This window comes from Pneumocystis jirovecii, assembly GCF_001477535.1.
Source record: "Pneumocystis jirovecii RU7 chromosome Unknown supercont1.2, whole genome shotgun sequence".
Lineage (NCBI taxonomy): Eukaryota > Fungi > Ascomycota > Pneumocystomycetes > Pneumocystales > Pneumocystaceae > Pneumocystis > Pneumocystis jirovecii.
The window spans coordinates 3,935-537,028 of NW_017264776.1; the positions used below are offsets into that span (position 1 = coordinate 3,935).

The following is a 533,094-nucleotide window of genomic DNA, read 5'->3' on the forward strand; positions in this document are numbered from 1 at the left end:
ATAAGTATAAGATGAGCTGTTTTCTAAACAAAAGTTCGTGAGATAATGAAAACAAACAGATTGACTTTGTAAAAAAACAGTATTATCTTTTAGTATTTCTAGTTTCAGATTATCAAGTTCATCCATATTTCTGCAATATGTTTCGAGGTTTTGACATAAACTTATAGTATTTCCTGAACATAATTTCAAATTACTGCATTCTTTCCTTTGCTCTCTACAAGAAGCAAGTGTAAACGTATTCATCTTTTTTAGAGTCTCTCTTAATTTATTACATTTCTCATCAACAAGGGATGTTAATTTTAGACACGTTTCTTGTAGATGTAGACATCTATATAGTACATAATAATTGCGATACATAGCTTTTTTACATACTAGAGAAAGACGCGTTTTGCAATTCTTAGTCACGTTAAAAGTTGAAGACCAAGGATCCATTGGATTTATTTTTTCATTTAATTTCCTTATTAAAGTCATATAAGCTTCTGCTTCTAAATCTATTTGATAACAGGTAAGCTGTATTTTTTCACATAAACCACTTCGAACTTGATCAAAGTATTTATTAAAAAAATAACATAGTGATAAGTATTTTGCACATTTTTCTTTTGAAAAAAAATTTTGCGAAATCGACAAAATATTATTATCAATAAAGTCTAATGTATAGGATTCAAAATGCTGTTTATTTTTATTATATATGTTTATGCAAGCACCATGTTCATTATTTTTAGATCCTTTACTGCATATAGATTTAAAAATATCTAAATAATCTGCTAAAGGGCATTTTTTATTTAATTTTTCTTCGCATTCACTGGTTTGTGCATTAACATTTTGAATCAAAATGTTAGTAATTACTTCATTCGGAAATGATGGCATTTTATCAACATAGATACCTAATTGATTTAAATGTTCATAGCTATATTGAATTGTATCTTCGTCAATATTAATAGATAATTCAAGAAAATTATGATTATAATTGCGGTTAAAATCAGAAAAAAAACCTTTTTCTGCACAACTTGTTTGAAATAAACGACATCCGGAATAAAGAGGTTGACAGTCCAAAATATTTTTATGACATTTTTTTAACCAATTTAGACAGTTATGTTCTGATATTTTTTTTTGTTCTGACGAAAATTGAGTTTGAAGACTTTGACAGTTTTTTTTAATTTCTGAAATAAATTTTTCACAAACATTAAGACCATCAATACATAAAGTGAGTAATTCTGGGCTTTTTTGACTAAATGATACACATTTGTTTCTAAGTCTTTTTAGACAAGCTGTTTTATTATGTGTCCCTTTCAAAAATCTATGTATAATTGTTTCTGCTATTTCCATACGGGCCTTATTATAACAATATTCTTTTAGCTCATTGCATTTTGTAGAAAGATCAGTCGAATCATATTGTTCTAAGAAAAAACAATCCGTTTGTAGTTTGCTACACTGATCATGATAATTTCTTTCTTTATTCAAATAATCTTTAATTTTTTTTATCGCACTAGGCATTTGAGTACTTAAAGTACATATTGATTGAGGATTACTACAAATATGAGGAATATCACTATTCAGTATTTTTACTTCACTAATGCAGAGTTCTCCTAGTTTTTTTATGCAATTGTCATTGTTATAAAAATCATTCGAAGTTAAAAAAGTTGCAAGATAATATAAATATTTATTACTTTTTAGTTCAAGTTCTAAATTATGTATCTTTTTGCTTAATTGATGATGATATTCTTCAGTAGTAACTTTGTATGAAAGTAATGGATCCCCATCATGCAGAGGAGAAAATGTTTGAACAAGATCTAGTAATTGGAATTAAATTAAAAAAAAAAAAAGAATACCTAAAAGTTCTTTATCCTCTGAAAAAACCCTTTTTATGCTAATGAAAACTAAAAGAATGCATGTTTTGGTAAATAACAACATATGAGGGAAGGGGGAATATAAGTCCCCCTTCAAATTAGTGATTCAAAATAGACAAAAAGGCTACGATATTATAAAAAATGATTTGTAAAAATGATTTGCAGATATATTAAGATAATTGACGTTTAATAATTAAATGAGTATTTTTATAGCATAATAATTTAGTATAATATAATTTATTTTGGTTATTTTTGAACTATTTATTAGATTAAACTTATTCTAAAACGCTGATTTTTAAATTATTTATAGCTTAAAAATATAATCATAAAATCCACAATAATTTGTTTTATTGAAGATATGATGATTAATAAAAGTATTTTATTTTTTTAATTATATTTTCTTTCGTTTTGAATTATCTCTTTTATACATTGAGAACTTACTTCTATACTTTAATTCTAAGAAATTGTAAGGTACACTAAATTTAGATTACTGAAATTTGAGATTTTTCTCCGATCTCTGTGATTTTCTGATTACTAATTTTAGTATTTTTATATTAAACTTATTGGGTTTAAACTGTATTTATAGTTTTAGATTTTTCCTAAATTTGTACATTTAATTTTACGTTTTTCTGAATTTATACTTTTATTTATTTGGATTCGTTTGTTTTTGAAATTTAAATTATTTTTATTAGTTTTTATTAATTTTGAATTTTAGTTTATTTTTTAGATATTTAGATTATAATAAGTTTTTTTGTATTGTTTATTTTATTTTATATATAAAAGTATTATTAATGATTAAAATTTTTTATTAAATTACTTTTTTATGTAACACTTCTAATAAAGGTTAATATTTTATGTATAGTCACTATTAAGAATATATTGAATTATCCAACTTCAAATTTGAACTTTTTATATTAACACTAATTTTAAAGTTAATGATGATAATTTTATCACTAAGCGTTTCAAAATGTTTTATCAAAGCTGTAAAAACTATTGATAGTATATTTTATGATTAAAAATAAGTTATGATTTTTTTTTGAAAATTTAAGTTTTTAGAAAAGGGTATTTTGAAGAATATGACACAAAATCTATTTTTAAATTTAGATGAATTAATATAGTTAAAATTTATACTTATTAGTGAAATTAATATAATACAGAATCTAATTCTAAATTTTAAATTGGTTTATATGTAAAATATTTATATTTTAAAATAAGCAATAAAATTTTTTTAGTTGTTTAGAGGAATATTTGTCAAGAGTTTTTAAGTTTTATTTGAATATTTTTTGTGGTTTAAATAAAGTAAATAATAATCTTATATCCATATTTATCTCTGAATTATTTATATATTTAAATATTTTAATTAAATATTTATTCATTTCCTCTTTTAATTTTTCCTTATAAGATATAAATTTTAAATTTTTGAAAACTATATTATATAGAAATTAAAAAATTATTCAAGAACATTCTAATTTATAAATTTGTATATTCATTTGAGAGGTTGAGGGAATACTTAATTGGCAGAATAATTACGAAAGGTGTTGTATTTCTTTTCATTTTTATATTTATTATATTCATTAATGAGTTTTTTTATTTTTTTCGAACTCTATTAAGATAATTTTTTTTGCTAGTATAAGTATAGATTTTGTTAGATCAGAAGAAAAGCTTAAATGTGTGTGATAGCTTGTCTTTTTTTTTGAATTTATTATAGTTTAATATAGTATGTAATCTAAATTGCAATATTTCTAAAAATATTTCTAAGAGCAAAAAAGTGCTTTATTTTTAGGGCTTTTGAATAAGTATTTAAGATTTGTTTTTAGAATTTTACAATTTTTTTTTTGAATATTTTAATAAGTTCTTAAATATTTTATTTATGTAAATGTATCTCTTTAGAATTTTACTTCTTTTTATATTCTATTTTAAATGCTTTTTTGAAGAATGTTTCTACATTTATCTTTCTGAATTTACGTTATTCATTGGAAAATAGTTTTATTGGTGAAATCGTTATGTTTTTTTGATACGTATTAGAGAATTGTAATCCTTTTTGAAATCAAAGCATGATTTTTTTAAACTGAAATTTTTGTTTTTTTTTTTGTTAAATTTGATTTTTAAATCCATTCGTATGTCTTCTGTATTTTTTGTTAAAATTTTTTTACGTGATTTAAGTTAAAAGAGTTTATAATTTAGAAAATCTTTGTATATTAATTAAAAATTTTTCAAAAAGTTAATAAAGACAAAAATAATAAGTAAATATTATTCCTTGTTTTTGTTATTATGTTTTAATATTTTACAAAAAATATAGTTTTTTTATTATAATATTTTATGATAAAGTGAATGTTAAAAATAACTATTATTTTTTATAAATTTTATATTCTTTAAAAAAAAGCATTAATTCTTAATACTTTTTATATATTTGTATATTTTTGGTATTAGTAGTTTTGTTTTATTTAAAATAATATGTATTTGACATTTATTTATCTTGTATATTATTAATTTCTTTTTTAAATATGTTTAAATATGATAATGTAAATAACTATATTAATCGAAACAATTTTGTTCTTTTAATAGTTTTTGTTTTTAATTTTTTTTTAAAATAATTTTTTTATTACTATTATTTTTTGTCTTTATTTTTTTGTTAATATTTATTCTAGAAAGTGTAATAATTTATTTTTAAATACTTTCATAATTTAATTGGTTTCTAATTTTTGAATATAATTTTATTTTGTTCATGTTTTTTATACATTTTCATTGGTGAATATTTTTTTAAAAAAATGTAATTATTTAAATGCTTTAAATTATATTTGAATTACATTAACAAAACGTATATAAAATATTCTTTAATATTAAATTATAAAGAAAATTGGAATTGTAATTTAAATAAAAATATATACATTAATTATAATGATAATTATGCTATTAAAAAGTAGATAGTTTTATTCGTTTTCATCGAATTTGGTTCTTGTTTTTATCTTTTATTTTATATTATATACTGATTTAAATTTTTGTTTTGTAATGGTCAATACATTTGGGATATATATTATCTGTATTGTCATTTTTTAAATATAAATGTATTTTTATTAACATAGAATTTTTCATTGTTTTTCTTTATCATGTTATTAATATCATTCCTTAACTGAGTACTAATATGATTTTTATTAGAATTTATCGAGACTTGTTAAAATGCTATTTATTATAATTCTTACTTTTATATAACTAAAAGTTTGTTATCAATATATTTAATATTTGATTCTTCGTAGTTTTATTTCAATCTAATATATTTGATTATTATGTCTTATGATTTTTTTGTAAAAATATCATTTTTCTTATAACGAATGGTATTTCGTTATTTTTGCTATTTTAATTATTATTTTATTTTGGTATGTATTTTTCATTTTATTTTTGACATTTTCTTTGAGTTTTGATTTTAAGATATGTCTTTGTTTACTTTTTATTATTAGAGTTCAAATCTTTATATTTTTCCAATTATTTTTTTTTAATTTAGTTTTGTATAGTATTTTTTAATTCAAAGAAATGTTTTTTGAATTTATTTTGTAGTTGGCTTTATTATTTATTTTTTAGAATTATAGTTAAAATATAGTTTTAAATAAGATCAAAGTATGATGTATTAAACTCTAAAAGATATATTTACGAAATTAAAAATATAGATAAGAGATAGGAATTATATTTTTTACTAAATTTATTTTTTTATAAAATTAAGTTTTTATATAAAACATTTTTTAAAAAAGTATTTAAATAGCATAATTTTATTTAGTAATAATTTTTTTATTTTTCAATAGCAATTTGTTTTATAATTTTTTCTTTTTATAATTTTTAATTTTTATTTTAGAATTTAGATTAAGAATATAGAAATATAAGAATTGTGTTATATTATAATAAAGACTGATTCCGTTTAGATTTGACATAAATGTATATATTATAAATCATAAGTAACATAATTAGAATATTTTTAAGTTTAATATTACTATTTTAAATTTAAAAATTATTTAGATTATTTTGAAATTTTAGATTTTTTGAATGAAATTTTATAATTAATTAGTAATAGATTTCCATATAGATATGGATATATTTAAATAATTTATTTTTAAAATAAATTCATATTTTTAAATTAATATGATATATTATGAATACTTTCATCTTTTATATTTTTAGACTTTATTTTTTGATTTTGGAAATTATTATATTTTTAAATTTTAAGTCATAATTATAAAATATTAGTATCTTAATAACTACAATCCACTAATTAATTTGACATTTATAATTTAACAGTTTATATTTATTTTCCAAAAATATTTAAAAGAATTTATTTTTACAATCGATTATCAGTTATATAACAATTATCCATAACCCTAATAGTATTTCTATGATTGTCCAAATTAATTTTATCATTTGTAGTTCTATTTTAATTCCATAACCTTTTTCGTGACTATCAGATGATGTTGTTGATATAAACTTTGATGAATATATAGATGTCAAACGTGTAGATGTTAAATATGTAATTAATGAGCTTGTTAATATAGTTGAATTTGTTAATATAGAGATATCTGATGTAATTGGTAAACTCGATGTAATTGAACTTGATGTAGATGATGAATTATATGTAACAGATGAATCTAACACAATCGATGATTCTGATGTAGTTGAAGTTGCAGTTAAACTTGATGTAATTGATGAATTTGAAAAAGTTGATGAACTTGATGTAGTTGATGATTCTGTTGGTCTTAAGACAGATTGTGACGATGATGGCAATGGAACTGGCTTTGACGGTGGTAGCGATGTAGGTGGTGTTGATGGTTCTGATGGTGCTGGTGGTATTGGTTTTGGTGGTACTGGTTCTGATGGCGGTTCTGATGGTGGTTCCGATGGTGGTTCCGATGGTGGTACTGGTGGTGGCAGTGGTGGTGCTGGCGGTATTGGTTTTGGTGGTACTGGTTCTGATGGCGGTTCCGATGGTGGTTCCGATGGTGGTACTGGTGGTGGCAGTGGTGGTGCTGGCGGTATTGGTTTTGGTGGTACTGGTTCTGATGGCGGTTCTGATGGCGGTTCCGATGGTGGTTCCGATGGTGGTACTGGTGGTGGTGGCGGTGGTGATACTGGTGGTGGTGGTGGCGGTAGCATTGACTCTAATAACTTACATTTAATAGTAAAGTTACTACATATAGTAGCAAGTTTATCGTTAATTTTACCGCAAGAATATCCTATAGATGAACATATAGATGCTAAATTTTTACATTCCGTAGTAGAATTAGAATTTGTAAATAAAAACTTATAGATTTTTAATGCAAGTTGATCACATATTTTTTCCAAGTGTTTTACTAAATGTTTGCATGTGTTGTCCGTATTAGTGCATGATATATTTATTGTCTGTCTTATAGTAGAATTCTCGCATTCCTCAAGCAACCCTTTTTTACATGTATCATAATCAATTATTTTTCCATTATATTTTTTAAAAAAATCATTAAACTTCTTATTTTGACTTGAAATATTGCTACATCTTATTTCAACTTCTAAACATGCCTTATTTAAAGAACTATGACAACTTTCTTTGAGCATTTCACAATGACGAATGAAATAAGAACAACGATTGTAATTTATATAAGTTGAAGAATTATCAGAAAATTGATAATATGATAAATAACGTGACAATTGTCTACATTGCTTCGAAACTTGATCTAATATGTGTTGACATGCTTCCTCCTTATCAGCACAAGCGTTATTACGGGGATTTTGTAAACAGTATTTATTAAGATATTTAAGACAATTGACTTTATCATGCAGATTTGAGTTCTTTTCTTTAAGTATACTTAATATCACTTCCATTAGTTTATCTATATCCTCACAAACTTTATTAAGGAATTCACATAAGTATAATGTATGCTCGCAATATAACCCAAATTTAGTACATTCTTTTCTCAATTCCTTACAAGTGTCATCAGTAGGTTTTATGATTGTTAATTTTAGAAGATAATCCAATCTTTGACATTCTTGATGAATATGAGTTGTTAAATTTTTACATGTTGCTTCTGGATATAAACATTTATATAATACATGATAACTGTGATACATAAAGCTACCGCATTCCTTTAAAAGAACTTTTTTACAGTCATTTACAGCTTGAGGATATATTAAAAAATCGTAATGAGTTTTTTGTACTTTGAACATCCCATTTAATTTCTTTATTAGAGCCATATCGGCAGCTGTTTCTAAATCTAACTGATAACAAACAAGCCGTATATTTATACAGATATCATAACTTAGCCAATATTTAATGTATTCATCGATAAAATAACATTCTAGCAAATATTCTTGACATTTTTTTTTCGTAAGAGGACGATATGGATACGACCAAAACTCATTGCTTTTTTTAAATTTTTCTAAAAGACCATTACAATAATTTCGAGTTCTGTGATTTAAGTTCAAACAAGAATATCGTTTACCATTATAGAGTTTATCGTTACATACTCTTTCAACAAGTTTTAAATAACTTGTTGAAGGACACCTTCTATCTAATGCTTTTTCGCAATCAACACGTGATGCAGTCGGTTTTTTAACTAAAAAGTTAGCAATTGGTATATCTGAAAGGTTAGGTACTTCAGTAACATAGATACCTGAAGTACGTAACTTTTCATAGGCGTACTGGACACCATTTTCATTTGTAGAAATAGACGATATCTTAAAAAGATCAAAATTATATTCTTGTGGATCATAAAAAAAACCACTTTCTGCACATTTCATTCGAAATAAACGGCAATTAAAATGGAAAGTTAAACAAGCCGGAACATCGTAATAGCATTTTTTTAACCAATTTATACAATTTTTTTCTGATATTATATTTTGTTCAGATACAAACAGATTTTGAAGACTCTGACATTCCTTTTTGGAATTTAAAACAAGCATTTCACAAACACTAGTGCCATTAGCGCACAAATCAAATAATTCCGAGCTTTGTTGATTAAGTAATTGACATTCTTCTTGCAATTTTTTCAGGCAAACATTTAAATCACTTGAAACTCTTTTCAAAAGATCATTAAGAATTATTTTTGCTACTCCCATACGAATATTCTTATAGCAACGTTCTTTTAATTTAGTGCATTTTGAGCCAATATAGCTTAAACCATGATGTTCTAAAATATAACACCTCATTTGTAACATATTACATTGATTCTGCTCAGTTATTGCCCTATCTGAAAGTTCTCTATCAGTTTTCTTAACTGTATCCATTATGTTATTAAATGCATGATTACATGATGCGATAGGGTTTAAACAAATTCCACGAAGTCTTTGATTAATGGCCCCAACTAAAGCACATTTCTTTTTCAAATCTTTTTTACATGTATATAGTTCATTTGGTGTCAACATAACAGAAATATAATAGAAATCATGTTTGTAATTATACCATAAATTTTCAAGTTTTACTTTTTCTAATTCTTTATATAAATTAATATAATACGTATCAGTCCTTATTAGACGCAAATACAACGGATCTTCATTATATAGTGGAGAATAAGAATTAATAAGATCTAAAAAATTAAAATTAAATGAAAAAAAAACCAATTACCTAAAAGAATATCATTTTCAGAAAAAACATTTTTTATAATAACGAAAATTAGGAAAATGCATATCTTTAAAAATATTAACATAAACAAAAAGAAAGAAAGAATTTGTTTTTAAATTTCATTAGTGATTTAAAAATATGAGCAAAAAAGTCCGATATCGAAAAAAAAAAGCGGATAATATATCAATAAAATAATACTATATATAAAGTATAGTTAGTTATTCTAGTGATTTTCAGGATATATATCTCCTTATGAGCATATTTTAGAATATCTATTTTTAAATTATTTAGTATAAAAATTTTATTTTTTGATTATTTTTTATTCATTAAAACTTTAGTGTTTATATCTAATTCTCTTAAAAATTATTAGAAATAATAATCTTATATTAATGAAATCTATAGTTTTTCTTTAATTTTTATGATTTTCGTAAATTCTGGGTATTTTTTATTGATTTTTACTTTTTAAATATTTAGATTGTTATCAAATTTGTATTTTTATATTTACTTTATTCTAAGTAAATTTAAAAGGATTGCTAATAATCAAAAATTTTTGTTAAATTATTTATTTATAATATTTTTAATAAAAATTAATATTTCATATATAGTTGATGGTAAAAATATGTTAATGAATTATTTAAATTTAATTTTTAATCTGTATTTTTTGATATCAATTCTAGTTCTAAAATTTAATAATGATGAGTTTTTTTCTTTTTTTAAGTATTTCCAGAGTGTTTTACTAAATTATAAAAATCGTTAAAAATAAATTTTAAAACCGGAAATAAAATTTATAATTTTTATTTAATGTATAAAAATTTTAAAAAAATATTTGAAATATGTAATTAAAAATTTATGTTTAAATTTAGATTTAAATTAGTACCATTAAGTTTAAAATTATTGTTAAAATTAAGAATAGAACTTAATTTTAAATTTTAAACTAATTTATATTAAAAATAATTAAATTTTTAAATAAAAAAACTAAATTTTTTATTTAATTGTTTAAAAAAATATTTATTTAAAATTTTAAAATGTTTTGTAAATTTTACTTAAAAATGATATTTTAATTTTATCAAAATATTTTTTAAAATTATAAGCATATAATTAATGAAAAGTATAGATTAATTTATATATATTTATCGAATTTGATAAAATAAGAAATAATCTTTTAAGGAATTTAGAATTATAAGTTAGGTTTTAAAAAATAATTCAAATTATTAAAAAATATTTTTTTAAAATATATTAACTTTATAATTGATATCTTATTCTTACAGTTTCTTTTATTGCTATTTTAATTGTTATATTTAAATTGTGACGTAAACATAATTTTACAATTGATAAAAAATTAATAAGTCAGACCAATTATTTTAACTTAATTTTACAAAATAATTTTATTAAAATTTTAATAAAAAGAAAACCAGTTCACTTCAAAGAAATAGTAACAATATTATTGATATCCAATTAAAGATCACATATAAATTTCTAAGAACTTTCTTATTTTTAATTCAATAATCTTGAAAATATAAGACTAATAAAACTATTATATTAATAAACAAACTCAGTAAAATATTAAAATTAAAAAATACTTAATCCATTATAATAATAAGATTTAAACATCAAACTTTAAAAATAATACTAACAAGAATATTCCTATTGAATTAATATCTCTATTGACAATTTTTTATAAATATCATTACACTGTCTATAAGTATATAATTAGTATTTATATATCATTAACTTTACATCTATAAAACCATAAAATTGCTTATGGATATTATTAAATATTTAAAGAATCTACAAAAAAACGGATTTAAAAACTTTTTTATTAATGGACTTGTATATTAAATGTTTTTTTATTAAAATTTTTTGTATTTTTTAATATAAAATTTAAACATAAAAATTAGAAATTGACTTACAATTTTCTAATCATTAGTTTTAATCTGATTTGCTTACAACTTATAATAATACTTTAATATTTTCATTATTTTTGATAGAATGTATAAAAAAAATATTGAAAAAATGCAAATAAAAATAAGTATTTAAATTTTATAGAACCCTTTAAAATTAAATTTAAACATTAATTTCAAATTATATTAATCTAAATAAATAAAAATATATAATAATTTATTTATAAGTAAATATTATATAAAAATAATAAAATAGATTGAAAAAAAATAAATCTTTTTTGTTACCAATAATTGCTATATTCCTAAATATCCCAAAGGTTAATAAAGTAAAAAATCAAACAAAAAAACAAATTACTAAAAAATAAAATAAATACAAATGAATATAAATTAATGGAACAAAAAATATAAAATAACTTTACTCAAAATACATAATAAATTGATATAAAAACACTTTTTTTAGTCTACTTGTCTCTAATTATTTTATTTATTCATTTAAATATAGATATCTTTCACTAAATTTTTTCCATTTTTTAAACTATAAATAAAATAATTAATAGTACTATTTTTTTCATAACACAGCAGCTAGTCATTCTTAAATTTTAATTTAATGTATATCCCGTTTATTTTTTTAGAAATTTTTAAATTTTTTTATAAATTTATAATCCTCTTTCAAATGAAACCTTTTTCCTTTTAGTATTAGATTGGATACTCTTACTAATGAATCAAATATTTTTAGTTTCTTTACCTATACTCTTAAATATTTTCTTACAAACTTTGTATTGTCTTTCCTTATATTGAGTGCATATGAACAATCCTATCCATTAATTTATTATTTTTTATATTGACAGATTTTATTTTTTCACTATTTTTCTACTTATTTAATGTTTTCATATTCAAATTTTCTCTAACTTTTACAATTTCACTCTAAAACAGTAAATATTTTTCTTGTTTAATTAGTCTCTTGAAGAATTCCAAAATCTTTATTTTCTTATTTTTATACTGAATTTCAAGTCCATTAATTAAATTTATTCATTATATGAAATATTTTTTAAGAATATCATTATATTCTTTGTTTATTGTTATATAATAATCTAGTCTATCGAGAACTTTATCCTTCAATTCTTTTTTTTAATAAATTTAGATTCTTTTGAGTTTTTTAGAGTTTTTAGTTCACATAGTATTCACTAAATTTTTTTAGTCCAAAACATAATTGTCATAATAAATTCAAAGTATAGAAGATTAATTTTCTTGTATCTCCCAGTTATATATTCTTTATAACATTATTTGGTTTTATGTGTTCTCTAAATGTATTACATTTAGACCTAAAACTTGTAATAATTTGGAAAATAGCGTTATATCTTACAGATACAAAAGCAGACTAATTTTTCCTTTTTTTAAGTTAAGTATAGAATTATTTGTTTAGAATTTCTGTAAACAATATAAATTATACAATTTTTTATTTTTTTAATAATTTTTTCGAAATCCTTAATTAACCATAACAATATTTCAACATGAAATATGGTCATATATTTTCTTTTGAATCTTAAAATTTAACACTTCTCGTAATTTTCTTTTATTAAAAAACCTTTTTTATTCAAATATTCTTAGAGAAGTATTTACTCTTTATAAATCTACTAAAAATAGAAAAACTACGTTTATTGAATTCAAATACAATACAAATAATTCATCATTCTTAGTTTTTCTCAAACTCCTATTAATTTTTTAATTTTTTTTAAATTAATCTTTTTCTAAATCATGCTAAACCTCTTGTTCTGTTTTATAATTCTTCATTTATCTATATTTTAAACTCTTTCTTAATGACACAATATTTTCAAATCTTTATAAAATAAATTAACAGATGTTCCAAAACAAAATAATCTAATTGCAACCATGTATATTTTTATTTAACAGAAAATAAATATAACTTATGTTACCCAATAATTTTATTTAGATTAATTATGAAATGTCTATGTATTTTTAAGAAAGAACTCAAACACAATTACCTAATTCCTTTTTCAATTCATTATTCTTTCCTTGTTTATCGACCATGTTTTTATTATAAAAATCTTTTAGAGTTTTATGTTTCCCAGAATCCTTGTATTTTTCTTTAAAGATATCTTTATTTTTAAAGACAAAATATTGTTTTAACTTAATATCTGTAAAACAGGAGTATTTCTTATAAATAACATTTCAATACAAACATCATCAGCAGCTTCTTTGTAAAATCCTCCTAGTTTTATTTTTTCTGTTAATGTGGTCTTCAGTTTTACAGAATTAAAACATCAGTTCAATAGTATATAAAGTAACATCTTTTTAAAGTTTTTATGGGGTTCTCATATTTATATTTATCAATATTACATATAGAGATGTAAAAATAATACTAGTTGAAACACAATCTGATTAACTTGTTATTTTTTTAACTTAATTTTATGTAAATTTTTTTAAACTTTCTTTTGTATATATTTTGGCTTTTTAGACTTTCGCTAAATATTCAAAAAAATTCCCATTGTATGATTATATCTCTAATAATATTTATTTCTTGACTTATTATACTTAGTTTTAAGTTTTATTAGATATATATCCTCCAAAAATATGTATTCTATTTATTTTTTGTATAGATAATTATTTCCTAATTTTAAAATTTCTTTAATCACTATTTTAACTTTTTTTTAAATTTAATATATTTTTTCTACCATTCTTATCAATTCTTTTCATTTTACTTGTGTTTTTTATTTTCAAAAAAGTCCTAAATTCTTTATATACTTTTTTATATTTAATTTTATATTTTTTAAAATATTTTTCTTGATTTTTCAACATTCTTATAATTTTTTTTATAAAACAAAAAGATGAATTTTCTAAATAATAATACATGTTATTGTTATATGTTTCTTAATTATTTATATTATATTTCATTCTAAATTACAAATAGCCTTTTTGAAATGTATTATTTTAATATTTTATACTAAATTTATAATATTGAAATATTTCTTAACTAATTTGTAATTATTTTTCTGATCTATGAAATACAAGTAAAAATTATATTTTAAGTAGAAACAAATACAAAGTATTTTTTCGATTTCATTTTAAAAATTTAAATTAAAAAATATTTTTTAATATAAGATATATTATTGTTAAATCCTAATGATGATTCAAAATGTCTTTTATGATTTTAATTATATTTAAAAATAAGAATATATTTTCTTTTAAAGTATATATTATTAAATAATTTTTTTTTTAAATATAACATAATTCTATTCCTTTAAAAGTAATTTTTTTTTTTTATATTTAAGCATACAATCTTATTTTATAAATATTTATTGCAAATATTTTCATTAACTCAGAAATTTATTTGAAAATATCAATAGATTTCAAAATACCTTGTAAATATTAAAAAGCTTAACATTAACAAAAATCAAGATAAAGCATATTAAAATATCTTAGATCTTCAAGTGGAATATAAATAGCTTAATAAAATAAAACAACCTGTAAATACAAATAGATTTAGAACAAATATACAATGAATTTATAATAAATCATAAATAAACATATGTAAGATGTATTGATAAAAAATAAATATGATTTTTCCGTTTTCATTATTTCATTATTTTTATGTTTGTTATTTTTTATTCATACGTATTCCTTTCATTATTTTTTATTCTTTATGCTTAACTTTTAAAAATAAATATAAATCATTAATAAAATAACCATCATTATTGATACTTTCTTCATTGAATTAATGTCATTTATTCTTATCCCTTCATTGGGCCTAAATTTCTTTGTTTTATCTATAGTAACTGTCATAAACTTTGTATATTCATATATGCTTGTAGATATTATTGTTGAATTTAATATGGACGTTTGTGTAAATGTTTTTATACATTCTGATTTGTTTTCTAGCCGTTTGTCTGTAGTACATGTGAACGTTAACATTTCTCCTTTTGTCATCATTATTATAGTATCTTTCTTTGTTATTGTATTTGTTACAATTGTTTTCTCTGTAATTGTAGTTGTAGTTATCATTGATACTGTTGTTGTATTGTTTAATATCGTACATGGTTTTTGCATTAGTGGTTTTATCATACTACATATATTTTGTATGTTTTTACATACTTCTTTTAAATCTGAACACTTTTCTTTAAAACCACAATTTAACAAAAGATTATCACATTTTTTTCTCAAATTTATGTACAATTCTAAACTTTCAGCGGCCATAGTAAATGCTAATATTTCATCTTGAGTTGTTTTCATGTTCAGTAGATTTTGTTTCTGTATTAATTTATTATATGTTGTAATATTCTGCTCATTATTTATATATTTATTATTTTTTAAGACTAGAAAAAGTGAATTGAAATTTTTTATAGCTTTTTCTGCAAATTCTTTAATTTCTTGAAACCTTTTTTCTTCCTTTTTTAAATTATCAAAATTATGTATTAATTTTTTCCTAAGTTCAAGACATTGATTTTGAAGACGAATAATAAGTTTCCTACAAAGCTTTAATCTTGCATCTAGATCAGTCTGAGCATCATCATCAGGATATTTTTTGCAAAGACTAATAAACGTATCGTTTCCTGATTCTTCCCAATCAGCACAAAGCTTATTAAGAGTCAAGTTACATTTGTTTTTATCTTTTAGATTGTCTTTTAATACATAAGTTAATCTATCTTCTAAATTCTTTCTCTCTCGAAATGGTTTACATTTATTATGAAGATCTTCACATAATTCAGTTTGAAGAGGACTATTTTTTATTAAAAAGCCACACTTAGGACTCAATTTATAACAAAACGGTTGCCAAAAAGTACATATATTTTCAGCATTCGCCCTATTTTTTGCTTTTTTAACAATTTCTAAATCGCGCAAATAAGTTCTAAATGATAGACAATATGAGTTAAAATTATCAAGCATTTCTTGACAAGAAATATTTGGGTGAGAACATAAAGGAGTAAATCGCAAGTCTATCCTTTTAAACCATTTTTTGCATTTATTTTTTAAATAAATTGTGCAGTTATTAATGTTACTTAAAACATCAAAGCTTTCCTCCATTAAAACATTTGTAAAATTATTTATAGCTCTTTGATATTTACACGAATCTTCCAATATCTGACATGGTCTAAAAAGTTCAAAAAAGTCAATCAACAACTTATTACATCTTGTCTCCAAATCGACACAATCATGTTCTTCCAGAAAACCCAGTTTGTTGTTCAATGTATTATTAAGATAACGTACTTTAGCTATAACATCATCAATAAGAAATAAACACGTTTTCCTTGGGAATAAGCAGTAAGAAAATAATTCATCAGTCATGTTTTTAAATGTTAGACATGCTTTTATTAATATTTCTTGGCATTCATTATTATTTATTAACAAATCATGGAATTTCCCAGATAACTTATCTTCCAAGAGCTGGTTCGCAATCGAAAAACGCCCATGTTTATAACATGCTACTTTGGCATTCATACATCCTTTATCAAACCCTACTTTATATGCTCCAAAATAAAAACAATCTGACAAAAGATCTGGACAAATAAAGCTAAGATAATTTGGTAAATTTTTCCAAGAGATAAGATCAAAATTTTTATTTAAAAATTTTAAATTCCTAAGTTTTGTTTCAAGATTTAAGATTCTTATTTTTAGCCGAGCTCCTAGTTCTTTACACACCTTAACAAAACTACGGCCATCTAAACAAATCTTTTCTAATAGTGGGCTTATATATTTGATATAATAGCATTTATATTTCAATTCATGTTTGCATGTTTCCTCAAACATACTATCAGGTACAGCATGAAACAAAAGTGCCAATATATCATTGAGATCTTTTTTTTCTGTCTTCCAAATAACAATACCATCTACTTCAATTTCTTTATAAGCTTGAAACAAATTAACTTTTTTTATAAACTCTGTTTTTTGTGTTAATGGGTTAAAAGGGGAAGTAGGTTGTATATATTTGAAACCTTTATTTTCGCATTCAAGCTTAAACTCATCACAGTACATCGTTACTTCATGATGACAATTTGATCCATAAAAATAACATTGATTAAGCACTTTACGACACATATCAATAGTGATCTGATGTACATTAAATAGAATTTTTGAAATATTTTCAAGTTCGGAACATTTTTCATATGCAAGTTGAAGAAGTTCATTGCATGTTGGTTCAGAAAAAAAACATTTTTGCATTAATTCATCACTTTCGACCTTCAATTCATCACACACTTCAATTAATCTAGGTAAACAACTAACGAAATCAGACAAGTGACCTTCAAGCCCCCTAAGAAGAAGATCCTTTGCTAATTCATAACGCTTATTTTGATAACACTTACTTATTAACGTAATGCACTGAAAAGTAATAGAAGAACTGCTGCATACCCCATCTAATATTATACAATGATGTTCATAGTTGCTGCAATTATGGGCTGAAATGTCTGAAATTTTAAGTAAAGCAATATCTTTCTCGAAATCATCACATTTTTTTTTAATCTTGATTTTCAGTTCTTCGCAATCTTCATTAATTTTCTTGCTACTACATATTTCTTTCAGCAATAAATTTGCTTTTTCTACGTTTAAAGCAAGAATGGTCGAACTATTACAAAATCTTTTTATACGTGCTTCACATTCTTTTTCTATATTTCTTTCTAAGATCAAAACATATAAATATTCTTTACTGTAAAGATGAATTAATATATTTAACCTTATATGATTTAAAAAATAGCATACCTCAATGATCCTAAAATTGAGTTTTTATAAAAAATTTCTAAAAAAAATTAAAAATAAAAAAAAACTATATAAAATACCAATATCTTTCGAAAAAACATTTAAAATATTAATAATCACAATAAACATTAAAAAAATCATTTATTAAAAAATAATAATGATAAAATCTGTTTTCATAGTATTTTTAACATCTAAAATATGAAAATAATCCCTGCAAAATTAAATAGTAAATCGTAAATTGCAATAATTTTTTATTTCGCTATTTCAATAATTTTTGAAAATATATCGTTTTCTGTACATGATTTTAAAACAAATTTTTATAAAGATAATTTAAAATTTCTTGCATATTATATTTTTATTGAAAAACTTATTTTACTAGGTATATATATCTATATTAATTTATACTTGGTTTTATAGTTAGTATTTTTATATATTTTAATATTTTATATTTCAATTTAAAATTAAAATTCTAACAATTTAAAAAATTTTTAAAATTTAAAATTTAATTTAGATTCCCTAATTTAATTTTAAGCTTAACTTTAGAATTTTTAATTATTATTTTTGGTTTTTGGATATTTAATTATTTTATAAATGACATCTATAAAAATACTAATATTTTATATAATCTAATTATAAAACCATATCAATTAATTTAATTTTTATATTTGATTTTTATTTTTTTTTAATACGTTTGTAAACTAAAAATCATCTTTTACTAATTGTTTTAAAAAATAAAAGGTAAGGATTCATCTTAAAAATACCTTTATATGACTAGAAAAATATAAAATATTTTGTCAAAAAAATTAATATTTAAATTTTTAATTTTATTTTTAAATTAAAAAATAAATTCTATATATTCCTCATCTAAAAATACAAATGTAATTAGAATGCTAAATTTTATTTAGAGTATTTAAAATTTAATCATAAAAATAATTTAGATTTTTATTTTTCTAAAAACTTCAAAAACCCTAACCCTCTTATAGTTGTCAGGATTAAGTTTTCCAAAAAATAAAATGAATGATTTTATAGATAAAGTTGATAATGAACCTTATTTGAAATATACCCGTATTTCAGGAGTTGCATCTGAAATATTTTCTAAAGAATTTATAAGTACATTTGAAATATCATCAAATATATTAGTATTTTAAAGAATAATTTTTATATCATACCAATAATTAAAAGGTTCTTGGATCACATAACGGTTATCTATATATTATCAATATAAACAACGATGAACTCTCTCAGCATCATATTCATTCAGCATCTATTAGTGATTTGTCAATTGATGATAGTGGTGAATATATTGCTACTGCATCTATAGATGGTTTAATATGCGTATAATGTATTTCTTATTTAATAAAACAAAGGAAGTGTAGCTTTGTATACAAGATCAAATAACAATATTACTCTTTATAATTATCGTCGTCCTGTAAAATCTGTAGCTATTGATCCAAACTATTCTCAGAATTTTCGAATTATATCAGGTGGAATGGCAGAACAACTTATAATGAATGAAAAAGGCATAATTTAGGAATTCATAGCTGTAATAAATAACATATAATAGGTTGGTTAGGTAATAAAGATACAGTGTTGCATTATGGTGAAGGTCCTATTTATGAAATTCAATGGTATGGAAACATGATTGCATGGGCAAATGATATGGTATCTAGTGTTATATTATTTTTAATTTTAATATTTTAAAGGGTGTAAAGATATATAGTACTTTATTTTCTCAAAGGATATCTTTTATTCAAAAAATACCAGATAGCCCTAGACCAGATCTTTTTCGATGTAGATTAGTATGGTCTTCATTTGATAATTTACTTATAGGTTGGGCTAACTATGTAACTGTTGTTACAATAAAGGTTTTTCGCTTTTAATTTTAATTTTTACTTATTATAACAGTCTCCTGATTTCAATCATCGATTACCTTACAGTGAAATATCGTTAATGTAAATATTTACGAATTATATTTTTAAAATTAAATTGGTTTAGAATAAAACTTGATTACATAGTATCAGGAATTGCAAAATTTGAAGACAAATTACTAGTTCTTGCTTTTATTTCAGATATAAACAGTCTTATAGATACAGAAATTACAACTAGACCAGTATTAGTTAAAAAAATGTCTTGTATATTTTAATTTGTATAGGCTGTTGAATGTCCAGAATTAAGGCTTATAAATTCTAAAAATGAAGAAATATCCGGAGAAGCATTGAATCTTCAGGAATATTCTAAATTTCAGGCTAACGATTTCAATTTGCGCTTATGTCCTAAAAAAAAAAGTATTTATGTAATAGGGCCTAATGATGGAATAATAGCTAAAGAACGGGAACTAAAAGACCATCTTTTATGGCTAATTAAACATAAATATTATGAAAAAGCTATTAACATTGTAGAAAAACTACAAGAACCAATTGAAGGTATTACTTTAAAAAATATTAACCTTCTTTATTTGGAATACTTAGCTAAAAACGGTTTTTTTTTTTTTTTATTTTTTATTAATTTATTCCTTATTTTAATTCTAGATGAATATGATAAAATATCTTCTATATCACAAAGCATTTTTGGGCATGATGTAGATTTATGGGAAAAATGGATTCTTAATTTCATAGAAAATGGTCATTTGCAGGTAAATACTTTTTATTAAAAAGCTTTATTAAATATTAAGTCTATAACTCCATATATTCCAACAAATAGTCCCCAGTTAAGTTCTTTTGTTTATGAAACGATTATTTCTTATTATCTTGTTTCTAATCAAGAATTATTATTTGATATATTAAAAAACTGGCCTTTTGAAATATATAATATAGATAATATTATTTCAGTAATTAAGGATAGATGGGAACAAAAAGGAGAAAAAATTTTAATGGAATGTCTTGCAGATTTGTTAAGATTTTCTTATTACCGGATATGTTTAACATTTTATAGATATATAAAAAAAGGTTCTCCAAAAGATGCATTATATTTTTATCTTCATCTTAAAAGTCCCAAGACGATCAATTTAATTAAACAATACCGGCTTTTTGATAATATTCAAGATAATATACTTTTATTGTTTCAGTTAGATACTTTTTCTAATAAAATCGAAGATTTTTCAGAAAAAACATTAAATGATAAAGTAATAGAATTTTTAGCTCAATATTCTCATTTAATTCATGTAAGATTTTATATACCATGTAATTTTTGTTAATTATTTAAGGTACATAAAGTTATAGATCAATTAGAAGGATATCATATGCTTCAGTACCGTTATTTGCGAGCTATTTTTCTTTATAATAACTATTTTGCTCCTAATTTTGGAGATTTACAAGTCGAATTATATGCAGAATATGATCGCAACACTTTAATGGAATTTCTTCGAACAAGTTATACATATTCTTTAGAAAAAGTTTTTGATATTGAAGCAATTTATTTATCTGATCTTTCATTTAGGCTTATAAAGTTTGCGAATTGCGTGATTATATTCCTGAACAAGTTTTTATACTTGGAAGAATGGGCAATAATAAAAAAGCATTAATTTTAATTATCGAAAAATTAAATGATGTTGATCAGGTATAAATTTTATTGAAAAGAAATAACAATCTAAGAATATTTCTATAGGCTATAGAATTTGCAAAAATTCAAAAAGATGATGATTTATGGGAGGATTTAATTATTTATTCATTAAATAATCCAAGTATAGAAACATATATTTTATTAAAATATTAATTAGCTAGTATTTATATGTCGATTATTAGAGAATGCTGGGTCTGCCATCGATCCTATTAAATTTATTAAACGCATTCCTGAAGGGCTTGTTATTCCTTGTTTTAAAGAGTCCTTATCGAAAATTTTGAAAGAATATGAGTTACAGGTTAAAGAAAATAATATGTAGGTTATTTTTTTTATTATAATTTAGACTACTTTGGTTAACTCTGCATATAAAATCAATTCTATGGAAGTGTCTAGTTTGTATAAGGATTTTTTGCGTAATCAAAAACGAGGAATTTTAATAAATGGTATTTTAAAAATAGTTTTTCAATTTATATTAATTTTTAGTTAAATTCCAAAAATGCAATATATGTAATGAACATATAATTAAAGATGGGATATATATATATATATTTGTAAATAAACTAATGTTTTTAGGGATTATTATATTCTTTTGTAGACATTTATATCATATAGATTGTATATTAGAAAAAAATCAAGCATTATCAGCTGTTAACGTTTTTAAAGAAAATAATATCAGCGTTGGAATAAGGAACACAACAGCTCCGATTATTCAAACCTATTTAAAAGAATGTCCGTTATGTTATAAGTAAAAACGTTATATTAAAGTATTTTGCATTCATATTTTTTAATGTATATTTATTAATGAAAGTTTCTATATTTTGAAATGATAATTCATAATTGAATATCATAATTTTTATAAAAAACATTATTTTTTCCCTACTTTCCAATATATTATATCATTATGTTCTACTATATAATCTTTCCCTATTATGCCATTTAAATGAAATAATATTCTTTACTTTCTTATTACCTTTAGTCATGTATTTTCCTGCTGATTTAACAGCAGCTTCAGATCCTAGACTTTTTAAATCTTCAAATTTCATTATTTCTCCAACTACAAAATTTTTTTCAAAATCTTTAAGAATTAATCATCAAACAAAATGAAAGAAAAAAACCTGTATGGATAACACCTGCTGCAGCAGGCGCCTTTGTGCCTTTTCTAATAGTCTAAATTCTATTTTTAAAAAATAATTTTGTATAAATAATTTACTAACCCATGCACGTACTTCATCTGGGCCACATGTAAAATAGTATATTAAATTCAAACTAGAATAACTAGAAATAATCGTTAAGAAATTATTACTGATTACAAAAAATTATACCCAATTGTAATAATTTTTGGAAGCATTGATTTAGTTTTAAGTCTTTTACATTCTTCTTGAGCTTCTTGATCAGTCATTCGTGAAAGACGTTCCTCAAATGCAACTGAAATAGGAATCTTTTTTATTTTAGCTCAAAGAAAATTTATAGAAACAAATACGATAATATCACCAGGATTATTATCTTTTACCCATGTAGCTATTTTAGGAAGCCATTTATTTTTTTGCCGAAGATAATCTTTTTCACTTAAATTAACAAGATATATAACGGGTTTTGCTGTTAATAAAAATAATGAATTTATTATTTGAATCTAAAAGAAATTATCATTAAGTAATAAAGACATGAATAAATTCATGGATTGTTATTTTATAGCTTAATAACTTTAAATATCAATCATTTGAATAACCATTTTCTTAAATATTTCCCATAATATTATTTATTAATTTTAAATACTAACCTCTTTATTGGTCCAATCCCCTTTCCGTATTTCTTTTTTCTCTACTTCAAGATAACAAAGAAGCTTTTCTATAACTACCAATTTTTCTTTATTTGCTTTAATTTCAAGAGACTGACCACCTCTACTTGTTACTCTTTTTAAAGCTTCTAATTGTTTATTTAGAAATTCCATGTCTTTAATTAATAATTCATCTTGCACTATTTGAAGATCACGGCAGGGATCAACATCACCTTCAACATGAATAATTTCCGCATCATCAAAAGCACCTTAAACAATTAGTAAAAAACAAATTACATTATAAAACTTACGAACTAATTGAAAAATAGCATCTACTGCTCTAATATGACTCAAAAACGCATTTCCAAGCCCTGCACCTGTACTTGCACCTTTAGTTAACCCAGCAATGTCAAATATTGTCAAAAAAGCTGGTATTTTAGATAAAGGTTTATATAAATTACAAAGCCAATCAAAGCGTTCATCAGGAACAGCAACTCGTGCTTCTTCAGGATCAATAGTTGCGTATGGAACTAAAAAAAAGTAAGAATTTATATATATATTTTATGAAACTAAACAATTTGCTGGATTCCCAAAAGTTGATTTGGTTATGACTAAAATAAATTAGTAATTTTCTTTAAAACTAAAATTATATAGTAGCCTTGAAATAATGTGCTTTTTCCTAAGAAAGTATTATAAAAACAATTTTAATTTAAAAGTAACTTACCGACATTAGCTAATCCAACAATACCAGTTTTAAGATTATTGCCGGGATGTCCTAAAAGTATTTTAACTTCTTCTGTTGTTTGCCTAGTTTAAATATTAATATTTTATAATAAAATTAAAAGACGATTTGCTTTTTAGGAGGCATTTTCTGAAGAAAGTGATTTAAAATGTAATTTTTAAAATTAGTATTTTTAAATTAAAAAATAATTTTAGAAAATTTAAATTTAATGTATAATAATTTAAAGAAATTATAAAAAACTATATTGTAAATATACTTAATAAATATATTGCCTTTTTATTTATAAATTGATGTTTTTTTCTAAATATATAGTTTTGCCTGACGACAAATTATAAAAAGAAAGCGACTTAGAATCATCACTTATATAAATTATTTTATCTAAGTCATTTAAATATGATACTTTAAATCCAAATGGATCAATTTCAAAAAATTTTGCACAAAAAGACTTAAAAGACCGAATATTCATTGACGAAATAAATTTCTTTTTAACTACTTTTCTTTCAAATGTAATAGATAATTCTATTTTATAAGTTAAATTTTAAAATTGTTACTTCTTACCAATGAGCTTTGTTTCTATATTTTTTTCTATTAAGTTTTCTTTAGAGTTAAATACAGGATTTCTTTCACCATATTCTATAGTATGTTAGCTAAAAATCATTATTTAAAATTAAAAACTTTTTTGCAATTCTATCCACCGAGGATGCATTTTAATTAAATCTGAGTAATCAGATATTCTTCCAGATTTAATTTCTTTTTCAATTACATTCAAATAATGTAACTCTAAATCTTGTCTTTCTTCTTGAGTAATCTAATAATAGTTGTAAATAAACTTTTTATAAAAAAATAAACTAATTACTTTAGTACCGTTTATTACTACAATATTTTTTAGTCTTGGAATTATAAAATTACTAGAATTGTCCTTGAATTCTAAAATATAAGTTTCTAAAATATAAAATAATAAAAAAAAGAACCTTCAAGTAAAGGATTATCATCAAATCTTAAAGATACTAAAGTATTTAATAGATTTAAATTATCAAGAGAAGACCATTTAGATATATTGTTTTTGGATATGTCAAGATATTTTAAAGATATAAATGAATCTTTATTTACACTAATATTATCTATTTGATTTGATGCCAATGATAAAAATTCAAGTCTATTTATATTAGTAAACGAATTATATTATATAACAATAAAAACTTTTTTAATTGTCCAAAAATCTTGATGACTGTTTCAAAACATGATATTTTATTATTATCTAAAAATATTTTTTTAAGATGAGGAAAATAATCAGAAAATTGAAAACTTTGGTTTGCTTCCAATGTTAAAAGATTATGACTTAATTGAAGTTCTTCTAAATTTTGGAAAAAACTGCATATTTTTTTTACCTTAATTTTAGTTTATATAAAAATTAAATATATATCATACTTCTTCGATTTTCAAATATGTCTTATTAAGAGCAAGTGTTTTTAAATTAGTAAATCTAAAATTATTGTCTGATATAATTTCTGGAACATTAAATTGATTGTAACTATAAAATCAATAAAAATTAAATAAAAAAATAGTTTACTTGAGTTTTAATGTATTTAGATTTGGAAGCTCTTTAATAATCAAGATAACCGTTTCCCAATCTAGAAGATTTCCTGAAAGATCTATTTCTAATAGATCTTATAATTTTTAGAATATTCAATTATTTGAATTTTACTTTACCTATACATTTTTCTTTTATTTCTTCTATATTCCCTAGTTTTGATATAGACATATGATCTAAAGTAGCAAAATAAAGTTTTTGAAACTTTCTAAATAATTTAATAAAATAAATAACTTTATATTAGACAATACTTCATGCTTTTTGGGTAATAGATTTCACATATTTTAATTTCATTGTCAGTACTTTTTGATTTTGCGTTTTCAAAATTATTATACTCTTTAGTGTTTATATATTTATACTTATCATTAAAGGCTTCAACAAATGTTTTTTTAATATCTCTAGTTTTATTTTGTCTAATAAAAGATCCTGATTTTTTTTTTCTTATTATCAATATTATCTAAATCCATAAAAGTCAAACACTGTACCTACACTCAAAATATGTATATCCAAGATATGTTCCATCATGTTTTCCACAAGATGGATCATCCCATTCAACTCCGAGCCATTTTCCCTTTGTACCTTCTACAGGGCCAATATATTTTATTGTACAACAATTGCCCTTAAAAGAAATTCTATCTCCAATTCTATCTTGCATATAATTAAATTGTAAGTAATTATGAAAAATTGATTAAATTGTTTTAAACTATTTAATAATCTTTTTTTTAATTATTTTTAAAATAATTTGATTAAAAGACATTATTAATTTAATAATTTTTAAATTTTATAAATATTACTAATTTTTAGTATATGAACATTTTTTATTGTTAATATATATATTAAACTTAACATATGATAATTTTAAAAATATAAAAGTCTATTACATTTTTGAATTATAAAGAATACAATGTATTTTGATATTTTAAGTTAAAATATTTTTATTATTGCAAGTTCAATAAAAAATATAATAAAATTAAAATATTTAATAAAACATTTTAAGTACAAAAATAATATTATATTTTATTGTAAATAAAATGTTTATTATATTTATCTTATTTAGATTTTAGTTTAAAAGTCTTACAATTTGATTTTTATAAATTTTATCTAAATAATGTAGTAATTCCTTAAGAAAATAATTAACATTAAAATAAAAGATAATAATAATAAAAACATTTTAATAAATTAAATATTAAGAAATTAATATTTAATTTTTTTAACTTCAATAATCTTTTATTTAATAATGCTATCTAAAAAATATAAATTTTTTGATATAGATAATTTTTTCAATATACTTTATATTCACTATTAAATTTTTAGAATTTATTTTTATTGAGAAATTATTAAGTATATTTAATAATTCCAAAATATTTTTGCTTGCATATTTATAACAATTTAAAAATTATCAAATTTACCTTTTTTCATTTATAAAAATAAATTACTATGTAATTTTTTAAACTTTTATTAATATTGATTTATACCAAAAACCATATGGAAAAAAAATAATAAAATTCTTGTTTACCATAAAACCTATTTATTAAATTATAAATCCAAGAATAGTGTTTATATATTAATTTAATTACTTTGAAGAAAGTAATTTGAAAAACACTAATAATTACATAAAATTAAACAAATTTTCTTATTCTAATAATCGAAAAAATGTATTAAATTATTTTATAATTTTATAATAAAAAAATTAAACATTTTATGCTTGAAAATATATAAATAAAATCTATCCAAATAACCACCCTCTACAATTAGATGCTCCACAATAACAAGGCTGTTTATTTTTAAGATTTATGTACTTAGAATTTGAACAACTTCCAACAAATCCTAACTCATCTTCATTATTTCTACCACTATAATCAAAACAAAGTTCTTCCAAGGGAGGAATATCTTTAATAGCAAATAAAGCTATATCATATATTTTAGAATCACTTTTGTCCCTTAAAACAGTATAAATAGCAAGATTAGGATCACATGAATGATTTATAAATCGTGTTACATCCCCACAATATTGTGCATCAATAGTATAATAGTCATCAACCTGATCTTCAAAAAGATCAAGGTCAAACAAATAAGTAATACCAACATGATCATATTTTTTACCACGAGCTTCTGCTTCAGATTGACATATTAATTCCCCTAAATATACACCTATAAATGTTCCTGCTTTAATGAACCGCGGACAGCGTAAACCTCAAATATTTAGTAAAAATAAATACATAAAAACAATATTACCCCAGCCTTTATATTTAGTTTTAAAAATATCTAAAGGAATCTTACGTCCTCTTTGAACTACTCTATTAGGACATTTTATTCCACAATCACAATTTTCATTACATTCATAGATTATTGAAGTATGAGAACGAATTCTTCCATATTCATCATAAGAAAAATCTTTATTATTGGAATCTTCAAGACATTGACAAGAACCGGGATTATTAAGATCGCATCCATCTTTTGAACAACTACAACCAGAAATAAACATAGGATTTCGCGGTTCTACTCCCAATCCATATTTATAAGAAGTTATAAACTCAAAATCTGAAGGAGATGGATCAGAATCAACTTCATTAATAAGAAAAACTGGAGGCCCTAACAACATATCCAATTTTTCTATAAATATATTTCTATCATTCTTTGGAGAAAAAGGTAATATAGGATTTAATTTTGGTTTATTTATAAATTTAGGAAATTTGAAATCTTTTTTGTAAAGATCAGATATGGATTCATTAACTTTAATAATAGCATTAGAAGAGTTTAAATTATCAGATTTAGTTATTGTCTTGTAAACCATTAGTCTTAAAAACAAAAAACTTTAATATTTACCTGGTTTTGTATATGAGGAAAATTTCTAGTATGTTCAGAATCCGAATTCGCTGAAAAAGTATCTAATGCATTAGATTCCTGTGGTAAAGAAAAATCTATAAATGAGCTACAAAAAAGCTTTTTTTGATTTCCTTTAATTTTAGTAAATAGTGTTTTCTAAATAAAAATTAAAAAAAGAAATAAAATTTAAAAAAACTAGTTACATTTTCAGAAATAAATTGCGATTCTTTATTAATAGAATCAACTGAACAATTTTCTGTAGAAAATATTTCTGATGAATTATTTTTAAAGGAATTTATTTTAAAGGAATTTAAAATATCAAGAGATAAATCATTTTTTAATTTGAATTCAGATGCGTTATTTTCTTTAGTATTTAAATCTTCGTCACTAAGAATTTTTATATTATTTATTTGATTTTCTTTAAATATATTCTTTATATTATCCGATTTTGAAATGTTTTTCAAAGAAAAAGGTTTTTTTAAAGATAATTCACTGATTTTATCGTCTTCAGGTGAATTGTTTTTATATACATTTCTTTTTTTCCTATATTTATTTAAAACAAGAGTCTTTCGTTTTTTTTTTAATGTTGTAGAGTTTTTAAACCGATTCCAATCTTCAAGAGCATGCTTGCAGTCAATTAAATTTTCAATAGGTTCCCATGTATCAAAATCTTTTGAATAACCTTTCCATGATATCCTATATAGAATATTCCCCTAAGTATAAATTATTTGTATCTTTAAAAAACAAGAACCTACATTTTCTTGCACAAACTCTTCACAAATTTTTTCTACCTTTAAATTTAAGAAAATATCATTTATATTTATAAAACTTTACCTCGTATATTTCTCCATCCAAAGAGTCGATATTTTTTTCTGTGTTTTCTTTCTTTTTTTTCATCACAAGTTTACGTTATAATTTTGTTTTTCAAAAAATAGATTTATTAAAAATATGCATTATTCTAGCAACATTAGAAATATTTTAAAATCTTTTATAATTAAACATTTTTTATAAATCGACTCCATTGTATGAAAATTAAGTTTTAAATATTAACAGAAAATTATAGATAATTATTTTTTAAAACTTAAAAAGTTAATTTATATTAAAATTCTAATTTTTTTAATTATTAATTATTATTGATAAATACTCTAATAAATTTTTAAAAATATTCAAAAAATTATAAAAATACACTTTTAAATAGGCCTTATTTTAAAATGTAAAGATATAAGACTGAAACTAAAAGCCTTAAGATCTATATAGTTTAAAATCATATTTACAAAAATCGAATAATCAAAATACCCTGAACAAGATAATAAAATACACGCAAGCCTTCAGGATCTTCACTTTCCTGAACATCCACTAATGATCCTATTTTTGCTGTCTAAAAAAATAAGAATTCCCACATTCCAAATAGGAATATACTTCAAATGATATATGCTTATTTCCTAGACGTATTTCTAATTCTTGCCGCCCATCCTTATCTTTTTTTGGCCATCTTGAATCATCTTCTCTTTTTATTTTATTTAGAAAAAAAAAATATATATGTATATATACTTCATAATCTCACTATCTTCAATAATCCTCTTAAGTTCTGTTATAATTGGCTGACTCACACGCACTATAAAAAAAAGAAAATATTAACTTTTATTCTTGAAAAAGTATTATCATACTTTCTTTACGGATTAACGAATCATTCCTGTAGTTCGAATTATTAGCATAACGTGATGTCCCATCCGCACGGAAGTCAAATTCTGTTACAATGTTTAGTATTCTATATAGATTTTATAATTTATAATCTTTACCTAAAAATTCATGGCCAAAACGCCCAGTATGTCCTGAACTATAGATTTTATTAGTTAAGAGAATAGTAATAATCCTTTCAACTTACTAGTATCTTAAGTAAAAAGCTTCTTTTTTTAATACCATTGTATTTTTTAAATTTTAATGAAATTTCATCGAAACGAGATTGAAAAGTATAAAAAAAGAGGTCATTAAAAGATATTAAAATCTATAATTAAAGGATATTCTTTGTTTATTAATTTAAAATGATATTCTATACTTTGATTTATCAAGATAGTCCTTATGATACACCTACTATAGAACAATTAAAAATGGCACTTGAATCAAAGGATGATGAAATAAAAATAGATGCAATGAAAACAATTCTTATTATTATGTGTAACGGCAATGATATGCCACAACTTCTTATGCATGTTATTCGGTTTGTTATTCCATCACGTAATAAAACTTTAAAGAAATTGTTATATTATTATTGGGAAATTTGTTTAAAACATAATCCAGGTTTATCTGTTTTTTTATATTTCTTTAAATTAACCTGGGGATTAGGTGAAAAAATGAAGCAAGAAATGATTCTTGCATGGTAAATTTCTTTTTTTATTTTTTATTACTTGAACATGTTTATTTAGTAATGCTATTCGTGGAGATCTTCAACATCCAAATGAATATATTCGTGGTACTACATTACGATTTGTTTCTAAACTTAAAGAACCTGAAATTCTTGAGCCTTTACTTCCTGCTACCAGATCTTGTCTGGTATTTTTATATTAATATAAGTTTTATTTACTTATAAATATAGGAGCATAGGCATTCGTATGTCAGAAAAAATGCTGTTATGGCTGTTTTTTCTATTTACAACAACTTTCCGGATCTTATTCCAGATGCTCCGGATCTTATTCTCAGTTTTCTCGCTATTGTATATTTAATATTATAATTATTCATTTTTAATATGCCTTTAGGAAACTGATCAGATATGTAAACGTAATGCTTTTATTAGTTTATCTGGAATGGATCATAAAATGGCAGCAAAATATCTTTCACAACAATTAAATACTGTAACTTCTATGGACGAATTAATGCAGCTTGCTATTATCGAGTTTATTAGAAAAGATTCATCAATAAATCCTAGTAACAAAGTAATATTTTTTTGTTCCATAGCAATTTCTAATTTTTGCAGATACAACATCTTCCTCTTATATATGATCTTCTTGAATCTGGAACAAATACTATTGTGTTCGAAGCTGCTACAACTTTGACTTTTCTTAGTGCTAATTCTGATACCATTATAAGTTTGCAAATAATATTTTTCTAATAAAATAATCTAAAATAAAACTTAGTTGCTGCTCGAAAATTTATTGATCTCATAATGAAAGAAGCTGATAATAATGCAAAACTTATAATGTTGGATAAGATTGAGAATCTCAGAAAAAAAAACAATAATATTTTAGATGATCTTATAATGGAAGTTCTTTCTATTCTATCAAGGTTTATTTTTTTACATTTATGATTTCGATACTTATTTAAATAGTTCTGATATTAGCGTCCGAAAAAAAGCTTTAGATACATCTATAGAAATGTTATCTAGTAGAAATGTTGAAGATGTAGTATTATTATTGAAGAAGGAATTAGTTAAAACCATTAAACAAGATCATGAAGAAGTATAATTAAAACCATAATTATTTATACTAATTAAAACAGAGTGAATATTTACAATTATTAACACATTCTTTACATCTTTGTGCAACTAAATATCCCAAGACTTTAGGGATCGTTATAGATATTTTAATGGAATTTATTAGTAATTTTAACACCATCTCTGCAATAGATGTAATATTATTTGCTAAGTAAAGTTTTTAAAAAATATATTATCTTTTTAATAAAAGTGATAGAAAAGTAGCTGAAAAGTTCATTGTTTTTCGTAAATCAATTATAAAAAAGCTATTATTAAAATTAGGGGAAATAAAATCAGGAAGAATATCTCGTGGTATTTTGTGGATTATTGGAGAATATTGTATAGATGAAGAAGGTTAGTAATGTTATTATATTTTTTTTACTCATATAAAAAGATATCCAAAATGTTTGGGAACATATTCGGAATAATATTGGAGAAATGCCTATTCTTACAATTGAACAAAAACTTGCTGAAAAAATTCAAGATGATATCAATAAGGGTATCCATGATAGTAGCGAATCAAATCTTTTATCTAGCTCACGAAAAATTTTACCAGATGGTACCTATGCAACAGAGTCGGCTCTAATATCTGAAACACAAATGATTGATAATCTCGAATCGGAAAAAGTTTCCGAAAAACCTTTATTAAGATGTATATTATGGTTATTCTTTAATAGTATTTTTTCTAACATCAATACAGCTTTAATATTAGATGGAGATTATTATCTTGGATCTGTTTTATCATCAACTCTTGTTAAACTTATTATGCGTTATTCAGAAATCTCAAAGAATACATCTAAACTTAATTTTATGTGTGCAGAAGGTATGCTTATAATGACTGGAATCATTAGAGTAGGTCAATCGAAGTATGTTAAAATGCATATTGATGAAGATTCTATCGATCGTATTTTGATTTGTTTAAGAAGTCTAATTGAATACCAAAATAATCCTTCTATAAAAGATATTTTTCTTAAAGATACAAAAAATGCTTTTATTAACATGCTATCAATTGAGGAAAATAAAGAAAAAACTTCTAATTCATTAAAGAAAAAAGATATATTGCAGCCTGATGATGCCATCATTCCTAGTCTTTTAGCTAGTAAATCAAATATAGAAGAAATGGATCTAGTAAGAATATATTAATTACCTTTGTTATCAATCTAACTAAATAAGGTTCAGCTAGAAATATCTAAAGCTATAAATGGTGAAGCAAATTCTGATTTTTTTTCACTAAATTTTAAAAAAATTGTTCAGCTTACTGGATTTTCTGATCCTATATATGTAGAAGCATATATAAAAGTTCATCAATTTGATATTATATTAGATATTCTTTTAGTAAACCAATTATCTGTGACTTTACAAAACCTTTCTATAGAATTTGCAACATTAGGCAATCTAAAAATCGTCGAACGTCCACCTATGTATAATCTTGCTCCATACGATTTTTTAAAAGTTCAAGTAGTCATAAAAGTTTTATCTACTGATACAGGTATTATATTTGGGAATTGTGCATATGAAGGTGTAGGATCTCAAGATTCTAATATTATTATATTCAACGATGTTCACGTTGATGTTGTAGATTATATTCGACCATCATACTGCTCAGAAAATCAATTTAGAAGTATGTGGACTGAATTTGAATGGGAAAATAAAGTAAACGTGTCATCTTTAACTAATCAAAATTTAAAAGAATTTTTAAATGAGCTCATGACTAGAACAAATATGGCATGTCTTTCTTCAGAAACATTAAAAGAAGATTGTGGTTTTCTTAGTGCAAATTTATATGCTAAGAGTATTTTTGGCGAAGATGCTTTAATGAATGTTAGTATTCAGAAGCAAAGTAATAATTGCATTATAGGGCATATTAGAATACGATCAAAGACACAAGGGATTGCTCTATCTATTGGTGAACTTATTAATAAAAAATGATAATATAAAAAATAAAAAATATTAAATTATAATAACCTTAATTCATTATATATAGTCGATTTATATTTATTACCATTTTGATTTGTTCAGTCAATTTGTACATAAAGTATTGATTTTTATTCTAAAAAAATAAATCTATAAATGTTTTTCATTATATTAAGATCGATATATTAATTTTAAAATAGACATAAAATAGAAATTTATAAATTCCTTTTATTGATATTTCTATTGAAATCAAAATTTAATGGTTTAGTAAGTACTTAAAAGATTAAGTTTAATTTTTTTCTAAAAATAAAGATAACTTTTTTTAAAAACATTATAAAAAAGTCAATGTATCTATATATATTCTTATTAATATTTGCAATAGAGCCAAATAACATCAAAAATTTCAAATTTATTCAAAAAACTTATACAATTGATAATAAAATATTTTAAATAAACTGTAAACATTAATTCTATATTTATTATTACTGTTCATTATTCATTAAGTCATAATTTTCATTGATATAATTTATTTTAAAACTATTATTAATAACTAAACCCATATTATTCCTTTATAATAGTATCTGTTTAAATATTTTCATTATTTACATTTAACATTTTAAGATCAGAACTATAATGATCACCTTTTTTATTTAACCACAACTCAATACGTTTATCTTGAAATATATTTTCTGATATTCGTTTCCGTACATATTTATCTGGAGTTTTTTTAAATAGATATACAAATGGCTCTAAAAGTATTTGAATAGGAAAATTCTGAGTTTGAGTTTTTTCAGAAAAAACTTTATCAAGCTCATCTAAATAAACATCTGAAACATGATAACGAATACTATTTGGAATTTTAGGGTTTAAAGGACTATAAAATTATTAACAATAATCACATTATTTCAATAAAATACTTCAAAGGGATAGATTTTAATAAAAATATATATTTTTTTAATACTTCTTCTGACCATGACGACATCATACAAATACGGAACCCCTGTTCAATATATTTACGTATTAAAAGATAAAACTTATTTAATCTGGAGAAATTTTAGAGTATATCTTTAATGAATATTTAAAACCTTAAAATATCTATTGAAATCCACTCACGGCATATAGTCTCCCAAAAAGCTTTCAAAAACAATAAAGCATTATCTGTAGAACATTTAGAAACCAAATTTGCTAAATCATTTGCCAGTTTTTGTTGAGTAAATGAACGATCACTCATCCACATGCCTTAAAAGAAATCATCAGAAAAAATATAAAAAAAACATAAAATATAACAATAAAATAACCCCTTCCAAAGTTTCAAAAGCTCAGAATAGCTTAAATGACTTCTTGAAGAAAGAAAATGAGACAAAGACATAACAGCAGAATCCCGAGTTTTTTTATCTAAAAAATATTAAATCAATAAATTCAAAATACTTTATTACCATTAGATACAAACTTCTTAGTAAGCTGCTTAAGTTCAGATATTTTTGGAGATTTCTCAATAATCATTATAAAACTTGTTTTTAAAAATAATTCTGTAACGTTGGACAAAAAAATATAAAAAAATAAAATTATTAATGCAAAAACACGAGAATAGATTTAGTTAATATACATTTTCTTTAAAAATTAATTTGTAATTTCATTAATCTGTTTAAATGTTCCCTTAAGCGTTTCCTTATATAAATATATACGGTTATCACCACAACTAACAGCAAGAATATTGCCTAGAAGGGACCAGCTAACGCGCCACACAACATCTGGAAAAGGTTTATCTGATAAATAAACTTTTTTCCATGGAGCATTACCCTCTTGAACCCAAATGATAACCGTTTTATCCTTTAAAGATTAATAATGACTTTCATAAATATTTTTATACCTGAGAAGCAGATGCAATGTAAGACTTTGGTAATCCAATATTAGGAGCCCAATCTACATCTCTGACCCAATCAGTATGCCCTTCTAATGTCTCCTCAATCACCCAGTTATTTTGTTCAATACTGCTTATTAAAATTGTATCTAAAATACCAAAATTGTAACACACCTATAAGTCCATATTTTTAATAAATTATCTGAACCACCTGTAACTATTTTTTTAAAAAAATTTAAATCTTGGCTTTTTCCTGTTCGTATAAGAGATGCTGGTGGTGTTGATGGTGACCATGAAACTGCATTACATCCTACTGAATGTGCAGGGAACGTTCTTGTATCCCACGTTCCATCATCTTTAAAATCTATAATAGAAACTTTTCTATCTGAAGACCCACATGCAAGAATGGCACCTAGTTCATGTGGTGCCCAGCTAATAGAATTCACTATAATATAAGAATAGAGTATAAAAACAGCAAAAAGTATCTACCTGATGCCTGATGAGAATTATGTTCAACAAGTTTGGCCCATGTATTATTTGTTTCTTTCCAAATAATAACACGAGCATCATATCCACAGGAAGCCAATATTGTGCCAAATTTAGGATGTGCCCATAAAACTCTCCATACAGGTCCATCATGACTAATAAAATATTGATATATTTCAGTAAAAACAGTACAACATTATTACCCTTTCAAAGTTTCTATTAGTCGTTGTTGATCACCATCAATTTCAAAAATTTTAATTGATTTATCAGATGAACATGTAGCCAGACGTCTTCCATAATAATCCATAGCTGCATCATGCTAGTTCAAAAGGTTAAATAATCTTTAAGAGTAAAATAACTGTTAAATAATCATCTTACAATCATATCTTCATGTTGAGTTTCTAACGTATGCTGATTTGTTACTGTTGAAAACTAAGAAAATATTAGCATTTTTCATTAAAAAAAGTAACATATACCATTAATTTGAATATATTTTTTATATATTTTTTCTAAAAACTTATGTTTTCAATTTTTAAACTTAAATAACGTTTAAATATTTTTAAAAATAAACTACAAATATAAACTTCTATCATTTTTATATCAAAATAAAAAAACAAAAGCAAAAAGAATTTATGATTTTAAAAGGTGAAAAATGATTAATAAATCTATTGCTTTAAAAATTAAACAACAGATTAAACAATTGATAAAGGATACGTTTAAATGTTAATTACCCAAATAAAATACAAAATCTATAATATAGTTTATTGAAAAACACAAATAAGTATTTTTAAACATCCTGATGAGTAATATTAGAAAAAGTGTGAACAAGGTCGACAATTCCTTGACATTTTTCTTTTAACAAACTTGCATAATTAACAAACCCTGACAAGTTATCTGGACTTAAACCGATTGGTTCATCAGTAGGAAACTGTTTCCCTATAGCTCTCATAATAACTTCTCTAAACATATCTTGTTTTTCATCAACAGATGAATTATTTAGGGAATCATGTTCATGCATATCCGAAACATCATTTTCCAAAGTTCCTAATGCAATAATTGCTTCTACTTCTGGCCATATTTCATCATTATCTCCCTCTTTCTGTGCAATTTTTCTTAAATCTTTCAAATCTAAATATTATTATAAACATCGATAAAAATAAACATAAATAACCTTCAATTAATGATGCAAATTTTCGTATACTACCAAGATGACTCCTAATAGCATCTTGTCGTTTAGCAATATCTATCGGTATAATAAGATCCGTATCGAAATCTTCATCCCATGCTTCATTCGACTCTAAATAAAAGCTAAGGAAAAAAAAGAAAAAAGCAAATAGTATACCTTCTTTTATATACTCTTTATTCCATTCAAATTCCTTATGTTGTGAATAAAAACTCGGTACTCTTTCATTCATTAAAAACATGTTTGTAGATGCAAAAGACTCAAATGTTTTTTTCTGATCAGTATGCTCAATTTCGTTGAAATTATCCCATAAAATATCGTTTGATGTATTATCAAGGTTTTTACGAGTATTGTGATGCAACGATTCCGTTTTATTAAAAAGATTTTCATCTGAAAAACTATAAACAGGGCAAAATAATTGTTTATTCGATAATTGTGAACACTCATAAACCTCTTTATCATTAATCGCAAGCTTATTTAATGGATTAATGATCTCGAAAATTTGATCAACCCGAACGTTGCACTTTTCATCCATATAGACATCCTTATTAAACACAGATTTTTCATTTTTGCGCATAGCGTAAACATTCAACGGTATATCCTTCATAATTAACGAAGGTATTAGAGACGATGATGCAGAATATTTATACGAAACAAATTCAGGATCCGAAAAAACCATACTATCGTTTGAAAACTCACAAACACTATCCATGCTAAAAATGGAACAAGGACGTTGATTATCCACATCAGAAATCGGCACCAAACAGGGTACCGGGCGCTTTGATTTGAACGGGTACAACTGACGAATCATTGTTTTCGACGATCTAGAAAAAGACTTCTTCCTCCCCTCAGAAGAACCAAAATATGGCTTCCATGATGTTATATGTTTAACATCATATCCCTGAGACATATTCAGCGCCAATTCTCGGTGCTGAAGAGCATGTTCCTTGCCCCATTTCCGTAACGACACACTTGGCACCACATGTACCCCCGATGTCATTGTAGATAATGACGTTAGAGACACTGTCCCCCATCTTCCCCCATGCAAACCTATACATCGGCGCTGCATCTTCATTTTTTCTTCTTCTTGTCCTTCCTGCATCCCCATTGGCATCTGTGCCACTGTTTTACTTCCATTCATAGGTTTTCTCTCCGGACGTGCCAATACACGTCCTGTAGTTGCTGCTATTGTCGCCAAACTTGTATATGCAAGCTATATCTCTTGATAAACCAAAATATCTTGTGATTATCAACTTACCGTGCTTACACTCCGCCATGGCAGCCTTGATCCATCTTTTACAGGTTCTAAAAAGGTGTAATTATGTTCTGCACGGCTGCGCATTCCTTTTATTTGGGCTTTTAAGAAAAACACGATATTTGTGTCGTTGGATGCAGAGAGTCTGTCGACGAGCGTGCAAAGTAGGCGTTGCCATAGGAACGACTATCACCACGGCAACATATGTTGCCAGGCAACGGATGTCTAGATTGAACTGGGGAATCAGGAATTATTAAGCTTTGAGAAACAAATGAGAGGCAAAAATATAGCAGTTGCATGAAAAAAGCAAATAGTTTAAAATATATGTATTGTAGTTTTGAATATGTAAAAAGAGGTTAGACCGAGATGGATTTAGAGATAAGCGATATCGAAAGAAATTGATAAGGAAAAAGCTTGTATTTGGGTATGATGATTAAAAAAGAACTGATAAATAGTCAGTGAGAGATAGATTGTTTCTAAGTTGTTTCTTTTATTTCAGGAAAAATAATTTCAATAATTTCATCAAAAATACTGAATACTAAATGCGAATTTAACAAAGAATTTTGCAATATATTGAATAATTTTTTGTGTGCAACATCAGGCAGATAACCTTGTATGATTAGTAAATGATATTAAATAGAACAAAACGAACTAGGAAATATAGCAGAAAATAAAAAACCAGCTTCTAGCCTTGTTTTTATTTTTTCTTCATAAGATCTTAAAGGACGATTCTTTATTAATACTCCGTTTGGCCACAAGGTATTCCTTAATACTTCAAGTATGTTTAAAATAGATTGCTCTTCAAAGGCTTGTCGCAAAGTTTCACGAAGTTTTCTGATTATTAACAAATGAAAAAATATTTTAATAAGGAAAAATACCTCTCAATAGCACCTCCTAACAATTGTTGTAATATTATAATAATTGCACGGCCTTTTAACCAATTATTTGACTTCTTAAGATCAAAGATTTCCAAAAACAAATCGCATACTGGTTTTGTAAATGCTGTTGCATCGTTTTCTAAAACTTTTAAATTCTGAGTTTGTTGGTTAACAGGAGGCTTGTTATTTTCTTTTATTGTTATTGCGTCCAATATATTAAGATTAGTTTCGGAAAAATTATCTATAAAAGAAGAATTAAGTGGCAAATCATCTACTCCTTCTGAAAAATATTTAAAAATATATCCAATAATTTCTCGTGGATCTGAATAAGATGTAGAGTCAGGGTCTTTCTGTAATGACGGTAATGTAGAATTTTGTTGAGATAAGAATATACGCAACTCTTTTGATGCACAGACTTCTGGAATTTGTAATAAAGTCTATCAAATTTAATATTTTTTAATAAAAAACATTCTTCACCTGAAGATATTTTTCAAGCATAACTCTTCTTCCTTCAATAAAAGATTTTTGCATTTTTAAAACAACACTTTTTTTTGGAAGCTCAATATTTCGCACCTTTGGAAAATGTGCTTTTAATCTTTGATGAAGATGAAAAAATTCACTATAGCGGCGCCCAAGAATCCATCCTGCTGTTACCACTTTAGAAGAATCAAACTTTTGTATTTCTATTATATACAAAGTGTATTCAGATCCATCCATTTCTAATCCTATTGTTACAGTTGGTATAGATATTTTTGATCTTCCCTATAAAAATCAAAAATAAAATTCTAAAAATATAATTAAACTAACATAGAGCAAGTTATCATTTTCCTGAATTATATATTGCTGCCTTTGATATTTTTTACGATGAATTTCTGATTGAATGGTTTTAATTGATTTTTTAAAAATTTTAAGCTCAGAGACACTATTAGTAAGTTCTGCTTTTTTTATAAGAGAACTAAGAACCGATTCTTCAGAAATCAAACTATCAATTTCAAGAGAAATATTATCAATAGCTTCAGAAAGAGTTAGATCACCAGGTGATGCATGATGAATATCTGCGTCAGTTAAGTCATCAATGTTTTGATTATCATAAGATAAATCTATGTCAAGCTGCTCGGATTCTTCGAACAATGGAGCACGAACTTTTTTATCTGTAGAATATAAATAGTTATCGAAAGAATTAGAATCAGAAGATTCTGTCGTTAAAGATTTTTTCAAACAATCAAGAGATATTTTTGAAGAATTTCCAGACAAATCTGCATTTTTTGTATTCGTATCTGTTTTACATTTTCTCTGATTATCATCATCACTATCTATAATATCATTCAATACAGTTTCAACTTCTTGTAAAATATCAAAATCAATATCATTATTAGTACATGTTCCTTTCTTAGAATTTTGAGTAGAAGGAATGCTTAATGTAGAATTAGAATTGTATTCAGAATTAAAATCTGGTGTCATATAAGTTTTTGTCGATGTATTATCATATATATGATTTTGAGAAGTATCTTTGAAATTTTTTGAAGTTTCTTCTGTTATTGTGGTCAAATATTTTAAAAAGATTTCACTCTTTATGAAACCGGGAAGATCCTTTTCTTGCATAATCTCAAAAACTTCATTCTGTATTTTAGATAAAACAATTTTAGCATTATGATATTTTTCAGGCATATCAGGTAATTCAATAAATTCCTTAACAATATTTTTATTTTCTTCAGATATATTTAAAAGATTTTCTGAAAAATATGTTTCAAAAACAGTAGAAACATCTTCCTTATATGATAATCTAACATTAATATTTTCAGGAAAAATAGAAATTGCACCTAATGGATCATTTTTTGAAGAAATATCGTGATCGAAGGGATTATTAAGACCATTCACAACAAGCCAAAATTGAACTAGGACTATTCTATTTTTCTGATCCATAAATTCCTTAAAAATTAACAAATTATTAATTTATGGTAAAATATATTTACCATAAAATATGATAAACCTGAAACATTATGCAATATTTCTATTAATTTGACATCTTTTTGAGCAAACAAAACTTCTGGAGTTTGCAAAACAAAACCCGAATACTATCAAAGGTTAAAAATAAAAAAATATTTTATATAAATTAAACATCACTGTTTATATTTCCTGTCAACATCCCTATTTGTTTTTCTAAATAATATTTACTTTTTTGAAACTTAGCTAAAGCACCTTCTATAGAGTAATTATTATGGGAATCATGTTTATTAGAATCTAATATACTAATTAATTTTGTCATTTTTTTTCTTTAATATACTTATGTTTGATTGAAACTTATGGTTTTCTAAAGCAAGAGCATTCCTCATTCTTCTTAAATTAGATAAATTATTACAATGTTTTATAAAACGTATATATCTTTCAAACATTTTATCATTTAATGAAAACTTTGGTGTATATTTTTGTTTCTCAATTTTTTCATATATTGAATGTTTTTTAAGAACATCTCTAATATGTTTAATCTTTTTTCGTTCTCGTATTATAGAACTACTCTAATATATACTATTATTAAACAAAAAATATTTTATATAAGACTTACAATAGTCTCTATTAGTTGATTCAATATATCAGGATCTATTAATAATTCTATTATGGGAGATAAAACACCACACGAAATAATCTCTCTAACTAAAGTAAAAACGATTTTACTGTTCAATTCAGAGTCAGGTAATATAAAACCAATAATTCGGCCAACCAGTTTTCTGAGATGATCTTTCTGATAAATCACACTTCCTGAATGAAAAAATGTAACAGCTGGATGAAGCTTTCCATTGTTGTACTTTTTTGCTACAGCAAGATTCAATTCTGTTAAATCAGTAAGGTTTTGTTTAAGGCCAAGATGTTGCACTTTCGCATCTGCAACTGAAAATTCTGCAATATGAGAGGTAATTATTGGTATAATCTTTCTAACAATAACATCTCCTATATCTATATTTTTCATACGATTTCCAAGCTGTATTAAAGAATATCGAATAGTTTTTTCAACAACAATAGGAAAAGTACCATGAGGAGCGATTTCTTTATACCATCTCATCACAAAATCACGAATAATAAGTGTAATAATCTTATCAAATGCCTCAGATATAAGTTGAGAGTCATGAATTGGTAAACGTAAGTTATCTGTAGACATTTCTTTTTCATAAGCTTCAACTGCTTTTATCCATTCTGATGGTTTTGTAAACGCTAAAGGTTTTATTACTTCTGTGTAGTCCCTAACTCTGGATCTCTTAAGGTATTTGGAAGCTACATAAAGAAAAGATATTAGAAATAAAGCACAGTAAATAGTAATTATAATAAGAATTTGATAAAAAGTGAAAAAACGAAAAATAAGCCCAATTAGAATAGAAACTATGACATATAAAAACACAAATTTCAATGATACGTCTTTCATTAATGACGTAACATAATATTAGATAACTGTTTTATTAGTTTTTTACATTTAAATCGATTTATCGACAAACGAAATCCAGTTTTATAGAAATATTTTTTAAAATATTGTAAAATATTATACAATAAAAATTAATAAATATCATCTAATCTTCTATAACATGCTATGATTTTTTTCCCATTGTTTCTAGATACTTTTTTTCCTTCTTCTGTTTGAGATGCCATTATAGCAACACAAGGATCATGATCAAGTTCTTGTTGAGAAAGACGTTGAAACAAAGGATGATGATCCAAATGAGCAACCATCCAATTATGTAAGTCCTCTACATCAGTGATTGTATAAATAATTCCTTGAGGACGAAGAATAAAAGCATATTCAGTAAGGAGTGTAAATCTATAATAATTATTATATGAATCAATGGAAAAAATAATACGTAATGATCCGTGCTTTATGTTTAGATTTTTTAAAATGAGGATCAGGAAAACAGAAAAACATTTTTGAAAGCTTTCAGCCAATAATTAGAAGGATATGTAAAAAAAATTAAAATACTTGATGTCGACAGAAAAAGTTTGGCAAAAACTTCATAGCATTCATACGTATAACAGAAATGTTTCTATATGCCTTATTTTCAGAAAATTGATGTCTCAGAGCAACAATTTTATTCTGAACATATTGTGTCACTTGCATACGGATTTCCATACCTGTCTAAAATAAGACAGAAAACCAAGCCAATAAAGCACACCTAATATCAATAAATCCGGATAGACTGTTGAAAGAGCAATAAGTAATCCACCAAATCCACAGCCAACATCCAAAATCTCAACTTTTTTGCCTGTCTTCTTAAAATCTACATCTGGAAAATGAACTGACCAGTCCATGACATAAGGACTAACTGGACTTTAAAATTACTAACAATCCCACATCCTCATTGTGTATACTCACTAATCTAGAAGATGATCTGAAAATACATTCGAGTGTGCTCTTTGCCTATAAAACTTTTTCTAATTTTACTAATTATATATACTTTCTTATACGAAAAAAACCAGAATTACTCTAGGAATCTCGTCATAGACATGTTCTTGTCTTTTTTTACGCTTTTTTCCCTCTTCAAAAGTCATTTCAAGTACTTTTTTTCAAAAATCTGACGTTAATAAAGCAAAACGATATATATTATGTTCAACGTATAAATTATAAAATGGAGACAAATAAGCAGGATATTGACAATAAAGACAATAGTTTATCGCCAAATAATAACGAAATATACAAAGAAAATCCTTTAATCAATGAAGCAATTGAATTTGATTTACGTAAAAACAGATGGACGTATGAGGACAAAGACAGAAATGAATATGAATACGATGATAAGCGTGGGATTTGGATATTATCTGTGAGTAAAATAGAGTTTAGAAGTATTGAAATTTATTTAAAAATGTGTTTTAGACAGATGAAGAATTAATCCGACGTCAGCAGGAAGCATACGCTGTAGAAGGTGTTGATGAATCGGCTCCTGTAAATAAGCAGCGGAAACGCAAAAAAAGGGTATGCAGTGTTATAAGGTGGCATATTTTAGATGTTTATCATCAAGTATATAGGCAGAAGAGGGAGAAAAAGAGAATCAAACATTCAACAAGAAATTAAACACAGCTCCAAAGAATACAGCAGTCTATATTTCTAATCTTCCACCGGATGTAACAGAAGATGAAATACGAGAAAGATTTTCTAAATGTGGTGTGATAAGTGAAAATATTGATACAGGCAAACCTAGAATCAAAATCTATATGAATGAACGAGGAGAACCAAAGGGAGACGCAATGGTTGTATTTTTTCGAGAAGAAAGTGTTAAGCTTGCTATTCAGTTACTTGATGATACGTGTCTGCGTGTAGATGACAAGAATGGGCAAAAAATGAGAGTGCAGCAGGTAGAACACCACTTTGTAGTTTCACCGCTGATTGTTTAAGGCGGATGTGTCTTATAAAAAATCTCAATACAATGTGGTTAAACGATCTATGAATGAAAAACGAAAGTTACAACAGAAATTGAAAAAATTAAGTGAGTATGTATTTATATTTTTTCTTAAAAATAAATCACTACTTTATTAACATATTTAAGCAAAGTATCAGAATGGGATGATAATAGTTCTGCTGCTTCTTCAGGAAGGTGGTCAAAAGTTATTATTTTGAAACATATGTTTACTCTGAAGGAACTTGAAGTATAAAAAAAATATGTTAAGTATTGCTTAATACACTTAGGATGATATTACACTTATAATGGATCTTAAAGAGGATATTTGGGAAGAGTGTTCAAAAATAGGAAATGTCACAAATGTTGTTTTATTTGATTTGGAGCCTGAGGGAGTTGTAAGCGTGCGATTTTCTGATGAGGAAAGTGCATTAGCTTGTGTTAAGGTATAGCATTAATTCTAATAATTTATGTTTTATATAAGTATTTACAAAAAAAAGATGATGAATGGACGTTATTTTGGAGGAAAAGTAGTAGAAGCTCAAATCTATGATGGTAAAGTTCGATATCGTAAAAGTAGCAATAAAACAATAGATGAAAATGATATAGATGAACAAGCTAGACTTGAAAAATTCGGAAATTGGCTTGAATCTGGAGAATAAACTTTTAATATATATAAAATAGAGAAATTTATAAGTAGATATGTTTCAAGTTTATTTTGAAATAGATAATTGACAATACGAATTATTCTGAAAAAAATTATCAGATTGAAACAAAGTGATATTTAAGATTATTATTGGTCAAAAATACTTTGGATTTTTAAACTTATTTAGTATCTGACCATGTTTAAAAATTTGATAGATATTTTTCATTTAAATTATATTAAGTTTTAGTAGAGAAATAGTCATTAAGATTCCATGGAGAGATTTTTATCTTTTTATATAGAGGATATAGAATTTATACTTGTTTCATATACTTATAAAACTATTGAGTTTTATTTTTTTAAAAAAAATAAACCATTTTAATAGTATGACTACAAATATATGTCTTTTCTATATAAATGCATAAAACTCCATTCTATTTGTTAAATAATTTTTATTTTTGCATTATCCATTTACTATACAATTATCAAATTTCAAAATACATAAAACTTTGCACTCAATATCTCTTGTTATTTTCTATTTTTAATGTTAGGTAATATATAAAATTTCATATTTGTATTCCCTTAATTTTTTTTAGAATTTTATACATTTTATCTTTACTCGTAAGACACTATATTTTTAGGCTTATCAAGTGTACTTTAGACGGAGTGATAACGATAACGTTTATTTAAAAAAAGATCTGCTTAAAAACCTTATTATAAGGTTTGTTTTAAAAGTTTAAATACTTTGTTCATAATAAAACATCAGTAAGAGTAAGAATAGAGTTGTTTGTTTTTGTTTGGATTTGTCAGAGGTTGAGTATTAAATATTTTCAAAAATACAAAGAAAAAATATATGGGAAACAAACTAAAAAAAAAGATATAAGAGAAAAACAAAGAGAAGAAGTGTTTCAAAAATAAAAAAAAACTATACAAAAGTTAATTTTTTGCAGATAAAACAGTTTGATAGAAGAACAGTCTAAAGTATTTAAAATAAACATATCAATAAATCAACAGGAAATAATGGAAGCATTTGTAAGTGATACATATGAAATTAATGAAAAAGAAAATCTATGGTTTTTTCCGTCTTTAAACGGTGAAGAGCCAGAGTTTGTTTATAATGAGTTGTTGAGTCATGCACATGGACATTCTACAATACCTTATATTCATCCTTTATCATCTTTAAATGATCAACCTATGGTCAGATCAATGCAAGAAATAGATAATATTATAGATTATGGAGTTAATCCTACAAACTTTTTCGAAGTATATATGAATCCTAATGGATATAAAAAATCTACATTCAATGAGATGATTTTTGAATACAACCAAAAATTACTTTTAAGTTCACTGGAAAAGCCAGAAAATGACTTTCTTCATTCACCTTTTAGTGAATCAGAAGAAAATATGCCACTTTCTGGAAAAAAGCTTAATACATTTACTGCATATGATAATAAACATGTCTTAGAGACAGAAAAACAAGTCAATTCTATCAACGATATTGATATTTTTAACAGTACTACAAATATTAATAACCTTAATGATAATTTTACATCAACATGGGAAGAATCTCATGATGCAATGTTATCATCTCAAACATTGTCTAATGCATATGATCAGTCTCAACAGCATATTCACAAACGCTTACCAACTATTAATACAAACTCTAGTCTTTATGATCAGTCTCAACATCAATCCCCTGAAACATTATCTACTATTGATACAAATATCGACAATACTTTCTCTTCGTATTTTCCTAATTTAAGAGTAAATACAGAATGCGCTTTTGATTCTAACATGATGTTAAAACCTTCTGATTTTCATATGACTTCTAAAGAATTTCAAAAAAACTTTTGTGACCTTTTAAATAATCATGATTTACAAAATGGTTGGAAACCTTTATTTATAGAATCCAATACAATATGTCCTGCATCTTTATCTTCACCAACTTATCCTTATGAGTACAGAGACAATTCTAATGATCCTTCAATAGAAATTCAAAATTGTTTATGGAAAACAGCGAATAATCTAGCATCAGTCACACCTACAACTATCCCTACTTCAATACCATTATCACCTCAAAATATATGTCAAGATAATTCAATTCTTGCATCTTTTATTCGTTCATATAATACACTAAAAACTCAATACTCTATGAAACAAGTACATTCAATACTTACTATTCATAGGGTTATATTTAAACTTAACCACTATGCACAAGGATTGAATTGGAAACATTTTCTTACCGCATGTCTTCAACCATTATCAAACTATACACCACCAATTGCCCTTCCATGGAAACCTGCTTACATGCATTGTCTAAAAGGCTATCAAGAATGCTGGAATTGGGAATGGGCTCCTAAAAATCAAAATTCCAAGCCAAAAGAGGAAAACAATGAAAAAAAAAAATTATTATTTCTTCCACCAGATCTCCCTTTTGGTTCTAAGGATGTTCCTTTGTTCCTTAATTCTAAAAAGAGGATCAATCCATCTATGTTAACAAAAGCTTTAGAGAATTGTCCTCCAGAATTTAAAGAATTAATAACTTACAAAGAAGAAGACTTTGTTATGCAGTGTCCTGCTATCTATTTAAGGCTGAGTACTGAAATGAAAGCACCAAATCTAGCACCACAATTAAGAAACAAAGGACTTAAGCCAATACATACAGATGACCGATTTTACTATCGATCAAGTTTATTTGATCCAATAGTACCTCTGGACCATTATACAATATCAAGTGAACTTCTTGTTCACTCAGATCCTAATGAGAGGCCATACCAAAACACTAAGTTTGAGTTTATTGACCGCTACAATCCTGAGTATTATCGGTATAAAGGTAACAAAAAGCAAGCACATTGTTCTCTATGTCCACCTGGAGGATACGATTCTGGAGAAGATAAAAACGATCCTTGTTTACTTGGAAATTGGTATGTCACAAAGTGTTCTGCTTTTTGGTACCACAAAAGATACAAACATGGAATACGCAAATATGGATATCCTTATCCTTATCCAGAAAATGTAGAAGTCATCAAAGACAAATCTATACAAGCACAATGTCCAATGTGTCATAAATGGATGAAAGCTGGAATGGTAGATGACCTTGTTCCCCGTGCTTTTTGGACCCATTATGACCAGGTATAGCATTTATCATCTTCCTTCCAATTACACACTAATATGACCTAGTGTTGGAACATGGTTGAAGCCATCCTCAGCCCAAAGAAAAAGAAAAAAGAAGATGACTATTGTGAGAGTAGCCAAGCTTATGGGACCACTTCAAAACCTCTTTCTCATCTAAATGGATACGAAAAACACATCTTCAAAACAAAATCTGACCCAAAAACCCTCGGAAAAGAAAAAGATGACGACGATGACGACGAAATAGACGAGCCCTTTTCACTCCCCACTGTCCTCCCTCCCCTAGAGCTTGATGACGGCGACGAGTACTTCCCTGAAGAAGACGAATTCAGTTTTGTGATCCTAAAAAAAACTGTATAGTTAATATCCACTTGTTTTAATCTGTACCCCTCTTCAAACCTTTTTTTTATGTATTTTCTTCTCTTTTTTTCTTCTCTCATTGTTCGCACTATATAGTCTACTTCCTCGTACCTTAGACTTTATATATTCAACTTCGTATGCTCAGCCAAACGTACAAAATACAATGGCAGAAATGATTGCACAATTTCTGCAGCAAAGTACCAAATCATCAGTTCAAGAGGACCAAGAAGAAGCAGGAAGCCTCATTACATTAGATCTACGCGGAGAAAAAATTGTATTAGAACGAGAAGAACTGATCAGTCTTCCAGAAAGTATTTTACTGTGTTTATTTCCAAATGGATGGATGATTAATGAAGGAATGAACGGTGAACCAGTTTTTGTAGATGTATGTATCTCTAAGTAATGTATATTTGCAACAATTGCATGAAATTTGTAATATGAGAGCATTTCTGACTGAAATGTTAGTATGACTCGTCAATTCTATCCTATGTGATTCAATTCTTTTGTGAGTCGGTTTCAACATCACGTATAGAACAAGAAGCATTGAATGAACAGAGAGCACCGTTTCCAGGAAAAGTGGCTATTATTGTTTTAAAAGAAGATCTTGATTTCTATGTGATTGCACCGTCACCGGATGATACAAAGGAAGAAACACAGGGAGAAAGGATATGCAACAGACACATGCTGAAACGTGAAGTTGGGAAGCGGCTTGTTGATATTGATGGGGTATTTGATGGGCTTTGGAGGACAAAGAATGTTGAATCAAATGGAGGTATTGGTACATCGGAGCAGTACTTAATTGATATGTTATGTTCAAGGTGGAATTATTCCGCAATATTATGCAAATAACTAAGCAGGAAAGCGGATTTAAGAAGGAAGATAAATGGCCACGGCGGGTACTGGAGCCATCACGTGCATGCATTTCTAGTTTAGCCTTAACAGAAGTAAAAAATAACGATAAACCGTCAACGTCTATTAATACCAGTCAAAAACTTCTTTTATTCTGGAGAAAACCTGCTGTATATTGGCCATTGTTAATCACAGACATGAAAGGCTAATTCTTTATAGAGAAAATGTTGGTGGGACTGTATGGAGTTTACGAATATCGAAGGGAGCATGGGAAAGGTAAAGGTATGGGCACGAAGGGTTTGGACATTGGAATTAAGCATTCTTTCTGTGAAGTAAAATCTGGGTTTTTATAAAAACATCTAATTATATATATATATATACTTTATGATTGCAAGTTTACACATGTATAAACATAGATCATCACTGAATATTAGATATTATGTGATGTAAGACACAAAATTTTATGTATAGAGTTGATTATAGGCATAATAAGCATAACTAATAGGATAATATTATTATTTTAAAAATCTATTCTACTCATTTTTGATTTCTTTAAGATACGATTCTTGTAGTTTCCAACATCGAGAAATTTAACTTTAGAAAAAGTTCATGTTATGCAAAATATTATAAAAAATACTAAGTATTTAAACGTTATATTTGTTATTTTATTAGAATACTTATAGATTTTTTTGTTTTTCTAGACTTTATTCTAATTAAAAAAGGTAAAAAAAGACCCATTCTGAATATCCCATTCAATGGAATACTTAAGGTATTACCAATGGATTTATCAAGAAAAAAACCTCGTATAGAAGAAGATAAACAAGATTATATATTTTTTGGTACTAGTATTGTAGGAAGTGAGGGTATAGAAGAAGGAAAATACGAGCCCATCTGGAAACAAGAAGTTCGGGATGAACGAGGAAGAAGGAGACTTCATGGTGCATTTACTGGTGGTTTTAGTGCAGGATACTATAATACAGTTGGATCAAAAGAGGGTTAACTTTTAATGGAAGCATGATTTAATATTAAAATAAAGATAGGATGGACACCACAGTCGTTTAGATCTTCACGTAAAGAAAGAGCTGTATTGAAAGTAGGCCGAGTTGAAGATTATATGGATTCAGAAGATTTTGCAGAAAGAGAAGAAGAAAGACGTCTTAAAACAAGAGATGATTTTATTGGGATTGGAAGTGAAAATATAAATCAAGAAATAAAAAGAAGTATATTAGATGATTTAATTATAAAAAAAGAATCAATTGGTGTTCGTTTGCTGAAAAAAATGGGTTGGAAAGAAGGACAAGGTGTTGGTCCTCTTATAAAAAAAACAAAAGTCCAAGGAGATGATGGAGAAGTAGAGGATGAATATGCATCAAAATTTCTTTTTGCATGTAAAGATTTTGTACTGGAACCTTTAAAGAATAAAACGGACCTTTATGGCTTAGGATATGTCCCTTCTCCAGGAATTGAACGTCCACAGAATATTAAAAATACCTCCACTCCTAAATTTGGTATTTCAGGAATAAGTTTTGGATATGGAGTATTAAATGAAGATGACAATGAATATGATCATGAAGTTTACGACTTTGGGCCCTCAAAAATTAAATATGATACCGTATTAGATCACGAAGAAAAAAGTACATCTACTAGTACGAAATTTAAACCTGTTACAAAACATTTGTTTGTTCCTCGAAAAAAAAATAGCACTAGCGTTGAAGTAAAGCGTTGCCAAGATGGAACATTACCTTTAAACGGATTCATAATTGCTGAAGTTTATCGTCTGGAGAAAAAAACATGGTTTGAACCACCAGTAGTTCCGCCTGATTATGTTCCTTCTGCTCCTCATTCTAAAAAAACAAAAACTTTTGGAGGAGCTTTACAGCCTAGGGATAGGGGTGCTATACTTGGCGAAACACCTCTTCTTGGAAAATCAGTATTTGATTTCCTTTCTCCGTCTGCTCGAGAACGTGTAGTTCAAGCAACAGGAAAAACGGATCTTCCACCCGCACGAAATGAAGGGTCGATTCTATGTAGTACATTAAAGGCTGATTCTCCACTAATAGACAAGAAAACAGCTCTTGATGCTTTAAATAATAAATTTATGCCTTATGAGGATAATGAGGAAAAAAGAAAAAGATATATTATATTTCTTCAAGAACATGCTGGCATTATCCAGCGTGGTTCATATGAAGTAATTTAAATCTATCAAAAAATTTTTAAAAGCTGAATAATTTTTAGAATATAGCTGCATCTCGTGACTATCAAAAAGAAGTAGATGAGTTTGTTAAGTCAGCGCGTATTTTCAAACCAATGACTGGTATGATGAAAAGTAGATTTACAACATCATCAACATCTTCTCCTGTCTCAGTTGTTGATAATTCTTTAGAGGGTGGAATTATAGATCTTCCTATAAAAGAGGTATATTTTTTTGTTAAAAAAGTTATTTTTCTAATTAAATAAAGGTTAATGCAGCAGAAGAAGCTGCAAAAATGAACATGTTTGGAAGCCTTACGCGAATAATTATCCCATTCTATCCTGCACGATTATTATGTAAACGATTTAATGTTCGAAATCCATATCCAGACAAGCCAACTACATCTGATATTAATGATAAACCAAAAAATGAATTAGTAGATAAGTCTATTATTGAAGGAATTATGCGGGAAGTTAAAGGGGATCAAACATATGTTCTTCCAGAAAAAAGACAGGAGAACTTAAATATAGATGACACAACGAACGAAGCATTAGAAAAGGAAAGACCTAATATGGATGTATTTACATCAATTTTTGGAGATGATGATGATTTATAAGTTATTTACAAGAACAGCATTACAATGTTTAAATAAAATACCATACTTATGTATTTATTTTAAATCGTTTTTACTCTTATTTTTAATCGAAATGAGTCAAATATGCTTGGAAAAAATACAATTTATATATTAAGATAAAATACGTATAAAACTAAAAAAGTACTCGTTTACAGTTCATTTTGTTTAAATATTTCTTTAAAACATACAAAAATATTGTTTTTAACGAATTTATTTTTTTCAAAGAAGAAATAAACTTTATCAAGAAATTTATGATTCATTAAAAAAACAGAATTTTGATAACAAAACTTAATATTATATATATAGATCCTATATTTTTTAAGATGATCTATAGAAAAAATAAGGAAACTGACTCTGTTATTCATGCACTTCGAAATATGCCAGAATTTGCAATATTAAGTCAGTTTTTATTTCTTTTCCATAAAATCTTAAAACTGGATGATTTTGACATTGAAGTAAGTATAAATATCTATATATAATGACTTATACATTTACTTCCGTTAAGTTTTTTGAGCAAGAGCTTCTCGGATTTCATGAACCTCATACATTGACTATTATAAGATATGGTCTCGTACGATATTTATCTTCTAACAGACATATTAAGTATTTTTATTCTTTCATATGGTGTATTTCTTTTTTGATGGATTTAGTGCGGAAAATGTGGACTTTTATACAAGAAAACAATTCCTTCTTCGTAAACCAGAAAATAATCCTTATGGAGATAAAGAAATCCCTTATTCATGGGATTCTTTTGATATCTTTACAAAGGCAAGCAAGTATTATTTAGTATTCTATTTTTTCTAAAGAAAAGATGAAGGTTCAAGTTTTATTGCAACTTTGTGAATGGCAGTTACTTAATCCTGAAAAATTTAGAGAACGTGTTGGTGCAAAAGAGTCGGATGAAGTTACATGGGTATGGATGGAAATTAATCTATTTATTCGATATATTTTAATATATAATTAAGAGAATAGATCCAATAGGATATGATTCTCTCGGCTATACATATTATTTATTAGATGATAATCGATTATATAGACATTTAGATACTTTTCGTCGTCTTCCAAATGAAAAGTCGCGCAAAAATGATACTAAATATAAAAAAAGGAAAAGAAGACGAATTGTTGATGATGATGATCTTGATTTAATTGATATCTCAACCACTGATGATAAGAAAATACAAAGTCCTCAAATAGGGCACTGGGAAAATGTAAAATTATATCTTTTGTGGTTTTAGAACTTATTTTTTTCTTAGGTTTGTGTAACTTTTAATGATTGGAAAAATTTTGTAAATTCTATTTCTCATTCAAAAAATAAAAATGAACATACATTATATAATTATCTTCAAAAAAACATTTTACCATATCTTCAAGAAAATGAAGAGGTATGTTAATTTAAGTATATGGTACAAGCTTATGTGTTTTATAGAAGAAAGAAAAAGAACGGCTACTCAAAGAACGTGAAAGACTTAAAGCAGAAGCAATAGTCCATCGTAAAAAATCAACTCGTATAGAGCAAAGAAAACTTATGAAACTTCAAGAAGAAGAAAAAAGATTAGAACAAGAACAATTAGCCATGTTAATAGAGATAAAAAAAAGAGAAGAAAACCAATTAATTGAATATGTATTTTATTTCCTTTTTAATTCCATATATTAATAATTAATAGGATCGAAAATTGCGTATGGAAACAAGGGATAGAAAACAAAAAGAAAAATTATTAAAAGAATTATTACAAAAAGAAAACAGTGAAAAAATTGATATTTCTAATTTCAATAATTCTTCAAATACATTAAAGACTAATCCAATTAAACGAAAAAGTACTAAAAAAGTTAAACGGAAAAATATAAAAAATAAAAAAATAAAAAATACTGATTGGATTTTTAATTGTGTATGTGGTATATCTGGTAAAAATTATGTAAGTTTTTATCTTTAGACTTTTTTATTAATTATATAAGTTGGATAATGAATTAATGATTGCTTGTGATCAATGTATGGTGTGGGAACATGTAAAATGTCAGCATAATGCTGATGAAATATTTTTAAAATTACAAGAGCAACCTAATGAAAATAATGGAATTCCTTTTATTTGTACAAAATGTAGTCAAAGTTCAAAAGAAACACATGAATATCCTATAGATGTCATAAATGAAAACAAATCAAAAACATCAGAAAATACCTTATACGAAAGCTTCGATAAAATGATTATTCCTAACCCAGCAGAAAAAATAGTTCCAAATAATAATGTTAATATGATAAATAAATATACATCTAAAATATGTTCTAATGTTCATTCTATTTCTGGATCTTTTGGTACTAATACTTGTCATCAATCTCAAATATCATATTCTCAAATTGCAAATTTTCCTGCATTTCAGCAAAATAACATGCAAGCTTTTAAACCGTTTTATCCTCTTGAATCCTCTTTGCATATTCAGAACATTTCATCGTCTTTTGAGGAATATTCACAACAAAATTTTCAAGTAATATAATTCATTAAAATACTTAGTTACAATATCTTATCAAATAGATATTAATACAGTTTTTTCACATAACTTATAACATTATGAACTGATATCAACTTGTATAATATAGAATATAAAATTATTCATCATTTTTTAATTTATAAATATTTTTATTTTTATGAATTCACTTGTAATCTGTATAATTATAGAAGTTTGGAATATAAGATTTTAATAGAGATTACCAAATACTAAAAACGTTTATATATAATATAATATTTTTTATAATTTAAATATGAATTTTATAGTATTAAATGAATAATTTTTTGAACAAAAAATCGTATTTTAAAATTCAAATTATATAAGTAATTATACGTATCAATATTATGTATTGTATACATTTATGTCATATTAATATATATTTTAACGGATACAATTATATTTATATGAACAAGATAAGCTAATAAATATATAAACAATAGTAACAATATGTTTAAAAAAGGTCATTAAAGTAATAAAAATATTTTAATTATAAATCAACATTTATTATCATTAAAATAATCAAACTATGCAATACAATAAAAATTCAAGTAAAAAACAGCTTTTGGATAGCTCTACAACGAATTAAGATATGAAAAAAAGATATTCTAATCTAATGAACCAGATATTTTGATTAAATATAAATACACCAAGTATGATTAATTCAAATTTAATTCACCTGTGAATGCTTCTTTTCGAGTATTAATTTTCCGTTTCAAAATAATTTCATTAAGAATTGTTCCTTTGGGTATTAGCCATGGTTCATACCAGCGTCCCTGAATATCAAACAAAGAACAAGTAAATTCAATATCTTTTGTATTACTACATCCCAAGCATATATTTAGAACTTCAGTAACTTTTGCTAATTTTTGAGGTATATGAAGTAAAGGATCAATTTGACATGGAGTCGATGTAAAATACCATGCATTTCCTGAAACTAAAATATTACCTGATTTATTTTCTTTATATATTGAATTGATAACAAGGACATTATCAAAAATAGAAAACAACTGCTGAGGATCCGACTTTTTCTTAAAACGAACAATATCTCCTCTCCATATTTTTTCTGGCCCTATCCAGCAACCACTGTAACAATGAATCTTAGGAGAAACACCAGACATGTAAGAACCAAACAAAGACCAAGTTTCACAAAGATCCTCTAGATCTTTCATACCATTCAAAGACCTCGAAAGCAAAGGTCGAAGCATCCACTGAGGCACTTGCATCGTTTTTTTTTCTGCTTTAACAGTTCTAACACGATAACTATAACTTTTCGATGAAACTCCATCCAAATGAACACATGGCAATACTGTTCGATCAATAACAATACAAACCACCCACTCGTCATTTGGATTATCCTGAATCATCCAAACAACTTCTCCTGGACGATACAATGCCCCTTCTTGGCAAAGGTCCGCCTCTCTTTCTAATTTATCATGAGTAGACTCAATTTGCATCTGATCCGAGCCGTTTTTTCTCCGGTTCCATGATTTTGGGTCACCTCCACAGTATTTGCATGGACATTCTCCACGCTCATGTGTTTTGCTCTGTGCAATCCATAAAAGATGAGGACTAAACTCAGCAGGGCTTCGAAAACGAATTCCCTTAGGATGTCCAAAAAGAAATGTATCTCTACGTTCTTGACGTGCATCATTATAGCGTTTACAATGCTCATAAAGCTTGTAGTTCTTTGGAAATGCATCTAGAACAAAATCCATGCCTAATGCAGAAAATTAGCCTATTTTTTTCGTTTTTTTTCGCCAAAAAACCCTGAAATGCCTGGATTTTTGCCTGTTCCCTTAAATATTCCGCACATTTCCTACGCCAATGTAAATCTTTACTTTCTCCTGTTGCTATTTTTCGGAAAAAATCAAATGTTCCATCTTCATTAACTGTTGGATTACAACTCGATGCTGGAGGATATCCAGTTGTTACTCCATCACTCCAGTGAATTTGGATCCTAAGTAAAGTTAATTAGTCTTATTTATACCCAAAAATGCTTCTTTAAAACCTCTTTAAATGTGTTTCTGGATATGCTGGTGGAATAGGCATTTTGCAAATTTCATGAGATTGCGGTTATCTGAAGTGGTTGTCTTGACGACTATTGCTCTGGAAACAACGATAAAGCTCCACGCGAATATTTAAAGATTAAGAAAAATGATTAAAAAAACAAGCGTTATGCAGTGCAGAAGAAGAGGTAAATACGTGTAGAAATACGTGCAAAACGGAGATTTATGTTACTTTATGTTAGGATTTCTAAAAACAAGGAATAATTGGAAGTATATAAGTTTTTTAAATAAAGTTTTTGAAAAGATCTTTTTTAATGTTTTTAGGATTTTTATAAATACATTTTTTGTCAAAAATTGACGTGTATTAACTTTGAAAGGAGTATATTATTAATTCAGGAAGCACCAGACCTGTGATATCCAACAAAAACATAATATATAGTATTAAACTCTGTTTTAAGCAAGGATTTCTTTTTAAAAAAAATATTAGTTTCCAATACAGATTTTGAAAGATCAAATGTTCTAAACAATTTATTAAAAATAAAAAGCTAAATTAAAAATAGTTTAAAAAGGACCTAGTTTATTATATTTTATAGGAATGGCGGATACAAAGTAGTAAAAAATAGTAAAATGTAGTTTTTTTTTGATATATACAGTAATAAATCATCTCATATCCAAACAAAACAATATACACTTGTGTTTCCTTACAATGCAAAGAATACACATGTTTTACTAGGTCTAAAGAAGCGAGGATTTGGTGTTGGAAAGTACTAAAATACATGTAACATCTAAACTCATTTTAATATGAAACAGATGGAATGGATTTGGTGGAAAAGTAAAAGAAAATGAATCTATTAATGCATGTGCTGCAAGAGAGTTAAAGGTATTAATTCAATAACAATCTATATAAGTATGAGATAACAAATATTCAGGAAGAGTGCGGGATTGAAGATGCAGTACTTAAAAAAAAGGCTATTCTTTTTCTAACATGGGAAGAATCAACTTCTATTATTGAAATTCACGTCTATAAAGCTACACAGTTCCATAGTGAACCCATAGAGTATACTATTGATACCTAATATACTTCTAATTTTAAATAATAGATCAGAAGAAATGAAGCCTCAATGGTTTTCTGTTGATCCTTTTGCACAGAATCACATCCCATATGATAAAATGTGGGAAGAGGCACGTATATGGTATCAAGAATTTCAGAAAGGACAAAAATTCATTTTATATGTTCTGTTTAAAGGGAATATCGATACCCCAAAGGATGGATCATCAATTATAAATTTCCGTCTTATACATGTCGAAGATATATACAACTACACGTATGCTGATTATATATCCTAAACACTTCCTAGTAATAAACAATCCATATCGTCTACTAATTTAGACTATATATTATATTAACGTCATCTTTCAAAGTATTGCAATAGATATATTTTCGAGACTCTGTTTCAAGACAAGCATCTAAGACTCGCATTAGAGTAGATAAATACCAGTTGTTATTATACAAATATTAAGTGTAGGAGCACTAAACACCAGATACCATGAGGCAAAATACAGATGTTACCATTCAAATTCTCCCTAAAAATAATGAACATTATTTTAAATCGTATCTATTCTTACATTTGCTCTCATAAAAAGGTAGTCTTTGCCACCCATTCCAATAATGCCGTCTTTTAGAACACATTTCCATTTGTTTTTCGTGCGTTGCACCTTATCATACAAACATAAAACAAGTTGTCCGTTATCATCGTTTTCTGGACCATCCTCTGGATTTGAATTCGGTTCAGAATCTAAATCAGAATTAATAGAATCAGAGTCCATCCCATCCGTTTGAGTCAAAGAAACAGATGGCTGTACCAAATGTAAAGACATGTCTACTGGATGTTCTGCTGATTGAGATACTGTGCATTCGTGTACCCGAAGAAGTGCTTCATTAAGCGATGCATCAATTTGCTATAGAAATTATTATAATTATAGATATCACCACACAACACACCTTTGTTGTTAAAAGTGTTGATGAATTATCAAATAAAACATTTGAAGATTCTTTAGAAAAACAAGTAGCAGAACCCTCTGTTGATGTATTCTCAGATTTATTTATTGATACAGGTGGTGTGTTTAAAGAGATAGAGACAGATTCTTTTAAAAAACTATTCTCTTTGTTTAACTGGTCTATTCCATTGATTATTTTGTCTTGAAAATCAACAAGCCCATCAGTCTGAGGAAGATATTTGCGACCATCATGAATAGCACCAAATGTCTCGGTATAAAAACGTCTTTGTTGAACCTCTGCAAGCTGCTGAATCTGCTGTGCTGCCCGCATAGCAGACATAGCTGGATTACTTAGTAACGGGGGCTCCATCTTAGGTTTTGGCTCTATATCTGCCATTAGAGGCTGTGTCCAGGGAAAACGCGCGACATTTGTCGTTGCTAATCTCGCCTGCCAAATCTACACAGTCAAAATCTGTCATACAAAACAAAATATTAAGAAAGCATTCAAAAAACTTTGTTACAATGTTTTCCATAAGGTAACCCATATTTACACTACTAACCTGCTTAAGTTCGGCAAGAACTGAAGGATCAATACCATATTCTTCAAAATCATGCTGAGATGCTTGAATAACGTCACTAATAATATCTTGGTAGATCTCTCCCTAAAGAATCAACAATACTATTTGAAAATAGAACACTTACCACAATAGAATTTGACATTTGTTAATATTTTAAAACAAGAAAGTCGTGAACGAAGTACAAATATGCTTAGGGTTTACTAAAGGATATTAGAAATAAGTTTTATTCTTAGGGCTAGGTTAGGATAAGGATTAAACAATGATTAATCTTGATATTAAATACATCAAAGTTTCAATCTTCAAAATGAATAAGGATTAAGTTACCTGTGTTTTCAGAAATGTCAAAAAACAGAAATATAATGAGTGAAAATGATGTATAAAACCAAAATAAAAAATAGAACTGAAATGAAAATGTAAAAAACCAGAAAAAAACAAAGAAAAATGAGCTATGAGGAGCACGTTGAAGTTAAAGAAGGAGAAAAAAGATTCAGAAAGCTATACAAATGTTGCCGCAAAAAATCTGTAAAGATAAAACTTAAGTGCCTAAGATTCACGCATTGAACGCTCAAGAGCTAAAAAAAAGTTAGAAAAAACTATAAATAAGATAAAGAAAATACGGTTATAGTGTAAAAGTTTCTCAATTACTGAAAAAAAGATTAGCAAAGGAAAAAAAAAAAGAAACGTACAATCAACATGAGTAAGAATCATACGGCGACAGCAGTAGCGTTTTAGACCAAGTTTATCAAGGGCTTCCCCTTCAGAAATATCTTCTTGAAGATAAATTAAATAAGCATCCCACTTGTCTCCAATAACCTATGATTAAATGAATATTAAGCAATAAAAAAGCAAAAACAAGGATACTTTTCCGCAAGAAAAACAACGCACAGGTATAATCATGAGAGAAATATAAATATTAAGAAGACTAATTGAATAAAATTTCCTTTCATATACCTTTTTTTCAGATTTTTAGAAGATACCTTTTTTTTAATATTTGACGTCGATGATTTAACCTAAAATTTTTAGAGAAAGAATATTCAAAAAAAATAAACAATAAAAGGGTACACAAATGCATCAAATAGATACAGATGAACCAATGGAAGATGTTCTTGAGGATTGCTCAAAAAAGAGCAAATTTACAGAGTAATTTTTGGAGAAATTAATGAGAAAATAAATGTTAATAAGAATAGGCAAGAAAATTCAGAGAAGAAGGTGCAAAATAGTGAAAAAGAGGATATAGAAGAATGTGAAATGCAAGATGGTGACTTTTTTTTCGAAAAAAAAGAAAAAAAACAGAAAAAAAATGCATTATTAGGAGCAAAAACTGAAAATAAAAAATTAAACACTATAAATACATCTATTTGTTTATCAGAGAAATTTAAATCTATGGAAATGAATATCCTTGATGAAGAAGATAAAAAAAAGAAAAAAAAAAGACTTTTAAGCTGGAAGATACAAAGTGTTAGTGGAGGATATTTTTCTGATCTTGCACCTATTTTTACAAAAGATGAAAAGTATTCTATATTGATTTTGTGTTTTTATTAATACATTTAGGTCAATATTTGTTGCAATTGGTTCATTTGTTAAAGTTTATAATATTAAAACAAGAATTTGTACACAAACAATTGGTAATTTAGATCAAAGGGACTGTCTAAATCTACCGAAAATTACAGCTATGGAACTAGATCCTTCTAATGAGTATAGAATTTATGTCGCAGATGAAGAAGGTACTATAAAACTATGGGATTGGATGGACAATAATTTACTTAATGTACTTTTTCTTTTTTTTAAGCAATATATTCATTCCATTTAGTCTCGACATACTCGCAAGAAAATTCACTACATTTCAATACCATCATCAAATCCATCATGTGTTTATGTAGTTCTTGAACATAATTCATTGCATCCATCTAATTCACACGACTCTTCGGTTTCTAAAAAATCTTCCTTTAAAAAATTTTATGAGGTTTATTCTTATACATTTCCGTCTTCTGTATCAACTTCTACAAAAGTAATACGTTCTCAAAGAATCTTGAAATGTAAAACATGTGTCGGCATGAGTATTTCGGATGATGAAAAAACATTAGTTATTGGTAGTACTCATTCTATTTATGTTTGTAAAAAAAAGGAATTAAACCCTGAAACTCACCAAAAATTATGGGAAACACATAAATTTGATACACGTGACCCAATAAGCACTTTATTAATGTACGACAATTATGTCGCAGTAGGAGATCATGAAGGAAAATTACTTATATACTATAATATCTTAAATTTAGAAGAACCAATTATTAGAATATTTCATTGGCATCCTCAGACTTTTTCTGCTCTTAATTTTGCACTAGAAGGTATAAGCTTAAACACTTTATTCTTTTAATTTCATATAGGGTCATATATTTTAACAGGTGGGAGAGAAGGTGTTCTTGTCTTTTGGCAAATTAAGACAGGAAATAAACAATTTCTTCCAAGATTAGGTTCTCCTATTAGTAAAATAGGTATTAGTCGAACAAATTCTCTTTATGCCGTACTATTAGAAAATAATTCTATAAAAATTATTGATGCAATAGATTTGAAAACAAAATCTGAAATATCAGGAGTTCAAATTGGAAAAGATGTTGCTCATCGTATTCCTTCTATTGTACATCCTATCACTAAAAATATTTTATTTGCTTCTCAATCTTTATTTTCATCAACTTTTTTGCAGTCTTATGATATTATAAGAGATTACCAGACATATAAAACGGAAGTAATACGTGTATCTCACCTTGAAACATTAGAAAAAGATGGTTTAGAAATACCAAAGCCCAAAATAACACACATCTCATTATCAATGGATTGTCTTTGGATGGCAACAGTTGATGAATGGGAATTATTAAATGAATATTATGATTTTCATAAAGAAAATAGAGAAATTTTTCTTAAATTCTGGAAATGGGATTCACCAAATAAGAAATGGGATCTTAGTACACGCATAGATTCTCCTCATGGACTTGGGAAAAAAGTAAATGGGTTAAACGCTTCTCCAAATGAAAAAAAATTTTGTACCATTGGTAATGATGGTTCATTAAAACTTTGGAAATCGAAAATAAAAGACAAAAGCAGGACGATTAAAACAGAAATGTGGATATGTTACAAGGTTATTCGCTATATTCAAATTTCGAATGATCCTTTTAATAAAAATGAAGTATTTTGTACAACATGGACACTAGATGGAAGTATGATCATTGTTGGATACAATAAAATTTTATTAATCGTGGATGAACGACTTGGAACTATTCGCCATACAATAAACAATCTATACATAGAAAGAATCCTATTTGTTCAAGCACTAGGAACTTTTATTATTGTTATTGCTAAAAAATGTATTTTAGTATGGGACATATTAAGAGCCACAACTAAATGGTATTTAAATATACCGAAAATCCACCATTCACTAAAAGATTTTCACCTTGCAGCTGACCACACAAATCTATTGTTTGCTGTCTCATTTAACAATTCAAAAGAACATAATTCAAAGCTTTATATTTTTAACGTAACATCACCAATACCTATTTTTTTGCAACAACATCCACATAAAATCATCGCACTGAATCATATACCATCAATTTCATTCTCTTCATTTACATTTCTGGATCTTTCTGGTTATTTCTTCACTTTAACAACAAAAGATAGTACTTTTATAAAGAATATAGAAAATGATCAAACACTAGCTCAAGAAAAAGAATTTAAACTTTCAAACATATATGGAGCAATTTCGAATGAAAAAACAACCATATCACTGCCAGAAGATGACTTACGATCCAAAGTCATATCCATTGAAGCACTAAGTCTTCTTTATGACAAACCAACGTATACAATGCCGTCGTTAGAATTTTTGTTAGAAGAAACTATGAAACTAATCGGCGAACCTCCATTAGAACGTTTTTCAAAAACACTTGATTTCAAAGCTTAAAAAATACGAACAAATACATCTCTTTATCCATTTTTTATAATTAATCTTAAAGAAAAAAATAAATAATTTTTTCAATCCAACAAACCAGGTTTTATCCAACACATCTATAATTAAATATTAAAAAAGTATAGGTTTAATTAGCTAAATAGATAAAATAACTTGTTCCTTCATTCATTTAAGAATTCATCATTGATAGATTTTCAATCATTTTTTTTAAAGAAAACAAAAAGCTACTATTTAAAATGCTAAAAGTCGACAAATAATTTTTGATAATACAGAACAATCATCTCACGGCATTTTTGAAGTAATATTTAAACTATTTTTAGGAAACCTTCTCATCAACCTGGAAAATAACGGTACAGAAAATGAAAATTCTTCTAATAAACGTAAAACAGCATCTTGTCACTGTTCATCCCCATTCCGTTCTATTTTCATCTTATTTCTGCCCATTAACATAAACATCCTCTTCGCCACTCTGGCTCAACTGATGTACTGTCTTCACATCCTGTAACATCATACAACCAATCTAACCAACGTCCTGGCCCACGTCGCCGCATAAATGTTCCCTTAAAACTCCCAAATCCCGAGCGATCACAGACACCATCACTTCCATATTGAATCCCAAATTGCGGCAAATTTGGATCAATCTGTCCAAGCTCAATTTTACTTAAAATCTGCCGAGCAACGAGCAAAAACGCATCATCAATAAGATGCGGTGTCAATGCTGAAACTTCTAACAAAGAAATCCCTGCTTTTTAATCATCCTGTTTTTTCTATACACCCTAGTATCTTACCTTCTCTGTTTGCATAACACATAGCTTCACTTACTGTTACGTCTCGCTCTTTATTGCGATCACATTTGTTACCAATCAATACTATAACTACATCTGGTGATGCCAGTGCTCGTGCATCTTCTAACCAAGACGGTAGACTTGTAAAAGACTCATGGCTACTTATATTAGTGATTTATTTTTGAAAAACAAACATGCTGTACTTGGTAATGTCATACACAAGCAGTGCTCCTGCTGCTGCACGGTAATATGAACGACTGACAGCGCGGAAACGCTCTTGACCCGCAGTATCCCATAACTATTGCTGTTAGATGAAGAACACAGACAGCCCATGAAAAGTAATATAATATGTACACAACGTATACGATGCAGACATAACATGTATATTGTGCACATATGTATATAATGTATATATAACATGCACATAATACACTTGTTGACATATACAGTGTGTATAAAGAATATATATACTATATAGACAACCCATCTAACAGTATACACTATACATACAACGCGGATATGCACTGTATATATATTGAATCATCGTGTATACACTCTGATATAGTGTCTGATGTGTATATGTAGAATTTAAGAAAAAATTAACACTTTTGCACATTCTTTGACAACTTTTATGTATAAATCCAAAACTTTGCAAAATCTTTATACCTGTAACTTAATACGTTTTCTGCGTGCACCAATGCCCAGTTTTACTACTTTACTTGAAAATTCAACGCCAATTGTATGAGAAGAAAGAGCCTTAAATTCATTTTTAACAAATCTATGCAGCATTGAAGTTCTATTCAAGTGATTAGCTATATCCGCAGCTTGCTGTGCCTTACTTGCCCGTTCCGCTTGGACCGATAACTACCAGTTTGATCAGATAGTCATACATGTTTTCTAGCTCCTGTTCATTGTCAAGATCATATGTTAATGAAGAAATAGATGAAGGAATCGACTGGATGCGTTTCCAGCGCATTTTTGCAAGTAATTAGAAGATTTAGAGATAACGTAAGATCAACATAAATCGATACGGTAAAAAAGAAAAATAAGAGGAAAATATATGAAATAAGATAGGAAAAGAAAAAAGGGTAAAAAGGGATTTAAAAAAGACAAAGAAAATTCTAAATAAAAGGAAATATACAGTATAGTGTATAATGTAATGTATAATGTGTAATGTATACAATGTATGTAATATATGATATAATCTATGTAATGTATAATAGATAGTATGGTGTATATATAATACAATAAATAAGGGTATAGAATATATACAAGATGCAATATAAAATATATATTACAGCGCAGTTATAACTTAGGTAAAAAAGCAGGACAAATATCTTTTAAGCTATGTTATACGAAAATCCTGCATCTTTTAAAGTGATAGCAAGTATAGCAATAAATGTAGAGTAAATATAGCAACAGATGTAATATAGAATATACCATTATGTATAAACCGGGCGTAAAGAAAGTGAAGTCTGTATATCCGAAACAAACCAGCATTAGTTGATAGCAAAGCAGAAATATATATGTAATGAAAGTATAGCTTAGAAACATGCTGGTCAAGTAGAAAAGTGTTTATGGTTTAAAAAGAGACACAAGCATTTTTTCTACAGTGTCATTATCGAGCGCACTGCCCCACGTATTGCACCCCAAAATGAGTGCCCAAATATCACGCACACCACAGATATCGTCCCCAACCTCAAGACCAATTTCATCAAGAACAAACAGACCAATTTCTGTAGTCTGAATATAAGAAAGACCTGGACATAGGATTTGATTGTAGACGGCTATTTCACCAGATAAGCAAACGCTTTCCACAGAATACTTTTGTTCTAGATCAAGAAGAAGATTTGGATTTAGACTGAAAGAAAAAGGACGTGACTCGTATAATCCAGATATACTATATTCGATAACATGTGATAAAACAAACCTTTTTGCTAAAGAAAAACGTAAAGGGTCTTTTATATTCTTATGAATGCCACGAGGATATAAACTAGTATCACCATGATAAAAAACATTGTTGAATAAGTCAGTTGGTAAGTTACTATTAATTATTTTAGAAATATAAGTTTTCCAATCAAGACGCAGATCTTTCCATGTAATATTTTCTATGTTAATCATATTGGAAGAACATGGAGAAGAATCCCATCCAATAGCTTCACTAATTAAGATTATTAAAAGTCATAAATGTCTGATAAGTACCCTGATTGGCCAGAAATGTACCATACTTTATTATTTGAAGACTCTATTCGCCAAATATCACTATTTCCAATTCTTTTAGCTATAACGATCATATCTCTATATACTTCATCAAAAAAAAAGGGCCATGATTTCCACGATTCTCCACTCATCATTCTTAAAACAAAACGAGACATCCAAAAACGAACGGAAACTTCCCATTGACCTTTTTGATCAGGATCGGATAATAAGTTGTAGCAAATACCAAAAAACCAGAGTTCTCTTTGTGATGTTGGATAGTTACAAGAAAACGTTTGTCCATATATTCTAAATAACCTTTCTATCCAACCTTGTTTAAAAACCTTAAGAACACGTTGTTTTTCTTTTTGTCTATGAATATACCATAAACGAAGATTATGTATAGTAGGATCGACAGAAGATATCCATGTTTCAGTACGTTTCCCAGGAAATTCCAATAATATAAGTTGATGCCATGCAAATTTAACAGAGAAATTCCAAAGTTTAGAGACAAGTGCTAAGTTACAAAAAAATGCATATCTTTCAGAAGAAGGTAAGTAAAAAGCAAGCCGAGCAAATAAACGAGAATATATATTTATTTTACTACGAAGAGCAAGTGATGGAGACTTTCCAATACTTAAAGCAGAAATACTAGAGTCTGGAACAGCGTTTGTTATTTGATGAATAACTGGTTTCGGTTGATCAGTTATAGGAGCAGACTCTTTTTTAACAAATTTTATGGAAACTTTTTTTAACTTTCGAGAAACATTAGAATTAACATGCGACGAATATTCCTTTTCTTTATTAATATCTATTGTATTTGTCGAGAATTTGGTTTCTTCGCTATCTGGTTTTCTTTTGAAATTTTTATAAATAATTTTTGATTCATCTTTTTTTGCCTGATCCATTTTTAAAGTTTCGAAATTATTCTTTAAAGTCAAATCCAATTTGTTCAATATTTCTTTCAACCGTTTAAACACAGACTAACAATTCTAAATTTGTTTAGCTTACCTGGTTTATCTTTTTGGATATTCAGGACATTTGTTTTAAGCATTGTTAATTTTGGATCTTCCTTTTGAATATTCTCAAGATTTGTTTTAAGCATTGTTAACTCTTGTCCGTTTTTTTGAATGTTCTGAAGATTTGCTTCAAGCATTGCTAATTCCGATTCGTCTTTTTGAATATTTAAAAGAGTTTCTTTAATCATTGCTAATTCTGGCCTGTCTTTCTGAATATTCTGAAGATTTGTCTCAAACATTGTCAATTCTGATTTGTCTTTTTGAATATTCTGAAGATTTGCTTTAAACATTGGTAATTCTGACCCACTTTTTTGAATATTCAGGACATTTGTTCTAAGCATTGTAAATTCAGAATCTTTAACAATATTTCCCCTATTTTTATCCTGTATTCTCTTTTATTATTAGAAAAATAGAACTATTAACAAATTCTTATAAAATTCAATTAATTACCTGTATTAATTCAGATTTTCTTCCTTTAACACGAAGACCCAACGCCCGGCATATTACCTAATTTCGAAACATTAATTATCATAATATTTAACCCTTTTAGATATTATCTACCTTTAGTTCTGGAACAGTCATACTAAAATAATCCTTTTCTTCCATTTTAACATAATAAACTTAATCCTAAAATATAATATGTACTTTTTAGAAACAATTTTAATAATCCAATTCCTATTACAATAATAGTATCAAAAACAGATAATAAGATCTTAAAAATATGAAATATACAAGTCCTAATCTCGTTAAAACACCCGATCTAGAAATAAATAACAATAATTGTATTGTAATCAGTAATTTTATAAAAACAGTTATGTTAACACTGTCAATATACAAAATTAGTGTACAAAAATATTAGTAAAAATGTAAAATAATCAAGTCTTCTTTAAAAGAAAAAAATAAAGTCTCCTTACAATATAAAATTTTAATTTCCGCAAAAAATCTACAGAAACTAATATATTTCATTAGATAAATACTTTTAAGTAAAACACCCAATATTAACCGTTTATCCGTGTTTCATGTACTATTCCAATCTCGTTTTTAAGTACAGAAATTCAAATACAGAAAATATACGTTTTTAACCCTTATTTTTAAATATTCTTCAATAAGTATTCAATAAATGCCACTTAAAAAGTTAATTTTCGGAGTTCTCAAGATAAACTTAAGAAAATAATGTTTTATTCTTTATTTTCTAATTCTCAATTATATGTATTATATTATATGTATTAGAAACTATTTTTTTAATTTATATGTGCCTCAGTGCAACCCTATCGCTCATCATCGAAGAATAGTTTTTAAAATTTGCTCCACCTTTTCATATCCGATTAACAGATAGACAATTAACGTTCATTATTTTCTCTAAAAAAACTAATAAAAGCATGTCAAAAGAATCCCATCAAATAGATACACAAGAACAAGCAAAAATAGCGTCTTCCGGCAAGTATTTCATGTTAATTAACGTGTGTATATTGTATATCTAATATAACGTAGAAATTGAGAACATTTTAGATGAAAAAGTACAAAATTTGACGGATGATAAGGAAATAGTTACTAGAGATAGTTTGAATCGTATATATAGGTATATCTACTGTTTTTCTTATATTTTATTTAATATATATGATAGAAAAGTAGATAAAAGGCTAATTCCATGTCTTTGGAGTGTTTACTTTTTTGCCTTTTCAGCTAAATCTATCATTGGAATTGCTTTGACTATGAATGTTTCTGAAGGGCATTCTTTAAAACAAACACTAAATCTCTTACCACAACAAGTTAGTACTGGTATTACGCTCTTTTATATAGCCTATGTGATTTTTGAAATTCCATGCAATTTGATGAGTAAAAATGGCCTTTTTATAAGTTACTTTATTAATATGCGGTTAAAGCTATATATATTAGTCCTCGATTTTGGATTTCAAAGACTCTGTTAGTAGTTGGCATTGTTTTATTTTTTTATACATATATGAAAGATCTTGTAGCATTTTATATCCTCCGTTTTTTGTTAGGAGTAGCAGAAGCAGGGTTATGGCCTGGAATGGCGTATTATTTAATGAACTATTACCCACCATATATAATGGGTAAACGTATTGGGTGGTATTTTACTGCTTCACAGATATCAACTATGACAATTGGCTTTCTTAGTATTGGGTTTCAGAAAATGGATGGTATTGCAAATCTAGAAGGCTATAAATGGTAAATTGGCTATTTTTTATATTTTTAATATTAAAATGAATGAACAAGGATGTTTCTATTATATAGTATTGCAACAATAATAGTTGGAGTCGTTACGATGTGGTTGTTGCCCCAAACACTAACAGAAGCATCTGTAACTGAAGAAGAATTGCATTCACCATCATTCATAGTAAGAATGTATAAAAGAATAAAAAAAACAACAGAAAGACCTTTTCTTACAGAAGACGAAAAACAACTTCTTTTATCAAATATATCTCTTAAAAATCGTTGGAAAGTTTATGATCTTGTAGTAGCATTTATTGATCCAAGAATATGGCTTTTAATTTTTATGTATTTTGGAGGAATGGCATTTGGCATTGGTATTAAAAATTATGGAAGTTTAATTATTCGATCTCTCGACACAGAAATGTCTAGTCTTAAGATAAGTCTTCTCTACGCTATCGTTTGGATTGTATTTTTTCCTTGTGAATACTAAACTTGAAATTAATCTGCACTAGGTCAATCTTATTGGTGTTTTGGTCATTCTACCTGCTTCTGATCATTATCGTTCACGTATGTCTTTCTATATTTCTTGTTCTATAGTTATTATAATCGGTATACTTATTTTAACATATGCACACAACAAATGGTTGCAATATTCAGGTTTATTAATTTCCATATTTGCAACAGGGCCTCTTATTCCTATTTGTATGGCGTGGTGTAAGAAAACTGTAATTTATATTTAATATATATTAAAACTATATAGGTGCTCAGATATTCAGTAAGGAAACAAAGCTTAATGTAGCAGCAACCTCTGCTTTACTTACTGGTATGGGTAATTTAGGATCTATTTTCACATCATATACTTTATACGAAGGAATGCCTGGAAGAGATGGATACAAGAAAAGTAATATTGTTCTTTGTGTTGTCATGGGTATGAGTATTATAGCTTCTTTGAGTCAAAAAGCACTGTTGATGTATTATTCTAAAGAAACAAACTAAATGCTTAAAAAACCGATTAAAATATCATTTTAGTTTTTTTTGGAAAAAATAATAATTTATATTTGTACATATGTAGCATCTATCTATATATATTATATATTAATATGTAGCTCAATGTACATAATTAAATTACCTGTTTAATCCAAGGAAGAATAAGTCTTATTTTATTTCGATATGTTGATTCGTTCATTTTTTGTAAAGGGTTTCCTTCAAGATATATTGTCACTAATCTTTTCATACTTTTACACTCTTTTTCAATATTCCCAAAATCAGAAAGCTGGTTATAACTCGCCCAGAGTTCTTGTAGATCTTCGTTTTGATTAATATGTTCTAAATTCTCAATCTTATTGTTCGAAATATCAAGTACCCGGAGCCGTCTCAACATCCGAAGCCCTTCAATTGATGTTATACCATTGTGTGACAGATATAACTCCTCTAACACATTGGCTAACGCCTCAAGCCCGCTTATTGACGTTAACCGGTTCGATTGGAGACTCAAAATACGAAGATTCTGAAGTGTTTCCAAGCCCTATCCATTTCATCAGCATTTCATCTCCTAATCCCCTTCCAATAAACCTTCAATTTTGTAATCTTGTTCTTTCCAAGCCATAACTCCTCTAAATGCACCAATTTTTCCAAATTCTCAATCGTCTTCCAAATAATACATTAATTCTTGCCATATCATGCCTTACCACACCTACACGGATACGATTTGCTCCCAGTTCGAGGTTAACCAGCCCTTCAAGCTCTTCTAATCCTGTAATTTGAGATATCTTGTTCTGTACGAAATATAAATTCTTTAACTTTTTACAGCGTTCAAGGTTCCGGATGTGTTTAATACAATTAAAACTAAGATCAAGCGTATGTAATTCTCCAAATGTTGTATATTCTGGAATTTCTGTTATATTGTTATCGTATAAATCAAGCTCCTCGAGCCCGCGCGGCAGAGTCCTTGGCTCTGGAAATTCTTCAAGTTGATTCTGCCGCAAACATAGAACCTATTTTCCATTAATCGTTTCTATTAGTTATTTCTTTTGTTTTTTCAGTCAATTTCCTGTATATATCTTCATATTATCTGCCATCATCTAAACTTACTTTAAGCTCTAAAAACCGTTCAAGATGTAGAGAAACAACTTCTTTCAGCTTCAAATGAATCAAATCAAGTGTCTATACATTAGAAAACATATTTCATGCAAGAAACTTACCTCAGTGTCTGCTGGATAGTCAGCAAGCGGCCATTCGTCCTCGTCCGTTGCTTCAAGCGGGTCTTCGTGTGCGTCGTGCATTCGAAAGTGTAAAGCTCCAGAGCGTAGACACATGTAATGTGCATAAAGTACATACAGTGTACAAAGTATGCAGATAAACGTAGATAAATGCAAATAAGCATATATAATTGAGATAAAATACATATAACATGTATATAACACACAACATGTACACAATGCAAAATAAACGTATAATATGTGTATATATACACTACTGATATAATGTACATATAAGATATAAAGAGTAGATATAATGTATATTAAACGTATATATTATAGTATATATTATATATTGTATGTATAATGCATATTAAATGTAGAACGTACATTACATGTATAATATGTATAGAATGCATATAAATGTCTATAACGTGGATATATAGTCTACATATGTATCAACAGTGCATATGCAGTGTATATATAAGTGCATACAATATACAAACACACATGTACGTATGAATATACATGTATAGAAATATACAGGCATGTATAAGTGCACATAGCCGTGCATTTGCGTATATAAACATACATATATGTCTATGAGTGTATATAGGTCTATATAGGTGTATATAATGTATATATGAAGCATATACAGGACTGGAGCGGTGCATATGTATTCAGTACGTATGAATAGTATGTGTTATATAGATAATATATGTGTTATATAGATAATATATGGGTTATATACGTATTATATGAGTTGTATCTGTAGCATACAGATATTGTATGCATATAGTGCATATGTCATGTATGTACCAGTAGTTTATTTATATTTTGCATATTATATGTTGATTATATATATTGTATGAACTACATACGTGTTATGTACATTGTATACGCATATATGTATAATATATACACCCTTTTTGTACATTATATGCGTATATACATGCACTGTAGAGATATATTGCGTATATGTTTCTATATGTCTAATGTATGTGTATTGTATACATGAATATGTATATTATATGTGTATTACATTATTTTATAATAGATAATAAATATATAAAAATCAGATTTATGCGCATACAGCTAGATTGCTAACGTATATAGTTAGATATAAAGACTTGGAATACAGTGGCACAAAGTAAAGCAGATACACATTGATATTTGAAGGTTTATATAAATTTAAATAGCTTTAAGGAGCCCTTAAAACGCTTTTAAAGAGCTTTTGAAAATATCTTTGGAAAATATATTTGAAAAAAATTGGAATGAAAGGTATTTGCGGAGAATTTAATAGAAAATTTAGTAAAAAATCAGCAATAAAAAGAGTTTTATTAAAGTATTTTAGCAAAATATTTCTAACTATATATTTAGTAGAATATTTGATAAAAAATTGACTTTAAAAATATTGGTGTAAAAACGAATTATCATAAATTATCATAAGAAAAATGAATAAAATGAATAATAAAAACTCGAGAAAAATAACAAAACACAAGCAAAAGAAGTTTTAAAATTACGGGGTAATCATAAGATTTAATAAACTTTTGAAAGAATTTCGAGGACGATTTCAAGTTGGCAACGCAATATCTTAAAAATTAAATGTTTTAGAAGTTATATATGGTTTTTGATGGAAAACGAAATAAGTCAAGGAAATTTTCAAGAAATAGTAGTAGTAGGGAGCTCAAAGGAAAAATCAGAAGAAAATGGCATAATATGTGTCTATGATCTCCATACGGGATCACAAATAATGAAATTTAAAGAGAACAACAGTTCTTTAAAAGGAATATCGGTTACAGAAAACTATATTTTTTCAAATCAGGAAGAAAGACCCACTATTCATGTATATTCATGGCAGAAGGTTGATATAAGGTGAAAAAGTGAAGAGAAATGACAGAAAACTAGGAAAGTATTTGCCAAAAAATGTATATTCCAGAAGCATTATCTGTATTTGTAGTATCTCATGATGCTTTCTGGGCCATTGGTGGCACAATAGAAGGAAGAATGTATATTTGGCAGGTCATAATAACTCTTTTATGTGTTAAATCTAAAAGTATAAAAGATTTTATCTGGAAATTTAGTATTTGTTCATAATGCACATTATCAAAGGATAACTGCAATTACGTTTACTATGGATGATATGTTTTTTTTAACAGGATCTGAAGATAGTAGTTTATGTTTATGGAGATTATCAGATATTGTCGATTTACAAGCTCAAAAAGATAAAGTCCAAGCAGTAAAAACATGGAATGTTCATCGTTTATCAGTAACAGACATTGTTTGTGGGTTTGGAAGTGGTAGCATGGCAAGATTTTTTACATCTTCTCTCGACAATACAGTCAATGTTAGTTTTATTTCTATTTTTTCCTAGTTAAGCTAAAATTCTAAAGGTATGGGACTTGGGAACACAAAGTCTTCTTACAACATTTTTACTTGAAAATCCAATAACATGTATTGCAGTAGATCCTGCAGAAAGAGCATTTTATGCAGGCAGCAATCAAGGTAATGTCTATCTTGTTGATTTATATGGTTCTTCAGAAGAAAAATTTCTAGAATCTTTTTATAAAGCAATAGGAGGATCAGAAAAAACTGTTCAAGGCATTAAAGACGAATCATATACATTTAAAGGGCATGAAAGCGCCATTTTATGTATAGCATTATCTTTTGATGGATCTCTTTTAATAACAGGATCAAAAGATAAGAATATATTTATATGGGATATCGCAGCTCGCCAAATGATTCAAACATTCAAAAAATACGATGGTCAGAGCATGTTTCAATATCGTATTAAACCATTAATTTATCTCAGGATCAATAACGTCTATTTGTTGTAAAGTTGTTAACCAAGGTTTCTTTGCGCATAAAATGGCTCTAGAAAATATTCCATCTTTTAAGAAAGTGAAAAAGATCAATGATATGGATGATTATTATATTTTAAAAAAGTTAGAAGGTTTTACTAAATCAAAAGACGAATTATGGTACGAAGATGATTTGACATCAATGAAAAATGATTTAAATGAATTTATGGTAAATAAAACAATTATTCTTTGCATATATTAACCTAGTTAAGTCTATTACATCTGAACCAGCATTGCAACTACAAATCAAAAATTTACAGGATGAATTACAAAAATTATATGGGTATTATTCTGAATTAAAAGACGTTCATCAAGAGTTATGGACAGCATATACAGAAAGCAAAAAAATCAATGAAAATCAAAATTAATTTTTTATAAAAGAAATACAAATGATATATTTAGGTCAGAAAAAAGTTATATTTCCAAAATACCATTATTACAACTATCGGATACTTGTTTAAATATGTTATTACTTTTTATTTAATCATTTTATTTATTTATACGAAGATATAATTTTCAAATTTTAGATATTTAATCGCTCCTTTTTAATAAAATTATATCGATTAAAAAAACGTTAAAATCTTGTTTTCATGACAATAAACAATTATTTATTAAGAATTGATAGATGGAAATGGCCAGCATCGGAACTCTTTCGAATATTTGATTATCAAGAACTCTTAAATTATTTAGAAACTTTAAAATCTGTATCTATTTATCAAATAGATAACAAAAATGATTTATTTCATGAGAATTTTAAGAAAAAAATGTATTCTTTGACAGAGAAAAGCGCAGAATTCTTTGAGAAGCTTGAACAAAGACTTATTAAGTCACATTTTTTTTGTTTAAATGCTATTATATTAATTCAAAAGAAAATAAAAGAAGAAGCACTTTCTGATTTCTTTAATCTTGAAAATTGTATATGTTTTTTAAAAGAATGCATTTTCGAGCTTTTAAATGTATATTGAGCATTCTAAGTCATTTTTTTAATTGCTATTAGAAGTATGATCAAATATCAGGCCTTAACATGTCTAGTGTTTTTCTTGCAAATACGCCTCTGTTTTTAATGCTGCATTATCCTGAGCCTGTTGACTTGGAAGACTATTTAAAGATTTATATACGATCTCAAATCAAACATAAGATTCAAACAGGTTAATTATATGGAATACATTAATTCTTTAAAATTTAGCATTTTAGATGATTTGCTCTATAAAAAAGAACTAAAACGAATTATAATCCTTACGTTATATAATGCTCATTATGAAAAGATGAAATCTTTATTGAATATATTATCTTTACAAAAAATGATTATCAATAATATCTTTTATCAGTCTGAAAGGGATAGACCTATTTTAAATATAAAAGTATCTATGAATATTGGGAATCCAGATTTTTTAAAAAATTTGTTAAAGATGTGTTTACAAAAAGAAATTTTTTTATTAGTTTCGATGGAGAAATTTCAATATTTCATCCCTGACTTTGAGATTAATCTTATCGAAACAAATATCTGGGTAGCAACTATTATAAAATCTGAACGTATACCGATAGAAATGTTGTTAGAATGGTTTAAACTATTAGAATCTTATAGTATCAAAGCTCTGATTATTTCTGATTTAACAGATATATCATTTAAGTGTATAGAATGTAAATTGAAAGTCCCTAAACTGTTAAAAAAGAAAGAAATTAAAGAAAAGGCTTTTTTTTTGACACAAAAATATTCATTAGATGTTTTATTGCAAAGTGATAGTGTATATAAAAAAAAGAAGCGTCTGATTGCTTTCGATATGGATTCTACACTGATTGAGCAGGAAATGATTGATGAAATTGCTCGTTTTTGTGGTATTTTTGAAAAAGTCTCTGTAAGTTATATTACTTTTACTTAAATATTACTAATAAAAGGCTATAACACAAGCTTCTATGAATGGAAAGATAGATTTTTCTGAATCATTAAAACAAAGAGTTTCTTTATTAAAAGGTGTTCATCTAAAGGTTTTTGAAGATTTAAAAAAAAAGATTGTTTTTACTGAAGGCGCTCATTCGTTATGTAAAATTTTAAAAAAAAATGGTTTTAAAACAGCAGTAATTAGTGGAGGATTTATGCCAATTGCTAATTACATAAAAGAAGTGTTAAATTTAGATTACGCATATGCAAATAATGTATACAGATTGTATTTCTTTTTTTGAAAAATTTAATTTTTATAGATAGAAATAAGTGAAAACGGTTTATACTTAACAGGAAATATTGATGGTCCTATTATAGATGGGCAAAAAAAAGCCGAAATATTAAAATCAATAGCAAACATAGAAAACATAGATATAAATGAGGTATTTATGTCATCTATTTTGGATATATTTAAAAAAAACTAGACAATTGCAGTTGGAGATGGCTTTAATGATTTATGGATGCTTAATACAGCAGGTCTAGGGATAGCATTTAACGCCAAACCTAAATTACAAGAAAAAGTATATATATAGATAAATATATCGATGCTTTTTTCTAATATTATAGGCCCCAAACACACTTAATGCGAAATCCCTAATGAATATATTATATGTTCTTGGATACTCTGAAAAAGAACAAATAGAAATGTTGAAAACATAGAATAGTCAAACATATATTACAAACTATTGCCTAATTGCATATATCAAATCATTCTACGTTTCTGCTTATTCCTAATTGCTTTAAAATTTTCAAAACACCAATATCTTTAACCATGTTTGATTCTTCTTCCGATTTCACTAAAAACATTCCGATCATACCTGTGCTATTGACACTTATATAATTCCAAGACTCCATGATACGAGGAGCTATAAACATCCATTCTTTCGTCATTACAAAGTTGTAGCTAATTTCTGTCATTTCAAGGGCTTGACCTGTTTCCATAATGAGTGACAACAACTTGGAAAACATGTTAATAAGATCTATAGGTAAACATGAAGTAATTCTAAAGATATAATGAATAAAAGGAATCTTTGGATGAGACCATGGCGTGCTTACTATTATATTTGTGTTAGCAAGCCGAAAACTTCAAATAGTTTCATACCATTTGTAGCATTTATAGGCACTTCATCTGGATACAATGTTGAAATATTGCTCTCTTTAAGTGATATAAACTGAACATGTTTATGAGGCTGACTAAAAAAAGATAAATTATAAATAATATACATTTATATATGTAAATAGATACCTTGCACCCGATTGAGCCCCACAATTATAAAATGCTATATATTTATCCTTCATAGAATCTAAACATTCCCAAGTTACAGTAATGTCGTTTGGAGTTAAACCGTCTTTTTGTTCTTTAAATTCTAGATTAAACTAAGCTTAGTAAAAGCTAAAAAATATAATAACTTACCTTTTGTTATGAGTAAATAATGTTTAGGAACAATAGAATACTTATTCAAAATAATAGAATAATCACTACCAATATCTTGAACATAAAGTGATGCTTCTGGAGGATCAAATGGATTGACAGGTAAATTTTGATCAAGTATCTTAACATTTTTTTTCTTTTCAAGAAGTGGTGCACAACGTAGTTGAAACTAATATAAATAAGTGTTATCAATTTAAATAATAGGTATATACGCCAATATTACCATCCTGTACTTCTTCAAAAGTTGATTCTATAAAGATCAAAGTCCCAAGATCTAAAGTTTATTAAAAACATATATATGTAATAAATTCATAAAACTTTTTGCATAATGATATTGTTTTTCAATATTTTTTTCCAAATCTTGAATCATTCCTTAAGAATAATGAAAAATTTTACTTATAAAATAAAAGCTAAAAATACTAATTTTAAATAATAAGTGATCAAAACGTCTCCAAGTGTATATGTAGTAAATGAGAATATGAGAAAATAATGAATTTTAGAACGATGTTGTTATGACAACAACAGATAAACAATCCGCCTTGAAAGTATATATTATTTGATATATATATTATTTTTATTTTAATAACTTTAAAGATCTTATCCTTTTTATTTGTGTTTTTGAAATATTAGTAGAAGATTTTTTCCCTATAAAACCACGACAATTAGAAGATGCACAATAACAAACTTGTGGTTTTGCTCCTTCGAACCAACTATTAATATTTAAATAAAATTGTGAAATATGTTTTAGCTTTCCTGAAGTTGTAATCATATGTTATGTTTTCACCAGCAAATAATCCGGATTCTCCAACAAAAACCCCAATACGTGGAATACCGTGTACATACCACTTTTCAATTTTGCAATTAGGTTGACAAGAATGATTAATAAAACGTGCTTCATTCCCTTTTAACCCTGCATCAAGGACCAGCCCTGCGTTGAAATTTAAAAAATAATAATTCTGAAAATATCTAAATAAATATTTTACGTAATTTGGGAAATTTACTTGAACATCTTTATAAATAGTATTCATTCTGCAAAAAAGCTCATTTTTTTCTATTACTTCTCCACAGTATTCAAAAATAAGAGAACCAGGGTTAAAGTCGCGAAGAGAACGAAGGCCATATCCACATTTCCCCATCTACCTCATTTTAGATGAATTGTTTTTTCTTACAAAATAAGACATACCCAAACAACCTCTGCATTCAAGGAAGATAGCCTTCCTTCTAACTTTCTTTGTGTATAACGTTGGAAAGCACGATTCGTACATTCCTTAGGATCGTCAAGAGCACATGTAGCATCGTCGCACTCATAAAAAAGCTCTCTTTAAAATTTTAAAAATACACTATTTTACACTTATTTCCGAACCTATTTAAACAACCATCTCTACAGCCCGAGTCTGGTTTACAATTACATTTGGGACGAAACATAGGCTTAAATTTCTCTTTATCATAAATATCTAAAAAAGTTACAAGATTTTTAAGCCTGAACACACACATACTTTTTCTAATATATCTCCATCCGCCTGGTTTACATGAGTTGTTTGATGTAGCAAACAAATTCCAGGGCAATTTGAAATCCCTTAAATTTTCCATCAACCCAATACCATAATACATAGGTAAAGGAAATATTTCCTTTACTTTTGAATCACCAGGGCGCTAGTCATTGTTAGAAATCACACACACTCCCCATTTATCCAGTAATTACTGGTTTATTAGTATGACTCTGTGAAAAAGTATAAAGACCCTGATTCAAATACTTTTTTCGGCCTTTCAAAGATATTTCCCTTGCTTTTTTGGCCAAAGATGCATCAAATTCTTCTTCCTGTATCCTATTTCCGTGCAAAAAGTAGTATGCTGCCTCAACTGCCCGAAATAAAATTGCATATCCTTTCTGCTCGCCTGGGACTTGAGATTTCAAAAAAAACGCCCTTATATACAGACATGTCTTTTCATCTGATCCATGCTCATTTTTCACACACAAATTATCCTCTTTAGACAAACGCCTTGAGCACCTCTCTGACGACGCAGATGCAAGTGTATTTAGACACTGATGCTCCAACGGCAAAGCAGGCGCCGCACCACTGCTGTGGCCTGGCATGTGAAGGTGCATTTTATGCCCATCCGAGTGCAATTGGTCGCGTTTTTTAGGGCAATGCTGCTGCGCCTCCTCTAAAGAGTTCTCTGCTAAAACAGATGTTTTCAGTAAAACGAAAACTGCCACTTAAACCCACTGAAGCATGTGTCAAGTTCTCTTTTCCCCCTAAACTCTCCCTTAAACTCTTCCTTAAACTCTCCCTTAAACTCTCCCCTGAAATCTCCCCCAAAAACCATTCTCCAAATCAGTGTTTATCAGCGTTTTACAACTGTCTGGTGCTGATTGAAACGACACTGGACACTGTGAAATAAAAACTCGGGCAAAAGCATGAATAAAAGGCATGAATAAGCAAAGATATAAGTAAAAATATAAGCAAAGACTGAAATTCACAAAACACACATTTTTATTTCTAGCACTCCCCGTCCCCCCGTCCCCGTCCTCCCCCCTCCCATCCCCTCCCTGCTCCCTGTATAGCTCCCTGTATAGATAGCCAACCAGACCGAGAACAGTCTCTTTGAACTAAACCCGTGTGCCTACAGGTCAAGCCCAGGCATCCGCTAAAGCACTTACTGCGCCCGCTGTGCCCACTGCAGGCAGCAAAGACCGCTCCGCGCTCCGTGCAAGCTTGGCATGTTTAGCACACACCGTGCATCTCTTGCTTGGAGGTAGCATGCTGCGCCGAGACCGTGTCACGCATTGCCCCACGCACTACTCCACCAGGCACCCCACGCGCCGCCCAACGCCGCCTAACGCGCCCGACAACCCTGGGCACCCGACCGCCGTGTGCAGCTCTGCATGCACTGCCTAGCTGCCCGCTGCCTGCGCCGCAGCGGGCGCTGCTGCGCTGCCGCCCTACCAGCTTGCCTGCCATAAGCTCTGGTCCCCCACCTGGCTACCCACCTTCTTTACCCCCGGCAGCCGCCCCGCCAGAGCATTCACCCGGAATTGGTACCGACACATCCCAAAGTCCCTCAGCACTCCCCGTCCTCGCCCCGTCTCGATACACCGGTTCTTAACCCGCCCCATCCTCGTTTGCCCCTCCATGGCTGCAAGCTGCGCCTGTGCCCGTACCCGTTCCTCTGCCGCGCGCCCCGTGTTCCTCACTATGTGCCGCAGCGCTTGCCGCTCCGCTTCGGCCGCGGCAGCCGCCACCCGCCGCCCCATGTCTCGCAGCACTCTCCACTTGCTGTCAGCACTGCCGCCGGGCTCTGCACCCTACCTTCATCTGCCTTCTCTGCCTTCGTGTGTCTGCACCCCGTCTGTCCGCTCTTCCTCCGGTCTGTCCCTCCTGCCCGCATGCACCGGCCTCGTCTCCGCTTTTCCGGCCCTTCTCTTCACGACTTTATCCGCCAGTCGCCGCATCCGCAGCCACAGACGCCGCAGCGTCTGCCTTCCTGGCTCCAACGCCCTGCTCCACAGGGCGACAACTACCAGCGCATCCGCCGCGACCTCCGCGGCCTCCGACTCCACACGGTCTGTGAGGAAGCACGCTGTAACTCGCCTCCCTACGCCCTAAGCCGTAGCTTACTTTGCAGGCCCGAATATTGGCGAGTGCTGGGGCGGCACACGGGCAGCCGCCACAGCGACGATCATGCTGATGGGCGATACGTGTACGCGCGGCTGCCGGTTCTGCTCGGTGCGCACCGGCACACCGGCGCCGCTAGACCCGGACGAGCCGCGGCACACGGCAGAGGCAATTGCGCGGTGGGGAGTCGGGTACATTGTCCTAACGAGCGTTGACCGGGACGACCTTGCGGACAGCGGAGCGGCACACTTTGCAGCAACGATCCGGGCGGTAAAGGAGAGGTCGCCGGGGATCCTAGTGGAGGCACTAACGGGAGACTTTGGGGGAGAGCTGTGCGACGTGGCGACGGTGGCGCAGGCGGGGCTCGACGTGTTTGCACATAACGTCGAGACGGTGGAGGCGCTAACGCCGTATGTGCGGGACCGGCGGGCGACGTTTAGGCAGAGTATACGTGTTCTGGAGCATGCAAAGGCATCGGGAGGAGTGCTTACAAAGACAAGCTTTATGCTTGGGCTCGGGGAGGCGGCGGAGGAGGTGGAGGCGGCGCTGAGGGCGCTGCGGGCAGTGGGAGTGGATGTAGTGACGTTTGGACAGTATATGAGGTATGTATTACGGCGTCTGCACAGTGTGTACGCAGTGTCACAGTGTTATGGCTGCGGTGAGCTGCGGTGTGCAGACGCAGGGTGCTGGTGGCGCTAACGCGGCAGGCCGACGAAGAAACATATGAAGGTGTGTGCATCGCGCCGCAGTGCACGCGCACGCACACGCATATATAGCATATATAGCATACATAGCATACATATATAGCATGTGTGCTAGTGTACGCAGTGTATGCGCTATGCTGTGTGTGCGGTGACGCAGTGTAGTGAGCGGCGGGCAGCGGGTGCTTAGGCTGACGGGGAAGGTGCATGAGTATGTGCACCCGCAGGTGTTTGAGCGGTATAGGGAGATGGCAGAGGGGTTAGGGTTCCTGTATGTGGCGTCGGGGCCACTCGTACGCTCGAGCTACCGAGCGGGCGAGGCGTATCTCGAGCACGTGCTCAAGAGGGGCAGGGGGGCGGCTGCCGCGGAAGGGAGCGAGGCCGAGTGAGGCGCCGGGTGCTGCGGAGGCTGCGGGCCCAGGGCGAGTGGCGCACAGTACGCACGTATGGACGTGTGGTGCGTACAGCATAGATGTACAGTATAGGTGTATAGTATAGGGTGTATAGTATGGTTATATGGTTAGATGTACAGGTTAGATGTACAGGTGTGGGGTAGAAGGTGTGCTGGAGGTGGGGGGGGAGGGAGGGAGGATCAGAGTCTCCCCTTGGCCATGACGACAGGCTTCATCTGGGCAAGTGTGATGAGCAGTGCCTCCTCCGTGCGGATGGTCCTGCTTCCCTGTGCAGGACATACATTGACCCATGCATCAAAGAGCGTACTTGCAGAATCGCCTCCGGCCTCGAGATCCTGGTCAGCGTCAACCGCTGCTTCCAGGCCACCTAGTCCTCCCAGGACAATAAGAATATGGTCGAAAGCCGGAAGATGGTCTTTGACATCATCAAAAGCAGTGCCTCTTTCCGATGTCCCAATGGTCAGGTCATAGCCATTACCGTATGGAGCCTCTGTTAACACAGCCGATAAAGAGGGTGCAAAACGGACATTATAACCCCAGTAGTACCCCATCGTTTCCCGTGGCGCAGAGGGGCTGACGACTTCTGCCTTGATATATTGGTTTTTATGAATACTTGTCTCGCTCATGGAAAGCGTTACTCGTACACCTGGTTTGATTTTTTGTGAAACAAGAACTTTCCGCCTTAGACCCGCCTCCACCAACGTAGAATGCTTGGGGACCTTGGGATGCTGTGTGGGATCCAGTGTAACGCCCTCTCTGTAAGGAAAACCTTCATCAATGCGCAAGTGGTGGGGGCAGTCCAGGGGATTCAAAAGCCCGGCAAACCGAAGGTCTCTATGTATCGGGAATAATATTTTTCTCAAATATCTGTAAATAGTTATTACCTGAACATAGAAAAAAAACAAAAACATACTGTGGCGTCTCCATGTACCGCAGCAGGTGGACAAGAAAAGTGTTTGGGTCGCTTACTCCACTGTGTTTTTCAAAAACACTCTGTTCTTTCGGTATTCCAGAGTCATCAAAAACTACAATTTCATCTATACAAAAAATAGCCAGTGCTCTAGCAATCTTCGACCTTTAAACATCTCAAAAGATTCATGTATATACTGACTTGTCCAGCAAGAAATGTTTTCAGCTCCAACCCCTGTGCATTCGCAATAATGCTCCCTGGAAGAGCAACAGAAACTGCACATAAGAAAAATACGCCAATTCTTGGAAAAAAGAACCTGTGTATTTCCTTGGACCCGTAGAAAAAGGGTAAGCCGTATTATTAAGCGGATTTGCTGGTATCTTGTCTTTTTTCAACTTTAAAACGCTTGTCTCACTTGATTCTCGTTTTCTCTGTTTTTTCCAAAAATTAAAAAAGTACGGGCAATAAACAGACACATTATACCTTGTTAGTGTTTTTTCTATCCATAAATACTATTTTTCAGCACCTTAAATGCTTTTTTATTCTTTACAAGACAGAATATTCTCAATGCAAAAATTACGATAAAAACACCAAAAACACCGTTTAAGCCCGCAGAAAAAAGCGTCCTACTCACAAACACCCATTCTCCTACAAAATCCCATTGTTTTCTGGCAAAATACGTCTTCTTTCTCCCCTAAAACATTTTTCCCCCAAAATCATTTTTATCTGTTCACTTCGATATGCACTGGTTTTTGCAAACATCTTGTAAAAAAAGTATATTTAATAAAAAGCGAGTTTTTAATTTTTTCCATACAAAGCCTCAAATCACTCATTCTATGCACATATATAACGCATACACTATGCATATACCGCATACACTGCATACATTATGCATACATTATGCATACAACACGCATACAACACGCGTATACCCTGCTTTTCTCTTCCTAAATCCCCCCACAGCAGCTCCCACAGGGAGGCGGCCGAATATCATCTACACTGCCTATTTTTCTCCCGCACGACGGTCCTCCTGATGAATAACCGTTCCATCCTGAGTGACCTCCACTACGCCTCTCTGACCCTTTATTTGTATTTTTTGTTCTTCCACAATACTTGTCCACCGCTTGCTGCGGATCAAACTGTATATTATCAGTCTTTTCACTATATTTAATAAAACTGTTAACGTACACTAAAAAGCGTCGACAAGTAAAGAATAATAATCATATAAAGATTTTTTGAAAAATCGAATAATCTAAAATATTACAGCTTTTTGGTAATAAAACACGCTAAATACCTATTAAAAAAGGGTTTTCTTGTAGAAAGCGTCCCATTTGGCCATACAAAAAGAGACGGCATATTGGTTGTGCGGGTGAGGTCGCTCGAGCAACGACAGATACAAATCGGGAGAATCGAGAAGTATGTGTGCGCATAAATGCTGAAAACGCGAGCCGCAGCAGAAAGACTTAGGCTGTATAAAGCAGTGATACACTTGAATACTTGGTATCTGTAGACAAGAGAAGCCCCATATATGCGTGTTGTATGCATTGTATATGCACGTTGTATGTGTACTATATGCGTAATATATGCGTCTTGTATACATAATATATGTGCTTTGTATATCTGGTATGCCTAGTATATCTGGTATATGTATGTAGTTGTGTTGTATGTACCTGTATATCCCGTTTGTGCTTGTACATGTACTGCATGTACTGTCTATGTATGTTATACAGAACATGGCTTTGTAATCAGCCATAAGACGGTTATTTTTGCATTTATGTTTTATATATGATATTGAGTTTCTTCTTTTTCTGCCTTTGCAATGCAACGTTTTATACACTGTATTCTCTTGTCCGTATGCAACGGATGCTTTATTTGCCGCTGCGTGGGCCATGCAAATATACAACAGCAGCGGCTATCCAAGAGTCATGGGTTAGTCTATTTCTTGCACATAAACAGTGGCCTGAAACATATACAAAGCCACCTGCACTACTTATTGTCAGCCAGTTTGAGCCGACATACACCTGTGGTCGGCGGGAGAGCAACCGCCTTAGTGAAGAAGATGTAGTTTATCTCAGGACAAACCCTTCTGCAATGGTTGTTAATACATTGCGTGGAGGGCAAATCACTTTTCACGGACCAGGCCAGATAGTGGGATATCCTATCCTTGACCTTGTGGATTTTCAGGTATGTTTGTGTACCTAAATAAAGACCAGACAAAGGTGATATACAACAATGCAATAAATATCGTTTGAAGCAGCCTTATGCCTGTACTGCCTTTGCTTTATAATGAGAATGTATTTGGTATACATTTTCTCCCAGTTTGATCTGCGATATTTCTTGTTCCAAATCATATTTTATGTTTATTATTTATTTTTCAATATCTTATTGGCACAGATGACATTAAAAGAATATGTGAATAGACTCGAGTTATCAATGCTTAGAACGTGTAATGCATTTGGTTTGACAACAATCCTCACTGAACACAGAGGTTCTGAGAAATAAGGTTCCCGATGCAGTATATTAATGTAATAGGTGTATGGGTATCACCTACGAGAAAAATTGCATCAATTGGTCTGCATTTGCGGAGACATATTACGTCTCATGGAATTGCATTAAATGTTTCGACGAATCTAAGCTATTTCAATAAAATCACTGCATGTGGCCTTAAAAACAAGGAAATGACGAGTTTTGAACGCGAAGGCATAAAAATCCCGCTTGAAACAGTCCAATCCCATTGGGTTAAGCAATTAATCAATGTGTTACAATGCACAGTTCAAGAAATTAATATCCAAGAAGTGAAAACCTTCCTTTCGAATCAATGGGGATCGTTAGATGATATAAATACGATATTGTTTAAATAAAGCATCATACTAATACCTACAAATACGCAACATGTAGGTAAAAACAATACCCATGGATCAAGACCTATGGGAGCATTATTTGTAAAATCTGGAGATGGTATCTGGATTTCTGATGTTTTTAAAAGTGCTGCTATATGGTATGTTGATTGTTCAACAACTTTTTCTGTTATTTTAGTACGATATTTCCATATTTCAAGTTCTTTTTTCGTTGCTTCTAATGTTTGTTGTAACATCTTCAATTCAGAATCCGGGTTTTCTTTTTCCTCAACTTCTGTGTTTTTCTTCACCTCATTTTCACTAATGACATATTCTGTTTCGGCCTTTTTTCCACTCTTTACAACATCATTTTGTTGTTCTTTGAACAACGATTCAACCACTTGCTTGTATGTTTGCTCACACGCTTGTTTATATTGCCGTTCAGCTTCAAGTTGTTTGATTTTCATCGTCTTTTCATCAATCTCACGTTGTTTCATTGCCAAAACTTCCAAATTAACCAATGAAGGTGATGAACAATGTGCACTCTTATCTGCGGTTATAGATGTATCCACCTCTATAGATGAAGTCGGAATTGTCGATACATGAGTTTCTCGCTAATACTTGTTAGTTTTTCATGATGAAATAACGAAAAAAACGCCTGTTACATCTACAAAAAACGCTTCCTGGATAGAATTAAGCATACTTGTCACATTAGCAAGTTCCTTGGCTTGCATTTCCGTCATCTTAATACTTTTCTATCACCCTAAGTAATAATCATCGTAAATGCATTGTTTTTACATTTAAAATCTGAAGTATACCATTAATTGCTAGAGAATTATACCCTTCATATACCGATTCTAAAGGCGCTACTGTTGATGGTATACAAGACGCTTCTAATGCAGGTGATTTCGCACATAATGCCTCCGACGTACCCTCATATGTATTTGTACCGTATAAACACGGTGTAGTTGCCCGATACGTACCAACCCAGGTCATATATGCTGAATCTGACGAATCTATGTTATTCCATGTATTTTTAGGCGTTTCTGAATGTTCAGATGGCTGCATCTCTGCAAGTCCTGCATACTCAATACGTGCTGCTACTCCCCGGTGAACAATTGACCGATCATCTTCATTCAGAATATCAATCCCAAGCTCCTACAGTGTGTTACTCTGTATATATGCAAAATCTATGCGTTGTATATGCGCATACCAAAACATCTCCTGTCTGCAATACCACTGGTTCACTCACTTGACCTTCTGCACTCAACCGCCGCCCGTTCAAAAACGTCCCGTTACTACTCTGAATATCACGGATAAAAACATTCCCTGCTGTATCCGTCCATACTTCTGCATGTGCACGACTTAGTACTTTAGAATCAAAAAACCCATTAGACGGTGACGGCATCGTACGTGAACTCGTTTGACGCCCCATTCGTAAAGTCTGTGGCCATACAGGTAGCCATAGACATTTACGTTCAAATGTTTCATTTAAAGGTGCTAATACGAGGCATCCTGATGAGTTTATCTGCTTTATTCCTCCGTCATGCATGTCATAATATTCCATTATTATGCTGTATATATGCGTTAAATAAGAAACAATATATACTAAATCACTGGATTATATGCATTCAACAAGTATATCCACTGAATATATATATATTGTTGCTCTGAACTGTAGATAATACTTTAGACTGTATATGCTTCAAAGTCCTATTGTATCCAATGATATATGGTATATGATATATATACGATATATATACGATATATATATACGTTGTATGTGTTGTATGTGTTGTATGTGTTGTATACGTTGTATATATGGTGTGTATACGTTATATGTGCGTGTATGCGGAGTATATACTTATATACGTGTTTGTACGCTTATATACGTGTATATGCGTGTATATGTATTATATGCGTTATATATGCGTCTTAATCCCCATATACTACCCAATTCTATTCTTTGCTCGCCTTCTGTGTTCACATATAGACTTCTCGAACACCGGCTGCCCACGTAAATCCCATGGCTGGACGACCGACGACTCTCGATAAGCGTAAGCTGTTCCTGCTTACTGTGTCACTAATCCACCAGTCAAAATGGGTGCCCTTATGGGTAGCTCTGTAGGCCTCTGCGTACTTGTGTTTTCTGCATCCAACAATGCCTAACTTTCTTAGGTCGGCCTTCTCTTTGTATATGCGTTCCCGGTCTTTCAATGCTGCTGATTTCACAGGGAGGTGTCCATCTGCTCCGTCACGGTCCTGGACGCTATGGAGTTATCCGTACTCTTGGTACAACTATGCTTTCTAGTGCAGCAACTTTTGGGCCCGTTTTTGTGCTTTATTGCAGCTTTATTGACCCATATTAGCTTTTTTATGGCCATTGGCACTGTTATTCGAACCGAAACTCACTCAGATGCATCTCGGCATGCTATTTTGCACTAAGAGAGTTACAAGATGTATACAGTAAAGACCGGATATATGCGCCGATATGTTGGTTGTATGCATACTATTTTAATATGTATATACTCTGCATTGCACCCTTTTTACAATGTCTTGGGGACTGTATATCGCCTATAGACATTTGTGTATTATATGCATATAACATGCGTATTATACATGTATTATGTGTGTTATATGCATATTATATATGTATTATATATGTATTGTATATGTGTTATATGTGTGCTATATCTGTATTATATGCATATTATATAGATTATATAGTATTGTACGTGTATATAATAGTATGTAATGTATACACAATGTGCATATACGTTCTTTATCTTCTAGAATCCAATGTTTTGTACACTTTATATACATTATCTATATCTACGTCTACGTGTATGTGGTAAATACATGTTGCCTTGTTTATCCATTTCTTTATACCTGTATTCACAGTGTATATGTGTTATACACTGTATCTGTACTATATACACAATGTATATATGCAGAATATATACATTGTATTTGTTGTACATATATAATATATATATTATATAGCTAATATATGTGTTATAAAGACACACACTATACATATTTATATGTACAATATATATCCATCAACAATTTCTAATGTATTTTACATGTTACATATATACATGTACAGACAACTATATACGTCTTATATGCATATCTAAAGACAACCCAAACCCATCTACAAATATATTTATAAACCGGACCAACCTGCACTTCCATCTACAAATAACCACAATTATCGTGCATCAGTGCCGTATATTACCTATGGACGGACTTATCAGAGAATCAGAGCTGTTGGTAGCAAAATTAGAGACAGCGCCAACACTTAATGCTCTTGAAGCATATGTGCAACAGCTGAAGCAGGCAAAACAGCAGCTCTGTGAATGTACAGACAGTACATCGGCCTTATCGACATGGACGGCGATACGGCCTACTCTACAACATACAATAACACAGATATCAGAGGCACAGCGTAAAGTGCAAACAGCAATACAGCGTTATGGACGGGTTCTTGATAAAGTATGCGGTTATTAACAGCAAATCAAAGTGTTATCTAAGCAGAACAGCAATTCCGTACAGATTTAACGGGAATTCACGTTCATGAAAACTTTCCGGGAGAACCAGAATGGCTACACTATACAATTGGGATGCATCTAGTTCGGGAGGCAGCGTTTGGAATGGCAGAAACATTTATGGAGGTGGGTATTATGCAAATATGAATGGAGAGGAGCAGAAAAGAGTAAAATAGCGTGAAATAAGGGATATAGAAGATAAATACAGAATTCTTTAAGTTCTGAGGGACTTTCCAAAGTCTACAGGAGCTTTTAAGCTGTTATTTCTATGATTAAGAATTTATGCTATAAATTTATCAAGGGTTTTTAAGCTTTATCACAAATTATAAATGTTATTTTAAAAAAAAGATTTTGAGAACTAAAAAGAATTGAAAACACTGAATAATATTCTAATGGATATTATGTTTTAGCAGTATGAATTGAATCTAATATTTGTTAAAACAAAAATTTACTTAAAATGATTAACAAATATTTAAATTTGTTTTAATCATTAAACATGTTTTAGTGAGTCATAAGTTGATTTCGATAAACATAAATATTGATAGTTAAAAGTATTTTAGCCGATTGATCGAATGTACTGTGTTGATTTAAAATTTATCTCTAGAACTTAAAATTTATTTTTAAACCTCTAGAATTATAATTCAAGCAAGATATTATATTTAGTTCTGTTTTGATTGTACTGATGCTTAGCTTTATTTTACTGTTCTGAAAAATTCAATATTAATATTTAACAAAAATCTTCAATTACAAGATTGCTTAGGACTTTCTGTACTTTAATGTTACTGATTCATAATTTAAAGTTTAATTCAATGTTTAAAATGCTAATCTAGTGTTATATATCTCTTCTCAGACATTCTAAATGCTCTAATTCTTAATATTAATAATCTAATTAAAAACAGGAAACAAATCTCAACCTGCCGACAGATCTACTACAAGCTTTTCAACAACTTTATTGTATCCTAGATGCATTGCGTAACGAAAATTTCCAAACAGCAATTGAGTAAGCTATACATGTTATATGGTTATATATAACAAGCTAGATGGTCATTTTCGAAACGTGCGTTACTTGAACAGCGTGGCAGTAACCTTGAATTTGATCTGCATAAACTTCAATTTATCTCGATATTTGTAAGATGTACCCAAGACAATTATACGGAAGCAATTGAATATGCACGAACACATTTCCCACCCTTTGCCAACAAATATTTAAAAGGTCTGTTTTTAATTAAAGTTCTATTAGAATTTGCAATATTTTGCCAAACTTTGATTTTATAAAACTCTTTTTAATAGTTCTAATACTAATAACTACTTTATAGAAATCAAACAACTTATGTGTCTTTTTTGCTATACATCAAATATACAACTTTTTCCTTATAAAGAATTATATATACATGATAACCTTTGGTCATCGGTTCAGGCATTATTTAGTCGTGAATATTGCTCTTTAATTGGATTTGCACCCGACTCTCCCTTGCAAACAGTTTCTATTGCAGGTTCTTTAGCAATTCCAACATTACTCAAAATGTCAAGTATTATGAAAGAAAAAAAGACAGAATGGACAAGTCAAAATGAGCTTCCAGTTGAAATTCCACTGCCAAGCAAATATCAATTCCATAGTGTTTTCACTTGTCCTATCAGCAAAGAACAAACAACAGATTCGAATCCTCCGCTTATGATTCCTTGTACTTTCCACATACTATATTGATTTTCTTTAATAATTTTTATAGGTGGACATGTTATTTCAAAAAATTCAATCGAACGACTCTCTAAAGATAACCCTACTAGTAAATTTAAATGCCCTTACTGTCCAAGGAATGCTTTTTTTTCTTATAAACTAATTATTAATACTTATTAGGGAAACTACGCCACAGGAAGCTATCCTGCTTTATCTTTGAAAAAATAAATAATCAAAAATACAATGGATACACAGAAATGTATTATTTGACATATACAAAGCTACCACTTCCAACCCTATTTTTTTCTTTCAAGTTTCCATTTGTAAATAGGGACCCCGTCTTGTGAAGTGCCTACTTTTTTCCTTTCGCCTTTTGTTTGTAGGTTTCGATGAAGATCAATATGTTTTGCTAAGACTGATAGTTGTGCCGCTCGCGCTTTCCGTGACTCTAATTCGTGCACCAGTTTAGAATCAATTGGCAATGCACTTTTTGTAAACGTTTGAATAAACTGAACATCATTTTGATCAAGAGCTGTTTCCGTTTGGCTATCAAACTTAAAAAGCTCATTTGTGGATTTTTCTAACATTTGGTGACATGTATCCTGGTTTTTCTGTTCTTTATCATGCTTTTCTTGAAGATCTTTTTTCCCTGTTAATAATAGGTTAAGTCAAATGTATTACTTACCTACTTCATCCATAAAATAATAATGTTTTCCTACACGGTCGGATGTTGTATGAATATTCATTTGTATACGTTCCTCAAGTTTTTTTATCCTCTTAGTCATTAGTTAGAACGATAATTTAAATTTATTGAAAAGGTCTATAATAATAGCAAAAATTAACATATAAGCAGAATAAAATCACACTAAAGAATAAAAACAAAATAAACATACAAACGTACCTCATTTTCAATGCGTTGCATTGTTTTAATATATGCTGAATCTTGAGTTTTTAACAATCGTACATTTTCTTCAGATAATACAGGATTCCCTCGGCTAACATAAACAATACCATCTTTTGTTTTTTCTCGCATCATTCCAAAGTAAAATTCACTAAAAACATAACCATTACATAATACAATTGCTGTAAAATTGCAAACGCTTACTCAGGATTCCTTTCTGCTGCTTTTTCACGAAGCCGTTTGAGCCGAAGCTGCTTTGAGCGATAATCCAGAGCCCTTAGGCGGTAATCCTTTGGTTTTTCTAGAAGACCCCATTTCTGACGTTCTACTGGCTGCGCCCGCTCCCGATGGTTGCGGCGCTGCAATGAATGTTTCAATGTACGCATTTTTTAAAAATAAACGCAAAACAGTGTATTCAAAACTACTCCACAATGGGTATGATCAAAGTTCTTGTTGGAAAAATATAAGTTAATAAAAACGTGTTATTTTAAAACAAACTCCGAAAAAATTAGTGAAAAGATAAGTCTAAAAAATCTGACAAAAAACCAATAAAAACTAAAAAGAAACATATAAGTAACCTATTAAAACACTTACTATAATACCTTTTAATACTCTAGCCTGTCTGCACTTTGTTTAATACTTTATATAATATTAGAAATAAAAACGTTTTTTTTTGAGGTTAAAGTCGATATGTATTGTTTGTAAAAAAGAATTAAAAATGTACAAATAAACAATTAAAAAACATAGAATACATCCATTGTTCTAATGGGATGCATCTACCTCCATATTAAGCGGCTCAGAATCCTAAAAATATTAGTATCTTTAGTAAAAACAAAAAATATAAAAAATTATTTAAAACAAAAATTATATAAACATTGAAAACCGTACCTCATTTTTCTCTGCTTCAGAGGACTCAAAATCCCAATTCGGTGCAGTTAAGAGATATCTATTAAAATAAGTGGCAATCTTTTTTTTTACTAAAAAAAACTTTTTTGGAGGAAGATGCAAGCCATATGTAGGATTAATCGGAGGAAGAGGCTTTCTATTACGTTCTGTTGCTAACTCAAGCAGAAACTCCTTGGGTGGAGGCCCTCGGAACGAATTATTCACTTGAGATGCAATTGCCAGTCGAATATCGTCAATCGTCAGCTCTGTTGCACTATCTGGCCGTGCATAGTCAGAATATGCCACTGCATCTTGCAAAACTTGGTATATATATCCTAAAACTTTGTTAATTATATGGTATTTTTCAAAATCTTATACGATGTGCAAATGTCATTAATTGTAAAGGTACATTCTGCTGATATGCTTCAACTCCAAGAGATGTCAGAATAAGATGGACAAGACGTGCATCTCGTGGAACATATTTTCGTGTATTTGCTGATTCTTCTGTCATTATTTAGAGTTAATAGTTGGTATTTATAAACGACTGACGTCTAAATCATCTCGGCAAATGGAAACACGTGATAATCACGTGACCAAGTAATAGTTTTAAGCAAAAGATGTATTGAAGAAAGGTTTTTATGGGTAACTATGAAAGAATAGATTGCTTTTATGAAAGCTATTCAGTAATAGTTTTAAGAAAAATGATTGATGTTATTTCAACAATGATGGACGCTCATCCCAAAAAGGATCGCCTATTATATCTACATGAAGCACAGCTATTTGTTTTGTATTTTTACTGGAAGTTTTTTCTAAGTTGTTAGCAGAAGAGTTTCTTAGAAGAACACTCCCCTTTTTGAACATCTCATGTTCATTGTTATAATTAATACCAAATTTACTGAAAAGAAGCTCATTTTTATCCTTTGCTAATGTCCCCTATCTCAGTAAGGGTGTATTGTTCAAAAGTCCTGTATAATATTTTACCATGAGTGTTTTTTCAGCATCTGTTGTGGACATTCCACCTTTCTGAACAAGAGCCCAAAAAGCTGTATTATACAGATTGTTAATGTGACAATCTACTTGTCTCCAGCTAAGATAGTCACGAATATTTTCTTTAGATGGATAAAGTATAGATCGAGCATCAAAAGAAGGCGGATACATTAACATTTTATCTTTAAAATACCGAGGCCATAGAAATACATAATTCGATGTAAAAAGAGAAACAACTATACTTGTAAGTTTGCTATACCTTTTGTTAATATTCTATTGTACCCAATCAACTATTTATTAATACCTAGAACGGCGTTCATACAAGTGACAGGTTTTTTGAAAAACAAAGCTATATTCATCACTGTTCCCATATGCAAGGATAATATCTGGAAATGCTTTCATAGTAACCGATGCTGCTTCATTCATAAGGTTAAGAGCTCGAACATCATTTGGCTTTTCAAACTCATGAATCGATGAAAACTTATGAAACCCACATCCATCCAATCTTATCACAATCCAGGTATTTGGTAAAAGTTTATCTGATGTTTCAAATTTACGTACATATTCATATTTAGAATTCACCATATTTACACTTTAATAATCACAATTCTTTGATATTCGTATCAATCTTTTACTAACTTTTTATTATGTCGTTAGATATCGTTACCCCGCACGGTAATGTGGGGTAATCGTGGGGTAATGTGGGGTACCGCTGAACAGCAAAAGAAAAGTAAAAATGAATGAATTTAGAACAATCTATACAGCAGCATATCCAGAGGAAGATACATATATATACAATTTAGCATTTGAAGATAATCTACTTGTTTCTTCAGGATCAGACGGAGCTCTTCGTTTATGGGACTCAGAAACGTTAAAAATGAGCTCTACAGCTCTCCAAGCGCACAAGGAGATTTCAGACGTAAAAATATCAGAAAAACATATAATTATGAGCTGTGGAAATGATGGAGTAGTAAAACTTTGGGACAGTAGGACGTTAGGAGCATGTGGAGAATTCAAAACAGGTTTTCAGGATCCATCTATGTATATTGATATTAAAAATGCCAGGGAAGAAAATAGCTCTTCTTTCGGTCTCTGAAAACGCAGATAAGACAAAGATATCATCTGGAAGTGTATTATCTGGGCAGGAAGCATATATTTTTTTATGGTAGTGTTATATCCAAAAAACACTCAAATAACCTAATCGTTTCAGGGACAAACGTAAATTATCTCTTCTTTTCTCTTATACTGAGTCACAAAATGATGATGTTACTGATGTAAGTTTTGTTTTATTCTTTTAATTTTTAATTCAACAAAGGTACGATTTCATCCAGAGAAACAGCATCTTTTATGTAGTGGTAGTTGTGATGGTCTTATCAATATCTTTGATACCAGAATATCTGATGAAGATGAAGCTGTAATTCAAGTTCTGAATCACCAGTCATCAATTCATCGTGCGGATTTTATTGGATCAAATACTATATTTGGTTTAAGTCATATGGAAACATTTAGCCTCTACGATATTCAAGACATAGAAAAAGATATAGACAATGAAAATGCTAGTACGGCCTATAATTTTATTTCTTTAGGAGATATCAGATACAAACTCAATTGCAACTATGTAATTGATGTAATTCCACATAATACAGACGATGCAGCATATTTATGTTGTGGTACTCATAAGTATTAATTAATAAAAAAAATTAATCAGTTTTTAATAACATTTTTAAGTGAAAAAACATCTCTTTGGCTAGTACATTCTGATGGTACTATTGATCAACAGGCACATATACGCTTAGATAATCATAACGATGCACTCACACGCTGTCTCGTTTTTGATGAACAAAGACAGGTAATTTATACTGGTGGGGAAGATGGTCAAATACGTGGGCATAGAGCAATAGATAATGAAAACAAAACACCTCCTACTAAGAAAGTAAGTTCTATATTTTTGAATAAAAAATATACCAACACTACTATTCTTACAGATCAAAATATATTCTTGATTCTATATCAAAGTAATAAATAATAGTAACTAAAAAATAATTATTTTTTGTAATTACTATCTATGTATATGTTCCATTCTTAAACCTGGCCTTTCGAACAAGCGATCAACAAGAAAATTTGTAGCAAAAAAATGACTATAAATAGACCTAGCATATGATAAATAATGATATTTTTACGTATCAGAATAGTCCCTATGAAGGGCTTTCTTATGTTTATTATCTTTTCTCTTCTAAGTTATTCATATAATCTTTTTTGTGTACGTTTTTACCTATATTTAGGCTTGTTTGTAGTAAGATGTAACACAAAAGATCAAGAAAAGAATGAAAAAAACAAGAAAACACAGGTAAACTATGCTGAAGACTTGAAACAGGCATTTATACCTGATGTTATGTTTGATTTTTTCGACAAAAAAAACATAACAGGTATTTTTAAACAACGATACATTTCACTTAATTAATGGAAATAGCGGATGATTTATATAATGAATCTCTTAAAATATTAAATGATATGTCGTCAAAAACATTTACAACTTATTCAATACCACAGCAGAAATTTTCGTGGTTTTTTAATACTTTAAAGCATACTATATCTAAATTTATATTAATTCGAGTAACATCTCAACAAGAAGATATAGAAATAGGAAAATACGGGAAGGGGAGCCAAATTATAAGAGTTTCTTCTATGCTTAAGAAGGCTGCAGAACTAGGAAATAATGATGCTTTATATTTATTAGGAGATATGCATTTTGTATGTATTATATAACTGAAATATTAGAACCTAACAGTTAAAAGTATGGAAATTTTAGCCATCCATTAAATATGTATAAAGCATTTTTGTTTTATAAAGAGCTTGCTGAACGAACAGGAAATGCAACAGCACAATTAAATTTGGGACTTTTTTATGCAGTAGGTATTGTTGATGAAGTTCCTCGAGACCAAGCAAAGGCTTTACTATATTTTGTTTTTTCTGCATCTCAAGGAAATATCAGGGCTGAAATGATCCTTGGATATAGATATTATTTAGGTATTGGAGCTCCACAATCATGCCAAACAGCAGCCGAGTATTATAAAAAGGTAGCAGATAAGTTAATGGATTATTATGATTCTGGACCACCCGGAGGCATTACTCTTCCTCGTATTCCAAGAAAGTTTGCTGATGATAAGGGAGGCATTTATGGAGAAGGTGCTAGTGTTGTTTCAAGTGGGGCAGAATATAGAAAGAAAAAGAAGTTAGTTGGCAAAATTATTAGAATTGAAAAAAAAGAGATGGATAATTATATAGATTATTATTCATATATAGCAGAAAAAGGGGACGTTGAGGCACAATTGCTTCTTGGTAAACTTTTTTATCTTGGAACATCTAGTATGGAGAGAAATTTTAAAAAATCATTTAGTTATTTTAAAAGGATCGCAAGATTATATTGGAAAAAAAATGGTGACCCATATGATGAAAAATATGGAATAGGAGCGGCAGAAGCAGCAAGATATTTGGGTTTAATGTATTTTAGAGGAGAAGGTGTTGTACAGAATTTTCGAATTGCTAAAATATGGTTTCAACGTGGTATAAATATTGGTGATGCCGTTTGTCAAAACAGTATGGGAATGATCTATTTGAAAGGATATGGTGATACCAATATAGATACAAAAAAAGCAACAGAGCTTTTCAAAGCTGCTTCTGATCAAGGCCTTTCTTCCGCTAAAGTTAATCTTGCTAAAATATATTTAGCACAAAAAGATTATACAAAAGCATATCTACTTTTTGAGTTAGCATGGGATAAAAATCCTGTTGAAGCAGCGTATTATTTAGCAACAATGAGCTATAATGAACTTTCGAAAGAATCTTCCTGTCAAAGAACAGTTACGGTATTTTTAATTAATACTTATATCTATATATTCACTTTTACCAGTATTACAAATATGTTTCTGAAAGAATTGGGACAGTTTATTCAACACTTGAGGAAGCAGAAAAAGCATATGAAAATAATAACATACATATGACACTGATTGGCAGTTTAATTGCTGCAGAGCAGGGTTATGAAGCAGGACAATTTAACTTTGCATGGCTTCTTGATAAAGGCTAGTTGATATCCTTTATAATTTTTATTCTGATTTGATTTAGCAAAATCTTATGTTTCTCGTTACAAAAAAGACTATTTTCCAATGTCAGATCAACTTTCTTTAATCTATTATACACGAGCAGCAAAACAAAATAATGTTGATGCAATGGTTAGGATGGGTGATTATTATTTAGAAGGCATAGGAACAAAGGCAGATCCATCTAAAGCTATTAAGTGTTTTATGTCAGCAGCTGATACTGGAATATCTGCTCTTGCAATCTGGAATTTAGGATGGATGTATGAGAATGGAATTGGTATACAGCAGGATTTTCTTTTGGCAAAACGACATTATGTTAATGCACTTTTAACTAGTTCTGAAGCATGGCTGCCTGTCACACTTTCTTTGATCAAACTTCGGATAAGAAGTGTATATAAATCTATTGTGAACGGAAGTACGATAACTACATCTAATAAACTAGGTTAGCTTTAAAATATATTACATTAATTCTAAATGATGTATAGGACAAAAAGAAAATACAAGTATCATTACTAAATCAAAAAACTTTATTAGAAAAATACAAGATTCATTAAGAATTGATGATATTGATGAAAGTGAAAATGTTTTAGAACTAGATTATGATGACCAAGAATACTATCAAAGTAAAGACGATTTTTTTGAAACAATTGTTATTTTACTTTTATGTTTATTTATAGCATTTATGGTAATTTATATGATTACTTTTTACACAGCTAATATAACTAAGATTTACTATCGACAAGCAAGATTACATGCTGGACTCAGACGAAACACAAATACACAATACCTTCATAATGAATAAGATATGACCATTAAAACATTAAACAATATTTTTAATATTCATGCAATTGCCTATATTATATGTACCATGCAATTAAGAAAGATATTCACGTTTTATTCTACATTCTGTGTTAAGGTAGTTCACCCTTAGGTTATAGAATCTTTTAGTTTTATAACCAGGTTTCCGTCTTAATATCCCATCCAATCAGATTAGGGGAAATATTCAACTTTTCAAGCATCATTGTCATTGTAAATTCTTCTGATTTCGATGTATCTTCAACATTTGGTAAATATTCTTTATCTTGCTCTAGATTTTCAGAGTCAATATTTGGAGTAGTATCCCATTCAGAAAAAATATTTCTAGAAATTTCAAACTGTTTATACCATGCTACAATACCTCCTGCAGCTTCAATTCTTTCAGAAACAATAGTAAAAAGTTGTGCTGCAGCTTGTTGTGCTGCAAGACGCCATTTATCGATCAACATCTCCAATTTATTATCATCCTTCAAGTATTAAGATAACATAAGAATTCATAAATTTTAAAATACCTTATTTTCATAAATCTTTGCTGTTTCTATTGTTTTTATACGCTCATCTGCTTCCCATATTTTCCGTTCAAGTTCCAATCGCCTTTTATGTAATGCATTTATTTCTGGATCTACTGTATTCTTGCTAGGAAACAAAGGAGAGCGAAAAACAGCCTTTTTAACAGATTTTTTTGGAGTAGATATACTATGTGTATCCGTGGTATCAGATATAATTTTAGATTTATTATTTTCATTTTCTTTGGAAGAAATATTCCTTTCAGGAGAATCTGAAGACTTTTCGTCTTTTTTTACAGTTCCCAAAAGTTTATTAGTATGATTGTTTGCTTTTAAAGGAGATCGAAATGGCTGTCTTAATTTCTTGTTTATAAGACATTTTTTTTTCGACAAAATAGAATTGGAAGACTTTAAAACATCATTCTAAATTTTTCATAAGCATTCTGATATAATTTGTTTTAAAAACTGGGATTCACCTCATTTATAATTTCAGTAAATGTTCTTTTAACACCAAATTCTTCAGAAAGGGAATAATCGTGATTATAATTGGTATCATTTAAGTCATTTTTTTCAGGAGAATTTAATGGTTCTATTTCTGTTTCCATTAAGTAAACTTTTTATATTTTTTTTAAATTCTCAATTTTTTTGATGTTAATACGTACTGTAAAAATATCTAAAAATTAATCAATTTTTTTTAAAAAAAGTGCTAATTTATTTATTTTAAAACTAAAAGCATAATTTTATTAATAGGATGGCTAAGATTCAAAAATCTACAAAAAAATTTAAAAAAAAATTGCTTCAAAAGACCCTTGAACACAGAAGATCTATTAAAAAAATAAAAAATAGAAATAAGTTTTCTAGGAAGAAAAATATTAAAGAAATTCCAAAAGAAAACAAAGATTATGAAGGGTTTAATGACAAAAATACAGGTTCTTTTTTGAACGGGGCGTTAGATGCTTTTCCTGCGATTACAACATCAGAGGAGAGTGATAATAGTTCATTAGATACAGATAGAGGCCATAAAACACAGCTTGATTCATTAAAAGACAGTGATCCTAAATTTTATAAGTATCTCCAAGAAGAAGAAGCAGAATTACTTGCATTTGAGGATTCAGATGCTTCAGATGATGCAAAAACAGAAGATGCTTTTCAAGGTGTTGATACAAACAACAAATCATTAACAGTTGATGTAATTCGTAACTGGGGGGAAATTATTTCTAAAGAAAAATCATTAAAGATGCTGAAAAAAGCGGTTGTAACGCTTCATACTGCAGCATTATTTGATGAGAAATCTGTTTCTGAAGCCCATCCATTTATAATCAATTCAGATGGTATATTTAATATATTTTTATGTTTTAAATAACTTCTATGTTTAGTCTTCAATGCGCTTGCTACTTTGATATTTAAACAGGTTCCTAACATATTACGTGATCATCTTTCAACAAAAACTTTAGCACATGAAAAAAAGTATAATCAATTAATTCATTTTTTATCTTTTTTATTTAACTAAAAATATTCATAGTGAAAAAAAAACAAAAAAGCTATTATTTATCCTTAAAGTTCAATTTTCAAATATATTACGTCTTTTACATAACTTGACTGATCCAAATATGCTGCATATGATACTGGAAGAAACAGAGAAACTTATACCGCATGCTCTTACTCATAGAAAATTCATGAAACATTTAATAAAACTTTTAGTTCAATTATGGAGCATACAATCTTCAGATAAAGTAAAGAATTCTGCATATGTTATAATTAAAAAAATTCTCCTTATAGGCGATAAAAGTTACATAGAATACTCTCTTAGTGTGCGTAAATTATTTGTATTTATACTGAATATTTACTTTTATAGACTATTTATTCTGCGTTTAATCAACAATCACCTCATACGAATGCCATCACACTGCCTATTATTCGTTTTATGAAAAATACAGCTTCTGAACTCTTTGGAATTAATCAAGCGGTTTCCTATCAAGTTTCCTTTAAATATATTCGCCAATTAGCCATCCATTTGCGTAATGCGATTATTAAACATGATCAGGTAGACTCTTTTTTTTATATCTTATGTTTTATATGATAAAGGAATCCTACAAAGCAGTTTATAGTTGGAAGTATGTCCATTCTATTGATTTTTGGTCCTGTGTTTTATCTAATCACTGTGATAAGACTAAAAAAAGTATTCATCCTTTTCCAATGCAAGATTTAATTTATCCTTTGGTACAAATAACTTTAGGAACAATTAAGCATGTATCCTCTTCTCAATTTTTTCCTTTAAAATTTCATCTCATACGAAGTTTAATTAATGTTTCTTATTATACAGGAGTGTATATTCCTTTAGCATCTTATATTTTCGAAATATTGGAATCTAAGGAAATAAAAAATAAACCAGCACCATCTACTGCAAAACCTATTGATTTTGAATTATGTATACGTGCACCAAAATCTTATCTTAAAGGAAAAATTTATCAAGATGGATTAATAGAACAAGTAATTGAGTTGTTATTAGAAATTTATTCATTGCAATGTAAATCAATATCTTTTCCAGAGCTTTCAATGCCTATGATTATTCAAATTAAACGATATATTAAAAAGTCAAAAAATTCTAAATTAAATAAATTGCTGGTAATCTTTATAGAAAAACTCAAAGAAAATTCTGAATTTATTGAATCACGAAGGAAATCTATAGAATTCTCACCAAATAAAATAGGTCAGATGGAGGCATTTTTAGAAGATTATAGTTGGGATATGACACCCCTTGGAAAATATGTCAATTCACAAAGGAAAATAAAGAAAGAACGAAAGAAAATAGAAAATGAGACACAGGAACAAAATATAGACAAAATATTATCTGAAGAATCAGAAAACTGGACGGATATGGATGACTATGAGGACAGTTTGAATTAATATAAATTATGTAGTTTTACAGCTCTAGGAAAAGGATCTTTTAGTGATAAAATAATCATCTGCCGTTCTTGATGTATGTAACCTTTCATAAATCCCTGTACAAAATTACTATTTGAAGTGCAAAATATAAACATTGTTACCTTGTATATCATATTAGCCAAAAAGCATTCTGTTTCAGCAATATCATTATCTAGTCCTGAATGCTTTAAGGCAATATGAAATTGTTCAATTGGTATCCTAGTATTTCCCCCATTTAAAAGAAATCTAAAAAACAATAAATATATAAAATTGAAGTCAAAGATTAATTATACACACGACGAAAAAGATTTCTCATACATGTATCACGAATTCTTTCAATAATTAAATATATTCTACGAGTAACTAGTTCTTTCTCTTTTTTCAACAATAGTTTGTCATATCCCCGTAAATTGCCTTTGCGAATATACTTTTTAAGGGGTTCATAAAGATCCTTCAAACGTGAAAATTTTGATAATAAAGCACTAGACGGCATTTTCTGTGAAGTCAATAAAAGTGTTGGTATAAGATAAGTGAGTATTAATCTAATATTTTTTAGAATAAATTTTCTATGTTAAAAAAATACTCTAAATTTTTAAGAGAATTTTTTTGACAAAGCTCCAAAGAAGTCATTAGTTCTGTTTCTGCCTAAAAATGTATTATTTATTAATATACATAAGTAGAGGTAACAATACTACTAGATATTCCTCATTTAAAAATGCTGATACACCAAGATAATATTTATACGTAACCACATGAGATTTTGGAAAACATTCAAGAGGAGGCATCTCAGATACCTCAATTGCACGTAAAACATTTTTCGAAAGCGAAAACTTGTTGATCTAAATGCATTTTTAAAATATAAACGAGCCATTTTCAAAAAAGAGACCTTAAAATAAATCTTAAAAAGAACCCCAATAATATAATAAGTTCCCCATTTTCGAGACATTTCAATAGGTGCTCTAAAAGTTAAGCATATTTCACATTTCTTCAAATATCATACCTATCTGTAATACAAATGGTAAAAGCTTTATTAATCATTCTTGCAGCTTCCTCTGATTTCTCTGCTTTTTCATTTTTTGATCGCAGGAATAAGTCTGCCTAAAATAATTTATAAAAATGTCCAAATATAAAGTATTTGTTTTAAAAATTACCCTAAATGCAAGAAATTCAAGATCACGACAAACTGCAAAAAGAACAGGAAGAACCCACGCTTCCCAAGTTAACAAACCTTTTAAAACAGCCCTGAGACTTAATAATAGATATTTAAACAACAAAAACGTACTGAACTAACGCAGACTGTTCGTTCGTTGCCTCTACAATATCGCGTTTGTTTTCAAGAGCCAAAGATGTTTTCCAAAAGCAAGAAACAACATCTACCCATAAAGGATCAAAGAGGATACGAGAAATCTCATGATCTGGGTTAATAAAACGTCCAGATAATACTAATTCTCGAAGACTTTTGGCATCTTTTCTTATTGACAATAAATTGCCTAGAAAAGGGCCATTTCGTTGAAAAATCGACTGATTAATAGCTTGAAGAATCCCAGTAAGTGTATTATCCATGAGAAATACTAATTTTTAATTAAAATAGATTTTTATTTTAAAAACCAGTTTCAAAAAAAATCATAACTATTTTTTTTCGAGGTTAGATGTTTAAACAATTTTTTAAAAGCAAAAGCTTATTAAATTTACCTGAAAAAAGCTCAAAATAAGAAGAATTGCAAAGTATTTCGTATCTGTATTTTTTGTTGAGAACCGTGATTTTATTTTCTCGACAAACTTTTAAAAAGGTTTTATCCGAAAAACCAATTTAAAAAGATTATTTTATAGATTTTAACAACATTTTCCTATATTTTGAATCATTTGGTATTTTTTCGGTTTTGAAACATCTTTTTTTGAAAAAAATTGCATCAAAATTTTTTTGAAGGATGAAATTCAGCATTTTTTAAAAATTGAACTAAAAATACCTCGTTTAATAGATATTGATTTTATGGCATCTAGGATGAATTTTAGCCTATTCTTAATACTTTTATGCCAAAAAAATGGAATTTGATTGGTCAAAATTGGACAAAGAATTTGCACATAAAGTTAAAGATTTTCTCAATCAACAGTTCCAAAAAATTTCTCTTCCTTCTTTTTTAAAAAGTGTAAATATTGTTTCCTTTGATTTTGGGACAATTCCTCCAATAGTTGATATTGAAAATATAGAAGATCCATATCCACACTTTTATGAGGATAGTGATCTAGGTCAAAATGAATCAGATGAAGAGCTAATAGAACACGATGAAAATTTGCAACAAAATGATAAAGACGAAAGGGATATAGATGCTTTAGGTGATGATTTTGAAGTTGCATCAACATCCTCACAACCTCCTCCATATGCTGAAGCAGGGCTTCCTCAGTTTCATATGCACAATGAGCTCACTGATTTATTGACACGTCATTTTTCAATGGCATCTCATAAGATTGGAAGGTCAAATGCGGCCTCTAGCTGTCCTCCTTTTTTCCAGTCAACATTTTCTAGTTCCTTAGGAAATATTGTCTCTGCATCAGGACTATCAACACCTCATTGGATTAGTCCTCATTTATTAAATACACATTGTCATACTTTACCTAAAAATGAAGAACGATTAAGCCCATTTAATCAAAATATAGACATAGCACCGTCAAATATATCTTCAACTTTGCCTCATATTAAAAATAGCTTTACAGGAGAAAGTAATAAAGAACCCAGAAATAAAAACTCTAATGAAGATTTCCAAGTAAAACTACGAATTACATATGAAGGTAATATAAAGATAGAAATCGCAGCGGAACTTCATTTAAATTATCATTCATCTTTATTTATCGGTCTCCCTGTTAAGATTACGTTGACAGGATTATCATTCGAAGCTATCGCTATTTTAGCTTATATTAATAAATGTTTTCATTTCTGTTTTATTAATGAAGAACAAAAGGAAAGGCTACTAAAAAATATCAAAATCGAATCAGAAATAGGAGATAAAAACAAACAAATACTTAAAAATGTTGGAAAAATTGAAACATTTCTATTAGAACAATTTAGGAAAATTATAGAAAGAGAATTAGTATTTCCAAGCTGGTTAACCATTATTACATGAATTGTATATTAATGTATTTAAAATTTAAATTTCCATTCTTTAATATCTATTATGAAAGCAACCCCACAAAGAATTATGCCATAAATAATCATAATTAGGAATCCTGCTACATTGCCAACTTCAAGTGTGTTTATTGATGAGTTTATTAATCCTGTTATTAGGTTTCCCTATAATTATATTAAAAAATAACAATAAAGGGAAAAGATACAATCAAAAAAATGATTAATCCGTTTTTATTAACATAGTGAAGCATTAAAGGTACAATATCAATGTATTTTGCAGATGATCCAAAAAATAAAATTTCAATAAGCATTTGACATACTAAACAACCTAATGAGCATGCTGATATTAAGTATACATATGGTAAATTAGTCTATTGTGATAAATAATATAATTAACTTTTTTAAAATCTACTTACTAATCTTCTTGAAATAGGATGTTTCCCATAAAAAGTAAAATAATAAGATATAACAGAATAAAAAACAAATAGTGAAAATATTTTTAAAATTACTTTATATTGATTAATTGAATTATTTTTTTTGGAAGATTTATTTTCATAAAACAGATATTTACCAGTGTCTATTCCGGACAAATATATAATCAAATAACCTTTTTCAAATAAGCCATTTATAAATTATAGAGCTTTTTTTTAAAAAAACCTATTAATGAAAATATACCTTCTCTATTTGCTGAAATTAAATTTGTCCTAGGTGCATTTAAAATATATGCAAGAACATGCGGTAAACGTATTAATAACTCATTACAAATCGATAATAATATTATAATAAAGATATAAGATTTTAAATATTGATGTAAAAACTCTATAAATACGAGAGACAGAGAGAGAACCCCTAGTGTAAAAAAAAAGTTCCAGTGAACACCATATTCTGAAACATGCTCCTAACTTCATAAATTCTATTTTTAAAAAATTATAGACTCATACAGGATAATCACAAATTTTGATTATTAATATTCTGATAAAACCAATAACAAAAAACATGTATGATTGTTTTAAAGATATTTTCATTTTCTTAATAAAAGATACCTTACTTGAATACTTATTTTTAATATTTTTAATTGTTACAACACCAAATGAGAAAACAAAAAAACCTACTCCAAGATCCATCTATACCACAATAAATACAAAAAAAAATGAATCTTCAGAATATGTACCAAAGAAATTCCCCACGTTTCTACTTTTGCATGTTTCCGAGGAAATATCTTGAAATCTACAGCAAGAATAGATAAACATGATATTAACATGATTGTTCCACGAAGAGTACTAACATATGATTTCATTCCAGTGTCTTTGGTATCTCGAATGCCCTTTAAAGTGTATCTAAATGACTTTTTCGTATTGTCATTTGAATTTTTGTTTTTTTTACAAAATAATGTACAAAACCATAAAATTGGTACTGAAAATAGAAATCCCAGTATCATATGCTCCAAATAAGACGAAAGAATTGTAGAAAAAAGCAACGGAATCACATAATAAAGCCCATATTCAATCAAAAAATGAAAAAAACCATAATTTTGACCAAAATGCCAAGATTGAAGAGCTGCTGCAAAAAAGTGCGATGACTTCTCATCCTTAGCAACAAACATAAAACTTAATATACATACAAAAATAACTGCAACCAACTTAATTACTTCTTTCACTGGCTGACCCGTATGCCCAGTAACAAATGCTTCTTTTTGTTGCTTATAATTTATTCTTGTATCCTTTAAAGCATGCATATTTTGCTACTTTAACAATATTTTCTTATTTATTCTCTTACATACAGTAGTTTATCAATATATTCCTCTATATTCAATCTATTAAGATGTATTTATATTTTACACTTTATATCTCTCCAATTCTACTCAGTTGATCTATAAATACTTCATTAGAAAAGAAATTATGTATTTAATGCGTTTACTGGACTATATACACTTTATATGCGCTTTATATGCGTTATATATGCGCTTTTCTTTGAAAATTATTTTTTTTGTTTTCGGTACGCTCTTACGAAACAATTAACCTTTATATATGTCGTGTACTCTCAATTCTAATTTATCACAGCAAATTCAATTAGATGAAACACCATCAGAACGTAATCTATGGGAGTCTCTATCAGACATATATGCTATTATTAGATGTCTTGAATTTGTTGAAAAAGCATATTTGCGAGATATTCTTAAACCAGAACAGTGAGTTTTAGGCAAAACAGTGTTTTAAAGGCTTTTGTAGCGGATTTCTTACAGATAGATAGATATACGCCTATATGTGCACGTTTGATTACACAGTTTAAAACAATACTTAAATCACCGTTTGTTGCAGAAGCATTTGATTCACTTGATGCATTCTGTGCTACTTATAAGGTATGAATGGGCATAAGAATGGCTTTTTATGCGTTATATGCGCTAAAAAATGAATATATCAGTTGAAAATATGAATTATATGCGTCGAAAATAAAATAAATGTGTTAAAAATATGAATATATTCATCAAAAATAGAATATATGCATGGTTATAAGAGTTTATATTAGAAAAAAAAGTAAAATTTATGCATTATAAATGCTGTGGCTTCTTTAAAGTTTTATTTTATAGCAATTTTAACTGTTTTTGGCGCAGATTTCCTGTTTTCATGCTGTTTACAGACTTAAACTTGGAATTCCAGTAACAATGGAGCATAGTACACGGGATATTACACAACTTCATGTCCAGTCTCAGCAAACAGTGCCAGGAAAACAAGTAGCAGAAGTGGTTCATAATTTTATTACATTTATGGATGCCTTACGGCTTAAGTATACAGCAAAAGATCAACTACATCCTCTTTTGTCTGAGCTAGCGGTGTCTTTAAATGCAGCAACACATGAAACATTTGAAGGACGCGGTATAATTCTCCGTTGGTTAATTCTTTTAAACAATATGGGAGTTACAGACGAGATTACTGCACAACAAAGTCGTGAAATGCTTTTTGATATCGAGAGTGTGTATAATGAGTTTTACAAAAGCTTGAGTATGTGAAAATTGGAGCTTATTTTAAAATGAATGTTTTGGTACTGTTTTTTGGCCATATAAATATACGGTTAGATGTTCTGATAATATTTTTTTGATAAAAATATCAATTTTCTAACGTTGATTTATCGCATCTGGAATGATCAATGCATCCAACATTAGCTTCATTTCCTAGTTTTAACAACACTATGCAACTATTTACAATTAAAAGAATGCCAAAATATCAAAAACAAAAGATCTTAAGATAATTGGGAACAATATATAATAAAAAAATAAAATATTTAAAGACTTGAGAAGATATGCTGTAAATGTCTAAAGATATACAATAGAAATTCTACAAACATGTAATGGACACCCGATAATATATACAATATATATAAAAAGAATCGGATGAGATGCTTGGCGAAAATCTAATGAAATGCCTAGCAAAAAATACTTGGCAAATACATATACAGTAATAATCTCTCAAACATTTAATAAAAAACTAAAAAAATAAATATACAGCTCTCACTATTTCTTCATCTTATTGTCATTGTTTTTGTCATTTCTTGCAAGCCATTCTTACTTCCGGAAATGCTAGCTACATAACATGACGCCTTCTTAGTACTTTCGAATACACGCCAGAATTTGAGATTCTCGTCACTTGCTGCTGTTGCAAGAACTTGTCCATCTGGGCTAAGGCAACTATGCAACACACGGCTTTCGTGTGCTGGGATGTCAATTGATTTGACAAGCGATGGATATTGCCATATAGACAAATGATTATTGGGAAACCCATGTGACGAAATAAGTTCACGGTATACTTGTGACCACCGAACAGACGTAACTTGTGATCCTGTATCAACTGAGTGCGTTCGAGCGCCTGTTGTTGCATTCCAAAAATGAAGAGCTCGATCTTGTGATCCTCCTCCAGTGCATAAAAGATTAAGCTGCCATGGACACCATGAGAGAGCCTAAAAGGACCATTAGCTATTATTTTCAAAACTATCATATCCTTCCTACTTTTACAGCTGCTAAATGATTTGTTTTAGTAAATTTTGGGACAGATGATCTTGCATCCCATATATTTACAAGATTATCATTGCCCCCACTTGCTAACTGCGATCCATCGGCTCTCCACTCTAAACCGCATACTTCAGATCCATGGCCATGCCATTCACTAATTTTATGTTGTGCAACTCGTACATCATGGTTCCAGATACTACCATCTCGACAACCACTGCTAAGGAGATGTTTATCCCAAGCAAGAACACCTACTCGTGCTTCATGCCCAGACATAGTCCTTAACTTGGCTCCTGTTTCAACGTCCCAAATTTGCACATCACCGTTACCTAGGCCAACCGATAGATAACAACCATCTACTGACCATTTAATTCCAGAGATATACGTATTCTGTTTAGCTTCCATCATACAGGAAACATCACCATTATCAGCATCCCAGATATAGACATTGCGCTCAAGACCAATAGCAACCTTATTAAGATGGCTCCAATCAAGCAAATTAAGATAATAATCATCAATTAAACCGGGTGCATCAAGTACACGTTCAGGTGCAGTAGCAATACGTCGGCGGCACTGTGAATTTAACGCTGCTGGCTTCAGTGGCCGATTATACTGAGACCGGAGATCAACTGGTCGACTGGACTCAGGTGCTGTTGGTTTAAAGGCAAGAATACGTGTATTGAGAGCAAGACCACATGCTTCAGCAACAGATGCTGTATACGCCATTGTCTCTGAAGGATTTGTTGTTGTATCATGTGTTGCAGCCTGATCAACGGCTGGATAAGCTATTTTAGATGTAGCTGTGGATGCTGGATGAGTACGTTGTGGGATGAACCGATCACACTGTGCACGAGATGCTGGCCTCTTAGGATTTTTCTGAGGGCTCTGTAGAGGCCCAGTGCCAACTAGTGTCCAGTCAGAAGCAACAATATCAAGCCGAAGCGGTGTCTGGCGGTATATTGACGACTTGGGCGAATAAACACGTTTTGCTGAGTGCAAATGAGAAAGAACTGCTGCTGTTTGGCGTGGAGTAAGTGGTGATTTCTGCCCCTTTATACTCGATGTTGGTGTGCAAGAAACCGGATATTTGTCAAGATGTTTCATAGGTGTTGAAAGCATTTTATAAAAAACTACAAAAAAAACCAAAAAAAACGTGACCTGCACTGAAAAAACAAAAAACAAGGGACGTCCTGCGTCTAAATGATTAATATGATCGGCTTATTGAAGCTTTAATGTCGTATTAAAGTTTGTAGTTGGAAAGTGTGCCGACGAGGTTTTTTCGATGTTGCTTGTTTGTTTATTTGGTTCGTTGCCATAGCAACACCGAGTGTTCATTGCCATGGAAACATGTAAACTCTTGAGTGATAAGATTCTTGTATTTTTTATAGTGAATATAGAGGCGACAAAAGATATGTAGAAAACAGCGTCTGTTTTTTCGGGAAACTTCAAAGAATAGAAATCAAATTGAATCTGTATTAGATCTACATTTGGCTGTTTTATATTTACTTTTGGCTTTTATATACAATTTTATCCTGAAGGTGAAGAATAAGCTTAGGGCTTTATGTTAGTTTTATACCAGAATGAGAGCTATGGATGATATATCAAAGGGCTAAGGCTAGGACTGGACAGTGTTGAGCTCGATATATATAGAAAAATGTATTCAATGAAAGATTGAGTATCATATTTGACAGGATATCGAATGTCTACATGGTTTTTTGAGTATTTCTCTTTTTTTGAAAATGAAGTGTGCAATTTAAAGATATTTAATCAACTGGCAAACTTATGCATGATTTTTGCAAGAATATGAAGCGCAAAGACACTACCAATAAAGCCAAGACTCAAAACGAGTACAAATACAGGGTCCCTTAGCGGTCAGTATGTATTAAAAGAGATAGAGAAGTACACTGTCAATCCCGGTGCATCATCTGTATACAGTCGAAGCATTGTTGAACTTGAGCCACCAGCACCGGCAGCTGAGGTGCTGTTAGGGCGTTGTGGTGAGCTTGCATTTGAGGATCGATGACTATACATATATTAAGTGCAAATTCATTGCAGCTCTATATTGTTTTACCGGACTTGCACTCTGGTATTATAAACGGCTGCAGGCGACGAAGGTTGTGACTATAGACATGTCAGTATATATTTAGTGAAAAACAACTAATTGGCATTGGGTTTATAGAGACATTCACTCTGTATTACGTATATAGTATTAGTTAATCATCAGAGTGGCAATCAAATCAAACGGTATTTGAAGTGTGTATTGTTTTGCAGATAAACTAAATAATTTGGATATATTTATATATATTTTTTGTGAGATTTTGTGTATTTAATTTCTGTATCTTTTGATTGCTTATTACCCTGCCAGTGCAACATACCATTTATTAATATAATTGAAAAGTCTTCGAGTGTCGTCAGTGACAACGGCAGTAGGGTATCACGTGACCAAGGGTAAAAGAAAGAGATAAAAGATACAAAAAAGTTTTTTTGAAGGCATAACTATGGCTTGATAACATCTAAATATCATGGGTTTAGAGACATGTATTTGATTGAGTAGTTTTTCCATTAGTATTGATTGCTTTATTTTTTAGGGTATTAAGTTGTCAAGAGCAAAAATACAACGTTAAATATATGATCAATATAAAATTGCTAAAAACATTATATTATTCCCTATACATTTTTGGGTATTTCTTAATGATTTTAATACCTCTGGTATCACTTTATAAAATGTTTATGTTTTAAAAAATATAAATTGCTGCAGTATAAGTCATTATATGATATTTTAAAAACGCCATTTATGTTCTTGAAGAAAAAAGTGCCGAAAATTTATGCTAATGCTAAATCAAGTACAGTAGTTACATCAGAAACAGTCGTTAAATCCTCTAAAAAAGGTATAAGATCAAGCAATTCTGTGTCATGTATATCATTAAACCTATTTGCTTGTTAAAATCTAAGAAACAATTCTATAGAGAATTTACCAGCTTGAAACCGGTATTGCGTTCGATGAATGAAATATATAGCTTGCTGGGGAATTGTCAATGATTAAAACATTTTTTAACTCACGTCCAAGTTGTGATAAATTCTTTAAAATTTATTGACGTATTTAAAGAAAAAAATCTTACCTTTACATAATTTCCTTGGTGGTTGAAACAAGATTCTCTAAAAAGACGATGTTTAACAACATGATGAATATCAAGCATATCTAGCACAGGATCTGCATACTATATGGGTTAGCTAGTGCATTTATATCCATATTATTATACCTTAGCAAGAGATGCAGTAAAAACAACGATTTCAAAAAGTTCTCCCATTCGTTTCATAAAACAGTCTACTCCAGGACGCTTAATAACATATACATTATGATAAATCGAATCGATTTTTATAGGGATAATAAAGTCTGCCTGATGAATAATCTTTGGTTTTTTAATAAGAAAATTAAAAATAATCGTATATAGCTTATACCTTAAACGAAGAATGGACAAGTGTTTCATCCAAATCTAAAACAAGACATTTTTTTCCTTTATCAGCATCAAGAATGGGACTCAAGAGCCATTGCTGATTCTCCTATAGTAATGAGCCTGTTTATAATAAATATTTTAATTTACCGTATGAGGCATGGATAACGGTGAATTTATCAAAGAAAGTGATAAATCAATCTCGGTTGAAATATTTGGAGATAATGGATGTTGAATTGCTTCACCATTTTCTATACCATCTATCTGTGAAAAAATTAAAGAAATATCAACTTTTCTCTCTCTATATATAGGATCCTGATCAGTGAGAGGAAATATTTCTGTCGTGTTAAAGTCAGTCTCTTCATTCAGATTTCCTTTTAAATTCTGCAATATTCCAATATTTTCTTCTTCAAGCAGAATATCTTTTTGTGTATCTTGTATTAAAGAATCATTTTCAGTCCCTTCTGGTAATAAATTAACATCTATCGTAACAGTCTTTGGACTTTCTCCATTTTCTGCTTCATTTTCCTTTGAAATACATTTATTTGGTGATATACAACACATAAAAAAATGAAAAAACGTTCTAGAAAGCTTTTTCCTCTGTAATTTCAATATAAATATACGTTTCTTTTTATGTGGAGGGCATGTAAATGTCTGTTTAATTGACTCTGTAGACATACTTCTAGGGGGAATTTCCTGCAGTACAATATGTTCATCACTCTCCTGAATTATTTCTATTTGTTCTGTCATTTTTAAGACAAAACTTAATGTAAAAACGTTGAAAAAAGCTTCAAAACTCTTCGAATTTTAACGTCTTTTTTTATTAATAAATATATAGTCATATAGCTCCTTTTTATGCCCTTCAGTGCCTTTGATTGTCTTTTTCTGGGCTTTTACTTGTAATATTTTCTTATAGACTAAATCCTTTTCTCACATTTATCGATGTTAACCTTCGACAGAGAATCTAAGATAAGAAAAAAGACAATTTTATTCATTCAATATATTTAATGTAACAAATATAATACAGAACACTTTTTGTTTCTATTTTTTGTATATTTTTTCATTTTAAAACATATTAATTTATTAACTGATTGATACTTCTCGTAATGTGGGCAGCTTGCACGTCCACGTGCCAACGCGCAACGCCCGCCATACACCATTTCCCTCAACCCATCCTACTTCACCAGATGCATCTGCACGTAATCCTGGTTGTATTTGCTCCCAAAGCTTCTTCTTAGGCGGTAAAAGCGTCAATGGAGCTCCTACATGCCCATCAAATACTGCTGGAGTACCTGGCGTGCTTTCTGCCGGTGGTTCCACCAGCTCAAGTTTACTATGTATAGCATCGCTTCCTGCTAAAACCATTGCCTTTCTATTAGCTTAATTGACACAAAAAACGCGTTTTACGCGAATTCTAACATTATTTTATCATATTCTGCCTTTGACACGTCTGCACAGAGCAGAAGAGGTCACGTGACTCGAGATACCTACTTGTGAAGTAATACCGCGAAACTTGATTGGTTTAAGATTGCAAAGTAATACAACAAGTCGGTGTTGTAAGGCTTCAATAGGAATATACTTGGCAAGTCCTGAAACGACAGTACGTGGTTCTGCATCTCCACAATGAATGGTTAATAAATATAAATTATCAGCATCGGGATGCTGAATAGCCTTATCAATCAAGCCAACACGGAGATCTAAAACACTAGGAGTAACTGTTGCATCTGCAGACATATTGTATTATTTTGTTGTTTTTGTTAATATATGTATTTATATGTATTAACAAGTGTTTTCTATGTCGGAAACGGATGTCCGAAAATTTCGAAAGCTTATTGTGTTGTCTGTAAGTGTAGGTAGTTGAGGGAATATAGTTGGACGTATATGTATGTAATTTATTTATGTTATGTGTAAAATGTATATAGTATATTTGTATTATATACGCAATATATATACGCAATATATATAATATAGAAATACATAAATAAGATTTTTGAGTAAATACATGCAAGGCAGAAACAAATATAGTTAAAAGCATGCTATTATTTGTAAATATTGTATATAGTATAGTGTTTTTTACAGTGCTTCAAGTATGGCTTATTGTATTTGTTAAAAGATACATATAATATATCCATTATTTTCCTTTTAACATTTTCTACTTAAGCTTAGTTTTTAGTATACATCTAATACATGTATAATATATATAAATATATTATAATATACACTATTTAGTATTTTAGGGTTTAATTGTCAAAAGTACAAGAATTTAAAGCACTTCGATAAGGTTTTTTACTATTTAAAAGATATATTTAAGTTTTTGCTTATATATTCAAGCTTTTTATCTATATAACTTAGAACTAAAGTACATATATTAAGGTCTGAGACTTTATATAGTCAATTTTTTCATACATACTTGGTTTTTTTATGTATATATCTCGTTTAAGACTATATTTAACTTGAATTCTAACACATATACAGTGCAATTCTTAGCTGTACTTGCTCTGTAACTTAAACAGATATAGTGGAGTTCTTACAATCATAATTAGATATTTAGGAGTAAATTTGATATTAATATTTAACGGATTTCTAAGAATATAAATAGTATTGAACATATATAATCACGTTTTACCCATATAATTTAGTATTAAGGAATATATATACAGTTTTTGACTTCTATGCGGAATTTTGAGTCTATACATGTAACTTAACACAGATATAATTCCATTGTAAAGCACATATACCTTAGTTTTAAGGTATATACTAGTCGGTGTATAGTATTCAGGGTTCAGGATTTTGTTTTTAGTTCATTATTACACGTGTTTTATATTTTGGTATACATACACTATATTTTTGCAGATATACTTGATATTTTTACTTGGTATTTGTGTTTAGTGTTTTTTTCTTATGCTTCATGAACTGCTGCTACACTTAGCAGCACATACGTCTGGCTTATTTGGAGGTGAAAATGAAAGTGGTCCTATTTCTATTGCCGATTTTCATCCTGCAGAACAACAGTTATTAATTCGGCTAAATAATCTTGCACAACAACATGCATTTATTCGTCGAATGTGCAGTACTGTTTGCTGTAGTAAACTTTCTATTGTTAACAAGAATTCATTTATAATTCCTTATAACAATACTTGCAATTTTAGTTTGGATTGTGTTGTAAGAAATTCTATCGTAAGCGCAATTGAACAGCAATTGCAGATATTTAGTGATGTTCTTTGTGAACTTGAGAAACGTCTTCTTCTTTATGATTCTTTTTTTATTGGAGTTTGTTCAGAAATTAAGTTAGAACATGATTATAAGCAACATCATGAAGCAGAAAAGCAACAAGAACAACAAACATCTCAAACACAAACTCAGGATCAGTCATCGCATTATCAATCATCTTTGCCTCCTGTTTCTCTTACGTTATTGATACAGACATTGCGACCATGGTTTCGGAAAATGGATTATCTTGAACAAGTTGCTTTTAGATTTGATGAATCATTAAATGAAGTGCTTAATGATGTTTCGGATCTTGCTTTGAACGATGTTTCAAACAATACTTCTGATTGTGTTTTAAGTGATACCTCAGATAATACGGTTGATTCTTTAAATAATGTTTCCAATGTTTCGGATCAACATTCACGTACTCCTTCTACAAGCACCGTTGTTTGCAGAGATGATGTTGAGCGTTCTTTTTTTAATGAATTTGATGTCAAATTAATAAATCAGCTTTCAGAAGATGTACAATGTTGTGCAGGTGAAATTCAAACAGTTGCTTCTACGTTACTTTGTACAGCACAGAAAGCTTGGATTACTACTATTCTTCCATCAATGATTGGTGTTAATTTAAGTTCCAATCCTAAATTCGATTCTTATTTTGATTTAAACTCAAATGATATATCAATACAGTTGCCGAATTTTGTATCTGCTCGTGCTGCAAATGACATCTGGATGATAGGCCGTGCAATGCGGAGATTACGTAGTCATTGGGGAGTAGTAGAAAGAACGAATACTTCGAATGAACTTTCTACTACTGGTAATATTATCTTTACTTCTACAACAATTTCCGGAGCTTCTTCCAATGATATTTGTGATGTATTGGACCTTTCTTTAATGATACACGAACAAACAATGATTTTATCATCCTTAGAATATCCTTTGTCCACTCCATCTCTAGAAACAGCAGTTCGACAAGTCAAGGAAATGTGTGCTCGACGAATATTTAAGCATATCTTGTCTTTGCCAATGATCGATGCTTGGGCACAGTTTCTGAGCAATTATTATTTGCTTCAATACTCTGAATTTGTGTTTTGTTTTCTTCAAGAGGTATTAAATAAACAAAAAATTGTAAAAATGTCAAAACAAACTCAAGTTTCAGTATTGCTTGTTAGAACATTTAAAGAACTAAGTCGAATTGAGGAAAATTTTGACATGAATGGAGATGTGGATGAGACGTCTATAATACTTCATCGGAGAATGCTCTCTCTTTTGATTTCAAAAGATGTTGCGCATAATACTTCATTTTCAGATTTATTGATCGGTATACCAGTTATTTTATCATTCTCTATACCGTGGCCACTTACATTATTTTTTTCTGAACAAGATGTTAAAGATTATAGTAATATTTTTTCTTATTTAATTGCAATTAAACAAGCAAAAACATGTTTATCTGAATTATGGAAGAAAAGACGATGTATTATTGCCACTCCAAATAGAATTATTCGATCGCATTGGGCTATTGCTAGTTATGTTTTGTATTTCTTAGATAGCCTTTGGGAATATTTTCAGGTTTATTATTTTATTTCTTCACTTAAAACTAATGATAAATACAGATAATGGTCATTCAACCAGAATATCAAAAATTTGTTATCTTTTTTTCCAAAGATTTCAATTATGATCCAGAATTTCTTCAAACTTCGCATCAACAGTTTTTAACTAGTTTAATGAAAAAATTGTTTTTGAAAAATGACTATTTTTTAATAACACTAAAAAAAATCCTATTATCTGTTAACCTAATTGTTTCTGTAATCGATTCTTTTCTTATAAATGATCATGCAGTATCACAGACAATCGATGAAAAACTTATTAAAGGGTTCATTAAGCAAATACTTTGTACCATAGAAGAAATAGGACATACTGATGTTGATTCAAAATTAACTAACCATTTGCTTTTGAAAATGGAATTCTAAATATGTATATTTAAAAAAATTTCATTTTGACATGATAAAACATTTTTAAATTATTGACATTTATATTAATCATTTAAATATTAAAGAGACAACCTATTCTACCACACAGTTCCTAATCGCCTAATTTTTTGCAAAGTTCTTTTCGTTCATTTATTAGGTCAAATAAATAACTTAATAGATTATTTACCATTAATAATGTCTAAAATAGCTTTAGATGCCAATGAATCCGGATATTCTTCAATGAAATTTAAACCTTTATCACAGACTTCTCGTATTCGAGGATCAAGTGGAATAGTACCAAGAAAAACTGTATTTGTTTCTTCTGAAAGAGCGCGGGCACCACCTGTAGTTGCTTTAAAGATTTGTGAGGTATGCTAAATTAATTCTGTTTAATTATTAAAGAAAAAAAGAGAAGTCTTACATGGCAATGTGGACAAACAAATACACTCATGTTTTCAACAATTCCTAATATAGGTACTCCAATTTTTCTACAAAAATCTATTTCTTTACGAACATCCAATAAAGAAATTTCTTGTGGAGTAGTAATAAGTATAGCTCCATCAATCCCTGTTTCTTTAAGAAATTTCACTGTACTAAGATGTTCATCAGACGTTCCAGGAGGCGTATCAATTAACAAATAATCTAAATCAGACCATTCAACGTCTTTTAAAAATTGTTTAATCAATCCGTTTTTCTTGGTTCCACGCCAAATTACTGCTTCTTCTGGACTAGGAAGCATAAATCCTATTGACATAACACCAATATTTTCTGAAACATAAATAGGTGTCCAACCAGAACCTGATGTATGGATTCGTTCACCATCACAACCCATTAATAGTGGAATCGAAGGACCACAAAAATCAACATCCAAAACACCAATCTATAGCTTTTAGATTAAGAATAATATTACTTAATTAGTATAATATATCATTCACATACTTGTTTTTCATTAATAGAAAGACACCATGCTAATTGAGCAGTAAAAGTACTTTTTCCAACTCCACCTTTACCACTTAAAATAAAAATCTTTCTACGGACTGTTGCCATTCGTTGTTTAATCCATTCAATATCAGGATCTACTTCTGAACGTGTTGTTAGACAAGCTTCTTGGTTTGGACAATTTTCACAGGCAGCTGCTTGGCCTGCTGTTTGTGAAGATGTTCCTGGACTATAAAAAGGTTTATTTAGATAATAAGAAGAAAAAAGAGAAAGTATACCATTCAGAAGGAGCATTTTCTGGTTTATCTGAAGCAGACAATGTACTAAGCATGTTGTAAAAAAATTATGAGGTCGTATCGAACTTACGAAGTTGATGAAAAAATGATATAAAGTGAGATGAAGAATATACAAAATATTAAACCAAATAGACGAAAGGATCTGCTAAAAATGATAGAAAGATATTAGGGGGTTAAACTTGAAAAATGAATAATTGTAGAAAGACATGTCATACCTACTGAACACAGATATAGGGAACTTCTACATCTTCTCCATGTTCATCATCCGCACATATTTCCAAAAGAATTGTTTTTTTGTGTTCTGGAACTGGTTTTTTTGAGACAAGTTCTATAAGCTGTGTTATCCTATATAGAAAATTGTTAAAATACATTTTAATATAACGATTTATTAATACTAACTTCATTGATTGACGCTCTTGTCGCTTTTTTTCTGGAAAAAAGGATGCGTAAAGAAGGCTTACTCCACTAGATAACATAGTAATTGTAAGATTCTCATTATTCTTGAAGTGAAGAAGAAGTTTTTCAAGAGTAATATCACCATAAATATCAAATCTATACATAATTATGTTTTCTTTTTCTTTAATAAAGTTTTTACCTTTCCCATATCTGAGATACTTCTTTATTATTATATTTGAGTTTGGGAGATGCAATTGGTTCAGAAAACGCAATAAATGGTAATGCTAGATTTAAAAAAGAGTTTCTGTAGTCTTCTAATTTATTTTTCCCATCAATAATTTTATATAATTCTAAACAAACAAGCCCAGAAACAAGAGCAGTTGTAGTGGCAATAGCTGGACTATAAATGAATTAAAATGTTGTTTTTAATCATATAAAAATTACATAATTTTTCCTGCAATGAGTTTCGTATTATGGCGAGTTGTTGGTTCTATTCCATAGTTTAACGCTCTGAGATTAGATGCAGCTGTAATAAAATCTATATGATAATTCGTCTATAATAATTAGAAAAGTAATCTATAAAAAATAAGTTACATCATCATCTTTTTCAAAACTACTTTTATTAATGTAAATAATTAAAAGCAATTTAACCTACTTAACAGGATTAAGTCGATAGCCTGCCAATGTCGATGGATAGGGTAAATTACTAATAAGACAATTTAGCTCATTTGGATCTGTTCGAATTCCTGCATCTGTATTAGGTTCAGAATCTGTTTCTTTTATTTTTATGCCAGTCTTTGGTGTGAATTCTGGAATTATTACATTTTCTAAAGTCCTTTTATAAATTCCTTTATCCGTTTCACCTTTAAGCCCATAATTAAAAGCATGTAAATTTGCACCTGAAATAATAAAAGCCATATGTTTCTCATCATTTATATCAAATACAAGTGGAGTAGGGATTCTTTTAGAACCAGACCAAAACGGTGTACCACTTGAAGTAATTGAATCTTTTGGAAAATTGAACAGAAGTTGTTGTATATCATTATTGAATTTTTTTTCAAACTCTAAACGTGCCCAAACAATGCATTCTTCAAATGTTAAAGGTTTAGATGTTACGAGATAATGATATATTATTTCTAAAATTTCTTTTTGGTTTTCATTTTGTTTTAATAATTCCTGAATAAAATTGGGTTGGCTAAGATATAAATTAACATTTTCTGCTGGATGTTTAAAATAACCCTCAAAAAGATTTCTAGACCACTAAAAATATTTAGATTAATTTAAAACAAAGAATTATTTACAGCAATAGTATGTTCAATTTGATTCGGAAAATTTTTTATAGTGCATATAGGAAATGATTTTTCTGAAGGATCTCTAGATGAACTGTATGACTCTGTTAAATAAGGATAAATAACTTGAGTGTTTCCTTTGGTCCCTAATGTTCCTGATTCTAATAAAGGTTTTCTGTGAAAAATACACATTTGATCTACATATATCCTAGTATTAACATTATCTAATGCATTAGTGACACCATCTAAAGAGTTAAAAAACTCTGCATTAAAAAGATTTTCGGTTTCTGGACCAATTCTTTCTCTATAGGTTATAATTTTTCCTAACATTTCGGGGTTCATTCGAATTGTTGCACTAGTTGCACATTCTGATTTAAGTTTTCCAACATCTTCTGATCTAAAAAGAAACTGTCTATTAAGATTGCTTTTTTCAATAGTATCCATATCAGTAATAAATATTTTTCCTTTAGGACCAGTTGCAAGGCCTAACATAGCCCAATTTTTTAACATTTCACAACCAATAGCTCCTGTTCCTATAAGGAACTCTCGAACATTTGATATTTTCTCTTGAAAATTTTTACCAAACACTGCAATTTGACCATCATATCGAGATTTAATCTAAAAAAACATGTAAGTAAACGAAAGTAAAAATAATAAAATATACAGGAGCACATGATTCTTCAGTTAAATTACAAGATGTTGTAAGGCTCTCCAATGAATCAAAGTACATATATTGCTGGATAGGAGTAAATTTTCCACTAATAGCTTTTAATGCTTCTTGAGCTGCTAATCCTCCAAAAACAGCTGCCATGGGACTTAGATCTCCACGAGCTTGGTATGCTAATTCTTTAATCACTTTTTCATTTAAATTCAAATTTTCCGAGTATTGGGAAGATATAGATTTGGCGATAGAATATACCTTTTCTGCATCTGCTTCGTTACGTGGTCTAGGAAGAGTGTTAAATTTTTCTACATATGAATGCAATGCTTGAAATGCTATATGAAGTAATAATGCTCTGTCTAATTTAGAATAGTCATTAATCAAGAAATCAGGAGAATGAATCGATTCTCTAAGTGATTTAAATTGAATTTTTTTTGGCATTTTTACTTGAGTAAATATTCCACCTCCTGCATATTCTCCCATGCTTTCAACATTTCCTATAGAAAACGTATATGGCCCTAAATTATTAAGATTTTATTAATTTTAAAAGAAAAAAAATTACCTTTGACTTGAATTTTTCTTGGCGGCGAAATATTTAATGCAGATAACCCTTTTACTTCTTTAAAAGTTACATAATCTCCATCCTCAAGTCCATGGAGTGTTTCATCAAGAATAGTAACTATACCATCTTGAGAAATTGAAGAAATAATGCCAGAAATTGGAGGTTCTCCATTAATATCAAAAATATCAAAATCTTTCCCAAAGTCACAAAATATGTTTCCAAAGAGTCCGCGTATATCTGTTGAAATAAAATATATTCCATGTTCATGTGTATAATCGTTTATTTCTAGCTGTCTTTTTAATGAAGTTTCAGTTAAAACAATAATCTTTATATTTATTAGTTTGAAAATATGTTATTGTTATTTTATTTACTTGGAATTGATTCAAAACATTATAAGTTAATTCTTCTTTTAAAAATGAAATTAAAACATAACGATTTAATTCTGCAAGATATGGAACTGAAACTTGATCTCGAGGTTTCCCTATGTCTGAATGCTTAAAAAAAAACTTCCATAGGTAAAAAATAGCTCTTTTTAACTCATAGTTTCATACCTGTGATGACAAATCTTCTATTTGTATAGGATGAGGATCATGAAGTGTAATACTTTTTACACCTGCAAGACATATATTTTTTGCTAATAAAATTTATAAATGATAAATAGAAAACTCTTAAATCCAACCTATTTCACATCCTAAACCTTTTAACCCAACAATTAAAACATTTGATACACTCATTCTTTTCATTGCCTCATGTCCCAAAACATATCTAAGAGCTTATTAGATAAAAGTAAAAAGAAATAGATATATATTTACAATTGTCTTGAATATAATCCTTCGTCAATGTTATGTTCTATTGTCTCCATAGGTTTTAGCTGATCAATTTGCATTTTAGACTATATAAATTTGTTAGCAAGTTTTTTTCAAAAAAAAAAATATTTTAAAGCATTCATGTAATAAATTGATATCAAGTTTATTGAATTTTTAGGTTTAAAATGAAAAATCTTACCATTTCTATATTTTTTTCTTAAAATCTTTTTTTACAATAAAAGAATGTCAAAAACGATTGATATGAAAAGTTACAGGTTTTAAGATAAATAATAAAAGGCAAAAAATTGTAGTGTAAGATAATTATGTCTGATTGGAAAAAGAATGATTTTCCAATTGTTTCTGATATTCCAGTTTTTTTGACGGATTTAAATGAAAAACAACCAAATAATCCACGTGTAAGACCTTCATATGAATCTAGGAAAATATGTATATTTAATAGTGATAAAGTTGAAGAAAACTAATGGATATAAAGATATGAAAACAGGATTGATTACAAAAGCAGATGGTTCTGCTTATCTTGAACAAGAACGAATTAAAATGGTGTCTGCAGTGTAAAGATATTTTTTGGAAAAAATCAAGTAGTTTAACTTATGAGTTTATAGTTATGGGCCTCAGCAACTAAAAAATGCACCGTTTAGTTCCAGTGCATCTCTTGTTTGTGAAGTAAAATATGCACCTTTTGCATTAAAACAGAAGTATGGTTGTAACCGAGAAATAATTGAAAAAGATATGTCTTTACATCTTGAAGCGGCTATATCTCCATCAATTCAATTAGATATTCTTCCTAAGTCCGTTATCCATATCTACGTTTTTGTTCTTGAAGCTGATGGAGAACTTTCTACGTTTGCAGCGGCAATTACATGTGCATCTGCAGCGATTGCAGATGCAAATATAGAATGTGTAGATTTAGTTACAGGAGCTGCTGCAATAATAAATAAAGACAATTGTGTGATTATGGATCCTACAGATGAAGATGAAAATGATAAAATATTTTCGTTAGTCATTGGATATATGGCAGTAAAAGATGAGCTAACAGAGTTATGGTCTTTTGGCTTAAAATTATTTAATTCAACAGATCAACATGAGTCTGATGATATCCTTTCTAAATGTATTTCTATGGCATCTGATTACCGATTTGTACTAAATAACGTTATTATGCAAAAAATGGAGGAACAGTTGAGTTTAAACGCACTTATTCAAAAATGAAACAATCTTTTTAACATTTTGAATAATTTATTCTTTGTATAGATTATAATAATTATTTTTTAAAGATTTCTTTGAAGGTTTATGTCTTTTTATGAAAACTAGCAATGTCTTTATATTGATTTTGTATTATACATTTCACTAAAGGCTAAATAGAAATATTTAATTTGTATCATAAAATAGAAAAAGGTTTGGACTTATATAAGATTTTAGAATGTTTTGTTAAAAAGCTGGAAAATTCATTTTGGGAAATTCACGTTTTGAATTTAAAATAAAAAGAAATTATTTTGTACAGTTTTATATATTTAAAATATTTCTATTACATATATTATTTTATAAAGTATCTTTAGGTATTTTTATATAAATTTAAATGTTTAAAATTTAATATTTGGAAAATTTTAAAAGTAATATATAAAATTATAGAAGCTTAAAAGTATTTATTCAAAAAATAAAACAAAAAAGTTCTTTTTTATTACAAAAATATTAAAGATTTTCTTTATATTTTAATTTCTAACACAATTTATTTATAAATAATTATACAGATTTAAGACTTCTTAAAATATATCTTTTGTATCTTAAGTTCAAATATAAAATTCATAATATTAGTTTAATATAGATATACTTAGGCATTATATATTTTCACTTAAAAATTTTAAAAATTTTGAATTCTTATCGGTCAACATCCAATATTTGAGATTATTTAAATTGACTTAAAGAAACTTAAATAAATATAGAATTATCTTGATTATAATAAAAGTTTTAATTAAGCATCAAAAAAGGATTATAAATTTAATGTCTTCGGTTTTGTCTTTTGAAACTCAAAATACACAAAAAAATGGATGGAAAAAAATAGTCGAAAAAGTCAAAAAAGAACCTTTAGTGCCTGTAGTTAAGAGTTTTTGTTGAAATAAACACATGTTTCTAATTATAAAAGGCGTGTTAGCTACTTGTCTTGCTTTTTTAGGCGCAACAATTGCTATTCAACGGAAAAATAAACTACTTGCAAATAGGATGTTTCGATACCGAGTTTATGCCCAAGGCTTTACATTGGCCATTATGGTTGCTGGAAACATTTACTACAGATCTATGATGCAGCAAAATACCCAATCATAGACCTTAATTTTACTTATTATCTATATTTTTGTTTATCAGTAACAAAATATCTATTCTTACACTTCAATCAGCCTATATCATTGATCTATATCATTAATTAAACACTAAAATAGATTTAATCTCTAGGAATCATGTATCTTTTAAATATCTTATATTTACATTTTACAGATATTATACTTCAGTTTTTAAACACTTTCTTTTTTACTCATATTCTTTTCCTTTTTTCTTTATTTAATTTAGTCTTTAAAATCCTTTTTGTATATTTTTCTTATTTATACTTATTCCTTTTCACTAATATCCCTATGTAACGATATCTTTTAAATCTCATTTTCAAATCAATCTCTAATTTCAACTAAGCTTTAACCGCAATGTCAGGTGCAATTCTTACATTGTGGGTACATGATACGTCATTTTCTAATCATGATGTCATTATTAATGATGATCTTGTACCTGGGTTGAGTGCAGGAGATGCAATTGAAATTCGACAAACGAATCAAGAATTATCTCCACGTATGGTAGAAACAGGCGGAAAATATGGAATAAATAGGAATCAAAGGCGTATTTTTGTGATTCCAACATTTCTAGAAGGTGATTTGAAGAAGAAACAATCAAATTTACAGGTTTTCTGCAAAAAGTAGGAAAAAAAATATACTGATAAAGAAGATTTCAATTTCAACAACGGTTTCAACAACATTTGGATTAAGAAATAGAATATATGTAAGAGTTACAGTAGTTAAAGAAAAAGAATCTATTTCTGCAGATCATATTGTTATTTATTTCAAAGATCAATACATTTCACGTTCTGATATGTGGAATTTGTCTCGAGACTTGCAAGGAAAATGTATATGGAAAGGAGAAAAAATACTCTTTGCTGGAAGTTTACGTGCAGAAATTAGAGAAATTTGGATAAATGGGAAAAAAGTGTGTCTAAATTGCTATCTGGATATTTATTAATGATAAAAGAAATGCTCGGCATACGTTTCGACTAAAACAAAACCAATTTTTCGATCAGAGAGTGCAAGGTATTTTTTATTTCTTCAAATGAGTAAAGAAATGTGGGAATTTGAAGAAGATGGAGAACTTTTTTTTGACAAAGCAGTTGATGGATTTTTACCTGAACTTTTTAAAAGATGGAAAAACATGGGTACACACCATAGTGTTACAATAATTCTATTTACTAGAATCTATTATGAGAATACGGGGTCTTTTAATCTTCCTCAATCTCAAGAATATCATTGTTCATCTCGAATTCAAAAAATCACAAGAAATTATAAAGATTATTATGAAACATGCCCAGAATATTCTCTGGATTTTTTTAAAATTGTAGTAAATAATTTATCCTCAAATGAATGCATGTCAACTATATCAGAATTAAAACAAGAACTTCAAAAATTTAAAAGAGACATTATGACGCATAAAAAAGTCAATGAATTATATCAAGAAAATACTGATTTAGCTTTCGCCAGTATGTCATATGCATTACAAGGAAATGTCCTTGAAGCAATCAACATTGTAACTAAACAATTGTGCAATGATTATATTGACTATGATCTTTTGAAAACTGGTACAAGTATTATCATTGTAACTCCAGGGACAGGTCATTTTGAAGTAGATGAAAAAATGCTCGAAATTACAGCAGAAAATCTTATTAATAATGGCATAGGAATCGATTTTATATGTTTAAGTAAACCTCCACTTCATATAGTTCCTTTATTCAAATATAAAAAAAAATCTAATAAAACAAATAATTCTCAGGACAAAGAAGATTTAATGATACAATCATCACAAAATTTAAACTCCAATTCTAGCTCTTATAATAAAAACTTTTTCAATTGTTTAAAACAATATGATTCGTGGATATATGCAATTCCATATTTTTGTCAAATTAATTATTGGAATTATAAAACAAAAAAACAAAATACTTTTGTACCAAGTTGTAAAATGCATGAATTACAAATGATGGGGATAATGGAAAATGAAGTTAGTAAAATTGCTATTGAATATTTACCTGAAGTTAATTCTTTCGATAATGAAAATGAAATATCTTTTTATTGTGAAAAATATGATGAAAATGTTTTTAAAATTAATAAAAAGGTTGATTCTTTTTTAAACATAGGAAATTTAGATCAACATAATGAAAAATTAATAAAGAATCAAGGTTTTATTCAAAAAAATGGATCAGAAAACATTGCGTTTCTAAATAAAAACATAAAAAATAAAGAGAAAAATTTTAAAGAATCCAATCAATCATATACTGAACATAAAAAAACATCCAACTTTGTATCTAAAGCTCATACTCTCTCAAAAAAATACTTGATACAAAACCTTTCAAATATGGGAGATTTATTTAATAACCAATATCTAAAAAGTGTTCCAAGCACTACTTCTATTTCTTCTTTATCGGCGTTAGTGAGGCTTTCTAGTAAGAAAACTACAATAAAAAATAAAGAATTGGAGCGCAATGAAGCTGATTCACATGTAGCTCAAAATAGCTCTCTATGTTTTCATACTTCTGAACCTAGGTTTTTAGATTCTAAAAAGGATTTTACAAAAAACAAATCTAGTACTAATATATTAAAACAGTCGGAAAAAAACTCAACTATTAGAATGCCTTTTTCCTCTGAAAAGTTTCAGAAATTTAAACTTAAAAAAAATCCTCCATGGCACATTATTCAATATCCTTCTAATCCTTTATGTAATCATCCTCCTTCAGACGTCTATTATAGAAGATGGAAAGATGTTCATACAAAACAAATAAATATGAAAAAAATCAACTGGCCCTCAATTTGTAGTCCAGCATCATTACCTCTTTCAACAGAATACTTTCCTAGTGCTGAAGAATTGCAGGAATTTTATCAAGATTATACATATACAATCACTATTGATCCTGAAAAAGTTAATTTTGATCAAAAATCTCTTTTAATAGAACTTGTGAACTTGCGCCTTGATCAAGGATTTCAAATAGTTATTGGTAATTCTGTATTAGCTGATGATCCTAACCAAATTGTGTTATCTCAAAAAAACTCTGTAGTGTCTAAATTAAATAAGAAAAATATTCTTGATGGACCTTTAGATATTTTTAACAAAACGATATATTTAACTCTTGGTGATTGTCAATTTCATAAAATAACTTGCGACTTTTCTGGACATAATATTGAAGTAAAAAGATATGTTAAAAAATATAATCCTATTGAAACATTAGATTATAAATATCATAGTTGGCTATCATTCGATAACGGTTATGAACTTAGAAATATTTCTTTCTTTTCTCATTCATATGAAAGTCAAAATTGGAATTATGCCGATCAATTAATAGCTGGACAAGAAGATAACTTAAATGATTCGATAAAATATTGGAGATATCGTTATATTTTTGTTCCTATGGATATTAAACCAACTCCTGTTCAGCAAATTCTGACTTATTCCAATACTAATACTTTAGATCTCTTAAATGATGAAGAGATTAGGATCCTTGGTATACTTAAAATTTACGAGTTAATAAAAAAAGGAGATTATTTTAATTTAACTGAAAAAGACAAAGTTAAACATGTACCCGGGAAAGACTCTAACCATTTGGACTTAATTTTTACTACATTAAATACTTCTGCTTTTATTATACAAGAATTGGAAAACTTTGATTCTGATTATAATTTTCAGAGCAAAGAAAATTCAATAACAAATGAAAAACTGAAAATGTCTGATGCAAAATTGAGCAATATTGCACAAGAAATACAAGGTCCTAAAGGCATTAAATTCCAAGATCGTCGATGGCATTTAAAATTGCATGAGAATTGTTTTATTGGTATGGATTTGGTTACATGGTTAGTAGACAATTTTTCAGATATTTCAACAAGAGAAGAAGCTGTTTATTATGGTAATGAGCTACTTTCTAAAGGGTTATTCGAACATGTTAATAAAATCCATCAGTTTTTGGATGGATATTTTTTTTATCGATTGAAGCCTGAATACTCACCATCAAAAACTTCAAAAAGTTGGTTTGGAACACGGAAAGTTACACCTGTTAATGCTGTTTCTGAAAATTCTTCAAGATCGGATTCTATTATTATATCAAATAATTTAACTCCAGTAGTTACTGGGAAATTGCCACGAATAGAATTAAGTAAGTATTTGATATACGATGTTGATCCACAAAAACAAAGCTATAGACCTGAATGTATAAGACTACATTATGATAAAATTTATAATCCAAAAACATGTTATCATATTCATGTAGAATGGGTTAATACAACATCTCGTCTCGTTGAGAATACGATACAATTTTGGAGAAGAGTTGCAGAAAAATATGGTCTTAAACTCGTTGAAGTACCTATAGATGAAGCGTATAAAAATAGTGACAATAATCCGCTTCAATCAGCTATTTCAATTAAATTAGCATTATCGCCACCTCCTATTCCTCAATCTATGAAGTCAGATCAAGATTTAGCAAGCGACCCAAATTTTTGGTGTATTCTTCTATTAAAAAAATTTGATTTTATACTAGATTTTGAGTCAATTGATAGATTTCCAAAATCCATTGATGTAATATATTCATGGGGAAAACTTTATAAATATTCCCAGTATATTCATAAATCGGGTGCAGCTCTTGCCCAAATTAAAAATGATAATACTATTTTATGGCTAACAAATCAGTTATATTTATCAAGAATTGGATCTATGACATCTGTTTCAAACCAATTCAATATGGAATCACAAAGGACTTTTAAAGATTTAACTCTAGAGCTAAATAAACTCTGTATTGATTTTATAAAGTTTTGTTCAGATAAAGCATCTTTAGGAAGTTTTTATGAAGAAATTTTAACTAAATATACCCCAAAACAAATAATAAAAGATTTTGAATAATATTTTTATTAGTAATTTAAATAATCTTATGAAAATATTGTTATCTATATTTAATATCTTTATGTTATAAGGTTTATATAAAAATATGTATTCTGAAAATATTTTAAAAGTGTTTCATGAATTTAATATAATATTCCGAAGAATTTCTATATATTCCTTATTCTCTTCTATTGATTTTTCCCTAATCTAATTAAATCATTATTTTATATAAATATTATAAATACCAATTAGTTTTTATAAGAATATCTATTATTTTTGAATACAAATTTTCATTTGAAATATATGAATCTTTCTCAGTAAATACCATATATAATCCTTCTGCTGCTTGAGTTCTAATCTAAAAGCATAACTTTAGATAATTAATAGAAAATAAACTCAATTTTACCACAGGATAAGAATGTTGCAATAATAATAAAAGTTCATATAAAGATTTTGATGCAACATCTGTAGATAGTTTTGAAATACCAGTATAACTTTAAAAGTCAGTATTTAATTTTATTTTAAAAAACTTACATTTTAATTGACAAGGATATTTTTTGAATGGATTTACTCTTATAGGAACTTTTTCGAATACAATCAAAAAAAAGTTTAAAACTATAATTATTTAAATAAAATATAAATAACAGTATTTAATTTACTCAAATTTTCCAACAAGATATTCAAATATTAGCGTTTCGAATAAGATATTGCAAAACTCCATAAAACATATCATAAAATGATTATTATTAACATTTGATATACAAAGTTTCAACAAACAATTTCCAATGTCTAATAATTTCAAAGAACCTTTATCATCTTCTTTAATCGGAAGTTTTGATAAATAAAATATTACGTGCTTTTCAATTTGTTTTACCTATTATGTTAAAAATATAGTGAATAAATCTTTAGAATTACCAATGATTCATTCCCTCTAATACTATTTATCAATCCTATTAAGATGTAATCTTGATATCTTTTAATACAAAGTAATTGAATAATATTTGGTATTATATCTTCAAGAACTTTCCAGTTATGAATTCTAAATATAATTAGTCACCTTTTTCAATACAATTATGATCCACTTTTTAAGAACATCTTCAATAAATTCAATAGATTCAGAAAGATATGATATTTTTTTATTCCGACATAAGGAAACAATATTTGTGAGCTGAACACCTGCTATCTCCCTTATACTATCAAGTTTTTCTACTGTTTGTTTTAATAAACTTCCAATAATAGAATGAAATATGGTATCCGTAAGAAAATAATCATTATAATTAAAAGCTATTTCTAAAATATGGAAAATAGAAATCATAGACTCTTTTCTAACCCATGATCCAACATCACCAGTAAGATTTGTAGAATAATCATTTAAACCGTTTAAAAACAATTGAATTAATTTGTCTAAATATAAATACCGAAAATCTAAGTATAATTTATTATAAAAAATAGATTTTTGACAACTTACCAAATAATGATAGTGATAAATATTTCTTTGATGAATGTAATATTTTTCCTAAAGTTTTAATTGAATTTTTTCTAAAAACAGTGTCCGATAAAGGTGTTATCTATAATTGTACAATTATTGAATATTTTTTTTAAAAAATCAACAACACTTACTTCTATTAAAACACTTATAAAACACTCCAACGTATCCTGATACTTTTCAAAGTATTCAATTTCTCCTAATGCACTAACTAATCCATTTACAAGCGTATCAGATTTATCAAAATTGGATTTTATATATAGAATAAAATTATTTAATTGAGGATGAATATCATTTTTTTTAGCGATAGAACTAATTGCACGGCTAGCTTGATATTGAATACTATCAACTTCTATATTCAAAGAATATTTTATGTAATCTATCCAGTCTGACAAATATATTTCTTTTGCATATTTTGTATTGGATATTTCTGCAATATATAGACAAATTGATTCACAAATATCGGGATAAGTATGAAGACTATTTTTTGGTAATTTCTCTTCACAAATTAATTCAAGTTCCTACGGTAGTTAAAATTTATAAAACATTTAAATATATAATATATATAATTATACTTGAACTATATCAAAAGAAAATTCTTGGAATTGTATTTTAGGAAGTATTTTTGCTAATACTCCAAGGATTCCATGTTGCATAATAATATCTTTTTTTTTAAAGTTCATTAACTATAAAATTTAAGTAAATAGTTAAAAAATATATAAAACTAACTAAAGTTGGAAGATTTTTTGAAATAATTGATGGTTTTATTTCTGTCATTTTTCCTAAAACACAAGCTGTTAAATTTCGTATTTCTTTATCATAATGAATAGACATTTTTTCAATTAAGTAAGAAACTATTAAATTTTGATATTCTTTATATCTAAAAATTATTAAAATTAAAAATTTAAAAAATAATCATATTACTTAAATAAATAGAAAGAAACATTAAGATATGAATTCTTTTTTGTACCTAATGCATAAAAATTCATTTCTTTAATAATTTCGATTCCATGAGGAAATATAGATTCACCGTATCTTCCAACGCCTTCTTGATATGCAGAACTTGCTGCTCGTCTAATATTCGTTTCTTTATCAAATAAAGCAACAGTTAATAAAGATTCTGCAAGAAAGGGAAATAAATGTGTTACATCCGTTATTGAATATCGACGAAATATAGACCATGATATATAACACGCCGCATCTCTTACATTGCTTCCTAAATATTGGGTCCCTCTTCTTTGTTCAAATATTAATGCCTACAAATATATTAATGATTTAAGTTAATATATTTTAATATAACTTTTAAAAGTATAGGTAAAATTTCTTTTAATCTATGAGGTAATAATAAACCTCTTTTACAAAATTCTGCAATTGCTATAGTTGTACCATGCCATATTATATCACTAGATGCTTCTATAGAATAAGACCCGTCTAAATTCCTAATTAATGAAATTACAGCAGATATTACTTCATTTGCGTGAGACTTTGACATATAAGAAATAATTCTACTTATCCCTTTAGCTGATGAGTATCTAACAATTGTAGAAGCATCTGAAATATTCTCAAGTAAGAAATATAAAGATTTTTCGACTGAAGAGTGTACAATTACTTCTTCAACAAATTCTGATGATTTTTCAATATCTGAATTTTTTATGGATAAATTTTCAACTAGAATTTTTTCCTCTATAGACAATAAATGAGTGTCAATTATTATGCATGTATTTAACCTGTTTTATGAATCCAAGATGCTTTATATGGTTTAAGAAAACACAAACATACTCTTTGTAATAACTTTGTTATCAAGTGTCTTATTTTATCATTAGAATGTTCATTTTGCATTATTAACTCAAGCAATGAAAACACATTATTTGCAATTGTAAGCAAAAAGGCTCTATCCTTAAATTTAAAAATATTACATAATGAAGATAATAATCCAATTTTCTATAAAACTGAGGAAAATATCTCATAACATAAAATATTTTTACCATAAAAATAGACGTAGTTTCTAATATCCATTTATTTCGTATCCATAATATAAATGAGGGCAAATGTGATTTATATGTATCATTTCTTGTAACCAGTCTTGAAACAAGAATAGATGCTGCATCACGTTCTTTTCCAGATACAGAGAGATACTGTTTAGATATAAATAACAAAGAATCAACAATAGTTATATTCTGAGACAAATTAGAATCAATTGCTGATAAATCAAATGGTGTCATAGATAATAATGATAACCATAGAAGAAAAATATATCTTGTAACCCATAATTCAGTATCATTTGGAGGTATATTTTGCAAATAATGAAGAACTGGTTCAAGTAAATGAAAATCGTTAAAGAAGAAATTTACTAGATTTTTAAAATAAATTGTTATAGTAAACGGATACTTACTAACAATTTTATAGCCTATAATCTTACAATAAGTGTATAATATGTAGCATAATTTATTCACAAATACAAAACTTTGTGTTGTATTATTTTTAATTTCTTTTATAATTATTTTAATAACAGGATAAATAAAATCTTCTAATTCTGGATCTAATAACTCAGGTTGCTCTTGAAATATTTCCAGCTTTTAAATACGTTAATAAGAGTGTAAATAATGTAAAGAAGTTGATACAGGATATACAAGTTTCTCAACATTTAAATTTATTTCTGAAAAGCTCGTCAAAAAATTTAAGAGTTTTTCTTTGAATTCTTTAATAATTTTAGGACCATTTTTAAGTACTTCAATGTCTGTATCATTGTTCGTGTCCATTTTAATATCCTATATAAGTAATATAATATTTACAAATTTATTAGTATTATAGAATGTTCACAGATAAAAAACTGTTTAACATACTTAAACTTTCAAAAAATGTTAAAGGATGATACTAATAAGGAAATCCTTTTATTTAATTTTAAAAAATCAAATGTTAAAAGATATTTGGTAGAATATTTTAAGACAGTGTTGGTAATATGTTATTTTCAGAATAAGACAATTACTCTATAAAGAAGACTGTAGTAATTCCTAAATTTTAATATTTAAGTTTTTTTATAATTTGCATATACTTATATATGTTAATTTAGAAAAAATAATTTAAAATGTTGAAAAATATAATTAAGAAATATTAAATTATAAATTGAAAATTGTAAAAAAATTGTAAAAAAACGAATTACTTGCTTTTAATGTTTTTATAACTTTATTTTTTTTAATTTTTTTTAGAAAAAAAATGAAATTGTCGGACAAAGTACTTTAAGATTGTGAATATTAAATGATAAAAATAACACTTTTTGAAGAGTTATTAGTTCTTTAGGAAATATAATAAATTTTTTATATTTAACTTAAACTTTTTTTAAAGAAAAAAACATTTTTCAAATGAATAAAAATAATAAGTATTTTAATTATTATATTTATTTCTATAAAATATATATATTATCTATGATTTTTTTCAAAAAGTTATTTTTAAAAAATGTTTTTATACAAAAATTAAAAATAATGTTTATAACAATTTAAAAATAAAAATTACGTTTTTTTTTTAATATTAACAATTATTAAAACATTTTAAATAGTAAAATTAATTTACTAAACAGTTGATTTTATATAGTTTCAAAAAAAATTGAAAGATATCAAATATTGAACTTAAAAATTTGAACTTTTTAAACGAATTTTTTAAATTAAAAAAAGAATATTTTATTAAAATAACAAAAATCTAAAAATATGCAAAATAATTAGTGTACGTTTACTATAATGTAATTATAATTTTCTATAAATCCTTAATTTTTATTTAGTAGATTAAAAATATTAGTTCAAGAAAAAATATTAAAAAACTAAATATTATTAATTAAAATCAATAAAAGAATAAATTTAAATAACATTCATAAAAATTCAGATACTAAATTTCTTTGGTAATAAAATATCTTCATGAATATTCAGAAGCAGAACTGTTAAAAAGTATGTATCATCATTATTTATGAAATAAAAATACAATATTACCTTGAAAATATAACATATAAAATACATCGTGATTAAACACTTAAAGATGTTAGCAAAAGTATTATATATTTTTATAATTCTTTTTAGAAAAATCAGATGGTAGTGCATGTATTTTTAATTCATATAGAATCATTGTTATTATTAAGCTTTCTTCATTTATTTATTTCTTCATAAATAACTTACCTTTAAATATTTACAAATATATTTTAAAAAAATCTAAAAGTAACCATACTATAATCTTTAAAAAAATCTATAGAAGTAAATAAATATTTATATACTAATAAAAGTATCCACATAAAATAACAGATTTATAATTTCTTGGTTTTAGTAAAATATAATATATTCAAACATATTTAAGTATATTTAAGATTATTAAAATGTTTTTTTTAAAAAAATAAATTTACGATTTATTTTATGAAATTTAACTTTCAAAACAAAAATCTTTTTATATATAAATATATAGAAATATTCTATTTTAATAATTAAAAAAAAATAATATTTTTTAAAATTTTTTAAATAATATTCGTTATTTGATTAAAATTATTTATCTAAATTAATACATAATTTCATATATTTCTCTAAATTAATTAAATACTCAAAATACATTTATTATATCTTTTTAATATTTCTGAAATGATTTTTTAAAAGCATTCTTAATTGTATAAATATTTTAATTTGAATATACAAACTATCGTCTCGACAACATATAAAATTAATCTTATCAGCCGCAAAAAACATTCAAAATAATTTCAATAACCAACGGAGGATACACTTAAAGTACTTTTAGTCCTCTATGAGTGCATTATATGATTCTTTCAAAGAATCGATCTCTGGAAATCATGCAGCATTTTTAATCATCAATGAATTATCTATGATTGTTTCGGTTATTCGAAAAAACATTCGAGATGTAACATCTGGATCATCAATTATTCTTGGGGTAGTTTTTGGAAGTGCCTATGATGAGAATATGGATGTAAATGGTCCTCAAAACGGGAAAAAAGGTGACTCTAAATCAGTGGTATGTTTTTTTAATATATTTTTAATTATTTAATGAATTTTTCTATCATTTATTCTACAAAGAACACTATATATGCTGAATTTTAGATATATATTATTATTTTATAACGAAAAGCTAATATAAATAAAGGAAAATATACTTTTACACAAGTTTTCACAGTTAAAATCTAAGTTAGTCCACTGTACAGGTAATATAGTAATAGAAAGAATATTTAGTAATTTGATAGTGACGTTTTTTAGATATATCTTCACTTGATACATTAGTGATTTTGAATCCATTTATATATATTATTGAATCTCCATTAATAGCAGCACCAATTAAATCACTTGCGTTTAATTCTTTAATAAAATTTTTTTCCTACAGAATTATTAATCCAGATTCCTTACAATTTTCTTTAGCAATTAAACAACTTTTATCAGCTGTTACATGTTGTAAATTTGAGACACATGATTCATTACAAGATGAAACTGTCTTGCTTAGAATATTTAAACTAATAGAAGAAATAACAATTGGAATTGGGGAAAAAGTCATTTGTGACTCGAGTATTTGTGAAATTATCCAAATATGTTTAAATATATGCTGTCGATTACGTTTAAGCAAGATTCTTAGAAAAAGTGTTGAAATTACAATGCTATCCATAGTCCAAAGTGTTTTTCGAAGGTAAGAATCTCTATTTTTATTTATTTTTTCTAAAAACATTTACAGATTAAAAGAGATAAGCCCTGAAAATGAAGAATTATCCAATGAAACGACTAATGGTCAAACTTTTTTTTTAAAAAACGAAGAATTCTACTCTAATAATAAAAGTACTGATACATTACTATTAAAAAAAAATGATGATCATAAAAATTTCTCAGATAATGAAGATACTAAAGATTCAGAAGATAATAAACAAATTGATCAAGGTTAAACTATTTATTTATATATTTGTCATTGTTTATATTTATTTAGAAATTTTTCCTTATGGAATTTTGTCAATTAAAGAAATTTTTTATACTTTGATATTATTATTAGATCCACATAATAAGCATAATACAGATATTATGCGTATCATAGCATTACGAATGATTAATGCTGCTATTGAAGTTTCAGGACTAGTAATAGGATATCATTTTAATTTGCGCCATTTAGTTACTGATAAGTTGTGCCGATATTTATTTCAGCTTGTTCAGTTTGATAATTTTTCTATTATATTCCATTCTTTGAAAGTAATTTCGTTACTTTTACATGTTATGAAACCTTTTCTTAAATTTCAACAAGAGGTTTTTCTTAGATATGCTATTTCTTATGTTTATATACATAATGATGCCCTTAAATACTCTTCAATTGATTCTATATTCTATGAAGGGATTTTGGATTTACCGAAATTTAGGTATTTTATATCTGGAAAGGATATTTCTACTTCAACAAAAGAAAAAAGTAATTCGGGAACAGGAGAAGGATCTAAGGAAATAAATGTAAAAGAAGTTATTATGGAATGCATTTTTGGCTTAGTTCAAACACCTAGTTTTATGGTTGATTTGTTTGTAAATTATGACTGCGAAATAAATATGTGTAATTTATGTGAAGACATTGTTTATTTTTTTAGTCGTGTAGGTCTATATTAGAATTCCAAAAATACTTAACGCTTTTAGAATATATTTTCGGATTCCATAATTTGGTCAACAACAAATATACCATTGTTATCATTAGAAGCAATATTATTACAAGTACAATATATATCAGAAAGGTTAAATATAGAAGAAGTACTTAGATTCTTTAGTTTATGCACTATCTTTAAAACTTTTTAGAATAAAGAGTCATTTACTCATAAGTTTTTATCTCCTAAACTTCTTTTGGAAAAAAAAGACAAAAAAACAATAATAATTCAAGGATCAGTAAAATTTAATGAAAAACCAAGAGAAGGGATAAAATATTTACAAAATAATGGAATTTTGGATAAAGATGCTACTCCAGAATCAGTTGCATCATTTTTAAAAAATACAAATTATGTTAACAAAAAATTATTGGGTATATATCTTTCAAAACAGGAAAATACACATATTTTGGATTGTTTTGTTAATACATTTGATTTTCATGGAGTATTTAAAATATTAATATATTTATATTATATTAAATTAGTTTTTAGAAACGTATTGAAGAGGCCCTTCGTGAACTTTTAACTTTCTTTAGATTACCTGGGGAATCGCAGCAAATAGAAAGAATACTAGAAAAATTTGCAAATAAATACTATGAAACTAATTCTAGTAATATATATATATATATATATTATTTTTAACGACAAATATAGTTGAAATAGAAACAGCAGATGCTGCATTTGTTTTGGCATATTCAATAACAATGTTAAATGTCGATTTACATAATACTCAAGTTAAGGTATAGCTTATTTATACATATATATATTATTAAGTTTTATTTTTAGAAACGGATGACTATTGAAGAATATACAAAAAATATGAGAAATCTTAATAATAATAAAGATTTCAATCCTGAATACCTAGTAATAAGTAATAATTAAACGATCTTTTTCTAAATAAATATAGAAAGCAATATATGAAGCTATTCGTACGAATGAAATAATTGCTCCTGATGAGCATAATAGCCAATTAGGTTTTGAATATACATGGAGGAAACTTACAAAATTATCTGTTAATGACGAATTTCGGATATATAATACGAATATTTATGATCAATATATCTTTAAAGCAATTTGGAAACCTATCATTGGTTCTCTTTCCTATGCTTTTATTTCAACAACAGGTGATATTTTTTATCGTGTAATTAATGGGTTGAATCAATGTACCAACATTGCTTCACAATATAAAATGAGTGAAGTTATTGACTATATGATATTATGCCTTGTGAAAATAATCCTTATTGATGATAATGAATTGAAAAATACAAGCACTACTTTTTTAATAAATGTAGATGGCAAAGATGTCTATATAAATCCTTTTTCGATTAAATTCGGTGAAAATACTAAAACTCAACTTGCGACTATTGTTTTATTTAAAATATGTATTGGCAATGAATCAATAATCGTAGAAGGATGGAAAGAAGTATTATTATTATTATTATTATTATTATTAATTTTCTTAAGATATTTAAACTCCTCTTTATACTTTTTGTTAATCATCTTCTTTCACCATCTTTTACTCAGATACAGAATTATATTTCTATTCCTCCTATTTCTATCAATTCTAAAGTTAAAAATAGTAAAAAAATAGATGAAAACAAATCTACTGGATTATTGTCAGCATTATCATCATATCTTTCAGGTTATGGAACTAATGATGGATTTTTTATGTCTGAAATTGAAATTGAACATGCGATTTGCGCAGCTAATTGTATTAAGACATCACAAATAGATGTTTTTTATGAAAATATAATGTTTTTACTTTTTTTCAAGGTTAATTAACTAATAATTTTAGGTTACTTGATTTAGATTCTGTAAAGCCTTTGTTAGATTTTTTATTACAACCATTTTCTCAGGATATATTTGTAATATTGAAATTAAAAAATTCGTCCCAGGATAGTTTAAAAAGTAATTATTCAATAAATAATGACAATAATTATTTGAAGTATGACGAAATTATTTTACTAAGGATGGAAATAGCTACATGCTTCGTTTTACATAATATTACTTATTTGAAAGAATTTTCTAAAAAAGTGTCACAATGTCTTTTAAATTTTATTAATAATTCTGAAAAAATTTCTCATATAATGACAGAAAGATTTATAATATATTTATTACGTATAGCTAAAGAAGATATTGATAAGGCTGAAAATCAGCTAGATATATGTTCTATATTTCATTCAATTGCATCATTAACGGATAGTTTTATAATTAAGCATGGATTTTCTATTTCTAATGGAATATTGGAAATCATTAAATTGCCCGTGGATCAATCATATATCAATTCTTCAGATTTATTTAAACTTATTTCATTGGTCCAAGAAAATGAGTCAGTTATTCCTATTTCTTTCGAAATAATTCAACATTTATTATCTCAGAAACTTTTAAAAGAAAATTTTCACTTAATTATTTTTTTATTAAATCGAATTATCAATTATACTTCAGTAATTAAAAAAAATGAGCACGAAAGAATTAGGTCGTCTCCTAATGAGTTATTTACGTATGAAAATTTATTTATTTCTGCAATATTAATTTATTTTAGATCAAATTATTTTATAGATTACGCAATTCGGTCAATTACTCTTCTTTATCAACTTCATTTAAAAGCACCTTCATTTTTTTCTGATTCCAAATTAGAATTTAATGAAGGTATCTTTTGTTAATTTTTTAAATATATTTTGATTTTTTTAGTGTGGAGAATGTTTTGGGCACCTATTTTTGATATATTTCAAGAACAATGTACAAATATCTTTTTTGAAATACGACAACAGGCTTTTACATGTCTCCAAAAATCTTTTTTATCTTCCCACCTTTCTAATAATGAAGATTTACAATGGACTTTAATATTTAAAGAGGTTTTATTTCCATTAATATTTCGTCTTTTAAAACCTGAAATCTATCAACTTGATCTTCAAGGAATGGCACAAGCACGGATACAAGCAGTAACTCTTTTATGCAAAGTTTATCTTAATTATTTAGTTAAATTATCAAAATATGATGGGATGCTTGATTTGTGGACTAGTTTGTTGGATGTTATTGATAGATTGATTAATAGTGGACAGCCAGATCATCTTGTAAATCTACTTTAATTTTTCAATTTTTATTAATATTATATAGACAGAAGCTATTCTTGAATCTCTTAAAAATGTTTTATTGGTTATGAATACATCAGGTTATTTAGTGCCACCATTAGATTCCGACTTAATACTTTCTAAAAATTCGGATGATAATCAGTTCCGTTATATATTATGGAAGGAAACGTGGATCCGTATTGATCGCTTTTTACCAAATCTTAAAGAAGAATTATTTCCTGCATCAGTTCATTCTAATTAATGGCATTTTTATAAAAATTAGATGGAAATTGTTTTTATAAATAATATTTAGGATTTTTGGAGCATTAAAAATGTTTTATATTTATATTTATTAAAGGATAAAAAACTTCATTTTTTATATTTTTTGATCATATTTTACAAACATGATTTTTTTAAGAGATTAGAAATATAATATTCAAATATTTATTGATATATAATATTAATAGTGCTATTATCCCTGAAATCCGGACTGGTGTAACGGTTAACATCTGTCGCTTTCACCGACAAGCTCGGGGTTCGATTCCCCGGTCCGGAACATTCTGAAATTTACATTTTAAAATCTTGGTTTTATTTGTTAGATTTTATATTTTATACTTATTTATAAATTTTAGTCTTCTAAATATTAGATTGTAAAGATTTTTCATGATATGGTTATTTTCATTATTTTATTTAATATAAAATAATTTATTATTCATGTATAAAAATCGTTAAGGATTACAAATAATGCATTAATCAATTTTGGCTTTATAGAGAATATAAAATTACTTATAATTATATGTTTTATAATTATCTTTTAAATTTTTAATTATTTAATTATTCGAGAATTTTACATATACTATTATTAGATATTTTAATATATTATTTTTATGTTTTTATATAATTCTAATTATAGCTAAGTATTTAAATTTTTTAGTTTTATTATGAGAATATTTATAAAAAAACACTATCTTTTGGAATTTAGGTTTTTAATTTTGTTCATGTAATTAATTTATTTGAAAATTTAAAGTCTAAAAATTTTAACTTCAAGAAATATATTAATATATAAACATTTTTATTTTAAAAGTTTTTTTTTTTTGAAAATATAAATATTTTATATTGTTTAAAATATTTTTTTTATGTAATTATTTTATAATTTTTAAAAATTAATATTAAATAATATAAACTTTAGTCTTTATAAATTAGTTAAAAAATAACTAAAAAAGTATTAATTTCGTATTTATCAAAATTTGAAACTGAATTATTTGTACATTTTTATCTCAATAAATTTAATTATTTACATAATATATTTTATTTATGAATTAATCAAATAATAGTTATTTTAAGATCTGTCATTAGTCAATATTAAAAATATAACCTTCAAAACTTAAATTAAAAAAACATCTATCCATTACATTTTTTATCACAAATTAAGATAAATTAGCAATTCAAATTTAGAAAATTTAAACTTGTATAATTCTAGAATTCATACATCTAAATATTATATTTTTCAAATACTAAAATTTTGAATTTATTCATATTTTCAAAAACCTAATGTTCTATAATTTATATTTAATATAAAGATATAGAATAGAATATTTAAATTTTTACAAGTTATCTTTTCAAGATTCATCAAACATTTTTTATAAAAAATAGAAATATAAACATATAATATAATTATGATTCTCCATAATAAATTTCTTAATTTCAGTATATATCATGTAGTAGATGTAGATAATGAATCTAAAAAATCAATCTCTGCGTTAGGATGTATCACATAAACTTTTTTAGCAGTTTTTTCCTGTTCATTTTCTATAGTTTCATCATATAATTCCATAATATAATGATCCTATGTATTATTTAACATTTAAAAGAATAAAAAAAATTGTTAATACTTTAACTAATTTCTTTAAAACTTTCTTTACCAAACTATTTTCAGCAACCAAAGCGTCTTCTGTTAAAATTTCATTTTCTTTTTGTTCTAAATACCATTGAATCAAATCTTCTTCTTCTACTCCTTCCGTATCCTTTAACTCTTCTTCTTTTAGTCGTTTAATAACCATATTTAAAATAGAAACATATTTATCATATGTAATTTTAGTTTTTTCTTTCTTGGGAGGAAGATTTAAATCAGGCATTGTTATATCATTCGTACTCGTTCCAGACGGGTATTTTGTGTCATCATCTAAACCTACATCATCTCTTTCAATATATATTATACTTTGTCGTAAAAGATTATATGCTTCAGTTACAAACTCAGGAGTTATATCTTCTAGACAATTTGCTCTTGCAATGGCTTCACTAAGTCGTATTAAGCTTTCTAGTTGGCGCACAGTAATACGATATGAATTTTTCCCCATGCCTTGTGCATCATCAATTCTAAGTTCTTTATATCTTTTAACAAGCTCTATCTGAGCTTCTGGAGTCAACTTTGGTTTAAACGTTCGTGCATATCGAATATATCTTTGCAATTGCTCAGTGGAAAACTCAGGTTTTATAGCTTTATCTCGTAATCTATGTGTTTCGACAATATGTCGGGCTAAATTAAAATCTATTGCCTCATTACACTCGTCAAGAATAACAAAAAATAAATCGAATCTCGACATAATAGGAGGTGACATTTGAATATTGGCACGAAGCGTTGCTTTGCGATTATAACGACCACCCACAGGATTTGCAGCTGCTAAAATAGACGTACGTGCATTCAAAGTAACATGAATCCCTGCTTTAGCAATAGAAATTGTTTGTTGCTCCATGGCTTCATGAATAGCAACTTGATCAGAAATATCCATTTTATCGAATTCATCAATTGCACAAATACCATCATCAGCAAGCATCAATGCACCTGCCTCTATCGTAAATTCACCTGTTTCTTCGTCTTTTACAACAGCTGCTGTTAATCCAGCAGCAGATGATGCTTTTCCTGAGGTATAAACCGTGCGAGGGAAAAATCCACAAACATATCTAACTAGTATTATAAAATCTTCATAGCTTAAGAAAAAAAATTACCTTAAAAATTGAGATTTTGATGTAGAAGGATCCCCTACAATACATATATTAATATCTCCTCTCAAATTAATACCTTCTGGCGTAACTTTATGCACGCCTCCCATAAGCTGCAAAAGAATACCCTTTTTAATGATTTCATGGCCATAAATCGCAGGTGCTATGCTATTAACCAATCTAGAATATATACGATCCGTATGAACCATTTTTTTTAACTCATCAATCTCTGTCTGTGAAAGAGAATTCAAAAATGCATTCTGTTCTTTTTCCTGACCATTATCACCACGTACATCTAGATATGTACCATCCCGTTGATCAATTGACTGTGCCATGCAAGCAAGAAATGCAAGACGGTATGTCAAATCTCTCACTCCCAGAGCCTTAAGGCCTGTTACACCCTCAATAGCAAACCCATCACGAACTCTACCCGATCCTCTTGTATTACGCATCGCTTCTGGACGTATACCAGGAAGACCCAATTGAGATATATCAGGAATAACAATTAAAGACCCTGTAAAAAGACATTTGTCTCCTGCTTTAACTCTTTCAACTATTTCCCCACGTAGAATAACATCCAGACTAACATCTATACTTAACTATGCAAATTTCTGTATCTTTATACACTTACGTCCGAGGCATACTGCCTGTTGGTATTTCCGAGTTATTTTCTTGAATTCTGACTTTTTGCCAATCTACAAAGCTTGATTGAGAAATATTTAGCCTCCAACTCTTTTGATTCCTGCAAATTTCATTTGGACATTGTGATGGCTGCAAAAACTTATCAAAAAACAAAAAAATACTTCTTGGTCCTCTTTTACCTCTGTATACCGAAAAACTTGCTCTACTTCTGTCACCACTGCACGACATGCCTCACAAACAAATGTTGCACGGCTTAGTTCAGGTCTTACTTCACTTGTCCGCGTCACTGTACCCGAAACACTGCTAAGTTTGCCAATACGGTCCGCGCGGAGATCCCTGATTTTTGAAACAAGTGGAAACCCATAAAATGCCAAATGAAACGTCTTATCTGTAGAAACTTTTGACTTATTTGTTGTTTGAGAAATAGTCGAGCGATAATAAGCTGGCTCATAGCGCTCTACAAGACGATGCAGCCCGCGCATCAGAAAAGGAAAAAACCTGCCACAAACCATTAACCCTGTATTACTAAACATTATTCCAACGCCAATTAACTGTCAGCAGACCATTCCATACATTAAAAATACTAACATTGTTAAAATTCCAATATAGCGGTCAGCACTGGTTAATAAAATACAATAAACCATTAATAAAGCGCTGTAAACTCCTATCATGCTTTTAAGCCTTACAAGACCCTATATCTCAAATCCCGTCTGCTGCTTCTACTGATGCACTGTATATACAATATACACTGTATATATTGTATATACTGCATATATACAACACATACTATACATATACAATGTATACAGTGTATACATTGTATTATATGTGGATATGCTATACATGTAGTGCATATATACCGCATATATAACGCATATACAACGCATATACAGCGCATACAGCGTGCATATACTCTCTGTTTTAACATACCGATAATACTGGTCCACAAGTGCCTCTGCTAACGCACTATTTTCAAATCCAAGAATATGCATATAGTCCACATATAGCGTCGTCACCTCATATAGACGCATTCCGTGGATCTGCTCAATATAATACCGATGTCCTTTATTTTCTGTGTCTCCATCTATTGTCTCAATATAGCTATCTCTGTAAGCCCTTATTCTGCTGCTTATATGTATACTTTTCAATGAAGCTTTCAAAACTCTCCCGGACTTTTTCACCTGTTATATCAATAACCTTTGGTATTGCTGTCTGTGGCCGTCGTGGCAAATGATTTGTTATATCAGCTTCTGATTGCTGTGTGTCAAGTGTTGCCTGTGCAAGCTGGCTTGACAGATCATATCCCTGTATACCGTCTGTCATATTTACATTTTATGTATTATGCCGCTATATAGTGTATTATTATGTTCTTATTATGTATATATTAAAGATTCTATATGTATATTCATTAGACCTGTGCATGTGCCAATAAGCTCATATATACGCTGTTTAAGCCTGTATGTATATTTTTTAAGCTTATATATACGCTGATTAAATCTGTAGACCTATATATGCAGCAATTAAACCTATATATGGGTAATTAAGGCTATATATACTAGTTGAAGCGTTATATGCAGTAATTAAGCCTATGTGTGCAGCTGTTAATACGGTGTGTGCAGTTTGAAAACACCTGTGTGCACCGTAACATATACTCTTACACATATATACGGTGCAGTACATATAAGTGTGTATCAAAAACAGCAGTATTATACATGCATATTGGTATATTAGTACAAATTAGATGCTCTGTATATGTTATATACATTAGTATGCATCACATATGTACGGTGGATACATTATATATGCTGCAAATGTATGTGTGGTACAACATACAGTATATGCACAATATATAACATACAACACATAGCACAGCATATAGCATAATGCACTGTGCATATATTGTGCACTGTGCACATACAATGCATACACTTGCATAGTACACTATATGCACTGTATACACTATATATGCCATATCTGAATTGTATATACGCTATACAGAGCATATACACACTATATACACACTCATGCAATGTATGCAGTGCAAACGGTTTATATCCGTCCCACACCTGCACCCATCACTCTGCTGTGCAGAAACCGTATACAGAGTGCATACATGCTTTATGTGCTGTATACGCTATATACGCTGTATATACAGAGCATATCTGTACTGTATGCGCAGTATATACGTTTTGCACTCTGCTATATACCGTATGCACGTTGCATACATTATACATACACTTATACACCTTATGCGCCCTATACGCCTTATAACCGCGCTATTTCCCTATATACACACTGTACATATATATACTATATATACAATACACGTTATATACACATATACACGGCAACATGGCCTATCTAGGGCATGTGTGGTATATATTATACATGCACAGTATGTATATAGTGTGCACGTTATATCTACTCTGAGTGCTATATAGGCTGTATATACACTCTATACGCCGCCCCCTCTCCCATGCACTGTATACACTATATACACTATATACACTATATACAGTATACATACACGCATCTACGCAGGCATATACAGTACACTGGTGTGCTGCTGGTAACTATGGTTACATGGTAGCTATAGTTACCCGTCCACTGCCCAACCTCATGAAACTGAAGTATACTACAATACAACTACACTGCACTTATACTGCGTACTAAACAGCAATCTGTTGCTGTATACACCTTTCCATATGACCCATTTACATATTATACATTGCCACGATATATTTCATACTATACACTGTACATACTAGTAGCCTTTTAACCTTCACTGCCATCTCCCGCCCAAACGCCCTCATGGTCTAGCTGGTTATGATACGGGTCTCATACACTGCGGGCCCACCTGCAGCCATCCCGGGGTCGTGAGTTCGAGCCTCACTGAGGGCACTTTTTTTCTATGAACTCTAGATTGCCCTCTCAGCAAGCGCTGAGTGCTCTTGAGGCGCTTGAAGACGCTTTGCGGTGCCAGATCTGCAAAGATCTTATGACTGCGCCAGTTATTACTGGCTGCAGCCATACATTTTGCTCACTATGTATCCGACGGGTCCTCGTAGACGATGGACGATGCCCGGTATGTCGGCATACAGAGGATGAGCAGCGGTTGCGTAAAAATACAGCAGTTGAGGATGCAATTGAGGCGTATATACGTGGAAGGTGTGTTATGAGTGCCTGTGGCTCTGCTGACTGTGCAGACCTGCTTTTGACAGCGTCTGCTCTGTGCAGACGGGTTTCTGCTGTCCCCGTGTCGAGTGTCCCGTGTGTGGACGGGCTGTCGACGAGGCAGACGCACAGGTACACGTCAATGCCTGCCTGGCAGGCAGTGTCCCGCGGCCTGCCAAGCTGCCACGTGTTAATTACGCCCTTTGGACGGAAACACGGCTGCGTGCAGAGCTGCGGGCACTTGGCCTGCGGACAGCCGGCGACAAAGCAATGCTTCAGCGGCGACATGCAGAATGGATCAATTTATGGAACGCAAATACTGATGCAAAACACCCGTTAACCCGTACGGATCTTATACGACGTCTCGAGCGTTGGGAGCGCACTGCACGTACTCTGCAGCCAAGTATTCGCGAGGTTGCACGTGACTCGTGGCTGCGGACACACCGCGACGCGTTCGCGCAGCTCGCGTCGAGTGCGCGTCAATCTATTAAGGATACATGTGTGTCCTCAAGTAGCGACTGCAAGCACACAGAGAGAGAGACGGAACAAAGCACAGAAAACACAAAGACAGAGCCAAACATATAGTGCAAAAGCAGCAGTTACCAATGTGCTTATACTATACGTATTGTATGTATATAGGTATAGTTATACTCACTTGTGTTTATGTCTATATTTATGCTATGAGATATGCTTGAGGTGTGGGGTTAGCTTGCTTTAATGGAGGCCAAGTACAGTTTTGTAACCAAGGTAACAGTTGCTAGGCAACAGTGCCTGGGCGAAACAGTGGTACAATGAGTGCAGTGCAGTAATGCAGTATATACAATGTGTATATGTATGTATATACACGCAGAAGAGTGCATTGACGTGCTTTTGTGTATACAGTGTGTATACAGTGTGTATAGTGTATGTATAGTGTGTATCGATAAAGGTGGGCAGGGCAATCTATAGCGACGATAGAGCAATAGTATACAGCAGAAATCTATGGTAATAATATACAACAAAATTATGAAGCAGCTAAGCACAGATTGAAACAAGGTTAATGAAAGGCCAAACTGAGGTTCAAAGGCCCAATGAATGCCTGCAGAGCTAAGAGAGTCCTTGACAGGGTTAAAAACATGATTAAAAGAGGGTTAAGAAAAAATATATGTGAGACAAGTAGGATTGCTTAATAATTACTCAATTACCTTGATAGGTTTTCTGGAAGGAGAGCAGGAGACAGAGGGATCGATAGAGGACGGAGGGAGATGATCGATCTGAGAAAGAAGAGAAGAAACGGCATCAGAGGCCGTGTCTTTGATATTGGAGCTATCAAAGGCACGGAGAAGAGCCTCGAACTCCTGTTCGATCTGTGCATCAGAGATCTCGGAGAGATCGACCTCGCCAAGAACTTTTCCTATATCTTTAAGCTCACAAGAAAGCATTCTGGCTCTCTCAATGACGACATTGACATTTTCGAAGCCGCCAATGTTCTTGAGAAAGACATCGAGAACATCGGACCCAGATTTCATTGAATTAAGGACATCGAGATTGAAAGCAGCCTCGTCGATTTTGGAAAGCATTTCTTTGATCTGTTCAAGGGCTTGGAGCCTTTTTTCCAAGGTGGATTCAGAAGATTTTCTGGAACGAAGGTGGAAGAGGGCCAAAGCCTTGTTTTTAGTTTTGACGGCAGCCTTGACGGTCTCGTCTAGCTTAGAAACGTTATCGGTGAGCATGGTGACAAGGAGTTGGAGCTGGTTGCGGACGGTTTTGAGATTTGAAACCAGTATATCGGTTTGATTGACATCATCAGCGACAGGTTTAGTTTTACTCTTTAATTTAATGACCTATGAGAGGTTAAGAGAGGTGACAAGAGAAAGAAAAGGACTTGGCCGTTTGAACAGGTGCAAATTTCCTTTTTGTAAGCTGAAAGATAATAAACAATAATTTGAATGTCTAGTTTAGAAAGGGTGCGAGAAGGAAGTATTTTATCGGAAAAACAGGAAAGAAGTTCGTCGAAAGTATAAATATGGTCACTGTACATTGTTCTATCTTGAACTAAAGCAAGAAAGGCATTAGAAGCACACTCAACGTGCTGCATGATCACACAGACAGTGTTGAAACGGTGGTTTTTGCGGCCCAAGATGCCGATTCCTCGCAAAGTCCAGGTGATCATGCCAGACAAAAACGAAACAAGATAAGCGTAAATAGGCTTTTTCTTCTTCAAAAAACAATCCAGACGCACCCAGTCACCACTAGACAATGCCTCCTCCTGTTCAATTAGTTAGCCAAGTGCTTATTTTGGTCTTAAAAAACAAAAAACCATTGTTTCTACTATGCCTAAAGGAGTGCCATATTTTGCTGTATAAAGCGAAGCAAAAAGCTTGTTATCACAGTAAATAACAAGATAATCGTCTCTCCAAGTGATTCTACCGGCCCAAACAGCCTCCTGAAGTGCATATTTCCATGCACAAACATTTGCTTTGTATCCATCAGGATTTGATTCTTTTAAGACAGAAAAGTCGGAATAAAGTGATGGAAGACGAGATACTGTAAATTCACAACGGTTAAGGATAAATTCTATTAAAAGACATCCTTTTTCAAATGGTTTTTGTTCTGTTTTCTGATTTTGAGATAATTCCTCTGCCATATCAATTGTTGATAATGATCGATGAAGTGGAAAGTAAATTGTGCTAAACAAACAAGCAAAAAAACATATTAAAAAAAATACATAAAAATAGCTATAAATATAAGTAAATCTAGTGTTAATAGTTTTTGTTTGAATACCTGAAAATGTATGAAAAAATAGACAACATTGTTAAGAAAACAAAATGCAAAGAAATAAACGATTTTAAGTATGTGCCGCCTGCAGCAAGGTATCCATGAATGCCTTTATTCCAGGCCACTGTGTATTTTGATATACTATCATTGCGTCCTCGAGTGATTGCTGAGCAAGATATTTTTTTCCAATACGTAGCCAGGCTTCGGCAGCGAGTACCTTCCAGAAAGCGGCTTTTTTGTAACGAGAACCATATTTAAGGGCTCCATGTGTTTCTACTGACGCAAAATATGTTGCAATCCGTTCTGTCAAGAGTGTACCGACGACATTTCCAACAATACCAGATTCAAGAATCTTTATAAGCCACCTAGCAGCGTCATTTTTTGCTTTATTAGATCGCAAAGCCATGAGTTCTGAAGCAAATATAATACAACGTAAGGCAAAAAAAGGTGAAGAGCATTGTGAAAGATATGAGTATAGAGAAGTATCCAACATAGAATCAATCGTTTCAATTTTAATTTTTGTTGAATGCATAGGAAGTAAGAGTAAACAAAATGTCGACATTTCATGTGCACCTGCATAGTATTTCCACGCATTATCGTCAAAAAAGTCTTTCTTAAGAAGTTCATAAATAGATTGTGCGAATTTCCAATCATGAAGCATAAAAGCATAGTCAGCAAGCTTTCTTAATTGTGCTTCAGGAGAAGATGGGGGATAGGACGACGTAGTAATATCGTAATTACCATTCTGATGTAAAGATGCTGTGTTACGAGCTATTCCTGCACCAAAATAACGTTTAGAGATATTAAAAAATCTTCCAGAGAATCCTTTACGAGGAACAACAAGCTACATAGAGTTAATATAAATTTACGTCTAATTTACGAATTTACTTGCTCATTCCAAATATCAACTGAGCATTTCATGACAGGAAGGATGCTTCGAGAAATTAATTCTTTTACAAATGCACGAATAGAAGACATGTCTTCGTTCGACAAACCATGATATTGATTAGAAAAGTTAATATAATCACGAAATAAATATTGAGTATCTTCAGGTATATTAAAAGGCATATTCCAAAAACTTTTTTGTTCCAAAATTTGCATATATTGTGGTTCTTTCAATACTTTCTCTACTGAAGACAATTTAATAAGATAAGCATGTGCTCCAAAAGTCCGTTGAATAGTTTGAAAAACCTGTAATGACCTAAAAAATGAGAAAAAGTTTCTAAAACATAAAAGTATACTTTTCAAAATCATGAGCATCGTCATGTATAAAAAGATATATCTGTAAATAACTAAGATCAATGTACGATGGAAGAGACATATGCGATCGTTGTTCTAAAAGCAACTCAAGTGCCTTAAGTGGTGCTGGACTATAAGATGAGACTGCAAAAATACAGGCAACAGGATGACTAAAAGATTCATGTGCAGAAGGAGGAAGAAAGGTCAACAACCGGAAATAAAGATCAAAAGCAGATGATAAATCAAGAGACGAGTCTCTAAGTGATGTTTTTAGTGGAACATCTCCCCAAAAAGCGGCTTTTTTCGACTTTAAATCACTTTCAAGTGTCTTTTTCAACTCAAGATCCTCCAATGATATATTCGGTGAAGACGTCTCTTCAGCAAGGATATCTAATTGTGCTAAGCATTCAGTAAAGTTTTCATCTAATACTAAGCCTTTAATCAATTCTTCCAGTCTTTCTCACCTTTATTTAGAAGTCCTGATGAATCAGATGCCTTAAACAATATTTTATCTTCTAATTTCTTGACTGATGCATCTATTGAAATATCTTTTTTAATCTCTACATCTAATGGCTTCAAACTTGCAACTGTTTCTACTAAATCTCCTTTTACTGTATCAGATCCATGGAAAGACTCTTCTCCTTTATTTTGCATATTTTGCTCTAAAAAATTCATATGATAAGCAATACACTCCTCTATCCACCCAAGCTGGCCTTCAAAAGAACTTGCCGGTCTTTCCAGAGGCATAAAACGGATACCCATCAATGAATTCTCAACCAATTCATCTGATTCATCTTCTCCAAACAATGATAGCATCTCTGTCAGACATTTATATCCTTTTGCTATCGCAACTCCATCTGCATCTTCTGAAGAAAGGACTGCAATATGTGGCAAAAAACTACGTAAAAACAAATGTGCAACGCTTGATGATGCAAAATGTGGCTTTTCTTGCTCAGATTTCTCATAAAAACACTGAATTTGCCCACTTAAACTGTCTCTTTTTTTCATCACAAATTTTAAAGTTGTGATCTCGACGATGACGTTGCCATAGGGATTGTTGGTAAGGCAACATGTTGTCATGGCAAGCTTAGCAAGGCGCAGTGCTAAAGACATGATTTATATATGAAATTATATGAAATAGGAGTATAAAAGTTTTTGTATATTTGTGCTTTTAAAGTAGTGCCGGTTAATGGGATAATTCTAGTTATTTGTAAATGGACAACTTTTGTTGTATCAAAGACCTCTTAAAGATCCAGCTACTTAGTTATCAGCAACACTTGGAAGCTTATTGCTCTTAGAAATCTTAGTATGGGCAGACTGCATCAGTAAGATTGTAACCATGGAAACAGTTAAAATATTCTAACCTCATCTCAACGTCGATATTAATGAATGTATTTATATTCTCTGAGGTGGGCTCTTTTGCAAAGAAAAAAAGCCTTTGACAGTGTAAAAATATATGAAAAATATTTAAGATTCATTTCCAAAAAAAACGGTGTCAAAATGTGCAACCAATCGCCCAAAACAGGCGTTTCTTTAGATGATTTTTCAGAGGAAATAATTCTTAATAAAAACGAAAATTCTATTAAAAGCCTACTTCTTCAGGTAGCGGAAGAGTGCAAACGCTTGGGAAAACCTGTAACACTCAGATTTGCGGGAGGATGGGTACGGGATAAGGTTTTTTTAGCATTTTGGGGGATAAACAAAGAAGCTTATGTTTTTTAGCTTCTTGGAATAGAAAGCCATGATCTTGATGTTGTTGTTGATACTATGTCAGGATATGACTTTGCTATGCACTTAAGTGCTTATCTTCGCAAGGATATGGGCTCTTTGACAAAATTTCCTCATATTGCAAAAATTGAACGTAATCCTGAAAAATCAAAGCATTTGGAAACAGCAACGACTCGTATCATGGATTTTGGAATAGATTTTGTTAATTTGAGGTCTGAAAAGTACTCTTCTGACAGCCGTATTCCTATTATAGTAAGCACTATATAATAGAATAAAAAAAGAATTAACAATATGCATAAGGAATTTGGGACTCCTGAAGAGGATGCGTTGAGAAGAGATTGTACAATAAACGCATTATTTTATAATTTGCATACATCTCAAATTGAGGATTTTACAAAACGAGGCCTTAAGGATATAAAATTAAAAAAAATAGTTACTCCTCTGAAGCCTTATTCTACATTCGAAGATGACCCATTAAGAATTTTGCGATGTATTAGATTTGCTAGTCGTTTTGGGTTTAAAATTGATTCAGAAGTAAAGCTTGCTATGATGCATCCAGAAATTAAAGTAAAAAATTATATATTTAACTTTTTTATGTTTTTAACTAATGCTAGAAATCATTATTAATAAAAATAAGTAAAGAGCGTATAGGTGTAGAATTAGAAAAAATGCTGAAAGGTTTGATTTTCTATAGTTATAATTTATTGTTGAAAAAATATAGGTCCAGACCCATATAGCTCTCTTATTTTAATCCATGAGCTTGGACTATATGAAAATATATTTGCAACAGAAATTCTTGGAAAACCGAAAAATAATATGAAAATGATTTTACCAGTACTTGAACTTGTGAAGTGGATAATGTATGATCAATCAAAAGACAAATTAACGAATACAATAAATAATAATTCAAAAAATGAATTAGAAAATGAATCACAAAATAAATTAAATCAAAATTTAAATATAACGTATTTATCAAAATATTCTCTAACTGAAATTTTAAAACACATTCAGACTCATCCTTTTAAAGCATATATGAGTCTTTTAGGAGAAACAAAAAATAATATAATTCCATGGCTTCTATGCATTCTTATACCCTGGAAAAATCAAACTATTAAAATTAAGAAAGTAGATACTCAATGTTCAGCTATCATAGTTCGAGATGCACTAAAAATGAGCAACATAATTACTCATGTTGTTGAAGATAGTTTTACTTATTTTCAGGATGCACAAAAAATATCACATGAATGTATGAACGGAAATGTAAATAGATTATCTTTAGGTATTAATTTTGTTTAAAAAATTCTATCTTATTTTAATTCACTTAGGACTTTTCATTCGTCTTGTGAAAAAAAATTGGCCATTTGCTATTTTCCTTGGACTAATAGACGATATAATAACTCTATATTTATCAAATATAGATACATTAATGTCCAATCAAAATGAAATAGAAATTATGTCAATTATTAATACTTTAGTTAGTAAAAAACAATCTATTTTCTTTAGATATAAAAATCTTCTTGATCAGATCCATCAAGAAAATTTACAGAACGTATACTCTATACAACCTCTTATAAATGTATTATTCTTTATATTTTTTTATATCAATTAACACATATAGGGACACGTTCTTTCAGAAACATTAGGATTAAAAGGTCCACAAATAGGTATTGCAATTGAACAAATCATTCGATGGCAATTAGAAAACCCAAAAGGTACAAAAGAGCAATGTCTTAAACAAATTACTTTATAATAAAATTTTCATTAATTACTTTTAATTATATCATAAACTTTGTTTTTTACAGTTCTTGTAAATTATTAGCATTTGGTCGAGATAAAAGATTATTCGTAATCTGATAAGTAGTTTTCCAAATTATAAATTTTGTAATAATAAAAATAATGTTAAATCAAGAGAAAATAGATTCTTTTCAATGAAAACATTGCTTTATGAATTTTTTTTTTAAATATGGACCTAAAATCTGAAGAAAATGACTTAGTAAAGTCTATAGAATCAATTATTATATTAGAAGAAATTGACTGCACAAAATTAGCAGAAAAAATGCCGAAAGATGAAGATTTATTAGAAAAGGTACTTCTTTTTATGCATATAATTGTGTATCTTTTTTTTTAAAAAATAATATATAAGTAGAAAATTCATAAAATGGAACATATTCTTTGTATTTTAAAAAAAAGTTGTCTTAAGGACGAAGAATCTCATAATAAAGATAAAGTGATAAACATAATGATGTTATTATGTAAATTGATGCGACCATTAGAAGAAGAAATACAATATGACGCCTTAGGTAAATAATATTTGGAAAACAATATGATCTGAATTAATTCATATAGAAAATGTATCTAAAGAACTCAGAAAGACACGCAATTATTTTATAAATATTTGTCTACAATGTGTAGAAATTTTAATGTCATTTTTTACTTTTTTAGCAACAAATTCTCAGATTAATGACAAAATAACTCAAGTATTAGCAACATATCAAATTAAAACAGATCCTTGGACATCAGAAGATAACTATATTATTTCTTCACGAATACTAGAGACTTGGAAAAGCAATTTAATCACCAAAGAAGTTCTTATACGGATTTTAATGGATGGTATTCGCCCATATTTCTCATTTCATAAAAATAAATATTCTTTTGCTCGTTATAAAAAACCAGAAAGTGAAAAAACTATATACACAAGATATGAAAATATATATTCAGCGTTGGAAGACTCTAAAATAGAACCTTGGAAAACAGAAAAAGTAGAATGTGCATCTATTCTTGAATGGACACTTTCAGTGTGTCAGGTAAAAAATTAAAAAAAAAAAATATACTTATTGAATTTAAATATAGAAAGAAATAATTGAAAATAACTTTTTCCTTATAATTCCACCTCTAGTAATACTTTTAGAAGATGCAAATCCTAATTTTAAACTTAAAAGTACACGTTGTCTTCACCATTTGTTATCAAAATGTGATAATGTATTTGTTGAAAAGACAGGGATTGGAAATCTTTTTTGGGAACAACTTATTCAATGTCTTTCATATCATCCACCTTCAATTCATGTCACTATTTCTATTCCTTTATTAAAAACATCACTGAATAATCTTATAATGCTTGCACTTTTAATACAACCAGAGTCAAAAAGTCAAAGAGTGAAACTTTACGATAAAATTATTTATGCTGGCGTGTTCAATGGTATGCTTTATTCAGGAGAACAGCCTGATATGGTTATATTATTTATGGAATATACGAGAAAACTCGTAAATATGATGGGAATCTATGCAACGAAACATATTAAGGTGATAAAATTTCTTTTCTATTATTTTTAACTTTTGAAAAGATGTTAATCCCTCTTGTTTCCTCTGTTTTAGAAAATTCTTTTCAACTGAATCATCTTCAACAACTTGTTGAAGCATCAAAGGCATTAAAAACAATAATATGCGTTTGTTGGCCAAGAATAGGTCCTTATCATCCAACAATCTTAAAAGGTATATGTTTCTGTTGGCTAAATATACAATCACAAAAAGGTAGTCTTATAGATGAAATAAAAAAAGAATTAAATTACTGTATAAAAGCATTGAAAAAGATAATGGGAACTGAATTAGATAAAGATTTTCAAGCACTGATGAATGCTGATCCTAACATGATTTCTTTTTTCAAAGACATATAACAAAAATACAAAAGCTCTTAACAAAATATCAAAATAATCATATTTTAATATTTTAAGTAAGCTACAATTCTTATCTTTTATATAGATAACAACTTATTTATAAATAAATTATATTTCACGATTTAACATAAACGATAAGCTGATAAAAATAAATGAAAGATGAATACGAAAATTATAGTATTTTTAAAAGAATTTATTTCATGAGGTTATGAAGAATAAAGGGAAAAATAAATCAGATGTTCTTTTTTTAGTGAAATTTACACTTTATCAAACAAAAACTGTAAAATCAAATAAACAAATATTTTTATAAAAAAAGTAACAAAATAAATAGAAATTTTTTATTGTCGGAGAAAATAATGATAGTACATGTTTTCAGGTTCTTAAAATTGATCGAACAGTAGAAGATGATTTAGATTTAATTGAAGATGAAACAATTTATTCAAAAACGGAAATTTCAAAATTACTTGCAGCACTAGGCGATGGAAACAAGAATTGTGGTGGTATATCAAAAGTATTAGTTGCATGGGGAATATGTGGTATTTTTTTCCTTTATAGAAAAAAAGTAACATGTTTAATACAGGGTTTATTCGATTCACTTGTGGATATTATATTTCATTTATTACAAAAAGAAGTACAGTTGCTTTACTTGGAGGGCATTATATATATCATATTAATGATACAAAACTGATTCCAATAATTCATGAGTCGATTTTAGCTAAAAAATCGCGTTCTGTTCTAGCTGAAGAGTCAAGACACTTAAATATATTTCAAACACTTGATTTGAATAAAACATTTTACTTCAGCTATTCGTATGATATTACACATACACTTCAACATAATCTTACTGTTCATTTATCTCTAAGAACAAGAACATTAAAAGATTATAATGAAATGTTTGTTTGGAATTATAATCTTTTAAATACTGCGGTAAAATGCCTTAAAAATGAATCTAAATGGTGTATTCCAATTATGCACGGATTTATAGATCAAGCAAGTATGAATATATTATTATTCGAATCCAATCATTTACTTATTTAAGATATTTCAGTCTATGGAAGATCAATATATATTACATTAATTGCTCGAAGGTCTAGACATTTTGCAGGAGCGCGTTTTTTTAAGAGAGGCGTGAATAGTAAAGTATATTTTTTATTCTTTAGTACTATAAGAATAATTATATTATAGGGTTATGTTGCAAATGATGTTGAATCTGAACAAATTGTAAGTGAAATGCTTACTACTTCATTTTACACCAAAGATATGAAACTTAATCCAAAATATACATCGTATGTTCAAAATCGTGGAAGTATACCTTTATTTTGGAGCCAGGATCCTAATAATATGAGTCCTAAACCACCAATAAAACGTAAATATATATTTTCAAAAAAAAAAAACTAAAAATTCTAGTTGATATTATAGATCCATTTTTTAGTGCAACTGCCTTACATTTCGATAATATGTTTGAACGCTATAGAACACCCTGCATTGTTGTAAATCTTATCAAGGTAGTTTGCTTAAATAAATAAATATTAATTAAATTTTATAGTCAAGAGAAAGAGTTAAAAGGGAATCCATTTTGCTAGAAGAATATACACAAGCTATTTCTTATTTAAACCAATTTCTTCCGGAAGACAAAAAGATTAAATACATCGCTTGGGATATGTCTCGAGCTTCTAAGACGTATCAATACCTATATTTTTTACTTATCTTTTAAAAATATAATAGGAGAGGTCAAGATGTAATTTTAACGCTTGAAAATATTGCAGATGATGTTTTAAAAGCTACTGGATTTTTTCATAGTAAAATTTCAGATATTTTAACAAAAAATGATACTGAAAAGAAATTGAAATTGCAAGAAGGAATATGTCGTACTAATTGTATTGATTGTTTAGATAGAACAAATGCTGCGCAATTTGTTATTGCAAAAAAGGCTTTAGGTTATCAGGTTTTAAATAAAGACTTTATTTAAATATTTTTATAATGTTTTAAGCTTTTTGCATTAGGGGTTATAAGAGAACCTGTTTTAAATTATGATACTGATGCAATTAATCTTTTAACGGAAATGTACCATGATCACGGAGATACAATTGCATTACAATACGGAGGATCTCATTTAGTAAAATATTTGAAATATTTTAGCATAATTATAACATTATTAAGGTAAATACGATGTCAACATACAGAAAAATCAATCATGTAAATACACATCAACATTAAATAAATTATAAATTAATTTTTTCAGTGGTCAAGTCATTCGAGAGACATAATTGAAAGTATTCGAAGGTTTTATACTAACTCGTTCGTTGGTATATTAGAATTTAATTTTAAATTTTTTAAAATATTCTTAGATGCTCAACGCCAAAATGCTATAAATTTGTTTTTAGGCAATTTTAATATACCTAAAAATAAACATATATTATGGGATTCTGTAGATTGTTGTTTACACAATACTCCTCAATTATATAATAAAAGAAGAAGGTTGATAATATTCTGGCTTTTTGATTTTAATCATTCTTTAGTTATAAATATTGGTATATACCGTTGAATATAAACCATTCTTTAATTAAAAACGACCCCTGTGAGAGTATGAAATACGATAAATCCATAGATTTTGATCAATATTGGTCTGAATATTATAAACCACAATTATTATCAACATTGGACAAGATTTTTGCCTATAAAATCAATTCTACATTAAGATATATTTCTGTAAAGTAAATGTGTAAGTAATTTCCAGATTTTTTTATAACACTTTTAGATATACTTCTGATAAATATTTTGAATTTAGTCCATTTGTAATTCGTACATTACATGGAGATATGTTAGAAGAAAAAAAGATTACTAGGAAGAAACCTTCAAGTAGAGTTACATCTTCTTATAAGTTGTTTTTCCTTGTTCAATAATTTATGAGAAATTAAAATTTGAAATAGAAAACACAAACGTCGATTTACTATTCAAAAGATCCTTAAAAAAGAAGGGAGTACAGATATAAATAAAAGCATCCATGAACACAATAAAACTCAAAAAGTAGAACGATTTCAAGGGTTAAATACAAAAAATGGGCCATTTTTGTTTCCACCTCCTTCAGAGTATCGAGAAACTATTGATTTCTTAACAAGCTCGATGCTATATAAAAAAGAAGAATATAATAAGTATCTATATTATTACCTTTGTTCCAAAAACTAAATACATTCAGTTATTTGTTTCGTTCATATCATATTGAATCTCTTCAAATTGAACTTTCCTTAAAGAAATCAGAATATAGTCTCTGGGTTAACCTTGAGAACATTTCTGACATGGACAAGATAAAAACGGCCGATAAAGATCTTAATCTTTATATACAGTATTGCAGTTTTCCTGAAACACTATATGATATGAAAGGTATCGACTCATAAAAACACAAAAAATAAAATACTAACAATAGCTTAAACAAACTCAATAAATATTATCATATGAAAATAGTTTTTAGTAATATCATCATGCAAAGTATATTTATAACACATAATCGCCAATAATACAAGTCATATATAATATTTAAACCAATATTATAAGTTAACAATATTGTTTTTCCACAAGCAAAATAATAAGAGTCTGTAAAGTATTTAAAGTTCAACAAAGCTTTATTCTTTTTCTTATATTTTTATTTTCATTTTTTTTTAATCGTCTTTTAATTTACATCTTTTAAGAGAAAAAAATTAAAAAAAATGGTGGCTTCTATTTATCATTTAATTGAAAATTCTCCTCCAGGAGAAGTTAATGATGTACTTAATGGTAAAGCTCTTTTTTACTTATATTTTTTTATTTATAAATGATAAAGATATTCGTATTCTTACCAACAATGATAAAACTTTTTTTGAAGAAATTCTTCCATCTCTTACAAAATATAATATGGAACAATTTACAAATGTCAGAATTCCAGGTTCAGATAGTGAAGTTGTGTTTTTTTATTTTCTTGAGCAAAAAGTTGAATATTTTAGACTATTGTTAGTAAATTTAATTCAAATGAAGATGGATGGTTTTTTGATCCTATCTTAAAAAAATCTTTTCAGTTTGATCATATAAATCTTGTATTTTTGTTTTTTATAGAAATCTATTCTTTTAACTGAGTGTTAGAAAGTATTAGATGTCAAGTCGTATGAAACAGATATGAAAGTGATAGAAAAAATGTATGGTTTTTATGCTTTTCGACTAGATTTAGTATTTTGCTTATATAGGATACAGAACTGGTCTTCAAAAGCCACTTTTGGCATATTTGTCTGAACATTTTCCATCTAATGTCAACTATGGTATTTTTCCTTGCAAAAATGACATATATAATATTATTATTGTTGGAAATAAGTACAATCCTGTTAACTTTTGGTAAAAATATCATAGAATGCTAGAATTATGTATTTAATTTTGCATAGGAATGGACGCTGGCGTTCTTTCTATCAGTTTTCAGAATCTTCTCTTACTATTACAGGAACATTGTTAATTGATGTTCATTATTATGAAGATGGCAATGTGTGTCTAACAACAAGGCAAACGCTTTCTTTTGAGGCTAAAAGCTTAGATTGCTATGATATTATAACAGCAATTGCAGCAGAAGAAAAAAAGTATCAAGAAGAACTTAATACAGCGTTTAGCGGATTGAATGACTATGATTTTAAAAGTCTTAGGCGTCAACTGCCAATGACAAAACAAAAAATGAACTGGGAAAACATAAACACTTTGAAAATAGGACAAGATGTGACTGGAAGAAGTCAGACATATTAATTTTGCTATAATACAAATTTTTTAAACAGAATAACAGGAGCTGCCTTTAACATTAAAAGTATCTACTAAGCATCCATAATATTGTAAAAATTAATATAAAAAAACAAACACCTTTAAAAATACTCGTTTTTACTAAAAGAAGACGATTTAAACGTAACACAGAAGCCTGAACACTTTGTGAAAGACTAGTTATGGCTTGTTTCTATATTCCTATTAGTCATATACGCTTTGCTTGTACTTCTTACGCCCTGATCAATCATCGTTGTATCTGATGCATGTTTATAAATATCCGTGGTAATCTAGAAAAGAAGAACGTTAAGCAATTAAATCAGATTCTAAAGCGAAAAATACAGACATCTTTAAGCATAGAAATTTTTGATTCCTTTAAAAAATAATAAATCTTGGTTAAATTGGTTGATCCGCACCTACCAATTCTTCAAGACGGTTGTCATTTTGCTGTTCATAAATCCGAGAGAAAGAAACTACCATTCTAATAGAAAATTAAACTTAAAAAGCATTTGAGGGAATGCTTAAAAGCCTTGAAAAAACTATAAAAACAATATTGCTATTAGTGGTTTGTTAATGCTGGATTATGTTAACCGATGCACGTGAAGTAAAAAAAGACGTATAAAAAAAAATATATATAATGTTTGTTTTATGCTAAAGAATGTGTAGATTAGATGAAAAAGGCAGCTAAGCATCACTGAAATGTTTAAGAAACAAGAAAGTGCATAAGTCGTTCATAGATAAAGAAGGAAGAAGATATCTTTTAAAGAAGAAAAGTCAGATAATTGTTTTAATAGGTATTTTACATACCATAGGAATGGCCTATTAGAGTATATTAGTATTTTTTTTAAAAAATTATAGATTTTTACTTTGACATAACTTATAGTTAATCCAACAAAAAAACCTCTATAGCCTGATGTTTTCCATATTTCAAGAGCAGTTGCACATATCCCCCTCCTTGTATTAATATCAATAGCGTCAGAAACCTGCATTTTTCGGCGAATAACTTCTAGTGGGTATGCAACAGTTTGAGAAAATAAACCAGCCAATCCACCAGCAGTAAGCTCTGCCCACACTTTAAGAGGTGCTCGTTTATGGCGTGAACTACCATGCCCACTATTCGAACCTCTTGACATATATTCTGTATTTGAAAGAACCTTGTTTGGATTTTGATCAACTACTGTATACTTTTCAAACTTTTTCTTTCGAAATAAATCGGTAATAAAGTCATGTGTACAAAAAGAAACGCCTGCATAAGGAAGAATCCCCAAAAGCGTTGGCATAAAACCTCTATAAAAGTTAAGAAATCCAACAACAGTGTTAAATGAATCCCAAATGAATTTTTGTGGTATTATAGGCAGCAAGTAGGGTGCCTGTATAACCATAGTAGGAGGATTTGACCCGCTAAAAATACGCTTACATATCCCTCTAAATGATGAACGTTCTTTGGGGTTAATTTCAAATGCTAAACGAACCCGTATGACCTCTAAAGGATACGTAAACAAAACAGAAGTCACTCCTGCACAAATTTGATTCTTTTTGAAAAATAAACCGATTTTCCTTACCAGCAAGAGATCCAGAAACAAACCGACGCACATTTGTGTCCTTTTTTGAATTAGGAATTAACATATTTCGGTATTTTTCATAGCTGAGAAATTTGATTGCAGCATACGGAAAAACACGAATCAAAGTGACCGAATGACCCTGAAACAGACCTCTGATCCCCTCTTCCTTCCATATACTTTTCCCTGCAAGAAGAAATCCAAATCTCATCCTTGAATATTCCAAATAATGCGGATTTGCCGTCTGAAACAAAATTTTTACTCGATCAAGTGGTGCAATAACAGTTTTTGCCTGAAAACTAATAAAAATATGTTTAAAATGTTCAAAAACAACTTACCATGCATCCTGAAATACCCCCTGCAATACTTGTTTTCATCAAAAACCGAATATTTTCATCTGCCTCGATGGCCCTTTGGTGGGCTATTTTCTGCCGAAAAAAAGAGGGCCTTCTATCTGATGCATCAATATGAACAAGTGCTGCTGAGGACATATTCAATCATAATAAAAAATGCATATTTTAAACCATTTTTGCATAAAATCAAATCTCTGTCGTTCTGAATATTCTTGCCGCTGAGATCAGAGTTGCTATGGAGATTGTCACAGTAACACCAATACTTTGTCAATAATCTAGATAAATTATGCCAAATAAAACAATAATGTAAAGAAAGAATAAAATAGAAAAACAAATGTTTTGTATGTAATAGAATTTTTTAAATAAGTAGTGTTTCTTTTTTAAGCCATTCATAAGCTCGAGTATCATCTTTTAAAAATGGAGAAAGTGTTTGTAAAACAAGTGCATGATAATCATTCAACCATTGTTTCTCTGATTCATCTAATAGCGTTGTGTCTATTAGATTTAATCCAATTGGACACTAAATATTAGATAAGTCCCAAAATAAAAAACTAGCAATTTTATACCATTGTTAAATATTCAAAACCGTAAAACTGCTTGTCAGCAAAATTATTGGGAGTAGAAACCTCTTTAACAGCAATGATGCTTTCAATACGCTGCCCATAAGACCCGTTTTCATAATACCCTGGCTCTGATTTACAATTAGTATACTAGAAACAAAAAGTATAAAAATAAGAAAACAGGAATACAAAGAGTAGAGAGGTAAAGGATAGTAAATATAAAAACATAGAAAAACGCTCCAAGAGTGTTGAACGCTCGATAATTATAATTAATTACTCTGAAATTCAAACCCTGTTTCCTTTTTTTACCAAAACTAACCATCTGAAACGACCATTCCAGGTAAAAAAGGTAATTCAATATATTCTTGCCGGAGAGCAATACCAATTGGAGGTTCATGAACATTCAAAAAACTACCCACACCATGTCCTGTGCCATGCAGATAATCAAGACCAATATTCCATAAATATTGACGAGCAAGAATATCTAAAGTATATCCATTTGTACCCTTAGGAAAAATTGCTTTAGCAATAGCGATATGTCCTTTAAGAACAAGTGTAAATGTTAACTTTTCTCTTAATGTTGGAACTCCAAAGTGATAAGTACGTGTAACATCTGTTGTTCCATCGCTAATAGTTATATTAATAAAAATAATTTACTGTAGTATTATAAAAACCTATATTGAGCGCCAGAATCGCATAAATAAATCTGATTAATATTGATACTAGAACATGATAGTTTTTCTGGCTTATAGTGAATAATAGCGCCATTTTTTCCACTAGAAGAAATAGTAGGAAAAGATAAACCCATAAAGTAAGCTTGTTCCCTGAACTCGTGTAAGAAAAAAAAAGACTTGTATAACTTACTTTCGATATATTTCTAATTGATCAGCAGCATCCACTTCATCTAATATCCCTTGATTTTTCAAAAATTCTTCTAACCAGGCAAAAAATTTTACTAAAGCAACACCGTCACGTATATGACAATTCCTCATACCATCAATCTCTGTCTTGTTTTTAACAGCTTTTGCATCACAAATAGGACTTCTCATTACTTCAATATTTGTTTCTCCTAAAGCTATTGCTAAAGCCCAGCTTGCAGTATCTGATATAATAACTTTTTTTCCTTCAAGTTTATCTCTTAAACTTTCCAGATCACTGAAAATGCTTTCATAAGGTTTAATTTTTACATCTTTTAAGTGTTTTTTTACATGACAATCCAATTTCCTATTGTCAATATACAATATAACATCATTATACATGACAAGTGCATAAGCAAAAAAAACAGGATTATATGGAATATCAGTTCCACGAAGATTAAATAACCCTATTCATGTTACTCAGTGATCCATAGAAAAAGAAAAAAATATACATGCAATCTCATCCAACATAGTTACTAAAAATGCATAAGCCTTTTTTTCCTTCAAAACCTTAGAGACTTTTGAAATTTTACTGCATGGTTCTTCACCTAATTAAACGTTAAAATAATAACAATGTAAATATTGTTACTGTACCTGCAAATTCAACTGGATGAACTATTACTGGATTGAGAGGTCTTTCAGGTCTTTCATTTCCCCACACTTCATCTATCAAATTGCTGTTGCTCCCAAGAAGCTTGGCATCTGACTGTTCTAGCTTTTTTGAAAGTGTTTTAGCCTCATCTAGAGAAAATTGTTAATTTTGCAATAGCCACCAAACATCCAGTGCATTACTAAAAGAAATCAAAGATGAATCCACTCCCACAACCTTTCCTTTGCTTGCATTTTGTACTATCCATTCTTGCCATGTCGGAACACCAGAAAGTCCCAATTTCATTAGTGTCCAATTCTTATCAAGCTGCTGACTTGCTTGAAGAAAGTACCGTCCATCAGTAAACATGCATGCTTCTGTCTCTGAAATCACTGCACAGCCTGCTGATCCATTAAATCCTGAAAAAGTCATTTTTTTTCATAGAATCTTAAAACAAACCACTAATAAAAGCACGCCGTGCATCTGAATCTGCAATATATTCAGAAGAATGAACATCCCTTGACGGAACAACTTGTTTCATTAATGTCTTAATCTAAGAATAAAATAACTATAAACTAACTATAGAAATTTATCCCATTTTCCTTCATCAAACAACGAAGTTGCTCTAAAAGATGTCCTGTAGGTACAGTAGATGATTGAGTTGTCATTTTCTGTAGTTAATGTTTTAAACTTAATAAAAATCTCTAAATTTCTTTAGTAATAGAAACTTAATAATAGTTATCTTCTCGATTTAAAAACGTATAACATCTTTAGTATTTAAAAAAAGATAACATATGCAAATGCTATAAAAAACTTACTTTGGATTAAAACTATGCTTTTTTATTAAAATAATAGCAAAAATACTTGGAAAAATGCTTTTTTTAGAGTTTTATAACGCTGATAACTTATATTCAAAATAAAGGAAAAATGAACCAAAAGAAAACAGTTTAAAATAGTGGTAAAAAATATGGAAGAGATACCAATTGAAGAGGTATATATTTTCCTCGTTGAGAGGGATTCCAATTATATTTTTTGCTGACAAAGATGCAATTTGTAGCTTGTACAAAGACTCTATGCATCTGAAAATTCGGGCAATACAAAACTAATTGAAGAAACGCATAAAATACTTATAAAATACCAAAGATCTGATCAGTCTTTAAAACTTGCAGATTCTTGCATGCGTAGTTCAAATTTAAATGTGCAATTTTTTGGTGTATCAACATTTCAAATGAAAATAGATTCGAATTGGTAATTGTCTTTGCTGGATTTTGGGGATCTTACGTGGATATAGGGATAATTTTCCTCAGATTGAGAAAACTTCTTTGTTTGTAAGTCTTTTAAAGTGGTTAAAAGTATATATCGATGGACCTATTATTATTCTTAGAAAGTTAGTCTCTGTTCTGTCTCTTTTTGCATTAAAAACAATACCAGAACTCTGGAACCGCCCTATTCATTATCTAACAGTTTTTCTTGTTTTTGATGAAGAAGTTCAATTTGATAATATGATTATTATACCTGATATTAAACATTTGGTTGGGTTACTTAACTATAACCAAAAAAAAGCTCTATTAATGTTTTCTTCATCTTTTATAGAAGAAATAGGAAACGATAATATTTCTCTTTCAAAAAGGTAATTTAATATCCAGAATATATTGTTGTATAATGTTTTTAAGAAATCAGTTACACCAAGCAATTCAAGATTCTTCTATGGATATTAATCTTTTACTGAAGTATTCTTTTGAATTATTTCCAAACAATAGTGAAAGTGTTGAAGTGATATCTGAAGCTATATATTGTTTCCAAGTTTGGGTATTTTATTGCTCTGATTCTAGTTTTACATTGCAAAATATTTTATAGTATGCAATTTTCTTTTAAAAATAACCATTAATGACTTTAGTACTTATGAAAATATTTTTGAGTCTGTTATATCTTGTTTATTATATAAAGAGACGTTTTTAGTAGCAGCTGATGCTTTGAATGATATTGTTAATCATTCACCGAAGTCTTTATCAGAAAAATTAATGAATAAGATGCAAGAAATACTGTATAATTATTGGAAAGATATTAATCTTATTGAAAATTTTCAAAAAAATAATGGATTTGATAAATATGTAGTTGTTTTTTCATGTTTAATTATTACTTTGTGTGAAGCTAACATCGATTTTTTTTTTCACCATTTAACTGATGATAAATCGAAAATATTTACTGGAATAATGCTTGATCTTTTAGGGCTTCCGGGTTTTGCAATATTTCAAGAAGATATTAGTATTCGAACTTTAGAATTCTTTAATTTACTTATAGAAATGTTTAATGATAACCTTTTTGAAAAGAAAATAGACAATAACACTATTAACCATATGAAAAACATAATAGGAAAAGTACTTGAAAATTGTTTAATTAAATTGAGGTGGCCTCCAAAAAACTTGTTAGAAAATTGGCCTAAGGATATTTGTGATAAATTTATACTTTATAGAAGAGATATTGGGGATTTATTGGAAACCATATTTTCATTCTTACAAACAGAATTAATTGAGAAATTAACAAATTTTTTAGATCATTTTTTATCAGAAACTTTAAATTGGGAAGTAAGTCATATATCATTTTGTTTACTTTATTAATATTCCTAAGAATATTGAAGCAATTATTTTTTCATTAGTTTATATATCAGAAGTTTATCCTGAAGAAGAATCAGAATCAGATAAATACATATTTAGAGTTTTTAGTGGTAATCTTTTTTCCATCTTATCATCATCATCACATACCCAAGTTAAGTATAGTGCATTAAAATTAGCAGGTTATAATTAATCTATATTAATTACTGTAAATTTATGTCAATTTAGGTTCTTATGGATCTTTCATGAAAAGATACCCTTCCGTTATTCCATCTGTTTTAACATTTTTATTTAGTTATTTAGAAGATCCCGAGCTTTCATATATGTCTTCCAAATCTATTTATAAATTGTCATCAGATTGCCGGTTTTCAATTGCTAAAGAACTTTCTACTTTTTTATATATTTTTAAAACAATATCTCATACTTTAACTTTTTCATTTGATACAAAATACAAGATTTTTGCTGCAATATCATGTATTATTCAGTCATTACCTAGTCATGAACAAATAGAACCTTTAAATATTTTAATTCAGAAAATTGTTGATGATCTTGAATTAGCTCAATCTCTTAAATTTGAAGATTTTGATAAATCAACAAATTTGGCACTATCTTGTATTAATTGCTTAACTTTTATTGGAAAATCTCTGGTTTCATCTATAGTAGTGGATACTTGTAATTTTGAGAATTCTGATAGTAATTTAACTGGTTTGGCAAATAATAGATTTATTACACATGATTTGATGAAAATATTTCTTATCGCAGAAGAAATATGTAATAATAGTGAAAAAGTTACCCAGGTTAGTTGTTTTATATTTATTCTTATTTTTATATATCAGTAGTGTATTTGTGATGTATTTAAATCTGGATTTCTTGAATATTTTTTCGGAATATCTTTTTTAAAAATTCATGTATTTATTCAATATTTACTTAGGAGATTTGAATCTTATGGATATTCCTGTTTAATATCATCTGCTGCTTATTTAGTAGCACATAGAAAAACTAATAATACGGAAAATAATATAGATATGCTAGAATTTATATTATATAAATTTGCATCACTATTTGTGTCATTTTTGGAGAAAAATGGTATATGATTTCGTTCTTATATGGAAGATTGTTAATTATTTTTAGATATTAGTAAAATTTCAGATATAATACATGAGTTTTTTGACTTTTTAAAGACATATATATACTGTAATATTGGTATTCTTATAAATATGCAACCTCCATGCATTTTTGATAATTTAATGACATTAATTATTAACTCTTTGTCTTCTAAGGATAGTTTGGTTCAAAAAGGAGCAATAAATTTTTTGGTAATTATTTTCATTATTTATTTTTTAAAACTCATTTCTAAGATTGAATTTATTACATTTCGTTCAAATAATGGAGAAGAATGTGACCTTGTTTTAAATGTGATTTCACATTATGGTTTTTTTATAGTAAGACAAGTTATGATTGTAAGTATCATTTAATAATTTTAATGGAATTAATTTTTAAGGGTATTGTTGGGAGTTTATCTAAAAGTTTTCTTGTTTTTCTTTCTGATTTATTATATAAATTATGTTTAAAATCCCCTCAAAATGCTAGAAATTGGCTACTAGAAGTAATAAACGAAGATATATTTCCGTATTCTAATTTAGATAAATCTTACAAAATTGATTTTATTAATAAGTTTTTAAGGTAAATTTGCATATGATGTTAATAGTTTTAATAAGATTATTAGAATGAGGACTTTTCAGAAAGCTAAAGAATCGATTAGTGATTTTTGGTTAAAAATACAAAATATGGAAAATATATCATATACATATATTTAAAATATGATATATTATATGTTTGAAGAATTTATGTATTGAAGTATATAAATTTTAAATATCATATATTATGTATTTCAAAAATCTTTTGCTTTTATTTCTTTTGAACTTGCAATTAATTCATTAATTGAAGTATATAAATTTTTATCTCTTTGGGATTTTGATATAGAAAGATTTTTTAACCGTATCCAAAATATATCCCAAAGATTACAAGATGCTAATATTATAAATTTAAGTTTTTCAAACTCAAAAGAACAAGGTATTTTATGCAAAATCATTAAATCCTCTATCAAAAAGGCTCTTGAATCTAAAATTAAATTTATATTTCTGAAATCTTGATTTAAAGATAATGCTTGGTTTAATGTATATTGTAGTATTTGAATTATTGAAGGACAACAAGCTAAATATAATGCTTCAAATAGCTTTCCTTTATTAATATTAAGTTCTATTTGATTATTTAATAGCTGCAATATATATAAAACTTTTTTAATACGAATAGTTGTATTCATATAATGTATTTCCTCTGCATAATCTGATTTAGGTGGACGGAATTCTGGCGAAACTACTAAAGCATTAATAATCATGAAATATGTTTCTAGAGATAACTTTAATCCAGACGCTTGAATTTGCAATAATGAATCAATAAGAAGGGAAAATGGAAAGCTGTTATAATTTATAGTATTTGCTTTAATATAAAATTGAAGTATAAGTTCCCAATGAGAAATAGTTGGTGTCCTAGGAAGTGAAGATTTAAAAGAATTATAAAAAAAAGTAGTTTCTGAAAAATATTTTGGAAGCAATTCTTGGAATGCTTCTTCCGAAGATACACTAAGAAGTAAATTAAGATGTGCTTTTATTAAAAAATATGATTGGTCAATTGTATTTAAATTTAATTTTCTAACCAATCTTAAAATTTTATTTAACACAATGATATTCCCTTGTTTTGAAAACTTTTCAAGCAAAAATTCAAAAGTTTGAATTTGATTTAAATTGTTTTTTGAAATTGAAAAATTATTAGAAATATATTTATCACAGTAATTGCAATTTTTTTCATATAAATAGTCTTGAATATCTTGAATTGTATTAAAAAACATTCCTAAAGTATTTGTTGTATATAGTTTTTTTTGAAAAAACTTATGATTTAATATATTTCTTGATTTTCTGAGACTTAATATTAAATCAATGTCTTGATGAATAAATCTTTGCCTTTGTTTTAATAAATAATGATAATTTTTTTTAAAAAAATATAGTATATTTACTTTTTTATTGATATTTTTTTTAAAAAAAGAAATACCATTATCCATATAAGAATTTATATTAATTTGCCAAAGAATATGTGTATTATATAAACAAAAAGGAAATTTAAAAGAAATTTTCTGCAAATTCATTATTTTACTATTTAATTCAAGAAAACCTTCGATATTGAAATAAATATTAATATATCCATTTGTTTTTCTAAAATTATTATACGATATAGTAAAAATCTTGTTTTTTAATTATAAAAATGACATTCTTGCCTTTAAAAAACCTTGAAAGTATTTTAATAAAATTTAAATATTGCATATCTTAAATTCTAAATTTTTTAAATATCAAAAAATAAATTCTTTATCTTTTAGAATCTAATTTTTTATTATATTTTTGATTTATGTTTTTAAAATCTTTATTATACTTTTGGTTTGATAAAAGTAATAATCATACTTGTAAATTAAATCAGTAAAAAAAACTTAGGACTTTTAATTCCTTATTAAATTTTCTAAAATAAAAAAAATATTTAAAACTTTTGATTCTTTTTAAAATATAATATTTATCACAAACTGTAAATTTAAATATTTAAACCCTGTTTTATATTTTTTAACAATAATTGTTAATATTTTCCACGTGATATTTAAGTCTTAATTATAAATAAAATATTATATATAAATTTTATATAATTTTTTTTAAAAGATAGATGAATGATTTAGACGCTCCTTATCTTAAAAATTTTATTTTTGATTCAATTTTAAATGAAGGTTTTCTTATTTCAACAAAAATATATCAAAATAACTATATTAGATCCAAGATTGAAATATATTGTTTTACTTGGTTATATATTTAACAAAAAGGCGTTATTAATGATTGAGAAAACAGCCTTTGATCCTTTTGATATAAGTTTTTTTATTGGAGAAAACGGATTACATTTGAACTTAATTGGGAAAAACGATGTATATCACCTATTTTCAGCAACAATAGCTGAACATAGTAAAGAAAAAGCTCAGTTTAAGGTTACTCTAATTTATCCTGCTTCTGAAACAGTATAAAACTATTTCATACATTAACAACATAATAATACATACAGCATATCAAGAAGTATTCTAAACAATCTAAATTTAGAATTGAAGAAACCCCGGAAATATATGAACTCTATGTCAAACCATATATACAAACAATGAAAGGACCTAAGATCCAATGGTAGTTTCAACTATTGGTTTAATTTTTGTTTTAATATATTTAGGGTATATAATATATTAGACCATCTAGCTGAACAAGAACATATTCTTTTTAAAGATCCTGATACAACAAACGGATTTGTTGTACTACCAGATTTGTAAAGCATTAATTTATAATCATTAATTTTATTCATTTTTAGAAAATGGGATAGAAAAACTATTTCTGCACTTTATTATATTGCTATTATTAATCGACAAGATATTTCATCTTTAAGAGACCTGAGAAAAGAACATATTCCTCTTCTTCTTCATATAAAGCAATCAGCATTAGATAGCATTCTTCAGAAACATCCAGAACTGCGTAGAAATCAACTAAAATTATTTATTCATTGTTCGTTTCCTTCTATTTATCATTTTATTAACCATTGTCCATAGACCAACCTTCTTATTATCATTTTCATGTTCATATTGCACATATTGATTGTGATACAGGTGATGGAATGGATATTGGCAAAGCTTATTTACTAGAAGAAATAATTGATCAGCTCGAAAAAATGCCAAATGAAATTACATTTTCTCACCGAACATTTACTTATTTTCTTGGTGAAAAAAGTGATCTTTGGGTCAATGTATTTTCAAAAATACAAAATAATTAATATATTTACATATCTTTATTAAAATATACTAAACTACTTGATCTTTTTACAAAAATATTAATTTTTGGCTTTTCATAAAAACATGTCTTAATTCATTCAAACTTTTCCAAAGCAATATAGCTCTGCTTTCAATATAAATTTTATATATTTTTTAAATTATACTTATTTATCTCATCGATATGTCTGCGGACAAATGGAACTTCATCCAAACATACCTGGTTATCAGCCTCAAGAAAAATATATAGAACCAGGAATTCCACAAGATATTTCAGAAGCATTGCAACATTCTCCACTTGCATCGGTTGTCAGTGTAGAACCTTGTAAGCTTAAGTATTTTACACAAAAACTAACATGATTAAGTATTACAGACAATCCCACAATTGAGAGTAAATTCCAACATTGATTCGGTGCTACGTCTTTCAGATGAAGAAATTCATGCATCCCGTGTTTTAATTAGCAGTTGGAATAGCTTTGATCTTAATAAAAACAAAGAAATATTATCACCTACTTTGAAAGAAATTACAAGTTTATTAAAAGAAATGCCAATGAAAAAATGGTATATTATTATAAAATATAGGCCTATAAGTGAGGAATATTTAGGTCATTTAAAATGCAAGAGAGAACAGATAACTTTGAAACACAATATCAAGATTATTATGCAGAACCATCAAAATTAGGAGCATTTGCACGTACATTAGTTGATCAATGCACTGTTGACGTAAAATGTGAGCTAAAAAGCACATATATGCGATAGTTTAATAACTTTTTACATTTAGACCCATCTCCAGTAACACCGACACAGCATATATTACAAAAAAAAACATCTTCAGTGGAAGAGCAAAGTTTCAGAAAAAAAATAGAGATTCCTATAGATTTTCGTACAAAAACGCCTGAAAAATATCCTACAGATATGCTATTGACACATCCATGGACACCACAATCGAATACAATACCACATACACCTACATCTAAAAATAGTAAGCGCCAAATACCTTCTTCTGGAAGAAGTATACATAAATCAAAACGATTCGTTAATATTTTTGATGATGAAGAATATTCAAATGCACTTAATGACCAATTAAAGGGAGAGAGAGCAATTGAGCAACTACAAAATGTAATTCAATTTATTTTTGAAGCAGAAGATGCAATGGTACCTGATACATCCCGCTTTGAGGCGCAGGATTTATATACATCATGTTGGATTGATCAAACGGTGCCTTTTGATGCACTTTGTTTGAATATGGAAATCCTCGCTAAATTAGATACTGCTATCCGAAAAGTTTGTTCAATGCATTTAATGAGTAGTTTACCAGTTGATATGCTTTCTCGCTTGATAAAAATATGTTCACGATCTATTAATGAATCAGAGTTAATAACTTTAACAAAACAGTCGTTTGAGACAAACTCATATGAAAAAAACTTATCTTTAATTACGAAAATAGGATCATCAATTTACTCTTTAATTATATTAATGAAAATACTAACTTCAGAGCAATTGAGCAAACAGGTTAGATTTTTATTTGGATATTTTTTATCTCATATAAATAGCTATATTCTGAAGATATCTTAATTGAAATGGCTCATTTTTTAAAATCAACGCTAGATAATGTCATATACGTTTTAGCTGATAGTAATAGGACCTTTTTTATATTTTTATTCTTACTTTTTCTAGTTGAACTTTCAAAAGAATCAAGTTTATTAAAATTTAAGAAATCTATGAATATGATATTGTATAATGTTACAGACATTATAGAATATTTTGGTCATTTAATTAATTTGATTGAGATACCTGATAGTGTAATTACACGTCTTGAATTTCTTTGCATTCCTGCTATATTTATTGAAAACTTAACTCTAACTAAAGATCATTTATTTAATAATCAAGGATTAGAAGCCTTAAAAGTAGCTTCTATGAATATAATTCAGAAGGTTCTTTTTAAATATGCAATACTTTTATCTAATAACTATAGATTTATACGAGATACCCAGATCAACGTATGTTTATATTAGATGAAATTTTAACTAGTCTTATTAAATTACCAATAAATAAACAGCAAGCTCGTCGTTATAAGTTAGTTGATGGTAAATCTATACAACTAGTTTCTGCTTTAATTATGAAATTAATACAATCATGTGCTAACTCATATAAAACCAATAAAGAGATAAATATATATCAGTTTTTAGAAAAAGATATTGATCATATAAAAAATGAGTTTGAGAGCGATTTGAGTACTAAGTTCAGTTCCTCTGAATTATTAGAAACGGTAGCTTATTTATTTATTTTTTTTTTAATTTTATTAATTTAAAAAGGTTTTGAATACAAGCTCTCAATACATGGATTCAGTTACAATAATTGCTAATCATGTTATATCTTTTTTATTGTCTAGAGCTACAAAGATATCAAAAGATAATAATTTTTCGCATAAAATATTATTAGATATTTTTATAGAAGATCTTCTTTCTGTATTACCATTACCTTCATGGCCATCTTGCGAACTTCTTTTAAAACTTACAGTTACTAAACTTGTTAGTTTATTTATAAAATATTTTATTATATAATAATTTATTATAGTTAAATTACATAGATAATGATAAAGAATGTTTTCAGACAAAAGGATTATCTCTTGATCTTTTGGGAAATATTGCTTCAAAAATTCGCTTTTTTTCTCAAATTTCTATGCAATTTGTTAATTCTTTATCAAAAGATAATGTTCTCAGCAAATTTTCATTAATATTACAGATAGGAAATTTTTCTTTTGAAAAATTAGAAGATTTAGAAAACATTTTTCAATTGCATTTATTAATTCTAAAATCTTTTGAATTTCAAAATAGCGAAGAATCTAAAGATCATGTAACAAGTTATTTTATTATTTAAATAATTCTTATTTTATTTAGAATATGATACAATATTCATGGCTAAGATGGATATATTTTATTAAGTCTTTAAAGCAAAAATATATATCTCAAAGTGACTTTACTTTTTCTAATGATCATGCATCTAAAATCCTTAAATTGGTATATTTTATAAACATTTTAGATGATAAAACATAGTAAGAATTTTTAAATATTATAAATTATCTTTAATTTAAATAGTAATGGAAGCGATTTCTTCCTTGATAAAATTTTTGAATTATATATTTTATATTTATCTATTTATTCTTTATATCAACTATTTGATGCTATTTTATCTAGAATTTTACGATGTCTTGATAATAATCAAGTATCTATAAGAACTAAGGCTCTTCGTTCTTTAGGACTAATTGTCAATAATGATTTCAGTATTCTTTCTAATATTAAGGTTAGACAGCATGTTACAGCACGTATTGCAGATATATCATCTCAAGTTCGTGAAGTTGCTATTGATCTTGTAGGAAAATATGCTATTTCTCAAAAAGAAATAGGGCAACAATATTATTCTGTCCTTAGCGAACGCATAGCAGTAAAAAGTATTTTTTTGTATTCATATTTTAATATGATTAAGGATACTGGTCTTAATGTTCGTAAAAGAGTAATTAAATTTTTAAAGGATTTTTATGTAATATCTGATAATCGAGAAATACAAATAGATATTGGAAGAAAATTAATTCAACGTTTATGTGATGAAGAAGATACTATTAAAGTATAAGATAATTTTTATAAGGTTTATTTTTAATAGTATTAGGATCTTTCAGCAAAAACTATTGAAGAGATATGGTTTTCTACACAAAATGATTTAAATGAGGAAAATATAGCTTCAATAAAATATAAAAAAGCTCAAATCACAAAAATATCAATTTTTCAAGATGTAATAGAAAACCTTCGAGATGAAGATAGATATTTATTTAAAATATTTCTTCGAAAAATATCAGCATCAAAAAATATAAATCCTTCAAATTCAGTATTTCTATCATTTATAAATTTGATGTTTGATATGCTTTTAGACTATCATCAAAATCAAGATACGGTAATTTAATAATTTTTAAATTAAATAATAATTTCATAACAGAAAATGCTTGAAAAATGCCTTAATACTATTATAATTTTTTCGGAGGCTTGTCCAAAATTATTTTCAAGTAGTCAGTTAATAAATATTCAGCCATATTTGAATGGATTAAAATCTTCTCAAGAACAAATTATATTTTTTTATACAGTTATTATTTATCGTAATGTTTTACCTCATATTTCCTCTATTCCAAAAAAAGTTATGATTAACATACAAAAAATACTTCTTTCTCAATTAACGAAACTTCCAGCCAAAGTAATCCTTTAAAAATACTTATAATAATTTTTTATAATATTTCTATAGATTTTGAACGAAGTTGTACCATGTCTTTCAATTATAGCTAATTTACTTGGTGACTATGAACGTGTTGGCAAAATAATGTTATCTTGTATAAAAGCAATTGAGCCCTATAAGACAATGTTACAAGATAAAAGAGAAATTAATGATGATAAAAAGTTGATTTTACTTTTACTTCTCCTTGGTCTTTTTGGACGATATTGTAACTTTGATAAACATTATGAATTTTTTAGTGTTTCCTTAAACTTAAAAACAGATACTTCAGTTGCAAAATTTTTAATCGATACTATATCAATATTTTTTTCTTTATCATCAAATATTCATATATCAATTCAAAAAGTTGCTTTACATAGTATAGGTAAATATTTTTTTTTTTATTAATTTAATATTTAAAATAGGAACTATTTGTATTGCACATTCCAAATTCTTTTTATATGATGAAAATTTAAAAATTATGAATCAAGTTCTTGAAGGTAAATCAATTGAGCTTCAAAATACTCTTCTTTCTATATTTTATGATTTTCTTTCTATTGAAGAAAAGGAATGTAGATATGCTTTTGAAAATGAAAAAAACACTCAATTATTAGAAAGTAAATCTATTGATATAAACATCACAGAAAATATGAAAAAAATTGAAAATGATGGGTAATTTTTAGTATTTTGTGAGCATAATATTCGATTAACTCTATAATTAGTATAAGCATATCATTAATGCAAAGATATCTATCTCAAATTCTTGAAATTTCTATGAATGAAGATGCAAAACTATCAATTGTTGCAATTAAAATTTTAGAAATTATTATTACTAATGGTATTGCAAATCCTAGAACAGTATGTTAAATATAATTTCTATTACAACTATTAAAATATAAAGTGCATTCCTGTTATTGTTGCTTTGGAAATTTCCTCTAATAAATTAATTAGAGATATTGCTATAAAAATACATTTGGAAATACATGAAAAACATGAATCTTTAGTTGAAGGATGTTATATTGATAGTGTTAAAATGGCATTTCAATACCAAACTCGTATAAAACATCTAAATTCAGGTAATTTTGTTTTTTTATTCATAATTTATTTACACCTAAGATGATAATTCTGAATGTTTGCTTATTTTCTTATATAATATCATTAAACAAAATCGACAAGGCCGTAAAAAGTTTTTAATTGGGTTAACAAAAATTTTAGATATTGATATGTCACAAATTAATTTACACAATAATGAAGATATTTCTTTTTCAAAGTTTTTAATTCAGAATTTAGCGTCCTTTGAATACAGTACTATAGAAGAAGTACAATGTATTATTTATACTACTAACAGAATTTTATCAACAACAGGAATGTCTCTCTATCAACAAATTGAAATGAAAGAATTTAAATTTGAAGATCATGATATTATTAGAATTACAATAGCATCTGCTCAAATGTTGGCATTAGTTTTATTAAAAAAATATTTAAAGGAAAGCTATGGATTAACAGAACAAAAATGTCGATTTTTTGACCCTAATAGACTCGGGAATTCAAAAGATAATAAACCTGCTAATAAATTACTTAATATATCACTAAATTTAGATCTAATATCGAATATTACTAATTCTACAATAACTAAAAATCTTTCAGAAAAAATTATACAAAGTGTAAGTAAAATGTTGTCTTTATTCTTTATTAAAGTGTTAAGTTTTATGATATAATTTCAAATGATGATGTTAATTATATGGAGTTTATGGAAACAAGTGATGAACACAATCAAATAGAAAATGAAAATAAAAATGGAATAGAAATTTCTGATAAAGAAAATGAAATAATTAATTCTGTGAAAATAAAAAAAAACAAAGTTTCTAAAAGAAAAACTAAATTATCCAAAAATAGCATATTAAAAAAAAAGCATAAGCATAATATAAGTACTAGTAGCGAATGAAATATTAATGTATATATTATATTTATAAGCAAATGGTATATTAATGATTTTTAAACTATATCATGCAAATTTTATAGGTTATTTATAACAATAAATTATATTAATGAAATACAGGTGCAAGAGCACATAAACTAAATTGAATATCTTTTTTTCTTTCATAAATATATTTTTTAATAATTTGTATAGTTTGATTTCCTAATAAATCCTCATTTAAAATACCATGATCAATAGGTCCTAAAGGATTACGACCGTCAAGTTCATAAAGATGACCATTTTTAGATGATTTTACAAAACAAATATAATGAAAAATAGTATTCTCGTATAAATTTGGGGAAGTTTTTCCTTGAGAAGCAAATTCTACTTTTGAGAAATTATAAAATGCAAATATGTTATTCTTACTGGTATGAATAATTTTAAGTTGTGAAAAAGATTCAATAAACTTTGAACGAGAATCTATGTTTAAATTTTCTGTTTCGTTTAATATATTTTGAAGTAAACTATCAGGAACTAATAGATTAAATTAATTCAAATATTATCAAAGTTATTGAGTACGTATAAAATCCCTAGCACCACCATTGGTTGAAGCATGAAGCAAAGCAATTGTTCCACATGAATTTTTAATGGTTTGTTTATACCAAAGAATATTTTGATCATTTTTAATCAATGTTGCACCTGATTTTTTGAAATCTTTATCTTCATTTGAAATTATCATAGGAAAAACAAAAAGAAGAGAATAAACAGGTCTTGGAATAACAGAAAGAATATCTTCATTATCTAGGGAATAAACATCATGAAATCCTAAATTTTTATTTATTCCCAACTCCCAAAGATATTCTGTAAGTATAGAAGGGTTACCTAGATATTTTTAAATATTTTTTCCGGAAAAAAAAAAACAGTATACATTCAATAGGAATCCAAGAAGACTGTTTAAATAAAACATTAGTTTTATTTTCAAATATTTAGTATTTTTACCTTTTTTTCTGTCATCAAAAATGCTAAAATTAAAAAATATAATTTTTTCTCAAAAAATATATTCTTTTTCAAAAAAAATAAATAATACTTATATTATAAAATCGATTAATATTGTTGTTTTTATTTCAAAAACACTTTTTAATACCATAAATTAAAGATATAATGTAGTCACGTGACTTCCAGTAATATCGACAGACACCAACAACATGAAGAACAATGGATCATTTAAATCAAGCGATTGTGTGCAATGATACACAAGAAAAAAGCCTAATACACAATGTAAATAAGTTTATTTCTGTTTCTGACCTTGAAATTCAAAAAAACATACAAACATCTATTGATATTTTATTTCAAGCGCTGGAAAAATATAGGTGAATGTTTTTACTAAGAAAATAGTATTTTAATATCTTTTAATAGTTTTGATGGAATATCTGTATCTTTTAATGGAGGAAAAGATGCTCTTGTTACATTGATCTTATATCTTTACGCAGTTTATAGATATTCTGCTCAAAAAAAAATAGTTTTGAAAAAAATACCAGCAATTTATATTCGTGACCCATATTCTTTCCCTGAAATAGAGTATTTTGTAAAGAAATGTTCTGATGATTATATTCTGGATCTTGTTTGTAAGCCACCACCTATGAAAGATGCGTTAAAAGATTATTTAAAAGATCATTTGAAAATTAAAGCTATTCTGGTTGGTGCAAGACGCAATGATCCCGGATGTGATATGTTGGATTATTTTAATCCTGCAGACCCAGGATGGCCTTCCTGTATAAGAATTCATCCAATTATTAACTGGCGTTATTCTGTAATATGGAAGGTAAACATAGTAAATACATATTCCACCATTGATAAATAACGGCAGTTTTTAAGAGACCTTAATATAAAATACTGTGTATTATATGATAGAGGGTTTCTGTTAATAGTTATTTCGATCTATACTGATTAATTTATTTTATAGATATACGTCTATTGGTAATATTCATGATACTTTTCGTAATCCTGAACTTTATATAAACCAAAACAAATTTAGACCAGCATATGAATTGAAGGATGATAAAAAAGAACGTTTGGGTCGAAAAAAGATGTAAAAGAGCCGTTAAATATATCATAATCAAAAAAGTATTTTTTGAAATATTCATACATGTTCTGTTAGATTTATAAAAAAAACAATATATATTGAACATTAGGTACGTTTTTAAAAGAAAAAAGTTACTTTTTCTAATGGATTTTAATTAATGTTTCTTTTTAGGAGGTCGTGCATTCTTTAATCTTCTTTTTTCTTTAAGCTGCCTATTTCTTCTAATTTCCAAAGCACTTTTTAATTCACTCTTTACATTAATATTTGCATAACCTTTTTCTATAGCTCTTTTGATACGTTTTTCTTTTTTCTTATAATCATCACGATATTTATCTGGAGTTTTTGGAGCTTGGAGTTTATTATGTTTATATCTTCTTCCACTTATGTTTGTATGTGAATTTTTAGGTATTGCGTAACTTTTACAGTTTTCTATTTCTCCCACTTTTTGTTGTGTTACTTTTTTAGAATTTTTCCAGATTGCATATCTAATTATATTAATATGCAATTCAATGAGATTATATAACTACCTTCCTGTTTTATAAGTTGCTGGAATTTTTACCCCACTTTCTCCTTTAATCATTTTTAATTCTTTTTTGGACCCATCATGATCATCCATTCTACTTACAAGCTTTCTCTTTTTAAAACTCCATCGAACACCATTTGCACGAGTTCCTGTTTGAGTAGGATTTTTATCATCACCCATAATATCAAAGACTGCGTTATTTGCTTCTTTTTCAAAGGAATAATCTGATTTATTAATATCATAAGCATGTTCTCGCATAGATGAAATGGATGTATAATGAGACATATAATTCTCTTCATCTTTATAATTTTTTTTATTTATCATATTTTTTTGTATTTCAGATTTAAAATTTAGATTATTTATTGCAAAGTTATTTGTATTTTTTATAAAATAATTTGATTTATCTGAATTTATTTTTTTATTAAATAAAGAGCTGATTGAATTTAATTCATTAACTTTATTTTTAGACACTTTAATTTTTTTTAAACGTTCATATATTATTCCTAGTGCATTATTATTTTTAAAACTTTTTGAACAGTCAAGAACGGTTTCATGAGGAGAATATCCAGAAATTTTAGCTAATAAAGCTTCTCTTGCAATGTCATTTTCATGGACATGCTCAACTATAAAATTAATAATTTTTTATAGTAATTATATATATACCCAATAATGGATTAACATGAGACCATTCAGAACTTTTTATAAGTTCTTTTGCACGTCTATTGCTTTCTGTACTTGCATTGCCTGCTGTTTTCGAATATAAAATTTCACCTTTTTGCATAACTTTTTTAAGTGAAGAACATTCATTATCTTCTTTTAATACATGTGCAATCCATTCACAATAATATTCAAGTTTTTCTCGTATAAATGTTCCTAAAACTATATTTTGAACATAATCTGGGTTTCGGTCATTAGAAGATATTATTTTTCTTCCCAAAAATATCTGTAATTCGATTAAATATGGAACATCTTCTGTTTTAACAAGTGAATACGCCCAGCCTTTTTGTCCAGCTCGTGCAGTTCGTCCAACACGATGAACAAATGTTTTAGGCTTAGAAGGAAAATCATAATTAATCACATTTGATAGAAGAGGTATATCAATTCCACGTGCAGCAATATCCGTTACTACTAAAAGAGTTGTTTTACCTGCTCTAAAAGATGCTATTTGATTTCTTCGAGCGACTTGATCTAAAGATCCATAAATATAAGAAACTAAATATCCAGAAAATGAAAGTAATTTTGCTAAATATTCTACATGATGTCTTGTAGAAACAAAAATAATAGTTGAGTATGGTAACAATGCCTCATGATTATGTGTAGAACTTTTTTCTTCATTTGTTTTTTTTGAATTAAAATCAGTAACTTGCTGTGTTCCTCGAGGAACCTTAATAACTTCATGAAGAAGGTAAAATAAACCCGCTTCTTTCTCTGATGATTTTATTGAAAAAAAGGCTGACTGTAAATCATCAGAAATCATTGATTCAACATTAAGTCTGATTAAAACAGGATTTTGAAGACCAGCTTTTGCGAATTCTACTAAAGATTTTGGAAGCGTTGCAGAAAAAAGAGAGGACTGTCGTGATACTGGAAGATAGCGAAGAATTTCAGATAACTGTTCAGAAAAACCCATTTCAAATAATCTGTATTCAATCAATAAATTTTTTTTGTACTTATTTTTGAAACCTATCTGCTTCATCAAAAACAATATATTCAATTGTTCTGAGATCAAGATCCATTTCTACTTTTAAATGTAAAAACCGACCCGGAGTAGCAACAATTCTAAAATAATTCAGATGACAATTATCTAAATAGATTATTTATACATATCAGGGTTTATTGACATAATTTCAAATTGTTCTTCAAGGCTTTCACCGCCTACTAAAAGTATATGCTTTAAGTTTGTTCCTTTTTTCAGTTCTTTAACAACTTTAAAAGTTTGAAGAGCAAGCTCTCTATTAGGTGATAGAATTAGAGCTCTAGAACCAACCTTTATTTTTTAGCTAAATTTAAACATATGATACTTCTAAGATACTTTGGCTTGATGCATTTTTAATCGTTCAATCATTGGAATTACAAATGCAGCAGTTTTTCCTGACCCTGTTCTTGCCATTGCAACTACGTCCATTCCATTTAATAAAAGAGGAATTGTTTTTCTTTGTATTGGTGTAGGAATTTTAAAACCTTTATATTTAATGGCTTTAAGTATAGTTAAGGATAATCCTACTGAATTAATATAGATATAGATAACATAAATATCTAATACCCATTGTTTTGAATCTGCTTGAGTTAATTTTACGTTGTTTTTCATTTGTTATATCCTTTTTTATGGAAATACTATCTAATTCTTCTGACAAGTTTTCTGGTAAAAAAAGACCATCATTCTCTTCAAAATTATTAAAAAAAAGAATTTAAGAGAAATAGAAAACCATAATCATCATCTTCATCTGCACTTTTATTATTTAAAGGCGGATCATGTTGTATCATCAGTGGTAATGATAAGGAAAATCTTAGATCGAAAAAGTGCGAAAGCCTCTAATAAAATAAAACAATAAAAAGAAAAATAAATACATAAAAATATAGTTAAATTTTTCTAAGATAATATATTCTTTGCATATTATATAAATAAAATATCAAAAGTGCTATACTTGAATTGTACTTTTTACCTAAAACAATGAAGAAAATACAAGAAGGAATAAAACTTACATGTTCATCATCAATAGTTGTATATAATAAGCCATCACTTGTTAGTTCTTCAATTGCTTGCTCTATGTTTCCCCCACCTATAGCCTTGGAAAGTTGGTGAATGTTGACGCCTTCATTAGTATCAGGAGCAGCATGGACAGCCGCCATCACTTTTTGAAGATAAGGAGAAAGATTATGGAGAGCAATTTGAGCATTCAAGGCGCCCTTCATACTTATAGAATCCTGAAAATCATAATGTGACATGTTGCCATCAACAGAAGTATGATTTTTTGAAAAAACACCATTCTGAAGAGGTCCTCTTGTAAAATATAAATGAATTGCAATCGCTTCTAAAAAATGATATTGAACTTCATTTAAATCTGTTATCAAACGAATATGATGTGCACCAATGTGCCGCTTATTGTTAAACGCTTTTAATTGCCCAATAACTCGAACATATGTATCTGGACTGGATAAAAAAATTAAATAAAATAGGTCTAGTCAATTAACATACACAATATCTGTATTTTTTTTAGGATTGTCATCCATAATGGCCTCCATTTCTAGCCATTGTTTAACTTCAATTAAACCTGTTCCATCTTCCATGCGATATGTAATGTTAGTCGATTGAATAGAAATATTACGCACAACTGCAACAAAACTAAGCTATTTCATTGAACGAGCATCAAAAACATATATCAAAAATACCTGACCAATTTCCACTCCATCAATCTTAAATTCTGCATCAGGATGCTGCTGAGATGCCTCAAGAATTTGTTTAATTGTAACAGGACGAAGTGTATTTCCACTTGAACGCTAATAATTAGAAATTGCATCAAAGAAGATCGACCAAAATACCTTAACAGACGACTGGTTCAATTCCCCAACGCCTTGACTCCCATAATTCCCCCCAAGAAATCCTCCATCTCCTTGTGTATTCTGTAATCCATATGATGTTGCATATGGGTTATAACTTGTTAGATCACCGTAATCTGTATGTTTTGTTAAAGAAAAAAGTATAACTGTAAAATCTGCTTTCCATTCATTCTAATTATCTTCTATATAAGACTTTCTAAAAAAATTATAAGCAATTCAATCCCAAATTTTCTTTCAAATTTTTTCTTATTATTTTTTTAAATTTAAAGACAAAAAAAAGGATTTAGATATACCTTATATCAAGAAAAAAACAAGGAAAGTGATTTAAACCCGTTTATTTGAAAATATGAAAAAAAAATATTAATTAAATGTATTTTTTTTAGAAAATTATTTTTCAGAGATCTTAAGAAATATCGATTTCTAATACAAATTCTAAAAAGTTGATAAAAAAACTAAGACCTGTAGCCCTTTGAAAATATATGGAGAAAAATTAATAAAGACAAATTTTATAAAAGTTTTTTAAAAAACTAGGTTTTTCTACTCAATCTGATTATTTAGAGATGAAATATTTATCATGTCTAACCAGTAAGCTTTAATTTTAAATGCAATTGATCAAAAGCTAATTTACTAAAGATCTATAACACGTTTGACAAAAGCCCTTCATAGTCTTTTTTCTTCATCAGAAATACCACAAACATTACCTTTTGACGTTAATGATAAAATATCACAATATTTAAAAAAACATGATGTTCCTGATCTTATAGAAATTCAGAAACTGCAAAAACATCTTTTTGAGATTTATTATACGAGAGTAGAGAATAAGAATGTACATTTTCAAAGTCTTTTTCTTAATTGTTTACAAAAATTCCAATTCTTGCTTATAGGGAAAGAATATGCAGTAAAATGGTGGGATATTATTGTAAAATTAGTATTTAATTCTACACATCAAAAAAAAAGCATTCTCTCAAATGCAGAAAGCATTCTTCTAGCTATGATGATTGTGGATGATGATGTTAAAGAGCGTCTTCGTAAAGAAAAGGAAGAATCTTCAGAAATTATAAAAAAGTGTCTATTTGAGTTCTATTTAGACAATTCAAGAGAAGTTTTTTCTCGTATTTTAAAGAATTCTTTAATAGAAGAGGATAAAAGACACTATATCTCCTTCAATGTGGAATCAATATTAATAGGTTATGCAAAACAGAGAACAAAAGTAAGTGTTAATAATTTTTAATATATATGTTTTACATTTCAAAGGCATTTTTTAACGATATTGATTTGTATTTTGTTCAAAAAAAATATAGGCTTCAAATATTAAGTCTTCTTTGTACATTTGTGAGACTTCAAGGACCACATTTATATACTATTTTTGAAACATCATTGTTTGAAAATTTATTATGTTGTCTTGAGGTATTTATTTAATATTGTATTATTATTTCTTTAAAAATGTTTAGAATGATAGTTCAACAACTGTTATATCTCTCTCGCTTACTGTATTAATTATGTTTATGCCACATATATGTAACTTGCTTGGAAAATATTTACCTAGGATATTTAAGATTTATGTAAGAGTTCTTTGTTGGGACCGTTTTGGAGCACCTCAAAAGCACTACGATTTTTTAGACAATGAAATTAAAAATCAAGACAAAAAAACATTAAAGATTTTTACTCAATCAAACAATGAATGGGAAAAACTAGGTACTTGTCTTTCTTTTATTTCATTTTTCTTAAATATTAGATTCATTATTTGACATTGCGCCTAGTATACCACCCAATTGTACTCAATTTTTTACTTTCATTTATGGTTTATATCCATTAAATTTTTTAAGATTTCTTCATAGTGCACAAACGTATCTTCAAGAAAACAATGATAAATATTATATGTATTTTGATGATGATATAATAAAATCTAGAAGCGAGGTTCATAAATTCAATTTTAAAAAATATTATTAATTTTTATAGCCTCTTATTAAAAGACACATTATTCATCCAAATTTATTATTATTTACATTCGAAACTGAAATAATTGATCAAACACGTTGGATGAAGTTAGAAATAGCAGATATTGTCGCTAAATGCGTTAGTCTTGATATATTCAATGCTCCACAATTATGTTCGAGAGATATTGGTGTACAATGCAAACAAAAACGGGATATTTCTTTTGAAAATGTTTATAATAACGATTTATCTCCTTTAGATGATATAGAAAATAACATTTACACAAATTATTTTAAACCAACTGAACTTGATACGAAACAATTGAATTCTTTTTCTATACTTGATTTAAATCAAAATTATTTAACAAAAGATGCATTTTTTCCATATTCAGAAAAAAATCAGCCCTCTCATCATCATTCAAATTTAAATCAATATACAGTTCCTATCAAAGTAGAAGATATAACAAGAATTCATGAACAATTAAACTCTGATTTTGGTATATATTCAGCTCTACATATTTTAAAAACTGATCAAACAAATACAATGTTGAATTTTAATTCTCTTATAAAGTCAAAAGAGTCATTAATCTTAAAATCAGAAACAGAAAAATCTAAAGATCCTGCATTTTTATCACTTTTTTATAGAAATAAAGAATGTGAAGCCACTATTGCATTATTAAAAAGAGAAATTATTCTTTTACAAAATGAACTTAATTTTGAAAAACATTTGAAACTTCAGCATTTGCATCACTTAGGGCGCCTTAAAAGGGAACATATATTGGATTCTTCAGTAGAGGCAGAACGCCAAAATTTATATAATACAACACGAACATTAAAATCAAGACTTGCCAATCTCCAATCAATTCTTGAGAAACTTAGATCTGAAGCAATAACAAGACAAAATCAAAGGATAAAGCGAGAAACTGAGTTAAATACTAAATTAAAATCTTTGCGTGAAGAGTATAAAGATCTTAAAGATAATTATAATATTATAAGAAAAAAATTAGAAGAATCACAAAAAAATATATCACATCTTTCTACAGAATTACAAAATAGCAACTCTGAAAAATTTAAATTAAATCAAGAGCTTAAAGAATTAAAAACTGAACAATTAAAAAATAGAAAAATGGAATCAATTACAGATGGCGATAATGATGAACAAAAGAATAACCAACTTGAAAAACAATTTAAAGAAAAAGAAAATTTGCTAGAGGAGGCAAATAAAACGATTTTTATATTAAATGGAAAACTTCATCAAAAAGAACATGAACTTGATACAATAAAAAGGTATTATTTATTTAAAATAGCATTTCTAAATAAGCTTAGTCAATATAATATTTTATTAATTAAATCTATGGATATTCCTTTTGACCATGTAACCGATACAGAAGATATACATTTAAATACTTCTCATGAGAATTCATTGAAACTAAACAATGAAGCGCTAGTAAAAGAATTTAATTTCCTTGAAAATGCTCATGAAAAATTATTATCAGACTATAGGACTGCTCAATCAGAAATTATATATTTGAACGCTCAAATCGAAACTTTACAACAAAAAGTTGCCCATTATGAATCTAAGAATACTAGTTCAGATTTATAACCTTCTAATTTTATAGAATATTTGAGAAATACGTTTAAAGAATTGCTAGGAATATCTGTGTAACTAAATATTTAATTTTTTAAACTTGATTCCCTAAAATATAACCTTGAATAATCATTGATATGCATTTTACTCTTTTAATAAAATAAATTTCTAAATAAATAGAAACAACATTATTGAATATTGTGATATACTGAAATATTGATGTCTACTTTTTATATTTTTTATACTTTTATTCATGATTTAATAAATATTAAAAATAATACATTATTTCATAGATGCATTTTCTTCTTTTAAGTGCTTCCATGTTTCCAATCGAGTACGCCGTCTCTTAAATAACTTCGATTGCCTCCATAATTGAAGCTGATCTGTGTATTCCTTATTCCATCTATAAAAAATAAATTTTTTGAAAAAATAATCAATATTATTTACGGTTCAAGATTTTCTGGAGGATCTGGATAAATAAATGGTTCTTTCATGTCAACAATCACCTTCTTAAAAGCAGGTGTTCTTTTAATTGTCCTTAAATAATCTTTACTACGGATTCTTTTGCGATAATATACCATTGATCTTACACGGGTAACTTGAACCTGATACAAATGAAAAAGATAGTCTCTGACATCAAATTTATTAACTAAAATGTTCAATATTGGGTTAATAAGTAAATAAAAAACCTGTTATTGGGACTTTAAAGACAGCTTGTGTCGGTAAAAGACGATGATTTCGTAATAAAGTAAATACAATATTTGGTAAATAAATAAGTTTTTTTCCTAATCTAAAAGGTGCTTCCATTTCTCAGAAAGAAGTGTTTTCTTTAAAAAAAAATTGTGTATTGTATTATTTAAAAGTAATTTTTAGAATAAACTTTTTTTATAAATCGATTTAATAACATTTTGGGTTTTTATAAGTATAAAAAAATATAATACAATAATGTTTAAGAGACATTTAAAGTTATCTTTACAATTAATATCTTTATTGAAAATCTTTAAATATGTATAAGTTATATTTTTTGATAAAAGCAATTATTAAGATTTATTATTTGAAGAAATATTTTGTATTTTATATAAATAAATATAAACTGCTATAATAGATTAAAAATAGACAAAACACATTAAAATCTGAAAATAAAACACTAATTAAATAAATGATAAAATATACTGTTAAAATTTTTAAAAAAATCAGAAAAAAATAAATCAAAATACAGTTTGTATATAGCTAAATGCATAAAAGATAAAATAACCTATATTTTCTTAAAAAACTCCGAATAATTTCTTTTTATCTCTTTTTTCTTTTTGAGAATTTTTTAAGGTTTCATTAATATTGTAATCTGATAATTTTTTAGATATAAAGTCATCAGAATCATCATTATTAATATAATTTGAATGATTAACTGTGGTTTTAAGTGCTCCTTTAGAATTTTTTTCCGGCTTAGAATGAGTTTGTAGTAAAGGTATTTTTAATGGAGGTTGATCGATAGGAAGACATAACAACTCCCTTGGGAGTTTCAACATTGATAAATTTTGAAGCCACTTTTTTGTTGTTAACATATTAGTAGTAATAAGAATAACATCTCTCCCATGAGTTTTAGATATTTCGTAACAAATACGGCTTTCACTATATGTTGCACCTCCTACTATAAAAAGAAATATTCTTTGAGCTGTTTCACTAATAGAAGTATCTTTTTTAGCCCATGTCGGTTTTCCTGTCCGTAAGGAACCATGGACAGGATTTGTATTTTTTGATTTTACAGGAATATCCTTAGTAGAAGGAAATAATGTATAGCTTAAATTTTCATTAATATACTCCTCAATAAGTATTTTACATAATGGAACAAATCGAGAAAGCTCATATGAATCATTAGTATTTTTTGCTTCTAATATAGGCTTTTTGCGAGATCTGGAGTCATTTAGTTGTTTTATTACACGAACTCCTAAACAATCTAAATTCCTTAAAACTGTAATGTCTTTTGGGGACAAATTAGAATGTCTCGAAAGTTTAACTAAATCCCCTTCAAAAAGACCATTATTGTATATTATATATAATATTATTAAGCGAATTTTATTTATTTTCCTAAAAAAATTAAAAAAATAACTATTAATAAGAATTTATTTACGAAAAAGAAGAATCATCTAAAAGAGGAACCATTTCTTCCAATATAGTCTTAGGTACTTTTCCTGTTGATGTTAACCCAGTTGCACAGTCCTATCTAGATTAAAATATTTTTATAGTAAAAAAAATTAATAATACTTGTTCAATTATTCCAACTGTGGAAAGTTTATGATTCTCAAATACTTTCATACATTCATGCGCCATAGATATATGCAGTGAATATTTTCCTTTTTTTTCTTTGAAATCAGAAAGATTATATAACATATTTTTCATATCATTCACAGTTGTTGCCTTTTTTCTATAAACCATGAGTTTGAATTAAGTTATTTAGGCTATATTACTGATCAGTAAAATTAGAATTTTCTATGTAAAATTTGTTAAACTCTTCCATAAGCTTATCTATTACATCACGTATATGTAAATGCCTCATTTCTGCCCATATAGAATCAGATTCTTCAAGAACAACATCCTTAGTTTCTGTTTTTTCAGGATTATCTATTTTATATTTATAACTCTTTCCATTTTTTATAGGAAGAAGATCATTAGCCATTGCTTGGTATGTAAATTCATGAACAATAGGAGCACAAACATCAAGAGTTCTATCAACTATAAAAAGAACACTTCTTGGACGAGAAGATTCCGGAGGAAATTTACTATTTAATCTTTTATAACTATCGAGATTATCTTGGAATGAATTTGCAATTTTTGAACATAAATCAGGATTAGATGAGCTAGATGAAGGATGTGAATAATATCGAATTATAGGATATTCTCCAAGAGTTATACAAACAGATGTGAGCTTGATAGAATTAAAATAATGCACATAAAACACAAACATCATAAATACCTTTTTTGCTATATTATTAATTTCAGACTGAATAAGATCTGCACAAGAAAGATTGTAAAGTGTAAGAAAAGAAAAAGAATTAGAGAATGAAATAACTTTTGATTCGAGAGGATAAAAATCAACATATAGTTCAGTTATTGTCTTTATAGGTGTAACATGTGAAGATTCAGATAGTTTTTTTGCTAATTTGCTACTTAATCCTTTCAAGAATAAATAAATAATTATCAATGAATAAAAACTCAAACCAGACGTAAAAAATAAATGCACTGCACTATACATTTTCTCTTTATTTAAAACATCATGTAAAATACACCTAATTGTGTCCATTTTTGGCGTAATAAAGTAAATTGCTTCAAGTGCAGGATTTGGCTCTCGTTTTTGCTCAATAAATTCAACAGCTTTCATGCATTAATAATGAAAAAATTATACTTAAATTTATACATGTAATATCCTCTTCAAGAAAATCATTAAGGCTCATAACATTGTTGATAATCATGGAACTTTCATTATCTACAATTACAATTCTCCACTATATTTTTTAGACTAAAAACATATTTTTCCCTACAAAAATCACCTTTATATTCGACTGGATGCTCCTTATAGACGATATAAATCCTTAAAAAAGTATTTTTATCTCTTTCTTTGAAAAAAACTCAACTTACGTTTTCGAAGAATTTCAATTAATGACATGAATTTTTATGCTTATTTTTCTTGTAAAATGATCAAAATATCCTTTATTCTTCAGCTTATCTTAACTAATATAATCTTAACAAACAATATGTTAATCTTTTTTTATTATTCAAAAGATGAATACGGGTTAATTTGAGATCGAAAGATCACCGTATCACCTTTAAATCTTATATAGAATAATTAAATCGATTTAATAGTTTTATTTATATTTATATAATGATAAAAAAGAATATATCTTTCTTATATTACTGCAGAAATATCTAAATATGTTTTTGAATGACTGATTATTAAGGATTGATGAGTTATATGTGTTTATTTTCTACACAGCATTTTTTCTCTGAATTAAGGATACTAAGATCACATTTAAAGTGTTTTTTTCCAAATGAAAAGCAGATATGTACCTTCTTTTCTTTATATTCGTGCAAAAAAAGTGCATATATAAGTAAAACATCTAGATTTTTGAAAAGTAGAAGGAAAACTGTGCAAAAGACAAGGAAAATAGACCCATATGGAAGTTTTAAGAAACTGGTACGGTTAAGAATTGAGTATTTTAAGCATATTCGTCTTTTTGAAAATTTGATTGAGACAAAATACTCTATGCAGAAAGAAGTACAGGAATTACCGCATCTTTTCCGCAAAATCTTAATGAAACTTTTGGTAGATCCAAGGAAATTTGAAAATATGGATGGTTATCCTAATATTCGTGATTTAAGGTCAGCTTATTCACTAGAAAGCGTGCATGGACTTGATAAAGCATTAAAAAAAAGTTTTTTAACATTTTTAATGGTTAAAAAACTAAGTGTACCTGAAATCAACCGTCAGAAATCTATATCGGATATGAGATATCCATCTGAATGGTTTCCTAATGCAAGGGCTATAGAACGTAGCTGGTATTTACATATTGGTCCTACGAATAGTGGAAAAACTTATCAAGCGTTAAAAAAGTTAGAAAAAGCACGTTCTGGATGGTTTGCAGGGCCTTTAAGACTTCTTGCTCATGAAATATTTGATAAGATGATGAAAAAAGGTATCGTTTGTAATTTAATTACAGGCGAAGAACAAAAAATTATAGATAAAAATGCTGCTCTTCATATTTCTACAGTGGAAATGGTCAATCTTGATAAGTTAATGGATATAATTGTAATAGATGAAGTTCAAATGATTGCAGATCCTCATCGAGGATGGGCGTGGACTCAGGTTCTTCTTGGTGTACAGGCATCTGAGATACATCTTTGTGGAGAAGAAAGTTCAGTTGAACTTATTTTAAAAATTGCAAAAAGTATGGGAGAAAAGGTTAAGATATATCACTATAAACGTTTAAATCCTTTAGAACCTTTAAAGCAAAGTCTTTATGGTGATTTAACTAAAGTTGAGTCAGGAGATTGTATTGTTACATTTTCTAGGAGGGATATATTTTCACTTAAGAAAAAAATAGAAGAAAAAACAGGTCAACGTTGTGCAGTTGCATATGGTGGGCTTCCTCCTGAAACAAGGAATGAGCAAGCTCGTCTTTTTAATGATCCCAATAATGATTATCATGTCTTAGTTGCATCTGATGCTATTGGTATGGGTTTAAATTTGTAATTGTATTGAATTTTTGATTCTTTGCTTAATGGTTGTAGAAATATTCGTAGAATAATTTTTGAAAGGTTAAAAAAATGGAATGGCATTAAACATTTACCGATTCCTGTATCTCAAATAAAACAAATTGCAGGTCGTGCTGGACGATATAAATTTATTCCAACACAAAATGCCTCTGAATCTTCAGCTGCAAAAGGTTACGTTACGTCTTTACAACAAAAAGATATAAAATCATTACATATTGCACTTTCACAACCTATTCAAATGTTAAAAAAAGCTAGTCTTTTTCCTCCATTGCATATTCAAGAATCTTTTGCTTCTTTTTTTCAACCTGGAACATCTTTGTCGTTGATTATTAAAAGACTTAAGCAGTTATCGAAGACAACTGGCTTTTATATTATATCTGATACAACACAACAACAAAATATACTCGAATTATTAGAACAAATAAATAATTTAACTGTATCTGAAAGATTAATTTTATCAGCTGCACCAGTTAATCTTAAAGATTCTGGTGTAAAAAGTGCATTTTTGGCGTTTGCTACAATAATTGGTTTAGGAAAGCCAAAAAATATTCTTGAAATACCTGAAGTTGATTTAGAATGTTTGGATTTTGAATTTGATTTAGAATTAAAGCAACTAGAGCGTTTAGAGACATTACATAAAACACTTTTACTTTTTCTATGGTTATCGTAAGAATATATATTATTTTAAATAGTGATTAATATATCTTAAGGACTAGATTTCCATCTATTTTACTTTCAGGACCAGAATGTCAGGACATCAAAAAGGAATGTGAACATTATATTAATAAAAACTTAAGTAAAATTAATTACGTTCATGGATAGAAATATTTTTTTGGAATATAAAAAAATCAAATATAATTAGAAATTTATTTATAAACAATTATAATTCTATTATATCTGTATCTATTCATATATAATAGAATACTTTATATGCTGTTTTTTGTCGATAATAATGTTCTAATATTTTTTTAATAACCAAATCTTAACTGTGTAGAATTAAAAACTGGGGGTTTCCAATGAGAAAGACCATCTGGATTGATTTTTCTCTTTTGTTTTATTTTGTGTTTTTCATATTGTTGTTCAATAACTTCGGATATACATATAATATGTTGCCCTTTCTAAAAATACGTTAATAGGAAAATCTATGTTAATTTATTAATAAATACATAATATTTAAGAATATTGAGATTTTGAATCGTATGTAAGACGTCCTGGGATGTCATAGATGTTTTATTAGCAATTTCATCAATAGTAACTTCAACTCTTGTATTCATTAAAAGATCAATTACAACATCTGCCCAAAATGCTCTATAACTGAGTAAACCAAGGTCTGATAAGGGTTTTTCTGGTGATCCTAGTTTTCCTTCCCTTTTAGAAAGCTCATATGAAAATTCTATAAGCAATCTTCCATAACCTAATCGTTGATATTGTGGTAGAGTTAAAATACATGCAACATTATAATTTTCAGACGAATCCTTTTCCTTTGAAAAATAACCAATTAAATGACATCCATAGTCATCACGCGTAGTCATGCAATAAAATAAAAAAGGATCTACATCATAATAGAGTGTTTTATGGTCTAAAAAACATTTCGACAATAAGCAAAGATTTCTACACCATGTATGTTGTTTTCGTCCATCTATTTCAAAAAAAGAAATATGCTCATCACGATAAATCTCATTTCCTGGAGGATGCTGCAGAGTGCATTTTGTTCTATGTCTTTCATATTGTTTTTTAGATCCAAAATATGAAAAACAGAATTCACAAATATAAATTAAATCAAGTTCTGTTAATCCAATAGGATATGGACTAAAATACCATGGTTCAACTTCATATCTACCTATCTGTATCATTGTAAGGTTTTTAACACGTGAAATCTCATGAACATTTTGCGTCATAGAGCCTGATGTTCTTAATTTTTCAATTTCTGTTGTTTTAGAGTATTTTTCTACGCCAGTATTAACGCCATTTGTTTTACCAGCTACATCAATATCGAATACAATATCGTCTTCATCTTCCTGGGTATGTTGAACATCTTGATCACCATTTTCTGACTTTAACATAGGTGTTTTATTTTCTTTTTCTTTAGTTGTTTTTGAATTTACTACTATGTCATCTGACAATGATTCTTCATATGCACTACGAGATCTTTTACTTGTTTTGTTTTCTACTTTTGCTTCTATAACTTCTGTTTTTTGTATATTTGGTTTGATAATCTTTTTAGACTTATCTACCCGTGGAAACTCTATTTCTTTAGAAAAATCAATACGAGAAAGAGGCACCCATTCATCTAAACGCTAAAAAAATGTTAAATGTGTAAAAATTCTTATAAATACTTTAATTATACTTTATTAAAGCCCTGATAATGGACATAAAAATATTGTTGATTTTTACGTGTTTGAAGCGATAAAATTTCCGCTTTTTGATATGTTTTATCCTTAATAACATATGCCTTACATCCTACACAGATTTTATGCGATTTGAATGACTCTGGAAGCAAATTATCTGTTGATATTCCAGACAAGATATCTGGTCGATTATCTGGAGGTTCTTTCACCATTTTTTCTTGAAAAAACTGGAATATTATCTTTTGTAGTTAGGAAATATCAAATATTTCGGATTATAGACTGTTTAATGAGTGAATTCATTAGATTTCTTTTTTGTAAAAAAATTGACGTTTTTTTAGAAAACAAGACACATAAAGAAAAAAAATGAAAAAAATGTATAAAATGAAATGATTATGACTTTACTTGACTAGTAAAAGGCCCACTAATTGATCTTTACCCTTTCAATATATAAGTGCACAATAGATCACTTGCTTGAAAATAAGATAATCGAAAATATACATACCATAAATAAAAGCATTAAGATGAAGTATATTAAGTAGTTGATTTTTCTTTCCTTTTAGATATTTTTGTATATTTGAAGAAGTTTCATATAAATGTTAATGAATTGTCAATCAATTATCAGGAAAAAAGTTTGTAAATAATGTTTGAGTATTATAAAGAACCAAAAAATACTATTTCCATACTATTATCAATAAAAAGAAAATATTTAAGCGCTTTTTAATATCAAGATGTATTCTCCAGGATATCATCTGCATCTTCTGTGCTTGAATGAAGCTAAAAAAAGAGATTAGGTAAATTTTGATTTTAAAAGTAAAAATTACAATGTTTGATAAATCAATCCATTCTTTTAATGTTCTTCTAGGGCCTGCAGATGTTTCATCACAGTAACCCTGATGATCCCATAAAATAAAGCTAGAAAATGTATCTATTTGATGCCATTTTTTCGTTGGTTCTGTCGTTTCATTTAAATTTGTTATTTCATCTTCAATATTATTGCTAGAAATTTGTGTTGGCACCTGAGAATCATCATTATCTACATCATATATAACACCTAAAGTGTTCATTTATTTCTTAAAACTAAAGTTTTCTAAAAATTATACCTTCATAGTTTGACGGTAAGACAATTGAGAGACCTTCCAATCCACGTCCACGAAATGTTGCATAGAAGGTTGATCCATCTATTTAATTGTTAGATATAATCATTTTCATGTATATTCATTGAAAACCTGACGTTGATCTTACATTAAAATACTTTGAAACGTTTGCCGGTCCGTCCCAATGAATATGACAAGGTAAAAGATGTGCCTTACAATCAGGAATTTCTTTGCAAGATTCAGAATCTTCATTTGAAGTATTTGAACTATTTTTCTCTAAAATAATTCTAAATTTATTTTGATGGTTCATATTTTAAAATATGATATTCTTGAAAGTAACGATATTGTTTAAATATATAAGATAATTAGTGATAAAAAGAAACTAAATAAAGTTTAAAAAAAATTATTAATTTCTATTTAATTTTTGGAGAGTTTGTAATAAGTGTTATATAAAAATAATGTTTTTTCATTTTAAAAATGTATTGAACTATTCAAAAAAATTATTCAAAAAAAGAATTATTTGTATTTAATATTTATTTTATAAAAGCTTGACTTAGTTAAACCATAAATAAAAAAATGCTTTATAAAAAATAAATTAAATTTGATATTCCCTAGGTTTTTTCTTTTCGAATTAAGAAGGATTATAAAATTTTCTCTGTACAACGGAGTTAAGCATGATCCATTTCATGTTTGTAACGTCTATATAATAACATTGCAGCTCTTGCATCTTCAATCTACACAGCAATTATAAATTAGTTGAGAAAAAGGAAGAGAGAAAGTAATAACCGAAGAATGTACATCATTTTGGATGGTCATATTCAAAATTTCTTTAGCCAGTTTTTTCAATGCAGGTGATTTTCCTTTAGAATATGCTTTGAAAGTTTTAAATTTACTTGTATCTCGTCTATATTATGTCATGAACACTTAGAGCTTAAAAAAAGGTTCATTTACATATCTTTTTTTGGATGTGACAATAAAAGAACATCAAGATCATTTTTTAAAGAATGACCTACCAATATTCTATTTTTCAGCAAATCAGCAACCTTTGATTGAACTTCTTCAAAACTAGGTGCTGTGTTTTGCGTTAAAAATGAATTAAAAACTTTTTTTTACCATTTTTTAGATCAGCTTGGGTAATTCCATTGATATGTGTCTTATAATCTATAACACGCTCCTTTGGCTTTACAAATGTATCAAAAATAACGTTTCCATAGTAATTGACAATACTAATTCTTGCCAAAACACGATCTTTTTTATTAGATGGTCCTACTTGAACCATTTCACAATCCAATGCAATATATTTTCCCTTTCTATTTATATTAATATAAAAACATGTTTTTTTTTCAATAAACCGTGTTTTTTGTTGATAATTAGAATCTTTTTTTGACAATTCAGTGTTTTTTTTTGATTCATTTATTTGTTTGCAAAAAACTTGTTTTGATATAGAAAAAGGACATTTTATCTCATTGTTATTTCTAGGAATACTATTAAATTTATTTCTGTCTTTTAATTAAAGTTTTATATCAAATTATTCATGAAAAACGTACAAATCTGTTTTAATTATTCGTTTTTTTGTTTTTTTTCTGATTTCTCCTAAAATATGTAAAGACTATAGTTAAATCATTAAGTATATGAAAAAATAACAATATATTTACTTTCTGAAGTCTTCTCCAATTACATGAAGGCACATATACGTTGTTATCAGAACTTAGAGAATACATTGGTCATCGATGGATAAAGAACGATAGAGTAAAAAAATAGAGTAGAATTAAATATGATTATTTAATAAACGTTTAAAAAATTATCAAAGTGTTTTTAAATACACTTAAGATGACAAAGTATTATAGACAGGTAATTGTATGTTTTTTGATGATTTTTTGTGTAAAAATGTGTTAGATGATTTAATTTTAATATGTTTTGGAGTTGTTTCAGGTAAATAAAGGCGAAGAGTATCGACTTCTTGGTCATCATATAAAGCATAATCTATAGTATGTTCATGTGGTGTTTCGAAATATTTTGGTTGTTCCATAGGGTATTGACGTGTTGCAAATACATAGGGAGATGCATGAGGAATATTAACAAAAGGTTTTGTATCGTTTTCGTTAATAAAAGGCTGTACAGTCATAAAGAGTTCATTAGAGTTATTTAAAGAATGCAATGAAACATTAGTAGTGTTTTTCGGATATTTTTCGAGTTCAAAAGGTGAAATAGTAGTTACTGAAAGAACGTCATTCTCTACATGATTTCGCTGTGATTTAGAAATGGATAAATATGAAGCAAATTTTTCATTATTTTGTGCAAAATTTCCTGCTCTAGCAAGTTGTTCCATTACGTCATCGAAAGATCGTGTTGACGGACGAATATTATGTCGTGAGGGCTGAGAAATATTTGATCCAGGTTGAGTCATCAACAATGCTGTAGATGCAGTAGAAACTGCTGATGTAGATGATGTAGGTGCTGCAGATATAGATGGTACAGAAGCAGGTGCTGTTGATGCTGTAGGTACTGTTTTGACATTCAATAAACGTCCTGAAGAATGTGTTGATACTGTTTGTGAAACATGAGAACTAGGTGGTAAAATAACAATTGAAGGTTTTATATCCGAATGACTAGTTTGAATAGAATGAGTCGGTGTATTGAAAGATGTTTTTGATAATAAAGAAATATCATTTTTTTCACGATGTTCAGATGGTAATGTGTTTTTGCTTTTTTCTAATTTAGTAATTTCAATAGATTGTGTAGTTATTTCTGTTTGAGTTGTAACAGGGAAAAAACGTGATGATGTTCGTGAATGAGATGGACTAGATTTGTTGGAATTCTTGTTTGCTGTTAATACCGTTAATTTCTTTTTTTCCAAAGAAAAAAGAGGTATACTAGGAGGATTTAAAGATTCCCGCAATTCCACGTTGTTTAATGATACCCATGTTTTATGTAATTCTTTTTCGTTTAGAGTAATGCGTTCTTTTCTCCAACTATCATTAAAACTAGGGTGATTATTCGTATATGATATCTTTGGATGCTTTTGTTTTGTATCTATATGTGTATGATGTTTATGGGCTTCAGCTATTTTTCCCTCTTTTTCATTAGATGGATGTTGTTCTGGAAAAATAATTGGAAGATTTTTCTTTAATGTTAATTTTAAATCGTTATGTACTTGAGAATCACTTTCGGATGAAACAAGTGGTACATTCTAATTATATTAAAAATTTCTTTAATCAATCATATGAAAATATACCGCGTCTAATTTAGTTAACTTAACCGAATTTTTAAAAGTTTGAGAATGCGTTGGAAATATCTTTGCAGACAAATGAAATAAATTATGCTTATCCTTTTTCCTTACACAGTGTTAAGAATAAGAGAAAAAAAGAAAAACATACCCATCAATTGGCTTGCTAGATATTTTCAACTCATGGGTTGAAACAGATGATACTTGTTGAGACGATACTAAAGAAGTATCTGTTAAAATATTAGATGAATGGGTAGAGTGAACATTTGAATTTTTAGTGATAGTTGTATCTTTCTTTTCTTCTGTAGAAAACTCTATTTCAGCAGGTTTTGATTTCTGTGCAAGCTTTGCTAATTCCTCGGCCTTTTTCTTTGCACGTTCTTGCTGCATTTTACGTTCTATCTCTTCCTCTTCACGTCGAAGCTGTGCTTTCTCTTTTGCTTCAATCATAACAGCTCTTTGGAATGTCTCAATATCATCAATTATAGGATTCATTATTTGCGCAGGTTGATAAAGCGTTGGTTTTACCGTGTTCATCGTTTCTTCAACTGAAATCAAAGGCTGCGCTGAAGAATGTGTACCAGACAATTCTGTTTTTGCTTCTGCTTTTGATTCTGTTTTCAATATTATTTTTGGAAGTCCTAAGGGTTTCTTTTTTATGTCATTATCCAATATATTATCCGGTTTAGCTGATTTTTGCTCGTGAATTTCAGGGACTCCATCTTTTTTCATATAATTGAGTGGACTATGACGAGATAATAATGATACGGGATGACATGTCTTTGGTTTAGTTTCCGAATTAGTTCGTCGACTTCCTCTCCTAATATTTTTCGCCGCTTCGTCTACCACGTCAAATTTCCCTGTATTCACATTGTATATTTGTGGCACTCCTAATCGCTGAGAATTCCATGATCTATCATAATACTCATCTTCGAACCGTTTTTCCTTAGAAACCACTCCAAAACTAGGTGTCTCTCCTGATGCCCCACTAGAACCTATTCCTTCTATCATATTCTTCTCTCCGCCCCCTCCTACTGTATCATTTACTTCGTCTGATCCTCTTACTACCCCTTCTACTCGAATCTGGTCCCATGCTGGCGTCCACGAAGGTTCTACCACATCTACTGCACCCGTTGCTGTATGATCATCATGTGGAAGTGCAAATTTAGTACCGTCAGCAAATTCAATTGTATCACTCCAATCTGTTCCATCGTCATCCATCTATCACAGGTTAATATCCATTTTTGTTTTAAATTTTTTTTTTAAAATACAATGCTGCTCAGTTACTGCTCAACCACTATTTCTTTTCATTTTATTACAACTTTATTATACTTTGTTATTATTTATGTTTCTTTGTTGAAAAATCATCTTAGATATATTTAAATGCATTTGAGACATCCAAGTATATCTCCATACAACCCCACTGCAAGCAACCTCACTGCAGCATCCTTTGTATCATTACCACATACTTCATCCCATTTTCCCGGTTTATCCTCATCACTCACTGCTGATAATCGTCTTACTAGACGAATCCCATGCACTGAGGACAATTCCTCGTCCGTATATTCTCGAACTGCCGCTACAAACCCTCAATATCCTATTTCTACATTGACACACATACGTTTTTTGTTTCTCCCCCATACTGCTCCTCCACTCCCTACCCCTCCACCCAATGCACTCCCCAATACCCCTCCCGATGCTCCCCCAGGCTTTCCATCCAGTGATTTGGAGAATAATCCCTCTGAAAACGTACCAAGGTTATATGACGATATTGTCGTTGATATCTTCGTTGCCAGCCGCGGTTTTCCTGAACCCCCCACTGCACCCGTTGTCTTCAGTCCTACTGACACTGTTCCTGCCCCTCCTCCGCCCGGCTGAGACGCTTTACTTAGAAATTCCCGGTTAATTGACGCCGACTTAAGTTTCGACTTTTTAAACGAAAAAACAGAATTCCCCCCCATTATACTCCCTCCAGATCCTCCTGATGGCCCATTCCTTTCTGTTTAGACCCATTAATACCTCTTTATTCCCCTTTATTCGTCTTTTTACCCTCTTTTTCCGTCCCACTGATTTTGCCACCTGATGTTCCAATTTCTTCCCTTTCAACACGCTCTAAGCCCAAGTATGATCCTTCTAACTTTGAACCCTCTTTGAAACCTTCTTTTTCTGCTATTTCTCCCTTGATTAGCCCTGTTCCTTCTCCAGACGCTCCTTTTGAATCTTCGCTCGCCTCGCTTGCTTCGTTCACGGTCGTCGTCATCGCTGCAACCGCCCCGCGCCGCCAGACTTTAGCTTGTCCGCACGTGATTTTACATGTTTGTCACGTGATAATCACGTGTAATGTGTCTTGAGAGAGAGAAGGATGCAAAGACGAGGAGAAAAGATGTGTTTCCAGTGTTCTGTGTGATGTCTGGTGGGGGCTGTGCGGTTTCCTGGTGTTTTTTGTGTTTTGTATGTGCAGCAGCGGTGCCCGTTACGCGCCACCTGCAGACGGCTTGCTGCGGGTGCTTTGTGCAGAAAAATACACGGGACCCTTCAAAAGCAGACTGTGCAGGCTGCTTCAGGACACCGGGTACTCGCTGTGCTGCCACCTGTGCTTGCTTTTTCCTGTCTTCTGCATGTCACGTGATCTGCTTAATCTGCAGCAGCTGGCAATACAAAATAGAGATATGCAAGTGCACGCAGTGTCTTTACTATTCAGAGCAGTGCCTTCTGTGTGTTTTGTTGTATTTAGTGCACAGCAAACGGGACAGCTCACAGAGTCACTGTGGACTGTTTGCATTGCTCTTTTATGTCTTCTAAGACACTCTAAATACACGCCAAATCCTTTCCAGAACAACCCATGTATTTCCGTAGACTCTCTCAGCTGCACAGTATACCATAGACTGCACGTATACATTGTGCGTATACACTACAGATACATTATGCATATAGACCATATATATCATGCGTATACACTATATATACTATACGACGCACTATACGTATATACTGCCTATATATATATCATATGTATATCGCATATACATATGCCATGCGTATATTCTATGTACATATAACTATACATATATACTATGCATATATACTATGCATATTGCTATACATATATAGTATGCATATTGCTGTATACATACAGTATACACATATACTCTACGTATACGCTATACAGACATGCTATTCGTGTATAGAGTGTTTATGGTGGCCTGCTGATATTAGCTTAGAGGCATCGTGTGGGACATACGCAGATGGAAATAATAGCCTATGAATGGTAAAGAAATACACAAAAATACAGGAAACATACTCATAAGATAGCCAAAAAGCAGCATAATTCCTGCATAATGAAGAAGAGGCTTTCCACTGCCCCGCCCGTCAAAATATTTTGCTTTATATCGCAGAAGCCAGTGACTGGGCGACTCCGCAACACGGGGGCCGCGAGGGAGACGCGCATAAAACTCAATAAGCCGGTGCATAGAAGTGGCTCCTGGCAGTGAAAGCCCCTTTGCAAAGTGAGCGCATATATGCAGGCAAAAGAGCATACCGAAGCAATTTTCGGGGGTATACAGGGCCTTTCAGTAGAAAGGCCTCTCCTGAAGACAGTAAGGCCGCTCAAAGTCACTCTTTGCGCCATACTGTGGCTGAGCCCGTATTCTGCGCTGTATGTGTCGTGTATGCGTTATATATGCGTTATATATGCGCACTGTATGCGCAGTGTATCCGTATCGCGGTGTGCCGTAGAAGTGTGTCCGCGCACTTGGATACACTGCGTGCACGCAATGCCTATACAGTGCATATAATACGCATACATAACGCATATAACGCGCATATAACGCGCATACAATACGCATATACACTGCATACACAGCATATCGGTGCATGTCTCGGCCCGTGCTGCACACACTGTGCACCCTATCTCGGCGCATACACACTGTGCATGCACTGTACAGTGCACGCACTGCACGCATTTACCGGTGCAAACGCACCTCCATGCAGGCGGGCGCCCCACACCCAGCCGAATGGCGCATAGAGTGGGAAGTCGCCCCCGACGGACACCGCTGGGCAAACCCTGTTATGGGGTGGGCGTCCTCAGGCGATGCACTGCAAGCAATGCAGCTACGGTTTCCAAGCCGTGAAAGCGCAATACAGTTTGCAGAAAAGCACGGTACGCCAGTACTGGCGCTATTGGCATTGCTCACTGTATAGGATACACATATACAGCGGAAGCAGAAACGGACAGAGAATTCGGAGCAAAAAGCTATTCAGATAACTATCGAGCGGAGACAATGAATCCGCAGAAAATTGCACACACAAAGTAGCAGCGCACCGCATATGCCAGTGCATACTGCGCATACTGTGCATATATAGTGCAACGTATGTATAATATAACGCATATATATAGTATATACTGTATATATACATTATACAATATATATACAGTATAAAGCATATATACTATATATATATATACACTATATATAATACGTATAGTGCGTATAGTGCGTATGCGGTGCATACAATAGATATTATGTATACACTAGATATGCCATACATTCATGTATACACAACACACTGTATATAATGCATGCAACACGCATATACAGCGCATATAGTGCGCATATACACGTATTTGGGCGCTATTGTGCCTATTATGTGCTCAGGCGGCTTTCCGTCTCAGGTTGTTAGCTGGCAGCGCCGGAGACGCAGAACACACCAACGATGAGCGTGCAGGGAATCTCAGAGCAGCGACGATTTAGCCCAGAAGAGTGGAAAAGGCGGTGTGAACAGGTTGGATTGACGAGAGAGTAAGTCTCAGAGAGGAGAAGAGGGCTTTGGGCGTTTTTTCGGGGTTTTTTGGGGCTATTTTGGGGGTGTTTTTAGAGAAAGTTTTTTGGGCGTTTTTTAAGTGTTTTTAAGTATTTTTCAAGTGTTTTTCAGCGTTTTTGAGTGTTTTGCATGTTTCCTTCGTGTTCCAGAGTGTCTGATGCTCTTTTTCTCTTTTTTTTTGGGACGAATTGGCGTGTTCTAACGACTCCAGTGATATGAATGCGATGATACTGAATTTTTTGATGGTTGAGGGGTACCAGGAGGCAGCAGTAAAGTTCATTGAAGAGGCACGGCTGGAAACACCTGCAGGACTCGAAAAAGTGGGTGAACGGGTCGAGATACAGAACGCAATTCACCGGGGAGATGTGCGGAGTGCTATTGAGAAAATTAATGAGCTGAATCCAGAAGTATGTGGGTAAATGGGGCTGGGAATAGTATGGGATAGCGTTCCAGCATGAGGTGAAGCGTGCTTGGGTCTTTGAATGGTGTTTTGTGTGGTGCAGTTTTGGTTTTATGGTTTTGACGGTATATTTTGGAGGTTTTAGGGGGTTTTGTGGCTCTAGAAGGCCTTTGTGGGCACTGGAAGTCCCTTTTCGGCCTTGTGGAGCACTCTGGAGCGCGCTGGAGCCTTTTGCTGTTTATTTTGGTGCACTACTGTACTATTCCCAGAATTTACCATTTTTAAGCCGGGCTGCATTGGCATGGTTGCAGCAAGACTTCAGTAGCGGTTTTTAGTGTGCGCAATGATTCAAACTGTTCATGCACCCCTCTTAGTTCCAGCTATGACGAGAGATTACCCTTCAGTCTTCAATATGAGCGCTTTACACTTTAAACCGTTAGAATTTGCAAATCACATGTACTGACTTGCATATAGCTTCTTGATACACAGCCGGCAGTGCATTTTATGCTACTAAGACTCGAGTTGATTGAACGGATGCGAACTATGATGTCTTCACCTAATGCAGATGTGATGCCGGTTCTCGAGTTTGCAACTATACATTTGGCACCGCGTGCACCAAAAAATGTAGCGTTTATGGAGGATCTTGAGTCAGCTATGGCATTGCTTTGTTTTTCCTCGAATAATGTGGTACCGGCACTTAAGCCGCTACTTGACTTGTCATTGCGCAAAACAGTTGCGTCTCATGTTAATGAGGCAATTCTTGAATCACAAGGTCTTGTACAAGAATCTAAGATTAAAACATTGCTTCGTCTCTGGGGATGGAGTCAGAAAAAACTTCGCCAAGATGCGGATTTTCCTGCTTTTGATTTTACAGGTACAGATTAATTTATTACAGGTAATCTACCGCTGCAGTGATATTTGGGCGGAGTTTGGGTGATTTATGAATGACATAGGAAATATTTTTTTGTTTTTTTCTATACTTTTTTATACTTTTTAATGCACAAAAGAAATTTTAATTCTATTTTAACATTGTTTGGGCGGCGTTTTGAAGATTCATATTTTTAACATTTTAGCTTTTAGTTTTATGAGAAAAAGTAAAGTATAAAAAATGGATTTTGATTTTTTCTGTTCGAGTTATATATTTTTTATTATATTTAATTGTCGCGTCTTATTCGAAAACGATAATATTTAAAAAAAAAAATGAAATTGTTTAAGAATGGATGAACGGTTCCCTGTAAATTCAGATCCGAGGTTTCGTCGCTCTAAGAAGAGAGGGCGTGTTGTTTTAGATGATCGTTTTTTTTCAGTTTTGGATCCCAGTTTTTCAGAAGAGCGTAAGCATTTTTATCCTTAATCTCTAAAATCTAACATACATAGCTGAGTTTGACCGCTATGGGCGTCGGCTAATAGATAAAAAGGGTGATGTTGAGTCAATGAGAAAGTTGTATATATTGCCAGATAATGTTTCTAAAGATTCTTTTTTAAAAAAAAAGGATAAATTTAAGAAAAATAATATTCCGAGAAAAAAGGGCAATAATAGAGAGGTTTTAGATAAAGAAGTAGTTGAGCAATCAACGTCATCGAAAAACAGTGATATTTCTTCCGAAGATGATACAACATCCTCGGATGAACAATCTTCTAGTCTTTCATCAGAAGATTTGGAATTGGTCGATCCTGATCCAATTTTGGAAATTCCAAGGGGAAAAATGACGTCTCGGTTAGCTGCAGTGAATCTTGATTGGGATCATATTCGTTCAGTTGACATATTTGCTGCACTTGGAAGTTTTGTGCCTAGAAATGGCCAGATTCTAAGTGTTCGAGTTTATCCAAGTGAGTTTGGTAAAGAACGAATGGAAAAAGAGGATGTAGAGGGACCACCAAAGAATATTTTTCTGGCAAACTCCTGTAAAAAAGAATTCGACAAAAGTTTTGAGGAAAAACAATCTTTACGTATCAATCAAGACAATTTTAATGATAAATTCCAAGATTATGATGAGTTAAGAAAGGAAATAAAGCTTGATGAACACTTAGTATCACCATATTCTAAAAATCATAATGTGTTGAATAATGAGTCAGATCAATCAGAAGAGTTCGATAACGAAGAGAATAATTTGGATAATGATAGTAGTGGAACCAGTGTTACTGATGATATTAGTAGTGATGAAAATGATATTAATCATATTAGTAGCGATGAAGATGATACTAGTGATACTAGTGATGAAGAGAAAGTTAAACGGAATTTGTTAAAAGGGAATGATGGAAATGATTTTGATATGACTCAACTTCGCAAGTATCAGCTTGAAAGACTTAGGTATTATTATGCAATTATAGTTTGCGATTCAGTGAATACTGCAAAATGCATATACGAGCAATGTGATGGCAGAGAGTATGAAGCATCTGCGAATTTTTTTGACTTAAGATTCGTTCCAGATGAAGAATCGTTTGATTCGATAAAATTTAGGTAAATTTGTGATTATTTATTTAAAACTAAAGTCTTTAGGGATGAATGTTTATCACTTCCGGAAAATTATGTTCCTGATGAATTTGTTACTGATGTAGATTGTATTTTTTTTATTTTATTTTTTCTCATAAAAGATAGGCTTTGAAACATTCAAAAGTAAAATTAATGTGGGATAATGATGATCCAGTTTATGTCCAGATGGTTAAGCGTGCATTTTCAGGAAATGAGATTAATGAAAATGATTTTAGGACATATTTAGCTTCAACAGATAGTGAAGCGAGTGATATTGAAAAGACTAAAGAAAAATATCGCTCACTTCTTTTAGAGACTGAAAAGGATTTTTTGTCTACTAAGGATGTTGTGGGTGATATGCAGGTGACATTCACTCCTGGAATAGATGATAAAAAGTCTGAAGAGATTTCTTGTGATTACGAGACTACTTTGGAAAAGTATAAAAGAAAAGAAAAGGAAAGAAAAGAAAAGAAGAGAGAAAAAAGACTTTCTAAACTTAAAGAAAGTTCAAATGTAATTGATGATGCTAAAAAGAATCAAACAGATTTAGGATTTGATGATCCTTTTTTTTCGGAAAAACCTTCTATTTCTTCTAAAAAAACAAAACGAAAGGTTAATAAAAAGAAAGAATTTCTAGATGATAAGGAAAAAGCTGAATTGGAGCTTCTAATGATGGAAGATGGAGGTTTTGACGTTAAGGAAGTCGATCATTTCGATATGAAGGAAGTTCTTAAAATGGAAAAAAAGAAAAAGAAAAAGCATATGGATACTGAAGGGCTTCAAAATGACTTTGAAATGGATGTAAATGATCCAAGGTTTGCTTCTATATATTCAAGTCATCATTTCGCAATTGATCCAACAAATCCACATTTCAAAAAGACCAAATCAATGACAAAACTTCTAGAAGAACGTCGGCGACGTATAAATATTCAAGACAAAATTTAACAATGTAATTTGCTTTTCCAAGCAATGAGTATTTTGTTATCTTGATTATTAAGTATAGATATTGTTAGATATTTATTAGTGGATATTGTTGCATGAAATAATCATATATATTGTTAATGATACAGCTTTAGAGATGCTTAGGTATATATATGTTTTTATTGTGTATTTATCTTGATGCAGCTGCCTACATATTTAATATTCTAATGTATTGGTTTTGTGTTAATTATGGTATTTCATTCTGTATATATTTTGTTTGAAAAGTGTTATTCTTATGTATTTATATGTTTATGTATTTATATCTAGTTTTAAGTACATTAATTAGTTTTAAAAACAAATCTAAAATTCTTATTATTTTTAAAGCTTGTAAAAATGGTACAAATAGATTACGCATTTACAAAAAAAATCAGAAATATCATATTTTATAAAAATATAAATAATATCTTTCATATTTATTAATATGTATTATTAAATTATTGAAAATGGGATATTAGATGTTTTAAAATGATATTTTTTTGAATAACTTATCTATAATTACATCTGTTTCTTCTGTATAAGAAAGTGATTCTTTTAGCATTCTTTCGCATCTTTTATTTACATCTTCTCTTGGAGGAGGAAATCGCTCATTTTCAATATCAGAATTTTTTGCATCATCAAAGGTTGTAATTGCTGCAAATCAGTATATGATATATATAAGTATACAAAATACCATGTTTTATTCCTTCTGCTCCAAGTATTAATGTCCCTGCTGGAAGTTTTGTATTCCCACTTATTGTTTTTAATTCCGTTATGCTTTCACTTTCCTCTCTTAAGAGTTGGAAAACACGGGACAGTTTTCCAATAGCAAGAATTTTATTTCTAATAACTTGTTTTCTTTGTTCTATGTCTGCCCAATCATTAGAAGATGTATTTTGTGTAGACGTATTTTCATGATCTGCTTCATCACTCGAACAAATATTAAGAATAGATATAAGCATATCTATAACTATACAAATATTAAAAGATGATATCTAGCTTGATTTTTACAAACTTTTTTCGCCCACAAACGGTAAACTCCATGTAAACACATTCATAAAGTTAGGAAGCCAGTAAGGGTGTGGACTAGAACCTATATTATTTATTAACAAAGAAATCGATTTTCAGTTAATAAAGTACTAAATTGTCTAATATTTATGATATTGTTTTCGTATTTTAAAATAGCTGCTTTATTATTATAAATATCTAAATAATTAGGTGCAGAAAATATTGTTATAACACTTGGAAATCCAGTAGTTCTAGTTTTACGATACATACGATATCTATATATTATTAATAAAGTATATATGGATAAAATATAAACCCAGAATCTTGCGCTTCATGGGCCCGAATAATACTCAATAAGTTGTTTTTTTCCAAAAAAGTACAAACCGCTTTATAGCTATAAATAAGTTTTAAATTATTTATCATTAATAATATACCTATAAAAATAAGAACAGCCTCGTACATGGTTGTAAACAAAAAAATCATCAGTTTTTTCTTCTCCAAAATCCTCTAATGGATCACTCCATAATAAATCAGTCATTATTCCAGACATTGGAGGTTCACAAAAACGATTTATCTGTAATTTAAAAAAATAATTTTTAAATAAAGAAATACTTACAAATTGTAAATTATCCAAGATGACTAATTCTGGACTAAGTCCTCCATGTACGCAAAAAAATTGTTTATTTACAATTGCTGCCAAAGGCAGTGAACAAAAACTTTCTACACATATATTATAGACATTTTCTGAATATTTATGTTTACCTATTGAATTTAGTAAAATTGATATTTATAATATACATACATTCAAGTTTGAATGTAAAATAATCTGTTAAATGTTTACATTCATGGTTCCCTCTTAACAAATATAATGAATTAGGATAACATATTTTTAACGCCCAAAGATAAAGTACACACTACATAAATTAAAAAATTAAAAAAAAAAAAAACAACGATTTAACCTCAATTGAAAAATAACCACGATCAACATAATCACCAAGAAAAACATAGTCTGTATCTGGAGGATTTCCCCCAACTTCAAAAAGCTTCATAAGATCATAGTATTGTCCATGAATATCTCCACATACTACAATAATTAGAACATTTTAGTACAAAATAAATTTTTACACACTTGTTACAGGAGAGTCAACTTCAATTAGATTTGGTTCAGTCCTAAATATTTTTGTTGCTTCCTCAATAATCCAAAGAGCTTGACTTTCACTAATTCTTCCTTCCCTATAAAAATGATTTTTAATAAATGGAATATTTGGTATCTTTGACCCATTATTCTCAAAAATAAATATCTGACTATCTTTAGGAATATACATAGCAGGTGCTTGAACGTCTAGAAAATAGTTTTTAGTAAATATAAAAACATGCAAAAAATAATAAAAATATAGATATAAATAGGCAATTAAAATAAAAAACAGTAAATCATTTTAAACTAAAGAAAAAAAACTACAAACCTTTACAAACTCTTTCCTGTGTGCTTACTGTTTTTCCATTTTCCATTTGATACATTGTAAAATCAATTTTTGGTACATTTTTAGGCATTTTTTTTGTTAAATCTTTCATATATCTATTTAAATTAACTTACAATTAAGAATTAAGGTGTTTTAAGTTAAAACCTCTCTTTAAATTCTCTTTCTTTTAAAAATATTCTAAATTTTCAAAATTATGTCGTTTGCTTGGAGTAGTTTTTTATCCAACGTTTTATATAATTTCTTATATATATAAAAAATGATATTTTCTTAATTTACATTAAAATACGCTTATAAACTTTCTTTTTTGTCTATAAAAATACAATCATTAATATTTTGGTATATTATGTTTTAAATTATTTATCGATTTATTTGAGGATTTAGTAGAAGTAAATTTTATGAAATAATATTCAAATATCTATGTTTTTATATAATTTTTATGTTATTTTAAACTAAGTTTTATTAGATTTATTTATATTTTATCATTATTTGACTATCTTTTAATTATGCTTCTACTTTTTGTGCGTCATGGTGAAACAGATTTTAATGTAAGTAAGAGATATTTTTTAAGATATTAAGAAAGATATAGAAAAATGGCAGAATACAGGGATCTTTGGATACTTCTTTGAATGAAGTTGGTAAAAAACAAGCAATAGATCTTTCAAATTGTCTTTGTACGATGAAAATTGATAAAGTTTTTTGTAGCAATCTTATACGTGCAAAACAAACAATTGAGCCGTTTCTAGAAAGAAAACCAGATATTCCTTGTCAATATTTTTCTGAACTTCAAGAAAATTGTATGGGAACATTAAGTGGATTGACTTGGGATGAAATAAAATTAAAGTTGAAACAAGAAAAAACTTCACTTGATGATTATGGTGAAAGCAAAATTGAATTTATACAGAGGATTATGAATTTTTGGGAAAATGTAATACTGCCTATGCAAGGTCATATTTCTACGATTCTTATTGTTACTCATGGCGGGTATATTGCAACACTCGTTAACCAGCTTTCTAAATTGGGGTTTCTTAATGTTCCTAAAAATATTGTTATTACTGGGTCGCCTAAAAATTGTTCTATATCTGCAATTAATGTTTCCAACAAGTCATCTTATGAATTAATATCTTATTCAGACGTTATGCATTTATTTTATTCTCAAGAAATAATTGTTGGTGTAGATTACAAAAAAATTGAAAATAGCAATCTTTCTATCTAAGTTATTATGTTTTATTTTAATAAAATATAGAATATAATATGTATTTTAAATAATTTATTTAATTTTTTCTAAAAATAAATTACATAAAAACATTTATTTCAAAATTAAACCTTCGATAAGTAGATTTCCAAAAAGCAAAGATGATTAAAAAATACTGTATTGACTTTTTTATTTGTATATAATAATATACGATGTTTTATTTTTGTAATTGATAGAAATAATATCCAAATATGATTTATATATATCAAATACTTTGAAAAATAAATGTTTCAGGAAAAGATTTTATATAATAAAGTGTTAACTATGAAATATTTTTCTGTATAAATATCATACTCCTTTAATATTAAAAATAATTATATAACTGATTAGAAATAATTCATTTTTAAGAAAAAATAATAAAAATAAATTCTAAAATATGTTAAATTTCACAGAATTTTAACCTTTTTTAAAAGGAAAGCATCGAGTCCTCAAAATAATAACTACTATACGAAACAGTTTAATTTTTATTATATTAATAAAATTTTTTAATAAAAATAAAAAACATATATAAATTAGTATTTACTATTAGAAAAAAAAATCATGAGCCTTATTCCCTTAATTCCGAATTTCAATATTTCTAAAAAGATAAAACTTATTTAAAAATACTATAATATTAAATTATAAAATTTAAAGGTTAATATATCAAAAAATTATTACTTCTTTTTTCTCTTGTTTTTTCTTGTATTATTAGATGTATTTTGATTTGTAATATATGGAGGAAGCCAGTATCTTGTCCAAGTTTTGATATTGCAGCCAGTAGCATCATCCCAACCCACACATTTCTTAATGTCATTGACAAATTTAAGATTTCTAATATCAAGACTTAAAAATTTTATGCCATTTGCATACCATTCTCTTAGTTTATAAGGTTTTTTTACTTCAAGAATATTTGCAACCTCATGAAGAAAAGGCTCTTCATCAACATAAACCCAAATAAACATAAAATCTACTGAAGATATCGAAACCTGAATACATAAGTCACCCGTATTCTACAGATTACTTCTTACATTTCGTTTTAACAATTTTTCTAAAAGATCACTAGCCTTATCACTATAGATAAAATTTCCTAATAATTATATTATTTTTTCAATGAAAAACCATTTCTTGAAGAAACCTTCTGAATCTTTCTCAAAAATAGATTCATTAAACTCTATATTTTCTACATATTCTATTGCCTCTGTTTGTTTTCGTTTCTTATCAGAATAGGTTGTTTTTTTCTTTTTTAATTTGTCATCACTCATAACTTTTTAACATAATACAGACTTATATAAGATTTTTCTAAGAAGAACATGGGATATTAATCTTTTTTTCAAAAAATAAAATACGTATAAACCGTAAATCTTTTGTTTCTTAATTAGTATACTTTTGAAATCACAGATTTCTACTGATTTAGGAAAAATATACTTTAAAAAGACGGTAATTCAAAAAAAGGAAACATTATATCTGAAAACATATTATTTTTGTATTATATTAGTAATTTTATTTATTAAAAATAGAATCTTTTCTGCTTTCATAAAAACTGTACTATTTCTTTAAATATTCAACTTAAAAACAGAGAATAATGCAATAAAATATTTTTTTTAGGAAATATATTCATTTTTCAACAAGAATATATAATATTTCTATGGAAACGCCTTTTTTCAAAACCTTATCTCAGTCAACCGCTTATCATTTCGATAAGATCAATTAGGTATAGAACATTTGAAAGATATAAAATACTAAAAAAAGAAAAGATACGTATAATATATTATTAATATTAAAGCATCTTTCCATGATTAAAGAAAAGATGTTTCTTTTAAATATTAATTATCTTAGAAATTCAAAATAAAATCCGTAAATCGTAAAAATCAATCAATAATATTTCCACACATTTTAGTATTTTCTAGTATAATATATTAGTTCTTTAAATAATAATCGTATTTTCAAATATCTTTTTTTGTTTCTATATTCTTTAGAAGAGTTATGTATTTATATAAAAAGATTTTTTTAACACTTTATCTAAAAATAAAACAATTATCTTAAAGATCCTAATATTAATCACTTCATAGTATTAGTTATAGAAGAAATACTTTGATCCATTAAAAAATATTTTGTATTTTTATAAAAAATTCTATAGTTCATAAACACACCTATTGATAAAAGTATAAATTAAACAAAAAATATGCAAGGAGGAAATAGGATAAAGGGAATCAATCAATAAGTTTTTTTAAAAAAAATTCTAGTAAAAATTATATTCTAAAATTAGTTTTTTCATATTTTACTAAGTTCTCACGACAAACATTTAAAAAAATGAATATAGAAAAAGCAATGGAAAAACTAGAAGAAATAAAGCATCAATTGGCTTTAGAACTTGAAAAAAACCCTTCTTTAAGCCTTCCATTAAATTATGATAAAAAAGATTTTATTAATTTAGTTGAACAAGTAAAAACGGGTCGATATAAAGCAATACAAAGTGCGAGAAGATGGCAACAAGAATATATTACAACAAAAGAACGTATGATGGTATTTAGGAGGCCATTTTTCTATTAATTTTAATCATTAATCAGCTTTTTTCTAAATATTTGGCAGCACTATCAGCAACTGTAACAACATTTTCTAACCGTCTATTTATTTTGTATCTTGTTAATGACATATTAAGCCATTGTTCCACAAATGACCGCAGAGATCTTATTCTTGCAATGCAATCGTCTCTCCTGGTACTTCTTCGTCTGGGTTATTATATGTCAGATGCAGAAAAAGGTAAAATAGAAGATCTTTTGAATCTTTGGAGTGAAAAAAAATACTTTTCGGAAATTACAATGAAAGCAACACGTGCAGGACTAATGGTTCCTCCAGCTGAACAGCCCTCAAAATCCGATCCTGTTGATAATTCATCCAAAACTCACAATTATATTAAACCATCTCAACACGGAAGACAAGGTGCACCATATTGGGAATTACCAGCAGCATGTATGATACCACATTTGCCAGATGCGAGTATTATCAAAGAGTCTATGCAATCTTATATAAGCATACCTTCTCATTTGTGCCAACCTATTACATTATCAAGTTATACTTCTTCGGAAATATTAGACGCACTAGATTCTTTTTACAAGCAAGAAAGTATGGATCTTTGGGGATTTAAAGAAAAGTCTGATACAGAAAATGAAGATATTGATTATGAAGGATGGTCTAAAAAATTTTGGGCAGAAAAAGAAAAAAAAAACCAAGAGAGAAAAACATCAATTTACTATAAACGAGGTCGTAAAACAAACCGCTCAGAATCACTATCTTCAAGATCTTCAAGATCTTCAAGATCACGGAAAGAGTCAAGTTCTATTTCTTCTCGATCATATTTATCACCATCATATTCAAGGTCACGCTCAAGAACACGTTCAAGGACTCGTTCAAGAACACGTTCAAGAACTCGTTCAAGGTCCCGTTCAATGACTCGTTCAAGGTCTTTGTCTCCGCCAAGATTTCAAAAAAGTGAATCTTATCTGCAGCATCAAAATACAAAGATAAATTATGAAGAACAAGATAAGTCATCTTATACAGCACCCCGAACATCACCAATTCCCTCACTACAGCATTCCATGACACCATCACCACATGAAGAGCAGCAGACTAAACAGGCAGAATATTCCAAAAGCCAGCGGACAAGAGAAATTGCTATCAAAAGAGGTTGGAAAGTAAGATGAACCAAAAAGGTATTTATTTAACATATTATCTATATGTAAGATAAATATACAAAAAAATGAAAAAATAATAAGAACAAAACGAAAAAACAAAAGCAAAATTCAATGACTAAAAAATAACTATAACAATAAAGACATATGACAAAATGAATAGAACAATAAACATAAAATCACATTATTAATTTTGTCTTTCCTCATCAAGTTCAGTCACTGTACTACACAAATTTAACTATAGTAGAGCTCAAGTGACATCCCACTTGTACATGATTAACAGCTATATCGATAAAAAACCACTTACTTATGAATCTCATAATCACTTAATGTAATGTGATCTTTAAAAACAGTATACCTAAGTAAGTCGTCAAAAACAAATACGCTATCATTATAAAGTCATACCATTTCTTTAAAACAATTTTCTGCCAGTTAGTGCCAGTTTGTGCTGCAATTAATTTTTTGAGATCACCGACTGTATCATCTTCATTACACTTAACACGAACTTTTTTTCCAAGACGATCATTACTAAACCTATTAATACAAATAAAATTCAAAACATTTAAAATAACCAGATTATTTCAATCATTTTAAAGAGATTTTATGTTTTACAAAAATTTTAAACATTTAACGAAAGAATCTTTAATTAAAAAAATCAAGTTTATATTTGGAATAAAATATATCAATTTAACAGTAAACATATTATTTAAGTTTAAGAAATAAAATACCATCTTGACCATGCATTTTTTCAACAGCTATAACTTCAAAGATGTCAACAGCAGATTCAAGGTCTTCTAAAGAAAGAACTTTAATTCTTTCAATAGGAGAACTAAGTGTCTCAGTAGAAGAGCTAATGGAGGAAGTATCTTTAGTAAGAGAAGATAATGAATTGTATGATAAAGATTTATCAGAATCGGGATTTTCGATTTTTTGATACAGTGAAAAAAGTAAATCAACGTTTTTGTCTGATGACGAACATATAATCTTTTCAGTTGAAGAGAAAACAAGATCTGCACTTTTTTCTGATAAAGTAGTATCATTAGCAGAGGCAGACTGAATCGGTGTAAATGAAGCTATATCAGGAGAATGTACCTTTGAATTTTCCAAAGTATCCCTATAATAGTTAGCCGTAAATGCCCTAACTAAGATACTCACCGATACGCTGTATAGTTCGAAGTTTTTATAAACCTTTTTTTTTTTAATAGTTTATTTAAGTGAAGTGACTTAAGTTTAATCAGTCCTATGCTATTAACTAATTGAGGGCAGAGAAACTTGAGGAACCCACTCGATTTATTAATAATATAATAATCATTAAATGGCAGACGCTTGTGCAACAAAATACTATCATAAATCCAGCGTTCATGAAGTACATTTTTCTTCCTGGTTGACATTAAATACATACCACATCTTTCAAGAAAATACCCTATCAATTTCTTATCTATACCAAACCAGATATCTGGTTTCCTATAAGCTGGGACAAATATCACCTCACCGCCATAAACTTCTTCAATACAATAAGCCTGCAAAATCCAGGAAAAGAGAAGGTACATACGCCACAATTTAACAACAAATGATGGTGTTTTTTTAGAAAAATATGCAGTTAATCCTTTAAATAATATAGAACTCATTAATTCTTTTTCAACGTAGTTCATCAATCATATATCAACCAATATTCCGTTTTTTTTCCGCTTTTTTTCAGTGAAAAGGCCTGAAACACATATAAACCTTAAAAAATTAATATTTTTAGAAATTATTAACTTAAAAACTCATATAAAACTATTTTCTTTTTTTTAAATTGATTAACGTTAAAGAGTACTAATCTCCGGATTTTATCGACATCGAGCTTTATGAGTACTTAATAATCTTTAGATCAAATGAAGGACCAAATAGATCAAATAGACACTTTTTATAAGAAAAAAACATCAGAAGAAACATTGAAAATACTTAAAGAAATATCTTTTATTAAATCACCATCATTACATCTCCCAGAACCAATTGTACTTCCTCATGAATACAGTTCTCTTACTACAGACACACTTCAGAGTGTAACTTTCATTTTTTAGTATATTTTAGCACTGAGAGATATTTGGTAGTCAGAGAATATATTTTCATCTGTTTCAGAGATACATATGTCTTCTTTAAAACATTATCATGATTTAAAAACGAATTTTCAGACTTGGTCTAAACGAGTTGAGCAATGGGAAAGATTGGCTAAAGAAAGGCACTTATCCGAAGCAAAAAAGCTAGCTCCAGGGTATCTAGACACTGAACAGCGCTTACTAAAGCCTATTTCTGCCAAACACCCGTCTACAGTTTCATAAACATCCATATTATCCTCAATAATAATAGTTTTAAACACACAAAGTATCAGTGTCTAGAAACACGTATACAGTACTTGAAAATGCATTGGTATGTATACAAAATGTACATATATAGTTTATATAATCTTATATGATCTTTTAATAATTTAAACTCATTAAAATTCAAAAAATTAAAGAATCACAAATATAAATTTTCTTTTCAAAGATAAATATAGATAATTGTGGGTCTGATCAATAAAAAAGTATGAAAAGATGTATCCTTTTGTTTTATTTTTTTATACTTACAACTTTGAATAATACGTTCATCGTCACAAAAAATAAATCAACTGTTAAATCAATGGTTTCAAGAGATTAAATCAATATAAATTATATTATTATTATAAGAAAAGACCTGCAAAAACTATAATTAGAATTTGAATCAAAAAAAAAAAGAAAAAATCATGTTTTGGAAAAAAAAATCAATAGTAGAAGAAGGTGATGTGGTTATTATATGGCTGGTACAACAAAAATTCAAGTAAAACTATATTAATAGAATAAAAGACACGGGAACAAGTCCATCCCATTGTTATAGAACGAGGGAAAGTTTTTAATAATCAGTTTGGAAGTTATGCACATTCAGATATGATCGGATTACCTTATGGCTCACAAGTTCCAAGCTCTAATGGCGTTGGTTATTTACATATTTTAAAACCTACACCAGAGCTTTGGACAAAAGCTTTACCACATAGAACACAAATTGTATATACACATGATATCAGCTATGTACAAAGCAAATTGAGGATTCAGAGAGGAATGACTGTATTAGAAGCAGGGACAGGAAGTGGGAATATGACACATGCACTTGCAAGAGCAGTTGGAGAAACAGGAAGAGTATTTTCATATGAATATCATGCAAAAAGATATGAAAATGCACTTAATGAATTCAAGCAAAATCAGATTTTGGCACCAGAAGGGCCAGTAATACTTTCTTATCAGGATGTAGTTACCGATGGATTTGAAATTAAAGAGAAGGAAGTAATTGTCCATGCAGCCTTTTTTGATCTTCCAGCGCCGTGGAAGGTTATTTATAAACTGATTCCTCATTTTTCTAAGGAAAGACAATCTCGAATTTGTTGTTTTAATCCATGTATTGAACAAGTACAAAAAACATTAAAACATCTTCGAGAATTTGGATTTTACGATATAGAGCTTTCAGAAATTAGTCATTGTGAATGGATCGCACGTAAAACAGAACTTAAAGATATTTCTGAAGCTGCAGATCGTATTCGTGAAGTTCAAGCAAATAGGAAAAACAAAAAAAGACTTAATAATGAAAATCTTCAACATACAAAGAGGATTAAAGAGGGTGAAGAAGGTAGAAACTGGAGAGACGTTGGAAGAATGGAGAAAAACATCAAAAATCATACAAGCTATCTTACTTTTGCAACATGGCTTCCCTTACCTGAAAATTACCAAACATAGACACATAAAGACACATAAACATAAAGAACCTAATGTAAATAGCCATAAAAAAACCTAAATATAAGTTCAAATAATTTACAAGCAAATTATCAACCCTTAAAATGTACATTCAACTCATTCAATAACATAGTTTCTCAGAATAAAAAGTACAAAAAAACTACTATACTATTCATTTAGCAACAAAAAATTCATATTTTTCTGTATTTTTTAATAAAAAAGTATATTCAAGATTTCACTTCTTCGATATTGTCAAATATGTCAGAAGATTTAGCAAAACAAGCACAAATATATTCTGAAACAAAGGAATATCAACGTGCAATTAACCTTCTTACTGAAGCACTTCATGAAGCTCCAATATCTATTGATTATTATATTGAACGGTAATTTTTTACTTATTTTATATTTCTAACAAACTAGATCTACTGCGTATCAACGCAACAAACAATACAATGAAGCTCTAAAAGATGCAGAAGCAGCAATTTATCTATCTTATATTAAAAAAGAAAATGAGAAAAAAGGCTTAGCACAAATAAACAGAGGGTAATTAAATTACAATATCATTAAAATTGATTTAAAGCATTAGAATTGCACTTTTTTACTTAGGACGGATTGTAGATAGTTTTTATGCGTTTAAGAAGGCTAAAGAAACTATTTCTAATGATGCTGTATTAGATTCATGGTTTTTAAAGACAGAAATGGCGTTAGAAAAGAGTTTTTACACCAGATAAATCAACAGATGCTAATCTATATAGTGAAAGATCAAAAAGAAACCACAGTTAAAGAAATACCAGACTTTCTGGAGCTTGGTATGTATTAGCATCTTATATATTTCTCTTATATTTGTGGCAGAGCCCTCTTTACAAGCAGAAATTGCAAAAATAAAGTGTGTAACCTTGGATTATAAAGATGAACCAAATATGTCTGCTGAATCATTGCAAGAGAATATAAAGCCATTAATTCACACAATAAGGTATTTTTGTTTTATTTTAGTCCATTTTACTGTATTTATAACTAATATATAAGACATGAGTGGTATCAAACTGATCAAGCAGTTATAATTATTTTATATGTAAAATCAGTGAATAAAGACACTTGCAAAACTGAATTTAAAAAAAAATCAGTAATTCATTATCTATATATCAATAATCTTTCTAATATTGATAGATTTCAATATCATTTCCTTTACCCACTACTCAAGAAAATTATACTTTTGAACTTTCAGAACTTTTTGATGAAATTGATGTTATGTTATCAACAGTAACCGTATTTAGCTCAAAAATTGAATTACAATTAAGAAAACGTTCTCTTGGAAAATGGCCAACTCTGGAAACAACTGCTTCTAACACACAAACATTTAATAATAAGGACTCTACTAAAATTAATATATACCCATCTTCATCAAAGCATGGGTCTAAAGATTGGGACTTGATTGCAAAAAATATGGTTACAGATAATCAGGAAACAGGAGATGCAGCGTTAAACAAGTTATTTCAAGATATTTATGCTAATGCAGATGATGATACAAAACGCGCAATGATGAAAAGCTATATAGAAAGTAATGGAACAGCATTAAGCACTAATTGGAAAGAAGTTGGTGTAAAAAAAGTACCAATTCAGCCTCCAACCGGAATGGAAGCAAAACCATGGTATAATTAATGGTAGAAATAATTTAAAGTGTTATTTGTATTTAAAAAATAAAGAAACTATTTTACTTTTTTTTTTTAAATCCAAGTAATTTCCATGTTTTAAAATCCATAAAAATAGAAAAAAAATCTAATATAGTTTATATGTAACTAATAATAATGCATATATTAGTTTATGAAATCTTATGAAATAAAGTGGTTCGATAAGTCAGAATTACTTCGTAAAATATTCATTTAATTATTTAAAAACATTATTTAAAATTTTTGATATACATGTTATTTAATAAAATTATGAAAATTAACCCAACATAGAATAATAAAATCTTAATTTAGACGCACAATATTTGAATTTATCTTTTCTAATATTTTCTTAGCTTCTGTAAGATACTTTTTTTTTTCTTCTAAAATATAAAATTTCTCATTTTTAATAATAGAACGAAGATTTTCCTCAATCATTTGAAGTCCTAATTTTCCTTCTTTTATCATTTCATTTTCAAAATTTCTCTTTGCTTTATTCCAAGAAGACCGTAAAACAATAAATGAACATGCTATTCCCAAAGAAATCATAGATATTGATGAATATAAAGAAAAATTACATATAATATATAAATATATAGTCAAAAAACCGCTCCCTGATATCATAAAAATACTTTTAAGTAATTCCACTTGAGAAATTCGAGACAATATATATAAAGGATGTCCCAATATTTTTTTTCGTAATATATTTATTGGAGATTTAGATAAAAAAATAGAATATTTATTTGAAACTTGCCCAATTAAAAAATACATCTAAAAAAGTTAAAATAAAGCAATTTCTCTAATATATAGCTTTACTTTCGCTTCTGAATCAACAAGAAATGTATTTTGAACTATTTCTTTTACAGTAATTAAAACATCATCAACTCTCCAAAAAAGTTTCCAAAATTTTAGTTTAACCCAACAAATATTCATATTCTGAATATTATGAAATAATTCCTTATAAGCATCTTCCACCCAAGTATCTACTTTTTTTATTAAAATATCCTGAGCTTGTTTTAAAGAATGTATTTCAAAAATTTCAAGTTCTAAATTTTTAATAATCTTTTCTATTTCAATAACAACATTAGTTATAATATCATAAAACTTAAAGCAAAAAGTCAAATCTCTTAATGATGAGTAATTAGTATATACTAACAAATTTTCATAATCAGATATATTTAAAGAAGACGATGAAAGATTTTTTATAGCACTCTTAACACCTAAAGACGAAATCGGAATAACATTATCAAAAAAATCACGAAATACGGGAAAAGTAGAAGGTTTTGCTTCAATTATAAACATAGAATTTTTCAAAATTAATAAATTGCATAATGAAATTTTTTGACAATATATAACTGATCTATCATAAATAAAAGACGAACATTGAATAGGATCTTCTTTTCCCTTAGAAAAGTAGACTCTTTTCCCAAAAAACCTACCTCTATGTTCAATTAATTCTATATTATTTTTTTCGAGAAAATAATGAGGAATTTCAATAATTAAATGATCATCATTTTTTATCATTCTTGCTTCCGGAGCATATCTAAAACTTTAAAAATGTATCTGTTTCACAAACAAAATTACCGTATAATAGCTTTTTTCAACGAATCTGTCATGAAAAACAAAGTATGTCTGCTTTCTAAAAGAGCTTCAATCTTTTTATTTAAGCTAAAAGGGTCAAAAAGTAGAACATCCACAATTGGAATTCTCCCTGATAGACATGATTCTGCAGGAGAAACTTTATTATATTAAATCCATATCTTCATTAATAATTAATTATTACTTGAAATTCTTGCAGGAATTCTACGGTCCATTAAATCTTTTGCACGAGATATATGTTTCAACGCCACTTCATTCCATGAAAAAGCATTTTGTATCTGATCCAGAATCCTTCTGGCTTCTTCAGAACACATATCCATATTGTTCACTCGTGAGGCATAAAAACGTCCAAATCTCACAGAAAAAACACTCAAAAACCCACAATTTTGCCTAAACATGCAAGATATAAAAATATGTCTGCTATTTCTCACTTGTAACTTCATAAAAAACGGAAAAACTTTCATAATTTTTATCCACATATTTTGTTGTTTAAAATTGCTTCAATTCCGTTTTTTTTTTGAAAAAGCTTTTACATAGTACTCATATATATATCAATTCCATATTTATACCATATTTATAGCATCAAAAACTCGTTAAAATGTCATTTAATAACCTTATAGACATTGTTTTTTTTTTATATTTTTTTGACGTTACTTACCGACAATCGACAAATTATAAATGGCCTTTATACGTATTCATGAGCGACCTACAGGTCTTATTGACATTGTAGAACATCAATCAGCAACTCCTAGCACCTTTTCTTCACAAGTTCTTCATTTTTTTTCAAAAAATGCTCAGTTTAAGACAGTTCCAATGATTGATTTATCTGGACAGGTTGATATTTATATTACATCAGAGTTAGTTTTGTTTTCCTAAAAAACTGCCTTATAATATATAATTTCTGATATCTTTAATAGAAATATGATCATTTTTTCTGAAAATCTTTCATTGGGTCTTCAAATTCCCTATCCAAAGATTATTCTTCATGCAATCCACCAAACACCTCATAATGCATTTGATACTACATGTATTTACATACAAATTGAAGATTTAGAAGGATTTATGTCAACAAAAAATGATGTAAATGGCGATCCGTCTGAACTTTACTCTAATATGGTTGAATTGTACATTTTGCCATCTGATCCATTAACACGTAGAAATACAACAAAAATATCTAAAAAAAGCTAATTTATATAGTTAATGATTTCTTTGCAGCACTTTCAAATTGTTCATCACTGCATCCATGTACAGATCAAAATTCGGATGAAAAAATAGATGAATCTAGCTCAGAACATGAATGGATCACACAAGCAAACGGCAATCCGGAAACTCCAGCTTCTGCAGGTCAAACACGTACAAGAGAAGAGGAAGAGATAAATGAAACGAAATGGAGATGTACTGATTAGTCGAAAATACAAACTATATGTATTATTAGATATATTATTCAAAGTACATGATTAATTTTGTCTTAAATGATCAAAATATTACTACAGCTTCAAAATAAAATTCAAGATGTCAAATAAAATGTCAAAAATTCAAAAAATTTAAAAACCCTTTCAATAAAATTTTGCAGTCAGTTCAAACCAACGTTTCTACTAGCGCTAACGCTAGAAATAATAACAAGAATCCATTTCTATCTATGGTTCATACGTATTGTAGTATTTGTAGGATTGTTTGAGTGACCATTTAAATTATTTGTTAAATCCAAAAGCTTTTTCTTTTTTTCGGCCCAAATATCGACAGAAGCATTGATACTAGGTGTACGAATAGAGTTTTGTTTTAAAGTATTCTTATCTGTCTTAAATATTTTTTCAGTACCTAAATCAAGCTCGAGATCTACTTTATTTTCTTTTATATGCAATGATTCTGGAGGAGTTAAATCAACTGTAAAGCTGGAATTTTGTTCTGATGAAAAAGCTCCTGAGTTTTGATAAGCAGATAAAGGCGAAGATAACGTATTTGATGTATCAGAGAAATGCGTATTTGCAGTATCAAAACTGACAGCTTCAGTTTGCATAGATAATGGAGTATGGTAGTAATTTGTATGATTTAAAGAAAAAACATTTGATTGTGGAGTATGCATTATTTGAGAATTATGTAAAACCGGATAGTTGGAAAACCTATTACTCATATGAGAGTCAAAAGGCTTTGATTTAGTTTGTGTTGGTGTAAAATAGCCTTTATTTTGTTCCTGAGAGCACCCAAAACATAACTTTGATTGATTAGAAACAGCTTCTGCGACACTAGGACTGTTATCATTATGACTCCCAGATCGCAACTGATCATGCTGAAAAGGATTATCAAAAATAGGTGTATTATGTGATAAATAACGAGACCTTATATAATCTTTTGGTCTAGAAGACATGGAAAAAGAACGTACTGGATGCCCTAAATGATTATAATATGTAGGATGTCCCATATGTTGCATAGGAGACCATCCATTAGCCGTCTGCGAATTGCTATGATAATGCTTTGCTGATGAATCACCTAAATTATGATCTTCAACTCTTGGAGTATTTTGAACACCATAAGTCTTATTAGAGTCATGGAAATATTCCGCTCTTGATAACCGATTATCAGAATACTGGTAGTCCATAAAAGGTATTGATGTAGAAAAAGAATTTGGCGATCCTGATCTCATCTTTTCTGAAACCGGTGTAGATCCTTCTGCAACCAATTTTGCATGAGCATTCATCTCATTTCGATAAAGCATATCTTCAAATGCTTCTTGCCTTCTCAATGAACGTCTTACACCAAAAATAATCAAAACAATAGTGACAATAACAATAAAAATCACAATTGCTGAAATCCCTATAACAGTATACGTATTACTGCGAGAATGTGAATGGTGGCGAACCGGCGCAAATGTTTCTACAGGAGTTGTAGTTGTTGTTTCAGAAAGAGTCGTTGTAAACGTGGTTCCAATGAAAATTGGAGTTATACTTTCTGCAAACGCTGTACTTGACGACTTTGACCTATTTTTCGACGTAGCTGTCGGTGTAGCTGTTGAGAGCGTTGTAGGCGATGTTTTTACGTTACTTTTAGTGCTTTCACTTGTTTCACTCTCCACTTTTGCATAATTATTTCCAAGATACTTTTCGGAAATATCTGTATTTACTGTTTTCGCGTCTATCTTGCTATTGTCTCCTTCAATTAAACTAAATGGGCCATCAAATGTATCAGAATCCTCTGCAGCATGTCGAACTATCTTATTTGATGTTGAAAGCTCTTGAGTTCGTCTTTTTAAAGCATGTATTAAAGAAAAAACTCTTCTTGACCTTGTCATTTTTTTCTCCAAGCTTTCTCCATGTTCTTTGAAACTCAAACATGGTATATTTTTTGGCGAAGATTCTTCATTTAAATGATTTTTTGGTCCATTCTTTACAGAATTTATATTTCCCATAAATCCATTTTCCAAAGGACATACTAAAAGCTCATCTTTGTTTGCTGAAACCATTCACAATATAATCACGTAAATACTGTAATAATACACTTTGTTTGTCTTAAAAATATTCAGAATTATTCAAAAGATGTCTATTATTATATTTAAATTATGGACAATTGAAATATTAAATATTGACGCGATATCTCTAAACGCGTAAAAAGCTACACGAATATTAGCGTGTTAGCTAAAATAGTCGTGTTTAATAAAGTATAGACCGTGTAAATTAATTTACAAATTAAGATAAAAACAATATATTTTGAATTATTTTTAGTAAAAATACTATTATTTAACTCTTCTAACTTAAATGCAATTTCCTAGATTTATAAATATTGGATATCAATTAATATAAATGGCAACGTATATACTATGCTAATCATAACTAGTAATGCTATACTACTTTTTTGCTCGCAATGCAATAAATATATATCTTAATTCTGATGTCCTCTATTAAATACTCTTATAAATACTTACTTCTAAATAGACTTTGACTCACAATTTTCCTTGTCAGCAATTCTTTCCAACAAAACATCTTTGATAGAACTTTCAATACTTTGCCCATCTTTAATGGGACTATCTCCTTCATCTTTTTTACCTCCATAATTTCCCCCCCAGCCGCTGCTCCAACGTTTCCTGTACCATCCTCCTTTCTTCTTAGTGTTAGCGCCAGTTACCTTTTTCGGACTGGTATTTTCATCTCGAACTCTTAAACATACTTGTCCTTCGGTATCTTTATCAGGTTCGATTTTTAAATTTTCCATTTCAGCAACCACAGGTTGTGATGACTTTACATTCTCTGAATATACTTTAAATTCAGGATCAGGAACTATTTGTTCAACAGGTGTGGTAATCATTGTCTGAACATTCGGTTCTTCTACCTCTACTATACCTGATAGTGGAGTTCCACGCCATTTTGATAAAACAGTCATAGGATTAGGTGCAAGTGTAGGCGTCAAGTTTGTTACGGAAACATTTTCTGTCACCTTTAAAGTATTTTTTGTTTCCATATTCATGGCAATAGCTGTTTTATTCTCGTCTTTTGAAATCGAAAAATCTTCTGCTTTAGAAGCATCCTTATCTAGCTCAGTATATACAATATTCGCTTTATTCTCGGCTTTAAATATCTCTTTCAAACGTTTTTCACGATCAGCACGACGTTCTGCCCAACTAACAAATACACGTTTCCTTCCTACCATGCTTCCGTCTAAACTCTTTTTAGCCTTTATAGCTTCTTCCGCTTTGCTAAAAGCTACAAAGCCATAACCCTTAGATATTCCAGTCCCGGGAACTACTGCAAGGTGTGATGATACGATTGTTCCATATGGTTTAAAAAGAGTTTCGATATCAGATGGATGAGATATTATATCATCATCAAGATTTTTGATATACAAATTTTTCGGATCTGCTGGTAAGGACTCTGGAACAATAGATGTTGGTATTGAAGAAGTGCTAAAAGTTACGGATGCGGTTGACGAACCCGGAGAGCTAATAGTTGACACATTAGGCATTGTTGTCGACTGAGCGGGTTCAGTCTTTGGATTTTGAGACATAGTTGTAGATACAACGGGAGTCGTAGGTTTAACACTTGTCGCAGTAGCAGCAGCAGCAGTTACAGTTGCCGCTGCAGTCGTTGTTGCCGTTGCAGTTACAGCTGTTGCAGCAGTTGCAGTTACAGCCGTTGTTGTTTCTGTTTTTTTAACCGGCAAAGGCATAGGTGGATGATTCACTGTAATCGCTGTCGTTGTTGGCATATTCGTATCCTGTATTTCGGCAACCACTGGTCGTGGCGGCTGCATAGGTATAGGTAATCCCGTCATAGGATCGTAAAAAACAAGTCCATCCTGAGGCGTTCCAATGCCCAAGGGGACCGTATGATCAATACTCGTTTTCTGTTGTTCATACATATGTGGATATCCGCTGCTAGCAACACTACTAGTAAGACTATTGCGCCTTGAATTCATCATATTGGCGTCTTCGTAGAAAGAAAGACCCGCCATTGCTTCATCTATCGGTGTTGATGCATAAGACCAAGGCACCGGTGTAGGATTGGGAATCGAATACGCCGGCGGTGGATATTGCCATGTCGGATAAATCGAATTAGGAGGTGCATACATCATCGAATGCCCCGAATTAATAGGCGTAATAAGCTGAGGCGCTGGTAACGTAGGTGGCTTGAACGCAAGTTCAAGTATATATCCATTAAGTGTAGTATTATTCAAGCTTTCAAGAGCCTGCTCGGGAAATTAACGATCCAAAACGTTCCCCGTCTTCGTCTCACCTTCTTTGCATGGTAAAAACTCCCCATAGCCACCTCCCCCACTCTTCTCCCACGGTTATCAACAACATTATATATAAAAGCCCCTTCTACACGTCCCAACTCACTAAACAAGCAAAACAAATCCTTTGGCGTCATTTCATACGGAAGATTAAAAACAGACAATATCTTGCTCATGTAATTTTGATTAATATGTGTATTATATGGAAAATAATATTGTGTTGGCATATGAGAATAAGAAAACATTGGATACTGACTACTTTTCTGTGGAGAGGATGGTGGTGGCGTCCTGTTAAACGACCGGTTCACATATGAACGAATCCGTGGCCGTACCACTCTATATATCTCTCAGATCAACCCGTACAAAAAATTCACTGATAGATTACAGCCGTCTCCGTCCTAATAATATATTATCTGCCTGCTGCATTGCCCGTTGTGCTGATTCTGCATCTGTATACTTGATAAACGCAAAATGTGTGGTCCGATCAGCCTTGTCTGTATGAATTGGTGGTCGATAGACGCTCTCAATCGTACCTATGCCAATCAATTTGACGACTTTTCTACCGCATATAACCCACCAAAACGACCAAAAATTTTCATCAATGCATCATTACTAATTGTCATTTCAAGATTTCCAACGTATATTGCATTAGAAAAGTCCTCATGGTCTAAATATGCAGGACGTGTTTGAACCGGCGGATTAGCTGCACGCTGTGCCAGCCAACGAGGACTTGATATTAGAGGCTTATTTGGTGAAGATCGAGACTGTGAAAGCACAGCATTATGATTAGATGCCTGCAGAGGCGTTTGTGGCGGTGTTGCCGCTGGTTCTACTGTTGCCATTGAGTTACTTGTTTTTTGTCGAAAAACTGCGTAAAAAAGGCGCAAAAACGCCCTAGACGAAAGAAACGATTATCCTGAGCTTCTTACGTCTTTTATACCTTAATAAGAGCCTGTTTTCCTGAAAAAACACAGTCTTTTTGACTCTTTTATTGTGACAAATTGTGTGGATTATTGTAGATCGATCTGAGTCGAGAGGAAGCTTTATCGGAGAATCAAAGAGCATAAATAGAGGATGGAAGATAATACATAGAATGGAGAGACAAAGCAGAAGATGTATGTCTAAAATACAATTGAAACAAAATCATGTTTTTTTTTTTGGAAAAAAGGTGTATTTGGGTCTTAAAGTCTTTACAAGGTGTATACGGCAGAGGAAAAATAATAAGAGTGGATAAAAATACAAAAATCATACTTCTTTTGTATTTATATCACGAAAAACAATAAAAATTATAGAGAAAACAGGTCTTCTTATATAGAATAAAGAGTAAAACGTAAATGGTTGTATACAGGTGATCAACGATCGCGGCAGGAAAAAAGCATAAAAATAAGGTTTGGAAGAGGATAAAGCATAGTTAATGGCAGAAAACTTGCGGTGCAAAGTCCTTTCATTGTATCGTGCGCTTCTTCGAAGCTCAAAGCAGCTGAAAAACTATGGGTTTCGAGAATATGCGATACGGAGGACGAAAGATGCATTTCATGCACACAAAAATGAAACAAATGAGGAGAAAATACAAGAATTATGGCACAAAGGACTTAAGGAGCTTCAGGTTTTACGAAGACAAGCACTAATTAATTATATGTATCAAGCAGAACGACTAGTTATTGAAGTATATGCATAAAGCGTTTTCGATAACATTTTAATGATTAGTTTCAGGAAAACGATTCAACCAGGAAACCAGGTTGGATTAATGTAGAAGATATAAAGAAAAATACATGAAAAAGTCTTTTTTTAGTAAATCTAATGATAATATGAAAGACTTGATTCTTTAATGTGGATACCAGATTATATTATTGAATATGATTAAAAAGAGACTAAAAACGATATTTTTGATATGTAAATGAATTACTATGAATTAAAAAGGATCAGTGTTATTATATGATTTTTTATCTATGTATTATCAAAGATTTTTATCTTTTCAAATGTATATATGAATCGAGTCATGAAAAATGAGAAAAAATGTTTGAATAGTTAACAGGAGACAGTGTAAATAAAATATTTTCTTGTCTTCACGGGAATATATATATAATGAATGATTACTGTCATGCGTTAAAATGTATTGATTTTTTTAATATAGTAAGATAGAATAATATACATCTTCAATGTCAATCGTCTTCCTCGAAGAAATCACCCCAAGAGGCATTGTCCTCAGCATCTTGGTTTGCATTATTCCATGGATCATTATCACCTTCGCCCCATACATCATTACTAGGTTGAAGATCCCACCAATTCTTGCCTGTATCTTCAGCTTTAGCAGTTTCATCAGAAGATACATGAGTATCCTGATCCTGAGAGGCAGGCGCCTGATTCGAATCTTCAGTAGAACTATCACTAGTACCACCTCCGAACACAGGAAACCATAAGGGTAAAAATGAGCCAATACCTGTACCACTTTTTGATAATTTGGAAAAATAATCAAAATCAATACTATTAATCGTTAATCAATTAACTAATACGAACAAAAACTACCTAATAGCTGTTGCTAAAATTACTGCTCTTTCATCTAGTGTAAGACCCCTATTTGATAAAGGAACAACATTTTTTTGATTATTAACAAGTTGTTTTGAATCTACTGCTGTATCATTTGTTTGTGAAGAAACAGAATCCATACGTAAAACATAGTTTCCAGTATCAGTAAACATTTCACGTAACAAACCCATAAAATTCCTATTGACAGATCCGATTAATTGCCCATCTTGATCCATTAATGAAAAATCCCATGAAAATAATGGCTCATCTATGTATGCAAACTGAGAAAAAGTATCGTCTCTTCTAGAAAACAATATTAGGGGAAATACCATGTCTCCAATAAATTTACTTGAGAAAAAGATTATATTTTCGTCTCCAAGCATGCCATTGCTGACGAACCTCTCCAACCACATGATTTGCATTGTTCATAGTATCTACAATCCTAATAGTCGAATTCACTAGAGAAAAAGGCCTCTCAATAAGAAGTACTTCGTTTCCTTCTCGATCTAAAATATGGGCTTTAAAGGACCGATGCGTCCTAAATACTTGACGTGCCAACATCTTTGTTAACGACTGGCCACCTGTTTCTGCAATATATCCCACATGTTTTCCACATGAATCCATTATAACATACTTATTTGCCTGTTCAAAACCCTATTCTCTTGTCATCTATGTTAAAAAAAGAGTTTACTTTATATTTACAAAAAACACATTCATCATCTCCATTTTTCGCTCAATGACCAATGCTGAATTGCCAAAAATACCAAGAAGTGTTTGTGTATGAGGTAGAATGCCTTTTGGATCATCTGGTAGACGCACTTCGGCTTGAGTTGGTTTCACAATTGGTGTTTTTTCAGATTGCTCAAATCTTGCACGATAAAGAGGATTTAAACGGGAATTTCGAAATCTGGGTAATATACGACTAGGAGATGCACGAACAGAATACGTTTGTGCTCTAAAAACACTTGTCTTGCTGTTTTTCAGCCGTACCAAACATATCATTTTTTCTGACGTTAGCTACAAATATCTGTGGGGTAAAACGCGGGGTAATTAGAATTAAAAAAAATTAATAATAAAACTTTAAGTAAATATAGAAATATAAACAAATATAAATATAAAAATAAAACTAGATATCATCATCTGAAAGAATATCATCCTTTGCAAGATTAGCAATATATAATTTCCGCCCAGAATCGGCACGATAAAGCTCCTGATCAACAGAAAAATCAGAAGCATTGTAGTGACGAGCGTATAAATTAGGGTGAAGATGTTGAGAGCTAGCAAGAGACTCATTGGTGGCGTTATTGGGGTAATCATTATAGTTTTTCGAGACATCAGAGCCCCTAGAATGAGATCGTGCGTGTGAAAAAGGACCACGATGACTATAATGAGAACTTGCAGTAAAACTTTGGATTGACGCTTGCCGACCAGAACCATTAGATAAAACACTGCTACGATCGCTATCCTCATCATCATCATCTACTTCTGGTATATCATTAAGACCCCTTTCAGCTAGATAGTTATTATTGAACGAGGGATTAGAATATATAGGAGCTTCGCATTGGTCACCTTCCAGACAGGTCTCTGTTGCTGATAGTCGGGGAATTAACATGGTATGCTGTGGTGCTGCAATATTTGTTGAACGTGCATGATGTGCCATTGGTCGACCAAACGACATAGCCGATGCATGTGGGAAAACCAAAGACTAAAAAGAAAATTGAATAAAAAGACAAAAAACAAACAGAATAGATACTTTAATAGAAAATCCCATTTTCATTCCATAATTATTTTTATTTTTCCTCATTTTAAAGTTCCCTGATGCCTGAACCCCATACTCACACCAAACTGTTGCACTTGCTTGACGCAGACGATTTACATATGATTTTTCAGAGCCATCAGACGAATCTCCTAAAGGCTTATCCACAAAATACGCATTCTCAGGAATAGAATGGTCTCCATATACATGTTCATAAGGTGTTGTTTTATGATAAAATGATTCCTCAGGATTTTGCCACATAGCCCCCCGCCCATCAACAGAAACTGTGGAACGTGTTGGGTTCCATTCACCTACTCTGGAGCACAAACTGAGGTCTCTAAAACTGTGGATAAACCTGTCCTTCTGTATCACTTGAGAAGACATATGTGTCATTCTTTTGCCAATTTCTAAGCTTTTTTCAAGAAAAAAAAACGTATATATATATACTCTGACACAAAAAAAACCTTTTTACTGGTATATTCCCTTAAAACAAATAGTTATTTTCTATATCAATCAGTTTAATATTTTTTTTCACTCGGACCGTTTGTCGTGCGTAAAATTACACGTACAACGTCAAAAAAATTATTATCAGCTAAAATCTATTAGTAAACCATTGATTAGTAATAATTGAGTATAAAATACAGAGGAAATACATGAAAAATACTTAAATACTTTATCTATGAGGATATATATTATATATTTTATTTTTTCTTAAAAAACAGATTAATTTATGATTATGGAAAAGATTAAAACAAGTGTTTGTGAAGAAGAAGAGAAGATAGAAAGAGAAAAGACATTGAATATGTACTACGATTATAGTTCAGACAGTACATTGACAGAGGATATATTTGAGGAGGAAACAGAGCCTGTAGATATTCAAATGAAAGAAATAAATACACAAATACACAGAAAGTCGTCAGAAGTGTTGTCAGAAATATCAGATTGCGTATGAGAGTAGTTTTAATTCTTTTTTATTATTAATAGACACTAGAATGAGCGTACAGCTAAAAGAATTAGGCGTAGTATATCTGCTACGACAACATTGGGTCAATCACAAACAACAATTGATAAAGAGACAAAAAGGCAGCAGAAAGAAGCAGAGAGGATGATAAAGGAGTTAGAAAAGGAAAAAGAAAAGGCTCTGAAAGCTTCTTTAAAAGAAGAAGAACGACGACGAAAAGAAGAGGAGAAAAAAAGGAAAAAAGAAGAAAAAATCGAAAGAGAAATGCAAAGAGAGGAAGAAAGAAGAAAAAAAGAGATAGAAAAGTGTAGAAAAGAGGAAGAAAGACAATTAAAAGAAGAAGAACGACTTAGAAAAGTATTAAAGATATTTAATCTAAACAGTATTAATTGTCTTAGAAAGCAGAAAAAGATGCTAAACAACAGGAGAAAAATGAAGCAAAAAAGAAAAAAGAAGAAAAAAAGGAAAGTGATCAGGAAAAAAAGCAAAATTCACAATTAAAACTCCAAAATTTTTTTCATACAAAACTTCCTAAAGAAAATCGAGCAGGAATCAAAGGTAAATATAAAAACCACTTATAGTTAACAATTAAAAATTTTTAGATTGCTTTGTTTCCGATTACGACAAATGTTTTATTCCATTTTTTGTTAAACAACATACTTTTCTTTCAGACCAACATGCTTTTATACGGAGTCCTGATGACCATATAATAACAATAAAAAACATAGATGAACTTTTGGATTCAGATTTTCCAATTACATCCCGTAAAACTACCTTTTTTTTACTACTTTTTCTTATTAAATCTAGCCATTAAACATTTATTATCACTTTTTAAAATTACTATTGTTCCATCATCTTATTCCCGAAAATCAAGTATTACTGTTAAATCTATTCTTCAAAAATATGAGCAGTCGAATTCAACTGATGACTTCTTGAATAAACTTAAAATATTTCCTATGAAACTTCTCCAATTCAGGGAAGATGTTCGACCACCTTATTACGGTACATTTTCAAAATCATCTATTATATTAACTCCAAGAAATCCATTTAAGACAGATGAGAGTTTATTTAATTATAATTATGATTCAGAAGCAGAGTGGATAGAAGAAGAAGAAGGTGAAGATATCAATAGTATAAATGATAGCGATGAAGATGATGCTGCTGAATTAAAAGAAGAGGATGATGATAAAGACTTTCTCGATGATGATGATGAGTCTAATGATATAAAAAAAAAAGTAATCGTAAATTTAATACCTAGTATTAAAGGTATTTATTGGCAAGATTCACATGATATCGATGCAGATGACTATAAATTATTTAACAAACTCAAAATGGATACGTTAATAAGTAATATTTTAAGTTTGGTCTTACCTCTTACTCACTATATTAGATATAGATCATCCTATTGATCCTTATCATGACTATTGGTCGTCGAAAACACACTCAAACAATGACACTATATCCCAAAACTTTGAAACAAATGCCGCGTCTTCAGCAACAATATCTCCTAAAACTTCTCTATATTTTCCACAAGATTTATTACCTTCTTTTTTAAAAATAATTCAAGGAAGTACACAAACAAAAGTATTACTTGTAGAAACCCTGAGACAAAAATTCACAGATATAAGTAAGCAAACAATTCAATGGAAGTTAAGCACTGTTGCACGAAGAAATGGTAAAGGTGTTCATGATGCATGGGCTGTAAATCCATCTGTTTGGCATTCTGTATTTGGTGAGAATCAAGATTCTTAACATTCTTTTTTAAAAACAGGATATGTTTTTCATTAAATATTGGGTCTTGTCAAATCTTTATTTATTCTTTTTTAATATAAGTTTTATATTTTATTTTTACTCAATATTAGTCAATTATTTCGACATTTTTTCGATAAAAATTAAATCTTTTTAAAAAAGTTTAACAAATGCAAAAGACTTTAGATAGAAAAGAGAATTACTCTATAGAAGCTCTAGTTCTTGATACAGCATCTTTCATTTCATTTCCTAAATCTTTGATTATGAATAAGGCATCTAGTTTTTATACAGTTCCTAATGTGATGACTGAGATTAAAGACGAAAAATCGCTTCAGGAATTATCTTTATGGAAAGATAAAGTTAATATTCGGGCACCGCAGCTGTCTTCTGTTCAAGAAAGTGTGTTTTCTGCATTTTTTAATTATTTTTTCTTAATGTAAAAGTAATTTCATTTTCTAAAAAAACCGGAGATTATGAGGTTTTAAGTGTAACGGATATACATGTTATTGCACTTACATATGAACTCGAATGTGAAATGAATGGAGACTCAAGAAAGTTGCATAAAAAATTAAATCAAGTATATTTTTCAAATAATTAAATGTTCGAATTAATTATAATAGCCGGAAATAAACAAACAACAGCCGCCAAACCATGATAATATTATTAGAAACGAAGAAAATCAAATCCTACATATTCTTGCAGATCAAGTATCTCTTCAAGAAAAACTCGAAAATAATAATTTAACGAATGAAATCGATGAAATTGTGAAAGATACAGAAAACCTAACTTTTGAAGAAATAGATGAAGACAGCGACGGCTGGATTACACCCTCAAATATTCATTATCATAAATCATTAAGTGAAAAAACAAATGTAATTTCCATCAAAAAAAACACACAAATAAAAGTGGCATGTGTTACAACTGATTTTGCAATGCAAAATGTTCTTTTACAAATGAATTTGAATCTTGTTTCACAAGAAACTGGGTTAAGAATTAAAACTGTTAAATCATGGGTCTTAAGATGTTATGGATGTTTCAAGTATGGACATAATTACTTTTTTTATGAATATAATTATTTATTTTTTATTAGAATTGTTAAAGATATATCAAAAAAGTTTTGTCCTGGATGTGGTGGGAATACCCTTTTACGTACATCTTGTTCTATAGATTCTAATGGTAAATTTCGAATTTATCTTAAACGACATATGCAATGGAATAATCGGGGTACTATTTATCCTATTCCTAAACCTCATCATGGATCAGCATCCGGTAAAGGTTATAAGCAGTTAATTTTTCGTGAAGACCAAAAGGAATATCAAAAAGCAATAAAATATCAAAAACGGAGAAAAGAAAGAGATTTATTTGATCCAGATAGCATTCCTGATATTTTAACAGGCAAAAGGGACATATTACGTCACGATATAGTAATTGGAATGGGCAGAAAAAATCCTAATGAAAAAAAGAAATCAAGATAATTTTATGAGAATGTATTTTTTCTTTCAAACAAATATAAAGTCTTTAATATTTCAAGCAGCATACTTATATGTATATTAGTCATTATACCTACCTTTTTTTGATCTAAAGCATATGTATAGTTACATCTGTATAATTAATTACTAATAATACGAATGAATTATCTGATTATAGATTAAATTTAAAATAACTTTAATAATATACAAAACTAAATAAAAACTAAATGGAACCAAAATTTTAAAATATTTTCTAAATATATGAAATTTATATTATTTTGTCTTTAAATGTAAAATATTCATTTCATAAACTTAAATACCTTATATACATATTACAAATCAAACCGACAGGAAAACAAACTTTTTTATAGAATTTTAATACTCTAATTATTCCAAAGTGTATTAAACCACAGAATAACCACACTTGGTATATATCACTTGTGAAACAATAATTAGATGAAAACTAAAAATATTATAAATACAAAAAAACCTAATCATCTTCTAATTCCAAAAAAGATACAGAGAACAAGTAAAATCAGAGTAATCCAACAAAAAATAATACAAAACTTTATTTTTTTGAAATTAGCCTTTCTCATCTATTGTTTGAGCAGTCATATCAGAACGAAGCGCAAATGTTTGGTTTCTCCAATAAATGCGTGAACCAGACATACCTTTAACCCAGATAGGAAAAGCCAATATTTCCCGTAAAACCCAAATACAAAACCAACGAAAAAAACTATAATCACACGGCATCAAACTAAAACTATTTTTATCGATTTTGTTATTCAAAAAAGAACGTAAAATATTAAACTGCGTATAATCCATAACCATCCATATAAACATATGAATAGTCCATATTACATAAAAATGAGCGGAATTAGTCAAAACAGAAATTGACCAAGCCCCTAAAAAGCCAAACAATATACTTTCCGTAAATGGTTCAAGAAGTGTAGGTATTGTAACAAAATATTTACGGAGACGTATCCATCTTACACGTCTTGCAATATAATCACTAATGCTAATGCTTTCAACTGGCTGCCAAACATACTCTGTTGCCATAAAATGACTTTTTTTCCCACTTGTCCAAAGAGTCGTTGCAATTAAATGATCTTCAGCAATATAATTAGAAAACTCTTTTAACCCTTTAGGTGCTCGCGAGAATAAAGAAGCCCGCCGAAACAAATTACTTTTACCAATAACGCACGGAGTTATTGCAACACGATTAATTGCAGAATACATTCTTGCATGGAACGTCGACAAAAACATTTCATCCAAACGGGAACCCACTGATGACTGAGGAGAGGATGCAATACATAATGGTAAATGATGAACCAACTGTACTCCAGGCAACATTAATGATTTAACACTCCGTTCAATGCATCCCTGTAATATCCATATATTGCTATCCAGAATCCACAAAATATCATATTTTGCCACTCGTTCTGAGCGAACTAAATTATTTATCTTAGGATTTTGACCAATCCGCTCATCCCCTACTCATCTATAAGACCAATATCATAAAAGCACCCTATATTTTACCAATAATAATCTTTGCATCTACATATGGATATTTTGTGATCAACTCCTTAGCCACATCCACTGCTGGGTCTGTTTCATCCGCAATCGACATAATAATCTCAAACTTGGGATATTTCTGCAAAAAAGCAGATTCAAGACAATCATACATGCGTGGATCAAGCCCCTTAAGCGGTCTTAAGATAGAAACACCCGGTAAAGGCTCAGATATCATATTTGCAGCATGTACCAAGCTTTTTGAATAAATTGACCGACTATACATATTTCAAAAGTCAAAAAAAAAGGTATTATAAAAAATAGGCCTCTTACATCGTAAGCCAACCAAGAATACAGAGTGAAACAACAAAGCAGTACCAAAGAAAAACGATCCATGCAAGTGTCTTCAAAAAAGCCATTTTTTCAAGAGATATGTCGTTTTTAAGCGGGAGAAAAAGAACAATATGAAACAGACATGTGTTTCCACCGTTTAGACTTAATTTTTATGCCTTTTCTACAACTTTTTCTTATCTATAATAAGATTAAAGACAAATCTTTTTTTTTTGTAATTTTAGCGGTGCAAAACGGGACCCCGCAGAGTCGATGAATATTGGATATGCACGACTTCTATGAAATATGGAAAATACATATGCTCAGTATACGATTTAAAAGAGCATGTTTTAAGGCATAAAAAACAAAGATTTGCATTTGCAACGTTTGGTACGTTTAAGATGTCTTTTTTTCCGAAAGAACAGCGACATTGGAGCCCTCCAAAGCCTAAAAAATCGTTAAAAAAGTTAGTAGTTTGGAATTCTTTAACGAGGGAAAAGGTGGCCAAAAAACAGTATTTATGTGTCTTTACTTAGTTAATAGAATGAGTTTGTGCCGTTAAATGGGCGTAAAATTACATGGTATTGTTGTGGACCTACTGTTTATGATTGGAGTCATATGGGTCATGCCAGGTAGTTTTAGAGATTTTTAAAAAGAAAAAAGGCTTAAATATAATCGAGAAACTATGTAACAACGGATATTATTCGAAGGATTCTTCAAGATTATTTTAAATATGATGTTATTTTTGTTCAAAATGTGACAGACATAGATGACAAAGTATTGTGTATTTTTAGCCTATAAAGTCTATGTTTATAGTTTTAGATCATTATAAGAGCTAGACACAACTATTTTTATAATAAGTATGCAAAGACGGTTACAGAAATAACACCGGAGGTTTACAATAAGGTGCTAATAGCATGGAAAAATTTTGCTATAACCAACTTTCCCAGTGCACCGACTTCACTTGAAATATTTGAGGAATGGTCAAACTCAATAAAAGACTTAGAAACTTTTAAATCAGATGGAAAACTTCAAATGAATTTTACGATATTAACCAATTCCTACGAAGCATTGATTTCTTATAAAACGCTTTCTCCTGCTATTTTTTTGGAGAAAGTAAAAGACATATTAGTTTTAGAGCTTGACAAAGAGGTATACGAAAAGATATTGTTATTTCGGAATAACGATTAAAGTTGAAACACACAATTAACGACAATACAATATTTCGTGAAATACCTGCTTACTGGGAACGCAAATATAATGAAGACATGAAAGCTTTGGATGTATTAGAACCATCAGTTATTGTCCGAGTTACAGAATTTATTCCTAAAATTATTGAATTTATTAAAGGAATTATGAAAAATGGTTATGCCTATGAATTTAAAGGAAGTATTTTATTTGATACATCTGCTTTTGAAGCAAATAGTTGTCACACATATGCAAAAATTGAACCATGGAATAAAAATAATAAAAAGTTAATAATCGAAGGAGAGGGTATACATTATATATATTATATATGATTCTAATAAAAATTAGGAAGCCTTACACAATCAGAGGGAAAGAAAGTGCCCAGTGACTTTGCACTATGGAAAGCAAGTAAGCCTGGAGAACCAGCATGGGATAGTCCATGGGGAAGGGTGACTATATTTAACTTAATTATATAAATTAAATTAGTCAAGGGACGTCCCGGATGGCATATAGAATGTTCTGCAATGGCTGCTGAAATTCTTGGATCTGAAATAGATATACATTCAGGAGGTATCGACTTAGCTTTTCCTCATCATGACAACGAAATTGCACAATCAGAAGTAAGTCATTATAAAAAGATGTATTATTTATTAATATTTTAGGGATTTTTTGATTCTGATCAATGGGTTAATTATTTTTTTCATATAGGACATTTACATATTGAAGGGCAAAAAATGTCAAAAAGTTTGAAAAATTTTATTACTATTCAAGATGCTTTAAAAAAATATACATCAAAACAAATGAGACTATATTTTTTAATGCATCAATGGAATTTGCAAATGGATTTCAAGGAAAGCTTTATGTCAGATATTAAAAGGATTGAAACATTACTTTCTGTAAGTATATTTTTAACTTGATGTTTAATATTCACTATCAAAGAATTTTTTTGCAAACATAAATGCATTAGTAATGGAAAAAAAAATGTTTTTAAAGCAAAATGAAATTATAACATATTTCTTTTCAGATTTAGAAAAAGAACTTTATGAGAAGTAATTAAAATACTTTTATAATAAAAGGGTTTATAATTTTTAGTTTATATAACGCTCAGGATGCATTGCATAGCGCTCTTTGTGATAATTTTAATACACCAGTTGCTTTGGATGTTGTTTTAAATTTAATAACTAAAACAAATAAATATATTTCTCAAGCTCAAATGGATATCAATATCCTTATGATTACTAATATTTCAAAATGGGTTTCAAATATTCTTGGAATTTTTGGTTTAAAAGATAATAATTTTAATGTTATTGATTACGATAAATTTAATGACTCTACTATAAATGATGTAATATTCTCCTAATATTTTTAACGGGTAAAACTAATTTTGTAGCATAAAGAAATAGTTATGCCTTATATTAAAACTCTTTCTTCTTTCAGGGATAAAATACGGAATATTTCAATCGTTTCCAGATCCAAAAGTAATATAGAATTATCCAAAGATATACTTCAACTCTGTGATAAGTTGCGTGACTCAGACTTAACAGACTTAGGGATACAGTTAGAGGACAGAGATCAAGGAGATGCTTTAATAAAATTTGTTAGTAAAGAAGAACTTCAGCAAGAAAAAAAACTAAAGCAAGAATTATTAAATAAAAAAGCATCCCTAGAACAAGAAAAACTGTTAGAGAAAATCCTTAAAGGCAAATTATCACCAAAAGAACTTTTCCAAAACAACGAGTATTCAAAATGGGATAATCAAGGTTTACCTACACATGATGCTCAAGGAAATGAATTAACTAAAAGCAAACGAAAAAGAATAGCTAAAGATTGGGAAAAACAACACATTTTACATGAAAAATACTTGGAGTGGTGCAAAAAAAATACACAAAATTAATTTAATTTTATATTTATCTTTTTTCCTTTTTTATACACTCACAAACATTAACCTCGAATAAGGTAATCCTTTTTTTAAATCATACAAAGTTATATCATTTATCAAAAGGATTTTTTGTATTCCGTAATTTTAACCAACGTCAATATATACTTTTTATAAATTACAATACTCAAAACCATAAATGAACGATAATACACCGTCAACACAACCACGTCTTCCAACTCTTTCGGATCTTCCTTCACCTCTTGTCGGGACTATAGTAGCACATGATACTTCGGTCTCCAATTGTCTTATTTTACTCCATGGACTTGGTGATTCTCATCTCCCATTTGCACAGCTAGCTCGTTGCCTTAACCTCCCACAAACCGTCTGTATTAGTCTCCGTGGCTTAAAACCCGTCCCCCTAGTATCCGACTTATCCGACGATGGCTCTGGATCTTGGCACTGGGGTGCTGACTTAGCCTTTGACCAGGATGGCCTTGTTTCAGACGATGCCGATCTACACGATGCCATTCAGGCACTCCAGGTACTCTGCAGGGTACTCACTGCTCCCCTTCCTACTGGCTGTGGCTTCCGTTCTCAAGCCATCTTTCTCATGGGCTTTGGCCAGGGCGGCCGCCTTGCTTTGCTTCTTGCTCTTGCACAGGGCACTCTTCCTTCCATTTCCCCTACTTCTATACATCCAAACTCTACTCAGCCCTCTTACACCTCCCGTCTTGGTGGCGTCTTATCTATTGGCGGCATTATCGAACACATCCCCCCTTCCAGCCAAAATACCCCTTCTTTTACACCAAATCTCCATCATTCACACTCAGACAGCTCCTCTAGCGGCCTTTTTACTCCTCTATCAACCCTTCCACCTCAACAATCATCTCCCCGTATACCCACACCTATACTTATTTGTGGCGGCGATGACGACTCTTCTATCACCCCTGACGCAATACAAACACTTAGGGGCATATTCTACGACGTGGAACAGATCATATGGGACGATCATTACGCTGATACAATGCCTCATTCTCCTCGTGAATGGTATCCACTTCTTCAGTGGTTTTCACGACGTCTCCTTCACACTTAGCAACCCGTCCAGACGGGTTGCTAGGGAACGTCAAAATAATTTTAAGCAGGCGCGAAACGCGAGAATGCACGTGACCCTCACGTGCCAGGAACTGAATATCAACAAACGCGCAGCAAAGGTGTACGAAGGAAAAAACAAAGAAATGGATACACGAATATGCAAATCAACGGGTGGAAGAGAGTCAGGAATGAAGGAAAATAGGTCGCCTAAGGAGGGATTGCAGCGGAGAGGCGGAGAACGGAGACCTCTGTGGGTGCTTAGTGGAGAAACAGTAGTGGGAGGGTTAGTAAAAGAAGGACCAAGATGTGTATATGTAGCATCAGAGGGAGTAGGAGGAGGAGGATCAGTTTTTTCATGTATGTACGCAACAGAGGGGTTTGTGACACCATCACGGGAAGCAGAAGGGAAAATGAGTGGGAAGGAGGGGGGAGAAAAAAATACAGGAACAGCGCCTCAAAGTGCGCCAGCAAAGACAAGTCTATGTCTGTTTAAAGAATTTGATATTTATTGTGATGAGGAAGTCTATGTGGAGATGCCTAGGGAGGCGGGGGTAGATATATTTTCTTTGGAAATGAATAAGGAAAATCTGTCGCCAGCCAAGTCGAGATGGGCATCACAGGGAAAGAAGTATCGTCTTTAGGATATTCCAGGGGTATTTTGTGTTTTTTTCTTGGCAAGGCTTTGTCTTGAACTATGAAAAAATAAATACATGATTTGCATGTTTCATGTGCAGAATATGACATGGTAGATAGCATAGGAACTAGGATAGAAAGGGTGTAACGCATATGTTTTTTTTCCTATTTTCTATATTTTTCGTTATTGCCAATATCACTCTGACGTTAAACGTACAAAAAAATCGAAAAACTTGTCTATTGCCTTTAACACACCAAAGCTGGGCTTTATGGCGGCAAAAGAAGATAAAAATGCAGGAAAAACGGTCTTTACGACGTCTAAAGAAGTTACAGTTGCAAAAAATTTTGAAGAAATGAATTTAAAAGAAGATCTTTTACGCGGGATCTATAGTTATGGTTATGAATCGCCGAGTGCAGTTCAGAGCCGAGCAATTGTGCAGATTGTGAAAGGAAGAGGTGTGTAATTCTCTGTTGATTGTAATGTATCCTTCTGGAGCGAAGGAGGCTCAAAAATCGGCTTTTTCTAGAGTATTTTAGTGCTGATCAGCAATGTAGACGTAATCGCTCAAGCACAATCGGGAACGGGCAAAACAGCGACATTTTCTATATCTATCCTTCAGGTTATTGATACAGCAGTCAGGGAAACTCAAGCATTGGTTCTTTCACCAACCCGTGAGCTTGCAGTTCAAATTCAAAATGTTCTTCTTGCATTAGGACAATATTTAAATGTACAAAGCCATGCATGTATTGGAGGGACGAATATTGGTGAAGATATTAGAAGGCTAGACTATGGACAACATGTATGAGTCAAAAAACGTATTTGGTATATACGGTGTATATTTTTAACATGTCTAGGTCATTTCTGGGACACCAGGAAGAGTAGCAGACATGATACGGAGAAAGAATCTGAGAACACGTAACATAAAGATGCTTGTTCTTGATGAGGCGGATGAGCTTTTAAATCGAGGATTTCGAGAACAGATTTATGATGTATATCGTTATCTTCCTCCGGGAACACAGGTAGTCGTAGTTAGCGCAACACTTCCATATGATGTTCTTGGTTTGTGTTTTCTTTTAGTAAATAATTTTATTCTTATACGTGTTAGAATTAACAACGTATATTTTGAAAACACTGAATTATATTTTTTAATTCTTTTAGTAAATTTATGACGGATCCTGTTAGGATTCTCGTTAAGCGAGATGAATTAACACTGGATGGTCTTAAGCAGTATTTTATTGCTGTAGAAAAGGAAGAATGGAAATTCGATACACTGTGTGATGTAATATTTATCTCATTTTACTACTTGCTTATCAATATAGCTCTACGACACATTAACAATCACTCAAGCCGTTATATTTTGTAACACAAGAAGAAAGGTATTTGGCTTTAGGTATTTTATTATACTATACTGATTTTAAAGGTGGATTGGCTTGCAGAAAAGATGCGGGAAGCGAATTTTACAGTATCCAGGTTTTTACTGTTTTTTTCTCTAATGCTTTTTTACCAGAGTCTTAGCATGCATGGAGATATGCCTCAAAAAGAGAGGGATGCTATTATGAGTGAATTTAGACAAGGAAATTCTAGAGTCTTACTTTGTACCGATATTTGGGCTCGTGGTATCGATGTACGTATCGCTCTAATTTTCGAAAATCATACTCAAAATTATAGGTCCAACAGGTTTCACTTGTCATTAATTATGATCTCCCACCCAATCGTGAAAATTATATTCATAGAATCGGTCGAAGTGGCCGTTTCGGCAGGAAAGGGTAAATTTATTCTTCTCTTAGCTCTTTTCTCACTGCATCACAGTGTTGCCATCAACTTCGTTACCGTATACCTCTCTTCCTTCTTTTTACTCATTAATCTGTTTTTTCCAGGCCGACGACGTTCGCATTCTCCGTGATATCGAACAGTACTATTCGACACAAATCGACGAGATGCCTGTAATACCTCTTCAAACATTCTTTACACACTAACCTTTCTAGATGAACGTTGCTGACTGTATTTTTCTTTTACTTTTTTCCTTTACTTATTTTTATAGTAATTTAAAATTTCCCTCTCTCATAAAAACAAAACACAAAAATACATTCTTATATTTTTTGTTTATAATATCATTTATACATTACTTTTTATCTTTCTTTTATCTCTTATTTCTTTTATCTTACGTATACTTCATTTCTTCGACAAGTCAAAATGGTTACGCACAAATCTGTCACCTATTTCTATGATCCAGACATTGGAAACTACCATTATGGAGCAAATCATCCTATGAAACCACATAGAATGAGAATGGTAAAAGTAAAAATAACACAAAAAATGTCTTACAAAAATAGACCCATTCATTGGTGCTGAGTTACGGACTTTATAAGAAGTTAGATATGAGGGTATAAGATTTTGAGTATTTCTTGGAATTTTTTGAGCAAAAACATGAGATATAGGTCCCTAAGAGAGCTACACGGAAAGATATGACTCGGTAAACAAGGCAAAAAGTTTTTGTAGGGATCTAAAAAGTGGATCAGGTGCCATACAGATGAATATGTAGATTTTTTGTGGAGAGTTACTCCAGATACAATGGAGAAGTTTACATTGCATCAGTCTCGATGTATTTATTTTTTTAAAATCAGTAGATATGTGCTTAAGTTGATAGTTAATGTTGGAGAAGATTGTCCGGTTTTTGAGTAATAAATAAGGAAGCAAATTTATACATGTTTTTATGTTTCTAGTGGTTTGTTTGAATTTTGTTCGATTTCAGCGGGTGGTTCTATCTGTGCAGCACAAAAAATTAATACAGGCGATTCAGAGATTGCAATTAAGTGAGGATTTTATGTTATATAATGATTTACTTATGAAAGCTGGTCAGGAGGTCTTCACCATGCAAAGAAGAGGGAGGCATCTGGATTTTGCTATATTAATGATATTGTTCTTGCAATTTTAGAGCTTTTAAAGTGAGTAGCTTGTTTATAGTTGATTGAAATTCACAAATTAAGGTATAACCAGCGTGTTCTTTATATTGATATCGATATCCATCATGGGGATGGCGTAGAGGAAGCGTTTTATACGACAGACCGAGTAATGACATGTTCGTTTCATAAATATGGGGAATATTTTCCTGGAACAGGAAGCATTGAAGATATCGGGATAGGAAAGGGTAAAAATTATTCAGTTAATATCCCTCTTAAGGATGGCATTGATGATGCGTCCTATGAAAGTATTTTCAAACCAGTAAAATACCTTTTATTATTTAATTTTTTAATATTGCGTTTGTAGATTATACAGAAGATTATGGAATGGTATCGTCCAAATGGTTATTTCATTTTTTAATTAGGAAATTACTTATGATGTTTAGTTGTTGTATTGCAATGTGGTGCAGATTCTCTTGCAGGTGATCGACTTGGATGTTTTAATCTTTCAATGAAAGGTATTGAGTTAACTTTATTTACCTTATAATTTATACCATTTTAGGCCATGCAGAATGTGTTAAATTTGTTAAAAGTTTTAATCTTCCTACTATTGCAGTAGGGTACGTTTGTCTTCTTATTTAAATTTTTTTTACACAAAACTCTAGTGGGGGCGGATATACTATTAGAAATGTTGCTCGTGTTTGGACTTATGAAACAGCAGTGCTTATCAATGAAACATTGGATGAAAGTGAGTTTTAAATATTATAGAACATGTCTAAAAAGTGTTCAAGATATTCCATTTAATTCTTATTTAGATTATTATGGCCCTGAATTCAAATTGTATATAAATATAACATATCATTTTTAAAATTGATTTATTTTAGAAATGTGCCTTCAAATAATATGGAAAATCAAAACTCAAGAGCTTATCTGGAAAACATAACGTAAATATATTATTATTTTATATACTTAAATACTTATTTACATCCTACAGTTCGAAAGTTATTGATAATCTTAGAAATATATCTCATGCTCCTTCAGTACAAATACAGCATATACCACCGGATTTTTTATTTGAAGACGAAATTAATATTTAAAAAATTCTAATAATTATGTAGTGAACTAAATTTTATTTATCACTTTCAATAAAGTTATAATATACAAAATTATAAAGATATGTAATTTAGTTGTTTAAACATTAGAATCTTGGTACAATAAATTAATAAAACTAATCTTAACAAACAAGATATTCCATCTATAGTATTAAGAGTTAAAGAAAATGTTTTATATTTGCGTTAATTTGGTTATTATCTGTCTATATACATTTAGTTTTATCAAACTCAAAACCTAAATAGTAAACCTCACTATCAATTTTTGTTGATTTTACAATAGATGTGTCCTGCGTATATTTATGATCATCTAAGCGTAAATTCTCTATTGATTGTTCAAGTGGTCTACGAGTTTCTACATTGTTTATATATATTTCAAATAAAAAAGTAAAACTAACCTCTAAAGTTTTTTGAAAGAATCTCTATATTATCATATGAATCTTTCCCTCCCGAATTACTCATAATTTCTAAAGCTAACCACATGTCTCTTCGTTCTTTATCTTTTATTTCAGCTTCTTCTTGAGAAAAAGTATAATCATTATAACATTCGTCAAATAATGCAGGATTAATCTCCATAAACATTTTCATAGTATTATATATCATTCCATGGATAGTTCTAAAATTATAAAGTTAAAAAACAAAAAAAAATAACTAAATTTACCTGTTCCAATGCATCTTAGAGTTCTCATATAATGCAGGAAAGATAATAGGAAGAATAACATCAATATTATCATTAACGAAATTACAAAAATAGTCATTATTCCAGTAATACAGAACCCGTTCTGCTACCTATAAAAAAATAAAAATTAATTCAGAAAAAAAAAAGAAAAAGTTACCTGAAAATGTTGACTAGAAATTGCTTTTGATAATTGTTGGAATAAAGGGACTTGTACTTTAACAAATTCTGATGGTTCCATTACTTCAAATATTTCCTCTACTTCATTTAAGAATAATACTTCTTTTGTACTATTTACTTTCGGCCAAAATCGAAGAAGACCAAGAATAACCTTAAATATTAAGAATTTACAAAATACATTTTTATTTTATACTTCTTCAGTTAAACTGGGATCCTTTTCTAAAAATTGCACAATACAATATGATAACTGAGGATGGTACATAGAGATAGATTTGACTTTATGTAACGGCAACAATACACGCATCAAAAACGATTTATGTTCATCTTTCAACGGAAGAGCAAATCCATTAATAATACTTTAAAATTAATCCAGTTATCTAAAATAAGAAATATATATATACCTTCCTAATATTTCCAATAACTCCGCAATTCCATTAAATCGTTCGCTTTCATAAATAAATTGAAAAAAGACATTGTTAATAGATTTTCTAATAAAAGATCGCAAAGTAAGAAATTTTCCATAAATTCTATGAAGAGTAGTCTTAAGAAGATCTCTTTCTCGAGGATCTTCACTATCAAAAAGTTCGAGCAGCTCATCTATATTAGAGAGAAATTAAAAAAAGTCAATCCAGACATACTTGAAGTATAAAATGATGATCGATATATGATTTTGCAAGATTAGTATTGAAATCAGGTGATTCTATAAACCGAAGAAAAAACTCATAAACCATCTGAAGATGAGGCCACGCCACTTCTAAAACTGGATCATCCTCTTCCGGATCATAACATTCTCCATATGTATTTACGGGAGGTGGAATAGGTCGAAACAGATTTGTTGAAAACTATTTTTTATAAGCCTCTTTTCAAAATGAAAAAAAAATGTACCATATCGATAACTTTAGAATAAATAGGTTCAGTAATAACATTTCTATTATTTGTTACATATTCTAATAACTCATGTAACGCTTCTCTTTTGATTTCTTTACTCCGTATATCCATTGAAGCATTAGTAAAATCGAAAATAACATTACACTGATTAAGCTTCTTCATAAAAAGATCTTCTCTGTTGTTTGAAGGAACTTCTGTAAGGCATGTTAGTTCAAATGTTTTATTTATATTAAATGATAAACCATGAAAAGAAGGTAATTTTTGAAGCTCGCGTTCAGTAGATATTCTAAACCTTGAGGAAGTGTTCCTCTTTGGTGTTTTTATTGTTTCCAAAGCCGTACTATCTTTAGGCGTCGTTTGTAGCCTTTCGAAAGCACCTGCTTTTGTCCCATGTTTAAGTAAACTAAGATCTCCAGAAATACTCTCTGATGCTGCTGATGACATTACATGCTTCTTAAGTATTAGAAATCGTTTACAAAATAAAAAATCATATAAATTACAGGACTAGAAGTTATATACAATGGAATACTTGTAGTCGATGTCTGAGTAGCAGGTATAGAAAATGCAGTTTGAGCTAGATGACGAAAAGAATCCTTTAATTTAAGCCCTTTGTCCGATTTTTTATCTGAAAACCCAAGTGCCTCCTTTAGATCCTTTCTTTTTGCATTTTGAGAGCTTTTATTAGAATCATTAGACGACTTTGCTCTTGAAAGCTGTAAAAACTTTAGAAAAAAAGATAAAATTTCTACTATTCTAAAACTTACTACTCTGCTTTTGAATCCTTTCATACTTTTTATAAGAGTAGACAGTTTAAACTATAGTCATATAACAAACAATTTTTAAGGAACCCTTAAAAACGTTATTTTCGCCTATTTTTCTCGGTTCAAAAAGGAATATTTAATAAAAAAAAAAACCTGACTATAGTAAACTAAAATATATCCTATTTGTCTCCCTCTTATCCTTTTCTTTCGTCTTTTATAAGTCCTATATTTCTTGTACGTTTAATGTGCATTACGTCGATTGAGATGGCTTCTTAGAAATGGGTTGTCGTGGAAACAAAAATCTCAGTATACCAACCTCATCAAATTAAAAAAAATGTAATTCTTATTTAAAGATCAAATGATTGATAGATCAAATGATATTTGTAAAGAATTTGTGTCTATTGAATATCCAGGAAAAATAGTTAATTATGAACAGTGTTTAGAAACTTTAGGAGGCATTAAAGCTTTACGTAGTGCATGTTCACAGGTTTTTTGAAAAAAAGATAAAAAAAGGTGTAATAAAGGACAGGAAGAAGATTGTGAAGAAAAAAAGTATCTTGAGTTAAGATGGTGTCCAAAGAATCCATTTGAGCATCCTATTCAAGCACGTCCAGTGAAAGTACATAATTTATTGTTACAAGTAAAAAAAGAAGAGGAAAAAAAAAAAGAGGAAGATACATTGTGTTCATTTAAAATTAAAGAGTATAAAGTTCTGGGAATTATTAAGAAGACGTACAGATTTCGTGGTATGAATCAATAAATTGATAATATGGGGTCTTAGTTTTGCAGATATGTTTGATCTTCAGTATAATACATATGCATCTCCGTTTGTTAAAATGTGGAACGCAAGTGTTGTGCCTCTTGAATGTATTTTTTATATAAAATTTTCATTTTAAGACTAATCTTTGTACAGTTGACTCTCTTGATCTTTTTTCAATATCAAAAGAAAAAGACGATCTAAATAATCTTGATCTTCCTGTTCCTTCAGTGTTTTCAAGAACGAAGATTCCACATAATTACTGGTTCTAATATTAAATACTATAGGTATTTTTATATTAACTTTTCTAGGTACCGACAAAACCCAAGTTTAATTAAAGTGCAACGAGATAGTAAACTTAGACTTATTAATAAATCAAAAGCACCTAAAATATGGTCTATTTCAGTCTCATGGGAAACAGAAACAATTCCTAAAGAGCCTCATATTAAACTTTCTAATGTATCTGAGCAAAATATACAAAATATTTTAGATCTATTAAAAACATTATTCGAAGAACGTCCAATTTGGACACGTAGGGCAATTTTATACAAAATTAATGAGAAAGACCCTGAAATATGTGTATATTTAAAATACGCATTAGCATACGTTGCCTACCATTGGAGATCAGGTCCTTGGAGAGATACATACGTGAAATATGGAATAGACCCTCGTACTGATCAAAAATATCGATTTTTTCAAACAGTTTCATTTACATATAGGCCATCAGAAAACTTAGATAATATAAATATTTCTCCTCAAGAAAAGTCAGATATTTATAAATACATAAATATATATACTAATTTTATTAGGGAAGAGCGTAATTCTCCAATATTTACAGGACAAACGTTATACCAACAAACCAGAATTTTCCAAATTTCAGATATAACAGATTGCTTACTTGTACAATTATTAAATAAAATTCCACTAAGAACCAAAGCCAATGTACGTATATATATATATATTCATCATTTTAACTCATTAAGTTTAAAAATGGCTGGTTTAAGTCTACTTTATTTGATAAGTTTAAACTTATTATGAAACAGAAATTCAAAGCACTATCTGAAGGAAGAATACCATCCGACATTGAATTTGTAAAGATATTAGAACGATCAAATGATGTATCTTCATCTTCATCTACTGAAGATGAAGTTAACAAAACAAAATTCGATAATTCAACAATTCACAAAGAACCTAATGCAAGAGTCAATGCTCTTATGAAAAACTTTCTTCAGAAAATAGGGAACTTTCAAGGTTGATTTATTTTGACATCTGTTATTTATATTCACAAAATATAGATGATGACTTTTATGATAATGAAGATGATACGTTTGATGATATATTTGGTGATGACTAATTATTTAAAAATAAATAAATAGCTCAAATAAATAAATAGCTCAAATAAATTTTAGTTAAACATGCATTATTCTGTATTCATATTTACTTTAATACTTAGCAAAAATATTTTGATTTATATAAAATATATCTTCTATCTATTTATTTTATATTATAAATATAAGTAAAATTTATATAAAACACCGTTTTGAAGATTTTTTCTTCATTACTTATTTCATTGTGTTATTTTAAGTTTTTAATTATTATAAAATTAAATCCTAAAAATTCTTTAAAATATAAAATTTTAATGCTAATATCACTTGGATTAAATGCATTATCTAATTTTCGATTAAACTCTTTAAAAAACAAAATTAATACTTCTCTTTCTAAAAATCATTTAAATACAAGTTTTTGCACAGACATTTATAGTATTTATATACACTTTATATGGTTAAATACAGATGAACCATTTCCTGATTCTATTTCTTTTTCTATTAACGAACTTCTGAAATACGGAATTGAAACAAACAAAGATGATCCAAATATAAAGACACTTATATCTTCTATTTCAGAATCTAAGTTTCCAAACAATACATTTATTGTACTTCCACGAACAGGTACTATATCACCATGGTCTTCTAAGGCTACGAGTATTGCATATGTTTGTGGATTTGGGAAATATATTAAAAGGATTGAACGAGGAATTCTTTTTTATATTTTAACAGATGATAAGAAATCATTAGTATCTAGATTATCTGAATTTTCTTCACATTTATATGATCGGATGACACAAAGAATTGATTATGTGTTTCCTACAGAAGAAATTTTCTTTAAAAAACATGAACATCTTTCATTTTTAGAAATCCCTATTGGATATCCTAAAGTTTTAAAAGAAGAAGCATTAATCAATTTTGAGAATCTTAATAAAAAATATAATTTAGCTCTTACACAAGATGAACTTTTATACCTAATAGATGTTTTTTCAGGAAAAAACAAACTTTTAGAATCAAGGAATCCATATGATATTGAATTATTTATGTTTGGACAAATTAATTCAGAACATTGTCGTCATAAAGTTTTTAATGCTACCTGGAATATTAATAATATTCAAAAACCGTATTCTTTATTTTCTATGATTCGAAATACTCATATGAAAAACCCTCATTATACAATTTCAGCATATTCAGATAATGCTGCTGTATTGGTAGGACGTGAGATTTCTAATTTTTATCCAGATTTTGAAACAAAAATTTGGAAACGAAACAACGAATTAGTACATTTTTTAGTAAAAGTAGAGACACATAATCATCCTACAGCAGTATCTCCCTTTCCTGGTGCATCTACTGGTTCAGGCGGGGAAATAAGAGATGAAGGATCTGTCGGACAAGGTTCTAAACCTAAAGCAGGATTAACAGGATTCAGTGTTTCTGACTTATTGATACCAAATTTTCATCAACCATGGGAGCTTGATATTGGAAAACCAAATCATATTGCATCTTCATTAGAAATTATTCTTAATGCTCCAATAGGAAGTGCATCCTTTAATAATGAATTTGGTCGTCCATCTATTTTAGGATATTTTCGAACTCTTACTACTAAAGTATGTAATTTTGACGGAAAAAATGAATTTTGGGGATATCATAAACCTATTATGATTTCTGGAGGAATAGGATCAGTTAAAAATATACATGCTATAAAAAGTAAAGTAACTCCAGGAGCAATGTTAGTAATATTAGGAGGACCTTCAATGCTTATAGGCCTTGGTGGAGGAACTGCCTCAAGTTTAAATTCTGGTGACTGTTCTGAAGAATTAGATTTCTCTTCAGTACAAAGAGGAAATCCAGAAATGCAAAGAAGAGCTCAAATGGTAATTGATACATGTACTTCTTTAAATTTAAAAAATCCTATACAAACTATTCATGACGTAGGTGCAGGTGGACTGTCTAATGCATTTCCAGAGTTACTTTACAATTCTCATCTAGGTGCAGAAATTGAGTTGCGTGAAATACCTACTGATGATCCTGGAATGTCTCCAATGGAGTTATGGTGCTGTGAAGCACAAGAAAGATATGTTCTTTCCGTGTTGCCTGAAAATATAAATATTTTAAAATCTATTGCAGAAAGAGAACGTTGTCCAATTGCTATTGTAGGACAAACTACTGAAAAAAGGCATCTTGTATTAACAGATAGACTATTTAATTCAACTATTGACTTGCCAATGTCAGTATTATTTGAAGAATTACCAAAATTATCTAAAATGGATTCATCAGAAAAATTTCTATTGTCAAAATTTACTTTACTACCTGAAAATAAAACAAATAAAATTTTTTCAATATTAAAAGAAGCCATTAAGCGTGTTCTTATGCTCCCTTCTGTAGGATCTAAATCATTTTTAATTACCATTGGTGACAGGACAGTTACAGGGCTCGTTTCTCGTGATCAAATGGTTGGTCCGTGGCAAACCCCTGTATCAGATGTTGCAGTTGTTTTATCTTCAATTAGCGATACAAATGATTATGGAGAAGCATTTTCAATTGGAGAAAAGCCCGCTATATCTATAATATCTCCTTCTGCTTCTGCTAGAATGGCTGTTGCCGAATCTTTAACAAATATATGTGCATCTGATATAATAGGAATAGAGAAAATATGCTTGAGTGCTAATTGGATGGCATCATATACTCATAAAGGTCAAGGTGCTGCTTTATATGAAGCAGTTGAAGCAATTGGGAATGATTTATGTCCTCAACTTGGAATAAGTATTCCTGTTGGAAAAGATTCTTTATCAATGAAAATGAAATGGAGAAATGAAGGAGTGGATAGAGAAGTGACCGCACCACTTTCTGTTATTATTTCTGCTTTTTCTTTAGTTGAAGATGTTAAAAAGACATGGACACCTCAGTTAAAAAGAAAAACAGAAAAAGGAGTAGGGGAAACCATATTAATATTTGTAGACTTAGCAGAAGGAAGAAAGAGAATGGGAGGATCAGCTGTAGCTCAAGTATTTTCTCAAATTGGAAATGAGGCTCCAGATATTGTAGACGTGAAATGTTTTAAATTATACTTAGAAATAGTTAAAGATTTACATAATGATGATATTGTACTTGCATATCATGATAAATCAGATGGTGGGATTTTTTCTGCTGCAGTAGAAATGTCATTTGCAGGAAGAGTTGGATTAAAATTAATTTTAGATGATTTATGTCACAAAAACGCATCAGAACAAGATTATATTAATATACTCTTCAATGAAGAACTTGGTGGCTTATTTCAAATTAGAAAAACTGATTTGGAAAGATTTAAAAAATATTTTTTATCCAAAAAATTTAATATTAATAATATTTATACTATCGGCTATATACAAAATGAGAACTTGCAAGTAATATCAATTGAGCATTTTGGATATGAAATTTATCAGTCATCAAGAGGAGAGTTACAGCAAATGTGGTCTAGTACCTCATATAATATACAATCTTTAAGGGATAATTCTGAATGTGCTAAAGAAGAATTCGAAAACATTATTGATGATTTTGATCCAGGGTTAACTTTCTTATTAACATATTCAATGAAAGATATATGTATTCCACCTAGTTTATTATCACATCGACCTAAAGTTGCTATCCTTCGCGAGCAAGGAATTAATGGATATTATGAAATGGCATATGCATTTGAATGTTCTGGATTTACTGCTGTAGATGTTCACATGAGTGACTTAATAAATAAAGAAGTTGATTTAAATAAATTTGTAGGATTCTCTGCATGTGGTGGATTCTCATATGGAGATGTTTTAGGAGGTGGTGCTGGATGGGCAAAATCAGTTCTTTTTCATCCAGATGTTCGACAATCATTCTATGAATTTTTTTCACTACGTAAAGATACATTTGCTTTAGGAATATGCAATGGATGTCAATTTTTGACTAAGCTTAAAGAACTTATACCAGGTGCAAAATGCTGGCCTGATTTTATATACAATAAATCAGAACAATATGAATCAAGGTTTATATCAGTAAAAATTACAAAAAGTGATAATACAGATATAACTTCTACTTCAGTATTTTTCTCTGGTATGGAAGGCTCAATTATTCCAATTCCTGTTGCACATGGAGAAGGACGTGCATATTTTAATAATTATGAAGATTGTAGAATATTTTTTGATAAAAAATTAACAGCACTTGAATATGTAGATAATTACGGGAAAGTAACAGATAGATATCCATACAATCCAAATGGAAGTCAGTATAGTATTGCTGGTATAAAATCTATTGATGGCAGAATTCTTGCACTTATGCCGCATCCTGAAAGAGTTATTAAAAGAAATTCAAATAGTTATTACCCAGCGGATCAAGCTATTGAATGGGGAAAATGGGGTCCATGGGTCCAAATGTTTAGATCTGTACGTCGTTGGGTTGGTTGAACATAATCGAATATGTAAAAAATACTTTAAATTTTCAATATTAAAAATAAACTGACATTAAAAAAATTAATCGGAAAAAATTCAAGGTTATTAATAATAGTATATACATTGAATAAGACTATGTAATAATGTACATCAAAAAATATTAATTATCTACATATTATTTTTTAAAAATTTATATTAAAGCCATGCTGCCCATAATTGGTCCATTTGTGCTAATGCTCTTGGGTTAACTGCCTGTGATACTAAATCAATTATTGTTTGGTTAGCAGGTAAATTCCCCTGTGCAACTTGAGATAAAGATGAAACTCTTCTAACAAGTAAATCAACATTTCCAACAACTCTTTCACGAAATTGATTCTCTTGTATCAAAGGACGATGCTGTTGAGTAAACCATGTACTAAACAAATAGTTAATAAATAATATCTTATTATATAATAACTAACATTAATTCATCTCGTACGAAAATACTTAAATGCTGATCAAGCTCAAACTTTCAATGTTAATTTTTCAAAGTCTTTAACAGCTAAACTTACCTCAGGTTCTGTTAAACAACGTGCAATTGCCATTAAAGCACTAGAAAATATTCCTTCAATGCCTACTGGAGTAATAAATGTTTGAATATTTGGGGTAAATCTAAAAGGAGTAGCTTCTCCATTATGGAAAACAGGATTGTTTAAAGCCATTGCTATAAAAAGATACAAATTAAATATTATTTTTAAACACAATAAAAATACCTGGAAGAAATTCAGTTCCCCAAATATTTCCAGAACTTCTAGAAATATATAATTTATTTGGAAAACGATTGTTAATATTCATTATATAAGTCATAAATGCTATTCCTGAATACTGAAGAGTAAATTGTTTTCGAAATCTCCAAAAGTCGCAAAATGTAGAAAACAATTGTTTAAAATACTTTATTATATTAAATAATAAAATAAAAATCAAATTTTACTTACTTTTAAAAGGATATCATCTGGAACCAAATTGTTTTGAATAGAAGCCAAAATTTCGACTTTAAGATTAATAATATCTTCTTTCTTTCAAATAATTAAAAATATATTTTAAAACTATAATAAATTTACATTTAAAGATTGAGGTCCATGAGAATTTAGTTTTGACGCAAAATATTCCAAAGGTTCATCTTTATGCATATTGTGTCGACGACAATATTCTTCATATATTCCTTGTAAAGAAATCCCGGAGGGATCATCCTCTACAATTCTAATATGAGGAGCAATTGGTATTGCTATAGGAAGAGTAAAAGTTATATTTCTTCTTCTGGTTTCCTTTTTTCTTAATAAAACACTATATAAAGTAAATACAGTTAATTATAATATATATCTAACCCAGATAATATACGAAATAATTGCATAATCCTTTCTTCTCTACGACAATGTCTAGCAGCTGGGTATTGAACCGCAAATGGATAAATATCACCATCATAACTCCTAATAGTTAATCTTTTATAACATATTCCATGCCCTCTTATCACATCTAATGTTGTCATAAAACGATCAATACGTGCGAAATCATTATTATTTTCTTTATGCTAAATAAAATTAATTATAATGTTCTACTTTTCAAACACCATCTACCTGTAGATACTGACCAGGAACTTCAACTTCATCAAATTTTTGATACTGGAATTCACTAAGATAAAGACTACATTGTTCTAAAGGCTGATGTCCAGGCCTTTTATCTAAAATATTTTCGAAATTATCCCTCCATTTTCTTAATTTTGCAATATAATCATTTAAATTTAATTTTTCTTTAATAAATTCATTTTCAAATGCAACCTAAAATTAAATTATTTGAATTAAAAAAATATACAATATATACTTTAATATTCTTTGGCAATACACTTTCAGCAAACCGTGTAATATTTGCCTGTGTAACTGAAGGCAGTTTAGTTTCATTTGTAACAGATGTTAATCTTCCAATATACTTCTTTTTATTAACAAAAAACAATAATTTTTGCTTATATACCTGTATTCCATCATTAAGCAAAGCAACAATTAAACGATATGCATCTTCATCTGGGGTACATTTAAACCGTTGTTGTATTTGATCAACCATAGTTTCCATAGAAAGTGCAAGTAAAGGATAAGCTGTTTTTAAAATTGACATAATTTCGTCAACATGTTCCCATGGTTGACGATTTTGAAGTTGAATCTGTTGATTTTGATGAAAATTAGATAGTTGTTGAAGATTTGGAGTAGTATTATTAGATGTTAAAATATCTAAAAAATTAGTTGACTTAATAGTTTTTAGTAACACATACTATTTTCTGTTTTTGTATTAGGGAAAGAGAATATTTGAGGAGTTTGCTTCGTATCTGTTTCATTACTAGTTTTAGCTTGATCTTGTACATTTCCTTGTTTCATTGAATTAACTACTTGATTATGTGATGAAATAGAATTATTTTTTGAAGCTGACTGAGCAGCTGCAAAAGCTTGCTTTTTAATAATAGTATAATCTTCTTTTGTAGTTCTAAGTTGGAAGTATAGTGCCTAAAAATATTAATAAAACTATAGATTACAAAACTAAATTTAACCTGAGGATATGTTTTTGCAATACGAACTAAAATTTTTCTAACATGACGTGCCTCTTTATGAGATAATGAAGTAAGTAGTTGAGGTATAAAAGTAATCCAATTCCAAACAGATATATCGCCTTTATATGAATCAAATGCTTTTGAAATTGCACCAGAGCTATCATCTAAACTTAACAACCATAATACTCGACTTAAAACCTTTCTTGCTTTTCCATTTTTCAGCAGACCTGCTGCTTGCAAGTAACAACTTACAGCATTACTTGCTGCTGTAATTTCTCGGGGATTTTCTTTAAACAATTTATCATTATACTGTCCCCATTCTGCCCATGCTTTAGATAAAGTGAGATCGATTTGAACAGCTGTAGCAAACGCTTGATTTGCATCATCGTTCAATTTTAATTTAGCCAAAAACATTCCTTTTAATGTAAAAAACTCAGCCTTTTGCTGTTGTCCAAAATACATTAAATTAGTATTACTTATTACTTCTAACCCCATATTTAATTCATTATTATTTTGATAATGACACTTTGCTTGTTCTCTTAATTTAAGAAAAGCCTCTTGAATTTCAATGTTCGGTAATGTATATATTTTTGTAAGCTGATTTATACATACATCTGCTAACTGATGTTTTCGAGAAACGTGAGCAAATCTATTAATTATCCATGCTGTTTCATGGTAACCTCTGTATGCAAATGAAGTTGCATTTGAATTATTTCCGGTTGTTCCAGTTTGTTGCTGAAGTGAAGAAACAAGAGGTAAATACTCTCTGTTAATAGCAGAAAATATCAATTGCCTCCATGCAACGAGATCGCTCCATGTGTTAATATCATCCCAAATATTTGGTAAACGTTCTCTCCATGTACTCAAAATATTTTTTAGTTCTTTAGATTTTGTTTCTAAATTCTGAGTATTAGTAGATGAGAGACTGGCATAAATTTGACTAGCTTCATGTAATTCAACATATTGTTGAAAATTTTGAAGAAGAGGTATATGAGAATTTGAAACAACTACTGGAAGCTGATACCACTTTCTTAATGATAATTGTATTCCTTCATCACAAATACGAACAAACTCTTGAATAGATTCTAATTTTGTTTGAGTTTTCTGAAGAACAGTGAAAGCCTCAAAAATATATCTGCGAGGAGTAGGAATATCCATTAGTGATTTTATTGAAGCTTCAAGGGTTTCTCTATTAGTAGTCCAATCAGTAACTCTCCATGCACACTCTAAAAACAAATCAGAGTAGTTCTCTTGTTTTGCTAAATCAGCTAAAATATCCCATTGTTGAAGTTTTTGGGCACATAATAACCAATGATCTTCCCACAATGTGTATTCTGATTCAGAAAAAGGAAGAACTCCTGTTCGTGCTTTAATTTGAGCATTTTCATACATATGTTGAGCTTTATCCCACATTCCATTTTGTTCATAGGATATAGCAGTATTGGTTTCAAGATATTGACATCTTCTTCTCCATAAGCCATAGAACATATCATCTTCTTGCAAAGTAGCATACATTTCTGCTAAAGCATCTAAAGCACTTTCTCTTAAAGTTGGCATATTTTTACTACCTTGAGAAGAAATTTCTTCTAATAATTCTAAAGCTTCATACCAAGCATTAAATGTTTTTCCTAAATACTTTATTAAATGAGGGGGAATTTTTATCGTTGATGCATTTCTCGCAAGTCCATTAAGTATTGTTTTGACAACATTTGGTCTTTTATCTATTTGTTGAGTATGATAGCTATTTGCTAATAGTGTTACAATTGATTTAGAAAGCTCATGTCTATCTTTTTTTCCTATCGAATTCCATGATATAGTAAAGATATCAGACCATAGTTGAGAACTAGTATTCATTTCTAAAAATTGTAAATATGATAAAGGTATAATTATGCTTTCAGCAGTTAATTTATTTATAGATTGAAGAAATGATTTGTGATTTAATAAAAGAGAATCAATTTCGCTATCTATCATTAATATTTCATCGTCTATTAATGATAAAAGCTGTTTATCTGAAGTTAATGTTCGAAAAACATGATCTGTTTCTAAAATAGATACTTTTTCTTCAATCACTATAGATCCAATTAATAATTGATTTGCCTGATTGATCCAAAATGAACCCGCAAGACTTTCCCATTTTTGAACACCCAGAATGTAATTCAAACGAGTATAGACATTTTTTGGTATACTCTTATTAAATACTTTCATAAAATGGTTTCTTATAGAAATATTTTCTGTTTTTGTGCCAATCATAAAAGCTTGTTCAAGTCTCATTGTTAATTCTGTTCGTGAAATTCCTGGATTTTCATATATTGCAATAATTAAAGACAAAAATTCATTGTAAAGCACATTATCTCCTCTAGCTTCAAATGATATCATTTTTAAAAGTAGTGCAGCTTTTTCTTTCATTGTTGGAAAAGAAACTTGTTCTGTTACCCATTCTTTTAAAACATCTAAAATAATAAAGCAAAGATGAGAGCTAGGTGATTTTTCTATTAATTGAGCTAATGTAGCTAAAAATAAACGTCGTTGATCACCGAGATGCAAAGTTCTTTTTTTTATAATTGTAATAAAACCCTCAATTAATGTTATTACTGTCTCTGGATCTATACTAGCAAAATTGTTAATAGAATAATCATTATCAGTAACACTATTTTGAGACGCTAGACGATTTTGTTGTACCGATGTTAAATGATCTTTAACTATTTTTTGAAATACTTTTATTAAAGAAGACATGAAAGAATCTAAAATTTCGGATTTCTCAGCTGGGATAATTAGTAAAAGATTAATTGTTGAAATCAAATTAGTAGAATTTTGAAGATTATCATGTATAGTATTAATAATAAACGTTTTGAACTCTAATCCATGTGAACCCTCTTTATCATCTGATATATTTGCAAACAATTTTATAAGAATCGGTTTTAAGGCTTTATGAATTTGTTCGTTATCTATCTTAATGGCTTTTTCTAATAAGTCTTGAAACTGATGAATATTCTCAGAAATCCATTGATTAGATTGAAATTCAACAACGACTGAAAGAATTTCAAGTACAGTGCAGTACTGTCCTATAGTCTTTTTAGAAATTTCTGTATGTTTAAGTATTTTTTCAAAAAATGAGAGTTTTATTGTAACATCTTTCCAATAATAAGGATTTATGAGTTGACGTATTAATGGAATAGCTTTATTAGAAACCCCTTTTCTTGAATAACCTTCAAAAGATGAACATGCAACTCTTGCAAGATAAGTAATAATAGCATCTTGCAAAACCATTGATGGAATATATTCCTTAGTATGTTTGATTGATTCAACATCCATTTCAAAAGATTTATCATCCGTAAACTGTTTTTCAAACTTTGTAGAATCTAAACTATTGTTACTTTGGTATAATTGCAAACGACGCTGTTCCCATTTAGCTATTAATTCGATAAGTTCTATTGTTATAATTCGAGTTTCAATATTTGCACTTTGTGTAAAACCAAGTTTAGGCAATGCAGTAACTATTTGTGGAACAAAAAGACCTCGAGATTGGTAAAATAAACCTTCATGATGTATAATAAACTGAAACGCGTTTACCAATAAAGGGATATTATTATTTTCTTCCACAATTACAGATCTCAACCATTTAATCCAATCAGGATATTTTACATCAGAAGTAGATAACGCATGCGTTGATAAAACTGGTGCTAAAATATCCAAAGCCTGCTTTACAAGATGCCTTCCTTCAGAATGAGATGATCTTAATAGTGTCGTATATATTTGCGTTATAATCTTTGGAAAAGCTTCATAAAAAGCAGAAAAATATGCTAAAAGAACATATGCAGAGTATTTAACTATAATATCATCCAATTTAATATAATTCCATGCAAATTTAAGTATATCTTTTTTAGCATCACTATTAACATAAAATGTGTTATATTTGATAATTGATGCAGTCATTTGTATTATTTCATTTTTAATAGTATCAGTTGGAAAAAATAAATCAACTCCAAAATCGCTTAAAGCTAACTTCCAAATTTTTGTGTGTATTGTATCAATTAATAATTTATCAATTAAATCTTCATGTCTACTATAATTTATTAATAATATTGGATTAACTATTTTCCGAAATAAATATGTTTTCCAGCATGGCGTAGCTTGTTTACTAGTAATAATGTTAAAACACAACATAATAATATCTTTTTTATATTGAATACTTTTATTCAATATAATCTTTTCTGATATTAGTTCATCAAACACATTAAATCCTATTAAATTTCGCATAGATGCTATCTCAAAACAATGAAAAATTACTTTAAAATCATTAGGAAATTGCTGAATATACATTTTCAATATTTTTACTAAAGTTCGTATTATTAACTTAACTTGAAGGTAATATTCATCGCCTTTATTTGTTAATGATTGCAATAAAGGAATAGAAAAAAAATTAAGCAAGGTTCCTATTAAATCTGTATTTGACATTATTGAAAGTTTAATATCTGATATTAAAATTTTTATAATTGTTATTCCAGAAACAATAACCCAAATATTATCTTTATTATCATCTTTAAAGAATGTATGCGAAATAATAGAATTTAAATTTAATGAAATATGAGCTCTTAACGGTTCACTAATATCTGAAACTAGAAGTTGAGAAAAAAACAAACTATATTTTTGCTGATCTAATTTTGGTGCGAAATAATTCCAAGAATCATTAGGATATTTATTCAAGAAATTCAATAGAGGTTTTCTTAATGGACTTGACGATGTTCTTCTAAGCTGGCTTTCTGAATCCATAACGATAGTTACTAATTCTTCTAAAAAAGTATTTGCTGAAGGAGGAAGGAGATGGAAAATATTTAAAATTGCAGAAATGATTGTAATGCAATGTTGTTCTTCTAACGGACTCCCTGAAATCATTTGCAAAATGGAAGGATCAGCCCAAACTTTTAAATGATCTAGAAGTTTTTTTCCTATTTCTACTTTAAAATAACTTGTCAAAAGTTCTAATAAACGTGCAAGACCTTCAAGGCCTGCTACAGTCAAACGTTTGTGATCAGATAAGTTCATTAAAATAGGACGTAGTCCAGCCTGTAATTGGTCTTTTGGAAGTTTATGGTTTTGTGCTAAAACCTGTTTTAAACCTTTGTTTGCAACTTCAACTATTTCATTCGATTTAGAATATAAAGACTTAAAAAACACAGAAATAATTCTTGCTCTTGTTTGACTTTGTGCAGGAGTAGAGAATTCAGGACAAGATATTGCTATTGAAAGCACTTTAATGCAAACGATACGAAGATTAATTAGAGCCGATGCATTTTTATACTGAGAAGTTTTATTAGCACTTACCAATGCTTCATCTTCTGCATCAGCAAGAGCTAATGCTTCATGAAGTAACCTAATTAGCTCATCACTAAATTCCAAAAAAGATGGCTCTAGTGATAAACAGAACGTAATAGCATCAATATGTCCAAATTGCATTCCAAATGGAAGTGCCCGAAGAGGTTTTATAAAAATCGGCTGCAATAATCTTTCTTGAACTGGTTTTAATAATTCGTGTAATTCTGTTTCTTGTAATTTAGATAAAAGATGAAATGCTGATTGAACTGTTTCTCTTACTATGGTGTTTGGGTTTGAAAGCTCTGTTATTAATAACGCAGTTAAAGCAGTAAATTTTCGCTGTTTTTCATTATTATATTCATTTCCACTAGTATCGCTGTTACATAGTCTTAGTATATCCATAATGGTATCAACAGCATTGTTAATATATGTTGACGGTATTTCTGGAGATGTATCTTTCAAAACAAATAATAATGCTTTAATAAAGTCAAGCTCATGGTTTGTTATCCAGTTGATATATTTATTTAAAATTTTAATCAAAATTTTTATACCCAAAACTCCTCCAGCTTTATCATAACCATGCTCTTTATAACATGCATGACAAAATTTATTAGCAAGTGAATGAAACAAAGGTATTTTGTCCATTAATTCATTTGACCCCAAAATTGTAACTAAAGTATTATAAAATATTTGTATACAAGATTCTGAGAGATTCCGAACTTCTTCTATTTCTGAACTTAATCCGGTTACTATAACATCACCTATTACTCTAATATCTAAATAAATAGGGTCAACAAAAGTTAAAATGGAAAATGGCCGTAAACGAATTTGAGTTTCTTCATAAGTTTGTTGTAATTCTAAAAATGTAAGATGTATACACAGGTTAGTAATAAATTCTTTAACATCAGATTTTAATTGTTCAATAGACACAGCATAAAAACATCCCAAAAGAGCTTTTTTCCATAAAGTTTCATGTACTAAAATATTAGACGTGTTTGGAATCTTCTTTTCAGAATACATGGACTCATCTATATTCATTTTATCATTTTCTGCAAGTTCTGTAAAAAATGAAGGATCTCCTGAAATTATAATTTTAATTTGCTTTCTAAGAAGTTCACCGAATTTAGGAGGATGTTCATTAGAATTTAAAAACAATTTGACAATAGAATTAAGAAATTGATATGCATATTCTTTATGACTCAAATCTGCACGCAAATCCTTAATTGTATCAACTGAAAGATCTATATATAATGTAGGTCGAAATATCTGAGGTTTATTCGAACCATGTAAATATATTAAAATCCGAGGATGACTTTCTAAATCCCATTTATAATTTAAGTTCTTAGGACCCATTATAAATTTTCTATTTCTTCCTCCTAATTTTCCAAGAATACGAAGAGTAGTGTGACTATGTTGATGACTATATGGAAGAGGTTTTAAATGTTCCCATAAAGCTGCCATAAGATCATCAACAACAGGCGCTAAAATTGGATCCAAAAAATCTTGGGTTAAGTTATCAATACAAAGTTCTAAAGTTCGTAAACCTTGACTAACTTGATCAGATCCTGGACGCAAAGCTAACACTAATGGCCTCATTAAATAGTTCAAATATGGTAAAAGAACACTTAATCGAACTGGAACAGTAAGACAAAGCTCTACGAATAAGTCTCTTTCTGATGGTTTTCTTGACGACTGAATTAAATTATTTAAATATTCAAGAATTACTTGTAATAATGGTAAAACTTCTTTGTATAAAAGTTCAAAGCGTCCACCGCCAATACTTCGAAAAAGAGATCTTAATAGTAAAAAATAATTCATTGGCTGAGCAGCTGTTGTTGATAACTTAAAAGATTGAATAATAAAATAACTAAGATGCGGTCTTATAATAGTTTCATTGGAGTCAGGAAACATTGTTACTGCCATAAACGCTAGTTTAAAAAATCTCAAAAGAACTAAGGTTCTAGAAGTATTATCCGTGCCAACTTCTTTTAGCTTGCTTTTAAGAAATAATAATAAAATTCCAACAAATCCAGGTGATGTATTATCGTTAGTTAAAAAAAATTGGGGAATATGAAGTAGTGAAGGATTTTCAAGAACTTGTTCAAAAAATATAGGAAGTTGCGTTTGAAATATTTCTTGGAAAACAGCTGGGTCAATATGTATAAATATAGTAGCAAATGTCTCAATAACATCCTTCTCTTCTCTAGTACTAGGTATATTAATTGTAATTGATGAATCCATAGGTGTTAATTTATCTCTAGATTTAGTATCATGCGTATTTTTTTCTATTTCATTTTTGTAATAAATAAATCCTTTACAACCTTCATCGAATATTTTTGTAAAAAGAGAAACATCGAACGCATCTAGTCCTCTAACCACATCGTTCCATTGTTGCATATTGGATAATGGACAAATAGATAATGGATTACAACTTTTAAGACCGAATAGTATAGGCTTTAAGCCAATTATAAGATTTTTAAATAATACACGTGCGTCTAAATATATTTAGATATCAACTCTTAAGACTTATTGCAAACCTTTAAGTGGACTAGGTGACAAATTAAAAGCAGAAAAAGATGATTCAATTGGATTTAAACGTTTAAGATCCAATCTATTTTCAATATCTATATATTTAATATTTTCATGTTCCTGAATTTGTTTTGTGTTTTCAGACTTTGAAGTATTGTCTAAAAAATGTTTATGTTTTAAAAAGGGATAAAACCGATTCAACTCTTTAAGCTTTTTTGCAAAACTATCTAAAATTATAATTAATAATTGGCGTCCTGAAATATTTAATTAACAACAACTATAGTTTATTTGACCATTACCTTCTGATTGTTGAGGAAGTTTCATTATTCTATCAATCATGTTTAAAAGCAATTTTGCAGACATAGTTTGAATACTGATTGCCAAAGTCCAATCATGGAGATTAGCAGAATATACACGAATTGTTTGACTTATCTGTTTCACATTAAGTTCAGAACGTACATGATGAATTAAATCTGCAAGCATGCTATATGCTAAAGGCCTAATTTAAGTTAATTATATTATTTTATTTTTATACTTTAGAATTTACCTTAATGTCTCATGGACTGTTACACCCTCTCCAATAAGAACTTTTTGATCTAATAAAAGGTCTATCTTTTTAACAAAAGCATTGCGGAAATCTGTTGCTAAAATATGTCTTGTAGCGACTAACAGTTCCTTTTAATAATTAGTATATGTTTTTCTTACAATAACAATACTTTTCTTGCAGAAGATATTTCTGGTGGGCAATCTTTTAAAATACGGACACAAAATTCGGGTATCTTGTTTTGGTATTTTTTCATTACTGTAGTAAATCCTCGTAAAACATAAGCTAAAAAAGACATAGTCTAGAATTATTAAATAAATTTATAAATCTTCATAAAAACCTTTATTTGAGCTATTATAAATTCTCCAAATAAGCTTTTATCTAAAATATTAGGTGAAACACCTGTAAATATTTCATTTTTGGAAGCTGCAATTAAATGTGCTTCAGCTTGAGGAGAAGCTTGTAAAGAAAGCATCTATAAATATTAAAAAATTTTAAAAAAAAGATAACTAATTACTTCAATTATTGCAAAAATAAAAGCAGGCAAATTTGTAGAAATGATTTGTTTGTGAGACTGGAATAAAAGAACAACAATAATAGGGCATTCTGTAAGCACTTTAAAGCTATATTTGGATTTTCTCGTAGAAACCAAACTAGTTTCTTCTATTTCAGAAGAATTTTCAAATGATAAAGGCTCAGGAGATAATTTTATATTTGTCAACTAAAAATAATTAATTTTGAAACAAAAAATAATTTTTAAATACAGATGAAGTAGATCCAGGAGAACCTGTAGGCGGGAAACTCTCTTTAACAACTTGTGGCATATTTTTGAATACTTCTAATACAAAATCTAAAAATGGTTGGATATATTCTTCCAAATTTTGTTTGAAATTTCGATGGAAATCAATAATAATTTTTAAACATAAAATAGCATTGTCTTCGTAATCTGCATGTAAAATTTTCATTAAGACTTGCATTATGTTGGCAGCATATGGGCGAAATGTTTCATTCAAAGGCAACCGATGAAGCAAGTTTAAAACATTTCCACGCAATTTCTACTTATTTTAATACACTTTAGGCCTCTAATTCGCCATATAAACCTGCTCAAGCGAAAAATTAGAAAAATTCTGTTGCTCATTATCCAACACTTGAATTATTGCGGGTATTAATTTAAACAAAAATCCTTGATAATCATCCAACTGAGGAGCATCCAGAAACTCCAGTAACTCTGTTGCTGCATCTATTTTCGACTTTATATCTATCCAATATTTATCAATATATTTCTCCCTAAATCTTCGTTATTTTCACCTTTTGAAGGGTCGGAAAGCCGTGCAATCACCGGATCCATCCGCCCTGGATTTGAAGGTGCCATTTCTCATGTCAAATCTATTTTTAATGCACAAAATCCTTATGGATCCATATCAATCCGTGCAAATCTTGAAACTTGGATTCTGTAAGGCACTTTTTAAAGCTATCGATGATTTTAAAATTTTATTAAAAAAAAGCAAGAAGTAGAAATATACAATAAAAGGTATATAAATGGAAAAAGTATATGTTTTCTAGAATTTTTTAAAGAAATTATACAATGCCTAGTTTTTTTTTTTTTATTCCAAGAGAAGAAATGGTGGTTTTGCGTTTATAAGGTGTTTTGAAATCAGGTATTTGGATATTTTTTGTAGATCGACTGAGAAGCATTTGTGCAGTTGGGGTCTCTTCGTCTTTTAGACGTCTTACAATCCCGTCTTCACTGCTAAAAACAGCCCGTGCAATTTCCATATCTTTTTTTTGTTCTATAGCTTCTTGAATGTCTTCTTGTGACGGCTCATGTTTTGCTTGCTCAATCCGTTCGAGTGCTTGGTCTGGATTCAGCCTCTCCCTCTGTGCGTTTCTTGTACGAATTTCATCTAGTGCATCAGATATTTCCATTTCAATTTTGCTATCCAAAGTTTTATGTTCTAGTGCCGTCATGGCATTTTCTTCTTCTTCTAGCTCATCTAGACGATCTTCATCATTTTTTTCTTCTTTCTTTTCTTTCCATGGCTCAAAATTTCGTGAAGCACCATATTCTGCTGCATAATCTGCATTCTATATTAACATTAATGTTGCTCTAAATTTACCATATATCCCTATACTTTAGGATCTGTTTTAAACGTAATTTCTGATGAACACCTTGTACACCTGATATAGAATCTAAAAATAGGTATTGAATAATAGCTTTCACCTGAGTTTTCTTTTCTTGCATTAAATTTCCGTCCTTTATAAATATACTCGCCACAGGTATTACATCTCATAGAATATGGTGTCATTAAGCGAACTGTTTGCTGCCGAGGCCCTTTCCTATCTGATCCCTTGTGTAATCTTACAATTTTACTCGGATCAAAGTCCGGTGGATAATATTTATTTAAAACCTTTCTTTCTGACATATTTTAAAGCCAATTTTTTAAAAGAAAACAAGGAAACTACTTGAAAATGTAAAAAAAATCATTATTTTCTATAAAAATACTTATTCTTTTCTATAAAATTGCTTAATATATTTTGTCTTCATTTTCTATTTTTTTTAGACGTTGAAATTACATGAATCGATGATTTAACTTATAACTTTAAGCAAATTTTGACATATTAAATTGGCTTTTTTAAACTAATCAGTAATATAAAAAGACAAATTTATGATTCTACTTTATTATATTTGTTTTTTTTTTAAAATCATGTCTTTTAGTTTTTAATTTTGAAAATCATGGGAGGAACAATTGAGAAATTGAAAACAATACAAATATTGTTGCCAAAAGTTAGTTTTTTATGGCTCCATTGTAAGTTTTGTATATTAGTTTATTAGCTTTTAAAGTATTTTAGGTATTTATATTGCAGTAATGATTCTTATTGGCACGTTTTTAATTTATCTACAAAGTAATATTCAATATATTGATGCTTTTTTTCTTGCAACTAGTGCTGCAACGCAGGCAGGGCTTGTGACATTGGATATTAATACTCTATCTGTTTATCAACAAGTGTGTTAATACAATGGAGGCTGCTTTTTTAATTAATAATAGGTGGTTTTATATATTATCCCTATGCTGACAACTCCTATTTTTATTCATTCTCTTACAGCTATTGTACGCCTTTTTCTTATAAGGAGTAAATTCGATAACATTGGTGAGCACAATGAAATTTTATATATTTGATTCTAAAACATAAAAGTCCAACAAGCGCGTACTCAGTCTTTAAGGAAAAATCAATGTTTAAATAACGTATTTATGTCGTATAGTGAAATTGAGGAAAGAGGGGTTGGTGATAGACCAATTCATGTTTTGCTAAGGAGAGAAAGTGTTATAGAAAATGAAACACAGTCAATGCCTTTTTGCAAAATAGGCACATCTTTTGGGAATATAGTTTCTCCAATAAGGATGAATGAGCTTGAAAGAAGGAATGATGTTGATAGCAAAAGAGGAGGTCCTTTAAACTCTGCAGGAATGGATTCATCTTTTAATGCTAATCGTCAACATAATAAAGATGAAAATTTTGTTACCGAATTTCAGAAATATGAATGTGTTTCTCTTCAGCAAGAAAGGTAAGGGTTAAATATTAACATTATATATTAAATAGTTTAATTTTAGGCACGGTAATTCAGATATTCGATTTGGTGATCTTCCTGTTCCCGTTCGATCATCAATTGATGGTAATTAATCTAATTTGTATATTGCAATATAAATTTTGCAGGACCGAAAGATGATGAACTTTATATTGTTCCTGATCGTTTTGAACAAGGTATATATTGTTATCAATTTTTTTTTTTATAATTTAGCTAGAAAATCAATTTAATAATAAATTGCAAAAATCTAAAAGTGTTGAGCCTCAATCAGTTTCAATAATCAATGAGGGATTAACCAACATTACAAGATTATCAACATATGACAATAATAATTATTATTTACGTATGAGGAAGTTTATTACTATCGATCGAAGTATTTCTAAAGTTAGCACTTTTGATCGTTATATTTCTAATGCCTTTTGGAAAAAGAGGGATTCCAGTCCTTTTTCTCAAAGGACTAATAAATCATTTCCTTATTTATCGTATCAACCTACGATAGGACGCAATTCAGTAATTATTGTTACTTGCATTAATTTATATTTAATTTATACATAGGCATTTGTTACTTTAACGAAAGAACAACGTGATGAATTAGGCGGTATTGAGTATAGAGCATTGAAATTATTATGTTGGATACTTGTTTGTTAGTTATAATAATCAATATTATTCTTTCGATTAATTATTTCTAGGCTATTATGTTTTAATTCATGTTTTTGCTGCTATTTGTTTTTTACTTTTTTCAGTTTTTGCAAAATCGTATAAGGAAGCCATTATTGATTCATTAGCATCCCCTTCTTGGTGGTAAGAATTTGTTTTATTATTATTATTAAATACAAATTTAAACTTAAGGGCATTTTTTACTTCAGCATCTCTTTTCAATGATTTCGGTATAAAAATATTTAGGATTATATTTTGTTTATGCCCTTTAGGAATGACATTAAATGCAACTTCTATGGTTAAATATAGGCAATCGAATTTTGTTTTAATTCTTGGTTCATTTCTAATCATAGCTGGGTAAAAATATCTTTTATATAAATATACTTATAGTAGTTTTTAGAAATACTGCATTTCCTATTCTTTTAAGGTATCTTAGATGATAAAATTATATTATTAACTGATTGAAGATTTTTTATTTGGATAATAACTTTTACTCTTCCGAAAAATTCTTTACATAGGGAGGTAGATATCATATTAATAGTATATTTCTGTTTATTTAATAATGGATCTAGAGTTTGCATTTTCTTCTTGAGTATTAGTCTAGAAAAAATCATATTACATATTTAATTTTTTAGTCATCCTAGACGATGTTTTACCCTTCTTTTTCCATCTAGGGTTTGGTTTATTTTTTTTATTTGCTTATTTTTTATTTTTAATAGGTTACTTTCTGGCTTTTTGCCTTATTAATAGTAAGCTATTCTTGAAAAAATGAATATTTTTTTAATATTTCTAAGATACTTAATATCGCTGATACATTGATTTTCATAGCTTTAGATGTTTGTTTCTTTTAGTTTTTAATGCTATAATTTATAGCATTTTAGTTTAATAATCCTTCATTGGAAGAAATTGGACCTACACATCTTAAAGTTTTAAATTGTTTATTTCAGGTCTTTATTTTTATTTTAAAACTATTTTTCTCATCTATTTAAGTCGATTGCTACGCGCACTGCAGGATTTACTGTTGTTAGTTTATCAACTTTGCATACAGCAGTTCTTGTTAGTTATATGTTTATGATGTACATTTCTGTTTTTCCTGTACGTATATTATTGGCTATTTTTTTATATTAATGTTCATTATAGGTTGCAGTTAGTATAAGAAAGTAATTATTTTTATATTCTAAAAATTATTTCTAATATTAATTTATAGAACTAATGTTTATGAGGTTAGAAATTTATAATATATATGATTTTTAATTTTGGAAAGGAAAGGTCTTTAGGAATATATAGTAATGATGATGATTCTCAAAATGCTTCATTCGTTGGTATATTTATTTTGGTAATTATGTCTATTTTTCATAATTTTTTCTAGGAACACATATAAGACAACAACTTTCTTTTGATCTCTGGTATATATTTTTAGGACTTTTTATTATATGTATTGTAGAAAACAAAAAAATTAAAGATGAGTCAATTCCTGTATATGAATGTTTTTAAATAATAATGATAATAATAATGTTTTAGAGTTTTAATGTTTTCTCTGTATTATTTGAAATAATTTCTGCGTATTGTACAGTCGGTCTTAGCTTTGGTAATAGTTAACATTTTCATTAATTGTTTTCTTATAAAAAATAGGTTCACCTGATATAAATTCATCATTTTCATCAAAGTTTTCTATTATCGGCAAACTTGTTATTATTTCTCTTCAGGTTTGTGATTACATTCATATTTTTTTTCTAATAAAATAGATTCGTGGTAGACATAGAGGTTAATAATCCTTAAGACTTTTTTATGGTTAATATTTAATTTAGGTCTCCCATATACTTTAGATCGTGCTGTTATTTTGCCAACTGAAAAAATGGGTAGGGTTGAAGAAGAAGATTATCAAAGAAAAACAAAAGTTCCAGTAATCAATAATGATAATTTATAGTAATTGATATGTTAAAAATAATATAAATTTAAAATAATTATTATTTTAGTCATTCTTAAGTTTTTAGTATTAAACTCTTGGTATGTTTGCCTCATTTAATTGCAATTTATATTCTGATTAAGGACTGTGAGAATTTTGTTTTCATATACTAATCTTTAATAATGATTATATTAATTTTATAAATAATTCAAAAATTTGAAATTGGTATTAAATTGTATTTCGAAAGTTAATATTATACCCCAATTCTATATACAGATGCACCTTGGTTTCGTAATTGAATAGTTTCTCGGCGCTCCATTATATACAATGCTTTTTGAAGTGCATGTAATGAGTATCCTTTCTATCAAATATTTTAGAATAATATAAAAAATTATTGTCTTACTCCATTCACAAATTCTTTTGTAAGAGTGGCATATGATGTACTCCATCCAATTGGTAATCTTTTTCTCAATTCAGATTCAATTTTATGAATTTCTTCAACTAATTCATGTCTTGTAGCTTGACCTTGTCCTACTGCATCCATGGTAGACGCCATAAACAACCTTATAGCTTCGTCTACGTGTTCTTCTGTTGCAACAACACTTAGACGAATTTTTGCTAAAGCTTCTGATATCCTAATTATTGATTCTAATTGACGTATAGTAATAGGAATACTAGATCTCTCATTGCTATTTTGTTCAACTTGATGAACTTGTTTTCTAATAGCTACAAAATGACTAGAAAGTTTCTCTGCTGCTTCAGGAGTTAATCTTGGAGCACATTTACTAACAAAAAGTTAAAAATATAAACTTAGAAAATGTTGTTTACTTTCTACAATAACTAATATATTTTTTCATTTTTTCTATGCTTATTTCTTTTATTGATGAAGTATCTTTTAATGTTTTATTCATATGAATATTCATTACATGTGCTGCAATTGTCTAAAATTGATTAAAATATTAAAAAATCAAAACAAAAATAAACCTTATCTTTAACTTCATTATGTTCATCTTTTACAATAAATATCATATCAAATCGTGATAAAATTGTTGTTTGAAAATCAATATTATCACCAGGACTTTTTATATCATCATATCTCCCAAATACAGGATTTGCGGCGGCCAAAACACTAGTTCTTGAATTAAGAATAGTTGTAATTCCTGCTTTCGCAATAGATATAGTTTGTTGTTCCATAGCTTCATGAATTGCAACACGATCTTCGTCTCTCATTTTATCAAATTCATCAATACAAACAACCCCTCCATCAGCTAATACCATTGCGCCACCTTCAAGGTAAAATTCTCGCGATGTAGTATCACGTTGAATAGATGCAGTAAGACCTGCTGCGCTAGATCCTTTTCCTGATGTATAAACAGCAATTGGTGATACCTTTTCTACAAATTTAAGTAACTGTGATTTAGCTGTTCCTGGATCTCCTAGTAGTAAAATATTAATATCTCCTCTTAGCCTCATTCCATCAGGAAGTATTTTTTTAGAACCTCCAAATAAAAGACAACATATAGCTTTTTTTATATCTATGCTAATATTAATTTAAAAAAAAAAAACTAAAATATTACCTGTGTTTCCATAAATTGATGACCCAATACTACTTGCAAATATCTCATATAGATTTGGATTCCGAGAGAGTTTAAGAAATTCATCTTCTTCTTTTTCTGTAAATATAACCGTTTTTTCGGAATTTCCAGGCATTTCTACTTGTAACCCGACTACTCTGACATATGGATTACGAATAGCAACTGCTCCACTAGTCTTAAATGACTTATTTTGGTAAATTGAATATATCCCAATAACAGTACATCTGCTTCCAGGGGTTACTTTATTTGTAAGGTACCGATCAACATTTAACAGTATATGGCGTGGAAGTTCACCAACTGGTACCATATTTGGAGCTTCTTGAAATTTAAGAACTTGTTGATCAATAAATGAGCATTTTTCATGAATAATAATATAAGGATCTAAAGAACATTCTTTTTTTTCACCTGGAGTTGTTGGACTATCACAAGTTCTTGGTAATTGAATATTAGTAAATCCTCCGCCTACACTAATAATTTTTATATTACGACAATTCCGACACATAATATGAAGTTTTGTGGCTTTTGATGATAAAGTTGATGCACCAATAACAATTCCTGGAATTCGAACTAATTTTGATATATAATTTGCCTAAATTATTATAAATATTGAATAAATATAGTAAGAAAAAAACATTAAGATCCCGAATCAATGTATAATTTGCATCATACTCTAGTGTTATTTGGCAATCTGGAAATTCTTTCTTAGAATCTGATCCTGGATAAACAAGTTGTCTTGCACAGTCTTTAATCGCTAATTCAAACTAAAACAAAGATTAATAAAAACTTGTAATAATTTGAAAAGAAAAACTAACAAGAGGAAGCATATCTGCAGGTTCATTTGTTAGTTTATGTGCCAATTCTTCATTAAAGCTTATAAGATGTGAAATATTTACGTTTAAATAATTTTGTTTTACTAAAATATTTTCTCGTAATTGATCTCTGAATTTATATAAGGAAAAAGAAATTATTTTTCATTTTTTACCTATAAATATAAGAATTATCAAGTATGAATTCTTGAATAAAATCTTTAAACTGTTTCTCAAGTTCTTTAGGTGCATCTGTTTGTACTTCTCCAGGGAGAACACTAGTTGAATAAACAAACGATTGATCCCATCCAATACCAGACATAATGAGTAAATATTATATATTTAGTTTAATTCAATCTCTTAATTTATATTTTTCTATAGTTGCTTAATTTTGATATATATCTAATCAAGAAAAGGTTTATTAAAACTATAAAAAAAAATATATATAAGAACTTATTTTATTTTTCCTTATTAATTCTTTGAAAAATAGTAAAATTGACTTTTTTATATGAATTTTATAGATTTCTTCTTTATTTAAATATTCTGAATGTTAAATTTATGATCGAATCTAACGTCTGAAACTTAACATTTAGAATTAGATAAAAAATTGTCTTTTATTAAATATTATTTTTAATAAAAAGAAATGGAATAAAAAGATTTAGTAAATTATTAGTTTTATATTCTTTTAAACTTTGAAAATTAATGAAAAAACAAGAAAGTTCTGATTTTTTTTTTTCAGAAAGAAGTAAGATTTAAATAAACAAATAATTGATTAATTTCTTAATTAATATATACTAGTTTTTGATATTTACTCTGTTTTTAATGATCCTTACGAGAAACAGTATTTGAAAAAGTCTATAATAAAGGATATTCCTTCTGTTTTATTAACACATATTCCAAAATATGAAATTTCGGATTTTCACCAGTATTTATCAGAAATTTCCTCAGAATATGGTCGCTATTCTTTAAGTAAGAAAAATAAGGATATTAGTAATTTTTGTGAGCCTGAGATGGATACTTCAAAGTTAGGTTTTAATGAACATAATGTATATTCATCGACGTGTTCTTCTATATCTTTTAATGAATCTTCTAAGTCTTTAAGCTCTAAAAAAGAAAGTTTTCCTTACGTTTCTTTGGATAAAATACCAGAATCTATAGAAAGCTCTTTGTCTTCTGTTCCTTCAGTTTATTTTAAATCTAACTTTGAACTTGAAAATTCAAGAATATTTGACTTAGTTACAGATAATTCTACAATCTTTGCTCAAAATCCTATTTCAGGAGAATGTAAAACTTTCTTAAATAATACTATTTTACAAGAAAAGTTATCATGGTATTTGGATATTGTTGAAGTTCATTTAATAAAAGAAATAAATAATGCAAGTACTTCATTTTTTACAATTATAGATTATTTGCAGGATTTATATAAAGAATCTTCTACTTGTGTTGCTAGAATAAAAGAATTGAGGAATAAATTAGTTAATAATAATAATGCTTTAGTGGAACCTAGATTAAAAATTATGGAGATTATGAAAAAAAAGGAAAATTTAGCTAAATTGAGTCATGTTTTTAAACATATTTATGATATTTTGCTTGAATTATCAGAAGTTCGTAATTTAATCAAGAAAAAAGAGTATATTTCTGCTTTGGATACAATAAACAAGATTAATGAAGAGATGAAACAAAATTTTGATGACTCTGAAGATATACCTTTATCAAAAATTTCTGCTCTCTCATCTGTTGTGAAAGAATTAAAAAATTTGACTGAAGATATTAAAAATAAACTATCGTTAGAATTTGCAAATTTATTAATAGAAGATCATAAGCAAATTATTGCATCTGTTTCTTCAGAAGTTATTTCAAAATTTTATTCAGATTCTCTAAAAACAAATGAAGTTAAAACTATTAACTCAAATTATATTAATTTAGATCAAGATTTTCAAGAAAAAATAAAAGTAATAATTGTAGGGATTTATATGACAGATTCTGTTGAAAATTCCTTAGAATATTATTATGGTATAATTTTAAAAGAAGTTAAAAATATTATAATACAAGTAAATTATTTTAGATTTTTTAAATTATTATTAATTATCATTAGAATCTTTTACTTCAGGTTGATAATAGCCCTATCAATATAGACGAATTATTGAATCCAATGACTAAAGAATATTCTATTTTAGCTAATTCATTAAAAGAAATGACACCTGAGGATTTTCTTCAAATGATTGGCATGATTTATGCTAGAATATATTTATTCATAGAAAGATTGTCAATTTACCAAAAAACGATTTTAGATATCACATTAAATTTAATTAATAAATTCAATTTTGCTAATAAATTAACATCAATGACATCTATAGATATTACTGATATTTTAGTAACTGTAGTTGATGTTGTTCAAGTCGAAATAGTAAAAGTCTTAAATATTAGAGCTCCTCAGAATACTAAGCTTTTAGGAAACGATATTTTTCGTTTTTTTGTTTTACATAATCGTTTTTTGTCTCAATGTGAAATTTTAACTGGAAAGTTTGGAGAATTGCTTCAAAAAACTGTTTTGTCTCATGTATTGAAACCCTATATTCATATAATTAAGTTTAATTATATTTAGATTAAAGAATCAATTAATAACTATCATTCTGAAAAGATGTCTTTAGAAGTATCAATTCTTGATAAAGATCAATGGATTCCAGAAAAAGAAATTACTGAGGATTTTCAGAATGTAGTTAATTGTATTATAGACTCTGCTGTTCTTGATCCAATATCATGGAAAAAAGATTTTTTGTTTAATAAGATTGAAAACTTAAAATCTGATGTTAATTTTACTGATACAGCTGGAAAAAATTTGAAATCATTTATTACTATTAAAGATGAGAATTATTTTGTTACTACATCATTAATATCTTTGTTTTTAATTGTAGAAGATTATGCAAAGATTTTAATATTGATTCCCCCTCTTGCTTATGATATAAGTAATAATTTATTGGAAATTTTAGAGGTAAAATTAATTTTGAATTGTTTTTTTTAATATAAATAGTTATATAATTTCAAAGTTTATCAATTAATTTTAGGTGCAGGTGCAACAAAAACTTCAGGATTTAAAACTATAACAGCAAAACATTTAGCATTAGCTTCACATTCAATATCTCTAATTATTTGTTTGATTCCATACATTCTTGAATTTATGAAAAGACATTTGGGAACTATTAATCTTTCTGAATTTGATCAATTAGTAAAAGTAAATAAAATCTTCTATATTGACTTAAAAAGTTAATATTATAGGCTTATAAAGAACATCAAGAGCAAATACACTTAAAATTTATTTCTATTATATCTGATAGATTGGATATACTTATTAATTCGCCCTCATGTGGATTAAAAACGCTTGATTGGTCAAAAGAATTACCTAAAGCTGAAGATGGTAGTCCGAAACCGCATTCTTACATAGAATCCCTTGTAAGGGATACTCTAACTCTTTATAAAGTTTTAAAAAAATATTTAAAACAAGATATTACACAGGTTGTTTCTTTTTTTTTATTGAAAATTAATAATAAATTATAGAATATTATCTCTGAAATATTAAACATTTATGTAATTGTATTGTCAAAGGAGTTTAGCAATCTTTCTTTAGAAATAGAAAATTTAAAAAGTCACGTTTTATTGGATCTTAGATACCTTGCTGATAATTTACGTATACTTGGAAATATAGGAGAAGAAGCTGGATATAAAATTATTAAAAATGTAGAATCTATGTTTGAAAAAAGTCAGAAATGAAAGCATATGAATAAAAAGTATATAGGATAAAACAATAGGTGATATATTACAATGAGAAAGTTTTTCTGAATATTTAATAACCATAGTATCCATGCACAATTATAGATATACTTGGAGTCAAATTTGATTGAGAAAAAATAGATTGTTTAAAAGAAAGTTATACAAGTTCCTCTTTCAAAGAAATACCAAGTTCTTCTCTCAAGGACTTAAATTCATCCAAATACTGTTGGTACTGTTCTAAAGAAATAGATTAGATAACAGCCTATTCTTTTTCGCATCTACCTTTATTTTCAACCTTTTGTTTAATTCCTTCAAATATTCTGACTGCCGTAGGAAAGTCATTTACTCTTCTGGCTGCTCGTAAGGCTTGTTCAATAACAGATGGCATAGGAACAAAGTCATATGCAAATGCATTATTAAGACCACGTTGAAGCTATTATTTTTAGCATCAAGAGTTCTACTTGCGTTCGTCTGGGCACTACCTCAAAAAGATCATCAACATTTTGGAAAAACTTTTCGTATCTATAACCACATATTTATCAACAAAAAGTTATTTTTTCCATTTTCTATATTTTACTTTTCATTAAAAGATTCAAAATTATCATTTTCATGAGAATGTGACATTCTTATTTGACTTATAATATTTGGATTTGTTTTTGCCCTGGAAAATTTTATTGTGAGGCTATTTAATGTCTGTTTTTTTCCATTTAAAAACGTCCTTATGAAAAACATAATGATCTTTCAGAAAAAATAGCAAAAAACTTAAATATCTTAGTAAACTACTTTATATTTTTTATTTTTAATTATAGAGTCTTACGCACGGATGTCCCTGAATAAATGACTTGATAAAAAAATCACGACTATTAATATATAGGAAATTTCCTTTAAATTTTTTGATTGTTTTAAATCTATATAGATTTTTTAGAGCTAAAAACTTATTAAATTTATATTTCTTGTGCAAATTATTGCTCTGATTTTAATTTTTTTCTGCTTTTTTAATGCTATTTTGTTATTATTTTACTTTTTTAAAACTATTTAGAAACTATTTAATTTATTCTTTATATTCTCTTATTTAGTTTTGTGCATTTTTATTTAATATCTATAAGATAGCTTTTCTTTCGTGTTGGGGGAATAAATATCTGCTATCGACCTTTAAAAAAAAAAAAAGCAAAAAATAGTGCAGTAAAGTTGCTTAAAAGCTCAATTAGAACTATTTTTTAGCTTCTACGTAATAGATTTATTAATATTTCTCTTTTGAACGGGACTTTTGACCAGTGTTTTGGGCTAAATATTGATAAAAGAGTTTAGAAGAGTCGTATTGATCTTCAATGCTGTCAGTAGAACGTCCCTTTGGTATTTATCTATGGTAAACTGTCCTTTACCTGTATATAATACGTGTTGATTCTTTCTAGGCCTATATTTGCTAAAATATGGGAAAAATGTATGGGATATCCAGTGAATCGATTTGTTTTTGTTCCCGGAAAAACGTTTCTTTCTTCGTGGACAGAAGTTATTAGTCTAATTGTGCTATATTACGTTATTATATTTCTTGGACAGTTAATTATGAAACCGTTTTCACCAAAAAGATTGAATACGATTTCCCGGATATATAACTTATTTTTAAGCATTTTATCTGGATGTTTCTTTTTGCTTCTTTTTGAGCAAATGTTTCCTGTTGTATGGAAAAATGGATTGTATTATTCAATTTGTGATGCTAGATCATGGTCACAGCCTACTGTTACAATTTATTATGTGCGTATTTCTGTTTTTTGTATAATATAGATGCTTATTATATTTTAGTTGAATTATTTAATTAAATATATTGAGTTAATGGACACAGTATTTTTATTCTTGAAGAAAAAACCTTTACAATTTGTATAACATCTTTATATAAAATGATTGTTAATTCGCATCTAGCTTCATTGTTATCATCATGGGGCTACCATTTTTTTGTGCTTTTCACAATTAATTGGTCAAACTCCAGTGGTTTGTTTATTTTTATATGTATAATATTTAATTAACATTATTTAGTCATATATTCCAATTTTTTTAAATTTGGGGGTTCATGTAGTTATGTATTATTATTATTTTTTGTGCGCATGTGGTGTTAAAGTATGGTGGAAAAAATGTGTAACTCTCATTCAAATTATTCAATTTATTTTTGACCTTTTGTTTGTCTATTTTGCAACATATACGTAAATTTTTTATATAATTTTATTATTCCTACTAATTTATAAAATAGATATTTTGTATACAATTACTTTCCTTATTTGCCGAATCCTGGGGATTGTGCTGGTAAAGAATTTGCTGCTTTAACTGGATGTTTTTTATTGTCCTCATATCTCGTTTTATTTATTGGTTTTTATGCTGCAACATATAAATCTAAAGCTTCTGCGGTAAATAAGAATTTAAACAATAAGAATGTTCGTTTTAATAATAAATTTGATGATGCTGACTTTAAACATTTAAATACCAAATCAGCAAAATCTACCAGTATAAATAACATAGGAATGACAACACGGTCTAGAAAGATATGATATGTATGTATATTATATCTAAGATTTTTTTAATATTTTAGAAAACAAGCGTATTAATATTAGTGTTTTCATCTCTCGTATTTTGAGTTTAATATAGGTTGTTTATATGGTTTATTTATTTAATTAAAACTATATATTTTTAAATAATGATTTAATTGGTTTTTGATTTTTAAAAAAAATGCTTAGCATTTTATTTCTTTATATTTCATCTTTTTTGTTTCGACGTTCTTTTTTTGCCTTTAAACATGTTTTATAATGAAAATAAGACAAGAAATACTTGAATTGTTAGAAGGATTAATAGCAAATATTACTGGAATAAAAGTTGGTTTTTAATTTTTTTAAATAAACCAAAATAATTTCTTTTTAGAATGAAAATAATATGTTTTATGACCTTCGTGATAAAATAGTTAAAATGATTAAAGAGTCATCTTTTATGATGGTTAATCAATTTGAAATCAAAAGATCATGTTATGGGTATTTTTTTAGTTTCTGCTTTTATTTAGTTGAAAAAAATAAGTTTGGTTGAGAAATTTGATATTCTTTCGAAAGAAAATCACAGTACAATGCTCGAAAACTTATTTGACGAACTTTTTAAGGATGAGAATGTATTTCTTTGCTATATACCTTATTTTATATATTTATGTTTTAGAATGGTTTAATAATTGACATGCTTGCATTAATTTTAAATCTTTCGGATAATCCTTTAGAAAAAAAACTGGAAATTTATCAAGAACAAGCAGAAAAACATGTTGAAATACTACCTGTAAATGAAATTGATGATTTTCATTATACAGGTGAACACTGGAAAATGATTGACTCACTTAATGAACAAGATGATGATAATGATGAAAATGACGATAATAATAGTGAAAATGATGAAAATTGCGATAATGGTGATGACATTGTTTCTGAATCGTTTACAAGAGAGAAACGGGATGTAATATTTTCTGTTTTTACTTCTCAATAGTGGTTTTTATAATATTTATATAGACAAAAGATATTGTTAAAGTATTACCAGTGGAATTTTTTCCCATTAATATGCAAGAACTTGATTCTATCGAAAAAGTTCAATACTGGAGATCTATTTCGTGTCAAAATGATGTTAAGCGTATTGTATATCAGCTTAATTATAATTCAGGTTTTAAAATATTTAATTTCATTGTATTTTTTAAAGTTTTTAAGATGTATCGACTCTTCTTACTGAAACAAATGTTGTGCGTGAAATTATTTTCATGATTCAAGGAAACGAAACTGTTTTGTTTTTAAAAAATGGTGACGATATTAAAGTATTATTGTTATTTTAATATCTTTTATTGATATTTTTAGATTAATGAAAATTTTTTTATATCTCAAATATCACATACAATGTTTTTAAGTTTTTTGGAATGGTTTTTAGAAAGAGGAAGATTAGTTAATAAAATTCGTAGTTTTATATCCAATCCTTTTAAAAATTATTTAGAAAATGTTTTTGTTTGTTCTGTAGAAGATTTACTTGGGTCTTTGGATTCTACTCTAGCTTATTATCAATCATTTTCTGGTGATTCAGGTAAGATATTGAATAAAAAATGTATTTTATCTTTAATAAATATTAGAACATATTAGAATATTAACCATATTATCTCTTCAAAACATTTTAGATAGAATTTTAGATCCTTATATTGTTTTATCTGATATTATTTCAAAAATAGATTCTACAACTTTCAAAACTAATATTTGTAATTTTTTAAATATGCTATTTGATAAGGCTAAGTTTTATTATTCTATATTTGACAAACAAACATTTCTATTAATAACGATTTTACGATCTGCTTTATTAGAGGCTTATTTAAGACCATTGGAACTTTGGTTTTCTTGTGGAGAGCTACCTGATATTCAAGGATTTTTTATTACTAAGTCTACATTGAAATCTGATGATCTACTGTTACTTTCTGAGTACCAATTGAGCTTAAATAATGATGGTACGTTACTTATTCCAGATGTATTAAAGAGAATTTCCCAAAAATCTTTACTTATTGGAAAATTGAAAAAACTCTTGGCATCTATATTTTCCGAATCGAAAATAACTTTTTTTGATACTAATAAAAGTATTTTTCAAAAACTCAAGTCTGATTATGACGCTCGGTTGGTCCTTTTTTCTGCAAAAATGCATGACATTTTTCATTTAAATTCATCGTCTTCTAAAACTTCTGAAATTTTAAATGAATCCTTTGAACATGATTATCTAACATATATTTTTAATTGGGTTGATCAGAATTATTATACTTCTATGAAAAATGTTCTTCATGGATTATTTTATAATGCCGAAATAGAAAAGCATCTAAATGCAATATTTGAAATTTATTGTTTGTATAATAGTAACTACATAATTAACTTTATAAATTCTGTTTTTGAAAAGGTAAAATTGTTAAATTAATTTGATAATTTTTTAATTTTTAAGATGGATCATCAGAAAATATGGTGTGATAAGTATATTTTGCAAGATCTGATTCAGATTTCTATGAAGAATTCTACTATTGATTTAGATCTTATTACTATAAAAATACAAAACTTTGAAAATGACAATATATCCAATTTTTATATTTATTATAAATTACCATTGTCACTTACTTCAATTATTAGCTCGTCTTCACGGTCTGCATATTATAAAATTTTCAATTTTGTCTTTCAATTACTTAAAAGTAGGCACGATGTAAAAAAATATATATATTTATTTAGTACAAAATCATCTATGGAAAGAAATTCGATATTAATTTATCGTAACTTATCTCAAATAAAGTTGTATTTCAATTGGTTAATAAACATATTAATAAGTTATTTTTTTGATATTGTATGTATATATCTCTTTTATATATTAATATTAATTATAAGATAGATTATTAAAACGCATGTAGAAACTCTACAAAAAAGTATTAAAAATGCTATAAATTTAAATGAAATAATTAATATTCATAATTCATTTATTAATTCCATTTTAACACATTGTTTTTTGAATCTTCGGGTAAACGTTTTGATATTATATCTTTTACTAATTTTATTAGTTTAAACAAATACATGATTCAATAATGGAAATTTTTATGTATGTAAAATCTGTTTCGGAATTAATAATATCATTTCAAAAAAAAGAAATTAAAACACCTTTGTATTTATATTTAACATCAGATGAAGATATGAGTTCTGATTTAGAGATTGATGTTAATAGAAAAGAAAGTGATAAACAATTAAAAAATGAAGAAACTTTTTTAAAAGATCTTATAGATATTCAGAAAAAAACATGCTCTGTTTTAAAATTTATTCTATCTGAACTTCAAGAATTACCTCAGGAATTTACTACTGTATACATAGAAATTTTAATGGAGAATCTTGAATATGGTGTATTAGATATTGAATCATGACTTTTTTATAGAAATGTTATATTTTATTGTTTTAGCAAATGTATTAAATAACTGTTTTTATAATCTATTAATTATGGAATACTATTATGATACATTAAAAGCTTTTTATTAAATACATGTTTTAGATTAAAAATATTTTAAAGAAATAATTCTGAATAAATTTAAGAATTTATTAAATAATTTTATTTATTTGTAATTTTTTTAATACATCTATCTCAATGTTATAAAATGTTAATAAATTAAATAGTCAATATATTTTTTTTTTCTTTTCTTTTTTCAATACATTCTGGAAAAAATGATTCGTAATGAGATTTAAAAATTTTACTATAATTTAAAAATGTTTTTTCTAAAATTGATGTTTGAATTTTTGAAAAAAAAATATTTATAATGTATATATTGTGTCTAATTTTACTTAATAATATAAAATAAAAAATAAAAATACTTACAATTGAAGAAGAACATATCCTAGTAGTTCTTTTGTGACTAATAAATGCCTTACATATGCTCTATGATGAAATTCACATGTATAACATTTACATTCTTCTAAAAGTGGTAATAATACAGCTTTATGTTTTTCATCCCACATATCAATTCCAAGAGGTTCTTGGTTTTTTCCAGTAGGCGTAAAAGGCGGAAACTGGAACGTAAGAGCAATTCCTACATTAGAACATTCTGAAACAAAATCAATAGCAAAAAGATCAATAGAATTTTCTATACAATCAAGTATTAAGTGAGGAGATTTGACAGGCTCTACTAAAAATAAAGGCAGATGGGTTAAAGAATCTGGAATAATTTCTGATTGCTCTGGACTATATAATGCCAAACCGTGAATTTTTGAAAGATTAGATTCAAGCAGAGAAAAATATGATAAAAGCAATTCTTTAGAAACGACTGGTAATGATGCAAAGATAAAAGAATTAGTCTATATATATCAATTATAAGAAAAACTATAATTGTATTATCAACCTCCTTTTCTAATAACTGTTTTAACCATGATTCAGTTCGCTCAACCATTTTATTAAGTTGTTTGTTTCCAGTAATATTGCTAGATATATCAACAGGAGAAATAATTATATCAGCTGCAAGTTTTTCATAAAAATTTACAATATCTTTTATATCTATCAACTGATTTCCTCCTGATGTCATAATACGTAAAGCTTCTGATTTATTTGGTTTTTTAAAGCAAAATGCTGATCGTCTTGCTCCAAGAATGATATAATTATTTGAAGGTATAGAAACAAAATTTCTTAGTGTTTCCTTAGAACTTAAAAATGGTTTTGAAATTGTTTTTTTATCTTTTTTTTCCTTGAACGCTGGATATTCAACACTATTGTACTTAGAAATACATGTTTAACATAGAAAAAACACACAAATCTTCCAATGACATATAAATACCAGTTATTCTACTACTTTTTAGGTGATCTGGTGTTATGTGTGGTACTGATCCAAAAGAAGAACAAATCAAAAAATTAGGTGTTGTTACTTCATGATTCTTTATTACTTTTAGTTTTCCAGTACGAATATTGAAATAATTAAAAAATATTTTAAAGAAATTATTGTTCTTTTTATTCATTTATTAATAAAAGATATTTTTACTTGAAAATCTGTAAATTATTAAGTTACTCTCTTTTTTAAATTTTGTAACGAGATAACTTGATAAGATAACAACCTCAAAAAAATTTAAAAAAAGAAATTAACACAGATCTTCTTAGAAAAAATATTTTTTGAATAAAAAGATATAAAAATATATTATTCATATAATATTTTGTCATAAAATCTTTTTTTTTCATGAAAAAGAATGGTTCCATATGATCAAGAGGCTTTTTATTCGTCATCAGAACAAAATACAGAGATTCAGCAGCAAAAGATTATTCAAACAATGAATTCTTTAGCAGAAAGGTTTTTATGATTTTTTTTTGAAAAAATTTTAAATTATATTATAAGCTGTGTATTTAAGTCTGTTTTGAGTGGAGGAACTGGGTTTATAATTGGTGGAATTTTTGGTAGTAAAAAGTAGGTGGTTTGGTATAAAACTCACATTTTAGGACTTTTTATGTCATCTATTTCTATGGATGTCTCTAGTGATTACAAAATATATGATAAACCATTTAAAGAACAATTAAAATATGGCTTCAAAGATATGGGAAAACGTTCGTGGTCATCTGCAAAAAATTTTGCAACGGTTGGTGCAATTTTTTCAGGCGTTGAATGTTGTATTGAATCAGTAAGAAAAATTTCAGTTTTATTTTTTTAATATCATTTTTAGTATCGAGCTAAAAATGATATATATAATAGTATTTCTGCTGGATGTTTTACTGGAGGAGCACTTACAGTAAAAAATGGGCCAAAAGCTGCTGCATTAGGCTGTTTAGGATTTTCTGCATTTAGTGCTGCTATAGATTATTATCTCCGTTCAAATTAATAAAAAGGTATTTTAAGATAATTGTATAATTTCTTGATAAAATCTAAAAATAGATTCATATATTCTATTTAATAACAATTAAAGTCATATTGTCATTTTTTCATTTTACTAAGGTGATAATCTTTAAAATTATATTACCTTTTATATTTTTAAAATAAGATTTTGAAAATATTTATCAATTACTTTTTAAATCTAATGACTATAACAAAATTTGGTACTACAGATATGTAATATAAGATTTAAAATATTTAATTACGACTATATATAAAATATATACTTTTGAAAATAGGTAATAATAAACCTAATTTAGTCATGTTTATTTAAAATTTGGAATTAAAAATAAAATAATTTTTTGAAAAACTAATAATAGTATGTAATTTTAAAATTCTATTTTATACAGAAGCGACAATCTCGCTGGCTTGAGTTAAACTTTCTACCATACGTACACATTCTTTTCTTCTTTGAATAGTATATTCACTTTCCTTAAGAATATCATCCAAAACGTCGGTTTTATAAAGATTTTCGAGTAATTCTTTCTGCATACCTTCTTTCGAATACCTATAATTTTAGGAAAAAAATAAAATTATCTAAAAATAACTTACATAACTAAATTGTACATAATAGCTTTTGGAACCATATCAGTCATTGTACGTCGTACGATGTTAAAATATGAATTAATAAGGAGTTCTATATAATCAAAAACAATATACTCAAAAGTAAGGAACTTACTTATTACTTCTGTTTCAATAGTCTCTCTTTCAGACAATGTTCCTGATGCTTTTAAAACGGGTGGGGGCTACAATATAGATTAAATAAATGCGTTTATAATTATAAAATATACCGCATCCATAGCTGCCATTTTTTTTTTGTTTTTAGATGCAAAAAAGCTCCCAAAAAAACCTCCATTGTCTGATCCTGAATCCAAATATGAAGAACTTGATGCATCCTTTGCTGTTACTGGTAACGGTTTTCCTGTTTTAGGATCAAGTTGAACGGGTTTTGATTGGTTAATTTTTTCGTTTACAATAGCCATAGCCTAATAAAATTAGAAAAAAAAAAAGAATATGTTATTACCCGGTGACCATTAAGAAAATCTGGATGTGCTGTATTTATATAACATGCTTCCATTCTATAAAAAATTAAAAATAAATTTAGTATAAAAAATATTGAATTACGAAATTAAATCTTGTACAAGTTTGTGTGTTGGTTGCATAGCTTTCTTAAAAAAATTAATAACAACTTGATGAAATCTTTCTCTTAATAAAGGATATCGTTTAAACAGCTAAATATTTAAATTATTTTTTAGTTAAGCAGTTACTTACTTGTTTTCCCAGCAACTGTGTCAATATACGTACTAATTCATCATATATAAGATTAATACACTTAATACTAGGTTCTTCGAGCCTTCGTATTTGTTGTTTTATAATTACTTCAAAAGCAGCTGTTCCAACAAATAAAGCAGGGGATGAGCCTGATGAATTGTATAAAATAGTCCTAATATCTGTATCCTTAATCTGATCAAAAGGGTCAATAGCTTTAACACCATTTGCATAAAGCTCATGAAATACAAAACTAATTCTAGCACCTCCTGAAAGTTCAAGGCTTGAAAGATCTTGACTATTTCCTTCAAGTATTGTTCTATATTCATTACAAAATTCAGTAATAATATTAAGTACAATATTTGCACTATTTCCAAGAAGAGAATCGCCTAATTGTGTAAGCTCTGATTGATATTTTGTTAGAGCAGATGATATTTTTGCTTTAATTTCAGGTAAAGTATTACGAATATGATGCATAAGAATCTAAAGTTGTTAAAAAAGATAAAAAAATTAATCAATTACAATATTGAGTTTCCTTGCAAGAAATGGAGTGCCACAGTATTGGACTTTAGAACGGTAGGACGGGTGATTTTCGAAATACTCTCTCTCATACTCAAGAGCAGCAGAAATAGCTTTTTTTTGATCAATATCTCTCTGTCCTCGATTGACTACTGGAACATATCCGAGCCGCAAAGGAATAACTCTTCCAGCAAGAATATCTACAACATCTGTCCCTTTATCCCTAAACATAAGATATTATAAATTTGATAATAATAAAGAAAAATACATAAGATCAATTTTTGTCAAAACACCAATACTTCGTGTTCCTATATCAAAATAAATATTAAAATGTAAAAGTCTAAGAAATTAAACCTTCTGGGTCTACTTCTCGTGCTAATTTCAATCCATCTGAATTTGCAAGATCTGTATTTGCTGCTGTAACAGCAAGAATAATAGCATTGGGTTTACTTATATACTTTAAAATCATCTCTCTGATCTGCTTTTCAATATCCTGATTTAAATATTAAAATTATTTTTCTTAAAATTTGAAAACTTACTTTTGGTTGATCACCTACACTATTTTTATTAATATATTCACAATAAAAGATAAGACTTACGGAACTTTTGTTAATCCTGGTAAGTCCACTAATGTTAATGTTAATACATTAGGGCTGTATATACGAAGGCTATATATATTAAACATAAATTAAGAAACCTGTCTTATTACTTAATAGGAATCGGACTAATTCCTTTTGAACCCGTTTTTGATTCTGTTTCACGGATAATTTCCTCTCGTATCTCATTAAAATCATGAAATTTGCGTCCCGGAAGATGTAAGAACTCTCCCCATTCATCCGGATTGGCATTGCCATTTAGCTCCAGCGGCTTTTCTTCTGTTGAATTTTCACGATTTTTCGTTGCAGGACGATGGATTAACTGCAACACCTAAACACTAATTATCAGTTTGTATCCCTTACTAGATAAAGATCACAAACCAAGGGTCTACGTGTCACTAACAGCGTTAATTGTTTGTTTTAAAACAGAAATACCTACCAATTCCTGTTCCACGAGGAAGAAAGTCCCGACCAACCACATTTTCAAGTACTGATGACTTTCCACTCGATTGAGACCCAATCACCTAATATTATCCTATTAATGTCTTTTTTTTTCAAAAAAAAAAAACATCAATCTTCTCACTGTAATCTGTGGAAGATCTACTGGATTTTGTACTCCAACAGTCGAAAATGCATCTTGTAAACGGTTGATTGTTTTAATTAGATGTGGATCCATTGCTGTTCCTCGAAGACCGCTTGTTTCTCCTGACATCCTTCTCTTTTAACTTTAATGGTTGTCTGGTGGTTATTTTGTGTCGTCTTAAATGTTGAGCAACGGTTATCGTCGAATTATGCAGAGGTTTAACTGAAAAAAAAAGAGATTATGAATTTTTTAAAAAAGAAAAGAAGAAATGTTATAATAAAAGAGTGTATTAATTTAAATGATTAATTGTATATAATAGATTATGAGTTTTTTTGTATTTTTTTGAGAGATGGAAATACAAATAGAGGTAAAGAAGTGTTGTTAATGATTCGAAAGGGAATTAAAAGAGATTTGTATGTATTTTTTAAACTTGACTAGGTTTTGTCGAGTTTTTATCTTTTAGTTTTTTTGTAAAAAACTCGTATATTTTAGTGAAAACAGTATTATAATAGTTTTAGAAAAAAAATAAGAATAAATTATTTTTAAAAAATATTTTTACTAGTTCAATTTCTGACATCTATTTGTTATATTAATTGTTTTAATTTTTTATGCAGACGTATTTTCATAGTGTTAAACTTTATGAAAAATAAAACAAAAAATTAAGAATAAAAATCAAAGAAATATAAATTAATACAAGAGTAATATTTTAATAAGCTTTTTGTTTCTTTTATTTTTTTAAATTAAAAATATAATTTACTATGGGATATTTCAGAATATCTTTTTTTGAGTGTGTTATTTTTCATATGTAAATAGAGATTTAAAGACACTGGATTTATATTTTAGCACTCGAACTTGAGTTTAAAATTTTATTCATATGAATATTCAAGATTCTTTTTTTTATAATATAAATTTTTTAAATAAAAATAAATCTAAAAATCTAAAATAGGCACATTTCATGAAAAATAGTACTATTTAATTCACAAAAATGCAAAAATGACATTTATTCTATCTTTTAAAAAATCTAAAAATAATTTTCATATATTTAGGTTTTTTCTAAACCTTAAAAAGGGGTCTTTATACATGAAAAGTAAAATACAAAGAAAAACATATATTTAAATATGATATTTAAATATCTAAAATATTGTTTTATAGACCAATTTGTTTTAAAAGCAGACACTAATTCTAAGTGAAGAAATACAAGAGACAATTTAGCTATAAAATAACAAAATTTATACTAAATTAATCTTCTATTTATAAAACTCATTTAAAATTTAAATTCTCAAGAATTCCCCTTCTCTTTTTGATTTTTTATAAAAAAGATAATTTATGCAGAGCATATGTCACGTGACATGTGGATAAGGCTGTTACGATGAAAAATAATGACGACAATGACTGATGCACAATATACACTTCTTGAAAAGCTTGGAACTGGATCATTCGGTGTAGTATGGAAGGCAGTACGTAGAAAAACAGGAGAAATTGTAGCAATTAAGCAGGTTTAAGATTTTGAACGGTTAAAAACAGATAATTAATGATCTAGATTGATTTAGAATCGACAGATGATGATATTACAGAAATACAGAAAGAAATTGCGCTTTTGAGTGGATGTGATAGTAGATATGTTACTAAATATTATTCTTCATTTGTTAAAGGACATAAATTATGGATTGGTATCACCAATATGAGTATATTGAAAAGATTTATTTTTTTAGTTATGGAATATATGGCAGGTGGTTCAGCGCTTGATCTTGTATAAAACACATTTTATTCCTTCGATATGTTTATTTTTTTACTAGCTCAAGCCGGGCCCTTTTACAGAAGCTCAAATTGCCATTCTTTGTAGAGAGCTTCTTGAAGGCCTTTGCTACTTGCATAGCGAAGGAAAGGTAGTTATTGAATATTTTTTATGTTTTAGTTTATTAAAATTATCTTAGATACATAGAGATATTAAAGGTAAAGCATTGAGTCTATTTATACTTGATTGTTTATTATCTTTAGCTGCAAATGTTTTATTATCATTCTCAGGTCAAGTTAAATTAGGTTGCTTTTTAAAAAAATTCTTTATTACCCTTCTAATGCATATTAAGCGGATTTTGGTGTAGCAGCACAATTATCAAGTCATAAATCGCGTCGCAATACTTTTGTTGGCACACCTGTATTTTTATTAGAAATATTTTCTTTTTTTTTTTTTAATTTTTTTTAGTTTTGGATGGCACCTGAAGTTATTAGACAATCCGGTTATGACTATAAAGTAATTAGAGCAATTCCTTAAACGTATCTATGTCTTATCATTTTTTAATTTTATTAGGCAGACATATGGTCTCTTGGAATCACTGCTATTGAACTTGCTCGTGGAGAACCACCTCTTTCAGAATATCATCCAATGAGGGTTCTTTTCCTTATTCCTAAAGCCAAACCCCCTGTTCTTGAAGGAAATTATTCAAAAGAATTTAAAGATTTTGTGTCTTTATGTTTAATTAAAGATACACGAGCTAGACCATCAGGTTGAAATTTTTATTTTTTTTATTTTCTTTAATTCTTTGTAGCCAAAGATCTTCTCAAACATAAATTTATCAAATCTGCAGGGAAATCATCTCTTTTACAAGAACTTCTTGAAAGACGGCAAGAATGGGATATAAGAAGAGGAGATAGGCCTCAACGTACTTATACAGAAACTATGTATAAATATAAATGATTTTTCTTTTAGTCTTATATTTATAGAAATACACTACCTGTTAACAATCATGAAGAATGGAATTTTGATACTATTAAACCAAATATTCCTTTAGAAAATGAATCTATTGAAACTGTTCGGAAAAATATTCAAGAAACTGCTACAGTAAATTTTCATAATTTTTTATTTTTTTAAATTAATATTTATAGGCTTTACGTCGAATTGATCTAAATATTTATGATAACTCGGATACAGTTAAAACACAAATTCATAGTGGTCAAATTGTTTCTTTAAAAAATGCATCTGCTCCTGAAAATTTAGAAAAAAATACTTTATTTAAAAAAAATAAAAATGAAAAAGGGTATAATCTTATGATAGTTTATTTAAATTATTTATTTATAACTTTTAGTATATCTTTTTAAAATTATCTAATATATAACATTATAATAGACAATGAAAAAAAAGAAACACTGTGTATAGCTAAACCTGATTTAACTCAAATAGTTTTAGATGAATCAAATAATGATTCAGGATGCAAATTTTATCATGATATCTTAAATCCAACTATTGAAGAGGTATGACGTTATATTTTTTTTCATAAATAACAAATAAAATAGTTAAAATCTCAAAATAATGACTGTATCCACTTTGATACTTTAAATGAATTAGCAAAATCATGGTATCGTTTTGCATCTTTAAATTCAAAAGGTGAAACATTATTTGTTCGCAAACTTATCGAAAAATTAAAAAGGTTTTATCTGACCTTAATAAATAATATAATTAATAAATAATAGTAATCCTGAACTCTGTACTGCATTTAATTTAGATTTGCATTTACCATTAGAAGAAACTTCAACTAAAACTAAAAAAAACCTTTTAACTGAAAAACCATCTATAAAATCTCATATTTTATTACAAAATACAAGAAGTCCTATCGCTGAACTATTATACATTAGATGGATTGAGGGCCTAAAAAGTCGATGGCAATTTTCATAATACTTTTTGGTTTTTTCCACTATAATTCATATTTTAATAGGATCCTTATTAAATTCCCTAAAATATTAATTGTTTCGTTATTTACTTTCAACATCCATAAATGATTTACTAATTCAAATAAATATCACTTCAACGCTATGTAATTTTCTAAAAAGACATTTCAATAAAATTCAGAGTAATTTATCTTAAATATAATATTATCTATTCCCTTTACATTTATCAATATTAATTCTTTGTTAAAAATTTAAAACAATAAAAAACATAAATCATTTGTATTTTCTTCTTCAAATATAAATATCAAACATTAACTTAATTATATTCATTAAAGTCAGCTTGAAATTTCGAATGGTTCTCGCAACGTCAAAAAAATAATGGAAAGTCTTTTAGAACGTCAACGTGCTTATCATGAGGATATTGAGCGCCTTGAACAGGCTATTGCAGATCGTTTATTAAAAGAAAGCTCAAAAGTATTATTTTTTTAATAGTTAGAATTAATTTATATATTTTTTTTAGATTAAAGATCGGCTATCTCAAGAACATGATGTTGCAAAATTTCTTGATCGAATTGCAGAGCAAAGTAAAAAGCTTTTAGACATTTATACAAATAAAGACAAGTAATTTTTCTATTTAGATGATTTCTGTGAGTTAATCTCTGCTTTAGAACACAAAGTATAAATGAAACATTAACAGCATCCGGAAGTGAATTTGAGGAGTTTTATCGCCAGTTGAAGGAAATTAAGGATTTTCATAGAAGATATCCTAATGAAAAAGTTGAAAATTTTGAAGAATTATATAAAAAACGACCAGAAGATGAAGATGGTTTAAAATTTATATTATCTATTAATCAAGATCTTACCTGTGTAGAAATCTCTAAAATATTTTCAGGAGAAGAAAGTTATGGACGTTTTCTTGATTTAAATACATTGCATGAGCAATGGTTAAATTTAAAAGGAGTTAAATATATTTCTTATACCAAATATCTTGATTTTTATGATAAGTTTTCAAGTATTAATTCGCGTATCAAAAATGAAAATTATTTTAAGTATAAACTATCTAAAATAAATAAATATCAACTCCACTGACTGAATTATAGATATCTTACGGACCTGGAATCTTATTTGGAATCATTTTATAAACGCATTAATCCTTTACAAGATCACAACAAAATTTTTTCTACAATTGAAGCGGATTTTAATAAGGAATGGGATTCTGGGAAACTCCTTGAATCTATTGTCCCTACAGTAAATACAGGTCTTATCAGTGAAGATATTTTTTGTGATGCATGTAATAAAAATTATTCAAAAAAATCAGTCTATGATGCTCATCTGATGAGCAAGAAACATAAAAAAGCAGAAGAAGCTAAAAAAAATATAAATAAAGAAGATGAAATAATAAATAATTCCAATGGAGTTCAGAGACATCCAAAAATAGATATCTTAAAAAAACGTGTAATTTCTAAAAAGGAATATTTTATTCAAAGACTTTCTCTTCTTTTGAATGCAGAACGAGAAGCAACAAAACGAAATGTTGTCCGTAAACAAACATTAACAGATAGAGAACGTCAGGTATTTTGTTTTTATATATAAAAAATATCTTTTAAATATCTAGGCTGAGCTTGAAGCTACCGAAAGTGAAGAAACTATTGTAGAAGAAACTAAAGATGAAGATAGAATATGGAATCCGCTAAAATTGCCTCTTGGGTGGGATGGAAAACCAATTCCATATTGGTTATGGAAGTTGCACGGTTTAGGTGTTGAATATCCTTGTGAGATTTGCGGGAATTTTATATACATGGGGAGAAAAGCATTTGATAAGCATTTTATGGTTTACAAATATTTTAATTTATAATCTATATTAAAATTAGTAGGAATGGAGACACGTTCACGGACTTCGTTGTTTAGGTATTCAAAATTCCATTCTTTTTAAAGAAATTACTAGTATTGATGATGCATTAGCATGTAAGTATACAGTTTATTAGTTTTCTTAATATTAATAAATAGTATGGGAAAAACTTAAATTAGACAAAAAAAATAATGATCGACTTCTTGAATCAACTATTGAAATGGAAGACGATCAAGGGAATGTAATGTCAGAAAAAGTTTATAATGATTTAAAAAACCAAGGTTTACTGTAATAAAAAACTAGAAATAACAAATTTAGTTATTTTTATTGTAAATATTAAAAATCAACAAATAATTATATAAAAAAATAAAACATGATATCTTAAAATGCAGCAAGTGGCTAATATCAAATAACATAGCAATCTTAATAAAAACATAAGTGGAATTTTTATCACTTATAAGATCGTTTATTCAGTAATTATTCGAAAACACTCCGCTACCTCTGTTAAAAGTTTTTCATAACGTGCTAATACTTCTTCTTTATTTTCTGGAATTTCGAATTTCATAAAACTAATCTTTTGAAAAACTTCTAATGTGCTTTCTCGTACTTTATTCCAAGGAATGTTATAATCTTCTACGATATGTAATGCTTGTTGATAATAACTGACGATAATCTTCATCATATAAAATGTTTTCCAAATAGGACAATAACTATCCCACTTGCTATATCCATTTCTAAAATTTTACTTAGATTTTTTCTAAGAACTGTTTTTATTTACTGTTGAAGAAAATCATTTTTGATTAAGTTTGCAATATCTAAAGTAACTTTATCAGTTTCTGATAATGCATTTCTCCCAACCAATCTAATAATCTCTATCATTTCTAAAAACATTTAATGATTTATATATTTATATATTGATTACAACACACCTTCTTCTTTCTGTAATATTTCTTTTATTTGATTACGGGTATCCACAAAACCAGGATAATTCTCATCATACCAAGATTCCAAGACATTCTATAAAAATAAGGAAATTTAAAATAATAAAAAACAGATACTTCATATTTAGAATATGATACATTCCAATTAATAGAAGGAAAATGTTTTCTTTGAGCAAGTTTTTTATCTAATCCCCAAAATACTTGAACAATACCAAGAGTTGAAGATGTTACAGGATCAGAGAAATCACCACCAGGAGGAGATACTGCACCAACAATAGAAATACTGCCCTCCCTTAGAGGACTTCCTAAGCATATAACTTTTCCAGCACGTTCGTAGAATAATGCCAACTATTTTAATTAAAACTAAATACATTTTAACAATTTTATTATACCTTAGCACCAAGATAAGCTGGATACCCTGAATCTGCAGGCATTTCTGCAAGACGACTACAAAATTAAATTTTTCAACCATTACAAATACTATTTTACCCTGATATTTCACGAAGAGCCTCTGCCCATCTTGATGTAGAATCTGCCATCATTGCAACATTTTTCCCTTGATCCCTAAAATATTCTGAAAGAGTAATTCCAGTATATATAGATGCTTCGCGGGCAGCAACTGGCATATTTGATGTATTTGCAACAAGAGTAGTTCTTTTCATAATAGACTCTTTTTTTCCATTAATTTCAATTGACAACTTTAACAATTTAGTAATTATAAATATAAAAACATTTTTTTACTTGAGGAAAATCCATTAACACTTCTGCCATTTCATTACCTCTTTCACCGCAACCAACATAAACAATAAAGTCTGAATTAGAATATTTAGATAAAGACTGAGAAATAACAGTTTTTCCACAACCAAATGCGCCAGGAATAGCAGTTGTTCCACCTTGAACACATCTATAATAATGTTATTAACATCATAAAAAACTATGTACTTACGGAAATAATGCATCTAAAACACGCTGACCAGTGAGCAATGGAGTATTTGCAGAAACTTTTTCAGCTACAGGACGAGGAATTCGAACAGGCCACATATGATACATACAATACGATATTTTCTTATCAAGAAATTCAAGCTCAATAATTTTTTCCTTAAAATATCACAAAATATAATATTAAAAAGTGGAATGACATACGTCAACAGTATAAGACCCTTTTTCAGCAATATAAGTAATAGTTCCCTTGGCTTTAGGTGGAAGCAAAATTTTATGCTCAGAAAGGAAAGAATTCTCATAAACTGATCCATATATATCACCGCCAGTGATATGATCACCAACTTTATAATCACATGGTAGAAATTCGTATTGAATATGTCGATCCAAGGCATCAGTAACAATACCTCGAGGAATATAAATACTTTGAGACTTTAATTGAATTGTTTGAAGAGATCGCTGTACACCATCATATATTTTAGACGACAATCCTGGTCCCAACTCTACAGATAGAGGTTTATACGTCCGAAGTACAGGCTATAAATATTATCAAACAAGAATATATGATATAGTTTAATACATCACCCACGGCAACACCCGCTATATTATACAATAAAATATGAAAAAAAAAAATGAAAATAGGAAATCATACCAGTTTCTTCATAAACCTGAATTGTTGCTTTATCATAATTAATTGAAATTACTTCTCCTAGAAGCTCATAATAACCAACCCTTACCTATACAAATTATTAATAAAAATGTTAAAAAACATATAAAATACATACAAGCTCATACATAGAAACACCTATCATTTTTTCTGCAACCACAATTGGCCCAGAAACAGAATATACCTATATCGTTTGTTAGAAATAAAAAATATCAAAAAAGAGATATTACAATGCCAAAATCACTTTCTTTTTCAGCATCCCTTATTCTAGGAAGATCTTTATTTGCATTTTCAAGACCTAAAATGCTTGTTTAACCTTTGTTTTTTTCCATTGAATACTTATTTTACATCCAGCCTAAAACATAATATATTAGTCTTTTATATAACAATTTTTTTCGCTTTTTTTTTTATAAAAAAGCAAAAACAACTTTACCATTATCTTCAAAGTAAAAAATAGCTTTTATACTCAAAAATGATATTATTTTTCTATCCTATAAGAAATATTTAAATTATTTGACGTTGTATCAACTATACCCAAATCTTTCGCCATCGAAAGTTTCTAAGCATCAATTACACCCAAACTAAAAATAACATAAAACAGCAAAAATATTCCATTAATTAATATAAAAAAGAAAAATTCAAGATAAATATACTTTAAAAAATATTTTATAAGGAACAAAGGAAAAAAAACTGAAGAAAGTCTGCAAATTACTGAAGAAAACATTAAATAAGGGCTTTTCAACATATATACATATTATCCACTTTTTGTGATTTAAACACACCTTTTAAACACATTTAAAAGATAAATAAACAAGAGAAGTATCAAAAGGTTTTTTTTTGAAAAAAATTGACTTTATTTTGATATTATATTGATCTATATTGCTTTTCAAAAAAGCAAAATATATTGATCATTACACTCTGGAGAACGATAGAATAGAGTCGTGCATTGAAGATAAATCTTGTCGTCTTGGGGGGAGTTTGGAGGATCATCGTTCTTGTGACTTTATATTAGATAGACCTAGTAAAAAGGCTCGAATTTTATCAGACAGTTATTCTTTTAATATGAAACAAGAGAATTCTATTGTAGATAGCTATAATAATTCACCTTATCGTAATCATATTGCTGAAAGGGTGGACTATGATTTAGTTATGAGTGATATATATAATGAAAAAAATCAACTTCAAAGTAATTCTATTGAAAAAGAAGAAATCGTAAGATTAATTTTACAAACTCTTAAAGACTTTGGATACAAGTATATTTTTTAAGAAAATACATAAATTACTTACTAATTAAAATATTAGTTCTTCTGTCTCTCATTTAGAACATGAATCTGGTTTTTCGATTGAATCTTCACATGTTTTACAATTTAAAGAATCCATCATTTCCGGGGATTGGAAGCGTGCAGAAGAACTTCTTAATTCATTTTTTATGCACCAATCAGAACTTCCTACGGTATCATTTTTTTTTTAACATCAATAATACATTTTAATATTTATAGAATATTTTATTTTATCTTAGACAACAAAAGTTTTTAGAACTTTTAGAAATAAAAAAAGTTCCAGAAGCATTAGTAGTTTTAAGAGAAGAACTTACTCCGCTTAACTATAATAAAGAAAGATTACATTTCCTTACTAGGTACGCTCTTTTATAATACCTATGTCTTTTAATTATTTAAAGTCTAATTATGTCTTCTTCTGTTGAAGATCTCAGAACAAGAGCTTCATGGGAAGGCGCAAATGGAGGTTCACGACAAAAACTTCTCAAAAAAGTTTCAAGTATACTTACTTATTTTTAAAATATCGTTTCTGAATTTAATTATAAGAATATATATCTCCCACTCTAATAATTCCTGAAAAAAGGCTTATGAAGCTTTTAATCCAAGCTAGAAATTATCAAATATCACAATGTTTATATCATACAAATTCTAATTTTTCATCATTACTTTCAGATCATCATTGCGAAAAGGATCAATTCCCTAATACTGTTATTAAGATTCTAAGAGACCATACAGATGAAGTATGGTGTACTCGATTTTCACATAATGGAAAATACTTAGCATCTGCTTCAAAAGATTCTACTGCTATTATTTGGAATCTTCAGGTACTTAGATTATTTGTTTTTTTTTTTCATTATTTTAGACCTATAAACCTTTATACGTATTAAAAGAGCATGAAAAACCGGTTATATACGTGGATTGGTCACCTAGTGACGAGCTAATCTTGACATGTGGTCAAGACCATATGGCAAAATTATGGGACGTTAGAGTAATTATATAATAAAATTTTTAAAAATAAAACTTATTTTTTACTAGTCTGGTATTTGTATAAGAACAATAACACATCATAAAGATTTTGTAACATCATGTTCATGGCTCCCCGATGAATCAGGGTTTATCACTGCTAGTTTAGATATGGATGTTATTCTTTGGAATATTGACGGGATAATAATTCATCAATGGAAAGGTTCAAGAGTTTATGATCTTGCAGTGACACCAGATGGGAAAAAATTTATAGCAGGAGGAACAGAGAAGATGCTTCATGTTTATAATCTTTTAAATAGAACTCTTGAATTTAGTTTTTTAATGCAGAGTGATTTAACATGTATTAGTATTTCGAAAGACTCAAAATTTGCAATTATAAATGTATCATCACAGGTATATATTTAACAAATATATATTAAAAATTAAATATATTTTTTTAGGAAGTTTATTTATGGGATCTAGAAAAGATGCAAGTTGTTAAAAAATATGCTGGTCAACATCAAGGCAATTATATAATACGATCGTGTTTTGGAGGTGCTCAAGAAAATTTTATTTTAAGTGGAAGCGAAGGTTTAAAAAATTTTACATATTTTTTTCTTCTAAATTAATTGTTATACTAGATTCTCAAGTTTACGTATGGCATAGAGAAAATGGTTCCCTAATTGAAACCCTTAAAAGTCATAAGGGTACTGTAAATTCTGTTTCATGGAGCCCTGTTAATCCTGTAATGTTTGCATCTGCAGGAGATGATCATACTGTTAGAATGTAAAAAAACATTTATTCATTGAAAAATACTTAAATATTTAGATGGGCCAAATCTTCTACTTTATCAAAAAATAACATTACTGATGATGTATTCTTGGATTAATTTAAAAAAAATTCAAGATATATCTTTGTTTTAATACATAAAACTAATGCATTCATTATATTTTTACAATTCACTGTATTTTTTTGGTGTTCCTATATTTAAAATTCAATTTCTAAAACTTAGAAATAATATTATACTATTCTTAAATTATTACAACTAATTGTAGATAATATTGACTTAATGGAAAAATTATATATTAGTCTTTATTTCCAATATTTTCAGTTCATCATCTATACGTTTAAATTGCCATGACCATCTTATATTATAAAGAAAAGGTCTAAGATCATATCTATTATCATCTAAACTACAAGACCCAGTATGACATGCTGGTGTTAATATCGTCATTTTATGTCTATTAACAGAATAATAAAACCATAAACGTTTAACTTTTTCAGCAATCTAATTCTATAAATAAAATAAAATCTTAAATTAGGAAATATTACAATTTTAGGCGGTAAATTGTTCTTCCACTTGTAGAAGAGTTTTAGGAACATACTATATGGTCCACATTTATTAATTTTTCGAAGTTTACCAAAAATATTTAACTCATCATAAGTAAAACCCATATCGACCTTGAAAATTAAAATAATACATTACAAAATTAAATAAATACTTCATCTAACTGGGTATATTCTTCAGAAAAAGGTTCAAGCTCTGCACTAGGCTTAGCAAGTAAAAATTCTTGAAGTAAAGGCAATTTGAAATTATCATGAACAAATTTAATAAATCGATTAAGATCAGTTTTAGAAATAGTACCAATAGGATTAATATCCGCACTCTTAAACTAAATTAGCTTTATTATAAATTCAGGAACAACACTAACAGAACAATCATATTTCGTAAAATATCCTCTTAAACTTTTAAAATTAAGTTAACAAAAATTATATATTAAATATAACTTACCATTCATCTAAATTTGTAGATCCAAGAACAAGAAGTGAGCCTGACTTTCCTCTTGCCCATGGAAGTAATTGTGAAAAAAAATAACTAAGAACCATACGAAAACGGGCCTAAAGAGATTAAAATTTTCTATTGAAAAAATAACATTATAAACACCTGAAGGTTTTGTAAGGCTATATTTTCACAATCGGTTCCTCCATGTAGCTTAAATTTAACTTGTTTTCCTGTAACATAAGAAAATATTTGTAATGCTGCTTTAACAAGATTATCCATATTTAGGTCAATATGATAACTCCCAATTGCATTTGAGAGTTCTTTTGACCTTCTTTTTGTCTCAAAACTAGAATTTTCAGTACTCATATATGAAGTATAAAAGATTTCTCTAAAATAATAAATTAATTTATAAAAATAGACAGAATCTACCTTGCAAGCTCTTCTGGAGTTTCTGGAAAACGCTTAAAATGTTTAGGTCCTCCTAATATTTTACAAAGGTCATCCAAAACTTGACTATCTATTATAATTAATTAACTATAATTACAAAATAAATAAATTCAAACTTTTATCTTTTAAAGCATCAATAACTTTTTTGCACATAATATATACAGTAAGAGCTGTAGCACAACTATCGGATCCACCACTTAACGCCAAAAAGAATCCATTATTGTTTGACTTTCTAAGATAATCCCAAAGCCAGCATGCGTGAGAAAAACTTAATTGTTAGTTAAAATATAAAAATACAAATTCTTACGCAATTTCTTCTTCTATAGAATAATATTTAGGAACTATAGGAGAAACTGGTATTATATTTTTTGCGTTTAACTCAAATATACTTTTTGATAAAGTTTTAGAACAATAAATTTTATTATATGAAGAAATATTCAAAGACTGGATCCCTTGACAAATACCATTTCTATAATTTCTAACGTCCTCCAAATCAATAGTTGCAGAGATAACATCCTTTTCCAGAAGATATAAGTTATATTTTTTTATTGTTTTTTAAATATTACCACATCATTAAGCGAAAATTGCGGTCCTTGTGCCACAATAGAACCATTTACAATAATCATAGCAGAACCATCATAATATAATCTATCACCATCACATCCTTGTTGATTTGCATATAAATAAATGCCACCTGACTTTATCTAAATGAGACAAAAAACATAAAATATATTTACAAACTTTCGACATAGCTTCTTGAATAAGATTTATTCTAGTATTGATCTTCCCAAGCTCATGATGGCTTCCACTTGAATTGCAGATTATTTCAACACCATTTAATGCAAGATCAATGTGAGGACTAAAGATTAATTTTTATTATATTTACAAATAACGTTTTACCTTGAAGATGTAAATAATTCTTCGCACATTTCACAACCTATAGACGTATCTTGTGTAACTATAATTGAGTCTCCTATAGGGACTGTTTTCTTAAATCATATAGAGAATTATATATTTATATACATATACATACTTGACCAGTAATAGAAGAAACAATCTCAGGAAGACAAAAATTATCTGTAAACATCTTTCTGCTCCAATTTGAAAAATATCTCATCTCTCTATAGTTTCCATTATTAGCAAGACATAATTTTGGGCGAATTAAAAGAATTTTTTTATTATAAATAATAACTCGACAATTATATCTCATGCCTTGATATATAATAGGCCTTTATATTAGATATAAAACAAGCTTGTAAATGTTTCCTACATTCCCAAATCAACAATTATATCATTTATGTCATCTGAATCAAGTATTTGGCATAACATTTCCCATGAATGTGTATAGGTATCATTTTCCAAAAAATGATCTAAGAAAAGATAAAAAACAATGCCCAATTTGCATGCCAATACCATAACATCCATAACCACTAAAAAGTTTAAAAAACTAAACTATTTAAACGTAAATCATTACGTTATTTCAAGTTCAGGTCCAATACGAAGAACAGCACCCTGTTTTTTTGCTTCAATAATACTTTTTATAATTCTATTACAATTTCCTTCGAAATCTAATGCCCATTGATTTAAAGAACTATATCAAAATCTCAAAAACATTTTTTAATAAAATATTAATTTACCATGTAGCCACTGTTATAAAACGATTCATTCAGAGTAGAGTTAATTTTGAAAAACTAATGTTAAAACAAAGATAAAGTCTAAACTAAAAATAACAGAAAAAGGATTTAAAAAAAAGACCTGAAAAAACCAACTTCAAAAATTAATCGTTAATAATAGATATTTTAATGAAAAAATACAAATTGTTATCTATATAAGAATGTTTAGTGTACAATTACACTAAATATAATGATTATGTTATTTAAGATGTATACTTTTAAATAAAAAATAAAATGTTTGTTTTTTAAAATATGATATTAAGATATTTATAATTTTTATTAAAAAAAAGATTAAATGTACTATAAACATAGTCAAATAAACAATTATTTCAATAATTTCTTCGTTTTCTTACTATATTTTTATAGTTTATTCAAAATTATTTAACTATAAGACAGCCATCCTCTCCAAAAATACCATTTAATCCAGTATAAACCCAATTATCAGTGTCTTTAAAAGTAACAGACAGTCCTCGTGCAAATATCTTTAAATATTAACTGAGAAAAAAAAATAGAAAAAATATACATGTCCACTTGTTAATTCAAACTCATTTTCAGAATTTAAATTAACAATTTTGACTTCCAAAGTAGATGAAGGTGGACCAAAATGAACTTTATGGCGATAATCATTAGGATTAGTAGATGAAATAGGACCAAAAATCCTATTACAACATAAAGAACGTGTAATTTTAGTACCAAGTCCTGCTTGAATTGTTCTAATTTGTGATATATCTAAGTCAGTGAAATTCTCAAAAGTATAACTTGTAAGCAAAAGTTTCAATTTATTAGTTATTCCAAGCGATTTATATATGAATGGGATTCCTTTAGAAATTCTTCCATTATTTAAAGAAGAAATAGACCATTTGTACCAAAAACTAAATATTGAAGAATTTAAATATGAGTCGATTTTATTAGCTAAATATAAAATAGTTTCAGATGGTCTTTAAAAGTATAAGCATATAAATATATAATAATATAATATATAGCTTACACTAAAAGTATTGTCGGAAACAAATTATGGCATATGGAATCAGAAATATTCAAAAATTCTGATTTAAAAATAATACTAGAACCTAAACAATTAGTTTTTTTTAAAAAAAGAATCGTATACCAGCTACAAAAGTACTATAAAGAACAATCCGAGAAAAATTATCTAAATATGGAATAGTTGATTGAAAAATATCTTTATCTGTAAATTCACATTTTTCTAAAATATCATTTTTTAATCCAATATACGCAGAAATAAAATTCTAAATTTATTAGAAATGTAATAAAATAAATAAAATACATACAAGATGAGAAAACTCTGATATTGTAAACTTTCTATTTTTTTCAATATTTACAAACATAATCAAAGTATCTTGTACTGTATTAAATATTTTTTCAAAATATAGATTTTCAGAGTTACAAATATTATCCCAAATTTTTATTGTAGGATCAATATTTTCTAAGGTTAAATAATTACTTTGCTTTGTAACAAGAATAATTTCAGAAATCATTCTAATTTTTTTCAAATCATTTAACGAGAATATATTATCAGAAATAATTAATAAATCTGGTTTAACAGTACAAATTATTTCCATAAAAAAAGAAAAATCGATATTTTCCAAGACAGGTATAACTACAAGAGTTAATCCTGAAAAATGAGCTGCTATTTTTAATTAAATATTTCTCAATATTCACAAATATTAGTTATACTACCTATGCTTGCAATAAAGTTTTCTAATGTGTTTGGCAAAAAAACAGCAAGTTTTTTTATGTTTGAACAAAAATTAAAAATATAACTTTGAAAAGATAATATCTTTTTTTTTAAATCATCTTTAATATGTTAGTATAAAAAATATCATTTATCAAAAAACCATAAGAAAACTAATAAAAGCATAAGTATTGAATACTAAATGAAGACATACCTCATGTATTTCTTTTCCAAATACAGAATATATTTTTGACTTGGATTTTTTGTTCAAGCCTTCTTGAAGAATATCTCTTAAAATTTTATAATAAGTTGTTTCAAAGTAAAATATCTTTTCTTTCAAAAAAAATAAATCAGAAGGAATAATCCTATTCTTATATATTGCAGATTCTCCAGAATTACGAAAATGAGAAAAAGATGACTGATATTCTAATAAATACGGAGAAATATCAGGATATCTATTGAAAAAAGATAAGAAAAGAGTGACTGTAATTAAAAATAAAAGAATATAAGAAATAGAATCCATAAAAACAAACACCTTTCTTTATATAAAAAAGCATGCAGAAACGAATTGCCGATTTCTTTTATTTAGATTTTATTTTAATTAATTCTTTAGATATTAAAAAAGAACTTCATGAAAATAACACCAAAATAAGCGGGAAAAAAGATTAATCAATAAAATTGTCAATAGAAAAACAGATTCCTTAATATTAATTAAAATTTTGCAATAATTATTCTCTTTTTACCAATAAAAAGATTTCTAGCAAAATAACGACGTTGACTATCTTTAATGTTACGTAACTGATAAATTTAAAGGTTTTTAGAAAATAAATGTGTTAATTTCTAAAATTTTACAGATAAAAAAAGATAAAAAAACGGTAAAAGATGAATTCTCCTACTGAAAAATATAGAAAAGAATCATCATATGATTCTCTGTTTTTAAATTCAACTTTTACACAAAATTTATATGACAAATCTCCACAATCTTTAAATCAAAAAAGAATAAAAGACTCATTAAATTTAATAGACACAAAGACTTATAAATCACCTTTATCTTCAGAAATTTATAGGAATTGGTCTCCTGAAGTTAAAAATACTGTAGAATCTACCTCAAATACAGATCTTCATACGCCTTTATCTTTTCCTTTATTAGAAGCACAAAAAAATACAACACAGAAGCTTCCTATAGGATTTTGGAGGCATCCATCACTGGATATAATTTTTAAGCGTATTAGAAAAGCAGGTGTTAAAGAAGAAACACTAAAAAGACTAATTGTTAACATATTAGCAATTATTGTTATTCATTGGGTTAAAAACTATATTAATAAAAGGTATATGCTCTGTACCCCTAACTAATTATTTACATGTTTTCGAGATTTTTGGGAATTTATTTAAAACAATTTATTAGTCTTAAAATATATTTGAAATATTTCAGTAAATATTTATTTATTCTATATATACTTTATAACAGATGCTAGATGTATTTATTCATATTATTTTACTTTACAATATTTTTGAAGCAGTGTTAAGATTTATTCGGCCAAAAGATACATTTTTAGATCTTTCATTAACACCCATACAAAGGAAATTATTTGGGCTTGATCCTGATGGTCTTTACTTTTTAAGCAATTATTGCAGTTAAAACTAACTGTAGTTTCTAGTTTTCACTTCATCCCCACCAAATAATAGTATTACTCCTCCAAGATATACAAAAAGCTCTCCACAGGTTTGCTTTTTTTCTCATTTTTATATTCATATTGAAACTACAATTAGAGCCGACAATCACCACGCCTCTCCCCACAGCAGATTACGCCATATAATGAAGGCTCCCAAACATCACGTTCTAATAGTGAAACAAAAAACCCTTCAAAACCCTCGCCACTTCGAAATGAATTATCTCCAACGTTTACAAACTTAAATACGTTGCCAACAGGTTTTTCAAATAAAAACCTTCGAGATAGAGCACCATTTATGTCAAACCCTCGATACTTAAATAAACGATATTCATTGGTAAATTACTCATATTTTTCTATTTATTTTAATTATTATAGGATAATTTTTCTCCGTAGAATATGAACGGAGTAATAGAATGTTTAATATGACTTGCTCTGTTTTTCTTTGTTTTTTATTATATTTTCAACAGGTCCAGGGTTATGTTTAGGTTGTCTTAAATAATATAATTTTGCCCTACGAATTCTTCCCAATGCCCCTCTTAGCAATACTTTTATACTTTTAATTGTTGGGCTATAAAGATTAAACTGAATTTCTACTCCTGTTTTCATAATTTGATTGCGAAGACGGAAACTTGTGTCTACGCCTTTTCTACGAATAGCTATTATATAACCAGAGAAAGTTGATACATTTGTCTTATTTGGAAGTGAATTGTATGTCTCTACTTGCAAAATATCACCTGGTTTAACAGAGTATGGTGATTTTTTCGAAAAAAGAAGTGTCCTTTCATGAGTAGGATCTAATGTTTGAATTTGAGCCTGTTGAACTTTTTCTAATGCATTTCCTTTAAAAAGAGGTGGCAATTCTTGAAAAATAGGAATCTCTTTTAACTTATCTTTTTTTTTTTATTATAATAAATTAAACAGTATTTAAAACATACCTTTTTTTGAAACTAAAGTATAAAATCTAGAAAAACAAAAAAAAGTATTTCTTATGTCTTTTTTTGAAAATCTAGATATAAAAACATTACTATAAACACAATTTGTTCTTATTAAAAGCATTAATAATTTTTAAAAATTTTTAAAATTCAAAGACTTAATCGACGAAAACTTTATATCAAACTTATTTTTTAACGCCATATTTATTAACAACTTTTCCATCAGGAATTGCAAATAATACAAGACCTTTTCCTTCAGAATCACATGGCTGATCACAAATGAAATATCCTTTTCTTTCTAGTTGAATAATGTCTGATTTACAAAGATTCAAAAAGTTTCTATCAACCTTTATTTTTGAGTGGAACTCAGTACAAGGTGTTAAAAAATCTTCAAGAAGATCATTTTCTTCTAATTTATCCTTCGTAATTAAATAATCAAAATCAACACACTCAGCGTCAATAAGATCAGAAAGATCAGCTAACCATGTAATTTTTTTTTCTGTTGCTTTAAAATCACCTTCAAGATGAAGTTCCATTTTAATTGATTCAACAAAGCCATGACTATTTTTAGATATTTCTTTTATAATTGCATTTCCCCAATCCATAAGCGTAATCTAATTGTTTAAATAATAAAAAAACCATGAGGAATACTACCTCTTCATTATCTTTGAAGGTTAAAGCGTCGTCTTGATCAAGTAGAATGAATTTATAAAATGCTGTTTTCTTTGTACCAATTTGGGAATTTTTTTTATGTTTAGGCTTTTCTTCAATATATACAGTATCTGGCCCGTTAAGTAAAGTAACTTTTACACTATACCATATTAGAATTTTTAAGACATATTTGTAAATATTCACATATTTTTTAAATTTACTGAAGCATAACGAGGCGCGACAGGATCAATTACTTTTTTGTTAACAGCCCAAAGACTTGACCAATCTAAGTTAAGAACATTTTTTGATGGGCCTTGGCTAATTATATACTGCTTCAACGCCTGAATAGTCATTCCTCTACGTCTAATACCAAGAATTGTTGGCATTCTTGGGTCATCCCTAAATCATTTATATTAAAAAATTTCTAAATATTTTATAAAAATATACCATCCCCAAACTTTCCCACTATCTACAAGTTGCTGTAACTTTCTTTTACTAAGTAATGTACGAACAAAATTAATTTTACTAAATTCCCATAAATAAACTTTTCGAAGTTTAAGAGTTTTAATCATCCATTGATATTGAGCATCTCTATCTTTATATTCATTTGTTCTTAACGCATGAGTTACACCTTGAATACTATCGACAATAGGACAACAGAAATCATAAGTTGGATAAACTTTCCAAGTAGTTCCAGTTTTATGATGAGGTGTTAAATTACATCGATAAATAACAGGATCTCTTAAAGCTTTATTCGGACTATTTACTGATATTTTTGCACGAATAGTATTTAACAAGCCCTTATATGTAAGAATATAAATCTTAATTAAATAATACATACAATTTCAGTAGCTTTTGTCATTTGAGAAAATATTTCAAGATTTTCTTCTATGCTTCTGTTTCGTCTTTTACTTTCTATGCCATCCATTCTCTGAGCACGCATCTAAAGTATTAGCTTAATATAACTTTGTTTTATATTTACAGTATTTTTGTCTGTATCATCAGCATATGCGTTCCCATCTTTAATCATTTGTATACAAAAGTCATATGTTTTATCAAAATAGTCTGATGAAAATGTTATTTCATCACCCTTAATTCCCAATAACTCAAGATCTTTTAATATACCATCCTGAAATTCTGTCTTTTGTATTTATTAAAAAAAAATTTTAAATAATGAATAAGTTACCTTTTCTTTGCTTGGATTGGTATCATCAAAGCGTATAATTAGCTTTCCTTTATATTGCTTAGCAAAATATTCATTTAGAATTGCTGCTTTTGCATGACCTATTTATATTTTAGCAAACAACAGAGTATAGTTGATTATTTTAATACCAATATGTAAATATCCATTCGGTTCTGGAGGAAATCGTGTAACAACTTTGCCTTCAATTGCATCCTGAAGCCCAATATCGTAATTTGCGGTAGGTTTTTTTACTTTTGCACTAGATTTTTTCTAATTTTAAATTATCAGTGTCGACAAAATTAATTAAAAATAGTTACCTCAATTATTTCTTTCATTAATAATTGAATTGTTCTGCTAACAAAATCATCCAATTCAATTTCACGATACCACCGATTGAGATGAACATGGAGATTTTTTTTCAACAGTCCTTGAGCGTATACATTACTCCGTAAGGCTCCCCAAACTATCCAATCTGCAAAGGTTACTTGATCGCCAATTAACATTGTTTGAGAAGATAGATATTCATCCAAATATGTAAAAACAATATTTATATTCTTAAAATCTGAAAAATTAATTTCTTCTGAAGCATATTTGGCCCATTGGAGGATTTCTGATTCATTCTTTAATGGTTCTTTTAAATATTCTAAAAGTGTCTTTAAAATAGAAACTACACCATATAAATGAGGACCATCTTGAGTTTTTTGAAAAGATAAACTTTCTTTATTATCAGAATCTGAAATATATGTTTTATCTAAGTAGTTTATGTCAATTGAGTGACTAGATTGATTAATGAATCCTATAATAAGAAAAATACCTAAAAAATATCAGAAAAAAACAAAAAATACTTTGATTCATTTATATATATGTACTTGCCATAAGGTACAGGTGTTCCACGGACTGCAAAATGCAAACATGCTGGTTTTATGTTGATCATTGTCTTTTAACTATTTTTTAACGTTTGATCGAGAAGTTGGGAAGTTTCAACGATAATTTGCAAAATATATTTAGTTTATTTTCATTGAATGGGTGGCCAAGAATCAAAGTAAAACTAATATAAAGCTTTTATTCTATTAGGGAATACTGAACTTAAATTAGGATTCTTTTTCGCCGTGGAATTTTTCGTCTTTTTGAAGAAAATGTGAAGAATAAGATTAATATTCTTTATTTTGTGCTAATAAAGTGTTTAGAATATTCCTGTAGATGATGAATACTGGAAACAGGTTTATAATAGTAATATTTCATAATATCTCTATATTTATTGTCCAATAGTTTTGGGTCCTACCAGAATCAGTAGAAGATGTTTTTACACTTTTCTCTACGCAGGATATCTTACGTATTCGAAATCATGCAGAAAAGAACCTTGAAACACTGGTTTATGTTGTAGTATCGAAACTTATTTCTATCAAAGACGAAATAGGCCTTCCGGAAAGAAAGAAAGAAGCGTTAAATTGTCTTCGTATTATTACGAGGATTATGCCTTTTATTTATGAAAAAGAAGAAACAAGGATATGGGAGAATGAAACTTTTTGGAGTGTTAGATTTAGAGAAAAGCTATATAATCTGTATAAAAATGCAAATTCTACGTCTGGAAAATCCTCGCCTAGTAATGATGATATTAATTTTAAAGCACAACTTAAATATACACATATTATAAAAAATGATGAGTATGAACACGCAAAATATGAAAACAATTTGGACTATGAAATTCTGAAACCTCTTGCTGAAGAATTTTTGGATACACTTAATGATATGCTTTTTTTTACAGGATTTACGATTCCGCCAGAAGAAGGAGCTTGTCAAAAAGTTTTGTATTCTGTTTGGTAAAACTATTTAGTTCTATAAATCATAAATGTCTTATATTATATATAGGGAGCCTGGCATCGGCTATGCATCATCAGTAAAAATGATAACTGAGTTTGAATCAAATAAAATCGAAGTATTAAGATGTATTATTTCCATTGTTTCAAGATCAATGTACTTTTATTCATGTAAGTTTTTTATTATTATTTTAAAAAATTAAAAAAATAATTAGACAACCAAGAACCTAATTTATATATTATTTATCTTGTAACAAACCCAGATAGGAAAGTTGTCCTTAACCTTTTATGCTCTCTTATAAATACAGTATTTATTGTTTTCAAAATATTATGTATAATTTAATATTAATAGGTTATAAATTATAATCCAGCAAAATGGCAAATATTCTACAATCATATGATTTCGTTAAATTATAAACAACTACTTGTTTCGTATTGTATACAATTTTTATTGATTCTTCTTGATTATCAAATTCCTTCATTTCCATATATCGAAAAAGACCAAAATAATGAAATTCCTATAAATAAATATTCTTTATATTTTGGTATAATTTTGAATTTTAAAAAGATGTTTAATAGGTTTTAGGAAAATTGCATCGTACTAATGATATAGAATTTCTCTTTAATGGTATATATAAAATTTTGAACCAATTCATTGAAATTAATTCATCTTACTTTCCTGATATTGCTAAATCGGTAAAATATTCTCCTGAAATAATAATGTTACTTTGGAAGGTTTTTCAAATAAATAAAGTAATTTTTACTTAAATTTGAAATTTAACTTATAATGTATAGCATTTTAGAAATTATTTAATTAACAGTGAAAATGTTATGGACTATTTAGTTTTGTTATTGTGTTATTCTTTAGAACATAAAAGAGAATCGTCACACATTGGTCTAATACGAATTTGTCTTTTAATTGTACAATCATTGTCTACAGAACCGAGTTTTTATGAAAAGTTAAATGTAACTTTTAAAAATTACAAAAGTTTTCCTATAAGTGTAAAAATAACTTCTATTAAAGGAACTTATGTAGATTTTATTGTTATTGTACGGTTTTTTTATTTTTTTATTTTTTTTAACATTTATAGTCAATTTATATGCTTATTACAACATGCAAAAGTGTTTTAGCTCCTTTATATCCTTCTATGCTTTCAATTTTAGTGAATATTGGACCTTATATTCAAAATTTATCAGTTCTTTCATCTATAAAACTGATGCAATTATTTCATTCTTTTTCTTCTTCTAGCTTTTTATTAGCTAATGAAAATAATCATGTTTTATTGCAATATTTATTGGAACTATTTAACGCAATTGTTCAGAATGAAATGAAAAGTATATTTGATTATTATTCTTTAATAATATTTTAATTTTATTAGAAAATCTTCATTTCATATATGCGATATTAAGATCTTCAGAAAAATTTGAATTATTAAAAGATTTTACATTAGAAAAGACTCTTATAGAGATTGAAAAAAAACGTGAATTAAAAAGAAATGAATTAAATAACAGCGAAAAAAGAGACAAAATAATTGATAATACAGATTTAGAGAAAACACAAGTATCTGATACATTTCTTCAAGCTAATAATTCTAGCTTCAGTATTGACAATAATGAACTAGACAGTGAAGTAGATTATTTGGAAGATATTAACATATCTAAGAATTCTTCAAAAGATTCATTTCAACCATTAGTAGGAGCGTCTAATTCTAATTTTAAATTTCCTGGAATAAATTACGTTGTTTCTGAAAAAGTTAGAGAAAAACTGCCTGAGCATATCAATTTGCCTGTACAATATAAAAACATAAATGAATCATCTTTTAATATTCATAAATTTAATAGTACACTAGAAACAGATAAAAGTTTTCTACCAACAGAAAATTGGGTAATATTTTTATAATATACATATTTTTTTTTAATATTTTAGGTAAAATCATGGCATTCTTCTCTTAAACTTGATGCAATACTTGCTGTGTTAAAACAGTTGAAACCTAAAATAGATGATATAGCATCTTCAGCACTCAGTCCTGAGATTATTTTAGAAACTTTATCTTCATTAGATGTCGAACTTGATACAAAAACTTCTAAACTTAAATATTTCATTAAGAATGATCAAACTATTAATAAGATTGAAGGGTTATTATGGGGACATATTTATGTTTCTGAAACTAAATTTCTAGCTGGTGCCATTGGCATATGGACAGGTACATCTATCAAACTGTTCAAGATTCAAGAAACAAAACATTCTCCATCTTTGTTAAACCCTAAAGGTATTTTCTAACATTTTAAACATATAACTGAAAATTATAGGCGCAGTTGATGCAGTAGCAAAAACTGTAATCGATAAAGTAGGAAATTTGAATCTTTATACTAAAAAACAGTAAAAATCTATGAATAGATAAATAATGTAATTTTTTTCATTTAATGAAATTTTGAATTCTTTAAATACTTTTAATTTTAAACCTTAGTATTATTTTTTTGTTAAATTAACATCATTTACATATTTAATATAAAAAATTCTAAAAATTATTAAAATGTTTAAATATATTTTCTTTCTACATTTATTTTGCATGTTTATAACTTCAATTTCTTACTAATTTTGTTAATCGAATATTTTGTAAATTTCAATGATTTTTTTTAAAATTTCTTCAAAAAAAAATGGTTTTAGACTGAATTATATTCAAATATTAACTTTTTTTTTTTCATTTTTTTTATTTTTCATTCCATCATTATCAGTAGATCATAAGGCTTTTAAAACATGTGCTCAATCTTCATTTTGTAGACGTAATAGACATTTAGCAGATCAAAATAATTTAAGAGATAAATATATACTTGACGATTCCAAATTATCATTAAACAATGGATTGCTTGAAGCAATTGTTTTAAAAATATCTAAATCAGACATGCAAACTATTCATCTCCCATTATCTATTTCATTTTTAAAAACAGGTGTTGTTAGAGTCAAAATAGATGAATTGCAGCGTCAAATGGGAAATATTGATATACCAAACAATAGTAAGATTCGTAAGGAAAGATATAATGAAACAGAAAAATGGACAATTGCTTCAAATCTTCAGTTGGATGATATGGTTCAAAACTACTCAAGAGAATCAGGTGTAACAACTATAAAATATGGAAAAGACTACAAACTTGAATTAAGAATAACACATGATCCATTTAAAATTAGTTTTTATAGAAATGGAAATGCAGAAGTTTTATTTAATGAGCATGGATATCTAAATTTTGAACATTGGCGTCCTAAACCAATTGAATATTCAGATAATTATGAAGCTCCAGATCTTTATGGAATATGGGAAGAATCGTTTAATGGGATACATGATACAAAACCTCTGGGTACTATAGTTAACTTAGAATAATTTTATATTAATTGATATTAGGACCAGAATCAGTTGCTTTAGATATTACATTTGTAGATTACGAACATGTCTATGGAATACCAGAACATTCATCAAGTTTTTCTTTAAAAGAAACACGGTTGTATTTTTTTCTTTAAATCTATTAATTAACTATTTTTAGAGGCGAGAATAGAAGTTATGATGAACCATATCGGTTATTTAATACAGATGTTTTTGAATATGAATTAGATAGCTCAGCAACTTTGTATGGAAGCATTCCTTTTATGTATGCTCACAAAAAAAATTCAGGTGCTGCCATTTTTTGGATGAACCCAACAGATACTTGGATTGATATTGAAAAACAGAAGGTTTTTTGAAATGTATTTTAAATTTTCTTATTGTTTTAGTCAGATTTTCAGTTTTCAAAGAATGCAAATGTATCAACCAAGACTCATTGGATATCAGAAACTGGATTAATAGATATATTTGTTTTTTTAGATTCAGATTTTAAAAATATTTTTAAACATTATGGAGAATTAGTTGGATATACTGCTCTTCCAAATATTTTTTCACTTGGATATCATCAATCTCGTTGGAACTATTTTGGAGAAGACCATGTTTTTCAAGTTGATACTAATTTTGATAAACATAATATACCTTATGATGCTTTATGGCTCGATATAGAATACTCTCTTAATAGAGCATATTTTATTTGGGATGAAGATTATTTCCCTGTTCCTAGTAAAATACTAGAAAGACTTGATTTTAAAAAACGTCAGGTTTTTTTCTTTCCTTAATTTTTTTTGTTAATTTTAAAAGCTTATAATAATTGTAAATCCTCACATTAAAAAAGATGAAGACTATTTTGCCTATAAAGAGCTAAAAGAAAAAGAACTTTTTATAAGATCCTCGAATGGAGATGTTTATGAAGCTAAGTGCTGGCCAGGAGTTTCTATATGGGTAGATGTTATGTCAGAAGAAGCTGGTAAATGGTGGTCTGATAAATTTCAATATGAAGTTTTAAAGGTAAATATACAAATTATAATGAAGCTATCTAATGAAGAAGTCATCATTTTCTAACTTACATATTTGGAATGATATGAATGAGCCATCTGTATTTAATGGACCAGAGTTAACAATACATAAAGATGCTATACATCATGGAGGTTGGGAAAATAGAGCAATTCATAATCTATATGGATTTGTTGTACAATATTATACTTATTTAGGACTTTTAGAAAGATCACAAAAAAAAATACGGCCATTCATTTTATCAAGAGCATTCTGGGCTAGCACTCCACGTATAGGAGCTATCTGGATAGGTGATAATGAAGCATCATGGGAACATTTACGTGCTTCTATACCTGAAATACTCTCTTTAAATATCGCAGGAATGTCTTTTTCCGGAGGTAAAAGTTTTATTTTAAAAATTCTTTTTTTAATTTTCTAGCTGATGTTGGTGGTTTTTTTGGAAATCCTTCTAATGAATTATTAACACGTTGGTACCAAGCTGGGATTTTTTATCCTTTTTTTAGAGCACATTCTCATATTGATACTCGACTACGTGAACCTTGGACTGTCCCTGATCCATATAAATCAATTATACGTGACGCTATATGCATAAGATACCAACTTCTTCCAATATGGTATACTGCTTTTTTTCTTGCAAGTACTACAGGAATGCCAGTATTGAGGTTAAAAATATTAATGATTTATTATATTTTTTAATTGTCTTAGACCTCAGTTTTTTGAGTTTCCTGATGACGAAGAAAGCTTTTCAATTGATGACCAATACTTTTTAGGAAGTAGTGGGATTCTTGTTAAGCCCGTTACTGAGGAAGGTGCAACTCAAGTAAGTGTTTATTTTGCTGATAATGAGGTAAATGAATGATTAATTTTTAAAACTTATCATTTTATATAATACAAATTTAGCCTTACTATGATTATTATGATTTTTCTGTATATTATGGCAAAGGTTACAAAACAATTAATTCTCCTCTTGAGAAAATACCTATATTTATTCGTGGTGGTTCAGTTATTGTAAGACGTGATAGAATACGTCGTTCGTCCTTGTCAATGATGAACGATCCATTTACAGTTATTGTTGCTCTTGATAATAAAGTTATATGATTGAAAATTTAAATTTTTAATTAATATTTATAGGGAAATGCTCAAGGATCTTTATATTTAGATGATGGACAGTCTTTTGACAATCTCGAAGGGCTTTATTTTTATAAAAAGTTTGTTTTTTTCTCAGAAAACTCTACTTTTACTTCATATAATCTTCATGACTCTAATAATGCAAAAAAATATTCTGAAAAGTTAAAAAAAATTAGAATAGAAAAACTTATTATACTTGGAACAGACATTACCTTAAAAGCAGAAAACAGCGTAAAAATCATTCATGAAAAAAATACATGGAATGCAGATGCTATAATTAATACTTCGCATGATAAAAAAACAAAAGTAATAACTATCAGAGATCCAAAAATATATATTAGCGAAAACTGGCAAGTTTCATTATGAAATACTATGTAAAATACTATCAACTATTTAAAACTAAACAGTTTTTTTTCCATATTGTTTTTTTGATGTTTAATCTTCATGATATTAAATCATTATTTTACGATGCCTAAATTCATTATTTTATAATATCTATTATTTTAAACGTTATAACATGTTTAAATTAATAAATTCTATGTGAAAAATAATCCATGTTTAGTGCCTTTTAGTTTCTAAAACCGATACATTTTCCGAATAAGTATTTGTTTTCCTCAATATACAATACTGAAGACGAATGCAATCCCCCCAAATAATACTTTTTTTACAAGAAAAACACACGTAAGAATCAATTAAAATATTATTTTCTGTTTCAGAACCTAATTTCCACTTCGCCAAACATAATAAGTGAAATATACTTAAGCAATTTTGCGTTGGACAAATAATTAGTTGAGAATATTTTAATGCAGCATCTTCAGAGTCTAATTCTGGAAGATCACATGCACCTTTACAAACCATGCACAAATTAATATTTTTTTCTTTAATTTTCCGAAGAATTTCAAATGCAATTTGCGACATTTTATCTATTATTAATATTAGGATTTTTTTAAAAAATAAAATATAAAACTTTGGCTAATATCAATTTCCCTTAAAACAGAATATCTTTTATCTCCTATTTCCCCAGGATACAATATTCTTTTTCTCTCAATACTAATTGGATCATTTGTTTTTAAATTTGTATTTTTTTTTATATTTTCTCTATCATCTAATTCAGTTTGTAAATAGAAAATAAATATACATACGAACTAAAGAAAATATCACACTCTGGTTTCATCCACGGTGATATTTTTACACTAGTAGAAGAATGAAATTCCTCCCACAATTTCCATACACGTTGATCAAAAATTTTGATTTTCAGAGGCCAATTTTTCCATATATTCATTATCAACATACTATAAAGGACATAAACCCTTGTTTTCAGAGAGGTACGAACCCCCTGTCTACGAGGAAATACATGTTGGGTTGTATTATTTATTATTTGATTATCATGTTGGTTTTTTTCATTTTTTTGAGCTTTAAAAATTATATTTGGATTCTGCCATGCCCATTCAAACTTGAGATATTAGATACACTGATTTTTCATGAAAATAGACTCCAAACTTGCAAAGCAGAAACTATTGATGGAAACCCATAAACAAAACAAACTATCTGTTTTTTAAGAAAAAAATCAACAAAAAACTCCACAAAATAACGAAAGACTATCCTACATACATTCCATGGGCGTCCTGATGCTGTTTTATGTGCTCCTGAAGCAATTTCTCCATTATGTTGCCGAAGCCTCTATTTTGATCAGTTTTTCACCAAAAAACATCCTTTAAACGCGGAAAAAGACTTTTAAAGGATTATTTGTTGATCCAACATATGTATTCCGTGTTAACTCTGACTTTAACAAGTAACAACAGTAAAATAAAGGCCATGTGTGCATTTTTATTATCAGTTGGATCCGTCGAAATTTTCAAGATTAGTTTTCTCAGGAAACGAAGACGTCATTATTTTTTAAAAGAACAAGAATCTCTAAAAAGTGAGTATTTTTGGCAGAAAAAAGCAAATAATTAATATAAAAAGGTTCATCTTGTCAAATAATGGGGTATGGATCTTTAAAATCCGATCAAAATCCGTCATATCTACGGAGAAAAATAAAAACAGAACCATTAGACTTATCTACAGTAGAGATGAACTATGAAGAGCCAGAAAAGCCTAAATCTCAGCGGCCATTAGGAGTTCAACAAGCACCTACGTATTTCCCTACAGATGAGGAATTTAGGCAGCCGTTGAAATATATTGAAAGTATTACGGCAGAAGGAAGAAAATATGGGATTATTAAGATTATACCACCAAGAGGCTGGAGACCGACGTTTTCAATTGATTCAGAGGTTTTAGGGGATTCTTTTTTGGATATGGTGTGAGATTAATGTCTTTTTAGACATTTCTTTTTCGAACAAGGAAACAGGCATTGAATTCAATGGAGGGAAGATTTCGAGCAAATTTGACATACCTTGATCAGCTTTTTAAGTTTCATAAACAAAAGGGATCTTTTATTAAATCCCTTCCACAAATTGATAAACATCCTGTTGATCTTTATCGTTTAAAAAGAGCAGTTGAAAGCCGCGGAGGATATCATAAAGTAATACGTTTTAAAATGGAAGAAAATGTTTTAACATTGTTTCAGGCATGTGAAAAAAGAAGGTGGGAAGAAATATGCCGTGAATTGGGGTATTCGCAGGCTGGCAAATGTTTTTCAAATGCTGTTACTTCATTGAAGACGATTTATCAAAAATATAATCTTCCATATGATATCTATTTAGAAAAAATAAAGAATTCCCCAAAAAACCAGAAAGACGATGATAAGAAAAGGCTAAAAACAAAAGCATCTCCTAACGTATTGAATAAAACTTCGACACCATGTAAAACTGAAAAAAATGACTTATTGGATGATCTAGACAATGAAATTAATAATAATTCAATTAAAAGGGAACCTTGTATTGATAAAAACGAGGAAGAAATAATCGATGATAATAAAATGTTATATAATGTCACTAATAAAGAGAAATTATCTGAAAAACGGAATACTAGACATGTTCAAAAAGGTTCATCTGAAATTGAAATATTTTTAATTTTACAACTTAACATATTAAATAGAAACAAATAAAATAGCAACAAACAATTTAAAATCATCAAATACTGATACGGAAGATATGGATTCTACAAGTATTAAAAATAAGTCTAAAAAAGTACGTTTTTTAGATTATTGCATTATAATTTACTAATCAGACATTAGATTTGTGAAAAATGCCGTAAAGAAGCGGATTCGTCTTCAGTATTGTGTTATAGTTGTGGTATTAGATATCATATATATTGTTTGGAATATTCATTAACTAATATACCTAAACGTGAATGGTATTGTAATAAATGTTTTTTAGGGACCAGCGATTTTGGATTTGAAGATGGAAATACATATTCTCTTAAACAATTTCAAGAAAAGGCTAATTTATTTAAAAAGAAATATTTTGCTAAAAAGCAGTCTACTAAAAAACAAAGTTACCCAAGTGAAACAGAAGTGGAGGAAGAATTTTGGAAATTAATTGAAAATACAAATGTTGCTACAGAAGTTGAATATGGTGCTGATATTCATTCTACTACTCATGGAAGTGGTTTTCCTACTTTGGAAAAAAATCCATTAGATTCATATTCTTCAGATCCTTGGAATTTAAACATTTTACCTTTATCACCTGATTCATTATTAAGACATATTAAAACAAACATTAGTGGTATGACTACTCCATGGCTTTATGTTGGGATGTGTTTTTCTGCATTTTGTTGGCATAATGAAGATCATTATACATATTCCATTAATTATCAGCATTTTGGTGAAACAAAGACATGGTATGGAATACCAGATAGTGATGCCGATTTGTTTGAACAAATTATGGAAAATACGATGCCAGAACTTTTTGAACAGCAACCAGATTTATTATTTCAGCTTGTAACTATGATTAGTCCGGCAAAATTACTAGATGAAGGAGTTAGAGTATATGCTATAGATCAGCATGCAAATCAGTTTGTTGTAACGTTCCCACAAGCATATCATGCAGGTTTTAATCATGGCGTAAGTTTGAACTTAAAATACTAACATAAGTTAATGTTGTTGAGTTTAACCTTAATGAAGCTGTTAATTTTGCTATTCCTAATTGGATAAGTGAAGGATATAGTTTAGAATCAGTAAAGAGATATAAAAAATTTAAAAAAATGCCAGTGTTTTCACATGATGAACTACTTTTGACTATTTTTTCTCATGAAAATGGAATTAAAACAGCTATGTGGTATTTATTTTTAAACTTTATAAATTGATATCTTGATTGTATTTAGGTTAACAATTGTATTAAATGAAATGAAAGATCGTGAATTGAAATCTCGAAAATTTCTCCGAGAAGAAATCCCTGGTCTTACTGAGGAATTAGATGAAATATATTTGTCTGAAGATCAATATCAGTGTAAAATATGCAAATCTTATACATATCTTTCTCAAGTTAAATGCAAATGTACTACAGAAATTGTTTGTATCGATCATTATTTAGAGCTATGTGATTGTGAAAAAGATGCTCTTATACTTAGGTTTCGATATAGTGATGAGTATTTAGAAGAGATTGCAGAGAAGATCACTGAACGTAGCAATCTTCCTACTATGTGGACTAAGAAATTTTATAAAATTATGTCAGAAAATGAGCGACCTCCTCTTAAGCTCATGCGTTCACTTCTTTCTGAGGCTGAAAAAATACAATATCCTATTGAAGAAGTTTCGTCTCTTAGAAGCTTTGTGATGAAAGTAAATGAATGGGTTGAAAATGCAAATAATTTTATAACACGAAAACAACAGAATCGCCGCAAAAACGAAAAGGTTTGGAGAAAAGGTAAAACAGCTGAATTGGAAGAACGTGATAAAATTTTTAGAAATCCAAAATATCTTGAAAGTTTATTAAAGGAGGCAGAAAATCTTCCATTTGACACTCCTGAAATACATTTGTTACGTGAAAAAGCAGATGCTATAGTTTCTTTTCAAAACCGTGCAAAAGAAGTTATTTCTCAATCTACAGTTTCATCTGGTCAATGTTTGGAAATTATAGAATCAGGAAAAAGCCTTAATGTTGATATTCCAGAAATTGAGCAATTTGAACAATATTATAAACAATTAACTTGGATAGAGACTGTTCGTAATGCAGAAAATAAATATATTTCATTAAAAGAAGTAAATGATTTAATTTCAGAAGCTAAAAAAATCAAGATTCCTGAAAATAATCCGTATTTTTTAAAACTTAAAATAAGAAAAGAGAATGGAGAAGCATGGGAAGCACACGCTATTAATCTTATGAAACGAGAGGCAATACCGATGGATGAGTTAGTAAGATTAGCAGATCAAGCATCTAGTTTATCTATATCACAAGAGATTCTTGCTAAAGTTAACTCTATTATAAATAAAATACGTGAAGTTCACAATTCTGTCCAAAACATTCAACAACGCATATTAAATCCTAATTTTTGGCAAAGACCAACAGCTAATGAGTTGAAAAAGATCATGGATGTTGTTAATAGCCTTCCAAATCCTCCCGAAGGTGTATCGATTCTTCAAAAAGAGCAGCAAAAGTTACATGAATGGATTCGCCGAGGAAAAAGATTATTTGGAAAAGCAAATGCACCTTTAGAAACTTTAGGACAGCATATGGAATATGTTGTTAAAAGAAATAATTCATGTCTTTCTTTAGCAGATAAGCCTCGTGCTCCTGTAGAACCTTCGTCAAGAGAACAAACACCTGAGCCTTCTACGTCTTTAGATAAAGATGAAGGATTTGGAATTTCTTCTAATAAAATTCCTCATCATGATCTTTTTTGTTTATGTAGACAACCTGAATCTGGGTTAATGGTAGAATGTGAAATATGTCATGAATGGTATATCTTCCTTTTAATTATCATCTTGTTGATTATTTTTAGGTATCATGGTCGTTGCTTAAAAGTATCTAGAAAAAAGTTACGTGATGATGATAAGTGGACATGTCCTATATGTGATTATCGTGTTGAAATCCCTAGATTATCAAACCGTCCTAAACTTGAAGATATGCAACAGCTTCTTTCAGATGCGTTGTTTTTACCATTTATACCTTCTGAATTAGATAAATTAAAAGAAATAGTAGACACAGGTGTAGCATTTAGAAATCATATTCAGCCTTATATATATTCTCCTCTTGGTTTAACGTCTGCAGAAGTACCTATTATGAGGTTTTACTTACGGAAGATGGAAGGCTCTGAACTTCTTTTAGCAGAAGAAACAAACTTTTTTAAGGCCAAGCTTCATGAACTTGTTCCTATTGCTCCTATGCCTCCTCAAGCTATTGAGATATCAAAATCAACAAGAAAGCCGCGTCCTACGAAGAGACAAAGAGAATTAATTGCTCTTGGGTTAGATCCTAATTCAGAATCATTGTCAGAAAAGTTTTCTAATACGGCTTCCAAAAAATCTAAAGTGATCAGTATATCTCAGCCTTCTAATCCAAAACCAAACATTAATCCATCTCCTGTTCCTTTAATATGTATTTGTAGAAAACCTTGGGTACCAAACGATTCTCCTAAAATCAATTGTTTTGATTGTGGTAATTGGTTCCATCATTCATGCGTTGGGTTAAATGAAGCTATTTCTCAGACTTTGAATCAATATTTATGGTAAATGTACATATACAGATATATTATTTTTTTAATTTTTATAGTCCAAACTGTTGTAAACGAAGAAGTCAGCCTTATTTATTTCATATTAATAATTATAATAATGACCATACGCTATCATCTACTCTTAATGAAATACATTCATCTAATACATATCATTATGATAGACCTTTATATGATCAAGATATGAAGGTTAATCACTCTATTGGGGATTATACGTCTCAATCAATTTCTTCAACAAATAATATTTCAAATATTTTTGAAGCATTTGCTAATCAAGGGCTTTCTGATAAAACATTATTGGGTAATATTCGTCATGATGGTGATATTGAAAATTCTGTTCAGTCATCTCAGACAGATCGTGAATTATTATATGCTTTAGTAGATTTAGCACAAGGTATGCAAAGTCATCAAGGAACTGGAAATCAGGAATATTCAGGGAATTTGATAGAAGAAGATAATAATTTTGCTGATAAATACCTTAATGCATCATAGATATCTTTATTTTTTATTTATGTATAGTTATAGTTATTTAGGATTCATATTAAATAATTCTTTGGTAAATGTCATTTTGGAAATAGGAAATTTCAAATATTTAAAAGTTATATGGTTATATGAGTTTATGAAGTATAAAATTTTGGGTTAACATTCATCTTTATTTTCAAAAATGCTTTAATAAATGTTTTGTTGTCATTCTTTCAAATATTGATTTAATTCATGATACATATATTCATATCTTCATTTTTCATATGGAACTGTTTTTAATTTATTATAAATAAAAATATAATATATTTAACAAAATTATATTTTTCAAAAATCATTTTAAAAATGTAAAATGAATATTAACGTTTTTTAGAGTTCATTTTCAATAGTATTCTTTTGAAAATAAAAATATAAATCTAAATAAGCTATTAATATATAAAAAAATAGAAAAAAATATATAAATATAAATGGCTCTGACTTTGCCTTAATCATGACATGCTAAACTCAGTGTCCTGCTGATACAGGTGTATTCAACACTTGTTTTATAGATATATTTGATTTCCAGTTACCAGATTTTTTCTTCATGGCCATTATTTATAAATCATTTTCTAATCAAAAAGGATGAAATACCTATTTTAAAAGCAAAAAAATAATGATTCCTTGTGAAAAAAAAATTAGTTATTTTTTTCTTTTAATGAAATATAACATCTTTCAGGTCGTCGCCAGACACGGTTCTTAATGAACATCATAATATTTTAAAATATTATTCTGACTTAAGCAACGGTTTTAAAAGTGTTAAGGTCTTATATAACCTTTTTTCTTCGCTTATTTATTTTCCAAAGAAATATTGATATTTTTTCAGAAATATTTTTTTCAAAGCGTTAACCTCTAAGAAATAGTGAATTAGTAAAAATATAAAAAACTAAAAAAAATCAGCAAATATATAGTAAAAAAGAAAGAAAAATACACGAATTGTTTCATAAAAAGCTTCCTTTTGTTTTTCCTTTTAAAAACCGAAAAAAGTTTGTTTTTTTAAAAAGTGAAAAATTTATCAAATTTTTAAAAATCAAAACTAATCTTTAAAAAAGATAATTATTAATGGAATCATTATGGCCAAGAAACCAGAAGTATTTTTAACCACATTTTATTTCCGAATAATTCTTAAGGCCTTTCTAGCAATGCTACACCTGTAACATCTAATACACTTTCAACATCTCATGGTTCATCATTTCCAAAACTTGTTCAGCTCCAAAGGCCTTCTTATACTAATCAGAACCACCATAATCACTCTAATGCTCATGCACAACCTTCTGTACACATGCTTAAATATTCTTTTACCTTTTGGTACATGAATCGTACATTTGGAAGCAAAATTAAAGATTATGAGTCTTCATTGAAAAAACTAATGACATTTTCATCTGTATATTGTTATATTATTTATTGTTGTGCTAAGTCCTTAAGGTTGAAGAATTTTGGTCCATTTATGCCTATCTTAAACGTCCTGATACGCTTCCTGTTATTTCAGATTTTCATCTATTCAAGGAAGGAATAAAGCCTATTTTTGAGGACTCTGCTAATCAAAATGGTGGAAAATGGACTATACGTCTTCGGAAAGGTGTTGCAGTTCGCTATTGGGAACAATTAGTGATGGCTATTGTTGGAGACCAATTCTGGAATATTGGAGATGAATTATGTGGTGCAGTTCTTAGTATTAGAAATTCTGAAGATTTAATAAGTGTGTGGAACAAAAGCTCTGACAATGGAAGAGTTAACTTAAAAATCCGGTATGATTTATCCTTATTTTATAAGTATTTAATTTTCATGATATAGAGATTTTATAAAGCAAGTTCTTAATCTTCCTCCTGATACAATCCTAGAATATAGAGGCCATAAAGATTCTCTTATAGATACATATAATCATCATACAAGTGATAAAAGCCCGCATCCTTATGAAAAAAATAAGTATAATTAAACATGAAACTTCCTTTGACTATGCATAAAATATATATAATTATTATGAAAAAGTTTTTATGCAATTGGCATTTTTGCATACTATAAAATATTAAATATAATCATTTTTAATAGAATTCGTGAATTTTGTTCATATTATTGTTTATAATTTCATGTACAGCATTCCATATTTCGGTTTTTACTTGTAAAACAGAATTTGAAGCGTTTATCCAATACCATGGACAACATACATTATTATTTGCTTCAGAAATATCTTTAAATATAGATCGAACATTTTCTTGCATTACTTTAGTTTCATAGCGTTCTGTTCCATAGTTTTGTCGCTGAGAAGTCTTTTCTTGATCCACATCTAAGTAGATCACACAGTCTGGAAGCGGCAATCCTCTTTCTGGTGCTTTACACCACTCTATATCAAGTCCCTAAATATCTCAACATCAAAATTGTTGTTTTGCATAAATTTCATGCACCTTTGCTACAGAAAATGCAATTCCCGAGTATATATAGCGATCTGCAATTACAAAAGTCCCTTCTTCAAGATTCTTGCGTACTTTTTCACTGTTTTTAATAAGAAAAAATATCATTTGTGTTTTTGGCCATTATATACCTGATTTCCCACCGATTTGCACTGAACAAAAGATGAATTGCATGGTCCTCAAGTTCAAGATCTCCTGAAAGATATGAATTTATGATTTTTCCAATTTCTGTGCTCCTATCTGGAAATTTCTGAATTTTTACTGGCAGATTTTTAATAAGAAATTCATTTGCTAGAAGCTCACATTGAGTTGTTTTCCCTGCATTATCTGGTCCTTCTATAACAATAAGAGCACCTCTGTTCAAAATCCTATTTTTCATTACCCTCTTTTTATCTTTTAATTTCTAATCTTTTTTTTAATGTTGCAGTATTGACCTCGCACGGTCTGCATTATCTGTGGTATTATAAATATTTGATATAGACAAAGAAATGGAAGATGAGCCCGTTTTTGATAGCAGGAACGCGTCTTCCATCGTCATTATGTGCTTTTATAGGCCCCAATATGTTTTTTAAGCAGGGCTTAAGTGTTTTATTTAAAAAAATGATACATTTTAAGAAGATTCATAAAAAAGATCTAAATCGTCTTAAATATTTATTTGGAGTGAAAATGGGCCTTAAAAATGGACCGAGTACGTTAAGAATAAAAAGAATGTTTTTCTTCTTTTCGATTTTGATGCATTTTTAGTGCTTTTAGATGGAAAAATTACATATCCAGAGCCTGAACAACAGTATGATGAATTAATATTTTATATAAGCTTTTTATGATTCTATTTCAAGGTTAAAATGTACTTTTGTAACGCCTATGGGAGAACGTAAAACGTTAACAGTGTCTGAGGGCCATTCTATTTTAGATATTGCACATGAAAATAATATTGATCTTGAGGGTAAGCTTTTTTAGCAAGAATATATGTTTTTTGAATTTTAAAAGGTGCATGTGAGGGGTCTATAGCATGTTCTACGTGCCATGTTATTGTAGATCCTGAATATTATAATAAGATGGAAGAGCAGTCGGAGAAAGAGCTAGATATGCTTGATCTAGCATTTGGGCTTACTGAAACGTAATGAAAACATGTAGAACACATGAAATATTTATAAATGAATAGATCAAGGTTAGGGTGTCAAATTATTATGAATAAAGATTTAGATGGAATTACTCTTATGTAAAAAATTTATGACATTTTAATATTTTTGCTAATAAAAATTAGGCTTCCGACAGCAACTCGGTAAGAGTGCATGTTAATTGTTTGTAATTATAATTAATATAGTATTTTTAGGAATATACAGTTCAAAAAACAATAACTTTAAAATATCATTTAATGGAGTACTATAAATAGTTACAACAATTCTTACTGTAGAAAAAACTTTTCTTTTTCATAGTATCATGTCTTATTTGTTTTTCTAATCATATCCAGAAACTCCTGCTTTGACATTTTTGCAACTGTATTATATTAATTGATATTTTATTGTAAACATCAAATTTTTACCTTCTTTTTCTCTTTTTTGTGTGCTCATTAATTTCTTCTTTTTCATTTCTTTAGAAACTTTTTTTGCCTTGGTTTGTACTGCTTGGATAGTATTAAATAGATTAATAACTTGCTTATTTAGCTAATTGTTAATCTTTTTTTTGAATTTACCTCCTTTTTGAGCAATTTTTCGTAGAGATTTTTCATATTCTAGAGCTTTTCGTGCTTCATTATCATCTATGGGAATAATATCTTTTATTCTTCCTTTTTCTTTTTCTTTTTTTTTTTCAATTGAAATTAACATTTTTGCCTTGTTTTCTATACTTTTTTCTTCAATCTTTTTAGCCATGTCTATTTTGCTATAACTAAGAACAGGATCCTTTTACTGAATCAACTCCAATATGTTTTTAACATCTATTTACTCACATTTTTATCAAATGAATCTACAGTTGATGATATAATTTTTGATAAAGCAGAAGCAAATTTAACTGAATTGTCAGAAATTGTAGATTCTACTAAAATCAGCCAAAATATAGAAATGTTAATAAAAGTAGTAACCTACGGTCATCATTTTTTTTTTTCTCATTTTCTACCATATCTACTGCTTTATAGTTATTAATGAATGATAATGAAAAATCATCCTAAATTACATATAGAAGAGTCCGTATCACTCGTAATAATATCATTTACTTCATTTTTTTCCTTATGTATTTGTTTTTTTTGTATTTTTTTCAATTTTCTGTTCTTTAAGTTTTCATATGCTATTTTTTCTTTATTTTTTATTTTTCGTCTTTTTTTTACTTGAAAATCTGAAATATCTTCATTACTCCTTTTAGAGTGTTCAATAGATACTTTCATTGTATTTTTGTGAAATATATTTAAACTTTAAAAAATTAGATTTAAGAATTATAATATTATAACATATCTCGTACAATATAATATTGATTATCGTAAACCTCATGAAAAATTAAAAAAGAGAAATTTAGAAAAAGAAATATGGATACAGAAGATTTTGGGATATTAAAGGGTCAAAGCAGTCCTTATAGACCTTATTATATTCCATCTGATTTTTCATATGTTTTAGAACAGGGAATTAATCAAAATACTGAAGAATTATATAAAATTTCATCAAATAAAAATTGGAGAAAATCGGAACATTTAGACTATTTTGACTTTAAAAACAATAGAGAATTGTTCAAAAAAATACTATATAGTTCTATTGTGCGTTATTTATGTGTATTTGTTGTCCAACCATTCGAAACAGCGAAAACAATTTTACAATGTCAATACCATGCTAAATTAAAGCAAAATGAAAATAAAAATGAAATAAATGATTTTTTTGAAGAAAGATATAGTATATCAGATGAAGTATTGATAAAAATGTTATTAGTACTTTTTTGATTTAAAGTAGAGCGAATCTATAGTATCGAATGAGTCTGATCCTCCATATTTTTATGAACCTAACTCTCTTACTATATCTCCTGATTTATCTTATACATCTAAGAGAGGAATTGTTGATCGTGAAGGGTATATCCTAACACCTCCAAATGACCATGAAATACAATTTCCGTGGGAAATCAATATTGAAAAAACTCAAGTAAGAGCTGCTATTTATGCATTGTGGAACAAGGAGGGTGTTTTTGGTTTGTGGAAAGGTAGATATAAATAATCCTTGAAATAATGTTCATCAATTTAGCTCAGAATATATCTTTTATATATAGCATCTTGTATTCAATCATTGAATCATGGAGTTCATCTTTTCTATCAAAAACTTTTTCTTTCCCAGATTTTTTTCCTGAAACTATCGACTTTGATCATTGGATAGCTTCATTTTTCATATCTCTAACGTCATCTGCATTTACATCATTACTTTTAGCGCCCATTGATATTGCAAAAACACGGTAAGTACATTGTAATGTCTTTATCATTCTTATTTTTTTTAGTATTATGATGACACCTAGGCGTTTAAATTCTCATAAATTTTTAAAAACAAATTTACTTTCTTTTTCTATATGTCCACCTACATTAATTCTTCCAACTTTATTATATTCAACATTACCTAACGCTGTATCTTTGATCATTCCTATCTTTTTTAATAAATGTGGGCTTGTTATAGATCCATATGAAACACCAATTATGCACAATTTTACTTCATTAATCGCTGCACTAGCACATCTTTCTATCAAACTACCATTGGAAACTATCTTGCGCAGAGCACAGTTACATATATCAAATATGGAACGGACACTTGTCAGACCAGGAAGATATACTGGCATTTCTGGCACTATATGGTGTATTTTACATGAAGAGAATAATAAACCTTATACTCTCGATGGATTCTACTATGGATGGAGGATGAGCTTATACACCTTAGCTGGTATTTGGACTCTTGGACTCACATCTTTTTTGCCTTCTGGTCTTCCTCCTGACCTTCCTATCATGTCTCAATAATAATTTCACTTTCTTTTGAAGTTTTCTCAACAAATCTATTATCATTAATTTATATTATTTTTTACATATTCAATTGAAACGTTTTATTTATCTTTATGTATTTTTTATTATCTTTCTCTTCTCTTTGCATCATCATTTCTTCTGCAGCTGCAACTCTCGATGTATACAACATATAGAAAAAAAGAATAAAAGTACTTAGATCTTTATAAAGAGATTAATAATATATTGGTATAAAGATATTTATTCTAAGAGAGTTTCTATGAGTTTGTTTTTTATGAAATTAGTTGTTATTTACATTTGATGCAAGGTTATCACTGGTTTATTATTAGTTTAATTAACATTATAAAACATATACATTTTTAAAGAATGAAAAACACTAGATATCATTCAGAAATATATAGAAAGCATCAGAGAGATGGTAAATTGAGGGATTCGTCATTTAAGTTGGATAAAAGAGGCGTTAGAAAAACAATACAACGAGAAACAATGTATGGTCAAGATTTGTTTGAAAAAGATGCAAAATTAGATAGAAAAGAGACAGATAATGGTTTAGAAACTTATAGAAGGCGTTCAAGGTCTCCTTATTACAAAAATTTTTATCATGGAAGCATGCAAAAACGATATCCAACATATATATATGATGAAAGCTCTAGAACCAAAGCAAGGGTGTCTCCATATAGAAAACGTAGTCCATCAACAAGTGTATCTCAGAAGTCAACATCCTCTTCTATTCCCCAACATAAGATATACAATTCTCGTTCCCCTCAGTTTGATAATTCTAAAAGAAGACTACGGCTTAATAGAACCTCTTGTTCAAGATCAGATTCAGGAGAAAGCTATGGTAGGTCTTTAGAATTGAAGCATTATTCGTCAAGGAAGGAATATGCATATTCGCCAGAATATTTTAATGATCGCTATTCTCATAATACATCTAGATATTCTTATTCATTTGAAAATAAACATCAAGGTTACAAGAAAACATACAATTATTCTGAAAAACAGATACCTAGGAATTCATCTTCTCTTTTAACCTCTTCATATAATCATTCATACAGCTCTAAATATGAGACTGACCATTATGATTCTAAATTTCTACCCAAAGAAAGATACAAAAACACTAGGACTTCAACATCTTATTACAAAGAAAATTCAGATACGTTTTATCGACCTTCTAGCACTTCTGATTATCAAAAATATAAACATAATAGTAATTCTAGGAATCCAAAATACCGGTAATAATGATTAATGATGTATATAATTATGATTAATTAGCATCCAGATATGTGTATGATAAGGATACATATTATAGGTCACCGTTTTCTAATGAACTTGAAAATAATTCAAAAGATACAGATGTTTTGTATAAAAGCCCCGATTCATATACAGAAACAGATACTACTAAAATAAATCCGAAAAAACATGAAGATACATCTAGTTTGTAACTTTATATTTTTATTGTCTATTAATTAATATAAGGTGATCTTTTAGATTATAAATATAATAATATGAAAAATATGGACCGCTATAGCCAACCAATTCATAAAAATAACAAGTTATATGATGTAAATGAAGCATTCACTAGGACACCACAAACTCTTAATTTCAAAGAAAATATCACAAAAAAACAAGATAATGTTGAATTTCATTTAGAAAATAAACAGCATTCTACGACACCTATAGTGTCATTTAAACTCTCGAATCCAAAAAGTGTACAATCCACTTCTCATTTGCATTTAGAAAATACATCTTTTGATTCAAATACAGATTTTTCCTCCAAGTATAAAACTTGTGAGTCTAAAAATAGTTCAACTGTAGAAAAATTACATAATGATGCAAAATTATCAAAAAGATCTTTAAGTACCTATTCAGCATTAGTAAATGAAGAAAAGGATTTTTTACCTATAAAAAAATCTAAAAAATTATCTGAAAATACATTAAAAGATTCAGAAAATATAAATTATTTAGAGACTGATAATATTCAACATTATTCTAAAGATTTTGAAACAAAGAGTATTTCGATTGTAAAACCAATAACGAAAATAACTATGATTGATTCTAAAGAAGGATATGTATATGAAAGGATTGGTCAAGTTGGTGAAGGAACATATGGGTATTTTTATTTTAAAGTTGTTATTAATATTTTTAATGCTTAATAGAAAAGTATATAAAGCTCGTAATAGAATAACTAATGAATTAGTTGCTTTAAAGAAAATTCGGATGGAATATGAAAAAAATGGGGTAATTTTAGCTTTTTTTTTTAAAAAAGTTAATTATATTTAGTTTCCAATAACTGCTATGAGAGAAATTAAGTTGTTACAGTCTTTAAGGCATCCTAATGTTGTTTGTCTTTTGGAAATGATGGTAGAAAAAAGTAATTTTTTTTTATATAATAATTTAAATTAATTACATTTAGGCACTGTATATATGGTTTTTGAATACATGGATCACGATTTATCTGGTGTATTATCAAATCCTAATTTCCACTTTGAACTTTCACATACAAAACATCTTTGCAAACAAATGTTAGATGGGTTAGAATATCTTCATCACCGTGGAGTATTGCATCGTGATATTAAAGGTATAATTTTTAATAATTATTTTAAACTAACATATATTAGGATCAAATATCCTTCTTGATAATTTTGGGCAGTTAAAATTAGCAGATTTTGGATTAGCTCGATATTATCATAAAAAACATAATACTGCCGATTATACTAATAGAGTAATTACTCTTTGGTTTCGACCTCCAGAGCTTCTTTTGGGAGCTACAGCATATGGGCCTTCTGTTGATATTTGGAGTGCAGGATGTATAATGATTGAATTATTTACCAAAAAACCATTATTTCCAGGACATGATGAAATTCATCAACTCGAACTTATATATGATATGATGGGAACACCAACACATGAAAACTGGCCTACTGTAAATCGATTACCATGGTATGAATTACTTAAACCAGCTGAAAAAAAAGCTGGAAAATTCTATGATTGCTATTCAACGTAAATGATCATTTTTTATTTTCTTATTCTTATTTATTACAGCATCTTGTCTCCTGCTGCTTTAAACCTTATTTCAAACATATTAGCATTGGATCCATCAAAACGACCGACTGCAACTGAGGCACTAAAACATAGTTTTTTTACTCAAGAAGAACCTAAACCCGAACCTCCTCTAGGGTAAATAACTAATACTATTTAAATTAGTTTTTAAGTATTTCTAGATTAAGTAGTATGAAAGGAGATTGGCATGAATATGAAAGTAAACGAAGAAGAAAAAAATTTAGAGAATATAGAGAAATAGATGGAAGCAAAGAACCTGAAAAAAATGTTACGAAATGAAATTAAGTTTATGGTTTTAGCATGTTAATATTGTTTTAAAACTTAATTTTAACATGTTGATATTGTTTCAAGGTTCAGTTTTAACATTGTTTTTGGCATTATATTTTAAAAGGTATTCAATTTGTTATATTTTGTGGAATATAAAAATGTATGATTAAAGATTTTCGTAATTATTTATATTTTTTATTTAAAAGTCTAGTTAATGCATTAGGTATCTGTTTGAATTAATAATTTGTATGAATTTAAAAATTTATAAACCTCTCCATTACAATCATTCAATACTTTAGATGCTAATTCACCTTCAAAGCCGCAATCAGAAACTAAATAGTCAAGTCTAAATGTGTGAAAAAGAAAATAAATAAACAAAATGAATATTACTTAGCCATTTCTCGGAAATTTTGAGCAGTATCCATCCAACTAGAAGCAACTGATTCCCAAACAGCTTTTTTTTTTGAAGGGTCTATTTTTTTTGTCCTTGCTGTAAACGTTGCTACAACTGGACGATGATCAGAAATTCGTACATTTAATCGGCGATAACTGGTGCATTTAACTCTGCTACCTCTATAAAAAATACGATCACACCATGCAGGACATCTCTTTTTCTCACTAGTATCATAATTATCTATTCCTATATCATATTTATAAGTTGGAGGGAAATCAATTGGTGCTTCATTAAAAAGACGTAACCGAAATCCTGGATTTTTTTTTTTTTGAAGAATAAGCTGATCTTTTTCAAGAAGTGATTGATAATCTTTTAAATTAATGTAATTTAAAATTGCATCACGACGCATATCTATGCGGTAGTTCAAATCTCCATTTAATATACAGATTTCATGATCCAAAATCATTGATCCATCTCCTCCTCCAACAAATAAATCTGCCCTTTTAGAATTATCTAATTCTGGAGAAAAATCTGATGATTCTAAAATTGTAGCTAAATGATTATTTCTATGTACTACCTGAGACTGTCCAGCAGCAAGATGACAATTAATAAAACATAATGATGTATCATCAAGTATAAAACGTATAACAAGTGCTCCCTAAGTTTTATAAGCTAAAATTTGCGAAAATTATAAAAATTGTACTTTATTTCCATGCAATCCACCTAAACCAGTTTTAACATGGATACTATTTAATTTTTTAATATGTGATTTTATTGAAGTTTTAGTAAAAATGCACGTAAATAATCCAACAAGATTTTCTGAATGAAGAAGACAATATTGAAATTCAGATTGTACATACGTTATTATTTCGTTAGTTAACCGTTCCTTCCATGCACTATACTGAGAAGACATATGTTCTTGTAATTGTTTAGAATCTTTTTTTTTATTAAATTTCATTAAATGCTCTAGAATAAATGTTAAATTATATAAAACAGTTTTAAAAAAATATACTAGCAGTTAAACGCTTGTTTTCTAGATCAACAAGTTCTTGAAAACCAAAAACTATTATTTCTGGAGGATTCGGAGATTCTAGAACTTTTTCAAAAAAAGAAAAATCATCTGTTGAAGAATTCAAATCATTAGGCCTTGATGCGCCTGCATTCCATGTACAAACAGTAATGTTTATGTTTCGAAATGTACAAAATTCCTCATCTCGTTTACACATTTCATTTTCTAAAATATTAAAATTTATAAAATTTAAAATTTTAATACCTAGCCAATCTTCCATCAATAACCCATCCCATATCCTGATAATATTATCAGAAGCTAAAGATAGAACCTGATATCTTTTAACTCTCCAAATACTTGTTGTATCTAGATGCAATTCTAATATTGGGTACTTATGTGCCCACCAACCTTTCTTTATTTTTCGAGGCTTAGATTGAAGATCATATACATAAATCATTCCTGTCTTGAATCCAGCCCATAAATAATCACCGACACCAACCATAGCTACAATATTATAAAGACTAACATTAATAACTTCTAAACAAGAAAGAGAGGTCCTAGAATAAACAGAAATTTTCCCATCTTGATGTCCCAAATAAACTAAATCTGGTTGATTTCGAAGAATAGTACCACATGATATTTCTCCTACAGGTAAATGAGGTACAATTGGGCGCGCTGTTGCAACAAATGGATGATTATTTGTTTGAGTTTTTGGATTATATACATATACTGATTTAGATGCTCCTAACCAGAGTTGATTTTTTACAACAAAACTAAAGGTCGCCTTGGGTGTAACTTTATATGTACGAGGCGTGCTTTGAAGATGCAAACCATTTTGATGTGTATCATCAGACCAAATTAAAAGTTTTCCGCTGTCGTCAAGAGTCCATAATTCATATCCACACCTTAATATATATATAATCGGATGAGAATGAACACCAAAACGTTTATCAACAAATCCTTGATAAAATATATTGATTTCTGAAATATTACCATCTTTAGTTCCTAACCATATTCTAGTTCCTTCTTCATTTATATCTCGAGATGGAACAAAAGACATACTAGTTATTTTCATATCATTAGAAGGTAATGACCATATAACTTCATTAGTCTTAATATTCCATACTTTTATAATAGTACCACAGGAACATAAATAATCTCCTGAAATAAGACAGTGTTTAATTTCTGAACGACCTTGGATTTCTAGAGGGCCATTTTTAAATATTGGTCGTCGACGATTTGTTTGTGATGAATCTGGATAATCTGTTGTAGAATGATTTTCAGAAGACTCAGTATTTTTTTCTTCTGCATCAGAATCATATTCATCCATAACAGATGTTTCTGCTAAAGATATAGAAGAATAATGAAAATCTGTAGATGGACATGAAAAAGATTCACTTCCTGGTAATCTGGTCGACATACTATAAGACTTCATATGTCCTTTAAATAATTTAGACTTTTCAACAGGCTCTTTCTTAATTTCTATTTGTGATTTTGTGAAATTAAAAGATTTTTGAGCACGAGCTTTTAAAATATCATCAGGTTTCGGCGGAATAATGGGTGGATTCCTAAAAGGAGAAAGAGACCGTGACAATTTCGGTTGATTACTGTCTAATTTGAAAGATATATCGCTATTGTTAATATCTAAATATCCATCACATTTTGGTAATTCATTAAAATCTGTTTTAAAAAATTTAGATGTGGAAATATTTGAAAAATTATCATGAAAAATAATGTCATCAGATACTGGACTTATGCATTTATGAGAAGATGTCTTTTTTTTTGTAGAAATAGCTTTAAAATCATTAATATCTAATATGATTTAGTTTGATTTTTAATAACAAAAGTACTATTTACCTATAGAATCCTGAAAAGGAGATTCCATTATATCTTGAATTAAACTTTGGTTCTCTTGAATATATTCTTCTAATCTAGGAGACGGAAACGTGTCGACTTGCTCAGGTGTAAAATGATCAAAATCTATTTAATATTAACGATTTAGTATAAGATGAAAAATATACATGGATCATCATAATATTCTTTTTTTTTAGAATGTATTTCGATTGGTGTAAACTCAGAAAGCTCTGGTGACCGGATTGCAAAATCTGAATCATGAGTCAAAGAATCTAAGGGATTGTATGGTTCTTCATCAAAAATATTGTCTTTAAATGACGAATCATCTGCATCATAATAATCACTAAATAAATTCTTATGATCTGAAAACGCTCCTTTAGCTCGTTTCATAGAGGGTCTAAGAGGCTGTGTATCTGCATCCGCCAAATCATAGAATGTATCAGGAATTGCAACATCAAGATCACTGGAAATATCTCGAACATGACATGGAGCTTTTGATGCATTCACACTGCAAGAAAAAGACCTTATCTTTGGCTTTCTTTCAATACTTGGCACTCTTATATATGATCGTTCGTATGTTAATTTTTCTTCAACAGGCGATCTTATTGAGCTTCTGTAGCTTCGAAAATATATAGGAGATGATTTTACACATTTTTCATTCCCTTCTAGTCCTCTATATGACCTATGATATCTTTGTTCTGTAGCAAGTCTTTCAAACTTTTCTTTTAATTGAGAAACTGATTTCTCTTCTTCTATAACACCCATTTTTGCGGAAAAAAAGATACATTTATATAAAACTAGGTCATCTATTATGTTTTAATGTTTTAAACTGCTTAAATAGACTTTATACCTTCTTATTTTTGTTTTGTTAACTTTATAAAAGATCGTAATCAGCATGAAAACGAACACATTATTGTTAACCTTAAGATTAAAATTTATTATTGAAAAAAATTAAAGAATTATAAAAGAATTTTAGTATTAATTGATGTGGTATGGAGTATATTTACTAAAAAAAAAAAGCTTTTTTTGATAATTATTTCTTTTTAGTAAACATATTTTAAATGCACAAGTCTCTATCCGAGTACCATGTTGTAAAAGATGGTGAATAATACAGCAAAGTGGGTTTATAGAAAGAGATTGAGTAAATATATAGGTTTGATTGTCCAGAATGTCATTTAGAAGTGTCAGATCATCCTTTGTTAAAATTAGATGAAATAACATTTATATGTAAAAAATGCAAAGTAATTCCAACATTTGGTTTTTATGTATTATTTTTTTGAAAAAAGAGTTAAACAGGATTAGAAAGCATTTAGAAAGAATATTGAAGATTTTGAAGATGAATCGGATGAATATTGTCCTCAGTTCGAATGTTAAACATGATTTGAAATTAAAAATTGATAGGATTTTAGTTGTGACAATCACTTTATCATTAATGCAATTACTCCTCAGCCTGCGTTGACAATTGAGACAGAAGATGTTCGTAAAGACAGCAGGTATGGCCTTTTTTGTGATTAGGAAGTGTTGTTTATTGGTTTAGAGTAATCAAAGATTATCGTAAACGCCATGATACAAAATAGTTCATTTTTGCAAATAAAAATGCAAATAGATCTTTTGGATAACGCCTTTTCAATGAAAAGATGTCGAAGACAAGTCAAAGGAACTTAAGAAAACTGAAAATATTTATTAATATTGTAATTTGTTATATGTACATATAAATGACGTGGAAATTTTATACGTCTTTATGCCTTATTTTTCCTTTAAACCTGTGTTTGACTAAGATGCTTTTTACGAGCAGTTTCTTGCTCTTTCTCTGCTGATATTTCTTTAATTATTGCTTCAATTTCATCAGTACTTAAAAACTAATTTGTTGTTTAAGATAAAGTCTCATTTTAAAAATAACTTACTTCAATTTTTTTCCTTGGCATCATGAATGCAACTTCTATATTTTTTACACCCGTTTGAACTACTTCTAGCAAACTTCTAATTGTTAATTTGATTGCATCATTTTTCTCCATGTTATCTTTAAAATTTGCTTCTAAAAATTCACGAACCGTTTTACTTGATTTTCCAATAGCATTTGCTTTCCTTTAAAAATAATTAAAGCTAGTTTATACTCTTAGATACTACTCCCTACCATGCAGTATATATCCCAGCAGGTTCTGTTTGATAAAGTCGTGGAACTATGTCGTCTGGATCAAAGCCAAAAATTAATGTAGAGACACCAAATGGACGTACTCCTCCTGATTGTGTATATTTCTGTTTGACACCTGCAACATATTTTGTTATATATTCAACTGTTACTGGATCTTCAACTGTAAGACGATGACTTTGTGCTTCTGTTCTAGCTTTATCCAAAAGAATACGTGCATCTGCATTAAGACCCGCAAATGCAAGACATACATGATGATCAATAACGCCTATTTTTTTTGCTGTTCGAGTATCTTCAAGTTTCAATGCTGTTTTTTTTTCAACGCCCAAAACGACTATATCTTTCCCTTTAACTGCAACACATGTTGCACCCTTAGTTTATGTATTAGGTGAAATAGTCTGAAGATAAATATTATATTTAAAAACCTTCTTAACTGCTTCCTGTCCATACTCTACTTGTAATAATCTATTTTTATTAATTTTTTATCAAAAAAAAAGATAAAAAATACCGTCCGTCGGGACTAAATACTGAAATTGCTCTATCATAGCTTCCACTCATTGTTTTTTGGCTAAAAAATAACGAATTGCTGTTAAATTTGTATTTTTTTAAATTTTAATTTTTTGAAGTTGTTAAAATTCGAGATTTTTAACAGGTTAACTTGAAAAAAAATAATATTAATATTCTTTTAGTGATAATAGATTAAGATTTACAATTTTTAATATTATTTATTAAAATTAATACATGTATTTCTTTTTATTGTAATTTCTAAAAGGTTTTTCAAATGTTTTAAAAAAATTATTTTTGTAAAATGTTAGTAAATTCTAAAAATATTTTTCTTTTTCAGATGAATTTTAATATATGAAGTTTTATAAATAAAAGTACTCAACACCTAAAATATTATATAATTAAATCATATTTGAAACTTTAGTAATAGAAAAATGATGCTTCGAAGTTTATAATTGCATATTTATTTATCAAAATATCCTTAGTAAATTAAAAAAGTCTGATATTTAAATGTCAAATTAATAAAAAATATCAAGAGATCAAAACATATATTCATTAATGCTGAAAAAAAAGAAAATTATAGTTAAGTAATAGTTTTTCTCTTTATAAAACTAATTTGATTAGATTATTTATGTTTTTTTCTATTTAAAATATATTCGACAAAGTATTCATTTTCATCTGATCTAAACAAAGTTAATAAAAAGAAAAATTTTCAAAAACGAACTAACACTTTAATAATATCCTGCTGGATATAAACAAGATACTTCTGAATTCCTCTTATTTCTTTTATAAAATCTTGATTATGAGATTTTATATATTTTCCATGATAAGTAAAAAGTGCCTCAATCCAAAATAAATGAAACTCGATATGTGGAGAACTTTCAGCAATTAAAGCTATAAATTTCAATAATTTTTCTAAATATACTATAGGTAATTCTCGTGAAATCAGTTTTATATTATTAAATGGTATAGATTCATAAACTTCATGAATAATATATTGTTCATTTAGTCTGAATGCCATTATGAATGCTTTAAGATAATCTTTATCTTTTAATAAAACGGTTCTAATAGTTTGAGGAGTTATTTCTATATCTAATTGATATGGATCGAAAATATGCAAATCATCCAATGAATATATTAACAATCCTTCAGTAGATGCAACAGCAAAAGATCTACCATTAAATGAAAATTTTAATGCATGAGTTCTAATTTCAGGCCTTAATTTTCGAACAGATAAATCACCTCTTCTAGCTCCTGGTAATGAATGATCTACTTTATTTTCTAAATCGGAAGTATCGCTTTGATCAATAAGTTCAAGAGGACCTGCCTCAGTAACATTTTTGCTATTAAGAAATTCCTGAGTACCATCTAAAGACAAATTTTTTGATATTTGAATCTTTTTAATAAGAACAGAGCTTTCAACATCATATATACAAATATATTTACTATTGCCCCCCGCAAGAATCGTATACCCATCAGGAGAATAACAAATGGTGCTAAATGATTTACTTTTAGCAGACTTTTCTGCAGTAAACGGATCACCAACATTCCGACCACCTGAGATATCTTTTTTACCATCGATAAAATTAATTTGATTTCCTGAAGTGATATCCCAAAATGTTAATTGCCCATCTAGAGTAGAAACACAAATATATTTCCCGTCAGGATGAAATACAACATCCAAAACATCAGATTGCAATTGAAATGATTCAACGGATTGATTACGGCTAAATATTTCCCAAGTTTTAACAGTTTTATCCCAACTTCCACTAACTAAAAAATCACCTGTGTTTGAAAAAGATAAGCTAGATACTGGTCCTTCATGGCCTGAAAGACGATCAATAAGTTGACCCGTTTGAACAGACCATATATGTATGTCAAAAGAAGAAATGGATCCAGCACATACAACTTCCCCACTAGGCTCAACTGCTAAACACGAAAACTCCATAGGTATAGGCGAAACAAAAATACGAAAATTTCTATAACGAGTTAAATCCCAGGCTCTTACTGAACCATCTAAACTCGATGAAAAAAGAACATTTCCGTATTTAGAAAAATCAATGTCAGTAACTGCTGATGTATGTTCTGAGAAAGTAACTAGACAAAAACCAGAGCGTATATCCCACAACTTAATTTTTCCATCATCAGAACATGTAACAACATTTTGTGAGTCCGGAGTATATGTAACTCCAGTAATCATATCAAAATGGCCTTGCTGTTTAAGAATATAAGACTCAGATTGCCATTCCCAGACTAGTAATTGACCAAGTTTTCCCGCACCAAAAGCAATCCATTCACCGGTTTTATTGATAGAAACAAAATCAATAGCATTTTGTGAAATACTTTACTTTTTAAAATGAAAGTTAAAAATTAGAAGACTTACCTAAGTGTATGTATCATATTAAATTCAGGAAGCTCATAAAGTGCAAAAATTCCTGATGTAAATCCTGCAACTAGTATATTAGAATTATGATGAAAAGCAATACATGACATTTTTGCATTTCTCTGGTTAAAATAGTGCTTTTTCTTAATGCTCCATTTATATACAAAATCTTTATTTAAATCTTTATTTTTCATAAATAGAGATTCTTCTGAAAGACCTGAGTCTTCCCAATGAAAAAGTGCACCATCTTTACTCGCTGTATATATCTATACAAATAAGCATTTTTACAAAACTTCTTTTTCAAACATACTGTTTTCTCTGTTGAAAAGAAAAATGCACCAACTAGAGGTTCTCGATGACCAGAAAAAGTCATAGGTGTAAAATTTTCAATTGGATCTAGAGAATACATCCTTGCTGTAATATCTTTGGACGATGTTAAAAAAAATCTACAAAAAAGATAACTATATCAGAAAAAGTACCAAAAACTAGATTTGATTACCGTGAATCCAGAGACCATATGATTGTTTTTATTGTATCATGATGGCCTGTATAGACTCTATGTTTTGTAAATGGAGAAAACTGAAGTTCATCAGTAGGCTGAGGTGATCTCCAAACTTCAACACGCTGTCCAAGAGCAACTGCAAAATATTTCCCACATGGAGAAAACTGAACATCTTGAACTGATTCTCCAAAATTAAAGTGATACAAAACTGTCCTTCTAATAATATTTACAAGTATTGCTCTACCATCTAATATTTATAAAGATCAGAACCATATGTTTTTGTTTATTAATCCTTAATACCTTCATCAATAGATAGCAACAAAGTAGATGCTGGAGATACCGCAATACAGCGAATATTTTTCGCATTTTCAAAAGGAAATGTCACAGATGTATTACTAAAACGATATTCAGACACTAACAACCATCTTTTTCACAAAAAAACCGCTCCAAATCAAATTGTGTCACTCGATTACCTACTGGACTAAATAATCGATTATCTAACGTAAAAACAAGGTTTCCATTGCGATAAACAGATCCAAGTAGATTGGAAAGCTAATATAAATGTCATTTATTGCATTTTAAACGCCTTAAATCCTTTTAAACTTACTTTAAAATCAAATTTCATTCAGTACAATTTTTTTTGACGTTTAAATTATTATCGCCGTGCGGGAGGTTTTTGCACTTTACCTACGTTTAACGGACTACAATAATGGTATTAGATAAAGATAGCCGCAATGGCATTGGGATTTCAAATCTTCCTAATCAGAGGTTCTAAACGTCTTCTTAAAAGTATATTATTAACAAATATGTCTTTTAGACACAAAATTGTTGCTAGATCTGGAGCTACATTTACATTGATGCTTGCAGGTTTTTCTTGGAAAAAAAGCCAAAATTGAATGATATTCTGATAAAAATGTGTTAAATTAGGTGAATCAGGTCTTGGAAAGACAACATGGATCAATACACTTTTTAGTACGACAATTAAAAACTATTCTAATAATAAAAAACGATTTTGCAAGCAAGTTAGTCAAACAGTAGAAATTGAGATTACCAAAGCAGAAATTGAAGGTTTAAGGCTTTTTATGGGCAAACAGTGAGGTTTTAATTGTATTTTTAGAGAGATTTTTTAAGGTTAATTTAACTATTATTGATACACCGGGGTTTGGTGATTATGTAAATAATAGCGAGGCGTGGCAGCCAATTGTAGAGTTTATTGATGATCAACATGAGTCATATATGCGTCAGGAGCAGCAGCCGAAGAGAATGGAGAAAATTGACCTTCGTGTGCATGCATGTCTTTATTTTATTCGTCCTACGGGTCACACATTAAAGCCTTTGGATATCGAGGCAATGAAACGTTTAGGAACACGTGTGAACTTAATTCCAGTGATTGCAAAAGCCGATTCTCTTACTCAAAGTGATTTAAGTAAGTTTAAAAGACGAGTATGTTTTTCATTTTTTTGTTTTTCCTAATGGATTTAGATCCGCGATGTTATTGCAGCACAAGAAATTAATATTTTTACTCCGGTTATTGAGGAAGATGATCCAGCTGCTGCAGAACATGCAAGAAATTTAATAGTATGTTTAATTGACAAATATTTCTCCTACTAAGAACCATTTAGGCTGCTATGCCTTTTTCGTTGATTGGAAGCGATAAAGATGTACAAACACCAGATGGTCGAATGGTCAAAGGAAGACAATACAGTTGGGGAGTTGCAGAAGTTGAAAATGATGAACATTGTGATTTTAAAAAATTGCGTTCTCTCCTTATTCGTACACACATGTTGGATTTGATTCAAACAACCGAAGAAGTCCATTATGAGGTAAGTATTTTGTTTATTTTGCCAGAACTTTTTCATCTCCTCTTCATCCATCTAACTGTCCAAGGCATACCGTGCACAGCAAATGGAGATTCGTAAATTTGGCGAAGCAAAAAGTCGCAAACTTGATAATCCGAAATTTAAAGAAGAAGAAGAAGCCTTACGTAAAAGATTCACCGAGCAGGTTAAAATAGAAGAAGCTCGTTTCAGGTAGGTTTGTTCAGTTTTATTTACATTTTTCTAATCTTTAAAAGACAATGGGAACAAAGGGTAATTTCTCTCCAGGCTTAAAATTACGCCTGTTTCTTCTCTTTCATTTAACTCTAATCTATAGCTTATTGCCGAACGTGATCGTCTTAATAAAGATCTTGAGACTGCCCACACTAGGTTTTTCTCTTTTTTTCATCTTTCATATATTTTAACTTTTTTTGCAGTATTAAACAACTCGAAGCTGAACTAGAACATATGCAATCTGTTCAAAACAACAGTAGCCGTCGCAGATAATATTCCCCCTTCCTAAAGGCCTCCTTTCACTTTTTTTTTAATCGCTTCTTCACTATTTTACAACTTTTTATATATAAACATATTTGATCTTCATATACTCCATCTACATAGCTTTATTAATTTTTTATAAAAACTTTAGAGAAATAACACCATTGCTTTTTATTCATTCAATCATTACTTTTTTTCTTTTTTTCTTTATATTTTCCGCTTTTTTTTTCTCTTCTTATGCTTTCTTTTCCTACTCATAAATTGCACGTTCTTTCACCCGCTGGCAAATTTCCTGTTAACGTTATTCTTTACAATTCGACAGGTCAATATGCATTAACAGGAGGACATGATCGCTTTGTTCGTCTTTGGAACCCGCATACAGGTATTTTAGTTCAAGAATATCATGCACACGGCTATGAAGTGCTTGATATTGCAGTTTCTATTGATAGTACACGCTTTGCAAGCAGTGGAGGGGATAAGGTAGGTTTTGAAGATGCAAAATGGTGCTATATGGAGAGAAAATAAAAATATAGATTAATTGAAGTGCATATATTAGAAGAAAGATTATAAAAAGTACAAAAAACCAAGTAAAAAGAGGAGATTTTGGCAAATATATAAGATTGACACATATGATGCATATATTAAATAATTCAGTGCATATATACAATTGTTAAACATACAAGTGTGTTTTTATGTATATTTTTGATCTTTTACGTATATTCATGGGTTTTTTCATATATTTATGGGTTTTTGCATATATTTCTGGTTTATATATATATATTCTTTGGATTTCAATGTATATGTTTCAATGATGTGTATTTTTATTTTATTTGATGGGTTTAATTGAGGGTTTGGTACATTTTCTTGATTGGAAACAACTATTAGGTCTATTTCACTTAGTATTTGATTCACACATATATTTTTTAAAATATGGCATCAATTTCTGGATATCTATGCTTTAGAAGAATGAATATTGTGTATAATTTTGTTGAATTGTATACATTATTTTATTTCAGTCTATGTACTGGTCGTATAAAGAATATCTATAGTCTTAGTGGGAAGTGTGGGTGGGTTTACTGGATTATATACTCTTTTTTATGCACCATTTGTGCTTTTTTATTTTTTCTTAGATAACACTTTTTAGAAAGTCTTTTTGTGGGATGTTACAGCTGGACGGACAATACAGAGGTTCTCTGGACATTTTTCACGTGTCAATGCAGTTGCATTTAATGCAGAAGCAACTGTTTTAGCAAGTGGTAAATTTTTTTTGTTTAAAATATACAAATCAATATATATTATTAGGATCATTTGATTCCTCTGTTCGTTTATGGGACTGCAAGTATGTTGACGACAAATAATAAATAAGATATAACCTAATCTATGATTTTATAACTAGATCATCATCGCATACGCCTATTCAGGTGCTGGAAGATGGAAAAGATAGTATTTCTTCGGTATTAATTGCAAATCATGAAATTGTTACAGGGTAAAGAATTGATTTCACTATATTTCTCTTTTAGATTTTAAAATAGAACAGATCAGTAGATGGAAGGGTTCGTACATATGATTTAAGAAGAGGACAGCTATATACAGATGTGATTGGACGTAAGTTGATTATTTTTTGATAAAATTTGATTTTTTGCTAAAAAACAAAGAACCTGTTACTTCAGTCCAACAGTCGAATGATGGAAATTGTTTACTAATTTCAACACTAGATTCAAAGATTCGTTTAATTGACAAGTGCAATGGCGGGCTTTTGCAAACGTTTGAAGGGCATGTTAATTCAGAATATAGAGTAAGATCATGTTTTGGCCAAACAGAAAAGATGATTATTAGTGGAAGTGAAGATGGTCGTATTTGTGTTTGGGATCTTTTGGAAGCAAAATTAATCTACCAATTACAATCTGCACCTAAAAATTCGCAAAGATCATGTATTAGTTGTGTTACATTTCATCCAAAAAAAAACCAAATGCTTAGTTGTGGAGTTAACGGTGAAATTGTAGTATGGACAACACCATAACTAAAAAAAATGTAAATATCTAAATACATAAATATATAAAACAACATTCATAACTGTATATGTTGTTACTAATATAAATAAATAAATAGTATATGATTAGTTACCAATTTTTATACTCTTTTTAATTGTTTTGTTCGTCATCTAGTTTCGCTTTTTTCGCTTCTTTTGTTGTAGTTTTGTCTAAACCATGACTCTTTTTTGCATAAGCATTTGCAGCTGCACTAGCAATAAAAGCGTCAATTCCAAACGGGTCTGAATCTTTTTCAAATTGCACAGGACCATCTCTTGGTTCTGCCAAATTTGCCCCCTTAAATCCGTGGGTAGCTTTTCCGAGAACTTCAAATCTACTTTCACGAGTAACACGGTCTAATTCTTCATCTGCATCATCATCATCAATAGCGTTTGCTTTAGGTCTGTATATGGATTGTATTGCAGCAGCAGTAGCAAATAATCTAAATATAAATCAGCTTAAATATTCTGAATATTAAAAATTTATACGGTTTATCATAAATATTATATGTATCATCGTCTTTAAATCCTGAATCCAATCCAGCAGTCTGATTAAAAAGTCGATTATCGAAAAGACTATCTTTCGATATGGTTGGTTTAGCTAAGCCAAGAGCAATCTTTTCTGATATATCTCTATTTTGTTCACGAGCCATTACTTTAAGGCGTTGCTCAGCACCCATACGAGACATACGCATTTGTCTCTCTGCATCTCGACGACGTTCTCTACGAAGATCTTCACGTTCCTTTGCAGCCCTTTCATCTTCCGAATTTTCACTCTCACCTGAGTGTATACCATCTGAAGCATTCGATGATTCTTTTTGCAACATATGTCGTTCTTCTCTTGCTTTTCTTGCAAGGTCTTGAAGACGCTCCTTCTTAGCATCTTTTTCCTTTTGTGCAATTTTATGTTGCAATTGCGCTCTTTTTCTAACTTCTTCCCTTGCATGTCTGTCTGCGGCATAAAGTGCTTCTGATAACTTTGAAAAATTGTCGTTAATTTGAATATCCATCATGCCACGACCGTCTGCTGCTAAACGTTTATCAAGAGGAATCGTATACCCTTTGGCATTTTTCCAATTTGAAATACTTGGAGGAATTACCCAGTCTTGCTGTTCTTTTGCAGTTAATTTCCTTGGTGGAGAATGCATTACAGGGGCTGGAGGAGAAGGTGGTCCTCTGGGAATCTTTTTGTGTCTAAATTTTAAGGGTTCCATTGGATCTTGTGGCATTTCTACAAGTTTAATAATCCGTTGAGGATGTACTGTATCTGAAGTTTCCCCCATCTGATTACATGGTGTATAACGAACAAAAGTTGGCTCATGCTTTTCCTGTGTCTGAATAGACTTTGGTTTTGATGCTGCAATCTGTCCTGATATAATTTTTTCCAAAGCACGGCGAGTCCTTTCAGTAGTAGCTTCAATTTCTTCAATTGAGGGCCGATCTAAAGAAATTTCTCCAATATCTGCTCTTTGTCTCAAAGGAATCAAACTTTTAAACGAAGAATGAACAATACGGTCTGGATCATGGCCTTTCCGTGCAATTGCATCATACAATATATTACCCTCAGCGTCTACCTGAATTGCTAACGCAGCCCCTGCTGTAGCCTTCTTTTGTCCCATCTGAAGTGGATATTGAGCCACCAAAATCTCTGGAAAAGCCCCCCCATCTTCAAAATCCTCTATTCTCTTAGGAATCCATCCTTTCCTGTGCCCATATGGTGGTATCTTTGTCGATACTCTCTCTTCATTTTTTGTTTCTTGATTTTCATTTTTCTGAATCAAAAATAGGTCTTTTTTTCCCGTTTTTTCTCCATTTAAGTATCTACAGTGAATAAGATGTTCTATTCTGCCTTAAAATAGACCAAATAACTCACTTTTTCTCTATATATACCGGCTGATGTGTCACTTTCATTTTTATGTCGTCAACGTTTTTTTCGATATCACCGTGCTCAATCTTCAACACATACTCACGAAGCTATATTGACTAAAATATAATACTTATCCGTATAAAATAGCTAAAAATAGCTTTGGATCCTGCTTATTTATATTTTTTTGCCTAATTCTTTTCAAATAATCTTTATGTATTTTTTACTTCTTTTTTAAAAAATACACAACCAGTCTTCCAAATCACTTTTCAACTATAAATACATTTCAAATGTTTCTGTTTTTTCTTTTTTTTTCTATTTTTCCTTTTATCCTTTTCATTTTTAAATCCTGATTGCCCGCAGAAATGGGAGAAACTAGATACACACCCGGACAACGTCGCAGGATTTGAAGGACGACAGAGTAAAAAAAATAGAGGAAAAAGGGCAGTTTTAAGAAGAAAATATGAGTGAAATGGTAGTTTTTATTATGAATATTGAATATTTTTTGCTATGGATAAGTAATATTTATAGGAAGGAAATGAAAGATTAGAAATGAATTCAGGACCAATATTGATGAAAGGACATAGACAGACAATGGAAGTAGATAGAGAAGAAAAGCCGTTATTTGCAAATGAATGTAATTGAAGAGGATATTTTTAAGAAGATTATTGATGGAGATGTGTTTTTTTAGATGAAAAAATTATGGGAAAGCTTTTACCAATATTGCCCGATCTTGAGACGATTTGTGAGACATATTATACATGGCACGTTGAGAGCTGGCAGAGTCTTGGGAGGAAGGCGTATAGCCCTGAATTTACAAGTGGTAATTTTATTTGGTGGGTTTTGTGTATTTTTGCATAGAGGGTATTGATAGTATGTTTTTTTGATGCAGGAGAATGCTTGTTTTTCCATATGGCAACTATCAAAATGATCAGTTTTCTATATATCTTGAATGCCAGCCATCAGATCGGACTTCTGCATGGTATTGTTGTGCACAGTTTTGTATTGTTATGTGGAACAAAAATGATCCTTCTGTTTGGGTGCATCATTGTATTATACATGGTTTTGCTGAGTAAACGATCACTTAACACTTGTTTAGACGCTACACATCGTTTTATTCCGGAAGAATCAGATTGGGGATTTTCTCGTTTTTATGACCTTCGTAAATTGATGATGAGATTTGAAGGTCGAGATCATGCTATTATTGAGAATGATGAAACATCGATTACGGTCTATCTTCGAATTGTTAAAGACTCGACTGGTATTTTATGGCATAGTTTTATAAAGTATGTTGTTTTTAATATTCGTGAAAATTTGGCTAATTATCAATAAAGCTATAATTCTAGGAAAGAAACAGGATATGTTGGCCTTAAGAATCAGGGTGCAACCTGTTATATGAATTCTCTTCTACAATCTCTTTATTTTACAAATTTTTTTCGACGCGTAAGGTAAAAAATGTTTTGTTTTATTGCTAATATTATAAGGCCGTATATATGATACCCACAGAAAAAGACGAACCTAATGATAGTATTGCACTTGCATTGCAAAGACTATTCTATCTTTTACAAACATCTTCAGAACCCGTGAGTACTATTGAATTGACTCGTTCATTTGGATGGGATACATTAGATTCTTTTATGCAACATGATATTCAAGAGTTTAACAGAGTTTTACAAGATAATTTAGAAGGAAAAATGAAAAATTCAGAAGCAGAAAATGCCCTCAGTAAATTATTTGTGGGCAAAATGAAAAGTTATATTAAGTGTGTTAATGTTGATTATGAATCATCTCGAAGCGAAGATTTTTGGGGTATTTGTTTATCAGTTTTTAAAATTTTACTCAGTAAATTTTTAGATATACAGCTTAATGTTAAAGGAATGAAGACTCTTAAAGAGTCTTTTCGTGATTATATTCAGGTCGAAACATTAGATGGTGATAATAAGTATTTTGCAGAAGGATATGGTCTTCAAGATGCAAAAAAAGGCGTTATTTTTCAGTCATTTCCACCAGTTTTACACTTACAGTTGAAAAGGTTTGAATATGATATTCAACGCGATACAATGGTTAAAGTAATTGTCATAAAAGTATATTTTTACTTGTTTTTAACTTTTATAAGATTAATGATCATCACGAATTTCCATTGGAAATAGATTTAGAGGAATTTTTATCAGATGACGCCAATAAATCTCAACCACATGTATATAAACTTTATGGGTATATATTACATTTATAAATTATAATTTTATTAATTTTTAAAAGAGTTTTGGTACATAGTGGTGATTTACATGGTGGTCATTATTATGCATTGCTTAAACCAGAAAAAGATGGTCATTGGTATAAATTTGATGACGATAGAGTAACAAGGGCAACTCTCAAAGAAGTTCTTGATGAAAATTTTGGAGGTGACATGTCCCCTACAAATAGTTATATAAAAAATCCATATTCTCGTAATACTTCATTAAAGAGATATATGAATGCTTATATGCTGGTTTATTTTCGTGAAAATGAACTTGATGAAATATTAAGACCTGTTGTAGAATCTGATATACCAGAACATCTTCGTATATATTCAAGATTTGTAAAAAGTAGTATTGATGTTAGTTAGGTAAAAGACTAGAATCTGAGAAAGCAGCTTTAGAAGCACGAAGAAAAGAAAGAGAAGAAATGCATTTGTATCTTTATGTAAAAATTGTTACAGATGACCATTTTAAAGACCATCAGGGTTTTGATCTTTCGAATATAGAAGAAAAAGAGCCTTTAGTTTCTCAATTTTCAACCCATAAAATTCTTAAAGAAACATTGTTTACAGAATTTAAAAAACAAATAGCTATAGCTTACGATGCAGATGTTAATAAGATTAGATTTTGGGTAATGGTGAATCGACAAAACAAAACTATTAGACCAGATACTCTTGTTCCTGAAAATGATCAAACACTAAGTATATGCAGGTTTTTATATTCAGTTTAACTAATCTTTTAAAGCATTGGAAATGATTAGAGATAAAATGTTTCCTCGTAGAGGAGATTTATTGTTATATATGGAGTCTTTTTCTAATACTTCTGAGGAAAATTTTTTAGAAACATGGAGTTCACTAGATGGTACAGGAGGCAATACAAAAATTCTCATATTTTTGAAATATTTTGATATTGAAAAACAAACACTACAAGGAATTACACATATTTATATTAACAAACACGATAAAATTGGTGTACTGACTTCTATTATTTGTTCTTTAATGAAATGGCCTTTTACAACATCAATTCAACTTTATGAAGTATATTTTGTTTATTTTTAAGTAATTGTTTAACTAAATACGTATAGGAAATCAAACCAAGCATGATTGAAGTAATGAAATTAAAACAAACATTTTATCAAGCAGAAATACAAGATGGTGATATTATTTGTTTTGAAAAAACTATTTCAGAAGAAGAGTATTTTAAAAAAAGAATGTATTTCTTGCTATTTCTAATATTAGTAGAACTGAAAAAATTGCATCTAATGGAGGCTATGGATCTGCTATTGAGTATTATGACTTCTTGTTGAATAAAATAAACGTATCGTTTAAACCGAGATTTGTTGATCAAAATGTAACAGAAGAGTTTGATTTAGTATTAAGTAGAAAGACAACATATGATATGGTATAACACTGTAGTCATTATTTCTAAAATCATATTAATTATTTAGTTATCCTTTAAAGTAGGTGAGTACCTGAATGTTGAACCGACTCATATTCGCTTTACAACTGTTAATTCTACAACCCAAATGCCTAAATTTACAGTAAAAAGAGTTCCTTCTTTGACTTTACAAAATATTCTTCAGCCTGCATATTTACAATCTCCGTTGAATACTTTATTTTATGAGGTATTAGAGATAAGTCTTAATGAGCTTGAAACCAAAAGAATTTTGAAGGTTGGATGGTTACCGGATGGTATAACAAGAGAAGTTGAAATCTTATAAGAATTGATTTCTTTAAAGTAACTAATAATTAGGAACTTATAGAAGTCCTTGTTCCTAAGACAGGAACGTTGAAAGATGTTGTTCAATCTTTAATAGCTAAATTGAATATGTCTCCTGAACTAGTGGATCGTTTTCATATGTTTGGAGTTCATTCGAATAGAATTTATAAAGATTTTGATCTTACATATCCTGTTACTGCATTACAAGACTTTCTTCTTTTATACGCAGAATTGATACCTGAAAATGAGCTTGTTTTAGAAGAAAATGATCAATATATTAACGTATATCATTTTCAGAGAGAACCAACTCGATCTCACGGTATTCCATTTCGATTTATTATTAAACCGGTAAAATAACTTTTTATTTGATATCCTTTTTTACTTTTTAGAATGAAAAATTTAGTCAGACAAAATTAAGGTTATTAAAGCGAACAGGTTTGAAAGAAAAGGATACTGGTAAAATTAAGTACGCTCTTGTTCAACAGACGTCGTTTGTAAAACCACGTTATTTAGAGGATGGTAATAGCTTTTCAATGTTTTGAGTATGTGTTTAATAGAGTACAGATGATATTATATATGATATTTCAAATAATTCTGATGATTTGCTTGGATTAGATCACTTAGATAAAACTGTTCGAACTGGAAGATATGGTGAAAAAGCTATTTTCATTAGAGGATGACAACTACGATTGCTGTCATTCATGAAAATTGTTGTGTTAAGAATCATAATGATATTTGGGCTAAACATTATCGCTTTCTTTCCTTTTATATTGTCAAATAAGACGGCATTGGGCACGAAATAAAAAAGATATAGAATAGAAATTTAAATATACAGCAATATCACTAGAGATTGCATAATATTGTATGGTGACATAATACACGTATTTATCAAAGGTGTTATCAAAAGATTTGCAGAAAACTTTAAACTCGAATCGTTGTTTTGGTGAAAAAAGTTTTAAGAATTATAACTTGGAGCAACGAAACAGTAATAATCAGAAAAGATTCAACAAGGGAAAACCAGATAATACGTGTCTCAGTTGATCGGACTGTACTGAGGTTTCTACTCTCACGTAAGCGCAAGTGTTTTTGAGAATTTCGGATAGCAGTAAATGAATTTGAGATTTTGTACAGAAACTCGTCAAGTATGCCTGTTTGCTCATGTACTCCTTCTGCACGCTCCGGCAACATTGCCCGTGGCTCATTTTCAACCTGCCTGTTGTTAATCCAAAGCAATTGAGCATCGCAACACCCATAAGGCTAATAATTATAAACTGCTGCAATGTCCCGTTCCTATTGCAACACAATAATGCTATTTTTAAAAAAATACTCTTATTTCTACAGCATTGATTTTTGCATAATATTTGGTTTAATATAGTATTGGCTAGATATAATATTGTGTAGTTACTACACTGCAATTGTACTATAACAATGTAGTAATAGTGCACTGCAATAGTCGTATAGTTGTGCAATAATGGTTCTGTATCATATAGCAATATATTGGTATTGCTGTACAGTTGCTATTGTCACATAGTCTTGCTTACCGATATTTGGAAATCAACTGTTTTTTCTGTTACTGCCGACATATTGTTTGAGAAGCAGAAACTATATTCTCCCGCATATTTTGCTGTAAAAAAAAGATCTCCTTGTTTTTCACGTATTCCGTTGAAAATGACATGCCGGTTAGGGTCTGTTACACGGTAGTCGATATCGAAAGCTCCTCCTGCTCGAACCTTCCTTATTAGTAAAGTACTATAATCTATACGTCCTGCAGTGTCCATTCATCTTGTTATTTTAACCACACTTTAGCTACCATTGCCAATATTAACTTTAACCTCTAACTTTAACCTTTATATTTAATTTTAACCTTAATACTAGTTTAATATTAATCTTTGTGCATAGTTTTATGTTTAATTTTAACTTCAATCTTAGGCTTAATTGTCACTTTAAATTTAACTTTATAACTTTAATTTTTGCCTTAATCTTATAACTTTAACATTAACTTTAAGTTTAATTTCTGCTTTAATATTAATTTTATTTAATTTTAATTTTGACTTGTAAATTCTGAGTTGTAAACTTAATATTAACTTACAAATTAAGCTTAACCTGTAAATTTAATATTAATTTTAGTATTAATTTATAAACTTAAGCTTAATTTGTACGTTTATAAAGCTTATCATATAAATATTAAATGCATATGTTTATTTATATGTTTTATACACTCAATATAAATCCATTATGCACTCTCAACTGACATCTTAAGCTTGTGTGTTTGTACATAATATAATATACAGTTTATATGCATGATACCTGCGCATATATATTCAGATGTGCACTTTTATACACGTATAATACATTCATTTGCTGCATATGTATGCAATGCATGCACTATACATGCTCCCAAACACTACTTACACTATATTCAGCTTTGTTCACAACTTATATGTATAAACATATAAGCACATATATACTGTATATGCACTATATATGCATATATACACTGCACATATGAGTATATGCAAATATATACATGTATATACTCGAGATATATACACATATAATTTGCATTTAGGTGCATAGAACCACATCTAAGTGTATATAACCCCATATAATAACCTCATATATGTGTATATAATTCTACATAAGTAGATGCAATATGCCCCTTATAAGTCTAAGCTTATAGTCGTATAGCATGTATATATACATACACTATACATTATACACTTAGATGCATATAATACCATATGTATATATAAATATATACATATATAAATATATACATATGATATACATATATATGCATATATATGTGTATAAATATACAATTCCACGCAGATATATTCCCATTGATTCCACATTTGCATTCATATATCTCCATATGCTTGTATCCTATTGCTTACACAGTTTACGTATATGTTATACGCTCAAACATTAGCTCTACAAATGTATAGCATGTATGAGCATATAAGTGCATATATTCCGTGAAATAAGTGCATATATTCGTAAAATAGGCGCATATACCATGCAAATAAGACCTCTATAGGCTGTTCTATGCCTTAGAAATGACAGACACCCAATACTACAACGCACTTTAAGTGCACTTAAGTGGGCTTTGCTGCACTTTAAATGCACTCAAAGTGTGTTATAAATATAGAAATACTTAATAATATACATTTCTTTTTACTGCTGACGTATTGTATTTAAAACTTACTGCAAAGTAAAATGCAACTTTACGATTTACTTGGTCAACGTGTGTGTAAAAGCACTGTGTTTCATGCGGCACTATCTGCACTGCAAGCAGTCCCGCTGGCCGTACCGCTGACAGCCATGTGCAGAGGACAAGTGAGACCCAAAGCCAGTTCATTAGTCTGCTGTGTGCTCGGCGTGGGTGCTCGAAGCCTCTCCAAGCAACTGCATACGCATATATACTGTATATACACTATATATGCGCATATATACGCATATATACGCTGTATATGCGTGCTGTATGCGTATTGTATATACTATACATTGCATTGTACACACCATATCTATCCATATAACGCATATGTATAGCAATATATAGAGTATATACACTATATATATATATACGCTATATATACACAGTGTATATGCAGTGTATGTGTGTTATATGCATTGTATACACATAGTATATACACAATATATGCCAATGTATACACTGTGCATACAACGCATACACTGCACATAGAATGCACATATACAGCAACATGTAGACTGTACACCACACATATGCTGTATATATACACTATGCACGTATGCTGTGCACACTGCATATAACATGTATATTATGTTCTGCGCATACAACACGCATACAACGCGCATACAACATGTGTATAGCGTGTATGCAGCGCGTATATACACTGTATATGCATTGTATAGACTATGCACGTGTATACAACGTGTTATATATAGTATATACGCGTTATATGCGCGTTGTATGCGCATACATGTGTATCGCTCGCCATCGTTCTATGCACATACGATGATTACCAACGCAAAGACGCGTCGTGAGAACGGACCTGAAGGCCGCTTAGAGCGGTTGCTTGCAAGGTTTACACCATATGTGTGCAGAAAAGGCTCTGATATGCTCAGACTTGAAACTGCAACATCTCGGCTTGAGAAGACTCTTGGAGTGTCTAATAGCTGTGACCAAACACACGAGGACACTGACGACAGTGACGGACAGAGCGCAACGTTGCAGGAGGTTTTAGCACCGCTGATCCACGAGTATTTGTCTTTGAGCCATGAGTTGGGTGGACAGGTTGCACAGCAGGCAAGTCTGCGCATATACCGCAGCGCTGGCATTCTGCATGGTATATACCGTGTATATACGAAGTATATGCGTTATGTATGCGTTATGTATGCGCACTGTATGCGCAGTGCAGTGTACGGCAGTGTATATGCACAGTGTGTATGGCATAGTCAGTGTATACGGTGTATATGCAGTATATATGCGCGTTGTATGCGCGTTATATGCATATTATATGCATATTATATGCGCTGTATATACATTGTATGTGCTGTGTATGCGTGTATGTAGTGTATGCAAAGTGGCACTGCACAGTATGTACGGTATACACCTAATCTATGCTATATACATTGTATTGTATATGTACAGTGTATGCTGCATTTGTTCTGTATATGTGTAGTGTATACAGTATATCTGCATTGTATGCACTATATAGTATATACAGTGTATATACTATGTACACGTACAGTGCAGAGCATATCTATAGTACAGTGTATACTACAGTCTATGTATTGTATGTATACTGTATAGATAATATACACATAGTATATACACAGCAGTATATACAGTGTGTACATTGCATATACTATATATGTTGTAGACACGATATGCATGTTATATACTGTGTATACATTATACACAATATGTATTCTATATGTGTTATATACACCATATACACAGTATATATATCCTGCATACTCTGCATATGCTATGCATTATATAGTACATACATTATAGATACTACATACACTACATATACTACATACACATTGTATACATATTATATACATTATATAGGGTGTATAGGCTATATACATTGTATATGTGTGCTTTTTGGCGGCATAGGCGCTCCGGATATATTTGCAGTATCTGCAAACAGGTTCTAATGAATACAGGCATCGGCAGTCTCTGATGCATTTTCGGCTTTAGAATGCTTTATGATAGATAATTCAGCACCACTTCATGTTCTGGAGGGATCATTAAGTCAGGTAGTGGCACTACGTGATACAGGACGAGGAACAAATGTATTGAATCATTTATCGATGGTAAGCGAAGGTGCAGCAGCACTTGGGTGGGTAATGGCAGGGTCAGCAGCAGCAGGATATATACAGGACATGAGAGACAGTGCACAGTTTTATGCAGACCGTATTTTGAAAAAAAGGCAATTTTTCATGTAAAAATAGGGTAATTTTTAGCTGAATAGGAACAGAAACACAACAGAAACCGCATGGGTACATGCGTATATGAAACTTCTTGCAGAATTGCAGGCATATGTTAAAAAGTATTATCCAGAGGGGTTTACGCGGAGTTCGGTAGTAGGTTTGATGAAGCAGGAAGGATTTGTTTTAATTTTTTGAAAGAAATCGCAAGCAGAACGCAAAAACAATGATATAGCACGTACAGCAGAATCAGGAATGGATGCAGCAAGCATGGGCGATGCTGCCATGACACCATCGGATGCCTCTTTGCCTGAAATTGAGTCTCCAGAGCCAATTAATATTGAATCGGTGTTTGCAGAGCTGAATATGGGGGAATCGATTACGTCCAAGTTGCGTAAAGTCAATAAGGGTGAAAAAACACAGAAGCATGCGCCTGCCAGGCCATTGTGCGGTGCATCTGAAAGTCCATCGCCTTGTAGTATGGTGGTTGAGGAGAAAAAAACAAAGTTACCTTGTAGAAAGATATTGACGGGAAACCGCTGGACTATTGTATGAAAAAATACCAACTGTGGAGGGCTATGTAAGACTAATGTGGTGAAGGAGAATTTTGAGTGCGAAAATGTCGTTATTGATGATCTTGAAGCGGTTCAGACGGTCTATATTTTTAACTGCAAAAAATCCACAATTCACTTGAGAGGAAAAGCCAATGCAATATACATGGGTATAACTGAATTTGCTCTGTTTTTAGTTCCTAATTACTAGATCAATCGACAAATTGCGGATTAATGGTAGATACATTGATTTCAAGTATCGAATTTACCCGGTGCTCTTCACTTACATTCCAGGTTCTCGATTACATACCAACTATTACACTTGATCAATGCAGTAATTGCCAAATATATCTTTCGTCTAATCATCTTAATACTGAAATCATAACAACCAAGTATGATAGTATTAATGTCCATGTTCCTGATACAGGATGCGATGGTGATTATAAAGAGTGTCCTGTACCGGGAATGCTTAAAAGTACAATTGTCGATGGAAAACTTGTTACTAGTTTTGTTGAGCATGCAGGCTAAGTTTATCGTTTATTATTGTTATTGTATTGTATGTTTCTTTTTCGTCTTTTTATGTAGTAGCTGTATACTAAAGAATGAATTTCTATTTATACATTTAGCCCAGTACTAAGTAAAAGAATTATGAAATACCAGGGGGAAAAGGACTTGGTATTTCTGATTTTCCTGGTTGTGATATAGGATGACGAAGATATATACCAGAACATGTTAAATAAGATACCTCTAAATATGCTGGAATGAAGGCAAACGGACCCATATACGGTCGTGGTATAAATCGTTCAATTTTATTTGGCAGAATCTCTTTTGAAGATTTCTGTTGAAACATTTCGGGAGAGCCTGTATTCCTTATAACAGTAGATGCATCTGCAATGAACATATCCCCAGGTTCTAAGAAGTATCCTGGATCAGTTATCTAATTAATCAGCACTTATTTGTTTATATTTGACCTCAAAATACCTTTTTTCCATTTACTTTTACTTTTCCATGAATTACCATTTGCCTTGCTTGTTTAACACTAGATGCAAACAATGCACGGTGAATCACTGTATCTAACCGTCTTTCTAGAATTGAATAGGTATTATCTGCAGATAATTCTTTTGTTTTTCTTTTTTCTACTTCACCAATACTAAAGAGCCGTAACCATTGATGTTCACGAAGCGTTTCACCATGGTATGCACGAGTCTCTCTTTTTGCAGACCACATTTGTTTATACAGTGTTTTTCCATGAATTGGAATATTTTTTTTTGTCATATTATATAAATTTTCTTTTGACCAATTCATTTTTATTTTTCCATATTTTGGAAATAACTTTGCTGATTTTCCTAGCATCTAAATTCTTTTTATAAACTTTCTTTGAATATTATTTGTCTTTTATTTCTTTTAAAAAGCTTTTTTATTTTTGAAACTGAAGTTTTTCAAGTGCCGATGATTATTTCGAAAGTTGTATATCTTAATAATAAATTAAACCTTAATATGCAAAAATATTCAATGATGATGATATTATTTGTTTAATATATTCAAACTGTAGAAGAAAATTGTTATTTTATAAAAATGTAAAAATCGAAAATAATTTCAAAGAGTAAATTGATTAATTTGTAATTAAAGTATATAATATTAAGTGAATAGTAGACCTTAGGATGTATTTTAAAAAGTTGGAATACTGTAAAAATGGTTTGTTTGAGTAATGATTAAAAAAAGTTTGAAAAATACATATTTTTTCAAAAAGTAGATGAAAAGTGTATTTTTGTTTCCGTATTCTGATATATATATTGAATTCTTTAATAAAGCTAAAACCGATGACTATTAAATATGATTTTTTCTGGATTTTTAAAACCTTTATGATAATCACTCATAAAAGTGCTCTTTTTATGAAGAAATATGCAATTCGATGCATTAAAAATATAAAACTCCTGAATAAAAATTAAAAACTGGAAAACGTGTTAACAATTTAAATGATCAACGTTTATTTCGATTACTTCGACGTGTATTCGAAGTAGTGTTCTGTGTAATTTTTTCAGACCTTGATGTACGAGTGTTAGAAGATGCATTTGAAGAATGATTCTTTTCCGACGTTAAGACTTGTTTTTCTGTCTTCTTTGGCATTCGGCGCATAATTCGTAAGGCTAAATATTTCTTTTTTAGATTTTTTGTTGTATAAAATTGAAAATCTATTTTAATTAATATATTCCAATGTATTGGTTTTTCAAAATTAACCATCATCTGTTGCTTCCGGTTCCGGACTTTCTGTTTGAAGTGTTTCAATCTCTGAACCTTCTTCAGCTCCTCGATCTGCTTCATATACCCCGTGGGGCAAATGGGGAGGACTTGTTGATGTACTATTGCTTGCTCTTCTATGTTCTTCCATAATTTCACCATATTCTTCCCATGGTAAAAGAAATTCTGTAAAATACGGTTCCTGTGCCAAATCTTCTTTTCTTTGGTTATCCTTTCCATTTCTAAAGCGTTCTGACTAATATATATACATTAAAAAGTGCTAGAAACATATAATAACATGAATATCATACAATTTCATCCAGAAGTTCAAGATTGTATAAAGTCTTCAATTTTTCCCAAATATCCGCTGATTTTATCATAAAAGAGTTCATTTCTTGCATTATTGAAATAATACGGAAATGTTTATGTATTCCTGGTATGTTTTTAGTCATTTTTTTTCCATCTGATTTACTACTTCATTATACGCCTTACCAATTGGCCGGTACTTGCAAACCGCCCGAAGAAGTGCAATTTCCTCGTCTACAGTCCATTCATGTTCTTTATGTTTGTTTGTCATTGTTTTTTAAGGTTTTTTAAGGTTTTTTAAGTAATTTTATCAGTTTTTTATTTTATTAAATAAAGATGAGGTTAATTAGTGTTTGAACATGACGACACCTGTTTGATAAAAAATAAGAATATCTGAAACTTGCCAAAATATGCAAAAAAAAGGGTTTTTTGATATTGAAAATGGATTTAGAAGCATTGAAAACCTAGAAACTGTAAAAAATTTGGGAGAAAATGCAAAATTGATTAAACAAATAAATTTTCATGGTAAAAATGAATTTGTTGTAATTGATATGAATTTATCTAAATAAAAGAATAGAAAAGATACGTGAGGCATCTTCTCTAAATGATGTTTGTTTTCAGACGAGATTTAATGAATTGTATAATATGGGGCCATTTGGATATGACTTAATTGCTCGTATTGCAGAGAAAATTATGTTAAGGAGTCAGGGGATAAATAAACCTTTTAGTGATAAATTGATGGATTCTGATGATAATAATGGAGATAAAATGAAAAAACATGATGATATCTGGTTGGACGATGATATTTTATATGTAATTTTCCTTCTTTTATATTTATATTGACCAAACAAGTATTCGAAAGAAATGTCATGGGATGTATTTAAGAATCCATCGTTAAAGCCATATATAAACCCATTCATGACGGAAAAGTCTATGCATATATTTGATCTTTTATTAGTAAAAAAGTTAAATCATATTTATTCATCACAAGAAGCTGGGATATTAGTAGACCCATTTTTGTTATGTAAAGTAAGTTATATTCATGATTTTTTTTTTTAATTATTTTTAGTCTCTTTTATTACTTTCTCTTGGAGAATCTTCATCTCTTTTTTCTTGGGATAAAAAGCGTTTGAGGTTTTTTTTATTAATTGAAAATTTAAAAGTAACAGGTTGTACAAAAGAATCAACCAAAAGGTATATTTTTTCTATTTCTTTATAAAAATTGATTAATAAAATAAGTATAATTAATTTTTTTATGAGTATTGGTACACATACATCTAGGCTTCAACTTTTTATTAATTCTATTAAAAAGAATGCATTGTAGTATAAATATGATCGTCTATTTATTAATTAATTATTTTTAGAAATTACGATCCCTGTGTTTTAGCATTTGTTTCCTGTATTACAGAAATACTGAGAAATTATAATGATACTTTTGTTTCAGATTTAAGCGATATTAAAGAACCGCTTTTATTACTAAATTGTGTTCAAAAATATATAGATATTGAAGAATGTATAAGAAAATTGGCTGCTTTGTGTTTTAGAGATTTGGAAATGTTTCCCGAGCCACCTTTTCATGAAATAAAACAAGGAATCGACTTATTAAATATCCTATATACTTTTGTGTATAAGAATTCATATACAGGAAAAAAATATATTTTGTCAGTATCAAGATTTTTGCTTAAATATTCAAGTTGTCCATGGTTAAAAATGTTAGAACAATGGATCGGTTTTCAAAGAAAAACACCTAATGAAATGGATTTATGGAAAGAAGGAAAAAATTCTGGATTTTTTATTCACGAAATAAATACTTATTTTGAAAATAATATAAATTTAGATGACTGTTTTAAGGTAAAATCTATATTAATATATTGAGTTAATTAACAAAAACAAGATAGATAATATAGATTGTCGTTATCTTCCAAAATCTTTTTTTCAAAGTGTTTATAATACAGGAAAATCTATTAGACTTCTTTATAAAATCCAGCCTGATCATCCTTTATGTAGAATATTATATAAAAAAATAAATCAGCCAAACATAAATATTCAATTAGAATGGAAATTTTATTGGGAAGACATAAATGAGTAAGAATTCTTCATAATATTTAATATATTGATACTTTCAGTTTAATTAAGCAAATGAAGTTATATAAGGAAATTATGGAAACAGAAATTAAGAAATTTGAAAATTTTAATAAATATGATGAAACAATAGACTTAGAAAAAATGGAAAAGCTTCAAAAAATATCTGAATTTGAATTTTTTAGTCATTCAAAACAGGAAATTGTTGATTCTATTAAAAAATCAATTAATCTTTTTGAAAGCAATATTACAGATAAACATATATTACTATTTAATAAAAATATGAACATAGCACATTTGGAGGAAGACATAGTGCCAATTGACCTAGTGTCTATGCATTGTTTTATAATACCATTAATTGTTCAATCTAATTTAGTAAATAGTGCTATCATGAAATTATTTATTAAGGATGTAGAATTAGAACGTCATTTTTCATTACTTTGGAAGGCTAAATTATTTAAAGATGGGTTGTTTGTATTAAATCTTTCATATGCTTTATTTGGTTATGCATTAGAACATAATAAATATTCATTAGAGTTAAATTTTAGAACAGGACTTAAAGAGCAATGGCCTCCTAAATCTGCTGAATTGACAATAGCATTGCGAACTATTTTAATCGATACTTTTGGGCATGAATTCCTTTTAAGTAAACAAGGATTCGACACTGAAAGTACTTTATTAGGTGGATTGAGTTTTTTTATTGAAGAAATTGATGAATTAGAATTTGAACAGGTTAAAGATCCTTATAGTTTGTTTCTAATATTTCATTATATACTTTTCTAAAAAACATATAGATATAGAAGCACTTGATTTTTTAAAAATTGTTTATACACCACCATTTCCTTTAAACGAGATTATAACAAATTCTTGCTTAATTAAATATGATCGATTAACTAACTTTTTATTACGTCTTATACGAATGAATAATGTTGTTGTAAAACTATTTGAAATTAAAACAAATAAACAAATGCTTAATCATTTCAAAATAACTTTAGGATTTCGTTTTCATGCTCGTTATTTTATTTATACTCTTTTTTGTTATATCTTTAATATCGTATTACCTTTGAATTATCAAAAACTGAAAAAATATTTGACTAACATTGAACTTAATTCGTCTCAATTCATATTTACTTCTTTAGTTGATTTTCATTCAGACATTCTCGATCATATTCTTTTTTCATGTTTTCTTACTTCATCTCAGGCGTCTTTAATTCATATTATTACAGATATCTTCTCAATTATTCTCAATTTTTCAAAAACATTTTTTTATTATCAATCTCATCTAAATACATTTGATGTTAATTCTCTTATTTCTATGACAAATATATTATATCCTTCTCTCATTAAACTCATTACAAAATTTGTTCAAAAGATTCATTATTTGGCTATCGATAAGCATATTTATACAGAACTTGATGCTCTTTTCGTTACAAAATATCTTTAATTTTTTAACATTTATACTTATTTACTATTATTTTGACTTAAAGGAGCCTTTTTCTTCTTTATCAAAATGAATCAACAGATTATTTTTTATTTAAAATATTAAATTTAAATATTTTAAACATATAAATTATAATTTAGTATGTAATATCATAATTTTCTATAATCTGTTAGAGATAAAAAAAATAAAGTATTGTAAAAACATTATATTTTTTGTTTTTTTTGTATCATATCATATCGCAGACAAAACTTGGAAAAAAAATACATTAATTTTACAAAATATTTTATAAAATAAGATGAAATTCTATATTATTCCAATTACCAAAAAACGTCATTTTCTATATTGTTGTCAAAAATCAGTTATTTCTAATCTTTCTTTAATTGATAGGTTTGCAAATAAAGTTAATAATATTTGGGGAAAATGGGGAAATTCTGAGACTAAATGGAAGAAAAAATTAGTAAAAATCGGAAATCAGATGATTGACAGACTTCCATACGAAGAATGGACTCTTAAAAATGTTCCTTCTCATGAAAAAATGCATGAAATATATAAAATGAAAGGAATACAAAACAAAGTATGTTTTTTATATTTTTAAGAAGAAAAAAAAGTAATTTCTGGCAAATAAAAGGTTACCGTTCATTACCCTACGTCTTTTGGACCAGAAAAAGTTATTTTTACAATTTCTGATCTAGTTAAACGTAAGATAATGTTTCATAAACGACGGATGATCTTTTCTATAATTGGGGCACCATTTACACTTCCTGTGGCTTTAATACCAATCATTCCTAATATTCCTGGCTTTTATTTACTGTTTAGGGCATATTCCCATTGGAAAGGTGCTATAATAGTTTTCAAATATTTCTTTAATGATAAACTGTTTTTATAGCGTTTCATGGTGCACAACACCTCGATTATTTATTAAAAAACAATCTTTTTAACCTATCTGCATCTTCATCTTTGGACAAAGTTTATGGAACTAGTTTACAAAATACAAATAATCATGATACTCTTTTATTAAATACTACCAGAATCTACACTATATCGAAAATTATAGATAACAAAGATTTTCAAACACATTTAGAAAGAGCTATTCGACAAATTCAGAAAGATAGTTCATTACGAATATCTGATCTCTCTATATCTTTATAAAATACGTTTCAAATAATATTTTTATATATGAAATGTGTTAAATTTGATTTTTACAGAAAATTTTGTTTCAGAATATAGTTTTGAAATAAGCATCTTCTTTAACACATTTGGGCTGTAAATTTGTTTTATTTTTCTTTTTTCTTTAACTTTCTGGCAACCCTTATACATATCGATGACAAAAATTAAAGAAAATGGAGTTGCCAGTGTTGCAGGACCAATTATTTAATGATCGAGTTAGAATATGGCAGGAATACTTAGATCATAGATCAGATGATCCAGTGAGTTTTTTTTTTTTTTGAAAAAATTAATAATTTTGAAAGAATATCATTAATTATCATGAAGCAATCAGGCGTATGCTTCATCTTGAAGAAAGACGGTTAATTGTTAATATTGATGATATCAGAGACTATAATCGTGATTTTGCGGATGGGTAGTATTGAATGTTTTTCTTTTTTTGGCTTATATATAAGATTATTAAATCAACCAGCGGAATATTTACCTCCATTTAATAAAGCTTTACGTGATGTTGTTTTAACTGTAAGAGATATTACAAAACATAAAGTAGATGATATGTTGTTTTATATTGGATTTGTTGGATCATTTGGAGACCAGCGTATATTTCTTTTTTGTATTAATCGATTTTACATTTTTTAGATGTTACTCCACGCAGTATTCGTGCTCAATATTTAGGAAAACTTGTCTGTATTGAAGGAATTGTTACTAGGTGTTCCCTTGTACACCCAAAAGTTGTTAAATCTGTTCATTATTGTGAAAAAACTAATCTTTTTCATTACCGAGAATATCGAGATGTTACGACTATAGGCAATGAATTGCCAACTTCTGCTGTTTACCCTACACAAGATGAGAATGGGAATCCTCTTACAACAGAATTTGGGTATTCGGTTTACCGCGATCATCAAACTATTTCTATTCAAGAAATGCCTGAAAAAGCACCTGCAGGGCAATTACCAAGGAGCATTGACGTAATTATGGACGATGATTTAGTTGATCGTGTTAAGCCTGGTGACCGTGTTCAATTAGTAGGTCTTTATAGGGCCCTAGGGAATAGAAATGCATCATCATCAAGCTCTACTTTTCGTACACTTATTATTGCAAATAATGTTATTTTGTTGTCATCTAAGGTTAACGGAGGTATTGCACAGATGACTATTACAGATACAGATGTACGGAATATAAATAAACTTTCTAAGAAAAAGAATATTTTTGAATTACTTTCTCGGTCTCTTGCACCGAGTATTTTTGAATATGAATATATTAAAAAGGCAATCCTTCTTCTTCTTCTTGGAGGAATTGAGAAAAATCTTGATAATGGAACACATATTAGGGGGTATTGTGGTTATATTATATTTTTTAAATAATATTATACAGTGATATCAATATTTTAATGGTGGGTGATCCATCTACTGCAAAATCTCAAATGCTTCGTTTTATTGTAAACACTGTGCCATTGGCTATTGCAACTACTGGGCGTGGATCTTCCGGTGTAGGTTTAACAGCTGCTGTTACGACTGACAAAGAAACTGGTATGTTATATTTATTTTTATCATTTTAATTACTGAATATCAAAAGGAGAACGTCGTCTTGAAGCTGGTGCTATGGTATTAGCAGATCGTGGAGTAATTTGTATTGATGAATTTGATAAAATGTCTGATATTGATCGTATTGCAATTCATGAGGTTATGGAACAACAGACTGTTACTATAGCAAAGGCAGGGATTCATACATCTCTTAACGCAAGATGTAGTGTTATTGCTGCAGCAAACCCTGTCTATGGTCAGTACGATACTCACAAAGATCCTCATCGTAATATTGCTTTACCTGATTCTTTATTATCTCGATTCGATCTTTTATTTGTTGTTACAGATGATATTGATGAAGCACGTGATCGATCTATCTCTGAACATGTATTACGTATGCATCGCTATTTAGCACCTGGTGCAGAGGAAGGTGTTCCTGTTGTAGATAATTACGGAAAAAATTTATCTATAGGTGTGGAAAATAATATAGACAGTTTAATTTATGAAAAATCAAATCAGATATTTTGTAATGGTCTTTCAAATAAAGAAAAAACAAAAAATGATGAAATTTTGAGTATTTCTTTTTTAAAAAAATATATTCAATACGCAAAAAATAGAATTAAACCTATACTTACAAAAGGAGCAGCTGATCATATAATAAGTACATATAGTGCTTTACGAAATGACGAGTTAGGTGCTAATCAGCGCAAAACATCACCAATAACTGCACGAACATTAGAAACACTTATTCGTTTATCAACTGCGCATGCAAAAGTCAGATTATCTCAAAAAGTTGAGGAGAAAGATGCATATGTTGCAGAAGAAATTCTTAGATACTCTTTATTTAAAGAAGTTGTAAAAGATGAACGGCGTAAACGACTTCGGCTTCAAACGAATCAAGATAGTGAAAGCGAGGAAAATGAGGAAAGGAGAACAAATATACAGAGTGAGAATTTTCAATTGAGAAGATCAACTAGGCAATCTACTACAAAGCGATATACTGATGACAATGATATAGCTATAGATGATATTGATGATTCAGGTTATAGAGAAGAGCAGCCTAGTGAAAAAAGTATGCAATTGGATTTTCAACAAGAAACACAAGTTTCATGGGGTTCAACACAATCACTTGGTTCAGAATCTCAACCCGATCAAGATAGCCTTTTTAAAGAAAGTACCCAAATCAGTCAATCTTCTGAGCAGATTATATCACCATCTAGATTTTTATTGTTTTCATCTAAATTATCGCAGCTTATTACAGCACCTTTCTTTAGTGAAGAATATGTTCATTTTAACGATTTATTGGCAGAAATTAATAAGGGTCTAGCACAGGAAGAAGTGTTCACACCTCATGAAGCAAATGCTGCACTTAATAAACTTGCTGATCAAAATAAAATCATGGTTTCCAATAATATTATTTATAAAATTTAAGTTATCAAAATATTTTATCGTTTTAAATATTATTTTTTTATATTTATAATAGTTATATTATGGCATTTTTATATTTTTGCACAAAATTATTAGTCAATATCTTAATATTTTACTTAACAAGTCAACCTAGTTTTCATGTCATACCGTATACTATTTTTTACTGCAAAATTTCGAGCAGACGGCAAAAAAAAGTTTAAAAGATATAAATTATTATAAATCCTTTAAATATGAACGAAGTTGTATAAAAATACTCTAGAAAGATCAGGAATGTATAGAAGATACGAGTAAGTTTTTGAAGCATGAAATTTGACTTATTTTTGAGAAAGTTTTTCTCTAGAAAGCAATGTCCATAGATCCCTTTAAAAATGAAAAAATTACGAGAAAAAACTTATGGTAAGTAGAACCTTTCAGTATATTTTTGTTATTTTCATGTTTATTTTTACTAAATTTGTCTTAATATTAACCATATATCTTCTAGCAAGGAAACTTTTATCAAAAAAAAAGTGCAACAAAATGACATTGAATTGCGTCAAAAAGATTTGTTAACAGAGCTTTTCATACTAAATTCACTGCAAAAGTACTTCCCGGATGTTGGAAAAGATATATGTGAGAAAATTTCAGCGTCTGATGAACTAAAGATGTTTTTGGCTAAAAATAGTCTTATGAAGTTTTTCGTTTAAATATACATCTAGCACTAATTAATAAAATTCAGTGGCTCAAAATTCGATGCTTCTACACTTAAAACATATGTTTTTTCTGAAGAGAATTTACCTACTCCATTAAAAGATTCTGAATCATCTGAAATAATTAATAATTCTTCAGTTGATATTTTATCTCAAAATTCTGAAAAAATAAAAACAAACGGTTTTTCTGGAAGATTAAAACATAAAACAATAGATGATCATCTAGAAGTAAATGTCTTTGGTAGAATCGTTGCATTTTTAATTCTCTATTAGTCAATTTCTCCACATATAACTACTCATTCAGCTTTATATAATTCAGATCACACATCTCCGCATATTCAGAAGTATATGTTAGGTCATCAACAAAATAAAACTAATCGTATTGATATGTTATCATGGTTAATACAAACATCTACTATGCCAATGTATAAACTTATGCAAAGTTCAAGCAAAATCATTGTTACACGAGATTGGAACTCTGCATTGATAGAAACTAGGTTTATAAAAGTTCTTGAGCGTATTAATAAATTGAAAGAGAATAATTCTTGGAGCTTTCGACAAATGATAAAACAAAAAACACCATCGAGGTTGAAAGCTCACTGGGATTTTATGTTAGATGAAATGGTATTGTTTTTTATGATTTTTTCAATATTAAAGTAGTTTAGAGATGGTTACAAGTTGATTTTAAAGAAGAAAGAAAATGGAAAATAGTTTTAGCTAAACAAATGGTTAATTGGGTAGTAGAATGGCACAGGATAAAAGCTATGTCAGGTATTTATACTCATATTGATTTAATTAATTCTTATACTTTGTTTTTAGAAAATGAAGAACATAATATAATTAATCCTAATTTTTCAATTAATTTATCCAAAAATGAACTAGACTCACAGCGAAATCTACATAATCAAGATAAGAAGAATATTAAGAATACAAACTCTGCTATGAAAGCTTATATGAAAAATAATTTTTCTAAAAACATTGTTATGTTACATTCATCCCCATCATTTATTATAGAAAATGCTGTACAATTATTGGAAATTCCTCCGGATAAAATTATTGCTACGTTTTCAAATTTTTCTCTTACTTCAAATACTTTATTACCAGAACTTCCTGTTTATCTACCACCTATACCTGAAGATATATTATATTATGATCCATTGGAGGAAATGAAGATTATTCCGCTTTCAAAATATACACAATCACGTATTAAAATATCACATTCAGACAAATTTTTTAAAAAAAGGAAACGAGAAATGTCTCCTATTCCTATAGATGTTGATGATATTCCTGACAAACAACGAATTATAATTAATGATTTTTCACTTGCAAATTCTCGTAACTATATTTCTTTTTTTTATTTTATATAATATTTATAGAAACATCAAATCTACGAAAAAAATCATCATATCCTTCTCAACTACGTCCTCCTAATATGCCATTAAATTCCGAAAATCGTAAACCAATATGGACATCAGATGAAGACGATCTTTTAATGACTTATCTTCCAAAATACCAATTTAATTGGGAATTTGTTGCTCAAACTTTAACACCATCAATAAAGTGGGTTTCTCCATTGGAAAAAAAAACTGCATGGGACTGTTTTGAACGATGGGCTCAACTAGATCCTCATGCTTTAAATGTTACTTTTGTTGGCCCTTATGCTAAAACAGCATATGCAAAAATTGAGCCTATTTTAAAAAATACAAAGACAAATAATTATGGAGGAATATTTCGTTTGAAGAAAGATGTTGGGAATAACCAGCAAAATTTTAAATTTAAACGACAACGCCAATTTAACATGTTTGATGCTATAAGGAAAACTATGAAAAAGAGAGAAGTCTCCCAGAAATTGAATGGTAATATATATTTTATTTTAAATATTATATTTTTATTTTTTAATATAGCAGGCCCATCCAAAAAAGTGAACATTCTAAGCCACGATACTCATGGAATAACTCATAAACCTTCTATGGCAGCACCAACACCTTTAGATCTTTCACGACTTAAACATGAAAGAGATCAGGTTATCACTCAGGCATATATTCGCCAAAGAAATGCTGTTGTTGCTCTTGCACTGCAAAATCAAGCTCGTGTATGTATTTTATGCTTATAGGAAAATTAAGTTCATATAAATAGTCATCTGGACGATCCAATTTGCCTGGAATGAATCCTACTCCTCAACAAATAGCTCAAATGCAGTCTGTCCATTCTCAAGTTAATACACAGAATTGTGCACAAGGCGTATCACGAGCTATTCCTTCTATGGTTAATGGCTTAAGATTTACACGATCTGTTCGTCCTTCTATATCTAGTCAAACTTCTCCAAATCCTGTTGGTATTGCGCCTGTCTTACGACTACCACCAGGTACTCGTTTATCACAAGAACAAATGCAACAATTGATTCTTCAGCGACAACAATTGTTGCAAGCACAGCGTACACAAACACAAACAATACAGCAAACAGGTTTTTTCCTTAAACTTTTTCTTCTCTTTATAATTTTAAATAGCACCCTATTCTGATTCTGAACAAACTGATATCCCTTCTGAATCTAGACGTCTTACACCTCTTAATCAACATCAGCAACAAGTATCCGTCCAAAATCATGGATCTAGTCCTCTTATCCCTGAACATACACTTCAATCTCAACAAACATATCCTTCTATCCCTTAAAATATAGTGTCCATCTTGTTTTACACATGTTATGTATTTTATTAAAAGGTTTTATTTGTAAATTTATCTGTATAAATTCTGTCGTTGCGGTATCATCAAATAAATTTTTTTAAAAAAACATTTATTATTAAAGCATTAAATATTTTTAATCTAATATTAATTCTTGTTAAGTCCTTGTTAAATTTCTGTTATATAAAAGCTCATAAGTAATATTTTTAATGGTTTCTCGTTTTCAGCAAGAAAATACATATATTTTAAAAAACAATAGTGATGAAGACAAATTCGGAAAAAAACAACTGGATTTGCATATTTCGCGACTTGAGTATTATGCTAGAAGAATGATGTGTTTGTTGATATCTGTCTTTATTGTTGGATTTTTGTTTATTATGATTATTTTCGTTTATTTTTCAAATCCTGAGAAATTATAACTATATAATATTTTCTAAATAGACAATTATGTTTACCTACATGTCGTTATTCTTTTGTTCCTATTTTTTAGAAATACTGAAGCTGAACGTTATTGTAAGTGTTGCTACAACTGTGCTATGTTTATTCATATATTGATCAAGTTTTCATTTTTTAAAGAAAAAATGCAGTAGTTGCGTAAACCAAGATGTATTACATGTATTTTTAGTATTATTTACACTATATTCTGTTATTTTATCTGTATTTTCATTGAAATGTCTATTTCTTTGTAAGGATATTGTAGATAATTGGCGTCGGTCAAGTCGGTTTAGTCTATATATGTTAATAAGGCTGTTTTTTCGTTGCCTATAATACTTTCTCGCTGTTTTTGCATTGGTTTGTGTTCTTTGTCCATGAACAGGATATCTAGAGAATAAATATCTATTTAACAATATGTTTAACTAACCCCATGGCATGTCTTTTTCCTATATATGATCCTATTGTTTTATAATGCATAATATGTCGCTGTGTTTGTCTACGTAGATCATTTTCTAGTACAAATGTACTAAGTATTTGTGAAAGTGCGGTTCTTTGAGCTTCTGTTAAAGAACCAACAGTAGCTGTCCGATGAATAGATAAAGATGCCATAATTCTTGATGATCTATAATGCCCAATACCATAGAATGCTGTCAGTGCAATCTTTAAAGACTTGTGTTCGGGCAAAACAACACCTAGAATATGAACCATTTGAGATATTTGAACCAAAAAAAATCACAGTATAATGCAGTATACTTTTTTGTAAGATTTAAGGATATTGTTATTGTATTTTATACGGTTTCTTTGTCTTTTTGATTCTTCAAGGCCAATAAGTTATTTTTTGTGAAAAAACTGTCTTTTGAACCAGATTTTTTTGAAATTTCTCTAAAACTTTAGTCTTTTTTTTTATTAAGTAGTATTTACATAAAACTGTATAGTTTTTTTTTATATTTTGATGTTTTAAATTAATTTTTTAGTTTTCAATTACACTTTAATATTTTACTGCTGAGAACAATGTTCGGTATATCGCAAGATTTTTATAAGAATGAATATATAGTGATAAGTATTTAAAACTTATAAAACAAAAATAAAGTTGTAGATGATAATGTTTGAAAAAAATTATATACATACACAGGCAACATGTGCTTTCATCTTAACTAATTTGAAAAACAAGTGGAAATAGAAACAAAATAGTCATAAATATCAACGAGATGCTTCCTTCCATAGCTCTAAGGCAACATCATTTCTTCGTAAATATATATCCAAAGATATTTTCAAATATGTGTTCCATACGTAAATACTTTTAGTACTTCTTAAAAAGTTTTGCCAATAAATGATAACCCTATATATATTTAACAGAATAAAAAATAGCTACTCAGAAGTCTAAAAGCCGAAAAATATTCAAAAAAATTAGTAATCACAACATATGGCTGCTTTTGGAAATAAAAGAAAAACAATGGTAACTTGAAAATGAATTAATCTGAATAATGGTACAGATGAAATTAAAGTGCCCGTATATGTAATGCAAAACAACCAGGCGAGCTAAAAACAAATTGAAAAAATAATGAAAACAAATAGTAATCTCAGTATGCAACTTCATTGCTACCACCAGCTTTGACCTGTCACTCCAGACGGATTCCCATATGTTTGGGAGCTATAACCATTACCATAACCTCCATTAGAATAACCACTTGATATAGGACCATAATTATTGCCATTTGAATATTCACTATAATTATTACTGCCATTGGAAACCTTACGGTAATCACGTGTTCCTGTTCCTCGACGACGACCACGTACAGTACTCGTATTATTGCGACTATTATACGTATTATTCTCTCTAAGAATACTCTCTAAAAACGACGGTATTTCTTGATTTGCTTCTTTAAGTAGTTCAAGTAAATCACGTACAATACTTCTATTCCCTCGGTTAAAAAAAGCGGTACTAATACCAGTATTTCCTGCACGTCCCGTACGGCCAATTCGATGAACATAATCATCAATATCTGTAGGCAAATCGTAATTAATTACATGCGTTACATTTGGAATATCCAGCCCACGAGCTGCTACAGCAGTAGCAACCATGATCGGTGTTCTTCCACCTCTAAACATTTCTAAAGCCTTTTCCCGCTCACGTTGAGTTCGATCACCGTGAATGCTTGTTGCAGGAAAATTAGAACTCAGCAAGAAATCAGAAAGTGTATCCGCCATTCGTTTAGTTTCAACAAAAATTAAAGTAAGCCCTCCACGTGGCATGCTATGTAGAATATCCAAAAGAACAGATTTTTTGTCCATATCTTCAACATATTCGATCTTTTGTGTAATATTTTCACTTGTAGAACCAACCCTTCCAACACTTAAAAATACATAATCTTTTAAAAAATCACGAGCGAGAATTTGAATATCTTTAGGAAATGTAGCTGAAAACATTAATGTTTGACGATGTTCAACATTCGGCATATCTTCTCCCTCAACAATTCTACGGATTTGCGGTTCAAAACCCATATCCAGCATACGATCTGCTTCATCAAGGACGAGATATTTAATGTTTGAAAGAGAAATACGACCGCGTTCTATTAAGTCAACAAGACGACCTGGTGTTGCTGTTAACATGTCACATCCACGTTCAATTTGCCGTAATTGTGAACCAATATCTGTACCACCATAAATGACACACGGTTTAACCCACGATCGATATGAAAACTTTCGTGATTCTTCATGAATTTGGTTTACTAATTCGCGTGTAGGTGCAAGAATAAGTGTCATTGGATAAGCTTTTCTACTGCGAGCATAGGAGGCATATCCTAAAGGAATAGGAGGATCACGAGGACCAGTCTGAAACATTTTTGACAAAATAGGGAACAAAAATCCACCAGTTTTACCCGAACCTGATAATTAATCACTATTCAGCCCTATGTATACCCATAAAACACACCTGTCTGTGCACACGCCATTAAATCTCTATCCTGAATGACAATAGAAATAGAATGCTTTTGCACAGGTGTAGGATTTTTATAATTTGCAAGTTCGATATTACTCAAAAGATGTGAATCCAATGGTGGACTGGTAAACACAGAAATTGGCTCAGGAACATCTGTTCCACTCACTTCTACCGGAATATCATCGTACTTATCAAAATTAATCCCTGTACTGACTGTATTTGAATCATGATGTGACCCAAAAAGTTCTCGTTCTAAACGTTGATTCCGTGTTCCAATGATATGTTTTCCATCCCACCATGCACCTTGATCACTTGAACCTCGAAGTCCAAAAGAATCCCCTCCATAACGCGATTTCCGAGACCCATAGTTCCCATCAGAGCTTGTTACATTCCAACTTGATGATCGCATTGCAGATAATGTATTTCGAACATCACATGCTCCATGCAGATTTGTAGTCCCATTTACTCGACCACGAAGATGTGGAGGAACATATGTTGCTGCTCTTTTAGGATACATTGGATCTTGAATATCCATCGTTGCTATATTTAAAAACTTATTAGTTCATTCATTTTTAATCATTTTTTCACTCAAAAACATACACATTTTTTGTGCAAGATCTCTTGATGCATCTTCTTTGTCTTTATCTACCTCTTCATGTCCCATCTTATTTTATCTTCAATATTTTATAATTTTATGATTTTTTTGACTTTTTTACAAAAAAAGAGACATCGTCATCGTGCAAAAATTTTAAGTCCCTCGGGAAAAATAATATTTTTTTGAGAAAAAAAAACATAAACAAGATATGTTGGTATGACTGATATTTTCAAAGTGTTGTGGAGATTTAAGTAAGCATCTGGTATATTCTTAAGTTATTTTTATACATTTTCGTTTGTACTATTTTTAGCGGTGATGCGTGTCAGAAATCGAATGATGCTCGAAAAATATACGTTATTATATGATAAAATAGATTGTGGTTTTTGTATGATATTATATTTTTTCTGTAGTTCCTAGCCGTTTATTGTTTGCAATACGAAGCTTATTTTTCTAATATATTCATCTGTTTTTGCATAACGTATATATATTTAATAGTATAGTGTGTTTTTTATATAATTTGTTTTAATGACTAAATCAATCTAAAGAGAGCTCAGCTGTAGACACATTTGGTTGATTTTCAAAGATTGTATTGTAATGAATTAATAACAAAGAAAAGATTCCAGCTGGTATATTCAAAGTAGGAGAAAAGACGATTCCCACTATAAGATATTAATGTTTAGCTTGATAGATATACGCAATTTTACCATTGCTAGATGTCATTTTATTTAGATCTGCATGGGCTACAATTCGATATAAGTGACTAATTAAGATACGTAATAAACAAAAATTTTCTTCAGGTAAATGACGAATAAGTTTGGCTATTTTATCTATTTTTTCATTACTATCTTGAATTTCTGAAAAGATCAATTGTTTATTCATAATTTTTGATTTATACTAACCCATTATGGACAAAAACTGTGCATGTAAATCTCTTGTTAGAATATTTGTAGGAAGTTCACGCAAATAAAGCTTTAAAAGACCTGCTATAGCATGAACATCATAAGATTTTCCAGAATTCAGTAAATCAACATCCCCTACTACTTAATATTAATTAAATAAAAATAAATATATAATAACAATACCAGTATTAAATTTATCTCTTAATGATCTAATTATTGTATTTGAACCACTTAAACGATATATTCCTTCTTCTTTTTCTGCATTGTTACTATCTAAATATTCTATACAACGATATACTACACTTGGAACTAATATGTCTACTCCTAAGCTTAACTGACTAATAGAAACTGCTTCCAATAGAGGAGCTCCAAATATATTGCGTAAGTTATGATTTGATACTTGAGAATTCAAATCAATAGTGCTAGAAGAAATTCGTATATCATGTGACACTGGTTCAGATAATCTTACTCTATCTATTATATAGATAAATAAATTATTATAGAACAAAACTTTACCACCTCTGTTTACAAAGCCCCAAAATCCTTTTTTTTTGTATTTTTTGTCTATTCTCAATGACTCTTCAGACACATTACCTATATTATCAAATGATTTTATATTACTTAAAGAGCCTGCTACTTTATGTGTCATTTTAGAGTCAAAAAAATTGTTTGAAACGGGACTTTCAGTAAAATTAACAGATACATTTTTGTTCATATCATCAGCAGGTGATGATGAATGATGTTTCGAGGAATTTAACTCTATTTGTTTTTCTGTATTAACATCAACATTTTCAGATGTATTTTTTAAATCATTAGCTGGAAATTGATATGCATTAATATTAAGTGTTGTTGTTGAATGATGTGCTGTATTTACTAATATAGAATTTTTTCTAAAAAAGTATTTTCGCTCCTTTTTTTCGACATTATTAGATGCTACAAAATTATCTGGAACATTAATATCAACATATTGCATAAGAGCCTCAACCCATTCGTCACAATCTTTGTCCGATTTGGCACATAACACATGTCTAATAAAACTCGATGAATAGTTTCTTTTAGGTTCAAGAATTAAAAACGCATGTCGGTAAGAATTATCATCACAGGTATCTGATTGAGATTCTAAAGGTAAAGATTTAGAATGGGCTTGCAATTGTTGACGACCAATTTGAGCCTGAAAAAGTTTAATAGTACCAAGTTGAGGACCTCCATAAGCCTCATAATATTTAAGAATTGGACCATCTAAAATAAAATATCTTGATTTCCATCCTCCAAAGTTTTTTCCACGCTTAGTCAAGTATCCTTCTTTTTTAACAAAATTAGATTTAATGTTATTTTCATTAAAATGTTCTTGATTTAATGTATTTTGTTTGCTGTATGAAATATGAGGCTTAGTTTGCGTTTCAATATCGGTATTTAAAAAATCATTCAAAACTGAATATGCAGATTCATCTAATGGGATTGAAAGAATATGCTTCAAATATTGATCCAATAAAGCTTTACGCTGATCAACGCGTGTTGTACTTTGAGTATTAAGACTAGTAATATCAGGAATTTTCCAAAAAGGAATAGCACGTCTTAATTTATCATCGAAATTTAATATTTTTTGTATACTTTTTTCTACTCTCCAAAGTTCCTTTTTTTTATCCACATTTTTAAAAACACCAATTGAAAAAAAGATTTCTTCTTTATTTTTTCCCATACGTAATTTAGAATTTAAAATTCTAAGATTAATTGATGAAATTTGATAAGGAGAAAGAGAAGAAGTAGGTTTAGATGGACAATGAAGGGAATCTCCGATATTTTCTTGAGTTAATGCTATAGTATCAAAGACTTCACCTATTTTATCTAAATAGTCTTCATGAGAACTAAGATTAGTTTTAGACAAAAGATTGGTAGAAATTGTTGAATCCAGATTCGATTCATAAGTTTTATAATTATCTTGTTTTAGATGTATATTTTCTTGAGATGCGTCTATTTCCATATTTTTAGAGCGACCTTTCACATTGTATTTACTTTGTGAATCTTGACCTAAATTATCCTGCTTTTTTGAAGATATATTTTGGTGTTCATGTTCCATGCTAGGTATGTAATTCTGTGATATATTTGATGAGATAATTGAACCTTCGGTAAGTGTAGGAGAAACTACTTTATGAGAATTAGAATAAATTGATAAAGGTGATTCAGTATAATTATTTGCTGCTCCACTGTTTGTATTTGAGTTTAAAACCCAATTCGCTTCATCATATTTTATAGATGATAATTTCTTATTATCAAATGAATTTCTTAAATCCTTGTTTTGGTTCAAATCCTGAACACAATCATTTGGTGTTCTTTCAATAATACTACACTCCCTATACATAGGTATTTCCCCTGAATGAGTTGTAGGGGAAGATGTAGCGTTTAATTGGTCATGAAACATATTATTCATATACCCTTTTTGTGTAGAAAATGAATTATCTGGATATTGTTTTAAATATAATTGGTCCAATGCAACAGTTGAATGTTGATTTTTTTTAGAGGGTTTCAATGGTATTGCTTTATTTTCATTAAAAGTATATGATTGCATATTGGACGAAAAAATGTCTTCAGGTGCATTCAAAATGGAGAAATCTTTATCACCTGGAAACAATAATACAAATTCTGATTTCTCTGCATCTGATGACTGAGGTTCACTTGGTGTACTGGTATTTTTTTGATGTTCTGGAGTTTTAAAAGATGAAATGGATATATCTTCTGGTTTTTTTAACCCGCTTTCCGGTATTGTATTCACTGTTTTTGAATTTTCTAAAGTGTATTTTGCAAACAATGCACTCCATAAATTGTAATACTTTTTTTTCTCTTTAAACGCTTTTTCTAAATCTTTTTGAAGCTCAAGAATCCTGAATACATATTAGGAGAGTAGAAATAATATTTTAAATTACATTGCACGTTGCTTGTCAATAATTCTCCAAAGTTGTACATTTTGTGAATGAAGAGATGCTTTTTCTTTCATCATCTGTTGAACCAACATATGCATATCACTGTTAAAATTCTTCACTAAAGAAGATACAGTTGCATCAGAAACAATACTATATTCATGCATTTTATGTTCTTGTTTACAATCTGGTGATGAATATTCTAAAATAGGTGTCGGAGACACTGATTTTTTTTCTTGAAATATTTGAAATGTTGCTTCTTTTTTTCCCGTTTTTTCTTCAACTGATTTCTCCTCTCCTGTTTCATCTACATGTTTTATTACATGTACATTTGTATCTTTCATTTTTATGCAATTTATAATTTATCCTTGTTTTCAGTATATTTTTGATTATTCATTAATATTGGTTCAAATCAATCCGTTCTTTCGAGTCATTTTAATTTTCTTAATAAAGCTTTTAATTTCTTACTTAAAATTGTTATTCAAATGCTTTTATACTTCAAAACAGGCCTATCAAACAATTATGTCTATCTTATACCTCCGGAAGATTGTTTCTCGTTAACAAAGAGGAGGGGAAGAAAAGTTTGTGAAAAAAAAAAGTAATATAAAAAATGTATAAAAGAGTAAAATAAAGATACATAGTGCCTTGTTTAAAACTTTTAATAGGAAAATAATTGAAAGATATGATTAACAGAAGATAAAGTGTTTAAAAAAATAAAACATTAAGAAGATCGTTCTAATTGATCAAGAATAGCGTTTGTAAAAGATGTAGTAGACGCAGTGCCCTTTATGTCAGGTGTTCTGACGTTGCTTTTTAAGAGAACATCATAGACAGCACGTTCAATGGCGTTAGCATGATCGTCCAGGGAAAGATGGCGTAAAAGCATTGTTGATGATAGAATTAATGCAGTTGGATTCGCCATACCTTTTCCAGCAACTGTTAAAAAAAAAAAGATAAATATGTATTTCACTAGAAGAGGGTATTTTTACTATCAAGACCAACGTGGCGACAGCCTGGCTCAAATAGTGCATATTCCTCACCATAATTAGCCGATGGTACAACACCTGGGCCGCCCACTAAAGCTGCACCAATATTACCTATATGAAATTAATTGAATTTGTGTATAGAATCAAATTAATAAGTAAGTTTACTCATAATATTTCCATACTATTAAAATATTAGCGCTGTTTATGATATTAAAAAACATACTAAATTAGGCATAACAAGAACATCGAATTTCTGTGGTTTGCTAACAGCCTGCATGCTTGCGTTATCAACAATCAAATCGGTAGCTTCAATTTGTGGGTAATTCTTTGCAATTTCGAAAAATGTTTTACGAAAGAATCCATCACCCAATTTCATAATATTAGCTTTATGAATGACTGTAACTTTTTTCCTGTTATTCTTCAAAGCATAGTCGAATGCAAATCGTGATATTCTTTCAGACTTTGTGCGTGTAATTATTTTAAGAGATTCAACAACCCCTGGAACTGATTGATGTTCTAAGCCAGAGTATTCACCTTCCGTATTTTCACGGATAATGACAAAATCAACATTTTTATGAGCTGTTTCGTATCCTGGAATATTCTTTATAAGTGTTAAATTTGCTAACAAATAATTATTATTCAAGCACATTCAATTATTCAAGGTAATACCATAGACATCTAAATCTTGTCTATTCAATATTTAGTTTTTTAAATGTTTAGAAATTAACAAACCACTTTCCTCAGTGAAACATTAAAACTTAAGTGGTCACTTTGTTCTGAAGGAGTATATAAAATTCCTAATATAAATTAATATAGGCAATTTTATATTTATAAATTAGTCTTTTTTATCTAAAGAAATAAAGCACAAAAAGCTATATTGTATCTATAATAAAACACACCTTTCAATCCAACTTTGTTTCTTTTGAGAGACTCAATACTTTGTTTAAATAGTTCATTTTTTTCTCCGGCTTTAATTTGTCCTGTAATGTCTATTTGCTCAAATTCCACCGGAACTTTTTGCGCTTTAAAGATCGTTTTTACTGATTCTGATATCTCTTTTCCAATTCCATCACCCGGAATCAATGTTACTGTGTATTTTCCTCCAATTTTGTTTGTTGCATATTTTGACAATGAAAATGTTCTCTATAGTCCAAATAAGCTGCTTTTTTTTCGCTTTTTTTTTGTATTTTTCTTACTCTAGCTATATTTCCTGTCAATTTTACTGTTTTACAAATCATTCTTGCCTAATTTTTGCGCAATTTCTTAAAAATTGTTTATCAGCTTTGTATATTGCTTTTTTTATTTGTCTACGTCGACGTTCAACTTTTAATCAAAATTATTATATTATATATGTTTATTAAGAAGTAAAGAAAGTATAGAAAATCAGTAAATGACACGTCCAGAACATCAGGGTTATTTATAAAAGTGGTTTTTTGTTTTTAAAGTGACATTTTTTAGGGCCTCCAGAGGTTTTTTATGATGAAACAGAAGCAAAGAAATATACAAGTTATTCTCGAATTCAAGCTGTTCAAGCAGAAATGACATTCCGTTCATTAGAACTTCTTGATCTTCCTCCTGGAAAATCATGTTTTTTGATGGATATTGGCTGTGGTTCAGGGCTTTCAGGCGAAATTCTTGATCAGGATGAACATATATGGGTTGGCATGGATATATCGCCATCTATGTTGGGTATGTTGATATTTGTTGTTTTTTATTGCTAATTGTCTTATTTTTCTTGCAGAAGTTGCTCTTAAACGTGATGTTGAGGGTGATTTGATCCTAGCAGATATTGGACATGGTATGCCATTTCGAGCTGGATCGTTTGATGGTGCAATTTCGATTTCAGTCCTTCAATGGCTTCTGAATGCAGATACGTCTTCTTCAAGTCCAAAATATCGTTTGATGAGGTTTTTTTCTACACTTTATGGATGTTTAGCACGTGGTGCACGTGCTGTTTTTCAATTTTACCCAGAAACGGATCAAAGTATGTCATTTATTACATCTCTAGCAAACAAATGTGGGTTTTCTGGAGGCGTAGTTGTAGATTTTCCAGATAGCAAAAAGTCTAAGAAATATTATATGGTTCTTCAAGCAGGCAGTGGAACAAATATGACCATTCCTATTCAGAGTAGAGAATCGGAAGAAGTACCAAGTCAGACAGTACCTTATGCTCCAAATCGGTCATCTAAGTCTTCACGTGTTAAAAAAAGTCAAATTAAGGGAACTAAGGAGTGGATTCTTCGTAAAAAAGAACGTTATCGAAAGTATAAAGACAATGTTCCTCGAGACAGTAAGTTTACAGGGCGAAAACGGCGCCCAAAATTTTAATCTTAATATGCTTGCGAGTACTATCAATTTTTTTTGTTTATTCATGGTTTTTTATTGTTTAGTATTTAATCGAATGGTTTTCATATTGATTTGTGATGAAGTTTTAAAAGTATTTTAAATTTATATATGGTCTATATTAAGTATTGTGTTTTATTAAAAAGGTTAAAGTTTTTTATCAATTTTGGATACACATGTATTTTTTTCTTTGGTTCTGACTGATGTTATTTTTGGAAATAGAATCTAGGATTATATTATTTTTTATTATTTTTGGCAGTTCATTGCTATATAGCACAGCGTTTGCATTATTTTGAGAATTTTATTGTCATGTAATATACTAAATATTCAAGATTTTGAGTGAATAGAAATTTTCCCTCAATATTCTTTTATCATTAATATTGTTTTAAAAATTTAGTTTTTTTCATTTTTCAAGATTTATAGATATATATATGTTGTATATTATATTTTCAAATATTTTTTTTGTATTTAATTATTTAATTTAAGAAACAATTTTTATTTGCAATCAAAATCTTCGATACGATTTGCATTACATTAGATTGGGTTTCTATGATAAAAAATGGGTTCTGCAAGTTCCAAGATACAGGATAAGCCTGTAATATATCTTGAAAATGATAATTGTGAATGTTTTTTAACTTTTTTATTCTTTTTTAGTATTCTAATTATTATTTTATAGTTTTTTTCAATTCTATCATTATCACAGATCTCGATGACCAGTTTCCCATTTGTATAAAGCCAAATACATGTCCAGCGACATCTTTCAATGTTTCTTGTGAGAGTAATAGGCTTATTGAGTTTGTTTTTGTAAAAAAATTGTTATTTTTTTGATATATTACGTATTTATATTTTAAAGGATCCTGAGGCATCAAGTTATGAGTTGTCACCGTTTCTTTTGAAATTATATTTGAATCAAGAAATAAACGTTGTATTTAATATTACTTTTAAATTGCATACTTTTGAAAAAAAATCATCTTTTATAGGACTTGCATTTATTTACGGAACTAATGCATCTGAATTAGATAATATTTTAGCATCAGAATCAGAAAACCTAATGAATGTATATTTCTTTGTAAAAGAAGTATTTTAGGATTGATTTGCTTTAGTTTCATGATTGTAAAAATGTTTTGTTTATGACTGATCTTTTATCTGATGATTTATTGGAAAAAAAATTTGAATGGTCTTGGAAATGGACTCCTCCTTCAGCTAAAGATCAACATAGAGACGGGTGGAGGAATACATGCTATGTAGTATACTATTTAAGTTATTTTTAATAGCTAATAGTTTAGTTTGTTAAATGTGAAAAAGATAATAATTTTTCTGTATTGACGAAATTTAGTTTTTGGGTTGAAGGTAGGAAATAAAAATATTTCTTATTTTCATATTTTTATAAATGATATATTTAGGTTGTGAAAAGCGTTTTCAAAATAATACTAATTTTTATTTTAATCAAAAAAGTCCATCATTATCATCTCATATAGAAACTTCCGTTCAAAATAATACTAATGATCAAAAAGAATCACTTTCTTCAGGAAAAGGAAATATTTCATTTAATTCTTTATTGGATAATATGAATTCAGTTGTTAATTTCAATCATTTTGATGATGCGTTTAAAAATGAGCCAAATGATGGTCCATTGTTTCGTGCAATAATAACAGCCTTAGAGAAAAAGACATCCGTATTTGGATATCGGATTAAAAAAGTAATTAAGAGGGCTATTGAACTTTATGACTCTCAGATAGCTAAAAATGAAGCGAATCGGAGGTTTATGAGTGCATTAAGAAAAGCTGCAGAGTCAAATCCTACTGCATTGAAACCTGTATTAATATTGTATTTGGAGACTGCTAATCAGCAGCTACAGAGCTTTGAATATAATAATGCAATTCAATTACAAAGTTTGATCATAAAACCATTAAGACGTATTTATGAAACTGATATAAAGGTTGCTGAAGGAAAAAAGAAAAGTTTTGAAGATGATTCTCATGATTATTATCAATTCGTTTCACGCTATTTAAGTAGAAAAAAATGTTCTTCTAAAGATAAAAAAAATCATGAAGCAGATATAAAATACTCTGTAAAAAGAAGAAATTTTGAACTTAAGCGTTTTGACTATTATTCTTATATGCAAGATGTTAGCGGAGGGAAAAAGGAGCAAGAGATTTTGCATCTTTTTACTTTATATGTAGAAAATCATTTTGCTACACTATATAAAGCTATTAAAGTAATACTTGATCTTAAACCGGGACTTGATAATTTAACACAAGGTGTTCAAGAGGCAAACAAAAATATTATGCATCTTTGTACAGAAAGAGAGGAACGAAGACAGGCATTAGAAAAGTCTAAAATATTTGTACAAGAATCGAATTATTTATTTTCTTCAGTAGCACAGAAAGAGAATTCAAAAGATTTAAAAACACAGAAAAGTTGTTTGGCTTTATATGATTATAAATCACAAAATGATGATTTTTATTCTAATCTAAATAAACTACCTTCAATGGAAAATATTCAAATATCTAATTTATCAAATCCAGATAATGGAGATATTTCCGAGGGAATAAAAGATTCTACTAAAAATAATATAGATAATACTTTTCAAAGGCGGAAAGAAGGATTACTTTGGGCTCTTTCTAGACCAGGAAGTCATATAGATCTTAAAGTAACACAAAAATTAAATTGGCATAAGTAATATATATATATGTTTTTTATTTAGTTAATCTTTTTAGATATTGGATTGTTTTAGCCGGTGGGAAGTTGTGTGAGTATCAGAATTGGAAACAAGCTATAGATCTTCATAATAATCCAATTGATTTAAGAATGGCAAGTGTAAGGAAAGTTTGTGCTTTCGACAGGAGATTTTGTTTTGAGGTTATAACTCCTAAAATTAGACGAGTTTATCAAGCAACGTCAGAAGAAGATGTATTCTCATGGATCAATAGTATTTCTAGAGCAATTGAAAGTTTGTTAGAAGGAACAAGTTCTGCTTCTAATCTTTGCTTGATCAAAGAAGATATCCAGCGTTCTGATTCTAAATTACTTGAGAAAGAACCTGATAAAAATGTTTCTGATTTGAATAATGAAGATTATAAAAACATTGAAGGAAATGCATATAAACTTTTAAATATAATACATGATGCCGATCCTACACATAATGTTGTATGTGCTGATTGTGGTACTTTTTCTAAGGCAGAATGGTGTTCTATAAATATTCCTGCAATTTTGTGTATTGGTAATAACTTTAAGGTTTAAGTATATTTTTCTTATTTTTGTATAGAATGTTCTGGAGTCCATCGATCATTTGGAAGTCATATTTCAAAAGTTCGATCATTAATGCTTGATACTGCATCATTTACTGATAGTTTGATTGACTTCATATGTCAAACTGGAAATAAAATGACTAATTCTATATACGAAGCTACATATGATTCTCAAAAAAATATTAAGAATATAACTAAACCATTACCTAATTCTTCTAGAGAAGAGAAACAGAAATATATTTATGCAAAATACATTGATAAAGTTTTTATTATATATGATCCTAATCCTACAAAAAGTTTGTTTCTTGGCATATCGAATAAGCATATCAAGTCAGTAATGCAAGCATTAGCATCAGGTGCTGATCCAAATGCTGTTGATCCTGAAACTCAAGATTCGGCATTGCTTCTTTCATTATTTTCATCTTTGCAAAATTCTAGACCTAATTTGAATAATTATGATTGTTCACAGAAAATAATGTTTCCTATAGCAGAGTATCTTCTTCAAAATGGTGCTAAACTTCCTGAATCTCCTCTTTCTATATCACAAGAAGAGAAATTGTCTTTTTGTGCTAAACTGTATTTGCAAAATAAGTATGCGAAAAGTTATTCAAATGATGAAAATAATATAGAAGATTCAAGTAATGTAGGATCAAGTAATACGTTATTATCTGTGACTAAGAATTCGTCGAACAATTTATCCTTTTTCTTTTATGAGCGTAAAAATTCAGGAAAACTTCATAAAAAATTAAATTCTAGTGGGAAATTATCAAAACTACTTTAATATTTTAAATAAGAAATTTCAAGATAAAAAGCATTTAATAAACTTTTGTAAATTATGTATTATGAATTGTGTAATTTATCATGGATGATATATATAAATTTAATGTTTATGATTATGAAATATCTATTTTTTGTCACTAATAATTACAATTTTTAGAACGTTTGATGCCTTTTTTAGTATTTGATTTTCTATCAATTATTTGTTTTTTTAGAGTATTATATTTATTTAGATGATTGTAATTTTATATTGTTTTATGAAAAGTTAATATATTAGAAAACTATCATTTTATATCTGTTAATAATGATTATATAATATTAATTCTAATAAGCTTATCTCATTGATATATATTAATTTATATAAAATATATAAAAATATTAACTTGTTTATTTCATTAAATACAATTTTTTTTAAATTTTATAAAACCAAAAATTGATTTTATATAGAAAATATTAAATATAAAATTTTGATTCAATGTTTTATACTTATTTATGTACTTATTTATAAATACTTCATTATTTTAATATTGATTATTTTAATTAAGAAAATACGCCTGTGATAACTGATATTGTCTACTAAAAAATGTATACAAAATACAACATCTTTATTTAATATTTGTTTTATTTAGATTTAATAAAGCTTTATTTAGTTTTTAAATGAAAAAAGATTAAATGTAAATTATTAAAATAAATAATTTTTTATGAAAAATGATATATTATTATATTTTTATATTAATATATATCTTTTATTCATAAAAATCGATATAAATCTTGCAATATATTAAATCATATAGAAAAGAAACTTTTTAATATTTATAAAGATTTTTTATATGAAAAATACTTTAAATACCAATTTTTAGAATTTTATAGAATAAACATTAAATATACCTTTATATAATAGAAAATTTAGAATTCACCATTTTTTCTAAAAAATTAAAAAATACTCTTAAAAACAATATCTTTGAAGATAATTCTATATCAAAGAGCATTCTGATTATTCTCAACGAGTATTTAAATTAGTTCACTTAACAATCTTAAAATACACAAGGCAATAACAGGTAATTAGAAAGATAAAAAATATAAAAAGTATAAAAAATACGGAAAACATATAAATAATATACTGATATCTCTTACTTTTAAAAGAGTATTTATTAGAATCAAGAAATATAGAAAAATTTGCAAATAATAGTGAAAAACTTTAACGGTTCAAAACTATTGCATCATATCTGTTTTTAAACCACCGAATAGCATCTTCCTTTGTAACTTTGTGATTTGATCCAATAGAAGAACGACATCGCTTGCGTTTTGAAACTCGAGATCCAGGACGACCCAAAACAACATAAAAATCCTATTTTAAAGTCATTTTAAAATAAAAATATCACTATATCCACCATTCCAAAAATACCAATAGAAGGATCATATTTGATATTCAAATCAATATGTTCTTGAATACCAAACCCGAAATTGCCCGTATTACTAAAATTCGATTTTTTTAATTCATATTCTTTCACTTTCAAACCACGTTCAAGAATCTCTTCTGCCTATTTATATACATTAAAAACCTCGTGTATAAGCTTTCTAAAACACAATCCACATACTTTAGTGCCTCTAATAGTGACATATACTGAAATTTTTTCATTTCGTCTAATACCAAAAGCACGGACTATTTTGCTACTTAAAAAGTGATATAATGACTTAAAAGACTTCTTACTAGTATAACGTGCCTTTGAATATACAGGTGTTTGCCCAGAAAGCTGCTCCAGAACCTTGGCTGCTCTTGTTAACCGATCACCTAAATATTCAGCTAAATTTACCGGATTTTTTCCAAAAAAAAAACCTACCTGATTCTCCAACTGAAATATTTAAAACAAGTTTTTGAATTTTGATTTCTCTCATAGGATTTAATGATTTTTCTTGTGTCATCTTGACAAAAATTATTTTGACTGTTGTAAATCTCGATATCGAGAATATGTGACTTAAATTTATTTTTAACTTAGAAAAAATAAAGGCAATCGTAGATAATTTAATGGTTTTAGAGATCTATTTGTATGAAAAAATATACAGAAATAGATTACTTTAGTATTATGATTTTAAAGACTAGAATATTTTAATTTCTATATTAAAATTATTAATAACTAATGTATAAAACTGTTCATCTGAAATCCCCCGAAATCAGGAGATTGGGACAAGGTGCGATTATGATATTCAGAAGCAGAAGCATCAAGAATAAGACGATTGGAAAGCCCTGCAGTGAGATTTGATAGCTCTGGTTTATCATTGGTAGAATTGCTGAGCTCATACTTCTCGATAATTTTTTCTAGCCGTTTAATCTAGTATATATAATAAATAATGTAGATGTAGTGAATTTGTTGAAATTTACCTTTTGATCTTGCTGATATATAAAATTGATAAAAAAAGGCATTGTAACATCCATAAAACCACCTCTCCATGTAAGATCCATTACATAATCAACAGGCAGAAGATCGTAGCCGGCATAAAGCATAGCAACAAAACAATCCTTTAAAACATTAAAACGTTAATTTAAAAAGAAAGAAAAAAAACATTTGCACCAATATCTTGAAAGTATTTTAATAAATCCTTTACAACATCAATTTCTCTACTATGACTTGCTGTTTCAATTGCATCAGAATAAAATTTATCAACAATTGACAAATCTATAGAATGTTTCCATTTTTTGTTTTTCTAAAAAAGTGAATATACAACTTATTAAGAAAAAATAATTACCCTGTACAAGTAAGCTGCAATTCTTCTAAACTCCATAAGATCATGTTTTTCTAAATGCTTTGCTAACTTTATAGGATTAAAGTTGTCATAATTGTCTATAGAATTCTTTAATAATTTATAATCTTCTTCTTCAATAAACACATTATTAATCGCAACATTTACCGCCTCAATATTTTTAGGCTGTACGGCTTTAAGATAATTCATTATTAATGGGATAGAATCCAATTTTTCAAACATTTTAACAACTCTAGAATGATCAACACGTGAAATAACTATTGAAAGCAAATCTGTAAGAAGTAATGGTTGTTGTTGGTAATAAAAGTCCAAAGCTTTATAAATTATTTCAGTATTAGAGACTTTTATCTAAAATTATTAAAATAATCTTAAAAATATCCTAAATTAATACCAAAACATCTTTAAATGAATTGTGATCCCATGCTTGTGAATACTCTATCATAATAAGAGCAGCATTATCTAAAAATCATTACTATTATTACAATTGAAAAAAAATCTTACCATATTCATCATAATGTATAAAAAGGAATGCAGTCTCAGACCAAAGGTGAGCTTCTTCACAGACCTTTACAACTTTCGGAATATGAAGGCGACTCCAAAATAACTTTAAGTGCTCCATAACAGAATCTGGACGATATTTTACATAAAGAATTGCCAACTCAGTAAATAAGCTTCTTGTAGCTCTTTCTAAACTCAATCCAACTTCCAAAAGTGAAATAAGTTCATCAAAATATCCATTGCATTCATATTTAGCAATAACATCATGTATTTCATCAGTATGAACAATCAAATTCAAACCACATATTTGTGCAAGTCTAAATTCTTTTTGTTCAATACATGCATCGTTAACTTGCTTCCATACTCTATTAAAGATTAATTATATTTCTAATTAATATATCACTTATTACTTTATACTATTGGCTTTTCTAGCACAATCTATAGCACTTTGATACTCATTTAAATATACTAATGTTGAAGCTAATTTTGCCCAATTTGAAATGCTAGTAAACATAAGCTTTGCAGCTTGATAATATTTCTGCTCATAGCATCGATTTCCAACACTTAAAACCTATAAATATTAGCAAAAATAATGATCGGAACTAATAAAATATTTACATCAGCAATATTAGGTCCTTGTAACATAGATTCTACTGCATGAATACGATTTGTATAAGCATAAGCAAAAAGTAACTCGCTGTCAATAGTTGTTTCTCTAATAGTTTGACGAGCCATTTCTAAGTATCGAATTAAATCGGAATATTTATTCGCTTTTGAAGAAACTTCTATAACCTCACGATAGTTATTAGGATCAGATATTCTAATATATGAATCTATATTGATTAGAAAAAAAATTAAAAAATTATTAAATATACTAATAGAATCCCTGATACGACATCCATCTAATTGGCCTTTTGCAAGCCTACTCCATAATTCTGGTGTATCTACGCTTTCTACATATTCAGCTGCCCTGTCAATACTGACAATATGTTCAATAAGAACATTTAATGCTTCAATGTGCTTATTATGTCTTTTATAAATCTCAAAACCTTCTTCATATAAACAATTTTCTAATACAATTGCTGCAATATCTTTAACATCGTAATTTTTAAGCTTATTTATATAATCCATAACACGAGTTTTATCTACTTTAATAGCTGTAAGGATAAGTAAATTTTGAAGATTTTGATTATCACTAAATACTGTAGGCTCCAAAACTATCTTTTCAAGGAGCTCAATTAATTCTGAAGATAATTCAGCATTCATGAATGATTTAACAACAACAGAAACTTCTTCAGGACTGTTTGACTCAGGTACAGCGATAGAAATAACCTAATAATATTAGTAAGATTAAAATATAGTAATAAATATAATTACTTGATCTACAAGAAACCGCCTATAAATATTATCTTTTCTTAAAACATAATTCCATAATGTTTCATTTTTTCTTCGAAGTAAATATCTTGCTTGTTCTTTAAACATAGAATTTTCAGACGTTATATGAATTAATTCATAATCGTTTTGACCTTTTTGATAAGCAATAAAAGCTAAATATGGATCTCTTTTTTCGCAATACTTCCCAATAACAAGAGTATCATAAAAATCATTTTCTTGAAGAAACTTATTAGGATCATTATTATTATCAATATAAATTTTCGCAAGAACATTAAATATTGACGGATTTTGATTACCTTTCTCAAAAATAGATTCTAAAAATGGAAGTAGCAATTTCAACCTATTTCGTTTTTCTACTTCTTCTATAAGCTCATCTATAGATATTTGATCTAACACAGTAGATAAAAGACTTTTAATAAATTGTTCCTCACAATCAAGATCAAGTAATACACCGATGACAGCTGGTGTACGTGACGGATTTACCTTTTGAACATAGGTCTCAATAGATTTGAAATGATGATTTTGATATAGAAAAAGAACAAGATCGTAAATGAAATCAAATCTATCACAAATAATAATAAAAGGAAGTTGATCAGAAAGCTTTTCTTCTTTAAGAAAGTTTTTTACTTTTTCAGGATTTAGATAATTATTTTCACGACAAATCCGCTCAACTTCTTTCAATTGACCAATACGACACGCTGCTTGTATATATTTAAAAACAGCATCAGAAGAATCAGTCGTATTTATTATACTTCCAAGATAATAATATAACCCTTCTTCAAAATTAAACTGCTCAAAAAGATCAATTATACGAGATTCTCCAAGCTTTTCTGAATATTTGATGGCAATCTGAAGAACAATTTGAAAATTTTGTTTAACTTTAAACAATTCTTTAAAGCATTCAAAGGATATTTCAGAATCAAGATTTTTAAAATAATTCATAAACCATTCTGGGTTCATAGCTTGAACATGTACTATCACTCTTTTAATATCATCTATTTGACTATAATGCTCTAATGCCTAAAAAATATAATGAACATTTTTACAAAAAGTTATATATATATACCCGTTGATAAAGTCCAGATTTTTCACAAAGAGACGCAATCATTGATTTATCATAGTATGAAAACATTTCATTACCAAGAATAGCATCTGCAACTTGAGGTGCGTTTAAAAGATTAGTTTCCAAAAGGCGGGTTTGTAAATGTCCATGTTCAGGTCTATTGTCTTTTAAAGCATCTAACAAAAATGCTGTAGTTTGCTGGATCATATTTCGAGATAAAAATATATCTGTTATTTTCTCAATATCAGTTAGAGTAATATTTTTAGAATTTGCTATTTGAGTAGCAAATTCTACTCCTTTTTCAACATTTATTCTAATTATTTGTTGAAATAAATCCCCATAGTCAGGACAATATCCAACTTTATTAATATATGAAATAATTTTTTCAAACTGCCCAGTTTCTATAAGACATTGAACTACTTTTTGGGGAACATTTCCTTTAACATAAATATTTAAAGCTATTTTTGGGTTATATGGCCGCACGATATCTCCTAATGCTTCGGAATATTCCAATTTATCCTCTTGAATCCATTTTTCGAGTAAATTTTCACGGTTCTGTGCAAGAACTGGTTTAACTAGTTCTAATGTTTCATACGTATTAAGTGTTCCTTTATCCAAAAGAATTCCGAAATAATGCAAAATTGGTGGAAGTTGTCCTGATTCTACAGAAACTTGTTTAAACTGTTCAATGGTATGAGGTGTTCGTAAAACTCCCTTAATAATTAGTATTATTTTTTGTAAAAAAAATAAAATACCATTGGAGAATTAGCAGCAATTTTTGCGGCTTCTTGATAATTTCCCATTGCAAAAAGGGTATCAAACTGTTGCTTATAAAGATCTTGGGCTCCTGGTAAGGAAGCACGGCTAGCAATCTTAATAGCTAAAGATATATCATTCAAATTATTTAAAATATAAAAAATAATATTTGATTCATCAATGGAAACACTCAAAACCTGTCCTTTACGATTAACACCTAAAATACTATTACCATTCTCATATTCTGTTGTAACAAAAATTGTATCACTCGATATCCTATTCATAAAAATACATACTCCAGTCTCAAGATCATATATATGAATAAACCCATACTTTGTAATAAGATAAATAACAGAATACTTCTTCGATATCTGTATTGCTACTGGGAAATCATTTACTGCCTCTGGAGGGAAGAAAATATCAACGTTTTTTTTCGGAAATGCTGGATTGCCCGCTTGGTGGTCAATCTCAACAATATGAAGCTATTCTACTCAGCCTAGACTCATAAACAACATTTATATCACCTTTGCAGCTGTCCCTGTCCTCACTGCAAATACAAAAAGCTTATATTCGTACGACCCTTCGTTTGTTTTAAGAGTAGCAAACGCTGCTGCATGTCCTTCAATAGATTGACTAATATTTCGTTCCTTTGAATATAATTGCATGCTTCCTACTACACGTCCTTCTCTTGATGCAATTCCCACCAATAATGACCACTTTTCCTCTTTATTTACATGATAATTAATAATTTGTGTATCTGCCATTGATGCATGTCGTTCAAACACTTTTACCGGCTGCATCTCCGACTGCAATGGCCAGTGATACACAGCCGTATCCGTTACTAGCCCAATCGCCTGATCATTAATCCATCGCCAAAATTGCACATCTTCGTCCATAATGTGTGCTTTTAACTTTGTTTTCAACTCAAGATGAAAAACCTGCAACTGCTTCTCTGAACGTAGTGCAATAATATGCTGTGATGGATGAAGAATAGCTGCTTCTGCACTAATCGGTCGCCGTATTAGTGCCGATGGATTTGCTAGATCAATAATAACAACTTCCCGTCGTCCATCCACTGATTCACAAACACTAACCCCATAAGCAATATTTCTATGCACTCTACAACGCACCATATTCCTTTTTCACTCTGTAATGTTAAAGTAGCAAACCCAATTGACGATTTTTGAATACCAAATGTTGTTAGCTAAAAATATTAATATTTTCTACTGAAATAAAGACTTACCTGGAAATGTTCTTGAAAACGTATAGGAAGACCGCTCATTCTCAGTCAAAACAAGTGATGTGTAGCAATTTTCTAAAATGTATGTACCCAAAAGTGTGTATAAAGTATTTTTCAGATATATATAGTATATATGCAATATATATGCAATATATATGCAATATGTGTACTTTAAACGTACAAAAAAGAATATTTTAAAAAAAATATCTCAAATATTGTTGTTTTTACGCAGATATGCTGTATTGGATCACTGCTGCGAGTAGTTGCAGGATGTTTCCTTCCTGATGTCTCTATGTAGAAAAAAAAACACCAATGGACACGCAAATACACTCAAATCCCAGTTCCAGCTAATATATGCAGTGTAAAATTGCTTTTAAACAGCAATTAAGCAGTGTATATGCGTAATATATGCTGCACCAAGCTGTTCGATAGTTATGTGTGCAGTCCCCCATCGACAGCGTAGAACCCTCGGAATTAAAGAAAAGCCAACTACAAAAAAACCAAAAAATAATATATAAAGAAAAAGAAAAGAAGAAAAGCAAAAAATTGTATTCTTCAGAGGTTAAAAGAAGGATATGTATATGAGTGTTATTTTCCAAAAAAAACGGCTGATAAATTGGGATTTAGAGGGCTAAAACAAGTATTTTAAAAATACGGTATTTTTGGCAAAAAATACGAAAAAAGTGAAGAATTATCTAAGAAACCTGTGTAGAATCAGTAGAAACAGTTGAAATGGTACCATTTATTATGCAATTGCTTTTTTCTCGTTTTTTTTTCTGTAAAAAACATATTTTAACTATGTTTTAGGCAACAGCAGTAAAAGGCAGTAAAATGGTATGTATAAGCCGTAAAACAGTGGTTTTCTGGAGATACTATTGTTTCTTGAAATTATAAAGAGCTTTCCGATGGTGTAAAATGGTTACTGATGCATTTTCTAGACCAATATGGTCAATTATCGTCTACGTGTTACTCTTGCAGATTCCCGGCAATTAACGGGTCAGATGCTTGCATTTGGTGTGTTTGTGCGTCAAAAGGCGTAAAAAGGTTAACAGAGATGCAGACAAACATATGAATATGGTTTTGGCAGACTGCGAGGAATTTCGTTGTATTAAACGCAAAATAACGAAAACAGCCAAAGATGAAACTGAAATCGAGGAAAGACGCACACTTGGTCTTGCAATTGTCCGTGGAGACTTCATTGTTTCCTTATCTATTGAAGGGCCGCCGCCAGCTGATTCATCGACTCGGCTTACTACTCTTCAGTCTGGTCCCGGTATGGGTCATCCTGCAGGTATTATTTAAATATCTTCCGTATACTACAGTATTTTTAATGTATTTCATAGGAAGAGGTCTTCCAGTGGGCGTTGCGCCTGCAATGGCACCTGCAGGTTAGTTTTATCATTTTTTCTATATCACCAACTATTTTTCACTATAGGACTTACTGGTCCTGTCCGTGGTGTTGGCACTGGGATGGCTGCTCCCCCTGTCTTCCGTCCTCCTGGGTTTTCAGCTTCTGGCATGCCTCTGCCCCCTCAGGTTTCCTCTCTATATCTATCTATATAGATATCCGTATATTTTAATAACTAACCACTGTTAGGGATTTGCACCGACTGGATTCCCTCAAACACAGCCTCCACCAGGTTTTAGACCCCCTGGATAATACAGTACTTTATCGTGTTGTTCCTACCATCATCTAAAGATATATTGTCATTGTTTGTTCATTCATTTTACGTATTTATCATTACCCAAGGCAAGCATATCAGTTAGAAAAAAGATATGTATGAGTAAAACCTCTGCTAAGAAAAACTGTTATATTTTATGTATTTTTATTTTTTTTATAAAAGCTATTTAATTCAAGATTCTTATTTGCACAAAAAAATACGCTTAAAAATTTTAATAAAGCTGGTGTAGATACAAACCATAAATACATCTTCTGAAGACATATTAACATTCTTAAATTAACTTATACGTATTTTTAACTGTCTATTTGCTATGGATATTAATTTTAAATAAAATAATGGCATTGGATCAGTCTGAAGAAGTTGTTGTTGATCCATTAAATCTTCATCCTTTTTCTCTGTCTATAATAGAAAAACAGGCTACAATTAATATAGGAACAATTGGTAAGAAGTTTTTCTTACAAAACATGTTTTTTTATGTAATTTGGGGCTTATTTTGATTGTACAGGACATGTTGCTCACGGCAAGGTAAAATTTATCTGTAGAGGCTTTGAATAAGGAATAACTGAGTAGTCTACGGTAGTAAAGGCTATTTCAGGCGTATCTACAGTCAGGTTATGCTTTCTGATGTACAAATAACCTGTTGATATTTTTTAGATACAAAAATGAACTGGAAAGAAATATCACAATTAAGCTTGGTTATGCTAATGCAAAGGTATAGGAGGCTTTTTTTCTATACAGAACAATTGTTGATTGTTTTTTCTTTAGATTTACAAGTGTTCTAATGAATCATGTCCACGTCCTGGGTGCTATAAATCATATGGAAGTGAAATCAAGGAAAATGTTATTTGTGAACAGCCGGGTTGTGGGAGCAAAATGAATCTAATACGTCATGTATCGTTTGTTGATTGCCCTGGACATGATATTTTGATGGTTTCATTTGAAACTCATACATATGTTTTTATTAACAATATAATATAGGCAACAATGTTAAATGGAGCAGCAGTAATGGATGCAGCACTGCTTTTGATTGCAGGGAATGAAAGTTGCCCACAGCCACAAACAAGTGAACATCTTGCAGCTATTGAAATTATGAAACTTGAACATATTATTATATTGCAGAACAAGGTAGATTTAATGAGGGAAGAAGCTGCAGAAGAACATTATAATAGTATCCTTAAGTTCATTAGAGGTTGAATACTCATCTAAAAAGATATTTATTGATGCTAAATATTAGGTACAATTGCTGATTCCGCGCCTGTGGTTCCTATTTCTGCACAGCTTAAATATAATATTGATGCGATTCTTGAATATATTGTAAAACGAATTCCTGTTCCAATACGGAATTATTCAAGTGATCCAAGACTTATTGTAATTCGTTCGTTTGATGTGAATAAGCCTGGAGCAGAAGTAGATGATTTAAAAGGTGGTGTTGCTGGTGGTGGTATTTTGACAGGCATTTTACGTGTTGGAGATGAAATTGAAATTAGACCAGGAATCGTGACAAAAGATAATGAAGGAAAGTTTCATTGTAAGCCTATTTTATCACGAATTGTTTCTCTTTTTGCTGAACATAATGATTTAAAATTTGCTGTTCCTGGTGGTTTGATTGGTACCATTTTTTCCCTGATGATAAAACTATTGATTTAAAACAGGTGTTGGAACACATGTTGACCCTACACTATGTCGTGGTGATCGTCTTGTTGGACAAGTGCTTGGTCTAAAAGGCCGACTGCCTTCTGTTTTTGTTGCGATTGAGATTAACTATTTCTTGCTTCGCCGTTTGCTTGGTGTAAAAACAGTCGATAGAAAACAAGCAAAAGTGCAGAAACTGGCTAAAAATGAAGTACTTATGGTAAATATCGGCTCTACATCTACTGGAGGCCGAGTTATTTCTGTTAAGGGGGTAATTTTTTTTTTTTATTTTTTAAGAAATATGCAAACTATCATTAGGATTTAGCAAAACTTGTTTTAACATCGCCTGCATGTACAGAAGTCAATGAAAAAATAGCTCTTTCAAGACGAATTGAAAAACATTGGCGTTTAATCGGTTGGGGGAAAATTCAAAATGGACAAATATTAGAAAACATATAGTTTTTTTTCTAAAAATAGATTTTTTTTGTTTTCTTTGTTTCTATATATATTTTGTATATTTTTTTCAAAGTTTATTAAGCATAATTTCAAAGTATCTTTTAAATGTTTTTTTAAAAAAAAAATCAATTTATATAAAATATTAAAATCTAATTACACTCTGTTTCACTTATATACAAATATTTTTTATTTAATCTTCGTTTTAATCTTCGTTTCTATTATTGACTTATATCATCGTCAGATATGTATGGAATAATTTTTTTGTCTTACCTTGGTTTGATATCTGGATTTTTGTTTTTAACAGTATGCATTGGTAAATTTTGATATAATTATTATATTATATTCTAATTTATATGTTCTTAGCATGTGGACTTTATTATCTATCAGAGTTTATTGAAGAATATACAGAATTTTCTAAAAAATTACTAAGAAAAATGATTTATGTAAAAAAATATGTATAAAATCATGATTTTAGGCTTACATTTCTAGTTTGTTATTTTCTTACATTTAGTTATTCTAATTCTTGACAAATTTCCTTTTTTTTTAATTATGTTTTCAATCTTGTCACATATATTATATTTATCAAATCTTCGGTCATTTCCTTGTATTTCAGTTTATTCCTTACAATTCATTATTGGTTCAGGTATATTTTTTACATATTATTTATATGAACCATCTCAATTTGCTAGTTTTTACAGTTTTAAATCATTTATTCTGGATATGGCATTTTAGATTATATTTCAGCTCATTATTGACAAATTCTTTTACATATTCAAAGAAAAAAAACTATGAGGGATTTACTTTTAATCAGATTGCTTCTTTTTTTGCTATTTGTGTCTGGCTTATACCTTTTTCACTTTTTATTTCCCTACCAGCGGGAGATAATGTTCTTCCTATTTCATTAAACGGTTTTTTTCATGATAAAGCTTAGCTCATTCTTCTCTAAAACATTTATAGATTGCTCAAGACCCGGGTCACGTATCATTCTTACACAAAATGATAAATATAAACGAATAGGATTAATTAAATCAATATTTTCAAAAGTCAAGATATATATGGATGTCGTTGTACAAAACTTTAATTGGAATAATCAAGCTCAAAAAATCTCAACCTATATATAAACAAAATGCCAACTTTTCATTATTATTTTAGAAAAAGAGTCGTTTGTTTTAACCCATTATTATCAACTTTAAACCGCTTAGTGGCACTTTTAACTTTCTTATTTAATATCCTTTTTTCATTATTTATGGCCTGTCTAAAATTTTTCCATGTTAATTCAGGTATACTTTGATTTTTCATTACATCTTCTGACATCCAACAGCCTTCTCCATAGATTTCCACTTCAACACTCACTTCAATAAGATAAACATGTGAAATTTGTTTAATATGTGTAAATTGATGGAATGTATCGCCTTTCATATGAAAACCAATTATTTCACCCGAAACTAACATGTTTTTTACATGTTTCTCAATATCCTGTTTATTATCATTATTACATTCTTCTATCGATAATGTTTTAAAATCCCATAGTCCAGCAAGTAGACCTTTGGGAGGTCTTTTTTCAAAATAATATTCCTTTATTTTATTTTTTTCTCTTATAATTACAAAAACAATGTTTTCTAAAAAATATTCATAAACAACTGTCCTTTAATCAATCTTTTCGTTTTACCTTTTACTTTTTGTGGCTTTTTTACTGCTTTTTTAGGGTATTTTCCAGAAATATATGTTTTTATTGAAGTAAACTGTTTAAACTCTTCGATAGGACACAATTTGCAATCTATAACAGTCAATTTGAAAGCACTAAATGCATAACTAACGATTTTACTTTGTACGGTATTATTAGGGAATATATTACGTCCTGATATGACTGCTTTTGCTTCTTTCAAAGCCAAACAATCTTTATTCAATGGACACATCTCACAATTTGGATTAACTGGAGTACAAACTGTAGCCCCTAACTCCATCAATGCTTGATTAAAATCCCCGGGTTCTTGATTATCAACAATCTCACTAGCAGAGTCCCAAACCCATCGTTTACCTTCACCTTTATGGCAATCTGCACCAACAGCACGTAAACGTGTCAATACACGTATAACATTTCCATCTACAACCGGACAGCGTATATTCCATGCTATTGACAGTACAGCGCCTGCCGTATATTCACCACATCCTGGTATATTCTTGACCCAACTTTCAACATCTATTGGAATGGGCTGCTTTTCCTGTTTTAATTTCACAAAATATATAGCAGCTTCTCTAAGACGTTTTGCACGTGAATAGTATCCCAATCCTGCCCAAAGACTTTGCACTTCTTCAAGATTTGATATTGCCAATGTTTCCCATGTAGGAAACCGTTTCATCCAACGATTAAAATAAGGAATAACTGTTACAACCTGGGTTTGCTGTAACATCATCTCTGAAACAAGCACCTCATATGCACGTTGCAATGAATGAATATATTCTTCTTGAGATACAGAGATCGGAGGTGCAACACTAGGTTTTCGCCATGGAAGTTCACGAGCATTAGACTTATACCATGTTAATAAAGATATTCGAAGGAAATCTAAGTCTTTGAAAGTATGTATTGATGATGAATGACCATTAATCATATATATTGTCGTTGAATAATATCTAATGTCGATAGACGTCACAAACTGAGTAATAATTATAAACCTAAAACATAGAATGTTAAAAAATACAAAAATATTATAGTAAAACATAGTTGAACTATTACTTTTATGAATGTAATATACCGGTTAGTTATATTAAAAAGAATAACCCATTCGTATAAGATTCGATAATGTTTTACCGCCTACTTGAGGATGTTCTACTGGAGAGTCCTGAACAGAAGATAATTTCTTTTTTTGTTCATGCTTTTTTTCTGGATTAGAATCAGGCAATTCCCAGTTAAAAGGTTTCTTTCCAGCAAAAATACGCATCTGGTTAATAGATTTTGATGTTCTATGATATGCTCGATTAAGAGAAGTTAAAAAACCAACTATATGTTCACTTTGATCGTATTCTGTTTCACTTTCTTTGTCAGAATCCTCTAAAGGAGAAAAAGAAGAGTATCTTTTCCATTCTAATTATAAGATTATGAAAAAAAATGAAAAAAAAAAACCTTTTTGAATAGCCCCTTCTTTTCTTTGTTTATAATTTGAGTTCTTTTTCCCCTTTTTAAATTGCTGTTTAGAGACTTTTTTTATTCGATTTTTTTGCTCTACTATATTTGACTTAGAATTGGCTTGTTGACCAGAAAGTAATGTATAATTTCCTTCCTCATCCCCTGAATTGTAAAAAGGATCATGTTCCTTCCTTTTTTTTGTCTTTATCTGTTGTTTAAATTGCCCTATGATGCATGAATAATCATTATATCTTAGTTTATATATACTCTTTTGAAAATCTTCTTTTGTCATAATATTGAAACATTCATCTTGATTTTCAACGCTTGGGGGTGGTTTAGAGATTTCAGGGGAAGAAAAAACATCTTCTTTCTTATTTGTCTCTTTTGGACGATTTTTTCTTCGAATATTTGAAATATCTTGAGAATTGCTCTTTAAATTTTCATTTTCTTGAAGGTATCCTAAAATATATGATTAAAAAAATACAAATAATTATTTTTTTTTTTCTCAACGTTTTCTTTCTTCTGCCATTTTAGCTGCATACTCTAATTCCATAGGTGTATCAATATTTTCTAGTGCAGCATCTTCCTCTGTTATAATATCTAAATTAGGTGCATTCAGAGGATTTTCATTATTTCCACTACTGAAAGGATTCTTCGTAGCTACTTCTGCACTACCATCAGTCTCTAAGTAATGCCAGCACAACCAAAGAAAAGCTTTTGCTCTTGATTCACTAGAAAATGAGGCTTTAGTGAACAAGTCAATAAAATCAATTGAAGAATTAAAATGTAAACTCGATATCCTTGTAGAACATAAAACAAAAATAAAAATAAGATTAATAGGGTTTGTTGATGGACGAAGCTGAGACTTTTGTGCATCAAGCAATGACTGCCACGCTAAATGTTCTGGCAAATCTTCACTATAAAATTTAAGAATCCCTTTAAGTCTTGGTGCATCCTGCAGTACTTTGACCTTATCATTTGAATACGCTTGAAGTGAAGGAATCGGATTATATGTTCTTGTCTGAGTATGTGTGACTGAATCAGTTAAAAAATACAATATCATACCAATCTAAAAAAAGTGTCACTTACATACAAGAGTCGTGTTAATTCTGCCAATATTCACCAACAATGCTACCATAACCAGTGCCACCGCCAATGTCTTGTCATTTTCTAATTTTTCCCTCAAAACCTTCGACGTCTTAGGTGATCTTCGTACATATGTCACATAAAGCTCCCCAAATGTAACCTTCTTATGTGTTGCTCCTTGAGGCAATGTAAAAACCTCCTGATCATTATTTACAACCAAATCCAAAAACATATATTGAATATCTCGGCGTAAAAGAGATTCTCCTTCTTTTTTCTTTAAAAATTGTGTTTTAAGAGCAGAATGTGAGTTCCTTTAAATGTCAATTGTTGCTTAAAATCCTCCTTAAATTACATTTTTTCTCGAGATGTATATGATTGTAAATTCCGTTCTTTAGCTTCTTCAACGCCTAAAAAATGCGGAAAAGAAAGTTCTGATGGTTCTTCTTGAGATAAGTTTAATACTGAATTCATTTTTAGAGTTTACAAAGGCATTCTAATTCAAAATTAATTTTTTGTCGTTTATTAAATTTATTGAGTATTGATCGTCGATATTCACTATTCTAAGCAGACTTAGCAGTGTTAACTTAGTAGCAAATGAATGGTAAATAAGAATGATGATAAATATGGGTGAAATCAGAAATAAAATGAATAGAAAAAACTAATAATATAGATAAATATATATAAAGTGTTATAGATTAAAAATAATTGTCTAGATTAGTATATATATAATTTGAATGATACTTGAAAAGTTAAAAATGTCTGGAAAGCTTTATGTTTTAGCTAATGTTGTTGTATATGTTAAATTCTTCAAGAATTCTAGTGTGTTGTTGTTTGTTTTAGAATCAGGTATTGGAAGACGAAAACTTATGATATTCTAAAACGCAGTTTTAGCAAGGTGAGAGTAGAAGCCATGTTGCTTACTTATCCACCGTACGCCCTGACCAATCTGAGCAACTTCATTGACCAAATGGCATCCAAGAAGCAAGTAATTACGAGGGCTCACCATCTAATACAAATATCAGTCTATAAAAACAAAAAGCAAAAAATACACCTACCCATGCATATCTAGCAAACGTAGCAGAGTATATAATCAATGCTTTAAACATCAAGTTTTTTGATTCAATAAATGATATAACATACCACCAGTCATTTTTCCAGAAATAAGCTTAGGATCTTTTTTTAAATCTGCTACCGCTGCCAACGGTATCCCAAAATTAGAAACCTAAAACTATATCAAGTTCTTTACTTTGTTTGTGAAAAACTACATACTGGTCCCCAAAAATGAGTGCTACATAAATATTTTATAAAATCAGGAGACCGTAGCCATGCTGTAAATTTGGATGTTGCTGACTGAATTGACGATATAAAAGAGCTCCTAAATAGCTTTAGAGAACAATTATGAACCATTGATAAAGTAACAACATATTCCACCTGTCTTTATTCCTAAATTTTTGTACGTAAGCTTTGAGTGTCCGTTCCGAGAGTTTTTAGAATATCTTAAAAACTGTAAATGTAAAAAATATAACTTCAATATAAAAAGACGTGTAATATATATTAAAACGCTATTGGAATGAACTAATACAGTTCGAAAATAATTTTTTCCAAAAAGCTAGTATATTAAATCATCATATACAGTTTCGTATATAAGACGGTCATAATCATTTTTGATGTGGTTTTGCTTTTTCATGTATCATTAATCCACAAACATCATATTTCATATTCAGTCAGAAGAAAATTAGGAATGCCTTCTTTAATTGGATAAATATGGTTGCAATTCCGACAAACAAGACTGCCTTCCATTACTTGTGTCTATCATATTCAATATTGCTTTAGAAAAAGGAGACATATGACCTCAAGAAGCAATGTATGTAGTTGTTGTAACATATCTACATGTTCAATTGTTAACTCCGGTTTTTCGTGTGGCAGTGTTTCTGTGCCAAACTACATCCACATCAATTTAACAAAGAAAACCAAATCCACTCTCACAATCTCTTTAACTGTAAGAATCAACGCTGGCCAGTCTATATATCCTTGATTAAACTCAATCAACAACACAAACATCATCTACCCATCCGATAAAGAATATTTAAAAGAAACTCTGGATTAAAATCAAGTGTTTTCTGTACAATTTGCACATCTTTAAACTGCAAAGGAAATCCTGCTGCACTTTTTTGGCATTTTTTAACTGCACATTGCTAAATCTTTTTGTTAGATTTTTTTCTTATTATTTTGCTTATAAACACACCAAAAAATTCGCTGTTTTTTGAAAATATCAGTATATTTCAATTTAAATATTATGTTTACCTGTTAAAAGCTTCATTTTTCCTTTAAAATCCCTCTTTTTTAATTTTTTGCTTGTTTTTTGTTAACTTAGTAAATCTTTGTAAATCGTACTTATCGATAGATTTTCTAACGTTTAAACATCAAAATTTTGCAAAAAAAAAACCAAATAAATGAGCAGCACAGCTCTTGTAAAAGACACACTTCGTCGCTCAGATTCCTATGAGTCATGTTATAATCGTTCTCTTTTCAATTTAAACGGAAACCAGACTCTACAAGAAGATGGTTCGACCAGTATTTCGGAAATTTTTTTGCGCCGGAAAAACCAGTCTTTTCTTCATTTAAACGCGTTTTCAGACTGTTCTTCTGCATTATTTTCCATCTATGCACCTTTAGGAGAAGAGCCAGAGACTCCTAAGACTTTTTTTGAAAAAAAAGTTGAAAAAAAGGTCCGTTCTTGTTCATCGCTTCTGTTGACAAAATTTGGGCTTTTTTTGGCCAAGTTGACTGTTCTTTATGTCTGGGGATATTCTATTGCAGTGTTTGTTTTTCTTTTTTTTCGGAAAAAATTGTTTAATAACATATAGTTTTGTGTTTCATACTCAGACAAAGCAAAAAGCAACGTCTACATGTAATTTTCAAATTTTGACACATGTTCCTCATTTCCAGGTGTTTTATGGTCTTGGTACAGTTCTTTTTGGCCTCTTGATACCAATTACAGACTCTATAACACTCAAACTACGATGTACACCAATATCAAAAAGTGTTTCCCATACAGAGTCTCAAAAATCGAGATGTATGGAAATATCAGAGACAATTCGTGTATTTACAACATCTATGGGCATTGTTTATGCATTTGCTGTATAAATTTCCAATATTTATAAATTTCATGATTGATGTTTATAGAAATTATCATGGGTTTTGGATGTTAAAACTCCTTTATTTTTAGTCTTTGTTGGATTTTTTATGTGGTTCATTTTTGATCGTGCACAAACTGGACTTTTTCTTTCTAGTATAATGTCTGTTTTGTTTACTATAGTCATTTTATCTTTTCCTTCTGATATATTCAGGTTTAGCTTTTTTAATTATTACAATATCTAATATTTTAACAGAAACAATAACTCGATGAGTAAAGAAACTATTAGTATTAAGTCATGGGTTTTAGGATTTCTTTTTTCAAGTTGTATTACTGCTGGTAACATTGGACGACGGCTTTTCGGGCATATTTGAAAAATCGTGTTCTAATGAATCTTAAATGTTTGATATAAAATTACAATTATCTAGGCAGAAGTTCTATGCTTTAGAAAAATTTAAGCAAAAAAATCATACTTTACTGAAAAAAGATTTATAAGTTTAGCTAGTATTTGAATATTATGTTTTCTTATAGTGGTCATGTGTTATTTTAATCTATAGTATATCATCTATTCTAACATGTTTAATTCAAAGTTCCTCTACATGCTTTTGCTCCACACAAACAGGGTATTTTAACATCCTCTATAGGAAATTTGTAATCTGCAACATTAGAAAAGATAAGGTGCACAAATATCTATCATACCATAGGTTATTTCTTCGCCCTTTTCGATATCGCGATGTGCATAAATAACTATTTTCTTCTCTCCTTCAACACGAATAATTTTTGCTGTACATGAAGGCTAGAATATAGTTTAGAAACATATATATATATAAGATAAATATACATCACATGAATGGTTAATAAATCTTGCTATATTTCCTTTTTTAGTTGCATCTACAACTGTGTCATCATCAATTCTAAATAAATAACTGGATCCAATTCCTTGACGTTCATATTGTCTAATATTTTATTAAAATATATTCTTTGTTCCAATTGACCATACCTTTCTCTAATGTCGGCAACTGTTTGACGAACAATTTCTCCTACATATTCAATAACCATATCACCCATATCAATATGTTCCATAGCGTATAATCCCCAATTATGAATAGGACTTTTAGAAAACTTTAATTGCTTTTTCCGTGCTTTTAATGCATTAAACCTCAAAATATCAGTTTCACTACTCGAAATTTTCTTTTGCATCTCAATTCCGACAGCAAGTCGACGATTATTAATACGATTCATTCTAGAAGAAATGGATGTAGTTGATGGTTCTGTTGGTATGATAGCTTTGTTTCTTAAAGGAAGATATAGTGATTTCTCAGTATCTGTAATAGTAAAGTAACCTTCTGTTCTAGCAGAACCTGACTTATTTATTCTATTATATCCTTTATCTTTTGGAAGCCTAGTGATTACTATAATATTAATAAGTATATATTTAAATTTATTTTTTTTGCAAATTACCTGGATATCCATCTACGTTACTAGTTTTAATTTCTTTTTTTCTCCATGCCCACAATGCGATATCATCAATTTCAGCCGATTCTACTGTTTTTAACGCTTCTAATAAAAACGAAAAATCTTCTTCATCTTTAACTATACTTTGAATTCCATAAATATCAAGTAAAATATCGACACCATCGTCTGATAATAATGTTTCTTTAGAAGTGAATGGTATTAGATTATCTTGACTAAAATTTACATTTTCATCATTTACAATATCTGTCTTATCTGTTTTGTTAATTTTTTTAGACTTTTTCAAATACTTTTTTCTTTTTGGCTTTTCTTCATATTCTGATAAATTGTCTTCACAAGATTCTCCTTCAGAACTTTGAACATCATCTGTAATACTTTCTTTGAAAATATCAGAAGAATCATCTTCACTTGATGTAAAATAAATATTTCGACGTTTATTTTTCTTTGATTTTGTTTCATCTAAAACATTATCATCTACATTTTCATAATCTATATATTTTTGTTTATTTTTACTGAGTTCATCTCTTCTATGAAAAGCCTCTAGAAAATTATCTCTATCACTAGAATCATCATCTGAACTTGTATAATCTTTTAATTTAGATAAAATATTTGACTTTTTATTAGAAGTAGTTTTTTTTGAACTTTTATAGTTTTTTGCACTAATATCACTATCTTTTTCTGAATCAGAAAATGACGTATTTTGAAATTGATATGTATCTGAGTCATTTGAGCTTGAATCTTGAGAATCAGAATAATCATTTAAACGATGATGAAGGGGTCTAGCATCAACATTTTTGGACCGTCTAAGACTATCGTGTAAAGATTCTCCTTTATAAGTGTTTTCATGAACCCTTTTCTTGAATTTTGGAAGTATTGAAAACCTTTTTGACATGCCATTAAATGAAGGATCATTTATTTTTGAATAAAATTCATTGATTTTTTTAGATTCATTATCAGAAACATTATTGCTGTTTAAAATATTTTGTTCTGTTCCATTTAGTTTAATATTGTTAAGTCTCGTTGTTAAATTATTTTTCATATCTTTTATTTCAGGTGGAAATCTAGAAGGATCAAGGAATTCATAAATAATAGGCGCTATTATCTTGGTTTTTAAATCTCGCATAAATACTTGTGTTAATTCTTTAATTATGATATTTGTTGCTTCTGCTACATCGTCTACAGGTTGAAAAGAATTTTTGAATTTAGTATTTTGAGTATCAGTTAATGGAATATATCGATGAAAATCCATTGTAATGCGATATTGATATATATGTGTCTGATTCATTGTCACAAAACAATTTTGGGCTGACCGATTGTCTTTAAATATTATATAAAATCCTTTTTTATCAACGCAAATATCGGTCCATTCATGTTTATTTAAATGCTTTTTAAGATCATTTGTTGAAAATTTATTTAAAGGAAGCCATTTTTCACTTATAAATATATAGGGCTTTTTGTTTATTTTTTTTAAAATATCTGTTGTTGAAGATAAAGCTAATTCATAAATATAATCTTGTGATTTTTCAGAATCATCGCCTAAATTTTGAGGGTATTTATTATGTGATCTTGAAGAGCCTGACGAACTTTGAGAATGCCCATGAACTTTGTTATGAGTCTGCGTGCTATCCGTATCAGGGGAATAATGATCGTAATATCGGTGATCGCGTGATGTAGATTTTTTATGTACAAAATCGGAATTCCTATAATCCTCTTCCCGTTTTTTTGAGTTTTCTAAATATGAACCTCGATGCTTATCTGAAAATGCTGAAGTGTTTGTTAAAGATGCTTTTTTTGAAAGCTCTTCCTCTATAATTGCCTTGCATTTTATACCATCTTCATCATATTGCACCTTGACAATTTGTGTACCAATTTTCATTCCATTCCCTTTTTCAACTGCATTTCTTGCAGCATGATATCCTTGGAGTTTGTTTGATTGATTTTTACGATAACGAATACGACATAAACCTAATGATGCACCTGTCATTGGATTTACTTGAATTTCCAATTCTTGTATATCACCAAATGTTTTAAAATGCATACTTATGTTTTCGCTTGTTGTTAATGTAGACAGATTAGAAATAAGAATTTGAGAAGGAGGATTAGGTCCAATTGAATTTTCATCAAACTATAAAGATAAGACTTGCAGAATACTAAATTCAAAATTTTACATCAAAAATTACATTTTTAAGGACAGACATATACATTTTTCTACCTCTTGATTTTTCTTTTCCATATTTTAACATTTTTAAACGTGGATCTTCTATAATCAATGGAGGATCCTATAAAAACTAAGACAAAAATATTAGAAAAAATTACCCTACTGCCTCTCCATCAAATCTGTATATTGCTTTTCTTGCTTTAGAATGCTCCTTAGATGCTAATTCTGGATCATATATAATAAAATAGTTTCTCTTTCTTGGAACGCCATTTACAGATTTTTTTTGTTGTTTATGAATATCTAGTGCATCCAATTCTATATACTCCATTAATATTTACATATTTCTATTGATTAAATTGACAAAAACCTTTAGCTAATGTTCGACTTTCTTTAGAAGAATCATCATTATTTTTGCTCATTTTTAGATTAAAAACACCCTTTAAATGACAAAACTTCCATAATATGTCATACTAGAATCTACAAAAATTGCATATTATATGTTTTTGCTTAAAAATAATTAATATAAAGAATCTTTAAATACTTAATTACGAGCTTAAGTATTATAAGATTCTTTAATAAAATTTACAAGTTTTTCCTTAAAAAAAAGATGTATTCATAAAACTTATAAAAGAATACTCTTATACTATCTAAAATACGTTAAAATAAGTGCTTTTTATCTTTTCTCTTCTAATTTTTTCCTACTCTTTCTGATGGGATTATCGAAAGTTCCTTAAGTATTGAACATCTCAATAACCGAACAACGTTCAAAAAATAAAAAAAAGTGTTTACTTGAAAAAAAACCAAATTAAGCAAGAATTAGCTATGGAAGAAATAAATACATTAATTGTAGAAGGTACATTTGCTTATCAAGTGAGATTTCCCGAAAATTTTTTAAAAATAGTTAATATTGATAATTTTTTATGATAGTTAGAAGAAATTGCAACTTTTATTGATACTTTGAACAAAAAAACAGAGGAAGATTCATTTGTTGCAGCCTTGGAAAGTATTTCTATAGATAATAATAAAGATTTATGTTTAGAAATGCTGGTGAATAGAAGCAATGCATTATCAAAATGCAATGAAAAAGGTCTATTTTTTCTTGTATTAAAAAATGTTTATTTAAATAATAGACTATAAAGCAGCATGCAACTTATTTATACACTTAATTCGGGAATCATCGTCTATTGAGCGGTTGCTCCCAACAGTACTGTCAAATTTAGTTATACCTAATTTTCCAAACGGGCCTCTTTATTTTCTTAGTGTTCTGTCAACTCTTTTTAATATTTTGCCTTTTAATTCTATTTTAAAATATGATGTTTTTTGCATGATTCTTCGAGTTGCAAGTGAACAAAAACTATTTGATTTTGTTCTTTCACAAATTAATGATATTTCCGACTGGCTTGATGATTGGGGTGTTGATAGTCAGGCGAAAAGAGACCTTTTTCTTATCATTTCAAAATACGCTTTGGAGTATGATAAGCAGTAAGTTTTTTTTTTTTAAAAAAATGCAAGTTGCTTAAACATTTTTTATTTAGAATGTCTCTTGATTTTATTATTAAGGCGTTATTAACCTATCCATCATCAGAGGCATTATCTGCTAGTGATTTAGCAAGACAAGCCATTATTTCATCTGTTTCTCTTCCAAAAAGATATCATTTTGATGATATTGTAACTCTTGATGCACTACAGCCTCTTAGAGATATAAATGATCCATCGATTCTTTTATTAGAAATTTTTATGGTTGGAGGGCTGAAAGATTATCTTTCTTTCATTGATACACACCAGCATTGGGTGGATAATAGTGGTAAGTTACTAATGATTTCTATTTTTTATTAAATTAATTCTAGGACTTGATCAGAAGATTGCACTTAAGAAGATTCATCATTTAACCTTGGTTTCGTTGGCTGCTTCTGTTCCAGGAAAGGTTCTCTCATATGCAGACATTGCTGATGCTTTGGATGTTGACATTTCTCAAGTAGAAATGTGGGTAATTGATGTAATTCGTATGGGTCTTCTTGAGGGTAGATTGTCTCAACTTTCAAAAACATTTTTGATTCATCGAAATACATACAGGGTTTGGGGGAAGGAACAATGGATAGATTTAAAATCAAAGCTATGTTCATGGGAAACTAATTTAGAAGGAGTTTTAAAGGTGATTAAACAACATAAAACAAAAGTCAATACAGTTGAAGATGAATTGGCTTATCTCACATCATCTGTTGGAATCGACGTTTAGTAGTTATTTAAGAAAATAGTATGCCAGAAGAATGCTAATACATCTTTATGGCATCGATCTCAGAAATGGGCCAATTTTTTTTAAAACATTTCGATATATAGCTACTATGATTACTTATCAACATTATAATACAATTTTACCTACTTTCGATGTTATTTTCACATGGAATCCGAACCAACTTCTTTTGCTTATCCATATATTCAAGAACCGGTACTGTCAGCTTCTGATGTGTCTCAAATCGCTTTTTAATTGTATTAATATTATCATCTCGCCGTCCTCGTGCTAATAAGCGTTTCATTAACACTTGTTCAGAACAATAAAAATCGAGTGTAAATCGACATGGACAGATCTACACATTTATTGTATAAATAATTATACTGATCTATTCTATTGTTACATTTTTTTCAAATGCCAAACATTGATCTATTTTTCTCGGAAATCCATCAATCAAAAATTTCATTTTCCCCTCTATTATTGATCGACTCATTTCATGTTTAAGCAATCCAATTGTTACATGCATGGGTACTATCTGCCCTTCTTCTATTGACTGTTGAATTATATTGGCATATTCCGAACCTGGTCGTGCCTGTTCCTGTCGTAGTAAATCTCCTGCTGATAAATGTACAAAGCCATAGTCTTTAACAAGCAAACTACATTGTGTGCCTTTGCCTGATCCTGGCCCGCCTAATACAAAAACTACTGTCACTTGTTTCGGGTCAAATGTTAATCCTTCTAATGATGCTAATGTGTCTTTACTATTATTATTCATATAGTAATAATCTATTTAAACAAAAATACTGCCTCTATAGAAGAAAAATGACAATTTACAAAGTATTGAGTTCCGTTTGACATTTATCGTACGTTATAGATTTTGGATAATTTTTAACAAATCGTCCGTTAAGATAATAGACAGTTGGTATCATTTGTTTTAAAATATGATAAAAACCAAATAATTTAATCTTAAGAACTTTTTATCCATTTAAACAAACATAAAATATAAAGAATAAATAAAATATCCCTAATATTTTTTCATTGTTCTTTTACGTTTTTCTTTAATGACAAAACAGTATTATCAAGAAAAGTTATTTTTATTTTACTTTATGATTCATTTATATCTTTATATTTATAGGCGGATATCTTTAGGGTTAGGTTGTGCTAATATATAACGTAGATATTTGATCGAACGTCAGAAAAATGATTTTACAGAAGGTAAGCTAAATAGCAGGTTAAATAAGATATTTTAAAGGTAAAATAAAGGTAAAATAGGCTCAGTATACATGAAGAAAAGGCTGGAAACAATTATACCGAAGATTGAATCGGCAGCAGGTCTTTATCGGCAGCTTTTGATTCATATTGGTTTTTTTTTTGATGAGCCATCCAGGTAGAATGGAGAAAAGGAGGTATTCTTTTGTAATACGGACAGAATTTACATGAAAAGACATATACGTTCACGGTTTGAGGCAAACAGGGGGCAGAAAAGTTCAATAAGGATTAAAAAAGCGTTTCGAGATGGCCATAAGGCATTAGTGACTCTGAAGAAAGCAATAGCAGGGGATATTCGATCATGTGAGAAGATCTTAGAGTTGACATATGGTCGGCGTGGCAAAAGAAAGCACGAATTGCTACATGTATGTATTTTTTTGGATGAAATAAAATATCGATGTAGTTTAGCCATTCTTGACGTCTTTACGAACAGGTGCACCAATTGTTGCAGGGCTGCCGCGTACTAGGCTTCCTGTTCTATCATTGCCATTTAAAGCACTTATTGAGTCCCAAATGCCGGGCCGGACTGTCTTTTTAGAGGATAATGCTGCTTTGGATCGGAGACGATATGCTAATCTTTGTTGGAGAAAATTTGCAGCTATTTATCTCAAAATTCTACCGCCATTGCCTATGAAAGAGATCAAGTTACTTGAAGGACTTAGTAGAGGCGAAAAGGTTGGATCAGTGGGACAGTCTTTTCGAAAGTTGCGTTCAGAACCTCCAAGTTCAACTGACCCTCACTATATAACACCGAGATTTCGGAGGAGACTATACCAAAGGCTTCTTATGAAATGCCCTTCACTTTCTTGGGGTCACAATCAAGGATGGACTGTAAAATGGTCAAAAGACGCACCAAGTAAAAACATGAGAGCTAACTTGATCCATGAAGAGATGTTTTTGAGCGAAAAAAAAAATACGAAGGCTAGTTCATGAAAATTACATTACTAGGGATATGTGAATAATGATGTCTTTATGGTTCTATTAATAAAAAATTTTTATTATGATCAGCTGGCTGGTTATTTATTTTGCATAATGAATATAAATATTTTTTTTCATTAGGACTGTTTACAAATTTTGTAGCTTTTTATAAAGTCATATATACTTTGGAAATATACAATACCTCTTTTAGAACTTATGTATTTTTGTATTCTTTTATTTAGTCTTATAAAATCGAACATATAATGACTCTACAAACGACAACGAATTTTGTTAAAATCTTTTAAGAACCAATTCATTATAAAAAGACATAAAAAGGTTATTAAAGCATCTGTATTCTGTAAAAATAAATGATTTTAAATATATTTTTATTTTTAAAATACTTTAAACATAAAAAAAATTAAAAATGGTGAACCGACATAAAAGAACATTATCACGACACCAGCTTGGATCATCTTTGTCTAAAGGATATACAGCTCCTCCAGGGAAGAATATCCCTTTAAACGATGATTTTGAAGAAAAACAACAGAGGCGGAAAGAACGCAATGAACAGGATGAAAAGAATCGTCATATACTTTTAACACCATATAAGCAGACTAAATCAAAACAGACAAATACACCAAGTACAGCTGATAAGACAGATGTATCCTTATCTGGATTTACACCTATTCCTAAGGTTCCTGTTCTTGCTAATTTTGAAGAATGGATGAAAATGGCTACAGACAATGTAGAAAATATATCTTGTTATTGGATTATACTAATAAGGAATTAGAAAATTAATGCAACTAATAGTTGGAACTTTGCACTTATTGACTATTTTCATGAAATGTCGTTTTTGCGTGATGGAGATGGTATTAATTTTCAAAAAGCATCATGCACACTGGATGGTTGTGTTAAAATTTATACATCAAGAGTTGATTCTGCAGCAACAGAAACAGGAAAACTTTTAAGTGGTCTGACATGTGGTGAATGTATATAAATGTGTTTCTATGAATTTCTAAAAACTCTAATGGTATGTTTTAGCATCAAAAGTACAAGATAACCCTACAGATGATGATATCAACATGGAATTTGAAAAACAAAAGAAAACTAAAAACAAAGTATGAGTGTGTATATTTTTATGTTTAGTTGTTTAAACTTTAATAGTCTGAAGCAACTCTTGTTAAAGATTTTTCAGCTTTGCAAGTTAAAAAATTTGATTTGGAGTTTTCTATTAATCCTCTTTTTAAGAAAATATTAGTCGATTTTGATGAAGGAGGCGCAAAAGGCCTGTTATTGAATCACTTATTTATTGATCGTCGTGGAAAGGTTATTTTTGATGCTGATGATGCTATATACGATGAAGTTGAATCTGTTCATACTAATGAGAGCCCCCAGGATATTGATTTAAGCAGTCTTCAGGGTATTTTCCATTTTTGCATAATTCAAGAATTTGACTTTTTAGAAAAATTTATTCCTATTATGTCTAATTTAGATACTGATGAAATCTGTCCATCACTTAAAAATTTTGATTTTGGAATGAATTCATCTTTTCCTGTCTCTTCATTGAAAGTTCTTGAAGATTGCAATGAAGAAAATGGAAAGTTTTTGATTGATGATAATGTTTTAATGGATGATGGTGGGTTTGATGATGATGACAGTGATAATAAACCAATTCTTATGGTTACGGAAGAGAATAATCAGGATTCTCAAATATGTAATGTCTGGGGTGAAGACTCTTTATTAAAAAAGTTAGAGAAACATAATGAGGAATCAGATCCGTTAAAAGTATGGAATGGAAATGATTTTAGCATTGCAATGGATGAATCAGAAGATAAAATTTTTGAATATTTTGACCAGGCTTTAAGAAGGAATTGGGCAGGACCAGAACATTGGAAAATACAAAGGTTACGCAAAGGTAGGTCTTTATATAACATTTATTTATATTTATATTTTTTTAGAGAAAATTGAAATTACTGAACCAAAAAAACAAAGAGAAAAGAAAGAACCTTTTTTAATTGATTTTTTTGATAAACAACCAATTGATTTTCATGCATTATTTTCTCCAGGAGGAGCAACTATATATCTCCCTAAAACACAATGGATATCAAAAAGTCGAAATCTTTTACCTGACGATATATATTTTAATTCGAAACAGCTTTTAAGTCTTTTTATAAAACCTAAACCAAAAGTTTACAACTTTTATTTTAGAATAATTTATCTAATAAGATTAGATATTTGGAAAATATACAAATTCTCAGAATCTAGAGGTTGATATGAATTCTTGGGTTAAAAATAATGATAATAATGAACATAATAAAGGTTAGTATATTACTTCTAAACGCTATATATGACTACTAACATACGTAGATTCAGAACAATCTGCTTATGATATTAATTTTTTTAATGATGATCATGATAATGTAATGGACCAAGATATTCATGATGATGATCAATTTGTGGATGCAAAGGATGAGATATTTTCGAATGAGGATGAAGTCAAAACAGATGCAGAAATTTTCAATTCATTTATTACAACTTCTTTTAAAACTAAACCAGATCAGTTAAATTATGCAAAAATAGCCAAAAGAGTAGATGTTAGGCAATTAAAAGATAATATTTGGGCTGAATTAAAGTTAGAAAGTTTGAATAAGGTATTTTACATCTTGATACTGACTTTTTTTAAAAAAATATCTACAGAACCGTACATCACATGCTACACTTGTAAAAACAGAAAGAAAGTTTACAGACATCATGAAAGGTCTGAAAAAAGTTTACCCAGAGAAAGAAATGGCGGATATATCTACTAGTTTCTGTTTTATATGTTTACTTCATTTAGCAAATGAAAAAGGACTAATTATTGAAAATAATGAAGATTTAACAGAGCTGAAGATTACACTAGACACAACAATAGAACGTGTTTAGCATTCTATTCTTTTCCTTCCTACTGATGCACTGCACAGTTATGGTTTTATCAAAAGGTGTACTGAAAAAAAGCAGAAAAAATAACTTGGTAAGTTTTTATATGGGATTCAGTTATTCCATGTAATCTTCCGCTACTTTTTTAAGCTCCCACTCACGTTCAAAGTTGTTCCGCAATTGTGTAAGTTGGTAAAGTAAATCTCGACTTGCATTGCTTACGGCATCTCTTGGTTCATATCCCTCCTCTGTTTGAACTCGAAGAACAAACTTATGTTCTAAAATAGGATGAGAAACACGGTATCCTGCAAATAATACACGTTCATCTTGAAGCAACTGTCTGCAGTAATATATAAGCTATTTTTATTTGTTTTTTTTAAACTTACGCACGCAACATATTTCCAAGTGTATGATCTTCATTTAAAACAGTGATATTTGCTGCATTTGGGACTTTAGGATCAATATCAAATGTTACTTTTTTTTTTCCTTCAGGAAGCAGCAGTAATTCCCATCTTTCAGGAATATTTGTCATTTTTTTGTGATGTTTTTCTTGCAAACGATAACCTATGTTTTTTATATAAAATAATAAAAGAATAAAAAAACAATAAGCAGCCTTTTATATATCTTTTAACTACTGATATTATTTTACTTTATTACATTTAAACATAATTTTCGATTTCTTAAAATTGTATAAAAGAATAATTTAAAACTCAAAACAAAGATGGATATAAAAAAAAAATGTGTAAAAACTTGAGGGGGATAGTGCTGTACTTATAAAACCTAAATTCCATTAGATTGTGTTTGTTAATTGATTTGGGAGATGAAATAATTATACTTTTCCTACAATGCTGGAAGAACGGGGCTGAATAGCCGGTGTTTTTTTGAGTTTAGTGCCTTTCTGAATTTGATTTAATAGTGCATCTCTATTAGCAGTGGGGGAAGATGGGCTTTTCCTTCCGAGGGAAGGAAGATAATGTGAAGGTGTTTCAAATAACTCGGTTGTTGATGTTTTAGGAGAGTCATTTTTAATTAAGTATGGAGATCCTTTGCCGGATTCAATGGCTCCGATTAAGATAGATGCTAATTGAGAGGGGTTTTTTTTGGCAGTTGTACTGTCGTCGCTATTATCATTGTCACTCGTTGATTGAGATATAGACCACGTATTTGAATCTGTTTGGTAATTTGAATGTAATATTTTTGATATAGGCTGCATATGTGGTGAAGAATGGCGTGTGCTTGATGCTGTATGCAAAGTATCTAAAGATGAGTCTGATTTGTTTTGATTTTGTAAGGTCGAAAATGGATTATTTAGTTTATTTGAAGATGTATGTAATTCAGTAGTGTTGTATTGAAACGGGTTTGTTTCAGACGTATATTGTGTTTGTGCTAAATTAATTAGGAAGGTTAATCGAATGCAATAATTAGTTATTTTTACCTTTTAATTGATCATTTTTTTTTATTTGGTAATCTTCATTATTTTCTAGCGAAAGTCTTTTTATTTCTTTCTCCATTTCATCTTGTTTACGTCGAAGTAATATTTCTTCTTGTTTTTTAGCCTTCATTTCTTCCTTTAATTTACGTAATCTTTCTTCTTTCATTTGTAGGTCATGCTGTAAGCTATTCTTTTTTTGTTTTTTTTCTATTTCAGATGTTTTTTTTGTATTTCTTGATTTTGTATCTTTAGATTTTTTTATACGTTCTTTTTGTACTATTTCTTCAGTTAAATCTTTTTCTTGAAATTTCTCGTTTAATATTTTTGAGTGCATGTCTAAAATATTTTGATTATTTTTAGAATTCCGTGATGTTTGATCAATAAAAGTTGATTGCTTATCAGATCCTGCTGAAAGGGAGTTTTTGTTTTCTTTTTCTATTCGCAATAATCTAGCCCTTTCTCTTTCCTTTTGGTATTCTTCATCCTTTTTTCTTCTTTCTTCAGCTTCTTTTATAATATCGGATTGTTTTTCATTAACAATTAATGAATCATTTGATCCTGATAATCTTTTGTAGGGCTCAATACCCATTGCAGCTAAACGTTCATTCATACGACGTTCTGCTTCAGCTTTGATCCATGCTGCTTTATCCTTGTTCTTGTCAATAGATAAAGAAGTATAAGTAGAATCATGTTTATGTGTAACATTAGAAAGAGGTTTTTTTGAAAAGTCAATTATTGATTGTTTTGTAGAAATTGATATATCCGAAGATTTATTTTCAAAACTAATTAAAATTAAAAGTAGAAAAATTAAATATTAAATATACTTTGAATTGCTTTTTTCTTGAGGTTTATATGTTTTTTTCAAATCAGAAATAAATTCTTTAATTTCATTTTGAACATTAAGTCCTTCATTCCATTTTTTACGTTCATCATTGCTAGATAAAAATTTTTCTTTGAAATTTTTGAGCTTATATTCTAAATCATTTTTTAATTGTTCTGCGCTCTCTTCAATACTAGATATTGTATTTTCATTGGATTCTTTTTCTTTATTTATATTAAATACGGCTTCGGAATATCGTCTATCATAATCATTAACTTTTGATGATGTTAAATCTCCTGTAAGAATTGCCATTTGAGCTCTTAGTGTTGCTGCTGCTTCTGTATTTCTTTTATTTGAATCAGTTGTTTCTTTATTATTCATGATCTTTGCATTTGATTCTGGATAATTTTTAACATCTTGTAATTTAAAAAGTTCAAGTTTTGCATCTGCAATCTCTTGTTGAACTTTTCGAATCCTAGAGATAATGCTTGGAAGTTCATCTGATAAATCTTCCAATTCATATTTAAGAGTCACATGTTTCTCATTTAAGTCAAGCAATAATAACGATGAATCAGGATGGTTATTGATTTCTTCTTGTATATGACGAATTTGACGATAGAGATGTTTTATTTCATTTTTATTTTCTTTAATTTCAGATTTATATTTTTCATTTTGAATATTGGTTATATCAGGGATTTCTTCTCTATTTTTAATAAATTTATCCAATTGACCAGTATCTTTTTTTTTTAACTCTGTAACTAGAAAAGAATCGAAATTTTTCAAAGATTCTTTTTTATGAAAATCTGAAATATGTTCTATTTTATAATTATCTTGCTTATATTTTGATATATTTTTAGAATATATCTCAAAAGGATCATTGTCGGACGATTGTAGTTTTGTATAGTCTGTAATTTGAGATGAAAAAGATTTTTTTTCATGAGAATTAAGATTACGTAAAAGTGATTTGACTTGACTAACTGAATCAGAAAAATTTTTTGACGATTGTAACACAAGTTCTTGTGGAAGTTTTAAGGGTATCTCGTAACCATTTATTTTGCGATATACCTAATTAAATAGTTCAATCGTTAAATAAAAAGGTTAACGCTCTTGCTTACCAAATGAAGAGCTATAGAAAATTCATCAATATTTAGTTTTCCACGGTTTTCTGAGTCTGCCAAGTTCCTATATAAAGATTAAAGACTAATATTATAGTTGAATTATTATTACCATATTAATTCCAAATCTTTTTTAGAAAGATTGCTTTGACTAAATATTTCAACTGCAGTTTTCCCATCAATAAAACCTGTATTAAGACCACCCCATGCCTTTAACTAAGTTTAAAAAATCTCAAATTTTTAAAAATTTTACCTTAAATATATTATCATAGACTTGTTTTTCATCTTTTGTTCTGAAATCATTAGCTAAAATACTCAAAAAATTATCATACATTGCCCATGTTGATTGAGAAGCTCCACTCATATCCACTGAAGCAATTCCCTCTTTTCTTCCTGTCTGAGGCATCAATTGCGATTGCAATGCATAGATCCCTGAGGTCTTTCTCTGTACAATATTTGCTCCACTCCATTGTCCTTGAATCGCTGTATTATCAACTTTCATTCCATAATTTGACACTCCCGTCATTCCTGAATGCATAGGATCCGTATAATGTGCTGACCCTGTATGTATTTGCGGTTGAATATTAGATGTAAGTGGGGAAAGCGGTTGAAACCCCCCCGGCATCTGCATAAAAGGTGTTTGAAACCCTGCTACCTGTGAAATCGGCCCTGTTTGAGAGCTTTGAAGCCCCCCTTGCCCCTGTGTCGCCTGCATTGGCTGTATAACCTGCGTTCCACCCAATCCTGGCGCTCCATGCTGAGATGAGCCGCTTGTTTTCATATTCTGTGCATTCTTTCCCCAACTAGAAGGCGATGTATCCGGAACAGAGAGCAAAATAGATGAAACCACATCAAATACTTCGTCATATATAGTTTCTGGAATCTTATCTGGCACACTTTTCCCCGACATTGCCATGCTACATAGATGCATCGCTAAAACAAACTCTGGCATCATTAATTGCCCAGATTTCGTCGTATCTGCATGTTCCCTGCATATTTATCACTTCTTCTTCTCCTCTTCCTGTATTTTTTTACCATATCTTTGCAAGCACTGACGGCGTAAGACATGACTTAGACATAATAGATTTTGCTATTTCTCCACTAATAACAATATTTTCTCCCACTGCTGAACGGAAAATATCTTCAAATCTCGCCTGATCACTCGATGTTACAAAGGAAAGCCGCACTATTTCTATTAGATATTGTATATAGATATATAATCTTACTTTTCCCCGTTTTTCTTCCTGATAAAAGACTTGCTCCAATCTGTGTCCCTGGTGCTCCTGTTTGAGCTTGTATTGATCCCCCTTCTCCAAAATACGGCATATTTCTAGTATCAATATTTTCACTGTTAATTGAACCTGATAAATGGCCTGTTTGAAGCCCTGAAAATGCCAAATCTCGTGCTGCCGGTGCATGTAGAGGCTGTTGAGAATCTCCTGAGTATGTAGCACGCTGCAGGTTCTCTATTTGAGGCGTTGAATAAGGGTTTGTATTCATTTTTGTTAAGAAAGCTCTGAAAGAGAGCGATCGTCGAGTAGCGATCTGTACGAGGGTTGGATATATATGAATACAGGATTAATGAAATGTACACAAATAAACAGTGGAAATGATGCAGAAGAGTGTATATATTCACAGTTTTTAGCAGATATGTGCTGAATATGCTTTGGACAAAGATATATGTATGGACAGTATAGTGAGGTAATGAGGAGAGTGAGGACAACGGAGCAATAGTGGAGAGAACAGATAGGTAGGTATACAAAATATGTATAAAGAGGCAGTGAGATGAAGACAAAGGAGTAAATAGAATGTATTTGTTAGAGTAGTGTGTTTTTTGAGGGAGAAAAAGGAGATCCTGGAGTGGTGGTTAAGAGGAGTCAAGAGGAGAGCTGAAGAGCGGTAATTGTGAGAAGAGAAGAGATTTTTTGGAAAAATATGTTTATGAGATGATGAAAGGTGTTTAGAGCTTTTGAAAGTCGCCTTCACCGCCAGGAATGAGCTATTTTTGGGTGTATTTTAGTGTGCTTTTTTTTGGAAGAAAAAAGGAAGAAATACCATGCAAACGCTGTTTCCATTAAGAAGGAGCTGTTTGTGCTTTTCATGAGTGCCTGCAGAGACGTTGCTGTGTGAAAAATAAGAGAAATATAGGCATATGATGGGGTCGGCTTACTATTCAGTAACATCTTGAAGAACCATGTCTTGAGCAGTCAGTATAGCGAAAAAAGGATACTGAAGGAGAACTTACTGACGTAGTCATCAAATCCAAGTAAAATACCAGAGAATTCAGTGTCTCCTTTCATTACTACCCAGATTCTTGAACCTACACATTTGTCTACAAGTTCTAGTTGAAAAAAGGGTTAAAAAAAAGCAAAAAAAGAAGAAAATAGAAAGGTTTACCTAGTGGAAGAAGTGTAGAAGTAGACATAGTGAAATTGAAGATATTAGAAGGTCTTTTGTTTTAATATTGAAATCATAGAGATAGTTCGACGGGAGTTAAACGTCAAAAAAATTAAACTAATAGGTATGAAAAAGAATATGAAGAAATAATAACTAAAAGTTTTAGGTATGTTTTTCTAATAATTTATTTTGATTATTTTTTTTGTTTAAAAATTTTTTTAGAAGCAAAAAGATTTATTTTCAAAGTTGTTATTAGTTGATTAAAACAGCTATTCTTTTTATATATAGATATAATAGGAGGATCTGCTTTTATCTGTTTTATGGTCTTTTCTTTTTATAGGATTTGAATGCAGTTGAGTTAAGAAAAGTTTTCGTGCAGCAAGACGTGTTTTAGTGCATGTTTTGTCGTTTTATTATGCAAAAAGTGTATAATGCAGTATATGTTTGTAGAGGGTTTCCTGTGGTTTCTTGGAAATCTGTATTTTCTCGAAAATTATTCATTTATTTGCCGTTTATTAAGATGTCTTCTCAAAATCCTTTATCTACATGTTTAACTCAAGAAAAAATGAATACTACTTTTGATAATAAAGATTCAAAAGCGGCTATTACCTCGAGAAAATATCGTTATTGGAGTTACTTAGATATTAAAGATAGTGAAGGCAATCCTCGAGCTAAAGTATATTATGTTTTCAAATTATCTGAAGTAAAAAACGCGGTTTCGCTTCTTAAAGGGCCATATCTTGGGTTCGATATGGAATGGAAGCCGTATGGTAGTTCTAAGGTTGCTATTATTCAGTTAAGTGATGCAAATTCTATCGTATTATTTCATTTGTCTTTGATGGGTTTAGAAGGTCTGTAATTTTGATTTGACTATTTTGTCTTTAAATTATTTAAGGAACATTTCCAGAGGCCCTTAAACATCTCTTAGAGGACCCATCTTATATAAAATGTGGTGTTGGTGTAAGAAATGATGGTTATAAATTGTTTAAGGACTATGGTATTATTGGATCTGGATTTTTGGAATTAAGTCAATTGGCAATAGCTGTTGATAGTAATAAATGGGATTCAAATACTCGTCTTATAGGTCTTACAAAATTGGCAGAGCAGTATCTTGGAAAACCTCTTTTTAAAGGAAATGTAAGATTTAGTAATTGGGATGAAGAGTTAATTTTCAAACAAATGCATTGTATGATTATTTATTTATTTATTTATTTTAATTTCTCTAATTTTATAAAGATGCAGCAACAGATTGCTTTGCTGGGCTTATGATATTTGAAAAACTCAATTATTTAAGAGAAACTTCCACTAATCCTTTAAGAATTCCGGAGCCAATTGACATGCATTTAGACCCTTCTGTGATTGATGATATCCAAAAGAAAGAAGAAAACGGAATATTGCAATCTAAAGTTGATAAAGATTATGAAAATTTTGGTTGATTTTTTGTTAAATTTGCATTATCTACTGGTTAAGATGTTAATCATTGTTTTTACTCTTTTAATAAAATGCAATGTTATAAGATTAATTAAATATTTAATTTTTTTTTTTGTATGAATATTAATTAAAATAGTAAAGTTAATATAAAGTATCTTAATTATACTTAATTTTTTAAAATTTAATGCTTTTTTGATATTTTAACTATTAAATAATCTTTTTGATATTTATTTTTTGTTATATTTTAATGAGATATTTTGGTATTTTAAATAAAAAAAGTAATTTTATTTTTAAAAGTTTAAAATGAATTTACTTTTAAAATATATGAAATCATTATATAATTGTAAAAATGATTCTTGTAATAGTAAATAATTAATTTTATAAAAAATATTTAATTTACTGTCCGGTAGAGCTTTAATCCATATATTTTTGATATTATGAGATATATTAAGAAAAAGATAATTTATTAAAAAAAATATTTTGTTACAAAAATTAATCTTCATTCAGTAGTTTTAAACTTTGTAAGGACTTTTTTGAAATACCAAGTGCAGGGTGAATTTCTTGAAGTTTTTCATCACCAAAAATTGAAAGTGCAGCAAGACCAAAGTATGAATGCATTACATCTATTATATATTAGTAATTTGAATTAAAAAAAAAAATTGATAAACCTGGATATTCACCCTTGCATTTTTCAAATCCTCCTATATTATGAATTCTTTTTAAAAGAAACTCTCGACTATGTTTTTTTGAAACGAATTCTATACCATTTTGAAGACACTTTTTGAATCAAAAAACTATATCAAATTTTAATTTTATACCTTTAATGCTCCTCCAATCCAAAAAGAATAACATGTATCTGAAGATTTATTCATTCTTCCTTCGAATCCACCAAAATCTTCAGTATCTGACAATTGCCTTTTTAATAACCATTTTATAGTCTTTTCTGAACATATAGAAGATATCTTTTCATTTATCGCTGGTAACATATTTTTAAGTAAATTAAGCGAAGTAACTGCACAAAAAGTGTATCCAGCTTTAAGATAAATCAGAATGTATATTAATAAACCATTTAAATTACTACCATGAGATTCATTTTTTGGATTTTCTGCAAATCCATGATCGTATGACTATATTAACTATTATATATAATAAAAAAACAAAATTCTTACCTTACAAGAGCGTATATATTCCAAAAGAGGATCTATACGTATAATTTTATCTACATCTTTACATTTAAGAATATAAAGAATAGCAATTGCACAATATGTGAATCTAATATCAGCTTTTTCAAAGAGTTTTATATTTTGATGATCTTCAATGTAAGGCCAAAAACTCCCATCAGTATTTTGTAAACGTGAAACATATTTTATAATGTTTTCTTTATTTAGCCGTTCCATATTGTCTTTAAGAATTAAAAGAATACATATTGCAAAATATGTAGATGTTATATGTGCTAAATTATGATATAAAGACGGAAAATCTGGAGTACAGTCGCAAAACCCGTTTGACACTTGAAATGAATACACCCATTCTATCCACTCTTTTCTTTGTGCAGATGTTGTAGAGGTCTCCAATGAGCCAAGAAGATCAAGAGAAGAAACACAAAAAAATACAATACTCATTCTACTTGTATCTGCAAACAAATAATGATGAGGAAGAAAATTTAAATGCCTAAGATGATATTTCGTATGCTTATCAATATTCAAAGACATTTAGATATTAATTTTTGATATAAAAATAATATTTTTAATTTTAATCTAGTTTTTTTCAAAAATCCTGCTTTATAAATAAAAAATATAATATTATATTATTAATATCAATACTCAGATAGTTTTAATCAAGTCTAGTCACTAAATGATCTGTTTTTACTTATTAATCGAAAAAACACACGATAAGGCTGGTTTGCAAATATTATCAATTCCTCATGCAAAAAGGGATTTAATGTACACTTTTTTGAGAAGAATGTTGATTTTTAAGATGAAAAAACACTATAAATTTCACTTTAAGAATTTATTTAAAAATGTTCAAATTTGTTCAAAAAACTTTAAACTTTTTGATATAAAAAATATTTTCTAAAGAACGTAACAAATAATGTTAATAATATATAGAATATTATACCAAATCTTTCTATTTAGACAATAAAAACGGCTAAAAAGCTGATATAATTGCTTACTTTTTATAAAAAAGTAATTCAGCTGAAAACGATATCGTCGACGTCTCAGTTTACATGTGATATACATTTCAAGAAATAGCTAAATAACTTTTTAAAATAAAATATATAAAATTGAGAAAACAAATAGTCTAATATTTTCAATTGCTTATCAACAATAAGATGGAAAAGAAAGAATAGCGGATAAAGCTAATCTTGCGGCCTTAAAGAGAAAAAAAGAAAAGAATTAAATATCAGAATCGAAATATATCACAAATGACAGCTTGTTGTGTTCAAAAGGGCTAATAATCAGTATATATATTCGATAACACATGAAAATGCCAAAGACACATCGAATCTTTCTTGAATACCATGAGGGCAAAATGAATAACAAGGCTAGAGATTTTCAAGTTGCTGATTAACTTCATCCAGCTCTGCTTTAACCAAATCATACTTTTTAATCATTTCCTCATACTTTGCCTCGATCTCATCACGCTCCTTTTCAAGCACTAAAACTTTACGCTCAAAATACTCTGATTTTAGATCCATATGCCGCAATCTACATTGCTTAGACGCCTTATACTGCAAATACACCATCACTTACTCATCCGTCGTCTTCTGGAGATTTACATCATTCTTCTCAAGCTCCTCCTCTAATAATTGGATCTTTTTTTGAAGACTTTCACTGATATTTCGGCATCCAGAGTCATCTTCTGCCACCATCTTTGCCTCCAGCAATTGCTGTTCAAGCCGTTCAATTTCTTTTTCAAGAAGCTCATTTTTATGTATTAGACTTGCATTTTCTTGCTCCTTAAGTGCAAATTCATGCTCATACTGCTTAATTCTTGCTGCCAACTCGTCTGCTCGTAAATTTGCCTCATCCGCCTCCATACGCAAAGATGACAATTTCTACGCCCCGTATGTTAGCATATACTCACAAAACCCTTCTTAAATCCACTAAAACATCTTCCTGAGCCTCTTTTCACCCCTTAAGTCCTTTATATTGTCTTTTAAATCCTTCTTTTTTTCTTGTACTTTTTCTCCTCTGTTTTTCACCCAATTTTCACCCGATTTTCGCTCAAAAAATACTTACCTCCTTCAGCTTGTCCATAGTGTCTCTAATATGCAAAGAATGTCTCTAATTACGCCCCTTTGTGCCCTCCTAATGTCTTTTTTTCTGCTACACACGTTGATCTGTGTGTCTTTCTTTTTGACGTTTGTTGATCTGCACCTTGACGCCTATCGTAGGTCTAAACCCTTGTGTATATAATTAGGGTTAGGGTTAGGGCAAATAGGGTTTAGACCTAGCCCTGATAAAAGGAGTTAATGAGTATGTACGGTGTGGGTGGTTAAGGAGTATTTAACAAGAAGAAGAATTAGAGAGAAATTGGGGCCAAATTGGAAGGAAAGTAGAGGTAAATAGGCGAAATACAGAGAATAAATGATTAAAAAACAGTTCTAGTGGGAGGAGAAGAAAAAACGCGAAAAAACGGGCGAAAAATGATGTCTTGAGGATACTCTGGAATGATCTGCAAGTTAATTGATTATGGATTAATTGGGGAAAAAGGAAAAAATAAAGGGGAAAATAAGGGGAATAATGGAGAAAAACAGGATCAAAAGGAAACCAAAAAACAAATAGAAAATAGGGTAAAAAAGGGGACACAATTGGGTGGATAAGAAGAATCTATTTAGTTAAATCAACGAGTCAAATATGCAGGAGAAACCATACAGCAAGGGCTAAACAAGAGGATAAATAGGAAATGGGAGTGATTGTCTGGGCAAAATATATGAAAAAAAGCAGATTGCAATGTAAAAATCAAGCTATAACTAAGTATATCATTATGGGGTAAATTTAAAAGCTCCGAAGCTAGGTCGATTATCAGTATTAAAAAATCTACACTGTTTTCGGAATAAGGGTTAAGCCCTATAAAATGAATATTGATATAGAGGAGCAAGTTAAGAGATGTTGAGGAATCAGTAGGCAGAAAAAGCTGTGTGATAGAAAAGTTGAATCTTAGTTAATGATCAGTTTAGTATATTGACAAAAGTAATTTAATATTGACAGACTAACTAAGTAGATTAGAAGTTTTCGGGCGCTAACTTTAAAAAGTGAAAAATAAAACGGCTAGTATTTTTAGTAAAAGAACAGAATATATGTCTAGAACTAAGATGTAAAAATTAGGCAAAAAAAAGCGAAAAATGAAGGAAAATCAAATCGAGCCAAATATACTTGACACATCTTTATTCAGGCTTGGCGTAAACTGGCGTAGATTGGTTTGGGAGCTAATCAAGAGCGGGCCACAAGGGCCGGGATCAGAGCAAATACAAAAGCTGTGCACCGTCGAAGTAGCCGGTAAAACGTTGGAAAACGTTCAAGGGGTATTTAAGGAACGTTCGGTAAAGCGTTCGATAAGAGAGCGTTTGACGAGCGTTCATTAGAACGCCCGTTAAAACGGAGACAAAGAAATTAGTAGGGGTTAAAGAGGAGATTTTAAAAAGGTGCTTTGAAAGAACGTCAGTGAGAATTGACGGATTAATCTTTTTGGATATTACTGAGTTTTTGGATACTTAAACACAACGACAAAATCTTTGGACGTCCGTGAGGAATCTACGCGGCGCACCACGCGCCGCCGCCGCAAGAAAACTAGTGCAGAAGATGGACAGTCATCTCGTGATACATCTCACGAAACCCATGCTGATTCAACACAGTCAAATACATCAATCATGGCAACAGTGACGCCAACTGCAGCACCAGTTGCAGTAAGTGCACCTGTAGGAACAACAGTCAATACAGTACCAACGACTGTGAATAGTTTGACTGTTGGCGGGACAGGAGAGAACACTGCACCCTCAGCGTTAGCACGGCTTGTGAGTATTAATGAAGAAACATGGATGCATATTGGTATGAAGAGCTTTTTGTGGCTTTTCATCTCAAGAAAATGATAAATCTAATATTTTTAGGCCGTTTAGCGGAGCAAATGGGAGAGTATGATCGTGCGTTATCAAGTTATGAATCGGCATTAAGGCAGAATCCATATAGTATTGGAGCAATGTTGCAAATTGCGTCGTTATTTCGTGCAAATGAACAGTTTGGACGTGCAGCGGAATACTTTCAGTCTATTTTAAATTTAGATCAAACAAATGGAGAAGTTTGGAGTGCTCTTGGGCATTGTTATTTAATGATGGATGATCTTCAAAAAACGTATGCAGCGTATCACCAGGCATTATACCATTTACAAAACCCTAAAGAACCAAGATTATGGTATGGAATTGGCATTTTATATGATCGTTATGGATCTCTTGAACATGCAGAGGAAGCATTTTCACAGGCAATTCAAATTGACCCATATTTTGATAAAGCGAATGAGATTTACTTTCGTCTTGGTATAATTTATAGACAGCAACATAAGTATACACAAAGTCTTGAATGCCTTCAGTATATTTTACAAAGTCCTCCCAGTCCATTAACGGAAACTGACATTTGGTTTCAAATTGGTCTTGTTTATGAACAACAGAAAGAATATAAATTGGCAAAAGATATATATGAACATATTTTATCTGAAAATGCCGATCATGCAAAAGTCTTACAACAACTTGGGTGGCTTTATCATCAGCCTAATACGTCATTTACAAATCAAGATCTTGCAGTTCAATATTTAACTAAATCTCTTGAGTTAGGTATGTGTATATATATAAATAATCTCTTTTATCACTTAGTAACATTCTTTTTTCACCTAGATAATCGTGATGTTCAAAGTTGGTATTTTCTTGGTCGTTGTTATATGGTTCAACAAAAATACAATAAAGCCTATGAAGCATATCAGCAAGCAGTTTACCGTGACGGCAGAAATCCGATTTTTTGGTGTTCAATTGGGGTGTTATATTACCAAATCAATCAATATCGAGATGCTCTTGATGCCTATTCTCGGGCTATTCGTTTAAACCCGTATATTTCTGAAGTTTGGTACGATCTTGGCACGTTGTATGAGTCTTGCAATAATCAAATTGCGGATGCATTGGATGCATATCAACGTGCAGCTGAGCTCGATCCAAACAACCCACATATTAAGAGCCGTTTGCAATATTTGCGTAGTGGAAAGGCTAGTGGATCATGTCATACAACGTCTTTTCCACATCCTCAGGATATCAATCCATCTAGTTATCAAAGTTCCAATCTTTCAGGAGGATTATCCGCCCAATGGTCTAAATCACCTCATTCAAATCTTTTACCTTCAATTGTAAATGAAGTTCCCAGAAAATTGCCTGTATTGCGTTCTTCTCAGCCTAACGAAACAGATTCACCATTGCCGAATCAAACACCGGATATTGTGAAAAAGTCGTCTGTATCTATTACATCGAATGAGCGATATGGACAACATACTCTTTCTCCAACAAATTATCACCATCATATGCCACCTAATCCTTATGATAAGGATAGGTCAAATCATACCAATATTCCACTTCATTCACCTATATACCCTCTTCAGTCTTCATCGGAATCACGCAATGGGTCGCATTCGGTTTATCATGTAACACGTTCTACAAATATGAATGAAGATACATTACTTGCGCCAATTCATCCTAATACATTTAATATAAATCATGAGATGAAACATTTGACGAACAATATCTCTAATTCTCATTCACCACATACAGAACACTCTAAGTCTTCATTAAAACAATCAGTTGACTCTATTATACATTATGATATAAAAGAATTTCAAGCTCACAAAAGACAGAGGGAATGGGAAGAAAAAAAGGATCTAAATGAGCAAAAGAAAGTTAATATTTTGAAGTTTGGAACGAAAGAAGTATCTCATGAAAAAATAAGCGAGAAGAAAGAATCTCATGGTCATAATACAGTTATTAAGAAAGCTGCAACAAAAGAACCAACAAAAACGAAAGAATTGGAGTTTAAAGAATTGCCGGAAGATTCTGACTCTACTTTATCTAGTAATCAAAAAACGTTATCATTAGCGTTTCCATCTACACCGCCTATTCTTAAAACAGATAATGTTATTCCTAAGTACTTGGAATCATCTGAAAACAATAAACTAGGACAACCGATTATAGACTCTGTAAAGGAAAATTCAAAGCATAATAAATTAAATAGTATAACAGAAATTACGAATCATGATACAAATATAGATGAAATTAAAGGGCCTGTTTTGAAGAAAGGATGGTCAGGCAAAGAAAAAAATGCACAAAAAATTGAGCTAACAGTGCGGAAAATAAGCATTAATGAGAATTATGACAATGATCATGAATAACTTTTTAGTCAACATCTTTTCACTTTTGTGTTTGTGTGATATAAATTGACATGATTTTTCTTTTTTTTGGAATTTATTATTGTTCGGCATTTACTATTAAAATTATTTTTCATGATTTCGTTTTGAAGTCACAAAAAAATTAAAAACAAAAAAACTATATCTTAGTGATACTATTGCTAAAAGTTTAGGAAATTTGTTTTAATTTTAACTCTAGGCTTTTTGTTTAGCATATTAAAACTCAAAGTTTAGTTAGTTATTCAAAACATAAAGGTTGTAAGGTTTTTTATTTAAAAGAAATATGACATGAACTTGAATGACAATTTTTATTAATTATATGAGATTACATTTTTTAAAATAAAACATTGTATTTAAAGATTTAGGATGATTAAATAATATATTGAATTTCTTATTAATATTTAATTTATCTTCAAAAATACTAAATTGATACATTGAATATGATCTAGAATACAATAATATATACATTTACCATAGTACATTTTTTAAGACAATCTAATGATAAATATGTGACTTCTATATTTTATTCCATCAAATAATATATACTATAGCATCTATTATTGTAAATGTTCCATTTCTGTCTGATCTGCTTTTGAATTATATTATTAAGATATTGGTTATCCGCCTTTGGGTTCCGTTATATTATTTGATAGGCTTGATAAAACACTTTTTCGAAGTTCACTTAAAAAAGTCGTTCCCTTTACTGTCAAATGACCTATGCTATCGCATTAAATATGACTACAAATTCATAATTTTAAACCTCGACCAGCCCATACTGATGTAATAGAACCACTTTTAGTCATCCATTCATTATCTGTCATTTTATAAATTTCTGGTTTATCTAACATTGTATTAAAATGAACAATGCAATATTTAAAAATAAAAATATACTTTTTGCTTGATAGGCTGAATCATTAGCTCGATCTAAAGCTGATTTCCATTCTATTATTCATTAGTCCTGCAAAAAATGCAAAAATCAAAAAAAAAAAAAACGCAAAAAATCCATAAATGAATAATAAACAATAATGAGTACATAAAACGCAAAAGCTAAAACATGCATCCAAAATAAAAGTAAAAAAACATAATATAAAGAACCATTTTACTCGTATATTCGGTTGCCCTTTTTTTCATTGTTTGCAACATACCTCTATTAAGATAGGCAGATACTTCAGAACTATTAAAACCTTTGTTTTGGGCATGCAAAGCCTCTGTTGTTGGCGTTTTTTGGGAACGATAAGATCCTGATTTAAATACATTAGATGGTATTGAGGATCCTGAAAAATTCTTGTCTCCAGTGATTCCAAGAGACATATTAGGCTTGTTCTGAGATGGCCATCCTGATTTACGGTTATTCCCGCGTTTTCCTCTACACTAATTGTTAATGTTTTTTCAAAAAATTTTATGTCTAAAAAAAGCCAAAAATAGCACTAAAAAAACCCGAAAAAAAGCATAAATAGCTTTTTATAGGCACTGATTAAGTGTACAGACTTACTTTACTTCCATTTCTTCTTTTCCTGGCATTTTAGATCTGAATCGTGTTTGCTCTATATTATGTGAGATGGATGACGTTGAGAATCCCGCCATCGTTAAGTAAGCGAGATTGAAGTTTAAGAATATTGGGTTGAAGTTAATAAAAATATTAACCAAAGGTCATAAATATGTTAATATCATGTTAAAAATATTAAAAACAGTGTTGAAAAGTAATAAAAAAGTTAAAAGTGTGTTAAGAAGTTTAATCGATTATAAGTACATAAGAAAGCCGAAAAAGAAGCCTTATAGGGATAATTGAAATTGGTGTTTAAGAAACCAAAATGTAAAAAATATTTTCTGTACAAAAGTATGTATGTTAGCGCTTCTTGTGAAGCGTCAAGTCAGATATATAGTAGAATACCAGATGTAGTTATCAAAAAATAGATAATAGTATAATGAAAATATTGAAAAATTAATAAAGGCGTTTAACGGTTGCTTTTACAGTAATGATGGGGATATTCATCTTCTTTGTAATAATCATATCCCCGTCCAGAGGTATAATGTTCGTAGCGTCCAGGACGCAGATCACGGTTGCTATGACTATCTTGTTTTTCATAATATGGATGAAAACGTTCCTGTGGTCTTCTATTATAATGATTGTATCGATCATATCCACCAAAGCGGTTGTACCGATCATAACGTTCGTGATGACTATACCGATTATATGATGTCGAAAAAAATGGCTTATTTTTGTATGAATAATCTCCCTATTGTTAGATATACATTTTTTTTTCTTCAATTACCTTTTTTCGGTGGTCCATAATACTTTCCTGGAGTTGGTGTTCCTTGAATCAAATTAGTTCATTTTGCCCAAATCATATATAGCTCACGCGGTCTGTCTCGGCGTGCTCGATCCACACTGTTTTTCTTAGTCATGTTCTCACATGTTTTCCACACCTTAAAACTCGTCCATATCTCTCTTCTCCCGTTAGCCCCTCCCGTGCTGCATTTGCACTTTCGATTGTCGACATCTGTACAAACCCAAATCCCCGTGGTTCTTTTGTATATGGATCAACCATGATCTGGCACTTCTCTACCTCTCCATATACAGAAAACATCTTCCGTAGCTCTTCTTCTCCTAGTTTATTTGCAATTCCTGTAACAAATAAATTAAAGCCTTGTCCATTTCCTCCTCCTGTCTGCCTCCAAATTTCCCTCCTTGAATTTTCCTGCTTTTTATATATTTCTTCTTCTCTATAAATACAAAAAATTCGTTTATTTCTTTATTCTTTCCCTTTATTCTTTACCTTATCATTTGATCTGATGATTCCGTCTTCCTACTGCTTCCACGCCGTTCTTGCTCTAGATCAACTCCTTCTACTATTATTATACCTTCTTAAAATATCATTTTATAGACTTACTTTCCATGTTAATCTTAAAATCATTATGAAACTCTGTCATCTTGTTCCATGCAAATTTTCTGACTGTTAAGGTCGCCGACTACCCCACATCAACCCCACATACTTTTAAGTGGGGTAGCAGTCTAGAGATGAGCTAAACAATAGAAAGAATGGAACAAGAAATAGACATGTAATGAATGGAAAATACTAAAAAAAAGTTTTTGAGCTAAATTGCTGTTTAAAATATGTATTTTTTATATTATAGTATGGATAGGAAAAGCAGGGAGTGGTAGGAGATAGACAAAAAATACATAAGATCAAAAGCAGAATATAAAAGATATTTTGTTTAATATGCAGGATTCTGAAGGCCACAGTATTAAATGGCCAAGGAATATTTTGTGATAACAGCAAGACACTAAGTCAACCAGTGAACAGTGTTGTAGGACAAGGAAGGCTAGCAGCGGTAAATTCTCGGGTGTGTAGACGCTAAGCAAACACGGCAATGTAGAGATGATGAATTGCTTAGCTGTATGAGTGAAAAAATAGATGACAATGGCACTACGTTGTAGATAGTAGTAGGAGGGCAGTGGTAGTACAGGTGGACAAGTGTAAAAAAATGAATAAAAAAACAGAACTGTACGGTTTATGAATAAATAAATTAGTAAATAGTTGTTAAATATATATTCCGTTGTGTCAAAGAATTTCGGCGGAAATATTAATTTTGTGTAGTGCAATAGATTAAAACTGAGATCGAGATACGGCACTAGAAATGAATTACAGAATCAGATAAAGGATTAGTAGATTATTAGAATGGAATTATTAGGATTAGTGTGTATGTTATCTAATTTATAAGTGGAGCTAAAAAAGAGTCTAAAGGTCGCTAGATTAAATTGAGAACAAAAAAGAATATTAAAAAAAGAGGTTTGAAAAAAAAGAATCTTAATACAGCAATTTTAAGATATGCTATGCATATGTCTTGTCCTTGCATGACAAAGTAATGAATTTTGTAAAATTCTAAAGATGGAGACGAGTATATTAAAAGTGTGTTGAGTGCAAAATACATAAAATTAGGGAGGGGGATGTGTTGGGGGAGTATGCAAGGAAAAAATATATTTTTGTAAGTATTTTTTCTGCAATTACTTTTTTGTATAATATTCCAGCCATATATGATATATTTATCTACGTCTGAGCGTTTACCCACGCACCGTACACCCTTAAATTTAACGTCGTTAGATGTGTACAGAGAAAAAATAGATAAAAATAAAGAAAAATAATAGGCATAAGCAAGAGGAAACCAAAAAAAACGTATTGGGTGTGTCAAGAGGATCATTTTGATATATATAAAGGTGTTTTTGTGTATAAAATAAGGCCATTGGTTTTACCAAGATCGGACTTATTTTAAAGGTGTTCTGAAGAGATAACAGAATAATTTAAGGCATATGCAAGAGGAAGTAATTTAAGATAATTAGTATTCTTTCAGGAAAAGTTATTTGTTAATTATTTGATTAATAATAATTATTAATTGGAACAACGGTTGTTTTGTATTTAAAAGGATCATTTATATTTATAACAATTGGGATTTGGAGTTTTTAAAAGAACAAAAAGCATTATTTGGCATAGTATTTTATTGATAATAGATCTGGTATCTTAAAAATAGTTACTTTTGCATAATTAAAAAGGGATTAAAAAATATTTTTAAGAAACAAAGTTTAAGGGTACAAAATTGATTTTTGGTTTAATAGAATAGTTTATGGGGTATATATTTCAGTGTTTTTGGTATTTGCTATTTTTTGCTTTTGAAAAAATATATGCATGTAAGTTTTAAGAGAATATCTGTACGTATTGCTTATAATTATTAGCGTTAGTCATGCAACCTATTAGTGTACGAAGAGTTCAGCTCCTTGAAAACGTTAGTTTGTTTCCACATTTTGTAGGATATCCAGAGAAGTCAATAGATTCTTATTCGTCCTTTGATTTAGTTTTTGCATTACCATATCATTTTCAGAAAATCGAATATTTGAGATCAATGAAGAAATATGTTAAACTCACGATGAAACCAAATTTGGATTTGTTGAATGAAATGTCATTTTTGCGGGTTCAAAATGAGCATGGGGAAACAGTATATTTTGGAAAAATTGATAGAAATGAGTACAAAGTTTATTCAGGAAAAGCATATATAACATACACAGAGGATGATACACAAATGTTGGAAAAAACATGGTATGAAACAGGGTGGGCAAGAATATCATTTCTTCGAGATAAAGATGCACTTGTATTTGAAGGTTCTTTTTCATTATTTGGGGATTTATATACTGTAAAAACATTAGAAAATTATATGTTATTTAAAGAGTCTCATGAACCAAGCATTTTTGGGCATAATGATAGTATGGTTATATGGTGTGATTCAGATCAATCGACTGAGATATTTAAAAAAAGAGATAATATGATGTGTATGTTTAAAAATTTAGATAATGATTATTTGTCAGCTTTATCGAATTTATCTGATTTATCATCTACTCATAAAAAGAGGAAAGAAAGTGATGTAAAACAATCAGGCTTATATCCTTCTAGAGATCAATTATCACTTAACACAGGAAATACGGATGGATGTCCAAAGTATAAAAAAATAGCTTTTATGGCTGCAGCTCTTGATTGTAATTATGTTTCGCAGTTTCAAACTGTAAATGATGCAACGAGACATATTATCTCTTTATATAATAAGGTAATGATGTTTTTATATTTATTAAGACTAATATAAAGGTTTCTGCAATTTATGAAGAGACATTTAATATTTCACTAGGGTTATTGAATATAACAGTTATGGAAAGTTCATGTCCTGTTAAAGAAAACTCAAACGTCCCATGGAATATTGATTGTTCATCTCATACTATATCTGATCGTCTGAGATTATTTAGTACATGGAGAAGTAAGATTTCTGATGGTATTGCATTATGGTCTTTATTTACATCATGTCGTTCTTCTTCGGAAGTTGGTGTTGCGTGGTTTGGAGTTCTTTGTCAAGATATTATTCCAAAAAAACATGGTATTGATTCAATTTCAGGCACAAATGTTGTAGCAAGTTCAAAACGTATTGAAGATGTAGTACTTGCTCACGAAATAGGACATGGTAAATATATTATTGTAATGATAATTTGATATATATATTTTTAGGGTTTGGTGCTTCTCATGATTGTACTGAGGAAGCATGTCAAGATTCTTCGGTTTCGTGTTGTCCTTTAAGTAGTCTAATCATTTATAGTTTAAACTTTCTAATTATGATAGGTTCTTCTTTATGCAGTGCAAATGGAAAATTCATAATGAATCCAAAAAGTTCTCCATCTTTACAAACTTTTAGCCCATGCACTATAGGACAAGTATGTTCTAACTTAGGAAAAAAATTGGTTAATTCTAAATGCTTATTGAGTAATAAAAATATTACTTTAATTTCTGAAAGTATATATTTTATGTTAATAGTTATATTTTAACATTTAATAGAAAGATGTGGGAATGGAATTATTGAAGATGGGGAAGAATGTGATTGTGGAGGGGAAAAAGGTTGTAAGGGGAATTTATGTTGTGATCCTAGAACTTGCAAGTTTACTCCTGGATCAGTGTGCGAGTATGTATATCTTTCAATAGTATATAAATATTTACTTTATAGCGATTCTAGTGAGGCATGCTGTAAAAATTGCCAGTTTGCACCAGAAAACACTATATGTCGCCCTTCTCATGACGAATGTGATATCGTTGAAGTATGTTCTGGCAACTCTTCAACATGTCCTTCAGATTTATTTAAAAAAGATGGTACATCATGCGGCAATGGATTTAAATGTGCATCAGGCATCTGTACATCTCGCAATATGGTAATTTTCAGCTAATATTTGATTTTATTTTAAATAATATAGCAATGTATTTCTCAATTTAATAATTCTAAAGGCGCATGTCATAGCTCTTGTATATTTTTTTGTGAAATCGGCGGTGCTTGTGTGTATTCTGGACTTCAAAATTATTTTATTGGTAAATATTTTTTATTATAACTAAAAAAGTAATATTTCAAGATGGAACACCTTGTGGGTTCTATGGTTTTTGTTATAAAGGTAACTGCATAGAAAGAACTTTGGGGAATCAATTGAAAACGCTATTAACTGGGGTAATTTTTTTAAGATAATATTTGAAATATATTAAAATGATAATAGTTTAAAAAATGGATTTTTATTATTGTTTTTGTTTTAGGGCTTCTTCTCGTTTTTCTAATCAGTTGTATCTTTAATCAACTCACTTCTTATAATAACCAAGGAAAACGTATTTACAATAAAGACTATCAACGCACAATTCATATTCCTGTATATACAAATTATCCACATCATAACTATCAAAACACTATGCCTAATTATATGTCGCAAGTACATTTTGATCCATATAGAAATTATCACGCTTTTAATCAAGAAAATATTCATCAAGCAAATCCTAATTCTGAAACTTATTATGACCAGAGATATAGATATAGATGAAATGCTTATGTATTCTTAAAATTTTTATATTGAATTTAATATATTTGCTGCATTTTGTTTTCTAAAAATATTTTTGTTGATAATCATCTTATAATTATTGAATATTTATATGAAATATATAGCAGGGACACTATGAAACATTACAAGCATTGTTATAAGTAAATCTTTTAATAGAATATTTTTGAAATAATAAAATTTCTTTTAAAAAACCTAGTATTAAATATACTTGTATTTAAATATTAATTGAGTTAGAAATAGGCTTTACCTCTAAGCCTTCTTTTACTAAATTCATATGTACCAATGACAATTTTACGCACTTTTTATATTCACTACTGATTTTATGTATTCTTTTATATATTGTGTCATGTTGATCTGATTCTATAATTATAAGAAACTAAATATTATATCATTTATATCATTTTTGTATAGTTATAAATATATATACCTTTTTTACATTATCTATTTTAGCACATATTTTTGACTCCATTATTAATTGTATAAGTTCTTTCTCTATATTTTCTAATAAAAATAAAAAAACATTTGCCATTTTTCTAAGATCGACTGAACTAAAAGGTTTAAGATATAAGATATATGCTTTTTGTCTTATATATAAAAATATGTTGTCGACATTTTTGCTCAAATATATATCAAGTATAAAATCATTTTTCAATCTATTTAAAATATCAAAACATTTTGAATAATTAGATGAATAGAACGTAAGAGCCACTTCCAAAATCTGAGGCTCTAGTTCTAGTAATTTCCTAAATTCAGTATTATCAATAATATATTGTTTGAGTTCATGACGAGAAAAAGATGGAAGAGCACAAATTATAGCATAAATAACTACATCGTTAATAGATATAATCTATAATATATTTAGTAATAAAATAAATAAATTATATATTGTTACGTCATTAAATTCTATGTTCTTTTCATTTTTAATCATACAAAATGTTAAAGCAGCTTCTCTATAATTCCCTAAATTAAAATGAACTAAACCTGAGATCACTTGAATTTTAGAATTAATTTCATTTTTAAGAGACGTATTTTGCATTCTTGAAAGCTGGGATTGTATACTTAAAAATTTCTTTTGTTCTAAAGACACTTTTATAATATTTAATAACGTATTCATAACGTGCTTTGGTGTTGTACAAAATTCTGATGCTTTAGAATAAAATTTTAAACTGTTATCTAGATCTCTACATGTATAATAATGATCCCCAAGACTGTTATATCCCATCTATTATAATTGAATTTATTTTTTGAAAATTAAAATAAAAATACCCTTATACTTTCTTTTATAAAGCTATTTTTATAACTTTGTAATGCAAACTCCAGTTTCTGGAGTATACTTTTAGCTTTGTTTTTTGTCTCAAGAATCCAATCTACATTTAAAGTTATATTTTTATCAGGACATTTTTTTTGTAATAATATAGCAAGTTTTTCATACAAAACAGTATCTAGAGTATCTGATTGAGATAAATTAATAGCAAATTCAAGTGCTTCAATGCTAAGAGATGAACAATGCTCAGAAATGAATATTAAACGTTCAATACGTGTATAACCTAATAAAAATAATTATTTTTAGTTTTAAAATATATTAATATTTACCTTTATAATTACTAATATAACTACTTAAATCAAAAGTAGGCAAAAAAACATCTAATTTTTTTTCATTCATATTTCAATATTAATTTAATCAAAAAAATGTTTTTTTTAAATTAAAATACTTTACAAATAACTTTTAAACGATGTTAAAAAATATATATTTAAATAGATACAGACATTTTAGAATGAACTAAATATTTTCCAATTTCCATTATTTTATTAATTGGCCATTTTCTAATTGGAAGTACTGAAAGATCTGAAATATAACCAATACGATACATTTCATAAGCTGTCCATGCAATCATAGCTAAAATGAATAAAAATGAATATATGAAATATGAAAAAATATACCAGCATTATCACTGCATAACTCAAGAGGTGGAAAAAAAAGTGGAGTATTTTTATATGGACTATTATTGAGTGATGTTTGTAATCTAGCGTTTTTTAGATGAAATATATATAATTAAAGTTTATACATAGTTTTCAAAAATGAATTTCTAGCAACGCCACCACTCACTACGATTCCTGATATAGGGTGGTCAATTCTGTTTAATCCTAAAAGAAGACGATCTGCAATATGAGTGAAGGCTGTTATTTGTAATGATCTGCCCAAACTTTTAAGTTGAGATTCTGAAAAACAAGATGTATTAATGATTCTTTCGACCGAAGAACCTAATCCAGAAAAAGAGAAAGCCAGATTTAATTTTTTTTCTGGTGTTTTCATCAGAGGAATTGGCAAATTCCATTTAGATTCGGTATATGTAGATGTATTTTCATCTTTTGACCAAATTTCAAGAGCTTGTCCAGGCATCATTCCGCTCCAACTAACTTTTAATAATCTTGAACATTTGTCAATCATATCACCAACTGCAATATCTAGAGTGGATGCTAAAATATCATGATCCAAAACACTTTTTGATCTAATTAATAATGTATGTCCACCTGAAAGTAACAGGCTTAAATAAGGAAATGAAGGGTGCTCCCCACTATGAACTAATCTATGTGTAAGAGAATGTGCTTGCTGATGTCATAAACAAATTAATGTTTATAAATATAAACATATAATAATACCATATGATGGATTCCAATAAAAGGAACCCCTAACGCAACAGATAAGCCTTTTGCTGTATTTAAGCCCACAGAAAGAGAGCCAACCATTCCAGGACCTTGTGTTGCAGCAACTATATTTATCTATTTGAATTCATATAGTTTAATTAAATATTTAAATATTATACGTTTCGTTGTCCATAGATATGTTCATTAAAAATTTGTTTCAAAATATCAGCCAATCTTTTTTGGTGGAAAGTTACTGAAATTTCTGGATTAATTCCTATTATATCTTAAACAAATTTAGAATTAGCTCCAGAATCTACCTCCAAACTTTTCATTTTCATTTAATGATCTCTCTGTTTTATGATCAATAATTTTGATTTTACCACTTTTTTCATCATTTTCAAGCCTTAATACTTAAAAACAGAGCCTGTAATTGCAAAATATACGTACAAACACACACTTGTATCATCACAAGACGTTTCAATTGCTAAAATATTTAATTTTCTGTGAAATTTTGAAAATATATATTTAAGAAAGAAAGATTGATGTTTCTGATATTTTAGAATCATAAAAATAGTTTTTTTTCTCTATTTTTTGTCATTTTTTCTAAAAATTTAAGATCTTAAGATTTACTTACGTTGCAGAATTTTGATAAAACGTTAAAAAAATAAAAATGTAATTTATTCAAAAAATTAAGGATAAAATGATACTGACAGAGGGTAAAAAAGAAAAAGATAAAGATCCTATAGATGCTTCTAAAATATTATCTGATTTTTACGTTAATTTTTGCAATATTAATCGTATGATGAGCAACATTGAATATTTTGACTGAAGAAAAATAGACATTAAAGACTATGAAAAGTATATTCATTCATCAGAAAGCTCACAAAAAGGAGAAGAAAATGTCAAGGAATTTGATGATTGGTGTCCAGTTCATGAATATATTCAAAAACATAAAAAAATTAGTCAATATAAATTTCGAAAAGGAGTAGATGAAAAACGAGAAGGATTTGTGTAGGTGATAAAATGGATTTTTCATTTTAGCTTAGTTTTAGGTATTATTATCTTCGATGGCCTCTTTTGCTGTTTGTCTTTGGATATCTTTTTATTTTATCGTATGGTTTTTTGGAGTATTTTAGTTTACTAAAAAAAATAGAGTATTATACATAATAATTCGTGTTTATATAGCACTTTATGAAAACATGTTTATATGGCAAGATTGGATTTACAGTTATTTTTTTCTTATTTATTTAGGAGAGGACAAAGGCAACATCTTCGAAAAAAGCTTCATGAAGCAAATTCTTATGATGAATGGAAATTAGCAGCTTCTGAGCTAGATAGGTTTCTTGGAAATGATAAATGGATGGAAGATCCTCAATTTGATTATTATGATTATCAATTGATTAATAAAGTACTGAAACTTTTGAGAACGTACAGGGAAAACGACAATGTAGAGGCACTTAAAGGTGTGTTGGAAACATGTGTTAGGTCTAACTTTGGTTATACTTTTTTTTTTGTGTAAAAAGCTTCTTATTTTTGGTTAGGAGGTATTGAAAATCCACGACTCTATAGTCAAACATATTTTGGAACAAAGTATTTGGTTGATGGTTATGTAACTGAAGGTATTTTAGAAAATGGGAAGCGGGTTTTTATGTTTAATTTTGTAGTGGAAAAGTGTTTAAAATATCTTATTAATAGTTCTAAAATTTCAATGCAAAATAAACTTTTTTTTTTTGAATATTTAATTAAAAATTATGGTCATTCAGCTTTATGTTTGTCTGGGGGTGCTGCATTTGCGTATTTGTATTTCTTTTTTTTTCTTTTTTAATATCATTAGTTATTATCATTTAGGAGTTGTTAAAGCATTATTAGATAGCAAATTACTTCCTAACATAATTACTGGCACTAGTGGAGGTGCTTTGATTGCGTCATTGGTTTGTACACGTACTGATGAAGTATTCATTTATTTGTTTTTGAAGTTGCATTTATAGATATTAGGAACTTATGGCACTTCTTGTTCCTGAATTATCACGTAAAATTACTGCATGTCATGAAAAAACATTTGTACTAGTTCTAAATTACATTTTATTTTATTGATTTTTTCAGGTATGGCTAAAACGATGGTGGAAAACAGGTGCAAGATTTGATGCGGTGGATTGGTATTAAATCTATTTATATCATACTAAATATTAATAATAACATAGTGCTATTCGTTGCACATGGTTTACTAGAGGTAGTACTACATTTAAAGAGGCTTATGAAAGGACTGGGAGAATATTAAATATATCTGTTGTTCCTGATGATCTTCATTCTCCTCCGAAACTTGTAAATTATCTTACTGCTCCTGATACTGTAATATGGTCAGCGTTAATAGCTAGGTTTGTAACGTGTATAATGTTTTAATGTTAATTTCTATTAGTGCTGCTGTTCCAGGTAATTTTTTTTTTAAACTAAATACAACTTATTATGAAAGGAATTTTAAATCCAGTTCCTCTTATGTCAAAAAGCTCGGATGGTAGATTAGTTCCCTACAGTTTTGGTAACAAATGGAAGGATGGTAAATTGTATTATATTATAGATTTTAAAGCTAAATTTTAGGGTCATTACGGACTGATATTCCTATTAATTCATTACATATGGTGAAATATTAAATACTGGATATTAAGTTATATTTATATTTTATAGTATTTTGATGTTACATATTCAATAGTTTCTCAAGTCAACCCTCATATTAAAACATGGTTTTTTTCAGCGAGAGGAGCTGTAGGCCACCCAGTAAGCCATAGAAAAGGTAAAGGATGGCGAGGAGGATTCCTTGGAAGTGCTATTGAGCAATATCTTAAGGTGCATAATAAACATTTAAATATATATATATTTATATTAATTTAAGCACGATATGATTAAATGGCTTCGTGTATTACGAGATCTTGAGTTAATGCCTAGGCCTCTTGGTCAAGATTGGACACATGTTTTTTTGCAAAAGTTTAAAGGAAATATAACAATTTGGGTATTTTTTCATATTGCGTTTATTAATTACAATTAATATTTACCAGCCTAAAACCCTTCCATCTGACTTTTTTTATATATTAAGTGATCCTGATGAAACGCGTCTTAGTCGAATGATACTTTATGGACAAAAAGCAACATTTCCTAAATTACAGTTTATATCCCATAGAATGAAAATTGAAAATCTCATTAAATATGGTCGTCTTCAGGCACAATTACATTATACAAAAGAAAATCATTCAAATAATCCGTTTTATATAATATTAGATAGAAGTAATGATAAAATAGCCTCTGCTGAATAAATATTCTTTATCTCTCTTAAGAATATTGAAAATGAAGAATTGTGTATATTATAAAATTTTTATAATATTACATTCTTGTTTTAATGATCATTTCTGATTAGATAATTGTAACTTTTTCAGGAATGTTTCTATTTTTCTCCAATGTTCTATATTTTTTTCTTTAGCAAAATCTTGTAATTTAGGAATAGTATTAATAGGCACTTGTGCTTCTTCTAATGCTTTTGCTTGATTTCTAAGTTGAACAGAAATATCCTTTTACTATTAAAAAGATCTTTTTAGTCTTGAAACTCACTTCTAGTAATGCCATATATTCTCTAACATGGCTTTGAAAAGTGTTTTTTAATGAAGATTCATTTTCTTTTGTTGTTGATTTTTTAACAATAGTTTCAATAGCTAAAGCACCTTCTTTTAATAAACAAGATATTTTCTTTAATAAGTAAGAAATAATTTATATTAATAATAGAATATGCCTTTTCAATATTTGTAAGTTGTTTTAAATGATCTTGCTCTTCATCCATCTATTAAACCCTATAAATTCTGGAAAAGCAGAATTTTATTTTCTATATTAAAAAATGAATTAAAATTGAAGATCTTATTTAGAAAATATATTTAAAAAATGTATTGGGATTAAACTATTTAATACTTTTAAGAAATGAATACTTAATAATAAAAAACATGTATTAATCTTAATGAAAATAAAAAAATAAACAGTTAAACAACCAGTTAATACTGAATGCTACAAAGGCATCTTTGATATAATTGTTATAAATTTGGTTTTTATTATATTTAAATTTTGATATAATAATTTCTTTCAAAAAATGATTTTTCTTTTTTTTTTGTATTTCTTAAAAACTACTATAAAATTGTTTTTCAAATATCCCTTCTCCAAAATTATTGAAAAAAATTGTATTTTTTCTATTTATATATATTTAAAATATAACGTTTTAGTTTAGATTCAATAATATTTATATATTTTATGATCACTAATACATAATAAAAATTGGAAAACATCAACTCTTGGAATAAAAATAAATATGTTTCAAAAAATAGTCTAATCTTTTGTATTTCATTTAGCTTAGAACTTTTAAATAGATATTAATCATTTATCCAATTTTTATTCTTTTATAAAAAATTAATCAAAATTTAAAAAAAAGTAAAAGAAGAAAATTAAACATAAAAAGAAAATTATAATTGTTTTTAGATTAAAAACAGTTGAGAATCCTTATTAAATTAAAATTAGTTAAAATATAGATTTTTTTGTGATATTTGATATTGACTTAACGACGTATTTTTGATTTGAATAAAAATCATTTAAAAACCATAAAAATCATAAGAATACTCTTTAGAAAGGAATTAAGTTTTTAAATGAGTTTTTATAAAAAAAATTAATGATTTCTACGTTATTATGTTCTTTTAGACGGCCTTTATATATAAGTTCATTGCAAATAATTCAAGCAAAGGGTACTTTAAAAATAATTTTTTAAATATTAAAATAAATTTTCTGATATTTGGTTTTTTATTTTAAGGATCTAAACAATTTTCTACTTTTTTTTGTGAAAAAAATGTTAAATTAGCAAAGAAATCATTAAATATGTTTAGAAATATTTTTGTAAAAAATATTAATTCAGGTTTATTTTGATGCTTTAATGATATAGTTTTGATACAGAGAAGATAGGAATTTTTCAGCTAGATGTTTTTTTTTTATGATTAGAAACAGGAAAATTCAGATATGTTCTAATACTTTAAATTATGGAGTTTTATCTGTATGTTAAATAATACGTAAAATATTTTAACGTATTTAGGATATTTTTACTAAGAAGTATTTTGAAGTTAGGAAAGGTATATATTTTTTAGAAATATAAAATTATGGTTAAAATTTAAAGATATATTTCAATTTCAAAAAAAACAGTCTATATTTACACACGAAACAGTTAAAAATAAGGTTTTCTCTGAAGAAGTTACGAAGGACGTATTGAATAATTTAAAAGATGCACTATCCCCAGCAGTTATATCTTTGCTTAAGCATTACAATATTACCGATTTTTCAGAGATTAAAAAAACAGGTCCTCGTGGGAGATTATTAAAAGGTGATATTCTTGCATATGTTGGTGTAATAGGGGAAGATTCACCTTTAAAATTGTTGAAAGTGCTTGAAGGAAAAGAAAAATTGGTTTTTAACAATGTAAAAACAAAATTTAGTCGATCTGCAAAACATTCTATTACTATGATAAATATTCCGGTTTCTCTTGAATCTCTTTTATCTATGGAAAAAAAAATTAATGGTATAACATTTAATATTGATATATCTTTTTATAAGAATTTAGAAAAATTATTCAAAATAAATTTTTCAAATTTAGTTAATAAGGCTATTTACAAGGCGTTTCAAAATGTACCATCGATTGTTCTTAAAAAGATATCACATCAGGAAATTCTGTTTTCTAGTATTTTAGGGGAAACACCAAAATATTATGATAACATAAATGTAAATTATAGGAATTTTGAATCTGATTATTTTAAAGATAAGAAAACATCTGTAATATGGGAATTGCCTAAAAATATAAGGTATTTTTAAGTATTTTAGTTAGTAGTGAAACTAATTCATTTAGAATGGGAAATACTATTTTTCCATCTTCTCTATTTTTAACTATAGAAAAAATTCATGAAATCTCTATACAAGACTCAAAAGGATTTCAAAAGAATTTGGATATAATAGACTTTTTGAATAAAGAACAGCCTCATAAATCATCTCTACCTACTAAAAAAAACATTCTTCAATATACAACATTTATAAGGATGAAATTTGATAAATCTTATACAGATATTCGTGTTGCAAAAGCTTATGTTAATGAGTTAAAAAAGTATTTAGAAGCACCAGAAGAATTATTATTGTAATTTAAATTTGTTTTACAATAGAATGTTTTTATAAAATGCAATTTATATATTACATATAATTCATAAAAATTATTTTATTAAAAGAATAATATTTAAGTATTCTTGTTATCAATCTCCATTATTTCATTTTTATTAGTGTTTTTTATCAAAGCGTAACTGTTATCAAAATATTGATTTGGATGAGAAATACTTTCTTGTAAAATACCAACAGAAGGATGTGTAAATTCAAACACCTTTGTGCATGCAATATGATAATGTCTTTCAATTACTGCATCATTTATTTCTTTTAAAATTTTTGGATCATGAATCCCCATATTTTCCAAAGAAGCATTTAGATTTTCTATAGAAAAATGTCGAAATGGACAACCATGAGAATCTCCTGTGCCTGGTTGAGGACCAGTAAGAATTTGTTGACAACTTTTTTTTAAATTAATTTTTATTATATATAGACAATATTTACCTATATGGTTTATAATTTTTGCGATTACCTTCCAAACCATAACTATGACGCACATTATATCTATATTCCTTATTAAATCTCTCATCTGACATATTCGAAAAACTTTTTCTCCAGAATACTAATGCTTCTTCAACATCTAAACCAATTCCCTTCATATTATAAGTATTAATTTATACTTATTTATTCGATAATATACTTTTAGAAATAATCCATACTGAAGTCTTCCAAAATGCCTTAAATGTTTGTCTTTTCTTAAATTTAAATGCAAGTTACGCTGACACATAGGAAAATGTTTAATTAGCTTTAAAAATATTAAAATAATATAAATAATTATATAAACACATACTGAATCTATTTGTAATGCCGAGATGTTTCCAATACCAGCTATTGTGCTAGTATATTCAGGTACTGTAAATCCTAAACTTAAATGATTTAATATAGGTAATAATCGATCATCTTCATCAAGACGAGGTAATATCCTAGCAGTTAACTAAATAATATAAAAATCAATATATATTTTAATTGATGAAAAACCTCTAAAGATTTTTCTAATCTTGAAGAAAATTCTTCTGCAATTAAACTTATTTGTTCCGATGCAGGGACATAAGCTTTTCCTTTTTCTAAAAAAACTTTACGTTTTTCTACCAAATCACAAACTTTATCAAAATCTACCTATTTTTTGTTATTATGTTTTTCTAAATTATAGTGTTCTTTCTTTAAAAAATGCTTCTTTTTCTATGTTTTTTTGACTAGCATCTGCTAACTTATCTAATTTGGATCGTTTTTCCTCTTCAGAAACCTTAAGTGTATTGATAAATAGAAAAACTGAATCTGTAAATTTACCATTTCCCAATCAAAATTCAAACTATTAATAAATGAAAGCCTCTCCTTACTATCATCTTGTAAAAATCGAAGTCTTTTAAATCATTATTATAATTTTTTTCAATAAAAAACAAACTTAAACAATGCAGTTTCCGCACGTACAAAGCGTTTTCGTAGTTCTTCTCTGGAAATATTAATTTAAAACCTCCATTGAAGATATTGGTCCTTACGACCGACAAAATGCAAGTTTTAAAATATAATGACTATAATGATCTTTTTTTCGTTCCTCATCAATTAGTGAGCCCTTTAAAGACCTAGATATATTGCTACTAAGGGGAAGATGCTTTTCTATTAACGGTTTAAGCATTATATCTATTTCTTTCAGTGTTCTATTTCGAAAAAGCCCTGATTCAATTTCACTAAGAACTATTCCATTTTTTATGAAAAATATTGCTATAAAAAACACAATTCTTACCACAAAGACGGCTAATAGCCCAATTTTCAAATTCCTCTATAGTTATTTCTTCATTAGGTGCTTCAAGATAAAAATTAAGGCGATTTGGATATTCATTATACCGTAAAACTTGTACTCCAAAATTGCGGTTGTTTTGTGTCGTTCTTTTTTTATTTGATCTAAACATAAATAGACAATATCAAAGTTTAATATGTATTTTTATTAAATAGATCTTTATATCAGTTTATATACTCATTTGCTATGTAAAATTAATTTTTGGTTGTTAAGAATCGCTGATATTAATTATCTTTATCGCAGATGTTTAAATAATCAATTTAATATAAATCAGAAAAAAAATATTTTAGTATTTTTACTTGTAAAAGTACTTTTTATACAGTATATATTGGATTTTTATCTATAGCTTTTTTATTTTCTTAAAATAGGCTTTTATACGGTTTTTTTTTCATTAGAAATTGTAAAATTAGTTTTTAACTGTTGATGAGATCAAGGTTTTGATTGATTATCTATGTTTGATGTTTGATATTTATTTTAGAACTGGTTTATATTGTATTTGAGGCAATAGACAGGAATACGGCTTTAAATTGTAAAAATACGGTTAAAAATCAATATATTATAATTGCATATGGAGTTGGCAGAAAGTCAAGGGAATAGTACTTTAACAGTAGAAGAAAGTGCTGTTTTAAATGATAAAAAAAATGTTATTTCTCATATTTTTCATGGAAATGAGTTTTTTACAGCAGTAAATTATTTCAATCAGCAAGTTATCTAAGTCTAAGTTATTGAAGGGTTTAGGATTAATGGGATTGGGTACTGGATTGGCATTTTTTCGTTATGGGGCTATTCGATCAGCTGATCTAATAAAACGTTATATGACAGTTTCTCTTGAAATTCCATCTAAAGATAAAAGCTATTTATGGATTCTTCATTGGATTTCTTCACAGAAGTTTTCAAGAAATCTTCATCAATTAGCAGTAGAAACTAAATATAAACAACATGAGAACGGGAGTTTAAGTACTTCTTTTAGTCTTGTTCCTGGTCCTGGAAAGCATTATTTTAGATACAATAATATATGGATTCAGGTATACATGATATTCAATTGTTTGAATATATTGATTTTTATATAGTTTGACCGTCAAAAAGATGGGAAAATGATTGATTTGTCAACAGGATCTCCTTGGGAAACTATTACTTTAACAACATTATCTAGAGATCGTAAAATATTCAATGAATTACTTTATGAAGCACAGAATTTTGCTATGAAAATGCGAGAAGGAAAGACAGTGATTTATATGAGCTGGGGTCCTGAATGGCGACCTTTTGGGCAGCCAAGACGCCGAAGAATGTTAGAAAGTGTTATTCTTGACAAAGGTGTTAAAGAACAAATAATTGATGATATTAAAGATTTTTTAAATAACGAAAACTGGTATTCACAAAGAGGTACTCTTTTAATTTTAATTTTCCTTTGTATAAATTTTTAAGGTATACCTTATAGAAGAGGTTATTTGTTTCATGGACCTCCGGGCAATGGTAAAACATCATTTATACAATCTATTGCAGGAGAACTTGAATACAATATATGTTTATTAAATCTTTCTGAAAAAGGTTTAACAGATGATCGTCTCAATTATTTATTAAGTAATGTTCCTGTAAGAAGTATAATATTATTAGAAGATATAGACGCCGCTTTTTCAGGACGTGAAAAAACTGAACATGGGTATTTGAGATTTTTACTTTTTTATTTGAATTAAATGTTTTAGATTTGGGAATAATGTAACTTTCTCTGGTCTTTTAAATGCATTAGACGGTGTCGCATCGACTGAAGATAGGATTATTTTTATGACGACAAATCATCTTGATAAACTAGATCCGGCACTTATTCGACCAGGGCGTGTTGATGTTTTAAAGCACTTTGGATATGCATCAGATTATCAAATTTTAACAATGTTTCTACGATTTTATGAAAACAAATATGATGAGGCAAATGTTTTTTTAGAAAAAATAAGAGCAATTGGTGCTCCGGTTACTACAGCCGCACTGCAAGGGCTATTTGTTTATAATAAAGGGCAGCCTGATTGTGCCATAAAAATGGTTCCTTTGTTAAAGGACGCCGATCAACATCTTTAATCGATTTACACTTCCGATTTACTCCACCACTTATCTGAATTACAATATATTTTCCTAAATTCGTTGTATTACCATTTAAACGTATTGGCTGAGCCATCGAAATCCTTCTCCGTAACCTTGTCGCATAACCACCGAACTATACCATTTATTCGTTAAAATAAGACTTTTATATTTTTGAGTGATAGCATACCACATAAAGACTTCAATAGGACGCACATTTTCGCATATTGTCTTTCCCTTTCCTGTTGTTTGATAAAGTCCAAGAAACCCACGCAATTCCTCTTCTGAAATTGCTCCCGGTGCATCAATTTTATTTCCGAGTACAAGAAACGGAACTTTAGAGAGCTCTTCCATTGACAGTAATGCATCAAGCTCTAATTTCGACTCGCAAAGTCGATCAACATCCGCTGAATCAACAAGAAAGACAATTCCATTTACATCCGGGAAATAATCTCGCCATAATCGGCGTGCTTGCTGATGACCACCCAAATCAAACGTTGTAAACCGACAATTCCCAATTGCTAACTCCTCACTTGCTAATTGTCCGTTAGCTATTTTATACAATCTATTTATTGTACTTGGATGCAACGTTGGTTGAAATAGCACCAATCGATCAACCTATATTATTTAGTACCTATTTTTCAAAAATAATATATTGTTAAACGCTTTTCTGCTAAAGCACTCTTATTTTTAAAGAATTTCTGAATCTTTTTCTTTTCAATTGTGCTTCAGTGTCTCTGTACGCCTGGATACTTACTTTAAGCATGTGAAGAAGTGTTGTTTTTCCTGCATTGTCGAGTCCCAGAAACAAAAGCTTTGCATGCTTGTTCATCAGCCCAAGACTCGCTAAAATGTCACAAAACCAATGGATAATGAACATTGTCTTCTGCACCAAATTCACCAAAATGTAATGTGTGCGATGCCACGGAGCAAAGCGGACGATATGGACTATCTATTTTTTGCTTCTATAAAAATATATTATCAGTATCTTTTTTATCTAAAAATAATCATAGAAACCGTTTAAATTTACAAAAAAACACAAAAAGGCTATATAATTATAAATCTAAAAATCACTTATTTCTTCTTGATTTCTCCATCATTAGGTTAGGTCTGTGACTGACTGCTGATAGATTATCGTGGGTTCTAAGTATAAAACTAGATAAAAAATATACTGTTAAACAGTATATATATATGGTGGATATATTTGCAGTAAAAATATTTAAAAATATAAGAAAATTTTGAAAAATATTTGGTTTTTTGATTACAGCAATCCAATAATATATTAAAATGTCGGAGTTTGAAATCGGAGTTTGAATTTTAAAAAAATGTATAAAAGGAGCGTTACGGACCGAAAGGTTCTACGTCTTTGTAAGTAGTTACTGTGTTTTCAACAAACAGCTTATATACTCAGGTGCAAGGGTTTTACGCTTAACAGTGAAGGTTCGCCTGAGTTAGTGTTTTTGCTAGTGTAAGATTGACTGGGGTATGTACGTGACTTACAATAAGCAGTGAAAACTACATTCCCTGACCGCTCTTGCTGATTTATTTCGGCAAGGAATCTTTGGACAGACATGTTTTGCTTATGCAGGACACTTTTTTTCACAGGTTTTCCATTGGGTTTGTGATGCCAATGGGTAATTTGTGAAAATGGGTTTCCTGTGTGTGTTTTAGCGGTTTCTGGTCGAACAGTGGATTTTAGAGTAGCAGTGGCGGTTTCAGAGGTGTTATAGTGGCATTTTCTGAGGACTAGTTTGGATACTGTATTTTAAAATGGTTGTTAAAGTATATTTCCATATTTAAGGATTAATTTTCTTTAAATATGTGCTTTAAAAAGCATGGTATTAAATTTTAAAGTTATAGCCTTGATTTTATCTTTTTTTCTAAATTTTCAAATTCCTAAATACATATCAGCTATTTTAGTAAAATACAGGCTATCTTATTTTTCTACTTTAATGCCTACTTCTTCATCTTCATCCAAGACATGTTCAACGCCCTTTACATCTGGTATATAATGCATAAGCATACTCTCTATGCCATTTTTTAGGGTGACAACTGACGAGTCACATGTTTTGCATGCACCTTTGAGCTTAAGGAAAACCTTTCCATTATGAAATCCTTTATATTCAACATCACCTCCATCTTCTTGGATAGCTGTACGAATTCGTGTCTCTATCAACTCTTTAATCATCGAAACAACTTCTGAATCTTCTTCTGAGTTTTTGTCGGGACTTTTTTCTGCTTCTGGGAGAAAAATAGGTTGTCCTGAGCTTATATGTTCCATAATAACTGAAAAAATCTCTGGTTTAAGAGGACTCCATGCATTTTTTGAATGTTTTGTAATTGTAATATAATCTGGTCCGTAGAATACATATTTAACACCATCTAGTGAAAAAAGCTTCCTGGCAAGAGGTGAAGAGACTGCTTGACGGCTATTTAAGTATTCTATGGATGCAGAGGATTCTGGAAGAATATTGACTCCTGGAATAAATTTAATCGCATTTTCATTAGGTGTTGGTTCAGATTGGATCCAAATTGATCTTTTGTTTAGTTTTAAAGGAGACAATCTTCTACAAACATATAAAAAAATATATTTTCTGTTAAAATCAATGAATAGTGATGTGTTTTTATGCATTAAATATTTTTTGGTTTTTAATATAAAATTTTGATGTTGAGGATGCTTTAACGATAATCATAATGGTTAAATAAAATATATATTTTTTTGAAAAAAAGATAATAGAAAATTATTCAGGAAAGTTTATAAAGTTTATATACATCTTTTGAACCTTTTTATTGATGGGGTATTCTATATTCCATGGATAATTTTGTTTTTGGTGGTTGAATAGTAGATTTTTTGTTTTTTTTTGAAAAAAAATGATTAAGGAGTCTCAAAAGTATTTTTTTTGGTGCTTTAGACGCAGATTTTTAGTTTCCAGAGTACATGGATTTAGGCCTATTGTTTTTTCTTTGTTTTTATTGCAAAAGCTAAGAGAATATTCTACAAAAAATATATGTTCGGGATGTGGATCATTATTTGAATCAACACTTCCAAAGTATTATTTACAGGACAGTTTTTGTGAGGAGAAGTCTTTATTAGGCTTTAGAAGTCGTCAGAGACAGGAAGAAGATAGAGTATTTGATGATGCTATGGTAAATCTTAATGAAACGCTGCGTTCTCAACTTTTAGAGACAATTCCAAAAAAACAGTCATCAATGTTTTTTCAAAAAAAAAAAACTCAAAGAGTTCTATGCAGGAGATGCCACGGTTTAATTCATCATTCTACATTGTCTACTGAGTTCCTTACACATTCAGAAACATTATCATCTGCAAGTTGGGTATCTGCACTTTTAAAGGAAAAAAATGCTCTCTTAATTCATGTTATTGATTCTATTGATTTTCCGCATTCATATGTTCCGGAATTGCATAAATTATTTGAAAAAGTAGCTCGTATTTTTTATGTAATTAACAAAATTGACATAATATCTGAAAAAAAGTCTATGTTGGGGAAAATACATGATTATTTTCTTTTAGAAATGTCAAAATTGACACTCGATGTAAAAGAAAAAATACTACCTTTTATTATTTTGACAAGTGCTGTAAAAGGATGGGGTATAGAACAACTAATAACATCTATCAATAAATATAAGGCTAAAAAAAGTAATATATATATTATTGGTATGACTAATGTTGGTAAATCGTCTATTATTTCTAAATTTGCATCTCGAGTTGGTTATGAAGAAACACCTACCGTTAGTTTTTTACCAAATACAACAATTAATCCAATAAATATAGATATAAATAGATTAGGGAATTTGTTCAAAAATAATGGGGTAATTATAGATACACCTGGAATTTCTTCTCCAGGTAGACAATTATATAAATATGTTGACTACGATAATTTAAAAGTTTATGTACCAAAAAAAAGATTTCCTAGAATAAAGCCATTTGCAATGAAAGCTGGTAATATTTAGAATCATTAAATGTTAATAATATAAATTTTTTTAGGGCAAACTCTTATAATAGAACGTATTGTTAGAATTGATTGTTTAGATACGGTAAACACTAATAATCGATTAATAATTACTCCATATATATTTCTCCCAATACATCTTACAAGTACAAAAAAGGCTGAACAAATTTTTAAAATGTGCTCCAATAATAGTATTGACAGTTGTAATAAAATTTTATTAGAAAATGAAGTAGAAAAAATTGTATATCCTAACCAGACTAAAAATATTGGGCATAAGGAAAGTAAAGATATTGTAATTGCAGGCTTTGGATGGATTAATGTAAGAACAACTCATGGATGTAAAGATATTAAAATATTTTCACCAAAAATTGAAGGCATACTTTTGCGTGATTCTTTAATGCAATATATAACATAAAATATAATGTAAAATATACCATAAAATATACCATAAAATATATCATAAAATATAGAAAAGTTCCAAATCACCAAAACATACCTCCTTCGACTCCTATTTCCAATTCTTTTCCAAAAAGATATTCCCAGCTTTTGGGGCTTTGTAAGTTTTCGGAAAGATTATCAAGTTTACAGGCTTTAGCTGCTAATTTGGCCATTTGTTTAGCATCTTCTGTATTATCGCCTTCCATAACATACATTACTAGTGCTGTCATTGGAATATTTTGGCATAAAGCATATTCTAGCAATGGAACAAGAGCCCCAGATGACGGCAATTTTGGAAATGTTTTTTCTGATGCAGATATTAATTTAAGAGTTGAAAAATACTCTGATAACTCAGAAACTGTCTGAAATGTTGATAAAACAAACTCCTTAGGTCTAAAAAATTATGTTAACTGCTTAAAAAGGTATTTTTGAAAATTACCCTTTTATTTCTGCATCATTCCTCCTAGTTGCATCTGTTGATCCTAATACAAGAATTTCACTAAACCTTCCTTTTTTAATAAAAGGTATTAAAACTGTTTTAACAAAATCTTTTTTCTTTCCTGGTAGAACAGGGGATCTTTGCTGAATAATTGTGATTTCATTGTTACCAAAAACTTTATTATTAGTAATTAGATAATCCTGTATTTATAATCTATATATTTACCATCTAAAGCTGTTGCAATTCCTCCACAGAAAGATACACCTGCATCCTCCCGAGCACCTGCAAAAGGATAAAGGAGAGAATGATCAAGCATAATTTTTCTTGAAAGCCGTGCAGAGTGTATAAGAAGATCAACTGCAAGTTGAGGTACATTACCAATAGATACCACAGGAATAATCAATTTTGTTTGTAAAAAAGACGAATATTCGCCTTCTTCCATGGTTTTCCATATAAAATATAGCCAAGTTATATAAAAGACTTTTTTACTTGAATAATGAACTTATTTATAATGTTTTATCTAAAAATTAAGCGTTTTTATTGGAAAAAAAAAACATAGACAAACATCATAAAAATATATGTCAGTTTTAAAGAAAATTTGCTTATTTTTCTATTTTGTTTTTCCTTAAATTTTCTGTTTTAATTTTTATAATTTTTTTGATGTTAAACTTAATTACCTTAACGTCATCAAAATATTAATTTTTAAATAATTCAAAAAAAAAAATAATTATATTGTTTTAAAGAAAGATTTGGCTTTTATTTATGACAGATAGATACAGGTTTTTTTTTTTTTAGTATTTAACATTATTAAATAAAGTTTTTTAGTTTTTCATTAACAACTTTTTCACCAAGTGGAAAACTTGTGCAAATTGAATATGCTTTAGCAGCAGTGAACCAGGGAGTAACATCTATTGGTATTAAAGGTGATATATGTTTTTTTCTTTTTTTTTGGTCAAAATTGATCAATAAATAGCCAGAAATGGGGCTGTTTTAGTAACTGAAAAAAAAAGCAATTCTCCACTTGTTGAACAAGATACAATTGATAAAATATCCTGTATCACGCCGAATATTGGCATGGTATATTCTGGTATTGGGCCAGATTTTCGGATTTTAGTAGATAAAGCACGGAAAGTTGCACATACCAATTATAAATTGATTTATAATGAATATCCGCCAACACGTATACTTGTGCAGGAAGTAGCTAAAATAATGCAAGAAGCAACTCAATCAGGGTAGAATGATGTTTTTTTTTGTGATAAAGCATAATATATTTAGGGGTATACGTCCCTTTGGTGTATCTATACTAGTAGCGGGATGGGATGAACATAATGGGCCGTCTTTATATCAAATTGATCCATCTGGGACATATTTTTCGTGGAAAGCAACAGCAATTGGAAAATTTGCAACATCAGCAAAAACATTTCTTGAAAAAAGGTACAATGATCAGCTTGAGCTCGAAGACGCAATTCACATTGCTCTTCTTACTTTAAAAGAAGGATTTGAGGGTGAATTATCAGAGAATACTATAGAAATAGGTATTGTTGGATTATCTATGACTGATGATTTTGAAGCAGAAGATGCAGATAAGCCTTATTTTCAATTTAGAAAGCTTAAAAAAAGTGAAGTTCTTGATTATTTGGAGCAAATTTGATGAATTTTTGTTCTTTTATGGAGTTGTTTTTATTAATAATTTAACATTGGTTTGTGAAGTTGATAAAACTGTAATTATACTAGTTTTAAAACATATATTTAAAAATTGAATATTTAATAAAATAGAGTTTTTATATAAAATAAGTAAATTTAAATATATTTGTATTATATATGTACTTAATATATATGTGTGTCTATTTACGAATTAATTTACATTTAAATATTTATAAATTTTATTTATATGGATAAAGCCTTTCAAAAAAGTCAAAAAACATGTTTGAACCTTTTTTAAAATTAGAAGATGTTGTTTTAAAAACGATTGAATCATTAAAAAATTTTTTTATTACAAGGATTAGTTACATTAATAATACTCTTTGTTTTTTAAAAAAAGTAAATCAAATAACTATCAAATCATATAATTCATTAGAAAATTCTGTAGAAAACTTTTCTAGTAATAAAGAGAATATCTCTGATATTTGTACAATAAATATTTTTGTTTATAATGCATTAATTTAATTAGATAAAAATATAGATGATTTTTTAAAAAAAGTTAAAATTATAAAAGATCAGGTAAATACATTGGAATATATATCAAAAGAATTAAATAAATATTCAAAAGAATTAGGTAAATTATTTTTATTTTCATTAATATTTTTTATCTAATTTAGAATTTAAATGTGAACAATTACTTAAATAAAAATTATTTGTTTCTTACTATATAATTTTATTAAAAATGCATTTATGATATAAGGCCAAGTTTCTGGTAATATATTATGTATTTTTTAAAAAAAATATTATATGTATTTACAAAAAAATATAATACTGTTTTTATAAATTGTATTTAATTTCTATTTAGTGGAATTTTTTTTCCCTTTTTTAGCCGTATTTTGTATTTTTTTATTACGTTTTGCATTTTCAATAATAAATTTATCTTTTCCAGGATCATCATTTTCTGAATCAAGTTCTTCAGGTTCTTCTGGATTAGTTTCCAAAATATCTTCTAAATCAGGTATATTATGTTTAATATTAGATTTATTTGTAGCAATAGTGCTACAAAATGCAATAGGATGATTTGCTTTATTGTATCTTATTTTGTAAGTAAATTCAAAAAAATAAAAAACTCTTACTGTTTTGTAAAAGACGCTTTTGTTTGAGATGGAATTTTTAAAAGGTTCCCGTTGTTCGGACCTATTCCTAGTTCTAATATATATTCAGAATGTTCTTTAGAAAGAAAATATTCGTCCATAAGTCTAATGATATTCGGAATGGCATCCTGGCCTTTATTTTGAAGTCTTCGTAAAAGAAGGTCAAACAATAATGGTACATAAAACTGCCGAATTTCATTGCAATTTCCTGTTGTTTTTAAAGACATATGGGTTTGAATGCTTTGTAGATATTTTATTAACTTATTGGCTTTAGATATATTGCCTAAAACTGATGTAAATGAATATTGACTTGTGCCAAACCCAGAAACATAGAATGCAGGAATAACACACGAAAACACAGCATGCATAGGCATTAAACTCCAGTGTTGTTGTGGTCTATATTGTGATTATTACAAAATGGCATAATTTTATTAGCAATTACCCATGAATCATAAAATCAATAAGGTCGCTTCGGGAAATAGCTTCAGAAGCGTTTTCTATTAATTTCAAATGCTCGTGATTTTTCTGTTTTAAATTTACAATTGAATTTAATGTATCAGGTTGCGTTTTTAAATAATTTTCTTGAAGCATTAAATGTGAAAGCTCGTGATCGTTAAAATAAAGTTCAATTTTGTCACTTAATGTGACTTTACTGGTATGTTTAAATATACCACCGCTTAGAAATTTTCCTACTATATCCCAAGGTTTCATAATAATATGTTTCTCTGCTGCTTTTGCCCTATTTTTTATGAGTTATTAAAAATAAAAAGATTTCCTACGCATTTTTCCCATCATCAATATTCATAGAATTTTGGCTAAGTTTCCAAGATGAAAGAATATTTATAATCTGTCGAATATCTCCATGTGTACTTTCAGCTAATTGATCAATTGCTTGTGGTTCTAATTTCAGACCTTCACGATATGCAATAGACATGATTCGAGAACGAAGTGAATTAACATCGGGTCTCCGAAATTTAAGATCAAATGTTGTTCTATCTAAAGGTAGAAGCTTTCTAGAAGCCCTATCATTACAAATACATATTATAGGAATCTTTTTTCTTTTAAAAAATGTATATTCGATAAAATATTTTTTACCTGAGTCTTTTTAATAAAAGAATTAAGTTCACCAATTCCTCCTTGATCGCCTGAAGATACACCATCTACTTCATCCATAATTATGACAAACTTATTCTTTTTTTTTTCCGCAGTTTGTTCCTAAAGGATATTAGTTAAAAAGAAATATATTCTTTTATAAATTACATCAAGTAAAAAGAAACCATTAAGAGATGTATTATTATAAACTTTATTTAATGATTCCTTAAAGATTAAACAAGAATAGAATATTTTGTATTTATAATTACTTCTAATAATTTCCTGCTTCTAGTATCACTTGCATTAAATTCTAATACATCATAGCCTTCTAAACTTGCAACCAGATGTGCAGATGTAGTCTTTCCAATACCAGGTGGGCCTGATATAAGAACAGCACGATAAAAGCCTAAACCATCAGATTCCGACTTCTTAAAATTAGCAATACGATTTTTGTCCCTAGTTTGTAAGAAATTATAGTAAATTAATACATACTAACCAATCGTGAAGCCATTTTTGCAGTTTTTCTACTAAACTTTTATTACCACAAATTTCTTTAAGAGTACGAGGTGCATATTTAGTAGTCCAAAGCTGACATGATTGAGATTTTTGCATTTCACTTGTTTTGGGAGCCATTGATTTTGCCATTTCACGAGCTTCTTGGTCTTCTTCTTCCCTTTTTTTTTGTGCAGCTTGGGCAGCTTTAGTGTTTCCACCTGATGTTGGCATATTTTTAATAAGATAAAACAGCCCGTTTTCATCTATAGTTTTTAAATTATTTTTTTTAATAACTTCTATTTTTTTTGGACCAGCATCTTCCCCTAATACAACAAACGATGTTTTACTAGATGGTGCATTTGTTACTTTTCTATGAAATGTTTATTACAATAGAAAAAAGATCATAAACTAACCCTCCATATTTTTTTATAAGATTATGTCCTTCTTCACGATCAATTGATTTCATAATTCCAGTGAAAACAAATGTTAATCCCTAACTAATTATATTAATTTTTTAAAGGTTAAAATACATACAGAAAGACAATTTTCACGACCAATAGGTATTTCTTTACAAACATCTAATTTTGAAGGACCAGAAACTGTTTTGTTATAAAATTTAATCCTGAAATATTATATAAGTAGAATAAAATAAATAGAAATGACTAACTCTTTGGCATCTGATACTTTAATATCTGATAAAGATATTAGAGGACATTCATCTAAAACTTTTTGAGCTACATCCTTTGTGTTTTCAATATTTGTTTTTTTTTTATTAGTAGTGTTTGAATCTAGATGGTCTGGTTCTTCTTTTGAATTCTTTTTATATTTTATATTTTCCGTTTCTTTAGCAATAGACATTGAATCCTTGTTTTTCTTATTTGAAAGACTATTGGTTTTAACAGGTGATGATGTATCAATAGTTTCTTTTAATTTTTTAGGAGATCTATTTTTTTTTGGTTTAGAGCTAGTATCACATATATTATTTTTTATATCTTTGGAACTGTGTTTTTCAACATGATACGCCTCGTTTTCCTCATTTTTACATATATTACCTAATTTTTCAAATTCAAGTAAATCGGATTGGCTAAACGAAGAGTCATCATCCATGTAGTCTTCTTGAATTACATCTTCCTTAACAGTTGTCTTCTTTTTTTCAGATGATGATCTTGATATCTTATTTTTATCTGCAAAAAATTGATAGGCATTTGTTGGAACCAAATCAGAATCTTCAGTCGATTGAACTCTAATTAAAACGCTCAGCTTTTTAACAAATTAATAAAATTCACTCACTTCTTTTTTTTTACACTTTTTTTTTTATTTTCTCTATCAATAAAATAAACATTTGTACCTATACGTATAGATCACTTACATTGTAATTTCCTCATTATCTGATACTTTTAAAATAAAAAGAGTTAGAAAAATATATAATTATGTATAATTTCATACAAACAACGCGCTTTTTTGTTTTTTTGTCGCTATCCTGTTCATTTTTTCTCTAAAAACATTACTATTTATTTTCTATCATTTTCTTTAATTTACTCTATTTTTTGTGGTTTTTGGTGCAGATTTTTTAACTAATTCTCCTTCTAAAAGCCAATTCCTAATATCTGACATAGTATTTTCCTAAACTCTGACTATTTATCCATTATTTAGGTTTTTTTTTATTTTAGAATTTTTTGGTTGTCTTCATGAAATTCGTCGTAATAACTAATTAACAACAATCTTACGACGATAATATTTATCAAGAAATGATAAACGTTTAAATGGTTGATTGTACGAGTAATGCAATCAAATGAGCTGAATGATATACCTGTTACCAGAGAGCTTCTTGAATATTACAAATCTAGATTGTTTTTGGCAGAGCAAGCTACTTATGATGATTTATTTGGACGTCTTCAAGAAATTCAACATGGGTTATCACGGATGCACTCACTTGAGAGGTCACTTCAAGAAGCAATTGAGGAGATTGAGTCTATGAATGAGAAAAATATTGAGCTTGCTTATATTTTGAAAGAGGTTGTTGGTGAAAATATTGGTAATTTTTCGTAAATTAGGTGTTAAAAAAGGTTTAATTTGTATAATAGGGCTTCGACTGAAAGTGCAATCTATAAATCAGGTTTTTGGAATAAAAATATCTATATTGGTTCTAATTACTTAGAAAAATGGTTATGATACGTTTAATTGTCATAAAGTTATGAGTGAATATCCTAAACATAAACAATATTATGAAACGATTATTTCTTTGCTTAAAAGTAAAATTGATGCCAGAAAAAAGCCATTGAATGATGGAAAACGTATGAATGAACTCATTACTAAGTGTGAGAAGCTTGAACGTGTGGTTTCAGAAGGTGTTCATGAAGTTCTTCGTGAAAGAAAAGTAAGAGAAAATTGTGAAGTACAGCTTAAAGAAGCTATTCTTAAACTTGATTTTCAAGAAAAAGATCTGAAGCAGAAGATTGATGAAATAAATTATAATTCAAAAATCAGATTAGATCAAGACGCAAACGAAAAGTTTCTTTTACAGCAACAAAACGAAGAATTAAAACATAAATTAATAGAATGTCAGGTAATTATTTACACATTTTTCTATGCATATTTCTTTTTTTGATTAATTATAAATTATATGTATAGATGAAATAGAATTTATGGCTAATATATTTAGAACAAAATAGATAATATAAAAAAACACTCATATGATACAATTCAGGAATTTGAAAAACAAATTAAGGAGCTGAAAAGGAGGTATTTTTCTATCAAATATTTAAAATAATTAATACCTTTAGACGTTCTACGAAAATAAATTCTGAGCTTTTTACGGAAATTGCATTTTTATACACAAAAATAAAGTCCATTGAAAGAATTGCTTTAAAATTTGCACCCCTTGAAGGTCATCGTGTTAATGAATTGTTTTCTGATATCGAATTTGTCAAAAAAAGAGCGCATCATATAGAAAATGCCTTATTTGAACGAAAAAAAAAGTATAAATGTTAGTACAGCAATTATTTATAAGACTATAAATGTAGTATAATTATAGTACTTTGTTCTTATTTTAGTTTATCTTTATAAGAATAGAAAAATCATAATTTTGGTTCCTATTGAGGATTGTTTATCGATAATGCAAATAAGACAAATATTTTATAAAATAATGGTTTTTGGATGATTTATTCTTTAATTTCTGAATAAAGAGCTTTATATATATATATATATCCTTAATGTTTTTGTTTTTTTTGAGTTTAAAAATATGGACATTATACATAAATCATTAACTGGTGCATCTTTTCAATCAAAATCAAATAATATATCAGGAAGTATATCACTTTTTAGAGAAAATAAAAGGACAAGCCTATCGTCTATTGACAAAGTGTCTTTGTCTCTTGTTTCTATTCCATCTGGATCAAGTACATCATCACCAGCATCATTTGATATTCATAAACCTTCTTCAACTCTTTTATATCCAGCAGGAGCTGTTGCAGTTCTACATCGTATTAACAAGTCAGAAGCAGCTAAAAGGTTTTTTTGTATACCACCAAGTTCTACTTTAGACGGGGGAATTGCTACTGGTAGTTCCTTTTTATCCTGCAGAAATACTATTTCACGTGATAACGTTGATATGATTACATGTCATGAATCTTCAGGGAATTCACCTAGATTTTTATATGATAAATATTATGGATATTGCATGCGTGATGAATTAGAATCACAAAGTAAAGTAAGAGAAAGGGTTAAAGCACTTTCTTGTACTACTATTAGTCCAGATGGAAAATATATTGCTGTTGGTGAGGTACGAGTTGTTTTTTATATAGAAATGTAATTTAATGTTTTTAGAGTGGAAAGTCTCCCCGTATTTTGCTATATTCTACAACATCAGAGGAGTCTTGTTTACCTATTGCTATTTCGGGTCATACATTTGGTATAAAATGTCTTTCTTTTTCTTTTGATTCAAAATATCTTGCAAGTGTTGGATTTCTCCATGATGCAACTATTAATGTTTGGTTAATAAATGATAAGTCTAATTGTATAAGACGACTTTCGAATAATAAAGTAACAAGTCTTGTTAGAGATATTTCGTGGATGGGGATGATTGTTGTTACATGTGGATTACGTCATGTTAAATTATGGAAATGGGATGAAGAGGATGCTAATAAACCATCAAATATAGGAAGAACTTCTGTTTTAGAGGGGAAAAATATAATTTTGGGAACTATGTCCGATGCTGATTTTATGTCTATTAGATCATTTGGGAAAGAATCTGTAATATTATGTTCTAGTAAGGGAGAAATATGTATTGTTTTTGAGGGAGAACGTTCTATTAAGCGTGTTTTTAATACAGGGTATGAAATAAGTTGTATTGATATAAACGATATGGATAATTTGTTATGGGTTGCAGGAAAGCATTCTCAAATAGAGTATTTTATATGTCATTTTTTATTATTTCTAATTTTAATTTTAAATAGGGCATATAATATATCTGAATTGGTTGATAAAAATAATTTTAATGAAGGATTTAAAAAAGAAGTTGTTAAATCATTTAAACATATGACACCAAGTCCTGCAATATTGGCTATTGCATGTGATTATTCTGGACATTTAGTAACAGTTGATAGTATTCATTCAATTTGCATTATTGATATAAACGATGAATCTAAAAATCAAATAATAGGTGGAAATTCAGTGAAATTGATGGGTGTTAAAAATTTGCATGAAAATTCTCTTAATGCTATATTAATGACATGGTCTTTAAATGGAACAGTGTCTTTTTGGGATGAAAATGTTTCATGCATATCAACTGTAAATATTCTAATAGAACAACCTGAAAATATGTCGGATGAAACCATAAGAAATGAGTTAAAAGTTGTTGAATATAATTATAATAATCAAGAAGTAGTAATAGGCGATGCTTACGGTATGTTAAAGTAATTTTTTCCTATTTTTTGTTTCTTATTTTTAAGATAATTAGAACAATAAATCTTCAAAGTCAAAAAGAATTATGGAGACAAATGGCACATGATGGGGAAATTACATGCATTGATTCTGGTATTTTAAATGAACAAAGTATAATTTATTTTGGTTATTTAAGTTTTTAAAATATATTAGATGTGATGATTAGCTCTGGTAGAGATAGAACTATACAGGTATGGTGTCAAGATACATCTAGCCAGAACTGGATTTTAGAACAAACATTAGATGATCATAATTCATGTATAAATAAAGCATGTTTTCATAAAAAATGTCAAATGCTTATTTCTTGTTCTGCAGACCGTACTGTTATTATCAGACAACTTCATGAAGAAGCTCGAAATTGTCGGTTACGCTATTTATCAGTAAAAGTAATTTCACTACGTTCTTCAGCTTTGGACTTTGCATTTATATCTGAAGATTCGTCTAGATTTTTTGTATCGACTTTAGATAGGCAACTTATGCAATGTGATATTCAAGGGCAAATCATTGGATCTTATAAGACTTCTGAAGAATTGAGAGAAACTGTGTTTTTAGACCGTATTGTTATATCAGATCCGATTGTTTCAAATTCAGATAGTACAAAAAAAACAACTTTGGAACAAAGATTTATTGCTGGTCTGGGAAATGATAAAGCTATAAGAATATATGATCTACTTTCGTGTTCTTTTGTTGCAAAAAATTATATACATACAGATGGACTTACTGGAATAACTTGGATACGACATAACCAGTCGGATAATAAATTGAAGCTTGTTTCTACTGGGTTAGATGTTTTTGCTGTCTGGGAATTATCAGTAAATGAGGTGCAAAAATTAACGACAACACACGCGATTTGTGTAAATTTAGGAAGTCCTATTAGAAAAATTATTCCAAAAAATATTACAAGTCATCTTTCTTCTTCTAGACTAAAAGACGTGCCTATTCATTCAAAAAAAATATGGGGAACTGCTTCTGGTTTATCAATTTGTTCCATAAAAAATGATAGTGATTGTTTAAATTCAAAAAGAAAAGCTAGAATAGGTCGAAACATAGTCGATCAACTTGAAGATTCTAAACGACGTTCTTCAAGTCCTGTTCGAACATCTAATAAAAAGCCAGAAGAAGTGTGTTGTCCTAGAAGACTATCTGATCATAACACTAGTTTTGTTAATTCAACATATATTTCTAATGAAAAATATGAAATTACTAAGGATAGTTCTGGTTTTGTTAATTCAACACATATTTCTTCTGAAAAATATGAAATTAGCAAGGATAATTCTAAAGAGATCCATGATGATGAGTCTATATTACTTGATGAAATAAATTTGCTTATAGATAAATTAAAACAAATTCATTGTGATATGAAAAATATAAAAAAAAAGGATACCCAGAAAAGGTCTATGTTATTTTATACTTTAGAAAATCAGCTTATATTAATGTTAAATGATCTTCGAGAACAAGTACCATCAGTGGAAATTCAGAATTCAAGAGATCTTTTAGAAAAATATTCAGCAGAATTGATAGCTCTAGTTAGAGACAAGATATCTGATAAAATTGGTAATTCTTGTTAAAGACGTCGAAATAGTTTTATATACCAAAAACTTTAAAAATGTATAGAAACGATTAGAAATATTTACAATGAAATAAGATGTATTCTAAATGAAATATTATAATAAAAAAATTAAAATCTACAAACTAAAACACAAATGCTAATACAAACTATGTTAATGCCTATGATTTTATATTTTGTTTTTCTTTCTAATGATTTTAAATGAATTGCTTTTTCTAATTTAGAGAAATGTGTTTTTTCTTTTAAATTTAAGTTAGGATCTGATTTGGTTTTAAAATAATGATATGATTCTTCTATTTTAATGAATTCTTTCCCTAATTCTAATTTCTGATCTTCTTGATTGATTTCAGTGTTTCTTACATTGCCCAAAAAATCAGTTATTTTAACATCACTTATATTTCGACGAAAAAGATCAGTTTTAATACCTGGAGTCGATTGTATAAGATTTTTATCATATGAATTAAATAATTCTTTAAATGTATGTTTTGAAGTAATGTTTACATTTTTTTCCAGAAAATCCAAAGTATAATAGGTAAATCGATCAATAACAGATACGCCAATATCATGATCAGAATGGTGCTAAAACAAACACTCAGTAAGTATATATAAGTGTGTTTAAAGTTACTGAATATGATGACTCATTTAATTCAGATGATCCTATTGCAAGAACATTTGGAGAATAAAATTTTGAATACATAGTATTTGCTTGACATGTATCTATCATAAATAGGATTTCATGATATCTAGTTTTCAATTTAACATAGAAAGTGTACATAAAGTCTTTTACCGTTTTTTCTCCCACATTTGCTGAAATGCGTCTGCAATGTCATGTGAACATATCTCCTCTGAGTCCTGAAATTTTAAAAAATTGTCTCCACCATGTCCAGTCATATATATAAAAATATTTGATCGTTCGTCCGTTAAAAGTTGCTTTGATCTGGGTGTATTTGGAGAAACTCGACCTAAATAGTCAGAATCGTCTTTTCTTGATAATGAATAAATAAATTCAAAGATACCTGTTAATAATCTAATAAAATTTTCCACTGTTACTTCATAACCACGATAATCAACTTCAATATCTTTTCCATACAAATCTAAAACTCGATCTGCATTGTGAAAAACTGTTCCTGGAAATGCATTGCGAGAGTTGCACGCAATATCATCAGACAACATCAATATGATTTGAGAATCAGGAATTCCTAGCCGTTTAATTGTACGGTACATTCCCAATGCATTGGCCATGTGCTGTATGATTCAATTACGCAAAATCTCTATCAATTAAGAAAAATACTCGATAATTAAACCAAAAACGAGATGTTGAGACAAGAACTGCCCAATTGCTCTTCATAAAATATCAATTTTATCTATTTTAATTGTATTTTTTGAAACTTACTGTATAACTGTTTTTATATGGTAATTCTTTTGGATTTTCTTGTTTATTAGCTGCTGATATTCCTTTTAATAAAATAATAAAAGTAATAAAGGCCCATATTCTATGAAAATACATAGATTTTTTTAAAAAATCTAAAAATATTTATTTTTTGATGATATACAAGTAATTATCTGTTTAATCGTACGTTTTTTAAATTATATTTAATTTTTTAACAAATTATTAGTAAATTATTGATAAATTGTTAATAAATTATTGACAAAGTCTTAGAAAATGTTAAGAATCGATTGATTTTATAGTTTCTTTTAAGAAAATCGATATTTTTTTGAGTTTCTGTTAAAATGTCTGAATTACGTATGGATGTCGTATTTACAGATACTTATTGTTTTGCTGGAGAACCTCTTTCATGTGTTATAACTTTTACACGTGCAGAATTGGACGATCAAGAAGTAGAAAATTTTAAGAAAGATGCTGAATTGCTTTCAGAATCTTTAAATGAATCTCGGTTTTTGGGAACAGATCAATCGTCTTCAATTTTGCAAAAAACAAGTGAAAATTCGTTATTTTTAGTTGAAAATAAAGAAAACTTAAAGGTTAAAAAGTCAAATGGTTTGTGTTTTTAGTTTTTTCTAAAGTTAATTGTTTTTTAAGAGTTAAAGAAATTTGGCTCAATTTCTTCAAGAAAGTCTGTAGTTGGTTCTGTTGAAAAAGCGGGAGATACCGTGGAAGTGGAATTGGTGAAAGAAAAAGTAGTCTCGGCTTCTGATTCATTTGCTCAGAATAAAGACACGTTGCCAGAAGTTTCAAAAACTGATGGATTAAATGAAAAAGTATCTTTGCAAGAATCTCAACAAGATATTAGTTTTACTTATGATCTTAATAACAAGAAAAAAGATTTCGAGGATGAATTAAAATCTAACATACACTTAGATGAACCTTCTATGACTTTTAAAGATTCTTTTCAAAAAGAGAATAAAGAGACATTGATGATAGGATATGTTCACGTTATTGGATATTTTATTTTGAATGAAAAAATAGTTAAAATTGATGAGTTTGAAGATCTTACGATTAATAAGGATTCTGAAAAATCTATTAAAAGTGGTCTAGTTAATATCTATCCTCAAACCAATCAAAAGACAGGTTTTATTGGTCAATTAGGTTTATTTAATAATGGACTAAATAATTTTTTAAAAAATCAATTTACAGGTTCTTTGAATGACTTTAAAGAAATGAAAAGTTTTCTTTAATTATCGTTATTGTTCTTTCTAATTTTTCAATTTAGACTCGAAATATATTCCTATACTTTCTCTTCCGCCGTCTATTCTTTTCATTGATCTTCAATTAGCTCCAGGAGAAAGCCGTAGTTTTGGTTATAAGTTTACATTGCCTCCTCAACTGCCTCCTACTTATGATGGTAAATCTATAAAAATAAGTTATCATTTATCTATTGGAACGCAGCGTTCAGGTAATGACATACAACAATTAAAAATATCAAAAATTCCATTTCAAGTTTTATCTAGAATTGATGGTATTGTAATTATAAATTATTCTACTTCTGACTAATATTTTTCCTAGAAACTGGGAATCATATTATATATGATCTTTTTTCTCCTATAACTTTTTCTACTGACCAGGCACATACTTTTGTTTGTAAATCATCAGAGGATATTTCTGATCTATTAAATCTAAACAGAAATGCGAAAAATCTTTACTCTTATGAAGAAGATGATAAGTGTTCAAAAGAAGATTTTATTAATTATTTATCAGAACATTTGCATGATGATTCTTTGAAAAACTTGCTTTTATCAGATGACATTAAAAAAGATATGAATACATCTTCTAATACTTCTGAGTTAACAAAAGGTCCTATCATTGATATGAGAAGAATGATAAACAATATAACTAGAAATAGTTTATTATACAACAATCTTTCTAATAAAAGATTTAATATTAATAAAAATGGGAATGTAATTGGTGTTGTATCAATCCCAAAATCATTTTACAAGTTAGGCGAAACAATAGACGGCGTTGTTGATTTTTCATCTGCAAAATTACCATGTTATCAGGTATGCTTATTTTGTATTTTTATATGTTAAATTTTTTAGGTAAAATTTTTCTTGCAAACAACAGAAATAGTTGATTCGTCAATTTCTATATCTTCAAAGGCTAATATTTTACAAACTCGTAAAATATACGATAGTTGTTCAGAAATTACTTTATATGCCTCTAGAATACAGTTTAAACTTACTATTCCTACTACTGCACCTCCTTCTTTTAAAACTTCTGCGAGTAAATATACTTCACTTTTAATGCCGATGTTATTAATAACATAATAGTTTCTTTATTATGGGCAGTACGCTTAGAAATTACAATGCCATTGGTTCATAAACAATCCGATCAAATAGAATCTTCCTTTGGGTCTTCACCTATGTTAAAATTGATGAATGAAAACCATAAAGATTATCGAGAAACACTTTATCTTGCATCTTCTTCTTTAGAATGTGGGGTCTTCGATTGTATAATACCTATTACAACTTTTCCTTTGCTAAAGTTCTCTGATGCTTCGAATATTTTTAGTACATCATTTTTCCTTTAGCTATTCTGTTTTTTATATATAAATTGATAATTAACACTAAAAATGGAATATTTCATATATTAAGATGATTCTTTTTTATCCTTCGACTCTTCTACATTGGATGCATCTTTATAGCTTTGTGCTGCCAGTACCATTTCTCGGAGTTCCCAGCCACGGGCACTTAGTTCTTTTAATCTTGCTGGTTTGTTTCCTGTTACATATTCATCAAGTCCACCAACTTTTACAATTGTTCGGAGAGCACGCATTGAAACTTTTAATTGAATAAATGTGTTTAATGCTTTACTATATAATGACTTTTTCTGGATGTTTGGAAGCCATTTTCTCCGAGTTTTATGTTTTGATTTTGGGACATTATTTCCAAACCGAATACAGCAATTAGCATAAAGACCTTTATCTGATCTCTTAAAAAAGGCTTTTTTAGTATCATTCTTAATCGGCTTAGGATTATGTGCCATATATAAAACACCATCTTTACGAATTCTTTTATGTTTGGCTTGTTTTTGTTCAATTATTTCTTTAGGTGAAAGATTTAAATTTATTCCACTTGTAGCACTTCGTTTTATAATTTTAGGTATTTGATATCTCCATCCTTGCCTTATGATATGTTTAATTGGAAGAATACTGTATAATTTTACAATCATATTTTTTATGGATATTATATATAATATTCGATCTTCGAAAAACTTTTTTTAATCGGCTTGGAGCTTTAACTTTAATTTTGTAGTTTTTAAAAAAACAGCAAAGTTTTAAGTTAAACGCTCTTTCGTATATAAATAGTGCATGATAATTGAATTTGCTTTGATATTTATATATCTTTGCAATATTCATACTTTGTTGTGTACTTAACGACAAGTCGAAGAAAAAGAAATGTCACCAGATAAAATTATGAGCTCCTTCGAAAGAGGTATATTGGTTTATATTGTATTTTTATTTTGATAAGTATTTTATAGGTTGATGCTCGTTTTACTGGGCATTTCAGACTCTATATTCCATTTCATTGCGTATTTAGTCCATGGACTATTACGGTTGTGGCAAACCATAGAGTTTACATTTAAAATAATGATTTTTATGTATTTATATAATAAGTATATATATTTGTAAATAGTATGAATTTTATTTAAATTTAATAATTTTTTGTTTATTTTTGGTATGTTTAGAATTTTGAACGTTTTTTTTATTTTGATTGTTTAAGCGTTTATTCTGTAGACTATTTTCTGTATCGCTACTATCATCATCATTTTCTTTTTTTCTTTTGTTAAAGCGTATTTTGTTAGAATATCCTCGAGAAAACCCATCTTTATTTTTTATAGAACTGAGGTACGCGTTAAAATTATCATCTGGAGATTTTGAAGATTTTTTTAAATCTTGTTTTTGATCATCAATAATAATTTTTCCATTGGCATCAATTTTAAATTGTGAAATTATAGGTTGTTGTTTATTTTTTTTAGAATTTTTAAAATTAGTTTTTACTACTTGAACTAATGAATTTGTATCCAAAAGATCAATTAATTCATCGTCTGCCTTTTTAATAAGTGCTTGTTGTTTTTTAGAGATTTCTTCATTTTCAAAATCTGAATTGTCAGTAGAAACGGAAATACCAGAATCAGTGTCTTTATTTTTATATATTTTATTATTTAAAGCATTATGCCTTTTATTTGATGCAGAATTTCCTAAATTGTTTTCTTTAGCTATTTTTTTTCGTTTAAGACGTTCTTTTCTTTTTTTTATGTTTATTATTAACTTTTTATCTTGTTCTGGAATCTCTTTCTCAACAGTCTCAAATCCGTAACGTCTTATTATTTTTTCTATAATATTTTTAACTTTCGCTCTAAAATGGCCTTTATGTTCATGAGCCCAAATCATAAGATTAGGTATTAACATGGATAAATAATTTTCCATAATAGATATAGGAAGACATACAATAGTCATTTTTACAAATCCTAGTGCAGATTTTGCAATTTCATAGTTACTAGATGTAATAAACATATATACTGTATTTAATAAATTGTTGACAAAATCTTGATTTAAAGAATCTTATACGGTATATTAGGCCATTGAAATAAAATAAACATAATTACCTTTAAACTTAAATAAGAGTTTTGTAATAGATATTATAGTTGCACTAATCATATGTGATGAGTTTCCTGCTAAACCGGCTAAAATCATAGTAAAAAATTCATGAATACCAGTCTTTATATTAGATGCTGTGTCTATCTTTGGTATTTTAGTATTTTCAATAATACCTTTTTCTGACATTTTATTTCCAATTGAAATCAAAAGACTATATGCCATAAACCTAGCTTTTTTATTTGAATCTTTTGTGCCCATTATTACTTCTGATAATATTAATGGTATAAAATGTAAATCTGTTGATGGTAACATATTTATTATGTGAAATAATGCAGAGAAACGATACTAAATATTTGAATAACATATGATATTATTTTAAAGATGTTACCTTTTTTATAGAAGTTTCTGTTTTTGATGCATTTTCAAGAAATATTTTTTGTAATTCTTGTATATTATTTTCTAAAAATTCCTTAATGGACGGATTCTCTGCCATTTTGCAAAATAAATTGTATGCTTTTTTTTGAAGAATATGATCCGTTTCGTTTGAAATTTGAAAATTAACTATCTTGTAAAGTTGTAAACTTGCTTCAGATGAAAGATGAATGGTCATGATAATTAAAAGGTCTAACATTGCATAGGATATAGAGTTTGGGTTTTCTTTATGTGAATTTATTTTTGGTTTTTCTTTTAAAGACTGAGACAGTAATTCGATAACTCTGTTGAAAATGTTTCCAATTTCCTAGATAGCTTTTAATATGGTTTTGCTAGAAAATATTGTTTAACCTCTTTACTTGTTATAGATAACCATGATTTTATGCAGGTTAATATATATTCCCGAAATTGAGATAATGTTTGACTGTAAACATTAAAAAGTGTTGAAAGTATATTAGGTGCAAATTTTTGTAAATAAATTAAATTTTTTTCTGCGTTAGATTCTGTAATCCGAAACTTAAGTTTAGATTTGTCGTTATCATTATTATCAATAATTTCTTTGTTTTTATTAATAAGTATCTGTAAACCTTGACAAATAATAGGTCTAAGATCGGTTTGATTATAAAGCATTTCTATTAATAATTCAACGAAGTTTTCATTAAATGCCTTAATTAAATTAAAATTATATATTTAATTTAGTGGTTTATACTGTTTTAAGATCTCTCGGAAATTTACAATAGCTAGGAAAAAGTGCCCAAATTTGTTCAATATAAGCTTTATACATTTTTTCTTGAATAGGGTTTTTGTTTTCCATTATTTTTTGGTATAATTGCTCATTAAGTGGAATAAATTCGGATATAAAATGCTGTAATTCTGTGTTAGAAATGTTAGATCGTAATATTGTTAACATCCATGTTCTTGTGGGTGATTTTTTGCTAAATAATGTTAATCAAATTCGAAAATAATATTTTTTTAACTTTTCTAAGTCAAGATTTAATGGTAGAATTTTTAAAATAGGTCCTGGTCCAAGTACTTTGATAGCTGCACCAATAACTTGATCGGCTTCTAATTTTCCATCAAAATTGTCTTTTTCTCGCATCTCATCCACTAGTTTTAGGGCATTTATAAAATAAGGATCAATATAAAAAGGGAGATTTTCAAAAAAAGCTATTAACATTTTGAATACTTCTTTCCATGCTATTCGATAATTTAAAGTAAATCCTTGCATAGTTAACTCAATTAGTTTAATTATTATTTCGTTATTTTTTTCGATGCAATCAGGAATACAATTAGTAATTAATCTTACTAAAACTTCGTTACAAGATGTTCGAATTTCCAAAGAATTAGATTGAAGAAGAGGAAATATATTCATAAATATTTGAGGAAGAAGATCAAATGCCTGATTTTCCTCAAGCTTGAAATATGATTCGAATCCTGCAATTAGTGTTGAAAGCCAAGGAGGGAGAAGTATAATATCTTTTTCGGATGGGTTCCTTTTTATTATTAACTGTTTTAAAATATTAATTATTTTGATTTATACACATTTAAGAAAACCTACATTCAAAATCTCACGTAATTTTTCAGATATAAAATCTGATTTTTTAAATATAATTTGAAAAATTTCAAAAGCTATTATAACCAGATAATAATCTTTAGTCATTGATACATCCATTAGCATATCACAAAGCTGCCCTATTTTTGACGATGGCCATCCACCAGAATCCACGATAACTTTTATAAGTTGAAAAGCATAAATTGCTTTTGAATGATCAAAAGTTATTTTGTTTTTATATTTTATATCTTCTTTATCTCCAAGAACTATTTTTTTCGCTATGTAAAGAGTCTCTTTTGAAGCAAATTCAAGAATAGGATGCATTATTGATGGACTAGGTGGTGGATTATTTAAGATTTTACTAATTGCTTCATGGGTTTTTTTCCTAGCTTTGGGTCTGGAATCTAAACCTAATATTAATAAACATGTAAATATTGACTTTATATTATTATCAGGGTTTGTCCATGTAGAATTGTCCTGAATAATCAAAAAATTTTGTAGACAATTAATGATAAGCCGTAGAATAGATGTATTTATTTGAGGTTGAGCCAAAACAGCACTTAAAATAGTAGATATTTTATCAAATTTTGCACGAAGTAAAGACTTGCTTGTAAATGGAATTGCTACATTAAGAAGATAAAGTATTGGATAGAGAAGATTTTTATTATTTGTGTCTTGTAATGATTTTTCCAAAAGTGCCAACTGTAAAGTTAAGAAAAGCATCTTGATATATATTATATCTTACAAAAGACCCAAAATACGCTACAATATTGCCTTCTGCATTTTCATTACGTAATGTGTCTTCTATAGCAAGTAATATGATAGCAATCTATATGATCCAAATTAAAATTAATATTAAAGTAAATATAAAAACCTGTTTTTGATGATCATTTTTGGATAAACACTGTGTTTTTATCTTTGATAACTTTTCTTCAAATAATACGTTTTTATCATTCATTTAAAACTAAAACTTTGAAAGAAAATCTTTATGTTAGTCTACGTTAGATTTTTATCTTAAGATAAAAAAATTGTAAAAATAAAGAATGGATAAAACAATTTATGATAGTTACTTTAATCATTAATTTTACATAAATACATAATACTTTTTTTAAAAAATGCGTAAGAAACATATAATATATTTACAGGGTATACTCGTTCAAACATAAAACTTATACAAAACTAGCGACATAGGTTTTGAAAACTATAATACTACTTTTTTTCCAATTTAATAGCAACACTCCCTATCTTCTTTTTTATTTAAATTTATTATGACTTATTTTTTGTTTTAAATTTCCGTTGACTATGAGTTTCGTTTTTAATCAAAGGTCCCATTTTAGGTGGAGGAATAGAAAAATTAATTTTACATGTACTTGATGTTATTCTTTTTTGTGAATCTTTTAGTTCATAATTAACATAAGTTTTTTTTTGGATGGGGGAAGAATCTGAATCTGAAAAATTAGAGACAATTGGCATGCTTTTTTTAGGCTTTTCTAATTATTGTAAGATATTGAATATATATTGGAATTAAATATTACTTGAATGTTTTTTTGAATGTGGATTTTTTTTTTTAGCCGGCATTACAGGATGTTGAGATTGACGTATAAACATAGATGATTTCCTTTTAAGATTTTCGACCCATTCGTCACAATCTGCTTCAACATACCAATCAATGATATTTTTCCATTCATTATAAGAAGGTTCCGTATGGTTAATAAAAATAACACTTCCTCCATTCGAATGAACAATTCTTGAAATATCTTTAATTAGAGATTTAATAGCTATTATTCTAAGAGATATTCCGATAATTAACAATAGGTCGGGTCGTTTTTTAATATTAGAAGCAGCTACTTGAGTTAAGAAGTCGCTAATTGGATGAGTTTTATCGTAAAACACTACATCTTGCTGCAAATCCTGTGTCCTGTGTTTTTTTTTTTCGTTCTTTATTTCCTTATTTTTACTTGTACATTCAAAATTGTCTGGTTTTACTTTGTTTTTTAAAAGTTCAATTTGCTCTACTGTATAATCACAGTCTATACCACAAATCATACATCTCGACTTATTAACATCTTCATGAAGCTCATACATATTATTCTTTTTCATATTTATTGTTTCTACACATAATCTTTCTTGTGATCTTAAATCATTAATGTCTTGAATATAACACCGTAAAAGAGACGATCTATCTTTTAATATCTGTACAAATCTGTTTGTATTCTTCGATCTAGCTGAAAGAATTAGTGCTTGTAATTCTGCCATGAATGAATAAAAGATTGAAGAAGAAACATGGTTTTGAAACATCAATGAATTGAATAAATCGTCTCCATTCATTATGACACTCGGACATTGCTTGAAAATCCTTAGATCCTTTCATAAAAATACGCTTTTCCCTAACCTTTTCTATAAACTTATAGACCCCATCTGTAGAATAGAAATCCTTTAAAAATTACCAAAAAAAACGAATAAAAGGGAATATACTGAAATTCCTGTAGCTGATGCTATTCCTGCATTTGTAATTATAATTGATCTATTAAATATTTTTCAGATTCTTCAATAAAATAAAAAAATCTTACTTTTTTGATTTTTCAACAATATTTGTAATATGTGAGACTACCAACCGTGATTTAGGATTTTCATCACAAAGTTTAACCTTCAAAACCATTCAAATTAATGTTATTTATTTCTTTTCGCGTTTCTTTTGAATATTTGCTTTTAAATTTTCATTACATTTATCTTATTTTTTAACGCGTTGTTTTCAACGGTTTAATTACGCTGAGTTTCTATAGTAACGTCTAACTACATGATAAAAATGCTGGAGAAAAAAGTCTGTAATTTAGAGGAAAAATGAGGGAAAAAGTAGTTTTTTAAGTGTATTTTTCATTGTATATTCATGATAAATAAGGGAAAAGTTTTTCAGCGCAATTTTAAGCCAAAAATTGTGGCTCAATATGAACGAGTATTTCATGTAAATTGTGTTAGATAACGGATTGAAAAAAAGCTAATTAAATTTATAGAAAGAGAAAGGAGGAACGTTAGATCGGCGTTTTTTTCTGGATCTTTATCTTCTTGAATGTGATTTGCAAGAATTAGAGTCTATACTTGAAGAATTAACGGGAGATCAGCTTCTTTTTTTGCAGGTTTGTTATGTTTGCTTTCATTGGTTTTATGGTTACATTTTTCAGAATAATACACGTGGCTTATTTATGGAAGGAGTATCTATTATTAAGAAAGCAGATCCGTTGAGATTAGAAAATGTATTGGATGTAGTTAAAAATAAATTAGAAGTTTAACTCATTAATAAGAATTAGACGCTGGAGATATTTTTGCGTTCTATATTTCGGAAGAAATATAATAATTTTACATCTGATATTGTTTTTATTATTTCTAGTCTTGATAATATTGATACAATTTTTATGGTGAAGTTGTTGGGTTTTTTATTTTATATTTATTATAGCTAGGATTTTGTTACGTCTTTAGAAGTTCTTATTCAAAAGGAATCTAAAGGTATACTTTTTGACAGCTTAGTGTATAAATATGATTAATTTTTTAAAATAGCTATACTTAGAACAAAAGCTTTAAGATTATGTCTATGTACTGTATGTCATGGATTTAATTCAAATATTGTATCATATTTTCACCATAAAGACTTTTTTCCTTCAATTATAAAGGTTTGTCTATTTTTTCCTTTTATATTTGAAAAAGAATAATTATTGATAGTATATTACTGATCCTAGTACTTTTTCAACTGCTTTTTTAGCATTTCTTTTTCTTGGGGTTTTGGCTAATAATAAAAAATTTGAATCTCAAAATCTTTATCAAACACGACTAAGTGATTTTGTTGACAATAATACTATGCAATTAATTGTTCATATTATTTCAACAATTTGTATTGAGTGCAAAAATGAATATATTTCTCTTCAAAATAATGGATCGGACAATGCATGGGGATTTATGAATATATTAACATATTTTAATGATATGTTTTTTAATTTAAATAATCATAAATCTATATCTGAAAATTCTGACAATGTTTCTTCAGAAAACGGAGTTTTTTCATTGTAGTTATTAATTATATAAATTTATTATAACTGACCTATGAAAGGCCAAGTTTTAAAGCAGCTATATTGCTGCCTATGTATGATTTTATAAATGTAAATAAGGCATTTTGTTATATATTTATTACTATTGGATCTTCAGCAAATAATTCAGAAATAGGTATGATAATTTGTATTTTAATAATACTGATTAATATAAAGAAACGCCATTTTCGCAATTTATTTCATTTACTTCATATTTATTAGAATATCAATCATTTTCTTTAAGGGCTGGATATTATGCGCGACTTGCACTTCTTATTATTCATATTCTTGTTGATGATGATGGCTGTTTTGCAGCTCTTGCAAGTGATGCTAATAGTTCTGTTGTACATTTATGTCGACAAAAACAATCCTTTCTTCCTTTGGCGAAAAACAAGAGAATACTTTTATTGGCTATTTTTGATTCTTTAATTATGGGTTTAGAGCATAATTTAAAAAGAAATCTGGATATAGAGAAGTATATGTAAATGCTTTGATTTCTAAAATATTTTTATTAATTTATGAAAGTCTTCATGTTCAAATATTATTAAATATCATCAGTTCATTGGAGAAAAAAAAAATAAGACTAGGTTGCTCTTATTATTTATGTTATTAAATCTTATTGTATTATAGAATATCATTGGCAAGGTGTTTGGAGATTTCTTATGCGTTTTATAATGTTTTTATTGACAAATGCTAAAACCCTTAAACAGCATTCTCGTATTGATGAATTGATTTCAATATTATTAAATTTTATTTCTTTGTGTGTAACTCGGGGTGAAAATTTCTTTTTGGATTTTAAAAATTTTGAAGATCTCATATATAAATTAATTCAAAATGGTGATACTGTCAGAAAATTTATAAAAGCTTGTAAATGATCCGAAAACTGTTTGGGTAAAATTTTGATTATTTATAGATGAAATGGAATCCTCCTCTTCTAAAGCAATTCTCTTGGTTACTGAATATTATGAAAATCTTTTATCAAAAAAATATAAGCCTCATGAACTTTCTCCTGAAAAAGTTACCGCTGCCATTAAAGAGGGATATGGTTTGTTTAATTTAAATTTAATAGAAAACAATGAGTACAATGAGTATAATGTGCGATTTAAAGAAGCAAAAGAGCGTGTTTTTCTTAAATCAATTGCTCGTATAGTTGTTTCTGATGCCGACCGTTCACAACTTCAATGAATATTATTTGAATGAATTTTCTTCATCGTGGGTTATTAATAATGTATTCCACTGGCCACAAAAAACTCGTCTTATCTTTTTACAAGATAGTTTTGGAACATGAACCCATGATAAAGTTGAATATGATAGACAGTTTCCACCTTCTTTACCTACTGAATATATTCCATTTGTTGTTAGAACAACAATATGTTCGGATCCTATTCCAAAGTCTAGTACATTAATATCTTCTCCGAAATCTATTAGATTAAATTCTGATCTGTCATTTGATGTATTTTCTATCTTTCCTAATCTTAGCCAACCGCATATATATATATCCCCATCTATACTCTGTACGCCCGTTATCCAGCCGTTTGCTGCAATTTTTTGAATTTTAAGGCCTTGTAAAGCACTAACGATTGTTGGAATAGAACCAGAATCGATATCATTGTCTATTTCTCTCCCAAGTTGTCCATAAAGATTTCCTCCCCATGTATAGACCTCTCCATCTGACGATAGTAAAGCAAAATGAGAAGCACCTGCACATATCTGAAGTATTTTAGAATTCTCATTCCCTAATTTTAAAGAAAGAATGTTGGTAATGCAAAATTCTTCGTTTTTATTATTATTAAAGAATATTAGTTTTTTATAGTTAAAATCTGTCCCCACAAGTTGACCATTCCCTGCTTCTACTATCATTCCAATGCCTGTTTGTAAAATATTTCCTTTAATATCTTTTAAATTAAATTCATTATCAACGAATCCTGAAAGTTCAATGGTTCCGAATGCACAAAGAATTGATTCTGGAAAATGAATATCTGTATTATTCCCCCTAAAACCAACAAGCTTTAAGGCTCCATTGATAGAATCTATAAATTAGATTTTCTGAACTATGAATAAAGTGAATATACATAATATTTCGGACCACCCTATCCATACAACATGAATATTTCCTTCCTCAACACGATTGATGAATGTCAATTCAAATAAATGAGATTGTTTGTGTTTTGTTAATTGATTAAAAATATTAGATCCTGAGCCCCAAATTTCCATTTTTAAAAAGAAAAATGAATAAAAAAATTGGTGAGTATTCTTATATCGTCTTTTTCGGAATATAAGTACTGTTTTTACTTTTTAAATTTTTGAAAAAACATATATTTATTGTAAATATTGAATAAATGTTCTTTTTAAGGATTAAAAACCATTTAATAATATAAAAGACCCTAAGGACCTTGACTTCTAATGTAAAAGCATGTATTTGCTCGATGTATAAATGAAATATGTTTTTTCATATACAACTTATTCGTCTTTAAATATTAAATACCCATTTTTATTCCTTAAAAATCTGGAAAAGCATAAACTTACTAAAAATCATTAATATTATATATATTTTAGCAGAAATTAGTCAAAAATTAAGCAAAAATACCTTTATTTTTATTTTGCTTAAATTTCGTTGTTCCGATGAACGTTTGATATATACTCGACTTTTTAAACGATAAAGAATTTGCTTTAGAAAAAGCTTATTTTTAAAGAAAAAGTTCTTTTTTTCTTATTAAACGTTTCTCATCACATTATTTTTGCTTTGGAATAGTGCTCTACTTTTTTTGATGATAGACGTGCAACTTGATGCAAATGAAAAGGCGCGTTTGCGTCGTAAAGCAAGACAAGAAAAGATTTTGGGACATGAATCAGAGCGTTTGACGAAAATTATGCAAGTTTCATACCCCAGATCTGCTTCAGAGACAAAAAAAGCGTCAGTTTCCCGTGATGTATTCTCAAAAACAGCAAACCAAAAAGATGATGAATTTTCCGGGTCCTATGGACAAAACGTGCTTGGAAATCCACTGTATCCTGGAGACGATCCTTCTTTTGATACAAATATGCTCGATATAATGTCTTTTTTCGAAAAGAATACTTCATTTCTTCCAAAAGATTTTTCGGAACCTGTATTTCGTATATTTGCTCCGTTTTTAAAGAGTATGTTTTTTTCATACACAGAAAATGGATCCTTTCGGTCTCCAGACAACCCAGCCTCTTCTCCAGACTCTTCTGAGCCTATTATTGGCATTTCTGTTGGTGAAAAATGGTGGAAAAGAATACATTTTGTATGGATGGTATTTTTTCTTTTTAAAGTCGTGCTAGGCCATACCGGATTCCTGGGGACGCTTGACGACCGATTGTCACATACTATGGGGCAGGTAGGCTGTATTTCTCCCCAATTACCCTGCTCAGCGTCATTTTAGCCCATTTTTTACTATTTTTTAGTCACTGAGTGGATATTCTACTCGGTGCAGCGTTTATTTCGCACGGTATGGCTTTGTTTGGCTTTTTCTCTTTCTCTGCTTCTTTGTTTCCTGACTCTTCCCCCAGAGGCCTCTTGGCAGCCCGCTACATCCTTTTTTACAGGCTTATCTTCCTCCCTCTCTGTACCCTTCTTTCCGGATCTTTTTTTACTGCAAAGATCTCTTCAACTACCTTCTTCACGATGTTTTCCTTCTTGTTTTCACCCTCGGTGCCCTTTCCTGGTGGAACAATTTCGACTTATTTTCAAAAACATGAGATTATTCGGCTCCATTGAGTGCCGTCCCATAAGATACTCTTTATTCCCCAGAATACCAAGTATACCCTGATCTCCTGCAACAATACACCCGTTTCCCTGCAATCCCGCCTCTGCTTTATACATAATTGCTCCCTTTGCTAGTTCTCGCTCCCCTCTCGACTCTTGCTACATCTGCTCCTCCTGTTGCCTAGCAACTGTTCCCGTGGCAAGTTGCCATGGTAACCCCGCTACGCTGCAGTCTGTGCCGATCCCGCATGTTCAAGCAGTGCGCGGCAGATTTCGTCTGAGTGTTTGTGTCGCATATCGACGATTGTAGTGCCTGTAACTGCGCTGGTAAGCACTGTCTGCTGTGTCTGCCATGTACCTCGGTGGATATGCAGTGCAGCCTGCCCGTTGTGCTCTGCACGCTGCACAGTAATAGACAGCTGTGGGTTGTGGAACTGAATCCGCGGCAGATGTTCGCGCCAGAACTTGCTGTTTGCGTCAGCGTGTTAAGCAGTGTCGGCACCGCAGCATACAACTGCAGCGCACGCCGTGACACCGTGTACACCGTGTATACAGCGCATATAATGCGCATACAACACGCATACACTGCGCATATAGTCGGCTGAGTGCATACGCTGTGCATACACTATACATATACACTATACATATACACTATACATATACACTATACGCTGTATGTTATGCACATGCGCTACACATATATGCTGTGTGTACACTGTATACGCTGTATGCTACACAGTATGTATGCGTGCTGTATGCGCAGTGCGCTGCCCAGTGCTATACACAGTGCTTACCGACAGCCCATCCGTCCGTGGCCGTTGTCGTGCCCGATCCATACGGTCAGTCCGACGACGTCCTCTGCCAGCCGTGCTGCGCCAAGCCCGCTTCGCACTTGTGCAAGCCGTGCTGCCGCCCACTGCTTTCCCGGCATTTCGTGCAGTGACGCTGAGTCAGAGGGTGTTCGGGCGTGTGCGTTGTGCTACGCATGGCATTATAGACACTTGTGCACTGTATATACACATTGTGCACTGTATATGCGGTGCATGCGCGCTGTATGCGCTATGCATAACGGCTGGTGCTGTATGCGTGTTATATGCGTGTTATATGCGCAGTGTATGCGTAATGTATGCGTGTTGTATGCGCTGTATCAGATGCGCCGCATATATGCGGTGCCTCAGAGGGGCTGTGTGTATATATGCGGCATACATAGCGGCTATACGCGCATATATGCGTGTATATGTGCATATATGCGTCTGGCCTGTTTTCCTATTTTCTCCGCTCAAAATACCTGCTCGTGCTCATCCACGCAATGCAATGGTCGACTGCCCACTCTCCGACGTGCAAATACGTATCGAGCAGGGCGCCCGCGTCGCTTCCAAGCAGATCCGTGCAGAATCTGCGGGTATTAGCGGGGTGTATGCGCAGTAGTGTGCTCACGTTAGGCCTGTGGACCGCTTGATGCCGGCAAGTACGGACGATACAAGAAGGAGATCGACTGAGAGATGGACGGCTTTCCCGAGCGACTGCTGACTTAGGCAAACACGACACTGAGGAGACTTACCATCATCGACTTGGGCGATGCGGCGGCGGGAGGTTGCCATGGATATGTGGTTACTATGGCAACTGGCAGAGGGAGGGGATAGTGGAGAGGAGCAGTGTTTGCAAGAAACAAAAACAGGCTGAGCAGCCTAAGAAGGTGCTGAGGAGCCGGGAGCAGCGGGTGGTTTTCGGAGTGCTTCTGGGCCGTCTAGAGTGTCTAGAGTGTCTGGAATGTTAGTGTGTGAGGTGTCTGTGTGGATTGTCTGCAGTATGGTTTTGATGGCCCGTGTGTCTCTGTGGAGCGGTATGTTGACCGTATGGATTACGTTTGTGTCAAAATATCTTGCAAAATATTGTTTTCCGGAAAACGCTTTCTTTTGTCCAGGCAGTGACTTGATCGACAAGGTCTTTGCTGGATTTCTTTTTATATGGACGGAGGGAGATGGGTGGTAGTGTGGATGCTGGTTTTCCAAAAGACTATTGCTAGTGCTATCGCTTTCGTCTGTGTATGAATAGAGAAATGTGGGATCGATATTGCGCTGTGCTGTTCCTTGAGAGTCGAAAGTATGCAAGTGTGATTCTGACTTGGCTATATTGAATTGATCCTCGTCGAGACAGCCAAGAACAAGGTCCATGTCGTCTTGAAAGCCAGTTTTTTTAGATAAGGATTCCGGGAAAGACTCGGGATGCTCGTTAACGTCGTCAGCCGATGGTACCAGATATTTTTGCAGCGGACTATAGGAAGCCGCAATAATACTCTGGTATGAGGTTGATTCGAAATAATGATGTTTTACGTTATCGTGGTTCACACTTGGCTTCTCTGACTCAAGATTTAAGCCAGAAAAGTCTTTACACGTCTGTCCCATGTTTTTTTGAGTCCATTGAGGCATCCGCACCCCTCGTGGACGCTGCGGCAGCTTTAATTTCTCCGCATCATCGTCTAAATCATCTTCCAAGTCTTCTTCTTGTGCATCCAAGTCTTCTTCGAGCTCATCTTCATCTTGAACAATGAGATTCATTTTTTCTTTCGGAAGTACATGATCTAGTAAGATTTTACTCGTTGTTTTGCCTGCTATTTCTCCTGAATGATTCAATCGATCTAAAAGAACCCCTGTTCCTGTTCCTCCACTTACTGTTCTTGCTCCTGATACACCGTCTGTCCCTACAATACTTGCTTGAAATCGGACATGATGCTGAGACCGTTCTGTTGTCGAATCTATTTGCAAACCCTGCTGAAATCCTTGTTGAAAGCACGGCGGCTGTAAAATTGGCAGTAGCTCGTGTGTCAGCTCCTGTGTATTCGTCCGTCCCAGAGGAGGTGCTGCAAATTTGACACTTGGCCGTGATGCAAAGTGTAGCAGAAGTGGCGGCGTAGGCGTTGAATGTCCACTTGTTGATCCATGATCTGAGAGAAGATCAACACCTGTAGACTCTGAAAATCCGGTTTTTTGCGGCGATGTAAGCAGTATTGTTAACAGTGATGGTGTAGACACTGCAGGAGCTACTGAAGTTTCTTTAACAGTAAAAATCTCGTGCTCTTCGTCCTGTTGAGCACGAGCAAGCTGGTTTAGCTGGTGCTCCAGATAATCTGCTGAAGAATCAAGTATATGCATTGAAGTGCTGAGTGTATGCGCCATTTCTTGGGGTATATGCGTCTTATTATGAGGAGAATACATATTTTTACGGAATGTATGCGTTGAAAGGCTCTGTGGGTGCATTTTTGAATTAGCCGATATATTAATAGTATGGGTCAAAGAATAGGGTCTATGCGTTTCAAATGATGATATATGCGTTGGAGTCTGTGTATGTGCATTAGAACATGGTTTATAAGCTTTAAAAGCAGATAAATGTGGCTTAGGACGAGATGTATGCGCTGTTTTTCCCATATAATCTGTCGTCTGTGTACATAACGGCATAAAAGTTCCGCTCCCGCTCTGTACTGCGTTAATAAAGAAAAATGTGTTAGCAGCAAACTTTGTGCATTTGGTTCTATAAGTGTTTGTAGAGACATGGTTTTACTAACAATTTGGTCTTTTTCCCTTGTATATGCATGTTTAAACAGCCTTTTTGGTTGCTTTTTACTGTTTTAATTTTGAGATTTTTTGTTTTCTCTGCTAATCCTTTGCTCTTTGTTATATCCCCGTAGGTGATTGTACGATGAAATAAAAATTAATTAGATAATATTCTATAGAACTAAATAATATATAGAATATAAATATATTATGTATAGAATATATTGAATGAAAGAGATAAATGTATTGATTTTGACAGTGTAAATTATAGGTTACTATGGTGTATAAATTACTATGATGTATATATAGTGTGATTGATATAATGTGTTATTATAAATAAATAGGTGAATAGAAAATGAATAAAAAGTGTTACCAACGAGAGTTTTCTTTCCTTGCAGCAGGAGGCTTGTATATTCCAGTGGAAGGAGGGTCAGTGGTGGATGGCCTAGTGGAAGTAGGTTTTGATTGTGGATCGGGTTTGGTTTCGTTAGGTGAAGAATGTGGGTCAGTTAATTCTTGCCGTTCGGAAACACGAAGTCTCCAGGAACCCTTTCCAGGTCTCCATTTTTCTTCTCCTGATGGATCGGAGGGTGGTAATCGATCTTTTTTCGTCCATCGATCATAGTTATGGTCGAGTGATTTTAATTCTTCTTTTTTTCGTTGAAGTTTTCTCTCCACCTCGAGTTCTTTTTGTTTTTGTTTTTCTGCCATTTGATCGAGTTTTCTAGATGTTTTTAATGTATTTTCTCAAAAAAAATGAAACTACCTCAGCTCTTCTTCTTTTCTAGCCCTATTCTCTTCCTCAATAGCTTTGAGCCTAAGCTCTTCTTGTCTAATTCTTTCTCTTTCTTCTTCCTTTTTCCTTTTTCTTTCTTCTTCTTCCAATCTTTGTCTTTCTTCTTCCTCTTTCTTAAGTCGATAAGCCATTCGTCTTTCTTCTTTGGCTTTTTCTAAAGCTTCATTGGCAATCTTGCAGTGTTGATCAAATTCTTTTCTGCATTTTTCTAAAAATGTTTCACGGTAAATCACATAGTCTGGATAGAGTCTTTGAAAACGATGCTTGAGTGCAACCATATGATCGTGCTTTACACGAGATGCTTCAAGTTGTAATTTTCTTGCTTTTTCATAAAATATTTTGTCTGAGGTAAACTGCTCAATAGCTTTTTGCTTAAGGAGAGGAAGCTCTTCTTTTCTATATGCTCTTTCAAGATGATCAATTCGTTTAGAAGTAACACGTAATTTTTCATTAAGATCACGGGTTTCTTTCTCAAGTTGTTCTAGCTGAATAGCTCTTAATTTAGATGTATCCAGTCCTTCTAATCCATCGACATCTACCTTTAGGGCACCTTTGGCTTTAAGTTCATCGGCTAACTTTCTAGCTTCTTCAGCGCGAATAGCATCTGTTTCTTTTTTAATACGTTCTGCTTCTCTCTTCTTTGCTTCCTCAGCGACACGTCTTTGTTCCGCTTCTTGTTCCTGTTGCAGCTTTTGTGCTCTTTTGGTTGCCGCTTCTTTTTCCTTATAAATCATCATGTTTTCAGCAACTTCCTTTCGATGTTCAATAATGGCTCTTCGGGCTAATGTATCTTTTTGTTCTTTTTCAATGCCATTAGCTGTGTGTTCGTTTGCAATATTCTTTTGATCTTCCAACTCGTGAAGAAAAGATTTATCTATAATACAAACTGTAGTAAGTAAACATTTTCCTATACGCGACAATTGAGAACGTATTAACTCGGATGGTGTAGATTGTAGTCGAACATTGCTATCTGCTATAGTATGATGAGATGCAAAAATATTTGTTTCAAAAATTAATGAATTAGATGAATGATCAATTCGAATAGATAGTTCTCCTTTTTTAGATGCATTCATAATAAATTTTTCAATATAAATTGAGTCAATATGAAATGGTTCTGAAAAATTAAGAAGACTAAGGATGAAGTCTAATTTAATTGTCTCGTATACTTGAGATAATTGTTGAAACAAACGAGTAAGTATAACATGTTGAAGAGGTTTGATATATTGTATCATATCTGGATCTTGAGATATTATTTTAATCAAAGGCTCAACTTTTTGACAAATGCTTAAAGGATGAAACTCCACTTCTAGTATATTGCACAATTCTTTGATTTCCTTTCTTACATAAACCAAAATGTTTTTTCCAAGCTAAAAATATAAGTTATATATTTTGAAACGTATATGAGTTACCGCTTCTTTTAAAAGACTATTTCTTGTAGGAAGCTTAGAAAGTGACAATAATGCCGCAAGCTTTGTGTTGCGAATTTTCGTATCGTCTATTTCCATAATACTTCCTTTTGATCTTGTTGTACTAATAACAGGAATCGCTAATGCAGATAAAAGAACTAAAGATGCTACTCGCTCAAGCTCCTTGTCATCTGCTCCTTTATTTTGAGAAGATATTAATCCATAGTATTTATTCCAAATAACTGCATGAAACAGATAGTTTTCACTAACTGCGAAAATTTTTCCAAGTTTCTCATAGTAGTTTGCCATTACAAATAATTTGGGTTGTCTCTTTGAAAGTGCTAAAAGATTATTAATATCCTCGACTGATCTAAACGCTTCTTGCCAAAGTTCAAGTTCTACTGCTGCGTTTAATTGGGAAAAGCGTGTATCTAGATGACGTTGAAGTGTTTCTGGATCATTAAAATTAATTGAATGCTGCTGTCCAGAATACTTAGTAGCATTTTGAAGATGAGTACGAAGGATATCACAAAGTCGACGGAATTCTGTTTTTCTCGAATATTTTAAACAAAAATCAAAGGCTTGATTTACAGTGCTTTGATACGCTTGTTCAAGTCTTGCATTGTTCTTTAAAATTTCAAGTACTGTGCGATATGTTTCCCAAAGAAACTTAAGCCACGGTGTCACCACTGCACGATCAGTACGATCCTTTGACTGGTCCCCAGAAACCGTTGAGAGAATGATATTTTCTGGTGTTTCAGACGCTTCCAAGTCATCTATTGCGTCCAGAACAAGTTTCTCTGCATGAACTTGTGCTTCTGATACCTTTTCTTCTACAAGATCAATGAATTTTTTTAAAACAACCTAAAACCATCAATATAATTTATTTAAAAGCCAATTAGCTATTCTAAAGCCACACACCTCTATTGTCCCAACTGATGTGTTCTGAGCAATGTTTTTGTATTGATATAATGCTTCTTTTGCCATTTTTCCTTTTCTCAAATCTACACACAATGCAACAAAACGAAGCATGATTGGCTTTAAAGATGACACTGAAGTATTACGGGAACATTTAGAAAGTATCAATTCATGCAGAGATTGCAGAGCTGCTGCGCTCTGGCCAACTGCAATTAATTCTATTATAAATCAGTCGTTTTTCACTGTTTTTTTTTCGTTTAAACCTTCAGCACGCTATAAAAATCATTTATATTAGTTTTACTGTTATAAATAATAGTGTTTATACGTACTCTTAGTACATTTTCAGGCTTACTTTGTGGAATTAACATCGCCTTGTTTTTTGAACGTTTTTTGCTGATTTTTTTTCGATGTCCGGTTGACGTTTAGAAACTCGTTTGAATCTTGAAAAAAGGTGTTGACTGAGTTAGCAGGGTAAACATGTTTTTTTAACGTATATAAATGTATTATTAATCTATATTATAGCTATTTCTCTGCCTATACTTTCAATTGCGTTTTTTTTGCCTTAAAAACGGGCAATTGCTTGTAGAATTACGTTTAAAGTAACGAGTTATTGTTGATTTGATAAAACACTGGTTAATTTTTTTAGGAGCACGTAAAACAGTGTATAATCTTTTGTAATCATTGAAATGCATGGGACTCATGAACGGCATTCAAAACCCTCCATGAGTGAGATAAAATTCCGTCGTATGTGTGAACTGAATCAACGGCTAAAAGAAGACCTGGAGCGCCCGAGAATCCCTGTCAGTGAAGCATGTCAATCGTAGTTTCTCCCTTTTTTTTTTTTCGGCTGATATTTCTAGATTAATCATGTTTGCTACATCCACAAAAGATCCAATGTTGCCATCTATCTGGGGACATGTCGACAAGTGCAATGACCCGTTTGCCCCAAAAAGGACTTTCAAATGCTGTCTTCTTATGTAGAACTTCGTTCTTTTTCTCTTTTCCTTCACGTATACATTTTTTATTTCTCTCAGGACTTCTTCAGTTTTTTTTTCAATCTTTTTACTTTTTAATCTTTTTCAATGTTTCATCAATCATCCTCAAACACTACAAACTGCATTTTCTGTCAACTTTTTCTTTATTTTTCCTTTTTTCATTAAAATAAAAACAATAAAAATATTCTTTTTATTTTTTTTCTTAAGCATATTCTTTATCTCTTTTAGCCTTTTATTTTTATATCATTTTTTTATATCTTTTCTGTATTTTTTTTATTATCTTTATTGTTTGTACTTTATATCTTCGCCGAACTGTAGATTTTCAAAAAAAAACCAAAATCGCCTGAGAAGGTTAAAAAATGCTATTTTAAGGGCTATTTTGCTAATAAATATATAGGTAATAACAGGTAATAACAGGTAATAATTGCAATGGATGGAGATGTTTATATTCGGCGATTGGTACAGTATATACGTGCAAATGAACCATCATTGGCGTGTGCTATGGAATGTTCAATGCGTCGAAATGAGTATAATGACAAAAGGATATCTATTTTGAAAGGACTTTATCATTGGGTAAATGAAGGAGTAGCATGGCAATCGAATACTTTGTGTTTGACGCCTCATTATTTGTTTTATGTGTTTTCACGGTTTAATGAGATGGAGTTGCCAACAGGACCGATGAATGTGCGTCTAGAGACGCTGGTTAATGCAGGAGAGCCTGGGAATTATGTGTCATTTCTTCGTGATTATGCAAATGGGGCAAAAAAAGTGGATATGAGTGATACAAGGTCTATTAGGAGTGTAAGTTCAATTCGGAGTGTGGTTAAGGGAGTATCGAATCTCTGGGGGCGTCTGAGTGCTGGATGGAAGCTTTCTCCAAAAGAGAGGATGTATGAGCATGTCCGGTCTGATATTGTATATCTTTATTCGTCATTTACGAAGTTACCTTCGCTTAAAGTATTGCCATCGTCCAACTTTCAGATGATTGATGGATATGAGGAATTTCCGTTTGATACGGCAATTCCTTTGTCAGTTTTTAAGAATCTTAAGAGTCTGGAGATACAAGATATTGAAATTGGACGGTTTTATGGATGGGATAGAGTTGCGGATAATTTGTGTTTTTTGACACTTAAAGGATGCGGGATACGCGATGCTTCTGACCTAATTATTGATATCGTGCTGGATAATATCGAGAAGCGTAAGAAAATGAGGATTCGTAAAAGTAATTCGCTTCCTTCAGCTCCTCGAACTAAATTACTCGAACCGGGCCAGTCAATGTCAGAAATTCAAATATCTAATTCTTCAAGGGTTGTTTCTTCATCTATAGATTCCAAAAAGGCTTCATCTCATACTAGGAAATTTTCATCTCCTTTACACAGTAATTCTGAGGGACAGCGTCGTATACAGAAATCTGATGTATCGTCCAATGAATCTTGTGGATCCGCTAGTTCGTCTACTGCAATTCAATCTCATTCAACGATTCTTTCTTTAAGGAAATGGCGCTTTCTCAAGTATTTATCTTTGTCTAATAATTCATTAACTATGTTGTCATTTTTTGCAATGATTCCCATTTCGCAATCTTTGATTTCTTTGAATATTTCTCACAATATGTTTGTTGAAATTCCATATTCTTTATCAGTACTTTCTTCTTTGAAGTCTTTAAATATTTCTCATAACAGGATTGAATCATTGCATTCATTAACGCTGCATCCTCTTTTAGCAATAAGGACTATTGATATAAGGTCTAATCGTTTGCAGTCTCTGGCTGGAATTGAGAAATTAACATCTCTTGAAAGATTGGATATCAGAGACAATCTTATATCAGATCCAATGGAAATTTCAAGACTGGTTAATGCTTCAAATTTTAAACAAATATGGGTAGCAGGTAATCCTTTTACTCAGAAGCATTTTCCAACATATCGAATTACTATATTCAATTTATTTCGGACTATGTCTAACCATACCTTTGATATTCTTATTGATGGACAAGGCCCAGGGATTATGGAAAGACGTAGATTATTTGAAAAGGTTCGTAAGCGTAAACAGCCCTTAACTGATTCTGAAAAAACGTCCCTTTACTCATCTGATGCTGATTGCAAAATTATTACTTCAGAGCAAAATATTGTTGAAATTTCATCAATGGATAGGAAAAATCAGATTGGAAAGACAAGAATTGTTGATATTGGGTTTCTAGAGCATGAATAAGTGCTAATTGAACAAGTTGCACTTAATAGCGTTATTTTTAAAATTAACAATTTGTCTATAAAGATGATTTCAAAAGTTGATCATTATTTTTGCTTAATAGAAGTATTGTGAAATAATGTTGTGGGATTTGGCTGAAAATTTTAAATGGAGTTAAGCAATATTAGCTTTTATATTTTGTTACGGCTATTAAATTCAGAAATATGTATTATCTAGTCGAGTGGACTTATAGTGTGAATACTAATTTGTATTCGTGCTTGATATGATTATAGACTTTAGACGATATTTTTATTAGATAAATTCACTGCGGACTTACTGGTTTAACTTTGGTATTAGGTAGACAATAGGTTTTGAAAATTGCAAATAGGTATGCGGTATCCTGTTTTTTATTTTTCCAGGAAGTTGTATTGATGTATGGTTATTATATTTAAGTTATATGGGCTGGTGATCCTTTTAAAGATTGACAATATATTTCTGTTTTATACGACATGAACGGAGTCTTTGGTTTTGTTATAAATAGTTAATTTCGGATGATACTATAATAAGCAACTATTATTATCATTTTGAAGATTTCTATATATGGAAATGTATCTACATTGAGATGAAATGTTTAAATATATGGTTGATAATATTTTAAAAACTTAGACGGTGTGAATTATTATTGATTGAAAATAATATTACATTTTTAAGATAATCTTTTTTGTGAATTCAATGTTTATTTATATGTGGTATTGAAATATTATTATATGGATTTTGTCTATAATTAGACAATTTTATATTTTTATTAAAATATTTTGTGTATGTATGAGTTGCTACATCTATTATTTTTGGATTAGAAATATTTATTTTTGATATTAGTTATGTTAATACTCTATATTTTAGAACTTAATTGTATAGGTCGAACATTTTATTTTATATCGAAAATAATTTTATTTGCTAGATTTCTTTGGAAATATGTAGATTGAATGAGTTTTTATGGTAAACAAAAAGCCATTGATAATACTGTAAATCTTGTAATATTTTAAGGTATTTTTTGATGAGCTAAATATTCTAAAAGAATCTTTTGAATTCGATTTTTTATATGCAATTTATTAGTACTATTATATAAATATGCAACAAAAATATTGTAAATCTTATATTCATCTATAATGGAAAATTATATACAGTATCATTATTTTATTGGATTTGTAGCTATCTGAGTATTTTATGGTATTTTTGTAGGTTTTAGCTAAAGATAACTGTATTAGTTAACTTTAGATGTTTTTGTTAAGAGAAATACAATTTAGGGTTAGGAAACCTTTTTAACAGCCATTTTTAAGTAATCGTTTTTGCTAAATTGCTTATATAACAATGATAATATTTTAATTACGTTATGTTATATAAATATATATTACTCAAAGAGTAACAGTAACTTTCAGGTAAATTTTAAAAGTTATTTATGGGTGTATTTATATTTGATATAAAATATGCCAAAACATCAATACTTATGATGTTTATGCAATTTTCTGAAAAATTGTAAATGTAATATAGTTACTTAGAATTTATGTAATTGGGGTTTCGAAGTTTGCTTCGTAAATTATGTTTATTTTCGTTCTTTATTTGACTTTTTGTGTTTTCTTTACTATCTTGTTTTTGAATCACATTTATACGTTGTTCAAGAATTCTAAATTCTTCTTCAGTAATTTCAGATAGTGGAGACATTGCTCTAATATTATCTCCGGGCCATATTTGCAGATATTCTTTTATAGACAAACCTTTTGGTTCAAAAATAGACCAATTGGAAACCATTCTGTTATTTTCAATTTTTAAAAAGGATGTGTAATTTTCTGCGTCTGAAAATAATTTTTCAGATTGTCGTTTAAATCTAATAGCAGTTTTATAATAAATAGTATCTGAACTATTATTTTTTATAGCGTTGTCAAAAATATACATAATATCAGTCTTAAATAGTTAAACTTTTTTGTTTTTTAAAGAAAAAATACCTTAAACTGTGATAAATTGGCGTATTCACGGTCTTCGATTTTCTTAGAGATCATTGATAAAGAAATAGGTGTATTAGTTAAACTGTTGCTAAGAGAATTGACTGGAACATGAGAAAATAGTTTATTTTTATCCCATCTATAATAATTAATATTAAAAATTAACTTAGAAAGTAACACACTTTTTAATGCAATCTAATATATTTTTAACAACATGTGTAATTGGGAAATAAAGGCAATCAGCTACTGTTTCTAAATAATATGAAATTTTTTTCTTTTCTTCTTCACGTTTTTTGACCGCATCAATTAGTTGTAATAGTTTCTCTAGATCGTTTTTTAAATTCTCTGCAAACTTTAATAATTAATTATGAACTTTGACTCTAATTAAACTATACCTCAATCCTTTGTAGAAGTTGATTAGTTGAAAGATTATAAACTGTATCATCCTAAAATACTTTAAAAGCCTATTTATATAAATATATTTTCTAAACCTCTATCTTTAATTGAAGTCTTTTTATAAGAGTCGCATTTTTTCGTGATTCTCTTTTTAAAGACCAATATTTACATATATCTGTAATAAATATTGCTTTTTTTCTAATTGGAAATCTATGTATATAATTCAATATTTTATGTTGAATGTACATTGGTATAAGAGGATATGTTTTTTTTTTTTTTAAATTGATATAGATTTTGGATGACGGATTTCGTGTATAATTAGAATTATAATTATTTATTGAAGACTGAGAAGTAGGTGTATGAGATAAAAAATAGTTTCGAGTATCATGAAGAAATTTTGTAATATTATGCTCATTTCGCCAAAAACTCTTTTAATATTAATATATAAAAATGACATAAAATTGATTAAACTTACTGGAACATGTTTATCACAATAAGCTTTAAATTCTGTATTATTTTTTTTCATAGGCATGTATAATTTTGCTCTACGAGCACATGTAACATGGAATGCTTTATAACAAGATTTATTTGCACATTGAATTGAGGCACCCATTTTTTGCTGACAAATATAGCATATCTTTAAGGTAAGTGATATAATATAATTCTAAGATATACTTACAAGCTTCCATCTTGAAGAAGGAATTTTATAAATATTATCAATAGGTTCCTGATAAACAGAGTTTGCAACTGTAACTTCTGGAATCCAGACAGCACAAAGTAAATGAGCCCACCTGTTATCTGATGTTTGCTTAAAAGCACCCGATGTATTGGGGCAAAAAATGCAATTCTAATTCTATCAGTTTATATATATATATATATATATAATAAATGTACTAGGGTATTTTGAGGAGATACAATACATTTCCTACATAACCACTGTCCTTCGGGAATATAAGGAATACCATAACAATCTGTATATAATATAAGGTATTTTTATTAAACAGTTTAACATACCTTGATGAACAGCTAAGTTGCATCCATCACAAAATACTATAGCGTTAATATTTTCGCACTCACCGTCATCACAAATAGAACATTTTGAATCATCTGAAGATAAATTTTCTTTAGATATATCTTTAGGTATTTTTCTATCCTTTATGCATGTTATTTTTTAAGATTAAGTTATAGATAAATAAAATTATACCAATTCCACCCATTCTTTTTCAATTTTTGTTAAAACGATTTCAAAAAATTCATGTGATATAGTATCTCCTTCTAGTTTTAATCTTTTTGAATTATATTGTTCTAACCAAAAATCATCTAAAAAAATCAACTTTTACATAAAGTATTTTTAATAGTTAACCTTGCTCGTCCATGTCATATTCAACTCTATTTGCTAAAGCTTCTTCTGATTCTTCTGATTAGTATTAGCTATGAAAATTATCGCTTTATTGTATATATACTAATGAATCTAATATATGTATTTGAAGGTCTATTCCAAATATCTGTTTCTTGGTAACCATAATCAATTATTGAACGTCCAGTATATTTTGTTTCTTTTTCAAAAGGCTGAATAGTTCGAAAAGAAAATCGAGATGATTCCCACATGCATGAATCCTCTGTTTTTTTTGATTGATCTTCTTTTGAATATGTGTCTTTATTTTGCTTAAAGGGATCATATAATGATAAATCAGTATCGAAGCATGTATGTCTTTCTTTATCCAATGTTTTTGACAGAAAATATTTATTATTTTTTTTATTAAAAGAGTCGTCTTTGTATACTTCTGAATAATTCTGAATATTGAGCTCATTTATGTTATTTGATATAAGTGAAACAATCGGTTTATTATCTTTAAAGTATGTAAGAAAAAAAAAAGAAAAAACATAAAATTTTCATTAAGCATGCCATTTTGTGTATATACAACTTTTAAAGGCTTATTGATATCAAGATTTGTGTAAAATTCCAAATAAGATCGTTCTTCTCTCGGTTTCTCTGTAATTTGTTCATAATCGTCTTTGTTAACCATTGATAGTCGGTTGGCATGAAAAGAATTAGAAAAAATTCTGTTCCTTCCTCTAGAACGAATACGAGAGACCATCTAGTGCTCTTTTTCATAAAATAATAATCCTTTTAGTGGATATTTTCTTAAGTATCGTTTGTCGATTGTTTTATAAAAATGATACATATGCTATACAAATATGCTATTTAAAGTACTTTAGTGATTATATATTGATTGATTATATCATGTATGTTTGATTTATATTATTTGCTTGACTTTATTTCATGAAAAGTTATTATATATGGATTTAAAAAATAATTCACGTTTCGATTGCTATGTAAACAAACTTTTCTAAGTTGTTTAAAGATGATATTAAACTCTGGATAAACGCAATGTAAATGTGTGATTTACGTTTTTTAATATAGGGGGATGATTTATAGCAAAATAGTTATATAATTTGATTTTTTATATATTTTTTTGTAGAATCAAATTGAAAAATTGTTGATAAAAGTGTTTTAAATCTTTTTAAATAGAAAAACCGTATTTAAAACATCTAAATTGTATAGAATTTACTTTTTTGTGTATAAACTATATTGATATTTAAAATGATATAAAATAGAAATAATTTCCTATGTTTATAGGTAATAAAATGTTAAAAACATTATTTTATAGTATAATATATATATTCATTTTTCTTGTTTTTCTGATTACTATTTCAAAAACATATTTATATTTTGTAATCATATTTGTTATTTATAATTTATGTTTTTTACTTTCCGATCGACCTCATTAAAATTTGATATATTAAGATATATGTAAAAGGTTTTTCATTAAAAGAAATACATTTAAATTGTTTTTTGTCTATGGTTTTCTGTATATTTCTTTCGTTTTTTCGTTTATATTTATAGTCTATAGAAGAATTTAAAGATTAAAGTGATGAGATGTCATCTTTAGATCAGCAGTCTCTTTTTCAACGGTTCTTAGGTGTTTTTTTTGGAACGTTTTGTGGAAAATCAGTAGAAGATCTTCATAAGAATACTTTTGAGAAGTATGCAACAGTGGAACAGCATGGACAATTGTATATGAATCTGGATAATTTTATTAATGCAATTGTTCCTGAAGAATACTCTCATAAAATTAAACGAGAAGAATATTCTTTGATTTTTAAAGTTGCTGATGTTAATAAAAGAGGTCTTTTAAGTCTTCAGGATTGGATTTGTTTTGAAAATTTGCTTGAGAAGCATGATGCAGAAAATGAAATAGTATTTAAGTTTTTTGATCTAAATGGAACTGGAAATGTTTCGTGTGATGATTTTCGTAAGATGGTGTTTGAAAATAAAGCCTCTGATGTTATTCCTTTTAGTTGGGAATCTTCATCTTTAAGATCTTATATGGGAGATATGAAAAAATGTAATGTAATGACTTATCCTCAATTCATTCAAATGTTGAAAGATCTCCAAGAAGAGCGCATAAATCAGGCTTTCATGTATTATGATAAGAAAAATACTGGTTATATTGAGCCGGGTGAGTTTTTTGAGATTATTAATAAAACTTATTCGCATAAACTATCGGATTATCTTCTTAAGAATTTGCACACACTTTGCAATATAGACGATACATCAAAAATTAGTTATGCTAATATGAGAGCTTTTCAAAATTTAGTTCAAGAGATGAATATGATTAAAAGTATTGTTAGAACATTAACCTTGAAATCAGCTGATGGCAAGATTACGAAAAATGATTTTGTGAAAGAAGTTGAAAAAATGGATTGTTCTTCTTTTTTTACTCCTATGGAAATTGATATTTTGTTTCATTTTGCTGGTCTAGATAATGATACTGGTCGTTTAAGTTATCAAGATTTTATGAAGGTTTTAGATTCTTCGTGGAAGAGTTTTATGGATCAAAATATTATTGTTTCTAATAATGAATCAAAAATGATAGATAAATATACTAAAACGAAAAAGTTCTTTTCAAGTTTATTAGAAAGTATTTATCATTTTTCTTTAGGAGCTATTGCAGGAGCATCTGGAGCTATTGTTGTTTATCCTATAGATTTAGTGAAGACAAGGGTGCAAAATGTAAGAACTAGAATGGCTAGACAAATGCTATATAAAAATAGTTTTGATTGTGTAAAAAAAGTTTTAAAAAATGAAGGTGTTTTGGGTTTTTATAGTGGTTTAGGCCTTCAGTTAATTGTATTTATATAAATTTTGGTTTTGAAACTTCTAATCTGTAAAGGGTGTGGTTCCAGAAAAGGCAATAAAACTTACAGTGAACGATTTAGTTAGGAATTTAACTAAAAACGATGATGGTAGTATAAAATTTCATTGTGAGTTATTAGCTGGTGCATCTGCTGGAGGATGTCAAGTGGTAAGTGTTATTTGATATGGCTTAATGATTTTTCTAATTAAAAGATATTTACAAATGTAATATATAATCTTAATTGTTATTTAGTAACTTATAAATTAAGCCTTTAGAAATTGTAAAAATAAGACTTCAAATACAAGGAGAATTTGTCAATGCTGCTGAGAATATTCCTCGTAGGAATGCTTTATGGATCATAAGAGACTTAGGCTTTATGGGGCTTTACAGAGGTGCATCTGCTTGTTTATTACGCGATATACCTTTTAGTGCTATATATTTTCCTGTATATTCTCATTTGAAGAAAGATTGTTTTAAAGAAAGTTCGGAAAAAAAGTTAGGGATTAAAGAGCATCTTATTTCGGGTGCAGTTGCTGGTATGCCTGCTGCTTATTTTACCACGCCTGCAGATGTATGTTTTTGTGATTATAATATTAAAATAATTTTTTTAGGTTATAAAAACTAGATTACAAGTAGATGCTAGAAAAGGTGAAACAAACTATAAAGGTATTCGGCATGCCTTTTCTACAATTATCAAAGAAGAGGGTTTTACTGCTCTTTTCAAAGGTGGTTCTGCTCGAGTATTTCGCTCATCTCCTCAATTTGCATGTACATTAGCTGTATATGAAGCATTGCAAACATTATTTTTGAAACATAAACATCCATCTCATTTAGTTGATAGTTTAAACGAAGAAAAGGTATCTTTACCATATTTGCGGTCTCATAATGCTCTAAAAGTTATATTGGTAAGTAAATTATAAATTATGATATTCTAACTTTGTTTAGGATTTGGATATAAATTTTAAAAATTATTTCAAGCCTTAAATTTTTATAAATCTGAAATATCAGGACTAAATAATTTTAATTTATGAATAACAATTTTTTTTTAAAAAAAATTGTTAATTTCTTTAGGTTTTTTTTAATAATACTAAGTTTAAATTTAAAACATTTTGTAAATGAATTGGATTTATATACTAATATAATTAGGGTTAATGCTATTTTTAAATAAAAGGTTAAACATATTCAAATTGTTATTTTGGTAATAAATCATGATTTTGTGTATTAAAAATTGTTTTTTTTTGTAACAATTTTAAGTAAAAAAGAGCTGTATTTATTTATTTTCTCCTTTTAACATGGACTGTATTTTAAGTTATCGAATAATTGTTTTATTATTATGAAATTCAGAGTATTATTATACATGATTTAATTAAACAATTCTTAGAATCATTAAATCTTGAAATTTTCATTATTATTAATTAAAAGTCTGGATAATGAATTTTAAAGTTTTATTGATCATGATTTTTTTTTTCTACTTGTGGGATATTCTCGTTTAGTTTATTGCTTATTTTAGCTGTATTTGATGAATCATTAATTTCTATATTCTTCTGTAGTTGTCCTTGAGTATTTAGTATTTGTAAGCTTTGTAAAATTTTTTCTTGTGCTTGTAAAAGCAGCTTATTACTCTCTTCAACTTTTCTTATGTTGCTGGCATTAAGCAAAGCAGAATCAAATTTAGTTGAATTTAAATCAGCTGCATATATAGTATTGGCTGATGATTTTTGTGTATTTATATTAATTATACTTAGTTTTTCTGGAAAACTATATTCAATACTAGAACTAATACTGCCTGTACAAGATGAATCTATACTTTTTTTTCCTTTTTCTTTATTTAAAGATGAATCTGTGTTGGTTTGTTTATTTTGATCAGTATTTCCTAAATTATTATTGAAAAAAGTATCTAAACTATAAGATGATGCATTGGTTTTTATGGTAATTATCACCTGAGTTATTATTATTAATTGCATTATGTATTGTGCAAATATCTTGGTTAGTTAGTGGAATGATTGTCCAGCCTGTGGGTAATCTATAATTGTTATGAAATAAGGGTATATTTTGAGGGTTTTGGAGATCAGTAGTATTTCGTGAAACGGGATTTCTATTTTGTTCTGTTCTTTGATCTCTATTAGATACTTCGTTATTTCTTCTTCCAAAATTACGCAAAAAATGAAGTATTTGTGATCTATTTATATTAAATATTTCTTGAGATTGTCCTTCTAAAACAGGTCGTCGACTAAAAATATCAGAATAGATGAAACTTGAAATATAGTATACCAGGTAGGACAACTTTGTTGTCTTTCAAGCCAACTTTTTAAACAATTAAAGTGCAATATATGATTACATGGCAGTTTTTTGGGTGTGTTGTTAATATGTTGAGATTTGTTGTTTTCATTGGGGTCTTTTTCACTTGAATGAACCATTTCTTCACGACAAATAATACATGTTTTATCTTCGGTAGCTGTAATTTCTTCTAGTGTTGCATCTACAAATCGCTGGTTCATATTATTCGTGACTCTTTTGTATCGAATAAGATCACGGCATTTTGCGAGAAACGACTTCAAAGTAATATATACATCACGAATTATATGAAGTGGAAGACCATAAAATGTTAATGCTAGCATGAAAAATGTTGTATATGCTATGAGTTTGAAAAGTTCTTCATATTAGCAACAAAATTATCTAAATGCAATAATTACCTAAGAAAAGTTCGAGATACAATACATATAATCCTTTATTTTCCCAGTTATCATTATGGTATGAGTCTATTAGATTAAAGGTGTATTTAATTGCTGCACCAATAATAGTTGATGTCAAGATGGCAAATTCGAAAGCAAACATAAGCATCATGTTCGGCTTCTGATTAAGAATAGTATAAATTGAAAATCGTGTCATGATAATGTCGAATATTAATAATGAAATAATAGAGATAATAATTCGTGTATGAAATCTCCATATTGTATTTTCTGACTGCTGGGTCTAAAAAGTCTTAGTATACATGATATTCACCTAATAGGTGCATTACAAATTCGAGACGATCAAGACAAAGCCAATGGAATGTTTTAAGAAAAATTAGGATCACAAACACAATAATCGACATAGTATCAAAATTATTTCGGAAAATTGTCATTGCTAGACATGTCTCTGTAATAGAATACCATGTTCTTTCATAAAGATGCTCGATTTCTGTTGTACGTAGCGGTCCAAAGAAAATCCTCTGAATCAGTTTTCCTACCATCGCTGCAAGAAAAAGACTCATATTCATCAGTACCTATATACTATTCTACACATATTCTTCCTGAAAAAACTCCTTTACCATCAAACAGGCATTACTTTCTGTTAAATAGATGCATGCTGCATAAAAATTTGATCTATTTAAAAATGCATTAAAAATTACAAAAGCCGTGGCTACTGCACTACTCTAACTACTTGTTATACTTCTTTTCTTGTCTATATTTGCCTTACTGTGCCGTAAATTGCTAGTTTCATTGGGATTTCTTCAAAATATAAATTATTAGGTTTTTTGAACGTTGATATTCTGCAGAACGGTCCGTAAAGTATTGAAAAATATCAATGAAAGGTTGTATATTTTAGATGTATAATAGATAAATTATATATGATAAAACATAATTATAGATTTTTGAAGTGATTTTGTCAGTGTCTTTTGAAAAAAATGTCTTTGAAAATGTATTTTTATAATTTGAGATTTTGTTTAGTAGTGTCTTCGAAAAATTGAGTGATCGTAACGTCATTTTTTTTGAAGTAGTATTTGAAGTTTTTATGAGTTGATTTGGCCTTGTTTATAGATATTAATGGTCTTATTTTGTTCCAGAACTTTTTTTCTAAGAAGCAGTATCTTTATTTTGTGTTTTTACCGCTTATTAATGTGGATAGATCATGAAATAACAAGTTCTGTTTTTTCGCGAAGAATATTCAGTTTATTAAGAAAAAAGAGTATTTCAGACGAAAACAAAGGGCATCAGGCCAATGTAGACAAAAATGTTCTTTTGAGAGATACTCAGAAGTCGTCGTTAGACTATGTTTTGACGACAGTTGACTCTGTTGTGAATTGGGCAAGGCAGGGCAGTATTTGGCCAATGACATTTGGTAAGGCCTTGAAAAGAAAAGAAGAGTGTATGTAAGTGTGTGTTAATTTTTTTAAAAGGATTGGCGTGTTGTGCAGTTGAGATGATGCACGCATCTGCACCAAGATATGATCAAGATCGACTAGGTGTTATTTTTAGAGCAAGTCCTCGGCAGTCAGATGTGATGATTGTAGCAGGGACGCTAACAAATAAGATGGTAGTTGTTTTGAGAAAGGTGTATTTGCTAATAGTTTAAGGCGCCTGCTTTACGGCAAGTGTATGATCAGATGCCGGAGCCACGCTGGGTAATTTCGATGGGGTCATGTGCTAATGGAGGCGGATATTACCACTATTCGTATAGTGTTGTTAGGGGATGTGATAGGGTTTTTTGCACTCAAAGCTTTAATATATTGTTGATACTGTTAGATTGTACCTGTTGATATATATGTCCCGGGATGTCCGCCTACGAGTGAAGCACTTTTGTATGGTATATAGCCATGATTTATATGATTATTGGAATCTTTAACGTTTAGGTATTTTCTTGTTACAAAAAAAACAGAGAAATCAGAAAATTACACGTTTATGGTATCGGAAGTAGGGGGTCTGATATATCATTAGATTGATTAACCGATGATTCAAAAAAATATGTATTTAAAAAATGTTTTTAATATACCGTTCTTGTATTTTTTGCAAATGAGATGATGCATGTATTAATTTGTTTCGGTTTGTTCTATATAATATATAATTTTACTATATTTTGTATTTTTCTTTTTATCAAAAAGATTTATTTTTTATTTCTTTGCTGTTTATATGTTTTTTTGTAATTTGTTGTTTATAATGTATATATTTAATATATGTATTCTGCGTGCGTGTCTGTGCAATCTTAGATTTTGATTTATATGAATTTATGTTGATTTGTTATTTTGTGAGATGATAGATATTTATTAAAGATAGAGTAAATATTATATTTTATATATGTGATAAATATTGTGTTAATGAATTATATATATATTTATATAAATATATGGTTATTCGGTGGATTTGCGTTTCTTCTGCATATTATGTTTATATGTTTTCAAATATATGAAAAAATTGAATTTGATTAGTAAAAGTTTAATTTTATATATATAGAAATTATGGTTTTTACAATATATAAATATTTTTAACTCTTACTTTTTTACTAAAAATGTGTTGGATATATTTTAAACTGAATTATATACAGATTTCTATCTTAAGTATCTTTTATACTTTTATGATATAATTTTCTATGTTTTTTAATATAAGCTATATTATCTTTGCTATCATAATAATTATTTAATTTTATATTTCAAGGTCCTTAAATGTTTTTATGGAATTCTTTATTTATATTTTATAGTTTTTTAGACAAAAGAAAGTCTATTCATTTTTGTATTTTTTATTAATTTTAAAAGTTTGATTATCGCTTTAGCGATTATGTTTCTTAATTGCTATATTTTTGGATATTTTCAGAGATATATTATAATAATTATTCATTAATATTTGTCTTTTGACTGTGTTTATATGGTGAATATTGTTGTGTTTCTATTTGGTTGTTTGATTATTTTTCAGCAATTTTTAGGAAATACAATTTATATTAAAACTGGTATTATTTTGAAAAAAATAATATAGTTATTGATTAGGTTTTTTATAGTGAACTATATCTAAAAAAGTTTATGTTTATGTTTTTTACTAAAAAGAAAGACATTTAGGCAATTTTTATTGAATTTTTTAAAGTTTGAATAAAAAAATGTTTATAAAATCTTCATCTTCAGAGACACCAGCTTTGATTAATAATAATGCAAAAAAAGTTATATTAGAGCTTGATGATGGTACTTTATATCAAGGATATTCTTTTGGGGCTGAAAAATCTGTTTCTGGAGAATTGGTTTTTCAAACAGGTATTAAAATAAATATAAACTGTATAATCGTTTTGTAATTGGTTTAGGGATGGTTGGGTATACTGAGTCTATTACAGATCCCTCATATCAAGGCCAAATTCTTGTTCTTACTTTCCCTCTTGTGGGTAATTATGGAGTACCTTCTCGAAAAAAGATGGATCCTCTATTTTCAGATATTCCTCTTTATTTTGAATCTAGAAAGATTCATGTTTCCGCTTTAGTAGTTGCAAGTTACTCGCGTTCATATTCTCATTATCTTTCTGAAAGTACTCTTGGTGATTGGCTATATGAACAAGGTGTTCCTGCAATTTATGGAATAGATACTCGAGCTCTTACGAAAAAAATACGAACCAAGGGTTCTATGCTTGGAAGATTATTACAAATGAAGAAGGATTGTGTTTTAGGGGATTTTTCTGATGATGATATTCTTTGGAGAGATAAATTCGAAAATATTGAATGGGTAAATCCAAATCTTAGGAATCTTGTTCAAGAAGTTTCGACTCCTACTGTCCGTATATATAAACCATCGTCAGAATGTTCACAAAAATTGCTTTCTGATGAGCAACTTCGAGTATTATGTGTCGATGTTGGAATGAAAGCAAGTCAAATTCTTTGTTTTTTAAAACGTGGTGTAGAACTTAAAGTTGTTCCATGGGATTATGATTTCTCTGTGGAAAAAGATTATCATGGTTTGTTTGTTTCTAATGGTCCAGGAGATCCTTCTATTTTAACGGTAGTTATTGAGCGTTTGAAAAAATGTATAGATGCTAAAATGACTCCAATTTTTGGGATTTGCTTAGGTCATCAACTTCTTTCAAGAGCAGCTGGTGCTGAAACTGTAAAAATGAAATTTGGAAACCGTGGACAAAATATTCCGTGTACGAATATGATAAACGGTCGCTGTTATATTACTTCGCAAAACCATGGGTATGCAGTAGATGCATCAACTTTGCCACAGGATTGGAAAGAACTTTACGTTAATATTAATGATGGGTCTAATGAGGGTATTTATCATGCAACTTTGCCTTTTTTTTCTTTACAGTTTCATCCTGAGTCATCGCCTGGTCCTAGAGATACAGAGTTTATGTTTGATGTATTTATTGATGTTATTAAGCGTTCTTTTAATGAAAAGCGTCTTGTTTCTTTTGAAATCTCTGAAAATAAGATAAAGGATAATTTATCTAATTTAAAAGATAATATTAAAAAGGTTTTAATACTTGGTAGTGGTGGTTTAAGTATTGGACAAGCTGGAGAATTTGATTATTCTGGTAGTCAGGTTTTAATTGTTTACTTAATTTTGTTTTTAGTAATTACTATTAGGCTATTAAAGCTTTAAAAGAAGAAGGTATATATACTGTTCTAATTAATCCGAATATCGCGACTGTGCAGACGTCAAAAGGACTTGCTGATAAAGTTTATTTTCTTCCTGTTAATCCCGAATTTGTATTAAAAGTAATAAAATATGAAATTCCTGATGCAATTTATTTAACATTTGGGGGACAAACTGCACTTAATGTAGGAGTACGGCTTAAAGATGAATTTGAAAAGTTAGGAGTTCGAGTTCTTGGGACTCCTATTGATACTATTATTACTACTGAAGATCGTCAGTTATTTGCTAAAAGTATGAAAGAAATTAATGAAAAATGTGCTGTATCTGCATCTGCTTCAAATATTCAAGACGCTATGAAAGTCGGAAGTGATATTGGATATCCTGTTATTGTTCGGGCTGCATATGCTTTAGGTGGTCTTGGATCGGGTTTTGCTGATAATGCTGAACAGTTATATGCATTATGTAATAAAGCGTTTGCTGTTAGTCCGCAAGTTTTAATTGAGAAAAGCATGAAAGGTTGGAAGGAGATTGAGTATGAGGTTGTCCGTGATTGTAAAGATAATTGTATTACAGTTTGTAATATGGAGGTAAAATAGATTTTGTAAAATGATAATTATTTAATTTTAGAATTTTGACCCACTAGGAATACATACAGGAGATTCTGTTGTAGTTGCACCGTCTCAGACACTTTCTAATGAAGATTATAATATGTTACGGACCACCGCTATAAATGTTGTCCGGCATCTTGGTGTTATTGGTGAATGTAATATTCAATACGCATTAAATCCTTTTCTAAAAGAATATTATATTATTGAAGTTAATGCTAGACTGTCTAGATCTTCTGCACTTGCTTCTAAAGCTACTGGATTTCCTCTTGCATTTATAGCAGCTAAGCTTGGTCTTGGAATTACTCTTGATGAGCTTAAAAATGCTGTTACAAAAGAGACATCTACATGTTTTGAGCCAAGCTTAGATTATATTGTGGTTAAAATACCGCGTTGGGATCTTAAGAAATTTACTCGTGTGAACACTCAACTTAATTCTTCTATGAAATCTGTTGGTGAAGTTATGAGCATTGGTCGTACTTTTGAAGAGACTATTCAAAAAGCAATTAGAGCTATTGATTATAACAATCTTGGTTTTAATGAAACTGATGCTCTTATGTCTCTAGATATGGAATTGCAGACTCCATCTGATCAACGAATGTTTGCTATTGCGAATGCAATGTATGCTGGTTATTCTGTAAATAGAATATGGGAATTAACGAAAATCGATAAGTGGTTTTTAGATAGACTTATGGGATTGATAAATTTAGAAAAAAAAATTCGTGAATATACTCTACATAATATACCTGTAGAACTTATTTTTCATGCAAAACGATTTGGTTATTCTGATCGTCAGCTTGCAAAATTTCTAGGGTCGAATGAATTATCTGTACGTAAAAAAAGAATTGATTGTGGTATTACTCCATTTGTTAAACAAATTGATACTGTTGCTGCTGAATTTCCTGCTTATACTAATTACCTTTATATGACCTATAATGCATGTGAGCATGATATATCTTTTGAAGATCATGGTGTAATGGTTCTTGGCTCTGGTGTATATAGAATTGGATCTTCAGTAGAATTCGATTGGTGTGCTGTTTGTGCTATAAGAACGGTTCGTGAACGAGGAATAAAAACTATTATGGTTAACTATAACCCCGAAACTGTTAGCACTGATTATGATGAAGCTGATCGATTGTATTTTGAAAATATTAGTCTTGAAAGAGTTCTTGATATTTATGATATTGAAAATTCTAGTGGTATTATAGTTTCTATGGGCGGTCAGATTCCTAATAATATTGCTCTTTCACTACATAGACTTAATGTTAAAATACTGGGAACATCTCCAGAGATGATTGATTCTGCAGAGAATCGATATAAATTTTCTCGAATGCTAGATAGAATTGGAATAGATCAACCTCTGTGGAAAGAGCTTACAAGTATCGATGAAGCATCTGATTTTTGTGAGTCTGTTACTTATCCTGTCCTTGTTAGGCCATCTTATGTATTATCTGGTGCTGCTATGAATACAGTTTATTCAAAGGATGATTTAGCGAATTATCTTAAACAGGCAGTAGATGTTTCAAAAGAGCATCCTGTGGTTATAACAAAATATATAGAGGGTGCGAAAGAAATAGAGCTAGATGCTGTTGCAAAAGATGGCAAAATGGTTATTCATTTTATTACAGAGCATGTTGAAAATGCTGGTGTTCATTCTGGTGATGCTACTTTAATTTTGCCTCCACAAGATTTAGATCCTGAAACTGTATATCGGATTGAGCAGGCCGCTATTCAAATTGCAAATGCGTTAAATGTAACTGGTCCTTTCAATATTCAATTTATTGCTAAAGATAATGAAATAAAAGTTATCGAGTGTAACGTTCGTGTAGCAAGGTCATGGCCTTTTGTATCGAAAGTTTCTGGTGTTGATTTAGTTCAAATAGCTACAGATGTAATTTTGGGATTTTCATATAGTTCTTATCCCGCTATAAATATACCTCACAATTATGTCGGTGTAAAAGTTCCTCAATTTAGTTTCAGTAGGCTTTCTGGAGCAGATCCTGTTTTAGGAGTAGAAATGGCATCCACTGGAGAAGTTGCATCTTTTGGAAAAGATAAGTATGAGGCTTACCTTAAGGCTCTTGTTTCTACAGGAATACAACTTCCGAAAAAGAATATTTTATTGTCTATTGGGAGTTTTAAAGAAAAGACAGAAATGTTGGAATCTGTAATTAAATTGCATAAACTAGGTTATACGCTTTTTGCGACTGCTGGAACTGCTGATTTTATTCATGAGCATGGAATTCCTGTAAAGTATCTGGAAGCATTACCGGAAGATCAAAAGGGTCAGAAATCAGAATATTCGTTAACTCAACATCTTTCGAAGAATTTGATTGATATGTATATTAATTTGCCTTCAAATAATCGTTTTAGGCGCCCTGCGAATTACACTAGTATTGGATATAGGACTCGAAGAATGGCTGTTGATTATTCCATTCCACTTATAACCAATGTTAAATGTGCAAAACTTATGATAGAAGCGTTATCAAGGATTTCATCAATGGATATTTCTCCTGTAGACTTTCAAACTAGTTATAAGTCTATAACTTTACCTGGTTTTATAGATATTTCGGCTTTTGTTCCACAGATATCAGAAATCAATTTTTTTGACTTTGATGATGTTTCAAAACGATATATTTCATCTGGCTTTACAACAATATGTTTGATTCCTATTGGATTAAATGATTGGGTAATGAATGCGAAGTTGATGCCAATAAAAGCTTTTGATTCTAAAAAATCTGCGCATTGTGACTTTGCTCTCTTAGTAGTGGCTACTTCTGATAATTTGAGTTATTTGGATCAAATATCTGCAAATGTAAAATCTGTATTTATTCCATCAAATTTTTTATCTGAAAATATCGGTAAATTGACTCTCCTTATTTCTCATTTTAGTTCTTGGCCTAATATTAAAATCATTGTCACTGATGCTAAAGGGACATATTTGGCGTCTGTTTTACTTTTAGCTAATTTATATAATATAGCTATTCATATTTCCAATGTGACTACTAGAGATGATATATTATTGATATCTTTAAGCAAAAAAAAAGGTCTTAAAGTCTCATGTGATGTTTCTATTTATGCTTTATTTCTTTCTCAGTCTGATATTAGTGAATCTAAAATTTTGCCTACTGATTTGGATCAGAAATCATTATGGGAACATATGGAAATAATTGATTGCTTTTCAGTTGGAAGTTTGCCTTATCAGATTGCATATGAACTTAATCAAATAGATTTTAGTTATGTTAGAATCTCGGATACTCTTCCTTTATTATTTACTGCAATGACTGATAAAAGGCTTACATTGGATGATATATTGTTAAGATTATATTATAATCCAAAGTCTATTTTTGGTATTCCAGAACAAGCAAATACTTTTCTGGAGGTTGAAATTGATAGAAGCTATACTTTAAATTCTTCTGATGGATGGTCTCCTTTTATTGGTAGAAAGATGATAGGATCGATACATCGTGTAGTTTTTAATGGTCAAACATCATATCTTGATGGGAAATTTTTTCCCAATTATCAAGGAAAAGATATATCTTTAATATTGAGTAGTTCAGCTTTGTCTTCAGCAGATATTCCTATAGTTTATACAAAAAAAGATGTAAGTCTAAGGCCACTTGTTTCTTCCCCTGGACCTTTAAATGACTTAACTTCACCATTAGCTGGTTCTGAACAGTTTAGAAAAAAATATGAGTCTTTTGGTTCTTGTATTTCAGATACAGGTGCTTTATTTTCTTTGATTAAAAATACAAATTTTTTTCGGAAGAATATTGTTTCTGTTCAGCAATTTAGTCGCAGAGACTTACATTTGTTGTTTGCTATTGCTCATGAAATGAGAATTGCTGTAGAACGTCAGGGTATATTGGATATATTAGCATCAAAAGTTCTTTGTATGATATTTTTTGAACCATCAACACGAACATCAACTTCATTCGATGCTGCTATGCAACGACTGGGAGGCCGTGTTGTTTCTGTTACTGTTAGTTCATCGAGTGTAAAAAAGGGTGAATCTTTGGCAGATACTATTAGAACTTTAGGGTGTTATGGAGATGCTATAGTTATAAGACATCCCTCTGAAGATAGTGCAAGTATAGCTGCTAAGTATTCTCCTGTTCCAATTATTAATGGAGGTAAGTATTAATAAATGGTTTGAAATAATATTTATTTTCTGAAGGTAACGGAAGTCTTGAACATCCAACTCAAGCCTTTTTAGATTTATATACTATTCGTGAAGAGTTTGGAACTGTTAATGGTTTGAGCGTAACATTTGTTGGTGATCTTAAATATGGTAGAACAGTTCATTCTTTGATTAAATTGCTGCGCTTTTATCAAGTTGAAGTTAACTTGGTTTCGCCTCGTGAATTAACATTGCCAGAAGATATTAAAGAATTTATATTAAATCAAGGTCAAGTTATTAATGAATATTATACTTTAAATGGTGATGTTATTGCTTCAACAGATGTATTATATTGTACAAGAGTTCAGGGTGAACGATTTTCAGATTTAGAAGAATATGAAAAACTTAAAAATTCTTTTACAATTGATAATAATATTTTGCTTAAAGCAAAACCTCATATGGTTAGTCAGATATTGTAAAGTATGTATTTTAATTAAGATATAGATTATTATGCATCCGTTCCCTAGAAATAATGAAATTTCTGAAGAAGTTGATTTTGATCAGGTATTGTATATATTTTTATATTGAAAATACTGATTACGATTTAGAGAGCTGCATATTTTCGAGAAATGAAATATGGCATGTTTATTCGTATGGCACTTTTAGTAGCGGTTTTAGGAACTAGTGAAAGAGTATAGTTTTTAAGATAATAGAAGTGTAGAAAATGATTATACTTAAAATTGATTAAAATGGCGAATTTGGTCTTATTCTGAATATAAAAATTATATTATATATATATTTATTTAACAGATAATTGCAATATACATTATGATTGTTGATTAAATATTAACATTTTATTCAATGTTTTATGAAAACTATATCAATATGATTGATAGATATTAATAATTAGATATAAAGGTTTGTATTTAAAAAAAAAAAGTATTTATAAATTGAAAAAGTATTTACATTTTTGTATTTTTAGATTGTGTTTCTTGTAATGTTATTTTTGTTTTTTTTTAAATTGCATAATTAGGTTCTATTTTGAAAAACTTTTTAAAGATTAGTAAATAAACTGTTAGTAATGACAAAAATATAAAATATGATTTTAGAAAGATAATAATTGTGTGAATATAAATCGAAATAATATCTTACAATATATATACATATAAATTTAAGAACTCGTTTATCGACTAATGATATTTGTAACTAGGTTTTGTGTTCCAAGTTGTTTAATTTTATCATGAACTTCTGCAGCATTATTGCTTAGTGCAAGGAAAAAATCATATTCTGCTTTAAGTGTGTTTAATAATGCTATGATTAGATTATGAATAAATGAATAAAAGTTTTTTAAATGAAATACCTTCTGGGTTTCCTTTTTCCTCACTATGATCCTTTTCAAGATATCCCAAATTTTTTCCAATATCATCTATAGTTTTTGCATAATTGTTTATTTTTTTTTCAATTTCATTCGATGTATCTTCAAAATATGCCAATATTGAATCTTTTGTATGAGAAGAATCTATATATGGCATAGGTGTTGAGTCAACTGCATTTTTTGATAGTTTTGCACTGTTATAGTCTTTTTCTACTGTTGTTTTGAGCGACATAAGCTGGCTTATATCTGATGTTAAAGCAGTTGCTGCTTGATCCAATCTCTAATACATATATTAAAGCGTTTACACATAAAATGATGCTTAATAAAACCTTTGACACTTCTTCTACATCCCTAGGCACAGAATCGATAAGTTCGTTAATATATGATGTTCGTGATAGAAGATGATCTGAGATTTGTGTTTGTGTGGTAATATATTGACTATAAATATTTTAGATTTTTGCAGATAAAAAAACACAAAATCCACTTCATTTCATCTAAAAATGCTTTTCCTTCCTTTGGAAAGTCTGAATAACGAGATGTACGTGAAATCGTTTGGGGAGATTGTAATATAGTATTTGTCTGAGAAAGACTATTTTTAGAGATTAAAAACATATTTTTCTGCTAAAATTAATTCCATACGATCCACTATTCGCCTTTTGTGTTTGAGCAAGACCTGTTGAACCAACAATAGGTGCTGTTTTTTGAAATGTATTTCCAAACAAAAAACTCGTTGATGGTTGAGCTTGAGAGTTTAAACTGTTTATTCCTGCTGTTTGTATATTGTCTGAAGGTGCTTTATTCCCAAAAAATGAAAAACTTGGGGGCTTATTAGTCTGTTGTTGCAATTGAGTCTCAAATGAAAATGTAGGTTGTGATCCCGTTGTTACACTTGTTTGCACGGGCTGATTAAAGGAAAATGTCTGCTGATTCGTGCTGCTTGTATTTGATGCTCCAAATGTCTTAGATGTTCCAAACATTTTGCTTTAACTTGAGATTTTGTTTTTTAAAAAAAATCTGATGTTGTCTTATAATTATTTGACGTTTTGTTCAACGTCAAAATTTTTTGGAAAAAAAAATGTCTGATGATGAGGAAGACCGTTACTTGTATGGCAAAGAAGAGACTCCAAAAACCGTTTTCTCTAGTGAAGGTTCCTATATATTTCTTTTTTTCGTTTAAGAACTAACATTTTTGAGCAGGTAGGGATGTTTGTTTAAAGATAAATAAAAACTGAGCTTAATTGCTAATGAAGTGCTCAAAAATGATAATAATAAGACTCCAGATCTTGGGAAGGACCAGGAGATGCAAGATGTATCGAAAGATGTAGCAGATGAGAGTGAAGAAGATGAATATGAGAGCGATTCTGTAAATTTTATTGTATGCTTGAAATGTTGCTTGATATAGTGCTAGGACATTGAGTTTGTGATAGAAACAAAGCCTGGACAGAGGGCAGAGCCACTTAGGTATTTAACACTGTTTTTTAGGTTGAAAAGATGCTCATATGTATTTTAGTCGTCCAGCTCCGTATAGTGGTGTTAGAGTTTCTGCACCAATAAAAGGTGCAGACAAAGTACATTTGTCTACACAGAAGACTGGTATGATTCTTTTATGCAGAAATTGTCTTTGTTGAAAAAGATGTTTTTAGAGCCATCGGCACCAAAGCCTTCGGGGGTGGATGTGTATCATGTTGCAGAATGGAATGGTAAATCATTGTTTCAGTTGGATATGGATTCTATAGAAGATAAGCCATGGAATAAGCCTGGTATTTTGTAATAGAATTTTTTGTGTTTGTTTATGGATTATTTAGGAGCCGATATTACAGATTACTTTAATTATGGATTTGATGAATTTACTTGGATGGCGTATTGTGCAAAACAGATAGGGATTCGTGAAGAGTTTGCTCCCCAGAAATTTATGCAAATGATGGGGCAGATGTCTGGAGCAGATATTATGTCAATGGCTCCCAACATGCAAGTTATGATGGCAGCAGGTGGGTTTCCAGGGATGCAAGGTATCTCAGGAATGCACCCTGATATGATGCCTATGATGGGAATGGGGATGTCTGATATGAGTGGTTTTGTTATGAATATGGGTCAAATGGGTCAGATGGGATTTCAACAATTTCCTCCGGGGTTGAATACGATGATGTCAGATTCTCAGTCAGGACAGTCCGTTCAAGGAAAACAAATGCCATACATGCATACTCCGTACAATATGCAATCTTATGGAGGATATAATCAAATGCAGTCTCAATATAATCTACAAATGCAAGGATCTAAACCAACTCCTTCTGGACCAAAGGCACATAATGTTGATGGGTATGTATTTGTTTGTTTTACTCTATATCCTTACGTTTGTTTTAATATTTAGTGTTAAAGCTTTATCAAATGAGCGAACTGCATCTCCTGGGAATCATAAACAGGTATTTATAGATTGATGCTTTTGTAATTTTTGATTATCTTTAGGAACTTGTTTCTGGGTCATCAAAAGACTCACATGAAACTACTGAGCATATTTCTAGCAATTCTCAAAGCCGAAGCTCTGGAAGGTCTAGTGTACAACATCGAAGTAAATCATCATCTAGTAGTGGAAAATCCCGTTCGAATCATTAATTATGTTTTGTATTAAACTTCAATAATTACGTTTTAATCGTATTTGACATTGTTGTTTTTTCTTGTATTAATTCTTTTTCGAATGAATCATGCTTGGATTGATTTTACTGAGTCTGTCTTTATCAAAAGTAAAATTTTATAAATTTATATATTCAGTTTAAAATATTTAAAATACGTAACTTACTATATTTTAGTACATGATTTTGTTTTGGTGTTGATTAATCATTTTCTTGTAGTAATATTTTTCTTGTCTTAAACATTAAATGGATTTTCTTTTTGTGAATATTTTCTTAATATTTTGTTCAAGATTGTTTAAAAGATAATAACGTTGTCTTTGAATGTCATATCTTTAGGCTGTATCTTTAACTTGGCATTTGTATTAGACACTATAGATGGTGTACTGCTTTTTTAACGATTGCTGTAAGGTTATACTAAGAAATGGTGCTATTATTATTATTATTTTAAGATATTGATTTTATATCTAACTATAATTTAATTATATTTGAGTTTTTTTTTTTTTTATTTTTTGAAATATTTATTTTAGTCATAGTTAAATAGTAGTTTTTAGAATAGTTTATTCGAATATATGTTTTTTTTATTTTGATGATTTTTTTTGAACTTTAATTAGGTTTAATTTGATATTTGTATAAGCTTATCGATCATTTTAAAAAAAGTATAATACTTTAATTTAGGTTTTTGATGGATAAATAATTGATTATTCAGCCTATTTTATGAATGCAATTTTGATTGAGAATGTCTTTTATGTCTTTATTATTACTATTATATGAATTATGGCGGTTTTATCGTATATTTATTGTTTTCATTTTGATTTTGGTTTATACTTTATATATTTTTATTAGCTATTTTCCACAAACATTTTTAAGAACTAAGAAATTACAATTTAAGTCTAATATTTTAGAGAAAAATGATATTTTGTGTTCAAAAGAAACTAAAAATGATACTGACGATCAAGTTTTAAAATATGAGAAAATAAAGACATTAAAACGATTTATTATATCTCCTGAAAGGCGTAGAAAGATAACTAGTTCTTTGAAATATGAGTCTATGAAGGCTTTTGAGAATAATACCCAGGGAATGACTGATATCGTTATTGACGTTTATGTAACTATATTATATCAAACATTGATGGGATCGACAGAGAAATATGCGAAATTATTATATGATATGATTTTTCCTTACTTTGAGAAGCAAGTGTCTCTTGAAAATATTGATTTTGTTGAAGATCTTGACGATTATTTTGTATCACCAAAGAATTCTCAGTCACATATATTTATTCTTGTTATTCCTTCATATGAAACAGATTCTCCTGTTGATATGCTTATTTCAATGCTGAAAGACACACTTCATGATTTTAGGTTGGGTGCTTTCCCTTTAAGAGATTTAAAGGGATATGCAGTTTTAGGTTTAGGTGATCAAGAAAATTGGCCACAACAAAAATTTTGCTACCAGGCTAAAGAGATAGATCGATATCTTTCGAAATTAGGTGCAAGGAGGATAGTACCTATATGTTGTGGGGATGTTAAAGGCAATATAGTTAATGATATTCAAGTTTGGGCTAATAAAGTTGTAAATGTGATAAAAAATAGGACAATACCAGAATTGATTTCAGACATTTCTGAAGAAAGTGATAATGATGCATTTGAAGATAATCAAGACTCTGTTGTTGATATGGAAGATATAGGAATGTTGATGAAAGTAAAAAAAAATGATTCTGAAGAGCTTACTATTAAAGAAATGGTTGCAAAGGATTCACCAACATATAAAGCATTAGTTAAGCAAGGATATACTATTGTCGGTTCACATTCTGGCGTTAAAGTAATTATTACATAAATTTGGTTATTTTTGGTTTAAAAATAATTAGATTTGTCGATGGACTAAATCTGCTCTTCGAGGAAGAGGATCATGCTATAAGTTTTCTTTTTATGGTATTAAGAGTCATTTATGTATGGAAATCACACCATCTTTGGCATGTGCAAATAAGTATTTTTATGTGTATTTGGTATTTCCTTGTTTTTTAATTAAGATAGATGTGTATTTTGCTGGAGAGGACATACGAATCCTGTATTTTCCCGCTTTTAGAATATTATTTTTTTCTTACGTTAGTAGGTAGGGACGTCTTGGAGATGGAAAACGGATAAACCTGAAGATATTCTTGCCGGCGTAATGGCAGGACATCATGATAAAATTAAACAGGTAGAAATTTTAAAAATATTCTTGCGGTTTTAAAAAACCATTGAAGATGAAAGGAATTCCTGGAATTCAATTACAAAGATTACAAGAAGCTATGCGTATTCGACATTGTGCTCTTAGTCTTGTTGGTGAGCCAATAACATGTATGTTTTTTACTGCAAGTGATATTGATATGTTCTTAATTTTACATAGACCCATATATTAATGAACTTATTAAAATGCTCCACGATAGAAAGATTAGTACATTTTTAGTTACTAATGCTCAGCACCCGGATGCTTTAGAAAATATAGAACAGGTTACTCAGCTGTATGTTTTTTGAATTCTTATTATTCGGATGTTAATCTCTAAAGTTATGTTTCAATAGATGCTAGTACAAAAGATTCATTAAAAAAAATTGATCGCCCTTTATTTAAAGTTGTTGATAAATTATATTTAAATTTTAACTAAATAAAATAGGATTTTTGGGAAAGATTTCTTTCTTGTTTAGAAATTTTGGGTCGAAAACAACTAAGAACTGTTTATCGGCTTACCTTGGTTAAACAGTTTAATACCCAAGAAATAGAGGAATATGCAAATCTTGTGTTCATTGCAAAACCGTGTTTTATTGAAGTTAAAGGTATTTTTTATAATATTTTTCATTGATGTATATTTATTCTTGTAGGTGTGACTTATTGTGGAAATACTGACTCTTCTCCATTAACAATGCAAAATGTTCCTTTCCACGAAGAAGTTGTTAATTTTTCGAAAGCTTTAACACAAAAAATATCAGAAATTGATAATATGCCTGAATATAGGATTGCTACTGAACATGTTCATTCATGCTGTGTATTAATTGCACAAAAGAGGTTTTATATAAATGACAAATGGTATACTCATATAAATTATGACCGTTTTTTTGAATTAGTTGAATCAAAAATGCCGTTTTCTGTTATGGATTATATTTCGGGTAAATACATTTTTATATCATAGAAATATTTTAATATAAAATAGAAACTCCAAGTTGGGCGTATTTCAATTCAGTCCATGGAGGATTTAATCCTGAAGATACTCGTTGGAGAAGAAAAGGTGCTAAACCCATTGATTTGAAAAAAGATATGGAATAATAAAATGTCGTTAAATATTATGATCTTAGACAATTTGAAAGTTTTAATGTTTTTTTTGTTTATATAATTTTTAAAAAGTCGTATGATTATACATTAAATTATATTTTTTCCAGAAATTAGCATATGTATAGGTAGTTTCGAATTAAAACTCCCAGACTTGACTTCGATTCGAAATTCCGTCAAATATATAGGTGTTATTGATTGGGGTGTATTGTTTAACAATAATCTATTTTATGTTATTTGAATTGTAAATATTTTTTTATTTATTCCTTAATTACTTCTTGGGCTGCTATTCCTCCTATAAAAGATATAATATTATTTAGTTCACCACCTCTTGTTTTTATTCTGTAAATTTAGAAGCAAATTAATATATAGTTTTATACTAACAATTCTTTGCATGCTATTATTTGAAAATCTGTTATGTTGCAGTCAAATTTTGAAAGAAATTGTTTTGTTAGTTGAATATATCGATCCGTATCTTCATTTAGGGTAGCTTCTTCTGAACCTACGTATTTTCCAAAAGCACTTCTATATTTATTATAACTTCGAAGAGCAATGTACCATGCTATGAGATCATTTGGTGTTGAAAAAGATGTTTCTAAAAAAAATTAATTTAACTTATATGTTTCACTTATATACTAATTAGTTCTGAATTTGGATATTTATATTCCAGCTCTAATGAACGATAACGTAATAATTTAATATATTTAAATTGTTTACAAAAAAGTTTTATTTTTTCGTTTGATATTTTTGATACTGGTTGATTTATTGACACAAGTATGCTTTGAACATGTTTCCGAACACACTCATAGTCTTTTTTTGCCTTTTGGTGATATCTATATGTATTAATTAATTTAGAAATAAGATATTTTTTATACGTATTTTGTAATTTTATATAAGTTTCTGAATCTGATTTCATATCTGGAAGTATACCAGAAAGAGGTAATAAGCCATTTCCTTCTGATGATATATAGTCAGAAACGGCACGACATAATATCCAAAACTCTGAACTCTGTTGAATAGGTTTCATATTAGATCTTTTATATAATGGATAGGAATTTACTTCAGGAGATATGCAAAGGCATTTATTATCTTTTAATATATATTGAATGTCATCCGGGATCTGATATATTAAACATATATATAAATTATTAATTGGATTTTACTGATGTCGTATATGAGGCTTTCCAAGCCATAGATAGTACTTCCTTAATTCTTTCTTCGTCAAATTCATGCATATATGATCTTATTATTTGCTTAAAGTGCTCTTTTTCTTCATATGTATGAGGAAGTGTTTTAGAGTTCTAAAGATTAAAAAATATTTACTAAATGTTTTTGATTTACCTTTAACTTCCATATACTAATACAATTTAATAAAATTAACACATAAGGTATTTGTATATAAGAATTGTCTTTAATGTTTTTTAACTCAAAATTTGATGCTAGTGCTTTAAGCTCAGGCCACGGACAATCAATTCTCAAATCTTCAAGGTTACCATGATGTGTTTCTATAACTTTTTTATTTAAATGACTATCTTTTATTTAAAAACAAGAAAATATACCAGTGTGCTCCGGCATAGTGATTCTAATGTATCCAATAAACCCTATAGAATATGCAATAATTAAAGGAATTTTAAATTCCCATAAAATCTTCTCTAGTTTTAAAAGGAGCGTATCACTAAGTGTTGATGTGATTACAATATTAAACTGTTTGAAAAAGCCTGGATTATGTTCCAAAATTGATTCCACTGTCTATAAATGGTGAACAACATTTGTCATTCACATATTTTTCATCTACATTGATTAAATATTCGCCTTTAACATCTTCATTTAGCTCTTGTAGAAATTCACACATCTGTTGTGCTTTGGTTTCATTTATACGGTTTGCATCAAGAAAAAATGTTGTTTTTGCATCTTTTTCTGTAACAAAAGCATTATCAACAATCACATATGATCCAATTCCTTATTTATGATATTAAAGCGTTCTAAGAAGCAATTTTTTTAATTTACCTGGTAAAATGAGATTTTTTAATATTTCTGCCCCAATTGCACTTCCTTGAAGTAAACAAACACGAGATTTTTCAAGCAACAACTGTCCATGTGTTCCCCAAATACGTATTTGCCTGTCATATTTATTTTCTTCTGAATTCATTGTTAATCTAGGTGATTTTGTTAATATGTTTTTTATGATGTTAATATTTTATTTCGTAAGCTTTTTAACGACGTTAAAAAATACAAGTGTTTGTAACGGATATATAAAGAATTGATGAGTCGTTCTTCTACAAAAAATATTCTTTTGAAGCTTATTGTTCCTTCTGGATCAGCAACTCCTCAGCCACCTGTTGGTCCAGCGCTGGGTGCACGTGTTTGTATTCTTTTTTTTTGTTGAAACTTTGATGATTGTTTTTAGGGCGTAAAATCAATTGATTTTTGTAAGAAATTTAATGAGTTGACGGCTAATCTTATCCCTGGTGTTCCTATTCCAGTAGTTATTTCAATTCGTCCTGGTATGGTGCTTTTGATGGATTTATTTTGAGAAGATTAATAGTATTTTAAGATCGAAGCTTTACATTTGAAATAAAGTCTCCACCAACAAGCTGGTTGCTTTTTAAGGCAGCTAAAGTTGATAAAGGATCATCTACTCCTGGTAAAGCAGTTGTTGGTACTCTCTCTTTGAAACATATTTATGAGATTGCAAAAATTAAACATAAAGTATTTCAGAATTGTTATTTTTAGTTCTCTAATGTTTATTAGGATGAAAATATTCAAGGGATTCCTCTTGAAAGTGTTTGTAGGAGTGGTAGGTTTTTTTTTTGTTTTGCTTCATATAATGATGAAACAAGTTATTGCAAGTGCAAAAAGTGTTGGTATTAAGGTTGTTCCGTGAAACGACTTATTTTTTAAGATATATATGATTTATGTTTTATTTAAAATTGGAACCAGTTAACATTTAATCTTAAATGATTCTTTATTTTGTAATTCAATGGTATTTTTTATTTATAGCAGTTTTGTTTGTATAGGGGTTTGTTGTTGTCAAAAGATTTAAAGAAATTGTTTTTTGGTTTTCTTAGGACTTGTTTTTTTGATTTTAGATTAGAATTATCTATAAATGTTTACTGGTAAATTAATTATCTTGAGAATGACTTAGAATGGTTTTAAAAAGCTTTAGTATATTGAGATGTTTTTTCATGGTATGAATATTTTGTTTTATGAGCTAATTGTATTTTTTATTCTGATATTTTTAAAGATTTAGCGTATTTATATTAATTATTTTCTACTAATAGGTTTTAATTGAGTTGACAATATCTCTTGGGGTTTTCTGATTATTATTTCTAATTATTACTAATTTTATGTCAAATGGAAGTAATCTCAAAAACATGATTTTGATGTATTTCTTATTCATAATTAAATGATTTTCGAAATGTTTTTAAATTTTATTTACTGAAAATAATAGTTTATAATAATGTTAAGTAATTTTTTATGATTCTACTTTTTATGTTTAATCTTCTTTATATATTTATATTTTTTGATTTCATACTTTATTTTAAAAATTTGGTTTATTTTTTATAGCAATAATGTTTTAGGATATTTTTATATTTTTTGATGAAATTTTTTTTAAAGTCTTAAAATATTGATTTCTAAAATATTTAATGTTTTATTTTTTCTTTAAATTTCGATTTGTTTAAATTATTTATGCTACTGTTAAACTGATTATTTTATATTGCTTTTAAATTAATGAATATTTTTATATTAAATTTTCTATATTAATCTCTTGTTTTTTATTATTTTTGAACTTTTTTTAATTTATATATTTTTTTATTATTTTGAATTTTAAAGTTTGTTTTGTCTCTATTAATTTCTGTAAATTATTTTTATATTCTATTTACTCTATGATTTATCAAAATAGATAAAGTATAATTACTAAGTGTATATTTTTAGGTTTCTTGGTCTATCGTTTTTCAACGTAAAAAATACAAAAAAAACTAAAATATCTTAACTTATGAGAGAGACTTTGTTAATATTTATGTTTGATTTCATTTTTTTAGATTTTTTCATAGGTATGTTTTTTTTCAATTGTTAAAAACTGCTAAATATGATTGTTTTTTCAGAATTATAATAATATATTTATGTAAATACTTTAAATATGAGAAAACAAGTAGAATATCCACAAAAAAATTGTTCTACGGAGAAAGATACAGATAATGTGTCTTTTTTGGCAGATAAGATGGATGCTTGTAGGCTTGGGTCGTTTTCTGTTCCTTCAAGCAGAGTTGATATAAATGTTTTTAAGTGATATTTTCCTTATAAAGATTTAGGTTCCATCGCCTAAGTTTTTTCTGGATGGATCTTCCCAATATTCTTCAGGTTTTACAAGCGTTTCTCGTATTCCTACTGTAGGAGAGAGTTTAAAAGCGCCTTTGTCTATAGTTCAGAGTCATCCAGATATACATTTGTCCAAAGCGGTTTTTTCAAATGGTGAACGAACAGGACGTCGTATTTATGGTTTTGGTCATTATTTTAAAAGGTCAAAGAACTTAGCAGGTATTTCTTCGTTTTTTTTTAAACGGTCATCATCAGCACATGCAAATCATTCATTATCTAATGTCTCAACAAAAAGTCTTTCAAAAGACGAGGAAGAAGGGAAAATATGTAATGAGAAAGCATCTTATACTTCGCATAGTTTGTTGGATTTGAAGCATTTTTTTAAATTTCATCATCATGATCGTTCACATGCAAATTCATCAGATTCTCTTCATCAGAAAAAGTGTTCGTTGCTTAGGCTGAAGTCTCGGAAGCTTGAAAATTCTTTCAAAGATGGTTATGCTGCTCTTTCTCATAAATACGAGAAATATGGGAAACCTATTGGTTCGGGAACTGGTGGTTCAGTTCGGCTTTTGACTGCTTGTGATGGAACAGTCTATGCTGTTAAAGAGTTTCGTCAGCGTGCACCCTATGAAACAGGTAGGGAATATAGAAAGAAGGTTTCTGCAGAATTTTGTGTTGGTGCTGCATTACATCACCCAAATATAATTCGAACTTTGGATTTTGTGGCAGATGGGTCAAAATATTATGAGATTATGGAGTATGTTCCATATGATATGGTATTATGTGAGAACTTTTTGGGTAAAATTTGATTTTGTATAGTTTTCTATTGTGATGTCGGGTAAAATGTCGCGTGAAGAAATATATTGCTGCACTAAACAAATATTACAAGCAGTAGATTATATACATAGCTTGGGGCTTGCTCATAGGGATTTAAAACTTGATAATTTAATGATGAGTGAGAATGGGATTGTGAAGTTAATTGATTTTGGGAGTGCTACTGTATTCCGATATCCTTCTGAAAATTTTGTTAAAGCATCTGGTATTGTTGGTTCTGATCCTTATTTAGCGTATGTTTTTATCTTTGGATATTTATTTATATTTATTTTTTTAGACCTGAAGTGTGTACTGAAGAATATTATAATCCTCAGCCTGTGGATATATGGTCAGTTGCGATTATATTTTGTTGCATGATTTTATGTCGATTTCCGTGGAAAGTGCCGCGTATGTCTGATAGTTCATTTAGAGAATTCGCTATGGGAAGAGTAGAGAGTGAAAATAATGAACTTGATTATCTTATGTCTGCTCCTACTGTTATGTTAGGTGAACCTTCTTTGTCTAATGTTCGTGGTTCTTGGCGTCTTTTAAGATTACTTCCTCGAGAAACACGTTCTACTATTCAAGGAATGTTAGAAATTGATTCAAAATATCGTTGGACTATGGAACAAATTACACAGCAATCATGGATTAAACATATAGAAATGTGCCATGTAGATAGTAATGGTGGTATTATAAAAGCAAAAAACCATATTCATACTTTGGTATTAGAAAAAGTGAATTGATGTTTTTAAAAAATTATCTTTAAAAAATAGAAAAAAAGCACTGCATTTTGCATATGTTTATTAGGAGTTATGATAATATAGGGTATGTCATAGTTTTTGTAGTTAGTATTATTTAGGAGATATATAAATTTAAGTATTGTTAATTGTGGAGTTTGAATGCATGTTTTGAAATACTGGATTCATGGAACGATTTATAATGATGTATATTATAAATTATACAGGTTGAGAATAAATTATTAATGTGGTTAAAAATGAATTTATCAAAATGTTTTTAATTAATGCCAATAACTGGTTCTGTTGATGGTTTCCCAAGAAGAGCAAAGTGTACAATTTCTAAAAGATTAGTTTAAAAGAAAAAATATGATAAATATTACCTGAAACATGTGTTTCTGGACCAAAAACCTTTAGAGGTAAAGAGAGCTCCTCTCCTGCTGCTTTAATTGCTCGCAAACCTTCTTGATAGTTGGGGCCAGCGCGCCGGACCCATATTTGTACCTTATGTGCATGAAAAGCAGATGCGTAATCACGCATAGCACGAATTACACCTTTGAATGTATTGCTAACATTTGTAACTAATTCTATGGTTAGTTGCTTTTTAACTTATAGTTTTTAAGAAAGAATCTTACAATTTGCAATACCTCCACCAATGAATAAATATTTTCCATCAGGATGTAAAGGGCCGCGAGTCATAAGATCAAAAATTGTGCGTGCATATTCATATGTTTGAGTTTCCGTCGGCGCACCACTATATTCTCCATAGTTTGCTAGTTCAGATGCATATCCTGCAACTGAAATTGCATCTGCGTATATAACGCTTGCGCCTCCTCCTGCAATTAGCGTCCATATACGTCCTGAAGGGTTTAGCAATGTTAGTTTAAGTGATGAGCCCGTCTTTGAGTCAAGTTTTGCAATATATTGCTCTTCCTTTGTTAATGTTCGCCCAAAAGGTGCTGGAAATACAATAGGTGGTCCCGAATCTACATTAACAGTGTTTTGTGGCTGCAATACTGCGCCTATCAATGCATGAGGAGCTCTTGCTGCTGCCCATTTGGCTCCTGCTTCAAATTCTGCTGTTTGATCCAATTTTGCTGCCACATCTAGATAATATATTTCTATGTTTTTTTCTGTATTTTGCATTACGACAAGTGGGTTGATTTCAAGATATGTAAAATGACATATAACAAAGACTGTGTATAGTCGAACAATGAACCGTGTTAAGACATCATGTAGTTCTAATGGAACTTTTTTTAATAGTGCTGTTGCTAGTGTTTCACGTGTTGGGAATTCAGATAAATCAATAGGCGCCAACCACCGTTCTGCTTTGCTATCTACATCGCCTATATCCACACCGCCTTCATGTGTAAATTGGATCCAGTCACCCTATTAAGAAACATTAGTTGATACCCTTAAAAAAGTTTAAAAATAATGCAGCATAGTAGAAATGTAAAATGTCTAGATACGCTATAGAAATGCAATTATGCTATAAAAGTATAGAATTGATTCAAGAATACGATAGTGTAATTGCAATATACTAAATGCATTGTATATATAGTATAGCGCAAAAGTACAGCACAACGTTATATTGCATACAAGTCCAGTGTCCTAGAAATTTTTCTGTGTAAAAATTATACATAAAAAGTGATGTAGTATTATAGAACACTTTTGTACTCGTAAAAGTATTGAATGTTTTTTGTTATTCAAAGAAAAATAACGTTTTTTGAAAACTTTAATATATCATAGAATATCATAGAAATATGAAAATAATAAAAAATTAAAGTTTTATAATGCTGTAAAATTTTATACTGTATCTTGCTGTTTTATAGCTGCTTTATCACTCATATATCCTACCTCTCGTTCTGAAACAATGCTAATATAAAACTCTGTATTAGGTGGATGTGGTACAAATGGTTCGCAAAGAAATGTATGTAATGCATCTGTAACACGTTCAACTGTCTGTTTTTTGCCTGCATGTTTTTTTATCCATTGCTTTACTTCATCCCAATTATAGTTGATTCCAATAAGTCCAAGTTTTCCTCTCCGCTTAATAAGCTGATCTGGTTTTATAACGAGCTGTTTAGAGAGTACCCACGGGTAAGTTGTTTCTGTTTTATTCAAAATATGGACTATATGCGTTGTTTTATCTGCTATATTTTCTATTTTATCACTTGTATGCGCTGTATATGCTCCACAACTTGTGTTTTCTTGGTCCTCCAGAGTACAGATTGGTGCAAGCGGTTGTGCTTGTGCTTCCGGTACTGGTGAATCACAGGATAATAGTGGTGTTGCATGTTTCAGCCAAAATGCTAGTATTGCCTTTGCATCAAATTCTGCGATCGCTTTGGCTGACATTTGTATACTGTGATATTGTCTTCGGGATTTACGATAGATTATTCCTGTATGCACGATTTTGATGTATAGTAGATAAGAATATTAAAAATATATTAATATATTGAAAATAGTGGATATATGCCTTATATTTTTTATTTTTAATAGAAAATAAGAGGATATATGCGCATGAAAATGCGTTTATATGTTTAAGTTTTGAGTGTATTGCAGAAACATTGACTTCGGCGGGATATGGTTTTTTATGGATAGAAATGACACTCAAGAGATATATTGAAGGGCTTCTATGTATTGAAGATTTTTTAGATGAATTAGATGATATATATGTGCAGTATATGCGTATTGTATGCGCGTTGTATGCTTTTGAATAAATAGATAGTTTATTTGTCAATACCTCCACCTGAATTTGTATATCTGAGGATGTATTGAAATATATATACAAAAACAAGTGCTATAAAGCATAGGTTTCTGTATTTTTCTGTATTTATTTTATATCTATTTATCTGTCCTAATTGTAAATACAGTTGGTTCCGAGCGATGTCTGGATTATAAATGTATATATGGCTATAGACTCTATATACGCATTTTTGATTGTAAAATGTGTTTTTGATGCTTATTTCTTTCAGAATATGCTGTTTAAGTCTGCTTTCTTTCTTCATCAAGACTGTAATAGAAAATAATTACATAATCTTTCTCGAGTGAGTTGCCATGGCAACCTATATACGAGCCTGCGAACAGTAAAAAATT

General features: G+C 29.1%; 249 protein-coding genes and 2 non-coding genes across 251 annotated transcripts in view; 123 read left to right on the forward strand and 128 right to left on the reverse strand.

The window, feature by feature from the left end:
- T551_00325 (uncharacterized protein) overlaps positions 1-1,911 on the reverse strand; it is a gene marked incomplete at both ends in the record, with an annotated part of 3,027 nt that extends 1,116 nt beyond the window's left edge. The window contains 2 exons of the mRNA XM_018372592.1: positions 1-1,790; positions 1,830-1,911. The exon at positions 1-1,790 is cut by the window's left edge and continues 1,116 nt beyond it. Of these exons, the coding sequence (XP_018230926.1) occupies positions 1-1,790; positions 1,830-1,911 (1,872 nt within the window). The remainder of the gene's footprint in view (positions 1,791-1,829) is intronic.
- A 4,277-nt stretch (positions 1,912-6,188) lies between these two features.
- Positions 6,189-9,221, reverse strand: T551_00326 (uncharacterized protein; the record flags this gene model as incomplete). The annotated part of the gene is made up of 1 exon (XM_018372593.1): positions 6,189-9,221. One exon carries the CDS (start codon positions 9,219-9,221, stop codon positions 6,189-6,191), a length of 3,033 nt encoding a protein of 1,010 aa, XP_018230927.1.
- Positions 9,222-14,990: 5,769 nt separating this feature from the next.
- Positions 14,991-18,155, reverse strand: T551_00327 (uncharacterized protein; the record flags this gene model as incomplete). The annotated part of the gene is made up of 3 exons (XM_018372594.1): positions 14,991-17,976; positions 18,030-18,066; positions 18,107-18,155. The coding sequence occupies 3 exons, from the start codon at positions 18,153-18,155 to the stop codon at positions 14,991-14,993; spliced, it is 3,072 nt and encodes a 1,023-aa protein (XP_018230928.1).
- An 884-nt stretch (positions 18,156-19,039) lies between these two features.
- Positions 19,040-22,333, forward strand: T551_00328 (uncharacterized protein; the record flags this gene model as incomplete). The annotated part of the gene is made up of 16 exons (XM_018372595.1): positions 19,040-19,165; positions 19,209-19,350; positions 19,394-19,510; positions 19,591-19,688; positions 19,730-19,891; positions 19,932-19,978; positions 20,022-20,136; positions 20,179-20,503; positions 20,555-20,658; positions 20,698-21,186; positions 21,229-21,417; positions 21,462-21,581; positions 21,630-21,705; positions 21,746-21,882; positions 21,928-22,027; positions 22,158-22,333. 16 exons carry the CDS (start codon positions 19,040-19,042, stop codon positions 22,331-22,333), a joined length of 2,523 nt encoding a protein of 840 aa, XP_018230929.1.
- A 150-nt stretch (positions 22,334-22,483) lies between these two features.
- On the reverse strand, positions 22,484-24,195 carry T551_00329 (GTP-binding protein YchF; the record flags this gene model as incomplete). The annotated part of the gene is made up of 9 exons (XM_018372596.1): positions 24,083-24,195; positions 23,934-23,969; positions 23,670-23,888; positions 23,362-23,627; positions 23,065-23,214; positions 22,907-23,022; positions 22,799-22,859; positions 22,700-22,751; positions 22,484-22,659 (listed from the first exon to the last, which is right to left on the reverse strand). Exons 4-9 carry the CDS (start codon positions 23,530-23,532, stop codon positions 22,484-22,486), a joined length of 726 nt encoding a protein of 241 aa, XP_018230930.1. The 5' UTR covers positions 23,533-23,627; positions 23,670-23,888; positions 23,934-23,969; positions 24,083-24,195.
- A 172-nt stretch (positions 24,196-24,367) lies between these two features.
- On the reverse strand, positions 24,368-26,346 carry T551_00330 (uncharacterized protein; the record flags this gene model as incomplete). The annotated part of the gene is made up of 11 exons (XM_018372597.1): positions 24,368-24,619; positions 24,659-24,733; positions 24,776-24,908; positions 24,957-25,027; positions 25,072-25,256; positions 25,301-25,488; positions 25,529-25,631; positions 25,671-25,767; positions 25,811-25,899; positions 25,943-26,131; positions 26,177-26,346. The coding sequence occupies 11 exons, from the start codon at positions 26,344-26,346 to the stop codon at positions 24,381-24,383; spliced, it is 1,539 nt and encodes a 512-aa protein (XP_018230931.1). The 3' UTR covers positions 24,368-24,380.
- A 1,071-nt stretch (positions 26,347-27,417) lies between these two features.
- On the reverse strand, positions 27,418-29,414 carry T551_00331 (uncharacterized protein; the record flags this gene model as incomplete). Its single annotated transcript, XM_018372598.1, has 6 exons — positions 27,418-27,884; positions 27,927-28,473; positions 28,518-28,673; positions 28,721-29,230; positions 29,273-29,308; positions 29,352-29,414. 6 exons carry the CDS (start codon positions 29,412-29,414, stop codon positions 27,418-27,420), a joined length of 1,779 nt encoding a protein of 592 aa, XP_018230932.1.
- A 293-nt stretch (positions 29,415-29,707) lies between these two features.
- On the reverse strand, positions 29,708-30,440 carry T551_00332 (uncharacterized protein; the record flags this gene model as incomplete). The annotated part of the gene is made up of 7 exons (XM_018372599.1): positions 29,708-29,766; positions 29,814-29,895; positions 29,937-30,024; positions 30,069-30,132; positions 30,185-30,265; positions 30,317-30,354; positions 30,403-30,440. 7 exons carry the CDS (start codon positions 30,438-30,440, stop codon positions 29,708-29,710), a joined length of 450 nt encoding a protein of 149 aa, XP_018230933.1.
- Positions 30,441-30,559: 119 nt separating this feature from the next.
- On the forward strand, positions 30,560-33,912 carry T551_00333 (coatomer subunit beta; the record flags this gene model as incomplete). Its single annotated transcript, XM_018372600.1, has 13 exons — positions 30,560-30,815; positions 30,861-30,894; positions 30,941-31,067; positions 31,111-31,227; positions 31,271-31,447; positions 31,489-31,600; positions 31,649-31,796; positions 31,840-31,969; positions 32,010-32,155; positions 32,201-32,337; positions 32,378-32,635; positions 32,684-33,111; positions 33,157-33,912. 13 exons carry the CDS (start codon positions 30,560-30,562, stop codon positions 33,910-33,912), a joined length of 2,826 nt encoding a protein of 941 aa, XP_018230934.1.
- A 570-nt stretch (positions 33,913-34,482) lies between these two features.
- On the reverse strand, positions 34,483-35,400 carry T551_00334 (uncharacterized protein; the record flags this gene model as incomplete). Its single annotated transcript, XM_018372601.1, has 5 exons — positions 34,483-34,771; positions 34,815-34,940; positions 34,983-35,136; positions 35,185-35,292; positions 35,334-35,400. The coding sequence occupies 5 exons, from the start codon at positions 35,398-35,400 to the stop codon at positions 34,483-34,485; spliced, it is 744 nt and encodes a 247-aa protein (XP_018230935.1).
- A 117-nt stretch (positions 35,401-35,517) lies between these two features.
- Positions 35,518-36,551, reverse strand: T551_00335 (GTPase-activating protein SEC13; the record flags this gene model as incomplete). The annotated part of the gene is made up of 5 exons (XM_018372602.1): positions 35,518-35,727; positions 35,768-35,888; positions 35,933-36,203; positions 36,248-36,399; positions 36,448-36,551. The coding sequence occupies 5 exons, from the start codon at positions 36,549-36,551 to the stop codon at positions 35,518-35,520; spliced, it is 858 nt and encodes a 285-aa protein (XP_018230936.1).
- A 456-nt stretch (positions 36,552-37,007) lies between these two features.
- T551_00336 (uncharacterized protein) lies at positions 37,008-38,769 on the reverse strand (the record flags this gene model as incomplete). The annotated part of the gene is made up of 4 exons (XM_018372603.1): positions 37,008-37,372; positions 37,416-37,541; positions 37,587-38,640; positions 38,686-38,769. 4 exons carry the CDS (start codon positions 38,767-38,769, stop codon positions 37,032-37,034), a joined length of 1,605 nt encoding a protein of 534 aa, XP_018230937.1. The 3' UTR covers positions 37,008-37,031.
- A 389-nt stretch (positions 38,770-39,158) lies between these two features.
- Positions 39,159-42,975, reverse strand: T551_00337 (uncharacterized protein; the record flags this gene model as incomplete). The annotated part of the gene is made up of 9 exons (XM_018372604.1): positions 39,159-39,292; positions 39,335-39,516; positions 39,561-39,997; positions 40,038-40,322; positions 40,368-41,489; positions 41,534-41,635; positions 41,680-41,762; positions 41,845-42,076; positions 42,124-42,975. 9 exons carry the CDS (start codon positions 42,973-42,975, stop codon positions 39,159-39,161), a joined length of 3,429 nt encoding a protein of 1,142 aa, XP_018230938.1.
- Positions 42,976-43,102: 127 nt separating this feature from the next.
- On the reverse strand, positions 43,103-44,090 carry T551_00338 (tRNA (guanine-N(7)-)-methyltransferase; the record flags this gene model as incomplete). Its single annotated transcript, XM_018372605.1, has 6 exons — positions 43,103-43,365; positions 43,406-43,476; positions 43,522-43,673; positions 43,715-43,869; positions 43,915-43,973; positions 44,025-44,090. The coding sequence occupies 6 exons, from the start codon at positions 44,088-44,090 to the stop codon at positions 43,104-43,106; spliced, it is 765 nt and encodes a 254-aa protein (XP_018230939.1). The 3' UTR covers position 43,103.
- Positions 44,091-44,167: 77 nt separating this feature from the next.
- Positions 44,168-45,594, forward strand: T551_00339 (uncharacterized protein; the record flags this gene model as incomplete). Its single annotated transcript, XM_018372606.1, has 7 exons — positions 44,168-44,359; positions 44,413-44,511; positions 44,565-44,891; positions 44,932-45,026; positions 45,083-45,182; positions 45,223-45,378; positions 45,433-45,594. 7 exons carry the CDS (start codon positions 44,168-44,170, stop codon positions 45,592-45,594), a joined length of 1,131 nt encoding a protein of 376 aa, XP_018230940.1.
- A 1,001-nt stretch (positions 45,595-46,595) lies between these two features.
- T551_00340 (uncharacterized protein) lies at positions 46,596-49,067 on the forward strand (the record flags this gene model as incomplete). The annotated part of the gene is made up of 2 exons (XM_018372607.1): positions 46,596-48,707; positions 48,756-49,067. 2 exons carry the CDS (start codon positions 46,596-46,598, stop codon positions 49,065-49,067), a joined length of 2,424 nt encoding a protein of 807 aa, XP_018230941.1.
- A 163-nt stretch (positions 49,068-49,230) lies between these two features.
- On the forward strand, positions 49,231-50,252 carry T551_00341 (uncharacterized protein; the record flags this gene model as incomplete). Its single annotated transcript, XM_018372608.1, has 4 exons — positions 49,231-49,452; positions 49,533-49,885; positions 49,930-50,086; positions 50,136-50,252. The coding sequence occupies 4 exons, from the start codon at positions 49,231-49,233 to the stop codon at positions 50,250-50,252; spliced, it is 849 nt and encodes a 282-aa protein (XP_018230942.1).
- A 442-nt stretch (positions 50,253-50,694) lies between these two features.
- T551_00342 (uncharacterized protein) lies at positions 50,695-52,723 on the forward strand (the record flags this gene model as incomplete). Its single annotated transcript, XM_018372609.1, has 4 exons — positions 50,695-50,911; positions 50,957-52,104; positions 52,152-52,331; positions 52,376-52,723. The coding sequence occupies 4 exons, from the start codon at positions 50,695-50,697 to the stop codon at positions 52,721-52,723; spliced, it is 1,893 nt and encodes a 630-aa protein (XP_018230943.1).
- Positions 52,724-53,064: 341 nt separating this feature from the next.
- Positions 53,065-55,228, forward strand: T551_00343 (uncharacterized protein; the record flags this gene model as incomplete). Its single annotated transcript, XM_018372610.1, has 9 exons — positions 53,065-53,196; positions 53,247-53,344; positions 53,392-53,509; positions 53,559-53,654; positions 53,707-53,949; positions 53,995-54,123; positions 54,168-54,362; positions 54,406-54,654; positions 54,695-55,228. 9 exons carry the CDS (start codon positions 53,065-53,067, stop codon positions 55,226-55,228), a joined length of 1,794 nt encoding a protein of 597 aa, XP_018230944.1.
- A 668-nt stretch (positions 55,229-55,896) lies between these two features.
- T551_00344 (uncharacterized protein) lies at positions 55,897-57,289 on the reverse strand (the record flags this gene model as incomplete). The annotated part of the gene is made up of 3 exons (XM_018372611.1): positions 55,897-56,957; positions 57,007-57,197; positions 57,249-57,289. 3 exons carry the CDS (start codon positions 57,287-57,289, stop codon positions 55,897-55,899), a joined length of 1,293 nt encoding a protein of 430 aa, XP_018230945.1.
- A 552-nt stretch (positions 57,290-57,841) lies between these two features.
- T551_00345 (uncharacterized protein) lies at positions 57,842-58,593 on the forward strand (the record flags this gene model as incomplete). The annotated part of the gene is made up of 5 exons (XM_018372612.1): positions 57,842-57,855; positions 57,900-58,010; positions 58,057-58,126; positions 58,176-58,303; positions 58,347-58,593. The coding sequence occupies 5 exons, from the start codon at positions 57,842-57,844 to the stop codon at positions 58,591-58,593; spliced, it is 570 nt and encodes a 189-aa protein (XP_018230946.1).
- Positions 58,594-58,812: 219 nt separating this feature from the next.
- On the reverse strand, positions 58,813-59,641 carry T551_00346 (transcription initiation factor IIA large subunit; the record flags this gene model as incomplete). Its single annotated transcript, XM_018372613.1, has 3 exons — positions 58,813-58,830; positions 58,873-59,205; positions 59,249-59,641. 3 exons carry the CDS (start codon positions 59,639-59,641, stop codon positions 58,813-58,815), a joined length of 744 nt encoding a protein of 247 aa, XP_018230947.1.
- Positions 59,642-60,365: 724 nt separating this feature from the next.
- T551_00347 (DNA-directed RNA polymerase I, II, and III subunit RPABC5) lies at positions 60,366-60,719 on the reverse strand (the record flags this gene model as incomplete). The annotated part of the gene is made up of 4 exons (XM_018372614.1): positions 60,366-60,394; positions 60,440-60,466; positions 60,509-60,635; positions 60,684-60,719. The coding sequence occupies 4 exons, from the start codon at positions 60,717-60,719 to the stop codon at positions 60,366-60,368; spliced, it is 219 nt and encodes a 72-aa protein (XP_018230948.1).
- Positions 60,720-60,888: 169 nt separating this feature from the next.
- T551_00348 (uncharacterized protein) lies at positions 60,889-63,771 on the forward strand (the record flags this gene model as incomplete). Its single annotated transcript, XM_018372615.1, has 6 exons — positions 60,889-60,962; positions 61,010-61,333; positions 61,374-61,590; positions 61,633-61,749; positions 61,786-62,167; positions 62,207-63,771. The coding sequence occupies 6 exons, from the start codon at positions 60,889-60,891 to the stop codon at positions 63,769-63,771; spliced, it is 2,679 nt and encodes an 892-aa protein (XP_018230949.1).
- A 288-nt stretch (positions 63,772-64,059) lies between these two features.
- Positions 64,060-65,538, reverse strand: T551_00349 (uncharacterized protein; the record flags this gene model as incomplete). Its single annotated transcript, XM_018372616.1, has 6 exons — positions 64,060-64,169; positions 64,226-64,519; positions 64,566-64,720; positions 64,766-64,860; positions 65,229-65,358; positions 65,402-65,538. 6 exons carry the CDS (start codon positions 65,536-65,538, stop codon positions 64,060-64,062), a joined length of 921 nt encoding a protein of 306 aa, XP_018230950.1.
- Positions 65,539-66,137: 599 nt separating this feature from the next.
- Positions 66,138-68,383, reverse strand: T551_00350 (uncharacterized protein; the record flags this gene model as incomplete). Its single annotated transcript, XM_018372617.1, has 5 exons — positions 66,138-66,723; positions 66,765-67,719; positions 67,770-68,169; positions 68,228-68,284; positions 68,339-68,383. 5 exons carry the CDS (start codon positions 68,381-68,383, stop codon positions 66,138-66,140), a joined length of 2,043 nt encoding a protein of 680 aa, XP_018230951.1.
- A 773-nt stretch (positions 68,384-69,156) lies between these two features.
- T551_00351 (uncharacterized protein) lies at positions 69,157-70,948 on the forward strand (the record flags this gene model as incomplete). The annotated part of the gene is made up of 7 exons (XM_018372618.1): positions 69,157-69,241; positions 69,287-69,356; positions 69,402-69,613; positions 69,661-69,967; positions 70,016-70,418; positions 70,465-70,666; positions 70,713-70,948. 7 exons carry the CDS (start codon positions 69,157-69,159, stop codon positions 70,946-70,948), a joined length of 1,515 nt encoding a protein of 504 aa, XP_018230952.1.
- Positions 70,949-71,004: 56 nt separating this feature from the next.
- T551_00352 (type 1 protein phosphatase-activating protein SDS22) lies at positions 71,005-72,267 on the reverse strand (the record flags this gene model as incomplete). The annotated part of the gene is made up of 6 exons (XM_018372619.1): positions 71,005-71,031; positions 71,082-71,412; positions 71,453-71,524; positions 71,576-71,946; positions 72,044-72,115; positions 72,154-72,267. The coding sequence occupies 6 exons, from the start codon at positions 72,265-72,267 to the stop codon at positions 71,005-71,007; spliced, it is 987 nt and encodes a 328-aa protein (XP_018230953.1).
- Positions 72,268-73,783: 1,516 nt separating this feature from the next.
- Positions 73,784-75,379, forward strand: T551_00353 (uncharacterized protein; the record flags this gene model as incomplete). Its single annotated transcript, XM_018372620.1, has 6 exons — positions 73,784-74,014; positions 74,059-74,172; positions 74,216-74,497; positions 74,544-74,916; positions 74,963-75,180; positions 75,224-75,379. 6 exons carry the CDS (start codon positions 73,784-73,786, stop codon positions 75,377-75,379), a joined length of 1,374 nt encoding a protein of 457 aa, XP_018230954.1.
- Positions 75,380-75,601: 222 nt separating this feature from the next.
- T551_00354 (uncharacterized protein) lies at positions 75,602-76,164 on the forward strand (the record flags this gene model as incomplete). The annotated part of the gene is made up of 2 exons (XM_018372621.1): positions 75,602-75,967; positions 76,009-76,164. 2 exons carry the CDS (start codon positions 75,602-75,604, stop codon positions 76,162-76,164), a joined length of 522 nt encoding a protein of 173 aa, XP_018230955.1.
- Positions 76,165-76,168: 4 nt separating this feature from the next.
- On the forward strand, positions 76,169-77,610 carry T551_00355 (phosphoserine phosphatase SerB; the record flags this gene model as incomplete). Its single annotated transcript, XM_018372622.1, has 5 exons — positions 76,169-76,867; positions 76,908-77,165; positions 77,211-77,333; positions 77,376-77,471; positions 77,518-77,610. 5 exons carry the CDS (start codon positions 76,169-76,171, stop codon positions 77,608-77,610), a joined length of 1,269 nt encoding a protein of 422 aa, XP_018230956.1.
- Positions 77,611-77,658: 48 nt separating this feature from the next.
- Positions 77,659-78,752, reverse strand: T551_00356 (uncharacterized protein; the record flags this gene model as incomplete). Its single annotated transcript, XM_018372623.1, has 6 exons — positions 77,659-78,005; positions 78,053-78,144; positions 78,197-78,317; positions 78,365-78,551; positions 78,595-78,656; positions 78,701-78,752. 6 exons carry the CDS (start codon positions 78,750-78,752, stop codon positions 77,659-77,661), a joined length of 861 nt encoding a protein of 286 aa, XP_018230957.1.
- Positions 78,753-78,956: 204 nt separating this feature from the next.
- On the reverse strand, positions 78,957-80,710 carry T551_00357 (uncharacterized protein; the record flags this gene model as incomplete). The annotated part of the gene is made up of 8 exons (XM_018372624.1): positions 78,957-79,135; positions 79,167-79,338; positions 79,384-79,518; positions 79,566-79,701; positions 79,746-79,836; positions 79,879-80,035; positions 80,085-80,563; positions 80,611-80,710. The coding sequence occupies 8 exons, from the start codon at positions 80,708-80,710 to the stop codon at positions 78,957-78,959; spliced, it is 1,449 nt and encodes a 482-aa protein (XP_018230958.1).
- A 616-nt stretch (positions 80,711-81,326) lies between these two features.
- On the reverse strand, positions 81,327-81,638 carry T551_00358 (mitochondrial 37S ribosomal protein MRP2; the record flags this gene model as incomplete). Its single annotated transcript, XM_018372625.1, has 1 exon — positions 81,327-81,638. The coding sequence occupies one exon, from the start codon at positions 81,636-81,638 to the stop codon at positions 81,327-81,329; it is 312 nt and encodes a 103-aa protein (XP_018230959.1).
- Positions 81,639-82,071: 433 nt separating this feature from the next.
- T551_00359 (lipoyl synthase, mitochondrial) lies at positions 82,072-82,698 on the forward strand (the record flags this gene model as incomplete). Its single annotated transcript, XM_018372626.1, has 1 exon — positions 82,072-82,698. The coding sequence occupies one exon, from the start codon at positions 82,072-82,074 to the stop codon at positions 82,696-82,698; it is 627 nt and encodes a 208-aa protein (XP_018230960.1).
- Positions 82,699-83,292: 594 nt separating this feature from the next.
- Positions 83,293-84,530, reverse strand: T551_00360 (uncharacterized protein; the record flags this gene model as incomplete). The annotated part of the gene is made up of 5 exons (XM_018372627.1): positions 83,293-83,980; positions 84,027-84,181; positions 84,225-84,298; positions 84,340-84,454; positions 84,507-84,530. The coding sequence occupies 5 exons, from the start codon at positions 84,528-84,530 to the stop codon at positions 83,293-83,295; spliced, it is 1,056 nt and encodes a 351-aa protein (XP_018230961.1).
- A 440-nt stretch (positions 84,531-84,970) lies between these two features.
- Positions 84,971-85,379, reverse strand: T551_00361 (uncharacterized protein; the record flags this gene model as incomplete). The annotated part of the gene is made up of 3 exons (XM_018372628.1): positions 84,971-85,184; positions 85,228-85,275; positions 85,318-85,379. The coding sequence occupies 3 exons, from the start codon at positions 85,377-85,379 to the stop codon at positions 84,971-84,973; spliced, it is 324 nt and encodes a 107-aa protein (XP_018230962.1).
- Positions 85,380-85,877: 498 nt separating this feature from the next.
- On the forward strand, positions 85,878-86,822 carry T551_00362 (lipoyl(octanoyl) transferase; the record flags this gene model as incomplete). Its single annotated transcript, XM_018372629.1, has 4 exons — positions 85,878-86,207; positions 86,418-86,511; positions 86,556-86,761; positions 86,802-86,822. The coding sequence occupies 4 exons, from the start codon at positions 85,878-85,880 to the stop codon at positions 86,820-86,822; spliced, it is 651 nt and encodes a 216-aa protein (XP_018230963.1).
- A 670-nt stretch (positions 86,823-87,492) lies between these two features.
- T551_00363 (uncharacterized protein) lies at positions 87,493-88,412 on the reverse strand (the record flags this gene model as incomplete). The annotated part of the gene is made up of 3 exons (XM_018372630.1): positions 87,493-87,615; positions 87,659-88,018; positions 88,074-88,412. The coding sequence occupies 3 exons, from the start codon at positions 88,410-88,412 to the stop codon at positions 87,493-87,495; spliced, it is 822 nt and encodes a 273-aa protein (XP_018230964.1).
- A 548-nt stretch (positions 88,413-88,960) lies between these two features.
- Positions 88,961-89,229, forward strand: T551_00364 (uncharacterized protein; the record flags this gene model as incomplete). Its single annotated transcript, XM_018372631.1, has 2 exons — positions 88,961-88,976; positions 89,039-89,229. The coding sequence occupies 2 exons, from the start codon at positions 88,961-88,963 to the stop codon at positions 89,227-89,229; spliced, it is 207 nt and encodes a 68-aa protein (XP_018230965.1).
- Positions 89,230-90,103: 874 nt separating this feature from the next.
- Positions 90,104-92,266, forward strand: T551_00365 (ubiquitin-protein ligase RMD5; the record flags this gene model as incomplete). Its single annotated transcript, XM_018372632.1, has 6 exons — positions 90,104-90,358; positions 90,406-90,537; positions 91,311-91,411; positions 91,452-91,624; positions 91,728-92,093; positions 92,139-92,266. The coding sequence occupies 6 exons, from the start codon at positions 90,104-90,106 to the stop codon at positions 92,264-92,266; spliced, it is 1,155 nt and encodes a 384-aa protein (XP_018230966.1).
- A 116-nt stretch (positions 92,267-92,382) lies between these two features.
- Positions 92,383-93,373, reverse strand: T551_00366 (rRNA-processing protein UTP11; the record flags this gene model as incomplete). The annotated part of the gene is made up of 4 exons (XM_018372633.1): positions 92,383-92,726; positions 92,772-92,862; positions 92,988-93,138; positions 93,192-93,373. The coding sequence occupies 4 exons, from the start codon at positions 93,371-93,373 to the stop codon at positions 92,383-92,385; spliced, it is 768 nt and encodes a 255-aa protein (XP_018230967.1).
- A 376-nt stretch (positions 93,374-93,749) lies between these two features.
- On the reverse strand, positions 93,750-94,383 carry T551_00367 (chromatin modification protein; the record flags this gene model as incomplete). Its single annotated transcript, XM_018372634.1, has 4 exons — positions 93,750-93,791; positions 93,876-93,933; positions 93,976-94,207; positions 94,251-94,383. The coding sequence occupies 4 exons, from the start codon at positions 94,381-94,383 to the stop codon at positions 93,750-93,752; spliced, it is 465 nt and encodes a 154-aa protein (XP_018230968.1).
- A 200-nt stretch (positions 94,384-94,583) lies between these two features.
- Positions 94,584-95,444, reverse strand: T551_00368 (tRNA guanylyltransferase; the record flags this gene model as incomplete). The annotated part of the gene is made up of 3 exons (XM_018372635.1): positions 94,584-94,805; positions 94,854-95,112; positions 95,164-95,444. The coding sequence occupies 3 exons, from the start codon at positions 95,442-95,444 to the stop codon at positions 94,584-94,586; spliced, it is 762 nt and encodes a 253-aa protein (XP_018230969.1).
- A 151-nt stretch (positions 95,445-95,595) lies between these two features.
- Positions 95,596-96,885, forward strand: T551_00369 (uncharacterized protein; the record flags this gene model as incomplete). Its single annotated transcript, XM_018372636.1, has 5 exons — positions 95,596-95,881; positions 95,925-96,024; positions 96,070-96,133; positions 96,175-96,539; positions 96,588-96,885. 5 exons carry the CDS (start codon positions 95,596-95,598, stop codon positions 96,883-96,885), a joined length of 1,113 nt encoding a protein of 370 aa, XP_018230970.1.
- Positions 96,886-97,319: 434 nt separating this feature from the next.
- On the forward strand, positions 97,320-99,758 carry T551_00370 (uncharacterized protein; the record flags this gene model as incomplete). Its single annotated transcript, XM_018372637.1, has 6 exons — positions 97,320-97,610; positions 97,655-98,725; positions 98,770-98,938; positions 98,982-99,398; positions 99,442-99,641; positions 99,684-99,758. The coding sequence occupies 6 exons, from the start codon at positions 97,320-97,322 to the stop codon at positions 99,756-99,758; spliced, it is 2,223 nt and encodes a 740-aa protein (XP_018230971.1).
- Positions 99,759-99,906: 148 nt separating this feature from the next.
- On the reverse strand, positions 99,907-100,883 carry T551_00371 (uncharacterized protein; the record flags this gene model as incomplete). Its single annotated transcript, XM_018372638.1, has 3 exons — positions 99,907-100,239; positions 100,285-100,701; positions 100,755-100,883. 3 exons carry the CDS (start codon positions 100,881-100,883, stop codon positions 99,907-99,909), a joined length of 879 nt encoding a protein of 292 aa, XP_018230972.1.
- Positions 100,884-101,029: 146 nt separating this feature from the next.
- On the forward strand, positions 101,030-103,185 carry T551_00372 (uncharacterized protein; the record flags this gene model as incomplete). The annotated part of the gene is made up of 5 exons (XM_018372639.1): positions 101,030-101,609; positions 101,655-101,745; positions 101,801-102,089; positions 102,134-102,322; positions 102,364-103,185. 5 exons carry the CDS (start codon positions 101,030-101,032, stop codon positions 103,183-103,185), a joined length of 1,971 nt encoding a protein of 656 aa, XP_018230973.1.
- Positions 103,186-103,209: 24 nt separating this feature from the next.
- T551_00373 (uncharacterized protein) lies at positions 103,210-104,808 on the reverse strand (the record flags this gene model as incomplete). The annotated part of the gene is made up of 9 exons (XM_018372640.1): positions 104,495-104,808; positions 104,355-104,445; positions 104,204-104,301; positions 104,090-104,162; positions 103,896-104,042; positions 103,787-103,848; positions 103,497-103,745; positions 103,318-103,449; positions 103,210-103,267 (listed from the first exon to the last, which is right to left on the reverse strand). Exons 1-9 carry the CDS (start codon positions 104,764-104,766, stop codon positions 103,210-103,212), a joined length of 1,182 nt encoding a protein of 393 aa, XP_018230974.1. The 5' UTR covers positions 104,767-104,808.
- Positions 104,809-105,245: 437 nt separating this feature from the next.
- T551_00374 (uncharacterized protein) lies at positions 105,246-106,322 on the forward strand (the record flags this gene model as incomplete). Its single annotated transcript, XM_018372641.1, has 1 exon — positions 105,246-106,322. One exon carries the CDS (start codon positions 105,246-105,248, stop codon positions 106,320-106,322), a length of 1,077 nt encoding a protein of 358 aa, XP_018230975.1.
- Positions 106,323-106,339: 17 nt separating this feature from the next.
- Positions 106,340-108,059, reverse strand: T551_00375 (glucosaminyl-phosphotidylinositol O-acyltransferase; the record flags this gene model as incomplete). The annotated part of the gene is made up of 6 exons (XM_018372642.1): positions 106,340-106,489; positions 106,531-106,695; positions 106,741-106,931; positions 106,982-107,222; positions 107,266-107,448; positions 107,496-108,059. The coding sequence occupies 6 exons, from the start codon at positions 108,057-108,059 to the stop codon at positions 106,340-106,342; spliced, it is 1,494 nt and encodes a 497-aa protein (XP_018230976.1).
- A 292-nt stretch (positions 108,060-108,351) lies between these two features.
- On the forward strand, positions 108,352-109,331 carry T551_00376 (ESCRT-I subunit protein VPS28; the record flags this gene model as incomplete). The annotated part of the gene is made up of 3 exons (XM_018372643.1): positions 108,352-108,512; positions 108,575-108,683; positions 108,936-109,331. 3 exons carry the CDS (start codon positions 108,352-108,354, stop codon positions 109,329-109,331), a joined length of 666 nt encoding a protein of 221 aa, XP_018230977.1.
- Positions 109,332-109,840: 509 nt separating this feature from the next.
- Positions 109,841-111,443, reverse strand: T551_00377 (uncharacterized protein; the record flags this gene model as incomplete). Its single annotated transcript, XM_018372644.1, has 2 exons — positions 109,841-110,275; positions 110,325-111,443. 2 exons carry the CDS (start codon positions 111,441-111,443, stop codon positions 109,841-109,843), a joined length of 1,554 nt encoding a protein of 517 aa, XP_018230978.1.
- Positions 111,444-111,707: 264 nt separating this feature from the next.
- T551_00378 (uncharacterized protein) lies at positions 111,708-112,721 on the reverse strand. The gene is made up of 4 exons (XM_018372645.1): positions 112,700-112,721; positions 112,396-112,445; positions 112,228-112,347; positions 111,708-112,188 (listed from the first exon to the last, which is right to left on the reverse strand). The coding sequence occupies exons 1-4, from the start codon at positions 112,700-112,702 to the stop codon at positions 112,092-112,094; spliced, it is 270 nt and encodes an 89-aa protein (XP_018230979.1). The 5' UTR covers positions 112,703-112,721; the 3' UTR covers positions 111,708-112,091.
- Positions 112,722-113,147: 426 nt separating this feature from the next.
- T551_00379 (uncharacterized protein) lies at positions 113,148-114,526 on the reverse strand (the record flags this gene model as incomplete). The annotated part of the gene is made up of 6 exons (XM_018372646.1): positions 113,148-113,253; positions 113,300-113,403; positions 113,444-113,542; positions 113,585-113,734; positions 113,784-113,885; positions 113,927-114,526. The coding sequence occupies 6 exons, from the start codon at positions 114,524-114,526 to the stop codon at positions 113,148-113,150; spliced, it is 1,161 nt and encodes a 386-aa protein (XP_018230980.1).
- A 333-nt stretch (positions 114,527-114,859) lies between these two features.
- T551_00380 (uncharacterized protein) lies at positions 114,860-115,510 on the reverse strand (the record flags this gene model as incomplete). The annotated part of the gene is made up of 3 exons (XM_018372647.1): positions 114,860-115,148; positions 115,196-115,215; positions 115,268-115,510. The coding sequence occupies 3 exons, from the start codon at positions 115,508-115,510 to the stop codon at positions 114,860-114,862; spliced, it is 552 nt and encodes a 183-aa protein (XP_018230981.1).
- A 435-nt stretch (positions 115,511-115,945) lies between these two features.
- On the reverse strand, positions 115,946-116,472 carry T551_00381 (uncharacterized protein; the record flags this gene model as incomplete). The annotated part of the gene is given in 6 exon segments (XM_018372648.1): positions 115,946-115,956; positions 116,034-116,065; positions 116,132-116,218; positions 116,230-116,280; positions 116,288-116,359; positions 116,435-116,472. Coding segments are annotated over 6 exon segments (291 nt in total).
- Positions 116,473-116,677: 205 nt separating this feature from the next.
- Positions 116,678-118,953, forward strand: T551_00382 (uncharacterized protein; the record flags this gene model as incomplete). Its single annotated transcript, XM_018372649.1, has 2 exons — positions 116,678-118,552; positions 118,597-118,953. 2 exons carry the CDS (start codon positions 116,678-116,680, stop codon positions 118,951-118,953), a joined length of 2,232 nt encoding a protein of 743 aa, XP_018230983.1.
- Positions 118,954-119,065: 112 nt separating this feature from the next.
- Positions 119,066-120,223, reverse strand: T551_00383 (uncharacterized protein; the record flags this gene model as incomplete). Its single annotated transcript, XM_018372650.1, has 5 exons — positions 119,066-119,091; positions 119,141-119,327; positions 119,375-119,833; positions 119,893-120,121; positions 120,171-120,223. 5 exons carry the CDS (start codon positions 120,221-120,223, stop codon positions 119,066-119,068), a joined length of 954 nt encoding a protein of 317 aa, XP_018230984.1.
- Positions 120,224-120,403: 180 nt separating this feature from the next.
- T551_00384 (E1 ubiquitin-activating protein UBA1) lies at positions 120,404-123,982 on the reverse strand (the record flags this gene model as incomplete). Its single annotated transcript, XM_018372651.1, has 13 exons — positions 120,404-120,533; positions 120,588-120,740; positions 120,784-120,984; positions 121,029-121,138; positions 121,179-121,197; positions 121,240-121,844; positions 121,886-122,491; positions 122,538-123,052; positions 123,097-123,421; positions 123,468-123,602; positions 123,648-123,730; positions 123,776-123,861; positions 123,909-123,982. The coding sequence occupies 13 exons, from the start codon at positions 123,980-123,982 to the stop codon at positions 120,404-120,406; spliced, it is 3,042 nt and encodes a 1,013-aa protein (XP_018230985.1).
- A 243-nt stretch (positions 123,983-124,225) lies between these two features.
- T551_00385 (uncharacterized protein) lies at positions 124,226-125,129 on the forward strand (the record flags this gene model as incomplete). Its single annotated transcript, XM_018372652.1, has 3 exons — positions 124,226-124,349; positions 124,396-124,474; positions 124,526-125,129. 3 exons carry the CDS (start codon positions 124,226-124,228, stop codon positions 125,127-125,129), a joined length of 807 nt encoding a protein of 268 aa, XP_018230986.1.
- Positions 125,130-125,918: 789 nt separating this feature from the next.
- On the forward strand, positions 125,919-126,239 carry T551_00386 (uncharacterized protein; the record flags this gene model as incomplete). The annotated part of the gene is made up of 2 exons (XM_018372653.1): positions 125,919-126,021; positions 126,061-126,239. 2 exons carry the CDS (start codon positions 125,919-125,921, stop codon positions 126,237-126,239), a joined length of 282 nt encoding a protein of 93 aa, XP_018230987.1.
- A 368-nt stretch (positions 126,240-126,607) lies between these two features.
- Positions 126,608-131,099, forward strand: T551_00387 (GTPase-activating protein IML1; the record flags this gene model as incomplete). The annotated part of the gene is made up of 3 exons (XM_018372654.1): positions 126,608-126,859; positions 126,903-127,160; positions 127,203-131,099. 3 exons carry the CDS (start codon positions 126,608-126,610, stop codon positions 131,097-131,099), a joined length of 4,407 nt encoding a protein of 1,468 aa, XP_018230988.1.
- A 114-nt stretch (positions 131,100-131,213) lies between these two features.
- On the reverse strand, positions 131,214-135,323 carry T551_00388 (uncharacterized protein; the record flags this gene model as incomplete). Its single annotated transcript, XM_018372655.1, has 16 exons — positions 131,214-131,280; positions 131,324-131,436; positions 131,485-131,572; positions 131,613-131,693; positions 131,738-131,952; positions 131,994-132,117; positions 132,161-132,503; positions 132,547-132,646; positions 132,699-133,085; positions 133,140-133,250; positions 133,294-133,444; positions 133,489-133,820; positions 133,865-134,247; positions 134,292-134,505; positions 134,550-135,137; positions 135,186-135,323. The coding sequence occupies 16 exons, from the start codon at positions 135,321-135,323 to the stop codon at positions 131,214-131,216; spliced, it is 3,435 nt and encodes a 1,144-aa protein (XP_018230989.1).
- A 2,011-nt stretch (positions 135,324-137,334) lies between these two features.
- T551_00389 (uncharacterized protein) lies at positions 137,335-142,528 on the forward strand (the record flags this gene model as incomplete). The annotated part of the gene is made up of 16 exons (XM_018372656.1): positions 137,335-137,559; positions 137,689-137,746; positions 137,799-138,219; positions 138,265-138,464; positions 138,511-139,151; positions 139,194-139,304; positions 139,350-139,640; positions 139,688-139,805; positions 139,850-139,935; positions 139,982-140,059; positions 140,103-140,618; positions 140,660-140,949; positions 140,991-141,695; positions 141,738-141,844; positions 141,887-142,269; positions 142,313-142,528. 16 exons carry the CDS (start codon positions 137,335-137,337, stop codon positions 142,526-142,528), a joined length of 4,446 nt encoding a protein of 1,481 aa, XP_018230990.1.
- Positions 142,529-142,750: 222 nt separating this feature from the next.
- Positions 142,751-142,822, forward strand: T551_05002. Its single transcript has one exon. It is a non-coding gene; the product is annotated as a tRNA-Glu (tRNA).
- A 1,158-nt stretch (positions 142,823-143,980) lies between these two features.
- On the reverse strand, positions 143,981-147,231 carry T551_00390 (MCM DNA helicase complex subunit MCM6; the record flags this gene model as incomplete). The annotated part of the gene is made up of 7 exons (XM_018372657.1): positions 143,981-144,112; positions 144,159-145,227; positions 145,273-145,848; positions 145,898-146,037; positions 146,088-146,459; positions 146,835-147,009; positions 147,050-147,231. The coding sequence occupies 7 exons, from the start codon at positions 147,229-147,231 to the stop codon at positions 143,981-143,983; spliced, it is 2,646 nt and encodes an 881-aa protein (XP_018230991.1).
- An 18-nt stretch (positions 147,232-147,249) lies between these two features.
- Positions 147,250-147,532, forward strand: T551_00391 (uncharacterized protein; the record flags this gene model as incomplete). Its single annotated transcript, XM_018372658.1, is given in 5 exon segments — positions 147,250-147,285; positions 147,299-147,307; positions 147,321-147,365; positions 147,384-147,444; positions 147,468-147,532. The coding sequence occupies 5 exon segments, from the start codon at positions 147,250-147,252 to the stop codon at positions 147,530-147,532; spliced, it is 216 nt and encodes a 71-aa protein (XP_018230992.1).
- A 1,181-nt stretch (positions 147,533-148,713) lies between these two features.
- Positions 148,714-148,809, forward strand: T551_05003. The gene has a single exon. It is a non-coding gene; the product is annotated as a tRNA-Met (tRNA).
- Positions 148,810-148,819: 10 nt separating this feature from the next.
- On the forward strand, positions 148,820-149,667 carry T551_00392 (DNA repair protein rad18; the record flags this gene model as incomplete). The annotated part of the gene is made up of 2 exons (XM_018372659.1): positions 148,820-149,076; positions 149,115-149,667. The coding sequence occupies 2 exons, from the start codon at positions 148,820-148,822 to the stop codon at positions 149,665-149,667; spliced, it is 810 nt and encodes a 269-aa protein (XP_018230993.1).
- A 587-nt stretch (positions 149,668-150,254) lies between these two features.
- On the reverse strand, positions 150,255-151,708 carry T551_00393 (uncharacterized protein; the record flags this gene model as incomplete). Its single annotated transcript, XM_018372660.1, has 3 exons — positions 150,255-150,905; positions 150,947-151,330; positions 151,382-151,708. The coding sequence occupies 3 exons, from the start codon at positions 151,706-151,708 to the stop codon at positions 150,255-150,257; spliced, it is 1,362 nt and encodes a 453-aa protein (XP_018230994.1).
- Positions 151,709-151,909: 201 nt separating this feature from the next.
- On the reverse strand, positions 151,910-154,086 carry T551_00394 (uncharacterized protein; the record flags this gene model as incomplete). The annotated part of the gene is made up of 4 exons (XM_018372661.1): positions 151,910-152,683; positions 152,728-153,040; positions 153,081-153,507; positions 153,543-154,086. 4 exons carry the CDS (start codon positions 154,084-154,086, stop codon positions 151,910-151,912), a joined length of 2,058 nt encoding a protein of 685 aa, XP_018230995.1.
- Positions 154,087-154,578: 492 nt separating this feature from the next.
- Positions 154,579-156,556, forward strand: T551_00395 (uncharacterized protein; the record flags this gene model as incomplete). Its single annotated transcript, XM_018372662.1, has 7 exons — positions 154,579-154,752; positions 154,801-155,058; positions 155,107-155,373; positions 155,421-155,484; positions 155,528-156,085; positions 156,132-156,382; positions 156,425-156,556. 7 exons carry the CDS (start codon positions 154,579-154,581, stop codon positions 156,554-156,556), a joined length of 1,704 nt encoding a protein of 567 aa, XP_018230996.1.
- A 213-nt stretch (positions 156,557-156,769) lies between these two features.
- On the forward strand, positions 156,770-157,114 carry T551_00396 (uncharacterized protein; the record flags this gene model as incomplete). The annotated part of the gene is made up of 2 exons (XM_018372663.1): positions 156,770-156,892; positions 156,953-157,114. 2 exons carry the CDS (start codon positions 156,770-156,772, stop codon positions 157,112-157,114), a joined length of 285 nt encoding a protein of 94 aa, XP_018230997.1.
- Positions 157,115-157,188: 74 nt separating this feature from the next.
- T551_00397 (uncharacterized protein) lies at positions 157,189-158,488 on the forward strand. Its single transcript, XM_018372664.1, has 3 exons — positions 157,189-157,610; positions 157,657-158,106; positions 158,148-158,488. Exons 1-3 carry the CDS (start codon positions 157,227-157,229, stop codon positions 158,475-158,477), a joined length of 1,164 nt encoding a protein of 387 aa, XP_018230998.1. The 5' UTR covers positions 157,189-157,226; the 3' UTR covers positions 158,478-158,488.
- A 197-nt stretch (positions 158,489-158,685) lies between these two features.
- On the forward strand, positions 158,686-161,872 carry T551_00398 (phosphatidylinositol-3,5-bisphosphate 5-phosphatase; the record flags this gene model as incomplete). The annotated part of the gene is made up of 16 exons (XM_018372665.1): positions 158,686-158,757; positions 158,809-159,013; positions 159,058-159,471; positions 159,517-159,617; positions 159,663-159,843; positions 159,885-159,982; positions 160,024-160,157; positions 160,203-160,422; positions 160,468-160,593; positions 160,638-160,673; positions 160,720-160,783; positions 160,826-160,955; positions 160,997-161,191; positions 161,236-161,358; positions 161,408-161,629; positions 161,674-161,872. 16 exons carry the CDS (start codon positions 158,686-158,688, stop codon positions 161,870-161,872), a joined length of 2,520 nt encoding a protein of 839 aa, XP_018230999.1.
- A 309-nt stretch (positions 161,873-162,181) lies between these two features.
- T551_00399 (uncharacterized protein) lies at positions 162,182-163,232 on the forward strand (the record flags this gene model as incomplete). The annotated part of the gene is made up of 6 exons (XM_018372666.1): positions 162,182-162,248; positions 162,295-162,410; positions 162,455-162,544; positions 162,591-162,643; positions 162,699-162,836; positions 162,884-163,232. 6 exons carry the CDS (start codon positions 162,182-162,184, stop codon positions 163,230-163,232), a joined length of 813 nt encoding a protein of 270 aa, XP_018231000.1.
- A 52-nt stretch (positions 163,233-163,284) lies between these two features.
- Positions 163,285-163,721, reverse strand: T551_00400 (uncharacterized protein; the record flags this gene model as incomplete). Its single annotated transcript, XM_018372667.1, has 4 exons — positions 163,285-163,434; positions 163,478-163,531; positions 163,588-163,614; positions 163,662-163,721. The coding sequence occupies 4 exons, from the start codon at positions 163,719-163,721 to the stop codon at positions 163,285-163,287; spliced, it is 291 nt and encodes a 96-aa protein (XP_018231001.1).
- Positions 163,722-163,944: 223 nt separating this feature from the next.
- T551_00401 (uncharacterized protein) lies at positions 163,945-165,291 on the reverse strand (the record flags this gene model as incomplete). Its single annotated transcript, XM_018372668.1, has 5 exons — positions 163,945-163,998; positions 164,049-164,060; positions 164,108-164,757; positions 164,804-165,092; positions 165,139-165,291. The coding sequence occupies 5 exons, from the start codon at positions 165,289-165,291 to the stop codon at positions 163,945-163,947; spliced, it is 1,158 nt and encodes a 385-aa protein (XP_018231002.1).
- A 220-nt stretch (positions 165,292-165,511) lies between these two features.
- Positions 165,512-167,887, reverse strand: T551_00402 (aminopeptidase P; the record flags this gene model as incomplete). The annotated part of the gene is made up of 10 exons (XM_018372669.1): positions 165,512-165,673; positions 165,720-165,844; positions 166,033-166,340; positions 166,388-166,537; positions 166,578-167,037; positions 167,083-167,178; positions 167,225-167,371; positions 167,423-167,638; positions 167,679-167,750; positions 167,800-167,887. 10 exons carry the CDS (start codon positions 167,885-167,887, stop codon positions 165,512-165,514), a joined length of 1,824 nt encoding a protein of 607 aa, XP_018231003.1.
- Positions 167,888-168,186: 299 nt separating this feature from the next.
- Positions 168,187-171,648, forward strand: T551_00403 (uncharacterized protein; the record flags this gene model as incomplete). The annotated part of the gene is made up of 12 exons (XM_018372670.1): positions 168,187-168,210; positions 168,277-168,467; positions 168,511-168,849; positions 168,893-169,075; positions 169,117-169,804; positions 169,848-170,013; positions 170,060-170,628; positions 170,671-170,917; positions 170,963-171,147; positions 171,190-171,291; positions 171,333-171,514; positions 171,558-171,648. The coding sequence occupies 12 exons, from the start codon at positions 168,187-168,189 to the stop codon at positions 171,646-171,648; spliced, it is 2,967 nt and encodes a 988-aa protein (XP_018231004.1).
- Positions 171,649-171,722: 74 nt separating this feature from the next.
- Positions 171,723-172,739, reverse strand: T551_00404 (uncharacterized protein; the record flags this gene model as incomplete). The annotated part of the gene is made up of 1 exon (XM_018372671.1): positions 171,723-172,739. One exon carries the CDS (start codon positions 172,737-172,739, stop codon positions 171,723-171,725), a length of 1,017 nt encoding a protein of 338 aa, XP_018231005.1.
- Positions 172,740-173,593: 854 nt separating this feature from the next.
- T551_00405 (uncharacterized protein) lies at positions 173,594-174,727 on the forward strand (the record flags this gene model as incomplete). The annotated part of the gene is made up of 6 exons (XM_018372672.1): positions 173,594-173,654; positions 173,698-173,936; positions 173,981-174,093; positions 174,137-174,229; positions 174,272-174,462; positions 174,507-174,727. The coding sequence occupies 6 exons, from the start codon at positions 173,594-173,596 to the stop codon at positions 174,725-174,727; spliced, it is 918 nt and encodes a 305-aa protein (XP_018231006.1).
- A 193-nt stretch (positions 174,728-174,920) lies between these two features.
- Positions 174,921-180,924, forward strand: T551_00406 (uncharacterized protein; the record flags this gene model as incomplete). The annotated part of the gene is made up of 19 exons (XM_018372673.1): positions 174,921-175,047; positions 175,088-175,283; positions 175,328-175,452; positions 175,504-176,234; positions 176,276-176,357; positions 176,400-176,656; positions 176,698-176,991; positions 177,038-177,253; positions 177,300-177,578; positions 177,623-177,777; positions 177,821-178,346; positions 178,389-178,670; positions 178,713-178,964; positions 179,013-179,364; positions 179,405-179,651; positions 179,702-179,837; positions 179,881-180,055; positions 180,096-180,643; positions 180,685-180,924. The coding sequence occupies 19 exons, from the start codon at positions 174,921-174,923 to the stop codon at positions 180,922-180,924; spliced, it is 5,220 nt and encodes a 1,739-aa protein (XP_018231007.1).
- Positions 180,925-181,024: 100 nt separating this feature from the next.
- Positions 181,025-181,911, reverse strand: T551_00407 (uncharacterized protein; the record flags this gene model as incomplete). The annotated part of the gene is made up of 4 exons (XM_018372674.1): positions 181,025-181,431; positions 181,477-181,779; positions 181,826-181,847; positions 181,897-181,911. 4 exons carry the CDS (start codon positions 181,909-181,911, stop codon positions 181,025-181,027), a joined length of 747 nt encoding a protein of 248 aa, XP_018231008.1.
- A 201-nt stretch (positions 181,912-182,112) lies between these two features.
- On the forward strand, positions 182,113-182,990 carry T551_00408 (FMN adenylyltransferase; the record flags this gene model as incomplete). The annotated part of the gene is made up of 4 exons (XM_018372675.1): positions 182,113-182,267; positions 182,314-182,719; positions 182,765-182,811; positions 182,861-182,990. The coding sequence occupies 4 exons, from the start codon at positions 182,113-182,115 to the stop codon at positions 182,988-182,990; spliced, it is 738 nt and encodes a 245-aa protein (XP_018231009.1).
- A 144-nt stretch (positions 182,991-183,134) lies between these two features.
- On the reverse strand, positions 183,135-186,035 carry T551_05051 (uncharacterized protein; the record flags this gene model as incomplete). The annotated part of the gene is made up of 8 exons (XM_018376020.1): positions 185,930-186,035; positions 185,767-185,886; positions 185,536-185,723; positions 185,327-185,490; positions 185,187-185,282; positions 184,167-185,143; positions 183,508-184,126; positions 183,135-183,465 (listed from the first exon to the last, which is right to left on the reverse strand). Exons 1-8 carry the CDS (start codon positions 185,985-185,987, stop codon positions 183,135-183,137), a joined length of 2,553 nt encoding a protein of 850 aa, XP_018231010.1. The 5' UTR covers positions 185,988-186,035.
- A 107-nt stretch (positions 186,036-186,142) lies between these two features.
- T551_05052 (uncharacterized protein) lies at positions 186,143-187,227 on the reverse strand (the record flags this gene model as incomplete). Its single annotated transcript, XM_018376021.1, has 6 exons — positions 186,143-186,166; positions 186,207-186,654; positions 186,700-186,851; positions 186,894-187,001; positions 187,044-187,177; positions 187,209-187,227. 6 exons carry the CDS (start codon positions 187,225-187,227, stop codon positions 186,143-186,145), a joined length of 885 nt encoding a protein of 294 aa, XP_018231011.1.
- Positions 187,228-187,635: 408 nt separating this feature from the next.
- On the forward strand, positions 187,636-190,598 carry T551_00410 (uncharacterized protein; the record flags this gene model as incomplete). The annotated part of the gene is made up of 7 exons (XM_018372676.1): positions 187,636-187,646; positions 187,695-188,271; positions 188,316-188,468; positions 188,513-188,756; positions 188,797-188,978; positions 189,021-190,282; positions 190,322-190,598. 7 exons carry the CDS (start codon positions 187,636-187,638, stop codon positions 190,596-190,598), a joined length of 2,706 nt encoding a protein of 901 aa, XP_018231012.1.
- Positions 190,599-190,865: 267 nt separating this feature from the next.
- T551_00411 (mitochondrial 54S ribosomal protein YmL41) lies at positions 190,866-191,390 on the reverse strand (the record flags this gene model as incomplete). The annotated part of the gene is made up of 3 exons (XM_018372677.1): positions 190,866-190,986; positions 191,031-191,232; positions 191,273-191,390. The coding sequence occupies 3 exons, from the start codon at positions 191,388-191,390 to the stop codon at positions 190,866-190,868; spliced, it is 441 nt and encodes a 146-aa protein (XP_018231013.1).
- Positions 191,391-191,848: 458 nt separating this feature from the next.
- Positions 191,849-194,244, reverse strand: T551_00412 (uncharacterized protein; the record flags this gene model as incomplete). The annotated part of the gene is made up of 9 exons (XM_018372678.1): positions 191,849-192,668; positions 192,712-192,800; positions 192,846-193,005; positions 193,049-193,506; positions 193,555-193,754; positions 193,800-193,952; positions 193,996-194,083; positions 194,129-194,169; positions 194,217-194,244. 9 exons carry the CDS (start codon positions 194,242-194,244, stop codon positions 191,849-191,851), a joined length of 2,037 nt encoding a protein of 678 aa, XP_018231014.1.
- A 297-nt stretch (positions 194,245-194,541) lies between these two features.
- On the forward strand, positions 194,542-196,673 carry T551_00413 (ATP-dependent RNA helicase SUV3; the record flags this gene model as incomplete). The annotated part of the gene is made up of 3 exons (XM_018372679.1): positions 194,542-195,824; positions 195,867-196,517; positions 196,562-196,673. The coding sequence occupies 3 exons, from the start codon at positions 194,542-194,544 to the stop codon at positions 196,671-196,673; spliced, it is 2,046 nt and encodes a 681-aa protein (XP_018231015.1).
- A 146-nt stretch (positions 196,674-196,819) lies between these two features.
- On the reverse strand, positions 196,820-198,411 carry T551_00414 (uncharacterized protein; the record flags this gene model as incomplete). The annotated part of the gene is made up of 3 exons (XM_018372680.1): positions 196,820-196,969; positions 197,018-198,148; positions 198,199-198,411. The coding sequence occupies 3 exons, from the start codon at positions 198,409-198,411 to the stop codon at positions 196,820-196,822; spliced, it is 1,494 nt and encodes a 497-aa protein (XP_018231016.1).
- A 511-nt stretch (positions 198,412-198,922) lies between these two features.
- Positions 198,923-199,603, reverse strand: T551_00415 (uncharacterized protein; the record flags this gene model as incomplete). The annotated part of the gene is made up of 4 exons (XM_018372681.1): positions 198,923-198,973; positions 199,021-199,250; positions 199,300-199,377; positions 199,426-199,603. 4 exons carry the CDS (start codon positions 199,601-199,603, stop codon positions 198,923-198,925), a joined length of 537 nt encoding a protein of 178 aa, XP_018231017.1.
- A 358-nt stretch (positions 199,604-199,961) lies between these two features.
- Positions 199,962-201,014, reverse strand: T551_00416 (uncharacterized protein; the record flags this gene model as incomplete). The annotated part of the gene is made up of 7 exons (XM_018372682.1): positions 199,962-200,027; positions 200,080-200,197; positions 200,245-200,365; positions 200,407-200,603; positions 200,646-200,792; positions 200,841-200,902; positions 200,949-201,014. 7 exons carry the CDS (start codon positions 201,012-201,014, stop codon positions 199,962-199,964), a joined length of 777 nt encoding a protein of 258 aa, XP_018231018.1.
- A 104-nt stretch (positions 201,015-201,118) lies between these two features.
- On the reverse strand, positions 201,119-203,740 carry T551_00417 (uncharacterized protein; the record flags this gene model as incomplete). Its single annotated transcript, XM_018372683.1, has 3 exons — positions 201,119-202,483; positions 202,529-202,628; positions 202,671-203,740. 3 exons carry the CDS (start codon positions 203,738-203,740, stop codon positions 201,119-201,121), a joined length of 2,535 nt encoding a protein of 844 aa, XP_018231019.1.
- Positions 203,741-203,898: 158 nt separating this feature from the next.
- T551_00418 (uncharacterized protein) lies at positions 203,899-204,779 on the reverse strand (the record flags this gene model as incomplete). Its single annotated transcript, XM_018372684.1, has 3 exons — positions 203,899-204,098; positions 204,141-204,518; positions 204,569-204,779. 3 exons carry the CDS (start codon positions 204,777-204,779, stop codon positions 203,899-203,901), a joined length of 789 nt encoding a protein of 262 aa, XP_018231020.1.
- A 662-nt stretch (positions 204,780-205,441) lies between these two features.
- T551_00419 (F1F0 ATP synthase subunit f) lies at positions 205,442-205,989 on the reverse strand (the record flags this gene model as incomplete). The annotated part of the gene is given in 6 exon segments (XM_018372685.1): positions 205,442-205,476; positions 205,487-205,514; positions 205,547-205,564; positions 205,585-205,604; positions 205,761-205,778; positions 205,821-205,989. 6 exon segments carry the CDS (start codon positions 205,987-205,989, stop codon positions 205,442-205,444), a joined length of 288 nt encoding a protein of 95 aa, XP_018231021.1.
- Positions 205,990-206,503: 514 nt separating this feature from the next.
- On the forward strand, positions 206,504-206,832 carry T551_00420 (uncharacterized protein; the record flags this gene model as incomplete). The annotated part of the gene is made up of 2 exons (XM_018372686.1): positions 206,504-206,678; positions 206,720-206,832. The coding sequence occupies 2 exons, from the start codon at positions 206,504-206,506 to the stop codon at positions 206,830-206,832; spliced, it is 288 nt and encodes a 95-aa protein (XP_018231022.1).
- A 400-nt stretch (positions 206,833-207,232) lies between these two features.
- On the forward strand, positions 207,233-208,625 carry T551_00421 (uncharacterized protein; the record flags this gene model as incomplete). The annotated part of the gene is made up of 6 exons (XM_018372687.1): positions 207,233-207,318; positions 207,490-207,550; positions 207,601-207,747; positions 207,794-208,067; positions 208,115-208,196; positions 208,256-208,625. 6 exons carry the CDS (start codon positions 207,233-207,235, stop codon positions 208,623-208,625), a joined length of 1,020 nt encoding a protein of 339 aa, XP_018231023.1.
- Positions 208,626-208,956: 331 nt separating this feature from the next.
- On the forward strand, positions 208,957-211,158 carry T551_00422 (pre-rRNA-processing protein ESF1; the record flags this gene model as incomplete). Its single annotated transcript, XM_018372688.1, has 4 exons — positions 208,957-209,074; positions 209,118-210,201; positions 210,241-210,295; positions 210,340-211,158. 4 exons carry the CDS (start codon positions 208,957-208,959, stop codon positions 211,156-211,158), a joined length of 2,076 nt encoding a protein of 691 aa, XP_018231024.1.
- Positions 211,159-211,654: 496 nt separating this feature from the next.
- On the reverse strand, positions 211,655-213,750 carry T551_00423 (serine/threonine-protein phosphatase 2B catalytic subunit A1; the record flags this gene model as incomplete). Its single annotated transcript, XM_018372689.1, has 11 exons — positions 211,655-211,824; positions 211,865-212,140; positions 212,186-212,263; positions 212,311-212,453; positions 212,495-212,572; positions 212,613-212,752; positions 212,795-212,940; positions 212,981-213,092; positions 213,138-213,262; positions 213,308-213,520; positions 213,642-213,750. The coding sequence occupies 11 exons, from the start codon at positions 213,748-213,750 to the stop codon at positions 211,655-211,657; spliced, it is 1,590 nt and encodes a 529-aa protein (XP_018231025.1).
- A 412-nt stretch (positions 213,751-214,162) lies between these two features.
- On the forward strand, positions 214,163-214,872 carry T551_00424 (uncharacterized protein; the record flags this gene model as incomplete). The annotated part of the gene is made up of 2 exons (XM_018372690.1): positions 214,163-214,204; positions 214,246-214,872. 2 exons carry the CDS (start codon positions 214,163-214,165, stop codon positions 214,870-214,872), a joined length of 669 nt encoding a protein of 222 aa, XP_018231026.1.
- Positions 214,873-215,564: 692 nt separating this feature from the next.
- Positions 215,565-216,152, reverse strand: T551_00425 (uncharacterized protein; the record flags this gene model as incomplete). Its single annotated transcript, XM_018372691.1, has 3 exons — positions 215,565-215,876; positions 215,919-215,977; positions 216,026-216,152. 3 exons carry the CDS (start codon positions 216,150-216,152, stop codon positions 215,565-215,567), a joined length of 498 nt encoding a protein of 165 aa, XP_018231027.1.
- Positions 216,153-217,589: 1,437 nt separating this feature from the next.
- T551_00426 (uncharacterized protein) lies at positions 217,590-218,591 on the forward strand (the record flags this gene model as incomplete). Its single annotated transcript, XM_018372692.1, has 1 exon — positions 217,590-218,591. One exon carries the CDS (start codon positions 217,590-217,592, stop codon positions 218,589-218,591), a length of 1,002 nt encoding a protein of 333 aa, XP_018231028.1.
- Positions 218,592-218,813: 222 nt separating this feature from the next.
- Positions 218,814-219,168, reverse strand: T551_00427 (ubiquitin-like protein 5; the record flags this gene model as incomplete). Its single annotated transcript, XM_018372693.1, has 4 exons — positions 218,814-218,844; positions 218,887-218,937; positions 218,985-219,107; positions 219,152-219,168. The coding sequence occupies 4 exons, from the start codon at positions 219,166-219,168 to the stop codon at positions 218,814-218,816; spliced, it is 222 nt and encodes a 73-aa protein (XP_018231029.1).
- A 113-nt stretch (positions 219,169-219,281) lies between these two features.
- On the reverse strand, positions 219,282-220,231 carry T551_00428 (uncharacterized protein; the record flags this gene model as incomplete). The annotated part of the gene is made up of 4 exons (XM_018372694.1): positions 219,282-219,693; positions 219,735-219,819; positions 219,865-219,959; positions 220,002-220,231. 4 exons carry the CDS (start codon positions 220,229-220,231, stop codon positions 219,282-219,284), a joined length of 822 nt encoding a protein of 273 aa, XP_018231030.1.
- A 222-nt stretch (positions 220,232-220,453) lies between these two features.
- T551_00429 (uncharacterized protein) lies at positions 220,454-220,900 on the forward strand (the record flags this gene model as incomplete). The annotated part of the gene is made up of 2 exons (XM_018372695.1): positions 220,454-220,624; positions 220,673-220,900. The coding sequence occupies 2 exons, from the start codon at positions 220,454-220,456 to the stop codon at positions 220,898-220,900; spliced, it is 399 nt and encodes a 132-aa protein (XP_018231031.1).
- Positions 220,901-221,340: 440 nt separating this feature from the next.
- On the forward strand, positions 221,341-222,361 carry T551_00430 (tRNA 1-methyladenosine methyltransferase subunit GCD14; the record flags this gene model as incomplete). Its single annotated transcript, XM_018372696.1, has 2 exons — positions 221,341-221,397; positions 221,441-222,361. The coding sequence occupies 2 exons, from the start codon at positions 221,341-221,343 to the stop codon at positions 222,359-222,361; spliced, it is 978 nt and encodes a 325-aa protein (XP_018231032.1).
- A 255-nt stretch (positions 222,362-222,616) lies between these two features.
- Positions 222,617-224,017, forward strand: T551_00431 (co-chaperone SGT1; the record flags this gene model as incomplete). Its single annotated transcript, XM_018372697.1, has 7 exons — positions 222,617-222,741; positions 222,779-222,901; positions 222,945-223,072; positions 223,114-223,167; positions 223,211-223,331; positions 223,385-223,481; positions 223,526-224,017. 7 exons carry the CDS (start codon positions 222,617-222,619, stop codon positions 224,015-224,017), a joined length of 1,140 nt encoding a protein of 379 aa, XP_018231033.1.
- A 311-nt stretch (positions 224,018-224,328) lies between these two features.
- On the reverse strand, positions 224,329-225,941 carry T551_00432 (uncharacterized protein; the record flags this gene model as incomplete). Its single annotated transcript, XM_018372698.1, has 4 exons — positions 224,329-224,793; positions 224,839-225,565; positions 225,607-225,760; positions 225,806-225,941. The coding sequence occupies 4 exons, from the start codon at positions 225,939-225,941 to the stop codon at positions 224,329-224,331; spliced, it is 1,482 nt and encodes a 493-aa protein (XP_018231034.1).
- A 358-nt stretch (positions 225,942-226,299) lies between these two features.
- T551_00433 (uncharacterized protein) lies at positions 226,300-227,027 on the forward strand (the record flags this gene model as incomplete). Its single annotated transcript, XM_018372699.1, has 3 exons — positions 226,300-226,478; positions 226,539-226,774; positions 226,819-227,027. 3 exons carry the CDS (start codon positions 226,300-226,302, stop codon positions 227,025-227,027), a joined length of 624 nt encoding a protein of 207 aa, XP_018231035.1.
- Positions 227,028-227,254: 227 nt separating this feature from the next.
- Positions 227,255-229,078, reverse strand: T551_00434 (uncharacterized protein; the record flags this gene model as incomplete). Its single annotated transcript, XM_018372700.1, has 1 exon — positions 227,255-229,078. The coding sequence occupies one exon, from the start codon at positions 229,076-229,078 to the stop codon at positions 227,255-227,257; it is 1,824 nt and encodes a 607-aa protein (XP_018231036.1).
- Positions 229,079-229,539: 461 nt separating this feature from the next.
- T551_00435 (uncharacterized protein) lies at positions 229,540-232,181 on the reverse strand (the record flags this gene model as incomplete). The annotated part of the gene is made up of 4 exons (XM_018372701.1): positions 229,540-231,294; positions 231,342-231,675; positions 231,725-231,872; positions 231,917-232,181. 4 exons carry the CDS (start codon positions 232,179-232,181, stop codon positions 229,540-229,542), a joined length of 2,502 nt encoding a protein of 833 aa, XP_018231037.1.
- A 572-nt stretch (positions 232,182-232,753) lies between these two features.
- Positions 232,754-233,115, forward strand: T551_00436 (uncharacterized protein; the record flags this gene model as incomplete). The annotated part of the gene is made up of 2 exons (XM_018372702.1): positions 232,754-233,005; positions 233,047-233,115. The coding sequence occupies 2 exons, from the start codon at positions 232,754-232,756 to the stop codon at positions 233,113-233,115; spliced, it is 321 nt and encodes a 106-aa protein (XP_018231038.1).
- Positions 233,116-233,501: 386 nt separating this feature from the next.
- On the reverse strand, positions 233,502-234,867 carry T551_00437 (uncharacterized protein; the record flags this gene model as incomplete). The annotated part of the gene is made up of 4 exons (XM_018372703.1): positions 233,502-233,823; positions 233,866-234,168; positions 234,215-234,519; positions 234,568-234,867. The coding sequence occupies 4 exons, from the start codon at positions 234,865-234,867 to the stop codon at positions 233,502-233,504; spliced, it is 1,230 nt and encodes a 409-aa protein (XP_018231039.1).
- A 124-nt stretch (positions 234,868-234,991) lies between these two features.
- On the reverse strand, positions 234,992-236,014 carry T551_00438 (uncharacterized protein; the record flags this gene model as incomplete). The annotated part of the gene is made up of 2 exons (XM_018372704.1): positions 234,992-235,570; positions 235,619-236,014. 2 exons carry the CDS (start codon positions 236,012-236,014, stop codon positions 234,992-234,994), a joined length of 975 nt encoding a protein of 324 aa, XP_018231040.1.
- Positions 236,015-236,304: 290 nt separating this feature from the next.
- On the forward strand, positions 236,305-238,389 carry T551_00439 (uncharacterized protein). Its single transcript, XM_018372705.1, has 6 exons — positions 236,305-236,567; positions 236,613-236,939; positions 236,981-237,140; positions 237,185-237,346; positions 237,390-237,929; positions 237,973-238,389. Exons 1-6 carry the CDS (start codon positions 236,352-236,354, stop codon positions 238,332-238,334), a joined length of 1,767 nt encoding a protein of 588 aa, XP_018231041.1. The 5' UTR covers positions 236,305-236,351; the 3' UTR covers positions 238,335-238,389.
- A 112-nt stretch (positions 238,390-238,501) lies between these two features.
- On the forward strand, positions 238,502-239,806 carry T551_00440 (rRNA-binding endoribonuclease; the record flags this gene model as incomplete). Its single annotated transcript, XM_018372706.1, has 4 exons — positions 238,502-238,730; positions 238,775-238,908; positions 238,952-239,370; positions 239,422-239,806. 4 exons carry the CDS (start codon positions 238,502-238,504, stop codon positions 239,804-239,806), a joined length of 1,167 nt encoding a protein of 388 aa, XP_018231042.1.
- A 576-nt stretch (positions 239,807-240,382) lies between these two features.
- Positions 240,383-241,731, reverse strand: T551_00441 (uncharacterized protein; the record flags this gene model as incomplete). Its single annotated transcript, XM_018372707.1, has 3 exons — positions 240,383-241,293; positions 241,340-241,590; positions 241,646-241,731. 3 exons carry the CDS (start codon positions 241,729-241,731, stop codon positions 240,383-240,385), a joined length of 1,248 nt encoding a protein of 415 aa, XP_018231043.1.
- Positions 241,732-242,043: 312 nt separating this feature from the next.
- On the forward strand, positions 242,044-244,724 carry T551_00442 (cysteine-tRNA ligase; the record flags this gene model as incomplete). Its single annotated transcript, XM_018372708.1, has 11 exons — positions 242,044-242,142; positions 242,186-242,274; positions 242,323-242,419; positions 242,465-242,794; positions 242,836-243,136; positions 243,179-243,279; positions 243,322-243,450; positions 243,493-243,726; positions 243,770-243,879; positions 243,923-244,175; positions 244,221-244,724. 11 exons carry the CDS (start codon positions 242,044-242,046, stop codon positions 244,722-244,724), a joined length of 2,247 nt encoding a protein of 748 aa, XP_018231044.1.
- Positions 244,725-244,905: 181 nt separating this feature from the next.
- On the forward strand, positions 244,906-245,802 carry T551_00443 (uncharacterized protein; the record flags this gene model as incomplete). The annotated part of the gene is made up of 1 exon (XM_018372709.1): positions 244,906-245,802. The coding sequence occupies one exon, from the start codon at positions 244,906-244,908 to the stop codon at positions 245,800-245,802; it is 897 nt and encodes a 298-aa protein (XP_018231045.1).
- A 142-nt stretch (positions 245,803-245,944) lies between these two features.
- Positions 245,945-246,442, forward strand: T551_00444 (uncharacterized protein; the record flags this gene model as incomplete). Its single annotated transcript, XM_018372710.1, has 1 exon — positions 245,945-246,442. One exon carries the CDS (start codon positions 245,945-245,947, stop codon positions 246,440-246,442), a length of 498 nt encoding a protein of 165 aa, XP_018231046.1.
- Positions 246,443-246,703: 261 nt separating this feature from the next.
- On the forward strand, positions 246,704-248,440 carry T551_00445 (ATP-dependent RNA helicase fal1; the record flags this gene model as incomplete). Its single annotated transcript, XM_018372711.1, has 10 exons — positions 246,704-246,890; positions 246,990-247,234; positions 247,290-247,498; positions 247,594-247,714; positions 247,755-247,811; positions 247,856-247,905; positions 247,951-248,059; positions 248,104-248,201; positions 248,245-248,266; positions 248,313-248,440. 10 exons carry the CDS (start codon positions 246,704-246,706, stop codon positions 248,409-248,411), a joined length of 1,197 nt encoding a protein of 398 aa, XP_018231047.1. The 3' UTR covers positions 248,412-248,440.
- Positions 248,441-248,628: 188 nt separating this feature from the next.
- On the forward strand, positions 248,629-250,432 carry T551_00446 (histone deacetylase clr6; the record flags this gene model as incomplete). Its single annotated transcript, XM_018372712.1, has 14 exons — positions 248,629-248,727; positions 248,769-248,819; positions 248,874-248,908; positions 248,955-249,113; positions 249,159-249,248; positions 249,288-249,380; positions 249,423-249,657; positions 249,703-249,739; positions 249,782-249,853; positions 249,898-249,955; positions 250,001-250,083; positions 250,127-250,175; positions 250,220-250,279; positions 250,330-250,432. The coding sequence occupies 14 exons, from the start codon at positions 248,629-248,631 to the stop codon at positions 250,430-250,432; spliced, it is 1,224 nt and encodes a 407-aa protein (XP_018231048.1).
- Positions 250,433-250,605: 173 nt separating this feature from the next.
- T551_00447 (uncharacterized protein) lies at positions 250,606-252,976 on the reverse strand (the record flags this gene model as incomplete). The annotated part of the gene is made up of 11 exons (XM_018372713.1): positions 250,606-250,650; positions 250,696-250,799; positions 250,843-251,060; positions 251,106-251,233; positions 251,281-251,451; positions 251,494-251,656; positions 251,702-251,892; positions 251,939-252,142; positions 252,186-252,641; positions 252,689-252,901; positions 252,953-252,976. The coding sequence occupies 11 exons, from the start codon at positions 252,974-252,976 to the stop codon at positions 250,606-250,608; spliced, it is 1,917 nt and encodes a 638-aa protein (XP_018231049.1).
- Positions 252,977-253,227: 251 nt separating this feature from the next.
- On the forward strand, positions 253,228-255,060 carry T551_00448 (transcription factor TFIIIC subunit TFC1; the record flags this gene model as incomplete). Its single annotated transcript, XM_018372714.1, has 9 exons — positions 253,228-253,255; positions 253,303-253,436; positions 253,479-253,695; positions 253,739-253,816; positions 253,863-253,971; positions 254,018-254,470; positions 254,516-254,648; positions 254,690-254,957; positions 255,002-255,060. The coding sequence occupies 9 exons, from the start codon at positions 253,228-253,230 to the stop codon at positions 255,058-255,060; spliced, it is 1,479 nt and encodes a 492-aa protein (XP_018231050.1).
- Positions 255,061-255,345: 285 nt separating this feature from the next.
- T551_00449 (phosphoribosylformylglycinamidine synthase) lies at positions 255,346-259,449 on the forward strand (the record flags this gene model as incomplete). The annotated part of the gene is made up of 1 exon (XM_018372715.1): positions 255,346-259,449. One exon carries the CDS (start codon positions 255,346-255,348, stop codon positions 259,447-259,449), a length of 4,104 nt encoding a protein of 1,367 aa, XP_018231051.1.
- Positions 259,450-259,629: 180 nt separating this feature from the next.
- T551_00450 (uncharacterized protein) lies at positions 259,630-271,764 on the reverse strand (the record flags this gene model as incomplete). Its single annotated transcript, XM_018372716.1, has 21 exons — positions 259,630-259,849; positions 259,896-259,942; positions 259,986-260,137; positions 260,187-260,364; positions 260,409-260,489; positions 260,535-260,757; positions 260,799-261,001; positions 261,048-261,248; positions 261,292-261,396; positions 261,439-261,692; positions 261,734-261,962; positions 262,007-269,814; positions 269,857-270,102; positions 270,148-270,347; positions 270,396-270,523; positions 270,565-270,693; positions 270,733-270,867; positions 270,910-271,113; positions 271,157-271,447; positions 271,493-271,650; positions 271,701-271,764. 21 exons carry the CDS (start codon positions 271,762-271,764, stop codon positions 259,630-259,632), a joined length of 11,256 nt encoding a protein of 3,751 aa, XP_018231052.1.
- A 206-nt stretch (positions 271,765-271,970) lies between these two features.
- Positions 271,971-272,815, reverse strand: T551_00451 (uncharacterized protein; the record flags this gene model as incomplete). The annotated part of the gene is made up of 2 exons (XM_018372717.1): positions 271,971-272,477; positions 272,525-272,815. 2 exons carry the CDS (start codon positions 272,813-272,815, stop codon positions 271,971-271,973), a joined length of 798 nt encoding a protein of 265 aa, XP_018231053.1.
- A 311-nt stretch (positions 272,816-273,126) lies between these two features.
- Positions 273,127-276,562, forward strand: T551_00452 (uncharacterized protein; the record flags this gene model as incomplete). Its single annotated transcript, XM_018372718.1, has 24 exons — positions 273,127-273,199; positions 273,243-273,397; positions 273,440-273,542; positions 273,588-273,957; positions 274,004-274,065; positions 274,107-274,154; positions 274,196-274,488; positions 274,534-274,621; positions 274,668-274,779; positions 274,828-274,992; positions 275,036-275,062; positions 275,103-275,157; positions 275,208-275,227; positions 275,271-275,310; positions 275,355-275,384; positions 275,430-275,471; positions 275,517-275,582; positions 275,626-275,730; positions 275,864-275,957; positions 276,005-276,111; positions 276,157-276,223; positions 276,268-276,341; positions 276,381-276,399; positions 276,444-276,562. The coding sequence occupies 24 exons, from the start codon at positions 273,127-273,129 to the stop codon at positions 276,560-276,562; spliced, it is 2,334 nt and encodes a 777-aa protein (XP_018231054.1).
- Positions 276,563-276,794: 232 nt separating this feature from the next.
- T551_00453 (MCM DNA helicase complex subunit MCM5) lies at positions 276,795-279,264 on the reverse strand (the record flags this gene model as incomplete). Its single annotated transcript, XM_018372719.1, has 8 exons — positions 276,795-276,902; positions 276,945-277,326; positions 277,370-277,482; positions 277,526-278,076; positions 278,119-278,725; positions 278,769-278,897; positions 278,949-279,075; positions 279,119-279,264. 8 exons carry the CDS (start codon positions 279,262-279,264, stop codon positions 276,795-276,797), a joined length of 2,163 nt encoding a protein of 720 aa, XP_018231055.1.
- Positions 279,265-279,644: 380 nt separating this feature from the next.
- Positions 279,645-282,710, forward strand: T551_00454 (uncharacterized protein; the record flags this gene model as incomplete). Its single annotated transcript, XM_018372720.1, has 7 exons — positions 279,645-279,687; positions 279,741-280,993; positions 281,038-281,502; positions 281,548-281,934; positions 281,974-282,174; positions 282,219-282,455; positions 282,498-282,710. 7 exons carry the CDS (start codon positions 279,645-279,647, stop codon positions 282,708-282,710), a joined length of 2,799 nt encoding a protein of 932 aa, XP_018231056.1.
- A 157-nt stretch (positions 282,711-282,867) lies between these two features.
- T551_00455 (cytochrome c oxidase subunit 6, mitochondrial) lies at positions 282,868-283,334 on the reverse strand (the record flags this gene model as incomplete). The annotated part of the gene is made up of 4 exons (XM_018372721.1): positions 282,868-282,947; positions 282,993-283,143; positions 283,193-283,232; positions 283,288-283,334. 4 exons carry the CDS (start codon positions 283,332-283,334, stop codon positions 282,868-282,870), a joined length of 318 nt encoding a protein of 105 aa, XP_018231057.1.
- A 704-nt stretch (positions 283,335-284,038) lies between these two features.
- Positions 284,039-285,247, forward strand: T551_00456 (uncharacterized protein; the record flags this gene model as incomplete). The annotated part of the gene is made up of 6 exons (XM_018372722.1): positions 284,039-284,076; positions 284,123-284,462; positions 284,511-284,585; positions 284,628-284,696; positions 284,742-284,905; positions 284,953-285,247. 6 exons carry the CDS (start codon positions 284,039-284,041, stop codon positions 285,245-285,247), a joined length of 981 nt encoding a protein of 326 aa, XP_018231058.1.
- Positions 285,248-285,502: 255 nt separating this feature from the next.
- Positions 285,503-288,639, forward strand: T551_00457 (uncharacterized protein; the record flags this gene model as incomplete). The annotated part of the gene is made up of 12 exons (XM_018372723.1): positions 285,503-285,568; positions 285,615-285,721; positions 285,765-285,852; positions 285,897-286,184; positions 286,238-286,385; positions 286,430-286,533; positions 286,574-286,793; positions 286,840-287,642; positions 287,685-287,878; positions 287,963-288,074; positions 288,120-288,245; positions 288,286-288,639. 12 exons carry the CDS (start codon positions 285,503-285,505, stop codon positions 288,637-288,639), a joined length of 2,610 nt encoding a protein of 869 aa, XP_018231059.1.
- A 442-nt stretch (positions 288,640-289,081) lies between these two features.
- T551_00458 (uncharacterized protein) lies at positions 289,082-290,212 on the reverse strand (the record flags this gene model as incomplete). The annotated part of the gene is made up of 3 exons (XM_018372724.1): positions 289,082-289,561; positions 289,606-289,966; positions 290,010-290,212. The coding sequence occupies 3 exons, from the start codon at positions 290,210-290,212 to the stop codon at positions 289,082-289,084; spliced, it is 1,044 nt and encodes a 347-aa protein (XP_018231060.1).
- A 225-nt stretch (positions 290,213-290,437) lies between these two features.
- On the forward strand, positions 290,438-291,061 carry T551_00459 (translocation channel protein TIM22; the record flags this gene model as incomplete). Its single annotated transcript, XM_018372725.1, has 4 exons — positions 290,438-290,538; positions 290,584-290,645; positions 290,685-290,863; positions 290,906-291,061. The coding sequence occupies 4 exons, from the start codon at positions 290,438-290,440 to the stop codon at positions 291,059-291,061; spliced, it is 498 nt and encodes a 165-aa protein (XP_018231061.1).
- A 392-nt stretch (positions 291,062-291,453) lies between these two features.
- Positions 291,454-294,207, reverse strand: T551_00460 (vacuolar protein sorting-associated protein 1; the record flags this gene model as incomplete). The annotated part of the gene is made up of 16 exons (XM_018372726.1): positions 291,454-291,619; positions 291,664-291,748; positions 291,791-291,857; positions 291,903-292,097; positions 292,136-292,190; positions 292,237-292,343; positions 292,384-292,863; positions 292,903-293,122; positions 293,168-293,207; positions 293,254-293,392; positions 293,439-293,457; positions 293,499-293,567; positions 293,609-293,826; positions 293,877-293,893; positions 293,935-294,019; positions 294,079-294,207. The coding sequence occupies 16 exons, from the start codon at positions 294,205-294,207 to the stop codon at positions 291,454-291,456; spliced, it is 2,091 nt and encodes a 696-aa protein (XP_018231062.1).
- Positions 294,208-295,466: 1,259 nt separating this feature from the next.
- T551_00461 (uncharacterized protein) lies at positions 295,467-297,748 on the forward strand (the record flags this gene model as incomplete). The annotated part of the gene is made up of 13 exons (XM_018372727.1): positions 295,467-295,574; positions 295,619-295,828; positions 295,875-295,964; positions 296,013-296,118; positions 296,166-296,233; positions 296,282-296,329; positions 296,387-296,582; positions 296,625-296,757; positions 296,800-296,917; positions 296,962-297,160; positions 297,203-297,327; positions 297,370-297,503; positions 297,547-297,748. The coding sequence occupies 13 exons, from the start codon at positions 295,467-295,469 to the stop codon at positions 297,746-297,748; spliced, it is 1,737 nt and encodes a 578-aa protein (XP_018231063.1).
- A 371-nt stretch (positions 297,749-298,119) lies between these two features.
- Positions 298,120-299,882, forward strand: T551_00462 (SF3a splicing factor complex subunit PRP9; the record flags this gene model as incomplete). Its single annotated transcript, XM_018372728.1, has 7 exons — positions 298,120-298,215; positions 298,262-298,362; positions 298,410-298,790; positions 298,842-299,313; positions 299,357-299,572; positions 299,616-299,706; positions 299,749-299,882. The coding sequence occupies 7 exons, from the start codon at positions 298,120-298,122 to the stop codon at positions 299,880-299,882; spliced, it is 1,491 nt and encodes a 496-aa protein (XP_018231064.1).
- A 174-nt stretch (positions 299,883-300,056) lies between these two features.
- T551_00463 (V-type ATPase, A subunit) lies at positions 300,057-302,573 on the reverse strand (the record flags this gene model as incomplete). The annotated part of the gene is made up of 15 exons (XM_018372729.1): positions 300,057-300,324; positions 300,369-300,471; positions 300,520-300,607; positions 300,649-300,879; positions 300,924-300,978; positions 301,021-301,229; positions 301,273-301,435; positions 301,478-301,629; positions 301,675-302,007; positions 302,051-302,070; positions 302,123-302,207; positions 302,256-302,321; positions 302,368-302,435; positions 302,477-302,492; positions 302,571-302,573. The coding sequence occupies 15 exons, from the start codon at positions 302,571-302,573 to the stop codon at positions 300,057-300,059; spliced, it is 1,860 nt and encodes a 619-aa protein (XP_018231065.1).
- A 626-nt stretch (positions 302,574-303,199) lies between these two features.
- T551_00464 (uncharacterized protein) lies at positions 303,200-305,266 on the forward strand (the record flags this gene model as incomplete). The annotated part of the gene is made up of 10 exons (XM_018372730.1): positions 303,200-303,390; positions 303,440-303,590; positions 303,637-303,773; positions 303,816-303,913; positions 303,961-304,238; positions 304,277-304,402; positions 304,450-304,791; positions 304,839-304,968; positions 305,019-305,163; positions 305,206-305,266. 10 exons carry the CDS (start codon positions 303,200-303,202, stop codon positions 305,264-305,266), a joined length of 1,659 nt encoding a protein of 552 aa, XP_018231066.1.
- A 189-nt stretch (positions 305,267-305,455) lies between these two features.
- Positions 305,456-308,273, reverse strand: T551_00465 (NAD+ synthetase; the record flags this gene model as incomplete). The annotated part of the gene is made up of 17 exons (XM_018372731.1): positions 305,456-305,665; positions 305,710-305,838; positions 305,880-306,044; positions 306,090-306,123; positions 306,170-306,276; positions 306,323-306,548; positions 306,590-306,677; positions 306,724-306,875; positions 306,915-307,123; positions 307,174-307,305; positions 307,349-307,466; positions 307,508-307,596; positions 307,641-307,836; positions 307,878-307,977; positions 308,021-308,037; positions 308,082-308,198; positions 308,245-308,273. The coding sequence occupies 17 exons, from the start codon at positions 308,271-308,273 to the stop codon at positions 305,456-305,458; spliced, it is 2,118 nt and encodes a 705-aa protein (XP_018231067.1).
- Positions 308,274-308,657: 384 nt separating this feature from the next.
- T551_00466 (uncharacterized protein) lies at positions 308,658-310,496 on the reverse strand (the record flags this gene model as incomplete). Its single annotated transcript, XM_018372732.1, has 8 exons — positions 308,658-308,762; positions 308,804-309,218; positions 309,269-309,350; positions 309,389-309,527; positions 309,570-309,928; positions 309,979-310,095; positions 310,137-310,146; positions 310,188-310,496. 8 exons carry the CDS (start codon positions 310,494-310,496, stop codon positions 308,658-308,660), a joined length of 1,536 nt encoding a protein of 511 aa, XP_018231068.1.
- A 359-nt stretch (positions 310,497-310,855) lies between these two features.
- T551_00467 (uncharacterized protein) lies at positions 310,856-312,039 on the forward strand (the record flags this gene model as incomplete). The annotated part of the gene is made up of 6 exons (XM_018372733.1): positions 310,856-311,301; positions 311,346-311,404; positions 311,449-311,580; positions 311,632-311,696; positions 311,744-311,980; positions 312,022-312,039. 6 exons carry the CDS (start codon positions 310,856-310,858, stop codon positions 312,037-312,039), a joined length of 957 nt encoding a protein of 318 aa, XP_018231069.1.
- A 24-nt stretch (positions 312,040-312,063) lies between these two features.
- T551_00468 (ribosomal protein L19) lies at positions 312,064-312,702 on the reverse strand (the record flags this gene model as incomplete). Its single annotated transcript, XM_018372734.1, has 2 exons — positions 312,064-312,536; positions 312,582-312,702. 2 exons carry the CDS (start codon positions 312,700-312,702, stop codon positions 312,064-312,066), a joined length of 594 nt encoding a protein of 197 aa, XP_018231070.1.
- A 61-nt stretch (positions 312,703-312,763) lies between these two features.
- T551_00469 (glutamate-tRNA ligase) lies at positions 312,764-315,267 on the reverse strand (the record flags this gene model as incomplete). Its single annotated transcript, XM_018372735.1, has 10 exons — positions 312,764-313,192; positions 313,233-313,389; positions 313,434-313,628; positions 313,677-314,029; positions 314,071-314,172; positions 314,212-314,370; positions 314,416-314,513; positions 314,562-314,682; positions 314,730-315,226; positions 315,258-315,267. 10 exons carry the CDS (start codon positions 315,265-315,267, stop codon positions 312,764-312,766), a joined length of 2,121 nt encoding a protein of 706 aa, XP_018231071.1.
- Positions 315,268-315,434: 167 nt separating this feature from the next.
- T551_00470 (uncharacterized protein) lies at positions 315,435-318,613 on the forward strand (the record flags this gene model as incomplete). The annotated part of the gene is made up of 13 exons (XM_018372736.1): positions 315,435-315,454; positions 315,508-315,550; positions 315,600-315,632; positions 315,682-316,232; positions 316,282-316,400; positions 316,445-316,536; positions 316,582-316,774; positions 316,816-316,982; positions 317,025-317,279; positions 317,321-317,564; positions 317,609-318,114; positions 318,157-318,499; positions 318,540-318,613. The coding sequence occupies 13 exons, from the start codon at positions 315,435-315,437 to the stop codon at positions 318,611-318,613; spliced, it is 2,640 nt and encodes an 879-aa protein (XP_018231072.1).
- Positions 318,614-318,856: 243 nt separating this feature from the next.
- T551_00471 (glucan 1,3-alpha-glucosidase ROT2) lies at positions 318,857-322,111 on the forward strand (the record flags this gene model as incomplete). Its single annotated transcript, XM_018372737.1, has 11 exons — positions 318,857-318,890; positions 318,966-319,583; positions 319,628-319,727; positions 319,767-319,953; positions 319,993-320,364; positions 320,405-320,611; positions 320,649-320,994; positions 321,036-321,279; positions 321,323-321,464; positions 321,518-321,706; positions 321,749-322,111. The coding sequence occupies 11 exons, from the start codon at positions 318,857-318,859 to the stop codon at positions 322,109-322,111; spliced, it is 2,802 nt and encodes a 933-aa protein (XP_018231073.1).
- A 192-nt stretch (positions 322,112-322,303) lies between these two features.
- T551_00472 (endonuclease) lies at positions 322,304-323,570 on the reverse strand (the record flags this gene model as incomplete). The annotated part of the gene is made up of 5 exons (XM_018372738.1): positions 322,304-322,668; positions 322,713-322,843; positions 322,888-323,198; positions 323,246-323,425; positions 323,478-323,570. The coding sequence occupies 5 exons, from the start codon at positions 323,568-323,570 to the stop codon at positions 322,304-322,306; spliced, it is 1,080 nt and encodes a 359-aa protein (XP_018231074.1).
- Positions 323,571-323,727: 157 nt separating this feature from the next.
- T551_00473 (uncharacterized protein) lies at positions 323,728-328,849 on the forward strand (the record flags this gene model as incomplete). The annotated part of the gene is made up of 8 exons (XM_018372739.1): positions 323,728-324,018; positions 324,069-324,732; positions 324,785-324,876; positions 324,924-325,737; positions 325,782-325,965; positions 326,012-327,586; positions 327,629-328,354; positions 328,399-328,849. The coding sequence occupies 8 exons, from the start codon at positions 323,728-323,730 to the stop codon at positions 328,847-328,849; spliced, it is 4,797 nt and encodes a 1,598-aa protein (XP_018231075.1).
- Positions 328,850-329,935: 1,086 nt separating this feature from the next.
- T551_00474 (uncharacterized protein) lies at positions 329,936-330,809 on the forward strand (the record flags this gene model as incomplete). The annotated part of the gene is made up of 4 exons (XM_018372740.1): positions 329,936-329,964; positions 330,014-330,257; positions 330,299-330,621; positions 330,668-330,809. The coding sequence occupies 4 exons, from the start codon at positions 329,936-329,938 to the stop codon at positions 330,807-330,809; spliced, it is 738 nt and encodes a 245-aa protein (XP_018231076.1).
- A 106-nt stretch (positions 330,810-330,915) lies between these two features.
- Positions 330,916-331,660, reverse strand: T551_00475 (thymidylate kinase; the record flags this gene model as incomplete). The annotated part of the gene is made up of 3 exons (XM_018372741.1): positions 330,916-331,227; positions 331,276-331,363; positions 331,413-331,660. The coding sequence occupies 3 exons, from the start codon at positions 331,658-331,660 to the stop codon at positions 330,916-330,918; spliced, it is 648 nt and encodes a 215-aa protein (XP_018231077.1).
- Positions 331,661-331,881: 221 nt separating this feature from the next.
- T551_00476 (uncharacterized protein) lies at positions 331,882-332,654 on the forward strand (the record flags this gene model as incomplete). The annotated part of the gene is made up of 7 exons (XM_018372742.1): positions 331,882-331,969; positions 332,026-332,068; positions 332,118-332,224; positions 332,269-332,398; positions 332,444-332,500; positions 332,546-332,563; positions 332,615-332,654. 7 exons carry the CDS (start codon positions 331,882-331,884, stop codon positions 332,637-332,639), a joined length of 468 nt encoding a protein of 155 aa, XP_018231078.1. The 3' UTR covers positions 332,640-332,654.
- A 65-nt stretch (positions 332,655-332,719) lies between these two features.
- On the reverse strand, positions 332,720-333,661 carry T551_00477 (uncharacterized protein; the record flags this gene model as incomplete). The annotated part of the gene is made up of 6 exons (XM_018372743.1): positions 332,720-332,778; positions 332,825-332,932; positions 332,975-333,182; positions 333,230-333,315; positions 333,366-333,407; positions 333,454-333,661. The coding sequence occupies 6 exons, from the start codon at positions 333,659-333,661 to the stop codon at positions 332,720-332,722; spliced, it is 711 nt and encodes a 236-aa protein (XP_018231079.1).
- Positions 333,662-333,799: 138 nt separating this feature from the next.
- Positions 333,800-335,254, forward strand: T551_00478 (uncharacterized protein; the record flags this gene model as incomplete). The annotated part of the gene is made up of 4 exons (XM_018372744.1): positions 333,800-334,171; positions 334,215-334,458; positions 334,500-334,704; positions 334,747-335,254. 4 exons carry the CDS (start codon positions 333,800-333,802, stop codon positions 335,252-335,254), a joined length of 1,329 nt encoding a protein of 442 aa, XP_018231080.1.
- Positions 335,255-335,620: 366 nt separating this feature from the next.
- T551_00479 (uncharacterized protein) lies at positions 335,621-338,593 on the forward strand (the record flags this gene model as incomplete). The annotated part of the gene is made up of 9 exons (XM_018372745.1): positions 335,621-336,486; positions 336,534-336,688; positions 336,731-337,364; positions 337,411-337,492; positions 337,535-337,625; positions 337,668-337,832; positions 337,873-338,254; positions 338,297-338,431; positions 338,476-338,593. The coding sequence occupies 9 exons, from the start codon at positions 335,621-335,623 to the stop codon at positions 338,591-338,593; spliced, it is 2,628 nt and encodes an 875-aa protein (XP_018231081.1).
- A 170-nt stretch (positions 338,594-338,763) lies between these two features.
- On the reverse strand, positions 338,764-342,603 carry T551_00480 (uncharacterized protein; the record flags this gene model as incomplete). Its single annotated transcript, XM_018372746.1, has 8 exons — positions 338,764-338,808; positions 338,852-338,927; positions 338,972-339,633; positions 339,679-339,941; positions 339,988-340,209; positions 340,249-341,796; positions 341,842-341,964; positions 342,006-342,603. The coding sequence occupies 8 exons, from the start codon at positions 342,601-342,603 to the stop codon at positions 338,764-338,766; spliced, it is 3,537 nt and encodes a 1,178-aa protein (XP_018231082.1).
- Positions 342,604-342,823: 220 nt separating this feature from the next.
- T551_00481 (uncharacterized protein) lies at positions 342,824-343,415 on the forward strand (the record flags this gene model as incomplete). The annotated part of the gene is made up of 6 exons (XM_018372747.1): positions 342,824-342,828; positions 342,886-342,939; positions 342,992-343,103; positions 343,141-343,199; positions 343,248-343,331; positions 343,376-343,415. The coding sequence occupies 6 exons, from the start codon at positions 342,824-342,826 to the stop codon at positions 343,413-343,415; spliced, it is 354 nt and encodes a 117-aa protein (XP_018231083.1).
- A 180-nt stretch (positions 343,416-343,595) lies between these two features.
- Positions 343,596-344,545, reverse strand: T551_00482 (proteasome core particle subunit alpha 4; the record flags this gene model as incomplete). The annotated part of the gene is made up of 5 exons (XM_018372748.1): positions 343,596-343,697; positions 343,743-343,923; positions 343,973-344,358; positions 344,413-344,452; positions 344,496-344,545. 5 exons carry the CDS (start codon positions 344,543-344,545, stop codon positions 343,596-343,598), a joined length of 759 nt encoding a protein of 252 aa, XP_018231084.1.
- Positions 344,546-345,080: 535 nt separating this feature from the next.
- On the reverse strand, positions 345,081-348,001 carry T551_00483 (snoRNA-binding rRNA-processing protein PWP2; the record flags this gene model as incomplete). Its single annotated transcript, XM_018372749.1, has 8 exons — positions 345,081-345,174; positions 345,220-346,833; positions 346,875-347,140; positions 347,185-347,320; positions 347,374-347,623; positions 347,677-347,771; positions 347,819-347,928; positions 347,984-348,001. 8 exons carry the CDS (start codon positions 347,999-348,001, stop codon positions 345,117-345,119), a joined length of 2,547 nt encoding a protein of 848 aa, XP_018231085.1. The 3' UTR covers positions 345,081-345,116.
- Positions 348,002-348,085: 84 nt separating this feature from the next.
- Positions 348,086-349,700, forward strand: T551_00484 (uncharacterized protein; the record flags this gene model as incomplete). Its single annotated transcript, XM_018372750.1, has 10 exons — positions 348,086-348,144; positions 348,194-348,243; positions 348,304-348,444; positions 348,494-348,819; positions 348,859-348,954; positions 348,999-349,199; positions 349,264-349,406; positions 349,451-349,466; positions 349,531-349,583; positions 349,631-349,700. 10 exons carry the CDS (start codon positions 348,086-348,088, stop codon positions 349,698-349,700), a joined length of 1,155 nt encoding a protein of 384 aa, XP_018231086.1.
- Positions 349,701-349,925: 225 nt separating this feature from the next.
- On the forward strand, positions 349,926-351,708 carry T551_00485 (uncharacterized protein; the record flags this gene model as incomplete). Its single annotated transcript, XM_018372751.1, has 6 exons — positions 349,926-350,168; positions 350,833-350,944; positions 350,991-351,027; positions 351,085-351,174; positions 351,226-351,293; positions 351,344-351,708. The coding sequence occupies 6 exons, from the start codon at positions 349,926-349,928 to the stop codon at positions 351,706-351,708; spliced, it is 915 nt and encodes a 304-aa protein (XP_018231087.1).
- Positions 351,709-351,829: 121 nt separating this feature from the next.
- Positions 351,830-353,628, reverse strand: T551_00486 (mRNA splicing protein PRP45; the record flags this gene model as incomplete). Its single annotated transcript, XM_018372752.1, has 3 exons — positions 351,830-352,160; positions 352,207-353,538; positions 353,591-353,628. 3 exons carry the CDS (start codon positions 353,626-353,628, stop codon positions 351,830-351,832), a joined length of 1,701 nt encoding a protein of 566 aa, XP_018231088.1.
- A 416-nt stretch (positions 353,629-354,044) lies between these two features.
- T551_00487 (uncharacterized protein) lies at positions 354,045-358,217 on the forward strand (the record flags this gene model as incomplete). The annotated part of the gene is made up of 18 exons (XM_018372753.1): positions 354,045-354,056; positions 354,113-354,218; positions 354,273-354,417; positions 354,474-354,631; positions 354,681-354,867; positions 354,916-355,024; positions 355,066-355,390; positions 355,436-355,650; positions 355,698-355,795; positions 355,841-356,142; positions 356,187-356,519; positions 356,563-356,855; positions 356,903-357,012; positions 357,060-357,219; positions 357,266-357,523; positions 357,571-357,885; positions 357,927-358,056; positions 358,102-358,217. 18 exons carry the CDS (start codon positions 354,045-354,047, stop codon positions 358,215-358,217), a joined length of 3,372 nt encoding a protein of 1,123 aa, XP_018231089.1.
- Positions 358,218-358,458: 241 nt separating this feature from the next.
- Positions 358,459-359,315, reverse strand: T551_00488 (uncharacterized protein; the record flags this gene model as incomplete). Its single annotated transcript, XM_018372754.1, has 2 exons — positions 358,459-358,794; positions 359,079-359,315. 2 exons carry the CDS (start codon positions 359,313-359,315, stop codon positions 358,459-358,461), a joined length of 573 nt encoding a protein of 190 aa, XP_018231090.1.
- Positions 359,316-361,537: 2,222 nt separating this feature from the next.
- T551_00489 (adenylate cyclase-binding protein) lies at positions 361,538-364,043 on the forward strand (the record flags this gene model as incomplete). Its single annotated transcript, XM_018372755.1, has 7 exons — positions 361,538-361,890; positions 361,936-361,951; positions 362,701-362,950; positions 363,026-363,117; positions 363,166-363,513; positions 363,565-363,685; positions 363,727-364,043. 7 exons carry the CDS (start codon positions 361,538-361,540, stop codon positions 364,041-364,043), a joined length of 1,497 nt encoding a protein of 498 aa, XP_018231091.1.
- Positions 364,044-364,161: 118 nt separating this feature from the next.
- T551_00490 (ribosomal protein S4) lies at positions 364,162-364,868 on the reverse strand (the record flags this gene model as incomplete). Its single annotated transcript, XM_018372756.1, has 2 exons — positions 364,162-364,452; positions 364,497-364,868. 2 exons carry the CDS (start codon positions 364,866-364,868, stop codon positions 364,162-364,164), a joined length of 663 nt encoding a protein of 220 aa, XP_018231092.1.
- A 627-nt stretch (positions 364,869-365,495) lies between these two features.
- Positions 365,496-366,330, reverse strand: T551_00491 (uncharacterized protein; the record flags this gene model as incomplete). Its single annotated transcript, XM_018372757.1, has 4 exons — positions 365,496-365,707; positions 365,754-366,009; positions 366,065-366,186; positions 366,246-366,330. 4 exons carry the CDS (start codon positions 366,328-366,330, stop codon positions 365,496-365,498), a joined length of 675 nt encoding a protein of 224 aa, XP_018231093.1.
- A 139-nt stretch (positions 366,331-366,469) lies between these two features.
- On the forward strand, positions 366,470-369,585 carry T551_00492 (uncharacterized protein; the record flags this gene model as incomplete). The annotated part of the gene is made up of 9 exons (XM_018372758.1): positions 366,470-366,584; positions 366,637-366,872; positions 366,912-367,088; positions 367,129-367,253; positions 367,299-367,379; positions 367,424-367,910; positions 367,954-368,144; positions 368,186-368,889; positions 368,936-369,585. 9 exons carry the CDS (start codon positions 366,470-366,472, stop codon positions 369,583-369,585), a joined length of 2,766 nt encoding a protein of 921 aa, XP_018231094.1.
- Positions 369,586-369,877: 292 nt separating this feature from the next.
- T551_00493 (uncharacterized protein) lies at positions 369,878-370,731 on the forward strand (the record flags this gene model as incomplete). The annotated part of the gene is made up of 3 exons (XM_018372759.1): positions 369,878-370,156; positions 370,211-370,418; positions 370,469-370,731. 3 exons carry the CDS (start codon positions 369,878-369,880, stop codon positions 370,729-370,731), a joined length of 750 nt encoding a protein of 249 aa, XP_018231095.1.
- Positions 370,732-370,922: 191 nt separating this feature from the next.
- On the forward strand, positions 370,923-373,700 carry T551_00494 (MCM DNA helicase complex subunit MCM3; the record flags this gene model as incomplete). Its single annotated transcript, XM_018372760.1, has 6 exons — positions 370,923-371,009; positions 371,052-371,161; positions 371,202-371,344; positions 371,386-372,079; positions 372,121-372,275; positions 372,322-373,700. The coding sequence occupies 6 exons, from the start codon at positions 370,923-370,925 to the stop codon at positions 373,698-373,700; spliced, it is 2,568 nt and encodes an 855-aa protein (XP_018231096.1).
- A 365-nt stretch (positions 373,701-374,065) lies between these two features.
- T551_00495 (uncharacterized protein) lies at positions 374,066-377,054 on the forward strand (the record flags this gene model as incomplete). The annotated part of the gene is made up of 9 exons (XM_018372761.1): positions 374,066-374,097; positions 374,179-374,367; positions 374,413-374,611; positions 374,657-375,007; positions 375,049-375,718; positions 375,760-376,239; positions 376,291-376,475; positions 376,520-376,847; positions 376,891-377,054. The coding sequence occupies 9 exons, from the start codon at positions 374,066-374,068 to the stop codon at positions 377,052-377,054; spliced, it is 2,598 nt and encodes an 865-aa protein (XP_018231097.1).
- A 218-nt stretch (positions 377,055-377,272) lies between these two features.
- On the forward strand, positions 377,273-377,553 carry T551_00496 (uncharacterized protein; the record flags this gene model as incomplete). Its single annotated transcript, XM_018372762.1, has 2 exons — positions 377,273-377,433; positions 377,505-377,553. 2 exons carry the CDS (start codon positions 377,273-377,275, stop codon positions 377,551-377,553), a joined length of 210 nt encoding a protein of 69 aa, XP_018231098.1.
- Positions 377,554-377,626: 73 nt separating this feature from the next.
- Positions 377,627-378,206, reverse strand: T551_00497 (30S ribosomal protein S13; the record flags this gene model as incomplete). Its single annotated transcript, XM_018372763.1, has 3 exons — positions 377,627-377,792; positions 377,835-377,885; positions 377,926-378,206. 3 exons carry the CDS (start codon positions 378,204-378,206, stop codon positions 377,627-377,629), a joined length of 498 nt encoding a protein of 165 aa, XP_018231099.1.
- An 891-nt stretch (positions 378,207-379,097) lies between these two features.
- T551_00498 (ATP-dependent RNA helicase ded1) lies at positions 379,098-381,100 on the reverse strand (the record flags this gene model as incomplete). The annotated part of the gene is made up of 3 exons (XM_018372764.1): positions 379,098-380,383; positions 380,431-380,976; positions 381,037-381,100. 3 exons carry the CDS (start codon positions 381,098-381,100, stop codon positions 379,098-379,100), a joined length of 1,896 nt encoding a protein of 631 aa, XP_018231100.1.
- Positions 381,101-381,565: 465 nt separating this feature from the next.
- T551_00499 (GTPase-activating protein BEM3) lies at positions 381,566-385,189 on the reverse strand (the record flags this gene model as incomplete). The annotated part of the gene is made up of 6 exons (XM_018372765.1): positions 381,566-381,690; positions 381,736-381,885; positions 381,931-382,071; positions 382,114-382,404; positions 382,447-384,809; positions 384,852-385,189. 6 exons carry the CDS (start codon positions 385,187-385,189, stop codon positions 381,566-381,568), a joined length of 3,408 nt encoding a protein of 1,135 aa, XP_018231101.1.
- Positions 385,190-385,566: 377 nt separating this feature from the next.
- Positions 385,567-387,069, reverse strand: T551_00500 (isocitrate dehydrogenase, NAD-dependent; the record flags this gene model as incomplete). The annotated part of the gene is made up of 8 exons (XM_018372766.1): positions 385,567-385,781; positions 385,835-385,942; positions 385,997-386,012; positions 386,055-386,452; positions 386,501-386,515; positions 386,560-386,628; positions 386,731-386,974; positions 387,028-387,069. 8 exons carry the CDS (start codon positions 387,067-387,069, stop codon positions 385,567-385,569), a joined length of 1,107 nt encoding a protein of 368 aa, XP_018231102.1.
- A 152-nt stretch (positions 387,070-387,221) lies between these two features.
- On the forward strand, positions 387,222-388,159 carry T551_00501 (18S rRNA (guanine1575-N7)-methyltransferase; the record flags this gene model as incomplete). Its single annotated transcript, XM_018372767.1, has 3 exons — positions 387,222-387,243; positions 387,290-387,520; positions 387,573-388,159. The coding sequence occupies 3 exons, from the start codon at positions 387,222-387,224 to the stop codon at positions 388,157-388,159; spliced, it is 840 nt and encodes a 279-aa protein (XP_018231103.1).
- Positions 388,160-388,733: 574 nt separating this feature from the next.
- T551_00502 (uncharacterized protein) lies at positions 388,734-392,206 on the forward strand (the record flags this gene model as incomplete). The annotated part of the gene is made up of 8 exons (XM_018372768.1): positions 388,734-388,800; positions 388,851-388,978; positions 389,028-389,231; positions 389,278-389,418; positions 389,461-389,524; positions 389,578-390,853; positions 390,895-391,397; positions 391,443-392,206. 8 exons carry the CDS (start codon positions 388,734-388,736, stop codon positions 392,204-392,206), a joined length of 3,147 nt encoding a protein of 1,048 aa, XP_018231104.1.
- Positions 392,207-393,400: 1,194 nt separating this feature from the next.
- Positions 393,401-394,125, reverse strand: T551_00503 (60S ribosomal protein L11; the record flags this gene model as incomplete). Its single annotated transcript, XM_018372769.1, has 5 exons — positions 393,401-393,550; positions 393,594-393,743; positions 393,801-393,865; positions 393,914-393,994; positions 394,044-394,125. 5 exons carry the CDS (start codon positions 394,123-394,125, stop codon positions 393,401-393,403), a joined length of 528 nt encoding a protein of 175 aa, XP_018231105.1.
- Positions 394,126-394,337: 212 nt separating this feature from the next.
- On the reverse strand, positions 394,338-399,956 carry T551_00504 (clathrin heavy chain; the record flags this gene model as incomplete). Its single annotated transcript, XM_018372770.1, has 15 exons — positions 394,338-394,532; positions 394,583-394,720; positions 394,765-394,905; positions 394,948-395,310; positions 395,354-395,421; positions 395,464-395,825; positions 395,871-396,031; positions 396,079-396,293; positions 396,336-396,792; positions 396,838-397,875; positions 397,922-398,632; positions 398,674-399,156; positions 399,199-399,763; positions 399,805-399,878; positions 399,918-399,956. 15 exons carry the CDS (start codon positions 399,954-399,956, stop codon positions 394,338-394,340), a joined length of 5,010 nt encoding a protein of 1,669 aa, XP_018231106.1.
- Positions 399,957-400,745: 789 nt separating this feature from the next.
- On the forward strand, positions 400,746-401,574 carry T551_00505 (mRNA splicing protein SMB1; the record flags this gene model as incomplete). Its single annotated transcript, XM_018372771.1, has 6 exons — positions 400,746-400,748; positions 400,853-400,928; positions 400,975-401,205; positions 401,258-401,302; positions 401,350-401,450; positions 401,512-401,574. 6 exons carry the CDS (start codon positions 400,746-400,748, stop codon positions 401,572-401,574), a joined length of 519 nt encoding a protein of 172 aa, XP_018231107.1.
- Positions 401,575-401,931: 357 nt separating this feature from the next.
- T551_00506 (eukaryotic translation initiation factor 2 subunit gamma) lies at positions 401,932-403,687 on the forward strand (the record flags this gene model as incomplete). The annotated part of the gene is made up of 9 exons (XM_018372772.1): positions 401,932-402,037; positions 402,102-402,121; positions 402,167-402,207; positions 402,251-402,308; positions 402,362-402,526; positions 402,575-402,785; positions 402,831-403,205; positions 403,249-403,499; positions 403,547-403,687. The coding sequence occupies 9 exons, from the start codon at positions 401,932-401,934 to the stop codon at positions 403,685-403,687; spliced, it is 1,368 nt and encodes a 455-aa protein (XP_018231108.1).
- A 240-nt stretch (positions 403,688-403,927) lies between these two features.
- T551_00507 (uncharacterized protein) lies at positions 403,928-404,615 on the forward strand (the record flags this gene model as incomplete). Its single annotated transcript, XM_018372773.1, has 4 exons — positions 403,928-403,997; positions 404,048-404,127; positions 404,174-404,327; positions 404,374-404,615. The coding sequence occupies 4 exons, from the start codon at positions 403,928-403,930 to the stop codon at positions 404,613-404,615; spliced, it is 546 nt and encodes a 181-aa protein (XP_018231109.1).
- Positions 404,616-404,827: 212 nt separating this feature from the next.
- Positions 404,828-406,293, reverse strand: T551_00508 (A/G-specific adenine glycosylase; the record flags this gene model as incomplete). Its single annotated transcript, XM_018372774.1, has 2 exons — positions 404,828-405,303; positions 405,354-406,293. The coding sequence occupies 2 exons, from the start codon at positions 406,291-406,293 to the stop codon at positions 404,828-404,830; spliced, it is 1,416 nt and encodes a 471-aa protein (XP_018231110.1).
- Positions 406,294-406,449: 156 nt separating this feature from the next.
- On the reverse strand, positions 406,450-408,365 carry T551_00509 (uncharacterized protein; the record flags this gene model as incomplete). Its single annotated transcript, XM_018372775.1, has 5 exons — positions 406,450-406,766; positions 406,806-407,267; positions 407,319-407,877; positions 407,932-408,205; positions 408,247-408,365. 5 exons carry the CDS (start codon positions 408,363-408,365, stop codon positions 406,450-406,452), a joined length of 1,731 nt encoding a protein of 576 aa, XP_018231111.1.
- A 379-nt stretch (positions 408,366-408,744) lies between these two features.
- Positions 408,745-409,339, reverse strand: T551_00510 (pyruvate transporter MPC1). The gene is made up of 4 exons (XM_018372776.1): positions 409,164-409,339; positions 409,035-409,116; positions 408,950-408,990; positions 408,745-408,900 (listed from the first exon to the last, which is right to left on the reverse strand). The coding sequence occupies exons 1-4, from the start codon at positions 409,299-409,301 to the stop codon at positions 408,769-408,771; spliced, it is 393 nt and encodes a 130-aa protein (XP_018231112.1). The 5' UTR covers positions 409,302-409,339; the 3' UTR covers positions 408,745-408,768.
- A 262-nt stretch (positions 409,340-409,601) lies between these two features.
- T551_00511 (RNA methylation protein TRM112) lies at positions 409,602-410,214 on the reverse strand (the record flags this gene model as incomplete). The annotated part of the gene is made up of 6 exons (XM_018372777.1): positions 409,602-409,703; positions 409,746-409,835; positions 409,881-409,915; positions 409,963-410,089; positions 410,140-410,150; positions 410,199-410,214. The coding sequence occupies 6 exons, from the start codon at positions 410,212-410,214 to the stop codon at positions 409,602-409,604; spliced, it is 381 nt and encodes a 126-aa protein (XP_018231113.1).
- A 133-nt stretch (positions 410,215-410,347) lies between these two features.
- Positions 410,348-411,404, forward strand: T551_00512 (uncharacterized protein; the record flags this gene model as incomplete). Its single annotated transcript, XM_018372778.1, has 4 exons — positions 410,348-410,715; positions 410,762-411,035; positions 411,081-411,244; positions 411,287-411,404. 4 exons carry the CDS (start codon positions 410,348-410,350, stop codon positions 411,402-411,404), a joined length of 924 nt encoding a protein of 307 aa, XP_018231114.1.
- Positions 411,405-411,609: 205 nt separating this feature from the next.
- T551_00513 (uncharacterized protein) lies at positions 411,610-415,080 on the reverse strand (the record flags this gene model as incomplete). Its single annotated transcript, XM_018372779.1, has 8 exons — positions 411,610-411,686; positions 411,730-411,826; positions 411,872-411,986; positions 412,031-412,442; positions 412,492-414,628; positions 414,672-414,782; positions 414,825-414,976; positions 415,029-415,080. The coding sequence occupies 8 exons, from the start codon at positions 415,078-415,080 to the stop codon at positions 411,610-411,612; spliced, it is 3,153 nt and encodes a 1,050-aa protein (XP_018231115.1).
- Positions 415,081-415,483: 403 nt separating this feature from the next.
- On the forward strand, positions 415,484-416,897 carry T551_00514 (uncharacterized protein; the record flags this gene model as incomplete). The annotated part of the gene is made up of 5 exons (XM_018372780.1): positions 415,484-415,531; positions 415,589-415,748; positions 415,792-416,143; positions 416,197-416,465; positions 416,509-416,897. The coding sequence occupies 5 exons, from the start codon at positions 415,484-415,486 to the stop codon at positions 416,895-416,897; spliced, it is 1,218 nt and encodes a 405-aa protein (XP_018231116.1).
- Positions 416,898-416,931: 34 nt separating this feature from the next.
- On the reverse strand, positions 416,932-417,666 carry T551_00515 (bifunctional uridylate/adenylate kinase; the record flags this gene model as incomplete). The annotated part of the gene is made up of 3 exons (XM_018372781.1): positions 416,932-417,001; positions 417,038-417,246; positions 417,295-417,666. The coding sequence occupies 3 exons, from the start codon at positions 417,664-417,666 to the stop codon at positions 416,932-416,934; spliced, it is 651 nt and encodes a 216-aa protein (XP_018231117.1).
- A 508-nt stretch (positions 417,667-418,174) lies between these two features.
- T551_00516 (uncharacterized protein) lies at positions 418,175-419,093 on the forward strand (the record flags this gene model as incomplete). Its single annotated transcript, XM_018372782.1, has 3 exons — positions 418,175-418,278; positions 418,321-418,525; positions 418,569-419,093. The coding sequence occupies 3 exons, from the start codon at positions 418,175-418,177 to the stop codon at positions 419,091-419,093; spliced, it is 834 nt and encodes a 277-aa protein (XP_018231118.1).
- Positions 419,094-419,502: 409 nt separating this feature from the next.
- On the forward strand, positions 419,503-422,000 carry T551_00517 (condensin subunit BRN1; the record flags this gene model as incomplete). Its single annotated transcript, XM_018372783.1, has 8 exons — positions 419,503-419,823; positions 419,869-420,067; positions 420,120-420,196; positions 420,243-420,993; positions 421,037-421,266; positions 421,310-421,397; positions 421,446-421,729; positions 421,776-422,000. 8 exons carry the CDS (start codon positions 419,503-419,505, stop codon positions 421,998-422,000), a joined length of 2,175 nt encoding a protein of 724 aa, XP_018231119.1.
- A 111-nt stretch (positions 422,001-422,111) lies between these two features.
- Positions 422,112-422,526, reverse strand: T551_00518 (DNA-directed RNA polymerase II core subunit RPB11; the record flags this gene model as incomplete). The annotated part of the gene is made up of 2 exons (XM_018372784.1): positions 422,112-422,334; positions 422,381-422,526. The coding sequence occupies 2 exons, from the start codon at positions 422,524-422,526 to the stop codon at positions 422,112-422,114; spliced, it is 369 nt and encodes a 122-aa protein (XP_018231120.1).
- Positions 422,527-422,823: 297 nt separating this feature from the next.
- T551_00519 (uncharacterized protein) lies at positions 422,824-426,861 on the reverse strand (the record flags this gene model as incomplete). The annotated part of the gene is made up of 8 exons (XM_018372785.1): positions 422,824-423,380; positions 423,430-424,208; positions 424,251-425,311; positions 425,362-425,428; positions 425,474-425,577; positions 425,615-426,350; positions 426,397-426,547; positions 426,588-426,861. The coding sequence occupies 8 exons, from the start codon at positions 426,859-426,861 to the stop codon at positions 422,824-422,826; spliced, it is 3,729 nt and encodes a 1,242-aa protein (XP_018231121.1).
- A 66-nt stretch (positions 426,862-426,927) lies between these two features.
- T551_00520 (uncharacterized protein) lies at positions 426,928-427,325 on the forward strand (the record flags this gene model as incomplete). The annotated part of the gene is made up of 4 exons (XM_018372786.1): positions 426,928-427,013; positions 427,076-427,111; positions 427,188-427,224; positions 427,275-427,325. 4 exons carry the CDS (start codon positions 426,928-426,930, stop codon positions 427,323-427,325), a joined length of 210 nt encoding a protein of 69 aa, XP_018231122.1.
- A 205-nt stretch (positions 427,326-427,530) lies between these two features.
- T551_00521 (U6 snRNA-associated Sm-like protein LSm5) lies at positions 427,531-427,786 on the reverse strand (the record flags this gene model as incomplete). Its single annotated transcript, XM_018372787.1, has 3 exons — positions 427,531-427,559; positions 427,607-427,702; positions 427,759-427,786. 3 exons carry the CDS (start codon positions 427,784-427,786, stop codon positions 427,531-427,533), a joined length of 153 nt encoding a protein of 50 aa, XP_018231123.1.
- Positions 427,787-428,173: 387 nt separating this feature from the next.
- Positions 428,174-429,194, forward strand: T551_00522 (uncharacterized protein; the record flags this gene model as incomplete). Its single annotated transcript, XM_018372788.1, has 3 exons — positions 428,174-428,609; positions 428,654-428,944; positions 428,995-429,194. The coding sequence occupies 3 exons, from the start codon at positions 428,174-428,176 to the stop codon at positions 429,192-429,194; spliced, it is 927 nt and encodes a 308-aa protein (XP_018231124.1).
- A 487-nt stretch (positions 429,195-429,681) lies between these two features.
- On the reverse strand, positions 429,682-430,901 carry T551_00523 (protein geranylgeranyltransferase type I subunit CDC43; the record flags this gene model as incomplete). Its single annotated transcript, XM_018372789.1, has 5 exons — positions 429,682-429,812; positions 429,858-429,966; positions 430,008-430,222; positions 430,268-430,316; positions 430,359-430,901. 5 exons carry the CDS (start codon positions 430,899-430,901, stop codon positions 429,682-429,684), a joined length of 1,047 nt encoding a protein of 348 aa, XP_018231125.1.
- An 833-nt stretch (positions 430,902-431,734) lies between these two features.
- Positions 431,735-432,449, reverse strand: T551_00524 (uncharacterized protein; the record flags this gene model as incomplete). Its single annotated transcript, XM_018372790.1, has 3 exons — positions 431,735-431,897; positions 431,943-432,247; positions 432,432-432,449. The coding sequence occupies 3 exons, from the start codon at positions 432,447-432,449 to the stop codon at positions 431,735-431,737; spliced, it is 486 nt and encodes a 161-aa protein (XP_018231126.1).
- A 413-nt stretch (positions 432,450-432,862) lies between these two features.
- Positions 432,863-433,108, forward strand: T551_00525 (uncharacterized protein; the record flags this gene model as incomplete). The annotated part of the gene is made up of 2 exons (XM_018372791.1): positions 432,863-432,985; positions 433,031-433,108. 2 exons carry the CDS (start codon positions 432,863-432,865, stop codon positions 433,106-433,108), a joined length of 201 nt encoding a protein of 66 aa, XP_018231127.1.
- A 327-nt stretch (positions 433,109-433,435) lies between these two features.
- Positions 433,436-436,853, forward strand: T551_00526 (transcription regulator CYC8). The gene is made up of 3 exons (XM_018372792.1): positions 433,436-434,240; positions 434,300-435,016; positions 435,077-436,853. The coding sequence occupies exons 1-3, from the start codon at positions 434,063-434,065 to the stop codon at positions 436,606-436,608; spliced, it is 2,427 nt and encodes an 808-aa protein (XP_018231128.1). The 5' UTR covers positions 433,436-434,062; the 3' UTR covers positions 436,609-436,853.
- Positions 436,854-437,240: 387 nt separating this feature from the next.
- On the reverse strand, positions 437,241-438,207 carry T551_00527 (uncharacterized protein; the record flags this gene model as incomplete). Its single annotated transcript, XM_018372793.1, has 5 exons — positions 437,241-437,338; positions 437,384-437,464; positions 437,515-437,565; positions 437,769-437,989; positions 438,116-438,207. 5 exons carry the CDS (start codon positions 438,205-438,207, stop codon positions 437,241-437,243), a joined length of 543 nt encoding a protein of 180 aa, XP_018231129.1.
- A 312-nt stretch (positions 438,208-438,519) lies between these two features.
- On the reverse strand, positions 438,520-439,554 carry T551_00528 (uncharacterized protein; the record flags this gene model as incomplete). Its single annotated transcript, XM_018372794.1, has 6 exons — positions 438,520-438,856; positions 438,897-438,938; positions 438,984-439,012; positions 439,051-439,347; positions 439,401-439,470; positions 439,515-439,554. 6 exons carry the CDS (start codon positions 439,552-439,554, stop codon positions 438,579-438,581), a joined length of 756 nt encoding a protein of 251 aa, XP_018231130.1. The 3' UTR covers positions 438,520-438,578.
- A 1,806-nt stretch (positions 439,555-441,360) lies between these two features.
- Positions 441,361-444,004, forward strand: T551_00529 (uncharacterized protein; the record flags this gene model as incomplete). Its single annotated transcript, XM_018372795.1, has 9 exons — positions 441,361-442,215; positions 442,254-442,620; positions 442,665-442,733; positions 442,776-442,946; positions 442,989-443,112; positions 443,155-443,356; positions 443,399-443,510; positions 443,552-443,643; positions 443,690-444,004. The coding sequence occupies 9 exons, from the start codon at positions 441,361-441,363 to the stop codon at positions 444,002-444,004; spliced, it is 2,307 nt and encodes a 768-aa protein (XP_018231131.1).
- Positions 444,005-444,236: 232 nt separating this feature from the next.
- T551_00530 (uncharacterized protein) lies at positions 444,237-445,685 on the reverse strand (the record flags this gene model as incomplete). The annotated part of the gene is made up of 5 exons (XM_018372796.1): positions 444,237-444,398; positions 444,450-444,869; positions 444,915-445,244; positions 445,289-445,569; positions 445,616-445,685. The coding sequence occupies 5 exons, from the start codon at positions 445,683-445,685 to the stop codon at positions 444,237-444,239; spliced, it is 1,263 nt and encodes a 420-aa protein (XP_018231132.1).
- An 88-nt stretch (positions 445,686-445,773) lies between these two features.
- T551_00531 (uncharacterized protein) lies at positions 445,774-447,234 on the reverse strand (the record flags this gene model as incomplete). The annotated part of the gene is made up of 7 exons (XM_018372797.1): positions 445,774-445,919; positions 445,964-446,046; positions 446,089-446,633; positions 446,684-446,803; positions 446,848-446,942; positions 446,986-447,071; positions 447,116-447,234. The coding sequence occupies 7 exons, from the start codon at positions 447,232-447,234 to the stop codon at positions 445,774-445,776; spliced, it is 1,194 nt and encodes a 397-aa protein (XP_018231133.1).
- Positions 447,235-447,368: 134 nt separating this feature from the next.
- Positions 447,369-449,973, forward strand: T551_00532 (uncharacterized protein; the record flags this gene model as incomplete). The annotated part of the gene is made up of 16 exons (XM_018372798.1): positions 447,369-447,465; positions 447,508-447,679; positions 447,721-447,795; positions 447,884-448,164; positions 448,210-448,287; positions 448,333-448,462; positions 448,503-448,620; positions 448,664-448,729; positions 448,772-448,824; positions 448,870-449,043; positions 449,085-449,098; positions 449,139-449,222; positions 449,264-449,304; positions 449,351-449,509; positions 449,556-449,672; positions 449,719-449,973. 16 exons carry the CDS (start codon positions 447,369-447,371, stop codon positions 449,971-449,973), a joined length of 1,914 nt encoding a protein of 637 aa, XP_018231134.1.
- An 87-nt stretch (positions 449,974-450,060) lies between these two features.
- T551_00533 (uncharacterized protein) lies at positions 450,061-450,491 on the reverse strand (the record flags this gene model as incomplete). Its single annotated transcript, XM_018372799.1, has 3 exons — positions 450,061-450,225; positions 450,266-450,287; positions 450,376-450,491. 3 exons carry the CDS (start codon positions 450,489-450,491, stop codon positions 450,061-450,063), a joined length of 303 nt encoding a protein of 100 aa, XP_018231135.1.
- An 870-nt stretch (positions 450,492-451,361) lies between these two features.
- On the forward strand, positions 451,362-452,865 carry T551_00534 (uncharacterized protein; the record flags this gene model as incomplete). The annotated part of the gene is made up of 7 exons (XM_018372800.1): positions 451,362-451,434; positions 451,500-451,601; positions 451,645-451,736; positions 451,776-451,812; positions 451,857-452,255; positions 452,298-452,535; positions 452,580-452,865. 7 exons carry the CDS (start codon positions 451,362-451,364, stop codon positions 452,863-452,865), a joined length of 1,227 nt encoding a protein of 408 aa, XP_018231136.1.
- A 92-nt stretch (positions 452,866-452,957) lies between these two features.
- On the reverse strand, positions 452,958-454,788 carry T551_00535 (DNA primase subunit PRI2; the record flags this gene model as incomplete). The annotated part of the gene is made up of 10 exons (XM_018372801.1): positions 452,958-453,282; positions 453,326-453,474; positions 453,522-453,626; positions 453,672-453,815; positions 453,860-453,993; positions 454,076-454,124; positions 454,169-454,241; positions 454,284-454,331; positions 454,378-454,573; positions 454,623-454,788. The coding sequence occupies 10 exons, from the start codon at positions 454,786-454,788 to the stop codon at positions 452,958-452,960; spliced, it is 1,389 nt and encodes a 462-aa protein (XP_018231137.1).
- A 456-nt stretch (positions 454,789-455,244) lies between these two features.
- T551_00536 (bifunctional AAA family ATPase chaperone/translocase BCS1) lies at positions 455,245-456,746 on the forward strand (the record flags this gene model as incomplete). Its single annotated transcript, XM_018372802.1, has 5 exons — positions 455,245-455,361; positions 455,408-455,701; positions 455,747-456,059; positions 456,102-456,336; positions 456,380-456,746. The coding sequence occupies 5 exons, from the start codon at positions 455,245-455,247 to the stop codon at positions 456,744-456,746; spliced, it is 1,326 nt and encodes a 441-aa protein (XP_018231138.1).
- Positions 456,747-456,821: 75 nt separating this feature from the next.
- T551_00537 (Arf family GTPase SAR1) lies at positions 456,822-457,626 on the reverse strand (the record flags this gene model as incomplete). The annotated part of the gene is made up of 4 exons (XM_018372803.1): positions 456,822-456,882; positions 456,937-457,282; positions 457,325-457,364; positions 457,429-457,626. The coding sequence occupies 4 exons, from the start codon at positions 457,624-457,626 to the stop codon at positions 456,822-456,824; spliced, it is 645 nt and encodes a 214-aa protein (XP_018231139.1).
- A 1,001-nt stretch (positions 457,627-458,627) lies between these two features.
- On the reverse strand, positions 458,628-459,444 carry T551_00538 (uncharacterized protein). Its single transcript, XM_018372804.1, has one exon. It carries the CDS (start codon positions 459,376-459,378, stop codon positions 458,683-458,685), a length of 696 nt encoding a protein of 231 aa, XP_018231140.1. The 5' UTR covers positions 459,379-459,444; the 3' UTR covers positions 458,628-458,682.
- A 173-nt stretch (positions 459,445-459,617) lies between these two features.
- Positions 459,618-461,129, forward strand: T551_00539 (uncharacterized protein; the record flags this gene model as incomplete). The annotated part of the gene is made up of 2 exons (XM_018372805.1): positions 459,618-460,704; positions 460,750-461,129. 2 exons carry the CDS (start codon positions 459,618-459,620, stop codon positions 461,127-461,129), a joined length of 1,467 nt encoding a protein of 488 aa, XP_018231141.1.
- Positions 461,130-461,196: 67 nt separating this feature from the next.
- On the reverse strand, positions 461,197-462,033 carry T551_00540 (uncharacterized protein; the record flags this gene model as incomplete). The annotated part of the gene is made up of 3 exons (XM_018372806.1): positions 461,197-461,545; positions 461,592-461,766; positions 461,817-462,033. The coding sequence occupies 3 exons, from the start codon at positions 462,031-462,033 to the stop codon at positions 461,197-461,199; spliced, it is 741 nt and encodes a 246-aa protein (XP_018231142.1).
- Positions 462,034-462,353: 320 nt separating this feature from the next.
- Positions 462,354-463,242, forward strand: T551_00541 (proteasome core particle subunit alpha 2; the record flags this gene model as incomplete). Its single annotated transcript, XM_018372807.1, has 4 exons — positions 462,354-462,370; positions 462,417-462,514; positions 462,565-462,823; positions 462,867-463,242. 4 exons carry the CDS (start codon positions 462,354-462,356, stop codon positions 463,240-463,242), a joined length of 750 nt encoding a protein of 249 aa, XP_018231143.1.
- Positions 463,243-463,514: 272 nt separating this feature from the next.
- On the forward strand, positions 463,515-463,938 carry T551_00542 (uncharacterized protein; the record flags this gene model as incomplete). The annotated part of the gene is made up of 3 exons (XM_018372808.1): positions 463,515-463,719; positions 463,762-463,866; positions 463,910-463,938. 3 exons carry the CDS (start codon positions 463,515-463,517, stop codon positions 463,936-463,938), a joined length of 339 nt encoding a protein of 112 aa, XP_018231144.1.
- Positions 463,939-464,089: 151 nt separating this feature from the next.
- Positions 464,090-467,587, reverse strand: T551_00543 (replication factor C subunit 1; the record flags this gene model as incomplete). Its single annotated transcript, XM_018372809.1, has 15 exons — positions 464,090-464,327; positions 464,369-464,782; positions 464,829-465,125; positions 465,166-465,437; positions 465,482-465,601; positions 465,647-465,703; positions 465,748-465,934; positions 465,975-466,343; positions 466,387-466,466; positions 466,508-466,595; positions 466,641-467,233; positions 467,278-467,296; positions 467,343-467,367; positions 467,420-467,468; positions 467,513-467,587. The coding sequence occupies 15 exons, from the start codon at positions 467,585-467,587 to the stop codon at positions 464,090-464,092; spliced, it is 2,883 nt and encodes a 960-aa protein (XP_018231145.1).
- Positions 467,588-467,755: 168 nt separating this feature from the next.
- Positions 467,756-468,964, forward strand: T551_00544 (uncharacterized protein; the record flags this gene model as incomplete). The annotated part of the gene is made up of 5 exons (XM_018372810.1): positions 467,756-468,008; positions 468,058-468,089; positions 468,132-468,539; positions 468,636-468,715; positions 468,757-468,964. 5 exons carry the CDS (start codon positions 467,756-467,758, stop codon positions 468,962-468,964), a joined length of 981 nt encoding a protein of 326 aa, XP_018231146.1.
- A 250-nt stretch (positions 468,965-469,214) lies between these two features.
- On the forward strand, positions 469,215-472,482 carry T551_00545 (uncharacterized protein; the record flags this gene model as incomplete). Its single annotated transcript, XM_018372811.1, has 5 exons — positions 469,215-469,754; positions 469,799-470,379; positions 470,428-470,886; positions 470,931-471,025; positions 471,068-472,482. The coding sequence occupies 5 exons, from the start codon at positions 469,215-469,217 to the stop codon at positions 472,480-472,482; spliced, it is 3,090 nt and encodes a 1,029-aa protein (XP_018231147.1).
- Positions 472,483-472,592: 110 nt separating this feature from the next.
- T551_00546 (GPI-anchor transamidase) lies at positions 472,593-473,988 on the reverse strand (the record flags this gene model as incomplete). Its single annotated transcript, XM_018372812.1, has 6 exons — positions 472,593-473,060; positions 473,107-473,224; positions 473,269-473,443; positions 473,498-473,726; positions 473,773-473,823; positions 473,875-473,988. The coding sequence occupies 6 exons, from the start codon at positions 473,986-473,988 to the stop codon at positions 472,593-472,595; spliced, it is 1,155 nt and encodes a 384-aa protein (XP_018231148.1).
- Positions 473,989-474,212: 224 nt separating this feature from the next.
- Positions 474,213-476,467, forward strand: T551_00547 (uncharacterized protein; the record flags this gene model as incomplete). Its single annotated transcript, XM_018372813.1, has 6 exons — positions 474,213-474,480; positions 474,523-475,107; positions 475,154-475,399; positions 475,447-475,937; positions 475,977-476,160; positions 476,208-476,467. The coding sequence occupies 6 exons, from the start codon at positions 474,213-474,215 to the stop codon at positions 476,465-476,467; spliced, it is 2,034 nt and encodes a 677-aa protein (XP_018231149.1).
- A 59-nt stretch (positions 476,468-476,526) lies between these two features.
- On the reverse strand, positions 476,527-477,108 carry T551_00548 (ribosomal protein L28; the record flags this gene model as incomplete). Its single annotated transcript, XM_018372814.1, has 1 exon — positions 476,527-477,108. One exon carries the CDS (start codon positions 477,106-477,108, stop codon positions 476,527-476,529), a length of 582 nt encoding a protein of 193 aa, XP_018231150.1.
- Positions 477,109-477,580: 472 nt separating this feature from the next.
- T551_00549 (uncharacterized protein) lies at positions 477,581-481,479 on the reverse strand (the record flags this gene model as incomplete). Its single annotated transcript, XM_018372815.1, has 9 exons — positions 477,581-478,500; positions 478,546-478,882; positions 478,926-479,276; positions 479,321-479,635; positions 479,679-479,904; positions 479,947-480,476; positions 480,528-481,223; positions 481,267-481,350; positions 481,396-481,479. The coding sequence occupies 9 exons, from the start codon at positions 481,477-481,479 to the stop codon at positions 477,581-477,583; spliced, it is 3,543 nt and encodes a 1,180-aa protein (XP_018231151.1).
- Positions 481,480-481,787: 308 nt separating this feature from the next.
- Positions 481,788-483,180, reverse strand: T551_00550 (uncharacterized protein; the record flags this gene model as incomplete). The annotated part of the gene is made up of 5 exons (XM_018372816.1): positions 481,788-482,011; positions 482,057-482,867; positions 482,914-482,955; positions 482,997-483,045; positions 483,092-483,180. The coding sequence occupies 5 exons, from the start codon at positions 483,178-483,180 to the stop codon at positions 481,788-481,790; spliced, it is 1,215 nt and encodes a 404-aa protein (XP_018231152.1).
- A 182-nt stretch (positions 483,181-483,362) lies between these two features.
- On the forward strand, positions 483,363-485,782 carry T551_00551 (uncharacterized protein; the record flags this gene model as incomplete). Its single annotated transcript, XM_018372817.1, has 13 exons — positions 483,363-483,374; positions 483,421-483,483; positions 483,533-483,655; positions 483,701-483,781; positions 483,827-483,934; positions 483,977-484,022; positions 484,074-484,186; positions 484,236-484,576; positions 484,621-484,733; positions 484,775-485,078; positions 485,123-485,184; positions 485,228-485,464; positions 485,511-485,782. The coding sequence occupies 13 exons, from the start codon at positions 483,363-483,365 to the stop codon at positions 485,780-485,782; spliced, it is 1,875 nt and encodes a 624-aa protein (XP_018231153.1).
- A 3-nt stretch (positions 485,783-485,785) lies between these two features.
- On the reverse strand, positions 485,786-486,811 carry T551_00552 (uncharacterized protein; the record flags this gene model as incomplete). The annotated part of the gene is made up of 2 exons (XM_018372818.1): positions 485,786-486,627; positions 486,670-486,811. 2 exons carry the CDS (start codon positions 486,809-486,811, stop codon positions 485,786-485,788), a joined length of 984 nt encoding a protein of 327 aa, XP_018231154.1.
- Positions 486,812-487,365: 554 nt separating this feature from the next.
- On the forward strand, positions 487,366-488,001 carry T551_00553 (uncharacterized protein; the record flags this gene model as incomplete). Its single annotated transcript, XM_018372819.1, has 1 exon — positions 487,366-488,001. The coding sequence occupies one exon, from the start codon at positions 487,366-487,368 to the stop codon at positions 487,999-488,001; it is 636 nt and encodes a 211-aa protein (XP_018231155.1).
- A 22-nt stretch (positions 488,002-488,023) lies between these two features.
- Positions 488,024-488,441, reverse strand: T551_00554 (uncharacterized protein; the record flags this gene model as incomplete). Its single annotated transcript, XM_018372820.1, has 3 exons — positions 488,024-488,146; positions 488,189-488,298; positions 488,384-488,441. 3 exons carry the CDS (start codon positions 488,439-488,441, stop codon positions 488,024-488,026), a joined length of 291 nt encoding a protein of 96 aa, XP_018231156.1.
- A 1,571-nt stretch (positions 488,442-490,012) lies between these two features.
- On the reverse strand, positions 490,013-491,749 carry T551_00555 (uncharacterized protein; the record flags this gene model as incomplete). The annotated part of the gene is made up of 1 exon (XM_018372821.1): positions 490,013-491,749. One exon carries the CDS (start codon positions 491,747-491,749, stop codon positions 490,013-490,015), a length of 1,737 nt encoding a protein of 578 aa, XP_018231157.1.
- Positions 491,750-492,244: 495 nt separating this feature from the next.
- T551_00556 (uncharacterized protein) lies at positions 492,245-495,363 on the reverse strand (the record flags this gene model as incomplete). The annotated part of the gene is made up of 6 exons (XM_018372822.1): positions 492,245-492,599; positions 492,642-494,038; positions 494,081-494,941; positions 494,999-495,213; positions 495,259-495,268; positions 495,325-495,363. 6 exons carry the CDS (start codon positions 495,361-495,363, stop codon positions 492,245-492,247), a joined length of 2,877 nt encoding a protein of 958 aa, XP_018231158.1.
- A 318-nt stretch (positions 495,364-495,681) lies between these two features.
- Positions 495,682-495,976, forward strand: T551_00557 (uncharacterized protein; the record flags this gene model as incomplete). The annotated part of the gene is made up of 2 exons (XM_018372823.1): positions 495,682-495,815; positions 495,856-495,976. The coding sequence occupies 2 exons, from the start codon at positions 495,682-495,684 to the stop codon at positions 495,974-495,976; spliced, it is 255 nt and encodes an 84-aa protein (XP_018231159.1).
- A 443-nt stretch (positions 495,977-496,419) lies between these two features.
- T551_00558 (uncharacterized protein) lies at positions 496,420-498,195 on the forward strand (the record flags this gene model as incomplete). Its single annotated transcript, XM_018372824.1, has 1 exon — positions 496,420-498,195. One exon carries the CDS (start codon positions 496,420-496,422, stop codon positions 498,193-498,195), a length of 1,776 nt encoding a protein of 591 aa, XP_018231160.1.
- Positions 498,196-499,722: 1,527 nt separating this feature from the next.
- Positions 499,723-502,666, reverse strand: T551_00559 (uncharacterized protein; the record flags this gene model as incomplete). The annotated part of the gene is made up of 13 exons (XM_018372825.1): positions 499,723-500,133; positions 500,175-500,310; positions 500,354-500,523; positions 500,567-500,617; positions 500,663-500,995; positions 501,043-501,204; positions 501,247-501,414; positions 501,462-501,538; positions 501,582-501,720; positions 501,772-501,887; positions 501,931-501,984; positions 502,031-502,361; positions 502,493-502,666. The coding sequence occupies 13 exons, from the start codon at positions 502,664-502,666 to the stop codon at positions 499,723-499,725; spliced, it is 2,322 nt and encodes a 773-aa protein (XP_018231161.1).
- Positions 502,667-503,508: 842 nt separating this feature from the next.
- On the forward strand, positions 503,509-505,753 carry T551_00560 (uncharacterized protein; the record flags this gene model as incomplete). The annotated part of the gene is made up of 6 exons (XM_018372826.1): positions 503,509-504,762; positions 504,806-504,937; positions 504,982-504,993; positions 505,038-505,340; positions 505,381-505,674; positions 505,715-505,753. 6 exons carry the CDS (start codon positions 503,509-503,511, stop codon positions 505,751-505,753), a joined length of 2,034 nt encoding a protein of 677 aa, XP_018231162.1.
- Positions 505,754-505,796: 43 nt separating this feature from the next.
- T551_00561 (uncharacterized protein) lies at positions 505,797-506,188 on the forward strand (the record flags this gene model as incomplete). Its single annotated transcript, XM_018372827.1, has 5 exons — positions 505,797-505,840; positions 505,862-505,916; positions 505,941-505,967; positions 506,032-506,091; positions 506,114-506,188. The coding sequence occupies 5 exons, from the start codon at positions 505,797-505,799 to the stop codon at positions 506,186-506,188; spliced, it is 261 nt and encodes an 86-aa protein (XP_018231163.1).
- Positions 506,189-506,203: 15 nt separating this feature from the next.
- Positions 506,204-508,137, reverse strand: T551_00562 (uncharacterized protein). Its single transcript, XM_018372828.1, has 6 exons — positions 508,080-508,137; positions 507,789-508,034; positions 507,463-507,742; positions 507,041-507,422; positions 506,710-506,999; positions 506,204-506,666 (listed from the first exon to the last, which is right to left on the reverse strand). The coding sequence occupies exons 1-6, from the start codon at positions 508,080-508,082 to the stop codon at positions 506,215-506,217; spliced, it is 1,653 nt and encodes a 550-aa protein (XP_018231164.1). The 5' UTR covers positions 508,083-508,137; the 3' UTR covers positions 506,204-506,214.
- A 510-nt stretch (positions 508,138-508,647) lies between these two features.
- On the forward strand, positions 508,648-509,446 carry T551_00563 (NADH-ubiquinone oxidoreductase 19.3 kDa subunit, mitochondrial; the record flags this gene model as incomplete). Its single annotated transcript, XM_018372829.1, has 5 exons — positions 508,648-508,870; positions 508,929-509,065; positions 509,106-509,231; positions 509,275-509,335; positions 509,382-509,446. 5 exons carry the CDS (start codon positions 508,648-508,650, stop codon positions 509,444-509,446), a joined length of 612 nt encoding a protein of 203 aa, XP_018231165.1.
- Positions 509,447-510,613: 1,167 nt separating this feature from the next.
- Positions 510,614-517,517, forward strand: T551_00564 (carbamoyl-phosphate synthase, large subunit; the record flags this gene model as incomplete). The annotated part of the gene is made up of 7 exons (XM_018372830.1): positions 510,614-510,764; positions 510,812-512,040; positions 512,085-512,681; positions 512,722-516,832; positions 516,877-517,280; positions 517,324-517,383; positions 517,428-517,517. The coding sequence occupies 7 exons, from the start codon at positions 510,614-510,616 to the stop codon at positions 517,515-517,517; spliced, it is 6,642 nt and encodes a 2,213-aa protein (XP_018231166.1).
- A 485-nt stretch (positions 517,518-518,002) lies between these two features.
- T551_00565 (uncharacterized protein) lies at positions 518,003-519,171 on the reverse strand (the record flags this gene model as incomplete). Its single annotated transcript, XM_018372831.1, has 5 exons — positions 518,003-518,130; positions 518,180-518,474; positions 518,524-518,632; positions 518,679-518,783; positions 518,834-519,171. The coding sequence occupies 5 exons, from the start codon at positions 519,169-519,171 to the stop codon at positions 518,003-518,005; spliced, it is 975 nt and encodes a 324-aa protein (XP_018231167.1).
- A 98-nt stretch (positions 519,172-519,269) lies between these two features.
- T551_00566 (cleavage polyadenylation factor subunit FIP1) lies at positions 519,270-520,804 on the forward strand (the record flags this gene model as incomplete). Its single annotated transcript, XM_018372832.1, has 9 exons — positions 519,270-519,342; positions 519,389-519,399; positions 519,468-519,557; positions 519,603-519,655; positions 519,705-519,787; positions 519,838-519,954; positions 520,000-520,510; positions 520,563-520,614; positions 520,658-520,804. 9 exons carry the CDS (start codon positions 519,270-519,272, stop codon positions 520,802-520,804), a joined length of 1,137 nt encoding a protein of 378 aa, XP_018231168.1.
- A 753-nt stretch (positions 520,805-521,557) lies between these two features.
- T551_00567 (uncharacterized protein) lies at positions 521,558-524,119 on the forward strand (the record flags this gene model as incomplete). Its single annotated transcript, XM_018372833.1, has 11 exons — positions 521,558-521,601; positions 521,665-522,640; positions 522,687-522,805; positions 522,853-522,886; positions 522,932-523,018; positions 523,065-523,158; positions 523,208-523,322; positions 523,367-523,430; positions 523,473-523,632; positions 523,678-523,962; positions 524,007-524,119. The coding sequence occupies 11 exons, from the start codon at positions 521,558-521,560 to the stop codon at positions 524,117-524,119; spliced, it is 2,091 nt and encodes a 696-aa protein (XP_018231169.1).
- A 142-nt stretch (positions 524,120-524,261) lies between these two features.
- On the reverse strand, positions 524,262-526,271 carry T551_00568 (uncharacterized protein; the record flags this gene model as incomplete). The annotated part of the gene is made up of 11 exons (XM_018372834.1): positions 524,262-524,345; positions 524,398-524,452; positions 524,507-524,717; positions 524,759-524,955; positions 524,998-525,131; positions 525,183-525,242; positions 525,286-525,423; positions 525,464-525,633; positions 525,682-525,871; positions 525,918-526,081; positions 526,130-526,271. 11 exons carry the CDS (start codon positions 526,269-526,271, stop codon positions 524,262-524,264), a joined length of 1,545 nt encoding a protein of 514 aa, XP_018231170.1.
- Positions 526,272-526,385: 114 nt separating this feature from the next.
- T551_00569 (ribosomal protein L11) lies at positions 526,386-527,006 on the forward strand (the record flags this gene model as incomplete). Its single annotated transcript, XM_018372835.1, has 5 exons — positions 526,386-526,484; positions 526,530-526,626; positions 526,677-526,831; positions 526,874-526,919; positions 526,963-527,006. 5 exons carry the CDS (start codon positions 526,386-526,388, stop codon positions 527,004-527,006), a joined length of 441 nt encoding a protein of 146 aa, XP_018231171.1.
- Positions 527,007-528,263: 1,257 nt separating this feature from the next.
- T551_00570 (uncharacterized protein) lies at positions 528,264-530,004 on the forward strand (the record flags this gene model as incomplete). The annotated part of the gene is made up of 4 exons (XM_018372836.1): positions 528,264-528,389; positions 528,436-529,221; positions 529,265-529,512; positions 529,557-530,004. The coding sequence occupies 4 exons, from the start codon at positions 528,264-528,266 to the stop codon at positions 530,002-530,004; spliced, it is 1,608 nt and encodes a 535-aa protein (XP_018231172.1).
- A 271-nt stretch (positions 530,005-530,275) lies between these two features.
- On the reverse strand, positions 530,276-532,353 carry T551_00571 (uncharacterized protein; the record flags this gene model as incomplete). Its single annotated transcript, XM_018372837.1, has 4 exons — positions 530,276-530,337; positions 530,379-530,576; positions 530,631-531,384; positions 531,853-532,353. The coding sequence occupies 4 exons, from the start codon at positions 532,351-532,353 to the stop codon at positions 530,276-530,278; spliced, it is 1,515 nt and encodes a 504-aa protein (XP_018231173.1).
- Positions 532,354-532,414: 61 nt separating this feature from the next.
- On the forward strand, positions 532,415-532,718 carry T551_00572 (uncharacterized protein; the record flags this gene model as incomplete). Its single annotated transcript, XM_018372838.1, has 2 exons — positions 532,415-532,421; positions 532,498-532,718. 2 exons carry the CDS (start codon positions 532,415-532,417, stop codon positions 532,716-532,718), a joined length of 228 nt encoding a protein of 75 aa, XP_018231174.1.
- Between the last annotated feature and the right edge of the window lie 376 nt (positions 532,719-533,094).

Excerpts from the sequence above, each read along its gene's own strand:
- T551_00562 (XM_018372828.1), bottom strand. Across the intron at positions 507,423-507,462 it reads GTATCTCGAACTTTTCTTAG|AACTTTTCAAACTCATAGCA; the intron begins GTAATTATTGCA and ends GCTAATATGAAG. Across the intron at positions 506,667-506,709 it reads AATTAATAATAATAACTCAG|ATACTTTTTTCAATAATAAT; the intron begins GTGATAATTACC and ends CTTATAGTTTAG.
- T551_00510 (XM_018372776.1), bottom strand. The coding sequence starts at position 409,301 with ATGGTTCATAATTGTTCTCTAAAGCTATTTAGGAGCTCTTTTATATCG. Across the intron at positions 409,117-409,163 it reads GCACTCATTTTTGGGGACCA|GTTTCTAATTTTGGGATACC; the intron begins GTATGTAGTTTT and ends ATATAGTTTTAG. Across the intron at positions 408,901-408,949 it reads CGTTTGCTAGATATGCATGG|ATGGTGAGCCCTCGTAATTA; the intron begins GTAGGTGTATTT and ends TATTTGTATTAG.
- T551_00378 (XM_018372645.1), bottom strand. Across the intron at positions 112,348-112,395 it reads AATACCAGAGTGCAAGTCCG|TCATCGATCCTCAAATGCAA; the intron begins GTAAAACAATAT and ends ATATATGTATAG. Across the intron at positions 112,189-112,227 it reads GATGCACCGGGATTGACAGT|GGACCCTGTATTTGTACTCG; the intron begins GTACTTCTCTAT and ends CTGACCGCTAAG.
- T551_00397 (XM_018372664.1), top strand. The coding sequence starts at position 157,227 with ATGTCATTTTTTACTTTTTTAGCAACAAATTCTCAGATTAATGACAAA. Across the intron at positions 157,611-157,656 it reads GGACACTTTCAGTGTGTCAG|AAAGAAATAATTGAAAATAA; the intron begins GTAAAAAATTAA and ends ATTTAAATATAG. Across the intron at positions 158,107-158,147 it reads ATGCAACGAAACATATTAAG|ATGTTAATCCCTCTTGTTTC; the intron begins GTGATAAAATTT and ends ACTTTTGAAAAG.
- T551_00526 (XM_018372792.1), top strand. The coding sequence starts at position 434,063 with ATGGCAACAGTGACGCCAACTGCAGCACCAGTTGCAGTAAGTGCACCT. Across the intron at positions 434,241-434,299 it reads AGAAACATGGATGCATATTG|GCCGTTTAGCGGAGCAAATG; the intron begins GTATGAAGAGCT and ends TAATATTTTTAG. Across the intron at positions 435,017-435,076 it reads AACTAAATCTCTTGAGTTAG|ATAATCGTGATGTTCAAAGT; the intron begins GTATGTGTATAT and ends TTTTTCACCTAG.
- T551_00439 (XM_018372705.1), top strand. The coding sequence starts at position 236,352 with ATGATTATGGAAAAGATTAAAACAAGTGTTTGTGAAGAAGAAGAGAAG. Across the intron at positions 236,940-236,980 it reads AAGAAGAACGACTTAGAAAA|AAAGCAGAAAAAGATGCTAA; the intron begins GTATTAAAGATA and ends TAATTGTCTTAG. Across the intron at positions 237,347-237,389 it reads AGATTTTCCAATTACATCCC|CCATTAAACATTTATTATCA; the intron begins GTAAAACTACCT and ends TATTAAATCTAG.
- T551_00538 (XM_018372804.1), bottom strand. The coding sequence starts at position 459,378 with ATGCATAAAAACACATCACTATTCATTGATTTTAACAGAAAATATATT.